We start from the raw sequence: 487,587 nt of genomic DNA on the forward strand, positions 1-487,587 counted from the left end.
GCGATGGCACGGGGAGATGTGCTCCCAGCGGCACACATTGGGCAAAACGCTGCTTTGTGCGTGCCAAGGGACCACGTGCATCCACATGCCTCTGCCATGCCGAAATGCACGTGGCAAAAGGCTACCTCCTGCTAAGGAAGTGCCAAATTTCCCCATGTAGGTGGTGCACCTGGTACCTGTTCTCCCCTCAATGCCACATACAACCAGCGATGTACAACAGGGGTCGGCTGCTCCATCGCCACCTTCCTGGTGTCCCAACAAGACATTTTGCCTGATGCAAAGCTGGACGGACATCTGGCTCTCCAGCTCTAACCCGAACTTCTCATACCATGAAATACCAACATGGGATCTAGACAAAGCAACAGCCTACCTTGCCAGCCCTGTGACAACCCCTCTGGGGGCATGGCTACTGCTGAATTCCCAAATCATTTCCGAGCTCCACGCAGTCTCGCTCCATCTGATGGGTTCAGCACCTTCCCCCCAGCCCAGCACCTTTTTCCCATCACCTGTGGTCTTTTAACTGGGAATTATGGGCACTGTGGAGTTGGAGGTTGTCTCTGGTTGAGCCTACCAGCACAGGGCAGGGACTCCTGGTGAGGGGTTGCTGTGCCAGTGGCCAGCAGACGAGTGGTTCCTTCCTTGAAGGCTCAGCCGAGTCTGACAGTCTCCTTCATGCTGGCATTAGTGATTTCTGCGTGCTGAGGGACAGCAGAAGAGCAGCAGCCAAGCATCTGTCTCCTGAGCCCATGGTGCAGACTGTTGAAGTTTTTAATGCTTTTATTGTTTTGGCCTCTACACATAGGAATTGCCTCAAGCTCAGGTGTGCCCAGATGCCTCAGAGAAACGCATGGGACCTCAGAGTGAGATTTATTGGCCACAATATTATGTAAACATTTACATACCTTAAAGTCTGTGATTGTTTTTTCTTAATTGACTGAAAAAAGGCAATGCATTAAAGCAAAACCAAAAGCTGGGAAACCGTCAGACGATTTCAGGTACTTGCAGTGCCAGCAGTGCTCAATGCCAGAGCTGGCAGGGACTCAGCCCTCTGACAGCCGAGCTGAAGCTCTTTTCCTGTGCTCGTGAGAACACCCATAGCTCGTTGCAGAAACCAAGAAATACAGGGAGACAAAACCCCTTTTACCACGCATTCTGCTCTCCAGCAGGAAACATCTCCACCGGCTCCATCCCATGTCCTGTGCTGTGCCCATGTCCGAGCACTGACTCGGAGCAGAGCGAGGTGCTTTGCCATCACCACTGGTGTTTTCCCCGGCGAGGCAGTGTGGGTGGTGAGCCTTCCTAGGGCCAGCAGAGGAATCTCCCCGGCTGGTTCAGGTCCTCGGGCCCTCAACCACAGAAGGGCTCAGGCTCCCTTTCTGCCTTCCAGCGCCCTGAATGTTTTCAGGCGTAGGCAAGGTCTGAGATGAGACCGTCTCCGCTTTCATCCCAGGATCACAGGCAGCAGTGCTCACTTGCGGAGGAACAAGGCCCTCTTTTTAGTTTTAACTCCCAAAGCATTTGGAGACTCTGTAAAGGCAGGAATTAACCTGTGTTTCTAGAAAGAGAGCAGAACATCTGATGCTTTTAAGCGGCGTTTTAGAGGCAGAGATGATCTTCAAAATGTTTTGACTTTCAGTTTTAAGAGAAACATTTTTCCTTTGAAATTAGCTTAATTAAAGGATCACAAAATTAATTAAAACTCAAAATGAAACGCAACGCTTTGCATCAGGTCGAATGAAATGTTTTAGCACGCTTTAAAAGGAAATCAGAGATGGTTTTCATTTCGATTAAAGAAACGCCCCTCTCCTCTCCTTCCCCAGGCTCTGGAAAGCATTTGGATCACACAGATCTGGAAAAAAAAAAGACAACAAAAAACAAATGAAAAATCCCTGACATCCAAACTCCCTATTCCACTTCTGCTCATCGCAGCTTGCAGAAGTGAGTGGGTCTCCCTGCCCCGAAATGTTGGGGACCTGAGATTTGGATCCACTCATGCCTAGGCCCTGGCTGGGCTCAAGCCTGGGCTCTCACCAAGGGCTCTCCGTCCAGATGATGGCTTGAAGAGCTCCTCTAAAACAAGCAGCTTGTGTAAAATTAGCAGCAGAGGTGGAGGGGAGCCCCTACCAGGGGGCAGAATTACCACCGCTGGCCCCAGGCGCTGCTGGTGCTGGCAGCCCCCTGCCACCCTCGATGACTGTCACCACCAGGCGCGGGGCCGCATCCTGCTGACCCACCCGTCTGTGCAAAGGCAGCCGGTCCCACGCCAGGAGCTGTCACACAAACGTCCCCCGCTTCCTTGCGCCAGGCCGTGGGCTGACACCTCTAACTCGCCGCTGTCACATAGGAGCTTTAAGTGCCTCCAATGCAGCATTATCCTGCTGCCTGCCAGAGCTGCTGACTGAGCCGCACGTAGCTCTTGGCACCGGAAAATACGCTTTGCTCAGAGACCAAAAATTTCAGCTCGCTGTAAACATCAAGAGAGCGGCTTGCGATTAAGCCATTGGGGTTTTACGGCATCCTGAGGATGTATAGCGCTATATAAGCGGTAACTATTTTTACTGTTGTTATTTATTACGTGGGGCTGGCTGGTGCCGGGGTCCGGGCCCCTTTGCACAGCAGGTGTTCCCATCACGAAATGCTGGTGTAATGCCGGCGAGCTTCGCACGAGCAGCATGAAAGCAGGTGGCTGCGGTGCTCCTGCTCCTTCCACGGGCTCCCGAAGGCAAGAGAAAAGAGGGGGGACACGTTTCATCCCTGGGGAGGGAGGTGAAGGCCAGACCCATAGAAGCATTCAGGTTGCCAAACACATTGGGGATAAGAGGTCTTTTGGGGTCACACACCCTCCTCCCCAGACTGGATGTGCTGCAAAGACCAGCGGGAGAGCCAAGGCCAAACAGAGCTGGCAGCTTTGAGGAGAGAAGGGGCACAGTCCCAGCCTGGCAGCGGGTGCTCGGAGAGGCCTCCTGCCTGAAGGAACCCCGCACTGCTACGTGCTGACACCGCTCGGGGGGGAAGGTGGGACAAGGCTCCCCGCTCACGTTTAAGCATACAAAAACAAATAATAGAAAAAAAAAAAAAGAAGAAGAAGAAAAAAAAAGTTAAAGCCGTCTGAAAACGCCTCCCTCTTTCCCAGAAGAGTGATAAAGGCTTTTTGGCAGAGCGAGGTGGTGTTTATTTTGGTTTTGTGTTGTGTTGCTGCTCTGACCCCCTCAGCTGTTGGAGCTGTTAGATGGCGAACCTGACAGCGTGATTGTTTTTACTGGACTGCAGCGCAGTTTTTAGCTTTGCAGGAGTGGTCTGGGAGCAGTTTGTGCTGATTGCTTCAGAGGGCTGCGACCGGGGCCCACGGCCCCGTCCTGCTCCGCACCCCGCGTCTCGGCCAAGCAGGGCCCGGCCCGCAGCTGGTTTGAATCATCGCGCTCTTCCCATTTCCCCACGCAGGGCAGCGCTTGAAGATTTTCCTTTCTCTTCTGCTGAAATGTGACTCTAATTAGATGATAACAAGGCTCTGACATTTTCTAATTGTAATCCTATCCGTGCAAGGGGACGTTATTAAAACGATTAAAATTATTGATAAAGGGGAGGAAGGACACTCGGTCGGAGAACTCGATACTTGGCCTGCAGCACCAGGAGGGGGGGGGACAGGTCTGGCTCCATCTCCGGGACAGGAGCACCCTGCACCCCAAGGGATCACCCGACTGGGCAGGGATGGGTGTGGGGAGCCCCTGGTGACATCTCCCTGCTGGTTGGGACCGCTTCAAAATGGGGGACGAGGTCTGCTGAACCAGCCTGCTGGGAATTCACCCCATTTTGCCTGCACTGGGTAGCCACCCCACGGAGGGTGTAGGCCACAGGCAGGCCAGCTCACGGGACACAACACCATCCCCACAGGCTGAGCTCTCGTCACCACATTGACCCCCAGAAAAGGTGGTTTGGGGACAAAAGGTGGTCCTAGCCTGCGGGGAGAACAAATGAGGAGCAGCTTCCTCAGGCCTGAAGCTGCTAAGGAGATAGCTGGGCCCTGCTCCCTCCACACCTGTACACACTAACGTATGAGTCCCAGTGCAAACATTTCCACTTTGCATTATGTGGCTTTTAGACACTCTTTCTGGAAGGTTTTAGCTGCATGAAAGACAGGAATTAGCATCTGGGGAGAAGCAATTGGGCTCTCATCTGCTCAGGTGAAATTAAAGGGAACCGTGCCCCTGTTCACAAGATGAGCTGGTTTATTTTTTGCACTTTTTAAAGCCAGGCCTCTCTCTGCAGGCACAAGTAAGAAACAGATGGGAAAAAGTCCTGCAGGCCTCAAGTTTCTACCAGGTAACAGTGAAGAGGGCAAGGTTTTAGCTTTACTGCCTTCAAAACCCTGCGAGGTAATGCAGCAGTTACATCTCCTGAGGCAGAAGGCAGGCACACACACCCTACACCTTTTTCCCAAATCTGCCATCAGGCCCCGCACACCCAGCAACGTGCCACAGGACATCAGTGAGAAGTGAGGGACATCCCAGCAAGGACCTACCTGGCAGTCCCCGAGCACCAGGGATGGACCCCTTGCTGTTCCCGATGGCATTGCTCCTGCAGGATCCTGTGGTTTTGTCCGGGGGATGCCTCACGCCAGGCAGGGCTGATGTGGAACCAGGCAGGGAGCCGCATGGTGTGGCAGGAGGCAGATCCGAGCCAGTTTTCTTCTCCGGAAACCTCGGGGATCTCCCTTGGTGTTTCCCAGAATAACCCCACGGCTCCTCTAATTTCCTACAGCTGCTGCACACCAGCGCAGCAGCAGCAGCCGGCGGCAGCACCCGCAGCGTCCCCAGCCCAGCCCTCAGAGGCAGCAGGGATGTCCCTGGTACATCCCCAGTGCCACAGCCCTGGGGGGTGGGGAAACCCTTACATCTGCAGGGAAAAGGCTCATTTTGTGATGCCAGAAGATAGCAATAACAATGTAAAGGGGATACAGAAACCCAGGCATTGAATCCCGTTAGCCCAGCCAGCCTGCAGGCTCTGACAGCAGCCGTCCCTGCTCCCTGAGGGCAGGGAAGATGCACAGCACTGCTATTCCCAACTCACACCTATCCCTGTGCTTCAGGATAAAACAGAGCAGGAATTTTCTGAGCAGCCAGTGACCACCAGACTGCCTGCCTGCAGCATCCACAGCCCTGCTCAGCGCAGCCTCCTCCACCTGAGAGGTGCAGAGACACTGCTGGGGGGCCAGCAATCAGCACATGCCAGAGTACGAGGCATCTGAGACTTCTCTCCCCAGTATCTGTTCACACACAGGGTCTAACCACCAGCACACAGAGGACTGAAGACACCAGCGAGCTGCAGCACTTCTCAGAAAGTCCTTCAGTGCTTGCAAACCATTTGCAGACAACAATTTATTCATCCAATTTACACCTTATTTCTGTTCACAAGCAGATCATAGTCTCCATGAAATTGCTCATTGCTAGAAATTATGCAGCAAATATTTCAGTATACATATCTCCAGCAAATTGCCTGCAGCCAGTGCTATTTCCCTATTCACAGCCAGAAATCTGAGCTGTTTTGCTAGGACATACAGCTCCCATAGCATGGCTCGTTCCCCGTCACTGAGGTACGATGCTCTCCGATCCTGGCACCGACAGGCAGCGCTCCTTAGCTTATAAATAAAAGCTCACAACAGAATCAACCTTACAGTGCAAATATTCATGATTATGAATTCGAAAATCACTTCCTATGAATAAGCCTGCACAGTTTGCATTAAAACATGCTGCTTCAGCATCATTCCTGCCAGTGTACATGTTTGCTAGAACAGCCACAGAGAGCAAACCCAAAAAGGTCACGAAGGGAAAGCGAACAAATTTATTGAGAAATTCAAACATATATTTGGTGCTGGTTAAAAAAAAAAAAAGCTGCAAAACCACAGATAGTGTCTCCATCACCCTTGGAGACTGCACTGTGCAGAGCTCACTATGCAGGGACAGAGGTCTCAGCTAATTGAAAAATTGATTAATTTTTTATACCTACCAACTTCCATAATTTGAAGGTTTTAATTTCTCTTAAAAATGTTGAAGATTTCTTTGAAAAAGATTTAGAATTCATACTGGAAACCTACAAAGGAGTTTTTAAGACGCTACCTTCTTATTTTAATAAAATGTAGTTTAGATTTTTTTTTCCTGGAAATATCTTCATTAAATACAAGAGGAACTAAAGGGCATGCTAATATAATTCACAGACGATACTAAATTAGGATATATTGTACACGGCAGTGCGGACTGAGAAATAATACAAAGGGCCCCAGAGAGATTGGAAACCTGGGTAGAAAATAAATGAGATTCAATTTGGAAAAATGCCGTCGATGCCTCTAGGGAAAATAATTTGAAACACACGGAAACCTGGGAAGCAGGAATGGCTAACAGGGAGTTTAAAACAATAACAGAGAGAAAATTGGTCTGCAAAGCATTACGGACCCCCTCTAACGCCCGCTGGAGTCAGCGGAGGTTCCTGCTGGCTGCAGCGAGGCCTGGGGCCACGGAGGTGCCTTGCACCGTGCTGATGGCGGAGGAAGCAGCAGAAGTGTCCCCAAGGACGGGCTCACCAACTGGGGCAGCCCTGGGCCAAATCCATGTGGAGGTGACCAGGCTGGGGACCAGAGAAGGGGAGTCACAGCTTGCCCCCCTCTGCCCAGGAGGACAAGCCTCAGCAGCAGTGCTGGAGGCTCACCAGCCCCGCCTTCCCCACAGCTTTCTCCTATAGACACCGTGTTTGGCTACCGCCTCGGTCCCTGCTAATTGCAGCAGGCGTTTGGACGTGTCCCTCTGAAATCACCATTAGAAAGATGCTTTATGGAAGAAATTCCTGATCCAAGCAAGGAATTGGCAGAACTGAAGGCCAAATGCAAATGCTCTGCTGAGCTGGGCCTGTAATGCCGGGGCACCCCGTGGGATGGATCATGACCTTGCTCAAGGCCCCTAATTCCCCCTCCCTCCACAAAGACGTGCTTCCCCCATCTCATTTTTGAGAAAACGAGGTGGGGAGGACTAAACGTGAGTTTTGGCAGGGGAACGACGGGTTGCCCAGCCTTCAGCTTCACAAAGCAGGAGGGCAAACCACTGCTGGCAGGGAGGAGAAAGCACGTCAGGGACAAGAGGGAGGCCTGGAGGAGCCCCTCACCAGAGGGATCTCCTCACCTCTCACAGGGCTGTGGGCAAGGGGCCCGGCCTCCACGAAGCCTCCCACAGCCAGAGGCCACGGCTGCAGCCCCAGCTCACCGCACCTCCTAGCAGCCACCGCACGCAGCAGGGCTGTGGGATGGCCGAAACACAGCGGCCCCAACCCTCAGGGCTGCACCCAGACAGCCAACTTGCAGGATGAGGACTGATCTTTTATTATTATTTGTGAAAGGGTTGGTACCATCTCCCCAGGGCACTCGCAGCTCTGCTCACCTGCCTTCTGTATTTCAAGAAGCCATCTAAACCTATATATTCCAGATGATAAACTCTACCTAGTCATTTTCTCCTTTCCATTAAAATCATTTACACCACAAGAACTTAAAACAAAAATCAATTTCAGAGGAAACAAAGAGGAGCAGACCAAGGACTCCTACTTTCCACTGCTGTCTTTCAGCTTCTAAAAGGCACACTCCACTTATGAACCTGGGTATTGCATATATATATTTTAAAAGCTAGCAGTGCAAACACTTGTTACGGTATCCATCATTTATTCTTGACCTTACAAAAAACAGAGCTTGTCAGGTAACAGCATTTCTGACATTTTGAAGATGTTTTTTTTTCACCTTTGGGACAGAAATAAAATCTTAAAACATTTTGTTGAATGAGCTTTCAGAAGCGTGGCTTTGGAGACACCTAACGAAAGGCAAGTTTTTTTCTAGATAAGGTTGAAATTATGTAAGACTTCCCAACGACCCAAAAAACTCTAAGGGAAGAGATCATTTCCTCAAAGCTTTCCAAATTAAATGCAATTGTTCCCTTCCCTGGATGAAAACTCCTGCACTGGGGTGCGGGTGACGATGGTTTTGATGGTCCTCCCCAGAGCCCCTCGCAGGCTCTTGGAGACATTCATCTCAGATCAGAGGGAACTTGTTTACTCTTTTCCAGGACTATTGATTTTTAGCCACATCTCTGAAGCAGCTTATATCTAGCTCTCACAAGAGGGGTCCTTAGGAATTAAAGATACGAACATGAGACTCGCTCTTGAAGTCCCTGGGAAACACCAGTGAGGAGGTTTGAAAAGGCATTTTCCTGCACTCGAGGACTGCCACAACACACTGACTTGCTAATCAACATCGAGCTTCAGCCAGCAAATATTTAAGGGAGAAACAAGGAGATCTTGGGAGCTGTGCCACGAATAGCACAGCAGCAACCAACTCGCAGCCTCCACTGTCTTCTCTCAGGTCACTGACAACTAGATTTTTCTTTTTTGAAGGCCTAACAAAGTGATTTGAATCAAACATTTGCATCCCTTTTTTTAAAAAAATATCCTGTTTCTAATTTTGAATGCAACAGCATGCATCAAAGCAAAGAATGAAATGTAATGAATTACCTAAATCAATGGAGATATGCTGCTTTCACTCAGTCTTCAGGGTGTCAGGGATGTGAGATTTTTAATGGGTTGCATAATCAGAAAGGAAGCATCCTTAACTTTATAATACAGCTGGCAGTCAGTGTCAGTCTTTAGACTGGAACAAGGCATGAATTTTTATAGTTGAATGCAAGTATTTACACATTTTATCATGCAGAAAGCTCATCTCCTCTACCAGTTTCCAGTCCAGCCACTAAGTGCAAGGCAAGGGGATTTCCACCCAGCCCAGCTCTGGACTGGGGAACCAGGGAGTCTTCCTGCCCTTGCTCTCCCCAGGAAATGCAAGTCCCTGGGGAAGGATGAGAGCTACGATTTCTAGACTCTTGGAAGAAAAGAAAAGCCACACAAACCATTTCAAAAAGCTGTAGGCACCCAACCAGTAAACACACACCTCTGGTCTCTCACGTGAGTGATTTTTGGAAATCCTCTTCACAGCTACAGAGTCTCCAGATACCTGATGAAATGTGTCCTGTTGTGAGCAGAATCTGTCATGTTCACTGCCTTCTAGTCAATCACTTAGAAATGCAAAACGTGGTTTGACAAGCTTCATTTCTGAATTTACCCAGTTTTAAAGTATTGTGTATATTTTAATTGCATGCCCATCTTCATCTGAGTGCAGTTCAACAAAACGCAGCCTAAAAACCATCTAAATGTAATATTCACATTTCGAAAGTGAAAAAGCTAAGGTTTTCAATACAAAAATTGAGCTATGTAATTGCTTAAACGAGCATTCCTTTACCATATCATCCTCCCTAGTACGAAGTAGTGCCATATTTAATGCAAGCAGCTATATTTGGTTACAAATCATATTTTAGCAATTATACTACACAGCGAGAATGAACAACTCTGTAGTTTTTAATAAAATGCACATGAGAAACAGGATCTTTAATTTACATTTATTTTTATCTTGCTCGTTCATGAAAAGTCATGTTCAAAACCTACTTTGCCTTGTCTTTTCATCAGAGCAAAGCAGGGCTACGTGTGAGCTTGGCGTGGCTCTGCTGACACCCCAGCACCAGGCAACACACGACTTTCGGCCCAGCTCAGGACTGAGCTGCATCAGGAGCTCCAAACTCAGATGTTACACTTCCACAGCTTGCCAAGGGGAGAGAGCACCAATATCACAAGCTGAGAAGCCCTCTGGAATTTAGGGCCGGGAGGTACTTACACACAGCCGTTGGGAAGCGGCACTACCACCCTCCTCGAGGGGAGCACACCCTGCTACCCGTTGCCTCCAGCAGGTTTGGCACTTGGCAGCCTGGCAGGTTCCTGCAGCTTCGCACATGATGGGACCTGGCACCTACACCTTGCAGAGACCTTGCTGTCCTATGGGCGAACCACGCAGTCCTGATACAACAGGCCCCTGAAGTCAAAATTCCTCTTTAATGCCTACCGAAGGCTCCAATTAATTCTCACTGGCAACAGACAGGCATCTTAAATTCACTGTGCTTCAGCCCTTAATTGACGGGTCTGATCATTAAGGCTAAGAGGAGGAGGAGGGAGGGAAAGAGGCAGGCAAGGGCTGAAGAATGCAAGATGACAGGGCTACCTGGGGAACAAACGAACAAATTTCCATCAAAACCGCCTTGCATCCGCCTTGCATCTCCTCCTGCCTCGGCGGTTCGTCAGATGCCGGAAAGGATCCCTGCATCAACGCGCTTAGCTCCTGCTTGAGGACAGGCAAGCCTCCTCCAGCTACCCCACGCAGCCAGTACATTAACATTTTTTAGTGAAGATGATAAACCTGGAGCAGATCAGTAACTCGAGAAGGGCATTGACTTACGCATTAGGGACCACGGAGCAGAGCTGGCTATCAGCAGCAAGGTCAGGAGGTGCAGCATTTTCCCAAAGCGCTCCTTGAAATTCTCCAAGCCAAAGCCTTCCTCAGACCCAGATCTGCCACAACTGGGACGAGGACGCTGCAGACCTCTGTCAACCTGAGAAATCCCATCAGTGAAGTAGATGGAAAAAGGATACAAGGGCAAAGCCATCGCAGCGCAGTTCACTTTCTGTCCACTGCGTGGATTAGCATAATTAATGAAGTATTTAGAAACTTTTAGGCTAGGAGGCAATGCCACCTAGTGAAGAGGAGCAGGACGGCATGTGACAGACAGGGGACATCCCCAAGGGGCTGGTGACGGGGTGGGTGTTGAGGCAGCAAGCTCCCACTGGTGCCCCCGGGCTCAGCACCAAGGCCCAGCAGCACAGGCATCTGGCACTGGTGCCTGTATTAACCCAAGCATCCTACCCTACCCCACCCCACCATCTGCACCCCTACGCCCGGCAGCTACACAAACACAAGTTCAAAGACATTTTAACCGATGAATAATTTAAAGAAAAATGCATTTTCAGTAGGCCTTGAATTTAAATTTTCCTTCAACGAGGCCTTTTAAAGCCAGAAAATATACAGCTCAAAAATGACAGATGGCTTTAAAATTAGAGATCAGATTATACAGGAATTTATAAAGGTATTGCAGAGAAAAAGCAGCCCTGAATGGTACTAAATTTAGGCTAAAGCCCGAGCAGACACCAGCAATTAAATCAAAATTCCAAAAAATTCATGGCCCAGAGGCTGTCACAGCACTCGGCAGTGGCTGACAGCCACAGCACAGCCCAACTGCCTAGCAGAGGGCAACTGGTTCCCATTGCTCTGAACCATTTTCCATTAAAAGATCCAAACTGAGAGCAAGTCAGACTCTCCACACAAGATATTTGATGCAGCAGTTTTTGGGGACTTTTTTTTTTCTTCTTTCCCCTAAACGAATTCCTGGTTCTGTTTAGTTATTTGCAAAACCATGTCAAGTTATGAGCCTATGACCACAAATCAGACAGAAGTAGCTACTGATGTGGTTTCTCCCCCACTACCACCAGCATTTGCCATGGTAATACAGAGCTATAAAAATAACAGTCATGATCTATAGTAAGGCAGCAGTTTGATCAGACTAAAGACTTCTGGTATGCAAGACTCCTCTACCAAAAAATGTTTCGGTCAATTTGTAAAATTGATGGGACTCCGGAGTAATCATGCCGGAGCCAAACACTTACATGTTTGATACAGAGGGATTTTCAGTGGATTTGATGGAGGGTGGAAGGAAGGGCGGTGTTTGCTTTAACGTACACATTCTTTTTGCAAGTGTGGTGCAGATTTTGCTGAGAAACGTGCAGGAACACAAGGACCAACGTGGCAGGCGACACGCAACCAGAAGACACCGTGCCTCGGTCAAGCTGTGCGCAGGGAGCCGGCGCGCAGAGCGCACGCTGCTGTGACGGTGCTTGCGTGACATCTGGTGGTCAAAAAGTACCCCAGGAGGAGCCGTGGGACTCACCGCTACGCCCAGGTACCCCGCAGAGCCACAGGAAAGGCCAACAGCCCTGCCAGGAACTACGCTGGCACCCAGGTGTTCAGTTTCTAATGGATATTCTGGTAAAATAATCAAGTGGTGATTTGGGGAAACTGAACATGTATGCTCCCTGGTTTCTAAAGAGCACCGATCCTCTCCAACTACACCCCCAGCCCCTTCTAAAGACAAGCAAGTGTCTAAAAGAATGCTAGGTGGCCATAAATTTAAGGCATTGCTTTTCATTAGCCTAAAGCTTTTAGGCATTTTTAAGCTATATTTAGGTTCTAAAGAAAAAAAAAAAAGTTCATCTGAACTGTGATCCAGCAGAGGACAAAACCACAAACTCTGCCAAAAATCAAGCCCTGAAGTCTGTTCTTTGCCCTTTAATAGCAGCACTTAAAGGTTGCCTCCTTATACTAATTGTGTGAGAAACAGAAGCACTTCAGTACACAGCACTGAAAGCAGATCTACAAAGACAGGTTCCTGAAAGAGAAAAGAACATACTTATTGAAGGTACACACTCGAAAACTTCTCTGTACCTCAGACTCCTTTGTTTTAAAACAAACAAAACAGAAAACCCAAAGAAGCCAGCAACTGAAAGGTGAGCTGGAGTCAACCTCATCTGGAAGAGCCTTCAGGCAGCCCTGCTGCTTGCAGCGGAGCAGGAGCACGCCTCTCTGCCTTTCAATAGGCCGGAGCTGTCAGAGAAGCTGAGGATAAATTGTCAAGCCCCGACTGTCCTAAACAAACGTGATGCTCAGCTGAATGCTGCAGTTTCTTCTTTAGCTGCAGTTGCTGCCTGCATTAAGTTGATCTAACATGCACGGGCTCGAAGCAAGACGTATCCTCCTCTGTGCACAGCAGAGCAACTGTCCCTGCAGCAGGCATCTCTTCCCCACATTTCTCTCTCCTTAATCCCAAAGGTTTCCATAAACAAGGCAGCTCCTTGTCTGTATCAAGCTCATGTACCATAAACATGACCTGACCTACATTATCCAGTTAAATACATCTTATTTAAAGCTCAGTTTCTCCCCTGCCCTTCAGCCCCTGACACATTTAACGCAACGCAGTGCAAACAGATTCGCGATCCCTTCTCCTCCCAGCCACTTCCCCAAGTTGCCTGGAAGGAGGCTCAGGTAACCCAAGCATTAGGTAAGGTCTAGAACTGCAAGAAAGTCCCACGTCAGGAGAGATGAGATACCAGCAAAGCTGAAGGCAAACACAGAAATTAACAACGACAAAAAAAGCTTGCCAGAGTTTCAGGCAGGGGTGGGAGCTGCTTTGCACATGTCCTGCTTACATGCGTTCAGAGCAAACAAGTCAGTTCATTTCTCAAGATATTTCACTCCGTTTACAACAGCTTTTAGCTCTGCAGTTTGTAATATTACACGCTCTGAAAAGTAAATCCAATCCCCAAATTCTTCTAGTTGGTTACTCATAAAATCCATTAAGTTCAGGCGCAAGCAAACCAGACTCATCTCTTTCCCTCCCAATGCCTATTACATATAAATAGTAATTATTGTTCCTGGCAAGGCTCTAGTGTCTCTTATGATTTTGTACTTTAATGATCTGATTTCTTAGCACTTTCCAATGAAAGAATATATTTAACAAGCATCCATGTTTCCTCCTCCATGATAGGATTTTTAAATTATGAACGTAATAAAGACAATGATGTTGCCAGTCTCATGATTAATAGCTTAAAGAGTCATTCACTAAGCCTTCATTCCCCCCATTATCACAAATTCACAAGCTGTATGGCTTTGTAAAATTCAGCGAAGACAAGATTTAACTCCGTAGTTACATAGCTAAATCAACAAGCAATACCAGAAGGGCGTTAATTTAGTTTGATCTAGAAAAGCAATTTAAATCCTACCTGTTCTGTTGACAGATCTGTGTTTTTTTAAATGCTACCTTAGTAGAAAGTGTCTAATGCAAGATTTCCACCCTTATTTATGCAATATGTGACATCTCCAATCTTGTACGCTGTCACAGCTCAAACCACAGTAAGCTATATCACCGCAATGCTGCGGAGCAAAGAGCATCATTAGCGTACAGTTCAGAGTTATTGAACTAATAAACTGGAGAGGCTTCTCCTAATACAACAGGGATCCCAAAACAAGCTGCTACAAACATTCCCTCAACCATCACACCAGTTGCTTTTAAAATTAAAATGAAACCAAACTGCTGAAAGAAAATAGGGTTTATGGTAAAACTCAGTTTTATTACTTCACAGGAACATGGGCTTCATTTGATGCGAGAACACACCCACAAAACACAGATGTTGCTCGATGGAGTTTGGTCTACGTCACTTCCAAAGGTTTAAGTTTTCACATTAACTTGAATAAATGCTACAGGAGATAATGCCAATCAAACCTCCGAGGAAATAAAGATAGGCTGAACATTATGCCAGAGATGCAACTCAAGGCATCAACTCTTCACAAGCCTGTCTGGCTCAGCGATCAGTGCAAGCGAAACATTCAAGATATCACCTTCACACTCAAAAGGACCAGGTAAGAATGGAGCAACAGCACATTAAACAGCACAAAGGTCCATCCTCCATTCTGCTATATCTAAAGGCTTAGCAATCGGTATTTCTCTGCCCTGCAGAATCAAGGCCACATTTTCAATTTTTGTTTGATTTATATCAGCTGCACAGTCATTCTAAGCTATAGATTAAAGCAAACAAAATGGAAACTAATAATTTATTTCCAATTGTGTTTAAGGTTTATTACAACTCAGGTAGCTTGAATTTGTCATGCATGAGATGGAGCCTTCACCAGTTCTGGGACTATTTGTATAATTCAGCACAGCGAGACAATCTCTTCCAAACAAGTCATGAAATTTAAGCATTAGCCAAACCAGTTCAGAGTGATTTATGAAATTCTGAATATCACATTAATGGAATAGCTAACAGCCATAACTACATCCACATAAATATGCCTCTCATAATAAAAACACTCTACATAGTTCTGAATGTTTTAAGAAATGGTAAAATGACTGCAGATTATGGAGTCCATCTCCTTCAAGGCATCAAAGACATTCTCAAGGAGGAGTTAATTAGTCCAGTTTCACAAGATACACCATTACAGAGTCTGAGATTCTGACGGCCTGTGATTAATTTCCACCCTACACCAACATACTTTGCTTACATTAGCTCTGTTTTCAATTTCCCCTCCTTTTTTTCAGAGGCCTCTCACTGGTGTATTCACAGTTGGAGACTCGAGTTCAACTTCTCTGTACTGCCCCATAACCAACTGGAACACTTGTCGGCAAACCTCTAGATGACAAGGAAGCACATAAGAAGTACTTTCCAACATGCCTCTTTCCCCACCCTGTTCCCCGACTCACAAGGCAGCAGATTCAAATGCAAGCCCCCCTCCCCTCACACGATCTGGTGCACATATGCACTTGCTTCAAAGCATCCCTATTCCTGCTAAACACAAAGTTCACAGAAATACCGTGCTTTTATTGCTGCCACTGATAAAGGGATCGGGATTAAAGACTCCCACATTGAGAAGACAGATTCCTACCAACCAGTTGTAGGCACCAAGTGTCAGGAAAGGACTCTATGTGGTCCAGAGCTCCACCGTATTCCCACAGAATGAAAAATGTCCATGCACATGACATCTTTTATGAAAACTAAGGGGCTTCCTTGGAGGCACTGACACTCCCAGGCCAGCACACTGGCACTGCACATCTTTCAAACTTCCTTACCAACGTTTTAAGTTCTGAATATAAAGGCAACTTGCTTCTGCAGTTACCTTTTGCAGGGAGTCTTGCTTGAGGACATAGCTCCACTTGCTCATCTGGTATAAACATTCAGTGAAAAGTTTCACTGGGGTAAGTCCTCTGTCCTCTGGGCCTTTTGGCTTAGTTTTAACCCAGATCAGTTGAGCTGGTCTCACCACACCGCAGCACAAGCATTTGTGCCATTCATGTGATAGTGCGGAGAGAAGGTGAGAATGGCAGCACTAGCCTAAATGCTCCAGCCTAGCACATGAGAAACTGCATCCCAAGCTTCAATTTTCATTGAAGTCACCCTCCACTGCTCCCAGACACTTACCCCAAGAAGGTGCTGCTGTTTGTATAAGGCAACGCTTTGGAGAAACACACAGAAACCATGTGCTGTGGGGTCCTCTGCACAATACGATAGGCAAATCTATCCTTGGCCAGGCCAGGTCTTATTTATTTATTTATTTTATTTTAATTCATAAATTCCCTGATTAAGTTACCTAACCAAGAGCCCAAAGACGTTCCTTATCTTGCTAAACCAAACCAGCCCTTGCCAGCTGCCAACCAAGGGAAGTGGGTTGCAGAACCTCCTTCTCCAGCACAACGCAGCACGCACATGCTTCCATCTCCTGGCCTGACTGCTCTTGGCACTCCCTCATTTCTCCCTGCTCCCTCTGACAACCTAGGAGGGATTTGTACCTGGCTTTGCTCAATCCCGAATTAATCTGCAAGACAGGGAAGTCAACATGGTCTTCTTTTGTCAGAAGTCAGGGCTATGGACAGACACCGAGTCAAAGTGAATCTGTGCAACAGATGACGTTGAGCACTGAGAACAGTTTTCCCCTGGGCTCACTTCCTCAACTGGCCCAAAAACACAGCGAAGGCATTTGCTGCTGTAGCAGTCCCATACAGCAGCCTCTTCAGACAAAACGGGCTTTCTTCAAGCCACAGCTTAGAGATCAAGGCGAAAAACCAAAAGTCTCAAGATCCACTGTTCTCACTTATCCCTGCTCAGTGTAACAATACGGCAAAGTTCAGCGTTGGATTTACAGCCTCCATCCCCTCTGGAGCAGAACAATTTTTTTGTGTTCCTACCCACCACAAGTGCTATTATTCCCAAGCATGAGTGCTACTGAACGCAAACGAAGCTAGGGATGCTTGAGACAATCAAATAGCAGATGCAAGAGAAATGAATTAATTTATATTTGAATAAAGGAAAAAGCCAATGGGAGGTTAAAGACAACAAGCTAGAAGGGAATTCATTTGAAGACAGAGCTGAAGGGAGATGCAAAATGGTACATTTCATTTCATATTGCGGAACTGAAAAATGACTCAAAGCCATCTGAGATTTAAACAGTTACAGCCAAGGATTTTATCTTAGTATCTTATCTGAGCTGTGCCTCTTCAGGGCCAGGTTTATAATTCTCCTTAATACACACACCATGGAGACTTCTGCAGCATATAGGAACATACTATCAATCTGACTGAACACCTTTGCACTTTTTATTATACAGACAAGGGCTGAAGCTTTCTTTTTGTGCAAGGGCTGCTTTTTATCTGTAGTGACAGGCTGATAATGACAGCTGGTTAAGTGTTAACAGAACAAACTTTATTAGCAACTTCAGCTATTTAAAAAAGAGGTCTCCAGAAATTAAATCTGTAGATGAGTTGTTCAGCCACCCTAAAAAGTGGTAATTCGGTACTATACGGCCACATCAGGGACAACAGAATACTCAAATAGGTTCCAGCTGTTCTTTTTATGGCATTGAGTTTTTTTGATACATTCAAAGCATTATTGCATCAGAAAACATATCATGCATCTTTATGTTTCCAGACAAATTCACCTGTATTTGTCAATTTCTAGCTACATCTCAAAGGTGCACCAAATCTACAGTTTTATGGTTTAGTTGCATGCTTTGCCTATATGCATGCTGAGATAATAAATATTAAATACAGGAAAGAACATAAAAGAACCAAACTGACATAAGGAATATTATACGGCAACTCTGTTATGTTCTGCCAGTTAAAGAGCTTGTCAAAAAATTGAGGTAACAACAGTGGCCACACCACTCAGCTGAGAATCGCTCAAAATTCACGGAAGTTTTCAGAAATTCAAGTACACAAACACCAGCTGCAACTTGTCAGAAATGCCAGAGAAATTAGGTTGGCTGCATTTTATTAGTCTATTAGCTGGCGTTCACACAGCTCCTTGTAAATCCTTTTTCTCACTCGGGGCATATCTTCCTGGGAGAACTGAAAAGGCTGGTCTAAGGCGAGGCACTTGCAGTACTGAGGAAAAGGAAAAGGCTTGATTGAAAAAAGGACATTTACAATGTGAACAATACAGGCTACTGATTACTTTTTAAAAAGCAGTTCTCTTACCTGGAGCACAAAAACCCCACAGTCACTGTCATTTTTCTGTTGTGGAATGCACTAAAGGAAAACAAACATGAATAGACGTGTTAGATCCTTACCCATCCTTTAATTCTTTAAGTCCTGCTTCAAGTCCAAAAGCAGATTCTGCGAAACAATTAAGTACATTGTTCCCAGAACCAACTGTTCAGCAGCAGGAACTGGAGTTGTTATTACTGATTCTGATCCCAACTTCTGCAAGGTGACACTCAACACCATGTTAGAACAACACCTAACATTCAGAAAAACATATCGTATAGGCCTGAAAACAAATTACAAATCTTTCTTTCAAGTTTATTTTCTTTTAGCAACCTATGCAGAACAGCTTCTCAATTAGTTTAAATAAATGTTTGTACAGCACTATCTGCTTTACACAGGATTGAACTATAGCAGCAAAGTCACACAGGTCTAGAGGAAGATTATTCTCGGCATCCATGCTACCGACAGTGGCTTTCGTCCCCCTGCCACACCAAAGGTTCTCAAAGAACACAAAGGGCAGCACGCTGTCAGACAACAGGACTCCGCGAGGCAGTCTCAAATGATAATTTTCAACCTTTGTCACTTCGCCAGACATGCTGAATTCTGACATACAGGGCTAAGAAGTCCCACTTGCTAGTGCTGCTACGCCTCTGGAACATGAAGGGGAAAAATAATGTTTTTTCTCAACTCCCAAATCTTCCGGCTTACAGACTGCAGGAGGACAAACCCTGGCTGCACAGGGTGCGGGTGAGTGTGGAAGGGAATCGTTCTATCATCGTAGCAGCATCTAAAAATAATCCTGTGTAAAGAGGGAGTTGTTGGGAGTGTCTAGTGTGCAATGACCTGTTTTATATCTTCAGAGCCATTATGGGATGGCTACGCAAATCACATACTCCCTCATTTACACTACACACAAGTTATTCCCTTTTATTGCTGCCAGACTTTGTTTACTTGTGATCAAATGTAATGTGCTACAAACAGCCCTGGAGACCAAAGCTCTCTATCCATAATAAATATAAAATATAGGCAGCAGCAGCATTCGCCTGTTCCCTCCCTCACCAAATCCCATCCATTTAGCATAGTTCAGAACAGTCCTTTTGGGAGGAGTTAGGAAGCTGAGTCTCCAGCTCACTCTGTCCTTGACCTTCCTCCAACATCAGCACTGGCTACAGGTTTTGCTGCACAGATATGTGACTGACCAGAGATCAGGCTCAGATCACCAAGTCACTTGCAGAAAGTATTAAAGACCTGGAGGGAGTTGAATGAGTGACAGAGCTTTAATTCCCATGTGTAACCACCCGTGTAGCTCCTACCACCTTCCTTGTAGTCAGCATGAAACAATTCACTACTTATAAAAAATATATGGGTTTAGAAGCAATCTCCTAAAATCTGCCAGAAAGTCAGACTCCAGGACTCGAGGGGCTGCCATTTACCTTTGTCACAGCAGTCTGCCAACCCTGAAGAAACTCGGGGCGATTCTTCTCTTTTGCTTCAGTCAGCAAATACTTTCGAATGTTCTTTATAAAGGAAAAGGAAAAAAAAAAACAAACAACAACAACCCACTATTATTCACCAGCTAAAAAACAGGAGGGAGACATTGACATCTTTGTTGGCATCCTTTTGACAATGAGGACAAATTTCAGGTATCATTACGCATTAGGAGCTCAGCTCAGATCTGAAGACAAAGAGATCAGCACCTTCTAACACCAAGGCTTGTTCTGGTCCATCAACAGAGACTTTAACGTCCCTCGGCCCCACTGCATGCTGGCATACTTAATACTGGGGCAGCCGTGGCACTTGTATACAAAATCAGAGTGCTCTCAGACGTGCAGAGCTGCACCATGCAGTCCCACACGTGCTGTCTCTCGACTTACTCAGCTGACACCAAGGCCTATACTTTCAGGATTATAGCCTTTTCCTGCCCAAATTTCGGTACAAAAAGCTTTGAGTTCTGCAGCTAATCAGCAAAGCTCCAGGGAATGTTTTAGTGACATACAGGAAAAAATAATCTGACACGAGAGAAGGAGGCAAGACAAATGAGCCTCTGGTCTTGGGTTAAGCAAATCCTTTTCCTTCTCTGTAAACAGGCTGGTGGTTTATAGCACAATTTAAACACACTCCAGCACACTGAGGTTCACCTTAATGGTTGGACCACAGAGGAATTTTGGGTATTGACCCCCTACTCCCCAGAAAGGGCAAGAAGAAAAGTGTTTCATGTTCATAAGACAATTAAGTCAATTAAGTGCAAATGCCTTGCCCTGAGAGGGATGGGAGAGGCCACATTGCAAGGCCACGGGAGAAACTGCAGGGCTGCTGAGAGGGCCTCCTGGTTTACGCAGCAGGTTCAGAAGCTAGAGAGCAGGAGGTCTCTCACTCCCCGAACAAACATCAGCTTCACCTTCAGCAAATGCCAGAAGGAAGCTCGTATCTTCATTCAGAAGTCCTAGCTGGGAACTCTCCCGGGTACAATAATTACTACTCTGCTGTAAGCCAACAACTACACACAGTCAAAAATAGAGGGCTGCTACATCAAACAAGCAATTAAGTCGACAAAATTAGCTTTTGTAAGAGGGTCATTACAATTCGCTAGTCCCAGCAAAAACTTCCTGACTGTTCTTCACAAGAAAGACTGATATTTTAACTCCAGTGTTCAGGTAGTAGCTTCAAAAGGTTGCAGGTTTATAATCAGAGGTACTCACCCCGTACTCGTGCGGACAGAGGAAAAAGGCAACACACTGTTAATAGCACAGTAACACATAAACCCCACTGGGCAGCACTATAGCATCTTCAGTCCTGTTCTCTCACCTAGGCAACCTCCTCCAAAAAAGGACCCCAGTTTGTCATTTCCTAAAGGCAAGCCCTTTTGCAGTTTAAAGAACTGCTCTTACTCTCCTCCTGACTACCTGCTTACCCACGGCCCTCGGCTTCAAGCCCCTGCTTTTGGTGGGAGTGGCAAGACAGAGCAGTAAGAGGTGTGTGGACTACACAGTCAGGCTATTTAGGCAATATGCAATCTGACTTCAACTCCCTGGTGTGGATTCACTCTAGGACCCCCCAAATCTGTGCTTCAGATTCCTCCTCAGCAGAGCAAGCTGATTCTCATTTCACAGACAGCAGGACAGCAGACGTACTGCATTGAAAGTTTAAGAGAGAAAAGGAAAAGGGGGGTTGTTGGTTTAAGAAAACAGTTCAAACTTTGCCAACAGCTGCCACTCTTACCTCTACACAAAACTTAAAATGAATGCCTTGGGAATCATAAAATGAAATGATTCGACTGGGGATGTTCACAGTAATGAGGGACCAGTGGACTTCCAGGTGAATAGGAATTAACAGGAGAGTCTTTTTGAACAAGTCCACCTGGCAAGAAGAACAATACACATTAGAGACAATTCCAGAGGCACAACACAGCAAAGCATGCGATGAATCATACCCAGATCTCCTACCCACCCACCACCCCCTAACTGAAGCTCTTCAGTTCTCTTCCAGTACATTCCTCATGTTTCTCTCGCACACAACTTATGAGCAGACACAAAAATAGTTAGAGCACAGAAAGTAGCTAAGGAGCACTGTACAGTACCAGAGCTAGTCACCACTGTGTTTGTGGCAAAAGTCTGCTCACATTACGCTTCAACAACTGCGTTCAAGTGGGATTGCTTTTGAGTAACAATGGGAATACAGCTGAGACTCAATAGGGGTTGGTCACATATCTCAGTAACGGCATTCCTGCAGCATGAATCCCACTGGCTTCACGAGATCTGCATCCCGGGTAGGTGACACATTGTGCAGCTGTGCTGACAAGCATCCCACAAACCCAGCAGGCTGGTGGAGCTCGACTCCCTCTGCCGTGAGGCAGGCTCTGCGCCTGGTCTGAGGAACGCAGGAGAGGAGTGCTCTGGTGAGCAGAGGAAGGGAGGGGGAGAAGACAAAGTAGATCCATGCCTCCTCGAACTTCATGCCGTAGCAGATGTACCGTGGCCAAAGGCAGGCAAATGAGGGAGAAGGTCTTAAAAGTACAGAACAAGGAGATCAGATACAACACCCCCCGTGTCTGTGAGGCAGATGAGCCCTTATGCTTTTGGAAGCCAGTCAAGCCAGGGCCTTTCATGATCTTCCTTCTCCCAGCTCCTCTCTAAATGGTTGTCTAATTGCTGGGTTTTTGGTGGTATAGTACAGAAAATAAGCAGAAATAGAATACTGAATTAAATTAACTCACCCTGTGGAAAGATTGCCTTTTTTTTTTTTAAAGCACCGTGCAATTTGAACAGTACATAATTGCTGCACACTGGTACAAGGCAGGTCATTTGTAGGAAAGAAAAGTGTATTTTTTGAGTAGCAGCAGGAGGCAGAAGGCAGAAAAAGGTCTGAGCATTCACAGCAGTTACCAGCAGAGCCTTGTTCCCAACAGCGTGCTGATTGTCACAAGCATCCCTGCTCCCACCTGCAGCAACTGCTTCCTGACCACACCACAGCACGCTCGGTACACAACGATCCATCATCCTCAGAGAGGAGAAGGAGATGTGAGCCAGCAGCAAGCCCGGCCCTCAAAGGAAAGCTGGAAGAAGACAGATGAACTACACCTTCTGTGATGTACAGCAACAGCAGAGCTCGGCTAAGCTCAAGAGTCCTCAAGTGGCCCTAGCTGAAGGATTGCTGCAGGCGTGCAAACCTGTAGCAGGAGAGTGGAAACAGGCAGCCAAGAGCTGGAAGAGTCTTTAATGAAGAGCCGGTGTACAGAAATGATGGTGGCAACCTGGAGTCGTGCCAGTGAGACAGCGCAGCGCCAGGTAGCTGACAGAACAGCAGATCAGAGCAGGAGCATCAGTGTGCTCAGCAGCCAGGACAGACACCAGCAGGAGCTGTGGAAGCACAGCAGCTACAGGCAGAGGAGCACGTCCTTCTGGGCTCTGGCTGCCTGTGTCCCAGAAGAGCACATTTATAGAGCCCAGAACAGTGCTCTTGCATGTCTGAAAAGCAGAAACAAGTTCCCCTTAATTGCACATTGCAGAATGAGGCAGTCTACTTGAATCCTTCCAAGGGAAACTCTCTAGCTCTTGTCCTTGCTTTAGAGAGTCCTCAGAAATTCAAGTATGAACGTCTTTAAGTAACTGTCCTGTTCTCATCTGGTCCCTCTTCAGCTGCAACATGAACACAGGCTCTGGTTCTGGAATCTACCTTCACTTCCTGGGTTTTAGACTGCTAGAGAGAACTTTTTTTTTTTAATCCTGCAGTAATAAGTACCAATATTCAGTGTCCCTTTAAAGAGGTTTTAATAAATTATATGAATAGATTTTATATTTGGATAATGAGTTCATCTCTACCATTTCACAGATGTGTGCTATTTAAGAGCTCCTGCAGAAAGATCATACATTCAAGCGTGGTCCTTGATTAGTCTTGCCTCATCTCCCACATTAGAAAGGACAAATGTTCACAGAAAAGAGTGCTGCTCTTTGTATTAGCTACCCCAGAAAATATTACAACCCTTGATATGGTGTGGGTTCCAGAAAGCAAGGCAAATTCTGTCCTCGTTATGAAAACAACAGTATGGCTTATTAATTATTGGTCTCTATTTTCTGCTAATACCTGCATATGTTACTCAGGAGTAAAAAATTTATTTTAACCAAACAATCCAAGCTTGAGATAAATGGAAGAAGCAAAATTAAGTTTGCTCTCCAGTAGATTAGTGTACCTGGCACTGTCAGGAGCAGTAAGAGATATTTCTTGCAGCTAAATTAGCAGCTTGCATGAACATACACAAAGAGATAACCTACCACCGAAGATGAAGCTATTCAAAGTACAGTTTCACAACGTAAGCAAGCCAACTTGAACAGTATCACCCTACTGATTCTAGTGACCACAGCTCACTTTGCACAGCTCCTTTCCAAACCCATCCTTTCCAGATAACACATTGCTCCCAGTTTCAAGTTAGTGATTCAACCCATCCCCAAAACCACAGCATTGACAACGTGGAGTTAAACGATACCTTTTTAGTCCATCGTTTTACCCCATTATATCCTTTGGTAACGAGCTGTCTATGAAAAAAGCTGTTAAAGAAATGAACCTAAAAAAGAGAGAGAGGAGGAATGAGCACAGAAATCTTCATGCACAGTCATTCCCCCTCCCCCAGGAGAATTTATATAAAACAACTTGCAATGAGGCATTATTTAATGCAGGTTTTTGAAACAGAACCCCAGTAGGGACAAACAGAGGCTTTGCCAAGCCTAAACTATCGCTGTTCTTCAGCAGACAAAGAAAGCAAGCTTTCTTTCCCCATAATATATGATGTGAGTCATTGCAGCATTTGTATTTACACTTTGATATCTCCAGGCATATCATGTTTAATTTTTTTTGTTTGGGATGGGACCGGGAGAAAAACACCAGGACAAGGAGTTAGTTTGTGTTGTTCTTTGCAGGGATTAAGGAAGAGATCATTGGGCTGGCAAAATGGGGGTGGTGAAAAAGGGAGTAACTTTGGCTTCTAGTTGCTGGAAGCTCTGAGACTCAAAAAAAAAAAAAAATCAAAATAAATTTCATCAAAACAGTTATGAGATTTAATCCAACAACATGGTCATTTGTATGCAACTACTACGACCAGCTCCAGACTTCAGACAAAAACTATATTGTGCTATTTAAAAGCATTTTTAAGTTAAACCACATCTGTTTTTTGAGTAACTAAAAACCTACATTTATGGAAAAAAAATGCAGACTTACGTTAAAAACAATTATTTAGCTCCAGGTTAACACTGTTATCCCCCATGCTTAGCTTCTTGCAATTACAGGAATGGATTAATACAAATGCAAAACTGCAACATCTGTTTTTGATAATTCTGCTAGTGTAGAGGTGGTAGAAGACTTGAGTTATTACTTTAAAAAAGTTAGAAAATTCAGCATCTGAAAATGCAGGCTAACAGCCATTAGCTATGCCAGCAGACTTCAAAACCACATTCTGAGGTACCAGCACAAAATCTCCCATGAGGATTTCAATTATGCACTATGAAGAAAAAGCAGACACAAGCAAACAGATACAATCTCCAATACCACAACCCTAGCGCACGCTCAGGAAGTACAGAGAATACTAATGAAGAATCACCATCACCACCAATCAAAGCAACAACGCTCTTTCTTCTGAGCTTGAAGATTTTAAGCGTTGGGTTCTGCAGAGCTCATCTAAAAATGGCTTTGTTTGGCTCTTCCTTTGTGGTCTCACCTGAAAATTGTTCAGCTCTACCAGTAAACAGATGGCTTTTTATAATTGCCGCTGCTGCAAATTTAGTGACAGAAGAGGGGGTTGTTGTTTTCTTTTCCTTTTTTTTTTTTTTTTTTTATTTTAAGTGCCACCAACAGTTAGACACTGCTGGTGGATAGCAGTAAACACTCTGCTGAGGATGCACAAACCAGCAAGTGCTGCACGGAGCCACTCTGTGTCCATTCCTCTTCAGCAGGCAGACGGCAGCAGCAGTTTGAGCTGCTGTGGCCCCGACAACTGCGGGGTGGATGTGCACAAGCAGCGCATGTGCATGGCTCGGATTCCACCGTTCATGGTCTGTCATCTCAGCGGAGATCTGTATTTAGTGGAAATTTCAGCTAAAACACCGGACTGGTGAACAAGGGCATGGATAAAGTGCTTTAGAAGCAGACAAGATGGAGACAGAAACCTTCAGGGGAGCAAGGACTGTGGGATGGGAGCAAACAGGGCACCTGCCTTCCACAGGTAGGTCAGTAACATCAGGCTAGCACAGAGACCACCTGCAGAGCTAATGCAACAGATTCCTGAAACGAGTGGCAGCCCTGAAAACTGTTTTAGTGCAGGGAAGGAAGAAAATTTGAACAACAGACAGCAACCAATTGTAATGGAACCACTCAGACCATCACTGAGCTAAACCTCGATCCTGTACCTGAAATATTCAGCCCTTCCCTCTCAATCTCTCATTAGGCACATTCACGTAAAAATAAAAACCCTCACCTTTTCAGGGACTGCATCCATTATGAGTTCACCATACATGTTAATTATCTGCAAGAGTTAGTAAATATTTGAGCATGTACAGAACAACTTCGTAAAACCCAAATTCACAAGTTCCCATAAAAAAAGCAGGGCCTTCCCCACTTAAAGCAGCAATAAGGAGCCGAGCAATTACAGTAACGTTCTGCTGCAGTCTGAAGGACAAGCGCTCTGGAACTAATAGTGGTCTGCCCAGAGAGAGACTCTGTAACTGGCTGCTTGAAGTCTGCTTCAATCTGAAATGCAGTTTAATTCAATTTAAGTGTACCAGTGCATGCCCTGGGAACTACAGCCTTCTTGGGTTTTTGGCTGGGGGCCAGCCTGCTGCTTCACTCTGCTGTTCTGCTTTTCTCCTATTGAGCTTGGGGCCGGGGGGAGACCCTAAAACACATGTGGGTAGCCATTATTTTCTCAAAATAGTGCGGTATCATTTCTGCAAAAGGAAGCAGCTTAGTTGTGACACCTCCTGTCTTCCAGGCTTGTAACCACAGTTACTGCACTCACCCTTGTAAAAGCTGCTCCCCATGTTCTTTAATTTCTCAAATAAGGGGAGCTGACCTATAATGCAGAAGGTGAGCAACTGACACCCTGACATAAAAGGGCTAAAAAGGGGTAAAGAGCCACATAAACACCGAGCATCTCTGACCTGGTCATTCAGCCAGTTCTGGCCTTCCAGTGTAGCTAAATCGTCCATATCTAGCATGTGCTTATTATAGAAGACCCGGAAATTGCAAGTGGAGGTTTTTGGATGTTTTTCCCGATACTTCATGATTTCCCTGGTGATAAAAGGTTTTCTAAAACGGGATTGAAGAGGCAGAAAAAAGTAAGTCAATGTCAAGGTCATATCAAACAAACTTCTAATCCTTAAGGTGTTAGACACGGAGCACGCGGTAGCAATGCAAGCAATTTGTCCTTTATAAAGTCAAGAACGTGATACTGCTACACACCTATGGGAGAAATCTTCATTAAAGACTTCTTTTAATCTTCCCATGACATCTTTTTCACAGAGTGGAACTAAACTGCCATACTTCTTCATAACTTCATCTAGGAATCCTTTAAATACACCAGAAAAATGAAAGCACAAACATGTGAAAAAGAAAAAAAGAAAAAAAAATGCAAGCTCTGATAAAGTAGTCACTCCCTCCTAGTATGAGCAGCAATGGTTCCACACCCAACCAACAGACAGCATCGCACATGGTAAGTATATGTTAAAAAAGGGAAAGAAACAAGCTCAAATTGGCAACATAAATAACAGCGGGATTGGGGGGAGGAGGACAAAAATAAAGAGGCAGAAATCTGATCATTCAGCTTTTAGAGGAAAAGATCAGACCCCATTCATGCCACATACACACATATCTACATCAAACTAATTATACCAGTACATTGAAGAGAATCCAGCCCACTGCCTGTTTCAATTAGCATCTTAAATAATTTTACCACAACATGAAGAGCTATCAGTTTCTGCAACAGTTCTCATTGAAAAGCCAGTCCCTTCTCCTTATGGCATGCAGAATTACTTTCCTCAAATGCTAACAGCCCTGGCATGCAGAGTGTTTGCAGGGTTCAGCTCCCCTGGCACCAGCATTACAAACAGAAGGGACACCAGCCAGACCCCAGCAAGGCTAACTCATTCACCCCAGTGTCCTAGTGCCCTTGTTTGGGAAAGCACTGGACAACCCTAACACCAAAACTGAAAGATATTAGCTGGAAATTAACCAAGAGATGAATATTGGACTTTTTTTTCCCCAAAAAAAACCCTCAAACCCAACAATTAGGAAATAGATTTCTTTTTTTTTCCCCCTCAGACAATACTAGAACAGCGGAGACACAAATCCCACCCAAGCATCCAAAACTAATTTTAGAATGAAAGAGAACAGAAAGCAGGATTTCAACACTTACTAGTGAAGAAGGGAATAAAAGACCAAGTTCTGCAGCTCTCTGAAAATGAACTTCCAAATGCAGCAGAGAACATGTGTTGTATGTACAGAGGGAAAGCTGGATGTGAGAACAGAGCCCAGGGAAATTGCACTAGCCCAAATTCCAGTACCCTTCTCAGGCCTGGGTGTGAGGGGAGAGAGTATCCCTGGGTGCTGCAGTACATGCCTAGTTCTCTGCTTACTAAGACTCTAAGGATATTTCCTGGAAACTTTCAAAGATCAGGATGGGAAGAAGCAAGATGAGAAACACCTGACAGAAGGAAGTCCCAGGAGAACAGCAGTAAGGGAAGAACAAAAAAGAAAGGAGAGAGACCAAGACCAAAACACAGAGAGGCAGGAAAAGCAGCAGAGATAGAGCAAGAACTACACCTGGAGGTGTCACAGAAGGAAGGGAGGCTTGAAGGCTGAGAGCAGACAACAAGAAAGAATCCTTCGCGAGGAGATACCCTTCCCTGCAACTCTGCCACTCACTTACCTACAACTTTTATCCCTTACATCTTAGTAGACTGTGACAGGAAGGGTATTTCTCACTGATTAGAAGTCTACATAAAAAGATGCATGGGACTTTTAAGTGTACATAGTTCTCTTAATACATAAAACATTAAAAAGCTGTTTGTTCATACTCACAAAAAGGATTGTTCTCATAGTTACAACTCAGAGTAGCAGAGCTCTAGGAGACCTTTAATTCTGACCTCATTTGAGCTGGTGTAACTGTGAGTAACTCGAGGAGGAAAATATGGAGCTCAGCTCTGATACAAGACCATACAAGCACTACAAAGAGGATTTACCAGAGCCCTGTTTGATACCTAACAGTACCTCAGAACGCACTAAATGCTGCTGCCCATTAACATCCATGGTCAGCTGCTACACAGGAATTCAAAACTCAAGAGCATCTACCCTAGAATGGCTGACAGGATCTTTTAGGTATGCAGTTAATTCTTAAAATCACTCCCAAACACACAAAGAAATTATGTCCAGTTATACCAAAACTACAATATTTTGCAAGTTTTCAGCTGGGAGAACTGAGAAGTATGAACGTGTAGATAACACAGACCTGGTGACAGCCCTCAGAGAAGAGCCCCCAGCTGTGAGGAAAATGGGAACCTACTTCCATTGAGAAGCTAGGTAAGAAATCTGTTAAAATTGCCAAAGAGTGAGAAAGTTTAGTGCATTTTCTGTTTTTTTTGTTTCCTTCTTTTTGTTTTTCTGAAGCTATTCAGGCCTCCCACAAACAGGAACACGATGGCCTATCAGACCCCAAAGCTTTTTAACCTTGAACTACCCTGATACAAGCTGGGTTCTTGACTGTTACAGAAGGCCAACATCCCTTTTTCTGCTGGACAAACTTCAGAACTCCGTTGCAGAAGTGGTCTGCTTGCTGTGGCACCACCATTTTTCCTCAGTTTTTTACACAATGCCTGGTCCTCGCTGGATCACGTGAAGTCAGTCACAGAGAAAACACATCCCACACTAACTTGCAGGTAAGGAAAGCTAAATCACGTTCTGAGGTCCAAAGTGTCCTTCTTCGCATTGTGCTTTAGGGATTCACTTGCACATTTGCAGGGGAGGGAAAGGCAGAGTGCTAAGCAAGGATAAAAAGGAGGGCAGAAAAATGAGAGCACGTCAAACTTGAAGCAGTCCCTTTAACACTAGCTGACACTAGCTGCAGGTTTGTGGGAATTTACAAAGCCTGCTTCTCCAAAGGAGGACTTCAGGCATCAGAAGCCTGCTGAACTTGAACACTGTACTAAAGGTAGTAGGTGGCACATCACCTTACTTTGCTACTCCTTACTATGTGCATAGTATGCTGGTATACATAGCTAAGACACCAATTGCTATTTTTACCATGATCCACGTTAGAAACTATCAAATACTGCACGCTCAGCACTGCCTAAAAAAATCCCAAAGCCTTTCTACTAAGCCTCTGCTCCAAAGAGACTAGTTCTGCCTTTTTAGAAAAATGTTCTTTAAGAAGATTCATTCAACCTACTTCACAAACAATCATGGGGAAAACCACTTGACAGTGACCAATACTTGGCTCTTAAAACCTGGGTTAATGAAATTACATGAGTTAGTTTCAGACAGAGCAAAAGGTAAGTGAAAAACACCAGAAGGAAGTATTAGAACACTAAGGGTTTTCAAATACCGAGTTAGGAATAATAATTAACAACCATTTAAAAAAATTGGAAGTTTCAACCCTGTATCATCTTCTGAAACCACATGATAAGAGACATGTAAAGTGTCTACCAACGATTTTCCACAAAGATTCCAATTCAATTACATTGCATTCTCCAAATAAAAAGCAGAGGCATTATCCACCTATCCCTCACAAACAGCTTATCAGATAAGCATTAATTTGGCCTTCATGCAGTTCTCCCCTCTAAAGCCTCATTTCATTGAGCATTATGCTAAGTGCCTTTTACAATGCAAAATAAGGATCTATTTCAATAAAGGAATTAAAGCAACATGTGAACTCCATGAGGCATCCAGCAGTTTTCAGGAACTCCCGGGAGCCCAAAGATGTGTAAAAGGTATACCACAAAGCCACGTTGCCAACTGCTCGTCGGCCACCCCAGAAGCTTTCTGACTGTTCCTTTTGCCTCCCTTCTGAGTTCCTGATTTCAGTCCTGTGCTTTCCGGGGAAGGCTCATCAAGAGGACTTTTACAGTACGGGTGATCGAGTAACTTTGCACTAAAAACGTCCAGGTTTAAGGAGCCCTCCACTTCCATTTGGCTAGAGTTGTCCTCACTTTGCGCCAGCTCCATGGAGGAAGGTCCATTTGCAAAATTGTCACTGACAGCAGAATCCTGCAAGGAGGACTGTAGCAGCATCAGTCCGTCTACACCCATAATTTCACTTGGTTCTGCATCATCTTGACCCGAAACAGCCATTTCCTTGCCTGTCACAGAGATCAACGTGTCAGAGGAACGATCCTCTGCCAAAACCTCAGCAGCCTCCACATTGGGCAAGGTCCCTGCCTCCGGGGAGGCTCCAGCAGGCGGTGCAGGCAGCACAGCAGCAGCAGCACCATCCTGCCCCGTGGATCCCGGCTCCTCAGAACCCAGCTGGGCACACGGCAACGCATCCTGCGCACTGCAGGTCTCAGGTGCACGTACTTCCTTCTCCTCGCCTGCAGATTTGGGTGTATTATTGTTCATATCTGATAGGCTGTACCGGTTCCAAAGACGGTCACTTTTAGATTTCCAGTAGGAAAACCAACTACACAATCCACCTTCGAAATCCCGCTGGAACGTCTCTCGATGGTCCCTTGTAACTTTCTCCACCCACCTCGGCTTGACTTTTCTCAGTTTGCAGGTTTTGCCTCTTGCTCGAAGTTCTGGGGATTTTCTAATTCTATACCGAAATTTAACCATAGAAAGTTTCTTATGCATCATAAATAAAGATCTCTTTTTTACAGTATTATGGCTAAATTTGGACCTCTTTCTGGTTGTCAAGGGGCCACAAGTTCCATTCCACTCCTTTTGCAACAGCATTTCCTTTTATAGTTGTTGAAAACTACCAGGACTGTGTTGCCCACACCATTATTGCTTTCTTCCACGCTATATACAGAGCCACCTTTCTTTACAGGTAATTCAGCACCATGCTGTGTACCACATGAGACATAATGGATATTGCCAGAGATGCTATTAAGAGTAGCGCCAGTTTCTAATTCTTTGTTCAAGGGATCTTCACTCTGAAAGGATTCATTGTTGAGTTTTCTTACCGCTTCTCCAGACGGGCTTTCAGCTCTCTGATAGGGACAGGATCTTTCTGCCCTCGGTATTTTTGTAAGGAAAGCTCTACGGCTCTACAGCAGGTTTTTGATAAATTTCTGCATTTAGATGCACATCAGGAGCCAACCTGCTTGGGAGCTCAAGAGCATTCCTTTTGCACTGCAGGCTTCCGTACAGTTTGTCGTGATTTAAGCTCACAATTAGCTGAGCACTCTGTCTTTTCTTCTTAGCTAGGAAAAATGGCCTTTGGAAGCAGCATTTCCCAAGCTCCCCAAATCCAGTGGTCCACCTTCTAGACTGGGCCAGCAACTGACTTCTTTTCAGAAGCAAATTTCTTCTGTGTTTTTTCATTTTTCTGCTGCATTATGATCTTGAAAATCAGCTGAAAGAATAAGGGAAATGAATTCAGAGTTATCTGGACTGTAACATAATAGCAAAACACCCAGGCACATTCCTCAGGCAACAAGCCTATCTAAAATTCCACCCGTCCTCCAAACACTGTCCCACGTTCCCGAGGACATTCTCACTCACAGCAAAAGAAGGGAAAAAAAAAAAAAAAAAAAGGCAATAATTTCAATGGCTCGTGTGTAAACAGCCTCTCCTCATTTACCTTCCCTCGAGGTAAAGCAATAAAGAGGTAATCCCCACCCAGCCCACACTCCCAAATGTAATTTCTGACTCTGGCCTGAGGTTAAGCCTCGTTCAGTACCCATGTTGCAGAGCAGGCACAATTAACTAACTTTCTTCAAAAGGCTTTTCCAAAACACAATTCTGAAGTCCACATTAGCCAACAAGTGCGTGCAGGTACCCGACTCCATCTCCTTGCACAAACGCTGACTTGTGCAATAAAAGCCAGCAGCACTCTGAGGACACTTCGCACACTCACACAAATCCTTCCCCTAAGGGACCGGCAGGGTCCGTGCTGCCACCCCAGAAATTCTCCTGCTCTGACTCCACGAAGAAGGGCACAGCTCCCTCTTTGAAGTGGTTCCTCAGTGTTTACAGGAACAGCACGCTCCAGCAGACAGCAAAGCCATCGGCTGCATCTCTGCACTAGCAAAGCAGAACTCCAGTTAATCACCTTAAAATACCCTTCCCAATAAAAACCCGCGTCTCGGCGTGTGCAGTAAGGATCTATCTCCCACTGCACGGGAGCGTGAAGCCTGCAAGGCAATATATATTCATCCTCCCTGCACGGCACCCAGTTAGTAGGCTAAAAGTATTAACTCGAAGGTGGAAGTATCCCAAAGGGGAAGGCATCAGCCAGACACGCGACGGGATGGTGCACGCGAGCTGCTGCAGCCCAACCAAGTACATCGTGTCCTGTATTTTAGTACAGTTTGTGTTTTTCTCAAGTCCAGAAATGGACTTTGCCCTCCCCTCCTCTAACCCCCTGATGCTGACTTGCAGACTGTTATTACAAGTTTTTTCCATGGCCACATCTACCTCAAGCATGACATGCATGTGCTGTCTAGCTGAGAAGAAAGCAGCTTATCCATGGAAATAAAGCGTTAACACTTGGACTTAGAGGTGAATAGGAATGCCAGGCACCTGCAAAAACAGGTATTTAAAGTCAAGCTTGAGAAGCTCTTCATTTTTTCACCCTACTAATCTCATATGTAAACAGGAGGTGACAATTTTTTAGTTTGTTTATTTTTGTGGAGGGGTGGGAGGGTAACAGGAAGGCCACGGGGATAAAGGACATCATTTAGGACTCGGGTGAGGCATTCCCACCACACAAAGCAGTCAGGAGTCACTACCTGCAACTTCAGGCAGAAGCAGGCTACCTCTGCTGACAGCGATGTGATGTGCAGGACCGCACAGCTTCACGGCGTGAACGCTGCAATGGTGCCTAGCTCTTTTGCAACCCTGCTAATCACCACACAACTTGGTTATCACAGAAAAAATCAGGACATAACATTCCATCCAGCCCATTTTCTCACACTTGCTCTTCGAGCACTTGCTTATTACTCCACATCAGATCCAGTTCACGCCTGCCTTTATGCCACGAACTCCACACGTCTGCCGATTGTGCGCGTTAACCTACAAAACATTCGAGTTGCCCCAGCGAGCACCCGCCAAACCACGTTCTTGCGAGGACAGCTTATTCCAGCCACACTTCCCAGGTGAAGCAAACCAACCCAGCGAGATCACTGCGAACCCAACAGCGCCACGTATACGAGGGGCTCCTGCTGGTGCCGTGAGTCTCGAGCACTCCAGGAAGAGCCCAGCACATGGAGGTGCCTGTGCCACGGCTTCTCAGTCTCAGTAACACATGCACTCGCCCAGTAACATACCTGCTGGCTTTTAAGAACACTCTTGAAGGGTTTGGGGTCTCTGCATCCTTCCTTTGTCTCTCACAGCGGAGTCCAACGAGAAGCATCCCCTCCAGACACCACCTCAGGTGCAGAGGCAGGCTGAGCAGCTTCTGGCTTTCTGGGCAGCTCGGGGATTACTCAGGGCCGAAATGCCTACAGCTGCCATTGTTTTACCCATGTGGGAAAAATACTCGGCTAGATCCTAGCAAAGATAAGTCCTGGCAACAAAAAGAACCTGAGGCAAACTTGCATTGTGAGGCAACAGCGGTGCCACAGGTTCAGTGCAATCAATTGCAAAAGCAATCGAAGTGGCTCATTTATGCATTAGTGTCACGAAATCGAGCCTTAAACTGCAACAAAGAAAGACCTCAGGGAAGCTCCTGTGCCCACCTGTTCCTCTGCTTCGCGTTATAACTGAGATTGTTAAAGAAATGCTTGACATTACAGCTCAGATGATTAAAAACACTTCATGCTAGTCTGTGATGCAGACACCAATTTCTCTACATTTAAAGTTTTTTGCTGTGTGAAAAACTTTCTGCCTAAAAACAGGGAGAAGAGTCTGATTATGGCATTTTATGCAAGCAAACCTTTCCTGCCATCCCGTCTCCTTTTTCAAACATAATCAATGTGGAGTTTGGATTCCTTTAAAGCAAGTGCCTCCGAGGAGCAGTTAATCCCAGTCCTAGGAGCTGAAACAGTTCACTTTGCTAATAGCTGTATTACTTCGAGTGACAAAAGATAATCCATCCGCAAATATTTCATTAAAAGGTGCTGCTTGACGAACGTACTTTCCGTCAGTGCTACGAGAGTATTACTGATTTTACTTAGCAATGTAAACCAGCAAGGCAAAAGCACAGCTTCAAAGCGCCCTGCTAGGAAAGAAACTGAAACAAACGATGCAAGACCCAAAATAAAGCAAGCACCTCCCGAAGTTTAAGGACCTGAAGAAGTCATTTCTTCACCTCGTACACTGGCACAGGTGAAGAACCTCAGAATTCGGGACCCTTTCACCATCAGATGAGTCATTTGGCTAGGAAAAGCCACACCTTCGCTACACAGGGATGCTGCCAAGTCCATACCAGCAGAGTCTCAAATACAGAAAATCCCCAGCTGTGTATCTTCCAAAGACAATAAGTGTGAGAAATTGACTGTCGTTAGTCCTCACCCTTTCAGCTGTGCCTGGCATACCATCTGCAAATGATTAATTGTAAAAAGGCACAATCTCTTTTGCACTACATGAAGACAATCCCGAACAGCTCCAGCTTGTACCGATGGTGGACTCCGGTTACACACGTGCCTTGCACTCACCTCTTTTAAAAACAGACTTGGGAGCCCCTCAGTACTTCAGTTTTCAGAACAGAGAATTATCCCAAAAGCTCTTGGTAAGCTACAAGAGAGTATAACTTTATGTCAACGTGACATAAAACTGGCCTAAAGCTCCCTGAACACCTGCACAAAGCGGGATGAAAGGCCCTTGATCCTACACTCAGTAACACAGCTCCGTGTTACATTTTCATGAGAGCAATTAACAGCACACTCCATTTGCAACTTATATGGTTGCAGCCTGGAGTGAAATCAGATACTGGGAAGGATCCTACACGTTCACATCCTTCAGCAGTTTTAAACCTGTTGCAGTTTAACTACTAATTAATCCTTGGCAGTTTTAGAAAGTCCAGGTTTTACCTAAAAGGAACAAACACAAACAGGAAAGGCAGCCCCAGGCACTGCTGCTACAGGCCCTCTAATCAAAGGCTTCTCACTGCCACCTGAAGCAGCAGAGCAGGGGAACCTTCTGTCTGTGCACACAGCTACAAGGGGTGTAGGTGGCAGCGAGCACCAGATCGAGGCACGTGTAGCAGGTAACTCGGTCACAGCTGGCTCGCTAACTCCAGGTATTGCTATTCAAAGCATAGACAACAATTCAAAGTGTAGGCTTGTTTTGAAGAGCATCAGTAAGGTAAACAAGGCCAACAGCCTTGGGCACGCTGCTTTGCGTGGGCACGAGTAACTCAGGCCCCGCCTGCTGCCACAGGAGGCTGCGGCTCCTTCAGGCACTCCGCGAGCCCAGCTTTTCCCCGGGGAGACGTGGGGCAGGCGCTCAAGGACAGGCGACAAGCAGCAAGGAGAGCAGCCGGAGCTGGAGAGCTGTGCAAGGTGCCCTCCCTCCCCCACCGGCATCCAGCGCTGGAAAGAGAGAGAGGAAGCTGGGCAGAGCGTCTCTCGAAACCACGGCGAGGCCAGAAGTGAACTGGTACGGTCAGGAAGCCTGAAATGGCTCAGTTACCACACGCAGAAGCAAAGCAGGTTCACAGCACCGGGAACTATCCCCTCCCTGCTTTCTGTTCTGACCCGCTCAGCACATTTCGGTGACTGCTATCCAAACAGTCAGTTTTGTCCCAGAGGTGAAACGAGCTCCGGGGTAACACGCTTTGACAAACCCTAACGTATTAACGCAGGGCTGTGTGGACGTTGCCAAAGTCCAAGCTGACCAGCTCCCAGTGGGGCAGGGCGTGGATGGAGCTGGTGACCTGTTGTCACAGGCAGCCACCGCAAGGCTTCAGTGCTCATGGTTGGTTTGGTCTCTTCCCTTCCCTGAACCACAGCTTTCAGGAACTAGCCCACAATCTCACTCAATTGGCTACACACCTGCTAAATTTATTCCTGGCAAGATTATTTTTTTTTTTTAAGTTTATTTATGGCAACATCCTCCTTTAGGCAAAACTAGATTAGCGGAGATACGCATGTCAGATAACGTAGCACTTAAGAGCAACACCGTCAAAAACCCAGGATGATGAAAGAGCAAAATTAAAGAGTCCAAGGTTACTTTTGCACAAACAAGGCACGAGGACATTTTTAATCTTCAGTTTTCAGGTGGATTCTAATGAAACATCACTCAAACCTCGTCCTCTCCTTCCTGAACACCCCTGCAAAGCAGGAGCACAGCAGCGGCTGAAATAAATCCACCAGGCTTTTTCACCCGAGCCTCGTGAAGGGGACGGGAACTGGAATTTCAGCCAAGGTCCCAGCACGTGTGTGGGGGTCTCCCTGACGTTTTCCCCGAGCCTTTCCTTAAAACACACGCACATCTTTGCAAGTGTTAAAGACGTCTCCCCCCGGCTTGGTGAAGAAAATGAATTTTTAGCGATGCACGGGCAGGTAAGAGCGAAGGTGAGGCTTCTCCCAAGGGCGACCGGCTCCTCCTCACAGCTCCAAGCCTGTGGACCGGAGCGGGTTTGCTGAGGCGATGGCGGCGGGGAGGGCAGGGCTGAACCTGAAGCCCTGGGGCAGGGGCTGTGCCCAGGGGCTGCCGAGGGGCCGCTACGGGATGAAACAGCCTCGCCCCGAGCCCCGTCCCGCAGCCGCCCACCTCCCCCAGCGCCCCGAGGGCTCTGCCGGGCCTCCGCCTCCCTCCCCCCAGCACCGCGGGGCCGGCCCCAGCGACGCGAACCCAGCGGGGCTGAGCCGCTCTGGGCTCCCCGCAGCCCGGCCTCGCCTCACCTCTGCCCGCCGGTGCCTCCCGCCGCATCCCGGCCTCCGCCACCAAGGCCTCGGCTCCCGGCTCCCGGCTCGGCTCCGCTCCGCCCCGCCGGGCCCGAGCGCCCTGCGCCGGCGCCGCCGCGTCAGCCCTGCGACGGGGCGGGGGGCACGGGCGGCCCGGGAGCACCGCGCCTGCGCCCGGCCGATGGGGCCGGGACCGGGAACAGGAACGGGGCCGGTTGGGGACCGGGAGGGACCCGGCAGGGCCCCTCGGGAAGGGCCCGGGCCCAGGTGGGGCCGCGGCCGCCTCACTCCCTGCCGCAGCTGAGGGCGACGCTGCTGGAGGGCGGGGGACGCGGCCTGCAGGGTGCCCCCTCCTCAGCAGGACGCCTTAGTCGCCTTTTTTTCTTAATAATCATTGAGGTCGTCATCCTCAATGTGTTTGTGAAAAATAAAATAAAACACCAAAACTTAGAGCTCTTCTATAGTTAACTCTCGTCGCACCATAACTTGATTCCCTTGTAGTTACACCCATCACACCGTTTCACACCGTTGAGTTCCTTTGTAGTTACTCCCACCACACTCTAATGTCAGGAGTTCCCTTGTAGTTACTCCCACCACACCATAATTCGAGGAGTTATCTCTCTTGTCGTTCTTCCCACCTCACCATAACATCAGGAGTTTCCTTGTAGTAACTTCCACCACACCATACTTTGAGGAGTTCTCTCTCTTGTAGTTCCTCCCACCACACCATAACATTAGGAGTTCCCTTGTAGCTCCTCCAGCCCTAGCAGCCTGACAAAACCACCCAGCCTGCAACCACAGATCCTTCTCCTGGCTGTGGTGGGGGCAGTGGGATTTGTCCCCTTCCCTGGGCGCCTGCCGTGGGGCAGTTCGCATCTCTGCATCCCGCTTCCCCTTCCTGAAGAACGGGGAAGAACATACCGTCTGTTTTGGCTGCTGTGCTGTGTTATGAGATGTCATGAAAGTGGGAAGTGCACCAAAGCCATTTTTGTTGCTGGGCGGAGAAAGGTTGCACTTCCTCTCACTCCTCTCAGTGGGTAGCCCCTGTGAGGAGAAGCTAAAAGAATTTCACCAAAAAAAAGAAAAAGCACTGAAGCAGGGAAAATTGGGAAACAGCCACGATGCATCATTTTTGCTAAAAGTCTGTAGAACGTGAACTATTTTGTGATCATGCAGTATCCATTATGCTGTGCATTCCTCCAGGAATTGCAGTATCCAGGCCATGGGTTGTGAAATTCTATAACAAAGAAATAAAAAAAAAGGGATATGGAAGACAATGCGGTAACGCACCAAACAGAACAGAACAGTCAGTGCCAGACTGAGAGTTGCTGGCTTTTATTTGTTTGTTTGAAAAAATGTCCAGGCCAGCTCTCTCATTAAATACCGTGCTTTCCTAAGCAACCATTTGCTCTTCCTGTACAGTAAATCCAGCCAAAGATGGGCTAAGCAGTTTCAGAACACCAGGATGAGTCCTCTGGCCTTTATGAAACACACAGTAAACTGGGTGCACAATGCAAAACTCAGGCTGCGAAGGTAAAACAGGAATATAATAAATGGAAAGAGGATTCCTCCCCCAATCCATCGCAGTGCTGCTGTGTTCTCTGGCTCTCTAACAGCACCTCTGCACTTGAGTCGTGGCCTGACCCAGGCGATCATTAGTACCGTCTACTTCAGGCACTTGAGGCACATAAATGAGAGCCCAAGTTCATGAGATCCTCTTAAAAATCATGATTTGACTTTCTAATTGTTTTCTTCTTTTACAAGCCTTCTGGTTTTGCTTGTGAGGATCAGTCTTATCAGGTTTCTGCTTCCTCCCTGTCCACGAGGGCTAGTAGCAGATCTTTAAAAACTGGAAGCTGAGATTCTCAGATGAGTAAACACTGTAAACTGCACGCTGTAAACACTGAGGCTTTAAGGAATGCATGAAAGACATGAGACTTGTGAAAATTAATAAATAAATAAAAGGCAGACTTGGCAATGTTGACAAAAAGGACTGAATACCAACTGCATTACTGCAACATTTTTGTGGCCAAACTTGCAGCCTCAATGTTTTAATGATGGGAGACTTTACTGCATTTAACAGAAGCCTGGATTTGATTCTCTCAGAATAAAAGGGCCTTTGAACACTTTGTAAATGCAGCTTCCTGGCTTCATTGATCACTGACACAAACACCAGAACTAAATCTCCTACTTCTTGAGCTAAAGCACCAATCTTGCTAATTTGGGCAGCAGTGAGCCTGGATAGGAAGCAGCTGCTGGAAAAAGGCATGTAGCATGAGCTGAACCAGTTAGCTGCCATGCGTGTCGTGTAGCCAAGCAAGAATACAGCCAAGGTAAATCTTCATATAACCATGTTTTATTTGGAGGCTGCTAACAGTCAGTCTGAATTCACAAAAGAATGCAAACAGCCACATCAGGAAACTCAGCAAAAGATTGTTCAAACTGGTGGGGTTTTAGAAGGAAAATGAAAATTTTCTTTGTTGTCACTGCCTCCTTTTCCACTTCTGAATAGGAATAAAGTTAAGGACCACTCTTGCACATTCCATAGCTTCAAGTTGCGATGGAAAGACCATACTGGCAGAAATACCCATACATCTCAGCACATACTTGACAATAGAGACATTGGAAGGATTGTTCTTAAATTACAACAAAGCAAAAAAAGCTTTTAAAAAAGGTACATTCACAGCAAGCAAACTCTAAACTGAATGCAGCTATGGACAACAGAGCATTGGCTACTCCTTGGGCCATGCTCTGGGAAGTCTGAAGTTTCTCCAGACTTTTAGATGTTAATCCTGTATCATAGCAATACAAGAGGTGTGAAGGAAGCGACACTGAAACAGAAATAACCCAGACTCCTCTGTGAGGAAACATCTTCACAACATAATCTTGTCTTTGTGCTTTCAGCCCCTGCCCAGTTGCTGAAGAGATTTTCGAGCAGCCGGAGCAGCTCTGCCCCTGCTGCTGGCTCCCCCGCGGCCACCTCACATGCTCGTCCTCTGCCCTGTTTGCTCAGCTTGCCCTTCCTGTCAAGGACGAGTGCACAGCAGCTCCTGATAAAAAAAGATCACTTCAGCATATCTCAGAGGCAAATCTCCTACAATTCAAACAATGGCTTCTGTCTCACAGTTAACAAAAAGCAGTCTTTCCTTTTCCTTCAAATTAGTGGCTTAATAAAGCTTAAGCTCTCTGTCACTATCCATGTATTACACCGACTGGCATTTTTGAAACACCAAGAGGGCCTTGGCTGTGATCCCACATCACTGTTTGATAGGTGCAAACTTTACTTAAGAGGCTGTGAAATTTCCAGCAGCTCATCTCACCTACATCCCGGTTACCCCGATGCAAGGGCTGGCAACCTAACGTATGCAGTAAACTCTGACTCAGATCTCCAAAGTGACTGGGTTTAAAACAAACAAACAAAAACCAACCAACCACCATCAACAACAAAAAAACACCACTGCTTTTTCAGAGCAGACTCCTCATAGCTGGCTTCAATCTCAGTGTGTGCTCTGTGCCTGCACAATTAATTCAAGGGAACTTCTGGCCGATGCGTGGGTGAGGGAATCTCTGACATTTCTATCATTGCAGGGTGAATTTTTCAGTTCCTCTTCTGTGACCGTAACCCAATTATGTAAATACAGTTAGATTTTAGAGTAGAAAACCACTTTCACTTGTACATTTACTCTAATTTTGAATATCTGTACTTTCATAGTTACAACACTGACAAGGATTCCAGAGGGAAGGATAATCTTCTTGAAGGAGAAAGGAAGCTTAGTGATCAAGGATGACATGCATTAACACTGCTCCACAACAACCCCCTAGCCTGAACCTCCCGTACCTGGCATTTCAGGACACTGCTTCACCCCACAACAGCCACCAGCACTTGTCAGTTAGAGGCTATTGCCTCTGTTGTCCAGGCTGTAGGGCAGAAAATACTTCTGTTCCCAGTCCACCTTACATGCAAGTCAGAATAGCTTGGGCCACCAGCATTGTGCTGAAGAATGAAGAGCCACAGCCCATCAGCTCAGCTGTGGATCTCTGAGTGCCCTCAAACAGGTGGGAGCTGTAAATGGGAGCAGTAAAGCTCCAAACCTTTCTTGCTGCTTGCAAAGCGAACAAGTTTCCACACCTGGTGCTTTTCAGATCTCACTCTACAGGACGCGGACAGGGCTGCTTCCCTGCCCTGCAGGCATGTTTTGAAAACAAGTGGATTGAAGTCAACAGGCCCTAGAGATAACTGTAAAAGGGACTGTGCAAGTGAAAGAAAGGCGCCCTTAACAGAGTGTTTAGCTTCCGACTTGAATACTCCGTAATTATATCTTGCTGTTTGCCTGCACTGCACAGACCAGAGCTCACTGAGACCGCGGATAAACTATATTTAAACTCGCTCTTGCAGGTACCACAGGCAGTGTTGTCATGGCACCAAACCAGCGCAGGCTGCAGAGTCCACTTGTGAAACAGAAGCTGTGCAGGTGACTGCGCTGCGCTGTAGCTCACCAGTGCTGCTGCTCAGCTAGCTAACTCAAAGCTAGTTCCAGGTTCACTTCTATGTGTTTAGTTAGGCAGCGAAACCAGCTGGGAAGTTTGTTGGCTCCAGTCACTCTTTTTCACTCCTGTATCTCTGCTCTCTCCCACCACCCCAAAGTTGTGCCAATACAACTGGAAAGCTCATTGGAAAATGAATGCTTTGGTTGATATACATGGCAGGGGGAAGCAATACCAAACAGTTCCCCTCTGGAGTTGCACAGGGACCACGGGAGGCCGGGGTAGGCAGGTCAAGGCTGGAAGGGCAGGGCAGGAATCCAAACACCCTTTAACATGCACAAGTGATGCGAGTCCAAATGGTGTTGCAGAAAGAGTAAGTGTGGTTTCTTGTAGCCAACTGCCAGTATTCTTCATTAAAACATTTTGGTTGTGTTCTCTCTGAGGGCAAGATCTGGAAGACGGCTGCCTCCTGGAAGCAGTGCCGATGCACAGCACCCCACTGGTACATTTTGTCTTTTGCTTGGCAGCCAAGCATTTCTTTTGATGCTGTGTTGCCTTTCACTCATATCAGATTGTGAGGGGTTGTTTCATCAGAAACAAGAGTGAAATGGAATAAGGAATAAATTAGAAACAGGACAAAGCTGTTACTGAATTTCTTAGAACTTGAAGGAACAAGAGGCAAAAACCTCCTGCAGCAGAAATTTGATTATCATCTTCCCCAAACGATACCATTACTGTAATTGCTAAACACTTTCTAAAGCAGTATATAGCTACAGTCATTGCAGCACTGGAATCGTCCATGAAGAAGGATGAAGAACATGCAGTGTAGGACAGAAATGGGGACATTACTGTCACTGAAAATCTTCATTATCAGGAGAGGCTGAAGAAGCTGAGACCATCTCCAATGAGGAAGAAAAGCACTACAGGGACCTTCCTGCATATTTTAAGATCAGTGGAATGGAATTGTGTTTATGCATTTTTCTTAGCCTGAAAGAATTTTAAACAACTGGGAGAGAGTAAGATGAAATGGGGAGTTCAAATGGAAATCCACAAGGATATCCATCTTTCCCAGTGTCGCATCAAGACACTGATGCAATGTCATCTGGAGCTGGTCTGTTATATCTAAGGCTTTTGAAGCATAATGAACTTAGCTTTTTCAAATTAGTACTGACAAACAAAATAGCTGACTTATCTCTATTCAAAAATTACTCCATGGAAAGAAAATGTAAGCAATTTAGTAGGAGACTTGGCACTTACAGAAAATGTTTGTTATGACAAATTTGTTATTCAGACATCTCTCCATTTTCTGAGTTGAAGTCACAAGTAAAAGGGAAATGCTTCAACCCAATCTAGAGGCCACTCCACCTTGGAAACTATCATCTCATAGAGGTGGGCATCATTTGATCTGCACATTTCAAGAGATGCAGCAGAAGATCAGACATCAGTTCATTCTATGTCTTTGATTTATTTGAAGCCAGGCAGACAGCACCACATGGAAGGATGTAAAAGCGTTCAGGGATCATGATGATTTTGATTTCTAACCCTATCCTAAAATGCATTTCCATACGCCCTCCCCAGCCTGTTGCCATCTTTAGATTAAATATGGATATCCTCTTCCCATGGCTCACCTGCACAAACAAACCTTTGTCTTCACACCTTCCCTGTAGTTGCTTGGGATTCTTGAAGGGCAGGTTCCTCTGCCTTTTATCATTACTCAGAAGTTCTCAAAATTTATTCCCATCAATCTGTCAAGGCAAGCATACTCAGATGAGAAATTTCAAGCTATATCTCCTTCCTTTTCCTCCTGCCTATCCTTCCTGGACAGTCTGTACATATAAACTAGCATTAACTAGCTGAAGCCTTCAAAATGCAAGTTCAAGTCTCTAGTAAAACTTATCCCCTTCACTCTGAAGCTGAGTGAGTTGCAGAGCCTCCGGAAAGATAAGGAGACTGATGGAGTTTTTCAAACTATGCATCCCTTTGATCCCTTCTCCAGTATGAAAAAAAAATATTTAAAGTTCTCCATCCTGGATTTCATTACTCACAGAAAGACATGGAAGTGCAATTATTCCTTATTCATCAACAACTACCCACCAACCCTAGCTCCTAGCTAGACTGTTCTAGCTCCTTTAAAACATGGTTTTGCAATTTCCATTTCCAGATTGCCCTGGCAGGTATGACTGTGACTTTGCAAACAGCTACAGCTGTGTGTGCTAATTGCTTTCCTCTAAATTATTTATGAGACTCTTTTGACGGATGGGAATTCTCAGAACAGCATGCGATAACCATTGGCAGTGGACTCCTGAACTAGTGGGAACTCCATCACCTGCCGAGGTGCAGAAAAGCCAGCTGTTAGCAGACACTGCGTCCCTGACAGCATGGGCACCGAACTGCAGGGTCAAGCTCTACCTGCTTTCATCTCCTTTTCCAATAACTGCTCAATGGGAAATTTATGTGTAACCATTACATCTGCACGTAACGCACACCCTTTACTTTTGGGATTAGATCAGAGAATACCAGAGACTGCCTAATTTAGATAAGGCAGAATATAGAGTGTCAATGACCTGCAGAAGACAATCCATTTCAGTAAAGAGGGCTTTTCAAGCTCTGGTCCCAGATGCGGTAGGGGTCTGTAAAATGCAAGTAGGAAAGCTAGAAATCAATAGACTTCTATTCACCACATATGGGATAGCAGCTTTACCAGATTTTTTTTTTACACAATACATCAACTGAAATAGAATAGCAAACACTGCTACAGAAAAGAGTACAAAATGTATATCACGAGCCACCACTTACCACTGTTTTTTTCCTGAAGGGCTTATCACTGCTGTCCAGCGAAAAACTATTCAAAAAGCTATGGCTAAAGGTAACCATAAGCCCTGTCAGTTAAATAAAAAAACTTCTGTTACAGAGACCAGTAAATTATATCAGTATTTTTCTCTTCCTCTACACATAAGAATAACTGACAGGGTAGATGTAGTCCGCACCCAGGCTGGCTAGAAGAAGAACTTAATGACTTGAGTTGCAGGAGCATGACAAGGAGCAGCCAGAAGAATGAGGCAAACCAGCGTGTGTTAGAATTGCTGCTCACTATTGCTGTTTTTATTACCTTCCCAGGAGGATATAAATGCTGCTTGGTGAGCAACCAACGTGGCATCTTCATGAGCTTCACAGCTGTGTTTAAGAACTAAATTTAAGCAGGATCCGCAGCCAAACTGTAGGTGAAATTGTGTGACAGGTCTTTGCCTAAGCAGTATTTTACCCTGCCCTTCCCACAGATTTTCATCCCTGTGCTCATTTATTCTACATATTCCTGAAGATTCACACTGTTTTCTGTACAGAAGTCTACTGACCTCAGACACAAGGATACAGACAGGAGAGAGAGGACAACAAAGAGAGGCTGTGTTCTCCTTGGAGATCAGCTGCCATTTCAGAGTCAGGTCAGGTATTCCTCAGGCACTTTGCTCAGTGCAGCACGGATAGAACCTGAATCACCATGGGAGATGTGCAGAGGATGGCACATCATAATCCAGCTGCACGTAAAGTCAGGAGGAGGGAGACAGGGCAGGATGTGTGGTTGTGCTAAGAACACCTGGAGTGTTTTTTTTTTTTTGACTCCCTTTCTCCCATGCTGTGGAGCTTCGGCTGTGTCCCACCCAGTGGTTGGCACTTGGGACTTAAAATGTCCCAGCTTCTAAGCCTGCTCCCCCCAAGAGATGGGCCACATGGACTCCTCGTGCTCACAATGAAACAGCAGAATGGTGATAAGGAAACGAGTCCTCTGCAGAAGAAGAGGAATGGGGGAGGAAGCTGATGTTCCCAGCCACTTATCACAGATGAAAAAGGAGACAGGACAGAAGGTATTTGTCTGGATCTGACACAGACTAACGGCATGGCACAGGTAAGGCTAGGAAGTCATTCATGCCTCATTTCACCCACCTGTAAATTATTCCTCCCCCTTCATCCCCACGGGTGTATCATTATGATTGCTCAATTAATTAGCAGTTTAAAAGAGCTCCAAGACATTCGATGGAAAAGAAGGATTTTTTTGTATTTCTGCTTCTCCAAAGTTGCATGCATAAACACTGGTATTTATAAGTCCTTTGCTGAGGATAGAAAATTACTTCCAGTTTACAGATCAGAAAGTTATACCAAGGAAATCTTAAAGCACAGATTTTGAGAAATGGTTTCAAGTTGCCAGACACATCTTCTGAGTGCACAGCTACATACAAACACAGCTGCCCTTCCAGAGGGCTGAGCACACCCAGTCCTGAATGTGAACAGCCACAAGTACGGGCATTCACCCACTGAAGTTCATGTGCTCAGGATTCCAAATTGGATATTTCAAACCCTATCCCACTCTGGAAAACTGAAATGGGAACTGAACCAAGAAAACCTGAATGGCAAGTAGCACACTGTGATGTTCTGTCCACCACATCACGGTGTACTTGTGTTTGGCTAGAGCTTCAGAAAAGCTTTTTGCCACTGAGGTACCAGAACAGGTGATCAGACTTTCAGAAACATTTATCACCGAATGGCTTGGGTTGGAAAGGACCTTAAAGCTCATCTCATTCCACCCCCCTGCCATGGGCAGGGACACCTCCCACCAGTCCAAGTTGCTCAAAGCCCCATCCAGCCTGGCCTTCAACATTTCAGGGATGGGGCACCCACAGCTTCTCTGGGGAACTTGTTCCAGTGCCTTGCCACCCTCTGAGTGAAGAATTTCTTCCTTATGTATCTAAACCTACCCTTCTTTAGTTTAAAGGCATTCTCCCTTGTCCTCTCACCACACCCCATGACAAAGAGTCCCTCCCCATCTTTCCGACACGTTTGTGCCTCTCTCCTACTGGGGGCCCCAGAGCTGAATGCAGCACTCCAGGTAGGGCCTCACAAGAGCAGAGAAGGAGAATCACCTCCCTCGATCTGCTAGCTATACTTCTTCTGAGGCAGCCCAGAACACGGTTGGCTTTCTGGGCTGCAAGCGTACGTTGCCAGCTTTTGTCGAGCTTTTCATCCATCAGTACCCCCAAGTCCCTCTCTGCAGGGCTGCTACCACATGTCTCTCCAAGCACAGCAAGCTGCAGAGGAATGTACCATGGGAGGGAGAGTTTCCCTGACCAAAACAATTAAAACGCTCACATAAAAATAGAATGCTGAAAGGAAATCTGCCCATTCTGCACCATTATTATTTTTAATAGAAAACCCAAGTTCCTGTCAAAAACAAGAGAATAGACAATTTCCAGCCAGCTTTAATGGCATGATCTTTTGAAATACTCAGCCATCTGTCACAGCAGGAGTGCTTGGTGTTCAGCCCTTCTGAAAAACTTGGCCCTTCTTTGGGAACACGGTGCTTTTCAAACTCTGCTGTTAGGCCCCTCCTAGGAACCGTTTCTTCCCTGAAAAGTACTGCTTTTTTTTGTGTCACTGTCCTCAGTGCAGTGAAACCTGCCGGTAAAACAGGTACAGATTAGCTTGAAGCGCAAAACTGGTAAATTGCTTCGAGTGAGCCCTAAATCCAAGGATGAGTGGGCAGGTTAAGTCCAGAATTAACTAAAATTACATTTAATGTTGCTTATAAAAAGCATTGCAAAAGCCTCTTAGCAAATTTCCAGATGATGATTGCTCACTGAAAACTCCTTTTCCCTTAGAAGCATTTATTTCCTCCTCTCCTCTGATTCTTCCAGCCCTTTCTCCTCCCTCTCTCATGACTGTTGACGACCTTGTCCCAGGTTAAGAGGTAACAAAGCAATGAAACGAACCGCTCCTTACTCACGAAAGATTGTTAATAGCAGGACCCCAGTCTGGGATGGAAAATCAGCTTCCAAATAAGCCTCTCTGGGGGTTAATAAAATCTGCTATACAGACAGAAAAATTCTGCAGCAGGTGAATCATCTCGTACACAGGGATCAGGCAAACAGCGACAGCATGATGCACAGCACTACATTAAAACAGAAACACGGTCCCACTGTAAACACCTACATCTGGAACCCGCGGTGATTCCTCTTCACAGAACAAACATTTTACAGCAATGTTCTGAACAGAGCCCAGCGAAATTGAGCACCAACCTGGACATTTGCCCTTTCTCCTGCTACTGGTGCGTTAGAAGAACATGCTACAGGTCTTCATTTTAACAAATATAGATTAAGCTCCTTGTGGCTCCCTGGAATAGAGACAAAAACTGTGTTACTTTCAGTGGACCAAGACCTCTGACAAATCAATGAGATACATAAGAATGCTTTTTATTTCTTAAGTGGGCCAAGAGGCTTTGAAGCTACACTAATGCCTCCAGATAAAGGGCCACACTATCCCTCCTGCTGCAACAGAAACCTCAGTGAAATCCTGGCTACATGAAAGTTAACAGCAAAATTCCCACCAGTTTTACTGTGAACAAGACTTCAGGCCATAAGTCTATTCTGTGGAGGATTTTCTACCAAATGTTTGAAAATGATTTTCTCCAACGGAAAAAAAAAAAAAAAAAGAAAAAAAAAGTCAATTGTTTCATTGTATTTTCTTTAAAGAGCTGTAACCGAACATTTCATTTTTGATTGGGGTCAACCCTAGTTTAAAATTTCCAGTTCCCACACACATCCTCCTGAAGCAGTGGAGCTGCAGTGGCTGACACGTTCTGATGCTAAACTCAACTGACACATAATAGCCTGATAATGCCAGGCAATATGTTTTGAGCTCCCCATACCCACAAAAAAAAGAAGAAATTCAGCATTTTGAGGTTCTTTTCCACCCTCCTCCCAAGCTCGGACAGAAATACATATGGAAATACTGGAATTTTTCAAAAAATTTTTAACTGTACTACAATTTGCATCGACAATGGCTACCACCTGGCTTGGCCCTACCAAAGTTAAGTTATTCTGCAATAATAAAACATAATTCGGAACAGAATTTGGCCTGCAGAACTCCACGTCCCAAGGAGCCCAACAAAACCTTCCCCTTGGCTCCACTCACTCCTTTTGAGGAAGGACCCAGCGGAAGGAAGGCAGCCAGTGTGACTGCCAGTTTTGCAGAGTCCATAAAACTCTTGGGAGCCATGACCCCAGCTCTCTGGCTCTTGGATTTCTAACAGAGGACTCTATTGAAAATGATCCTCTCTAGGGCTCCAAGATGTTCACCCCTAACCTTACTGAGTCACGAAAGAATATTCAGCCCATAATACAACGAGCACAGCAAACCTTCCCTTGCTACATCACAGCAATCTCAGAAGTTCCTGACATGTTTGAAGCTAATGGCCAATACCTTGTTCAGCAAAGTTTAAGCCTCAGGAACCGAACAGAACTTCAGCCCTTGCTTAAGTTTAAGCACAAGCTGAAATGCATTTCTGAATAGGAATGGCCCTAGGAATTATGCAAATGCTTAGATGAATCCAGGGCCAAATACGAATTACTTCAGAAGACAGAGAAGCAAGTAGTGCAATTTAATCATTTTTATCTCCCTACTAAGAATGCACAAGTTCTTACAGCTAATATTACAGCATCTTCGACTTGCCAGAAGCCAAATGACCTATTCTTTAACAGTCAAGCTCTCCTCATTTTCAAGGTGAAGATTAGTCCATTTATGCTGAACCGTGGCAGAGAATGACAATTCCATAATACACGGATTGAGTGCTGTTCCACTCACATGTTACATTACCCTGTCCTTACTTCCACTGCACTTTCACTCACAATTGACTATCACAGTAATAAGATGGTGCTGCTTCTAATCTCAAATTGTGTACTTCCTGGGATGCTGGCAATTCATTAGATACTCCCATAAATTGGCCCACTGGATCTGACCTTGAATCTGAATGCCAAAAAACCATGGTGATATAACTTACTCATATTAACAGCCTGCATTAAAGTCACAACGTGAACTGGAGACTTCCATAAAACGATGAATAAAGCGAACCTTCAGCAATATCTCTGGAAAGGGCAGCCAGCACCTCCCCACAGACTATCAGCACTGTCCACAAGTGCTCCGAATAAACACGAAGGCTGATTGTGAAAATGCTCCACACATGACTAGTCCTTACTTCTGCAAATACTCTCACAGGCTTCAGCGCTTTCAGGGTCAGATCCCACAGCTGTACCGCTAACAGACAGCCCAGTAAGTGCCAAACAGACAGAATCCAGTTTGCCCTCCTTGCAAAAATATCAGTGAATCTGTAAAATAACCTCTGAGAATGTCATCGTTGAAAATGAATGCTTTAGAGTAGGATATCATGATCCCTCAAATACTAAAGGAAGTCCTTAATTTACTGTGATCCAAGCAGAAATACATAGGAGAAAGTGGAAAGGAAATAATAAATTCTGCTACTAAAGAGGCCTGGTGGTAATTACAGGAGAATTGCCACAATTGCAAGATATACAAAAGAGCTAGCTGAGAAAACATGCCCACTTAGACTGCACAACTCCAGGGACTGCTTGCTAACAAAATACAGAGTATTTTACTTCTAGGTCACTGATTTCAGTCTGGCATGAAAAGAGAAATGACTGAAAGTTAACGCCAGCTGACAGTGGTGTGAAAACAGTAGGGTGGATCTCAGCCCACTTCCTCGTAGATTGGAGGACACAACCCAACTATTTGTGATTAGCAAAAGTACTAAAGCTAAAGATTCAGGCTGTGATTCAGTGGCACTGTAAATCCAGCTGTAGGGCTCTTAGGACAAGAAGCTGATGTGATACATACAATTCTGCTGATTCCAGCTCCCCCAAAAAGCTTTTCACGAGTTAACCCTGTACAAACAGGTGCTCCTGCGGATCAGACAGTGTTGGGCCTTTCACAGCCAGAAATAAAATTCAGGTTGCACGTGCCAACCGATTCAAGAAAAACAGAGGTGTGTGCCTATAGCTCATCCACATTCAAACTGCCTGGTAGCAAGGATCGCCAGACCACAACCGCCAAGCTTCATCCTTCAGCGGCAGCAGGTGCAGGCTATGCTGAAACGGGCACATCAGAACTATGCTGCTTTATTGCTGCTGGTCACTCTGGACTGGAGACAAATGAAGATGCTGTCTACACCTCCGTCTGCCCTATGAAAGGGTGGAGGGTGCCAGATGGTTAGCAAGTCACTCAGGACACATAAAGCCACACAGGCATTAAATAGCATAAATAGCGAGGCATTAAATGACACCATCCCTGCTGGCACCACATCCCTGCTCATCAGCGCTCCATTCATTTCAACACTTTAAAGGGAGCAGGGAAATAGGAGATTAGAGAGATGTGCTGCTGCCTTTGATAAGCCTGAAAATAGGAGCAATGTTTGTGTTAATCCTGTAGCAGTAATATAGAAAAGGCGCGATTAACTGCAGTTGCAGGAACAGTCTAGTGCAATCTGTTTTCCCACTGAATTCCTCCATGGAAAGATGGGTCACAGGGCACACCTGCAAAATGCATCGAGGCGTTTGTATCTGCACTGTGTCCACAGCCTGTGCTCCAACAGATGGTTGACCAAAGGATTTCTTGTCCTTTTATTTTGTGTGTGTGTTTTTTTCTTTCCTGAGCACACAGGAGCAGAGCAAGCCCTCCTGCCAACAGTGTAGTGAATGGAGAGCATTCAGCAACAAAGGGGTGACCTTGATTAGTGTCTAATGAGTACAAACCAGTTGTTTCTCAGCACATAATGAGGTAGAAAAGTTGTGCTATGGTCTGCCAGAGTTCTGGATGTTGCTCTGAGGAATGCTGTCAAAGATGCTGTCTGCACAGTCTCTGCTTCAGGCAGCAGCTGATCCTTGGTTCTCCCACAGACGTGGCATCTCCTGCTATGCTGCAAGCTCCCTCTTAGAGAAGCCTCTGTATTGCTCTTCACATAACATGCTGTCCTTTAATTGGCAGCACAAGTGTCAAGGCAGCTCCACCGGATTTGTATCCTGAGACAGAAAATGTTGATAGTTTTGCTTTTGATTCTTTATTTTCTTTCTTACTTCCCTTAAAAATGATGGTTGTATTCTGTACGCAGAATCTGCCCCTCCCTGCTGAAAGCAATGGAGAAGGAATGAGCAGCACTGTAGATAAGAAAGAAGAAATTCTGGATCCACTGATATCAATGGAAAGTATCCTCAACAAGTTTTCCCCTTTCAGAACTCAACACCTTTGGGAAAGAAGTCAAAAGAGGCTGGATGCACTGCTGTGAAGGCTTGTGATATCAACTGTGGCTTGGAAAGGCAAAATCATCACAAAGGTGTTACTGAGAAAGGAGAGAGGTTAACAGGGGCACTGAATGTATCCATCAAGCCTCGGGACAAGGAAACATCGGTAGTGTTAGCATCACATCCTGGCAATTGTAAATGCTGAATAAAAGCAGATTGATGATGGAGAAGGAAAAAGCAGCACCTCTTCTCCACTACGTAACAAGAAATGGCGCAAGCGAGAGGGCTGCAGTCCCTCCACCACCCTTATCTGTGCCTGCAACACACAGCTGCGTTTCACTGAAACTGCAGAGAAAACCGCCCCCGTTCAGGCCGCAGTATGCACTCGCTGAGGCCACAGAGGAACAGAAATCACGAACTGAAGGCAGCAGTGCAGAAATGGAATAAAAGAAGGAGTTTCCACAGTAATAAAAAATCCAGCGCACTTGCAGGGCCAAAATATTTGGGGGGTATGGAAGAAAATTCACAATATTAAAGAAGGGAGTGGGAATCACAGATGTGGAAGCCAAACGCACAGAGGGTTTGCAGTCTGCATGCAGTGGCGAGGGGTGTTGCAAATGGGTGGAAAGATTTTGTGCTCTTTGGAGCCCAGAAACCTACAGCCTGTACTTCCCCAAGTAACTCTGTGCTGTCTTTCCTCCCTTTCATCTATTTCAGATTTTACCTGGAGAGGAAAATGTTGGGTTGTTAGCATTAAAAAAGATGAAAAAAATGTAAAAGTATATTTAATTTTAAAAAGAATCTTCTCTGTAGCTGCATAATCAGTTAGAACTTGCTCGTGGTGTTTTGTCCATGTGCTAGGTTTCTGTAGGGATTCATTTGCATCTGCATAATCATCTATTTTAATTATATGATGCCACAGGATATATGATACTGTGCGGACAAGTAAAGAGGCAAGGAGGTGAAGGTGGGGCAGAAAACAAAGCCACCGCATTTCCATCAGCAAAACTGACTGTGATGTGCACTCAAGTGCACAGGACGGGGGAGGGACAGTTGCTTGGATATCCCCAAAATAAGCTCCTTCAATCCCTTGTGAGACACATTCTCTCTCTTCTGTCCTAGATCTTAAACCCAGCATCCTCACCTACTCCAGACTGTGGCAACGCGTTTCAAGCCAGTGCTGCCATCTTCTCCCAAGCACACTCCCAAGCCTCTGCCATACCAGAAGCCCCCACCTCACCTCAGACCCCTCCTAGACCTTACCCAAGATCCCCCCATTTCTCCACCCCTTATAATCACCATAGAATGATAAATAATCATTTATACATCTATAAGCACTGACATCATCTATACCAGTGAGATCAGGAACTTTTGGCATCAGAAAAATCCCAGTTTGGTCTCTTCCCAACCCCAAAGTGTCCCTGTTCCCGAGCCCCACAGCGCAGAGGGGACACAGAGCCAGGCTGCTTCGCATCAATCGCAGCGGAATCCAGCAGCAAGCAGGGGAGAGAGCAGGGGAATTTGACCTGTCTGCAATCAGATCTCTGAGCAGCGCATGCTGTTTATCATGCCAAGCCAGAGTCATGACTGCATCTTTCCCTGATAAATGCATCCCTTCTCTTCTCTCACTTTTCACTGTCAGCAACCGTTGTACTCTCCCAGCACCTCTCCAGGGACCAACAAAGACAGCAGTATGGGCAGTGGCAGCATACATACGTGAGCCATTTTCCAGTCAACTTTCTGCTCCCAGATGTTCTGGCTCCCATAAGCTTATGCAGATTTTTAATGATGCTTTCTTAGATCTCTTCCTGGAGGTAAATCCCAGCACATGAAAACATCAGTGAGCCATGGGATCTGGTGGTGCTTCTGTCCCACCTGAGACTCTTAAAGGCGCTAGGAGGCAAAGATCAACCTGAAAAACAGAGCAAGGCACATGGAGGAGGTTGCAAAAAATGAAAATAACTCTAGCAGGAAGACAGACAGACCTACAGTGACATGACTGAGCCAAAACAACTGCCAAAACCTCGTATTTACAAGGTTTGATTGTGTCAGCATTGCACATCCTAGCATTGTGAGTTCCACAATATCTGGATTTGTAACTTCAGAGGCTGTGTTACAGGCTTGGGTGGAAAAGAGTCTCCAAACATGGAACTGCATGGGCTTAAACTTAGAGACAGATTGAGACCATCTCAGCTTTGGCTCCTCAGCATACATGAACACTTGTAATTAAAAGACAAAAGATGCACAGGGCAGAACTAAACAGCTTGAAAAAATGTGGTGGGTGACTTTTTTTTTTTTTTTTTTTTTTTTTACAATCTGTGTAAAGAATGATTTAATGCTACCAAGGTGAAAAGATGATCCTGCAAGAGGGTAAAATATATTAAACTGTGAAAACAGTGCTAACATGCTCCATAAAGAAAATACTCTGGGCAATTACCAACAGACAGGATATGGATAAGCAGTTTTCAAGAGGAAAGCCTCTCTATCTCATTAAACAGTTGCTTCACTCCTGCTTTTTTTCCATGTTCAACTCTTCACCTTTAATCTGCAATACCCAGCTATGCAGCACACACCAAGAATGCAAAGCTGACAAGCACAGGAGGGCCTCTCTTATCAGCTTAGGATAAAAGCAGGAGATCGAAAGGATGGATTGTCTGTGATTTTTCATTTCAGCCCAGGAGATACCTTATGCCCATCACCGACAGGCTAAAGATCTGCAGACCTGAAGATTCATTTACGTTTAAAGACCTGGAGGAATATTGGTAGAAGAGTAACAGGGGAACAGAGGAGAGGAAGGAGCGCCATGGTGTTCATACCTCCACATCACGTGGAAGTGCAGGGCTGTTGCTGCCACGTGGCAGGGGCTGGGGACAGCCTGGCGAGGCAGTCGCTTTTTCTTTCTGCAGAGAGAACACACCCGGTGCTGGCTGGTGGCAGGGGTGGGCACAAACCAGTCAGCCCCTCCTCAGCACAGGGATGCTAAGAAAGGCATCTGGAGGAAGGCATAAAGTCTGCAGCAACAAAGCACCAGAAGTTTCCTCCTAATCTCAGCGACAGCCTTACAGCCTGCACAAAGAGGATTTTGGCTTTTCCTGAGGCCAGCAGGTAACAGCAGAGCACTGCTGAGCCATGGCAGCAGGTTGGTGCCCGGGAGAGGAGCACAGAGGCTCCCAGGCCCACGCTGTTCCTTGCTGTTTGAATAAAGCTCCTGACTAGAGCAAAGACAGCTTGGTCAGGGCCTTCCTTATCCTCCCCTCCCTGCTGTGATCACAGGGAGCTCCTGCTCCAGCCCTCTGATGTGTTGGCAGCCTCTCTAATTTAGAGGAGCTGTGATTTATGGCTCGGACAGAGCCTGTACTTAGGGACTACAAAGGTAGGGCTGGCCGGACCGGTAGAGCTGTGTCGTCCTGGCCCTTTGTATTGATCAAATGAGTGATGGAAGTGAGGAATTCAATTGCATTTGCTGTCTGTAAGGATCAGCTAAGGGATGGAGGGGTGGGGGAGGCCGGGATTTAATTACTCCTCATGCCCAGCACAGGCAGCCAGCAATATGACAATGACACTTGGCATGCTGGCAGGGGGACCCTCTCTCAACCACCTCCCTCTGCACCCCCCTCTCTTGGTGTAAAAGGGAGCAGAAACAAGAGTGAGAGAATTTTCCAAACACTTTGTCTTGCTTTAATCATATACCATATCCTTCTCTTCATCTGGTCTCTAGGGGAACGTTATGGGCACAGGAACAAGAGAAATGAGGGGAAGTTTACGGTTGCCTAAATCTGAGCGAGAGAAGTGTTTGTGGCACGCAGCACATTGGAGCTCCTGCTATAAACTCACGGGCAGATTTCCAACGAGTAATAGGGAGCTGAATCCAAACATAATACTCAATGAAAGGCTTGAGCAACCTTTAATCAGACTCCTAATTGGTCTTTCCCTCTGTTTCGGCATTTGTCATGTAAGGAAACCAACAGCAGCTCCCAAATGAGCTTTTTAAAGCAACATTTAGGACATAATCAGGTCTCTTTGAAAAGGGACAGTTCTAAATTCAGCTGTAAATGTTTGATACTATTGTCTACCACATTTAGCAAATGGTTTTAGTGGGGACCTGTATTTATCAAATTGCCACCTTCAAGACAAATGCTCGTAGGGAACACATTATGCTCTCTGTCTGCCTAGCCCTAATTCTGCTAATGAGGGCATGCCCCCTCCTTTCCAAAACGCCCCTTCTAAAACAGTGGTCCAATTTTTACATTACAGCCACGACTGCCTTTACTGACTGAGGAGCTGTCATTTAGATTCCTCCTATCAAGTCTAAATTCCCTTTCATCTAGGGTCTGTGTTATGTGATGGCAGCCGAGAGCAGTGACCTATGACTACGCTTGACTTCTTATCTCATGACATGTGGACTAACTTACAAATGCAGGTAATTAGTTAAAGATGTTTCATGACAAATTAGACTAATGGAATTGTAATGGTTAAATTAACGTCTTGGGGTCAGTTTTAAGGTCCCTTGTTAGGGGTGATAGTTCAAAATGCAAGCCGTCAGACTCTGGGAAGTATTCAGTTTCTTTTAATAAAGTGCTTCTTTTGCATGTGAAAAGCCAAGGACATAACTGCCGAGATAGGGCCTGATCCAAGGGAAACAATCTGGCTGGCAGTTTCAGGATAAGGCAGTCTCCCCAGTCCTGCCCCCAAACTTTGTCCTGTAGGCAAGATACACAGTGGAACAGAGCAGCAAGGATGAAGAAGGATCAAAGCATGCAGCTTTGCACTGCTATGAACGCTAATCTCTCGCTCTCCCCTTGCACCTTTCAACTGAAAATTTCATCTGACATCCTTCTTCAGGGAGGAAGTTAATTTTGCAAAATCAAACAGTCCAACATAAATTAAACAGATAAATCATGTCCTGTTACCCGCATCCTTCCTCCAGGAGGAGCCTGTGAGGCTCTCCCTGTAGGCTCTTCTAACAATAGAGCTGCTTGTTAACTCCCGCACAATGCTAAGGACAAATGGGAAAGGAAGAGACAACAAAATGGAAAACATCACTCTGCAATTTTGTCAGTCCCTGGTGAGCCCATGTCTCGAGCAGTGCATGCGATTCTGGTCATGCCATCTCAAAGAGGTAGAGTTAAGAGAGGCAGCAAGATCTTCAGAGGTAGCAAATGGCTCCTAAAACTGAAGGGGTGTCACAGGCAAGGACTTGATTGCTTATCAGACAGCTCAACTTGGATGTGATTGAGATATTTAACAAGGAGCGGAATGGAGAAAGCAAACATGGAATAATTACTCTTTGATCTTTATAACACCCAATAAAATTATCTGAAAGCATGCCTTAAAAAAAAAAAAAAGGCAACCCTTTTTACACAATGGGTAGTGGAATGTGGAGGTCAGTGTTTCAGTGTTAGAGAGTCCAAAGGAATAAATGGGTTCAAAAATTTAGATAAATTCAAGGAATCCACTGACAGCCATTAAATATGGCAGTCCAGATGCAGCGTGGTGCTCAGGAATTGCCTCCATGCAGTGTAGCAGAAGCTGGAAAGACACATCAGAAAAAGTGTTCTGGTCTTTGTGTCCCCTTTTGTGCTCTTTTCTTACCCTTCCAGTACCAGCACTCTCTGAGACAGGCCACCAGGCTGGACAGGGCTTTGTTCTGACTCAACAGACTCACTATCATCAGCTGATCTTGAGTCTCTCCTCATTGCAAACAGAAAACTAATTAGTCACAGATAAGGTTAAGTCTACTTCCCTGCAAAGGCAGCCCTGACCTCTGATGGCCATCTAAAGGAACAGCCTGATTTTCAGGGAGACATCTCCATCTAAAGGAACAGCCTGATTTCAGGGCCATGGCTCCCAGCCTGGGTTCCAGTGGTGATGAGGGGCACGTACAGGGACATACATGTACATATATATGTGACCAGGAGTGAGATGAGGTCCCTCATCACGCAGCCTCCATTTTTAGCTCAAAGCACACACTTTGATCTTTCTTTTTCCAACATAAACACGGAGCAGAGTACACATTTAGACAGACAGTTCCTGCTGAAACAAGCTGCTCTACTCCCCGCCTGGGCAGAGAACAAGAAAGCAAATGACACGAGGCAGCTGTTAGCTCTGCTGCTGAAACCACAGCCTTTGGATGTTGTGGCAGAAAGCACGGTGCAAGGACCTTTACAAAACAGAATAACTCGGGTTTCTGCGTTCAGGAATCCTTCCAGAGCCAGCCCAAGTTGCTGTAGCAGCCATAGTACCCTGCACTGCTGCCTGCCTCTTGAAACTGGGATCAGTCTACTGAATTCACCTTGAAAAAAAAAAAAAAGGTGGGTGGGGGAGAACCCATGGTAAAAGAATGGAGCCTACTATGACTTGGTACCTCTGCTTGGTCTTCTGCCTCTTTGCCAAATACTGTCCTCCCCTGCCCCACACTGACAGCAGGCTGTATAAGGGAGGAGACTGCTGCCTCCTGCAGCCCAGCCAGAGCACCCAGCCACAGCACGTAGGGCAACCCACAGGTGACTGGTCTTGGCCGAATCTCAGTTCAATCCCATAATACGCCCTGCTCACAGCCCTGTCTCCCTCCTTGGGGATCTACATACCCCAGGAGAATGCCCTCCACTGGGTACTTCGCAGGCCAGCAGCGGGCACTGCCTGAGTTCTAGGAGCTGATGACAGGGTCCCACGGGTGGTGCATTACCAGCCCGAAGCAGATGAAACAAATCCACTTGGGAGTTGTGGTGCTGGAGCTCATGCTATGGCAGCTCATGCAGTCAGCTCTGGAGCTCCCAGAACATCAGCAAAATGTCACTGTCATTGCTCCTCTTCTCTCGCACCCACCAGAGGCACCCCATCAGTACCCAGCAGGGACGGCTGGGCGAGGCGAGGTTCCTTCCACTTTGTCCCAGCACACACATTGCAGAGTAACAAGCCAGTCTTTGTGCTTAAAAAGAAATTATCAGATTAACATCAAAGGAAAAAAAAAAAAAACAACACATTGTAATACAGTTATTACATTTCTTTTCAGGACAAAGACGGTAGTAGTGGAGAATGCAGGTATTTCGTGTGGATGTACGGTATAAGATGTAAGGTGTAATGAGGAATAAGCTGAGACAAACAAACATCCACTCAGCATCTTGACTTCCAGTGTCATTCATTTCCCTAATTCCTGGCACTTGTCATTCATGCCCTTTTCATATAAGCATCAGGACAAAATGACGGATGCAAACGCACCGATTTTCCTCCACAGACAAAACCCGGATTTAAGAGCTCATTAATAGAACATGCAGAATTCATTACATTGTGCGCTCTTGTAAATATGCATGCACACCATCTTTTTATATCATTTCATGTACATGAAATAGTAACAAGTAGTAAACATAAAAATATAAAACGAGAACCTCATGTTATTGCTACACTACAGTTTTTGTGCTTTATGGGAGAGTTTTTAGTGCTAATAGCTAGAGGAGGATACACACAAGTCACTCTGAGTTTTGCGAGGACTAATTAAGTTCTGCTGGTTTCTCTTATAGAAATAGGACTACATGGACCTTGAGCTTAAGACAGAAGTGCATAACGCTTTATCTTCTACATAAGAAGGAGTAAATACCTCCCATTAGTGGAATAGTAACAGCTGTTAACTCTGCAGAGCATATATGTGTTATTTTGAAATGTCTGTAGGTAAAGAAGATATTTCAGCCTCAAGTATCCTCGTAAGTCACTCATGTAAGCTATATTTTGCAATAAGGTTGTAAAGTTAATGTTTGAACATTTTTTGTCTTGGTATTACTATACAGAAGTGATAACAGTATGCAGTTATCAAATTAAGTATTAGGTAATACATATAACCAATAGATAAAATATAAAAAGTAATTTGAATAGTGAATACTATATCAAATATAATGTCTACCCTTAATTTTGCTTTGAGAGAGACAGAAAACAAGGCTATGCAAGTGTTTGCCTTTTTTAGAATACTCACTTAGCACTAGTAATAAATGATAATAAACTGCTATCTTGTTTGCTTTGACTGCGCAAAGATACAGATATTTCCTAAAATAACTGGTACTTCCATGTCAGACAAAGATCATTGGAATCACAGAATCGCAGAACCAGTGGTTGGAGGGGGACCTCTGGAGATCCCCAGCCTACCAACCCGTTCAAAGCAGGACTGCTGCCAACACCAGACCGGGTCAGCCATGGCTTGGGCTGGCTGCATCTTAAAAATGCCCAAAGATGGAGATTTCGCAGCCTCTTTGGCCATTCCAGTGCTACACTACCCTCATTATGAAGAAATCAAGGAAAACAAAGTTTCTTGAGAGTTGTACTATCTACTGGAGACCAATAAAGGTCAACTAAGTTTAGTCTGACGACAGAGACTCTCCCTAAATGTCTTGTCTCACTGCTAGTTCTCACAGATACAGCAAAACCCAATTACGGACAGCATGCGACTGGCTTATCACTGTTTTATCTCCACATTCCCAACAACATGCAATATTTCAATCTCTCACCAGCGAATGCATCCTCACAATAACCTTCTGATGGTTCTATCTGATGGGAGGAGAGCTGAGGTGAACAGCAACTGTGTATTCAATTACAGAGCACATCCACAACAAAGCCAGGAGCTGAACCCAGACTTCCTACACGCTACCTAGCTGCTTTAACCACAGGACCACTCTGTTGTTACTCAGTCTTCCTTTTCCACAAGCTACCACAAATACAAGTTACAAAAGGCTGAAACAACCCTCTGTGGGCAGCATCAGTGGTGAGAGCAAACTGTTTAATAAAAAGGAAGTACGGAGATAATGGCATTTGTCAGGATCTGAAGTTTAGACTCTTTGCTACCTAAGAAAGAAGCACACTTGACAATCACTACAACCGTGGAGCTCACCTGGATCTCAATCTACCACTATTTGGCACCGTCTTCACTGAGATGAATCCCATGTTTCCTCCCAGAGAATGTAAAATTTGGGCTTTACTCACACACTGACTTCGAATTTCTCTAACAGTTCAAAGATCCCACAGGAGCTCTCAGAAAGGGTTTGATTTTTAAGGGAACATCTGAAAATGACAGGCAGGTGATGGGGATGGAAATGCAGCAGTAGGGGTGGCAAAAGCACGATTCATTGCAAATATTTACATGCCTAACGTGAACCAGTTGAAGCATCATTCACAGTCTTACCTGGAGAGCAAAAGAACAGCCAGGACTCTGTGCCCATTTCCTATCATTTTGTTTCCCATCATTGTTTTGTCGCGGTGTCAGCTCATGTAACAGCAGGACCTGGGTTCGTGGAATCGGGATTTCCTCCTAAGAGTGGGACCACTCGAGCCCCTGCAGTGGAGCTATTCTGAACCTACAAACCCTCTTTGCGTTCATCTTGAGAGTGATGGCTGAAAGATACTGGATCCCATTACTATCTCTAAACACACAAGTCCCCTGTTAGCCAAGATCACACAGTGCCCCTTTTACCGCAGCAATGTAAACATTTACTGAGAGAAGACAGGGAAATATGATCTGACACAAGAAGATTAAGCTGTATGGGTTTTTCACAGGAAGCCAAGTTCTTTAGCTGTCACATAGAAGCCACAGAGTGACGCCTATTGTTTCTTAAAGAGTAATTACTTCTGATTGCTTCCGAGTACACTAATTTGTCTTAATACAGAATGACAGCATAACCCAGAGTAGTGGGTAACTACATCACTTTACCTGTGTACAGGTTTTCTGGGGCTGGCGAATACGCTCACACTGCAGGAGCAGCACATCTTTCTGCAGGACATTTTGCATCCACTTAGCAGCTCTGAGCACGAGCAGAGGCAAAAGCTGCTGCCTCGCCCAGCTTAGTGATGAGAAGGGAGCTCAGAAACTCACAGCTGGTCAGGCACGGGGCTGGCTCCACAGAGAGCACCAGCACCACTGAGCGATACAGCAGAGGAGACCAAAACCAGGCAGTTCTTAGAAAGGGAACAGATGAAGAACAATAGGCCTGCAATTGCCCATTTTTCAACCTGCTCTTATTCTATTTTTATATACATTTTATATATATTACCACTGTCTGAATCCCTTCCTGCACATATGAAAAGCCTTTTGCTAATTCAACTGAAAAAATTTTATTTGCAGTAGTTCAAGGAAGGCAGGAATAGAGAAGCAAAACTTGCTCCTTCACAAAATTGCTGGAAAGGTCAGAACACACCCTGGGCCCCAGTCTAAGTCCTAGTCCTCAGGGATGAGTTGCTACATCCCCATTTCACATGCTTGTTGCACAGCAAGAGGAACCTCTGCACTAATCGAAGGATCCTGCCTTGTCATTGCTTTGCTCTCTGTGCTGCAGTCAGGTAAGGAAAACATGGGAATTTGTCAAACTGGAAGCTGAACAAAACATTCAGGTTAGGTCACTCAGAGCACTTGGTTGTCATTATTTTCAAACATTTTGTTCCTATTTATTTTTTTCCTTTTTCATTTAATTTTTCTGGTCTCCATTTTCTGAAACCTCACAGTGGGAAGTAGCTTCAACTAATATAAAAACATGAAGATTTCTCTTTCAAAAATGCCAAAATACCCTGTCATGCACATTCTGACAAAGCAGCTCCATGCTTTGGCTGAGTTAAGAGTAGTGGGAACGGATCCTGCTTTATGAATCATTTCAATTTTGACAAATTAGGATTTCTCCTAATTTTTACTCTGTCAGCATGTCACAGTGATGCATCACAGTCAGTACAGCTACCAAGTAACTAAAATGTCAGCTTCCTACGCTGCCTAAGTGACCAAAGCACAGGGAAGCAGAGAAGCGGTCCCTATGATCTGTGCATAGAAATTTCTGGGACCATTATCTCCACTTTGTCGTCAAACCAAATTCTAATTGCACTCAGTACAAGCACCCGTCCATTGTATAGCAGCCATGGTCTAACATGCCAAAAGCAAATGGCATTTCAGCGTCACTTCAGTTAGTTACTCTGAAAACTTTGCTAGAGTAGCAAAGAAAGTTGGCTGAAAGCCACGTGAAATCATAAAAGGAATCTCATGTATAATTTTTAGTAAGAATCCATTGATCTAATTCTACCTAATACTAGAACATGAGATTTATTTTTCCTCTCGACATTAGAGAGTTGGCTGAATTTAAAAACAATAAAAATAAACATCCAAATGTGATGACTTCTTAAAATAAAGCATTGAAAATAAAATTATAGAAAAGTATTAAAAATAAATGTGTATTTCTTCTGGAAAACAGCATTTCCAGATTTGAATTATGCACTGTGAAATAAAAGAACATAATAAATGTCTCTCTTCATTTGTGTGGGCTTCATGATAAAAAGAACTGATGATAAATAGGCCAAGATTGAAAAAAAAGTGGATGCTATGGTTTGGAGGTCTTGTTTTGCTATAAAAGCCATAAAATAATAAATCAGCATTAACATAAACACATCTCCTCCTCTTCTCCAAATGAGTTAATTGTTTTATATTCTCAATAAAAATGTAATGTTACAGATGGCATTTCCTTTTCTTCAATCAAGCCTAAGGTCATCCTATCGATGGCAGCAGAGTTCTCGGGCATAGCTTAGAGCCACCAGGTCCATTTAAATACCTAACTCTGGAAAGCGCCTTTCAATAAGATCTGTGACACCAGTTGCTGTTATTCAGTGTTTCCAAATACAGTCTCACCATAAAAGTTATTTACCGGCTTCTTACACTGCAGTTTATCACAACCTTCATTATTCCCTATAGGAGTCACAGTAAATCACCCAGCTGACAGCTCAAGCGATCCACTTCCCTGCCTACCGGTGCTTCTGAAATAATCAAGGCCCAGACCGCCTCCTATAAAGCTTCCATTTAATCAGTGCTGACATGCACCTTAGATTGCACTTCAGAAGGTGCCAGGAGCACCTCCAGGGTTTGTGGTTTATCCCCCAGCAGACAGACGGCTGTTCTGCTGGCAGGCTGCGGCGATGAACCCAGCTAGTCACAGTGGGTATTGGTTTACCTCCTGAATCTGCTCTCACCTTTACAGCTCTGACCCAAGTACCCACTGGGGGAAACAGCAGGGAGGCCGTGGTGCTACCTGGTTTTACCACAAGTGAGCAACAAGAGAAAAAAAAAGGCTTTACAGGGCTGCCAGGTGGCCTTCAGGAGCAGGTTCTGCACCTGAGCCCCGTGCCTGCTCATTTGACTGTCCTGGGCAGAGGATGGATATTCTTCTACTGAGAAAAGCAGTGTCAGCAGAAACCAGTTTTCATCCAGACATAGTTTATGCAGTACAAGAAACTAGTTTGAAGTATATTGGCAAAGGCTCGCTGCTCTTCTGCCAATACAAGCCGTGTCTCCACGAGGGAGCTCTGCCCCCGCTGCTCCAGCAGTCAAGAAGCCCTGCGGACAGACTGACATACACACAGAGAAACTCCCCTGACTTCAGTGGCGCTAGTATGGATTTATCCTGATACAAGTGTGAAATAGATACTGGCCCTCTGCTCGTTCTTTGGCACTTGAAAGGTATTCTGAAGAACCACAAGAATCAGTGCCGTAAAAACAGACAGAAAATATTAACACATCCGTCCTTACGCCCCATAAAAATCAACAATGCACTGAAGGAATAATCACTAAAAGTTTCAGGAAAAAAAAAAAAAATCTCTTTTGTTGAATGACTTTTGATAAAAAGTGAAGATTTCCCCCCAAAATCATTTTGTCAAGAATCCAATTTTCCACTGAAAAGCATGATAGACTATCCCTTACTGATGACAGTTGCCACAGCCAGTGTGCTACAGATGAAGCGACGAAGCAAGAAAATAGCATGTTCTCCAACGGAACAGAAAGAACAGGCAGCATTGCCCCGGACACCATGCTAATATCAGTTTTTGATCTCACTACGGCAGTGTTTCCTGCGAGAGAAGTACAGCTGACATGGCGCGCCGCAGGCTGCTTTTCAACACCTTCACACTTGCTGCTCTCACTCAGAAAACTGTCGAGAGGGAAACCACCACATACTGCAGCAGGATGAATTTTAATTCCAGTTTTATGAATTTGCATCGGAAAAAAAAAAAAAAAAAGGAAGGACTGATGGAAAGAGGCTTATCTGTTTGAGGAGGTATCGTCAGAAGATGTGACAGAGCAGGAAGAGTCACTTCTTCCAGCCCTTGTACAGAGGAGTGCTGTTTGCAGCAGAGAAACTTATCAAAACCAAACCCATAAATCAAGATATATCAGTCTTTGGGAAATGGAAACAGACTTGCAGCAATACACACACAATTTGGAGCAGAAGACAAGGAAGAAGGGAATGTTTTGCACTGCACATATTCTGGTTTAGCTGAGGTACAAGCCAAAAGGCAGAGCTGAAAGAGACTGCAGGGTCAAAAGAACTGCAAAGAAAACCTGATCACCTCACAGGACTCCGAGTAATGCCCATGATGGTAAAGAAACAGAGGCAGGAAATATAGGTATTCTGTTGGTGTTTATTTTTTCTTGTTTGTATATTCGTGTATTTTTGTTCTACTAACTAAAAAGCATTTGTGTTTTTAAGCCCTGTGCGAAGCTGGTGGTTTTTTTTGCAATTACATATCCCTGAATGCACAAACTGAGAAGTTCTGAATACCCACACGTCTGAGGCTGGGAAAATTTTTGCTCAAGTGTGAACGGAGACCTCATAGCAGGGCTGAGCCCAGACTTCAGAGCAGGCACTTAGCACCCACAACGGCCAAAAAGTCAAGCCTCTCCCACAGCAGACCAGGAGAGGTTTGAGGCAGAGAAGCTCTGCCAGTGCTCTGTGGGTGTGACAGAAGCATTTGAATATTTGAAGCACACAAACATTTAAGCAGGCTTGACATACAACAAAGCCTTCTAGATTATGCACCAGAAAGACAGCACAAGGATTCAGCAAGCACCACGCAGCTGTGAATGAACGCGGCTGCCGCTGGTGCAGTGACTGAACTCCTCAGATGGACGTGAACGACACGGATCACAAGGTAGCTGAAGGTTTTTCTCTCTGATTTGAAGGCTGTGGCGAGAAGTGCTTGACACAACTGTCGGATTATTCTCAGGTTTCGCCCATTTTCTCTAACATAACTGCTTGCTCGGTTGCTTCCTACAAAATTTAGATTTGCACAGTCTTATAACCTGTTCCACCTGTTGACGACATCAATAAATTTAAATTGGTGACTGGCTCTTCAGAGCATCCTGGAGTCCAGTCCAGCTCCACCTGAAAGGAGTTGGTGCTTCTCCAGTGACACCACGGGGAGCTACGATGAGCTGAAAGGGAGGAAAGAGGTAGATCACTTGGTGGATCTGCTCTTAAAAAAAATGCTTTCTAATCCAGGGAAGGGTACAACTGTTACCTCAGCTTTGCAGATGGAAATTACACTTCAGTTTTGAACAGTTGTAAGCTGTGATGTCTAACGCAGGTCTCAGCAGCAAATGGGCTTCTAGAGAAAATCTACATACAACAAAGATCTAAATGCTCAGAGGCAGACACTCAGAAGTGGCAAGCTGCCACAATTCCTCCTGAAACCAGCGGAGTTTTATGGCTGGAACTGAGTAAGGACTCCTTCCACAAAAGAACTTGCTGACAATAAATCAGCAGCAAGTGTTGCAATTACTGCCCCATGCAGTGTGGTGCTTTGCTTGATGCTCCCTCCGCAGCAAAGACATTCTATTGATGGCACTTCTCGCAGTGGCACTGGAAAAAAAATAAAATAAAAATAAAAACCCCTAACAAAACCAACTTAACAGCAGTTTTGGCATTAGGAAAGATCCAGACAACTGCCAGTCTGCACTTCAATACGAGATCCTGACCAGGAGGAAAATGAGTCATGCAAAGTCTGGAGCAAGACATGGTATAATGCTTTCATATGGCCCCAGACACAATTATAATTCCTCCCATCAGCTCTTCCTGCTGACATCAGCTTTCGCATTGGTTTTGCCTAATAATTAGAAAAGTTCTTAGAACTTAACCAGAACATCATTGTTCCCATGGAAAACACCCCACTGCTCCTGTGATGGGAAATAGCTTTTTTCCTCTTTCTTTTTGAAAATTTTATTGCTGATCTGGCTAGGCCAGGCTCCAAGTCTAAGCTAGGTTTCAGCGTGCTTTCACAGTGCTGGCTTCACATCGGCATCTCCCACTGCTTCTGAAACCAGCCTGAGAAAATGAGCCTTTGTAGGGAGCAGGGAGAAATGTGTCAGGAAAGCAGAGCAGGGGAAAGGCTTCTTGCACTGTCCTCCCTGCCCCAGGTTCTGCCCTGTGGCTCCATCCTGCTGGGGAAGGAGGAATCCTGGTGCCACAGCAAACCCACATGATGGGGCCACGGAGACAGCCACGGAGAGGAAAAAAGGACAATTAACTAACGTCACTTGAGGTGGTGCGAGGTGCTGCTGGCCCCTGCTGCATGGCAAGCAGAACAGTGAGCAGAGAGGGAGCAGGAGCCAGCAGGCGTCTGGCAGCGCTCTATGAAGGAGCCCTGGCATGGGGGAGATGAGGGAGGGAGAGATGCCGTGAGGCCAGAGTGGATGGTATCCACCGTCAGGAGGCTGCCAGGAGGGAGTCCTGCAACCCCAGCCAGCCCTTGGGGGAATGACTTGGGTCAGACTGCTCCGGGAGACCCCATCTCCCACCACACCCCCCATCTCCATCTTTCCTTTTAACAATTTCAGCCATGAGGGGCTGGCACACTGTGACTGCTCAGATGAGCACCAGAGGCCAAGGTGCCCTTTGGGTGCACAGCATTGGCCCTATAACCACGTCCTGTAACCCGGGGGACTGTGCTCAAACCGTGCTTGCCTCGGGTGACGGCAGGATTTGGCCCGTGCCTTCACAGGCAGGATTGTAATGCCAGAAACTCGTGTGAGCTTCCAGCAGTAAGTTAGACAGCGTCTGTCAGTTAACTGTCCCATTTACTTTTGCATGATGTTATACGGATTTGGAGCCTAGAGCTCACAGCTTTAAGATGGTAATAACCCTTCTGCAGCTTAAAATAAAAAACAGTAAACCCAGTAAAAGACACAGTTAAGCAGTAAACCAGCTTAAATTCAGTATGTTTAATTTGCTTTTCTTGCCATCCATCATATCATCCTGGGAGAGCTGAAAGCATCTTATAATAATTTGAAAAGTGGGAATTTTCTGCAAGGATACCTGCTTTAAAATAGATTTTTAATTCCTGTGCTACAACAGTTTTACCAAATCACTCACTTTGAACACTGACCCTCTGCCAGCGCCAAGGGATAGTTGTTAATTTTTGTTTTAAGGGCTCAATTCTAGATTCTTCCAGCCAGACAAGCTGTGTTGCACTCCCAGCTGTTCCAGTGGAACACACTTAGACCACATGCACACTGCAGACATCCACATGTATGCAAGGTTGCTCTGCAAAGCCAGAGCGCTATGAGAAGGCACATCAAAGTGAGGAGCAGCACGGCCGTGCGCCGCTTTAGCAGCCACCTTTGGGTAGTTACCTCCTCTGCCTCCTTCAGCAGTGAAATGACCCCTGACTGCTCATTCCCACCTCAGCCCCGCAGCCTGCTGCCGACAGAGGTGGCCACTCGAGGGATGATGCTGTGTCACTCAAGTCACCCGGGGATGGGAACTCCTCCTGCTGGCATTGCTGACAGGTATTTCATACTGCAGCGTGCCTTTATGTGCCTGTCTTAATGAAAAAAAAATGTTCCTAACTTGTAGTAACGTTGGAAAGGGACTCCTTTTCTGCTGTTCTCACCAACATATAGGGTTGTTTTATCAACAATTTGTCTTGCATACACATTAGAGCCTTAGCAACTTAGCTAGCACATTACAACCTTTTTTTTTTCTTCTTTTTTTTTTTTTCTTCTGCATAGTAACAACTAACATCACCCTGTGGGCTAAATAATAAAAGTCAGAATGATTTCAGCTAAAGAGCTCGGGCTGCTATTGCTTACTCTAGTGTTACTTTTGTTGGTGTCTCTGAGAAGCTGATGTGAGTTTTAATTGAATACACAGAAGAATGAACTCATGTTAACCGTACCCATCTATACAAAGTTGAAGGGAATTTCAGGGGCACCTAGACAAAAGATTTTAGCCCTCCGCATGGACAGCTACATAGTTTGACACATTGTTCCTGGGAATTGTGTGCTTGTTCTGTTGAGGGCTGGAAAGGAGTATTCCTTGCTGGGCCCTTTCACAGAGCAACAACCCTGATAGTGAGTCATCAGAAGAAAACACCATTCTTCAAAGCGAAGTATAGTTTCCCGTTGTGAACACAAATTTTGCTTCTCATTTACCCAAGACATCAAAAAGAAAGTTAATTGTTATGAAGCGCCAAAGTAGCACCGATTGCCTGTAACTCAGCACCAAGGAGATCACATCACTTTATAATTAGCTCTCCCTGTCCTCCTGCTGAGAAGATGATGGTGCCTCGGTGCAGAAACTGAGGCACAGGCAGGCAGTGTGCTGCTGGAGACTGCAGAGCAGAATCAGGAGCAGAGCCCAGGAGTCCCAGCCCAGCATCGCTGGTGTCACCGAGGCTGAGGAGTCACTCTGGGACGCTGGGCAGAGGTGGTCTCTGCAGACCTGTGTGTGGTTACTGTCTCCAGTTACCTGCCACTGCCCCGCCACCAGGTAGCAGGACACACAGCCCCTAAGAGCTGATCATTTGAGCTTTCCCAATCCCTATTAATCAAAACAAGACAGGTTTACCTAAAACGGCTTAAGTAAGAGCTCTTTGCTAGCCCAGAGGATTTGAGTAGAAGCATCTTAAAGGCACTCCTCTGAACATCTCTGCAAACAATCTGGGGATGTGATAACATCTGGCAGGGAGACAGCAACAAACCGCTGGGAGGAGTCGGGGACGGGAGGAAAGCCTGGGAGACAATAACCTCACTTTTTTTTTTTTTTTAAGTACAATTGCACCCAGAAGCAGGTATCTGATCACAGCTTATCACAGTAGCTGACCTGAACCACTTGGGCAAGAAAAGCCCCGTGGAGGAAAAGAGCACTTACTTGATCTCAGGTAACTGAAGATTTCCTGTGGACCTCACACGAGGTCAGAATTTGGAGCCCTAAGCAGAGAAAACACAGTTAACTAAGTCAGAAAACGCAGTTAAGTAAATTAGTATTTTTATTCAGGGCAGAAAAATACCCAAAGATTAAGTCTGATTTTCCCTTTAAGCTAAACTCAGACAAACCTCTCATACACCAGAATAAGTATGTACACAGAAATTTTCACCCAACTTTAAACTTCTGCATCAGCTTAATTCTCACATAGACAAGCCTTAGGTACCCTGTAGATATCATGTACTTTGCAACAAACAATATTGTCTTCCTCTACAAAAGTAGCATTGTTAAACAGACAGGCACAGTTCTAGCTTTGAATCTCACTGTGCCATGGGAAAAGTATCGATCAATTGGGATCAATTTAAGAAGCAAAACAAAATAATAACCCGTGTAAACATGTCAGAAATCTGCCGTGTCTTCCTAACACTAGTGTTAGTCAAGAACAACCCAGTGGAAAACTGTAATTGTGTGCAGAATAAGGCCTTTATCAGTATTGAAAAAGGATGTTGTCCTGCTGAGGGGAGGTCAGGGAAGCTTCATCCAAAGCCAGGAGCTTTAACTGGCCCCAGCCACGCTGCTAGATAAAGCTGGTTAACCAAGGTGATGAATGAATCTGTGAGCACTCCAGAGGCTGGCCACGTTGGCACCAAGCAGAGAGGTTATGAAGCCCGGCTATTGAAGTGCTCCAGGCTTGGATTGTCCCTGAGATGACCGTGGCGATTAACGCTTTGTTTCTCCTGGCTTGGCAGTGCTCATTTTTTGGGCTGCTTCTGAAAGACAAAAAGGTGAAAGCACTGGACAGGCACTGAAAAGATGTGGAGATGCAGCAAGGAGAGCCACGTTCCTTCATAGTGAAGGGAGCAAAGGGCTGTAACGTCCCTGATAGCATGACCCGGGGTAGCTCTGGGGTCCTGCTGTGCCCGGTCACTCCACAGCTTCTCTGCCAGAGCAGACAGCAAGCTGAAACGCGCTGCTCTGCGCTGAGGGGAGTCAGCCTTAATGGGGAAAATGCCTGCAGAAGCACGAGAGGCAGCACCTCCGAGCCAGTCTTGGGAATGGAGCCACAGCGAGAACTTGGAGAGCCATGCTCCTAGGATGCAAAGATTGATTGGGAGGTCACTTGTCTACACATGGCAGTTCATACGAGGACATCTAAAATCTCTAGTCTGCAGAAAATCTCCTGTCTTAGGGGACGGCTCCTAACTCTGCTGAAAGCAATTCAATCACCGACTTCATCTCTCAGCTGCGTTAGCCCAGCCTGAGGCCCCGGCCCTCGGGTTGCTCCTCAATCAATACAGCTATCGATTCCAGCAGGAGCACTGGCTGCAGCAGATCAAATGCTAAGGAGTTCACAAGCTGCCAGGCTGATAAAGAGTTTCCCCGTGAAAAAGCGGCTCTCTTTGTTAGAGAAAATTACTCACTAATATTAACTGCTAGTGAACTAAGGGAGCACGGCCCCGGTTGGTGCAGATGATGGAAAGAAGTGATTTGTTAGAGCTGGTGGTACAGCAGCAGACTGGAGGGGAAACCTCCGAGTGACATCAGGAGGGGGCAAACAGCACCCAGTGTGGTTTTGCTGCCTTCTGCACGTCTGCAGCGTGTCCTCAAGTGCCGGTTCAGAGACTAAGCTCACATTCCTGTTCTGGCCTGAATCCTGCAAATCCTGGCACCCAAGAGTAGTCCCCCTGAGCACTGCGAGACATCGCAGCACACATAAAGCTAATAAAGCAGAAAATGTTTTCAGCAGCAGACCTTGAACTAGAAAGCATCCATTCCACCAACCTTTCAGTATGATGCATGCATTTAAAATAACCACTATTACACTTACACGGGGAGAACCGAAAAGTCTGCCTCAGATTGTAGCGATGTGCTTCTCAGGCTAAGAATGTGGCAGCGGGGAACTGATTCCTCCACACAGATTTTGCAATCTCTCCATCTCATTTACGTTGCAGTCTTCATTTTTTAAAAAATCCTCAAGGATAAGAGAGTCATTAGCAAACTGCCATCAACCTCAACCAATTCCAATCTCAGCAGCTGAAAAACACCGAGAAGCTTTTTCTTTTTTCATTTTTTCTTTTTCAGGGGTTTCTCTCTCCTCAACTTAGGCTTTGAGTATTTTGGAGTAGGGAGCAGTCCTTTGAAGAGTTCAGAAAGTACATACTGATTTCAGACAGTGGTTGTAATGAGTATCATTAACTCCGGGATACTGCTGAACTTTGATTAATCTTTCCTCTGAAATAATCTTTCCAAATTATTTATAAGACTAACATATGCCAGCAACATGTAACTGTTTTGAAATGTACATTTATGCTTTTCTCCTTTTAAATATATTTTATGCCTAATAAATGGATCTGTAGGGCTTATAAAAATCAAGGACAACTCATATTTTCATAATATAGAAGCCTTGATCTTGCACAGATTTACACAGGTTGAAGATTAACCATCAAGTGGAATTCTGTCCCCAAATGTAACATTTTCGTGAAGGTAAGCCCTCACCCATACCACACTGGGCACGTTTCTTTGTGATGTGAATGGTCCTTCGGATAGTTCTGCATAAAGTAGAGGATCAGGATACTTAGAATGAGCGTTATTGTTAGTTAAACTCCAGCACTACTAATATTGCATAGTTTAATTGCATTCTGCACCCCAGGAGCTCAGAGCACCTCTTGCTCATGTCTCTGAATTAAGCTGCACAGCGTGCCTACAACATGGAAAGCTCCAGGGAGGCCTTATTGCAGCCTTTTGATACTTAAAAGGGGATTACAAGAAAGATGGAGAGAGACATTTTACCAGGGCTTGTAGCAATAGAGCAAGGGGTAATGGTTTTAAACTGAAGGACTGTAGATTTACATTAGATAGAAGGAGGAAATTCTTTGCTCAGAGGGTGGTGAGGCCCTGGCACAGGCTGCCCAGAGAAGCTGTGGGTGCCCCATCCCTGGAGATGCTCAAGGCCAGGATGGATGGGGCCTGGGCAGACTGGGCTGGTGGGAGGTGTCCCTGCCTATGGCAGGGGGCTGGAATAGGTGGTTTTAAAGTCCCTTCCAACCCAACCCAACCCAGTCTGTGATTCTGTGCTTCTGTGGCACCATATCTAATTCTGCTTCCTTCACAAGTGAAGAAACTGAAGCTGCTGAGAGGCCAAATAACATTCCAGGGCTATGAAGGGAATCTAGAATAGGATCTTCAGGCATTTTTAAATATTGCCAGTGGCACAAGGTGTCTCATTTCTGAGAATTACAGTTTTGGAGAGGCCCTTCTCTAGAAAGCACCAAAAAATCACCAGCGGAGAGTAGATGGGCAGGGAACATTCAAGAACATAACTCTGAAGTCCAAGGCAGAGGAGCACTGTGATTACAAATCCTAACAGAGCACACAGCTCTGAGGTTCAGAGCTGGTGGACAGCTTCTGAAAACTCTTGTGCAAGGCATCAAGAGAAATGAATAATCCACTGTGGCCTAAGAGCAGCTTTGAGCATTATTTGTCATTCCAGAAATACCAGGGCCATGCATCACGTGTGCTGTGAGAAAAAAATGCCAGTGTGAAACAAAGTTCCTGAAGCCTTACCAATGCGCTTTGCTGAGGCAGTCTCACGTGCTTTGTGCCATTTTCTTTCATAGCTAAGCTTATTTAGCAAAGTGCAAGTTGCACTTTATGCACAAGCCCACCTACATCCAAAACCTTGAAGCACATCCTTAATGTAGAAGTGTTTGCACACGTTATTTTGTTCTGTACTGAGCTGGGGCTGGTTTCAGCACACGTGATACTCCCCACTGAAATCAGTTCATTTTTTGCATTCTGGTACAGAGAAACTGCTGAGGTTATAGAGAGACTCCTCTACAGATCTTTATAGGAGGAATTTTTATGAATTTATTGGGATCCTTAAACATGAGTTCAGTATATTATAAAACCCCATATATTCATTCTTTGAATCAGTTCCACTTCTCTTTGTAGAAAAGCCTGACTGAAGGATGCTCTCCAACATAAAAATAAACAGCAGCTCCACCAGGCTACCAAATAGATGAGATTCACGACGCAAACCTCTGAATGCTCAGTTATAGCTACACGCTGAATTTATACCTCCCGTCTGAAGGCTCACAGACTGGAGCCAGCACAATATGCTGTATTCCACCCATAAACGGCTTTAAAAGCCAGAGCTCACATCTTGAACAGCACCTGGCAAGGAGCTGGGAGATAATGCAGTCTGTGGTGCCTCACTACAATATCCCCTGTGCAAGAAACTCGGAAAACCAAGCGAACACCTCGTTCTGCTTATGCTGACATTTCTACACACAGCATTACACGCTTCCTTGAGATGGCAGTTCCCAATGAGCATAACAACATCCACATCCAAAAGGCACAGGTTAAGTGTGTCCAAGAGCATCGTAAGCCGCGAGTCTTCATCAGGACGGCAGAAATCACTTTGTTCCTTCCCTCATTTCACAGTGATTCTTTTCTGTGTTAATAGGAAACCTTCTCTTTCGACTGATTTCCTTGGAGTGTCCTTAAGGTTCCTTTAAACTTCAAAATTACTAGGGAAATCTGGGGCTGCTAACATTACTCTGTAAGTCAGGAATCTGAGGGAGTTCATTCCTTGTGCTGGCAAGCCTTCAAACTATCTTGATTTTATCAGCTATAATTCATGTGTTGTTCACAGGACAAGGTTGTTTCTTTTGTATTATTTTGAGTCATCTCTGGAAAAAATCACCTCGCACTAAAATGCAATAAAATACGAGAAGAGATTATGACTTATTAAATTAAGCCAAAGCATACTCTGTATTTTGGGGTAGTACCATCCCTGGAGGGAAAGCAAATATGTTTTCAAACGACTTCTGCTTCCAATTAGGCAGCAAAACAAGTACCCAAATTTTCAAAGGAGCCTAACACACAAGGTGCACAACGAGTACAGGAAACAAGAACTCAGCCCGTGAGCAGCCCAACAGAAACTACTGGGTGCTGACAGCTTCAGCCAAGCCTGTGAGCTGCACAATATGTTACTGGTGATTTTTTTTTTTTTTTTTTTGCTCCAGCCCTCCTGCTACAGACTCTGCTTGCTCTGCATGTATTTTGCTACCTGGGTGAATCTGGAAGAAATGGTTAAGCATTTTTCGTAGGCATCTTAATTCACACCTTTAAACAGCTTAAGAAGAAAATGACCTTCTGTCTGTTGGATCTGTGCCTTGTATCACTACAGGTCACTTATTTCAATTATTTAAGCCTGCAACATTGAATCCCCCACCACTGGAACAAACAAGGAGTTTAGTCATTGAATTTAACAGTGGCAGGATCAGACAAGTATTTCCATTCAGGCTCACAGGAAAATGAAGTAGGATAAAAACCTGTATTTATATATCAGTTAAGCACTCGGTGTCTCAGTATTGATAACCTTTAAAAATTATGTCAAATACACACGGCTCGAGATGACTCAGCAGCTCCTAGATTTGCAGAACAGATGGAATATTGATGTCCCCACACGAGAGATTTCTATACACCTGCTTCTTGCTGAAGACACTGGTTCCAGTCACGGAAGCAAAGATTTTCTCTCCAAAGCTGGCTTTACTAATAATAAGTGTGAAATAAGGATATTTCTCAAGGGGATTTTCTAAATTTAAAATGCATTCTGCTTCTTAACACCTCCCATCCTGCTGAATGCTTTAGCCTACCACAGTCGAAGCGCAGTAATTAAGTGCAAGCGTAATTGTTACAACTGTCTCTGGCAGGACAAAAGCAACTGTCAGGGAACTGTCACATCTCCATACTGTCCTGCTTCCAGCCTGGAAGTGATGGTTGTAGGACCGAATTATTCCTCCCGATTCCCCACCCACCCCCACCCTCAGTTCCACTCCAGCGTATTTAACTCGACTAGTGGTACCATGACAGACGTTAGTTACACTCCAGCTGAGTGTAAAAAAAAAAAAGGCAGGAATATGCCACAATTCTCATTACACAACCACCAAAACATCTCACTCTGCCCCACCAATATTTGACTCCTCAATCCCTTTAGCTGCAATATTGGTTAAGAGCAGACACAGCGTGATGTCTGAGCGTGAAGCCAAGTGTTTGGTTTCCTTATGGATCGTGCATCCTCTGCTCGCTCACATGCAAAGCCATGGTCACCTCCACCCTAAAAATAAAACTATCACCCAGATTCTTTGACACTACTTCCCCCGATCTGTTTTGGTTCTGTGGCTTTATTTTCCTAATTTTCATTTGGAGATGTTGACTATGACATAAAACCAGGAATGATTTTCAAGGAGGAAATACCGTGGCTGGGATTTGATCACAGGGCATTTGAGACGTGCCAGTAAGGTTCCCTTCACCACCAGTGAGCTCTGCAGGGCTGCCCCTCTCCATCCCAGCCCCTTAGTGTTGGAGCTCTGCCAGCCCACCCAGGGGCAAGCACCACCTGAGAGGCTGCTAGTGCCTGCAGATTGCTGGGATTGTGGATGGAGATGGAGCTTGGGATTCCAGCAAGAAGTGCTTGGAGGCTGGTGTGCCCTCGGCTGGGAGCATCCAGTGTTTCAGGCAGCAGGATGGGGGGCAGATGCTCAGGACTGAAGGGGTGCTCAATGCTAGAGGGGCTGCAGGCAGCATGGAAATCCAGGGCTGAGGGGACAAAGAGATAATTTAGCAAGGAGAGGAGAGCAAGGAGAGTCCTTTGGCAAGGAGCAAGGGACCCTTCCCATACATCCTCAGCTGGGCAGGTTCCTTACTGCCTTCTCCTTCCCCCTTTTTCCAGCCCCCAGCCCCTCCAAGGGGAAGCAGTGGTACACAACACCGACATTTGTGCCCTCCTCATGGTTTCAGGAATCCTGAAATGATCCTGCCTAATGAATCTCAGTGGTAGATAAAATCATCCATCCTTATTTCATTAGTTTTGCTGCTCGGAGAATGGCAGGCTAGTTTTTCCTGTAGCCTTTCTGAATTTCATACATTCTTTTAACTCTCAGTATTTATTTTCTCTCTGGAGTCTGAAGTAATCTGAGAGAGCAACAAGCCTCTGCACCGTTATAGGCCCCAGTTCCTCTATCAGCACAGCCCAAACACGCTTCTTATTGTGCTCCCCTCCGTAATGGAGACAGAGGCTTGCACAAGCTGCCTGGCAGAGACAGACTGATGGTACACCAGATAGGTACTTTCTGCCCAGGAAACAAGAAACGTTATTAGCCAGTGCACATTGAAGAGCAAAAATTGCTAGAATTTGACTAAACTTTGCTATTCTCGCTATTTAAGGTGACCTACAAAGACAAGGGAGGCTTTTGTTGCATGTATGCTTCACCGCCATATGAAGGCAACTCTTGGGACAGAAGAGCGAGCACATTAGTGTGGATAAGGAAATACTGGTCAAGGGCAATTTGGTACAAGTCCTTCCCATATAAGTGCACTGAAATTTCTAACATTCGCCCAGATTAAATGGGCATTACTTGAAGTCATGTTTGGAAACTCCCTGCCTACCAAATTGCCTGTCAGTTGGTCATTAATGGCAAAGTTCAAAAACATTTTCTGTAAGTCCAGTGAAATATTGTTTCAGAGCTTTGGTGCTTTACTCAATAAAAACAATTTTCTCATTTTTAAATGCCATGCCAAGTGTTCTAACAACTGTAGCTACAGATCATGTAACTGAAACCCTTCCTAATGTGAGCTTGAGAATTTTTACTAGCTCTAAAAACAGCTGGTCATGAATATACTAGTCAGAAAAGAATGCAAAACAAAACTAGTAAAAAAAGTGTTGATTGGTAGCTCTCTCACGGGTATATTTAACCATTTCTTTAATATGTTTTGCCTGTCTGGAAGTAAGGATATTTACATTATTTATTTCACAGCTATCTGGAAAAAAAAAAATCTAACGAAGTGCATTTGTTTCTGACAGATACTGCTAAACTGAAACCTGGTGTATGTTCTTAGACTAAAAGTTTATTAATTTTGACTGTTCTAGGAGGAAGCAAAACTCCTTGAAGACGAGTCCTAACCTCAAAAATGTTTTTGAATAGATTTCAGGGATCTGTCTTTTGCAGCTGTATATGTGCGCACACACACACATATGTGTGGGTACAGAAGAGAGGGTGCATATGTACAGAGAAAGCAGAGAGCCTGACTGTGTTCACCCACTGAAGTGGATAAACAACCTTGCATGGTATATTTGCAATGGTATATTTGGTCAGACTCTGAAAGCCCAACCTCTCCCACAATCTACAGGAACCTTTCATTGGTTTCATTGGGATCTGGACTGATGGCTAGCTTTGATTTTAAGCACTAGATTTTTTTGCCACACGTACCTGGATATATGTAATGGCTAGCACACAATACTGTAAGTGCTCGGTAATCTTAACTTCAAGGACAATACAAAAACATGCTCAAAACATCAGTCAACAGACACTGGCAAACTGGCTTTTACCACATCTCTGTCAATTACTGTGCACATAAATGGTGCATCTCTTCACAGTGCAAAGCTTTATTAGCCTACAGTGATAGACAGGCAAACAAAATATGCTTTTTGTTCCTATCACTGCCACAGAAAATATGCGTCTCATATTTTAATGAATAGTTGAAGGTTACTTTAAACTTACAAAACAGGCTATGAGAGAGAATCTGATATAAGCTCCCTGCCCAAAGGCTGGGCCAGCTATACTGAAACCATTCCTGGCCAAAACCAAAGCTATTCTTTAGCATTTTCATCCCTTTCTATTTATACTGTGCATGAATGTCGCTAGCTGGTTGCAACAGAACATAGTTCACCTTATCTCTGGAGAAGCAGAGGTGTCTAGCAGTTCATACTGGTTAGCAAGTATTGGGTTTTCCTTTCAGTGGCTGCTGAAAGAAATTGTCATATTGCAGAGCTGATCTCTTGTATCAGCCCTTATTGCAAATTTCAGAGGGTACAGCTAAGAAGAGGACCTCACTGTTTGAAATCCAATAAGGAAATTGATTAGCACTAATGACCTTCAGCAAAGAGGTCAAGGGGAAAAATCCCTTTCAACTCCTCATCGGCTCTGAGCAAACGAGTGCCAGATCCCACACTTCCAGCTTAACGGCACCATGGAAACCGGTCCAGGTGAACTGCTACCCGTTACAAAAATCTGTGTCAATCATATGCAGGAGGATGGCAGAAATGCTCCCTGGGCTCCCCAGTGTAGCGAAACAATGTGACTTTATGACATTTGCAGGATCCTATATACATAGGAAGGAAAGACCAGGACTTCCTTCAGAGATAATTAAGATCGAGAATGAAGACATCATTAGGGTAAAAAAAAGGTTAAAGCAAGGAGTAAAAACCTATGCTGCTGCATTTCAGAAGTCTTCCACCCTGGCCTTTCATATCTCTGCAATAATTTTTCAGAGTGCTTCTCCAGTGCAGGCTAGAGAGAATTTTTTATGAACTCCTGAAAATAGATTTAAAATTCACAAAGTCTCATAACAACCGCTCTGCTTCCTGCCACTCTCCTGTATGGTCGTTTTTCAGCTGAGAACTCAGCAAAGCTCAACAGACTGACATATGGCCGTGACTGGGCTGCTAAACACCCTCTGATGTTGAGGAGATGATATTCTACAGCCTTTGGCTTGTATGATTTTTAGCGGATTCAGATCTAAGCCTCTTTTGGCCTTTCAAATCCATCAGAAAAATGCTGTTACCGGAGATGTGTTAGTACCATCTACTGTTGGTGAGTCGGTACTGCACCTTGACAAATCTGTGGGTTTTGTGCTTTTTGTGCTGCCGCTTATTTATCTTTCTAGGTTATTTATTTATCTTGTAAGGCAAGGCTAATAAAAATAGAGGCCACTTAAGCAGGGGTTGTGACACCGACACTCAGGATCTCACACGTGAACACGGCGTGTAGACAAAACACGGCCTGGCCTGAGAGAGCCGGGGAGATGGAATAAATCCATCGCGGTGTCTTGGGAACAACTTTCTCACCTCCCCAGCACATACTCACACAACAAATATGGTTCCAGCTCATGAATAGAGCAGAGAGTTATCTTTTATCACTAATTTAAGCTCTCTGAAACATCTGATTAGCTCTTTTCCATACAGAAATGGAGTGGCTAGGTCAGAACACTCTTTGGTAGAAATCAGCATAGCTCCAGGGACCTCCGCTCGGGTGAATCCGTGCCAATTAACACTGCCTCGGGTACAGAGGTCCGATAAGTGAGCCTGTGCTGGGGATTAAGTCCCCAGCAAGAGCACAGAGACGGCCAACTTTTATCTGCTGCTGTTTGTGAGCAAAGGTGAAAAGATAGTTGGTCGAGCAAACCAAAATACTGGGCCGAAAGCCAACTGGTACAATGGCACCAACTCCGGCAGTCGCTCCGGGCCCATGTCTGTAAAATGGAGGCCGCAGGCCTGCCTTCCCCTGCAACTCAGAGCCATTGCAATTAGGTACATATCCCTACTGACACAGTACATAAATCTGCCTTGCCATAGGATCTGCACGGGGTATACACTCACATGACTTTACAGCCTTTTGTTTTTTCCATCTGTGATGGCAGATCTTCGACGAGATTTTTTTGTTTTATCTGCATCTACCACCCCTCCTTTTTAAGGGATACATAGACAAATACCTAATAGCTCTGCAGTCACTGCACGCCGGCCTCCCACACAGGGGAGATGGAATTATCACCACATTGCCATTCCCGGTCTCCACAATTTCTTCTTCCTTTTTTTTTTTTTTTTTAAGATGGGTCTGATTAGGACTCTTTGCTCTAACGAGGGCTGTTGTTGGGCCTACAGGGACAGGCCTGTGCCTGGAGCTTCCAGATGACTGCACAACGCAAACACGGGCTGAGGAAGCATGGGTGAACTGCTCTGCTTCAGACAGACAGACTGTACAATCTGTCCAGCTTTTAGTGACTAAGAATGTCTGAAAGGATATACCATGCCACAAAGAAAAAAAAAAAAAAAAAAAAGCTTTCTTTGCTCTTACTCACCCTTTTCTTCATTTCACGAGAATAAAAGAACTGTACTTCCCTAGTCTGCTTGTGCATAAGTGACCCTAAGGGACTCTGTCCATCTTAGAAGCCTTTTCCTACACCCACCTAGGCTGCAGCCAGTATATGGTGCTGCAGGTGTCATGCCAGTTCCTTCAACAGCAGCCTTCACACTTCCCTGTCTGCTGCTCCTCAAGACATCATCAGACATGGAATTTCTTTTCAGACGCCTCCTGCTGACAGTCCAATCATCCCAAAATCAGGCCAAATGCCCACATTTTCCTGTACTTTCATTTATGCTTCTGATGAGCTTACAGCACTAACTCCCCAACCACATGGCTCAGCTTTCCTCTTTTCTTTGTCAAATTTCATTCCACTTCTATTACTCCTATTCTCAAGGTCACCTGGCCCATCACGTAGAATATCCTGATCCTCCTTATTCATGTACCCTCTAAATATTACAAGCAACTTGCATAAGTGCATCGCTACCTGTGTGCTGAAGATATTAATGAATATATTAAAGTAGGATCTGTTTTAAGACTAACCTGAGATAACCGGGAAACTTTACTATTAGCTCTCCTCCAAGCTGGTATTATTCCTTCCTGTAGAGCATATTTTTGTCTGCCATTTAGCCAGAATTGTAACACATAAGTAACATCTTCAGTAATTCCCCATGTGGCAGCTATCAAACACTTCATTAAAACCTAGGACACCTACTACATTTTCTCTGGCTATCAAAATGGAGTATCTTAAAAATAACAGTGTGACATGACCCAATGTTGGTAAAAACTTGTATTTTATTTCACTTTCCTCTTGTTCCCCTTCCCTCCCTCTCTCATGCTATTCCTTACATGCTACTGGTACAAGTTCAGCAGCCCTGTGGTTTGTACTTTTAAATATTGTTAATTTTTATTTGCTGTTCTCCAACCACAAGCCCAATGTCCCATTTGTTAGATATGCCTGGGATAAACAATTTCACTTGTTCAGTCTCTTGGAGTTCTGGGTCAAAAAGCACCTTGTCCCCAAATCCTGCTTCCCCCCATGAAAGTGCACAGAGCTCTCCAGATTTTGCTGTGGTAATTTCTTTTCTACCTCTGCCAGTAGCTTTTATATTCTTCAGGGAAGGGGAATGCAGGCAATTTGCTGCTAATTCCTGCTGCAGTCGGAGCAAGGCTACAGCTTCTGATAAAATGAAAAGCCGCAGCAAAAGGTTTGTGTACGACTCAAGGCAGGCTTTATATGGCTTGGGACTGTCCATGTATGGATCACAAACTCCACCTGCACGTCTACAAATATGTAGCTCTTCTCAGGACTCAGTCATCTACTTAACTCAGCCTCAGGTCTGCTCAGCTAGTGAAGTGTCCTCACACCAGCCAGTTGTGATTCAAAGACTACAGATTTGTAGGGGAAGATCCTCATCCCCAGACAGGAAAACAAGCTTTGTTGCTTCCCCAACACTCCAAGGCAAGACCCATGCCATGGGCTGAGGATACCAGAAGTGTCCTCAGCCTTATAGTACTTCTTCCTTTCCAACCCTTTGTCTTCTTGCCAGCCTGGCAGTCTTTTTTTCACAAGAATCCCACAGCATTTTTCACCAGGCTCTTCCCTCCTCTGGAGGGGCTTCTAGGGCTCTCCCTTCTTATGTATTTATAATAATAAAAATAATAAAATATAAATAATAAATACAAATTAAAACAAAATAAAAATAAAAAATAATTTATAATATCTTAACATAAGTCTTCCCTGAACCTCTCAAAGAAGATGGGGGTCAGCTGAAGGTGTATGTCTGCATTAATGCTCCCTGACTCCAGTTAACTCTTTCATGGGCAGTTCGGGATTTTTGCACGTGGTCCCAAAAATGTACTAAAGAGTGAGCTGAAAGAGGCTGACCATGAACTTCTTGTTATTGCATCATAATGTGATGGTCTGGGTATTTACTAGAGAAAGAAAGCGCTTTGATGTTGACTTAAATGTTGTTCATTAACTTCTTTTCCATCTCTCATGTTTCAAACTATGTTGAAACACAGTATTTGTTCCCTTGGAGAACATGTTATGTAAACGTCTGATGAAAAGTAAATATTTTTTTAAAGGAACTGGTTATAACTGCTCCAGTCTGAAACGGCTACTATAAAGGAGCAAAGAAGGTCCCTCTTTTCTGACATCACTGTGTTTAGGTAGATAAATATGACAGCCATTAGGAACAGCTTCCAGGCAACCACTAATGTTAAACCTACTGAAGCACAGATGAATATATGGGGCTGTTTATCACCCCTTCTTCAATGACACATCACTGTATTTTTTTCAAAGGCCTTGCTTAGAAATCTCAATACTCAAACAAATTCAGCCTTGCACCTAACACATTAGTCCATATATCACAAAACTTATACGAAGGCCAGGGAAAACACAATTCCAACACTTAGCAGCCAACATTATTGCATGGTCTTAGAAGTTCTTCACGCTAAGGCAGTATTTTCACCCACAGGTCTCCGGATACATCACCGAACAGTCCCTCAGCTTCCCCTGCTTCACACGCAAAGAAACTCAAGTTGAGAAGAGCTGGTGCTTCCAACCACCATTGTAGTGCTGGTGATATCCTTGCTTCGAGTCGGCGCTTTGCCCTGATGATCTCCGGAGACCCCTTCCAAACGAATTTTTATGATTCGGTGACTCAGTGGGTAGATTATCCAGGTTCCAGCTGGCCGCTGTCATTTCCCTTGTGCCAGCAGAGCTGCTCACTGGACCTCTGTGAGCCCAACTCATGGATTCGGTCTGCCAAAGCACTAACCTTACCATAATGAATGATTCATGTGCTGCTGGCACGGCTCCCTGCATCACTTCACCGCATGGCAAGACGAATGACGGACGAATGCCAGGGAAGGGTGAGAGGCCGTGGCTAGGAACAGGGGATGGGACCTCCCCTACATCAGCCGACCGGCAACGTCAAGCCATGCCTTAGGGGCAGACGTGGGAATTGTGCCTGCTCCGTTCTCCGTGCCTGCCCTGCTTTCCCCAACCTGTCACAGCGTCACAGATGTGGTTGAGCACCTCTGATGGACACCTGCCAGGCTGCCCTGAGCTTGCTGCGAGTGGGAAGCGTTAGGCATGGTTCCTGGCATTGGTCCGCAGGCACGGAGCAGTGGCTGCAGAACACCTCGCAGTGGCAGCTGTGGAGCCCATTGCTAAATACCTGCTACCAGCCCCGTCTCCTCAGTCCTCTCACAAGACGTTCACCACCTCACTGATGGTACAAAGCCCTGAATTCACAATATGCCTGTCTCGGACATGTGACTGGTATGGGTTTCGCACAGCTTTTTAAACACTAAAAATTATAAGCATAGAGTTTGTCTACAGGTACTACGTGCCTAACCCCATACACAGCACCTCCCCTAGTTCCTAACTACCCAGAAGCATTTTTGTTTGTAGGCTCAGGTTCTTCTGCCCTAGTAGCTTCTCTTCAACACCATGGACGCCTTTCTCCTTCCATTTCAGGTCAGATTTCTTTGTCCTTTGTTACACAGCAAACTCAAACATCTACTCTGGGAAAAGCTGCTTGCCCTTCCATCTCTCCTACCACAAGCCTCCCATATTCTGCAAGTCTATTTAACACTGCCTTGGTATGTTTTGCCTTTGATAATTTTCCATTCAGTTGCCCCTTCCAACATGGCCAGACTGGTTTCCCAACTCAAGCCCTCTCTGTAAATCCAAAAGCCAAAAACCTGAGTGCAATCTTTAGGGGTAACTACCTCACATTGTCCTTAATTTGAGGGGACAGGCTCAATAACCCTGTCAATAAGTAAGAAATAGTTGTTTTAATATTAAAAAGCAAACAAACAAACCAAAAACTACATCACTTCTGGGCTGGCCTTTCTAAAAGCTCTTCCAACTTACTTAATTTCAGTGGAATTTAATGGGCTTTCCTACTTTCCACTCCCATAATTCTTTTCACAGACTTCAGTGGATGGGAAGTTTCAACGTGTGGTGTTTGAGATCAAACCTGTATGTAGTTCTTCAGTCCCTGTCTCACTCTACCAATGACACCAAGCAGTCTGGCTCATTGCTCCAACACTTCTTCGACAAACACTGCTGCACCCCCTCCAGGGTTTTAGGTAAAGATAAACTGGATGGAGACAGAGTGGCAATTGAGAATGGAAATAGTTACTTAGGAAATAACCTAATGGGGGGGCCCTCCAGCTGCAGAAAGGGTCCTTTGACTTGAATAGGGGAAGTCACTCCTGAATAAAGCATAGTACTGATGAGTTGGAGCCAAACACACCTTCTGGCAGAGACGTGCTTCTTAAGCAATTATTAATTTTCCTGGCTTCATTTGGGGCAGCTTTGAGGTGAGTTACAGTTGATTTCAGAATGCAGAAAAGGCCAAGGAGCATATACTCCTTGGAAAGTGAGCTGTCTTCTCCTTACAAATGTGTATCAATCCTAACAATGGGACCCAATTGTGGCTGAAGTCTGTAGGCCCTAATTTAGTTTATCAATTAGTGATGCAAGAAAAAGGACCCTGCCCCCCACATTACTGTTATAATAAAGAGCCAAAATTGTTCATTTTACACTGAGTGAAACTTTACTTTCAGCAAAACTGAATAGAAATTATTTAATCATTCATCCTCTATTTACCTTTGATATCAAAGCAAAGTTAACATAGGCAGCTTCATGATGCATGTAAAACAAATCCCACCAGAGACCATTCCAGGATTTTAGGGGAAATTATTTGTATCATTATTATTCTAATGGGCTGTCTGCAATTTGAGATCAAACCCAATACATTTTTCCCCCAGTATCTGCAATGAATTCCAAAATTATGCAGATGATTATTTTATTAGTGTGTACCCAGATGGTAGACTGCCAGACTCAGTTACTGTCATTGCATCTAGCTCTCTGTAACGCAAGAATTACTGAGAAAACAGTGCATTTGGCCACTGGTTATATAAATTAAGACCAAATCAACAGTTACAAACTCAATTCAAACAAAATCAATAAAAGGTATGTGAACTATCAGATTAGCAACATTAGACATAATGTTAACAATAATCTTTTCAGTTAAGATGCCTAGCACAACACTCAAACGTGGGAAATGTCTGACTACTGTGCCATAGCGTCATTTCTCACTGACACTACTTAAAGTTACTTCTATTAAAGCAGTTCCTCTCTGGTCTTGCAATTTACTGTCCAGGTATACTATAGACCACAGCTGAAAGACACGGATATAACTACAAACTACAGTAAAGAAGGAAAAATGCATATTCACTGCAAGAGATCATTTTTATACTGTAGCAATCAGGTCCATTTATGGCATTTACCATACTAAAATGGCAATGGTGTTTATTCCAATATTATATTTTGTATAAATGCAATGTTTGTCTCTTCCTGCCTCCAAGGGACAGTTACTCAGATACACTTTGTAAAACCATTTTGGATATGAAAAGCACTGAGTATAATACCGGCTGTGAGGATAAAGTACCCAGTGTATTGTAAGATTACTTATCAAATCACAAAGCCATAGAACTGCAGGGCTGCAAAGAACCTCCAGAGATGATGCTGTACAATGAGGCTGGATCAACCGTCTGGCATCCACGTGGGCTAATAAGCTCTTTGCAGCAGCCAGCTATCTGAGTCCCAGATATTTTAGCATCCATTCTCACCCTGGAATCTTTTCAGTTGCTGAGTATTCCCCTCCTTCTCTCCTTGCTTTGATTTCTTCCTTTGGGTGTCCATCTCAGCTTTCTGATCCCTTTCAGCAGCTGTGGACTCCTCTCTTCTGGCATCAGCACCAGCCCTTTGGGGGTAGCAACGTGGCCAACAAGGCTCAGACATATTTGCCCTTACTTGGCCCCCAGACAACACAGTATTTCAGCCTTGCTGGGCACAAATACCAAGGATGGTCTCGGGTTTCCTTCCCCCACTAGATTTTGGGCCTCTCTCTCATCTCTTCAGCAAGTTGCCCACTGCACTCTGCTGGGGCGCACAGACAGACGGATCACTGGGGAGGAAGGTGCTGGCAGAAGTCACCTGGCTAGCTCTGCTGGACTGTGACAGGTAAGCAGAGGACTGTGACAGTGTTTTCTGCTTAGAGAATTGTTCCTCGTCTTCCTCAGGAACAGGCAGAGAGCCAGCTCTGGCCCACAGAATGCCAGCTTAGCCACAAGGGATAAGGCATGTTCCAGAAGTGTGAAAGCGTAATCCACAAGTGCAGAAGTCAGCAGCATATCAAGGAGGTGGCAACCTAAATACACCTTACACTGCTTCACAGATCTGTTCTCTATCTTTCCAGGCATTGGTAGGAAGATTGTGCTATTGGATCTGGACGAGCTAGAAGCCAAGTGTTACATTAAAATCTGTATGCCACAGGAGGCTTGTGAACATAGGTCTTTTGTTGAAATGTTCTCTCTATACCGCATCTACAGATTTGGTTTAGCTTTACACCTAGGTTCTTCTGGCACAGCTGTTCGCATTAGGAAAGTCAAGCATGATGACAGATCTGATAGCCAGCACTGTCTGACGCAAACGTGGGAAGAAGGAAGCAAGAGAAATCAAAGAAGAAAAATGTGTCTCTCCATTAATACACAACAGCAAACAGTCTAGCCGTACTCTTGCTGAAAGGAATTTGATGTCTCGGTCAGTGCTTTGCCTAATGAGCTACCAACATCAATCTGTCATCATCTGTATTATTTGAAATGGCCTCTGCTGACACAAGGTATATTCATGTACTGGCCCTCCTGGGCACTTGAGAGTTCAAGTCCTGGCCAGTTTATACCACACCGAATGATAATGAAGGGTAACGGAATAATCATTGGCTTCCTTCTCTCAGGGGGAGGCAAGAATGTTGTTGTAGGGATCTCCCCCGGCCAAGAATGGCTTTTGATTACAGAACAGGGAATACCAATTATTTGCTTCTCTGTGTACAAAGAGTCTCCAGCAGTTCCTTGCAACAGTGCTTTAGCTCTCCATAGCACATGTAACGCATCTGTCCGTCTGTGCTGGCATTTCCCTGAGCCTGTCCTGAGTACCTGATTCTCAAGACCTTGCAGGGCTATATGGCAATTCAAGAGGCGAGCGCTGACAATGGTTGGGAATTCCAAGCAGAGGGGATATGCCAGAGACAAAGGCTGAGATGCCCACCAAAAAATGGTGTAGCCTCACCAACGTGGCTCTGAGGGTTATTTTTACCTGTGGGTGAGAACAAAAGTGGTGTTCTGCACTGGCCAGTTACAGCACATGTTGTAACTGGTAGAATTTAACACCGTTAGGTTCAGGATCTCTGGGCTGAATGTAAACAAAGCTACAGCTCGCTCTCCTTTGCCATTACAAGACTTAACAAATTCACAAGTGTATCAGGAAAAGGTGTTGATGTTCACCTCTTTATACAAACGTGACACTGGATGTTGTTTTTAATCAGCCCGTGATGCTTACATTCACATCTCCCTTTCTTCTAGGCACTAAGGAGAAGGTCACCTGGGCACCTGTGTCTGTTCAGAGCACCTCATGCTTATTGTTCTTGACAGCTTGGAGTCCAGGTCTGCTGTGAAACTGATGTATAAATTCAGCTAGGAAAGCTGTAAGTTTAAACTACTTTGCTGTCACAAAAGTTATCCGTACTTTATGTCTAACATGGAAAATTTCACATCCTTAAGAAATGTCTACATAATTTATTTCAAATTGCACTGACTCTGAAAGACCCACTTCCCCTATTGCACGAGAAGTTGTAATATACTGCCTCCATGCTATTAAATTAAAATGTCCACATTATGTTTGCTCTCCTAGTCCTAGCTTTTTAGCTTTGTGGCTGGAAGGCTGCAGAAAGAGTGAATAAATGGATGACACGGACACACAGCAGCAAAAAAAACAACAACAACAAAAAATTTCCTGATCACATGCCTCACTAAAAATAAATAACTTTAACTTAAAAAAACAACAACAAAAAACCACAACAACAACAACAACAAAAAAACAACACTCTTTTGCTTGTCAGAATTATGTAAACCTCGCTGAGATATTGATTGTGTTTGTCATGCCCCCGAAGGAGTGTTCCAAGGTGAGAAAACATAGCAGTTTGCCACCCTCCCACCCGCCTCTCCCCAGTCCTGTAAGTGCATGGACCCTCCTCTCACTTATGCCAGTGAGCCCCCACAAGGAGACACACGCAGTGTTTCCAAACCAGTAGCTCGGTATAGGGAAGTAACAATTTCATGTTCTTAGAGGCAGCCCTCCTTTGTCTAACAAATAGCAAGCTAAAGACTGCCACAGCATAAGAATGAATGTACAGCTTTTCCTCCCAAACTCAGTGCAAAAAGCACTCACTTACAATGCCAAGAGTGAACTTGGTTTCTCACATCAAAAATATGTCATTGCAGCTGAGCATGTGGGAATCCAAGAGCACAGCAGGTTTCCCTAACACTTGCTACTAAATTTCAGGATTTAACTCAGCAAGGGAAGGTAACCTGTGGAGTTATCACATGGAGTTTTCCATCAAAGAGACTAGCAGCATCATAGGACATGACAGTCTCCAGACCAATTGTGAATTTACTTCTTCTAATGTTCCTGTAAGTAGAAGGAATTAATGTCGTGTGTTTCAATTTGCCTCTTTAAACTTGGGCTGTGTGTCTGTGGACACCCTGCTAACGCCAGGACTGCCACTGGTTCTCATGGTAAGTGGAGTTTAAATTCACTTAGGTTGGCATGCTTATCGCTGAGACAAGAAGAGGTCGGTCTGACCATAGGGCGTCTGTTTACTCAGAGAGAAATACTCTGTTTCTGCCACCAGATCCACTCTTGGCTCCTGCTGTTCAGCTCCACAGCCTCTTCCCAGGTATCTTGCTTTATTTGCTATGAGGCACTGATCAAGGTGAGCACCCGCAGAAGCTGGAAACCCAAACCAGCACAGGAATATAAAGCCAAATGAAAAACTTCAGTAACTGCTAATCTCTGATTTCACAGTTGCCTCCTATCCATCTCCAGCAAACTTTCCCACAGCCGTCACATTGCACAGGCCTGAAACTGAGAGAACCATGACATCCCTACTGAAGCAAAAGTACCCCGTCGTTAAGAGTTGCATGGCAACATAAATAACTCTGACCTTGATAAAAAGATAAAAAGTATAAAAATTAACGGCGGACTTGCATATCAGCATAGCATAACATAGGGTAAAAGTCATACAAGAGACTTGAAAACCCTCATCTCAGAAAACTACTGTTGTTACTGGCTACAACATCAAAACACACAGCAGAGAAAATGCGGAAATGGAGAGGAAAATTTAAATCAATCAAAAACTTCGCTAAGACAAAACATCTTATATAAGCTTCCCACTGGGAAGAAAAGGAGAATAGACTCTCATGTAACAAATGCTAGTTATGTCACTTGATGTACTTCTGGAAGGCACTCAAGTATTTCAGTGGCACAGACAATAGAAGAGCAAAATAGAACAAGACAGAACAGAACAGAAATAGATTTGGTTGGCTTTGTCTGGGAGAGCTGGTCAAAAATTAGAACTTTCATTCCAGTAAAAATTTCAGAATTCTCAACAACTTTTCATGCTCTTTCAAAAAAGCAATACAGTTTTTGAAAGGAAACTCCAGCAAATAACGTTTATCTCAAACAATCAGTACTATTTCTGGAAAACCCAATTTCAACCCTCTCAGTCCTGCTACAGCTCCAGTATTCCATGAATCTGTAAACTTTTACTGAATGGCATCTAGTTAGCCTGACTTTTGAATTCCTCTAATGTTTTGAATAGATCTTTTTACCCAGCAATACTGAAACATTTTACCAAAACCAGGGAGTTATTTCAGAACACAGGAGTAATGTGGGAAATAGCTATTATTTCCATTTCATAGTTAAGAGAGAGATAAACAAATCAAGATCAGCAAAGTTCAGTGAAAAGGAATCTCTGGGTGGGCACCAAAAACGAGGAGCTCTCAAATTAGATACCACTGCTGCACATTTTACTTCTCACAGCAAGAAATTTCTGTAGGTTTTCATGCATTTTATTTTCAAATGCTGAATACGCTGTCATTAAAAAAGACAATAAAAGCTGCCTCGACAAGAGCAGTGACTTTAACTCTGTAACATCTTCCCTGCAGATGTTTTCTTGCCTTATGTGCAGGTTTCTGTAGGTGATGGCCATACAGGAGACAACCCTAATGTTCCAATATCTTGTGAACTCGATGATCCAAAAGTAATGCGCTTAATCAAGTGTAAAGCAAGAGGTGATTAAGTTTTGCAGTACTGTACAATGCCTGACTGCTCAGAAATGCATCTTTTGATGTGGTGCAGAGAACTGGACCAGTTCTGTCTGCTGTACCAAAAAAAAGATGTTTCAGTAATTTGAAAAAAAAAAAAAAAAAAGAGCCTCAGAAATCCCCACAAGTGTTTAACTTTGATCTGAAGCCTTAAAAAGATTATATTTATCTGTTTGCTTGTTTAATTTGTTTGAATTTGATGCTCAGAAAGGTGCCAAGTTGACATCTTGTGGAAGCAATTCTTTGCTTTTTTTCCAGATGACACTGAGCAGGGGCAGCGAGCTTCCAATCATCACTAGTTGTTCTAAGCATCCAACCAAAAAAAAAGGGGAAAGAAAAAAAAACACAATACCATCAACTCACCTTTCCATTGCAGTTTATATGAATTATTAAGAACTGAGATTCAGTGGAGCCTCAACTCTTGAGCATGGAATCAATACTGTATTTTATATAACAAGGGCAGTAAAGCCAGCTCGTTCTATTTCCATCACAGTGAAGCCCTGTCAAGTCTCCCATGCAACCTAATTTCACTAGGGCCAAAGTCTAACACTACTGATGTGAAAGGCTTGTTCACCTCAGCGGGGCCAAGATGCGACCTTCTGTCCAGGAGCCTGTGGAAGTCAGCTCACTTTCTTGGGCTGGAAGAACTGTTCATAGCCACTACAAAAGGCCAACTTTTCGCTATGCCCCAGACATGAAAGAATAGATCTGTGCTGAACTCAAAGAGAAGTTGCTTCTGCAATTATTGCCTCTTGAGGGAGGGTGCCTAAAAAGGGCCAGCTGTGATGGGACACAGGCCTGCAAGGGAACTGACATCAACAATCTCCCTTCCAGAAGGGGATAATCAGGCAAATCTGTGCTAGTCTGTATTCAAATAGCAAAAGGCTCCTTTGTTGTATCACCTGTAGCCAGACTACCTGATTGCATTTTCAGACGCCATTTCCAAACGTAAAAAACCAAATACCCACTTCCTCACACATATCACAAGTCCCCCCAAAAAAGTGCTAGCTGCAAACCCCCTGCATTGCACTGAACATTAATAGGCATGCAGGCACATTTCTGATCCTCAGCATGCCAAAGAAGAAAGTTCAGACAGTCACCGAGAGGGAAAGGTCTTGAGGAAGCCTCCAGAGAAACTGCGATGAGGTTCAGTGGACTCCAAAGTATTTCCCTTTTATCCTGCTTGGTAAATGGAATACAGAATGTGAGTGACAAGGAAGAGGGAAGAAACAAGATAATAAATTCTGTTTGCTATTTGAGGTTTTAAAGTTCTTCTTTGAAAATGGACCCTGAAGTTGTCTGAGCTGATTTATATAATGTGTTTAGGAATACCTAGAGCTTGATTACAGAAATGTAATACATCCTACAGTATTTGCAACTCTGAAACGGAGCAGATGTAACCTAAGAAACTGAGCAATGACAACATTTAATTTATAAATCATGGTCCAAGTCCTTCACAGTTGTAATTATATGTCACTTAGGTGAAAACCAATTTCAGTCTGCACCTGTTGGAAATTTACCTCAATGCCTCATAGGAAAACAAGGAAAGACAGAATTTAAGGATTCACAGGTTAGAAATTGAACTATGGGTTAAAAATACAGTGTAAAACGCTAACTTCTAAATACATTTATCATGATTCAAAAGATACCCACAGCAAACACTCAAAGGGTGATTTTGAGACACAAAAGCTTCATCGTTTAAGTGTTCCAGGTCAAAGTCAAGAAGACAAATGATCATCCACACAATAGAACAAATGCCAAACAACACCTGATTTTGAAATCAGGTGTTGTGAAGGGAAGAAATCAGTCATGCTCAGAGTATTTTTTTTTTTCCTGCAAGAGATAGAAAGAGACTTTCTTTTCCCCAGGAATCTCTTCAATATGCAAATCCTACTATCCAGAACTCACCTCATCCCACACATAAAAGAAGGAAATCATTCCATCTTTGCAGCTGAAGGAAATAATTTCACCTTTTTAATCTCTTCTAGATCTCCTTCATCACTTCATTTGTCCGACAGAACCATTCCTACTTATGCTGTTTTCAACGTTTCCAAATTCTAGTAGAAAGAGACATGACTCGACTTTTTTTTCACCTTTTGTCTTTTAGTCCCCGTCACACTATCATACAAGCTGAGAAATATTTATCAAAAGTGAAAACTTCTAAATGTGCTGAAGTCCTCCTATTCATCTCGAATTTGCAGCTAATTCCCGAACTCCTTGAAAATGACAACAGAGGTTCAGACACTTTAAAGCCAGAGGGGACCTTCACAATTCTCAGTCTGATCACCACCATAAAATGGATCAAAGAAACCCATGCCAAAATCCCCACAGGAAAAAAACTTTTCTCCAGATTGAGCTACAGTCTTTCTAGCTAGAGTCTATCTAGAGAAAAATACTAAGCTTTAATTAAAGACCATAAATGCTGAACACATCCTCAAAGCTATATTTTGCTCCACAGACCATTGTTGTTTTCCAGTCATTGTTTTGTACACACAGACACTGTGAAACAAAATATAAATGAGGGGTCCAGCCCTGCTAAGCTGCTTGCTGGCTGAATCACAGAATCTCTACCAGCAGCCTCACACGTCTCCCTTTCACTCTCTTTCTATACATAACTCTTGCATTTTCATTGCCATATTTGAAAGTCAGGTGAGGTGGCTGCTCCAGAGTAAAGCTAATCCACATTCTGGAAGTCCAGGCACAATTTAGGATGTGGCAGATTTGTACCTCATTTCCTACTTGCTAGAAGACAGCTTTTACTCTTAAATGGTTATGGAGAGCCACCATGGCCTTCTCGGTTTTGAACCCTCTATCGGGGTGCCTTAGGTATGCTCAGAGTTCACCTGGCACACTAAAACTTGGGGATTTAGCGACTGCAGTATCCAGCTCATAGCACTCAAATGACCTTAGATGGAAAACAAACTTTGTTTTGTTTAGGTCAGCTGAGCAATGCAAAACCATAATAATACGTGCCTAACTGGATGGGGATTTTTTTTGGCACACATGTCTAGACTTAAGCAGCTAATTTTGATCTAAGTTCTTAAAAACAATTTTGTGCCCTTTTGGATCTTATATCAAATCCTCAAATCTGTACAACATATTCCATGAAAATTTCTCCAAAACACCTGCATTGCAGAATAAAATCTGAATATCTGAACAGGAATTACTGGGAATATTCAGATTAATCAGAGAAATAAAGAGCTGATGCAAAAGATTTAGAAGCTACATCTCATTTCCTATTCCAAATGAATTCAGTGACAAAAGCTGCTATATAATTAAATTCGCTTCTGAATGTGATCCTTAGAACCAATTCAAATCCTGTTTTCTCATTTATCATGGTTCTGATCTGCCAGTTTACACTGGTGTCTGGTGAGATCTGGTCCCTAACAAAATGTGTCCTTGTTTACCACAAAGCTTAATCAGCCCTAGCATCTCTCCACATTTAACAGTAGGGATCCTCTTTCTCTTGCATGTACTGTACTTAGTTGGTAGAGGAGCATGTAAAAATTATCTTAATTTTTTGCTGATGCTTTCTTCTTTTTAGCAGACTTCGCAATGTCCTACCTGATAAAATTTACTTTGGCCAATATTAATCAGTCAGACTGATGTCCTAACATTTACTTTTCTCTTTTGTTGTTTGCAATGCATTCTTGGAACCGGGACAAATATCAGACATGCACTCATGCAAAGTCTGTGGTATGTACTATATAAATGAGACCCCGGTTCCAGCTACCTAGCCACCATCTGAACAGTATACTTAGACCTTTACTTCGGAGAGGGATCGATTTTCTCTGGGTGCCATGAAGGCACTACTAGCTTTAATACTGCTTGTTCAGCTTCCAACTCACAGAGCTGTACCCGCAGCTTCCCCGCCTCCCTTGGGCTGTGATGACCCAGAATCGGAAGCAGCAGCTGAAGTAGCTGTGAATTACATTAATGCCCACAGCCACCACGGATACAAGTTTGCCTTGAACAGAATCGAGAAAGTCCGCGTGCTGCCGCAGGTAAGTGAGGAGACTGCAGGCTGAGCCCTGCGTTAAACTGGGAGCGCTTGGAAATGACCAACGAGCCTTGCCAAGGGCCAGATCCTCACCTGCAGGGAATCAGCAGGGCTCTATTGATTTAAATGGTGCAATGCCACCTTGTAGCAGTTGAGAATTCAGGTCACTGGAATGCATCTCTCAAAGAGCAGAACAGAGGGGGGGAGAGAAACGTTAAGTTATTTTGGTACAATGCTAGAAAGGGCTCAGTTCACGAACGCAGCACGCCTGCTAGGGCAGATCACTCACAGTGCTGATTCATGAGCCCGGCAGCTAATCTGGAGAGAAACTGTGTGGATAATTCTCATGATGCAGGTAATATTTATTGGCTAAATGCATACCTACCGTAACTCCATGCTATTAGGGATTTTGCAGTAGGTATGAATTTTACCTAATATCCCATTGAGCTGACAAGGAAGCTGAATGAAAGCAACTGTGGTTTGCAGTCTCATTTCCACTAAGATCTACTCACATCATTCTAGCCATCTAGAAAGGCTGTAGAAATGGTCATGAATACAATGCATGCACACATTTAGAATCCTTGATTTTCTCAAAACATTGGAAAGGGCTGCAATTATTAACAAGAATGAAACTCCAGGGCTGTTTGCTACCTGACATGAGAGAGAAGATGTCATTTACAAGAGAATGAAGCCGTCATTAATGAGATTAGAAGTGTCCCCACGGTTACTTACACAAAAACACTGGTTACACTGCTTTGCTCCCATTTAATACTTTTACTCTAAAATAACTTCATTGGATTAAAAGGAATCACTCCTGACTCAAACCTCAGAGTCAATTTTAGTGCTATGGAGCCTCATTGCTGCCCTGCCATTCACATGTCTTACATTAGAGTTGAAAATGTTCAGGAACAACCATAAAAGATCCTTCAGTCCATAACAACATGAATATTGAGGCTGGAATTCAGTGTAATTCCAATGGGACAGGCCAATGTGCACCAGTGTGTGGAGTTTACCTGGTACCGGGTTATAAATACAGATTTTTTTCATCAACAAAACCAGCTATTGATTTTTTAAAACTACCCAACAAAATAAAATCAAGTTGACTTATGAGAGCTGACCCCCTATATGTAAACTGGACTTTCCAAAAATTACGGATCAGCTCTTTAGCTGGTAAAAAAATCAGTGGGATGTCAGTGGGACTATCTTGACTCACTACAGTTTAAAAACCAGCTCTTGTTAGTTATGAAGTTATACAGTAAGAACCTATTCAGGCACTCCAGCATATACCTGGAGCTACCCAATGACAGTCAGCAAGAGACCACAGCTCAGCCCCAGGGAAGAACTCTGGTGATGTTTTGAGAAGTAAATACCACTTTAAATACCACTTTTCTTCCTTTTTTTCTCCCAGGGGCCAAATAATGAGATACTGTTTCTTGAACTTGACTTATTGGAGACCACGTGTCCCATTCTTAGCCCTACACCTCTTGCAAATTGCACAGTAAGGAGCTTCACAGAACACGTGAGTATCCAAAGCCTTACTACCTTGGTGCAAAAGTACAAGCTGAGTGTGTTGATGCTAGAGGCCAGTTATGATCAGTTAGATCATAAGGTGCAAACACAACCTTCCCTTGGCTACATGTGGGGTGTTAACTAGGGAAATTACGTCAAGTCTAGCCACCAGTGACTGCAGCAGAGCTATTCCCTTCAGCCAGGGCTTTGCCCTCACAGCAATGCTCTGCTGGAATTTACTGGCCTCAGATATTTTGTTCTTATGCAAGTGTGATCCAGCTGTGAAAAGCTTTCCCTAAGCAAAGCACTGGAAGTGTTGTCTGACTACAGGCAGCTTTGCTTCCTAAGCAGAAAGCAGAGTGAGCAATTGACAATTTAAGCCTCCTGTTTCTAGAACGGGGCCCAATTCGCAGAGCTCATGACTAAATCCACCCCTGTATTCACCAGGGCTTGGACCCCATTTTCCATGCTGGGGGAGGTAACTAACTGTTCCCTCTTCCCAGCTTTGCCTTTGACATCTCCTCCCCTGCTGGATGCTGCATGCGAGCCAGCTCACACAAGGCAGCACAGTGCTGTTACCATGGCCACTGACCAGCCGAGATTACAGCGCGAGTGTTATCAAACAGCTCTGCAGAAGGTCTTAATTCATAAGGATTCATATTCTCTGCTCTTTATGAGAGAGGAACACGAACTAAACGTCTATAACCTAGATACCGCGGCACTTCTGATACTTCTGAGATCCAGATTAGGATCTGAATTTTGCTGCCCGGGTCTGCCTTTTACAAAATCACAGACATCAGGACAGGCCTGCCAAGGTCTTTGCAATCAGGCTGATTCTGCAGGAACACTCAGCCAGGACCTGTTCTTTTGAATATAGCAATCGTTGCCTTTTTCAGAAATTCCTATCTATCTGTACAATGTAACCCTTTGATTTTTGTCTCTCTCTAGGCAGTTGAGGGTGACTGTGATGTTAAACTGCAGAACTTGAATGGAAAGCTGTCTGTACTTGCTAGTAAATGCCACTCGCATGCAGGTAAAGATTTGGGTCTTTGTGTTTGAATCTAGAGGCTGGAGCATTGCTATAGCAGTTGTCACAGTTCACTAGCCCCTCTGATTCTAAAACACTGGCAAGTACTGTGTATAAATATAGCATAAAAGAAAAACAAAAATGGATTTCTAAGCCCAGCTGCTCTGGAAGTCGCTTTTATGATTTCACTTACCTACAAACCTGGCCCCCTCTCTTAGCTCCCCTTTAACAGCTAAGATATGCTAAGACTACCTCGGGAGCACTTCCCAGATTTGACCTAGAGATGGATGGCACTGAAGCACTGAGGCTTTTCCTCAAGAATTTGATTCCTTGTTGGTCTGAATTTGCTCGAGTTTGTTGATTTTCAGAACCCCTTTGCCAGATTCCCCTTATTTATTAAATCTGGCGTTTTCAATATTGCCATGGGAAAGTGGAATCTGTTCTGCATGCTCTGCGTGAGAGCTCTTTGCTGGGTATTTGATGTTTTCAGGAATGTTTTTAAAACTGGTGAGTGAATGAAACACACTCTTGGAAACACAATTCCAATAAATTAAAACACTTTATTTTTTCCACTGTTTCTTGTGTGACCTGTGGCATCTTTTCATTGTGCCATGGATAGTTTGCCAGAAAGAAAAATGATTAAAACCTGAGTAAGAGCATTTGAAATACGCTATTGAAGCCCACAAGACTTTTGCTTGCATGAAGACTCCAGGACTTGAAAAGCAAAAGTCGTGTGAAATACTGCCATCTATAGTTTGTGCTGAAAAAAAATCCTTGCGCTATAATTTGGGACAGATGGTGAAACAAACAGCGTTTTGCGTCACTGCATAGGTCTGTACTGTCTTTCAAAGCAACCTCTGATGAGATTGAAACATAATCTGTTCCTACTGCAGACTCAGGTGAAGATGTTCTGCAGCTCTGCCCTGACTGCCCGCTCCTTGCGAGTCTCAACAACACCGAGGTGTTGGCAGCTGTAACTGCTGCCCTCAATGACCACAACAGCAAAACTCCTGATGCCTACCTCAGACTCCTTGAGATTGGAAGAGCCAAAATACAGGTAATTGCTAGAACTGAGTCTGCCCTTCCATGAAAATAGAACATTTCTTCCATGGCGCTTGAGCAGTGGTAACTAGTTATGTTTGCAAACAGATCTGAATTTGCTTTAAATTGCCCTACTGAATTGCTCTTGATTTCCCAAGCGTTTTGTGTCATCTTAGCCACAGGATTCCCTTCGACTTCTGTGGGAGATGCGGAGCTAGAAGTCACAACATTTGCCTTTTATCTTTCCCCAGCAGCTCTGCAGTTGCAAACACTGCAAAGTCAGTTAAACATTCTTCCTGTTTTATCAGGATCAGCCAGTGCACATGGTCTCTGTTGAGTTTGCTGTGGCTGCCACAAACTGCACAGCAGAAGAGGCTAAAGCTAATCTGGAGGCTTGTCAACTGCTTCCTGAGGATCAGTCTGTAAGTATGCCAGCACATCCATCCTGATCTCGCCAGCTCAGAGGTAGAAAAGAGGCATGCTGTGATGCACTTGCACTTGTACAGGAATAGACCTTTGTGAGAATGAAAGAAAGTGCAAGAGTTGTATACCACTATGATGCACTTTTCAATACCTGCTTTCTAAAGATATATCACACCTTTCTCTTCCCTCTGATGTATCTGGGTTGAATCCTAATGCATTTGAATGTATTTCAAAAAGGGTTGAGGATGACAGCACCCTTAACACAAAATATTTTTAATAATCAGCATATATATATATATTATCATTTACTTTTCTTAATAACTGCACCTGAGAAAATCAAGCTCCTTTGTAGTGGGCACTACACAAACACAAAACAAAAGAGCAGACTGTTTTATCTTCCTACAATTAAAGTGCTGTCCGTATGCTTTGGTTTCATGCATAGGTTCTTGAGAACTATACTATACACTTAATCATGCTAAAATTCTTTTTTGTTTGTTTGTTTCTGACGAAACAAAAGCGTCCTAGCCAGATTCAGTGGATGGGAACAGTTTACCTAGATTCCTACATATTCCTTCCCTCCCTCATATCCAGACACACAGTCTTATTCTAAAAGAATACAGGAGTTTCCCTTATTTGGTGGTTACACATTTGAACAGTTTGGCTTTTGTGTCCAACATGCTAAAAAGCAAGCGCTTTACTGCTCAGATAAAGCATGAGATGTAGCTATTCCTAAATGTACTGAAATTAAAAACTGTCATGCAGGTCTCCTCTATTTTCTCACTATTTTCTCTTGGCTCTATTATGCTTTGCCAGAATTTCGGTTTCTGCAGAGCAGCAATGGTAACACGGCCCAAAGAGGACCTCCGAGTAGACTGCGAGCTGTATGGACACCAGGTACCAAACCTCTGGATACTCCCTTCCTTTCCAAAGCATTCTTGCCTACCAGGACTGTTTGAAGCAATTGTCCTGAGTTTACCTCTTTCACTGTAGACTGCATCAGCTATCTGCAATAACTTAACAGTTTAACTTTGCATCCTAAAAAATAAGATAAGGTGGCTTCTGGTTGTCCTATTGATTTCTGTGCTAGAATTGTGTCACCTCTGTCATTCATGCTTAACGTGGTTTCTTTTCCTAACTATTTGGGAGCTTCACGTGTCCAGTAAGGCAAAGGGAACCAAATTTTGTTCAGCTAAGTGGAAGGAGCAGAGAGGTATAAAAAATAAAAGAGCAACTGTGGTAGATCAAATAACTGGAAGCTTTTGCTGCTCAGGTCCTTAGACCTGACTGAATCCAGGGACCCTGAGCTGCACTGCTATAGCAAGTGAGAAACCTGTGTGCACAGGACTTGAGTGGTCTCACAGAATCATCTAGGTTGGAAGAGACCTCCAAGATCACCTAGTCCAACCTCTGACCTAACACTAGCAAGTCCTCCACTAAACCATATCACTAAGCTCTATACCTAAACGTCTTTTAAAGACCTCCAGGTATTATACCCTGCAATTGGTTTGAGAAGAGTTAACTGGTCATTGAGTACTTCCTACAGGCCAATGCTCTTGGAAACACAACAGTAATTAACTGTCTAGAAGATATATGAAAGAAAGAATACAGGTTATAGGAGCAGCTCGGTTTGAGTGTTTCACTCGCCGCATACATCACAGTGAACGTTCACATAAGCACAGAATTTGATGATACTACAAATGTGTTTCTGGTTTCCTGTGTGCGTGTGTGTGTTCAAACCAAATCAAAACTTTCCTGATGGTCAGAAACATTTCGTACCTGGGCTGGGAGTCAGTGTCTAGTTAGGAGAAGGGTACCTAGTAAGGTATCGATTGCCTGTAGATCAATAAAATCCTAAAGTAAAATCCTAAAGATAAATCCTAAGTAACCTACACAGTTACTGTACATGCAATAACTGTAACATACAAACAAACTGTTTTTCTTTTCCAGCCTGGAGTTACCTTCTCTCACCCAGGCCAAGACACATCAGCAGGACTGGTACCCAGCCCTGGACAAGGCTTCACTAACCATAACCTCAGAGTTTCCCACCACAGCCCTGTTGCATCCGAATCCAGCTCTTCAGAGTTTCCGTCTTTTGCGCTTTCAGCAAAATCTGTAGCAAAGAGAGCAGCTCCAGAGGTTGCTCAGCATGATAAAGTACCTCGCCCAGTTGGCTTTGCGCTGCCTCCTCCTCCATGCCCTGGCAAGGTTCGCTATTTCAAGATATAGGCTGTGTTACAGCCATGGCAAGACAGCTAACTGAAGGATTGGCGTGCAGCAGCAGCATCAACACACGGAGCACAACACCAAGTGCAAATAGCTGAGAACTTGACTCTGGGCCCCACTGAGTTTCACCCTCCAGAGAACAGAGCCGAGGCCAGGATCTTTCAAAGGCCTGCTACAAAATGTAGGGGACTGAAACATACAGCAGTTGTTTTCTCTACATACAGGGATGCTCTAGGTAAAATACAGCAAAAATTGTTTCAATGAAACTATTGGAAGAGCTATACAACAGTTGTAGCTTTGTGATAGAAACACCAGCCGAAAGATTACTTCACAATAAAATGTTCAACAAAAGTGCTTTGGTACCTTCTCCCTGTATATTTTCTCATTTAGTTGTCAAGTATCTCCTTCATGGCATTATGAGTCATATTCTGGGCCTGATTTCAAAAACAGTAAGCTCCTGCATTCCTCATCAGCTTCCCTGGGATGTGTGGGTGCTGAGCGCTGCAGAAAATCAGGTCAGTCCTTTCTTTTGATCACACACCAACAGCACTAGAGAAGTGGCAGGAAAAAAAATGTATTTTTCCCTTCCACCTGTAGTGTTTCCTAGCATGTACCTCCTTTTAGTACCCACCAGAAAAACCTCAATAATTTTGGATATGACATAAAGAATAATAAGAGCGTCGATGCCTACAAAAAGAACAAAGAATCCGAACACATTCATTGCTGCACAGGCTGAAAGCATCGATACTCCCAACCACGCACATGTGTCTTCTCTGTCCTGCAGCAGATACACAGGCACAATACGATCCTGGGGCACTGTACGCCTTGTGTGCCTCTGAGGGAAAACCAGCTCAAAGGAATAAAAATACACTACAGACACGCGACTCGTGTAATAGGACCCAGACAGTGATGGCAATTTACCATTGTCCTAGCAGTCAGATCTTCCCTGTATTTCTCACGTGTTACAGCCCAAATCTATTCTTGGTAGAGAAGTAAAAAGACACAGGGGCCAGAAGGATCTTTACCAGACTGGAATTGTGCAGGCCCAGGGGAGCAGTCTCAGAGACAGTCATGAATCTTTAACCAGGAACAGCACTTGCTACAAGATAATTACCATGCAGGCAGCAAAACCTGAGGAACACATGTCATTTCCGAACTGCTTCAAATAACCTAGTCTATTCTCTTAGTTACAACCTTCCAGCGTTCAGTAAGCAACACAACTAACATTTGTTCTTCGTGACAGTGCAACAGGTTCTGATACGGAAAGCTTCCACTCTGCTGTGTCAGTGGGGAAAGGAAAAGCCTTATGCATGTATCAGTGCTCACCTGGGTGTGTGGAGGGGAAAAAAGGGAAAATCGGCCCCAACTCTGAGCCACAGCATAATGGGATGGCGGCATCCTGCCAACAAGATCTCCCCTGTAAGGCAGCAGCTCTCCTGTTTGAGGAAGAGCTGAGTTCTCGCAGGACGAGTGTTGCAGGCAATTGCAGAAGTTACTTGCCAGGCAGGTGCCCAGGGACTTCTTGCTTCTTTGTAAAGCTGTGCCTCCCATATGTTCAGCGCCCAGCCATTTATTTTAAAAGTGCCGGTACTGAGCTGCATAAAATTTCTGCAGTGGGAAGGTGGGTGGCCTCCCCAGCCCCGCTGCAGAAGACACAGTGCAGGATGTAAAGAAATGGCTACTACTATCTGCATTAGTGTAAATTCAGATCTGAATTACTGCGACTTCAGATACACAAGACTGGGTTTCTAACTTCCCTGGAACAAAGAGTTTTCCTAGCTTTTGGATTTTTAGAGCTAGGATTCACCTTAATTAACCATACAAATTGTCTTATATATAATGGAGTTGGTGCTACGCTATACCAGACAGCATTTTCCAGACTTAGTAAATTCTTTATCTGTTACCAGAAGCAGCAAGTTTATAAAAGGGATCCCTGCCTGTGGGGATCTCTGAACTCAAGGAACGCTGCATTTTCTTTTTGCAATTTCCAACCACATAAAGCGAGGATATGTAGCAGAGCACCTGCAGCCTCCATGCTTCACAGATGTTCACTTACACCTGGCATAGCTACTTGCTTTTTTCCTAAAACATAAAAATAAATAAATAGTAGAATTGCTCTGTACTTTCTTGTGATTCCAGTTAGTAACTGCACGTCATTTTTCCCCTTAACACTTCCCTCTTACAGACACATTTTCCATAACTGTTTTGAAGCAGTCAGTTTGCCTTCCCGAAGCACAGCCCTGTGTTCATGCACCTGGACCTCAGTAACGGATTCAGTATTTAGTAATAGATTTGCTGGGCAGGGAGCGCTATTAAATGGCAATACATAAAATTCAAATGACTCCTTTCTTGAAATGCAGCATGAATAGTTTTGTCAGGTCTGCTTCACTGACTGACAATGCTTTTCAGCTTTTTCAAACTCTGTTTTGCTCAAGCATATGTACTTCATATGCTGCTTTGCCCGGACATGCTCAGATTTCCCAGCTGTGTCCATGTTTCGAGGTCAGCTACTTGAACAGAGAATTTTTTTCCTTTCCAGTGGGAGGAAGAGCACAAAGAACAGAGTCAGGGATAACAATTCCTCATTATGAGAGGCACCGACACAGCCAGTACTAACTGGCACCCATCTCCATAGAAATGCCATGTACTGTAAGGATAAAGAAAATGAGTTATTATGCTGTAGCCGCAGGGGAAGCATTCCCAGGCACAAGGAACAATGTGAGTGCGTCTGCATTGCTGCTTCTGCTGTTCCTCTACTATGGCTACAGCAGCGTTTCTCAACATTCATCTCCTGTGTCCCTTCCCTCCGGGATACAGTCCGTACATCAGCCCTCACCCTCAGCCTGAAAAGCAGCTGGTGACACTTGCAGTGGCTCAGTCTCACAGCCCTGTGTCCCTATCTGAGTTTTCTCTGTCTGTCACCAACCAAAGCCTTCCTAGAAGAGTTTCAGCCCCGGTGCTGTTGCAGGTCTTCCTGGCTGTATGTAAAACCCCACTCGGCTTTCTACAGACATTCCCTGTGGCAGCTTTTGCTGTCTCACAGAGGAACATCCTTTGAGCATTGATGGGTTAAAAACATGAAATTCTTTGTAGTACCAACAATATATAAATTTAATAAGAAATCTTTACAATAGTGTTAAACAGAGATAATTTTGTCCTTTGCTAGCACATCTCCTTCCTCACTCAGTGTGGGTACAACCCTCAAACCTAAAGCTTCGTGGTGTTATCCAAGGAAATCCCTGTGATCACAAAGCCTCCTGTGACCAAAAACGAGGACCAGGGAAATGGCTTCTCAGCCTCTGGTGATCTTTCAAGGTGAAATACTGCAGGACTGTCCCTCTGTAGAACACCACCGACTTTTACTGGGATACTCCCCAAATAATGGTAGCTGTCATTTCTCCAGATCTTCAAGGTAAGAGGTGAGATTTGCACAGCTATTCCCACCCCTCTCACGCACGGAGCTCCTGGCAGGTTGGCCACGAGGCCCACCGCTGGCATTTCAAACCGAATTCTCTCCGGACAGCATTTTCCGTGACCCTTTTTCATTCATACTCAGCAAATCACTGGAGAACCAAGTGGCCGCAGAGCAGTCTCTTAGCTAGCAAATCAACCTCCAAATTCAGCAGCGAGGGGAGAAGTTTGAGGAAGCAATAAAGCTGCAGAGCTGAGCGGGCGCTGTGTGACACGACGGGGGCAGCCGCTAAGCCAGGGAGAGGCTTCCCCCCGAGCTGCTGCCCTCAGCCACGTCAGGACGGTTTTATTTAATGCTGCTGAAAAGGAATGGAAGCAGGGCACTGAGCAGTGCTAAAATAATTAAAACGGTGACATTGCTGACCAATTTTCTTTGCTCCTCAGGCCCCTAGCCACAGGCTTATGGTTCTCCTGTGGGTTCCTACGATTTAAACTGGAGTAGGCTGTGGCAGTGGTCAGAGGAGAGATGCCAGGGAGCTAAATATTAAGGAGGCAGGACTCTTCTCCTTGAGCTAGAAAGCTAAGGTCCTATATCATCTAGCCAAGACACAGTTAGGGAAAAGAAACCACAGTTCACAGAGAAATTTCTGGACTAAATCTGGCAGAGCTCTGCAGGGTGATATGAACTGCAAACAACTGGATGTACATTTTCTTGATTCAAGGTACAAAAAGAATAATTTACAGGCAAAAAAAAAAAAAAAAAAAAAAAAGAGGGAGAGATGGCATAAGAAGGAAGGCACTAGTTACATGACATCAAATGAAGTTCTCCCTCTAGTTTAAATTACACACTCCCTCTTCTTTAAAAAGTTTTTTTTTTCTTTTTCTTTTTCTTTTTTTTTTTTTTTTTCATGTTAGATCTTCCCCTGGACCTTTGGCTTTGAGACTAGCATAATCAGCCCCAGGTCTGTAACTTTTTTACAAGCCACCTTCCTCTCCTCTCTCTGCATATAGCTTCAGACAATTCTTCATCATTAATTTTTGTTTTCAGGCCACAAAAATGCAGCAGCGTGCTAAAACTGGTGGGGAATTCTATATGCAATTAAACTACCGAAGGTGTAAAATCAGTCAGTTCCCTGCCCTTATCCTGTTTCCATTCAAATCAGCAAGATCTTTGTCATCATCTTACTTGGGAGAAAAACTGGATTTTTGACATAACAGAGCTTGAGCCAGAGCTGTCCTCAGTGTAGGTTTATTTAAGCAATACTGGCTGCTTAAGAAAGCAGCTTTTTGTGTATATTCTTGTGCTTTGTGATGAGGTCAAAGTTATATGGTCTGCCCAACATAGTCTAAATTAGAGATGTAAAGCCCAAAGGAGAAAGCGCTCTCTGGTCTCAGAGGCAGCTACAACACTTTCATGAAACTTTGTAATCATTGACTTAGTGTTTGCAGTTGTCTCTGTAGGTTTAAAGGTGATGGTCAGTATGTAACAAAGAGGGACCCAGGTTTATAAAGGGACGGGGCTCTGTTACAAAACTCTGCTATTTCACACAGGTCTCAGCTCCTCCATCCCAGCCTACCGTTCTGATCTGCTGCACCGGTTTCCCAAGAAGAATGTTTTTATTTATTTCAGTGCTCTTCGGCATACAGGGGCTTTGCTCCTGGGCTGCCTCTCCTCCTGCCAGAAGAGTGCCAAGTGCATTGCTGTCCCCCACCTGTGATGACACCGCAGTAGAGGAGGCGGCAGATCTGGCCCTTCGCCAGATCAATGCTGACCGAAGAGAGGGCTACATCCTCCGCCTCTATCGGATCTTCAGTGTCAGAGAACATCCTCAGGTGAGTTATTTGCTTGCTCTCTATCTGTTTCTGTCCTGAAGAGCCCTGCGTCTGTCACCATTCGCTAGCAGTATTTATTTGAACTAGGAAATATTTCAAAAGGCAAATGTAAATTTACCTTCACAGGACTCCAGGGGCAATGCCAACTTTATGCACAGATGACTAGAAACAATTTCATCACTGCTGTGGCCAATTAGAGAGCAAAGCTCAGGCATGATTCTCTGCTGCCTGCCCCTGGTATAGCTCCAGGCATTGGTTCAAATTCGGTATGAAACACCATTACTCCGATTTAGTTTCATATTCACCTTCCTCCCACACCTCCTCCCACTGCTGTGTGCAGTTGGAGTGCAAAGGCTATCCGGTCACTGCACATTTTGCACAAAGGATGTGAGCACTAACAGGCTGTGGTGGTTTTACCTTTCCAGGCAGCTGAACTCCACCACAACGCATCCAGCTTGGGACCAGGGAATTCCTTCACAGTTTTCTAAATGACGACTCACTCCACAGAAGAAATTCAGAACTAGCTCAAGTACAAAAATTAAAAAGGGAATACCTGTGGAATATCACTCTCATAGTCTCAAATATCTTTTTTCCCTATGCGCACTTAGTTTATTACTAATTAATGTTACAAAAGCTGAATGGCATTAGCAAGGGACAACCTGAGACAAAGGCACAAACTCGTAAGGCACCATGCAAGCACACCGATAACATTCCCTGCCATGCTTGCTCCCTTCTGGTAAACTTATCCGAAGGGCAAAGAGTTCTGAACCCTAAAAGAAACTTACTTTTTTAAAAAGAGGCTTACTGCCAGATGCTTAAAAATCTGTACTGGTAAGGACATGATGCTACATCCTGCTGCTCTCACAAGGACATGGTTTCTGCAGACATGCTGTGGCCTCCAGCAATGCGCGATCTCACAGCTAAAGATACACCTTGCTCTCTGTTTTCCCTCTTGCTTTGCTCAGGTGACAGAACAAAGCAAGTGGATCAGGTCTCTGGAGAGTTTTTGCCACGTAGGACAACTCCGTGTGAGTTGGCTCAGCAGCCACACCACCAGCCACAGAGCTGGGCACCTCACCAGCCCTAGCACCAAGGGCGTACCAACAGGGGAGCCCAGCACGTGGCCAGAACTCAGTCTGTCATGTCAGCCCCTAGCTAAAGGTGCCCTATCGGGGTTATTTGCTACTGACAGTAATTAGAACAACCCTATGGCCACCGAGGCTGCAGCATGCTGGGTGCAGCCATGCTGCAAAACACTTGACTCGTCTCCTTGCTTCTCCCTTCACCTGTGCCAAGGCTATCTCAGCACAAGACAGCTCTGCGCCTTATTTGTCTATTTGGTCTGTTACTTAATTCCCTAGAGTCTTAACTTACCTCCTTAGGGCCTAGCTTGTTCTTTGTTTCCATGGGAGTTTAATTTACTCTTATTCTTATTTTTTCATCTAATATGCTTATCCTACAAATTAGGTGTTTCGAGACACTGTGTAATAGCACACTAGACAATCTAAGCCCTTTGTCACATTTTTGCTGCAGCTGAACACAATACATAATAAGCAGTCAGCTATGTCAGGGATAATTACGGAGAGTAACAACTTTATGCAACCTTCTATGCCTCTCAAAAAAAAAAATCAAGAAATCTTTTTTTTTCTTTTTTTATCAGTCTTTTTTTTTTTTTTTTTTTTTTTTTTTTTTTTTTTACTTAGGATAAAAGCATTTTCAAAATGACTTCGAATTCTAATCTGCCCTTAAGCAACTTGTGGTTCAGTTTTGCTCTAATTGAAACTAATAAGCCATCTGCTATTAACTTATATGTAAGTAGGACAGAGCTTTTCTTTCATACAAGATACTCATGATTAACTTCAATGACAGACACTTAACCAAAATTACAAATCACACCAGAATGCTCCATTTCTCTCCCTTGCACCAGAACTCCCCGCCACAAAGGCAACGCTGCGCTGCTGCCAAATCTCTTCTGGCTCCAAGGCTTCCCAGCACACGTGGCGGCGGCAATACTAGCATCAGCAGTATCAGAAGGGATCTTTTTGTCAATGCAGAGACGACATAAGTTTTTATTCAATACTAAGCAGAAATCAAAAGGCCCTTGCATAACAGTCTTTTTATGAAAATTAAAATAAGGATAATGAAACCTTCAGAGAACTGCTGAGCTCTGAATAAACCCCAAATTATCCTTTCCCCAGTAGAGGATGATACATACTGAAGCAGGTAGACAAAAAGATGTGTAGATTTTATAATAACCTCATAATAACCAGCATATTAAACCAGCATATTAGACCTGGTATTAAACAAGAGAGCTACAGAAAACAGGAAATACAGTTTGGTCCACCCTGGCTGTATTTAATACTTCCACAAACACGAAGCTTTTCAATCAGTCTTCATGATTCACTGGAGTAAATCCATCTAACGTCAAACATATTTGATTTTAAGAACATTTCTTTAATGTGACCTGCGTGCTTTTGCCTCCAGACTACCCAAAAGACCAATCTGAAAGCTCAAGTCACCAATCCCAACTTTGGGACTCCTTAAAGACACCACTTTTCTTGGCTATTACTTTCTCATTGCTAATGTAGGATAGCCTTAATAATGTTTTTTTGTTTGTTTGTATGTTTGTTTTTTCCTCGTAGAGGATATATTTAAAGTTACATCTTGAAATGAATGCTGCAGTACTCAAAAATAATTACACTTTCAGTAAATGGCAATGACTTTTTTATCAGTCTTCCTTTAGGTTTACCAATTTAACCTATATTAGCTATCACCTTAAGGAGACCATGATCGTGGTAAGGAGACCAAGATCATGGCACTTAGGTGCACTGTATGTAAACAGAAAATTATGGTTTCTTCCTTCCAGAGAAGGACCTATACAGCCAGGTGTGGGGATACTGCCATGCAACTGTACACAGTGCTGCTGCACCTCAGCTTCACTCTTTGCCTAAATAGCTTTTGATCTTTTCAAGACTTTTAGACTGTCAAAAAGAAATCAAAACTGAAGTCAAAATGGGATGGATACAAACCCCAGACTTCTACAAGGCTCTTACCCCGTCAAGTGTTTTCTTTTCTCCATAAACTGGTGAAATCAACCGCAAATGAATGAATACTCCTCTCATTTATTTTGTTTTATCCCCCTCTTTAACAAAGAGATAGTCTCAGTCTGAACATGCACGTAACACTCACATGTACGTTCTTTAGATGTATAAATGACAGCTGGTCACTTTCCAACTTTCCACTGCAGAAAATAAAACATGATCCTAATAAGCTGAACTAGGAGTTGCACCATGTAGCATTTTATTCCTCAGTACTAGATCATGTAATTGCTATTTGTATTGTGGTGTACTTTTAATCTTTCCTTGTCCCCTCCCCATGGAAACATGTTTGCCCAGATCTTAAGCCCTAATTGCTTTTTGCACCTGTGCTGCAGTGAACTGAATAAAGGTTTCAATGGACTTAAGCACTGGTTCAGAACACAATCACTGGCCTGAAGATTTGAGTGAGTCTGGAACATCCATGTGTATATGCAAGGTGCCTCATAGCACTTTCTGGTATCTGAGAGAACATTCAGATCATCTGCATCATCACAGTCATTGTCTCTTTGCAGTGCAAACAATTCATACTTGAAGAAGACACTACTCTAAAAATTAAGAGTTTTCTATTTCTAATGCCTACTGGGAATGTTCCATGTCAGTAGTTTATTATTATTTGTAGTAATTATTGCCGTATTCTTAATGAAGGCAAACTAACCTGCCTTTCCAATCTAATCGTAATAATGCAGTTGACAATGAAATCATCACCACATTTAGTTCTTGTTCTTGGATTCTGGTTGGTATAAGAATCAGAGGGATAAACTGACTCTAAAAGACTGTTTGTTCTTTCAGGTGTGACCAAGCCTATTCTCACAGGACCTGACACTCCTGATTTGCCTCTATTGAGAATTTGTCCCACACATTGTACAGTTCTCAAGATTTTTGTGTGCCTAACCTGTGTGTTTTGTGTTTTTCCAACTCTCCCTTTGATTTCTTCTTACCTCATTCTGTACAAAACTGGGATATGACCCTTTCTTTTTTTGTGCTCAGGAGATCACTGGTTCTGTCTTCTACCTCATTTTGGATGTAGTAGATACCGAATGCCATGTACTCAGCAAAAAATTGTGGAAGGACTGCACAGCCAGGCCTGCTCATAAAACTGTAAGAATTTTATTTCATATTTAATCCCAGGTATGAGAATTACTCAGGTAGTACTGACGACAAGAAAATCCTTGCACAAGCACTTTCAGTAGGCAGCAGAGCTTAGTTAGAAAACCCATTTTTAAGGTTCAGAGTTTTCCTTTGTACTATCTAACCTCTTTTTAGAATGGTAAGATATATTTTATAAAACGAGAATTGAAAGTTACCTTTTGACCAGAACTAATAAGCAGATATATCTAAATAGCTATGATAGGACACTATAGTTTACTTTTTACAGCAAAACTGTTAATAGCTTCTTTTAACAACAGACTGTCAAGAAGGGAATAAAAGAAACTCACCTTCATATAACGTGATTTTTGTTTACTTTAATTCTACTTTTATTCCAATAACTTTGTAAAAATAGTACTAAAAAGAGGAGAAAGCAGAAAGCCCAGCAAAATAAGTTGTGAAGAAAGAAACTGATACAAGACTTTTGCTACCAGTGACCAAAATGATCCTGAACAAGTGAAAAATAAACTTAAAGAATGGAGGTTGACTAGAAGATGCCTTGCATATGGAAAAAGAAAAAAAAAAAAAAAGAAAAAAAAAGTTGATGTAATTAAATTGTCCTAGACTGCTTCTAAAGTCAGTTACCATTTTTAAACTATAAAAAAAAATAAATAAAATGGAAGAACAAAATAATTCAGCTCACTTCCACTTACAGCACTTTCAGCAGCAAAGGGCGCAAAGAACATATGGTCAAAATGGCTTCTATGAAGCCTAGAAATATATGTCCGAGAGGCCTTGATTATACATATGGCAATATTTAAGAAGCACTTGGAGGACACATGTTTTCAAACACAAAGACACAGTGGATATTAATAGGCCATCATTTTTTTTGGTCATAAAATCAGAGTTATTTGGTGTGCAGGGGTGGCATTATTGTGCCACAAGCTGGTTTAGCTTCACTCTTTCTTGCTTCACAGGGAAAAGGGGAAAGCTGGAAGATAGATGACTGGTTCCAGACACTGTGGACTGGTCTCCAGCTTTAGGCTGTCTGGGTTCAGTATGTTGACCCAGCTACTGGTGCGGGGGGCTGCCTAGAAAAGCACTCTGTGGCACTTGGGCAGCTCTCAGCTGCCAGAAGAGTGGCTCTGCATAGCCCTCCTGCAGTCAAGCACCGCACCAGGATTACTCAGAATTATGCTGACACCAGGGGAAGACCTGGGCTTTTATTTCTAATGGGGTTATTCAGAAGAGAAATGTGCTCCATTCCCATTTGAGTAATAACACAACTTTCTTTTTGAAAATAATTTCATGACTGTAAGAAGAAAACTAACCGCTTGCTGTCTGGGTACTAGATGATCATTGCAAGGGCTGCAATATTTATTGTTTCTACGTGTTTATATTGCTTTAGGTTTATGGTCAATGTAAAGCAATTATCTACATTAATCAGTCAAGAAAAATTGCTCATCTGAATACTTACGAGTGCGTTCTACAGCCAGGTACATCTTTATTTAATATGATCACTTTAAAAAAGGACTAGAAAAATAGTTTGCCATATAGCAATAGTTTAAATTTTAATTGTGATTATGGCAGCACAGCATTTCCATTAGCTTTCAACCGACCTAATTTTCTCAGGTCAGTGATCATAAGACCAGTGCAGTCCTGCAGCACAAAGCAGTGCAGAGAATAACTGTTTTCAGCTCTGGGAAACCCTGCAGAGCTTCTGTGTGGGCTTTTACCCTCTGGTCCAAAAAACATTTTTATGGGTTTGCGAAGGGCAGGCTAGAACAGCAAGCCTGTTCTTACTGTCAGTAGGCTCAGCTTTTTTATGCAGTGTCTCTGCCTGCATCACAACATTTTTATGGGTCTGCACATTAATAAAGATTCAAAAGTGTAGAATGAATCCAACCACATATCGTTACTCCAGGAGACTGGAGGGTAAGCGGGCTGGGTTGGGGGCACAGATGTGTTTGGAGTGACCTACACTGTCAACATGCTCTACGGTTCTTCTCCTTAATGACATTGTTTTGTTTAAATAAAAAGTTCCACCCAGATATATTTGGGCAGTATGTCCTGACTGCCCAGTTGATGACTGTCCAACTGAGCCCAAATATTTGGAGGCTGCTGTTCAAAGCCTTGGCAAGTTCAATGAAGAGAGTGAACGAACTCATTATTTCTCTGTCCTCAATGTCACAAGAGCTTCAATGCAGGTAAGCCAAAGCTCATATGACCTGTCTTAACCTTCAGGAAGTATGAAACCTCTTATACTTCCTATGATTTGTTATGTTTCACAGACTGTGTAGAGGTTGTATATGTTTAGTACAGAGATTACTCCCACGGAGAATTCTGGGAAATCTGCATTAATCTAAGACTCTGACTCCATCTGTCGCAAAAAGAACAGCTTTTTCACAAAGCTGAAGATACAGATTTGTGTTCCAAAGTTCAGCAAAGCTTCGCTGTGAGCTCTTTTTTCCATTGAATTAATGACTCCCAATTAGAAAGTACTTAATAAAGCACAGTCACTCCTTCTAACACATACCTGTGATACACTAAATGAGTTAAAGCATGGTTGAAAATTAATTTTAGGCTAACAGAGAATTAGTGATCACCTGGCTAAATACTGTTTACTACAGTAATATCCAGTCTCTCTAAAACTCATTATGTATAGACAGCAAGGTGGATTTCACTCTGTCTCAAACGGTTAGGTAGTATTACAGTGCAGTATTTCATTGCTCCCATTTTCAAACCCAGGGGTACCTATATTTCAGGTGTGGAAAAAGTGATCTTCATTAAAGCAGCCTGAAATGATCAACAAGATACTGAACTGAGTCTCTGGATATATACTTCTATGTGGGTGCATACTTCTTATGAAAACCAAACTTGTTTGAACTATAGCTAAAGTGAGTCATTAGGATTGGGCATATGTAAGAAGTAAAAAATAACCAGGCAATAAAGTAGCACTGGCAAAAATCATTCTCCTGTAATACAGCTAACAACAATATCCCAAATATAACCTGCTCCTTCCACACTTAGCAGGAGTTTTACATCCATTTCAAGGGCTGTAGGACTTTTTCTCCTTCTTGACAGATGCACAAGGGCTAATTCCCACTGGTTTCTTATTAACAGTGGGTCATCGGTCCAGCATATTTTGTAGAGTTTGTAATTCAGGAGACATCCTGCTCCAAAAGTGACTCGATTGCTGACATCTCCAAGTGCAAGCCTCTTTCATCCGAATTAGCTGTAAGTATACACAACTGTTTTTCAGATAATATGGTTCCTTGGCAAATACTTGTCCTGTATAACTAAGCATATCTACAAGACAGGGGTAAGCCTGCCATTTGGTTCTCTGCTGACAAGAATCACACCCCACAGGTCTTTCTATGGGTTGTAGCTTCAGCTCGCATGTATACAAATTACTTTAGAATAGAAAAAACATTTCAGTAAAAGCTTCAAATTCTTAGCTAGAAGTCCATGAACAAAGAAAAAACAAACAAACAAAAAACACTGTCCAGAAAAGGGTGGGTAGCTTTACAAAAGAAACATTCTTAAGGCTTTCTTCCAAATAAACTGATACAGACAAAGAATTGCAAGCAATGTATAAAGAGCCTCTCCACACTACAATTGAGTTAGCTAGGGAAAACATTTAGGAACAACAGAAAACAAACAAACAAACAAACAAATAAATAAATAAACAAACAAACATAAGAGAAACTGAAAGACTAAATGGACATGCTGACAAGAGATTCTATTTCAAGTCCCATCTCAACTGAGATCCCAGACATGTTACCTACAGCCCAGCAAATATATAGTTGTTAGAAGAAACATCTTGTCATGGATTCTTCCACTTGTATGATTTGAAATTGTTTTTGCCTAAGAAATATCATTATGTTCTATTACACCTTGCCTAAATGGGGATATTTTGCTAGCGCACAACTTAAGCATGCTGTTGTAGTTGGATCTTAAGTAGCCAGCTTATTTTTACTCTTGTGCTACCTCGCCCTCCTTTGCAAACATAAAGCCTTTTTCAAATGCTGCCTTTCTTCATAAGCTTGCCAATCCCAAAATAAAAGTGCCCAAGCTGCTTATCCCTTCAAATACATGTAGAAGCTATAACTACTCAGCCTTTCTTAATCATCTATTTTACAAGATAAGAGCTCAATATCAGTGCTACAATGTGAAAATAATACTTGCATTTTCTTCTTCCAGAAAATGGGTTTCTGCAAAGGCTCTGTAGTAAACAGCGACTTGGAAGACAAACAATCTGTCACAGTATCTTGTGAAATCTACAGTCCTCAGGTATTTCTTAATCTAATCTTAATATTGTGAGACTAACACTCCTTTGGAAAACAAGAATCGAACTCTTGAAAGCCCAGCCATTTTTAAGTTTTCTTATTCACAAAGATATGGGCTTTGAGAAAGTGAAAAGGCCAAATCAGGAAGAAATCTCTCTTGTGATAAAGCAGACTGTTGCTAGGTGGATAAAAAGGTAAGAGAATAAGTGTAGAGTCAATCACACAGGCTGTGTTCAGAACACTCAACAAAGAAATCGTAATAAATAGCAAAGGGAATACAAAGTGTAATAACTGTGCAGTTACTCAGGATTCATAAGAGGTAGTTCCATCGGTCTATCCTTGGAGCCTCTGTTCTGCAGCTGGTCTCTGAAGACTGGAAATGCAGCAGATCCTTAGTATGAAGGGTGACCTTCATATCTGAAAAAAAAAAAAAATTGTAACAGCTTCAATATAAGTGATGTTTATTGCCTGTTTTTCAGGATCCTGTCACTGAAGAAGAAAACCAACAAACTAACCAGCAACCTGGAGAATCCAGTCAGAATCAACAACTAGCTTCCCCTTCAGAAACCAATCCTTTCTCCTTACATCTAGAAAAAACAGTGGGCTGGGTTAAAATTCTTCCTCCTTCAACTGAGGACATCTCTCCCTATAACCTACCTGAAAGTCAAAAAGAACATGAAAATAGAAAGCCAGTTCCACCTACGGCTGTAGGATCTACGTCCAGTCTGCCAGCCCCTGATGGAGAAAAGACTCAAGGAGACAAACCAGACTTGACGAAACCAGTCACTGCACCAATTATTCTCCCCTTCCCCGAAGAACTTTCTCTCTCAGAATCATGCCCAGGAGAAGCAAAGGAGAAAAACTCCATCCTACATCCTTTGCTGACTAGAAAGCCTGCCAATGTCTAGGCAGGAGCCAGTCCCCTTAACCACCTGCCACAAAGTGGCTACGTGGTCTTCCCACTTATGTTACATCTTTAAATAAATAAATTGCTTATCACAATCTTCATCTATGGAGTTCTCAGTTCTCTTTGGAACAGCCCCGGCTGTGCTCTCGCTGCGCTGACCCTGATCCCCAGCAGCCAAACTTGTGGGATAGGGATGCTCTCAGGGCCCTTACACAGTTACATTCTACATAACGGTGTATAAACAGGGAATAGGACTTCCACACTGTTTAGCATTAAAAGCTAGTGTTTTTTCTTATTACCTTATAGGTCAATCTCTTATAATTACTATTATTATAACTATATAAATATTATATATAACATTATAATATATCACATCATCTTATTATACAATTCATATTATTATACGATACATATTACATTGTATTTTATTATATAACCTCATAATTAATCCTATTTATTTCCCAAAGAAATCAAGGACAAAACTACATAGTTTGAACATAATCTTACTTTTACTTCTGCAGTTAATTTTGCAAGAATTGTACATTTTCTACTGTTTGTTCATAGTGTTTCTATTTCATCCATAAAAAATACATGAGCCCCTGTCAAGAAAATGATTGGTGTCACAGTGAACAGCACAGAACAAGAAGAGGAAAAAAAGAACAAACAATCTTTAAACAATAGATGACTCAGGGAATTATGTTATAAATTACCTAATTTGATGCCTTTCTTCAATATGACTGCCCATTTGAAAAATTAAACAGCATTGTAAGTAATGAATGGGGGTGGGATTTGGAACACAGTAATGATGTGAATATTATTTTTAACTGATGAGATGTATTTTACATGTCTTTGATTATTTACACAGCATTTATTTCACCTTTTTTTTCCAATCCTCCAGAAGAAATTCTGAATTATTATAATGAAACATTATAAAGACATAAACAGAAGAAATACCCTACTGCATCAGAAGAGTGGTTGATCCAACCCACTATTCCTCTCTCACTGTGGCAAAATGATTATGGTTAGGAGAAGCATATAAGCCTGCCCCCCTTCTGCAATCCATTCCCCTTCTACTTTTCTAGTATCTAAATCATTGTACTAGGGATTTTAAAGAGTACTTCTCTGCTTAGACCTAGTATCCACTTGTACTTTCCAAGAACTTTTGGAACTTTTTTGGTCCATGCTGTTGGAGCATGGACCTGCTGTCCATGTGTGGGAAGTGTGTCCATGAACTTTTCTAAACCAGTTCTGACCCTGCTGATATTGTTTGTCTCCACATCCTTCTGTGGCAAAGAGTTCAGGAAGTTTACTACTACTACATAGAGATATACTATTTTTATCTGTTTTAAACTGATTCACACCAGTGTTAGGTGCACATCACCATCATATTATAAGATACCACATTTGGCTTATATACTACCAGAGAACTATTAAGTGAATTCCGAACTAACTATAAAAGAATGCCACTGCTTTGGCTTTGGGCATTTTTGAATGTGATTTCTCAGATGACAGACATGCTAAAAGTTGGCTTTCACTGATTAAGAATTAATTTAATGAGGGTTAAGTGTGATTGCCCACAATATTTCTTAGCATTTTTCACAAAAATAAGTCAAAAAAAAACCTTCAAAGTCAAACATGTAAACCCAAGTCAATTATGCAGGTAGCACCTTTTTCTGTAAGAAGCTGATCCAATCTCTCACGCCAATCTGGATTTGGAAAATTGATCTGAATCTGACTTTGTCATTTTGGGCTCACGTTGACTTTTTGTATTTTCTTATTCAGAGGTTGAATTTTGTACTGAAACCTTAGCCACTCCCTGACAGTATCATTACTGCCATTTAAGAAAGTCTTGAGCTATCCTAAATAAAACATTTTGAATAAAACAAGACAATATCTTCTCCTTTCTGCTTTGTAGAGAATACTGAGATATGCTGCGAAAGCTATGAATATTACTATGCACTGAATCATTTTAATAAATACTAAAAAATCAGCAATTCCCTAAGTAAGTCTTTTGAAAGCTACTACAGCCAAAGAGCACATAAAACTACTTAGACTGAGTGCAAAGTTAGATTTATATCACTTCATGCCATGCCTCAATTGTGTTGGTATTAAGCCAGTCAATCCTATTCTGTGTGCTGTTCTGAAAAGATGTAAAGCTGATGAAAATCTGCTCAAAATTTTCCCAACCTGGAGGAGTAGCAGGTACTTACATAGAAGCTATAGACCACCTGCTTGCAAGGGCACATTGGGCTACAACACTTCTCCAAATCTGAGTGACCTTCTTGTTTCCCTTTCACTGGTTCTCTCCTCATTAAGGACCTGCAACAACAAGGATACAGATATAGCCATAATATGACCACAAATATCTCAGCGTATTTGTATTTCAGCTATTTTCATAGTAAACAAGAAACCAAGATTGCATAATACCTGCACACATAAACTGGACCATCCTACTTAGAGGCTCATCAGCGTGTTGTTAGAAGCTAAATATTCTTCATAGTAAAACACAATTGCACAATGCCTGCTTAAAGAATCACAAACATACTCCCTTTGATGAATGGTCCAGAAAGCACTGTAAGGACTACTTTTCTCAAAATCTGCTCAATCACTATGTAATCATTTACTTACTGTTTGTAAACATTAATCCAGGGCCAAGGTAATAGCCTTGTGACACAACACTTAAATTTATATAAAACCATGCCCTTTTAGCATTCATTTACAACTTCTGCAGACCACTCTGATGTAAAGCAGACAACTGGCTTTATCAGGGCACGGGCAGTGGTGACCTAACACCACAAACAAAATGCTGTATCTAACTTCATTTTTTTTTCTAACACTACTGCAGTGCTATAATGCCCAAACCAAAACAAGCCTTACACCTACAGACTGCAAGACCGTCGAAGCAGATGCAGGAGTGGCCCTGGATTTGGTCAACAGACATCGCAGAGAAGGTTATGTTTTCGGTTTGTTCCGTGTTGCTGATGCACACGAGCTACGTATAGTAAGTATCAATTAAAAAGCTGATTTATACAGGATGGTGATTTTAAAATAATGAGACAGATCATTAAAAGCTGATAATTATTGTTTTTAACAGAGCAATGCTGATGTAATTCAATGAATCAGCTGTGATTTATGCTATCACAGTATTAATTTGTGCATGATTTATTGTGTGTAAGCTTGATTTCAAAGGACGCTGACTGCCCTCTATTTCCTTGGCTGACCAGATGTTAGCATAGGAGATGCTCTGAACAGCTTTATATAATACTGGAAATTAATCTGTCTGCTCTGTTGTCAGGTCTCAAATGTTACGTTCACAATTTATACTCAGAGGGTTTCTTCAATCTGTGAATGTTTAACATGAATTAGATCAATGTATACTTCATGACAGGTATTTTGTTTTGATCTTAATTTTGGAGATTGCTGGGTAACTGCAGAGAATGGAGAAAAGTTGAGGAAGACAGAGGAGATGAAAATACCACTCTGCAAAAAGGGGAAGGGCTGGATAGAGAGCCTACATCAGTCATTCATTTCCCACTTCATAGGTTCCTTCCTATTGCTATTTCCTAGAGAGCATACATGAGCTTTTCTCGATCATTGCCTGCCTAAATGCCAAAGCAAATCAATAGCCAAAAAAGCAACAGAACACACAATTTCTTTAGCTATTAGATAAAAGAGATCAAGGAAACGCAAATTTACTGGTACACTTGGCTACCTTTTAACTGCTTGGGTTGTCAACAACAATCTGCACATCTGCAGTGTTCATGAGCTATATTACACACCTCACTACGGCAACCAAAAAAAAAAAAAAAAAAAAAAAGCTAGTTTTGATGGAGCTGTTTAAAATTAACTGCCTGTTAAGAGGAGAAGAAGCTCAAAAAGAGACTACAAGTTTTCAGGTACATTTTCAAAAAAAAAAAATCAGAACATTCTGTTTTTCAAAGACTAGGATATGGGGAGTGATACTAATTGATTTTCATGCAATAGCCAGATGATTGAAGAGCTCATCTAGGATGCAAACAGTCTTCTCCAGCATAGAGAAATCACAAATTATTGGGATTTATAAAATAAAATAGTGATGCTCATTTATACAATAAAATCTTCTCCCTTATGAGAGAACAATCATGTGGCTAGCAGGCAGGACAGGTGCCAGGAGAGCTACGGTTCTGGTTTCCTGGTTCTGCCACATGTGTCTTTGTGCAAATCACCTAGCCTTTAATTTTAAAATAGAGACATTGCTAAGCCATATGCACACTGCAAAACTAATGCTTAACATGACAGTGGCGGATACTTACTAATAAAAATATTACACTAGACTGCTGGAATTCTTTCCCAAGGTTTTGTTTATACAGAAACACTCTGAAAGAGGAATCTGAATGGATGAAATTGCATAAAACCTGAGGACACTTATTCACTGTGAAGGGCTTTGCATCATTTTATCTAAATGATAAAATGAAATATGTCTGTTTTCATTCTGAATGTCCATACAGGGGTTGCTTGAAGTTTACATAATTCATTCCAAATGTGAATTGAGATTCCTTTCCCCGCAGACAAATACCATACTGTTTCTGTGGACCACAGTTAATTCTTAATATCACATTCCATTACCCTGGCAGTCAAATCATTATTCCCTATCCTACTTGCTCCAGAAATAAAACATACTAGAAGAATTTCAGAGCTAAGGTTCCTGACTTTACAGAGATATTTCAGTTTTGTTGTATCGCTCCCTGAATAAACAGGGCAGGAAACAAAATTCTGAAGCGGCATCTGGTCACTAAGGTCATCTGAAGTGGATGTAGTTGTCAAACAGGCTGTCTAGACAACAAGTTTGCTAATAGACCAATGTGCTCAATGTAAAAATCAGGAGGGAAGGAAAACTTTTCATCGTTAACATTTTCCACATGTGATGGACACCAGGTTAGAAACAGACTCTTCTCATAGGTTCTCTGCAGAAGGTTAAGAGGTAACAGCCATAAGCTGCATGAAGGGAAATTCTGACTTGATATAAGGCCACACAAAAAATCAGAGAGCAAACAGTTAAGTACTGGAACTGCCCAGAGAGGCTGTAGAACATCTGTCTTGATGATATATCGAACTCAGCTGGACAAGGTTGATCTAACTTTCATCTAATTTTGAACCTAGCTTTGCCTTGAATGAGTGGCTGCACAAGATGACCTCCAAAGATCCCTTCCTGCCTAAACCGTTCTATGATTCTACCCTTTTCAGCTCAGAAAAAAAGTTCAATACAGAACTGGGGAAGCTACATTAAAGATGAAATTTACCTACTTATTAAAAAGTTTCTTTCAGACCAAGCTTCCTGTGTGTATACATATAATATATACTTATTATAATATATATGTATTTTTTTATCTGTACTTCTCTTCCAGAGAAATTCATCAGTTCTTTTCTTAACTTTGGATGTGCTGGAAACTGAATGCCCTGTAATATCTGGAAGACATTGGGAGTCTTGTGAATATGGTGACGTCTATTCCATGGCAAGTAACAGCACCCAGGCAGATTCATACATCAATATTGCATTAATTTGATCTTCACATGAACTGCCCAGAAATTCACATGCTACTACATCTCTAAGTGAAGGCTAGGCTTTAATATGGCTCACTATAAAATAACATCTATTGGATTCTAGAGTTGTAAAACATCAGCTAAAGGTTTGGAAAAGGGGTGACTCATCAAATAAAGCACAACTGTGTTTAACTAGTTGTCTTACAGGAGCTATACTCCATTTTTCCACTGCTGGTAACAGAACTTGAGAATAAATTGCTAACAACTAAAGGGCAATAGAAATTATTTTTTTAAACTCTTATTCCTAGTTTATAAGCCAGAAATGCCTGTGTTATACTTAGTCAGTTGTATGTTGTAGTGTTTGTGGCATGACAACATAAAAGACGGGCAGTGTCAGTACACACAGGGTACGTAGCAGTCCTTGTCCTTATTTGTTTCAGTACAATGATGCAGTCTGGGCTGGGAGCTACCTGTGCAAACTTTGTTTAAATAGGAGAGTGGTGATACTACCACACAGGACAAAGCAGGAAGGCCATGAGGAGAGAAGAGAAAAGAAGTCATTTACTCTTTTTATTAAGAGAAAATGAATGTGAGAAAAGGTTCATCCACTCTTTGATAAAGATTTATATAACCTTTGAGTATCCTAAGTTCCCCTGCTAGCTACTATTATCTCACTGTAAATAAGTCTTAGAGTGACTGAGAAGGCTCTATTAGTTTTCCCTGGTCTCCTCAGTCAGGCAAACTGAAAATTAAAATAAAGTCTTTTGTTGGAGACTTGTACCTAAACACAATCTTTGAATGGTACTAGATCAAACATTCCACTAACAACCACATCTGTTATTCTTAGAAATGCTGAACATTAGGAGGAGGCATCATTTCTGCAATCAACTATATCCAATTAAATCCAATGAAAATAACATTATGGTCATATATTCTTTTCCCCCCTCAGGACTTCGGGCAATGTAAGATTATCATGCATACGAGCCAGCTGTTGAAGAAACCTCAACTACATGGATTTAATTGTACACTAAGTCCAGGTAAAATAACCACTGTTGGAAGCTAACACACACCTCAAACCAATCTCATCTGTTTACAATTCAGATTGTAGATAATTCCAATGGTATGTTAAGAATGAGTAATAGAATTAAGAGTACCCAGCTGTTCTAAAGCCAACTTTATTGGTGTCAGATGGTATCATCACTCCAGTCCACCAAAACTTGATAATGAGCATCAGAAAAAATTTAACTTGGAAAGAATGCCCATTTCAGGGTTAAATTCTAAAGCTGAGCTAGAAGGTGTATAAGAATATACTTTTTCACAGCAGTCTTTTTTTCACATGACAGGAGAAACCTGTATTTGTAGCATGAGAGATAGGTATTTCACCTCCATGGAAACACTTGGTATTTCAGCTTCTTCTTATGAGGTCACATCAAAGATACATACACAGATTTTACTCCCTAGAGTATCTATTGCAACATGACTAACTTCTCTGTTTTTACAGTTCCTCCCAATTTAATACAGTGCAAAGACTGTCTTGTAAAAGGTGAAGTCTTAGAAGTCACCGAGCAACATAAAGATATGGCTGCAAAGGCCCTGAAAAAATTCAACAGCGAGAGCAACCACACAAACTACTTCAGTGTCCTCAAAGTTGAAAAGGCTTTAAAGATGGTAAGTGGCATTTTGTCCTCGAACTACTTACAAATGACATTTTGGGAGCAGATCCAAAAACATAGGCCCAGAACTCAAGTCCTTTTAGGATCAGAAATACTGCATGTAACCTCTCAGCATAAGTAATCTGCTTAAAATTAAAGGTCCTACTTCTGCAAAGTCTTATCAACTTAATTTAGGCATGTGAAAGCAAAAGGATTTCTCATCTGCTGAAAACCATGGCAGTGGGATGGCATTCCAAATGCCTGCCTTCCTTGGGTGCATTTTTTTTTATATTATTATTTATTTTTAATTTTGCATGCCTATTTACCTAACATATTCTAACATACAAGAGTTTATTTACTACAAACCGTAGTTCATCAAGATGTACAGTCATGTGCGTTATCACAGCCATACATCCTGGCAGACGAAGCCAGATAACTTTTTACTATTAGAATATTTAGCACGCGGGTGCAACACTAAGTGGAACACATTCAGAATAATTTTGGCTGCTGCAGAACAGAGCAGCACTCTGAGAGCTCTGAAGGACTGGAGGTAAATGTGTCTCTGTGCTGTAACTCCTGGGAACTACTGGCTCTGGTAAGTAACTCCTCCATCTCTGAGTGATGTTGACACAAAGGATTACCTTTTGGTTGTTTAGAAGCCTAACTCTTGCACCACCATTATTTCTTGCTGGTAGATACCGGAGACCTTCACTTAAACAGCACAGGATCGTTCTGTACAAGTGTATCAGTCCAGGACACCTCTGTTATGAGGTCCCACAGCCCCTTCCATAATACATGTTGTTCCCAGAACCTGCCCAAATTACAGCGTGCCAATCCCACCTCCTTGCAGAAACTTTGCACAGAACCTTAACAGTGTTCTGCACTGTCGTCCCATGCAGGACGTATCCCTCCTCACACTCAGCCCATGGCTGTTTTCTATTTGCCTGGATTCCAGGATTTCTCCCAAACCATTTTGTTTTAATATTTCTTCACACTTCTCTGTCTTTAGCTATAGTGAGAATCCTGATTGTACCACTCGATTTCAGTAGACTGTGTACCACCTAGAAACTATGAAGTTTGATTAAAAAGTATATCACAGAGTATGTGCAACTACTTGTAAAAATTCAGTTAAACCAGTGAAACTTGAGTGCATGCATGCTATGGACATCTTCAATGCAGACTTGAAATAAACTACTACTGCAGTTGAAACTTAAAGTGAAGCATCTCTTCATGGATTCTAGCAGGATCACAAAGGCCTTCTGTTCGTATGGAGCAATGCCTTCTCTATGAATAATGCTGCTGACATTAGAGAAAGCAACAACCTCAAAGAAACTGGCAGAATTTCATCCCAAATTAACATCAGCACTGTAGTACTATGCACTTCCATCACTGGAAGGGGGTGGTTGCCATCTTCATTGGAGCAGCTGTTCAATTTAGGGAGAAGACTCTAAGGGCTCTACTTCCTAAAAACACAGGCTGTAAGAGATTTTATAATACCCACATGCCAGACAAAGAAGCAAAGCAACCATGTCCTGGAACTCCTATAAAGGAGTGAGGAAAGTGAGGTATAAATAATCGAATCCATTTTCCTTACTGAATATGCATGTGTGTACGAACTTTTGAACAGCACAGGTAATGAATGCATGATGTAGACAGGATTTTGATGAGTATAGAGTATAGTTGCTTTTAAAATTACAGAAAAAAGAAAAACCACCTGTCACACTTTTTCTTTGACTTCTGTTTCAGACTGACTCCAATGAAGTTCTCACTTTAGGATTCTCTGTAAAAGAGACCAACTGTTCCAAAGATGTGCAACAGACACAGGAGCCACTGGATTGTGACATTCTGGATAACTGGCATGCTGTGAGTAAAGTCTTTGAATGAAAAATGATGGAAGGGGTAACACCAGGAAGATCTTATCACAGTGATTCCAAACATTTCCTGTAAGCATGCACCCAAACTCAAAATTCAGAATCCAGCATATCGAAGTGCAGATCCCAATGTCACAGGTACTCCTTCTTCTCTAAGGAGCCAATCTCAAATCCAAATGTAACTGGAGTTGCATATTTCAGATCTAGAGCTCAGGTCTTCACACAACCTTCCCTTTACAATAATAGTCAGCAGCAAATAAAGTACTAGGCAGAAGAAACAAACCAAAATAAATTACTCCACAGAAATGAAATTGAAGGAATGAAATAAAAATATGGAAAAAATAAAACCTGCAGAGCTGACGGGGTTTTTATGTAGATCCATTTCCTTCTCTGGTTCCTTATACTCCAGAAGACTGGAAAGGATTGTGAATAAATTGGTGGCAGAACTAAAAGCTCACTAGAATGAAGCACAAGCCAGATAGCCAGAGGTTCTGAATTCTGTTCTCAGTGCTGACACCACTGTTGTGTGTGTAAAACGTTATTACCATTTGTAATCACTGGTCATAATAGGCTACTAATGACCCTAGCATGTACTAAGATAAAGCAGCTGCTAGAGAACGCATACACAGATTATTTTCTATCATTGATAGTAATGATTGTGATATTTCTGTAATGACAACGTTTGTTATCGTTTCCTGAGTTCTGTGCTCTTTCCACATGAGCAGTTCTATGCATGATGACTGGACAGTCACTGCAAATGGGATGCTAAGGGAAGTAATGCTAAAAGATTACAATAAATTACTTCTCAGAAATAAATACAGAAAAAAAGCTCTACATTGAGCTTCATCTCAAACAGCATAGCTATGCAGTGTCTGGTTTTGAGGACTTTGAGCAAAGTTACTGAGTAGCCCAGTCTGAACAGATGTTTGACAGAAAAGAACAAAAATCAGCCTGTGTAGATATTAGTAGATGACTAATTTTTACAGACATCAAAAGAGAAGTAAGCTGGAGAGTGTGGCAGCCCTCTAGATGCATATGAGGAAGTGGTCTTCACAGGCAAGAACACTCAAAAATTAAATATATTTTATTCATTTGTATCAAGTATCATTGGCCAGAAAGCTCAGGATCTAAGTTATATAAACATACTTAGGTATCAAAGGAAGTAGCATAACTTTTAAAACATTGACCTTTCAGTGGCTTCTATTATCTCCATCACCTGAACCCAGATGTGCATTGTTTTTTCTTTTGTTTTGCTCAGCAAAAGGGATTCTGCAAGGCACGAATCGCCAGTGATTCAGATGCTCCCGACGGAACAGATATAAGCTGTGAACTCTACCATCCCTGGGTATGTACTGAATTACTGAAACGTCTCTGGCTATTTCCTAATGCAGGCTATTGCAGCCTCAGTCCAGCCTGACAGAAGAAAGGTTGCAAAGGTTGTTTATGCCCCGTTATTACTCCCTGGGTGTGATGCAGCATGCGAGGACGGACTGGCTTTTGACTACTAGGTCAATCAGAGGATTAATCAGCATCGAGCTGTCCCCACTGCTTCCTCTGAAAGTGTCTTCGCTCTAATCATACTCCTTAGTTAAAGTGGATAGAGATTTACAAGTTCAAAGGGAATTTTAGAAAGCACGAGGAGGGGAAATGATCTTTATTATATGTGTTCTGTGTTCGGTCTCTTCTCCCAGGCACCAGGTGATAAGATGAGGAAACGGCCTCAGGTTGTGCCAGGGGAGGTTTAGGGTGGATATTAGGAAAAATTCCTTCACTGAAAGGGTTGTGAGGCTTTGGAACAGGCTGCCCAGGGAAGTGGTTGAATCACCATCCCTGCAGGTATTCAAAGGACGTGTAGCTGTGGTGCTCGGGGACATGCTTCAGCGGTGGGCTTGGCAGTGCTGGGTTAACAGTTGGACTCGATCTTAGAGGTCTTGTCCAAGCTAAATGATTCTGTGATTCTATCGTTGGTATTGCAGTGTATATTACAACAGCTAATCCAGTGTGGTTTTTATTTTGCTTTGATCCACTACAGATTTTGCTCAGTTGGTTAGATCATTCCATTTTGTTATGATATAGTATTTCCAGATGCTTTCCAGTAATTCAGCATTTTATCATCTACTCCTTCTCGTATATCCTGAAAAAAATGCAGCTTTTCTTTTCCTTACAAATCACTGGAACTGTAAATGTAAACCTATTAACTCCCACCTCTCTGTCACCACTTTCTTCTCTTCTCTTAACATCTCACTTAATGCATCTCTCCCTGGTGTTTTTATAAACAGCAGCTTCACCATGGACATAGATGCGGACACTCACGCCCAGGTGGGCCACACAGACATCCCCACCATCATTTTGGTCACAGACATCGCCACAGGGACAGACACCCACCACATTTTCAATCCAAACCTGAAGACGCTGAGCATAGCCATGGTTTCTACGGAGAACAGGAAGACAGCCACGAAGAATCTCCTCCCTACCATGGTAGACGACATAACCGCCCTCGCACACCACACCACGGTCCTCCACCTCCTCCTCAAGAGGAACTAGGTCGTACCCCTTCTCCCTATGATGAACAACGTAGTTCTCTTCCCCAAGATGAAACAGAGCAGTTCCCGTCTCCTTCTCCCGATGATGAAGAACATGGTCCTTCCCATGGTCTTCCTCCCCATCATGGACCCCACTGTCCTCCTCCTCATGGACCACATCACCCACATCCTCCTCACCACCATGGACCACACGGTCCTCCCCATCATCACGGGCCACATCACCCACATCCTCCTCACCACCATGGACCACATGGTTCTCCTCCTCCCCCTCCTGATGGACCACATCACCCACATCCTCCTCACCACCGTGGACCACACGGTCATCCCCATCATCATGGGCCACATCACCCACATCCTCCTCACCATCATGGACCACACTGTCCTCCTCTAGGACACCATCCTCATCCCCATCACCACAGACATCACTGCAACAGGACAGGCCCACCAGGAAAGTACTTCCCCTTCCAGGTAACAGGAGCTCTCTATCGCATTCCAGTTCTAAGCACGCAGGATTCTCTCACAGCTCCCAGTGCAAAATTTCCTGAGCTATCCCACCTGGGCCCTCAATTCCCCAGTACCGATGAAGGTACTTCCTTCACTGACCCACATCTTGAGAAGATGCCAAAAATTATAGATTTTCCAGATCACCGTTCACAATCAGAGTCATGCCCAGGAAAACCCAAACTTGATCTTCCCCAAATTTTGCCTTTGTTTCCATATAGCTCCATAGCACAAACTTCTTCTCCGTGACCCCAGTAAAAGTTCCTGACTTGAGGGCTGTAGGGCCAATGACAGGTGTACAATGAATGAAAATAGCATGTGGTGAAGGGGGAAAAGAATACAACATGCAAGGAGGAGACGCGCTGAAAATAATGATTAATCCAAGCATTCCAACCTGCTTCTTGATCCCAGATATCTCAGACTCCCCTGTAACTGAAAGGTTCGATAGAATGTGCTTGGGTTCCAATCTCACCTGCAAATGATGCTCCTTTAGTCTGTCAAAGAAAATTCACTAACACTGAAAACTACTTATCTTCATTGCCTCATAATTCCTCATTATAATGTACTTCTCTGAGGACATCTGACCACCTACCATTAAAAATAAAAAGATCCATGGTACTACATTCATTCACACTTTCTGAAGATCTAAAGAAAATAAAATCATGTAAGCATTGTTTCTTGACAATTGTCTCTTGTCACTGGGGCTGTTTAGCTGCACAGTCAGCACCCATGAGGCACAGTCTAGCATAAATTGACTAATTGTAGCTGGGTTACCAGGTTATCTAGGAAAGGGTTGAGACTAGTTAATGACTTGTGTCGTAACACTGCAGAGTGGCCTGCACAGGTGCTTTCGGTACTGCAGTTGCTGGTAGAGATATCAGAAATGCTGCATTCAAGGACAGCCCTTTCAAACAGTTCATAATTGCTCTCAGGGGAGGGGAAAAGCAGAAGCAGGTAACTCTTTCGGGTGAATGTCTTCTTTATCATTGAACATTTCCACTGGAAACTGAGCTGGGAGAAGCAGGAAGAAAGGGTACTGACATCTCTTTATACTGAAGCCCCCATCAAGATAAAGACTATTCAGACGTTCCTGGGACCCCAAAGAGTTAGTTCAGATCTGCTATATCACAGGCAAGAACACGGGGCTAATTAAAACAAACAAACCAAAAATTTTGCTCTTCAAAATAGCTTGTTAATAGCATGAAGTAAAATAAAGAGTGAGAGGTACATTGCAGAAAAAGAAACAAAATGGAGAGAGCATTTTGTGTAACTGAGTAAAGGCCATCTATTTTTCTATAAACGCGTTATAATGTACAAACACCCACAAACACCCTTATTTCTGGCATAGCTCATCCGCAAGGTCTCTGAAGCACAATTTCTTTAACCCAAACTTCTAGTGAGACCCAGGTAGAACGCAGGATCTGAGGCATTCCCAAAATGTGCACAGATTCAAAGCAGAGCTATCTGGGCTCTTCACTGCCAACAAGTGCCAGATATTCCCAGCCAGCTCTAATTCTGGCTCTGCCTAATACAGGCAATGTTCCTTAAGCCCTTGTTCTTGGGCATCATTTTCCCACTGGTAATGATAACAAAACATTACGAAGACTGACTAAACCATGGTCCAGTGGTAGCCTCCACATGACGGCAAAGACAGTCACTTCCAAAAGCAGGGTGAAGGATGAGGGTTATCAGCCACTGTTGAAGAGTTTTGTGACCTTTAATGATGTGCATCTGTCCAAAGACTTTTTTTTTCAGTTATGTTCTGACTTCTCAGAACTATTTCAGTCTGAGCATTGAACACCTATAAATTTTACAGTGCTGTTGTCTAGAACTAGAACTTCATTACCTTTGCGACCTTCTTGGGTGTTTTATGTAAGCCCCCTAAAGCTCTTTGCAAGTAGCAGTTTTGGTGTTAAAATAAAGGCCAGAAAGCCACAAACACTGCTTTCTCCTTTGCTCAGGGGTCATTGTGCTCAGTCTAAACCCGCGTCCAGCTGCAGCCAGTTAGCTGTTATCTTGATGGCAGGTGGATAACCTTGGTGTCATTCTGGTGCCCACACAAAGTTTGTTTAGAGAAACTCAGAAGTTTATTTGCAGTATAAACAGGGCACGATGAGAACTAACCAACCCAGCAACTGCTCATTCTGTTTACTTTGCTATTGGTCCTGAAAAATAGAAGAGGTAACTAAATCCTTGTCAGGCATTCCTTTTCCATTTGCTTTTTAACAAGCCTTCTCATTCAGGGGGCCTTTTTTTTGTCCAGTTATGAAACCTTTCATTGTGCTAGCACTCTGCTGTAGTTTTCTTTCTAGCAGAGCCACCCCTCTTCCATTTGAGTTTTTGGACTGTGATAACCCTGATGTCTTCGAAGCTGTTGACACAGCACTGAAGAAATATAATGGAGACAGCACTTCTGGTAATCAATTTGCTCTGTACATGGTGATGGAAGCCAAGAGAACAGTAAGTAGACTTCACAAAAAAAAAACATGTTGGAATTGTTTATGCGCTCTTAATCAGATTTGTTCCGTCTTATTCACAAAATATAGCAAGTGTGACAGCAAACTGTCTTGCAAAAAAAGTTTAAAAAAATAAAAGAAATGGCTTGCATGGTGAGATATTTGTCACCATGACAAGCAGGGATGTTCTTATCAATGGAGCGGTGGTGCTGGTGAATTGCTTATTAATGCAAGGACTAGATAATAGGAAACTTATACTACTAATAAAATGCATCTTACTTGTCCATTCAGTTTTTTCCTTTCTTTGGGAATCTTACCTCTCTCTATCATCAGTAAGGTTCTTCAGATCAGTGGTTATTAAAAAAACCTGGATGTTATCTTGATTTGCTAGTGTCATGCATTTAAAAAAAAAAAAAAAAGAAAAGAAAAGAAAGAATGACCTGATAAAGCTCAGCAGTACCGTGAATACATTGTTTGTGATATTTGATTGATACTAGTCCTAAGTCAGAGATGTATCTAAAGGCACTAGGTGATATTTTAGTCAAACAGGGTGACAGCTAAAATTACAGAAGAAAAAAAGAACGAAACATGATCTTTTGCCTGGAGTCCTTCTGTACAGAGTTAATCTAACAAAGAGTATTTACCTCTGAGAGGCATACAAAAATGGTATTACCATAATAATGACAAGCATTACTTTACTCGAAAACAACATTAGCATTTTTTCTACTGAATTGGATTTTCAGATGCAAAACACAAGAAACCCAGTGTCAGAAAGAATATTTTGCACTCCAGAGTCACAAGGCACTTTTTTTTTTACCCAGATAGAAGTTGACCTCAGAAAGGGGACATGAATTGCTAAATGCCTTACAGGAAACCACCCACACCTCTTGGCACCTATCCTCTGGTTTCACTGTTTTCAAAGTGGGGAGATCATAGCCTGTAGTGACAAAGACTAAAGTCTGTCAAGCCCTTAGTATAATTAATATTAAACAAATGAATAATCCCACTGTTATCACAGAACTACATGCATAAAGGCAGCCAAATGCAAACATCTTTATATCACAGCTGTAACACCAACTTCTTTCTTGCTTCCTTCTAGTAGGGCTATAACACTGCTTCCTCCTCCAAAGGACAGAAGTTATTTTCAGTATTTTACCTTAAATAACGTTCTATGTTTAAGAATACATATTTATTGCAAGTATTATTCATCTTTCCTTCTCCCAATATACTGCCTTTTCTTAAAAGATGTGAGGTGGAAACGAATTATTACTTTGAATCACTGATCAGACTGTGATGTTAAGAAAAAACAGAGAAAAGGAATCTACAAGAGAGCTTTCTTCATATTGTACATTCTTTTCTAAAAAGGGTATAGATTTTACTCATTGCTAGTCTCACAATCTTGAATGCATTAATTAAATAGCTGGTTATTACATATTCATGTACATTCATTATTGATAAGGTAATAAAACATAAAAGCTGACTGGTGGAAGACTGAACCTGCCCCAGTTAAAGACATAACTGTTCATAATAATAATGAAATAAACCAACAACAAATAACATGCAGAAACAATGTCTTTTCTCACGTGTTTCATTTATTCACTGAACTGATTTATTCCAGGTTTAGAAAACTGTAACAGACAACACAATTTGGCTCTTTAAATCCACATCCCAGACAGTATAATCTGATGCAGCTCCATAAATGTCAGTTTACACCTGCTGAGGATTAAGTCCATTATATTTTTAGAGACCCTTTCATCCTGTTTTACAGCCTGCAGCCATCACATCGCATACCTCTACTTAGGTATACTACAGAGGTGTAGCAATACACAACAGGAACTGAAAGAACACAAAATATAGTTCTGTCTTCACCTACATCAGTGTAAATACTCCACCCATGTCAACTCAGCTTCTCTTTCTTGGTACCACTTCATTATCCTTAAATGATACTGCTAGGAGAATTAATATTAAAGTACAGCAATTGCCTGTGTTTGAAATAGTACGCTAGCAGAGCATTTTTAGTGGCAGTAAATTACTAGGAACTTCTGGCTTTGTATGTCCTCTGAAGGAAGAACCACAGATATTGCAGTGTGTTAACGTTCCCTGTAGGCAATTCCCTGCTCTGTTTATGGCGAGGAGAAAATGCCCCCTACTACCAATGCCCCCTACTACCAACATCAGAAACGCTTCCACTGATCAGGCCAAACTTTACTGAATAGTTTGTCTGTATTTCATCTTATGGAATTCCTGAGACCACCCCTAAGAGCAGCTCAGCCTTTAATGCCTATAGAAAAACTGCAAGTACAGCCAAAGGCTGGCTCTGGAGCTCCCCCTTGCCCCTTTCCCCCAGTTTGGAAGGGCAGCATCAGTACCCTGTTACATGATGTGAAGTACCCTGATGTGAAGGCAGGCTGGGCATTGCCAAGATAGGATAGTATTTACCCCTTAAAGCTCTTATCTTTTCACTGGTGTCCAGATTTATCACTGTGCAAATGATGACTTGCATATTGTTTTCATCCAGGTAGGTCCTGACAAACAACTCCACGTGAAGTATCGAATACAAGAGACCACTTGTGCCGCTGAGGAGAACAAACCCTGGCAGGATTGTGATTACAAAGCATCTGCAGAAGCAGTAAGTGTCTAAACTTTTTAAAGGTTCTCTGTAGAGAAGCATCAGTATAATGGTCAGGACTGCAGTCTCCTGGGAAATAATATAGAATTAAACTTCAGTAGCTCTGTGGCTTTTGAGAGCTGATAGGACTAAAGTACAGAACTGTTTACAACCCTGAAGTTAACCACTAATATTTGTGAGTTTACCATTGAAATCCTAAATATCAGCAGAAGGGATCATTTCAGAGCTTCAGAATGACGGCTCACAATAAATCCAACAGAAAATACTTGCACAACGAGAGTGTGAGGGCTGTCAAACTCTCTGGTATTTGTGTCTGACGCAAACTTGTATAACCAAACTGTCTTCATATTGGCACCAACAAAACCACTGATATGGAAGCCACTGTGGCAGAACATTTACCAGAGGGTAGCTGGCAGTGCAAAGCCTGTCTGGCTCATGCTACTGCAGAGCACCTAGAGAGGAGGTGCAGTCAGGCCCACGTAGCGTGCAGGAACGCTACACATAGCCAGCAGGTCATTGCTATGTCACGCTGTACACATGCAAAGAAAGGGCTGAGAGTGACCACAGCATGTGAATCCATGTGGAACGTCACAATCATTGTTGTATATATTGTATCAGCAGAGAGGAAATTGCTTAAATTATGTATTTACCTAGATTTATTTATGAGGATGTGTTCACTTCCTTTATGCTGACTGTAAATTCTTCGTTTATTAACACGCATCAACCATGATACAAAGCTATCTTCCAAATTACGTGCTCAGTTCATCCTCTGCTCTCCTCACAAACAACAAAACAGATCCTTTACCAGGAACAAAACAGCAAATTTGACATAACTACAAATGTACATATCAACTTGTTTCCCAAACTGAACTTGCAACTGTCAGCTTTGCTCAACAGCTAGAGAAATATATAGCACAGTATTTTTCTTCATCAAGCAATCTTAAGACAAATGTTGTCATATGTATTTGCAGAAAACAGGAGAATGCACAGCTCAAGTTCACATTAATAATGTTGAAGGAACAAGTAATGTTTCGCAAGATTGCCAAATTGTTCCAGGTACGTAATTGTTTGGGGACAGCATTCAAAAAGTACTTTGACAAATAAGAACGGGGAAAACATCGTGCTGAGGCTTTCAGGAAATCTTCAAGATAGGAGCTCCTCATCATTCTGTTCAGACACTCATAAATCATCTTGCATAAGCAACTACATGTTAAAGGTAACAATTTCACTTCACTTGTATGCATGTATAAGCTAAGTCAGCAAAGCAGAGGTAACTTCTTCTGTCTATGGAGACAACCTCATTACCTGGTGATCTAAAGTGGCATTTGGGTGTGTAGTAAGTTGCTTTAAACATCAGAGTTATACCAAGTTGGATTAATTTGCTTTAGACCAAAAAGCACATCAGTAACCTAGAGATTAGATACCTCTTATCACACTTCAAATTTCTGTCCTTACTTATTCAAGTATGAAATTGGACCAGAAATGAATAGGGAAACAATTATGACAGAACTGTATCTTAATTTTCTCCAAACTAAAAGTGACGATTTCATTTCTGTTAAATCTTACCTTAAAAAAAAATCTAGTCCCAACTGCATTTTTTATTTAATAAATAATAAAATCCAGTAGGAATGGAAACAAGTAAGAGAGAAACTGTGGTATATTTTAGACCTTAACAAGTACTACATTTCTTGCCTATAAGACATTCATATATGACTATTATGTTCACAGAGTAATTTTATTTATCAAAAGCAAGTCACGTTGTTTGAAAGCTTTGCAACTGAGGTCTTTATGTATCTATAACTAGCATTCGTGTAAGACAAATCCAAACTAGTTTTAAAATATCCATCTAACTGGTAGCATTGAGCTAAGTACATATTAACTACAAAAATATTTACCGTGACTTCTGAAATGTTTGGCAGGTTATCTCTGGTTTTTGTTCCTTATTAACTTGTTTAAAGCTACCACGTCTGTAACTACAATCAGTGTCTTTCTAGGAACCGCAGTACACACTAACTCCATGCTCTACTACTGCATAAAGGCCACTTGGTTTCAAATACATTTGTAGGGCAATGGTGACATCTAGTTGCCAACAAAAGGTGCATGAATCTCACAGACTGCATGGGAAATTAGCATTTGGATCTTTTAGTAAGCTAAAAAATCATGTATGATTTATTAAAAAAAAAATAATCACAGATTCAGCATAAGAAGCTCATCTTGTTACCACATTATAGCAACTGAAAAAAACATATACATTTGCTCAGCTTTTATAAAAATGTGTAAAAATGTTGAGAGCGTAGTCCTTTTAGAACTGGGTGTACTGTTGTATTATCTTCTTGGTGATTACTCCCTGGAAACAGCATAATTTTTCTGTAACATATATATACTGACCCTGGACTGGTTCCCTGGCTGGTTCCGAGCTGGCATAACTGCATTAAAGCCATTTTTTGCCAGCCAAGGATCAGGCACACAAACTTTATTTCAATTCCACAGAGACCACACAATGTCCCACTTTGATTCCCAAGCTCACTGAATCATGAAATTAATTTATGTACTGAACTATAAAATTAATTTATGAAAATCCAATCCATGATTACCAGAAAGGAAAGAGAGTTAATAGGATTAGTAGAAGGAAAGAGAATCCCCATCAAACTTGCCTATCGACAACCAAGTTGGTTAAGCCTGAGGGTAACACGAAGTGGTAACTGGCAGCCAAAGTGACTAGCAGGGAGAGTTCAGGCAACAAACATCTACAGTCCCTAAGAAGCTCAAAGTCAGGGCAGTTCACATGGCTGAGCCAAAACGCTCTTGTCCAAATCCTCCTCCTGAAATATTGTGAGCACAGGAAGCAGCTGCACACAGTAGGTGAGCTCTGAAGGACCTGAAGAACATCTCTTTTAGTTGTGACCTCCACTGATTTCTTCCCGAGTTGGATGAGGGATGACCCCTCCTTGGTGGTGCCAAAACTACCTGGAAGGTCCTTCAGAGATCTCATGGCTCCTGAACTCATTTACTCCTCTGAACTAAGTTCACTGATGGATCCAAATAAGAAGCAAGCATCTAAATACAGTGAATGTCTTTGCAGGTCCTGGAACTGAAATCTGGGTTTTGCTGATAGCTCTTATTAAAAGCAGGAAAGACTCTTGCTCATTGAACCTTCTCTTTCGTTCCCAGACATGAAAAATTAAAACCTGAGGCTTCTTTACATGAAGCCCTGCATGTTTTTGGTTTCTTTCTTTTCCAGTTCCACCCAAGGTAACGCATTCTCAGGCTATTTGTCTTGGATGCTTTCATGATATAGCAAGCGACACCTTACAAGTATCAGAAATTCTGAAGCGAGCCATTCAGAAATTCAACAAGCACAGCAATGAAGTCAGCCTCTTTAAACTTGTGGAAATCAAGGAAGCTAAAAGACAGGTCTGTACGGGACTTTTCTCTACCTGTTAAAAAAAAAAAAAAAAAAAAAAAAAAGTATTTTGTTTGTTTGTTTTATGTATTCATTTCTGATTTTAAAGTGCTTTACATTTCTTAACAGAAGTGAATGGAACGCACATAGAGTGTAGACCATGTAAATAACTCCATTTGTAAGAAATCTAGAACTGTTAACCTACTGAATTTCCAGAGCTGTCAACTTTACAAACTGATTTTAAACACTTTCTCTGCAGCTGCAATTAACCAGTGTTCAGCACCAGTTTGTTTTCACTCAGTGCTGACACAGGCATCTTATGTCATCTCAGATGTTCTTGAGTATTCCTCTTGGCCTCTCCCTGAAGCTCCAGCAGGAACAGGCCTCTCCTAGGGGCTGTGCCAGCCTGTGCAGATGTCTCAAATGCTCTACAGCCTCTCAAAGAGTAGCAGGTGCCTACATTTTGGCAATACAATAGGATCTGTATGTCAGTAGCTGATATCCACTATAGGATAGCTAAACCAAATAAAGGAAAAAATGTCTGTGAAAAACAAGAAGTCAGCATGTCACTGGCTGAAAGATTTCTGCACAGAGGAATATCTGCTTTGCAAGAAGTGAATGCTCAGGTTGCAGAAATTCCTTGTTATCTAGTATTCCATGCAACAGTTATTTCCCCATGAAAGACTCTCTTGGTGTGATGTTGCTGGAAAGCAAAGCCTCTAATTTGTTTTTTAACTAGCTTATAATAACCTGACACCAGCTACAAACCATTTTCTTTGAAGGTGTACATATTTGCTTAGCCAAAAAGCATCTTCTAGTCTCATGTCAATTTGACCCATGATTTAATTCACAGTTCTCCCTTTATTTACTGATGGCAATGATCCTCTTAGCTGAAAGACAAGCTTACACAACACTTAAGCCATATGACCAAATGTCACAGAGACTGCAATTCAGCAGCTGGAAATTAAGCTATCAAGTAATTTCTGGCCAACAGAGACTAGTCAGAGCCCTCTACTTTAACTGATCTGTGATGGAAAGCACCTATATTTGATTCTTATTTCCCTTTTTTTAATCCAATACTACCTGACACAACACTGTGACATGGAGACATTTCATGGGTAAGGATCAATAGCCACAGTGAGGGAAACAGAACTGCTTCCTGAAGAGAAAATGGAAAGAGGTCAAAAATCTGGACAAAAAAAAGGAAAAGGGGAGAAAGCCCAAAGCAGACAGAATTACAAGTAGATGACAAATGCAGGACACTCAATAACAAACGGTGCCAGCAGTGTAAAGTTACATTATGCACGTACTATTTTACTATGTCACCTACTCAGGAACATGGGAACTGCCAAGCTGCGTTAGTGCAGTCATCCATCTAGAGCAACTCCCCGTCACTGGGAGTAATAAGGAACAGATTCTTGGGAGGAAAGTGCATGGAACCATGCATTACAAGGCTGCAGGCTTGCCAGAAGCAGGATCTGAACATAGACTGCATTTCTAATTACTACATGACTTTGTTTACTTCGTGTATCACAAGGACAACACTTTTTGGGTTTGTTTTTGCCATGATCACTGTATGGCTTGATGTGATTCTAAAAGGGTGGAGTTGTTTTCTTTGCTGATTGAATTTCATAGTTTAACTTCTGAGTTTGTATTAGTTTACATAACACATATCTCCTAAATATCTGTTCCAGGTGGTAGCTGGATGGAATTACGTAATCAAATATGAAATCAAGGAGACAAATTGCTCCAAGGCACAATTTCAAGAGTTAACTACAGAGTGCAAAACCATTTCTCAAGGAGTAAGTAATCTTCAAAACCTGTTTATCACAAAAATATCTTAAAAAATAATGGTTGAGCTCTGACTCAAATACTTATTTATAAGTATTTACAGCCTTACTTATCTAATGAAGATTAAATCCAGGTTTATAGGTAACTGCCTATAAACTACAAGGTAGACATTTTCATGGATGACATTTTCAAGTATCTTAGCCCTAAGATCCTGAATCACAACAGCCAGCTCAGTGCCTAGCATGGCGTTAGGATGGGTTTCTCCATGTGCGCCCCTTTACATTTCTCTACATTAATTTCCTTCTGCCAGATCAAACCCCTGTGCCACCCAGCTCTTAAATTCCTTTCTCTGTGAGACTGATCATTAGCCCTGTGCTGTTTTATGTATTTTAACTGGTTATTTATCCTTGCAAGGGCCTTTCCTCTTATTCTACAGTTAATTTCTTTCCTTTAGAGTCTTTGATAAGAGATTTCGTTGAAACTTCTCTGAAAACATAAGCATACATTATCAACAAGGCAGGTCTCTACCCACTTTTGTCGATCCTTTTGAAGAACTTTGACAAATCTACAAAATACAACCCTTGTCTACAACAATAAACCCGACTCCCTTTGATGTATTCATGCCCCTTAATTCTTTCCTTATTCTAATTTCAAATAATTTGAAGGGTACAGACATAAGTTTTATGGGTTTATGACATGTAAAAAAGAACAGGATCACATTTTTTTTCTTCCAGTTAAATAAAAAAAATACCACGGCAATCTTAAGCACATCATCTACCACAATTCCCTTAGAGCACTGGGATGAATACAAGCAGACCCAGAAACTCGGTAGTGTTTGATTTAATAGTTGTGTAATCTTCCTTTTGGTTTTTACAGTTTGAGACAAATTCCAGTGAGTTCTCCACAAAACAGGATTCTGGTTTGTAAACCTCTCCCTTTCTTTGGAATACATACAAATAGTTTCTTCAGCTTCTCCTTTATGGTTTTATTTTCTCTGAGCGGTCTTTTTAAACCCTGACCATTTATTGGCTTTGCAAATCGTCTGTCAGGCTGCTTGCTTCCAGGATATCGAAGGAAGGATTTATCAGCAGTATGCTTGACTTCGTTAGCAAGAAGCTATTAGGATGTGAGCTTGTTCATTATTTCTAAATAATAAGGACCTTTTTTTTAATGTTATTCCAGCGTATAGGTAAATGTGATGCCAAAGCTTATGAAAGCATTCAGGCAGAGATTGTAGACGTTGCAAGCCAGTGCAAGTTTCCAGGTATGTAATTGGTGCTATCAGTTCTGAGAGTTCTACAATTTCATTGTTTTTCAGTCATAAAAAAGATAAAAATGCAAGTGATAAGAACAGATAATAACAAGAGAAAGCAATTAGTCTGAGATAAAATGGCACCGCCTCTTAATGAAGTATTACCATGGAATGTTTTTGACTTCCTACAACTATCCCATATGCAAATGAAAGTTTTATTTTATCATTTCTGTACTGCCCTATTGCTATGACATGGAGCTGGCTGCTGACTCTCATTTACAGATTAGCAGATACAAACTCAGAGTATTACTTCCTACAAAAATTAATTCCTTCTCTATCACAGACACAACAAAGTTAAAATCACATTAAATAAGTAACTCCATCTAACCTTCCAAAGAGCTCTAATGTATTCTTTTGAAAGGCAAAGGAGCTGGGGACATTAGGATATTGTCCAAAATTGGTAATTCAGCTATCGATACTACCATTATTTGTTCCATACTGCATAGTTTTACTTAAATTTCATACATTAGAGGTTGTCTTCTTTTCCCCCGGTAAGTAAGCTACTTAGAATTTTAAGTTCATTACAATCAAACCCCCAGATGGTTTCTTACTGTCACTTTTTCCTGTAGCCATCTATTTGGACACAGATTGTGACAGCTTCAGGGCTTTAGAACAGGGAGTACAGTGTTACTCTATGCAGGAAGTGCTGCATTCTCACCCATTACCCATTGGTTTGCTTTTCTCCCATAAATTATAATGATATTCTTCAACGCACCCATTAATTGCCAGTATCATGCACCACTTGTTTTCCCTGCTTCAGGTTCTTCCATACGTGTAGCTATTCCCTGCCTTTATTTGCTAGCTATTTGCAGTCAGTAAACACAATTCTTGTTTTTCTGTTACGTATCCAATGTGACACTATGTGCTTTTTGAGATAGCCAAGATATAATAATGTTGACCATATAAAACGCAAATCTATTTTGGCTTAATTTGATAGACTCAAATCTGAAGTTTGCCAGAAGGCAGGGGTTTAAGAATAACTGTTTTTCCCAGCCTACATCTATTTATGTTGAAACTTCTGTTCCTTAGATTTGAAATCTGTTGGTTTCTTGCAGCTGAAGACATGGTAAATCCTCCCACTCTCATTTGTGCTGGTTGTCCAAGGGCTATCCCCAATGACAGTCCAGAACTGAAGGAACTGCTGAAGGTTTCTATGGAGAAGTATAACTCAGAGACCAACGATGACTTCTACTATAAAGCTGGAGTAATAGAATCAGCAACAGTGCAGGTTGGGAGTCACTCTTCCTTTTAGAACTGATTCTCCATATGCCACAGAAATGAAGAACAGACCCGGCAGTGTTACTGGTCTGAGCTGAGTGTTAGCTGACGTTAATATTTCAATTTCAAGTAATATTTATCTTTATATTTTGATATGCGTGGTAACTGAGGGATCTAAACAATTTTGCTGGTGAAATTTAATCCACCTTGGCTTGGATTGAAACATCTCCAGTCCTTGATTTCTTTTCTTTAAACATAATTGCTGCCTATCAGATTTCCATATCAGTACCCCTTTTAATCAGCCTTTGTGACACTCCATAGACTTTTTAAAAGTAGAAAAGATTTATTAGGCAAAACTACTCACTTGATCCACAACACCAATACTCTGTATGTTATTTTAGGCATCATCTACAGTAGCTATAAGCTCCAAGAAATGGGGCTTTCCAATTCCCCTCATAAATCTGTTATTTCATACACTAATTCTGCTGCTAATAATACTCCAACTAGGCTCACAAGAAAACATCTGTGCATAACGAGATACACAGATAAATGCAGCTAAACAACAAGATACCAAGAGGATAATACTGGTCAGCATTTCTGTTTGCCTACTTTACTGTCCAAACATATCAAAATAGAAGTTTAGGAAAGAATTGAAGATAAAACAGTGAAGAAGTTCAGAAAATACTTTCTTAAGATCTTGTCATGAGCATGAGCAGTACCACTGGAGAATGCACTAGAAGCCTACATAAGTTTTTCCAAATAACTTATCTTACTAATAACAATTCTGCCTTTTCATCATTTAAACATTTTTCCTTCTCATGTTTCACATCATGATCAATATTAACACACATAATTTTTAAAAAGGGACTTAAAAAGACAATTTCATGTTTCTCCTGCTGTCTCTAAAGCAAGATACATTATCTCAGGCTGTGTAAAAATACTAAGACAGCTTGTACCAGGCACACTCTTCAAACAATGAGGTTTCTCTCCTTAATTCATTTGGCAAAAGCATTTATATTCAACTGAGCCTGTTCACCACGCACTTCATTTTACTAACATTCAACTCTTCTTACATCATATTTGGCTCCCCGCAGTAGTGTCTCTAATGATTTCATTTGTTATTAATAAATTACGACAGGCATCCAATAAAACAAAGCCAAAACTGTGGGCCCGATATTCTGACCTCTCTCTCCCTCCTACAGTTACTATGCTGGAATTTCTGAGAATGGGAACTGGAATAAATACATGAGTTGATTAGAAGCAGACAGGTTTGCTGTCAAATATTTTAATATCGTTCTTAACATATGTTGTCCCAGGGGTCAGGTCGTATAGATTACAAGTAGTATAAGCTTGTAGAAAGCCATCTTTTCTCTGAACCCTTTTCAATAAAAATGCCTTTACCACAGAAAGCCTTCTTGCTGATTTTTCAGGTGGTTGCAGGACAAATCTACCATCTAATATTTAGAGTCCAGAAGACAAACTGTTCAAAGAATGAGTTTGAAAAGCTTCATGAAAACTGTGAAGCCACAACCAACAGTGTAAGTAATGAGGATGTTGCCAATTGTAATGTTCCTAATGGACAAATTCATTTGCACAGGAACTGGTAAGCACACGAAGTAAACTTGCATCTGATCCTGATTCCTGTTACCTCTCCCAGTAAATTTTTGCTTCAACAAGGATACCTTCGGGTGTTTGTTAACTCCAAACCAGTGACAATGGCAGTAAAACATGAAGCTTAAACTGAGTCACTCCAACTACAGTATTGTAGTGCTCATTGTAAAGCAAAAGGGACTTTATTATGATACTAAAGAATCAAAGAAAGGAGATTATTGCAGTAAGAAATGACTGCAGTGCTCCTGAACCTGTGGCACTTTCAGCTGAGGAAAGCTGGAGATTTTAGCGTTACTGGTGCACAAAGGAATTATGCTTCTGGAGTATGTGCTGCTGATAATTTGAAAATCTGTTCCAGACAATGGAAAGTAATGTTGATGGGCCTGGAAAGCATTGGTGCAGGAGCTATTTGAGTAAGAAAAGCCTTATTTCCACTTCTTTTTCCCATCAGATGAACAGTGCTTACCTCCGAGAGTTAAAACTGTTAGTACAGCTGGCATTACCTAGAAAAAAAAAATTGCTTCTCCTTCCTCCTCCCCAATTTCCTGAATTTTTAGTAGAGGTAATATGATCATCAAACAATATTTTTTAGGAATATCTTGAAGATTAAATAATGCTCCAAAAGTGCTGGGCATGAACAACCCAGTCTTTTAAGATCCAATCTCCAATCCAAAGCTGATGCATCCTATAACCTCAAAAAGCTAAGCAGTTATCTGTCTCAATACAGACCTCTCCATCAGTAAGACAGATTTCATTGGTATCCAAGTAAAATTTCTAGTATTTAAAAGTATTATTAAAAATTAATATTTTTGTGTGCACTCCTCTTTTCTGTTGTTGCCTTAAGATTTTTTTTTGTTTTGTCAACAGCCACTATTGTACTGTGATGCACAAATTTATGTGGTCCCATGGGAGAATAAAACCTCTGCCAAGGTTAACTGCTCTGAAGGCCAGCCAATGGTATGATTACTTATGATAATTGGTAATGAAGAGAATAGAACAAAGACTTTAACGTATTTCCCCATGCCAAATGATCCCCTACTTTGTACCAAAAATAAAGGAATTCATTGTTCTTTTAAAGACCTCAGCAATGCCACACTTTCCCTCTCACCCCCTAACCTCAGCAGCTTGTGACATCAAAGTCAGTTTTGCTGTAACGTGAGACAGTGGACAACACAGTGATTACAGGAATACAAAAAAAGGCAACAGAGCAGTGAGAACATTGTCCGTTGACTGCTCCTATGCATTATCACTTAAGTTCTGAAGTATTAAGCCCCATCAACTTCTTTTAATTATTATTTGTAATTCATTGCCAAAAATGTATTTGATTGCAGGTTTTTGTTTGTTTTTAAATAAATCCGGGGATCCCCATGCTCCCTGATCAAGAAGACATACTGAATAAAGTGAACCTAATTAACCTGCATTCATATTCAGCAACTTCACTCTGCTCAGAACCTTCATCACTATCTATTCATTCATTATATATCAACTAATAAATGGCTCTCTTTTGTTTCCATTAAAATATTGCAGCCTTAACATCTTTCAAATTTAGCTCCTACTAAACAACCCTGATTTGCAGTTAGATAAGTAAGGATCAGACACTTTGTTTCAGAAACAAAACTCATGTTTTCACCAGGCATTCAGTCTTTCCCCAAGAAATTCCCCAAGTCTGAAGCTCTTGCTCTTGTTCATGTAACGAACACAGCTGATACTGCAATGTTTTTCAGAGTACACTTCTACGAAGGCCTCCAGGATTCACTCCTTTCCGAAGCTTTGCTGCGCTACCACAGATGGGTCAAGCTCCAACATCTGATAGAAATGAAGAAGAAAGTCAAGCACCTGGCAAAGTAACAAAAGATGATGGAGAGCAGCAAGAAGGTGAAGGTGAACACGGCCATAAACACGGGCATAAACACGGGCATAAACACGGGCATGGGTTTAAAAAGGATGATGAGTCTGCCAGAAGGCACAGGCAGGAAACTGACTGTGGGCACAGAAGCAGCCACGGGTGTAAGCATCGAAAAAACAGTAAAAATGGTAAGCATAAACATCCCAAATCTGAATCTTCTGAGGAATCCAGTGAAAGGGTTTTTAATCAAAAGGAAACCTTCCCATCACTCAATGCTGAAACAGCATCAGAGCTGGTTAACTCAGAGGTTACAAGAAAGGAAACTGGTACTCCTGCAGAACCAGTAGATCTTCTTGATGGGTTGCCAGATCGCCCGGAATCTCCTCTCCCCAGATGTCCTGGAACCCCCTGGAAAACAATTATGGACCCATCACTTCCTTCTAGCTTTCCCCGAGAATTCACAAATGAGGATCTCTTGCCTTCTGCTGTAGATAATATCAGTCCTACAATAGAAATTTCAGCACCTCCCCAAAATGAAGAGACGAGCTTTGATCTTTCAGATGCTTTACCATAGTTCAAGTATCGGTGGATCCTCTCTAGAAGGGATACAGAGAAAAACAGAAAATTATTGCCTTTTGCGATTTATAAGATCTAAGAGGCAAAAGCTCCTGTTCTTTTAGCTAAGATACTCAAGTAGGTCACCAGCACTTCTGGGGACCTAAGACCATATATAAGTACTTTGAGTTTGCATATCTTTTGCATATTTGACAAAAACATAAATCAGGCATGGCACCAATGATTCAGAACCAGTCTAGCAAAGGGACCAGGCAAGTCAACAGCCTGCTGCTGTAGAAGTTACAACCACGACTATCTCGCCTGCCTCACGTTGCTGGAAGCACACAGTCAACCACTGCATCACTTCTCACTATATTAGGTTTAAAACAATTACTCAAAAAATTTGGAAACTACATGAAAAATCTCAGTATGTGCGAAGCAAAAGCAAGCTAACGTAGTGCCAGGATGCCTTTCTTAGATATCTGAAATAATATTTCTCTGATTTCCTGAAGTGTATCTTTTAAAAAACAAAATAAAATAAAGGAGCCTGTTTCACCTGTCAGTTTCTTGAATCAAAGTAATATTGCCAGCAGTCCATCACTAGCAGGCTGTTCTGCTGAATAAGGTAATGGGGAAAGCTGAGAGAATCCGCAATAAAGCCGTTCTGTTATTCTCTGTGCATAGTATGTTAACTGCACAGCGCTGCTGAGTGCACTTTTCAGGTGGCAGAGGTGCACAAACATTACAGATCAGATGGCAGAACCACAAACACTTCAGTTATCTAAAATTTGTCTACCTTCTTCCACTGTGGGTGTGCTTAATTTGGAATAGAAAATTCAGCCCAGTCTCTGAATATCTATCAAAGTCTGAGATTTTGGTGGAATACGTTAACTAAAAAGCAAATATTTCCAACAAATTAAAATGCATTTTCACTGTGTATGGATCCAATTACTCAGCTGAAAAAATCACCCCACAATAAATAGACAGAGAAATGATTTAATGCCAGATCAGTTCACCAGTTAGAAGCACTACGCAGTCACACAAAAAGTTATTGAAAAGGTCAGGTGCTACAAATGGTAACTGGAAACTGGAGCTAAAAGCAAAAGGGGAAAAAAAAGGCAAAAAGTCTTCTGCAGGAGGGTATTTCTAATCATGACAGGGCAGACCCCTACAAATCACAGAACTGACCTCATACTTTCTGCATCTAAATGTTCCCTGACATCGTAAACACACTTCCCCTCTCCTGGGCCTGGTTCCTCCAGATGTAAACAGACGTGTTATTTCCCTAGCTCAAGTGGTAGGTAACCACACTGTGAGCAGAACTCTGCCTATCTGCTAATAGTGAATGCTGATACTTCATTAAGGAAGTATCAGTATGATTTTGCACAAGCAATTTTTTTTTTCTCTAATTAATTGCATTAAAAGCCACACTAAAATGGTCTTTAAGAAGTCATGATAGTCATAATTAAAAAATGTCATTCTGAATATAAATTCAGTCTGGTTACATCTAAACTTTTGTTTAATACAGTTTAATTGGCCACCATATAGGTATATCTTAGATAATTATCTGTCAAGACAGGTGATATATGATCAGAAACGCTTACGAACTCCAAGATCTATTGCTAATCTAATCCTGCAATTTTTTCATTCATTCCTTTCCTTGCAGCATAAAAAGCAAAGTCTATCTTTTTTTCTTTTAGCACATGACAAGTACTAAATTTATAGAATTATAGAAAGGAAAGTCTTTAGAGTTATGTTGGTTTATTCTTTTTTTTCTTGAATATTGACTAGGATAATTCTGGCGATAAATGAGAATTCTTTGCATATGCTATACTATTAAAAAGAGTGTAAGTTCTGAACAGTTTTTCTTTAAGAATGAGACGACAGAACCTTGGCATATTCTCTCTGCTGAGCCATGGATACATGGCCACAAGTCGTGAAGCAGAGATTGAGTGGCCAGAGCAGGATAATATAAACCTGGACTCTTCACTGCCTTGAATTTAGCATAGTGATAACGAGAGGTTTCATTAATGTTTAATACAAAGAAGTCAGCTTCAATTTTGACTTCTTGTTTTTATAACGTACAAAAATCATTACTTCAAAAAAAAAATAATTCTGGACTAAAATCAGTGCACAAGTCTAAACATTTTGAAACAGTATGTTCTGACAGTTTGAGGATGGAACATTCCAATTCTCACTGACATGCTCCCACAGAAGGTTTTAACTGTGACAGAACAGTACTTTCTAATGGAAAAATATGCTGTCAGAAAATTACTGACCCGGCTTGTTTCAGACCTGCTGCTGAGAAGCTCTGCAAAACTACCAGTTTCTCCTACTGTTGCTGTCACTGGAGCTCTCTTCATCCAGTGCACTCCAACGCTTAGCAAGTGCTTTTCTCCTCGGCCAGCAGATGGCAGATTTTCTGCTGCAGTAAAGTCCCTGATCCCCAAATGCGATCCCCAAATTAGGGTTTTGTGCTTGCCAGGAACGGCTCAACATTCAGCGTCTCTTCTGTGTTAGTAACACTGCAAATCAAACACCACATCTGTGCTACCAGGATTAAACATTAAGCTCAATCAAATGCGCATAAAAAGCTCACCAGTCACTTATCGTCTGCAAGGTGTATGAATAGTGCTGTAATTTCATGAATATAAAAATTAAAAATAATAGCTAGTCCTGCATCAGAAAAAACGCATTGTGCCTGATATAAACAACTGGACATGGGAGTCTAGGGTGTGAAAATATGTCTGAATTAAGCCTGTTTGTGATACTGCTGAGAACCAGAGCCACCTGATGGCCATTTTGCTACTCTCTTCTCTCTTGTTCATTCCATCTGCGGCAATGAGACAAAAATACGTATTTTAACCGACAAGAAAAAATCCCAGCTTTACTTTCAGTGGCCTGCTGGGGTTTTGCTATAATTCAGACGTGACCTTTTAATCACAATCTGCAATTCCAGTCATCCTCTAATGCTATGTTCCCATTGTGTAACTAGCCAGGGGAGAGATGTGCAGGCACCTAACAATAGAAAATTGTGGGAATTAACAGTGAATACTGGAATGTGAAGAGATGTAAGAACCTACTTCTTTCATTTTTTTCTTAAGTCTCCCAGCCAGCAAGATAATTGCTCCCAGTTCAGAAATTACAGCTCTGAGGATAAAATGGGTCCAAGTGGGTAGACAATTAGGAATGGCAACATGACATGGTCACTGATGTATAGACAGAGCCATACCAAATCTGAAGTTCAGATTCCTCAAGTATTCTTAAAATATACGTATATATATATATGGAGACAGATATTTTCAGTTCCACAACCAGCTACTCACACACGACTCTAGATTCTGCCGTGTTTACAAAAACGAGATTTGTATAATTCAGCTTCCACAGCTTTAATTATGCTTTAAGCAAAGTTGTCTTGGTAAAATGTAATTAATAGCAATGTTTCTACTGCATTCTAAAGTAAGCGGAAGGCTGCTTTAAGGAGGAAAGAGTGGAAGTTTTCCTAATTGGGTAAGGCATCTTGCTACAATGAATACTAAAATTACTGCTGCTACTGAACTGGTTTCAATCTGCTGCTCAGTGAAAACTCAAACATAAGCTCTAAAGGAGTAACTCGTCCCAGTATGTAATAACAGATCACAGAAACCTGATCTTGTGATCCCTTCTGCCACAAATGCCAGATCACACATTGCTGAGCTGTGATTTCAAGACCAGATATTAAACTGATGGTTTCACACCGTGAACTACCAACCTTGCTGTTTCAGTTCAAAGTGAGTCACAAAGAATTCCTGACAGAATCCAGATGCATGTAAAAGAAGTGCATTTGTTGTAAAACTGATACCCAAAACATCTTTTATGAGATGTCACTGTACAAATACGGTGGATGACCCTCCATCTTCTACTGCAAGCACTCGTTACAGGAGACCTAGTACACCACTTCACTTGAAATGAAAGAATAGTCGTGTGAACAAAAAACAAGGGAGTGAACAAACAAAACTAAGTCAGGCAGGGAATGAGTGAGGGTATACCTTTTACCCAGGGAGGGCATTTTTAAATTAAACTTAGATTACCACAGGAAAAAAAACAGTTGGGGTAAATAACAACGGAGTACTACTGAAATGTAATGGTCATCAACAAAACATGGGATCCATAGCACAATGAAAGAAATATTTTTACCTACATGCCCAAAACACTACTGTTCAGTACCTTGAAAAATCCACCAGACACATGTAAAGAAATTTAAATGATACAGGAACATTATTTCTCTCTAACCCTTAAGCATTTCAGCAGAAGTGAATTCAAAGTTGCCATTCAACTTAGTAGGAAAAAAAGATTAATCCCATAAAGCATCACAGAAAAGTAAATCTACTATATCTGAATTCACTTCATTCCTATGTGCCAGCTGTTCCACTAGCTGTGTATTAACTAAAATAGTAGTAATGCTTACCAAAAATAATAATAACAATAATCAAGGGATATAATGCAACATAACACAACTTCCCAGGAATCAATCCAGTATTGACAAAATGCTCCATAAAGAAAAAGAAGAATCAGTTCCAGAAGGTGTCTAGCTGTCATAAGACTGTTTAAATAATCAGTCTGAATTCCCCCAAACTGAAAAATCTTGTTTAAGCACATAGGCCTAATTTTAAATTGTGCTGAGAAACCAGTACTCCCATTAACTTCAAATAGCTTTGTAAGTGCTCAGCATGTCTAAAAATCAAGCCTTGGAGCGCTCAGCTAGTGCCTTTGGTGTAGAAATACTATTACTTGAAAGGGAGTTGGACACCGAATAGTGCAGGACCTCCTTGCACAACAGAAAAAGGTGATTATGGGCAGCATTAACCCTCAAAAACAGCTCATGCATTTAGAAATGTTTTGGGAACTCGTGCAGGCACTGGCAATAATCACAGAGGCACTAGTGGCTTAATTGCTTTTTTTTCCTGGCTCAAATACAGAAATTAGAGTGTTCTGGGCAATGTTTTGTCATACTTCCTTCTTCTCCTGACCATTCCCACAAAATAAACCAAATTGAAGAAGCAGAAAAACAAGCACAAAGTACAAGATCTCCTTTTTCCTCAGAGTTCCGTACAAATGTGCAGACAGATTAACGGACTTATAAACAACCCTTTGTTTGGGTTACCTTTAGATAAAGTCCCTTTTCTACCAAAAGACAACCAAGAAGACTTTGAAACTTCCTCTAAAGCTGATAGATTGGTTAGTTGTAGTTTACATAGTCTAGCACAGGAGTAGCTTCAACAAGGCAGTTGTAATGCACCTGCGCTTCGTTTTGCACACTGGACACAGCTGATCAGCCACAACGTGTGTAGCAGCGCTGCTGTAGCTCTTCTCTTTTTCAGTGTAAATATGTACTTTGGTTCCAGTTGATGGTGGCAATAAATATACAAACTATGTGCAAGAGATAATTACCTGCAACATACAAGAATAATCTGTCAATTAGCAACATGACTGCTTCTGGCTACCTGTTTTTGCCAATGCAACCTACATTAAGTTGGTCTAAGACTGCAACAATAACTTTCCACTAATATTTATCTACAACAACTAAATTTTATCTGTATAAGGATCATCCATTCCTTCTTGAATAGTTACCCAACACACACAGTTTTGTTATATGGGGTCATACTTGACTGAAGCATCATCTCAGATCTCTGAAGAACCCAAACTGATTTGGTCCACAAGGTGAGTGAACTTTCCTGAAATGCAGAGCCTAATGCTCTGTGGAACTCAGACATATACAAAATTATTCACTCCAGATATAAGATGTGAGCAACTGTTTGGAGCAGAAGATGACTAAACCCTTGTCACCTGGATTACCACAATCATGGATTAAGCCTTGACTTTTGTGTGCTGGCTCAAGAGACCTATGCAAAACTGAACAGGATGTCATCAACCACTGACTGCAGTGGGGACTACAGTAAGTAAAAAGAATGGTTCCAAAGACTGCAGATAAGCTGTCTGCAGCTTATGACACTGACAAAATGAGTGTGACTCACAAAATGAGTCTGACTCCAAAAAAAATACACTTACACATCCAATTCCTCATGACATACCTTTGAAATGGCAACTGATGTATTCATGATCAATATAGCTATCCTAGTGTCATTCACAGCTGAGAAATGCCATGTATAAATGCTATAATGTCAAGGAATAACAATTTCACAGTGAGATACTGTACTGCTAACAAAATTCAGAATCCCAATTGTACTTTTATTTATTTACAACCTGAACTGATGAATCTTGATCAAGCTAACAGGCTGCTATCAGAGAAATTCACTCTAACTCAACCTTCAAACAAAATTCCAGGAGAAATGGTCAAACATTTGATAAGTGGCAATAAGTACAAAAATAAAAAATTGCAAAGGAAAGGCTGCTCTATCCAAGCATACCCAGTAATACAGCAATCAGTTGGCTGAGCAATATCAACATACTATTTTCAACATAACTGAGACACTCAGTGTTATTGCTGCCTTTAGTATCCCTCTAAGGTCCTGCTATGCAAACATGGCAGGTGTGCAGGGTTTGCTGGGCAGGGCACATTGGTTAAGTTATCTCAGAAAGAGACTGAGAGGATGAACACTAAAATGAAAGCAAAAAGCTGCAAGATGTGACAGGCTAAACAAATGTAGAAACAGCAGCAGCAGCTTTTGGGATGAGTGTTTTGTAGATAATTCTAGAGAAAGCATGGAGAGTCTTGGCCTACATATCTCACCCTGTTCAAAAGTTTCCACAGAAAGCAGGTCTGGTGTCAGTTCTGCATTCAGAATTAAAGATTGATAAAATATCAATTTATCATAAGAATCTCACCTTAGAAAATATAATTGCACTTGCACTTTGAAAGGCCTCACAGTACTGCACAGCTGAATGTAACAACTGACATGTTTTAATACAGAGAGAATTCCTAAGTGTATGCTGAAATTTTTCAGCACTAGTTTTTCTTCTTCCTTATCTACCTGATTTTTATTTTTTTTTACTGCTGTCTTTACCCAGGGGAACAATATTAATGCCAAAGCAGTGTCAAAAAGCAGGTATCTTGAAGCAGCAGTATTTTCTAACTGATAATCACTCTTCTCTCTCCTTTCTTTGCAGCATTTCCTCCTGAAAGCAAGGGAATGCGCTTGCTTGCTCATCACTCTTGCTACCCTAAACAACTGAGATAGCTTTGTTCTTCTGCACCAGCAGTTCTGCTCATGTACACTGAAACTGAATTTCCTTTTTTAGACAGCAAGGACGCAGACTTTCTTCCTCTTCTCCCTCCCTCTGCCTCCCTTCCCCCTCCCTCCTACAGCCTTTGCTGTGCCCTCATCTTACCTTCAGCAGCAGAAGAAATCCATGCTGCAGTTTTTTTCTCGTTAGTAGCTCTATGGCAACAGCAGCTCTGAGGCAGCAGTCCTTGATGCTTCTCACTTTTCTCTCTCTCTCTCCTTCTGCATAAAGATATGCAGTTTGTTTTGGCCACTAAATTAACAAAGACAATTCCAATGTGAGGTAAATTAACAAACACAATTCTGATCTGATTGATTTTAGAAAAAATATGTTCCCAAGGGTACAAAGTTGTATTCCTCAAAGAGCTGAATTCAATGCAAATGAATAATAGTAAAGGAAACCAGACAACTCCTTTTGTGTAATAAAGATAAGCTATGTAAATTCATCTCTGTGATACTCAGCTTTTTTTTGACAGAAATGTGAAAAAAAAAAAAAAGAGAAAAAAATCTAAGTTTAAAAAACACAAAACATTTTATCCAAATGAAGTCCAGAATGCTGTAAATATTTTGTAACTGAGTCTTTTTTTATTAATAACACATAAATGAAAATCATTGGTTTGCTTGTTAAATCCCTGCTAAAGCAAAAGGAATAATGTTATGCAAGATCCTGTAGTCTTGCAATCCATGTAAAAGTATATACGAGAATATATTTGGAAATGGTTAACACAAGCTACAGAAGACAAACGAGCAAGCAAATTAAAAGCACCAGTAACTGAGTGGTTATTGAATAGCTATAACATCCACTTGCTTTGAAATTAGGATTTTCCTAACTTTCTCTCTTTTAAATTAATCAGCAAAATGTGCTACAAATAAAGGCTGAATATGTTAGAAAACAAAAAACAAACAACTGCATAAGACTCAGAAACAATTATTGCCAAAAACTCTTAAAGTATCTAGCACAAGATAAAATGACTTTGAATAGCAGTACTTGTATTTTCTTTTCTTATTACAAAATGCTAGTAAATTATAACTTAATCACTTTTCAGACACGCAAGGAATAAAGAAATCAATATATTTCTGTAATTCAACATGAGCTCTCCTTTCTGTCTCCTGCTGTGCGAAGAACAAAGGTTTCTGGTCACTGCCAACGGCTGTGACAGAAATGCTGAACTGCATGCCCTGGATTAGTACAAGAAACACCACAGTAATTCCGAGCTAAAATAACGTGATCACCTGCATCCTGCCTGTGCCTGCATCCGTGGATCCTGGGAGAATCTGGGCAGCTGTTCTTGGGCGCAACCTGAAAATAAAAGAATGAATTGCACCTTACATGTTGATTTTTGCTGTATCTGGTGGTATTCAATCAGCACACAAAATAAAATGTAATAGCATTCTGCAATGGGTTACAGCACAAACAACTAGAATTAAGGACTGGCCTACAGATGCTTCACAACCCTACAAAGAAACCGCACAGAACAGAGTGGAAAAGTTACTAGATAGTTCCTTGGCAGCCCGCTTGGCAACCTTACCCTCCTAGGCACGCATTTCAGATGCAATTATGACAATACCATGCATCTGTAATATTGTTAAAGACCTTGGAATATTTACACTTGTCTTCCAGAAAATCTCAGAAGGATTAACAAAACAAAATTGAATAAACAAATATCAATGTTTAACTTATTTTTTTAAACTTTCAGCCGGGTGGAACCTCAGCTCCCCACCCAGAATGACTGCGCTGTAGGGCTGAAGCACAGCATACAGAGCAATCTGCCTCAGCCTTAAACAGTTTACAGTCTAAGGGATACTTCTAAAACAGGAGATTATAATTCTCATTTTAAAGGCAGATGAAATAAGGGCACAAAGCTGAAACTACTCATCTACAATTTCATATTAATCCAGTACTGCTGACAGAAATAAAGCTCAGGGAATCTGAGCTATGATTACCTGCAGAAATGCATAGGTTCCATTTTCTTAAAAACATTAAAGCTCTGTAGAAAACTATCAGTTTGTCGAAATAAAGGTTTGCCTTGAGGCCCTACCTCTAACTACATAGCTCATTTTATTAATGACAGTCTATTTATCTTTGTTGTTAACGTTTACATGTTGTAACAAGCTCTACAGACTGCAAAATGCTCCATTTTGGAGGTTAAAATGCTCTGCTACAGAAGGAGACAGAGACTTCAGCAAACACACAGGGCTGGATATGAACAGAAAGGGCTTCTGTTAAATAATAACGAAGTGATTTCTGTGATATCTTGCTCTTGCTGTTCAAAGATGTACGCATTTTAAATATTCTGACAACAAAAGGCTGTAAGATGCTCACAGCACAGCTTTCTGTGCGATGCTGTATCAGCTCCCCACCTAGCCATTTTGCTGTCACGGATCTGAGATGGGCCCTTGTAATTTGCAGCACGGTGCCATCCTTCTGAAGAGCAGCGTGCCTGATGTTTCAAGGCAGAAATCAGCATGGGGAAAGAGAGTCATATGACGACTTCATTAAACAGGGCACAGAGCACGCAGACGTCTATCTACAAATTCTGATCCTGGGAATATAGCCCTGTAAAATCAAGGAACTGCTTGGGCATTTTGGAGTTTTTCTCTTAGCTTGCATGCATTAGTTCCTCCTTGTAAGAACATAAAAAGCACTCTGTTTTGTGTTGGGTTTTAAATCGATGAGGAAAGGTACTCAGAATTAAATACAGAGCATCGCTCAGCCTGTAGTGGGTGTTTCAAAAATGAAATGGCAGAGATCAGCTCAGAGATTAAAAATCTCAAGCATCATCAGTGGATTCCACATTGAACCATGAGAATAAATAATTTACATGGATGGTTTACCAGTATCAGAAGAAAATATGTTTTCTTTATAAAAACACATATTGTTAAATTTACCTTTTCCTCAGAAATTAAAACAGTTCTGTTTGCAGACTGTCTCACAGAAGTATATGACACGCACTATTTCATGGTAGTGCAGACGCCTTCCAATTGCCTTAAAAAACAAATGTAACCACAGGACTCTGCCAGGAGGTTATCAGCAGCTGCCACCTGTTAATCTGTCTAGCTTTCTTTGCTTTTGCAGGAGAAAGAACAAACTTTACCCCGAAAGAATGCACGCAGCTTCTATCAAAGACTGTGTGAGCCTCTTCCCGTTACCTATCTCCACATTTTTCAAACGTTTGCCCACATGTAACCTCTGAGGCAAATACTGTCACTGCACTTTACAGAGGAAAAAAATGAAGTGCAAACTTCTCGTTCCAATAAAAGTCAACGGGAAGTCCCTAATAAATATTACCTGTTCAATTTTATTGCTAGAATGCCATGCTTGTGGTCACCCTGGGAGTCCTCTACATAACCAGAGAACAGAGTTAAGCTGATGCCACGTCCCGGGCATGACTACAAGCCTTAACAACAGTAAGGAATAATGTAATCACTTGCTCAAGGACAGAATTCAAGACCTGGAACTATGAACATCACATTTCACAGCATGCAGAGGCCTGAATGACTGAGAAAAACATAGAAAAATCTATTTTTCTGTTTCAAGTATTTGAGTTGGGAATACTCAGTAACATTACTGGCAACGAGAGGACTTAGGATAAGAAACAAAGCATACAAATCCGAAGCAGGAACACCCCTTGGAGACTTGTGCTTGAAGCAATTAGGGAACACAAGCCACAAACCGCCGTGCGCACGTTGCAGACAAGTGAGTCAGCTGGTCAGCAAAAGGTCCTGGCCACCCAGCGTCCTCTGGGTGGGACAGATAAATGGACTAAAGCTGCCTAAATCCCACTGGCTTTCCATAGTGCTTGGCTCCTAATTCAGTTAAGTGTTTTTGACAGTGTTCCTTATTGGCCGAAAGCTTTGACTAGGAGAGAAAATTCCGTGTCTGGAAGTACTTTCAATTCACTCGGCATGGGCATCCTGGAGATTTCAGAACAAAAGTCTGATTACAGCTACAAAGAATAGAAATATCTGTCAGAACAGAACAAAGTTGTAAAATGACTTTTTAAAAGGATGACAAAGCAAACCTAGCAGCCTAATGTGCTAACGTCACCAAAATGGGGATTTCAAATTACCCCAAGATACTAAAGAATACAAACCAGGCCTTTTTCAGAACATTAAAATCACTGCATCTTATAAACTGCTGTTATTTAATTTGTTCAGATTGTAATTTCAGTGGAATGACGGAAAAATACGCACAAGTTAGCATTAATAAAGCCCTGTGACTGCAGTTAAATAACAAGCATGGGTCTCCTGGAATTCAAACCTTCTCTCTCCACTGGAGACTTTCCAGACTCTCTGCTATCCACTCCTACATCCGAGGAAGCATGCTTTTGTTTAGGCAGGATCCTTTGGGAATGATGAATTGAAAAACATTACTTCTTGCTAACAACACCCTAACAAGTCATCTTGATCCTCAGCACAGCCTACACTGAATAAACTCTGTCTACAATCACTTTCTCTGCCCCACTAGTTGTGGGAATCACGAAATACATGGTATGAACTCTAGCAACGACTAGAGTTCAGTGCAGGAGAGGAACTTGGGGTCTTCCACGTTTCCCGTGAAATACATGGCAGTTTCACGGTATGCTCAGATCATGGTATGAGATTTCTAAAAGGAGATTTCTGAAATTTCCTAATGCAAACTGCGACATTGTCTTTGCCAGAACACTGACGAGCAGGGACTGCTCAACTAGAGCTCAGTTTCAGGAGGTGTTGACTCCTACTGCTGTCTTTAGATACATCACTCTTTACTTCGATCTGCATGAATAATGACTGGAAACCCAGCTGCTAAACCAGCTAGTCCATCTGTTACCCCATATTAATAAATGCATAATTATTATGCTCATTCCCACCAAAGATCTCATGATTCACCAAGATTGTCTTTTGTCTTCTACTGAAGTGTGCACGCATAAATGTGGCCATGGATCCTAATAATAGTAGCACAGACTAAACTAGCATCTTTTTGGTATCACTTCTGCCTGATGATAACATGAACCTGGTCCTTGAGGAGCAAGCTTTCAATTGTGACTGTTCTAGAAAGCTTAATAAAATTAACGCCAAGGGATACAACAAATCCCAGCATCAATCCAAGATTTTGTCAGTGACAAAATCTGACCTTCGGACACATTTATGACACTTCATGGTTAGAACCTAGGCAGAGCATGGCTACCACCAGGCTAAAAATACACAAACTAGATACGAGATCACAAGCAAATTGGCCGTTTGCCCTACTATAATCAAAGAGGTATTTCTCAAACAGTGTATTCAGGAACACAGCCTTTAAGAGTATACAATGTCCAAAAATTTTCCTTTGGTACAGTTAGAGCAGGTCTGTTACCTCCTGGTCGAGGCTGACAATCCTGGATTTTTACTGTAGTGTCTCACACAAAGAGGACAGGTTCAGCTTTGCTTATCTGAAGTTAATGAAACAGAAGTCCTTCCTCTTTTCATTTCGTGAAATGAGTCAATGATTTTCACTAGAGGAAACACTGGATTCCTTTCTCCATACTTACTGATGTTGAACATTCATATGAATTTCATGTTGAACATTCATATGAATTATTGAATAAAGAAATCTTGGCACTGGATTGAGAGACTCCCAGATGCTGTTACTACAGATATTAAATAACAAAACCAATTTAAAAATGTGTCCCTTGATTGAAGCTAATGGTAAAAAAACATTTTCTTCATTTTATTTTTGAATGGGATGAAGTTTGGAGACCACACCTGATGTCAAGTGGAATAAAACAAGACTTATAGCAAATCAGAGTTTATCCTTAATTTTCCATAATAGTCCTTAAAGAAAGCTGTGAAAACCTTGTTATTTTAAAATTAACTTCTGTCAAAACAGAATGTTCAAAGTGGTTTGAATACGTAATTAATCTGAAGTAATCTGATGCTAATTTGTCTACAGGAAAAGATAAATCAGGTATCTGAGATGATGGCTTAAATGTTTATTAAAAAGGCATTTAAAATCTGTGGAAGATGATGGATTGCCTTCCTAAGTTTCCCAGATGCCAATAAATCTTTTTCACTCAGTTTTGCAAAGAAAGTAAGGCCTAATAAAATATTTTAAAGTATCTACATTCTACGGGTTTTTTAATAACTGCTGAGTTCTTAATAAAAATACTCAGTAGTATTAGTTCTTCAGTGTAGACTGAAAGTCATTTTTAATGGGAAATTTAACTGTGCTAGCCCTAAGTTTTTCGGGCCCTTTCTGCAGCCCATCCTGGTGTTTTTACAACCAGGCGTTTATGTGGCCAGGCAAACTGCTGTCATGTAGGAAGGTCTCCAGTCACTGTCACGGGGCTGCCACAATTGCAAAACCAAGCAATATCCTCAGTCCTTTCCAACCCTCAGTCCTTTCTGTCCAGCATGAGGGGGGCAAAACTTGCAATTTTTACGGTGGGTCAACAGCAAAGCTGCGTTTATATAATTTCGCTTGGATATTGGCAAGTGCGGTGTTATTTTTACAGATAATGTTGCCCCAGCTGATGCTACCATGGGAAGAGCTAATGTAATTTAGTCTCTTGGAGATTATCTTTACAGATATTCTAGACATTTCTAGACAATTTACAATGTTCTAGACAAGTAAAGGGGTCGAGTTTTTCAAGCACCAACTCCATTTGTTCATATATAATCACTATGGAAACGAATTCTAGAAGTGACTCATGTAAAACCCATTACAGTTGGTACAAATTATTGCTTACAACTTACTTTATTTGCCTACATTAGAAATATCGATGAACATATTATCGCAGAACCTGGTAAGTGTATTGAAACCTTTTTTTTTCCGTTAAAACAGTACGGAAGCAATGGGCAGGATCCCTGATTCCATCGAACCAGTTAGCAGAGGGATATTTTCCTCGCTGCCTTCCTTTGGGTTGTGCTGACCTCCAACTCTTGACAAGTTTTTCAGGGGCATGGCTATGTGGGGAATGGCTGCGGGTCGCTGTGCCGCATTTCGAGCAGTGCCCTGTGGACCCATCCAGCTCAATCCCCACAAATACTCACCAAAGAAGCCTTCATCCCATTTAAAAAATATATATATATAATCCATTTTTAACCCCCCGGGATGGATTTATCCCCTCAGAGCCCGGCAGAGGAGGCCCCGCCGCCCTGCCTCACGTTACCTCAGCGCCACCATTTTGCCTTCCTCACCTCCCGGCCCTTCCCGCCGCAGCTCCCGCTCCCCCCGGCGCTGCCCCCATCCTGCGGCGAGGCCCCCACCCAACCTCACCCCATCCCCACCACCACCACCCCTCAGCGGGCAAAAAGGGAGAATTTGGGGCTCTCTTGGCACAACGGTGTGGGCGGGGGGCGCTTCTGTGTGTGGGGAGCAAGAAGAGAGCCCAAGGAAGCCCCCCACCCCCGCATCACGCCCATTTCCATGCAGATTTACAAAAAAAAAAAAAAAAAAGACACGTTTTTTATCATGGCTATTATGGTTTTTATTTAAAAATAACACCGCAGTGGTGAGGAACCGCACCGGCCCCGCTCGCCGCCACTCAGCCCGGCTCCGCGCCCCCCCCCACTTTTCGGCGCTGCAGCAGGGGCAGGGATGGGAAACCCCGTGCGAAGGGGGGGGGGGAGGCGGAGCGGGAGGAAGGAGTGCGGCGCCGTCACCCCACCACTGCTGCAATATCCTGCCGCGCTCTGAGGAGAGGGGGAGAAAAAGTAGTCCCTGCCTCCGCCGGCTTCGCGGCCCCGCGGGGCTCAAGGACCCCCTCGGAGCAGCTCAGGCAGCGCGTTCAGGGGGATCTCTAGCGAAGGGGCCTCAGTTTGGGGGGGATTCGTGGGGTTTTGGCTGCGGCGTGAGGCGTATATCCATGCGCAGAGCGAGGCGCAACGAGTCCGGCCGCGGGGCGGGTATATAAAGCGGCCGCCGCGGAAGCTTTGCCTTTTCAGTTGAGGACAGCGCTCGTGATCGGAACATGTCAGGCGGCTCCGCGGACTATAGCAGGTATGGCGCGGCGGGCAGAGGCCCCGAGCCTTTTTTTTCCCCTGTCAGGAAGCTCCATAGCCTGAGCGGAGGCGCGGGGGGGAAGAAACGCAGGGGATCGTTGAGGGGGGCGCTCCAACGAGCGCTCTGCGGCGAGACGGCGCCCGGTGCCCTGCCCCCACAGCTTCTAGACGCTTCCATCCCGCCTCCCCCTGACTTCACGAGGGATCTAGTTCTTTCCCTCAGGGTTCGAGCTCTCGCTGTAGATTTCCTTAGCAACCACGCATCCCGAAAAAGGGCTATTTTTATTTTCTTTAACCTAACCGCGCTGCCTTATAATCACAACAGAGGAGCGCTTTGTTACGCTTTTTCCTCCTTTTTTATTAATAAACGCCACCCCTCCCGTGATTCTGCCATCGGCTCGCCCCAAACCCTGAGGGCCCTGCGGCGGGCGAGACCATTTTTTTCCCTCAGAGGAGGAGGGAAGACGAAAGGGAAGGGGGGGGGGGTGCGGCCCTCTGGGCGCTCGCCCGGCGCCTTCCTCCGCCCGCTTTGCGCAACCCCAGGGGTGGAGCTCTCGCGAGACTTGGTGACGCGGGAGGAGGGGGGGGGGAAGAACCGCAGCGCCCCCCCGCTCCCGCCCGGCGCTGCGGCGCCGCCATTTCCCCGCGCGGCTGCCTCGGGAGGGGGGCGCTGCAAAGGGGGCGGGTGGGGGCCTGGCTTCGCTGCACCCCTCCCCACACCAGCCTGAAATGCGGCGGGGTGCGAGGGCTCGGATCGTCCCGGATTGTCTCGTATCACGTTACGGGCTGCGGGGAGGTGGGCTGCGGATCGCGGGCGGTGGGGAGAGCAGCAGGCTTAGGCCGTTGGCAGAGCATCAGAGCACCTGCTGGAATGATCTGTCACGGGGTCCGGCGTGTGGATGCAGCTCTTGGCAGCCCAGGGGGTGAGCTCCCTTCTCTTCTGCATGTTGTGCTAACCAACCGCTTGTTCTCTTCCCTGGCAGAGACCATGGCGGCCCCGAGGGAATGGAGCCCGATGGTGTCATTGAGGTGAGCACATGACCTCGTGGAAGGACTTGAGTGCTGATGCGGAGGGATGGTGCATGCAATAACATATTTTTTTCTTCATTGCAGAGCAATTGGAATGAGATTGTTGACAATTTTGATGATATGAATTTAAAAGAATCCCTTCTAAGGGGCATTTATGCTTATGGTTTTGAAAAGCCTTCAGCTATACAGCAGAGAGCTATTATTCCATGCATCAAAGGTATGCAAACAGTTCATGTGCTATTACTAATATCAGAAAACAAGGGAAATATTAAAAAAAAAAAAAATATGCTAATAGTTTTTTATATTGATGCCTGTTGTTAATCTTTATTGAACAAGTGAGATGATGGTACACCATCTTTCGGGGCTGACCTGAAATGGAGAGAACTTTTTAATGCTGATCACTTATTTCAAAAGGAATACAATAAAACAAAATATGAATGGCCTATGTGGGATCAGTAAATGTGTATCCTACTTTTTTTAGGGTATGATGTGATTGCTCAAGCTCAGTCAGGTACTGGCAAGACAGCCACATTTGCTATTTCCATCCTGCAGCAGTTGGAGATTGATCTCAAGGAGACCCAAGCACTAGTATTGGCCCCTACCAGAGAACTGGCTCAACAGGTATTGATAGTGTAGCTAAAAAACAAAAGCTACTTGTGTGTTGCATAGGTTTCAGGTTTCACAACTGTGAGATGATAAACCGACTTCTTAAGGGGCTGTAACCAATATCCATTCAGAACCCTCTTTATGTTGAGTAATGGGGAAATGAAACTGGCTTCTGTCCCATAAGTTCTCTGCCTGCTTAAAAAGTCAAATTGCGCTGCATATGGAGGGTGTGCTGGGGCAGAGTTGAAGGAACCAGCTCCTATGCTGCGTGTAGTTCTGAGGGAGCATCTCAAAAAAAAAAAAAAAAAAAAACACCAAAAACACCTTACTCAAGTACAGTGTTCTGAGTGGAAACCAAGACTTTGGAAGCTATTTGAACTTGCGTGCAGTTGTGCAACGTGGAAACTGCAGTGCGCATGTAGTCACTTTTTTGTTCTTGTAATCCGTGATGTCTTTTCAACTTAATGTTACATTGCATGCTTACTTCACCCTCAAGGCTTAGTGTTCTATTTTAGTAAGTGGAAGTGCCTGAACAAAGCTTGTAGGATACTTTATTTTTAGCACTAATATAAATCAGTAATGCTGGCTTTTATCCTCTGACTGATGGTACAGTCAGTCTTTCACTCTGAAGACATTTGTGAGATGAGACTTAAAAGCCTGGCATATAGCAGCACGCTTCTACACTCCGTAGGAGCTTCCTGCAAGTCATTTACATGCATGTATTCACAGTACAAAGTCCGAGTTTGCTTTGCAGGCCTTCCATGCATCTACTGAGCTAGGAAGAGAGTTGCTTGTTAACTAACTAGTAAGGGTGACCTGAAGACCAATTTAAATATTTAACAAGCAGTTGGGCAAAATCAGTAGCAAGTCTTCTGTAGTCATTAGCGATGTGTAATCCTTGTCTAGCCCATAGTCCGTAAGCAACAGTGATAAAGGACTGATGGTAGCAGTAGCTGTTGCTAATGGATGGCTTTTATCTCCTAGATTCAAAAGGTAATTCTGGCCCTTGGAGACTATATGGGAGCAACATGCCATGCTTGTATTGGTGGCACAAATGTTCGCAATGAAATGCAGAAGCTTCAGGCTGAAGCTCCACACATTGTGGTTGGAACTCCAGGGCGTGTGTTTGATATGTTAAACAGACGCTACCTTTGTAAGTATGAGTTGAACTTTGCTTTTGATGAGAAATCATTAGTGTAAATTTCACCTCTGGAAACAGATGGTATGGGACTACTCAGTCCCAAGGGAGAGTAACATTAGCAAAAGTACTTAATGTATTCTTGAAACTTCATGCAATGTTCTACTTTTTTTCTTAGCACCTAAATGGATCAAAATGTTTGTTCTGGATGAAGCTGATGAAATGTTGAGCCGAGGATTTAAGGATCAAATTTACGAGATTTTCCAGAAATTGAGCACAAACATCCAGGTAAAAAAAAAAAAGGCATGATTGAAATGGTGGCTTCAGACTTGGTCACAAGTAACTGACAACTGAGTTTCTGTCCTTGTCTAAATTAAAGCTGTTGTATGCTGTCCTGTCTGCCTTGGCTTTGCAGAAGGTCAGGACCTGTGTTTTAAGATAATGGTGATGATAGTCACTGATTTAAAGGTTGATTTCAATGTTCTAAGGGTGATGAACCTGAAACTAATATCTGTTGTACATGCTGACATGGAGTAAATGTTCTCTAGGTTGTGCTGCTGTCGGCTACGATGCCAATGGATGTGTTGGAAGTGACCAAAAAGTTCATGAGAGATCCCATTCGTATTCTGGTGAAGAAGGAAGAACTGACACTGGAGGGTATCAAGCAATTCTACATTAATGTTGAAAGAGAGGTTGGTATGAGTTGTGCTTCTGGTTAGGAGAGTTGATTTTTTTTTCCTACCTTCTTGTTAAAGCACTGTGCTAAAATTGCAGAAACTGAGGCTCAGCTTTGGTTTCTGCAATAATGCTAGTAGAGTACATGCAAGAAGAAGAAAAACGATGCACTGGATCGAAAACGACTAGGGTGGACCTCTTTCTTAATGTCCAGTGTCCTGTGTCCGAAGATCTGGTGCAACAGTTCATGCAGAAACTTTACCACAAGTATTCCTCCAGTTTCTCTGGTTATGTTAATTATAAATGCATGTTAGGGCATGCCCTAATTTGACCATGACCTCAGTTTTTATTCCTGTTATTTTTGTTCTGTTCAGGAGTGGAAGCTGGATACTCTCTGTGATCTGTATGAGACCCTGACCATTACACAGGCTGTTATCTTCCTGAATACAAGGAGAAAAGTGGACTGGCTTACAGAGAAAATGCATGCCAGAGACTTCACTGTCTCAGCTCTGGTAAGAATTGATACTTACACATAACTTCTGCAATGATGTGTACATACAACGATCCCTAATGAGCTATGCTTAAGTTAAAGCAGGAAAAGTTATGATATAGCTGTGTGGTGCTGTATTATCGTTCCCCCTGCTAAAAGAAAAATGTTTCCTTCTATCCCTACCTGCTTCGTTCCCACAGCAGGTAGGGACGCTGGGTTTCATACATCCTTTTGGTCTGAGAGGATAGTCCAGTCTGGAATACTGAAACCGTAATAACTAGAACTGTAATAATTCCAACTCTTTTTAACTCTACAGCATGGTGACATGGACCAGAAGGAGCGGGATGTTATCATGAGAGAGTTTAGATCAGGATCAAGCCGTGTCTTGATCACTACTGACTTGCTGGTGAGTATCATCTCATAGTGAACATGCCCTTGTTTTAATCTGGTGCCAAAAGCTTCGTAACTTGGTGAAGGTTCTTGTAGCCTGAACTATTTGGAGCCTTTTGGAAGAGTAAAGACTATGCTCCACTATGGACTACACAGTTGTAGTTCATCACTAACAAATTAGTCAACAAAATCAGGAGATACGAAAAATGCAATCAAAGGTCTGTGACGATCATTAAAGCTTCCATATTGCTTTCCAGGCTCGTGGCATTGATGTGCAGCAAGTTTCTTTGGTTATAAATTATGACCTGCCGACCAATCGTGAAAACTACATTCACAGGTTAGTTCACTCTGCCCTCTAGTCAGTATATTACACCGAGTGCCGTGTTCTCTACAGAAATCAGCACAGAGCCTCACCTATTTCACTGTTAGTCAATTTTGTTGATGGGAGCGTTATCCATCCATGTATACAGTAACTGCTAACAACAAAAACTAGCAGAAAGTAAACTCTTTGGCTTAACAAAAAGCCCTGACTTGCATAAATATGGTCCTGAAATGAGGGAGGAGCAGAACTTTCAGACAATTAAAAAAAAAAAAAAGCAGTGGGAAAACTTAGATGGTTAAAGTGTTCAGCAGTGGCTAAACCATGCATTGCTGAGATCTAGGGAAACTGCCAGCTGCTGAACTACATTTTTCTCTAGGTTGCAGAGTGTGATGACAGAAGCTATTATTGGAAGTTATTACTGGCATAGCATCTTGAAAGCAGGGTTGTTAGCTGGCTCTGTAGGTCCCAGCTAATCTTCAGGTGCTGCTGCTCAGTCACTGGCCCTTAATGCTTTCAAACTAGCAGTACAAAACTGTCTTCATTCCTTGAAGTCTGTGTTCGTGTTGTATGTGCCTTGTTTGCTCTTGGTGGCTCCTTTCACAGTGGCATTCTTTCCTCTGTGGTGTGTGTCTTCTGGTAGCAACTGCGTTTTTTTTCCCTAGGTTTAGTTAACTGCCTTTAGTGACTGTCCCTAAATTAAGTAAACTGTGCTTTGTTACTTGATGTAAAAAAATACAGGAGTCGATAGCAGCAGTTGATGACACAAGATGGTGCTCAGAAACGGCGTTGACGTAATTTAGGACGTGGATTCGTAAGCGGCACAGTTTGAATAAAGAGCGAGTCGGTATTTATATATTTCTTTTGTCATGATTATTTGCTAAGTTTTGTGAGCCATTTTTGTGTGTTTAGCTCGTAATGACTAGGTGCTGCATTGTGCAGTTGCAGGAAGGTAGAACTGAACTGATGGTGGGTGTAACTAAATTGTAATCGATAGTGTTTGACAGCCTTTTGTGTTTCCAAACAGTGAGCTTGTTTGTACAAAAATACTAAGTTTTCCCACTGGAAACAGTTTTACAGAATTTTAATTGAGAAATCATGTGCTGTTCCATGCTACTGGATGCAATTGGATTAATGCAGGAACAGCCTGATCTTTTTGGAAGATGTTACCTTTATATGCCATGTGCTTGGGATTGGATGCATGTGGTATGGGGTTTTAATCCTCACGGAGGGGAGGGAGACAGATAGGGCTTCATACCACAGTACCAACCATTAAATAAAGATCTTATTTTGCAGCCAAAAGAGTAACCTTTTCTGCTCTGCTACTCTCCATAGGATGGACACTTCTTCTGTACTGTTGGCACTAACTGCTAGTTTTTCTTAACCAGATGTGACAATGGTTAGCAGCTAGTCGTGTACACGGCGTAACTGGCCGCTGGCAGATAAAAGATCAGCAGTTAATGAGTGGATCACTTAAAGTATTTAAAAAGTGAATTGAGTAGTTAACTTGTGTGTAAATGTGTTCTCTGTTCTGTGCAGAATTGGCCGAGGTGGTCGCTTTGGCAGGAAAGGCGTGGCTATAAATTTTGTCACTGAAGAGGACAAGAGGATTCTGCGAGACATTGAGACATTCTACAATACTACAGTGGAGGAGATGCCCATGAATGTGGCTGATCTCATTTAATCCCTGGGGAGGAGATGGTTTGAATGCAGTGCTCGCTGTTGCTGAATAGGCGATTCACAACGTGCATTGTGCTTCTTTCTTTGGGGATATATTGAATCTTGTCTCAATGCTCATAACGGATCAGAAATACAGATTTTTGATAAGCGAAGCGACTTTTTGTCGTGAGCTCTTGTGGGGAAAGCCACTGGCTTTATCCACTTTAGGGTTAGACTGTTGGGGTTGGGTGGAAAGTCATGGGGTCTGTAAATTTTTTCTTTATTAGAAATTTATTTCCTAGTTCCATAGAAGTGGTTGTATTAGATGTTCTTTATCATTTAATAATTTACTTATGGACTAAAAGATATAAGTGCTGTATAAAATCAGCCAATTATGTTAAACTAGCCTACCTTCCTTTATTGTATGTACTTATACTTCAGATTGAATTGGAAAGGCCTTTCAAAATCTAAACTTTTATAAGAGCATTAAAATGCATTTGTTTGATATGTATTTATTCAATAAAGTATTTAATTAGTGGTAAGTGTGATCTGGACCCTGTTGCTAAGCCCCAGCAAGCAAGCAATCATACTATTGTCTTAGTTAGGGTTAAACCCAGTAAAATTTGCCATATTGCACATGTCTTAATGAAGTTTGAATGTTCAATAAAATACTTCTATATTCACTTAAATTGTAAATGGTTCTTGGGGGAGGGGGGGGTGTTGCTTACTAAGGGAGTGAATGTATGTCAGTGCTTGGGGCCTGGATTTCCTCTTAAATGGGAGGGCTTCAGCTCTTGTAGTTGCAAGGAACCTGGGATTTCTGTACAGTAACCTAAGTGCTGAGCATAAAGGGCTTTGACAAAGTACCACTACACCCCAGCATGCCTACCACTGACCTACCCTTTCACTAGGAAGTGACTAAACCTGTCATTTATGAACTTACATGAAAACAAAAGTATTCCAGCATGAGCATTTTCATCTGCTGAGCAGTGATTTTATTGCAAAAACTATACAAAAAGGGTACATGGGGCCCTGCTACCAGAAGTACAGCCACCCCTGAAACAGCTCCAAGCTGCTGCCAGCTCCTGCTGGAGGAGTTAGGTGTTCTGTGTCAGCTGCTGCATCACGAGGGCACAGAGACTCATCAACTGCAAGTATTCATCAGCACCATCTGCCAGGCATTTGTCCACTTCCTGCAGATGGAAAGAAGTTAAAACCCTTTAAAAATGGTGCTGCTGGAGCCAGCTGTCTCATACCACAGGAGTGAGACAGCTCACCACATCACAAAAGTTTGCAGCTGTTTAATCAGCACCAGCCTCTCCAGCACTCATACACCCATCTTAATTTTCCCTCCCCATTTGTATCAAAAAAACAAACCTGCTTGAGCATCATTAGAATAATATGGCAAATCATTTAGTTTGACTAGATCTCAGTTCCTTCTCAGGAAGTTTCTCAGAACAGAAATTGAGAAATTTATAACAGGAAATAGAATGAAAAACCAGAGTAAAGTACAGAGAGAAAGAAAATAAATTAACTAATGGAGACTGGAAAAGATAAATTATTAAAGGGAACTCAAGCTACAGACTTACTGCAAGCTTCTCAACTATGATAGATTTTTGCTTGTCACTGAAATCGTCGCTCTCCACAACAATATCATGAAGTTGGTTTACAAGCTGACCGACAGCATACCCTTCATTTATGAGGTTCTGTGGCAGGGTAGAAGAAAAGGGAAGGAATTCAGCAGCAGAAACACCACAACGAGGAAAAACAATCTGAAAAATTCTGTCTAAACTGAAAGACCGTCCTGGAACCTTTTATGGAACTCTGAGTGTTAGAGGGCAAGTCGGTGGTTTCCATAGAGTCCAGCCTGACAGTGACCCAAAGCAAGCACCTAGGGAAGACCAGGAGAACACGGCAGACATACAGCAGTAAGTTTGCCTCAATATTCTCCCAGCTTCTGACAATTTATGTCTGAGGGATTTTGTTGGCTAGAGACATTTTAAGCAGTTAGCCACCTCCAGTGAACCTGCCCAATCTCACTCTAAAATTAGGAAAGCTTAGCATCCACAGAATCACGTGGCGCAGCTTCACAGCCTTCACATTTTAAAGTGCAGCCAACTGTGATTTATCTTCTTCATCTGGTAGTGACTAGTTACAGACATACAGAGCACTGCAAGGCCAAACTTTTATAATAAAAATAAAAACCGTGGCAAATTAAAAATAGCTGGGGTTTGTTCATTTTCTTAATCAGTAGTGCCCAGTAACAGTAAATATTGGGGAGAGTATTCCATGAAGCCATTTAAGTAGACAGAAATTTATGAAAATAAAAAAATGCAATCTAGTGCACAAGATACACCCATGCCCTTTTACAGTTTCATGCAGACCCTTCTCATCTAACACGGTCTCTGTGTAACTAAGAAGGTGACTAGTCCTGAGACCAGAAGATGCAATTTTAATGTTCTGTGCTAAGTGTCTCACTAGTAATTCTCAGCTTATTTCAGTGTAACATCTCCACATGACAGCAGTATAGCTCAGGAGAAAATCAGTCACACTGGTAGCAAATCTTACTTGTAGCTTTCATAACTCTCCCTCAGAAGGGAAAGATCAGCAGCATACCGACTGACTGGCAAAAGACAGGCTTAGTGAAAGGGGCCTCCCAACTGACCTGAGGCCACGTGTTCCTCAGCTGCAACGCAGTAACAAACAATCCACAGGGCAGTGACCTAGAAAAACTCTCAGGCTGAAGCACTAAGGGGACTGTACCTTTGCCACTGTTTCCAGTCTCTCGAATGAACCGCTCTGGCAGGCAGACAGCAGTCCATCCATTGTTTCTTTAGGGATGATCTGTAACAAATTACATTGCTTACTTTCAACTTTGTATACTTAAAAGTCAGTCACAACTGAAGTCAAATCAGTATTTCATTCCTCAAAGCGGGGACCAGACCACCTTTTTTTTTTTTTTTTTAATACAACTGAGAGCTAGTCTTTAATATCTGTCTTACATTGGTGATATTAAAGAGCTATATCATAACGGTGAATTGTAGAAGTCACATTCACAAATCAAAATTCACTATCACTTATTTGGGACACTAACTGGAGGACTTAATTTAAATAGGCAATGCTTTCTGTGCCATGCTGTGCCTAAGCAAAACAGCAAATTAATTTTCTCTGCAGTGATAAAACCAGGGACATAATTTAAAAAAAAGGCACCCAATGCAACAAGATCAGTCAATAGATCAGAAGAAAAAAAAGTTGACAGATGCCATTGTTTAGCTCAGAGCAGGGAAGTACTGCTGAAATTCTCACCCCTCTACTCATCATCGTTCCTGTCAGTTGAATGTCTGTGGACAGTTTGATTTCAAAGCTTCTTTATGAAACATGGACTGTAGCAATTGCCTCTATTTCCACTCCATTCAAGTGAAAACCTTTCAACACTTACAATTGGCTGTAACGGTAACACCTTCAAGGGAAGAATGTCCTTCCCTAAAGCCCATTTACTTGTCCAGTTCCTCAGCTCCATCAGTCTTTAAAAACCTGTGAGACTGTGTTAGTACCCTACTAGCAATGGTAACAAGCATAAAACCATTTATTTGTAATCAAACCTTGACCAAAGGCAGATAAAGGTAGCAACTATACTTAGTACACAAACTTTTCAGACTTGTTGCAGGAGAGGCTGTAAAGCATTACTTACCCCAGCAATTTCAGTGACTATGTTCTCTGTGATCTCCTTCCCTCCCATTAAGCGAGTGGCACTTTGAAGAAAAGTAATGGCTTTTCTCAAGTCCCCTTCTGACACTTTAACAAGGTAAGAGACTGCCTAAAAGAGAATGTGAGAAAATGCAATGTGTATACTGGATTTTAACTACCAGTGAAAGCACAACTTTCTCAGCAAACTGATTTTAGAACATCAGGTAATGCCTGAAGCAGATGGTCAGAGACAGACACAATGCCCAAGTTACAATGCAAGCTTTCTGCTAATATAAATGCTACCTCAGGTCTAATGCAAACCGCAGCTCTCAGGACTAGGATTTCACGTTACAAATGTGTCACCGAACAGTTCTCAAGTTACTTGGTCTCATAGCTGAAATGAGACTTGGGACAGCAGTGCACAACTGTGCTATGATCCACACCATTTTACCCACACTTGTATTTGTATTGTAACTGTGGTAACTTGTATTACCCACATAGCTTTTAAGTTACTCTCTGATGAGTGAGGCAGTGGATTCAGATGGGGGCAAAGTTATATTCAGTGGAGTAAATTACACCAAGTTCTATCTCAGCCTCTTTTTATATGCTGAAGTACAAGTTCTGAACTTTCTTTTGTACTTGAACAATACAAAGGAATAAAAATTCTCTAATAGCATACCTATTTTGTCATTATACGTCTACCAGCCTTAAAACCTCACGGTGATAACCAAATCTTGGGTCAGCTGGAAATGTAATCCAGGAAGAATGAGCACTGGATACATTATGAATTATATAAAGTTGCAAGTGCTGCAATATACATGCTGGCAATTTCAGAACAAAATACTGATTTAATGCAAATATACTGAGTTCAGAACAAAAAGCCCTACAGTTATTCTCTAATTTGCTCCAGTAGATATTTCTCTGATTTTAGGAAGACTTTTACAATTTCATCCTCACCTGTGTAAGGAGAATATTATCCAAACGATTTTATATACTGTATATAGAGCAATTGAAAAGTCTGGAAAAGTATGCTGACTTAGTCCCTTTCACTGCAATGCAATTATACACCGGATTAAGCAATAAAATTACTTGGCAGCCACTCAGGTACCTCACTACTGATTTTCACATTTTCCTTCTCAGAAACGTCTAATAGCCTCTGCTGCTGGATTTTGTCTGACAAAGGTTTGAAGCGGAATTTGGAGCATCGAGACGTTAAAGGTTCAATTATTCTGAAAGAAAGAAAAATAAGTGCTTGCCAAATGATTACACAGCCACATTCATACAGATGAAGTTATTGCAATAGGCAAGGGTAACATAACCTTAAGACTGCAACACTAAAAACCAAAAGTTGAAACCTAAACAAAATAAAAAGAAGTACTGAACAGGAAGAGCAACAAGTCCGAAAAAAGTAACAGGTTCCTCACATACCTGCTGATGTAGTTACAAATAAGGCAGAAACGTGTTGTTTTAGATTCTTTTTCCATTGTGCGTCTTAAGGCTGCCTGGGCTGCTGAAGTCATAGAGTCTGCTTCATCCAGGATTACAATCTTAAAAGGAGGACAAGCCTTGCCACTGAAAGACAAGGAGACGTGCATTCTTTAGATCAAGTTAAAAATATCACTGCAAATGGTGAGTCACATGTTACTCAATATTTTTACATAACAAATAGAACAAATTCAAACATTCAAATATTTATGATCATTTTTAGTTAAAGGACTAGTATTTGTAAAGGGTAAGGAAAGCAAACTGAGTTCCCATAGAAAGACTGGTACTTGAACACTGCAGAATTCCTCTAAAATATGTACTCATGCTCTAAGTTTCTTCTAATAACTAACACAGCACTTCTTTTTTTTCAGGCTTCCTGGTTACCTGAACTTCAAAGAATATTACAACAGCCTAATTTCAGGACACAAGACTATCTCTTGCCATGTAGTCCTGGCATGCAGTTTCTTCTTGATACTTTCCTCAATCCATTTTTTACCACACACGACTTTCCCTTTACAGGGCTTCTCACCTAATACCAGACTCTTCAGCATCTTATAAAGTAGCACCCATCTTGCACAAGATGCTGCAAACTGAGCAATCTTAGCTGCAACCTGGTCTAGTGAGAAGTGTCATTGTGCAAAGCAGAGGATTGGAACAAGATTATCTTTAAGGTCCCTTCCAACGCAAGCTGTTCAATGATTCTACGGAACTAGAGGTACAAGAGAAGTAACTTCCACCACAACTTACCCAAAGAAAATTTTCTGTGGTTGTCAGACAACCTTTGCAAAGACAACGTATCAGTAATTCCAGAAGGCTCAGTTTGTTTGCCTGTGTAACATTAACAGCACTAGTAAAAGTTACTCAAACTCTCAATATGAAACAACATGAACTCAAAGCCTAGCCAAAGCACTGCATTTGTTACAAACTTCAGACCAGTGCTGACCCATCTTTTGTATTAGAATTGTTATTATTTAGGTTAATTTTATAATCACATACTTTGTCCTAAGCAAGAAAGTCCATCCAACAGATCCAGCCTGGATTCAGCACTTACTCTGAACGACTTCCAGATGCTGTTAGCTGAGCAAAAGCCTTCACTTTTTCCCGGATCACTTGTATTCCACGCTCATCGGAGGCATTTAACTCGAGGACTCTTTGTCGGAATAATTCAGGACTGCAAAATTGTTATTACAACATATTAACTGTTAATGCTTGTAATGGTATGTTATAAAGTATATAGGCCAGAGGGCCTTTCTGAACTGCAGGTATTATTTTTGCTAGCATTACTGAAAAACATGCTTTGTTGAAATACAGTTGAGATAATTAAATGTTAGGTATGAATTTCCACTAGCTATTTCTACAATTGACTCCCACACTGAAGAAAACAACAAAGCATAAAATTACACCTGTTACAAGGAAAAAGTAGGAAGCTGGGTTTGTAAGCTCAGAGCACTATATTATGTGCCCTTCTGCTTATAAGCTGTTAGCAATGTAGAGAAAACAGATAAATCCCCAGATGTGGTAACTGGCAGTGGTCTGCCACTGCAATACTACCAGAATGTAAACATCTAAAAAATATAATAGAGGTAGTAGTTAGCAGCACCTCTGATTTAAAAATAAAAATTAAATACAGGGGAATTTAAATTCCTAGAATTCAGATGGGCACAGAACATGGAGTTGTCTAGAAGTTATCCTCTCCAAAAAACTACATGAGACAAATATTAAAGACAAGGGAGGGAAAAGGTACCAGAGTCAACATTAGATGAGATCACACCATCAAACCACCTTCTCATCCATTTTTTGCTTATTGCCTACTCTGAAAGCACTATTCAAAACCATGCAGATGTTAGAATTCAGTTGGTTAGTGTACACAGAGTTCATAAAAACTATAACATACTGAATTTCAGTCTGATATTACTCAGTGGTGCATAACAGAAAAAATATGACACAGACATTTTGTGAAGTGCCTCAAGATCTGTGTTTAGCTAACAACTTACTGAATATACAATCAAAATTTGAATTCCTTTACAAAGTTCAGTAAGGCACACGCAAGCCATTTCTTTTCATGCTCTTTTCTGCTAGGAACACAGTTGAAGAGACACAGGGTTACATGGCTGCTAGCCTCAAGGAAGTGTTGTTGCTAACAGCAATCAGGGATTTATGAGGGTCAAACAAGAAATATATTTCATTTTAGAACTGAACTAGAACATGAAGCTATTCCTGAACAAGAATTTAAAAGTATGAGAAAGTTTCCAGAAGTTACGTAAGAACAGGCAACAACCACAGGCACACGATTAGAAGACACTTGATAGTTGCTTATACCAAAGAACTTCAATTCCAGCTTACCCATAGAGTTCTCTGGCAGCTGCTAAAATAGTGGAAGTCTTTCCAGTTCCAGGTGGGCCATAGAACAACAGATTGGGAAGCTGGAACAGCAAGGCAGCATTAAAAAAAAACAAACACAAAACAGGAAAACCTACTGAAAATCTGAGCACCTGATAGAAACTATACACTCCTCCTGCAAAACAATATCAAATTCTAGGTCACTGCCCGCGGTGCTCTAAAGGAGGATAAACAGTTGCTGTTTATAAGACTGCACAAACAAGCTGTTATTTGGTGGCACCATCACACCTTCTATCAAAATAGACACTTTGAAGTCATATTTTATTTTGATATATTGCCTCCAGGTCAAGTCCAAGATTACTAAAGCCTACAGAACTCACTGTTATAGATATGACTGCAGTGACATGCAAATTTATCCAAGGATGCCCTTCAGACAGTCTGCATGCTACCAGCAGTGCAGCTGCAATGAAACGTGTCATAGGTTAACTACCTCATACCTTCTCAGCTCTGCCTTTGCAAGCCATTCAGAGCATTCTCTGCTGCCTTAACTCCACTGCAATAAGTACAAGGTAGTTTGTGAATGTCAGCACAATATTGCAGTGAGCACAACGCAGACATATCCTGAGAGTAATCAGAGAGATGCTTGCAAAACCTGACAGGAATGCATAGCACTGGCAAATAGTTTTCTACATCCACCCAGGAATTTTTCAAAGGAGGAAACCAGTGGCATTTCTCAAAGAGATTAGGTTAACTGGTCTCTTGAATATTTTCATTAATAACCTTAGCATGAAAACCAGGAATGCATTATCAAAACATACCAACACGGGTAGATGAAAGAAGCACAGCAAAGACTGTAGTAAGAATTATAGAATAACAGTTAAAAGCACAAAGCATAAAAGCTCACAATTTGAGAGACAGTTAAATAAAAGTATCTGCTAGATGTCTGGAATTCTTCAGCTGGAAATAAAATAAAAGCTGCCTTGGTTTTGTCTGTCAGTCAGGGAAGTGTTCCTGTGTTCCTGACCACTGTAACACAGCAGTCGTAAGAAGTTCACTTTCAATACAAATGCACAATTATTAATACTAACAAGGGGCTAGCAAGACTCCACCTAGAAAGCCACATACAGTTCAGGTCATCCTCAGTCAAGGATGATGAATCTAAATTGGGAAAGGTGACCAGAAGAATGGAGGGCTTATTTATAACAAATTACTTTTAAAAAAGTTAGCTCAGCAAAACAAGAGCTGAGAGGGAGCATCACTGATCTCCATAAATATATCAGTGCAACAACAGGGACAGAGAACTAAGTTGGCATAAAACCAAATTTCTGCAAATTAGTCACGACTAAAATTTGGATGAAAACAAGAAGCATAAGAGTAATAACTTTCTATACTAGTATTCCATGTAGTCCCTCTTATCACTTATCCAGTTGCATTTTAGAACAGCTGCCTTTGACAGTAGATGTTCCAGTCCTACATTCTTAGAACAAGAATCCATGAGTCCCCTCCAAACAACAGTAAAAAGACAAGCATCTCTGTCTGATTTATTTTCATCCCCTAATAAGTGTTCTACTTTTTAATAGTCAACTAAAGTTAGATTAAAGAATTTTATGCTCGATATAGCAAGCAATGCAGACAGAATTGGAACAGCAAAACCAAAGATATCTAAAGAGCAGCAAGAACTGCAGGAGCACATGATCCACAGTCAGAAAATAAAAGAGACAGGCCTTTTTGGCAACAGTATTCCATTTTAGCAACTAAGATAAGACACAGAACAGATGCAACTGTGTAGGCACTGGAAAAGTATGAGCAGTAGAATTTCAGTATTTTATAGTAAATAAAACCATTACAAGTTTTGCCCTCTATCTGCTGATCGTTTGTTAGTTGGTTCCGTGGTTAATAAGTAAACAGTATTCAACATTAACACATGTTTTTTTCCAAGTTTAATTAGACACCACAATATTATTGCCTCCCTGTGTCTTTTTAGGGATTTCTGTGAAGAAATGTTTACTAAGTGACAGCTGATAATTCACCAACTATGTTAGGTTAGCATACTGTAAGAGTAGATGTTTTGTGGAGCCGTGTGTTTGCAGCACTCCTAATTTCATGCCTCTGTGCTAAATCACAAAACATGCGTTAGCAGGTAAGAAGCTTTAATAAGAATCTATGCTTCCTAATTTCATTAAATCCATACTTTATTACTGTTTCAACCCCTTTTATGCTCACTTCTCGCTGAAGTTATCACCAGTATTTACACTGCTTTTTCAACAAGCACAGCCTAATCCTTCATGTAACTGAGGTAGTATTTTTAACAGACGGTAACCTGATCTGTTACCCCCAGCAAGCTTGAAAAAATGGATAAGCAGGATACCTGCAGGCATCACCATATTTATGGCAGTTACTACATACAGCATAAACGCCAAGTCCTTTTCTAGAAATTTCAGTACAAGTGAGGATATAAATTGGAATCGTAATCCCACCCCTAACTCTCTTCTCTGTAAGATATAATCAAGTAACTGAAAGTTAAAGAATACTGTAACGTGTCAGTTTCTTTGCAAAAAGCAACATTAAATCAACAGTCCTGGCAGGCAGAAATCAATTTCTCCATTTCAAAATCACCTGGACTCTGGTCTTTCCAATTTATAAGAGAGATACGTCATGGTTTTTAGAAGACGTGCCCTATTTAGAAGCTCCCAAACCAAGGCTCACAAATACTTACAAGACACTTAGTATAGAACTGCCTCTCCAGTTCCAACAATAAAGTTTAAACAATGCTGTAAGTTTGTGTCATGTGTTTTGTCACAGCTGTTTCTTTGATCTCAACAGATCTCCGAAGTCAGTGAGAACTCCTGAAACAAGTGTCAGGCACTTCATTCCTTAAATTAAACTTTTGCTTTTGACATAATGAGTTCTTTCAAGAACTAACAAAAATATCTACATTTTAAAAGCATCAAATATTTTGAACTACTTGCATGACTTTTTTCTCAAATGACTTGCAGAGTTTGGGTAGCCATGGTGAAATACAAAGCCTGTAAGCACCTTACAGACAAGTTATAATTTGTCTTTTTCAACTCAGGAGGCAAAAAGTCAGCACAAGGTTCATCATCTGAGAAACACGGCTGATCCAGAAGCTGCATGGTTTTAAATAGCTGCTGCTCAAAATAGAACTTGACAACCCATCACCTAAGTGATGGTACAAGACAGATAGGTCCAGACAGAATAGGTGGGAGTACCTCAGCTCTCTCTAGCTGTCAATAGTTCCTTACTAATTACCAGACCTACAGATACTAAAACACAGAAGTGTTGCTGCTGAAACCTGTATTTCTAACACTACAACATGATGTGACAAGGTCACGTTACAACAACATTCCTGAAGTAAATTAAATCTGGAGGCATGAACTAAACAAATCATAAAAGTCTTCCCCTGTTTTGTCATAACAGCTCACTTTAGCTCCCTACACTCCAACACAAAGCACTTAAGTCTTTGCACATTCTGATTAAATGAACATTTTCGGATCAAACAGTCTCAAACTAGTCAAACCAGAATTGCAGAGCAAATTGTCTCAAGGTAAAACTTTTGAATAGCAGAGGCTACAAGTGCATATTGTGCATCAGAGTTCAATGCAAGCAAAAGGCTTCCTCCATAGAACTCTGAAAACTCAGGAACGTCTGGAGTACTAGCTGAATAACAGTGTCTAGAAAACAAAGGCTCCTCCAGACTCGAAATTATTACCAGGATGTTTTCCAATTAAGCTTTTGCAGAAAAATTCCAAACTGCAATGTAAAGCTGACAACTTTACAGTGAGACCTGGAGACTGGGAACATCCGAAACACGACACTGCTCCCAACACAATACCAGGAAGTCCCTTGGCTAGTCTGGAAGCGTTATCACTGCCCCACCAGCGAAGGGCAGGCAGTTTTCCTCAGCACTGGCTGGTTTCTATGCCATAGCAGCCGTTATCACCGCACTCACATCGGCGCCTTCCAAGGACTTTTTCAGCACAGCGACCACTTCATCCTGGAAGGCGACTTCATCCACGTTCTTGGGGCGACTGAATACAGAGACACGAAACGCAGTTCGTTATGGAACAGAAAGAAAAGTTGGAATAGAGGGAAAAAAAAAGCACACAAAACAGCCATTTCCCTTTCCGATGACACTGATACCAAAGAATTACAGCTGGGGCCAAAATCCCTGACAGGAAACCCGCCCGGTGCCTCTGCCCTGCCTCCTCTCAGGAAGCCGTTTGTCTCTGCCGACCGTGAACAGCGGCCAGAGCTCATTTTTAGAATCCCAACCGTGTTTCAGGGCAATATTTTGCCACTTTTCGACCCAAAAGCCTTCTCCTGAGGAGAGAGAGCCCTTGAGGCGTCACCCCGGGTCCCCCCCGGCCCTTACTATTTCTCCCTTACTATTTCTCCACCCAGGGCACGGGCCGGGGCTTCTTGCCCTCGCCGCTGCTCCCCGCCGCGCCCCTGTCCCTGGCGGCCGGGGGCTTGGTGCTGATGGCGGAGGGGCCCTTCAGGAAGGCCTGCATGGCCGCGGCTGCGCTCGGCTCTTTTCGGCTCTTTTCGGCTCCGTTCGGCTCCGCTCGGCCCCGTTCGGTTCCGCTCGGCCCCGTTCGGCCCGGCCGCTGCCGAGCCGAGCCGGTGACGTCACCGCCGCCCCGCCAGTCCCTCTCGGCCGCTTTCCCGCCAAGCCGCCCGTTCCTCCCGCCCACGGCCAATCACAGAGCCCGCGCCGCAGAGCGGGCCCTGACGTCACGCCTCGCGACCAGGCACCGCCCGCCGGCAGCGCCGCGCCTGCTCCGCTGAGGGAAGGGCCGAGCGCCATCTTGGCAACTCCGGGCGCCATCTTGGTACCTCCCCTCAGGGCGGCCCCGGGGAGGGGCGGCCCTCCCGATTGCAGCTTCCTCAACAGAAATAAAGGAACAAAGCACAAATAAACGTGGTGCGCCGCAAGTTGGCGGAGGAGGGCTTCTCCTGTCGCGATGTGAGAGCTGGTGCCTGGCCCCGGGGGGCTGAGGGGCGGCCTGAGCGGGGTCTCTGGAAGCGAGCCCAGGGCTGTGCCACAGCCCTGTTCCAGCCGCCCTCAGTGCTTGTACGGCCTGCACTGCTCCAACCTTCCCCGTCTGCTGTGGCCATGAGAGCAGCTCCCCCAGGTGTACGGATGCGGGGGTTGTATGTGCAAAAGTTACCAGTTAAGCCAAAAGGAATCTTTTTTGTTTTCCCGTTATTATGAATAATTTGCATTACAGGGAAAAAAAAAAAAAAAAAAACGATTAAAAAATGATGAATGTGATTGATGCCTTCTCTCTAAAGGACTCCAAAGCATCCCAGCAGATGTGGCAGTCACGATGCACACCCACATTTCATCTTGTCCTCCCACTACCTACCTGTTCTATGTGTAAAAATTAAAGCAGTTGTGCTCCCTGCAGCTGCATATTGAGTGAGGCGTGCTGCTTCACTGATTCCCCTTGGCTGCTCCTGAGCACGAGGCACGGCCAGAGTGGCCTGGGCAGCCGCAGCAGGCATCGGTCCAGAACAGAACCTGTGCAAGGGCAGAGTGGGCTGGAAGTGGTCTCTATGGCAACAGATGAACAGGCTTTGGAAAAGGGGATGCAGGAAAGAATTGAAGCTGGAAATAAATCATTCTGCTGGCAAGACAAGCCTGTAATCCTTGTTTGGGCAATTTAAATAAGCTGTTTCCTTTCATCTAGAATTCTATCATTGAAACATGTCTTGGCAGCAAGAGATGCCCATACACACAACTCCCAAAGTTGGCCTGATCCTGACAAAAATGCAATGCTGTTTTTTCCGACTCTGATTATATTTGATACTTCCAAGCAATGATGACTTGGAAATGGTAAGGATGTATAAGCAGCTAGAATTGATTAGTTTTCTTTCTGAAACTGTATAAAGCATTGTTATGTTTTTGAGGTTTAATTCCATTTTGTGGTTATTCTGTCCTCTCCTTAATGGGGCCACTTCAGATGTCTCTAGCACCTGAGGATTTTATCAACTATGTCTGAACCTCAGGTTCAGTTCCGCAAAGGAAGTTGCTGTCTGCTATATTAACATAACTTAATAACTTTTTATTTCATTACCTTAGCAAAAGCAAAAAAAAAAAAAAAAAAAAAAAAAAATCCAGAAGGAAATAAGTGATCCCAAGCTATTCTCTCACTTTCTCTCACTTCTCCCTCCCTGTATAGATACAAGGACTGAATATCACACTTGCTGAATTCTGCATTCATTTACACTCTAAAGGTGCAATAGATGAATCTCAAATGATTATGATGTCCTCTCATTTGCTTGTCTCCAGGCTTTCCCATGGTATAGATTTTTACTTGTGAGACTCATCTGTACCCCTCAAATGCAGCCCACTGAAACTGTCCACAGTCTAGCTAAACTGTCTTAAGACTAGTTTAGCTTTAAAATGCTAATCACTTGGTGCATAGTGAATTTGTTCTTTAAAGCACTCTAACATAATTGACTGTGTATCTATAAAAACGCCAGACAGCTAGTAAAAAGCTTTAAAAAATATTTGGTTTTGTTTGTTTGTTTTTCCTCTTGAAGTGTGACAGAAACATGTTCGGGGGATTTTACTTTTTTATCAGACTTCAAGCAGGAGAGATGAGCAGTAGGGGGGAGTCAATTTGAAGCAGCTTTGACATATATCATTTATAATGTTATTTATAAAATGTATTAAAAAATATCTAAGACAATTTTAATTCATAAAGGCATAAAACCCAGGATGTGTTGGTATTTAGAAACTGTAATACCCCAGTGTCAGATGTCTCAATAGCAATACTGATTGCAAGCAACTTTCTTCATTCTCATCCTAGCCAGGTCCTCCAGCCACATTTGAGCCAAATACCTCAGGTCTAGTTTCACCACTGGTTCAAGTAGATTTGTCAGCTCAGTGAGATGATCCGATGCGTTGCACTACTACTACAGCAAACAGGAGGTAGGAGTAGGAACATAACGTGGGTAAGGAGGTGAAGAATATGCATTTGGGTTGCAAGGAAGTTTTCTGGCAACTTGGACGGATCTAAATGGGAAGCCTGATCCCATTCCTTCCTAGTCCTCTTTTGCTGACATTTGTAGGTGTATAACCATGGAATGGAGGTTCACAAGCTCATTGGCTGAAAAACTATGTAAGGGGCTGGGGAGATAAGCAGGGAAGAATAACTGATGAGGGGGAGGACTTCTGTCTTTATAAATTACTCTGCCTGGTGCCCTGGAGGCCTGTTGATGCATCCATCAGTGTAGAGCTGAAGCCAGTTAACACTGAAGCTTTCTGGGAAATAAGCCTGGGTTTTTATCTTATGAAACTGAAAGTGGACAAGTGCCTTCCTTAAAATAAACTACATAATAAAATAATTTAGGAATTAATCTGATCCTAAAAATTCAGGATCACTGTCCAACAGCTTTACCCAAAACTCAGGTTCTGCTTTTAAAGAGTAAAGATGCTAGAAATTATTTAAAGAAATGAATGCAATGCAAATAGCTATATACTGATTTTCTTAAAACATTAACAGCAAACATGTATCTAATGACTTTCAGCATTAGAAGACGTCTGTCAGAATTATGTAAGCAGTGCGGAGCAGACTGAAATTGGCAATTTTCATTGTGCAAGCTGCATAGAGAAGAGAAGGTTCAAAGCAGGATGGCAAGAATGATAAAAGGTACGGATTGGCTTTTTTCATGAAGAGAGTGTAACTAGGACAACATTTGGCTCCACTCAGGAAACAGTGACTGACGGTTATGATCACTGTACAGAAAGTCATGGCTAAGATGGAGACTGTGAATAGGGAATTATTCATTCCTTCTCAAGGTGCAGGAACCAGAGGCCTGAAAATGAAGTATCAGGCTTTAGAGCTAAAATCAAAAGTATTTTTTTCACACAACACAGATTTAAATTTGAATCTTGCTACCAAGCTTCATGGCTATCAACAATATAAATAGATTCAAAGATAAGTAGAGAGATTCATGAAGAAATAGAGTATTAAATATAATCAGGCAAATGCAAACTGAAGCTCTGAGAGTCCAAGAACCACAGAGTGCTGCAATTGAGAAAACGATTTCTGATGAGAAGGGAAGAAAAGGAGACAAGCACAGAGCTTTGCTAAAACTAGCTTCTTCAGCAGACTCTTTTTCTTCAGAACAGATGTTAGAAGCAACTATGTTCCTTTTCTAGTGAAGTAGCTGAAACACAGCATCTGATCCAAAGCAGGTCAGGCTTTGCAGAAGCCTCTCCAAGAGACTAAGTGTGAAGGCAGGGACCCAGGCACTACTGGGGGAGCTGTGTGTGGGAGAACAAGTGAACATGCAAGTTTTGGCCGAGAACCACAGATCTGTTGTAGGAGCTGACCGGGAAGACAGTGAAAAGCCAAGAACAGACAGTGAAACGCTAGCAGTGTGACCCGCTAAAAAGATAAGCAGGAGCACTGTTGGCTGAAGTGTTCCAAAAAGAACAAACGTAAGAAAACTTGAGTGATATTGTCCTTTACTGAATGATTTAGGTTACAGAAAAGAAACAGCACTTTTGTGCCTTTGTAGATATGCATCAAAGAAGTATGGGACTTATTTACCTGTTTCTTCTTCTAATGGAATTGTACTGCACATCTGAAGTCCTGCCATAACCAGTCAGAAGTGGTGACAGCATAATTACCTTTCCTAATTGTGCCAACAGTGTTCCAGTTCTTCCCAGCCAGTAGTAGAGCCCTAGTCTTTGATATCAGAGAGTCTATAGACAAAAGTTAAGGGAGGAAGAGTCATAATGCAAAGGTATTGCATGCTTGCAAATGTGAAAGTTGGGAAAGGGATTCTAAACTTTTCTGTTATTCCATCAGCTTGCCTTTTTTTCTGGTATGAGGGAGTCCTCAGGGACACTCTGAGCACCAGAAGTTAGTGATGTGGTTCTGAAGGGAAATTGCCTGAAAAACTGAGAGAAGGGTGAACCTATAAGGGTTATGTAGGACTTGGGAAGTTGAAATAATACAAATGAAGAAGATAGTTGCATGGCTGGATCTCATTTTTTTAATGGCTTTTCTATCTCCATTGTTTTTTAGAGATAAAAGAAAGGGATGTATAGTTATATAGGATGAAGAAGAAGGAAGATTAATCCATGATTTTTTTCAGTGAGACTTCCCCTTTCCATCTGGAGAGGCCACAGGATCTTGTAAACAGTTTTTGTTTGCAGTGTGCAATTTACTGTTTATTAAAGATGCTTACAATGCTTCTGGCCTCAGCTGTTTGATTCAGAATCTAATAAACGGCTGCTGATTTGTCAGGCTTTCACTCTATGGAGAAATCAAGCTGTTGCCTGTTGGCCATCATTTTAATAGTGGAACTGTGGTATTTGTACAGCCCCCAGCCCTGCTTTCTTGTAAGACTCATGCCTGAAATATAAATCATCATCCTCTGTACCTCTACCCCATATATATTAGCAAGGACTTTTATCCTACTGAGAGAAAGTCTGTGTTTGTAGTAGTCAAAGTGCTGGCTCAATTTCACAAATATGCTGAGCACCGCAAATGGTTACCATCACAGTGATGGAGTAAGTTGCTTCAGCGTCTTTGAGTCATTCCTTGAGTGATAGGTGCAGGGCTTCTGTTTCTCTCGTCTCCAGGAGATCCCTATATTCAAGGCTTTTTAAATGCAGTTCCACTGATCTCAATAGTGCAAAGAAATCATTCCATGACTGATAAAACTGGTGGAGTGTACTACCCCATGGCTGTGTCGCGTAGCTCAAGCCTTCCCACCAACATAACCCCAATCTCCCCCTTTTGTTTATTATAACTCATGGCATATGACAGCACCCTCATCTCAGATTGAATCATATGTAACGCACGCCACAGCGTAAGCTGAGCAAGGAGCAGTCCTTGCTGTGGCTGGCTGTAGACTGCCATGTGATGACTGGCTGTCTGGTATGTACATGTTACTAGTGAGCCCATAAGATAGCCTCAAAACAGAATTAGCCAGCCCTCATTACATCCTTTCCCCTTTAGGGCTTTGTATGCCTTGCTAATTTCCAGTGAAACCTACAAGAACATGTTTTTGTTTCCAGAATTACATTGCAATCGATCAACGGGTCTGAAGACAACTGGAAAGCAGACTAACATAGCAAGAAGAAATAATAAGAGAAAAAGGATCTTAAAATAGCAAGTGTACTTGTGCCTGTAGTTACTGATACTGAATAACAATGTTGGTGTACGAGCATATGGTCTTAAAATAGCTGGGAATAATTTTAGCTAGAAATAATACAAAGGTTCCTAGCTATCCTTGATGTTCTTGAACAGCCTTGCTGTAGGAGTAGTGAGAGCAAACCACTCTCCACCACCATCTACATCTACACCACTTCTCAGTGAAGTTTAATTCATTTATGAATGATGGGACTATACAGTGTCCTTGCCTGCAGAAAGTAAAAAAAAAAAAAAAAAAAAAAAAAGAAAAACTATAACAACAACAACAAAGTATGTCAAGTGCCTGGAAATGTGGTGACTTCTGTAGTCCTGTGTTCCTGCCTCCAGTCTGTGACCCTGTGAAAGGAAAATAAAAATGAAGCATCCCAGATGTTTCAGACTCCTCCAGACATTATGGCTGGCTGTCAGTCTGCCTTTCTTTCTTGATGGCATCTCTTCCCTTGTTGAGGAAATCTTTTTAACATTAGTCAAAATCTTTACAATTTGAACTTTACTCCCTAGATGGGCTCTGCTAGAAGGATGATCTCAGAACAAAATGCTCTTGCTGTGATGCCAAAATATTGGCCGGTGGGTGGCTATCTCAAGTCATCTTCCTCCTCCTCACTTGTTCTCAGGCAGACTCTCTCAGAAGCACAGAAGAAACCCCTCAGTACGGTTGGTCGATCATCCAAAAACAAGGACAACAGCACTGATACTCAGACTGCCTGGTAGGTCAGCCAACTGCTTATGGAATTTTCTCATCATAGAGCTAGATAAAAGCTTTTGCAACACCAGGACTGGTTCACTGATCGTGCTGTAAGATCTGATGTGCCCACAGGGGTATTTTACAGCTCTAACCTTGTACATACATGATGTCATGTTCTTTGGCATGTGTGGAAAAGGTGGACCCAAGAAAATCCTATAGATGGGTGGGGAAATCTGGAATTAGAGCTGGATCCATTCTGTGGGAACAGAGCAGATACTGCAGGCAGCTGCATGTTTCTCTGTCCTGTTTGTTTTGAGCATGTAATAAATTTTCCTGTTTCCAGAAACGTCTTGTGTGGAACTTCATGTAGACTTCAAAGGAGGAGGTGCAATGAGGGAATGGAGACATAAAAGTCTCTGGTGTGTCCTGGCCTTTCTCACTTCCTTGCTTGCCTCTCTTTTCTTCTTCTCAGATCTCAGCTGGGCAGTACAGCCAGGAGAGCCAACACAGCTTCTCAGGAGTTCTGCAGCCGTTTGTCCTACAGCGCCTGTACATCAGCACAAGGCTCAGCTGTGTCCCTGGCACCCTAGGGCAGTGGCCATGACTACAGGTGAGACACACCTGACACCCAGGGCTAATTCATCCACTTTTCTTGTAAACGGGCAGCTGGAGAGGGTCCCGTGGGCTCAGTCACACCGAGGGTGCAGGTACCCTGTCTGTGCAGCAAGGCACAAAGCCCCTGGCCACCCCGCCCCTAAAGGGCTCACTGACCAGCTGCCCCTCAGCCCCCCACCCTACACACGTGGGCAGCCCCGTTTGTCAGGCACCAGAGCGGGTAGGAAAAGGGATTGGGGGGATGTTGAGAGGTTTCACATGGGGACAGCCTGCAGGGCAGCTGGGCCCCAGGGGCTGGGGCGCAGCACCAGAGGCTGCTGTGAGTGAGTGGTTCTCAACCGCCAGGCACGCCGGTGAGGAGAGCGTGGAACAGCAGCTGCCGCTGTTACAGCTCTGCTGCCAGCTCCACTCCTCCTGATGCCATTCCTACCTCCAGGATTTTTCCCTGACTCACAGCATCACCATCCAAAAGTCTCCCTGGAGGAAGGTATCTGCCTGCTGGTTTGTCTTTTTATCCTTTGCCTCATCCGCGGGAGAAGGCAGAAAAAAAGCCATAAGCAATCAGCTCGCCTCTTTTCTTTTTCCTTTTTCATTTCTCCCACCTCCGTTCCCTTCCTATTGTTAAGGGGGGTTAAATCCCCTTTGGGAAGGAGCTTTTTTAGGTCCATGCATGGAGGGCAGCAAATTGGAAGAGGTGAGCAGCCGGCAGAAGATGTGAGAGCTAGAAGGGCCGTGCTGTGGGAGTGGTCCTTGCTTTGTGTGCAAGCGAGGCAGTGAGTGTGCAGCCTCCCACTCTGGGCGCATCTTTTTTTGGATGCTGTGCAGTTCCCTGTGTGAAATGCTTTTTTGGTTAAAAGAAGAAGAGATGTCACATCAGGAGCTCACCCAGCGACTGACTACAGTTATCACCCATGTGGGTAAGACATCTTTATTTTTCTTCTCGCTACATTTGTGTAGATTTGGGGGCCCTTTTCCCCAAGGAGGTGCTGATGTACAGGCAGGAAGCCTTTGTGTGACAGTATCACACCTGTGAGTGAAACAGGAGCCATCAGCAGACTGCAAAACCCAGGGATTTGGGGCAATTACTTTTACTGATGGTTTGATTTGTTTTTCAAGCATGCAGGTTTCTGAAAAGTGGAAACAATAAAAGCAGCCTGTATTACCTGGGAGGTGATCTGTGTAAAATTCCCAAGCACAGTCCTTGCAGGGAGGTGTTGTAGAAAAGGGAGTGGTGGAAGGATGCTAAAGCCATGCTGGTATGCTTTGCTGCTAGTTGTGACAGTGGAATTGCAAACCATTCTCTTTCTATGTACTGTTCTCAGAGAGCCTTTTTTATTGCCATTGCTGTTTCAATGAAGGTGCTAGGGCAGGATCCCAAAAGCTCTACCCCGTGTTAGGCTTGATTATACTGTTTGCTAACCTTCAAATGGTAGTGAACAAAGGTAGGGCCCTACACTATGCAGTGGCATTCTTACAAGTCTATGCTGGCTACCCAGCAGTGATGGCCAAACTACAGGGAAGCAAATAACCTGAAGCTAGCAAGACAGAAGATGCTGGAGATTAAAATGTCCACTGGTAAAAGCTTTTGGAACCCTTCCTTTTTACATGCAATGAGTTAAAGCAGCTTGTGGCTGTGTTGCATCTTGTAAAGAGAATATTTTTAATTGAATTGCATGGGAGCAAATTTTATAGCTGTCAGTGTTGGTAATAGATTGTGTGTTGTGAATACCAAAGCTGTTGTACAGGTTTCTGAAATGTCTTTGCCTTTCTAAAATCTATATATGAAATAGAGCGTGCCCAAAATGCAGCTTTCAGAGAACACACAATTCAGATTTTAGATCAAAATTCTTTTCGGGCTTGATGCTAGCTGTAGCAGCTGAACTATGTTTAAGAAAGCAAATGCAATCAGTGGCTTGTCTAAAGAAATAGCACAAGAGCAGATTTAGACTGAATAAAATGCTTAAGACCAGGTGCCATTTTTCCAATCTCTTCTCCATGGATCAGTTTTTGTGGCCCTGATAACCTGTGCAGGGGCTTGGTGTGGGAGAGAGCGTGACTGTCAGGAAAGCACAGTCTCAGTCTTTTTGACCCAGTGGTGCCAACATGAGTTGCTTTGCAATTGTACAGATTCAGATAGACACAAAGTCGTAAGAATTCACATTTTTATTATGAAGACTTCAGCATGAGGCACATCTCATTTTTATTTTTTTAGACAGAGTATTTCACTGGAGCCAAAGAGATTTGTATGTCTCCTGTTTTTCCTGTTAGACTCAATACGGATCTCCGTCATCCATATTGAGGACCCTCCTTGATGTCAGGAGGGATATGTTAGAGATAACAGCATTATGGTAGTATCAAGCAATGCAGAAAATCCTGCTGTCCACTAGAAAGATGTTAATTAGCCTGTGTATTGTTCCTTGGCAAATGGAGAGGTTTCTGGGTCACGTGGCTGAGACTAGAGAGCCTCACTGGTTTCCTTGAGGTCAACCTCCAGGTCAGTCCTAGGGAGAGGAATGAAGACCACAGGTCTTGGTGTTGGTTTGTTTGTTTGTTTTCCCATTTCACACTGACAAGAGCCTCTTTCCCTGTCTTCAAACAGGGAAGGACAATCTCACCATTTTCCCAGTCATTCAGGACCTAGAAATCTGACCCTGCTTGTGGGATCTGACTGCCTTTTTGTAGACAGTGCTCATTTGTTATCAAATCATGTAACTAGAAAAACAGTTGTACAAACGCGGAAGCAAGTAGTGATGAAAAATTGTTATTGGTTGGAGGAAAAAAAATCTTCGAAACCCACTGATGATGCACCGTGTTTATGAATCACACCTTGTAACATGAATCTCCTTAGCTGAATCGGCAGTATCTTATTGAATCAGTAATTCCCGGGCAGCAGCTGGAGTCTCTTGAAAGTTCAGTGGGAATCTTTAAAGCTTAGATAAGTGAAAGGACTCTCATCCTTAGCAAACTGAGGGGATCCCTCACCATGAAGATCCTTTATAGTGTTTACTATTTTTACAGCGTCTGTCACCCTCTTGTTGGACCACTTGGACTAATGGCATTCAGTCTCTCTGTAACGCAGCCAACACTTGGTTGAGAGCACAGCTCTCAGATCCCATGATAGCAGGAGGAAGGAAACTTATTCACAACATTTAGAAAACAAACAAGACCTTTATGGGACCATTAAAAAGAAAGACTAGGTATATATTTACATTTTAAATAAAAACTTTGTGGGATCATTTTTTTTTGGTCTGTGTGAAGTAGATAACACACCAGTTTATTTATAATGTGTCAATAAGAGCGTCACAAGTTAATTGCCTGGAGCTCAACTATCTGTCCTGGGCAGAAGCTTTGATCCCTCATTAGCTGACTCATGTTGTGTTAGACAGTCCACGTGCGTGTTAAATGAGCCTCTTATCCTACTAGAGACTCCAGACAGGTATCTATCTGCTTAACCCAGTTTAAAATCGAATTGTTCAAGTTACCTACTTTTAAGTTATCTGTCCATAGTAGCTATCTTAACTTGGCACTTTTTTAGTACCATGTCCCCTGTGGCACATCTTTACACAGCGTCAAGCAATAGAGGACCAAAAGAAATCTCTTAAATAGCCCTGTGTTCCCTCAGCCTGTCTAGGATTATTCCTGATTGCCCTGGTGTGGGTGAGGTAATGGGGCCACCACAGGTGTCTAGGACAGGAGTGATTTGTGAATGCTAGCAGCCTTTCTGCTTGCTACACAAGATGTAGCACAAAATGTCACCCAATCTTGTTATCAAAACTGCGTCAGAATTCTTTTTTTAGTTTAACCTACTTCCATTAAACTTGATTGGCAGGAGGTGTTGGGGAAATGCTCATCTCTTTTGAAAAAAAAGTGTCATTCAGGTAGGTGGGTAAGTGTCAGCTCTTCTGTGATGGGGAGGGAAGAAGCTTTGCTGGGTGACGTGCTTGGTGCTGACAGCAGGGGTGTTTGCACATGGGAATTGTACGGCTCATCCAGCTTGTGAAGCCCACCAGAATATGCTTTTGTGCACCCGCTACCCACCCACGCTTGGCAGTTGGTTCCCAGAAGTCTGATGCCAGCTTTGCTGCATGTGGCAATGTTCTGGGCACAGTTATGCACACGAACGTCTCCACCCAGTGCCCCATTTTCCACAGATTTTTATTCTTAAAATGATTTTATAATAATATGAAGCTGCCAGAATAGACATCAGCTGTCTGAAATGGAAACAGCAGAGCTCCTCTCTGTTACCAGCAAAGAATACTGCATTTGAGATGGGATTTTCTTCCCTGTAACTTCCAATTCAGTTATGAGAGCTCCTCATCTGCAAGTGACATCTGTATCCATATGAGCTGTTTGTCAGCATCCCTGGTAGGGGAGGCACTGGTGTGAAATTGCAGAAAGCAGTACATTGCATAAATGACATAATAAAAAGAACACACATTCATGTCAGCTTTCATCTGGTTTTACAAACTCTCATTTGCCCAGTCTCCCATTTTACGAAATGAAAAACTAATTTAAGCAATTTGCAAGAGATCAAAAGGGAAATCAGTGGCAGAACTGGGGTAAGGGTGGAAATCTCAGGATACACAATCACTTAGGATTCCTGTCTGTTAACCCCAGTAGGTCAATTCCTACCACTTTTGGCTTAACCACCAACTCTGGGGAACAGTGTAAAATATCTCTGTATGTGGAGGGAAGCTGTGCTACGATTTGGGACAGGAGGTGAAGGACAACACTGCATCCACTTGACTGTATGAGAGGAATTTAGGTCAGCAGAATGGAATAACCCGAGCTGGCAATTGTCCAAGGCTGATGGCTAAGCATCACAAGTCACAGAATCTGTTTTATGCTGCAAAGCCACAAATAATCTAATATGTCACAGCTGAATAGACCATTGCAATGTTTCTCATCTGTGGCTATGTACAGAAAGGATACTTAAAAGAAATTTCTTAAGTAGTTACCTTCCAAGGTACCGTATCAAGTAGGCCTTCTGTTTCTTCTATGCAAAGGATTAAATCAAGGCACTGGAAATTCCCCTGCCCATGACAGAAAATTCTTCCCTTTGTTTTAGAGCATTCATGCATTTCAGGCATTCTTTTTGAGCCACTGGTCCTACAGCTCTTTTCTACTTTTAATTTTCTGGTGAGCACTGAGGGGTGACTGGTCTCTCTCACTGACCCCCACACACCAAGTTTCTTTACCCAAAAGTAAGGTACAGGCTCAGAATATGCATCTATCACTGCATTCCCAATTAAACAGGACAGTAGCAAACTGCAGAAATGTGTTTGATAAATTTCCTTGGGGTCTCATGCTAATGAAGAGTGATCATTTGTAGTTCCTTTCCCCATTAACGTATGTTTATTAAAAATTGACCTTCTGCTATCATATTACCCGCATCTTTCTCTCTGTATCTTAATCATGCTTTTGAACCCTTGGAAAATTTTGACCAAATTTGGTCATAAAATAGTAAATTCATACAAAATCTGAAAATATTGAGTGGAGAAAAAGATGCAAATACGGAGGAAAAGGAGAATCAACTCATTCTATCAGACCTCACAGAATCTACATGAGACAGTGAAAAGGGAAAAGGAAAAGTAATAATTTATTTTTGCTGGTTTTGCTGCTTAAAAAAGCTACTTGTTTACATTTTTGTTCCCAGATTGTGGTTATTAGTTTTGCCTCAATATGGCTTATTCTGTGCAGCTGTTTCAACTGGGAGCTGTTTAATAATGAACTGTTTAAAAGAGGTTTGTTAATGCTGCAGAGTTTGTGCCTAAACGTGGAAATCACGCATCTACAGAAACTCGTGAAAAATGTGCAGATTTGTCTAGTGTACTCTCCAAAATGTAGAATACTGCAAGTACTTGTTTAAAGCTCACTTTCTAACCTGGGTTGTCAAGGCATACTGAGAAATAAAGACCACAAGAAATTGCTACAAGCTGGGGATACAGACCACTGGTTTGGTTGTCTTAATTTCAAGCCAAAATATTTATGTGATAATTTTGCCTCATGTCTAGGGAGAGAGGTGATTAAAGAGCTTCCCAGAACCAATAGAATCAGCAGTCTATACTCTCTAGTAGGCTCCCTCTCTTTTGGAACAGAACAGCTCAGAGGTGTTTCTTTTTCTACATTGTCTTTTACTTTAGTTGATTTTTTTTGTTGTTTTTGTATGGGGTGTGATTCAGACTCTACCATCCTTAACAAAATTCAAGAGAATGTTAGAAAAATCCTGTAATCCAGGTTTGTTACCACTAATTCTCTTACAAGCAATAAGCAGAGCCATGGACTAGAGCCCCGCAGAACCAAAAGGCTGCTTATAACCCTAGCTATTTTCTCATTTATTGATATCCTCTCCCAAACTGGCTTTCATTCCCCCCAGACCCTGAGCTTTCATTCTTAAACCAGTAAGAGACCAGGATTCCGGGGAGGAAAAGGGGATAGGAATAGCAACCATCCACCATCTGCTTGCTACAGGATTTTCACACTTTCTTCTTATGCATTTTGTAATGGCAACTGTTGGAGACAGGGTACTGAGCTGGATGGAGCTGAGGTGTGATCCAGTCTGTCAATCCGCAGGTCACTGTCTGTTTCAAAAGCTCCCAGATTGCTGCTGTTAAATCTAGTGCTGCTATAGTAGTCTCTCTCTGTCCTGTATTTTCCAGTCTACCTCAGCAATGGCTTGTAGGTGTTTGTTTCTTCGAGTGAATGCATGGAGGGAGGAGTGTTTGACATGAAGAATTATTGAAGGAAAGCCAGATGGCAGAGTCTGGGTTTTGCTGTAGGTACCAGTGATGCCCATAGCCCCTTCCACAGCTATGCATGGCAGGCACTTGGTTCATTGCATCCTTAGAAAGCTCTCTTGGGCTCTGTAATATATGGCTGTTGGCATCTGCAAAGAGGTTGGGGCTCAGACAAGTTATTAAGTGAATCTGTGTACTGTTGTGCTCAGCTCTTCTCCTGGCTTTCCTAGACCCACCTCTGTCTCAGGACTGTGTTTCCTGAGACAGTGTTAGCCCTCTGTGGTCATTACAATACAGCAGAAAGGAGGAACTGTCAACTTCCAGACCAGGGTATGTGGTGGTTTTCCAGATTTTTAAAAAATAAGTAATAGCAATAAAGAAGAATGTGGTAGCTTGGGTCGCAAGCAGGGGAAAAGTGACATATTGCAGCATCATTCACTGAGCTACTCAGACTGTGGCACTTCCCTATCCTCTTAAACACTTCAGAGCAACCCCAGGCAGTTTGGAAGGAGAAGGCAGGGGAGACTCTCCAGGGGAAGGCAAGTATAGATGGTTTCCTCCTGTGTGAGCTCTCAGGTCAGGCACAATGACAGCAGCTGGTGCTGGCAGAAGTCACCGCTTGCTGACAGGGTAGGCAGTTGTGACCATTCTGCATTGCTGGGTCTCAATATTAAAAAGCAAATAGAGCCAAAGGAAGCCAGAGAGGAGCCCTTGTCTGTCCCCATTTCCATGTCATAGGGAAGCTCAGATGGCCTCAGTGTAAATTAAACTGCTGTGACATCAATTACAATTCCTGGCAGCTCATTAAATACAAGGGCCTTTTTCCACCTCTTGCCTCATCTTTTATTTAATTCCTTTTCTCGCCTTCCATATGGTGCCCATATCCAAGAGATCCCCTGAGAGGACATCTCTCCTGGGGTAATCAGTTCAGCACCCGGGAAGGTACTTGCATTACCACACCATCTCAGTGAGAGGAGAATAGGCTCTACGATTTCATTGCTGTTACTTCCTTCTCCCTTTTTCTGCACCATGTTGGAAGCCTCTCTTAGCCCCTGAGGAACGACTCAGCATTCAAACTAGGATGAACCCTTCTGGATGAGGTTTGGATGACTGCTAAAATCTTTTTGACAACTGGTATTTGGTATTAGCCCCTTTTGTATATCCCTTCCAGTTTTTCAGTGCCGTGTTTGTGTTCAAGGATTTGGTGGAAGATACACCACAAATATTTAGTGTTAATGCTGATGCGTTGTAGCCCACTGAGCCTCTCCTACCTTGCTTCAGAGTTCAGCACAGTAATGTCTGGATTTCCCCAGGTGGTCACTGACTGGGAGAAATCTGAGTTCTCTACAGAGCTGCAAGCTCCTGGACACCTCAAAAATGCTGGAAAAAGATGTGAAAGGGATAGCATGGCACATGGCTCATTATTAGTCGTTCATCTTTGGTGACTCAGAGGATCCAGAACAGCACACATGGCCAGAATTGAAACCAAGGAATGTGAGGGAGACAGGGCGAAGAAACTGCCAGCTCTTACATGCATAGATGGAAAAACATCACTAGTAAATACCTTAAGAGATCTGTAAGTCATGGCAGAAAGGGAGGTACTGCTGAGTTCAGAAATAATCTAAAAAAGCTTGTGGGTTCAGTGGAAGAAAAGATGGCAGGCTCCGCTTTGGCAGGGGGACAGGTGTGGAGGGAGCAGTCAGGATGAGATCACAGCACCTTCAAGCCCCTCTGCATGTAAACACAGCGTAGCTAACATGTGAGTCCAAAGGCATAGCGGCCTCCAGGGAACGATTGAGATCATGGACTGGAAGCGAGCCACGTCCAGCATGTCAACTCCGGCTGTTGTAAATCTCACACAACAGCAGTGTGTTCAGGGGTGAACTACATCACCTCTGTGCACATCTTGTCATGTGCAGAGCAGCACTACAGAAGCCTGATGCCTTTTCAGGAAAAGACCCACAAATAATTCAGCATTAAGAAATAGTCCTTTCTCCTGTTTCTGTCAGAATATTCCTTGTGTGCTATAGAGAATGAAGCACTGACCTGAAACAGACAACCCCAAACTGCAGTGGATGCTAGGATTCAGTTTGCAAAGCTGCACAGTGCAGGAGCTGCTTTCCTGAGTTCATTTGGGGATCTTGGGTTAGTTCCTGTAAGATCTCAAGGAAAACCCAGCTGAGAGGATCTCGAGTCAGCTGCCCCACGTCCGTGAGTACAGGCTGTAAGCTCTGTGCTTCCCGTTACCTCCATCTGTGTCACACAGATCTTGGATGCAGACCAGCAGCTCTTATCCTGAGACTGTTTACGCACCCACCCGGATCACCCAATATACGCACACCCCAATAGTACTACTGCAGGGCTTGCATAGTACCAACCCATATATTAACACCATATGTTACAGGCTTCATACGAGAGGCTGCATCCGCCGCTTCCGCAGTGCAGGCTGTTGCCTAGGGCAACGGGATACAGGGGGGCTGCAAAGCGTTTCGCTATTGCTTTCTCTGCGTGACTGTGAGCTGTATGATTTCCAGCTTCCCCGAGGCAATGAATTCTCTATGGCTGGCCCTGGATACGAGAGCAGTTATCTGCCGTTCCAAGCCATATGTGCAAGCCAAACAATGCTAATGTGTGGCGTTTTGGTCTGCTAGCAACAGTTGCTGACAGAACCTGGCTCTCCTTGCTCAACACATGCGTTGAGCTCCGGGGATTTTAGAGTAGTTACTCCCAGTTAACACCGGAGAACCACTTCAAGATACCTGCAACGTGAAGAGGTGAAGAAAATCTAAAGCCAGGAGTGGTGTCTTTCAGTACTTCAGGAGAGTGATTTAAATCCCCTTTAAATTCAGGGACATCTGAGACAGCAGCCATTTTTCACTTCTTATATGTAGAGTATTAGCCTACAGTTGCTGGCATCTCCAAAATCATTGCAGTATCTATAGCTTAGTTAGGACTTTCCAAGGATGTGCAAGCACTAACAGACACGTACAGGGGGAAAGAACTGCAGCAAACACAAGCAGCTGTACTAGCAATAAGTAGAAAAGAGATCATCTGGATGTGCAGAGTTTGTGTATGTTCTCTGTTGGTTGTATATGTTACAACCTAAACACTTCAAATGCTTTTTTTTTCCCTCCCCTCCATATGGACTCCATATTCTAATGGAATTGCTGTGGCTAGAATTAATATCAGGAGAGTTTGCCTCTTTTTGTCAATCAATAATCCTTCACATAACAAAGGAGGACTATAAATATTTCCCTCCTTGGGGTCTGAAGTTTACCATTGTCCATTGCACTTTGGTTTAGAGGTCTCCAAAGCCAATGCTTCATGTCTGAAGCGGTCGATACTGGTATTTGCAGCATAAAAGCTGCAGCTGATGACATACATGGAAACCATCTTATTGATCTTGCAATATTCAGAGAAAAGATTATTTCAAAAAAAAATAGCAAAGGGTCTTACTATAATGCTGAGCTGTAATCAGATGAATAACTAATCAGAAAGCTCCCAGAAATTACATGCCGGTAATTGGTGGAGGAAGGTTGCTGGAAAAATCTGCTTCATCCTTATTATGGTGATTAGCTTATTCAGCACTAGTGTATGTTTTTTTTTTTTTTTTTTTTTTAATGATTTAAAGCTACCCTTACTGTTTCATCTACCTCTGATATTTGCATTGTTATCAGTATCTTGTCCCTTTCCACGTTAAATCAGTAGAGGATTCACACTAGACTTACAAGTCACACTTCAGTTGGAGGTAAATTTTCTGGTCTTTATTTTAGTAGGTCATGGATATCCTACTTCCTGGCTTTGTTTTCAGATAGGGGAGTATGTAGTTTCAGCACTGTGCAATCATCATTCTGGAGGATGGTTAATTACACTCTGGTTACACAGCAGAGCCTTGTGCATCATTACATCTTGATTGAGAGAAAGCTAGCAGCCAAGTGCACTTTGAGGAGCAATGCTGTTCGGACAGGAGCTATGAGGAGTCTCTCAAAGTTATTCTGTGCCCGCTCTACCACAGCATCTACAATACCAGCTGTGCCCAGACCATGCTCTGCAGACATCCCGCTTTCCTTTTCAGAGCTGGGGGAGCAAAGTCTCCCCATGTCACCCATGGGAAGGAGGGATGAAACAACTGATAGTCCCCTGCCACCTCCTCTGTTCAAAAGCATCACAGTAGAGCTGCTGCCTGAGGTGATAAGGGAATTGATCTCAGGAACACAGCTGTGCTGGATCAGCCTTGTCCCCTTCCTGCAGAGGAGAGAGCACAGGGGGGGCACATCAGCGCTAATTCATACTACAACTTTTATTGCCACAAGTCCCTCAATGACAGGATCCACCTGCTTTGTCTTCCTTTCTCAGATCAGCTGAAAGGCAGGGGGTTACTGAGTTGGGCAGAGGAGCTCCAGCCTCACTCCCTCAAGCCCATTCTCAAGGAGATTTAATGGCACTGCAGGGCTTGGTACCCAGGAGTTGCTTTCTGTTGAGAGACCCCATGCCCTGGGAGATTCAGGGGATAGCCCCCATCACTGCCACTTGGGGAGGGGCTGCTAGAGGACACAGAAGGGTGTAATCACTTTCCTGTACACAAACCCTGTAGGAGCAAGGCCATTTTACTGTTCATGCTGCGCTCAAAGCATTGAAGTCCAAAACATCTAGCCAGCCCAGTCTCCAGAAAAAAAAGCCTGTGAGATGGATGCAGATCCTTTGAAAAGTTGAGTACACAAGTTCTTTAGTTTTTCATCTGAATTATATTTGACTAAAGAAGCATATCACTTCTTCACTGAAAGTTATGTGTGTGTAATTTTGATGTCTAAGAAATATAGTTCAAGTCATTGATGTTGGTTTTCCTACTCAGAAGTAAACCTATCCCTTCATTTTATTCCTAGAAGATAGAAGCATAAAACTAATCTTATAAGTGCTTTAGCAAAAGGTAGTGATCTCATGTGAAACTTGATAACTTCAGTTACAGATTAAGCTACAAACTGTAAGAGTCTTAAACATTTAATAAGGAAACACCCAGATTAGGAAAATATTTTACAACAAAATAAGAGCAGACTTGACAAGATCATCCTTACCTCCTAGAGGGAAGTCCTACACTACCCAGACAAGGATGGTGACAGAGTTAAATTACAAAGATGACCTAAGATTAATCTAGTAAGTCTAAACTACAACTCATAAACAGCAGAGAAAGTACCTGAAGACAACATTGCCCACAACACAAGGAGAAGAGGGACTGGGAGCCCTCTTAAATGGAGTCACTGGAGCACTGGGCAGAGCGATTGGGTGATGATTAGTGATTAGATGATTAGTGCAGTCTGGCCCCTTGCTACATGCTGCTACTAATTGCGAAATACTTTCTCAGTACACCCTACATGCTCTAAAATACCTGTCATGTCCACTACTGGTGCTGTTATTTGGGATCAATCAGACCTTGTGCCTGATTTTTAAACTCCTTGTTAGTGTTTTGTTTTTATTTCTGCTAATTAGCCCATTCTTAGCTGTTTCAGTTCAACTATCAGACCTGCTGCCTCTGAAAGAGTATGTAGTAGTAATTAGCCTGACACAAACAACAACTGCAAAACCTTAATGAGCAAGATGCTGTTTTAAAAATACAGTGTTGAATCTGCAGATATTATCAGATAAAGTTGGAAAACACTCTAATGTTCAAAGTTGCAAACAGGAGATAAATATTTATTGGTATGTCCCCATTTATCATCTAGCTTTACTGCAGTAATTGCAACTGAAATTAGACAAATTGTATGAATATCTTGGCCTTTGGTTCCCAGCTGAAGATTATTTTTCCTTGTGCTTCATTATTTGTATCAAGATTTTGAAGCTCCTGTGATGCTTCTGATGCAAGTAAATAAATACTGCTTTATTTTTTGTACAGCTGACAGTTGCTACTCTTGAACCAAATATATTTAAAATAAGGGAGACAGGTAAATATTTTGCAGAATCACATGAATTTATGCTACAAAGGAGCAACAATGAAAGGGTTAAAGAGGCAATGGCGGGGAAGGATTATTTCTCCACCTGAAGCAGGTATCAGTTAGGGGCAGGTGTTAGCACTAGCCCTGGTGTGGAGAATGGTTACAGGGCCTGCTTAAAGGAGCTGTGGAAAGAGATCCCAGCTGGAAGTAAAGAAATAATGAGGTAGGTTTTTAGGCAGAGAAAAAAGTACAAAAAGAGAGGCTGGAAGGGGGGGGGTCTATAGGGTACCTAAAGGCTATGTAGGAGGCTGGTTTGTGGTTTGAAGCTTGTGTGCTGCGCTGGAGAGCTGAGTTGTGAGAATTCTAAAGTGTGCCTGCTGTGCAGTAGGTTGCAAGGATGTACAGGAGAATTGAAGGCTTTTGGGAAGCTGGAAGGCTTCCCTGGAGATATGGGGCTATGTAGGAGGCTGGAAATCCCTGTGCTGCTTGGTAGGCTCAAAGGCTGATCTGAATCTGGTGTTATCAGCGCATGGGACAAAGAGACTCAAGAAAAAAAAAAAGTTTATTTATAAGAGATCCTAAGGATGCCTCAGAACACAGGGATGCAAGCAGTAACTAATGTTTATTTACCAAGGCATTAAATAATTAGATTTCCCTTTAGGTAAATAGTAATCTTGTGGAGTTGTTAACCTACAGCTTTCAGAGGTGCTGGGGCTCCAGGAGATAGAAGAAAAATTAGGGACTATTCAAATATTAATGTGTTTTAAGAGGAAGCAGTACTTCTACTGAGGTCTGTGTGTGGCTTTGCTCTGGGTTGTGGGGTCAGATGGCACAAAAATGCTCACAATAAGGAAAATCTCTGCTGGTTCTCTGCCCTGGTACAGCAGCAGATGCACTAGGAACTGGAATTCCCTCTTAAAGCAGCACAGCCTCTAGCAGACATGCTCACCTGCTCAAATATTCTTCATTTAGTGGTGCATACGTACAGGTAATGTGTGGTTCAACCTTCTCCACTGCCCATATGCAGTGTGCCTCTGCCAATAATTAGAGCCGTGCTCTGAATACAGCTGTCTAAGAAGGCAGCTCTGCTGCTGAGGTGGAGCTGGCAGATATTCCTGGTTTGTGGGTCCAGAGAGGTGGTACCAACACAAGCACAGGTGTTTGGTAGCTCAGAGAATCTAAAGTGACCTTGCAGACAGACCTATTTTGAGGAGCAGGTATGAGGATGGCATGCCACTATGTGCCTCCATCCACTCTGAGGTCACCTCAGGAGTCCTGGGTGTAGATCAGAGGTGGTTTTCTTCTTGGCAGCAGAGTACTCCTAACTGTGAGCCTGGTGCTTTGAGCTGCTTCCAAACCATTTTGGTGTTGCTTTTTTAAGCTGAATTTTTTTACATTTAAAGATTCCCTGTCAGCATAAACCAATTCAAAGGGCTCTCAAGCAAGTAGGAAATGTATATGTATATGCTTTCAGCATGTTCCTCCCCAGACTTTTGCTTTTGTGGTGCAAAGCTTTAGGCAAAATTCTTCCTGCTGCTTCCCCTGCCCCCAGCCCTTTTTCAAATGGCTCTCAGATGCGTTCTTAAATAAAACCTAAAATACATGTATTCTTAAACTGTCTTGCTTTATTGGCAATTAAACGGAAGATCATCTGCTTCATGAGGGTAGCAATCTCTCTGTGGTGCCAAAGTGCTCAGCTGAGAATCGCTGGAGAAGCACAAAGCACTACTTGATGCAATATTTCCTGAAGTGGGCTTATGTCTAGCGGGACTCGGGTCCATAAACAGATGTGTGGTTTAAATCTTTTTGAGTTAATAAGCGCTGGTCAGCAGAAAGTGTTTGCAGTGGGGTTTCCTGGCAGACTAAAGAGCAATTTCTTATCTCATTGGAACACTGCTCAGCTTTAGGCAATGCAAGCCCATTGTGCTGTTGCAGCCAGAAGTGCTGTCCTTTCTGTGTTGGTTGGAGGATGCTGGTGCTGGGTTGGCAGGGAAGGTCTCTGTGTGCTGTCCCTTGCCAGATGAGTTATCTCAAACAGCTGGGTGCTGCTTCTGAATCTGACTTCTAGACCTCTTCTGCTCTCTGTGGACCTACCTGCTTGTTAGCTTATACAGTCCCCAGATAAATTTAGGCTTGTTACCAAAGGAAATGAAGCTCATGCTTTGTCTGTGTATCCCAGCTGGCTTTTTTAGCAGCTCTTCCCTGGTTTTGACACAGCATTGAAACTCCTGGTTTCCTGTGAACTTTGTGAGCATAGGTTGTGAGAGAGCAGCTCATTATTTTTACCATATTATTAGACATTACAGAACCAAGTTAGAGTAAGGTAACAAAAACCAGTGACTGTGCTGCTTGGGGAAGAGAGGAAGAGGGCTTGGAGCGTGGTTGTGTGTGGTAGGGCAGTGTCTCTTGGAAAGCTCAGGAAATCACCCTGCAGATTGAGTCTTTCTGGAAACTTAAACCTGTCAGGCACTGGGCAGGACAAACTTAGACTGAGTGTAGGTGTGTGAGTGTCCCATTGTCTTCTGAGGCTGCCCAAGGGGGTGCACATGCAGGAGAGTGCTGCAGTTTCTCACTTGCAGGAGCCCAGCACTGAGAAATTAGTTAGAGATCTGTCCCCAAGACCTGTCCCCAGAGTTTTAACAGCAGCCCTGATCTGGGGAAAGAATAAGAATGGGCACTTCGTGGCTGCCAGACTGGTGCTTAGTTAGGGGGAGTAACTCTGTTCTGACTGGCACAGTCATGTCTGTTTCATCCTCGTTTCCTCAGCATTGCCCTAGGGAATGTGGAAGGAGTGTTTGTGTATCTGCCAGCTGAGAGCCCAATCAGTCAAAGCCTTGGTGTTCAGAAGAGTAAAGACAGGAGTTTGAGTTCCTTTCTCCCAGCGGGCTGCTCAGGTAACCACCGTGCACAGACATGCAAACAGGAAAAGATCAATTGTCCCTGCAGTCCAATATCCCACCCTACGTAGTAACTGATGTTAAGCATTAGAGAGACAGCAGTAATGTTGGATGTTCCTGCACTGTAATTTGTAATGTGAGAGGCTGTTTCTTCCTGTTCAGCTAACGCTTGGCTTGTGTCCAAAAGCCTTGAGTATCAACAGCCCTCGTGATTCTTGCAGAGCCTATTTTTATCCCTGTCTTTATGGTTCTCCCTTTTCTGCTTTAAGTTGTGAATTACAACAGGAAAAAAAAAATACTGCTTCCATCAGGGAATGTGCACAGCTGCTCCTTAGGGAAAGGAGGCGTCCTGGTGGTCTTGGCTGAATGGATCTAGCAGCTGCTCTGTGCTGCTGATGCTCCAGTGATTGATTGCAGGGAGGAAAAAGGTGAAGAGGGAAGAGAGGGGAGCAGTGCAGTGTTCTGGATGCTGGCAAGAGTCAGGGTTATGTCGCACTGGAGGTGATGCAGTGTGTCAGTGGCAAAGTACAGGGAGGAGAAAAACACGTTCATTTCTTAATATCCAGAGATTTCTCTCCTCCAGCATTCCCTTCCCACTGCTGTTGGAGGGCACAAAGACTGTGCCTGTGCATCTGCCTCTCACATTGTACCTTGTGTTGATGGCAATGTGATCATGGTGTTTAGGAGCATGAGAGAATGGTTAGAAAACCAGGACTCTAATCCAGTGGGTATGGCACTGTTTTTTGTTTTGGTTTGGTTTCTTTTCTTTTTAAAGAGGCTGGTAAAAGGAAAATGAATATCCCTGGATGTCTGCACGGTTCCAGCTTCAAGATGGCAACGAAAGTCTTTGGCAAGACTGTCTACTGATCTTAGCTGTGCTCACTCCAGGTTTGACAGCTCACATGGGGAATAAACATGCACCAAGAGTGACAGAGTTCTTGTTTCCCACTGCTGAGAGTGACCAAAAATATTTTGCTTGTCAATTAGGAAGTCACTTTAAGCAGATCAGTGTAATGAGATTCTGAAGCCATATGGCACTGGAATTAGTGCCTTCTAGTGCAGTAACTGCATGCTGTAATTGCAGCAGTGCTGTATGCTGAAAGTAATTCCAACTGCACAGGTTTTTCTTCTACTCATTCTTTTATCTTGTTAGGGTTTGAAACAATGCCTGAGATGTAGCCCTTGCTTTAAACTTACAAAAAAATAAATAAGGGAATTTTGGCTTTTTATTAGTTGGAATAAAATAAATGGAAGTTAACAGAAAATACAAGTTTCCTAGCTGAACAATGAAATGGGTTGTACCTGTAGCTGCATTGAGTGTTTGTTCCCTGAAAATGAACCTTCATTTCAAACTCCTGAAATCCCTTGTGGCTCATCAGGTTCATGGTCTCAGTGGTGAGGAAGGAAGAAGGAAGGTCATTGAGGTATATATGAAAAGGAATAGCAGATTCCAGCATAGTCAACAAAGAACAGTTCAAACTTCAGATAAAACATCAGGATAGTGTGAAGCTGGAGTTTCAGTAGCAAAATCTGAATTTTTCTTATATTATATGCATATCAACCTAAATAACAGCAATGGATTTAGATTTTCTCTCTCAGCCTTGCAATATACTGTGCCTTGGTGAGGGGAGCTGCTGATCTCCATGAATAAGATATCTCTTCTTGATCTCATTGTATTTTTATTAATGTTTTTGAAATCATAGATGGATGGGAGAGGCAATCTAAGTCTTGTCTGCTAAACCTGATTCTTACAAAGCTCCATTGAAAACAGCCATCTATTTCCCTTCAGCTGTTCTAATGACTCTGTAAGCTGTGAACAGGAGGTTTTCTACGGTCTTTTCTAGCTGCCTCACTTACATGTGCAGCAGAGGCAGGCTTCTCTCCCCCCCCCCGCCTTCCTCTGGCATATAAATACAGTTCCCAAATTCATTTTGAGTGAAGAGGCAAGAATTGAGATCCACTGGGACCAACATTATTGAGATCCAGTGTGTTTGTTGCTTGTTCCATGATTAACAGTGTTAATTATTGGAGCACTACCTTTGGGGGCAGGAGAGTATTATTCCACGAGGAAAAGATACAGGGCTTAAACACATTTAACTGATTTGACTTTAAATTTGTGGCAGTCCTCTGACTGCACAAGAAGATTTGTGCTGTCATTACTGTATCCCTAACAAAAAAGCTCCAATTCCAAGGTGAGCTGGTATTTCCCACAGATCTAGGAACCAGTGCTATTCCTCTGGTTTGATAATGTCAGCTGAAGATACCTGGGTTTTCTTATTTCTCATGACACTTACGCTATTTACTTGCTTATTCATTGTCAGCCCAACCCAGATAGGGTTGCTAGGCAATGCTGGCAATTCATGAGCAGAAAATGTCTTCCTCCTTATTATTTTCAAATGTGCTTGTCTGGAGCAGCAGGAAAGAAACTCCCCTCCATTCTGTGGCAATCTCTGGAAACAACCCAAGGAAACGTGCCTGCTTCTCTTCTGTACCTGCTCCCTCTGCTGTGCTCTTTTGTGTTTAAAGAACAGTGATTTGCTTTCAGTCAGGCTGATAACCTTTTAGCTGAAGAGGGAAAATTGGGAAGAAGTTAATTATGAATGCTGAGCGCATAGTTGGTAACGTGCTACATAAAAGCATTCCTGCAAACCAGCCGTCACAGCATCTCCTGAGCAGACACGCTTGGCGCAGTACAGAGGAGGTAATCCTTTGGGTGGCAGCAAACAGTGCAGCTCTCAGTGCTCCAGTGTCAGAGGTTTCTGATAACCTCAGGAGAAGCTGGCCAAGCTTCTTGTGAAATGTGAACGAAATCAACGTACACGAGAATAAACAGATCTTTCTGTCCACTGATCCTAACTCATGCACCACAGCGCTCTGTCCCTGAGGTAAACCTTACATGCCCTGGAGCTGAATGGTAAGCAGCTACAGTCAGCTTATTTTTTTGTTCAGAGCTGGGTGGTGGCAGTGGCATGCCAGGCATCTGAACCACATATTTAGCAGTGGAAAGGATCAGTGTTTCCTAGAGAAAAAACGAGACTTAAATGATGTTTACCTGCACTTCAGAAGCTCTCATCTAGGCCAGGTTGCTTTTCACATCCCACTTGTAGCATCGAGCCTTCCTCTTGGAACAGCGTGTTTCACTGAGCCTCCTGGTGCTAACCCACGTGGTGGGAACGGTATATGCAGGGGAGGCTGGCAGACAAACATCTCATCACAATGTTGGATTCTCCCTGCTGTGCATCTATGTATGTGCAAGGTTGGAGTGCAGTTATTCTGTGTATGTGTGCACACATGAATGTAGTGTCAGAAAAGCTTATTCTTCAAGGTATGTCACGTTTGCCTTTGCAAGGACATCCTGAGCCCCTGAAACAGAAGAAAATAGAAGCTGTACAGAGGATGGAACAAAGGCTTTGAGAAAACCACTGGGATACGTTTCCACTTCTCTTACTTCATGATGACAATTTTTTTTCTACAAATTCTGCCTTCTGCGCTGCTGTTCTCCCCATCTGAAAAATATTGCAGTCCCCTGGGGATTTAATATGGAAGCTCTAATAAATATTTTACAAAGGAGAATGAATCGGGTCTGCCAACAGCACAGTATGCCATTGTCTTCACTCTGCAGGCAGCGTTTTGGCAAAGAGCAGGAGGGTGACCAGCTTTATGCCATGAAGCAAGCTTAGGGGAGGGAGCACAAATCTTTGAGAGCAAGGATCCCATTATAGCTCTCTGTCAACAAAAAGAGAGGATTAGGGAGCTCAGACAGCTCCCTGGTTGGGGAGCACTGGAGCTGGTAGGGGAGGAGCAGCACTGAGCTGACTTTGTGCTTTAGCCACCAGGCATTCCTGCTTGTCCATGTAGTTAGCCACCATGTTAGTAGCAGCTTCATGTGAGGCTTTTTCTCCTGGGCACTTTTGTCCCCTGTTCCCTCTGTGTTAATTGGGCTCCTCCTTTTTCGCTCTGTCTGTGCATCAGCCATGATCTGAGGCAGTCAGGAGCTGAATACAGGGTGTAGCTGTGTAAGACACCAACAGGTGTTAGTGACTGAGGCAGAAGGTGGCATAGCCTTTCCTCATCTGCGTGCAAGATCCTTGCAGCAAGCTTGTTCTGTGCCCAGGTCCCTGCAGTTGAGCTCTGGGTTGCAGCTTGGCTCTCGTTTATGAAGTTCTTGTATTCTTTGCACTGTCACCAATACTGGCCTTGTGCCTGGTTGTGCATCTCCTATGCAGTTCCCCCTGCTCCAGGGAAGGCTCCTTTTTATTTCACCACATCAGGGCTGAGTGTTCTCTACAGTCAGTTCCCTAAGAACTTGTTTCTTCACAGGGCTCTCCGATTAGTAATTATTATTACGGAAATCATTAAAAGTGGGGAAAAAAATCAAATATCCAGCACCTTCAAAGAGAGATTTCTAAATATATGTTCCAAGACCCAAATATTAATGTGAAACTCGTGGATCCAACTTCTTTTTAAGAAAGGTTTGGGTGAGGGTTGTACAGCTAGCAGAACATTTCTGCCAGCAATATTTCTGATCTCCATTTGCTATTCTGTTCATTTAGATGATCAGATCTTGTGAGCAGGGACTGTACACAGCAGCAGAGGGCTCTTCTGTATAGTTGCAGCTTCCCAGCACCACTACCAGGCATGAATAATTGGTTGAGCAGCTCTGCAGAGCAGTCTCCTTGCACTGTCCACGCTGAAATGCTGAAGCAGGAAAAAAAAGTGTCAATAATGAGGAATCATAAGCCTTAAAGGGAGTGAAAGTAATGAAGAAAAATGTTTTCTTAAGAACTTTGTGGATGTATTTGGTATGCCCTTTAAGGGGAGCATCCGGTGATATTGCAGTGTGCTGCTGGGATCTTCCACCTTCATCGTTGCTTGTAGGATAGCTTTAAATTAATGATAAGGAAGCCATTCAGGGCATTGGCTGTGCCGAGGTTCACAGGTTTCATTCTGAACGAGAGAATGAAGTAAACTGATATTGAAAGCAAGGAGGGAGAAACAACCACAGTCAGTAAGCCTATAAAAGTCTTAGCCAATTGCAATGGCGAACATCCTGCTGGTGGGGATGACCTTGAATGAACTAAGTGGGATAAAGTCACCAGCCTGGACTGACGGCTGAAGAACCAGGCTGGATTCCAGCAAACAGCAGATTCCTGCCGAGTCTCCTGCGCTCTGGCAATGGCTTCTCGGTGTCAGAGATGTGGACAACAGGTGCCCAGGAACCCACCTTTCACTGCTGTCCGGATAACAGAAGGAGAAATGAAGTCTTACCATGATTTTATAGGAGGATGCATTAGACTGGAGCGTATGGCAAAGAAAGGTATGTGCAGCATCTTTAAAAGAAATAGCATCTTCTCCTAGTGGTATCTGCACTGCATTCCTGAGAGATTTGCAAAAGGGGCTTGTTTTTCTAATGCTTTCTCTGAGGAGCCAGTGGTAAACAATTTAAAGGCAACTGGCTAGATTTGGATATTAACTCTGGCATGACTGTATCGTTTGGCTTGAATGTGCATGTCTGGGATATTTGCAGTGATTTAACCCAGACAAGGTTAAAAGGGGTGCTGGGTTCTTTCTGAGTAAATGTTTATTTCACTCGGCTGTCAGTGAGATTTCTGTATATGTCTGGAGCAAGTATTTATTGCACATCTAAAATACCCTTTTGAAATGAATGTAAGGAGATGGGGCAGTGGGTTTCCTGCCATAGCTGACCCTGTCACACTGTGCTCCTAAGGTACTATGTAGAAGGTCAGTATCTTTTTCACTGTGATGCTTCTGGTTTCCCTGGACCATAACAGAAATCTGGACTGTCAAGCTTTTTGTGCTCTGCATGTTTCAGGCTGAGTACAGGGTAATATTCTACTCCGAATGGGTTGCTAGTGTGAGATGCTGGTGTCCTGGCAATTTGTTCTGATTGCATGTTAACTCTGAAGTGATGTTAGCTGAAACCTATGGTGCTGACTGTTTTGCCAGCTATCAAGACTGCTGAATCATAGAGCAGTTTTTGTTTGTTGTCATTAAAGTGAGATCAACCAGAGGAACCCTTTGGTTTCATTTGCTCTATTAACTTGGATAAATACTTAGCAAACCTGAAATCCAGAAGTATAAAAAATGTTCACTTGTACGTGATAAAAAAGATCCCCCAAAAGCATGCAGTCTAGTTGTACTTTCAAGTTGATTTCTTTATTATGATTTAGTTAGCTCTTTAGCAAAAGTATTTGCAAATGGTCACAGGTTGAAGTTGTGAAGTATTTTGGTTCTTCTTTGATTACTCTTCGGAAACCTTTGTATCTGGGAGTTGCATTCAGTCTGGGAAATCGAGACTGTTCTGCAGGAAAAGAAGGTGGACCAGAAGCAGGTGATCTGCTGGCAACTCCTGCTTGCAGCAAATCGGGGTTTGCAAATGCTTTCTTTAACAGGGCTCTAACACACAATGCCAGGGTTTGAAAACTGCAAAGCCAGCCCGTTTACCTCTGCTTCTGTTGGCCGTTTATCTGTGCTGACTTTTGGGCTCAGTGCCTACCTATGCATTGTTGGATTTGGCTGACCTTTCACTAACACGGATGTTTCCAGTTGCATTCTTTGTAACGAGGCATTCAGAGTTCACTCGGTAGCATGGCAGAAATGTCTGGTATCTTGAGTAAATAGCAGAATTCCTCACTGTTCCTCCTGAAGCTTTGATCAGGTCCTTCCAGGTTGCTTATGGCTCTGTGGGCCTACTGTAGTCAGAGCTCAGGCATCTGCTGTTCCTTTTCTTCCTGTAGGTAGAGAGGGGAAGACACTGGGTTTGCCATGGTTACTGTTCCCAGGGAAACACCTTTCCTGCCTAATAAGCTGAGAGATGACCTGGCGTAGTATTACAGGCAGAAATCCCTTGGAAAATTATTTTCTGGTAGAGAATGGGTAGTACATCAATGCAGTCTAAGCACGTTCCCATTTTGTGAGGCAGAAAACATCTTTTCTGCTTCTGTTTAAAATTCTACCAAAGAGGACATCTGAAGGGCAGAAGGTAGCTTACCTCTTACCGATGAGGTGCCTTCAGCTGCATGAGCTGCGAAAGTACATCAGTGACAACTCTGCGTGTGGTGACTGTGTTGGAAGGGGAACGAGGAACTGGCAATGTGGCGTAGGATTTTACATTAACAACGTCCCCTGTGTTCCTTTTCTTCTGCTGTACCATGAACTGACTCTGGCCTAGTACTCATCTTTGTCATGTTTTGGCCTTAGATTTTGCATCTGTAACTTAGAAGCAGCAGGAATTACCTCCTTCCGTAAATAGTGGATCCTGTCAATGACCACTTACTGTGAATTGCGACTATTCTGTGAAGTTGAGACCAGTTTCCTTTGTGGTAGGTGCTGCATAAACCCAGGGAAGGAAAGACAATCTGTCCCAGAGAACCTGGGCTCTGCCTGCCCCATCTTGCTAGTCCCCTGCTACTAGCAGAGGCTTGTTGATAAGCTTTAGGGGTGTGCGTGTGCCTTTTTCTCAGGATGGCTGTGTTTGAACATAGTGACAGGATCATGGATCTCCTTTGCATATTCTGACTTGGCTCTAACTTGGGGAACCTTTTCTGCAATGCAAAGATCCAGATGGAGTATTGTTCAGGGCTGGTGTTTAGTCAGTAGTACTTCAGGCACTCTGAGGTACAAACCATTTTTCACATATAGACTGCAGCTGTGGAGCCCCGGGAATATTCTGTGGCAGTTGTCTCTCTTGTGCTAAATATCACAGCGAGAGGAAATGGAAGACACAGGTAACTACAGCAGAAACAGAGGCCTCACGGTTGCAGTCAGGCCTGCAGTGACAGTCCTTTCCGGTGAGGTCACGGCTGAATATCTCAGCTCTGTAGGCTTGAGTCTTACAAGGAGTGAACAGCCTTTCTGTTCACAGCTAGTGTCAGAAAAATGCTTTACTCTTTCTTTGGAATGATGCTTATGAGCACAGTGATGCTTTGGTATTTGCTGAAGAAGTAATATCTTTTTATCTTTCTGTCTAATCTATTAACTACTAATAGCTCAATGATGAAAGGTCCCTTACAGCCTCTGTAGCTATGTCTTATTTCAGACCACATTCATCCTGATGGAACCAGAACTAAATCCCTGCGGGTACCCAGCTGTCTACTTATATGTTGTTCCCTGGGTTAAATATCTGTGGTAAATGCAGCCGCAGATAACCTACATTTGCTCAGCAATGCCAGCAGCGAGCAGTGCTGGGCTAACCCAGTATCTGGATCGTACGAGTTCAAGGCTTCCTTTGAATCCATGGGACTTGTTTTGATGAGGGAAAGTGTGGTTGTAGTCCCCTGCTCATATAGAGAAGAAAATAGTGAATGCTTGCCAAAAGAGGTCACTGTGAGGGGGTAGCTGATGGGGCGTTTCCCCGTGGCTAAGTGATAACTGCTGAGAGCTCCACAGCTTGACAAAGAGGATGAGGGAAAGGAACCCTGACTCCCACACAACAGGCAGAGGAAGGTTCTTGCTCTATGAGCTGGCCTACAGGATCTGAAGGCCCCTTTGGCATCTGATCTGCAAGTATTTTGAGCACCGATACGTGACCCTGAGACTCTGGGAGCAGCAGTTCACAGTTGTGGTCCCTGAAAACCAAGGGGAAGCAGACCCCAGAAAGCCAGGGAAGAAACGTGGCAGTTGAGAGCTGATCCTCCTTGTAGTGCTCTCAGTTCCATGCTAGACATCTTGAAACTGAAAGTGAAGCGTAGCTTCTTGGCATGAAATGCAGCACTCTTGGACAGCGTCTCATGGCTTTTCAGCAGTGACGTGGCTTTCCGTGTCACCCAGCTGCTGATTAATGTCCTTTATGCTTTAGGATCCCTCCTGCCAAAACAGTCCCCTCTGTCCCCAGACACCCTTAATAGTCTGCCTTGCTGTCAATGTTCAAGCCCTCCAGTATCTCACAAGGGACCTCATAGCTAATGGGCTGGACATGGATGGATGAGCATTGTTTCTGCACGCTGTGGAGCTTGAGGCTGCAGGCTACATTTTTAACTGACTAAATGAATATTTTTTAACTGTGCTCAAGGCTGGTGGCTGCATAAAACAGGGTAGTGAATCTGCAGACACCAGGGAGTACATAGTTCATTGAGGCTATTCAGGATTTTGTAGATGGTGCAAAACCAGACAAGATCCTCTGTCAGTAACTTGAGAACCTATCTCTTGTGCTAATGTTGTATTTCTGATTTTGTTCTACCATAGGGCACAGTAATGCTGCAGTTCTGACTGCCCAGCAACCATGGGTGCTTGCTCTGTCCCACTGCTGTGTCTAAATTACTGCTGGAAATGAAAAGCAATCCTTCATGTCTATCTGTTCATGAAGACTGAAGTATTTGAAATGGGTTTAGAGCAGCTAAGGATTTAAAGGCAGAAAATGTCTTCTTTAGTGCTTCCTACAGAAGGAAATCCCATCTTATCGAGGCCAGGCTGAAATTTCTTGTACTTCTTGAAGCACCTTTGCCTTCAGTGGTGAAATAAATGAGGAACACCTTCCTTTCCCCCATGGCTGGCCCCCTCACAAAGGCACTAGTTACTGGGGAAAGTGACTGTATCATGTGAAGACAGAAATCTGCAGTGGAAGATATTTCAAAATCCACTGAGATTCAGCCACAGGGTCTCCTTGTACACTGCTCAGAATTTTTCTTGTTTTATTTGTTTTCAATATCTGTTTTCCTCTCATGTAAAATGCTACCTAGGGAACCTGGGATATATATATATATTTTTCATCTGGTTCTCAATACAAAGGAAATAAATAAAATATTGTCTTCCACAGAGGTTTTTATAACAAATATTCTTATCTTAGATGTTTGTGTCTCTTCATTTATTCAAAGCATGATATGTATCTTGCTTTGCTGCTAGTGAGTAGCACTGAATGCTGCTTACCTAATAAAAAAAAAAAAAAAAGTCAGGAAAATGGTAATGAAAATAGGGAAGGCAGAGCTTAATTTCCATTTTAAAAGTTTTGAGAGACAAGTACTACAGAGAAGATCAAGAGAACAAATTCTCAGAAGGCAAGTTAGAGTAGAAGCCTTCTGGGTACTTATATTTCTGTTCCTCCCAGGATACCAGAACAAGAAATAACTCAGTAAAATGGAAAAGCATTAAACATGGAGAGACAGATAGCTGTAATTGGTGATGTTTTGTTAACTTGCAGGGCTTATTACCACAAGATGATAGCTTAGTTTGCTTTTTTTTTCTACTGCCTGAATTGTAGTCTAAGTTGGCTGGGAAGGAGACTTTAGGGAAAAATGGTGCTGAATACACAGGGAGGTCAGTCTGTGCAGGGTTTGGATCCTGGTTCTGCCAGTGGAGCTCATTATCCAACTTCATCCAGATCTGCCACTTCAAGTGCCACTTAAGGACCCTATTTTGCCATGATATGTTCATCTTGGGTATGAATTCCGTTGCTGCTTTATTATCTGAATCTTTCTGTCGATTAGCCTGCCCAATGAGCTTTCTCAGATGTGGAGTTGTCTCCCTCCCTCCCGGGATATTATCTAACCGAACTACTGGTGCTCCAGTAGAAAAGAATGATAAATAAAGCTTTGCTGTATCCGCCTAGCTTCCTATCTATAAATACTTGGACTGTGCCAGGTGTCTTGTTCCACAGTTTTGATCCTAGTGGCTCATTCCATTTCTCAAGGGCAAAAAATCCTCCAGGCTTCTGCAGCAGATGAGAAATATTGACCAAACACCTTTTTTTTTCCACTTTTTTTTTTTTTTTTCTAAGCCAGGATGTCTCAGCAATTCTGTTCTGCACAGAGGCTGCACCTTATTCATATTCAGGTCTTGTCCTTGTCTAAGTTATTAAACTGAGGATTGCAGAATTCAGTCTTTTTCTAAACTCCCATCACCACCTTGATAGAGAGCCCCCACAGCAGCATACTTTAAGGAGCAAAGGTCTGTATGACTGAAGGTCTGATTATGAGATGCTGTGAATTAAGGGTCATCATCTGCTAGCAATGGGTAGAGCAGAGGTGACACGGGAAGAGCTAAAGGAATGGGATACCTCTAATATTCTCCTTTGAACCTGTGCATGTTGACTTCACTGCCGGGCTCAGGAAGGGAGATCTGCCAGTGAAAAGATGAAAGTGGTGGAAACTGTCATTTTTTAAACCAAAAATGGAGAAGTCAATGGGTTGGAAGTTAAAGTGAGAGCTTTGAAACACAAGCCAATTTCTTTGTGTTAGGCCAGGTGCAGGGGAAGCAGTGGATTTGGAGTTGCCTAGAGTCTTTAACATAAGATTAAAGAGCTTTCTAAAATGCTGGTTTAATCCAATTTCTGTGAACTTCTTGTGTGTTCAACAAGTCAAACACAATGAACCTAGTGGTCCCTTCTGGTCCTACAGTGAAAGAATCTGGGAAGAGGATCTGAGTTAGAGACGCTAGGGTATGAGCCAGTCCTCGTCATGCTTTCAGAGTGCCATGTTTATAGGTGTGAACATATGAGCATGTGGGGTCAGATACTCAGACAGTGTAATGAAACAAAGGATGAGGTCCTTGAATTTAAAATAAACTTCTCTTGGTATTGCAGATGTTTACCAGTAACACAAAATTGAAACATCAGTAAGTAGTACTCTACTCCATGTGTTGGTGGGACAATATTCATGTGGGACAAGATGTTGTTCTGCTGAAATAGGCAGGGCTAAGCCTTCTGAGCATGGCAAAAACATCTTAGATGTGCACCTTTACTGGTTATGCAAATGAAAGATACCCACAGAATCACAGAATCACAGAATCACAGAATTTTCTAGGTTGGAAGAGACCTCAAGGTCATCGAGTCCAACCTCCAACCTAACGCTAACAGCCCTCCACTAAACCATATCCCTAAGCTCTACATCTAAGCGTCTTTTGAAGACTTCCAGGGATGGTGACTCCACCACTTCCCTGGGCAGCCTGTTCCAATGCCTCATACCCAATACTTTTAATTCAAATTAAAGAAACTGAAAGTGTTTCCTGATGAATTTTCTTTTGCGCATGCCTGTGGGTTCAGTGAGGAATTCCTTGGTGCCCCTTTTCAGGTGAGTTCATTCCTCTCCATCTCTCCAGAGTCCTTCATGAGGTTATCAATTCATGCTCACCTGCCAGGTAGCATTTAGCCTTCTGACTCTCCTTCTAGCTCCGCAGCTGGATCTGTTACTTCATCTGCAGCATCTTTCCAGCCAGGACTAAAACACTTTTCTGAGCCTAACGACCTGGCACGCTTATCGACCACTTCCATAGACTTGACACTTCCACAAGCCTTAGCAGCTTCCCCTACCTTTGCTCCTGGAGAGGAGCCTCTGCAGGCAGCTTACGGCTGCTGCCCGGGAGAGGGCAGTGCCTGACACCAGACCTTGGCTGTGCAGACCCAGCCTGGTTTGGGGCGCTCGTTGGAGAGGAGCTGGGGCTGGGGCTGCAGTTTGGTTCTCGTCCGTTCGCTGTGCTCAATCTCCCACCCACATCCTCCCCTCCTGAGAGCAAAACACAGCTGGAATGGGAGGCAGCCTGATTGTAAAGCAGTTACACGGGAACGTTTGTATCAGTGTGGGAAGCAGAGTAATACTAGGTATGTGCTGCAGCTGGTAAATCCGTTTGTTTAGCACATGGTTTAGGAGAGGCTGCGGAAGGGAAGTGCAATGTAAAAACAAGCGATGCATCTTGCTGCTCTCCTCATGTAGCTTTATCTGCCGAGCCTGGCTGTAACACTGCAGCTGTCTTAAGCTCTTGTGTGTGTCTGGTACCCTAGCATGGTGATGCTCTGTGTTAATCTGGCATTTATCTGTAACTGCATACAAAATCCAGGTAGTTTTCTCATGCTGTGCCATGATCATTGCAATAACTTGTGTTGGTTGGCTGATAGGGGAATGATGGAAACCCTGGGTATGTTATCCTCAAGGTGGAGATCCCTGCTAGTAGCCCGACTGGACAGACGAATGTGCCTGCTGTTCGTTTTGCAAGTAAGGGAAACCAAGAGTGACCTGGATCCCTCTCCCTGTGCCTCAGTTTCCATACCAGCAAAAGGAATGACACTCGTCTCTTCTGAGCTGGGCTGACAGCAGGGCTTATAGAAGAAACAAGAAGTTACTACTGCGTTGTGCTTCCTGGGTGGCAACTGTGCTGCTGCACACCAGGTGAAGTGACCTGCATCTGAAGTTACTGAGCTGCTGGGTGGCTGGTGGCACAGGGACAACATTTCTGATAAATCTGTTGCTAAAGCAATGAGCCAGTGCTGCTTCAGGCAGGTCAGCTGCCACGTTACCATTGTCACACCAACGTGTGTTTCTTCAGGCACTGCAAACTTGTGGCCTGGAGTATTTGTTGATCTGGTTGTTTAGAACCGCTTACTCCCCTGCCCGAGTGCTGGCCTTGTGTTTCCAACTAAATCAATAGGTTTTGTGCAGTCTTTTCCTTTGTCTTTAAATAGCAGTACTACACTCTGGTGTGTGGGTGTGCCTTTGGGATAGTCCTCAGAGACAGCTATTCGCAGCCACACTGTTGGTTTCCCTTGGCCCTGAATACTCTAGTATTTAAAGTTATTTTAATGAGAGCACTTTCCATGCCTTAGTCTAGGCGAGTGAATTTGTTCTGTGTGTGTAGGGATGTACCTTTATTTGTCTGTGCTAAGCTGTGAGTGCCTCCAGAGCGTCTGAGGATCTGAGTGGAGAGCTCAGATCTGGGAGGGAAGAAGGCAGCTGTACCTTGAGGAGGGTTAAAGCCTGGGTATGGTGTGTCAGAGGTCTGTGCTGGGATTTGCGTTGGAGCAGTTACTAAGCAATTTGTGCAGTCTCCTCCAGGAGAGCGTCAGCTCTTTGGTGCACCGCTGTTTAGATCCAGGAGTGCTTCCCCAGGAGGCTGCCTCTCTCCATCCCTCCCCTCTGCCTTCTGTGAACTCATTGCCACAGCAGGACGCCGGAGAAGCCAGCCTGGGACGCGAGGGAGGGCACGTGCTCGTGAGTGTGTATGGGTGCCGCTGCGGGGGAGACATCGCTCTTAGAAGCATTTCTATTGTTTTTTCTAATGGGCATCTGAACTGAGATGGTGGTGACAGCTTGCAGAAGGCTGCTGGAGGGGTGGCTGGGTCTCTTTAGCCAGACAGCCTGGCTGTGAGCACTGTTTGTCCCATTACTCAGATACATGCTCAGAGCGCTGCTGGCAGGAGCGATGGCTGCTATGGCTCACTGTTTATCTCCGATGGCAGTAACCAGGAAAATATTTTTGAGCTAACTGGCCTCTCTTCAGGAGTGAGCAAGAAAACAATCCTTCAGCTCCTGAGCCGAGTGGCCCATCATTAAAATAATTATGTGGATAGTCTCTGAAATGATTTTGCTGGATGCAGTAGTTCAGAGTTGAGCCAGTGACTAGAATTTTTTTAGGTTAACGTTTCAGCTGTGAAACTGTCTGCTGGCAAACTCTGGGGAGGAAGGAATGAAGTCTGCTATCCAGTCTGCTATCTCTCGATTAGCTTAGTGTCAAAGTAGTATAGTGAATGTATTTAACTTCACAGTTTGCCACATGTGTTTTTTGTTATTCGTGATGGATTTTCACAGGACAGTGTGGAAATGTGAAACCGTCTTTTATTGAATTCTGTTCTCTGACCAGGAATTTGTGTTCCAGCAATCCAGTGTTGCTGTGAAGCATGCATTTTTTGGGAAGATGATGAATTAACTTTTGTCTGGCAGAATTTAGAAACTATCAAGAAGTGTTTACAGCTGAGGGAGTAGACAAGGTGCTGGGTTGTGCTGCTGTAAATCTGGATTCAGTCTGTGAAGGTGTTACTGAGGTTAGACCTTGGCCTTGAATGTCTTTTAATCGTGGAAGTTTGTTTTCTGGGGAGCAGAATATAACTTCTATACGATATCCTTTGTGCTCTGTGAAAACAGGTAACATCTATTTCAAAACAATTATTTTGCTGTGCAAATGATGTGGAATGGTGTTTCTTTTTGCTGATTTTGTTTTGCTGATTATGGATAGTCAACGATGTGGGAGATTTATTAATCACCAGCATCTCATGAATTTACAGCAATGTTGTATCAAGTGTCTTCAGAACAGGATGGGATATGAAGTCACCTAAAGTAAACAAGGATAGCGTATGCTTTAGTAATTCTGCATTAGTTTTTAAAATTTAATTTTCTGGTGATCGTTAATCAAGCATTCATAGATGTGTGCATAAAAGCATGATGTGTTCTGGCACTAAGTAACTGTAGAAATCCTTGAAGTGTGTCAATCTCTGTACACTCCAAACAGCCAAACACGAACATCAAAGGATTGTTTTTCAAGAAGTGGTTAATTGGAAAATGTGGCAAAATCAGTTTCTTCCCCCGGGGAAGTTTATGCCAACATTTTTTAAAGTTGGTTTAGAAAGCTGAAATAAACCCCGGAGGGTGCACGTTAGCAGCAACAGCACCGCATATGGTAGCAGCAGGGACCCGTCCTGCCTGGGTTCCTGAGCCTGCTCACCAATTTGACTCAAGTGAATAAGTGATTTTTAAACCATAAATTCTCGTGATTGAGAACCGTCAAATTCACTGCTTCCAAGCCTTGGGATTCCCTGGGCTCAGATTCTAATTCTGTATCTGAACTTCCTGCCTCTCCTCTGTCATTTTAGATAAATACACGTTTAAACATTTAATGAAACAGACCTCTAAGTCTGTGTACATTTCCTCTAGTTTCAGTGCAGCTGCACAGGGACTTAACTTTGCCTTAAGTGTGTGCCTGAGGGGTCTGCTGACCTGGCAACAACCAGGAAGCCTGGATCTAAAGCCTCTGATCCTGGGGGGAGTTCAGGTTTGGATCCAAAATAACTATGGTTCACTTGCATTTCCAATGTAAAGAAGGAGCATTCTGGGCTCCTTGTGACTTGAAAAGCACTGCAAGTCCTTAAAGTCCTTGCAGTTTGCTGCTGTTGTCATCTGAGGATAAACTAGAAATTGCCTTTTGCATAGTGGCAATGTTGACCTGCAAATACGTGGGAATTTTAATTCTCCAGTGTCCCTACCTCCTTGATGCCTACCTTTCTGTAGTACTGTGGAAGGATAGGAGAACTGATGGGATTTCCCTTCTGTTGATAGCTGGATTTTTAGTTCCTCCTAGAGCAAGCAATCCATAGCACGTGTGGCCAGCTTGCACCAGGAACCAATCTCGCTGTTCCTCTCTTCAGGCTGGATGAATAAACAAACTATCAATGAGTAAACAGAGGGCACACATAGTGAGGAAGGGAAATAAATAGAATCAAAAAAAAAAAAAAAAAAAAAGGAAACCCAAAGCAAAAGCTTCTTTCTCTGATGTGACAGCCTATAAGTACTTTTTGGCCTTCAGGAAGGGAAACACTTTACTTAAAGGCTTGCACTGAAAATTCTGGTTGGATAGAGTATTTTTAAAACCCTTTAGCCTGGTTAAACCTTTTTGTTGATGACGTGCAAATTTGACTGTTTCCTTTTTATGCTTAATTCTTGAAATCTACCTTAGCTCTGATATACATTTTGCTAACTGTTTTTTTTGTTCGTGGCCTGAACTTGAGAGCGTTTAACTGTAGGTACTTCACAGCTTTCAGACGTTGGATTTGTGATCCTTTTTGGTAATTTTAAAGAAGAACGAGAATGCCTGACATTTGATGTCCTTTAACGCTCTTCAAATGAAATCTGTGGCCTTATGCTTAATTCTATCTGGCACTTCTCCCATCGTAACAGCAATCTGATTTTTTCCCAAATCCACCGTTCTGATTTAATACTGTGAGGGTCAGCCTTGACTGAGCTTGTACAAAGTAGAAGGAGGCTGATGTACTCCACCAATTTTGCAGAGATTTTAATTCACTCCCAGCTGTCTTCCATCCCTCCTTCTCCCACAGTGTGATAGAAATGTGAATCGCACAATTAGGCTGTCATTAGGAAGAGATGAACTTTGCTCTGGCAATTTGTAACCCATTATTCCAAGATTAGTGACTTCAGACGGGGGATTGAAGAACCCCCCTCCTTTTCCAACAGAAGGCCAGGCAGTTGCAGCATTCAGCCACTAAAAACAAAGAAACCCCAGTGTCCTGCTATGGCTGCTTGCCTTGGGTTGTGTTTCGTGGAGCAGTAGGCGCTGCTCTGTCAAGCTGCTTGGCGCAATCCAATCTTTCACTCCAGCAGGTCATCTCCGCAACGCTGCTGGAAACCATGAGTTTCCATTAGCATATAAACTAGTTTCTGCTCCGAGAGGAGGGGACAAGATTATATTCAGTGGAGCTTTTAATCGGCTGCTGTTGGTGTAGCTCTGAAGGCGGCGGTCTGTGTGCTGTGCACCAGGCCTGCAGGAATGAATACAGCTGTGATGAGAAACAAAATAGAAAGCGTGTGTCAGGGGAAACCCAAGCATGTTTCACTGCACGGTGAAGAATTATGAGCATAAATGAATGGCTTTCCTCTGCAAAACAGGATAGCACAATTGTAGCTACCCTCTCTTGAGATCAGGGAGGGAGGAGAAGCTGTCAGACGTGACTACAGCAGTTGCTTTTCTTTTTCGCCCCCTTTGGTAGAAAAGCTTGGGAAACAGCAGTGCAAGGCCTAATGCTTCTGCATGGAAACTGGTCTCACAGGAAAACATTTGAGTAATCTCTGCTAGGAACTGAATATACAGCAGTTTAAGAGGAGCACCAAGAGTAGATAAACTGACGTGTTTCATTTTTTTTCCCCTCTAGTATCACATCCTTATTCACATTTTAATTGTCCTGGCAAATTCAATTAACTCAAGTAATAAAGATCTGTATGGTATGCGTAAAGATTCAACTTTGGTGACCTGTGTGGGGCGCTGGCATTGTTCCACAGAATACTGTTTGATCAATTCAACTTTATTCTTTTTTTTTTTTAAATTGAGAAGCTAAGTGTGGCTGTCTTGTCAATTAAAAAAAAATAAAAATATAAAAATGAAGACCTCAGGAGTAACAAGACAGAAGCTAGGAAATGCTCAAAAACCTTGAGAACTGTGCTCCAGCCCCTTGGCTGGTGTACGCCTTGAGATGATGTGCAGCTTCATGGCTATGTGTGTTTTTGGCAGAGGACAGGACTGCTCTGGAGCTATCAGGGGTTGCTAAATTTCTTCTGCGGATATTAGCAAGGTACAAAGAAGCAAGACAATTGCTGTCAAACTCCTGTGACTTGTCGGCTTCCTTAACCTTTCCCATTGACTTTTGGGTCCCTGTGTAATGAATTAAAACAGGCTAATAAGCTTTTCTGAAGCAGTCCATGAACCCGCAGCTGTTAGGCTGGTGTGCTGATAGCGAGCTGGTAAAGCAGAATTTCTCAGCTGTGGTATATATCACAATAAAATGGCACATTGCTTCTGCCTGAGGGGCTGAACACCACATCCTGAGTGCATGTGGCTTGCAGTATGCGGGTCAGAAAGGCTACAGGGCCTCCTGGGATAAAGGCTAGTGGAAGAGATGAACTGCTTAATGCTCACTAATGCCAGGCAAAATGTCTTGGCTTTAAAACAAAACCAGACCTGTAGGATCATTTTGGTTTGCTTTTCAGATATATTTTTTCCAGGTTTTTCCTTTAGTCCAAGATTAAAAACCATCTTTATCAGCCCCAGGTAATCATGTGTTTCCAAGGACTCAGACTTCATTGCTAACTCTGAGCTAACTCCTAGTCATCAAATCTATTTTACACCTTTCTCATCATCTGAAAGTCTTGCACAGAGTGCGGGTTTTACAGGAAATCCCACGTGGCTTGCTGGAGAAAGTCTTGCCCTGTCAGGGGATTTGAAGAGACCCGACTGGCATTCTGCAGTTCTTGTTTCTATTACCTCATTTTACCCTTACACCACAAATTTCTTGTGGTAGAAAAAGGATCTTTAGAAACCAGAAATGAACTATTTTTAAAGCAAGCTACTAAAGCAGCTATATGAAGGGGGGAATTCTGCTCTTCTCGATTGTTTGATACCAGTGATGGCTTCATATTGGCAGACATCAAAAGCAAACTGTTGGGCTGGCAGGCTGTCTTACCCTGGAGGAATAAGCAAGTTTGAGAGAGGCTGGAGATGGCAGCATGTTTTTAGTTCATTTTTCCCTTCTGTTGAGCCTCCTTTTGATGGCCTCAGCCACTGTAGAAACCTTTGCTCCGTTTATGCAGCTGCTTGGTACAAGCTCAGCCTTGGCCACCCAAACCTGAGTGCACCTGCCTGCCTGTTGGACTTCACGGTTGTCACAATATCTTTGCATTTCCCAGATGCTGAAATCAACAGTGGTTTCTTCAGCAGATGCTCCAGGGTATCTGAGTTCTGAGGGTCCATACTTTAAATATTTTAAATTAAAATATTTAGTTTTCATTTTCTTTTCCTACTTCATATTTTTTTGGTATTTAGTCTTAACAACCCTCTTCTCGTCTGCCTCCATCTTGCTGCCAACTTGTGCTCTGACAAAGATGGCTCCGTTACTACTGCAGTGATTCAGGAGCATTTCAAGTAGAATGTGCAAAGGGTAACAGAGCTCTGCGACCAAAGATCTGGAGACACTTGTCTGTACCTCTTGAGAACTGTATTCATGCATTACAGGCCCTTTTTGTTAGGGGTTCCTCGGCTGTCTCTAAACACATCCATCATCGTGCTGTTCTTAAGCAGCTAGTGGAGAAATCTGGCTTGTAGCATTCTTGGCTTCGTAATAAATAACCTTGTATATTTAAAGGTTTTGTTTTGCCTTTCCTTAAACTCCAAACATGTCCAGAGTAGGACCTGTGGGGGAAACAGCAGAGTAAAAAAAAAGAAGAAAAAACTTAATGAGTTACGGTTATTTTGTTTGCTTTGCCTGTTTGTTTTCTCAGAAGATGGTGTGTTTTTGTGGCTGTTGGCTGGTCTATCTATGCTGCCACCATATCGATAATAAATCTATCCCTTCCTGCTCAGTGCACTTTCCTTTGAGAAGCTCTGAACATTACTAAAATGAAGCCCATTAACTCTGATTCATTACTCTGCTCTTCTAGTTGCTCTTAGCCACCTGTAAGAACCGGAAGAGCTGACAATATGCTGCATAAACAGGATGGAAATGAGGATACCACATTAAAAACATAACTCATTTCAGTCTGACTTTTCCCCTCTTTAGTTCCAAGAGATGACTTGTAGAATCCATTCCCTTGAGATTTTTTTTCCTATTGCTTGCAATTACTTCCTTGTTTACTCTATCACCCCACATCTATACCGCTTCTCTTCATGTGGTCTCACCCTTTGCCTAGGAGAAGGCAATGACACTTCCTCCCCAGTTACTTCTCGACATTAATGAAATGTTTGAAAGTTGTATGAGTCCGAAGAATTAGGGAATGGACACAAAGATCCACACTGTATGTAATTTTAAACTAAATTCCTAGTTCTGGAAAGGATCAGAATGGATGTCTGAAAGTAGGATAGTGACAGTATTTTGGGCGATAGACTAGGATGCAGGAGAAGCAATTTCTAACCTCTCTGACCTCCCTGTCTCTTTCTGGACGGTGTATTTTAAACCAGGTGCCCCAAAGTATGTCAGTGCATGCCTTCACATCAGTGAAGATCTTGATGCTTAAACACAGCAGCAATTTGCCTTTAGTCTGCTCTCTGATCGATCTGCGTCCTCCTTCCTTCCTTCCACCTGTTGCCTGGGTGTTTCAGACAGCTTAGTATGGAGGCAGCTCTACAAAGCCAGGGCTGGCTGTTATCTGTAGCAGAAAAGTGGCTGAAGGCCCAATTGTAACAGGTACTATTGCAACATAAACCTGGATCCTGCCAGTTAAGATAGCAGATATTCCCGAGTAAAAAATGTTGCTTGTCTAGACTGTGCTGAAGAGCAGGGAGAAGAGTTACTTGTTCCAGTAAGTACCTGTTACTGAGAGACATCAAAGTAGCTCAGTGCAGATTATACTTGCTGGACACTGTATAGATCACACAGAAACTACACATGTGCAAATATTGTCATTATTTCTCTCCAGCTGCTTGTCAAGATATTTTTAACTTGTTAGTGCTTACTTAAAAAGAACAGGCTTTGTTTTCATGTGAAGAAAGCTTCACAGCCCCTTATTTCCTCCTTTTACTGTATACTCGCTTGTAGCGGAAAAAGCATCAGCAAAGGAAACTGTTCTGGGTTGGTTGGTTACACAAAGTCCTTAAGAAGGGACCGGGGAGTTCGGAGTGGGATGTGGCTCTCTATCTGAAATAGACTTTACCATTTGAAAGACTGAAAAGCTGCTTTACATGGTGGCCCATATTCAGTAGCTTAATATGGAACATGAATTAGTAAGGGGCAGTCTGTCAGCTTGAGCAAATCTGTGACGAACTCTGGCAAGTCTATTGGAGCTGGTTTATGAAATGCTCTGAAATCAAACGGCAATAGAACAGTAAGTAGGCTGAAGGTGAGACTGTAAGTATCGTAAACTTATCCATGACAGTCATACCATATCTGCACCAATAGTCAAGCCAGACTATTTTCATTTGAGTGTCATCTTCATTTTGCTGGGTTCTTGGAGGATGTAAAACTTACCATTAAGGTTTTATTAACTCATTGAAGATTTCTGCTTTCCTTACACAGATGAAATCATGCAGCAGGAGATACGACCGCTGGTTGCAGTGGATATAATAGAACAGCTTCACAGGCAGTTTGCTATCTTGTCAGGTAAGAATTTTCTAGTAATTACGCTCTGGGATTCTCTTGGAAATGTGCTGGAATGTGTCGTGCTGACTGTCACTCTTCAGCTCTGCACAGCAGTTGCAAAAGCATTCTTATATCGCCAGTGAAAAGGGCCGTTATAATCAGACCCTCACAGTGCATGGAACTGATAAGTGCCAGCTTGCTGTGCTTGTTTTTCTTAAGGCGAGTTAATTTTCTGTGTTCTCCACAATGGTAAGAAATTAAATAAAGCTTTCAGTACATATATTTCCACAATGTCCAAGCTTGTTGTTTGTGGGAAAAGTTCTGGTTTATCAGGGAGTTATTCATGACCTCCCCCTCTTCCTCATCTGCCTTTGTTTTAGAAATGATTCATTTCTATAGTGTAAGGTTCTAATCTTTTAAAGATTTGATTATACCATATTCTTTTGTTTGCCTGAACTTTGCAATTGCACAAAGTGACGCAGTTCCTGCCCAAAAGAAATAGTTGATACTGAAATATTTGCCAAATTATTTAACATATTTTGGCTCCTGCAGAAGAGAAATCCTTGTCTTGGTCCTAAAGTGGCTTCTGCTGTAGACTTTGTGGCCTCTGGCAACATCTTTTGTCTCTTTCTGTCTGTTCTGCAAATAAGGAAACTAAGAATTTTCTTTCCTTCTTCCCTGTAGAGACACAGTGAGGTATCATTAATTTGCACAAAACACTTAGATGGTCACAGTAAGGTATTCTTGGACAGCCTGTCCCTCTCCTACTTGTTAGAGAGGACCACTGGATGCGCAGTGCAGAGAGTACACAGACCTGGCTCTGCAAATGATCAGCTCAGCAGACCCAATCCTTGCTGCATCTTTTTCTTTTAAAGTATGCATTCCACCATTGTGTTCAGTGCAGGGTAACAAAGAAATGCTAATATAGCATCTTCTCTAAGACAATTTTTGTGGAGTAATGTTGCAGTGTTCCCTTTTGGCTTGTCAGGAAAAGCTGTGAGCCCCTTCCCCTTTGTGCTAGTTGCTTAACTGCAAAAATGACTGAGTGGGAGATGACAATCCCCTAATCTGGGGCCTGTTGTCAAATCTGAAATCTGTTCTCACTTAGGCATAGCATGAGTGAAGCAGTTCTCTAATCCCTTTTGTTAGTGCTAACTGACTTTTAAAATACTCTAAATACAAGGAAGGAAACGAGGAAGACTAATCACTGTTCAACTCCTTTTGAGTACTCAATGACTTTTTTGCTTCAGTCTTCACTGGCAAGAGCAATTTTTTAGCCCTCAGCACAAGAAGGACACAGATGTATTACAACAAGTCCAGAGGAGGTCCATGAAGATGGTCAGAGGGCTGGAGCGCTTCTCTGCAAACAGGCTGAGAGAGCTGGGGCTGTTCAGCTTGGTGAAGAGAAGGCTTTGGGGAGACCTTATAGTAACCTTTCAGTACCTATAGGGTACCTACACGAAAGCTGGAGACGGACTCTGCCAGAGAGTGTGGTGATGAGAGAATGGTTTTAAAGTAAAAAAGGGTAGATTTAGATCAGCTAATCATCTGAGGTCAGAGACAATGCAATCATGATATTTCTGTGCAGTAAAGCAGAAAAGAGTGGAACAATTGAAATCAAAGGCTCTTTGTTTTCTCTGGACATGACTCACTAGAAACACTTTCCTATACTATTGCTGTGCTAAAACTTCTCAGAAGAGGATCTGACTGTCTTGTAGTCTCAGGACCACCTGATGGGAATTACGTAGCCAGCTAATAAATTTAGTGTTTGACACGGTCTAATTATAATGAATTAGACACTGGCAGCCTCCTGCATGTCCTGGTTCTCTAGCTACCCAACTCTCCAAGGCTGTACTGTTCATGCCAAGAATAGGGAAATGCTTCCAAGGCTTCCTTGAACTGCTGTGGTCATGGAAAAGGCTGAAGTGCAATGTGATGAGCTCCTTAATCACGCAGTTTACTTTCCTCATCTCCTTTCTGTGCGCTGATGTCACCTTGCTTAGCTTGTGAGATCTAGTGGGAATGCTGGCTCTTGTGGTTAAATTCTAGTTTTGAAACCACCGCTGCCTCTTTCCTTTCCCTGACGACTGAGCTCCTAATTATGGGATTACAGCTGTGACAACACAGGAGTGCTTTGCACACATATGCAGCTATGTTTGTGTTCCCTGTAGCTCTTAAGAGAACTAGATTACAAGGACAGGTAGTACTGAGAAGCTGCCTATTCTAACATGAACCAATTTTTACTGAAGAATGAAGAGACACTGGTAAAATACTGTTCCTGTCCCACTGATAGACTAATAACCCACTGTACCAACCTGCTTTTGCAACTGCTCATGCCTTCTCTCTTTTTATCTGCACCTTCACAACCTGTTCTTCTCTCAAATTACTCTGTCAAAGAACCCAATCTGCCAGATGCAGCAATAAAAGATCCTGTTACTAAATCATGAATTTATTAGATGAACTGTCACGAAGTGTGTTAGCAGAGATTCATTTTCCTTTTGTTCTGCTCTTCCTAAGCCAACGCACTTCAGTGCATTGGAGACTATATCTGAAAATGGTAACTGACTGTGAAGCCAGTTTATTTAATTTCTGAAGCCTGGAGGGCATTTGGCCATCTGCTTCCTGCTTGAACTGAGCCTTTTGGAAAACCTGGCCTGACCCTGCTGAAAGGACAATTTGGAGATTGTGGAAAAACCTAAGCCCAGGAAGTGTGATTCAACTTGAATGAGAAATTCAGCATTCATAGCCCTTAATCAACATGGAGAAACAAAATAAAAGCTATTCCAGAGCATGGAAAAAGCCAAACCTAACCAAGGCAGGGAAACTTCAGCCAAGGTATGACCGAACCCTTCATCTGTCTGACCCACAAGATGAACTGTGCTCAGCTCTGCTATGACTAAGGGAGCTCTCTGCATGTGGGCAGACACCAGCAGTTTGCCTGCACGTCAGCAAAATTTGAAAGAAAACTTTCCAATACTATCTGATGAGTTGGTGTCTGGGGCAGGCGGCAAGGTGTGTGCTGTAAAATTGCAGACAAACTTCTGGAACTTCTGCTGGTAGCCTGGTTTTGTTTTCCCAAAGGATTCAGTGTATTTGCTGATATCTGATATTATTAGGTATTATTTTACATGTCTAGCTGCTCGTGTTACAAGAAGAGCTGCTTGATGTGGAATGGGACTTGAATGCAGCACCTCAGCGTCTAAACCGTGGCTCTGGTGCTTGGGCAGGAAGCATAGGTGAATTAGAAATGGGGAGTCATTGACTTCCTAGGATCCCAACTGTGTCCAGGAATTTGGCTTGCAGTTGTAAATGCTTGCTGCTTTTACATCAGTCCTACCAGCACGCAGCTCCAGCTGTGTGACCTCTCAGAATGCAGCCCTCACACCTCATTTGTCAATCACACCTTTCACACTGCAAAGCAAAATTAAACTTTCTCTGCTGTGATATCCTATTATCTGTCATGCATATTCCCCTGAATAAGTGTTCCCCTGAAATGCTTCACCTATTTTATGGCCATAGCCGAATTCCAGCCCTGTTTTTAACAGCTAGCTGGGCTGTACTGGCAGCTGAAAGATCTGTCACTGTGTCCTGTGATAAATTAATTTGTCTTAAGAACATGAAAAATATCTGATAGCACCTTGTAGTTGTTCCTGTGTTGTGCCCCTGAGCCCTGGGGAACTGGCACACATGAGAGTGAGCCAAGGTCCTATTGCCATGCCCTGCACTCCCCAAAACTGTTTGTGCCATCTCTCCTGCTTTTCTTTCCCTTCCACATTGACTGTGTACTTCTGTCCTGTCACCTGGGCTCTTCCTGTCCCTTTGCCCTTAGGCCACAAGAGAAGAGGAAAAGCTGAGCGAGATGCTGGGGTGGAAAATAAGGAAAGTGCTCTGGAAGAGGAGAGAAGGGATGCTGGTTTTTTGAGTGGCAAACCTGGCAGGAGGTCAAGCAGGCTGTAATCTTTTCCACTTCATCCTTGCCTTTTTCCAGGCAGCTCTGCCTCTTGCTTTTCCAACTCCTGCTGATGTTGTCTGCCTCAAGTGCTCTAAGTTGTTGGGTTTCACCCACTTCTGTGTGACCCTGAATGGGAACGAGTTAACTGCTTACTGACAACCTACCTCTGATCGCATGTCAAGGCTTACCATCAGCATGCCCTTCCCCAGGCAACAGTGGGCTGGGAATAGGGATCAGCACGGACCTTTAATACAATGAATTTGGGCTGGATGTGAGGCAGGATCCTGGCTGTCTGCAGAGGGTGAAAGCAGAAAGGAGCTGGACCTCTGGTAGGAAACTGCTGGAGCTGATGGGTGGCATCGCGTTGTGTTTGGAGGCTGGGCGGGGAGCTCAGCTCTGCATCAGGAGATGGCAGACGAAATCTGGGTGAGTTTCCTGTGCACACAAAGCTCAAGCTAGCTGTGACAGCAGCCTGGGTGTCACTGGGTGAGCAGCAGTGACCTGTGGGCAGCTGCCAGAGGATGGCCTGGCTGCCCCAAGGCAGGGTCAGAAGTGAGCCTGGCCTGAATGCAGCTGGAGGATAGCCCCAAGCCTCCCGTTCCTGCCAGCTGAGCCTCCAACTCCGATGGCTGCTGCTTGCAAGAGCCACTGCTACCAGCTGCTCTTTCCCTGGCCTGGAGCCAGCGTTTGGGGCTGCCAGGAGGTGTTGGAGGTGGCTGAGAGCTCGAAGAGTGCTGCAGGGTGGCATCTAATGGAGCCTGGAGGAGCTGCAAGCTGGCGAGGCAGAGGTCTGTGCATCGCATGAAGACAGCTGCCAGGCCTGGCTATGCTCATGAGCTCTCTCTTTCAGCGTATCTTTCTTTCTCCTCTAGACTGCACTGAACTCAAGTCCTTATACCTCGCTCCTCCCCATGCAGCCCTTTAGCTCAGCTTGTGCCTCTCGTTGCTTTGGCTTTCCATCAAGCAACTTTGCTCCTGGCAGTCCTTGCCCCCTTATCTTTCTGCACAGACACCACTGAATAGAGCGGATGTGCCCTGGCTAGCCCTAATGTAACTCTCCTCAGCTTTGTTCCCTGCTCACGTCTCACTTTGCTCAGCGCTCCTTTGCAGTCTCCCTCCTCTTGCCTTTACTTTCTACTTATAATGTCTTTTTCTTTTTTTTTTTTTTAACCTTGTTCTGAAAGTTTTTTTTTTTTTCTCTTTTGTTTTCTTTTGTTCTTCACTGGAGCTGTTGGAGCACATTCTGTCCTTGTCTGCCTTACTTATAATGAATTATAAAATGTTCTGGTCAGCAAACAGTCCTTTTTTCCCCACTAGTGATGCCCAGGAGCATGGGCTTCAGGCACAATCCCAGCAGGGTCAGTGACTATTCAGAGAGTCTTTGGGGTGAAATTCCTTGCACTTCGACCTAATGTCTGTGGAACTGATTGAAGGCTGTCCCTGTTGGTTTTTAGTTTGTGCCCTCTGCCCTGCCAAGGCATTGAGGAGCCAGTCAAGTATTTTAAGGATCAGAAGACATCTTGTGACAACTCCCTAGAAGGTAAGGGTGATGGCCTGGGGAAAGACATGGGGCTGCAGCCTGTCAGTTCTGCAGAAATTTGCATACTGCTGCAAATTTTGGTTTAGTGTCAGGGAAAAAAATGGCATTAACATGTAGATGCATGGAACTGCTCTTGTAAAGAGGAGAGAGCTTTCTAGACACTCTGGGTATATAAGTAGCTTCCACTCTGTACCTTAACATCCACTCTTGTTACCTTGCTAAATAGATGGATACGTGGATAACAGATATGGGTTGTTTTCCCTTGTAACCCAATTACTGCTTCAGGTTCAGATGTGGACATGAACAACGCATTCTAACATTTTCATTATTACTTGCCACCCAACAGTTTGGGCCTTCATTTTTCTCACTGTCATAATATTTAACAATTTTGCTTCACAAATCTACACCAAACTTCACCCTGATTTTGCAGGAACAGTGAGTTTCTTATCTTTATTTGAAATATAAGATTTCTATATTCAAGAGCCCTTTGAGCATTCTTCTGTAGCAGTGAGTTCTACCTCCATCTCAAGCAACGAGGAGGAGCCCAAGAGCTGTTAATCCAGCCTTTTAATCAAATGCTCAGTCTGAAGCTGCTCCTGTGTGTTCTGCTAGGTTTCTTGCCAGGGGTGGAGGGAAGAAGGCAGTTTTCTGTCTGCCTGCATCCATTCCTTGGACGGCTTCTTACAGGGGATTCTGTGACAAAAATACACACCCACGTACTTACAGTGCCTCATCAGCCTGCCTTATCTAATTCAGCAAAAAGAGGACAGAGAAGAGGAACGCAAGTATGAATGTGGATGTAACAGAAAGAGAAGATAAAAGGGAAACAAAGGACATAAGAAGTGCCATGTGAAACTTGTAGATCAGACAAATCTTGACTATGACTGCAGGTAAACTATCGGGTGCTTAAAGGAGAACATCTAGGGAAATCTTTATCTTGCCCTCCAGAGGCAAATATTGCTGCTTCAACCCAGATTAGTCCAGGTAGCTACATTTCCCACATATAAAGAGCATCTTCACGTTTCTGAAATACGTGAATGGGAAAGCACGGTGCCCAGGAATCATGTATTAAATACCTGGTAGTGCCTGCAACGCTGCAAGAAGAGACAGAGCAGCCAAGCATCCTGTTTGATTCCTGGCTGTTGCTGCTCACGTCCAGAAGATGTCACTAAGTATCTGTAACAAACCATCCTGACTGGGTGCTGGCCTGGTCTCTCGTTCCTGGTCTCTAGGCTACAGCAAATGGTCTGGGTCAGGGGGAAGTCTGACTAGATTGGCCTGACAGCATATTGCACATCAGTGCTGCTGGCAGGTAGTGCAGCTGGAGTGCCCCGAGGTCAGTTTGCCAGACACCATTCGCCTTCATCCCAGGCCAACGTGGAGGCTGTGTTCTGTTCAGAATTCAAAATCAGTTCGGTGCATTGGGGTAATGAAGCTACAGCGAGTTAGAGTATCAAATGGGAAGATCATAGAATCATAGAATGGTTTGGGTTGGAAAGGACCTTAAAGATCATCTAGTGCCAACCCCTCTGCCGTAGGCAAGAACTTCCACCTGATAAGGTTGCCCAAAGCCCCATCCACCCTGGCATTGAACACTTTTGGATGATTGCAGAGCTCCTTTATGCCATGTATACAGGTTATGTGTGCTTTTCAGTGATGGATATACCAGTGTTTCCCATTCAACTGAATATCGACCACTCTGTCCCAAGATATAAAACCACCCTCTAATCTATTTACAACCTTTCTTTCACAGGAGGAAGAGGGAAGGATGGAGCACCCATTATTACCTTCCCAGAATTTGCAGGATTCAGTGACATACCCGATGACGATTTTCTGAACGTGGTCACATATCTAACCAGCATTCCCAGGTGAGCCTAAGTATAAATGTCTGTTTATTTCCATCAGATCCTTCCTTCTTCAGTGGCTCACTGCTTTTAGCGGTGCTACCTGGATGTACCAATGATTCTGCATCCATCCAGCTGGTGTGAAACTTTCCTATGTGCAGAGGGCCCGAGGTACCACTTGCATTATTTGCATGGGAAAGAAGAAGAAAGCTTCACACAGGACAGGTTTTCAGGGCTTTAAGTGGATGGGAGAGGTGTGTAGATCTGGAGAGTGACAGTGAAGGGAGCAGATCAAAAGGGAGCTAAGACAGGCAATTTGTGATAACTCTCAGGGGCACTGGATATACCAGGCTACGACTTGGTTGCCATCACGGAGACGTGGTGGGACCAGTCTCATGACTGGAGTGCTGCAATGCCTGGCTATAAGCTCTATAGAAGGGACAGGCAGTATAGAAGGGGTGGTGGTGTGGCTCTCTATATTAGAGAGTCTTTCGAGGCTGTAGAACTCGAGGTTGGGAATGACAAGGTCGAGTCCCTTTGGGTTAGGATCGGCAGGGACAACAAGGCTAGTGTCCTGGTCGGGGTCTGCTATAGACCGCCGAACCAGGATGAGGAGACGGATGAGGAATTCTACAGGCAGCTGACAGAGGTTGCAAAATCATCAGCTCTTGTACTCGTGGGGGACTTCAACTTCCCTGACATATCCTGGAAGCACAACACAGCCCTGAGAAAGCAGTCTAGGAGGTTTCTGGAGAGCGTGGAAGATAGCTTCCTGACGCAGCTGGTTAGTGAGCCTACCAGGGGAGGTGCCCCGCTAGACCTTCTCTTCACAAACAGAGAAGGACTGGTGGAGGACGTGATCGTCGGGAGCTGTCTAGGGCAGAGTGACCACGCAATGGTGGAGTTCACTATTCTTGGCGAGGCCAGGAAGGGGACCAGTAAAACCGCTGTATTGGACTTTCGGAGGGCTGACTTTGAGCTGCTCAGGACATTGGTTGGTGGAGTCCCTTGGGAGGCGGTTCTGAAGGGCAGAGGGGTCCAGGAAGGCTGGGCGCTCTTCAAGAGGGAAGTCTTAATGGCGCAGGAACGGTCTGTTCCCACGTGCCCAAAGACGAGCTGGCGGGGAAGAAGACCGGCCTGTCTCAACAGAGAATTGTGGCTTGATCTTAGGAGGAAAAAGAGGGTTTATAAGCTTTGGAAAAGTGGGCAGGCCACTAAGGAGGACTTTAAAGAAGTAGCGAGGCTGTGCAGGGACAAAATTAGGAAGGCCAAAGCTCATCTGGAGCTCAATCTGGCTACTGCCGTTAAAGATAACAAAAAACGTTTCTATAAATACATCAACACAAAAAGGAGGACTAAGGAGAATCTCCATCCTTTACTGGATGCGGGGGGAAACTTAGTTACAAGAGATGAGGAAAAGGCGGAGGTGCTCAATGCCTTCTTTGCCTCAGTCTTTAGCGGCAATACCGGATGTTCTCTGGATACCCAGTACCCTGAGCTGGTGGAAGGGGATGGGGAGCAGGATGTGGCCCTCATTATCCATGAAGAACTGGTTGGTGACCTGCTACGGCACTTAGATGTGCACAAGTCGATGGGGCCAGATGGGATCCACCCAAGGGTACTGAGGGAACTGGCAGAGGAGCTGGCCAAGCCGCTGTCCATCATTTATCAACAGTCCTGGCTATCGGGGGAGGTCCCAATCGACTGGCGGCTAGCAAACGTGACGCCCATCTACAAGAAGGGCCGGAGGGCAGACCCGGGAAACTACAGGCCTGTCAGTTTGACCTCAGTGCCAGGAAAGCTCATGGAGCAGATCCTCCTGAGAGTCATCATGCAGCACTTGCAGGGGAAGCAGGCGATCAGGCCCAGTCAGCATGGCTTTATGAAAGGCAGGTCATGCCTGACGAACCTGATCTCCTTCTATGACAGAGTGACGCGCTGGGTGGATGAGGGAAAGGCTGTGGATGTGGTCTACCTTGACTTCAGCAAGGCTTTTGACACCGTCTCCCACAGCATTCTCCTCAAGAAACTGGCTGCTCTTGGCTTGGACTGGCGCACGCTTCGTTGGGTTAGAAACTGGCTGGATAGCCGGGCCCAAAGAGTCGTGGTGAATGGAGCCAAGTCCAGTTGGAGGCCAGTCACTAGTGGCGTCCCCCAGGGCTCGGTGCTGGGGCCGGTCCTCTTTAATATCTTCATCGATGATCTGGACGAGGGCATCGAGTGCACCCTCAGTAAGTTCGCAGATGACACCAAGTTAGGTGCGTGTGTCGATCTGCTTGAGGGTAGGAAAGCTCTGCAGGAGGATCTGGATAGGCTGCACCGATGGGCTGAGGTCAACTGCATGAAGTTTAACAAGGCCAAGTGCCGGGTCCTGCACCTGGGGCGCAATAACCCCAAGCAGAGCTACAGGCTGGGAGAGGAATGGTTGGAGAGCTGCCAGGCAGAGAAGGACCTGGGAGTGATGGTGGACAGTCGGCTGAATATGAGCCAGCAGTGTGCTCAGGTGGCCAAGAAGGCCAACGGCATCCTGGCTTGTATTAGGAACAGCGTGACCAGCAGGGCTAGGGAGGTGATCGTCCCCCTGTACTCAGCTCTGGTGAGGCCGCACCTCGAGTACTGTGTTCAGTTTTGGGCCCCTCGCTACAAGAAGGACATCGAGGTGCTTGAGCGGGTGCAGAGAAGGGCGACGAAGCTGGTGAGGGGCCTGGAGAACAAGTGCTACGAGGAGCGGCTGAGGGAGCTGGGCTTGTTCAGCCTGGAGAAGAGGAGGCTCAGGGGTGACCTTATTGCTCTTTACAGATACCTTAAAGGAGGCTGTAGAGAGGTGGGGGTTGGCCTGTTCTCCCACGTGCCTGGTGACAGGACGAGGGGGAATGGGCTTAAGTTGAGCCAGGGGAGTTTTAGGTTAGATGTTAGGAAGAACTTCTTTACAGAAAGGGTTGTGAGGCATTGGAACAGGCTGCCCAGGGAAGTGGTGGAGTCACCATCCCTGGAAGTCTTCAAAAGACGCTTAGATGTAGAGCTTAGGGATATGGTTTAGTGGAGGGCTGTTAGCGTTAGGTTGGAGGTTGGACTCGATGACCTTGAGGTCTCTTCCAACCTAGAAAATTCTGTGATTCTGTGATTCTGTGATACCAAGTGGAGAGTTATATCTGTTTCTAACACTTCCCAAGAAGCATACCAAGCTCTGACTGGACAGTCTAGCTTTATCTGAACAGTTATTAATACCTAATCTTAGTGGAAATTTATTTTGTCAATTTTGTCTTAGTGAGAATCCCTTTCCCTCTGCCCCAAGGGGAAAATGAAAAAAATGTCATATAAATATACCATTTATTTCATGATGCCCCACAAACCAGATCTTTCCAGGGCTGGAACTGCATAGGCTATATAGGCAGATGAGGGAAGTCATAAGTGCAGACAGCATGCTCTAAGCTCACCAGAGGTCAGACAGACCAGACTCAAGAAAGCTGGTAAACCTTCTTAGGAATGAGGATCCGTGACCTTGTAATTGGCTTGTTTGGGGATGTGTCACACAAGCTGAGGGCAGTGTGTGGGTTGTGTCCTCAGAAACAAGACAAACTAAGAAGATCCATGCAGTCTGGGGCTGGAACAGGCATTTGCCACAGTGCTGTTGATGTCAGCAGCTCAGTGAGAATACATAGCAGCCTTCCTGTTATGAGTTGCACATTATAGATTATCAAATGTGATTTGCATGTTATCAGGAAAGCTGTTATCAGGAAGGTTGTAACTTTGTAAACCGTATATCATCTTGTGCTTTTTGCTTCTAACGTCATTTAAAGTCAGTAGAAAGACTCCTCTTTGTCTTCTGTGATAGCTGAACTGTGTCCCCTGGTCTCTGCCCATAGATAAACATTTGGTGAATTGCACTTCCATACTTTGATTTTTCTGTCTTCTCCTTGAGGTCTAAGTAGCAGCCTGAGGTATTTATTGATACCAAATAAAACCATAGTATCTAAGCATTGTCTGTTGCTGCATTGTAAAAAGAGGGGGGAACGGGGTTCTTGGTGTCTGAAAAGAAAATTAGCAACAAAGTAAAAGGCTGATGCAGTTGGTTAGGCTGTGGGAAGTGTAGGATCCTGGGCTGTGTATGCTATAGACTAGCCTTACCTCTGAGAAATGTTACAGTACAGTTATTTTTGTATTGTTTTTAAGAAACTGTTTTAAGGAATGAAAAATAAGGGAGAGATTGCTCTCGTGGAACAGCTACTAGCAAATCACTGAAGCAGGGTGGGAAAGAGAGGTGAGTGCCTTGTTGACAGGGTTCTGGCAAGCACGTTGTGCTTTCTGGTGCTTTGTTTACTGGGAGATTGCTCTACAGCTAGGATGTTTCCCTTGCTGTTTGCCTGCAGCTGTGTAAGTGGAGTGAAACAAACTCACTTCCACTGCTCTGAGGAAATAGGCTAAGGCATGGCTGCTGAATTACTTTTTGTTTATCCAAAAAGAACTTAATATTTTTTCAGTCCCCTGATCCTGTCTCTGGACCGTGGCTGTTTGTGCTAGTTAGAAGCACAGCAGGGATTTATTATTTCCTGTGGTCTCATGTATAAAGGTGCTTAGAGGATAACGAGGGGAAAACGTGCCTCCTTCAAGTTTAGGTAAGAAGTTTTCCAGCTCCACCTACATGTATTCCCCATATAGAGTTGCCAAAGCAAGCTGAGAGAAACCACACACTGTGAGTTTAACGGCTTCATTGTTTCCCTCTGCTCTGTAGGGCCTTTGTTCTGCAAGGAGAAACTCTTCTGTATTTCTTCACTAGCTTCAGGACTGGGAGGATGACCAGCTTCAGGGTTAATAAAACAGCAATAATAGTTGAGAAAAACACAAAGCTAATTTGTCGATTCTTTGTATTTGGTATGCTGGTGGGTGATTCAAGGTAACATTGGAGAGCTAGCACATTACATTGCCAACATGATGGGCAGAAAGATTTTATGATTCTTCAGCCTCCTCCTGAGGAACACCAGAGCAATGAGTGACGAATTAAATCACAGAGTTTAGGAAGTCATGACAGCTCTGATATGCCAGTTTTACAGAAAATGAGGTACGTGTAAGTAGTATCTTCCGCTACAGACAAGTTTGCCAAAGCTCGTGTTGAGGAAATTGATTGTTCAGCTTGATTTAAACAACCTGTTCAAGGCCAGTGACAGGCTGGAATTTGAACCTACATTTACTGCATACCAGCACGTTGGTTTGACTCTGTTTCAATCATAGATCTCGCCATCAAGATATGAGTTATCCAAGGATTTTTCTAGACTTTGCTGCAGTGCTTTTAGAGAGATTGACTCTGCACTTCTTGAATTGCTATGAAACTTGCCAACCTTTGTGTAGAAGCTGAGGGACAAAGGTATTAATTTAGAAGGAGAAGAACCTGAGTGACAAGCTTTGGTTGTGATTTATGACATAATTATATGAAGTAAAATCTTTGTTTGCATAAGTAGTGCATCTGTTTGGGTGCAGCAGATCTTTGTTAATCTGCAGTTGGTTGATCCTTGCAAAGAGAGTGTATCCTTCCTACATCTCAGCAAGCAGTAAAGGGACTGCGTTTGTTATTTTTTTCAGTACTGCCGTACAGTGTGTACTATGATAGCTTTCCAGTTATTTGCTGCTAGTAGTTCACATTTTATTTTATTCTCTAGGAGAAAGTCTAAGTATCAAAGAGACTAAGAGAAGATAATAATCTCCAACTCTTGTGGAGTTACAAGGGATATTGCCATGAATCTGGTAACATGAAGTACCATTTGAAAAGCAGTTCACCCAGTTTAGCATAGAAAATACTTCTTTGCTCATAGCTCAGTGAACCAGACAAATCAGTATCATTTTTTCAGACAAATTTAGGGAGAACATCTGTCGTTTGTAGTGTTTGTTTCTGTGTATCCTGCAGAATAAAGTTTGTGCTCATTGTGCAGAGGTCGGTGATTGCAGATGACATCATTCAGCAAGTTAGTAACTTTCTAAGTCCCTCTGGAACAACTGGTCTTCTGTGCCAATATGACAAAACATTGAAAAGACAGAGGTAGATAACAAGTGGTGTTATTTAGATGCAGAAGCATTATCTCATGTTTGAAGTTACCAAGCAAATGTGCTTTATCAGCTGTGGTGTAATGCAGTATTGTGGGGTGAGCTCTAAGCAATCCCTGCACTTCTGTGTTTTAAAACATAAACTACTTTCCAAGGCAGAAGTTCAGCCCAGTAAGACCTCCATAATCTGCTTAATTTTCCATCTGCTTCAACATGTGGTCATGAGTGTCCCACAAAAGGGACCTACATACATAGACATGCCCAAATGTTAGTTAGCATTGTATTTGCAAATGCATTCCTCTGTGTGTGCATGCTTACAATAGATATCTGCAGAAAGCCCTTTTTTGCTCACTGTATTCCACAGCCAGAATTCCCTTCTCTTTCAGCTGACATGGATGAACTACTTTGGTGAACAGGTGCCCTTCTCTTCTTCCTAAAAGGTCAACAAATTCAGAGTCTCCTGGCCTCCTCAAATCAGTGTTCAAGGGCTAACCTGAATTCAGAGCTGAGGATGGAGCTCTGACTGCCACATTTCATTGAGGGAGAGGGAATTTGCCTGCTAGCCATGTCTAGGCAAGAATTAGATTTGGAGGCAAGCTTGATGTTTATCTGCTGTGCACAATTCTCTTCAAATCCCTCTGTTCAGAGAACTGGAGAAATCCCTATGCACGTCCGTAACAAGGGTAGAGATATTACAGTACTGATAAAACACTGATTGTGTGCTTGTTTTTAAATGAACTCCCTTTCTCTGGACACACACATGCGAGTGAGGCTTCTCAGCTGAGCGTCTGCTTGCACTGATGCAGTCATTTTGGCCTGGCCTCTTCCCATGGCTGTTTGCCTGCGCAGGTCCTGTAGTGCCAAATGACATTCAGACCTCAGAATGGCCTTTCCTTTTGGTATGCTGACTGAAACAAGATCACTTGCTGACACGCTCTTTGTTTCCCTGGCTAAATTTGGGTCTTAAATCAGCCCCGTCTAGTCATAAAAAAAAAAAAAAAAAAAAAAGAGAGAGAGAGATACAATTGGCTTAGCTCAGCGAATACAGTTGATACCATCCTGAACGTCGAGATGAAATGTGGGGAATAACATTACAGAAGCTCAGGTCTAGCTTTGTGCTAGGGTTGCAGGCCCATTTTTTGTTGTCCAAAAGTAGCTCTCATGTTAAGATCTTCTTTGTGTTGCATCCACTAGCCCATAGCAGTCAAGATTTACAAAGACATATCTGTGAATGGTGTCTTTACTGCTTGCCTTTGCCTAGTCTGCCATATGATTCTGAGCGATGTGCCCATTCCCTGACATTTTCTTTAGAGATCTGCTTGGCTGCATTGCTTTTTAGCAACATGTGGTTTTCTCACCTTCTCTTTCTGCTCTTCCTCCTTCAGATTGTATTATTTTAAAAGTTTTTTATTCTCCATTTTTTCACTTGTTTCATCTCAGATAGTGCACTAAGTTCAGTGTTGGAGGTAGTACATACTGTAATAGCTACCAGAATCGTTTGCTTTGTGGCCCGGTTCTCATTTTACCTAAACAAATCTCTCAAATCTCATGCCTTGGCCTGCTCTTCATACTCATGCTCAGCTAGGGTTGTACCTGCACTGTTTGTGTAATATATTTTGTGCATTCTGATCCGTGTCTTCCCCCTGAGCCCCGTGGGCCAAGCCCAGCTGGTTGGCAGGCTTGGTCTTTGCCAACCACGGTTACTCTGCTTGGTCTCCCGTGGGAGAGAAGTGCGGGCCGCACCCCACCACGGCTGGGCTGCACACCAAGTGGAGTTCTGCTCTCCTTTGCTCTTTTCTCTCTTTCAGTCCAAGTGTAACTCCAGTGTATCAGTATCCGTTTCAACTTTCCCTTTCTCAGTCTGTCTCTTTAACTGGCCTGCGATGCTGTGTGATTTGCGGTGGCAACTGATGAGCAATATTTCTATTCCCATATGTGCGTTATTCCCAGCCCTCCCCCGTGACTGTTCTCGCCAAGCCCAATTTCATGAGAAAATTCCTTTGCTGCTTCTCTCTTGTATTTTCTTGTCGGAATCTATATTTCATAAGCCCTCATTCCTATTATCCATGAATTTAATTTTTGTTACTGCATCTGATGCCTGGATGCATTTGTGCTGTTACAACCCCCTGTGGCAGAAGAACATTTGAAAAAAATTAAGTGCTAGATCATGCAGATATACTGGAGAAAACAGGGAAAGTCCTTCATTTAAGCGATTTCTTCTCTGCATGTCTGAGGAACTTTTAAAGACGGGACTTAAGAGTTAGTTCTGAAGCACAGAGGCAAGTTTTGCTTGGCACAACCACTTTTGTGTTTGTTTAAACCACGGTTGTACTTGTTGCCTTTGGCAGATGCCATCATGTCAGTTACTTCCTTTGCAGCTTGCTTACCAAGGTGTGATTGTAAGGGTCTGACTCTGGATTCCTTTAGGCCTCCAGTCCTTCGTGTGCACTCCTTTTAGAAAGCCTTTAGCCAGTCTCTCAGGCAGATGGGCAAAACAGGGCAATTTCTATGTGCAGGCAGCTTGTGTGAATGTGGTGCTTATGGATAGAATTACTTGCGGTTTAGCTACATCATAAATTTTACAAAGAACAGCTTTTTCTCATATTTATTAATTTGATATTAGGCGAATAATATTTTTCTTTAGACTAACGTCAGCATTTTGTTAACTTCAGCTAAACATGTCTACTCTGTTGGTCATTTTATTATAAATTGCTGGTTTTAATGGAGTTGCATCAGATTCGAACTTGATTTGTGTATCCAGTTATTGTGTGAGTGATATTCAGAAGCTGAAAATTGATTCTGAGTGTGAGCTATGAAGACCTAACTGGATGTTGATTGCAATAATACAATGGTCGTATTTTGGTGAGTCATGTGATTCATTCAAAATCGCCCTCTTACATTGCCATTTCCCTTCTGCTTTAACATGGTTCACAAAAATTGGCATGGCTGTCAAAACTGTATCAAGCCTAGTAAAGAGCCAGCTTTTTCCAAGGTCATCTAAACCTGTAGCTGTTGAAAACAGAATTACATCAACTTAATTCCCCGCAAGTCTCTCTATTTAACTTTGTTCTAAATAACAGAACAGATAGAATAACACACTCCACGTAACATCAATTTTGGACTGTAACATTGTTCTCTTGGAATAACTGATCACGATTCGCATTTTTAGAATTTGGCTCTGGTTAACCAGATAGTTAGATCGGTATCAGTATTCCTTATAAGAGCAAAGAAATTCACGTGGGGTATGCATCTTGTGATTAGCCATTTCTGCGGGCGTTTCATGAACTGCTGGTGGAAGAACTAAACTAAAGAGTTTGTGCCTCAACAGGAGGCCAGGGAGCATGCTGGGCCTGTTCTGGGGAGATCTGGATTGTGACAAATATCAGTGTAACTGGTATCAAATATTTGAAAACATTTTTTTATGGATTAGTACTGGTGGATAGGTTGTAGGAGAGTTTTCAAGTATTTGTGAGTATGATCCTGTCTTTAACAAGCCAAATTTCTGTGGACTCGACGGTCAGACAGCAGGCAGTGTTGACTGACTGGTCTTCTGTTCTCTAGGCTGTGGAGCTGGGTGTTTCTATCTGACAGCTTCTCCATGGCTTCTCTGCCTTTTGGGGTGGTAGTTACTTGGAGGATTGGTGTTCACGTTCAGTAAAGGGAGAAACTGGGGCTGTTGTTGCTAGCACAGGGATCGGCAGAGCACCATGACCAGGGGGATGCAGCTCTGATGCTGAGGATCGGGGATTCACAGCAGTCCAGCCTTTTGCCTGGAGTGGGGTGAGATCCCAGCAGGTATTAAATGGGAATGAAGAACCAAAAAACCTTTTTCCCATTTCCTCTGTCTCCCTTAAATTTAAATTCACCTTTCTTAAATGCATTTGCACCCTACAATCTCTAGCATTTGTTTTCTTTATAGAATCATAGAATTGTTTAGGCTGAAAAAGACCTCTGAGATCATCTGGTCCAACCTTTAACCTAGCACTGCCAAGCCCACCATCAAACCATGCCACTGAGCTTTACATCTACATATTTTCTGAAGACCTCCAGGGACAGTGACTCAACTATTTCCCGGACAGCCTGTAACAGTACCTCACAACCCTTTCAGTGGTTTTCATTTAGGTTACTTTCTATAGTTACCTAAATGTTTTTTGGCAAATCATTAAACAAAAGAGTATTTTTTGCACATGTATTACATGAGCAAAGGGGGAAAATGACATATTGCTTTGTGCTCCTTTTGAATTCCCAAACTCTGGGCAAGTTTACTCCAACTTTTGCTGTTTTCACCTGAGGCTTTCAATCTTCTTGCTTTAAAGAGTTAGCTAAACATTTGAGATATATCCAGAATTCCTGGCACCCTATCTATGATGCAGCAACATCAATTGTCAAGGCAGGAGAGGAAGCCTGTCCGCAGAGGTGCTACATGGTGTTCTGGGTGCTGAAGGTGATTTGCCCAGGCCTTTAATGCTCACTAGACCTCCAAAGAAATTTTTGGTCTCGGTCAGCAGATGCAGTTTAATAAAAAAAAGCAATGCAAATTTGTGGGTAGTTTAAGAAACCCACAGATTTAGATTTTTGTAACTACTTTCTCACACCCTTTCTGTAACAATCTGCAATACACATATTTTTTTTTTCGGTGCCTTCCTCTGAATTTTTTTTCCAAAAATCTTCAGAAAATATATAGCATACTGGATTTATTTATTTAGTTATTTATTATGTATGAAGGCTGAAGGGGGTGTCTAATAACTTGAATTAATTTGGAGAAAAAGCAAGGTCTGAGATTTTTGCCTTCAGTATAGCACAATGTAATTTGTGATCCTGAATTATTTGTATCACCTAGATTTGGCAGCAAAGTAGCATAGCAGCTGAGAGATTCAGCAAATAAAATATTCATGTTTTGTGTAAGCTGGTAGCCTTACGCTAGGAAGAGAAAAAATCCTGGCTTTTGTATTAAAGTGAATTTCTGCCAAATATTCATTCTTTCCACTGTACATTGCACTTTTGTAATGGGCTTGGAGGGTGATCCAATGGAGGCTGAATTTTGCTGCTGTACACTTCGTTGGAATGGGAGTATCTTCATGTAACCCAGCAGATTTATTTAATCTGTTTTGCAGTCTGGAGGCTGCCAGCATCGGGTTCATCATCATCATAGACAGACGACGGGACAAATGGAGTGCAGTCAAGGCATCCCTGACACGGATAGCAGTAAGTACAAGCTTTTGTTATTTACCTTCTAGAAAGCAAAATTATCTGATGTGCCTTTTACACAGGATACAGTCTCATGTACTCATTTTTAGTTTCTATTTTTTGGCTATGGATGCAGATTCTATCCTGTCCTGAAACTCATGAGTTTCTCATGAGAGAAAGGAAGCTGCAGTAACAGAAAGTACAGCCTTGTTTACTGCTGAATTTAGGACAAATTCCTCATGTGCTGGTTGACTGCAGTATGAATTCTAGTAATATGAAGTTGTTTCCAGAAGAGTCTAACAGAGGATCCTTTCTGTGCATTGTGAGGGGTGACTATGTGGCCTGTCTGTGAAATAAACAGATCCCAGTGGATTTGTGTTTGTGTGGTAGTAAGTGATCTCAGTCAGAAACTATTAATAGCTCATTGTATCTCATTTGTGAAAGTGGGAGTTCAGGCACTTTTTCAGTACTAATAAAAGCAGCTGTTTTTATATATCTTTTACGTAGAATATGTGCTGTGTGAGGAGCAAGTGCTTAGACACAGAGGTTTAGGATGAAGGGACGACCAAGATTACTTTAAATTACTTCAAGAGTTTTAGATAATTGTTTTTCATTTTTAGTTCTCTTTAGCTGCCGTCTTCTTCTTTTTTTAACACTGATGAGCACAGAGGAGAGGAGTGTGTGAGGTGTAGGCTCGGTGTTGCAGACAGGACTATGACTGCTGAATGTGTTGAGTGCCTGCACGTAGGAAAAACAAATGAGATTAAAAAGACTAAAACCTTTCCAGAGTGAGAAGGCAGGTCAGTCTGGGAAATTCATTTGTGCCACCTGCTTCTTTCACCAAGTCTAACATGGGTAGCCAGTTTTTGTAGGTTAAAAAAAAAAAAAAAAAAAAAAAAAAAGGGTGGGGGGTTATGGGGAGACCTAAGGTGTGTTAGTGCAAAGGAGGCTTGCTGCGTTTCAGACCTGAGAGGAGGAAGGGTGAAGGTACTAGTGCAGAAACTTCAGAGGTCTGTGCTAAATCCCTTCCAGAAAGCAATATATGGCTGGGCAGTAAAATCCACGGTATTTCCATTGGCTTTGGATACTGACATTGGAGTTGTGCAGAATGAACAGCTGATATCATTAGCAGCTGGACTGGCCAAGTTTCAGTGTCCTCCCTGGTTTACCCCCTTTAGGAAACACTTGGCTGAAAATTGCCTTGGCTTCCCTGCAAGGCAGAGTTTTGCCTTCTAATAATTTTATGGTTTTTGCAGGGAGCATTTCCAGGAAACCTGCAGCTGGTGTTTGTCCTGCGGCCCTCCCGCTTTATCCAAAGGACAATCGCTGACATTGGCATTAAACTCTATCGAGATGACTTTAAAATGAAGGTACCGGTAAGCATACATTTTTTTTGTCCATGTGTTCTTATCTCCATGCCTGCAGTGCCTTAGGTGTCTGCATCTTCTCATGAACCAAAAATTAAAATTTGATTACAAGTGGCAACTGGGGCTGTGATCTGGTCTGTGTGATGTATACAAGGTCAACAAAACCTAAACAGAAAACAGAATGAGATCAAACAAGCTTTGAGAGGCACGTAGGCACATTTACAACTGACTCCATTGTCTGGATCAGATAAGTTATTTTTTATTTCATTCCAGTGATAGATATATGCAGGGAAAAAGCAGAACCTATTTGTATGTATAACAATGGTTTGTTTAAATTGTGTTTGTGGGATTATCTACTATCAGTTGCAGGAATGCCAAAGAGTTAATTCCTGGTGAATGCCTCACAGGATTTTAATGTGTCTCAGGTTAAGCAGTGACATCTTAACTTGGTGGAGCTGTTCCCCCGATGTAGGCAGAGGTAGATCTCACTCCAGTGACAAAAGTAAGTGGTTAGCACTAAAGAGAAGTGAAAGTCTAGGGCTACTTCTACACTATGGACTGCTGACAATCTCGTAGTGCCCTGTGAAGAGCCTACATGGCATTGCTTATTTTTAATGCTTTTCATGATCTCCACCCCTTCAAGATTCAAAGCATGCTTTTTACTGCTTTTTCTATATACTTGTCATACGTTCAGGTTGATGAGAATGTGATCTGAAGAAGGTTACCAATCCTGAAAGAGTTTTACATTATACTATGATAGCTCTTTTTGGAGTTGTTCCCAGCTGCACGCTTGCCTGTGGTTTCAAAGTGTTTTATAAATAAACATGAATGATGATTATTGCTGGTATTTCATCCCGGAACTGACTCACGCTGTGTTCCACAATGACTTTACTGGAGTGATTTCATATGATTGTTTGGGATTTTGCTTGTGATTTTAAATCGTTTTGCAAAAGACCCATGATTCCGCTCCAACAATTTCTACCTTTGTCAGTACCTAGGTTTGAAGTTCATGCACTTCCTGCTTCTGCTGTAGTAGGACACAGCAGACTGTTTATTACAGTGCATACAGAAAAGAAGCCATGAACATTCGCTTTGTTACTGTGGGTTAATTTTTCACACTGACTGTAGTTTGGCAGGGGTGGCTTTTTGGTGATTAATATGCAGGATTGATGTTAAAATATGTGTTTGATTACAAAACAAAATCTTTTCATTTTATATCACTTTAAAATTGGATGTTCCTGTACTTAGTAAGCCAGAATGTGTTACCATAGCAACTGTTGTACCAGAAACTGCAGCCTACAAAAGGAGAACATCAAGAAATAGCATTTTCTAGCAATTCAGCATCTTCTCTACTTTTAGCAATTTATTGCATAGCAGAGTGGCATTTCAAATCCAATTTTAAACTATCACAGTTGGAAGAGGAGTTAATTGTAGGCAGGGATCAGGCACTGCATTAAGTATTAAATATTAGCATACCTTTCCTACAGGCAGAAAAATCGAGATGAGTTTAGTTGAGGGTCTTTTTGGACATTCAAATTTTGAGCCATCTTTGGAATGTCCACATAGCTTTTAGAGAGCAGTCCTAGAAAAACTAAGAGCATGATGTGCTTTATGCTGGATAAAGTCCTGAGCAACCTGGTTTCATCTCATATCTGACCTAGCTTTGAGAAAGAAGTTATTCTAGAGACAACCTGAATTATTCTAGGATGATTCTGTAAAAAAAAAAAAAAAAAAAGATCAACCAAAAGCCTGTCCAGGCTTGTTTCAAGGCTTTTCTTAGAGCCCTTATTCAACCTGAAATATATGCCCTCCACACAGCTGGGCTCATCTCCCTGTCTACAACATGCTTAACATGCTCCATTGGAATTAATGTGTGCTAACAGACATAGCCAGTTGTCCTTTCTTCAAACTGCAGGACAAAATAATACATTTAACACATTAAAGTCAAAGGCTTAAAATTTCTAGTTATTTATTCTCAACATCTTGTTTTTCTGGTGCTGAAGTCATGGTGTGTTTTCTAGCTGGTAGAACAACAGGGCCTAATTAAGTATGTTATTTGTGTAACCACTTGTGGTGCAAGATTTACAGTGGTAGCCAAAAGGTAATACTGCTTACCAGAAGATGCTTTTGCTTTCATTAAGCAGGTTGAGTGGTAGGGAGACTGTTTAGAGTAAGAAAATTGATCCTAAGAACAATGATTGAAAGGGCTCGTTATTTCTCTCAGTCCGCTGTGTTTGCATTTGTTTCAGATCATCATGTTAAATTCTGTTTCTGATCTGCACGGCTATATTGACAAGAGTCAGCTGACCCGGGAGCTGGGAGGAACCCTGGAGTATGGCCACAGTCAGTGGATACATCACCGAACCGTGAGTGTTGGTGTTGTTCTTACACGTCTACCCCCACAAGTGTCCAGGTGGCAAATGTAGAGCAACCATTAGGTAGGAACTCTTCAGCTGCATTTCAGCCTACACATTTTACTAGGGATTTGTGGAAAGAGAGGTGCCATGACTCAAACAGAGAAGGGTAAGTTCCCCTAAAGCTTGTAGCAAAAGTAGTAGTTGACCTGGACTAGGGTCTACGGTGTCATAACATTATTATTCAGCAAGGCCCTTGGGCACATTCTTATCTTTTGGATAACTGATGGATTCAGAGGCCTGCAGCTCATGGTCAAAATTGCACATACGCTGTAACAGTGTTCTGAATGAAAGGTCAGGATTCTCACTTTAATGAGCAATTATATCCATGTTTTTAAGAGAAGAAAATACTCAAGACATTTGATTTTATTTCCCTTTGTTTTCATTTCTGTGCTATGTAAACATTTGTTCCAGATGGCTCTTATTTTGAGTAACTTGAGAATAATTAATAATTGTAGGAAAGCAGAAAGACTATTTATTGTGTTGCCTTTAGGAAACTTGTTACAAGTTTGATTATTTGTTCCATTTTGGGTTGGTTAATGTATCTCAGTGGCTGCTTCAAAACAATGTAAACATTTCATTACGATTCCCAGAAAAGGTGGTGGTTTACAAAAAACAGACCCCAATCTTTGTCAGATAATCAGCCAAAATGTTGTCCCATCCTCTCTACATGGAAAGGTGCAAAGCTCAGTCCTCATCCTGGAAACTGAATTAATTTCCCTGAGGGAGTGTGCAAATGCTTGCATGAGTCTTTGTGGGTCTGCTTGCAAGAGTGGTATGTTAGAGCTCGCGTCTAAGTAGCCCCAGTGTTTTGCTGTGTTCTGAGCAGCCTGGGATTTGGGTTTGTTGTTGTTGACCCACAGCTAGATCTAGCATTCTGAAAAAGCTTTTCTGAGATAGCTTGGAAGTCAACGTTGATCATTGTTAACTTTTATTTTGTTGTTGTTGTTGTTGTTGTTTTAAATCGGACTTCAGTATTTTCTGTGTAATAAACCACAACTCTTGTAAAGTCGGATCACTTTTGTCACTTTCCTGCTACCATTTTCTGTGCTTTGCTGTGCTTATAAGATTAAATTTTACTTTTCTTGAAAACCACCAAATGTTTCAGGCATTTAAATACGCAAACATGAATTCTGAGTTACTTCTAACACCAGCTTGCTAGGTTTGCTGACAACAGTGAGGAAAACCTTGAGATAGAATGTGAACAAGCCTACAGGTTAAAAGTATCAAAAATATGAAACTGTCCTTGTAGGAGGCATGACTGAAGGAATCATCCATGTGATATTTCAAACCACTAAAGGCTTGAAAAAAGTGAGGAAGGGGGCTAAGATGAGGCACAGGCAGGAAAGTCTGTATTAATTATGAGGGACAGAATATTGCCTAAGAGAATATTGTGAGCGGGAACGTATAGTTTGGTAAAATACGCAAATAAAAGTGAGCCAAGATTTGAGATGAGTGTGGCTGTGTAACCTAAGATCTTTTGGTTACGTTTGTTTCAATAGCTTTTTACCAAGCACAGAGACTTGAAGACAAAACCACAGTCACACTTTAGGAATATGAAGCCATTTATTGCTCATATGCATGGGAATGAGTGGGGACAACCATGCTACTACTTGTGGTACTGATGAGCTTGTGGTGCCTGGTGTAGTCAGCCAGGTTATCTGTGCTGGATAAGAGGTTTGTCATCAGGGAAGTGTTGGCCTGAGTGGCACCTTGAAAAAGCCTGACCTTCAGTCTTGCTGATGCAGTGTCTTCATCCCCTTTACTGTTTCTCGTAGTACTCTCATATCTTGTCCTGCCAGGGTTTTGTTTTGTTTCATTTTCTGAATCAGGTTTAAGCTGTTGCTAAAAAGTATTGATTTAGCAATCTTACAACATTGCTCTTCGTTTCTGCTTTCTTGAATGGCTAGGAGCCTGTGAGCTTTCTTGCTCACAGAGTACATTTTAGGCTCTTAGTAAGCAGCTCTTTGTCATGGATGGCTTTGTCTGTGTTGCAGTCAGAAGTGTGGCATTTTAGCCAACTGTAATACACTAATTTCATTGCTGAGAACAGCAGGCTACAGCTGATAAGCACTGAGCCAGAGCATATGTCAGTGTACTGCTTCTGCTGAACATGAATTTATGGGGAAGAAAAAAGGAAGAAAGCTATGAACTCTGCTAGCATTGCCTCATCTGGAGCCTGCTTTAAGATCACATGATGTGGAATGTAATTTCTGCACCTTTTGAACAACAATCTACCTCCAGTTTGTTTTCCACAGAGCACACCACGTAATTTTAACCCTCGTGGTTGCAAATGAGGATTTCCCATCATTGCTGGAGAAGGGAATATAACTTGCAAAAACTATATAATGTTTGACCGGGTGTAAGAGCATCCCCAGTGCTATTGAGTGACTCAAAATATTGTGTGGATTAGGTCAAAAAGTGTAAAGAACAAATCTGTGCAGAACAATACAGTCTTTGGTTATCCCTAAAGAAACTGGGGCATGATCATGAAAAAAATTGTAGTCACTTGCTACAAGGTACAAAGGTTTTAATCATATGTCAGAAGTCTGAACTATTCTAGTATTCTAGTTTGAAAAGGCAGCATTCTTATTAAGCCTTTCTCACTTTCACTTCACTTTCTTCAATAAAACCACAAAATTTGGATGAGTTTTGTGTTAGTGCACCCAAGAAGCAGCAATGCTCCAATGAATTTACGCATTTTAAATATATTTGTAGTAAGTCATTCTTCAATTTGTGGAAGGGATGGGAGGGAGTGACTGGAATACATTAAGTACAGATAGGCAAGATGGAGATGCTTAGTTTGAGAAGTCAAGGGGGAGACAGATTGCTGCTAAGTGAACAATGGCTGTATAAAAATAAAAGTAAAAAGGCTTTGGCTTATGTCCTTTTGGTGTCTCTTCAACTTAAATAAAGCCTTAATTAAAATCTTTAAACACCACAGAAATTCCCAGCAAGCATGGGCAGAGGATCTGAAGTTCCAGACTGGGCTTTGAAGTTGATGTCCTCTGTGGTTTCATTATGTCATTTAAGCTCTGGAAGTTCTCCATCTGGTTCATGGATATGGTGATACTTTGTAAGCCTTTGAAAAGATCCTTTGTGACACAGGATTTAATCTGTAACTTGTAACAGATCTGCTCAAAACCAGCAGCATTGCCAGCTTTACAGGCATTGCAGCACAGTGTCTGACGAACTAAACACAGCTGACATGCAGTAAATAAACAGTCTGTGACTTTATGCTCCTGCTTTTCCAGGCTATTGAAAACTTTGCAATGACAGTGAAAACAACAGCACAGATGCTGCAGACCTTTGGAACGGACTTAGCAGAGACTGAACTTCCCAACGATGTGCAGTGCACAGAAGAGCTCCTGTCTGCACACACTGACCATCACAGCAAGCTGAAGGTGAATGTTGTCTCGTGACAGCTCCATTTGTGTAATAAGTGGGTTTTGATTTAACAATTTTTTCTGCCATTATTTTGGGAATCCATCATCTAAACTACTGAAGAGAGAAAAACCTGGATTCAGGAGATTGATTTGATGCAGCTATGAAAAAGGACTGCACAGCTTCAGGAATGATGGAACAGGATATTGTTCTATCCTGCTCTGTTGCAGTTGACATGAACTATGTTATCTCCAAAGATTTGGTGGTATTCCTTTGTGCAGTCTCCTTCAGTGCTGGTAACAGGGGAGGACCAGGAATCCCTGCCTTATGAGAAAGTAGTAAAGGTTTTGTTTCACAGGCATCCCCTGATGACTTAAAAATGGATTTCAGAACAGTTCCATGCAAGATGTGTGTGGTGGAGACTCCTCAGCTGACATTAATTTTTGATCATCATTGTCCTTTTCATTGCTCATCTTTCATGCTAGGAAGATACCTTCTTCTGTGGTTGACTCCTTGATAGCTGGCATACCATGACTTAGCATGTCACAGTTTGAGGAAATCCCATTAAGAAGCACAATGTCTCAGCAGCGTCTCAGCTGACTGAACAATTGGCAGCACACATTTGATTTGTGTTAGAGTATTTTATTCTGAAAGTTACCCGGTCAAAAATACAATCTGTTCAGAAATTATGCAATGTTCCTTTTCTCAGAAATATATCTACTGTTCATTGTGAATAGATTTAGTCTCTGTATTCCTAGAAAGATATGTTGTCATTGTGAAGCACTTATATTCTGTTCCAAGTATTCAATGCCTACAAAAGTAACCTCCCTTAGCATTACTATGTTGTCTACCTAAGAGATGGAACTGTTGTTAGCATAAATATATACTTTTCTTGTTTCCCCCCTCAGGATGAGCTGAAACTAGCTGTGAAGCAGGGGGCCACCCTACTGACATGTATTAGGGAGCCAGTCACCCGAAGTGCCAACAGTAAACTCAGTCCGGATGAACTAGAAAATGTGGCAACAGTGGAAAGGTTAGTGAAGCTTGATTACCTTGGGCAAGTTGCTAACTTATTCCTAAGAAATGCAAATGTAATTTATGTCCTCATTTAAATGGTGTAAATATACAGGCTATAAATTCCAACTGATTCAGTCACTCAGGGTTTATTGGATACATAAGTCAGAGAAGGGAATGTCTTTGAGGAATCTACTTGATTAAACTGGCAGTGCAAGTTCAAACAAGTCCTGAATTTCATGGTAATTCTTGGTTGGACCACTACCTACCTGGTGGAGGATTTAATGTGGAACATATTTTCCCTATTACATCCTCCAAATACCTGTGCCTAGTTAGAAAGTGGCATCTGGATCCATGTGAGATGAAAGAGTATATGCTTGTGTATTTCTGTGGAAACACTGGGGGAGGGAGGAACAGATAAAGATGATAGTCTGAAACCTTCACAGATGTATAAAAAGAGAGAAATCTCTGTTCCTTCCTACAATGCTAGTTATTACCATAATGCTTTTATTTACTATGTACAAGTTTCTGCTGTTCCATATGATGCAGCAGAAAGAGAAATGTTATGCTAGTGTTTCAGCGTATCTGCGTTCAGCAGGAACAAAGCTGCCAAAAGTAAAGTTGATATTTTTCACTGAATACTTTAAAATCCTTTAATCAGTCATTCTGAAGAAATTTACAAATTCAGCTTGAATTCAGCAACTAGCTTTGATTAAAAACACATTTTTCAGGGATAGATTGAAAACAGGACTTGTTTTTGAGAGGAATAGGAAGGAACTATTGGTGTTTGCCCCAATTACTTCATAGTTCCAACATAGTTTCCTGCCTGCCTGAAGAATGCCAACTATTGAAAAATAGGATATTCAGAGAAAACTTCATCTTATTTCTTTTCTTTTTTTTTTTTCTTTTTTCTTTTTCCTTTTTTTCTTCTTTCTTTCTTCCCTGTTTAAACTGTTCTACTTTGTAATATACTCAATAGGTCATAGAGATTGCAAGGATGACTCATATTCTGGTGTTTGACACTTCACTCGAGATGTGGGACACTTGATACTGATTTTTTTTTGTGAATAAGTGTTTCATTATTTCCATGAAATGAAACATTGTCAGTGGGAGGCATTATGAGCCTCTAATCCATTGTGTTTAGGAGAGATGGATTAGGAAAAATGATTCAACCATTGCTTATTTCTTATGGCAAAAAAAAAAAAAAAGAAAATGAACAACAAGTTGTACAGTTCTGCTTTAAGCATTCGTAAAATTAATAATTGCATTGTATTCAATCTACATTGGCCTGAGGTGAATTATCTTTGAAGATTAGATGGAAGCTGGGGAGTGACAGCCACTTCTGGCTGCCAGCACATGGACCAGGTCTGTATTCCAGTTGTAGGTTAGGAGGCAGGACTACAACTGCCATAGTAGATCCATGTAACTATCAGCCATCATCACGCTCCTGCATGTCCCACTTTAATTTTTGTTCTCTTTTCCCCAAGGGAAAACCGATGCAGAACCTTGTTCTGCTTCATACATAGGTGTAGGCTCCCCACCATCTCCAAACCCTGTTTTCTGCAATCAATTGGTGTAACTTAAAGGAAAAGAACTGTAGCAAATTAAGTGCTTTTCACTCTAATTTCCTAACAGGTTGTTGGCTCAGTTGGATGAAACAGAAAAGGCTTTTGATCAATTTTGGACCAAGCATCATCTAAAACTAGAACAATGCTTGCAGCTTCGACACTTTGAACATGATTTTAGAGAGGTATTTCATTGGTTGATTTTGTCTAGTCTTCTCCTGTAAATAAGGTCAAACTGCCTATATGTAGAAGTATAACGGCATTCCTAATAAAGAGATTGGGAGGGAAGCCATTCATTATAAAATATGAAATTAATATTCAAAAATTAAATTATTGGTAATTATCTGATATTTTACAGCATTAGGTCAAACTGTGAAATACCAGCTTCATGCTAAATGACTTTGTATTTATGTGTTATCTTACCAAATATCACTTCTTCTGTGATGCTAAGTGTCCAACTCCACTGATGTCAATTGAAAAGAAAAATGGAAAGCCCAGCTGTCAGCTCAAAGGACAAAGTAATACAAATCTTGGAGTAATAGAGGCTCTAGAGTTATGGATCTTCAAAACTGCATGTCTCAATAAATAACAAGAACCAGGGACAGCTCTTTAGAGAATAGTTGGTTGTTGCCTGGTATTTTCCATTTCGAAAGCCATTTATAACAAGATGAAAGACTAAACTTGAGATGCAAACTCTTCTAAAAGATGGAGATAAATGTTTAGAACTCATAGATTTGTTATAATTTTATGATCATCTTGTGATGGGTACGCTTTTTTTTTGTCATGTTTGTTTTAGGTAAAACTGACATTGGATAATCTAATGGAAGCACAAGCAGGTTTTTCTGACATTGGAGACAGTGTGACTCGAGTAGAGCACCTCCTAAGGGAACAGAAACAACTGGAAGAGAAAGGACAGGTTTGTGCTCAATATTGTATTCCAGCTGATCATCTAGATGTTTCTCTGTCACTATCGTTCTGTGACACTTACTCTCTTCTCATGGGTCATTATTTTAAACTGTGAAACTCTGATCCTAATTTCCAGAAACCAAGGTTGTTCAAATTTAGTAGTTCTGTTTTGTTACCTGGAAATCTAGAATCAGTTGAAATACCTGCGTTTCAAACCAAGACAAGTTAGGGCCATCTTTGGAATTTGAAAAACTTGGAAGACGTAACAGGTTCCCTTGGCCAGATACCATTTAAGACCATTCTGTTCAAGCTTATAGCAGTTTCAGGAACACACATGCCTTCTGATAAACATGTTTTTTTTTTTGTTGTTGTTGTTTGTTTTTTTCAGATGTTTGAACTTTGCAATTGCATCAGTTGGTCACCTATATATAATATGCATCACATTTAGTATTATTAGAAAGCATTGAACAAATGAGTAAGCTGAATCAGAGGAGGGTGCACATGAACAAATGCAAAAACTGTTGATGATCTGATGATCTTTTTTAAGCACAGGATTAAGATTTAGAAATACTGTCATCTTTGCCCATCTGTTCTGTAGAAATCTAAAGAAATTTAAGTTACTGTAACTTACATTTTCCTTCCATTTTCCCTTCTTGTTGTGTGCTGTTAGGTGATATTTTAATTATGATCTATTCACAGCATATGTGTTAAAGCACTAAATATTTTTGCATTTGACACATTATCACAGACAGCTTTTGTACTCCAATGAAGCAAATAACCAATAATAATGGATGTAGTTTGAACTCATCCCATGAAATGGGAAAAAATCTTCTGTACCTATAAGTATTCAGCAAAGAGCTGATGGTTAATAGCTGAAAATAGAGAAAATGTTTCAGTGCCATAAACAGTTTAAATTCACTCTGACTTTGCCTTGCAAAAGTCTCGGGACCTTCACACTCCTGAGCAGTGGTTTTAAAAGTTGCCACACCCAACCTGTTATCACAACCTGTTATCTTCTGCCCCTCTGTGAAGATGTGATGTCCTGCTCTTCTGAGAATTTGTAATCCATAGCTCTACAGATATGAGCTCAGCTGACAAAGCCTGAGATAACAAGATTTGTCATAGGAGTTTGCTCTGGTTCATTCTCCATATTGCGCTGCTCTACTAATCTTTAACTTGGGTTAAGCATGTGGTAGAATATTTTTTTATTCTATGTATGATCTACAGATCATACATGCTCTGTATGATTTTGAGACTGTTTAAGTACTCACCTCTGAATTTAGGCTGTGGAGGCAGGAAGAACAATAGTAAGAAATAATCACTAACACGTTGGTCTTCAATGCAAATTGAAAAACACGTCAGCTAGATGAATATCCCAAACCTTTAGCTCCAGGCTACAGCACAGATTACAGAGATGGTTTATCTTTACTAAATGTGTAATTTTAAGGTCTAACTTTGGATAGTTTCTCATTAATTTCACAGGAACCATTGGAGAAAGCCCAATCTCTAGCGCTCCATGGAGAACAGCTCATCCAAAACAACCATTATGCAGTCGATTCCATTAGACCAAAGTGTGTTGAACTCAGGCGTATTTGTGATGACTTTACCAATGAGACCAAGAAAAAGTACGATATTTTGGGAAAGTCTCTTGAGCTGCATCAACAGTTAGATAAGGTGAGTGAGCCTTTTTAGAGAACAGCCCTAATGACGGTTCTACTGAAAATGAATGCTTTTATAAGCACAGGTACAAAGATTTACTACTTTTTCCTCCATTTCATTCAGAAACTATTACCATAAAAACTGGAGCAGTTGCTTCTCATAATTATGATCTTAAAATGATGAATAGTAGGTTACTAAACAAAAAAAGAATAGAACTAGGCCTAAATTTGAAACAAGAAACAAATGTGTAAAAATATGCTTAAAAATAAACAGCTTAGTACTTGTTCTTTTTTTTTTAATCCCACTTCATATGATCTGACTAGAATAGAAAGCTACATGTAAATGCTCTGAGAATGTTTACATGCTATTTCAGCCTAATTCCTAAGAGGAAGTACCGGAAATTCATCTTGAAAACCTGCTTTGGAGTATTTTTAACTGAGTGTAATAGGCCTAAGAAGTTTTGGGGAGTTTTGATACAGATCAAATATTAATCTGGGGTTTTGAATTATTTTGTGACTGAACACTGAAATGAGGTAGTACAGCTGGAAGATTTGATTTGCAGCAACCACAGTGACACTCTTCCTCCTCAGAATATTATTATGTGTTACTGGACCATCCATCTATCCCATGAGAGCTGAATTTAATTTGCTATTGTTCTGTATCTATGATGGGATGTATTTTGACCAGGACCATGCTATGAAGTAAACATTCATTCAGCAACATGGTAGGGCAAATCTGTATTTCATGGGGTGGTAGAAGCAACACTTCATAATATGGACTGTTGGTGATGTTGGGGTCCTTGTTGTCTGATTTTTTTTAAAGGCAAGCAAATGGTGTGAAGCTGGAATCTACCTCTTAGCTTCCCAAGCTGTGGACAAGTGCCAGTCACAAGAGGGAGCTGAAACTGCACTCGTTGAAATTGAAAAGTTCCTGGCAACAGCTAAGGAACACCAGCTTTCTAACCCGAAGGAGTTCTACAATCAGTTTGACATGATCCTCACCCCTGAAATAAAGGTAAAACCTCTCAAATGCATATGCACTCAGTTCAAATTGCAAAATACCAATTGCTTTCTATATGAGAGAGTACCAGACTATATCTCTGGGTGTGCTCAAATATGCCTCTTTTGCTACAGCAAAAGGATACAGAGGTGAGCACTTACGGCAATAAGTTTTACTTATACGAGCAGTCCTATAACCACACATACTTCAGGGTAGAGCTAGAAAATTTAATAAGTCACCAAGTCCTACTCCATGAAATATAGATCTGTGCAGAATGCATGGGCTGGGTTGGGTTAAGCTACAACATGATCTTTATCTCTAATACACCTAGTCTGAGTAACAGAAGTCATCTCAACTTGCTTAGTCCAGCACTGACAACCGTCTGCTGTTTGCCTTTTCTTTGCCTAGGCCAATGCCCAAAGAATTCTACAAAAACTAGAAGATGTACAAGAAATGTTTGACAAGAGGCAAGTGAGTCTGAAGAAACTGGCAGCCAAACAGACTCGGCCAGTACAACCTGTTGCCCCACACCCTGAATCTTCCCCAAAGAGAGCATCACCAAAGACTACGAGACCAGCAGGAGTAGGTAGGCCATGAACAGCTGCTTTCAGATACACACCAGTGTTTTTCTTGCATGGTCATGCTTTAGTTTTTGTCTTCAGAATGAAAACTTGTCTTTGATGCTCAGTGTCAACCTTGTAGGCCCAGAAAGTTAAAACAAATGTGAAACAATCTATCACTAAAAGCATATAAGCAGGGGTGAACCAAAAAAAAAAAAAAATCAGGCTCTTTTTCTTAGGTCTAATCTACAGAGCATATTTCTATACTGTTTCTCATTATGTCATATATTGCTAATTTTTCCCTGAAAATGAAAACCAGGTTAGTCACTGCAAAGTATGTAAAGTATGCATGAGGAACACTTTTAAATTGCACATACAGTGATACGAACATTTGGCTTTAAAAGATCACAATCCCTCCAGTTTCAATTAGATACTGCAAAAAGCTTTATGCATCGTTGGTGACATTGACTCATTGGTGTGATTTTCTGTTCTTTTGTTTTTCCCTCCACATAACTATCTAGTCACTTTCTAGAGTTGTCCTCTGCTAAATAAAAAAGTTGAATACTGCTTCTGGTTGGAATTTACAGAAAGTTCCTGATTTGAGGTTAACATGTTTAACCAAGGTACCTATTTTCTGCAAAAAGAACGTGGGTGAAGCAACTTGAAACTGTGCATCTTTGAGGCCAGCCACCTTGAACCTGGTGGCAGGAAGGGGTTAACCTTTTCAGCAGAGGTGTTTATAAAAAATTAAAGAAAAGAACTTCAGGGCTTTTTAACAGCGAACCTTTAGCTAAAAGGCTTGGGAAAAAACTACTAATTAGCATTAAGAGCATACATGTACAGCAAGCTTTGATTTTTCATCAGGAAGATTAGGCAGGCCAGTAGCCTGACCATTTTGCTTTCTAGGCATACTGTCAAAAGCTCATACAAATGTTCCTGTTGTTTTCCTCTGGTCCCCAACATTCATCCTTTCCCAATGCCAGTTTGACATCTTTACTTTTTCCCAAAAACCTTGCTAGCTGTGGTCTTAACATGCAGTTACTACCTCAAGTTTCATTTTCATTGTTGCCTTAAAGCGAGCTGAAACCACAATGCCTTTGAAGAGGTCTTGCTCTGATACCTACATCTGCTAGCAATGTGTTCCACTCCTGCACCGTTGTTGGCAGTCAGTTAGCTGCATGAATTTTTAAGTCTTTGAAAACTCAAAGAACTGGCAATAAAAAAGTAGTAGTTAGTTTTCCATTGTGTAAGTTATTAGAATGTAGAGAGTTCTGGAGATCACCTAGCCCAATCAAGTCCTCAGAGCAGCACTAACTTTAAAATTCTTCAGGCCACTAGTGCTGAAGCAAAGACAGTTGCAGAAAAATGACATTATGGGACCAGTAGGTCTAAGCTAGTTAGTCCTTGTTAGTGGCAGTAGAGTTTTAGAATGGCTTTCACCAGTTGTGAAACTGCACCTTCAGGCTAAAAGCTAGTCTTGCATTTCTATTTATGCATGCAATCTCTGTGTGTCTTAAACTTCTTTCTTGTCATTTTAAAGCACTTGCAGATTTTTTCCATTTTTGATATAAATAGAACCTTCAAAATAGTCACTAGTATAGAAATGACAATACTTTAAGTGTTGATTGTTGTTCATACATCCCATCCAATGCTCTCAGCTACTTCACAGAGAATCATGACATGTTCCCTTGCTCTGATCCTTGCATTGCTGTTCAGTCTTTTATAACACAGTACAGGAGATAACTGTGTGGTAAGGATTACTTAGCTTCTGATGTCCTGTTGTGAATTAATAGATAGATGATATTTAATTTGAAAAGTTACTCCAGTCATCCTCTGAGGTGATGCGAAGTGTGACCCAGGCCTGTTCAGACATTCATAAGTAGAATGTATCATCTCATTTAGATTCTTTTTGTGCCTGAAGATGATTGACATAGAGAAATGTACAAAGAAACAGAAGTCCCTGACTTTCTGCATCTTATTTTAGGACTTAAAAACAGTTACTTTAACTGCCACGAGCAGTATATGTATATTTACATGGAATCACAGAATAGAATCATAGAAACATTAAGGTTGGAAAAGACCTCCAAGATCATCTGGTCCAACCATCCCCCTACCACCACTAAACCATGTCCCTAAGCACCAGGTCCAACCTTTCCTTAAATACTCCCACAATGGTGTACCACTTCCCTTGGCAACCTGTTTCAATGCCTGACTGCTATTTTTGAGAAGCCTAAATTCCAACCTCAGCCTCCCCTGGCACAACTTGAGGCCATTCCCTCTTGTCCTATTGCTAGTTATCTGCGAGAAGAGGCTGACCCCCAGCTTCCCACACCTTCCTTTAAGGTAGTTGTAGAGAGCAATAAGGTCTTCCCTGAGCCTCCTCTTCTCCAAATAAACAACCACACTCCTTACCCACTCCTCATAAGAATATATATACCGTATAATAGCATCACTTGGCTCTTACCCAATTGTTCACTACAAAGAATCATTCTGTGAATTTCCTGAGTGCCATTTCCCACAGAATGCCAAGGCACTTTGCAAATGCTATGTTACTGGTAAGTATTTTCATCTCCCTTTTGCAGAAAGAGAACTGAAGCACAGATCAACTAAGTGATTCACCAAAGTGTTTCTCAGTCTGAGTCTGAGATGTGGCTGAGAACAGAAACTGGCACTAGGTTGTTTCGGTTTGTCCCGGCAGGCAGCTAAGCACCACACAGCAATTCGCTCACCCTCTCACACAGCGTGGCATGGGGGAGAGAATCGGGAAAAAGAAAGTAAAAGCGTTGTGGGTTGAGACAGACAGTTTAATAAGACAGAAAAGAAATAGTAATAGAAATAGGAATGATAATAGTAGTAGTAGTAGAAATAATAATAATAATAATAATATGTACAAAGCAAGTGATGTGCAATGCAACTGCTCATCACCTGCTGACCAATGCCCAGACTGTCCCCAGGCAGCCCCTCCCATCCCCCGGCCAGTCATCCCATATTAATTGTTCAGCATGATGTTTTATGGTATGGAATATCCCTTTGGCCAGCTGTCCTGGGTCTGTCCCCTCCCAGCTCCTCGTGAGCCCCCAGCCTCCTTGCCTGCAGGGTGGTGTGAGAAGCTGAAAGGTCCTGGGCTTAATGCAAGCACTGCTCTGCAACAATTAAAACATCAGCGTGTTATCAACATTATTCTCATCATCCTAAATCCAAAGCACAGCACTATACCAGCCACTAATTAATTAATAATAAGAAAGGTACCCCATATTAATTGTTAATATTAAATGAGTCCTACTCCAAGCCTAGAAATGAGGCTGTGATATTCTGTTCTTCTTGAATCTGCCCTCTGTAGGAATTTCCTCTGTGCCATTTCTTCACATTCACAGGATCAGCACAGAGGCAGCATTTACATATGGGCAGCATTTATTGAGAATCCTCTTGTAAAACGGAAAGAGGCTGGAAGCACCTTTTTGAAACAGATACCGTACTTCATTGTTATCCAGGACATATCTGAATATTTGTAAAAGCTTGCAAAATGAAACAGGCAACAAGAAACTACCATGTTCCTAGGATGTGTAAACATAAACAGAAAGCTAGAAAGAAAGGCGCTTGTCGCTAGGCAGCAGATCTAACAATACCACGGCAGCACTGCAATGCTTGTCTGTGAAAGCAAAGAAGTTACATTCATTCCAGAATAGATTTTGTTTTGTTTTGTTTTTGTTTGCTGACTCTCTATTTCCCTAACAAGGAGTGGTAGGGTAAATTCACCCCGATTCAGAGTGCTAATGGAAAAACGTTAACAGATGTGAAGGTTTAAGCATGAAATATTCCATCAATGTATCTGTGACACACTTCATTCTGCCTGTGCATATACGTAGATGCACACAAGCAAAGCTGATACCATGTATGAGAGAAAGGGCAGATTTCTATCAGGAAAATGATGGAGTTTATTTTGACTATGCATTTATGTCCTGTGGTGGCTCTTGGCAGAGTCTTAGCTCAGTGAAGATCCACAGAAAGGCAGCACAGAGCTGCACTTTAAACTCTACCTCATGCAGGCTTGCCCCCAGTGCTTTAATTTGGGCCTGGGAATCCTGAGGCAAAAATTGAAATTCATCCCATTTTTGCTTGAAGCTTTTGGTTTCGCAAAGAATTTGCGAATTTCACAAGGGCAGGTCTGTTCAACAGTGGTACTGTTTTATCTAGGAATTATGATGCTCAACAATGACAACAAAAATCTACACCAGTCTATACCAGTTGCAATTAGTGCAAATTTTATAGGAGTGTGCTTAAATATCATTCACAAATCAACCCAGGAAAGACAGGAAGCTGCTGACCCTTTTATAACAAATGCCTTGAAAAATTTTAGTGGTATATATGGCATCTTATTTCAAGAAAAACTCTGTGCTCCCCGTGGAAGCCTGCATGAATTAAGCTTTCCCAAAGACTATCTTACTTAGCTGGACATTTTCTTGGAAAACTTTAGTGGAAATGATTCAGCCACCTCAGGTGGCTGAGGAAGGGAAAAGCAGGGAAAGCGTTTTGTTTTAATCACCCTTGTAGCCAAAGCTGAAACACAGCAGTGCCAAATGGTTTTGTCCCTTCTTGAAGCTTCCAGATTTGGTAGAATTTTAAAAACTTGGAAAAAAAATCTCAGCTCACACATGTTCATTATGGATTAACTTGCTACACTTTGGCTCCCAAAGTCTCATTTCTTTTGTTGTCAGCAAAAATGCCTGGAATCCAGAGACATGTTTCTCATCCCTCTGCATTTCTGGTTTCCTTAGAGTATGATCTCGTAGCAGTTTAAGCCCTCCTTAATGAAGGGCTGTTTTGGGCTCTTGCTTGTCTCCTCTTTGCCCAACACAGCAGTGTGTTTCTGACTGCTTGACGTCAGTACTTACAGTCACATGACCAGTGGTTGGATTTTTTTTATTTATATATTTTTGTTTCTTTTGGCTAGTTCAGCTCCTCATCATCCAGTTGAAAGAAATGCAGTGCTGACAAAAAAGAGGTGACAAAAGCGTGTGGCCGGAGGTTGGGAAGAAAGGGAGAACAGTACCAGCCCCAGCTCAGATGGGTTTCAACTGTTCTGGAGTCGTCTCTGAGATCGTGAGAGTTTACTGCTGTTTTTTCTCCTGCTGACATGGGAGAAGCAGCAGTAGGTGTGAAGTTCTGACCCCATTAAAAACCCATGTGGGTGTTAACTTAGCATTTTTGTTTGTTTGTTTATTAGAGGGGTGATTTTAATAACTAGTGCAACTACATAAAAAGATCTACGTTGAAAGGACAGCGAAAGACTGAAATCAGAATTGTTGGTCAAAGCGTGTGCTCTTAAACAGGCAAAGTGGCGTATAGCAGTCAGTAATCTGAAAGATCAGTTCTAAAAATGTCAAGTTGGTCTTCCTTATTAGTCTTTTCTGTTTTGATTTTTTATCTATGGAAAAGCCTGTTACCTCTGAGAACTATCATGAAAACAGCTCAGCGAATATTTATTAAGCACTTGAATTGTAAAAAGGAACCCAAAAAAATGTACTTTCAGAGCAGGGATTGGAATAGTTTATGGAGAGTGAGGCTCTAAGCCCCCACTGAGAAATACAGATAAATCAAAATACTGAATATGCTCATGAGTTCAGTGTTTTTTTTTTTTTTTTTTTTTTTTTTTTTTTTTTTTTAACTGAATGAGGCAATAGAATAAATCCTTAGGGAGGGCGAGAAAAAGTAGTAAATGTGCAACATACTTGTCAATGGTTGGAGCTAGATGCCTGAACAGAAAAGGGGAAAAATTAGCGTTGCAGGTGTAGCTTTACTTCTGGCATCTTTTCTCTTCTGATCACTATAAAATATTCATGGCGGGATTTCTTCGTGTGCAGCATGAATGTGAAATACAGGAGCAAAACCATCAAAATTTCTGTTAGCTCATTAAGCAAATAATATGTTTAGCAGCACATCACACATACAAAATCCATGACTCACCATATGGGTTTATTAGAAGGCCAGCCTGGAACATGAAATTCATACAGGAGGAATACAGCTGGAGGCTTTTCAGTCCTTTAAAGAATGAAAGCCAAGCTGGTTCCATCTCATTTAAATGTGTACGACTGCTCATTGGATCCCTTCCAGCATTCCTCGCAGTCACTAATGCATAACACTCTCTAACTAATAACATCTGGATAGGGGATTAAAAGAGAATGTCTTGCAAGAGACTGGGGATGTGTGCAGGGAAGTGAAGCAGCAGAGAGATTAGCTGACTCAGAAAAAGACGATGAATGTGATTTTCATTAATGGCTCTTGGGAAAACACCAGTTTCTGTAGCTTAAGATATTTCTGTAAAGAGAAAGAGAAAAGGAAAAGATGCTTTCAATTCTGTGGCTTTAAGGCTGCTATCACATTTGGCCAAATCTGAGGAAACTAAGCAAGTGTGTCTTACAGAAAAATACTCCATTTACACGGGGCCTCACTCTCTGCTTCTTATATGGACAGATTTTCAGGAGGTTCAACAGCAATTTTGCTAGAGCAGAGAAGTATGGACTCTATTGCCTAAGAATGGAAAATACTTTCTATACAATACATGATGAACCTTAGATGCTTGGAAAAATGTTTCTTTAGCTGCCTTGGCATGCTGCTTTGTCATCAGCAGCATAGAAAAACACTCTTAAGTCATTGTCTTCAAACCTGTGTTCCTGTGGGACAGTATTTGCTGCATGCCCCAATAAAACAGTTTAGCACATTAGTCATTTCCATGCCTATTCTTGATGAAGGACTTCAAAGTATGTTTCAGCTCAATTTCAACCACTGGTAGCTGCCAGGCTTTGCTATTCTGTTGAAGAAACTTCCTTAAACTTTCCAATATGAAATCAATGTGAGGAAGTAACAGGCCTAAAACGGGCACTGCCAAGTCTTCACATCATCCAACATGGACTGATAAATAGGGGAAGATTTAGGGAAATTGGAAGATTTAGGGAAGAGGGGGATGGAAACTCCCTTAATTCTCTTCCCAGCTGCATGATAAGGCAATTGAAAAGACACAGGGTAGAAGAAATGTCAGCTTCTGGTATTATTGTTTACAAAACAAAGATGTTGTCTTTTTAGTTGTATATAATTTGGTGTTTCTATTTTTGTTGTTGTTGTTGTTTTTTAAAATACATTAAAAGGAGAATTTAATGACAGGAACACTTGAAAATCTGTTACTCTCACACTTGCAACAATATTGTTCTTTGCCTGACCCAGCAACTTATATAATTTCTTTTGCTTATTTTTAACCAATTTAACACAACTAAAGATACAAACTACAACAAAGAAATTATTTCCTATTTAAGTCAAATATATGAGTTCCCTTCTCACCATTCATTCAAACACTTTTCTTTGAACGGCAGTCTCAGGACAAGTGTTTACGCTGTTGAGGATGATTTTCTAGTAGCATTTGATGACTGCTATAGCTATAAACTGGTTTTTCAGAGACTGCAAGGCTGAACCAACCTGACACGACAGCATATTCTGAAATCATTTTCCCAGAATCGCTGTCATTATATACACAGTCAGAGTGACTTGTTGAACACTCGTAGTGATTACTCCCTTGAGGCTTGTTCACGTGATGAAACCTTACAGGGAACAATCGTTTATAGTCTGACTTTTCCAACCCACTACTGGAACAAAAATGTCCTTCATTTGGGAAATCACAAAAGTAGCAAACCATGAGCTTAAAAGCAATCAAAGTGAAAATTATCTAAGTGTTGATACAACTGGCTAAAACTTACCTGAGCTATCCTAAAGATGGTTGCCAAGGAGGAAACCAAACCATGGTGGTCATTGCAGCATGAAACTACATGCCGATCTGAGGCACAGTGGAGGACTGAGCAACGTAGCCCATTCCCTCATGCCAGTTGATGCTTCACCACTACAACCACAGTTTAGTTCTCTAAGCCAGCTGTCAGTTATCAAAGACATGGAAGGAACTTTGCTCATTGTTTTTATTAACATGTAGGACTTTGACTTTTAACGAGTTTTCTAATGTTACTTTCTTTTTGTCTCCTTCAGCTACCAACAGGAGGTCCACAGAAATTTCCTGCCCTCCAAAGTCCATCTCTGAGGCAGAGTTATCGAAAAAGAAAAGTATTAAGAAAACTAAAGGTGGAATTAAGGTATAAGTCTCTGTTTTGGGAATACTCCATATTGTGAGAACTCGAAACAAAATTAGTGTTTACATATTTGTACTTATTTAAAAATAGAAGAAAAACATTTGCAAGCCCTTTGCAAAACATTTTTTACACTTCACACTGCAGTTTAAGTTACTAGATACCAGTGTTAAGATTTATGCTCATAAATGTGAGCAAACAGGTTACACTGAAGTAAAAATCACTTTCAGAGGATGAAAGGGGCAACGTGGAGAGACTGTCCAATGATGGTACATTAAAAGTACCCTCCTTTGTTATAGCACGAGCTATTTTGTTTCCCAAACTGAAATTTTATTCTAACTCATATGAAAGGTGTGTTATATTCAGGGTTTTACAAAGTTATACAGTTTTCCTCATTTAAATATTTGCTAAGGTCATTCTATACCCAAAGGAGGAAAAACTAAACATTTAATACTTAATATAAACAACCATCATTAACAACAAAATTCCACTGCTAACTGTTACTGCATGAGCAAGTAAGGTTCAGGGAAATGCATTTTACTTTTGTGTCTCTGTGATGAGATTTGTTGCATCATTGTTTCTGCAGCAGAATTCTGCTCTGGACACTTTGAACATCCTTATCCACCCTTCCCTAATCCCAAACCCTACAGCATTTAAGAGACTTGTCCTTACAGCAGAGAGTATTTTTATTTGAGCTGCAGCTTACCTGGGGATAATGAGATGTCATGACAAAATAGCCCTCCTTGCTTATTTTAAAACCGGGGACAGAAGAATCCAGAAACTTCATTCATCTGCGTTCTTTATAACTAAGATGAACTGCAGCTGCATCCTGAAACCTTTCGTTTGTCCAAGCTCACAGAAATGACCACTTCTAGAGACCAGATTTTTTCTGTTAAATTTAACACCTCCCTTGCCATATTTTAAATGCTTGTTTTTAAGACCATGTAAATACACCTTTACAAAGGGATAGAACCACAAAAGTTGTATTCTGAATGTTTCTATACTACAAATATTTCATAACTTTGCCAACATCCATTTTAGTTGTTAGTCAAAAGACAAAATCAAAACATACACAGTGCCACTTAATCTTTTAAATGACATTCCTTTGCTGTAATTTTCTTGTCTTCCTTGCATGAAGATTCAAATTATTAGGGCAGCATATCATTAGAATAGCTTATCAAAATAGTCTACAACATACCAATTCATTTCAAGCGTTAGTCTTGATTTTCAATTTGCACATCTAAGTCAATTATTTTTTAACTTGTCAAATGACATACTAGACTGGTGATGTGTTTATTCTTGTAAAGAATTAAAGTTCTCTATATAAAAGTATCAGTGATTAAGTATTTTCACATTGTGTGCGCTTTCCATTCAGATCGAAGTGATGCATGAAGCTAGTCAAGGCGGATCTAGCAGAGTCTTGGTGATGAGCGAAAGCGATGAGAACCTGTCAACAAGGAGGAGGTAAGGCTGTGTGCTTTAGTCATTATGTGACATAACTCCTTAGAATAAGCCTTGCTCATCTTATTTAGTAGTAAAGATCATCTCATGTTCAGGAAACTCTCATTTGACTATATGGCTTTGATACGCTTCTATTTTCAAGTAGAAGTTATAATAATCTTGTCTCCCTTTCTAGAAGGTCTTGAGAAAGATCATACTAATTACATAACCTAAACAACCAAATGCTCAAGTCATTTAGTTTAACAAGAAATACCAAGCAAACCCAGTTTTGGTTGAACTTCAGTCTCTAGGCCAAAGAGAATAATTTAAACCAAACTGCAACAAGCCCACAAAACAAACCCCACTCCTTACTACCTCTATTTCTTTTGTTTTCTTCAGTATAATTTAAATAATTTATATGTACATTATGTCTGTCTCACATGGGTACACACTAAAATTGCTTGATACAAGAGTACAAGTCTGAAAACACTAGCTTGTTAATACACTGTGCTATACAAGTCAGAGACAGCAAAATGCAACGTCTCAATTTGTAGTAGGTTCGAAGTAATCTTATATACTATGAAAATAATGTCTATCACTGGTTACCAAACTATCAGCTAGTTTTCAGAAAGTACAAGATGTTATTTGAATAGAATTTATTTAGGTAGATACACATCTCTACAGGAATGATTGCCTCAAAAGAACATATGATTTTGGAAGTTAATATTAACAATAGGCTAAGAATCTAGTACAAGGCATTTTCCCACAACTTTAAACCTGGAAAGTTGCTAAACAAATTTTTAAACTGCCTCCTTTCTTGAGAATTCCAATTTCACGTTTCCACCCCCTCCCCCTCAAAAGATCTGGAGGTTTGGTTCACAGTAGAGCAGACAGGAAGGATAGAAAAGAAGAAAAAAAATCAGTTCAAAGTCCTCTAAGAGAGTACTCAGAATGGTAATTAAGCATCAGAGCTGAGCTTGTCAGCTACAAAGAAAGCAACAAGAAACTCACGAGCTTTTTTATTTTTTATTTTTTTTTAAAAAAAGAAACAAGTCTGTTTATTCAAATCAAGTTTTACAAAACAATTGTATTTTGTGGTAAAGAGCAAAATTTAAGAATAAATATTGAACACTTTGTATAAAAATTAGTAATACCAAAGGGAAACTGATGCAAATCAAACAAACAGGTAAAAACAACTTTAGCATTAAACATGCTGTGCAACAATGTCATACTCTTAATGAGGCATAACCGACCATTCAGGCTGATACAGTTTTATTTGTAGAAGTAAAACCTGACAGCCCAGCATTGGAGCACCAAGACAATTGTTAAAAGAGGTTCCAGTTAGAGGTGTCAAATGTTAAATCAGTGTTTAGAATCAGAGAGTAAGTTTTCTAACTTTTTTTTTTTTAAGGAGTGCCTTCATGCTTTCATTTTTATTCATAAGCAACTTCCTTTTTCACTGCAGCAGAAGAAAATGCATGCTACAAACATCAAGGTCCTTTTAAGTCTAAGAAACAATTCAAACTAAACTCAAACTAGCTATAAAACAAAAGTATTTCAATGGTCAAGTGACTTTCACATAATGGCAAACTGCATTTAAGCAGTGTTTTAGATGTTAGCTAAATCACTAACCTATAGAAGTTTAATCTACTTCCAACTCAGCTTGTAGAAGTGAAAACATTGCTGGAAGAAATTGTAGTCTTAGTAGTACACATTGGTTATACAGAGCGTATGTAGACCCTCTTTCCCCTAAAGTGAATGGGGTGACTTTTTCAGTAGTGCAGTTTTGCTGTGCACCTCACTAATTTAAACAGCCCACAACAGGTCAGAGATCTGATGAAGTCTTTCTTTCAAGTACTGAATAATACTTCCTCTGTGTGTACCACCACACCCTGCTAGAGCCAACAGATTGTAGAGCTAGGTTTGATGGTTTGTTGTGTTCTATTTCTTGTTTGTTCTAAAGCATCCTCAGATTATAATCTGAGTCTGTTTAGGCAAGGACATGGAGTTCCTGAACTACAGCTGTTGCAGTCTATTTTAATGCTGACAAGTGAGTTATTTGTAGGCTCTATATACCCAACATTTGAGTCCAGTTGGGGTTTTTCCCCCCCTCCTGGAAATCTACTTAGAGTTACATATTCCACTTAGTTCCAGTAGTTACCTAACATCCATCTGAAATAGCAGTTTGAAGAACAGACAGCAAGCTCAGTGCTGTTTGTCTATGCTAGCATATACCATTAGCCATTCAAACCCTTAAAACAAAAGCAGCAGCATTTAAACAAAGTTTACCAGTTGCAGTTTAAAACTGCTGTGCCACATACATCTGTTGTAAAGTTAGAAGACAAATTAAGTAATTCACTGCTCCACATTGCTGTAGCAGCAAGAAACTTCAGGCAGAAGAGAAAAGGCTAGCTTTAGACATCTTAAAAAGCAAGTAGCATTGCTCCTGTATATAGTACATTTCTGGCAGATCCAAGAACTGTGACAGATAGTTAGTAATTTGCAAGCTTTGGGGTCATTTGTTATTGCTGTGCTGATAAACGTGACTCATTCAATCTTTCACAAGTAGTTTCATGACACTACCCACACAAGAACTCATTCCAGCATCAAACCAGTTCACAAACAATATCTGACTGTACCTTGTGCAGTCTGTGTATCCACTCCAGGGAGAGCTACCACAGGCTTTGCAATTAGCAACTAAATAACCTGTACTGGAAACCTGTGAAGACACCATCAGTGAGATAATACAAGAAAAGACAGAAGAACCTTGTTTTTACAAAGTTTATATGGCACCACAGTACAACTCATAACAACTGGAGTTTCAATATCACCTAGTTCTATCCAGATTTACAATGCACAGGTATTTTTGTTCCTCTACGGGTGATATTATTTAACTCTATTCAAGAGTTTTGTGGACACAGACTACCCTGAAGCTGTAAATAATCTCTTGTCTTTAGGAAAAACTTCAGGTTTAGTGATTTTCATTTGTGTACTGAGTTTGTGGTTCACCATCTCCCTGTCCCTTCACCGTGAAGTCAAAATCTCATGCAGAAAGTATTCTCCTTATTTAACAAATATAAGCAAGAAACATTGCTCTTTCAAGTCAATAACAACTTCAACTATAAAATTCTAAAGGAATACAGCTATGACTTTTGCTTGCTTTTCACCTTTAGAACTATGAATATAGGACAACAGAAGAATTGTTAAAAGAAAATAGGCCTTAAATGCATTTAGTCTATTTGCTTATTAGAGATTGGATTAATTATACAGCTTCATTTTTTCAGAAGGCAGAGATTAACACAACCAATTGCGTAAGTAACGTTAGATTTTCTTCCTTTAAAGTTTACTTCTGATCTAAAGGGAGCTCATTTGTTACTTAAAAGAATCAAGTCAGAGGGCACTCAAACAGTTTTCCTTACGTCAAAGACTTAGAGAGCTTTGAGAAAAGAATTGTAGCAGGTCTTTACTTCTAGTACTGTTTGCTTCATGGAAAGTATACCTGGACCTGCATAACTGACAAACAGAAGTGCTGAGGACTTGTAACCAATTTACTTTGTTTTAGACTAGTACAATAGTCTCATTGACTCAGTTCTATTTTCCTCTTATTTTGAGAGGTCTACTCCATTTTGATATAGTTTTTTTTTTTTTGAACCATATGCCTTAGCTCACATTGCTTTTTAAAAAAAGCTTCAAGACGTACTGAATCAAGTTCAAAGTAAATGACATTTTCACCAAGCACTTCAAATTCTAGAAGCCCGTTATAGTTCATTTAATGATCATACAATCCAGACTCATCCTGTGAAACATGTAAAAAGCATGTAAAAACAAAAACCACAACAGGCTACAATGTAGAAAGTTGCAGTACAATAGGAGAGCTATTCCAATAACCGTTTCTGAACAGAACCTGGGACCATCCTCCTCCCCCTTCCCTGGTTCACCCCCCAACCCCCACCCCAGCTATTCACATTTAAGTTCTACCCTCTTTTCACACTTACACATATTTTGAATAAACAGCTAAGAAGTTTGTTGTTCTGTTTTGGCTCAGTGGATCTTCAACACAGATATTCAAGTATTAAGAAAATGCAGCTGAACAGGGATATGTGTCCTCATAGAATAGTTTACAGAGAAGTACAATATTAACTATTCTGCAGTATACTCTACCCCAAAACCCCGAGGAAATCTTTTTAACTTCGGGATCTGTAGCCTGCTTCCAGAGACGGTGAAGATCCTCTACATGTCCATGAGATGTCATCATTTTGTTGTAAATGCAGGGATGATATGGAGCCTTTCCTTCCCCAGAAAAAAATACATGGTATTGTGGTACAATTCCCATTTTATTGGCACAGAGGCCCATGAAGACATCATCTATATAAAGACTTGTATTGAGAGTCAATGAAGCCTCGTATACTTTAGCTGCTACATCACTCGATATTACATATGCAGCTCCTGCTGTGTAGTCAGGATAAGAGGGCCACTGGTACATTTCATATGGAACATAGTATTTGCTAGTCTTGTCTCTTACGGGAGGGGATCCACGATGAACACGGCCAATCCAGAGGTCTTGAACACCCATTTGTGCTAGACTTTGGAGATAAGCAACAAGATTTGGCATATGGATAAATATATCATCATCTGCAGACATAATAAACCTGGCATGAGGACAGTAGGCATTCACCCAGCTAAACTGTAGAAGTAATTTAAGAGTAAGATTGTGAAAAGTATCCAAGAAATCTTGCTGAATCAAATCATTGTATTTCTGGTCTTCCAAATATAGTTTTCTTTGCTGCAGATGATCTGAGGGTCGTCCTAAAGCAAACAGAGTTTTAATATTGGCATTAAGTTTAGACTGAACATATTTCTCATTACCCCAAGTTTGTCGAATCGCATTCCTCCGATGATGGTTTTCAGGAGAAGTCTTCACAAGCAACAGGAGAAGAACATCCTGCTGTTGACATTTCTCTTCATGGTTGATCAAGTACTGGTAGCTTGATACTCTGTCCAGGTCTTCCCTGTTGACAGACAGGCTTTCATTCACAAAACTGTAGCTATTTATGAGGTATCTGTATGAATAGGACTTCATATGGCTTACAATGCGATTATCAAATGGTTCCCAAAAAAACATGAGACATAGTATGAAACAAGTGGCAAATAACTGCAAAAACTGGCATTTTCTGACTCTCCTAGGACTAACAAACATTCTGATGCAGTTCTTGTAATCCTTATTCCTGTTCAGGATCGGTGTTTTTAGAGTGCCCGTGTTTTAGCTTGAGAGCAGTGTCACCCCTTCAGGATAAGTGTCTACTGTAAGGCATGTTGTCTTTCATTCAGTAGCCTTGTAAAGCCAGCTTCCTTCACAGATTTCACAAGTCATATTTCTCAAAAAGATTTTTCTTCTGTTGGAAGAGTGCAGACAGTTTTGAAAGATGGGACTTGCATATGAGTTTTTTCCCTTTGTGGCATCTTAAAGTGAACACTGGTTCTAATCAGATCTTCTTACATGCTGATTTTCTTCATGAAGATGAGTACCTACCAAATGTAAGAAGAGGAGGGAGGAAAGTTTCAGTGAGTTGCTATTAACCCATCTGGTTTTATGTTCTGTCAGGGAGACTGACTTTACTGAGACATTCCCAATCACCACTCATCTACATAACCGGCCCCCTCCCCTCAAAAACCGGCAACAAGCTAGGGGCTGTCAGTAGCCCAAAACTTCCCTGAGGTTAGGAAAGGAAAGGGGGAAGCTGATGCGGAGGCTTCAGTTCTGACACAAGAAGCTCTTAGGAAAACCCACCGCCATTAACCAGATGAAAACATTTTGTTTAAATTCTTTAAGCTGGGAAGCAAGCCACACAGCATACAAATGACTGAGTTTACAAACTGTCTTTGGGCAGCCTGTTGAAGAGCGAGGCCCACACAGACACCAGTGACAGCTCCCCGGTGTCAGAGGGCTGGGCCCATCCCAACGGTCAGGCCTAGCCGCTAGGCCTCACCCCCCTCATCCCCACCACCGGTCCCTCAGGCAGCCATTTTCCCCCTCTCTACCACCCCACCTTGACCAGGCTCTCAGAGAGGATATTGGGGCCAGTGGGGGCTGCCCTCGTTCCCACTTGGGAGAGGGACACGGGAGTGCAGGCAAAGCGGGGCTGTCGTCACCTCAGCGCAGCCCCACAGAGCTTCTCACAGCCAGCAATAACGGCAGAGCCAGGCCACCAACCCTGTGGCGTTCTGAGGAGGATGGCGGGAAGGGGCCACTGCCACTTTGCCCCCGACCACAGCTGGGGTAGCACCACACCAGCTTTGTCCAGTGTGGTCCTGCCCCAGCCATGGAGCCCCTGGTGGCCTGGCAGGCAGGGCACGGGTGTTGTTCTCCCAGCTCAACCCTATGGGCAGGCTTGTAGAAAGTAAGCGGCCATTTCAGCCTGCCAGAGTGTGACTGAAATGAGATATGAACAGAATTGTGCTCCAGTGAAACTCATTACCAAACACTCCATGTATCATCCTAAAACCTGTACTTTCTAGCCAGTGGTGCAATAGAGACCATCTGCAACCAAGCTCAGGTGAAGACAGGTTATGCAGCATGTTGCAGCCGCTGGGGCCAAAAACTCCTCCTCAGTTTGGCACCCCTGTCATAGCTACAGCTGCTAATATCAGGCAGCTACCATCACAGGGCTATTCTCACTGATATCAGCTAGGGTTTTAGTGAAGAATCTAAAAACCACAAAGCCACGCAAGTCCAGCCTTCTTGCCCTGCAGTTTCTAGAAGTCAGTTCTTACGTAGGGGAGACGTGACTCCAGCTACACTAAACAAGAACATCCCAGAAGAGTAGCTACCTGCTCTTCCCGTAAAAACCCAGGGTGAGCTCTCAGAACCAGAAATGTTGTAAAAACCCAGGGTGAGCTCTCAGAACCAGAAATGTAAGACTGACACACACTGGAAGTAAGGCACCGCATTAGCTAGGCACTTAGTGCAGGCAAACACAACCTCTGAAGCAAGAGAACATGAGCTATCGCTTTTACATTAGAAGTTACGTGCAACACAAGTTTTTTGAGAGATTATTTTACCCATTTGGAGGTCTTGCAACTGGACGGTATTAGGAGAAACCAACTAGATAGTGATAGTAAAAGTTGATGCAATTTTATAGTGTAATAATCTAATGCAGGGAGGAGGGCTGACTGCTCAAAATGGAAACCATGGACTGGTGTGGCTGAAGCTTGCAGATTGCAGTGCATAACAGAAAAGCTGTATAGGCAGTTTGGTGAATAACAATCAGTCAGCACTTTTTATAGTATCAGTTTAAACCCGTTTTATTTTGGAAACATTAAGTTAAACAATGCACCTCAGAGTTATAAACTCAGCAACTTTATAATAGAATGCTACTGCAGAGCTTACTCTTGTTTCAGATGAAACGAACTTGAACAAGGAACTGGACTGTCACAGAAACACAGAAATTTGTTAACTTCTTTTGGGGAAGTAGGTCTGAAAATATCCACTACTTCCTGAAAGTGGGGTTAAGTTTTAGTTTTCCCCTCTGTCCTACATGCTTGCGTGTGCTTTTCTCCAGAAAGTCTACACTCTGCATGAAGTTGGCCAGTTAACACAAATGCTGCAGCACTGTAAACTGAATTGGGTGAGGCAAAGTGTACATCAACTTGTTGACATATATAGCAGGTGTCACAAAAAGGAAAGAAAAGTAGAGTTGCACTATAAAGCCTTTGGCAATATCCAGTCATCAGCAGAGAGGAGGAAAAATAAAGGTGACTCAGCTTCAGTGGTTAGGTTGCCCACTGCCATCAGGATAGCTTAAAAACAGCTGACTGACTTTCTCAAGAAAGTAGAGGCAGCACAAGGCAAGGTACTTGTACTTATTTGGTTAGTTCAGAAAGCCTAGTCACCACGTACAGCGTTTTTGGATTGTGCTTTGATAACAGATTTTGGCAAAAGTCTACAACTACTCATGTCATCTGGGCAAAGGGAGAAGTGAGAGAACAGTCAACACCACAAAGTGTTAACTTGAGACTAATATTGAGGCTAACCTATGTAACAGTTGTTGCTACTAGGGAAGACTAAATACACCTCAGAAAAATCCCTACCAAAATATCTGTGCAAACAGCTTTAATTTACAGAGAAGATACAGTGGGGAGATTTTAGCATAGATCAAGTCTCCTGCTCTCTAGTATCCCCTCCAAAAAGAGAGATGCTGGAAAGAATTTATTATTATTATTATTTTAATTCTTCAAGTTGTTCCTTGAAGAAAAAAAACAAGCCCTAAAATCAACTTACAGGCTGTAAGTTGAGCCTCATTTGATCTATTCCAGAGAAATTAAATCAGCATTTAGCTGAGAGAATTTAAGAACCCTCCTCAGAAACATGTCCTTCATAAAACTTAAATGTAATTATAGATAAACAATACTGATGACATTTAAAGAGGCTTCCTTCTCCCCCACACTGTCTCCCTCAAAAAAAAAAAAAAAAAAAGAGCCCAGAGACTTGCAAAGGTGCTGATACCCTAGAATCATTTTCACCAAAAGAACTTTATAGACATTCTCAATACTGATCCTTTGGATTAGTTATGCCCTCCTCCCCTTAACAGCTGCCTCAACCTGTACCCCACAAAAGCTATTTATTGACAATGGATTCTTAATTCTGAGGGGGAAAAAAAAAGCCTTCTTCCTAGGAAGAGGAAACTGTGGGACAGAAGATAAAACCATGCTTGACAGTCATTTTCCAGACCATAACTAAAGCGTTTTTGCCTCTTGGTGTGCATTCTCTTACTTGTGGCTTGGAAGCTTTTAGATATACTCTGAGATTGGAGACAAACTGGGAGAATCATGCACTCAAACAGTTCCTGTAGCTGCCTTCCCTTCAGGTGTATCTAAAAACACAACTGTGTGGTCCTCCCCCAGTTGTTAGTACTGAAAGTTTTTTTCACTCTGCAGCAATCCTACTTTTCCTAGATGGGTCTGTTTATTTAACCTGTTGGTATTACCATAAGCACAACTGTGTCATTTGAATGTAGCAACTGTTCACAGCTCAGTACTTTGCATTCTGTAAATATGCTAGCTCCATTTTCATCCCAGAGAAGTATTACACAATAGAAAGTCTTTGTGATGATTTGTAGAGTGAACACTGAAAAGCAGATCCCTAGGGAGCTACTTCGAGCATCCACAGAAGTCAGCATTTGAAAGAAGTTAGTATGAAGTCAATTTCAGGGTAGAAATAGAACAGTTTTGTTTTGGAAAATCCAGTGAGGAGGCAGAGGAGGCTAAAGAAACAGACACCTCAGACATGAACACAGACATTTGTGGGAGGGACCCCAGAGAAAACTCTGACACAAGAGACTGCCCCACAAAAGAGATTCCCTACCACCACCCTGAGAGAAACCTAAACCCAAGAAGAGACCCGCTGAGACTGCCCAGAGGGAACATTCCCTCACCCCCAGCTACAAAGTTTGTGGTACAATACAAAGGCTGGGTTTCAATTCATCTGTAATCAATTTGACACAGCACACCCCTAAATTACATCTGGTTTTAGAACAAAGATTATCAGGTATATTTCTGTCTTGTGCAGAAGGAAAGAAACATAGTTTAGTTCACAAACAGCTTTCTTAAGCAATGCAGGATATTCTAATAAACACTTTAGAGCTTTTTCCTTTTTTAAAAAAAAAAAAAACAAAGCAAAAAAAAAAAAACAAAGACACTACCAACAGCTTGTAGCAACAGTCCCTTTCTCATCAACTCTTGCATGGTATTTGGATAGACTTAAGCTTGGTCATCTTACTGGAGATAGAAGGAACTGGTTACTTAAGGGATGAATGAATGACAAGCATTTCTCTGCTTAGTTACAGACAGACTCAGCTCTTCAGATTAAGGATATTTCTAGCTACAGTCAATTTTGTTTCATCCAAATGCCAGCTTTGGTGCCCACATTATCCCTTTTATTTGGCTTGCAGCATATGACAGAAAGACCTCAAGGAAGCAGCAGCCCTTCAGCAAACTCAAATATTTATGAAGTTAAATGCTCATTCTTGGCTGTGCCAGAGAACAGCTAATTAGTTTAAGGGTGCAGTTCCATGCAATTGAACTCAATAAAAAGGTTACTGCTGCCAGCTGAGGATGGCCTTACACTCATTCTTTCTTCATCCCTGCCCTCTCATCACCACCACACAGATCTCCTGCAGCTTTCATCAGCTCTGAAGCTTATCTAGTTGCTCAGGAAATCAAGTTCAGCTCACTCCTTCTAAATTCTTCCTCAGAAACCAACCTGTTGAAACAGTGAAGTAACAGCAAGCAATTTATTTAGGTCAGGCTGTATCTAGGGGCAAAACTGAAGTTACAAGAGTACTCAGGGGTTCTGTTTTGCAGAACCAAAGTGTTACATTCATTGTTTCTGAAGCTTTCACTTTCACATAAGGCTTGAAAGTAGCCTAGTGTTACTACAAGAAACTTGAAATCCTGGGACAGGCTTCTGGACTGTAGTCAGGGCAGCCCTGTCACTCAACTACCCCAGATCAGCTTCTTTGATAGTGCTTGCTTGATATTGCTTCATCCTGCTAGACTTCCCATGTCACATGGACCCCAGCTGCAGCACCACTTCCCCTGAACCACAGGAACATATCCAACAAGAGAGGACAGAAGCCAGACAGCACAGGGTCTAGGATTAGCACTGCCTGGATTTCAGTTCAGGAAGAATTGTCAAGCCTAGTATAAGAATGAGATGATCCTGAAAAGAATACACTGGATTTTCTTTAAGCTTTCAAAGTCTGAACCCTGTAGCTGCGGCCTAAACAGAGAACACAAATTTTGGCATGTTTGAGCCTTTTCATTGTTAGGTAGAATTTAAGTTTTGCAGTCCTTGGTTTCTGAGCAATTTAAACAGTTATAATCCTTATAAAATTAAACTCCATCTCCACCAGTATTCCTGTACTGCCTACACTAGAAGACCAAAGAAAATTTAGCCTTAACACATCAAATAAACATGTAATTGTGTTCTGATGGCTTATCAGTTTCCCCTTCCTAGTAACTAGAGGCTAAGAAGGTATGTGCCTATGGTAATGGAAGCAAGGCCTGAGCTGATTTTGCTACTCACAACTTCAGCTACAAGATTTCACAACTCGGTTTCTCACAATTTTTTTCATTTACCGGCATGTCTTCACAAGTCGTGTTATCTGGCATTTCTGCCCTGGCCTATATCCTTCTCCTTTGCTCCCTTGTATTTGAAGAGTTTGTACACTAACAAGTTGCATTGAGAGGATATTCAAGTTCCTCATATGAGCTGTACCAAGAAAGAAAACTGAACAGAAACAAGTCACACCCAACACTACAGTGACAGATGTTTTAGAAAAAAACGTCATAAGGTCCTTAACTGATCCTTCCTTCCTACAAGGAAGGATCCTACTTCCTCACAAGCTCCAAGACTGAAAGAAACCATCCTCCAAAGAACACTTCAAGTAGTGTCAAAACCTCCCCTGCTACACATTGTTCCGTACAAAAGTAGTGAGAGATGGGAGTCAGTTTGGACAGTTATCACTTCAGAAAAAACATCAAGAAGATAACAATCAAAAAGAAGCAGCAGTGTTAGAAAGATGAAAGTGTAGAAAGACAGGTGATAAGAATTGCATCAATAAGGAACATAAATGCAGAAGTGACAAGGTTCAGTTTTGAAACCATTTAACCCATTATATGCAATTCCACACGCAAGCTTTGCCTGCTCATTTTATAGTTTACCTACAACCAGGGTACAGTTTCCTGTAATAGTCGAGTCAGCATTAAATGCTCTTTGTGCGTGCATTGAGGACTTCAGATTGAACACAGACCCAATTAAGATGTCCAACATCTTCCTAAACCTGAACTTCTGTAGTTGCTCAGTCAAGAAGAATCCCTCTATTAAAAAATGCATTGAAGTACAGCACTCTCAGGGGGACCTTCATATCAGAGAAATAATTCAGCAACACATAGGAAAAAAAAGCGAGTCAAAAGCTGTAACCACTTGTTGCTTCTCATTGATCTGCAATGTTTGCAATTGCTGAGGCAATCTCTGAAGTGTTGGTTGGCAGAGAAATTCAAAAGGATGGCAAAGTATTAGATGGCAATTGAGTAAAGCATTTTAGCTCCTTCAGGGTTGGAAGCAAGACATATTGTAAGGGATTAGGACTGCCAGGAAACAGCTAATTGCCAGCAGAGGTTTAGTTCCTAGAGATATTTTATATGTGCTACAGCAATTGGGTGAAAAGGACAAGAAGGATTTCTTCCATTTCCTCTAAAATGGAGCAGCATGCTTCCTAACTGCTATGAACAAATCTAAGTGGAGGCATCTGCTAGAAGGTGGAGGGAGGCTTGCCTTCTTCTCAAGTTGCTTTCAGCAGGATCAGTTCCCTAGAACAGCGACTGTGCAGAGCAGGAGAGGTATAGGACCACCCCTTTCAAGCACCAGTCTACAATGACTGTGATTTTCAGTTGCTTTAACTTGCTATAGCCAACGTAGACTATTCACCAGACAAGCTACGAGGGAGGATTGTTTCCAAGTATAAAAGCCTACAAAATATGAATGATTTAGTAGCTCAAGGGATTTTACATAAAATACACAAGCACCAACATGAAGTTCTGTGCTTTTGTGCTAGACTGAGCTAGTGAAAAGAGCTAGTTCTTTGCACTGCCTGTAAGGGTAATATTCTAAAGTTTCTGGCAGTTACATGATTGAGGCCACATGCCCTCATTTTCTGCAAAGGTTGATGAAATATGTACCAACTTCCATGCAGGCAAGTCAGAGCTCCAAGAAAGCTCCAAAGGCTGTAACAGTACCTATAGTACAACCCAACACATGTTTTGGCAGATGGCAGCGATGAGCTCTAATACTATCCTGAGCAGCACTCTGCATTTATGTAAGCTCACTTTCATAGTGCTAGTATTTAAAAGATGTGCCAGACTGGTACACATTCCTTTCGAATCCCGTGTACTAAAGCAGAAGTATACACAAAACAGGCAGAGCACATTAGCTACCTGTTAATAATATTACCCACCACCAGTGTGAATGGCAGAGCTTGAATTTCAAAACCATAGTAGTAGGACATAGTATTTACACACCCTGATCTGTTCGGTATAAAAAGCCAAACTGTACTCGTTTAAATTCACAGATAAAAATCTGTAAGAGAACAAGCACTTGTGATAAGCATCAGTACCACGGAAAGTTAGAGCTGCCATTTCCTGTTAATGGTGGAGAAACATCTTTTTCATTCTACAAGGAAGACGAAAGCATATGCACGCAGGACCGTCATTTTCTTGAAGAAAGAAAAATGACAGAAAGGAAAAGACAGTAAGAATTACCAGAAATACATGAACTGCCATTTCACATGTTTAATAGCCATAAGTAGTGTGCAGGTTTCAAGAAAAGGTATCTTAATCTTAAGTTGAAGTTCAAGACATGGTCAGTAGACTATATTGCAGCCAAGTTAGTGATGACTGCATGTGGAAACAAGTGCATCCTATTTATGCTCAGAGAGTAAGGAACTCAGTTGTTTGTAGTGGTGGTCAGCAAGATACTGCTTTGCTTATAATCCCTTATCTTACATGATTGACTGACTGCAATTGCAACCAATTAAACACACCTCGTGACTTCAAATAAGGTAACTCTTTGTAAAGAAATGAACACATCTGCAGCTTGTTTTTGTCTGAGTGCCAGTGCCCAGTTACTCAATAACTGTTTGTAAAGGTGGTTTCCCCACTGTCACTTTTTTGTTTAGTTCTCATTATTGCTGTGTAGGTACCACTTCAGCAAATACTTTAAGAAGTACCCCAAGCTAAGCAGCATCACAAAGGCTAGGTAAATACTGTATAAGCTTTCCAGTGCTACTGCTACAGGCACCAGTAACTATCCCACTGCACATTAAGCCGTTTCCTTTTGCTAGTAGAACTTCTGTCAGTTAAATTTTTATAAGGAAGTAAGAGGAAAAGCAACATGGAGAGCTGTACTGCTCAGTCAGTCTAGCCCACTATCTTTCTTTTCAGTTTAAGACCTCATGTAGCCTCAAATTAAGAATAAATATGTAATTAGTTCTGCCCACACTGATCGGAGATTTTCCTAAGCCACACAATTTTCCCCCCACTTATCTGCTGGCTGTCCATACCACCAGTAGTAAAATTGACCAGCACCTACTTTGCGTTTGGTTTTTAGGTCCCTTGCTAATTTTCAGCAAGGTCCATCTCCTACTGCTTGCTTTGGAACAGGAACAGCGAGACAGCTACCCAACTCCTGTAACTAGGGTCATGGGCCACCTTCAGTTACAGGGAGGGAATAAGTGTTTTTTAAAGCAGTTTTTAGTTGTAGGAAGGTCAAAACTGCTGTTAGTCCCCAGAAGAAACTGCAGAGAGAACAGAAGCCATAGAGCTCCCCTCTCCTTCCCTAAAAGTTCTTCCACCACTACCACCCTTTCTATGGAGAGGGTCTGCCATTTACCTGTATTAGTGAAAAACCCACCCGAGAATCTTACTGAACATTAAGTAGTAAGGGAAGAAAGACACTTGTTTGCCAGAAGAAAACAACACCCACCAAAAAAAAAAAAAAACAACACCACAAAAACCTCACAAAGATGTAAATCTTTCAGAGCTCACGTAGAAGCCTCACCTTTTGCAAGCCCAAGGTTCATTGCTGTTATCAGTGCAAGGCTTACCCAACAGCTGCCAGGCCTTGCTGCATTCTATAGCAGTTTTAACCTAATACCTAATGTAAGCAGCTAGGGTATCTGCCATGACAGACAACATGGGAAGCAGTTGAGAAAGGCAAACAAATTTGACAAAACCTCAGGCTTCACCCCATTGCGTGGACAGGAGGAGTAAGTTTTAAGCAGCTACTCCACACTGGCCTCCTCTCACCAAACAGCCTAGTAACAGAAAGTTTTTTTTTTTTTAAAGCAGAATTAAAGCCATTGTAGGAGTCTAGTCTTACACAGAGACTGTCTAGTATCGCTCATACTCCTGCTTTGCTTTAAAATAAAAGTGAGCAATTTTATTCTCAGAACAATGGAAGCCCACCAAAAACAGGAAGAAAAACCTGCGTGTTACAGTGCTGAGCTTGGCTCCAGAACCCTCTTTTTGGTGTAGGAGAGAAACCAATTATCCTATTATGCAAAGAAAGTACTAGAAATATAATATAACCAGGAACACATCTTTGCCCTTTTTGTGTGCAGTTAACAGTCTTCCTGCTTCAGTAAGACTTTGGTCAGCACTTCTTATAGCCTCTAGAAAGCCCCCACCCTTCAATTTTATAGTAGATCATTTCTGGAACCTTATCTTAAAGCTTGCACAAGTAAATAATTATTCCATATCATTTGGAAGATTATAAATACACTTGATAAGCACTTGCAAGAACAGATAGGTACTGCACATTGTTCCCTTGGCTTCAGCAGAATCATGCTTTGTTCATGCTCACACCCTCCTGTTCACTGCTGTATGTAGATGTCAGCGACTCTTAAGCTGAAGAACAAGTGCTGTATCCTGCTTTGGGCTGAGAGAAGTGGAAGAGTTGCTAGTGACCCTGTCCTGCTATTAATGGCTCTTGGATAATCGCATCTAATGGGTTCTTGTTTCATTAATAGGAAATTAATCTAGATCTAGTAAGCAGTTTGACTATATATTCTCCTTTTGTTTTACATTTGTGCTTCGTTTATTTCCTTAAGAGTTAATTCCAATTTGAGGTAGTTCAGCGTAAGTCTGCTAGCACTATTTACACTGCATTTGCACGTGTTGAAAGAGTTCCTATATAGCTTTAATTTCAATAAAAATGTCAAATTTTAATTTTTGTTGCTGTATCTTGAATGACTAAGTTTTACTTTTATTGAAATTAAAGTTATGTAAGCAGCACCTGGAATTCAACCGAAAAGTCACCTTAACCGTAGGGGAATCGTGTAGAAAGAGCGACCTGACTTGACTCTCCATTTCTCATCAGTCCCAACTTCAGACTGCCATTCTGAAGGCATTCATGAATCCTCCAGTAGCATAATGAGAAATTTCCAAGTGATTTTAAAGTCGACTGCATAAACATGTTAGATGCATTATGTGAAGAGGTATGTGTAGTTTGAGGAAAAGCAAACTCCTGTCCATTCACAGGAAAATATGCTTCATATCAAAAGCTTTTGTTTCTCTCCTGTATTGAATCTACTTTCCAATTTACAGACTCTTACATACACGTTGGGGGTCTCCATGCATGTTTGCTCCTCTCTGGCTTGCTTGAAACACCTCAGATTTGATGATAAAGTGGACGGAGAACCACCTCAAAAACTAAAGTAGCTGCAGGTTGGCTGGAATAGCAGCAGCTCAAGGCTTTGTTGAAGCCTGCCTGCAAGATGGGTGGGATGAATTCCATTAATCCTCTCCCACTTCTGTGGTAACCAAGGAGAATTCTGGCCCTATATACAGCCCTTTCCGCCATGAAACAAGGCCAGAGACAGAACAGGAGACACTCATCTGCTTTTTGTTGTGAAATACGGGGAGCAGGAGCACTACAAGCCCACAGCAGCGAAGAACTGACACACACTCCCACACACTTACGAGAAACGTGACAGTACAGCAGGCTGCAGCAAATGGCACTGCATCTGGCAGTTCCTCGTTTACTGTAGCTGAAGTGCCCTCTGAGACCTGTAAGCAGTCTGCTGGCCATCACAGGCCCTAGAACAGAGGACCACAAAGAATTCTTCAGGCCTAACTTCGTGATTCAAACCAGATAACCAAGGAGCTGTACCATCCTCCCAACACGTTTAGTAGGCAGTGAGATTTAAGACCACGGCCTTCGTAAATTAAATGAGGCGACTTGTGCATTTACATTTAGCCAGCAGTACTCGTCTCTGCTCATGAGAAATAGATAGTAGGTCACACTATTTAATGATATCTAGAGTTAGTGAAAACACATGTTTATACACATACAACCCTCACACAAGACTAACATATGGCTGAAATGCATACTGCACCAGATTCAGAATTGCTGCAAGGACCATTTAGTAAAACAGAACTAAGGAGAACCTAAAATGGAAGTCACTGCAAAACAGACCAAGAACACCAGTCTGTGAACTCTAAAAGGAAGGTACAAAGACAAGAGCTGAAGCATACATGACAGGGATGAACTTAGGGCAGAAGGAAACAAACAGAAAAATATTCATTAAAGAGCCCGATTGTGCTAGAAAGTTGAACTTTGAAATAATGCAATAGAAAGTCAGTACCCTTAGTTACTGTAAATCACTTTATCTTATCTTAATGATACACCAGGATGTGTAAGATGTTCTAAGTGGCAAGTCCAAAGTGAAACATTAATCTTTCCTTAATTAACCAATTCATGTAGAAGAAAAGCCATCCATCCATTTCATAGGCCATGAAAGAGCAGAGCAGAGGAAGAGGGAACCCCTCCATATATGACTAGTAGTGGGGTTGGGGGGAGGGTTGTGGAAATAAGAGCCATAAGTTTCCTGCCTGAAGAGAAAAGGGCGCTTTACCTCATTTGGTACAAACTGCTTCTGGTCTCGTCAGAAATGAAACTGGTAGAACTTTAAAGTTTTAGGATGCAGCAGGAGAAGTAGTGTGAACAGAGACTGACTTAGTGGGACAGCAGTAATCTGGGGCAGACAAAATTCTATTTAAGCAAGTTTCCTCAGCTCTCAATGGAGAAAACTATCTAAAATATCTACCTTTGGTGATAAATCCTAGCACACCTCCCAACAATATGATCTGTGTTGATCAAAAAAGTTCTTTGCTTCAGAAGTTGTTTGGAAATCCCTGATGGACAGTTTGTCTTGCTGTACTGTGAAAGGTGACAGCACATCTTCAGAGCATGACAGTAGTCCTGGTAGTTCGGAGTGACCAAACACGTTTTATTCAAGTTTAAAACTACATCCAGCAGTATGTAGATGGTACCAGACAGTCAAGCTCAACCTCATGAAGCTGGTTCACAGCAAGCAAACTTGTTCTTTGCTATGAGACAGGAATTCCTACAGCTTATGATATTAGCAAGATGTAGACATGTTTCCTCAACAGTCCTTCAAACTAAGTTGCTTTCCCTTACAACATTGCCTTCTTTCAAGGTCATCTGTCCTCAGGCCATTTGGAATCTTGTAGGTTTTCCAATTCATTTAGGCATCTAGCAGTGACATCTCCAAGCCACAGTTTTATCTATATTAAGATCAGGCTACAAAACAACTCAGGCAACAGGTAAACTTCAGGGCTGGTAGAGGTTCACTCTAAAAAGATTCAATTCCAAAGCAAAGGAGTTGTTCCATCATATTTCTGTACCTTGTGGTAACTTTCCCACTGACTGCAGTCTTTAGGTCAAGAATCACCTTTCAAAGATCCTTCCATAGCACTTCCCCTTAATGCCAAGGGCATGTCCTATCCATGAAGCTTCTAAAAGAAGAAGGAAAAACTCTAGCATCCCTGAGTGTTTTATTAGACCTTGAATACTTGAGATGCATAGATCAGGACTACTCGAACAGACCTCATTTTGGGATCTGGACCACACTTCCAAGTGTTGCTGAGATCCCAGATACACAAGCATTTCCTGTATGAGCAAGGAATCTGTTTGTCACTTCTGGATAGCTTGACAGAGATGGACCACACTGCTTTATATTGGACTTTAAAGGTTGATTATTCAGCGGACCATGGTAGTAACTAACCAAAATAGCCTCACCCCAGATATTCAATGTCCTAGGAAGCTAAGGAGGATGCCTCACTATACTCTGCAAGCCATATAGGAGGAAGAGCTAGTAGTGCCACACTAATTCATCACTTCTATTGCCAATTCCAAGGCCAGCAGACCTACTACAGGAACAAAGTCACAGTAAATTTTCCCAGTAAAAACCGCTCATTACTTGTGTCCACCCAAGCCCTTGCAGTAAGTGACATCTTCAATTTAAAGGATTGCCTAAACAATTCTTCAGGCATAGATTGATAGCCACGGGAGATGAGGCAATGTTTAGTACATCCTAAATGCCATAACATTATAGGTAAAGAATAACACTGCTTATTTGAAAAGCCGGTGGCTTACATATGCAATGACTTGCAGGATTTTCCACATGCTGCTCCCCAATCTGTAGGTGAATTACCATTCCTAGTTTCAGTACTTGCTACTCCAGTTTGGCCAGATGTCAGAGACACCGTCCCAACTACTGCTTTGGGCAGCATTAGTAACCAGCTTGCTTCTCAGTTTATGAAGAGAAAGAAAGCAGCAAGTGACACAGTTTTGAATCACTTAATGGAAGAGAACTAGTATAGCAGACACTGCTGGTAAATTTCAAAGCAGAAAAAAAAAAATCCACAAAGCCTTACCAGTGCAGGAGCCTGCATTTTCACTGAGATTACATTTCCATAGACATCAGATGATGGGCTTCCAGGAATCTAGTCCTGGGCAGGACAAACAACCAGTAGCCCCCTAACAGCAGCACAACACCCAGCTCGGTGTGATGCTCCAGCCTTCTGGGTACACTGCTGGAATATTCCACGGCTGTTGTTCTCAGCTGTGCTTCGCTATCTACTGCCCTGATCAACAGAAAAAGCTAGCATTTATACTGCCTTGGAGGACAACAGTTTTCCCCTTTTCCAAAACATTTATCCATTTCTTAAGCACATCCTTTCCCTCTTCCAACTGCTAGGAGATAACCAACAAGATGCATCACACAAACTAGCTTGAAACATTTGCACACACTACTGCTGAGAGATCCTCAGGCATAAGCCCCGGCAGGCAAGAGATGAGGATGCTCCAGCACAGAAGAGCTGCCCAAATCGACTCCTCCACCTCCTCGTGCAGCCCCAAAACAACTTCAGGCTTTTTAGCATTGTCCCACACAACGCAGAGTAGCTTACAGCAGAGCCAAGCCGGTCTCCCACCTCCAGACAGACTCCGAGACCTTCCTGGGGAGCACTTCTAACAAAGCTGGCTGCCCTGAAGAGCTCAACCGCCTCCAGCGGGGTGCCCCTGCGCCCCCCCCGTGTCCTCCTCGGGGGCAGCCCCCAAGTCCCGGTCCCCCCGAGGACGACCCCGGCCCCTGCTTGGGGTTTCAGCGCCCTCCCCAGCGGCTGCACGGAGCTCCGGGGGGGACAGGGCACCGCTTCCAGCCACGCCGGGAAACAAAGGAGGGAACCGGCCCGGCCCTTCCCGACCGCCTCCCCGCCGGGGCGGGCACGCCTGCGGCCAGGGGAGGAGAAAAAAAAAAAAAAAAAGAAAGAAAAAGAGGGAAAAAGCAGAAAACCAGAAGGTTTTAGAGCCGTACAGGCGGGCTGAGCACAAACGCGCTTCCTAACCGCGCTCGGTAAATCCCCCTTACTCTTAGGGCATTCTCTCAAGCCGATTATCTTCTCCGGAGCTCCCGCAAAAGAAGTTCGGGGAAGGGCGCCGAGGAGCGGCCGCGGTGCTAATGAGGGCGTTAATGAGGCCGGGGAGGGCTCGGGGCTGCCCCAACCCCCCGGGCCCGTGCTGCAAACCGCGGCCGAGCGGAGCAACTCCCAGCCGGATCGGCGAGTTTCTTGGGTGGGAAGGGCTGGGAAAGAAAGAGAAAAGGGCATAGGGAAAGAAAACGTGAAAAAAGAAGCCTTTTCCAGTAGGGAAAATAAGAATAAAAGCTAGTAATTGGGGGAAGGAGGGAAGCGGGAGGGGCTCCCGGGGCGGGGGAAAGCAGCGCGGCTTTGAATGGGCTGCGGGAGGGAGCGCACCGCGCCGGGACCGGGGGGACCCTGCAGGGATTTGGGGGACCCTGAGGGCTCCCCGGCTTTGTTTTGGGACACAAAGCAGGCAGACAGCGGGCAGAGATGAGGCTGAAAGGGATCTGCTAGGACGATGCATAAAAGGCGGTAGGAAACGCACTGAAGTTTGGGGCTCGTTTGCCACAGAAATATGCCAGCCCGCAGCCAAGCTGGCCTTAAGGGGTAAAAGCAAGGAGCTCACGGGGCCGGGCTGGAGCCGAAAACTTTGGGACAAAGCCGCCGGAAAATTTGGCTGATGCAGGGAACCGCGGCCAGGCGCCCCCTCCCCTGAGGAGCCCAGCCCTCGCCCTCCCTGCGGTCGGAGAGAAGCACTTAGGGAAACAGCAACTTCTCGCGGATTTTAACCGCCCGGCTCCCCTCCTCACCACGGCCGGGGCTGAGAAGGGACCGAGCTGCCTGCTTTTGGCGAGGGGACGAGCTCAGGAACCGGGAAGGAGGGAGGAAAGACCCGCACCGACCTCGGGGGCTCACCCAGCGCAGCGGCCGGCAGCCTCCTCCTCGCCGCCTTTTCCTTCCTCGGGGAAGAGAACTCGCCCAGCCCGCTCCCGGGGCCGCCCCATTCACTCAGGATATAGGATCCCTCGGCTCCGGGAGCCAATGGGCTCCTCCTCCCCTCCTCCTCCTCCTCCTCTTCTCCTCCCCTTGTTCCTCAGCCGAGCGCCGGGGTTCCTCACCGCCTTGGCGAGTACCGCGCCCGGGGGTCAGCCGGAGGCGACCCCTGCTTCCTCTCTCCCGAGGCTCAAACCAGTTGCTTTTGTGGTCTGACGTCCCGATGGATCAGATTTATACCTTAAAAGGGAGATGGGGAGTCACGGTGCAGGCGTAGCTGTCGCTGCTGTAAGGCTCCGAGGGCTCCGCGCCCTCCCATAGCCGGCTGCTGGGTGCGGAGGGCACGGAGCTGGCTGAGGCTCTGCACGGCTTGGCTGGGAACATTCAGGGCAGGAAGGAAAGAAGAGGGTTTCAGGGTTTGGTTATTATTATTTATTTTTCCCTCCTACCTTGGCGATTTCTTTGCGTCATCCTGAGGAGGATGCCCTTTTCTAAACTCTTCTGAGCCGTTTTTAGACAGACCGGATTTTCAGAGGCTGAAAACGTGCCTGTGCCTTGCAGTGCTTCAGGCTCAGTCAGTCTCTATAGACAGATTGGGAGTATTTAAAAACCAAGTGATGGTAAGCGTTAGGAACGTGCCTTCCTTAAAGACTTTTGCAAACTTCTTATAAAGAGGAAAACTAGGTTAGAAGAAAAAAAGCTGTTTCAAATTAGGCTGGAAAGCTGCTCTAACATTGTGCCTCGTGGGTTTGAGGAGGCACTCTGAGATTTCTCAATGAACTCAAATATCAGACGTGGGCTCATTGTGTATCTTCTATTCTCCCACAGACTGTGATTGATCGAATTATTCCTGACCTCATCATTGAGTTCATAGAAACTTAACTGTTGCATATTATGGCCATTAGTGTTTGCTGTCACTTCACAACCATAAATCTGACAACATCTCTGCGAGTGAGGAATTGTTTTCTTTGTACACACAGGAGAGACAATGAGAGATATGAATTCTGTTGTCAAGGGCACCCAACAAAAGTAGAGCAAGGGTAAAAACCAAGCAGGTTTTTTTTTTTTCCAATCCTACAGAAGGATGGGTTGCTTTGTAATATGGGTTTTGTTTGGGGAAACTTCAAGGGCTAAGGAGCTTTTCACTTGACCTCTCTTTTTTTCCTGCTCTATGTCTTAATATGAACCTTATAACAGCCTTCCCAGATTTCTCTTCATCTGCTTGATTCTGCCCCAAGACAAAACAGAATACTTTCCAGTTTTTGATTCACCGTAGCAGTAAAGGTTCATAGATCGTGTGTAAATTTGGCATGTTATTTAAACAGTATTTAAATAATAGTAAAAGTAACCTAATAAACAAAGCATCATTTATTCTTCTTACCCAAATGATAGTTGCTGACTTTCCCCCTAGTTCATAAAAGGCTTTTCATAAGTTTATCTTTCTTTCTTCCTTTCAGATGTCATCCCATTTGCACAGTTTTTCAGTAGTAAAACAGTATGAATGAGAAATTCTCAATGAGAGATATTTAAAAAAACTTAGGTTAACAATTTCTTGGCTGCTGATAGCAGTTTTTCCTGTTTTCCTTTTCAGTTGAATTTAGTAAGCCAGAGAGAAAAATAAAATAGCAGCTGGATTCTTCCTTCCACAGCTAAGTGTGAAAAAATAAAACTACACAGCATGACTCACTTGTGCTTCGACCAAATATTCCTACGCGCATGCATTTTAAACTTAATATTTACTATGTATGAGGTCAGCTTGCCAAACAAAGTCACCAAGTATTCTCAAGTCAGATTCTTCCAAAGTCAAATGTTCCAAAGCCATTTAAAGCAAAAACATTTCTGTGTTACCTGTGTTCTTGATAACAGTTTCTAGAAAACATCTTCAGGTAGCCACACTTTCAAAATCATGAAGTAGAAATATGTAATATACTTTTTAAATGCAAGGTGTGTATGGAGAAATGTGATTCAGATATAATTACAAGCTTGCAAGAATAGGGTTTGTGGAAAGCAAAGTCAGGTTTTTAAATTAAAGAACAAAAGTGACTGCTTCTGATCAGCACTATAAATAGACTTTGCTGTGATGGGGTTTGTTTAAAATTGTGTCCACTCCTCTTTTGAAAAGTGGCATCCACTCAGATCAACACCTTTTCACTTGTCCTCACTAATTTCCCATTTTGGTTGTTCTGATTTGTAAGAGGCCTTTCCATTAATTACATAAACAGACTTCAACCTGCTTCAATCTGAAATTGCACTGGGAGAGTGAATCACTCCAGGGATTTTATATAATAATAATAATAATAATAATAACAATTAAAACACACTTTCTCTGTTTCTTGCCTTTTTTGTTGTTGTTGTTTTAAAGCAAAATTCCATTTTGCCTCCTTACTCCAACAAAATATTCTTAGGGTCAGATCTTACATTGAGGTAAAAAGCCTGTTTAGAAATAAAACTCAACCTCTTTCCTTTCCCCCTGTTATTGGGGAAGACTTTTTCAGAATGTCACCCTAGCCATATCTCGTTTATTTTGACCTCTGCCCTTACGGAGATGCATAACAGGATGCATATTTAAACCAACACAGAAGGAAACAGCACGCTGTTTTAAAAGACGCTTCATGGGTGTTTTTGTCCAGGAAGTACCTACCTTGTTGGTTAACCATACTCATGCACTTTGGCACTGCACACAGGCTCAGGTTGGCAGAGGTGTCTCGGGAGCAGAGGGCTTTATTGGCACAGGCACTGACACTGGAGAACTGATGCAGAGGAGTGCAGCTGCGTGCTCGCAGGAACAGAATTTTACACTGGGTGCTTCCTCGAATGCACACAGCCCTCTGCTGCAGCCAGCCTCAGCTCTAGTTGGAGACCTTGGGCCCTATTTCAGCATGTAGAATGGAAGTGGATGAAAATTTGATAAGATTCAACTGAACAAGGAGAAGCACAGAGGTGTTAGTTTTGGGGAATGAATTGAGTTTTCTGCAGATTTGTGCTTGGTTGTTTTGCCTTTGCTGTTTCCTACTGCTGATGTGAACAGTGTGCTTTTAGCTATTCTTGCCTGGAGGGAGAGGCAGGTAGGAGGGAATTTCCCTGCAACCATTCTTTTCTAGAGAAGAAAAATTAACACAGAAGCTGGCTTACAATGAAATTTTACAAGGAGGCTGGGATCGGAGGCTGCCGTTTGACAGTTGTGCACCTGATGAAGTCGCCCAGTGCTCATAGCGGTGCTGTGCGAAGTGCCTCTGATCCAGCTGCTGCCCCCCTCACCGTGCAGACCCGTTCCAACAGGATGGACTGGCACCATCCAACAGCATCTCTGTGCCCCAGCAGCTGCAGCTCAGTATGCAGAGTCTGAGCCTGAGATTCCTGCGAGGAGATATTTAATCCATATAAAGCAGATTTTTAAATCCAGTTCTGTTCGATAAGCCAAACCACTGCCTCCATTCAAAAATCATAATCCTGGACTCTCATTGCCTGATAGTAAATATCAGGTGCACTTTGTAGCTCTCTTGTTACTGTATTCTACTGGACAGCCCTTTGCTTTGCATTTTCAAATCTTTCTGTGTATCCATGAGATGTTTCCTGGATGAGAAATCTGACAGTCTTTCATAACCATGTGACTCTGAACTTAGGCAGTAAGCATGAAATAGCTTTGGCAGTTGGATAAAATCACAAGGCAGGAAACCTTTGTGAGTTCATTCACAGGGAGGGCTGTAAAGGAGCCTGTATGGATGCTACTGTAGCAAAGCGCCTAAAGCTGATGGAGTCCTAACACCTGCACCCTTGGTATCCTATATGCATTAACTACATCGCTGTGATACTTTGTGACTTAGGCTCAAACCTTTGGGAAGTTGATCTAGTCAGATGTTTTGTGGCATCATTTTGTAAAAGGAAATCTGATTCATCCTTCTATTCTTATGATGATTTTGCAATCAGTTTAAGTTAATTTAGGATTGCTGCTGCTGTCCTTTCTTCATCTCTTTTTCAACCACCCACCCTGTGTAAACCATTTGTATCCCTTGTACTGGGGCAGGCAGCTGTGCAGCCAGAATGACTTTTTTTTTGGTTAATTTTGGGTCAGGTCAACTCATCTTGCTCACCAGCTTACCCAAGTGTCAGTGCTGCTGTACAGGCAGTGTCAAATGCAAGAGAGAGGAGAGGGCAGGACGGAGTGACTGGCAGCATGCAGAAGTGCTCAGTTTTTCCTCTACAGTTACGGGTAGGATAAACTGATCATGAAACTGTATCCAAAAAGTTGCTGTTGATCTCCATCAGATCTGAAACTGAATTTCCTGTAATTTGGGAATATTTTCTTGTTGATTGGCTTTGGAACACATTCATTCTTCACTTTTCTGGTCTACCTTGTATTTTCATGAGATGGCCCCCCAGATACTGCATGTGATGTTGGTGTTATCAGCGACTGGGTCACTGATGTGGCCTTGACAGTGATCGTTGTAAGCACAGCAACATCTGGATTGAAGCATTAGGTGTGCACTGTCTGTGGTGGGAGTTACAGTAGCATTACCGGTGGCTGATTTTCACTCGTGTCTATTTGTACTGAATAATAATTCAGGCTGGAAAATTGCAAGGTGTTGGTTGTTTTGTGTGCAGATGGGGCATGTCATATAGGCAGCATAATCCCTGCTTTCTGAATTAAAATCTCATCAGAGTGTAAGGTTTCACAGAGCTTGTATTGAGAGAGAATTAACTTCGTAAATGACCAGCTCTAGGGTTTGCAGTCTGATGTAGTACTTATGAGACTTAATGAATCACCTTTAAGAATCTGGGAGAGCCTCAGCCATCACATATGCATGGAGCAGTTCTCTATACTTGCAAAACAGTCTCCAAGCATGTACTCTGTCCAGACTCATTGCTTATCTTCTGGTGATGCACCTAAAGTTTGCTTTACATGCTGAGGACATCTGTGGAGCAATCTGGCATCAATTCTTGGGCACAGCAGCAGCCAGCTGTCAAGGCATCTATGCAAACTCAAATTCCCAAGTGTGCAACTTTGGGCCTATGCCTTGAGGTGTTTGTACCCTTAAATGACAGGTTCCAACTGCAGAGTTGGATGTGATTTAAATTGAAGACTCCTTTAAATTCAGTGTATCAGAATATCTAGGTCAGGCCCACTCTCAGTGTTGTTGATCTAACGAGGACTGGGGAGCTTCATTAATCAGCGTGCATCACTCTGAACGTGGAAATGGCAAAGCATATCACGGAACCATCCGCTTGTGTGGGTGGGACAAGATAGCGCCTCTGGCCTTGGGTAAAGAATCAGGAGCTATTTTCAGAATGGGAATACCGTGCCAGAGACCTATTCTAAATCAGCAGTACCAAAGTTGCATTGACGTTAGGTCTGGGAATTGCTAAATTTAGATGTGGGCTGATGTCAAAGATACTGGTTGCTCAGGGAGCACTGCTAAAAGCTTTGGTGTCCAAGTGCCTATTGTATCTTCAGAGCTGCATATGGCAGGAAGGAGGAGCCGAGATCCCTGGGTTTATCGGCTATTGGCCACAGATGCAGAGCCTCTACGGGAGGCAGAGATGAATGTGTTTCCCCTTTTGTATGGCAAAAATAGGATCTGTTGCAAAGGCTTCCCTACAGTGTGTAAATGCAAGATGTAACAAATTTCACATGATAATATGATATTGACTTATATTGCAATTAAGATAAGGAGATTTTGTTAAGTGATTGAGACAAAAGCGTTACTGTAGACCCCCAACAGCTTGTCTTTTCAGTCTAATTTCTAGACTCACAAAAACTTAGAGCTGATAGAAGGGAGGAACTTGGAACCTACATTTTAAAAGAGAAACTGTTTTTTTTTTTGAGAACTGTTTTATTTCACCAGACTTAATGAAAGAGCAGTCAGCAGGAGCAATTTCGTGAAGCCACTAGCCATTTCTTGTTTGCCGTCAACTCTTTCAGCCTTTACAAAATCTTTGTTTTCAGCAAAGTTTCCCTGTCAGGCAGATTGGCTCCAGCACTTACAACTCTAATTACAGCCTAAAGGGTTAGGAAGACCTTTGAAGTGAAGTGTATGCTGCCATGTAGGGAGATCTTGCTGCTGATAGAAATGTCTGTAGAATAGCAAGAGGAGACACATTCCTAGCATAGATCCAAATATTTCTGGGAACTGGGAAAATTATTATGAACAGGAGGGAAAAAAAATCTTCTTGTTGCCATACAGGGGTTTCCTGAATGTTCTGGAGCCTTTCTGGAGACCTTGCATCCTTGCTCCTGAAGAATATGGAAGGCTGAAATGATTGGTCTCAACGTTCACGCGCTTTCTGACAAACTTTGCACTTAATCAAGTATCAAAGGAGGATAAGCAGCCCCTTCTGCTATTATCTCTCATACCTGCTTGCTGTTGGATATGAAGGTTATTTTAACACCCTTCAGAAATTCCAGGAATTCCTCAACTTGTTTTCTGTGCAGTTCTGCTGCCTGCTGGCTCTGGGCAGGCTCCTGGCATGCAGCTGGCCACAGGCCCACGCTGGGTGGTTGGTGTGTTTTAGGACCACAGCTATCCCTTTCTTACCTGTGTCACAGGCAGTCGCTTTGGCTATCAGCTGGCCACTTGCTGTGCCTATCCAGGACTCTGGAAAAACTAAAGATATGCTTCCTCCCACCCCCTGATCCATCTCAGGGCTTATCGAGTATGTGCAAATGAAGGCTGCTTTGTGGAACTAGGGTTGGATACATCTTGTCTGAAGAAGCATACCTGGGCCATAAGGTTTCAATGTTTGTTTTGTCCCTAACTGCTGCAAGGGATCTAGTAGGATGTATCAACTGTCCATTAAAACCTTGCTTTGCTCTCATCTAAGGTGCTGACAGTCCTTGGCCTTTCTTTATTCACATGAAGAAGGCCTCCAACAAGTCAGAGGTAGCAGAGGCACAAGCCAGGGAGCTGGGGATGGAATTCAGCCCTGTTATCCCTGCTGTGATAGATGGGGAAGGAGAAGGAGAGGTGCTGGTATGCTCTTATACTGCGTCAGTTCAGCTGGTGCTGTTTACTCCTTAAAGGGCAGGACAGGAACTCTCCAGAGTAACAAATCACGGAAACTACCGAGGAGCACTCATGCCTCTCAGGGAGGTGACAATTAGCTGGAGGCAGCATTTTTTCAAATTCTCCAGGCGGATCTGCCAAAGCACACCTCTCTATCCCTACCCACACCAACACCAGCTCCAATGAAACCTGTTTTTAAACGGATCAAAAGGTAAAGGTATGCAGTTCCTGTATGTCATCAGTGAGCTCATGAAGGAGTGCTCATGCTGAGCCCTTCACGTTGTCACTCACAGTAGCACAAAGCCCAGGCTGTGTTGCCTAATCGGGGTGCCGGTGACTTGCACCCACACTGGGCTGATGGAAATAATTGCACGGTTTGCAGGACAGCGGCAGAGAGGGCCACGGGAGATCAGTCAGTGTTGTGAGCCTGTGATTCAATGGGGCAGGGATTTATCGGGCGCGCTGCTCAGTAATTCGCCGCTGACTTGACTTCCTGCATTTAACAGGCTGCTCATTAACCAAGGATATAATAACCGGGTTTGGAAGACTTGTGGTACGTTCATGTTCAGAACGCCATATTTACTTTTGAAAATTCACTTACATTTTTCGTGCAGCAGGCTTCTTTCCTCATGTGGGCCTAAAGAGAAATGCTGTTCTATGCAGGATCACTTTGTCGAGCAGATGCTCTGCACGCCCTCCAAAGTTTCTGTGTGTATCCAGATTATTCAATACGCTGTTGTTGATCTGTCTCCACAGTGTCTGGTTTGGAAGCACTGATGTTTTATTTGTATTTCTTGTTAATGAAATCTGTCTTCAGATTCTGTTCCCTGGTTAATAGTCCATGCTGGATGAACTAGTGTGGCCAGTCTTGTATGTATGGCATCTCACCTGAGCTAAAGCATGGCTGAATAAGGTTGCAGTGAACATGCTACTGTTAGTTAAAATGCATTCAGAGCTCTGTTTGTCTGTTCTGAATCCCCTACTTGTACCCCCAGGCCAGAATTACTGCATGGATAGAGGACAGGGAGAGCTCTTACATCTGTGACAGCCCTGCCTGGAGCAGCATGCCCCACCTCTGACTGTCACCATTGCAGTTGTACCTAGTCACAGTTTATACCACGAACACTGATGGGGCAGAATAGTTAGAGACTTCCCTGGTAGGTCAGGATTGCGTAAGACCTCTGTCAGGCCCTGAGATGGATAAACTAAGCCTCCTATTATTCCAGGAAAAAAAAAAAAAAAAAAAAAAAAAAAAAGCAGAAGAATGGCAGTCCTGGTGAACCCAAATACCTGTCTACCCCATTGTATTATCTTGGACCTTGGCCATTAGCAACTGCTTAGGGAAAAAATAAGAAACAGGACAAATATTGGGTAATATCTTCTCCATTTTGTGCAATCTGCAATTGTGGGACTGTAAAGTGGCCCCTTCAACCACTTTCTCCATCTGGGATCTATCTAGATTCTCTAAGGCAGCTTTCTTTGGAAAATCTTCCAGCAGACAGCTATCTGCCTCTTTCTCTAGGGTTGTCGTTAAATGCTGCAAGCTGACTTCCAGAGGTATTGTAGAGAGGATTGTCCAAAGTCCAATGGACGTTGTGAAGAGCTGTAATTCCCAGTCTCTGCTGGTTGTAGCATGGTAGCTGCAGGTGGTCTGATCCTTTCTTGTCCCTCTGCCCCAGGTTATTGACAGAGAGAAAGCATGACAAAGAAAAACACGATGTACTTGCTCCTCAGCCATGGCAATTCACAGCTTACATACTGATGTATCCGTGCCAAGAAGAGATTAACTAAAGCAGAATGTATGTTCCAGCTGCTCCCATAAACTCCATTTTGGATCTTCAGGATTTTCTTTCCTTCTTCCATTCTTAATTGTCATGTCATCCAGTGTATATCCAAGAGATCTACCAGGGTCTTCTGAGGTATCTCTCTGTCCAAGAGGTCTGTGGGCAGGAGAGCCACAGATTTTAAGCCTGACAGAATGCTGTGTGCTGTTATAGGGAGAAACAGATTTTGCAGGATGGAGTTTCCTTAGGGTTACATCTCAGACTGAAATACAAATCCCCATAGGACCTGGCAATCTTCATCAAATCCATTGCTTCCGTTCCAAGCATAATGTGCACTTCTCTGCTCTGCCCTCTCCAACATAAACATAGAAATGCCTGTAAAATCAATTACTATTCATTTTAATAATGGTAATAATAATTATTCTTTCTGCCCAAATGGCCTTCCAAAGTCTTGCAGAGCAAAGCTGTCGAGCAGATCTGCTAGGAGAATAAAAAACACTGGAACTTTTCCAGCAGTGGACCCTTCAGGGTAGTGTCTGTGTTTCCATTCTCATGAAGTGAGCAACAGTTTCATGTTTAGCTTCTCTATCCCAACTAAAGTAGCTCTGAAGGGCCCTTGCAGGGTCAGGATGAGAAAGAGACTACCACGGACGTGAGAGATGTCAGTCATAGCCCTAAAGGGGAAGTTCTGGAGTAAGAGAGTGGGGTGGTGCAGGAATCTGCACAGAGCAGAGTCACACATACCTGCATCCTTCTCTGCCACACCAACTTACCTAGGATACCTCACCTGAGATTACACAATTTTGGAGAGAAGCTGGGGGCACATTTTAGGTTTGCTGGGAGCCCGAGCTGTAGTAGTAGATAGGAATTCTCAGTATAAATAGTTCCTACAAAGCTTCCTTGAACCTACTTCTCTATTTCAATTTTTGGTCATATCTCATTGAAAGTTTTGTGGTTTTAACAGTTTAAGTTTTGCTGTTATTAAAAGCTCTTTTCCAAATGCCACAGTTTACCACTCTGCGTGGGAAAGTCCGCAGCACTGTCAGCCTTTATCAACTTCTTGCTCAAGGAGGTCAATTGATATTTGGATATCATTATATCCTGTTTGCAAAGGAATGGAAAAAGTACACTGCAACACGTAAACAGTTTCTGTCTTAGAATTCAAGTTTACTATAAAAAAGCTTGTTAAATAGTTTTTGCAAAAGTCAGAAACTATTACATTTCTAGAGGTTTCTTAGCTGCTCTGTTTCAAACTTTTAAGAAAAAAGCATCCATGAAAGAAATGGCTGCTAAGAAATGGGAATCCTGCAAATTTCCCACAGCAGTAGGACACACAACAGCTAGAGTGCTCTGTCTTATCTTGTAAATAGTATCTGTGGCTGTATGTGCTAGTCCTTATGGGCTGAAAACACATAAGAGGTCATCTTAGCATGAGTATCTTAATAACCATCCTTTTAATTCCATGCAGATATTTATTTATATTTTTAAAAGCAGTAAGCTTCCTTTGCTGTCTGGTAAACTTGAGTACCCATATAATGACTCCAGTTTAGCACATCAAAGACATTCTTAGGCAAGTGTATTGACTAATTATTTTTTTCTCCCCTGTCCTCAGTTTAAGTCCTTTATGCAATATACTTTGCTGCAGTAAATGAAAGATGCAGATTTACTAGATCCACCTGGCCCTAAGAAACTGGGAACTTTACAGTTTGTTGGATAATATATCTAGGGAAGAACACTGAAATTTGCTTCATTTGAAGTTATTTTTATGGACTATATATAAATATTCAATCTCAAGCAAGTGAACAATGCTAAGAAATGACACAGATGTCTCCACGGTACAGGAGCAGACTGTTAACCCACAATGTTCCAGCTGATAACAATCTGATAAAATACGGTTTGCATGTGTGCATGCCACCCATTCAGAAGCTTTCCAGTAAAATTTAAGAGATATTCAAGCCTAATGCTACACAGCAGATACATTAGTAGCAAATCTAATTTATAAATTATTCACCTGCTTTTACCTAATTGATTACTCAGTGCTGAGCTGTCGCAGAGCTAAATATATTTTGATCATCAAATAGAAATGGTATAGCTGCAAGGTTAGAAGACTAAAACTACAGGTGAGATGGATGAGTAGTTCACAAGTATGAGTACTTGGCAAATATTTACACAGCTAGTTGGATGTTATTTTGGCCAGTAGTAATGAGCAGTCTGCAGCATCCACATTGTCTAAAGCTCGCTGAGATTTGTGTACAGAGCTGCATCATTTCAGTGTAGAAGCACAGCTAGGGTGAGAAACAACTCTTGCTTGACTTCTAGTCCTCTATTCATATTATTCATCTCTGTAGGTGATTTAATTAATTTGCCTCTCCATTAACAATGATGTTCTGGTTCCTATAATGTAGGTCAACTAATTTAGATATATAAAAATATTTCCCCAAGGTCATTTGTTTTGGGAACAATGAATGTGGGACAATTTCTTATATGCGACGAGATCAGACCATCTCACGAGAAACAAAATATTATAAATAGTGACTTTGGAGGTGAAATATATTTCTAACAAAGATACAGTCTTTCTGCTCAGAACCTCTGTAATAACATGAGCATTTGACTTTACATCACAGCAGAAAAGGATCATCTAGGCAGGCAAATACAACATCTTCACTAAAAGTCACTAATTTTCATGTGAGAGGGAGCATATTCCCTGAATCCCTTCTGCTTCTCTAAGTTAGTTGGGATTCATTTACAGTCTTGAAATATACTTTAAGTACAATCATTGTTCTTTCAAGGCATTGCTCTCCTCCATTAAGAAAAAACAAAAAACAAAAAAAAACAAAAAACAAAAATGAACATGTCAGAGAACTCAGAAATGTTTTCTGTATCAAATAACAAATACAATGTTCTTACGTCCAGAATGATCTTTTACTCCACTTTAGGAGGTAAAGTACTGCAACTGAGCGATTACTCAATTTTCACTTGAACTGTTGCACAATCTCAGCTGAAAATACTTGTCAGCTGGGAAAAGCACTTTAAGCACTGTGAGAAATGAAAGAAAAAAAAAACTCTTAAAAGCAATTAGGTACTTGGACTGGAAGTTTCCTCTATGCATCACTTCACACGTTGTCATTGTTTTATTCTGTATCACAGACATTGCTGGGGCAGTTTTAGATTAGACCAGTCAGAATTTCTAGTAGCAGCTTCTAGTTGAAAACTGGATGTACAGATTATTGCTGACTCTGTTTGCACTGAGGCAGTGACATTTTTGTCCTTTATTGCATACAAATAGATACCTTTGCAAAAATTATGATTTTGCTGTATTTTATTCACATTCAAGCAACTGGACAGCAGTTAATAATAGCCAGTACTGGGACAAAAAGGTCTCTATCAGTCTGCTTATTTTTGCAAGCCAGTACTATTTTCACTCTCACTTCTCTTCAGATTCATCCAACGTTGATGTTTATTCTAAATATATGTATCTGCTGCAGTGAATACATTTCCATTCAGTCCTTTCTGCTGCTTTTGAACCCTCCGGTATTTAAAAAGCTAGCATTTCCAATTTAAGTAGATCTCTATCTAAACCAGATAGATTTATGACGTTATGTTTATTTAATTTTTGCTAATTTGATAGATTCTGCTGTTTCAGCTGTTGAAACTCTACACTCTAAACTGTAGGTGTCTAACTCAGGCGTACATTAACTTTTCATCTTCCAGACACTGCATTTTTGCAGGACAGATATGGAATACCTATGCACAAGTGCCACTTTTGCTGGCTCTACATCACTCATGCAGGCAGATTTTCTGGAACATACTGATTGTGGAGCACCACTGAGGATGTTTGTTTGGGTTTTTCCCCCCTAAAGAAATCACTAGCTTAACTCTATTTGATGGCTCCACTTCTGCCTCTGGGAAAAGACTACTTTTGGGGATAGGCACCTGTGGTAGCAAATCCTAGCATAGAAAAAAGATTTGTGAATGGAAGTGAGCCAAAATTTGTTAGAAAAGAAGCGCAGTTATGGAAACAAAAATCCTTAATCAGTGTTATGTTGCCATCTGAGTAGGATACACAAATAGTAACCATATGGGCAAAAAGTCATTGAAGTTTAGCCAGAGCAGATATTAATAGATTGTGGTAGTCTCCAGATATTATTTCTGCTTAGTGCTTCGTTATGTTTGATCGGGTTTTTTAAGGTAGCATGTAGCACAGCGGCGTGACCATCCGACAGTGCTCCTACCAGGACTATTGTGATACCAAACTGCAGAGTGGCCTGACAGAGCTGGGGAGCTTGGCGAGCTGTTCAATTACTTTTCATTTTGCTTTTGTTATTAGTGAAGAAGGAAGGAGGGAGAGTTACAAAAATGTAGCGGGCTGGTGTGCGTCATCTTTGCGGTAAGGTCCATCTCAGCACTGGTTGCTCTCAGTTTCCAGGAAAAGCCAGCTCTACACCAATTGACCACATTTTGTTCCATCAAGGTAACAGAGTGCAGGCGATACCTGTTGAGATTAGATTATACATTAACTGATTAGTTTTTATTAGTTTATTAGTTTATTTGTTTGCAACACGGCTCGTTGCTGTTTGCACAGGCCAGAGCAATATAAATAACAATGTTGGGTGTAAATGTCAGCACAGACAGATACGGATATGACAGGTACAGAAATGCACTGCTAGAAGTGAAGGGTGCTAAGTAATACCAGCGTTTACCTCAGTTTTGAGGTTTCACTTACGACCTCAGCTGAGAACAGCGGAGGCAGTGCCTCCACCATCCCGCCCCACCTCAGCCTCCTTCTCCAAGCGTCTCCCCGATGCAGCTCCTCCATTCTTACCCCTGCTGAGGAGAATCCTTTAGGCAACCAGACCTTTTTTCTTCACTTTATCACGGCACAACTAACTTGACGGAGGTCAGAGAGAGCACAAAGTCGAAATAGTTTTCCTGTTCCTTTCTCCTTTCCTTGTTGTGCTGGCACTGTGGAGCCTCTCCAAGCAAGGCGCTGTGTCAGGAGGAAGCTGCCGAGCGCCTGCGGCCTAGCTCCGTGTGGGAGGTCCTGGGGGTGCTGCAGCACTTCAGGGTGTCCCGGCTGCCAGGGCAGGAGCGACCTGCCCCTAGGACACTGAGGAGAAATCACACCTGTGGGAAATGAGGTCTTTGTGTATCCAAGGCCACGATGTTTCTTGAGAAATCCAGATCAGTAAATCAGAGAAATGTGGGTTAATTCCTTTTAACTGTTTCCCGTAGCAAGAAGTTTTCTTTGCTGGAGAAATATCTGACAGCATCACATCAGTGAGCCTGTTGTGATCTCTCCTTACCACAGCCACGTCCTAATCCTGCCAAATTAAGGTAGTGGCAAAGGTGTTGCCATCCAGGTGCCTTACCAGCTTGGTGGTGGCTAACCCCGCTGTGCTAGGACACACAGGATACCCCCTCCACAGGGGGAAAGTTGACCTTGCTCTCCTGAGCAGCATGTCACTGGACCACGTCGTTGTTTCTCCACCGAAAAGCTAGTGGGTCAGATATTGCTGGCGCCAGAATTTTCCACCTTTGGAACTCTTCTTGTTTGCTAAGTCTCCTAGCTAATTCTGGAAGAAGCAAGCATGCTGTGCGTTCTCCTGTGGAATGAAGTTTTACTAGCAAAAATGACTCTGACAGACAGGACGTAGGGATTTCTCAGACTCCACGTAAGCCTTAGATCTTAGGGTCAGATGCCTGGTCCTTCAGCAACAGGGCTGAGATGACCTGTTGAATTGGGAATGATCCCAGAAAGGAACTGAGAAAGCTGACCTTGAACTTCAGCCAGCTCAGAGTTCGGTTGTCTTTGGATAGAAGCCATCCAAACCTCATGTCTGTGAAATGTCTCTGAAACAAAGGAACAATGGATTGTGGAAGACCTAACCCCTTACCCACACATCCCAGTTGTACCTGGTTTTTCTCCACTTTGGGTCACTGAGGGGAGTGTTTGGGCTTTACCTGTAATCACAATGCCAAGGCCAGAGTCAAGGCTGCTTGCTGCTTCCTTCGAGACAGCCAGGCTCAACAAATCTGTTTACAGCGTGCAAGTTCTCATTGGCCAAACCATAAAGAGTCCCTTGGCACCAAGGGCAAGATTTCAAGTGGTCCTTTCTGGCTCCATCTCCTGTTTTTATGTTCCTCTGGAGGGGGAGGCAAATACCAAAGTGGATGGGATGTATCAGTGCTGCATCTGCTGCTGCCTCCAAGGGAGCCACCTGCTGATTCAAGCTAGTGAGCAGTGTGTGTGGCAGCACTGCAGGCTGGAAAAAAGCCCTTGCAATCTGGTAGAAATCTGTGTGAAACTTTGCTAAGTAATACGGACTTAAACACAGAAGAAAGAAAAAAAGTTGAATGAACTGTAGTTTTGGCAAACCTTTTGCTTTTCATTGACGTCAGAGGACCTACATTTAAAACTAAAGTACGGGCCTGTATCTGACCTGCCATTCAGTAGTTTATATTCGTTATTTTTCTGTTACGTTTTTTCATTCCTTCACTGATTCACCTTTCATTTAATTTCTGATTATTGACAGAAAGAATGTACCTTCTTATCAGTTAGAAAGACAATGGATTAGCTGCATTCATCATTATTTTTTATCTACAGTTCAATGCCCCAAGTGTCTAGAAACAATGTGTGTTTACATTTGCAAAATCAGCTTTGTTCAAATATTAGACAATGTAAAGAGGACTTTTGATGCAGCTGGTCACCAGAAATTACTTCTAACTTAATCATACTTTTTGAGACCGTGGAAGGGAAAAAAGGGATTTGAAAGAACTGCCTGTGACAATAGTTCTGTCAGCAGCTGCATCGTATTTCCCTTTAGCGTGATAACCCTACAGCAGGTGCATGCTGAGTTACCCTCGCTGTCCCATGACATCCTGGAAGAGATGGTGAACATTTCACATTTCACCCGTCATAGCTTGATGTAAGTCAGATTATGTCACTACCAGTTTTTGAGGCTGTTAGACCATCTCAAGTGTCATTAAATCCCCTGTGCTGTATGGCAAGCTCTCCACTTCATCATTTAGCAACCCAGCACACCCACACAGGTCGAAGTACCTCCTTTAAACCCTCTCAGCGCTTTTCGCCACAGCAGCAAGACCCACCTCTGTAGCTTTTCAATTTCCCATTGTTACATTGCATCCTTGTCAGGGCAATTCTAGGGTCCTTGCCTTAGTTCACAACTTCACATTGTTAACCGGTTGATGAGAGAGCAATTCATGTGTCGCCAGGCGATTGCGTGTGCAACAACCTTTGACGTTTGAGATTGCGCTGCTGTGGATATTATTTGGAGAGCAATTCAGGGAAGTTACTCGGAGTACTGGCACTACATGAGGCTGTTTTCTGATGGGCTTGTGCTGAGTCTTCCTGGTAGCTTGTGCTGAGTCTTCCTGATGGCTGCTCCAGCACCGGCCCTGTTACTGTACCCCCTACAACACCCTTACTCCCCAGGTTTTTAGCTTTGCCCATTACAGCACACCTGGTCCTGGATCTGTGTCCAACGTGTTGAGTCTGACACAATGCTGGCTGTTTGGAAGTCCCGGATAAATGGTCAGATTCCTCTTTTTCATGTGGACATAATTTGTGGTTGGAAAAAATACTACAGTTCTGGAGAGGAAAAAATGAAAACACAATGAAAGCTTTAGTCAGGCAGAAATCCATCTGCCTGCTTGTGGGAAGTATAGAGAAATGGTTACCCTGTATGTGCAGACTCGTGGCTTAGAGGTATGAGCATCACAATGAAGCTCTTGAACTCTAACCCGGAGGGGATAAAGAATATTGTCATCACATTATCTTTGCTTCAGTGTCATTGAAACTGAGATGACAAAATGGCCAATGACACCTCTGCAAGGAATGAAAGGGTTAGTTAGACAAGTCTTATATAACACTTAGAAAGATAATGCATTTACTTTTAGTAGAAATCAACATATATAATTAAGTTAATTTTTAAAAAATCTTCTTTAAAAATCCTGTTAAATTTTATGAGACCCCCCCCCCCCAACTATAATGGCCATATCTAAGGTGTCCCACAGAACTTCCTCTAAAAAAGCATTCTTTATATGTGAACTTTTTTGATGCCCTGAATGGACACTTAGTCCTAAAACACTATGATCAGTAAAAAAATAGTTAAAAAAAAAAAAAAAAAAAAAAAGAGAGAGAGATTTATAACACTAGAGATTGAAGAGCTGGTACTCTATGTTTAAATAGCAATGAGAAAATCATCTTTCCTGGAAAGATGGGTAGTAAAATATTCCAAAGTCCTGTACTTTGTTCACTAGATTACTCTGAGTTGTACTTCTGACAGGCACTGCCACATTATTGTTTGTATTTGTCACAGTTACCAGGAAACATATGGACTAAAAATTTACTTTTCAGGTACAATTCTCAGCAAAGTGCTGGGTGGGGTCAGTCCTTATGCAACCTTTTAGGTAATAGAGGAAATAACATATGGAAATCTATATCTTGTTTGCAGGTAAATAAGCATATTTCCACAGTAAGGGGAGCTTTAAGATTAATTTATAACTTAGAAACATGAAGTTTCTCTGATGATCTTGTTACACCTTCTCAGTTATATACATGTATATATATATATATATATATATATATACACACACATATTTTAAAGAATGCAGCAGCTCTTTGGAAATGTGCGTTGTGAGCATTAAATAAATGTCATGAAGTTCCAATTGCTGCAACATAAAGCTCGGCGAGAATATAATAATTCTAAGTCTTCAGAATCTGGAGAATAGACACAATAAACAGAATCAGAGCTTTTCTTAAAATAAATGTAGGTTAGAGCTGAAGGTGGCATTTGAAAACTTATAACCAATGGAACAAACATTTCAAACTCCGTGTCAAACCCATTCTCCAATTCATGAAATATGTGTGAGGCAGCAGTTCCTAGGTCCACCAAGGGAACCAAGAATGTAAGCACCCTTTCACTGAAGTGTGTTCAAAATTAAAATATTTCTGTGTATCATTGCAAAGACCATAGCTGTGTGCACGGTTGTGATGTACCTGCAGTTTCTATGGCCACACTGTCATGCTAATGCAAATTCAGAGTTTGCGTGGGAAATTATACCCGCATGCTTGTGTTTAGTGTCTCTATTAGTGGCTGCCTACCTGGGCAATTGAATCTACAATTTTCTCTGATGAATCTGATAGCCAGAGTGGCAAAAGTAATTTGAATTACATAGACAGAAGGAGGTAGTGACCACCAAACACCTGTCTGATCCAACAATTTTACACTGCTTGAGTTTGTGATGTAGCTGGAGAACTGAGCTTGATGAAACATGTTAGTTCTGTCTGAAGCCAACTTTTCATCTCTGTGAAATGGAAGTAGTTGACTCCAGAAACAAGTTGTGGATTGCCCTTCTGGTTTCTTTTCATTGCTGTGAGTTGTGGTAATGCTAGAACAGTAGCCATCTGCTCACCCCCTTTGCATCCGGACTGTGTGGTTAACTGCAACAGCTGTTGGAAGGAAAGGCAGATTTAACCAGAACACTTTTATTTGTTTCAGCCAGTTATAAAAGCAAGTGCTAATGTTTGTAAAATCATTTTATTGGCCATTAGGCCATTGGCTATGCAATTCTCATGGAGGTGCATGGAAGTGACACACATATCTGCCTGACGAGGAGTAATCCAGTACTGCGAGTATGCCCCAAACACATTTTGAAACTTGACAGTATATGCAAATTCAGGGAAATATGAACAGGGCTTTTATATGAGTTAGACACCAACATGGCCTGGCTTTCCTGGAGCATGCGTAGCCCCAGAGTGCAAAAGTGCTGCTTAGTCAGGAAGAGTGATATATTTTTTCCTCTATAGCTAGACGTGACTGCTGTTCATAAATATCTTCATTCAAGATCAATGTGGAGGTTAACTGAGTCCATGCTCCTGGGGTGGGCAGTGTCCAGCCCTCACCCATTTCTCTGCCTTGTGGTAGGCACTGTATGATTTTGTCTTGACTTAGGCCATTATGGCAAGGTAGCTATGGAATCCTAATTACTTTATAACATTTTTTTTTTTACTCTAATTAGCTTTCATGTTTTCAGACTTCTGATACCAGCTGCCTGTTTTTGTAATACATTAAAGAAAGGAAGTCTAATCAGCAATTTTGTTTATTTTATAAAAGAAAGCAAAACAGAAATGGAACATAGCCTTAGGAAATATAACATCACCTTGGGAAATAGAATCCAATTTTATTGACTATTGTTAGTTATTATTAGAAGAGGAAACCCTTTTAGTTTGCTTTGTGGGGCTTTTTAAATCTTTATTCAGGTGTACAAGTATAAAAATGAAAGAAACAAACAAAATGAAGTTTAAAATATACTGAAAAAATAATAATCTAAGAAATATTTAGGCTGTTAAAGCTTACCAGCAAGGCACAGTATTGAAGTATGGAGAAATGACCTTTGAAAATGTCACAGAGTTTTTATTTTTATATTTCTTTTTATTTTTATGTATTTATTTTTGTGTAGATGAGTGCCTTAACACAGCAAACATACAAGGAATGCATTTTTTTCCTTCATGTGTGCTTTGCTAAACATTACAACTCTCCATCTTTCTTTTCTTTTAGCCACATAATCAATGAGCTGATAGAAACAGAACGGGTTTATGTAGAAGAACTTCAAAGTATAATAGAGGTAAGAAATTCTTCTGTAAATTCTTCTGGTGCTTAACCTCTAAGTCATTGCTGGGGTTGCATATCCTTCACGGGCTGAGCACTCTCACCTCCCACCTTGTGTTTAGAGAACACAAGTTCTCTGTCAACAAGATAGCTCAGCCTTGGAGATGGAAAGGAAGAAGGATGATTTGATCATTTGCCTCAGGGTTTAAAGGAAGAGGCACCTTCTTTGACCCCAGCCCACAGAATGATGACAATTGTGGAGTTCTCAAAGTTATGGGCAGAGGAATAGTTAGTAATAATCTGTGGGAGCTGACAGCTCTGATAACTGATGTATCACTCCGACATTAAAACCTGACGTCAGAATATTCTTGTCTCAAAATTTGTATTAAATAAAGACAATTTGGCTTCTACAAGAAACAGCCAAATAATCAAGCCAAATGCCACAGCTCAACAAATAAATCAAACTAACCTTTTTGCGAGGAAACAGTGTGGCAGAAAGATAAGTGTCTATCAAACTTAGCAGTTTCTATCCCTACACATCCCAAATGGCTTTTGACTCCATGGAATGCGAGTAAAATGATGGCTAGGGCCATCATTTAATCTTTTTTGCTGATCCAGTAATCTGTCCATTCACAGTTAAGATTATGTTTGAACAGCTATCAGGTGTAAAAGCTCTAGGGAAAATTAGAAGCATCAGGAATTCATGAAGCAACAAAGAAGCTGACATAGGAGAAGCCTTTGTGTGCTCTGTTGAGAACCAAAAGTACATAGGCTTTGGGGCTTTTTAGTGTCTCAGACAGTATTTCTTCCCTGGTAAAAAATAGCCTGGTTTTATTTTCAACTCTCCTCTGCAGGGTTATGCTTCAGAAATGGACAATCCCAACTTAGTACATCTGATTCCATCTACGCTCCAGAACAAGAAGGAAATTCTTTTTGGGAACCTCCCGGAAATCTATGAATTCCACAACAGGCACGTGAGAACTGCTGGTTGTCCTGTGCTCCTGGTGCTGCTGACACTTCTAATCCCTTTATATAGGGTGCTTTGTTACACTCTTATGTACACAGGCAGGAAAAGTCGTCCTCACTTTGCCTCTGTGTGTGTCCTATAAAACCCATGTGTAGACAACACCCCTGAGATCATCAATTTCATCTCTTTGTGAAAGCTTATACCTTTTTGTGCATTTTCTAGTGATTTCCCCTGGCATTATTAATTTTGAATGTCCCTAGTGGCAAGTATTTTATGACCTCCCTTGGTACACTGGTAAACGTCACAGGGCTAAGTCCTGATGTTCTTTCTCTGCCCAAGCGCCTCTGTGTTGAAATTTTCTTAGTTATTTGTCCTATATTTCTGGTATCACATCAGCAGAAGACATGATACTTTTGAGAGCACTTTTCTTAAGGAATTTTATTGGTCACATGTTCTAAAAACTCTCCAGAAGCCTTGTCTGCACTGTGGACATTCATCAGCAAACCGTATACCTGATCTGGTGCCCATAACTACAGAATACCGAGTATGGACAAGATTAAGCTCTTTTTGATCCCCTTCCAAAACACAAAACTTAAGGCCACTTATTTTAATTTCCTACTTTTCTTAGCCCTGATTAAGTAAACCTGTCTGTAGTCAAGGTGAGAATTTAATTATATTGAATAATGATTGCCTGTAAGATGCAACAGTTGAACAAAATGAAAAACAAACAAACTTTTGCAAATTTAATTATTATACCAGAGTAACTTACACATAGTAGAAAAAATATTTTCCAATTTACATATCATTTTGAAAGAATGTCTTCTATGTTGACAATGTAATTCCCCTCCTGTTGCAAGCCTGGTCTTTCTTTTCCTAAAGGCTTAAGTGCATTGACTGCCAGTGACTGCATCGGTCTTTGGACTTCAGCCCACATTTTCATTGCTTGCTGATTAAACAACTGCATCTGACAGAGCTTTTTTGTCTTTTCTAGCTGCTCTGAAATATGCTTATAACCAAATGGGAAGCGGGTGTTTGGGCTACGTATTGGAAATAAATCTCAACAGCCAGAGGAACCAGGTGTATGAGTTGTTTGTGAGCAGATGAAACCATGATAATATTAGTGATTTGGGCAGTCAGCTGTGAACTGTATCCCATTTTCTAAAATACATGTAATATATTTATTTGTGTGTCAGAATTGTTGCTTCTCCTATTAAATCTTTTTACTACAAAAACATAGACTTTAATCTGGATTTATATGGAAGTTATGGAAGTTATTTATATGGAAGTTTATATGGCAGTGTGAATAGGATGTTCCATTATTGTTTGCTTTCCTTTCTTCTTTGCAGGATTTTCCTTAAGGAAATAGAAAATTGCATTGAAAATCCTGAGCTTCTTGCCCGATGCTTTTTAAAAAGAGTAAGTCAATCCTTTTGAGGGTTTGCATGAGTATCTATGGTCTTATCCTACAATGCTTACAGACTTACTCCTATCTTTTCACTCTGATTGCTTGTGCAAATGAGGGAAATTCATATAAGCAAATATTCACAAATTAATCCACTATTAATGGGTGTATATTTTGAAATCTGAACCTTTATCTGGTTTATTATAGGACGGGATCTATTACCGTTATTTTACCAATGTATTGTAAGCCCTGGTTAAAAAAAGAAATGATCCAAGTGTTTGACCTGCCTGAATATACAGTAGGCACCACCGTACAGTAAATAAGGAGAGAGCAGTTAATGGCAGATGGCTCTCAGACTGCAGATATCTCTGTCTTCTCTCTTTTCTCTGCACCATTCAGGAAGCTTACTCCCCTGCAACCAGTTCAGTAGAGTCTACCACCTTCCTTGTGTGGTGAAACTCCACCAGCTCCATAAGCCTGGGGCTGATTCCTTTACGTGTTCGCATAATTCAACAACCAAGTGGGATTCTCCCCACTTGTATGAAGTGCTGAGGGTTAGCTGTTTGTTTAGAGTGAGCTCAGTTTATGAGAAGGCCCAAAGCTTCAGTTTATCATTCAAGTGGTGGCTTTAGTCAGATGCCTGTGCCTTTGCTTCCAGTGCCTGAATTCTGCAGCAACCTCCTCTGGGAGCTCCCAGTCATGCCCCCATTAGCATGACTGTTTCCTGTGACATAACAAAAGGTGCTTGTTTGTCTAGCACTCATTCAGAGTGCCTACTAATAAGAAAAACCTGTTTTAGAGGGTTGCTACAGCTTTCTTATACTCTGACAAAGCAGCTGCTAGAATAAGACCCTGTGTGTCATATGGGAAAGGGAAGAGGAATGAAAAATGGGAAAATCTGTTCTTTTCTCTGTAGTCAGTGTACCTTTTGCTTCCACTGCACGCTACATCTAGCATTTGCCACTTTTATAGTGTACATGTTGATTTAAAAAAAAAAAATTTAAAGAAAGTTCAAATTCCATGTTTAAATGTTGCACCTTATGTCTCTCTCTGTCAAAACTGCTGCTGAGCCCAGTTCTCCTCTCTATTCTACCAATGTAAAATCAGCATCACTAAAACTGTGCTTCAGGTGTCAGGTGAAAGAAAATCAGTCCCTCTTGTCATATTTGCTTATCAGCTTCCATTGGCTAGTCAAACCCCAAACGTTATGAATAAGAAGTTAAATTTTGTGTTTGCTTTTTCCCTATTTCAAATCTTGCGCTGAGAAGGCAGAAGCCTATCTCCTGAAAGGTCTGTGCTCACACAGAAGCACCTTTGATTCAAAGGCTTCCCCTCCTGTTCTGTTTTTAGAAGAAGCCACATAAAATCCAGAAAGTTGTTGTTTCTGTTGGACTGCCTTTAGGAGGCACAAACAAAAGCCTGGTTGTGTGTTTGTGTTCCCCACAGTTTGGCAGCTTTTTGCGTCTTCCCACTGAGCAGAGGCTTCTGCCTTGCCCTGTGAGTTGTGACTGCTCTTGCCGTGGCACGGGGGTAACCGAAACAGCTGCTCTTCAAAGCCATGTCTGGTTCTGGGAGGAAATTCACGTTGTTGCAGATTCACTTCTGTTTCTCCTTTGTCCCGGTGTAACCTTCCTGCCATCACAGCATGGTGGGCCTGTAATTAGAAACAGACTGGTACTTTTTGAAGAATATTATCCTGTCTGATCACACTGGACCTTTCCAGCCGTGATTCTAGAGCTGCTTGAAAGCGTTCCAAGAGCTGCAGTGGGATGCCCTGGTGCTTGGCTGAGTCACTCCATCCCCTATGTGTCATTCCCCTCCTATGTCCCCACCCATTCTCCCACCTCCACCAGTGCCACCTGGTCAGCTGGCACCAGAAATACAAACCCATCTTCTCAGGTGATGGCAGGAGCAGCACATGGAGTTCCAGCATATTTCTCCTCTCTGACTTCTCTCCTGGAACACAGCAGCAAAATCAGGTGCAAGATGAAACAGAAATGCCCCTCTTGTCCTCCCTCACACTTTGCCTGATCTTCAAGTGAACCAAACTGCAAGTAAGCCAGCTCAACTTCACCCCTGTGGTACCTGGGGTAAATTCCATCATGAAGGTACCTGACCTTGCTTAAAGCTCTGTGTGGCACAGACTGCACAGATGCTCAAAGATGAGGTGTGTGCTGAAATGCCTCGCAGGATGGATCTTGTAGCACTATATCAGCAATAAGATGAACGCTCTAGTTTGGTCTGCCAAAACTGGGGCTGGGAAGAAGGAAAGCTCACTAAACCAAAGCAACAATGCTTGGGAAGAATCGAAAGGTGTGTCAGACAGCTTACAAACATATGCCAGGTGAGGTGCCTGGCAGGAGTGACTCACTGTGGATTACCAATTACTTATTCATATTGCAACCATAGAAAAAGAGAATAATTTGACAGGAATTGTGAAAGTACTGTAGCACCTGACCAGAAACCTTGGTGTTGGATTCAAAGAGCTAAATTCTAATCTCAAAGAAAATATATTCATAAAGCAGCAGCCAACAAAGATAAGTGGAACTGTGCATGTATGCCACAGAAATACACTGTGAGTTAAATCTTACTATGATTCCAGGATGCAAGTTCATCATGGAAAGGAAAGTCATAACATGATGAGCATGGTGTGAAAGTACCAGTGGGAAGTCAGAACCTCTGAATATTGAAACAGAGATGTGTGAAACATTTAACGCTAGGATTTGAGTAACTAAATAATTAATTATGTCTTGAAATTTTAGAGTCTGAGCCTAATAATTTTATCAGTAATGTTCTATTCCTTACATACACACTATTACAGAAATTAAAAACTGGATCTAAAGATCTAGGTATCAGCCTGAGCTGGTGTCACTGATGCATGCAGCAGTAGATTGTGTTGGCACAGGGCAGTTCCACTAGGGCAGGTTACTGGTGAGTTGTTGATCATTTTACCTTTCCTTCATGTCAAACAGGTACTTGTCTTTTTGCCCCTGCTCTTGACTGTCACTGTTTCTGTTCTTGCCCTGTCCAATTAGGTTTCTATGGGCCAGGAACAAATTGTAATGCTTGATTACCCTTTTTAATTATTTTAATTTTGTGGGTTTTACCCCCTGCTAACTTTCCTCCAAGGCAACATGTACAAACAATCCTATTTAGGTGAAGAAAACTCTACGCTTCTTTTGAAACAGCACCATTAGTATTCTATTAAGTTGCAGTGGAGCTTTTTGATTGCATAATCCTTGACACAGTGAGGTGTTGCATGGCACAGTTCTGCTTTTATATCTGATTCATCAGGGTGACGCCAGTAAGGGCTATAGAAGAAAATACCAACAATACTGCTTTCTTCTAGTAACTATGAAAAAGAAAATGTTTTCCCTGTAGCAAGGGTAAGTGGGCACTGTCCAGTGGCCTGAAAGCACAGAGGAGAGAGCCAGGAATTCCTGGGCTTTATTTTTGGCACCAGTTCATTAACTGAGGTCATGCTCACCAGGCTAGGTGCAGAGATAAGAAGCTCCAAGCTGGTCAGGCACAGCCAGTCCTGCTCCATGGTGGTGTAGCTGCAGGGCTTCTAAGCTAGTTGGGCTCGTCGTTAGCAAGCTAACAATCTGGCAGAGGAACATCTGTCGGTCGGGATCCATCCATATAACCTAGGGAGCTTGAAATCTCCCTGGGCTTTCATAGCGATTGCCTTTGTTTTCACTGAAGTCAATGAAATATTGCTGTGGACTTCAGTGGAAGCACCTGTAGTGTAGTCAAAGGTAAATACAGGTCGAGAGAATCCACCACATCTAATTTGGATAGAACAGTTTAAGCAGTTCTCCCTGCCTAACCTAGAACAGCAAGATGAACTTGCCACTTTGTGTGTTTTTTTGTTTTCAAATAATCAATCACCCTCTCAGGAATACAACAGTTTTGCAATTAGGCTATGTGTCTTTCAGTCTGCAGTCTTCTTGCTTTGTGCAAATAGTGAGAAAAATTCATTTTTTGGTGTATTTAATTTAAGAAAGTAAAGAGCAGGTTTGGTAGCTTCAGTACATTTTTACATACAGACTTATGACCATGAATTAATTACTTCTATGTGTTAGGATGGCAGGTAAGAAAAAGTATGACTCATGGCAGATGCTTTGTGAATCCTTTCTTCTTGCCTTACTTAAGATCTCCTTTTCTTGCAGAAAGAGGACCTCCAAATATATGAAAAATATTGTCAGAACAAGCCAAGGTCTGAAGCTCTCTGGAGACAATGTGGAGACAGCATCTTTTTCCAGGTGGAATTGCATTTCAGACTAGCAGTGGGAGACCATCAAATGTGTTTTCCTTCTTCTTTTTCTTTAGAAAATTTAGAGAAAAAATAGAGATTTTTCTGCATGATCCTTATCCTGATGGCAGGTGCTCAGTGTGTGTCAATGTGCTCTCTGCAGGAGGTTAGATAGAATAGTTCCTGGACAGGAGCCTAGTTCTTCAGGCTATAGCCAAACCAAAGAATTGCTGGCTTCTTTGCAAATCCCATATGATTGCAATCTCATGAGCAAGGCACGCCAGATTTTGACACCAAGCTGAGCTTTTGATTAGTTCTCGTTTAGATATGTTTTCACTGTGGCAAAAGTAACCTGTAAACTATGCAGATGGAACAAATTTCTCTCTCAATTAATTCACAGACATACTGATTTTAGATTACGCAATGATAATGATCTTGGTGTCTTGCCTGTGTTTCAAGGAGCAGTGATATTTTTCTTCCCTGTTATCTCTTACAGGAATGTCAACGTAAATTGGATCATAAGCTTTCACTAGATGCTTATCTTTTAAAGCCAGTCCAGAGAATCACCAAGTACCAGTTGCTATTAAAGGTCAGTTCTCCACGAGAGTGCAAAGGATTCCATTGCATAGCTTGTTTTACCTAAATAATTGCATATCAGTGTTGTTGTCTGAAGGACTACCTGGAAATAAATCCTCTCTCGCTTCTTCAACAAATACTTTGTAATTCTAAGTTGTAAAATGGTAACAGAGTCAAAGAAAGGACCTCCCTTGATAAGAACTTTTATTGCTTCACTGGGAAAACAAAATAGCATATGTTATATAACAAGTATTTTATTATTTTAATTATCTTTTAACAGAAATTGAAAATGGTTTTATTGGGTCAGTGTGGTTTTACTGGAAAACAGTAACAGGAACTAATGCTCCAAATCCTCTAACATCCAACCCTATTTAACAGAACTCTTCCAGCTCTCTGAACCTACTGTTTACCCATAGTTGTGACTCAGATCTTTCAGAATGATCTACTCCTTTTTGGTGCCTACATTTTGAAGACCCAACTAGGAACAAATTGTCTGTAAATTTTCCACAGGATGTATATAGAAACCTCAGTTTTCATTTGGTTGGAACTGTGAGTGGTCCACACTTGAAATTTTGGCCTGAATGGAGCAACAGGAAATAGATACTCTCAGGCCAATTAAACTTTTTGAAGATGGTGGCTTAAGTTCCTGTCTTCATCTCCTCAGTTCTTAAACATAGCCAATGTTTGCTTCTCTTCCTTATGGGAAGGCAGTGAAGATGAATTACATGCTGTTTTGAAGCATCTGGACTTAATGCAGTGCTCTGTACTGTCACAAAATCTAGTGTGAAATTTGCATTGAGGGTTTTAGGCTCTAATCTTTTTTGCTAATAGCTATCATGGCACTGGCTAAATTATGTCAGCTTGTGATGATCTGTCTGGTTATTCACTTGTGCAGTATTTCTGTGCCTTGTTACTGATTTTATGCAAAACTCTAGAATCCAGAAATTGAAGGAGGTTATTAAGAAGGGTGCTGACACCAGTACCTTTGTATCAACTTAATCCAGAAATAAGTTTGGCTCCCTTTTTTGAAAGTATTTTTGAAAACATTTTTAAAACATTTTTTGAAGCTTTCTTCTTAAGGGAGAAAAGAGAAAATGTCAAGGTGTTCAGAAGAGCAAGAGTAAACCAGATTCTACTTTTAATTTGGAATACGACTGTAAATAAACATAAGATCAAATCAAGGAGTAAAATTCTCAAGCAAAACGGGTTACAGCCATTGGAGCTGAAGCTGGTCAGACCAGTTTTGTACATAGGAACAACGCTTTGGCAAGGACATTTCATTTGTCAGGGATTATGAGATCTGTGAAGATGGTGCACTAAGTCCCTGGCAGCAGGAGATTTTAGGAGTGTAGGAAAATGGGAGTGTGAAAAATTGGCAACAACTTTTGTGCCTCAACTGTGCGCCTTGGTGTGCAAGAGGCAGACTAGTTTTAATTCTGATTGCAACCCTCTGGTTTCAATCAGTTCAGCTAATATTAAAACCTGTAGTCCCTCTATAAGGATGCAGACTACAGGGATCCATACTGGTCCTAGAAATTGTGCAACAGGTACCATAAGAGGCTTTTAGCCTCCAAACCCTGGTTGTCCAGATATCTGGGGACAGACTCCTGCTGTTTTGGTTTTGCAAAAACTACTTTTTTTTTTTTTTTTCCAAATATGGCTGAAAATGATGTACCTGAATGAGAATCATGTAAATGGCCATATATGGTCATACATGTCCATATATGGCCATTTATACCATGAAAATGATGAGGGAAAAATAACTGGAGTCTTGATTCATTGCTGGATATATTTCTGGGGCATGCTTTCTATTGGCATTGTGGCCAGTGTAGGGAAAGAAAACTAAATTTACTGTCCAGTTCTTAGTCATGTCCTATTATTGCAACACTTTATTTCTTGGTTTCTTTACATTTTGCATTTCTGAACTCAAACTTGCATCCAACAAAACACTTTTTTTCATACAACTGACAGATGTATAGGGCACGGACAAGTCAATAGTGAATAATAATAATAATAACAAAAAAGTCTAACAGCTAATATGTTTATTCTTTCCACTGAATAGTGGATGCAGATTCCAAGCATCAAAATCATAGGTCACTGTGGGTGTCAGTAGTCAATAATGCTACTTCTTTTAGTTACAGTCAAATTACTTTCTCCATTCAGTGGTGGGAATCCTGATTGGCTTTGGTTTCAGATTCTGTGGTATAATCATGGTATCTTCCAGGTCCTTTGAGATTCATGACTTCTCAAGACTGTACCAACCAGATGTGGATCTCTTAACCCTTTTTCCCCAGATACTTTTTTTTTCCCAGTCTGTTTCTGATTTCAGGTTGATACTCATTGGCAAGTAGTTCTTCCTATGCAATAAAGTAAAAAAACAAACAAAACACAAATTTGTGCATCTGAATAAGGTTCAAGCTCCTCTGTAGGCAGAGGATGTGTCTTTCAGGATTTGCATAAATTATATTTGTTGGTTTCAGGAAGAGAACTAGGTCCTGAGCTATGACTAGAACTCTTCAAGTAAAAAACACATGTAGAAATAAGAAAAGTCATACTCATAAGGAGCTCTGCCAGGCTAAGTAAATAGTTGGCCCTAAATACTTGGAATTCTAAATAGGATCTCTCTATGTGAAGTGATTACAGAAACGGAGCCCTCAAGAGGTATTGTTTGTTAATTTCCTTGTTTGGTGCACATGTAGTTTAACTTGTCCAGTTTTGTTTCTTGTCCAAGAGGATGGAAGATAGAATGACTTCCATCATTTCAAGCAGAATATAATATTTAAATATTTTTTTTCTAGATGGCAGCATTGTTCTGTGAAATGACTGTCCCTTAAAAAAGGTTGTCACATTTGCAAATGTAGATCTGTAATTCATAGTGAAGAGGTAGAGAATAAGAAGTGGGGAGGATTTATGGTAATCTTTCTTACTTCCTCCACCAAAAAGTTAACATCTGAATAAGATGTTTCATAGATTAAAAAAGCTTCACATAATTTTGGGAAGAGAGATTTGTGAGATGATTTGACCACAGTTTAAGCATCTATACAGGAACCAACTTCTTCCCATTCAGACTTTATCTAGCAGACAAGAGCTTGTTAAGACCTAATGACTGGAACATCAAGTCTGACAAACTCAGACTAGAAAATAATTTATATTCTTAGTAGTGGGGATACATATCTCCTGGAACAAATTACAAAGGGAAACAGTGAATTCTGTAACACCAGAAATCATTGTATTAAGTTTGAGTTTTTTTTTTATAGGAGGTATGGAGTAAAAAGACAGGATGTAATTCTGTGATGTGCAAAAGATCATTGTAAATGTATCAAAATGGTCCTATCTCATCTTTAATGAACCCATAAAACTTGAAAATATGAAAAAGCTCAAAGTGTCCATCCTCAATGACAATCCTGGTAAATGTCCTGTTTTATTTTATCCTACATGTCTGCTAATCTGTCTATGCAGCACAAACTTCAGGGAGGATTGTGTTATGGTGGCTTCAGGTATAAGAACTTTTCAAGTATTTTTTTTTCATCTTTTTTTTAATCAGGAAATGCTGAAGTGTAGCAAGAATTCAGAGGGTACTGCTGAACTGGAAGAGGCCCTGGCCACAGTGCTTGATATCATCAAGTCAGTAAATGACTCCATGCACCAGATAGCTATCACAGGATATGAGGTATTATTTATTGTTGTTCTTACTGTTGTTCTTACTGTTGTCTTGATCCATACAATGTTCATGTCATCACTGATCATGCTGTGCCCATGGCTGGTACACTTTGCAGGAACCTGTGACACATTCTTGAAGGATGTCTCTCAGTGGCACGTTGTAATGACCAGAAAGACATGTTAACTTCTCTGTCAACATGGGGATGGATGATGAATGTGGGGAGGAAGCAGTACAAATGCAATCCATATGAGTAATCACACACAAAACTCATTTGTAGGTGAGAGGCAGCAAGCGTGACTGACGTAACTTAAGAAATTTGCTGGAACTGTCTATGACCCCAATGCAAGTCAAACATTTCCAAATCTTTTGCTCTTAGGGAGGAAAATTTGGCTTCCATTTAAAGTGGGTAATAGAATCCACCCCAGTGACTGGCAAATTCATTATCTGAAATGTGAAATAACAGTCACAGTACAAATAAAAGGCCATGAATGTATATATCTCTCTACTGAAGCTCCGCTAAAGTCATATGACTTGCAACATCCAGTACTGCCTTCAGAAAATGAACGCTAGAGTGAGAAGTGGAAGTGATTGACGTGTAAAAGAGAAACATGTCTGGTGAAATGAGGCCTGAGGGTGATGTGATTGCCCATTTTGAAATAGCTGCAGGGTGAAAATGTCAAGGAAAAACACACAGAACAGCCTGGTTGAAAGAACTATTATATCAGAGTAACGGGGTTTAGTCTGAGCACCAGAAAAACAGCATTCTGTGCAGAATGTGACTGCCAGAAGATATGCACAGTCTGTACTGACTGTGTCTGGGTGGCAAGACTTATTTTGTGTTTTGCAGGATGGAGTGCCTTCAGGAATTTTAATTTCTATATTTCTCCCTTTTGTTCAAGTGCATCTGCACCTGGTAGCTGAGTAAATAATGCCTATTAGATCAGCATTATTTTATAAATGAATTTAAATGCATGCTTAGCTATTCGTTTTAGATCCACTGCTGTACACAGTTGGAGGTGCTCCTGTGGGTTGTGCATTATATTTAAAATGAGGATATGAGTTCTTATCCTGAAGTATCTGTACTGAGTTGAATGTGAACTGGTGGCCACCTCATTATATTAGTAAACACATAGACTAGCTGTAGTTCCTGTGGATTGGAGAAACACCACAGGTATTAAGCACAGTTTAGGTCTCCCGAACCTGAGAAACTTAAGTAAAGCATAGACTTTACTCCAGTCCTCTGTACAGCTACAAGCTGTACCAAGTTGATTATGCATGGTTGCATGGATTACAAGTTGATCCATGGGGTCTTGCACTATGTCTTCACACTGACAGCTGGGTTTAGATTAATAATATAGCATGAAAATTTCCTTCTCTGTTTAAATTAGCAGTATCTTGTTGATAAATTTTCCATCTAATTTTCAGTTTTTCCAGTTTTTCTTCATGTAGGAGAAGCCTACTATATTCAAATTTGTTGGCTGGATAGATATAGTTTGTTGTTTTTTTAATTTCTCCAACAAGCAAGGTCAAATCCAGCACCTGGCTATTTCTGCCATTGAAAATTCTTGAATTTTTTATTAATAGGAATTCTTTACAAGAATTCTTAAAGAATTCTTTAAAAATAGTCCCTTTTCCCCTTCTACTTTTGGATTTGTCAGACTTCCATGAAATGCCAGGCAGTAGCCCCGATAGTAGTAGACATTTACCTCTGCTTTATTGCCTGGACTGAAAGATGTGAAAAGGTACAGCACGGTTGGATGTGTAGCCTAATGCTGACAGCATTCCTGAGATGGTTTGTTACATGATTATTAAATGGGGTGAAAGTGTAAAAGTACATGAATCCAATACTTTCTTCTCCCCATTACCCCAATCCCTGGTGCTCAGGTCTGATGCCAAATCAACACCTCCCATTGCTCATAAAGCCACACCCCACCTTGTGGAGTCTACAATGCCCACACAGGCATGGTAGAAATACTTGCCTAAAACACCTTTCAGAGATGGATATTATGCCAGTGGAAAAGCAGGTTTTGTGGCAGCTGATGAATGCTCCTAATTGCATAGGCAATTCTGTTTCTTGGAGCTGTGCACATTCAGTCTTGAGGAGCTGAACTCTTATGTAAGAAATTGTCAATATGGAAGGTTTGGGCTTTTTTTTTTTCCTTTTTTTTTTTTTTTTTTTCAAAGCCACTAGAAGTGTAAAGTAAAGCTTGGAGAGCAGAACTTTCAGAGATGTTTCCTACTATCATCCTAATAAATCTTCATGTATTCAAAATGTTTATTTGTATTCAATTTGGCCTGGGTAGTTTGTCCATTAGCTATGCAGCACTTGAGCCATTCATACGTATCTCTTATCTTCCATAAGCATGAAATGCAGTGTATTGTTCTGACAGGAAATAATTATATCTGAGATAATGATGAAATCATTCACCTTAAATAAACTTTCTTTAGGACAAAATATCACTGTCCACTAGCACAAGTTCCCAGGAATGGTGTCCTCCTCTCTGTATTTCTGCCCACGCTGAAGACAAGAGTCCGGGTTTTGTAGGCTAGTATTCAAAGTCTTTTGTAGAATTGCTGCAAACTGCCATCCCCATTCATCCTCTTTCTCTCTGCAGTTGTGGCCTCCCACTTCTGTTGCTATAATCCCAATTCTAGACCCAAGACTGAAGAGGCATATCTACCACAAAAGTTGAACTGAGCTTCTGGATCTCGGTGCTGTATTAAACAGTAGCTGGAATGACAGGAAGCTCTCAACACTGTAAAAAAAAAAAAAAAAAAAGAAATGCGTATTTTTGATTTAGCTTTCTGTTTCATCAATATACTTTCCGCAGGTTTGTGGTTTACACCAGCCTGCACACGTAGATGCAAACATACAGTCCTGTATGCAGGAAAACCAAACTCTGTATTAGAAATGGCAAATGGTTATATTATAGAAATGACTGAGTCTTTTGGAGAGTCTCATAGTATCCTGATATGAAGTGGAGAAGTACCTCAACAAACCCTCATTTTGCAGTTGGATCTAGGTTAGAAGAAGGGGAGCATGAGAGAGACCAATTTGCACTCCATGCTTTAAGAAATCATTCCCACTCAGAGCCAACATCTTTACCTTATAATCAACAGAACATAACAATGCTGAAAATATGTCCTTTAATAATGAACCAAGCTTATTCCCTAAACTACTTATACAAAGCACTCCCAGAAAAACTTGCCATTAGCATAATTATACTCATCATTAGTTCTAAAGCCCATTACCATGTAGATGCTGCCATGTCCTCTATCCACATATTACTATGCTCTTTAGTAATGAACTGAGCTATACTTGTTTGTGCTGCTGGCATCTGAGCCAAATATCATTTACATCCACTGAAGTATTTCCCCATAAGTGGTCCTGTCCTCAGACAATGGCTTTAACTCAGAAAGCTCTGTTTCCTGCTTATAGTTTCACTCTCCCTCAGATACTTTTAGGGCTCTTTGGTGCATTTACTCGCTCTTTGCCCAAGGCTGTAGAGAGTTGCATAGCTTGCAGATGGTGAGCTAAGAAACAATTGTCAAAGCTTTTAAATGCTGTTTTGCAACAGGAGGGAATTACATACCTACATACCTCTGAGCACCAGTCTGTCTCCAGACATCTAAATGTCTTTCCAGTTCTTGTCTAGGGATGCATACATCAGAAGCTCATAGCAGAGAAGAAACTGAACCTGGATCTTTCAGAGCTAAGGCATTTGTTTGGATATCTGGACTGCATTGGTCTTCATACTGCTTTGGGATCAGGAGTTGTGAAACCCAGTTCTTGTCAGAAAAAGACACTTCCGTGGTCATCAGAGGACAACCAGTGTGCCAGATCTAAAGAGGTCCTGAGACAGACCTTAGACACTAACTGTGAATGGGGAGACAAACTTGAAATTATGGACATAGAAAACAGTGGGTTAATGGTGATAGGAAGAAACCACACAGGTTTAGGCAGCAGATATGAGCAGATGGGCTTGCAGATGTAACATGTCTGCTCTCCCATACAAGGAATGCCTAAGCACATACCTCTGCCTGGAAACTTAATCAACACTAGAGGAAAGGACTGTGCTTGAGATTGCCCTAGTTTGAACATAATGTAGGTTCTCTTGTTTCCTTGCCTGCTAGGGGGATGTTAGTGAGCTTGGTAAGCTGCTGATGCAAGGTTCCTTCAATGTGTGGACTGACCACAAGAAGGGTCACAACAAGGTGAAGGACTTGGCTAGATTCAAACCGATGCAGAGGCACCTGTTCCTCTACACCAAGATGCTGCTTTTCTGCAAGAAACGAGAGGAGAACACAGATGGTCATGAGAAGACGGCTTCGTACAGCTTTAAAAATTCATTAAAGGTAATAAATGTGGTAACGGGAAAGGGGGAAAAATAAATCTGGCTCTCACAATACAGGGAGGTTTCCATGTGGAGAGCTGGAGAATGTAGCCGTATCTGGAACTATCTCGCAACCCTGAGTAAATGGAAGCTCCTGTTTTAGTTTCAGTTTGGAGACAGATCCAGCCATATGTCTTGCAATTCCAGATGTTGGTTTTGCAACTCACTACAAACTGGCACCTTGCGTGTTCCTGCCTAGTGTCCCTTAGAGAGGAGCATGACTGCGTGGACTCAGAAATCTGTTCTGCCTATAGGCAGAACAAATCACTGACAGGAAATTGAAAACCTCAAACTGAAATTTTCTATAGGTGGACAAGAGTCAACATAGTGTTGAAAACCAACCTGCAGTATGAAGCGAACAAAGCAAAGAGGATAAACCCATGGTCAGATAGTAGCCAGTGTTACTTTTGAGCATTTTTGTTAATTGTTATTTTATTTTGCCTGTGACAATCAAGATGATGAGTGATAAATCATAAATTGAGAAATACATGTTCTAAATTTTTGTTTTTAATGACTCCCTAAGGTGCAGAAATGAATGTAGTCTTTTAAAAATGCATCTCAGAGGAGACAGAATTTAAAGACTGTTGACATTTTCCAGAGTCCAGCTTCTTCTTTTCTATTTTCAAACAGATGAGCACTGTGGGCATTACAGAAAATGTAAAAGGAGATAACAAGAAGTTTGAGATCTGGTATAATGGCAGGGAAGAAGTCTATATCATTCAGGTAACAACAATCCTTTATTTCTAAGGACTATGTTTCCGTTTAATAGAATTACTTTTAAGGAAGTTTTCAATGTTGTGACTATAATTGTCCTGTACAGTTATTCTGTTGGAACTAAAATTACCAATATGTCATTGTGGAAATACAACTTTGGGCAAAAAAAGAAAGCAAAGTAATGGAAAATTATTTAGTGGGTTGGACAGAAAGGCAAAGACTGGACCTTAGGATTATGGTAGCCATTCCATCTCAAAGAGTGGCCTTTGCTTTCTTTTGATCTTAGAAGGGTTCATTCCTAGGTGAAACCAAGAGCAAATGTAGGTCAGGGCATCCAAGGAACTGACAACATGTTTTAACTAGATCTGCTTTGTCTTTTCCTTTTGTATTCTCAGGCATCTTCTGTTGAGCTGAAAAACACTTGGATTTCAGAGATTCGCAAAGTCCTGACAGGACAACTGGAGGCATGCAGAGGTAGGACACAGCTGATCTGATGATATTGCTTTCCTTCTGTAGCTGTGTGTGACATCGTGGAGCTGGGATAAGTTCTAGCATTGTCCAGTACTACCAGTGAAATTAGCAAGAACAGATCTTCTATGCAAGGATGAGTTGGGAGATTGAAGCATTGCTGGGATTTAAACCCATGTGTATGAATAATTATTCCACTCACAATTAGTCTGAGGAACGTGATTTCTGTCTGTTCTTCCTCTCAAGCGCAACATTAGAAACATCCATTTACATCAGCATGTCAGGAGATGGGGTCCCGTTCTTCACTCTGTGCCTTCTCAAGACTGACACAAAAGATCTCCTTCCACACAAATGAAAGCACACAGCAGCTGTTCCCATTCTTTGCTTTACTTTGTGATTGATTTTTTTTTCCCTGTATATGGAAAAGTATGAGGGCAGCGATTGTTTTAAATACGACTATCAGTCAGTTATCCCATCTCCTCTCCTCTTTTTTATTTCTTTCTTTTACACAAGTAAGGAAGCAACTTACACGATTCAGAGAAATTTCTTTTAACATTTTTTTTTATTTTTTTTTTTTTTTTAACAGAAGCAAGTCAATTACACCAAAGAATCACTGAGAGTGTATACCATGCACCGATGAATTCCTCCAATATAACCAGGTAACTACAGCTATCATGGCATATCAGGAAGATGTCTTTTTTGTGCCTTTGTGCCTTTGCAGGACATCAATTCTTAGTGTTCTGTTTAGCTTCCAGGGTACAAACTTACTAAATTGTCTTTGTATTCTTCAAAGGCTTGTAAAGGCAAGTAAGGGTTTTGCTCATGGGGAAACTCAAAATTGCAATGCAGAATTCATTTCAAAGATCATCATTTGATTTTGCAAAAGAACCATATGCTCCCAATTAACTTGAAGTTTAGATATTGGAACATTTTCAGGATGTTAAATGGAGCTGTCAGCAAATCTTTGTAATGACCCAATTGCTGGGCAAGTTTAATATGTGAATTGGCATGGCATAACCACTGTAAATGTTTCCTTGTGATTGCTTTAGCAGGACAAACTAAACCAAGAGATCCCAGGTAACACAACCAGTCTTTGAGAGCTGTGCAATTCAATGCAAGAAATTTTAAACAGATGCAGTTCTGTTAATTCTGCATTACATTCTCTCTAGGCTTGGTTATATTTCAGAGATGCTTTGTTTGGAGTTTAAGCTGAAAAGGTTTAAGATGAAAATCTTTCAGCAAAACCACCCTTGAGATAGAAGGAAAAAAATGTTCCAGTAATCACAAAAAGGTTTCAAATCAATCCAGATGTATATCCCTCTCACAAGGCTATTAAAGTGAGAATTTTCAAAGTAGAAGTTATAGACAAAATATGACAGCAGGAAATTAATTAACTCCAGGAGGAAAGGCCATGTGATTAGATAGTTATCCTACAGTGGATTAAACCAGAGAAAAAATGAATGCTTGTCCTCACTCTACCAACCCCCCCAGAGAAAGAGAGGTTAGATGCTTCCACTCCAAATGCTGGGTTGTTTTAAAGGACAGGAAAATATGGTAAGACTTCATGAGAGAGCAAAACACAAAGTACCATTGCATGTCTTACTGACTGTTGTAAGCTGAAGCCACCTTGATCTTCTGTAATGTGTCTCCAACAAGAGCAAGGGCAGAGGAACTGCAGCGTGAGATACCTCTGCAGTGGCTGATGAGAAACAGTGGATTCTTCAGACTGTGGAGCTCCTTCTGCAGCCTGTTTTGGGAAGCTGGGTGGAGGCAAGGCAAGGAAGGAAGAAGCTAGGCTTTGTGACAGCCACCTGCCTGTGCATAGTCTGTGTTTGTGACTGGCATGACTAAGCAGCACCGGTTGTGAAAGGTGCTGTTATTTAGCTAGTGGAAGGTAGTATTAGCCAAACAGCAGCCAGCATCATCAGTGCTCTGCCAGAAGTTGGAGGCTAATTAATTAGCGAGATGTTATCTAAACATTGGAACACCCTCTCCTTGGTTGCCCTTGTGTAAAAGGCTATTGCTTGTTGGGAATTATCAAACCTATACTGTCACACTGGGGAAATCTTTTTGCAGAAAATTCCAACCCCGTCCCCAAGCCACATCCATTCACTGACAGTCCTTTTTATTTGTTTACATGCTGTGGCAACACTTGGGAATGTAATTCCATGAGCTAAGCCAGGGCTGGGCTGACTCAGAATTGGAGCTGGGGTCTCTGCAAAATAAACACTTAGAGCTGGAGCCTTTGATCCAGGTGGTTATCACATGCCCCTAAATCCTGCTCAGTCTGTTTAAAATCTCTCTCTGTAAATTATTCCCCAAAGTTTCACTATTTAATCCTGAAATGAGGTGTCCTGTGGTGTCTATTGCTGCTGTATCCCTCTGAAGGGATGGTTGCTGCATTTTAGTAATAATGAAATGATCCCTTTTTATTGTTTTCTAATCTATTAAACATAAACAGCTTAAATAGAATATATTTCTAATGTTTTAACTCTCTGATTTCTTGGAAATAACTGATTAAGTCACACATCCATGTAAAAATATCCTGTGCACACAGATAGACACTAGGAATTTTACTGCAGATTCTGTTTCAAAGAAGCTGGTGTGTTTTCTTCCTGTCTTTCTCACAGCTGTAAATCTTTAACTCTGTCAGCTGCATGTTTCATAGATATCTCAGCCTAGATGAGAAGGAACAGAGAAAAAAGAATAAGGAAATGTGAGTGTGCTTTGGATTTGTTCCCGTATTTATTTTGAGCCCCATTTTGTATCTGACATCAGGCTGCAAAATCATATTTTGATTTAGTGCAGGAGGTAACAGAGACCTCCATTAATGTTCCATCAGAAACAGGTCAGAGGTTCAAATACAAAGCAGTCCCACACTGTACTTATGTATGCTTGTACTTATAAAAGGTACATGTATTCATGGATCTCCAAATGTTTTGAAGATTTTAATGATAACTTGGACTTTCCCTTACAGCAAGACAGACACCATGAACATTAAGAAGAAAAGTTCATATGTTAACTGTAAACAGCAATGTAATTGCTGATACATGTTAGTAATGAGCATTTTGGGACAGAGTATTTCAAGTGTGTAGAAATAATGACATGGGTGGAACATCCAGTCTGCCAAAGACAACAGTCAAACACACAAACTAAACCACCAGGCACTTGCAAAAAAAAAGAGGATAAGAACCTTGCAGCTCTAATGCCCTACAAACCTGCGGCAGGGGGCTCATTCCCGTTACAGATGGCAAAGTACCTGTGCAAATCTGGCAAGAAAGATCCCCTGGTCTGTGGTTCAGTTGTATATAGGTATATCCCACTTGGATTCATGTTTTCAAAGAAGAAACAGAAGTTGGGAGATCCTGGAGCCAATGGAAACCGTATTTTTCTCTACACATGCTATGACCTCTACATGACCATCCAGTACACATTTCTCTCCTGGGGTCAAATACATTCACGCCTCAAAGAACAGAGAACTGGGGTCCTCTTTTCTAACCCAGTTTCTCACCTCTTCCTTCCAAATCTGCTGAACTTGTAAAAGGAGGAAGGAGGCAAGGGCCAGAATAGCTTCTTCCACCATACATGCCTACACAGATGCAGATTTTTATAGAACACAGTTTTAAAACCTGCCTTTTACTCCATAAATTAAAGTTTCAACATCTTATTGTAAAAAAGAATGCTTAGTGCTAATATCTGAGTGCTCCACTGGGTATTAAGCAGGAATGTAACTATTTTTGTATTTCTTTTGTCCAAAGGTATAGCAGGAAATCATCAAACATATATGAAAACAAATCCGAGACATCAAATGTGGAAGCGTCTAACAATAAAAACAGGAATTCCAGTCCCAATGCCAGACAAAAGAGAGGTAGGAGTTCTGAGACAGAGCTTTTTGCTCCCAAAGGGTAATATTTTTATTTTTGCAAACTCATTTCTAGAGTTTGATGACAATACTCAGAATGCGTGTTGTTTAAGTCCAACATCAAAAATCAGTGCTACAAACCTGAGCAAAACTTCACTAATACCAAAAAGTGTTACCAGGTTAGGAATTTTTAAGTCTGAGTTTTGATGCATTACATCAAAATGCTCTCTATGTTTGTTTATTTATTTATGTATTTATTTTTAAGTATGACTTTGGAGGTATAGTATGTGTATTTTAACCCTCTATATCCTGGATAAGTTGGTTTCTAAACATATTTAATTTTAAGGTTGTCCATGAACTTTCCTAACAAATTTCCTTTCTTTATGTCAGAGATTCTCTTGCCTCCTCTGGGTATAGGTTTCCCACTAGTGTATATTAAGTAAATGCACATGCAGTCACCGAAAATCCCTCCATTATTTGAGGGCGTAAATACAATAGATATATTCTATACAGTGCAGGTTTAAATGAACATTGAAAAGAAGCTGGATCTCCTCTGGCAGTAGCAGGAACACCACTTACTCTTTTAGGTACCATTTTGAAATGCTGAAGCACAGCATTTTTTTTTAATCCCTTTATTAATAGAGATGGTCAAAAAATATTGAATATTTTTTTTTGAAGAGTAGGCTATGTGTCAAAAGATTTTCATCACAATAAGTTTTCATCAGCAGCAAAAGTTATGGATTCTTCATAAAAGAATGCAATTTCATAAATTAAAAACCTGTTTCATATTTTTTTAAATGTGAAATATTTTAAAATTTAAGAAAATGGAAAAGCAGAAAAGCAATCTTTGATTTTAAACTCATAAACCCTAGCTTTTAAAATTTTCTGGGGAAATTATTGGTGTTTTTTACTGGTACAACTTGCACATGAGTGTGGGAGCTGGGATCACCCTGTATGCTGATTTTCACTCTGTCTTCTGTTTTCCCATGAGCAGTTCCTTAGGGCTCTCACTGTAATTTCTTTCTTCCTCAGTGCTAGCTCAGCTGAGAGCCACCTCATGCTCTGGTATGTGGCTGCTCCTGCAGGGCTGAGCAGTGAGTCACTTCTCTCTGTGGGATTCAGGGTGTGTGCGTGCATTCTGCCCTGCAAAACACACTGCAGAGAGAGTCAACGGAAGAGCTATCTGGCTTTAGATGTCTCACTTTAATTTGAAACTTTAATATGTGTCCCTGTGAGGCACCAGCGCCTCTAGCTGGGACTCTGCAGGGGCTGAATTCAGTCATTTTAAGGATGTACAGTTAGGTCCTACCCATAAAGGTGCATAGGAATTGTTCTGTGACTAGGTCTGTGCTGGTCTGCAGTACACATGCTGTGCTCTGCTAAAATTGTCTCTTTTGTGCCACCTACTGACTGTATCGCTCCCAATATCTATGTAGTTAATGTGGATTTTCAAATGTTTTCTTTCAGAGTACGGAGTGTGTGTGTGAGTGTGTGTGAGCTGCTATTGGCAAGGTGTATCAGCTTCATCACTGTTATGGCTAAGTGCATGTGATTATGTGGTGTCCACGTATAAAACAGTCATTTGTGTGGACCTGATCGGTAAATTCAATGATATAAAGCTATATGGGAGTCAAGTCCTGCAAGAACCTCTGGAGATCAGCCAGTCCAAGCACCCTGCTCAAAGCAGGGTCAACTGCAGCAAGTTGCTCTGAGCTGAGTATGTTCAAGGGTGGAGATTCCACAACCTTCCAAGGCACAAAGTCCCAGTATTTAACCTTGACAGTAAAAAAGTATTTTCATATTTTAAATTGAATTTCCTGTATTTTTTTTCCCCTATATTATTCCTTTTGGTGCTGCTTGCCTCTTGTTCTGTCACTGAGCTCCACTGAGAAACATCTGGCTCTGTCTTCCTTACTCACTCTCACCAGGAATTTATATACATTCATAAGCCTCCCCTCAGCCTTTTCTTCTCCAGGCTGAACAATCCCATTTCCTCTCTCCTCATATATCCACTACTTCAGTCCCTTAATCATATTCATTGCCCTTCAGTGAATTCGCTCAGGTTTGTTGATGTCTCTCCTGCACTAGGGAACTCAGCACCAGACTCACGGGGCTCACCTGTGCTGAGCTGGAGGAAGCATCACCTCCTTGGACCTGCTGGCAGGGTTCATCCTAATGCAGCCCAGAATCCTCTTGGCTGCCTTTGCCAGGAGTGCACATTGCTGGCTCATGTTCAGCTTGTTGCCCAGCTAGACCCAGTCCTTATTATGTTTGGAGGTGTTTTTCAGGATGATTTGATATACCTGCAGACTGAAGGAAAAGGTTTGAAATAACTCAGGTGGAGACAGTATGACACTAGAAACCACTCTTTAATGACTGGCTAGTGCTGGAATGCTGTGAGGACTTGTGAAATCCTAAGTGAGAGAGGATTCACTAAGTGAAGTGATATAATCCACAGCTGAACAACTGGCATCCCCCCCCAACCCTGCCCTTTCCTCATGATGCTGTGATGATCAAGTACTATGGATTTTCTTGTTGTACACAAATGGGAAGAAAATGTATTTTATATACCTTTTTTCTGGTTTATTTATAAGCTAATCCAGAGTGGTCCGAACTTCAGCCTGCAGGGCATTGTACCAGGCCCACGGTATTTTTACAGGTATTGCCTAGCAGTGGGAGCACTCACGGCAGGGAATGGAGCTGAGGCCAACAGAGGCAGTCCAAAAGCTGAACGCTTCCCAGTGCACCTCTGTGCAGCCCCACAGCTGAAGCTGTCACCTGGTAGCACTTCCTCACCAGATGCGTCTGACATGCAGATGACCACACTGACATTAAAAAAAAAGAAAAAAGTACTGTTAAAATCTGTTCATCTCACACCCACCTATGTGTGCAGGCACTTTGGATCCTGAATTATTTTGGCTGCAGATCAGGATGTGATAGGATGCACTTTCTTTTGGAAACACAGCTTCTCTGTCTGTTGCTTGTCTGTCAGTTTGGATTCACTGTCTCTTTGTGTTCCCTTTGTATTTCTGGTCTTCATTTGTGCCTCTAATGGTTTTAACTGGACAATGTATGGAATGAAGAGGAGAAAGCTAGTGGTCAATCCCAAGACAGAGAAACAGGCAGCCGACACATGGCTTTTCTCCTGCTTTTTTGCCATAAACCTCTCTGTGTTAACCTGCCCATGTGAAGAAAGAGACAGATACATGATTTGGCAGGAATGCACAGATCAGGGGATTTGATCTAGGCCCACCTCTTTCCTGCAATGTGAGTAACTGTGTGTCTTTGAAACCCAGAGTCCCAGGACCTAGATCCATCTGTGACTCCTCTCGATAAATGTGAGTGTCAGGCAGCATGGCTGGCTTATTCACGCAGGAGCCTGGCATGTAAGCTTTGATGGCATGGCCCTGCTTACATCCTGGCTAACCACCGATTGAGAGCATTACTATCTGCCAGCTTTGGAGGCTGTTAGAAAGACTTCAGCAGGTAAGGCTGAGCATAGCAGCTACAGGGGCTGATCCTGGCAGACTCTGCGGTGCTGGTACTGGCTAGCAAAAGTGTGATTGCTCACAATGCTGCTGTCTGTGCATGTCTTGTGCTGCAAGGCTTCTCTTATTTCTCCCTACAGCCTTGCTGTTCCAACCATAGTGACATGTTTTCCTAGTCAAAGGTACTAGATCCTTTTCAATGAGCTTGCTGCTAAACTGTATTTTCCTTTGATGAGAGCTACATCCCATCACCTGTTTTTCTTTTTTGTTTGTTTGTTTGTTGCTCTCCATTGAAACTCAGTGAGCCTAACTCAGCCTGGGGGCTCTGTTTAGCTCAGCTGATTTAATCACCCTGACCTCATGTCACCTTTCTAATTGATTAGCTCTTGCTCAGGCTTGAACTGAATCAAAAAAAAAATCTCTATTTTCAGTTGTCATCCAGTGCTAACCTTTCCTTTCCCATAAGCTGAATGGCTGACCCTTCCTTCCTTATTTCTCTTCCCTCTCCCTCTCTCTCCTAGTTGATGCTTCCACCAGCCTTAACCTTGAGCGCACAGCGCTTGCTAGAAAGCGATTCACATTGCAAGGTCTTTCCAACCGCAGAGCTCCACCCAAAGGTAAAATCACCACATGCAGCATTTGGTCTCTGGCCATCTGTCTCCTGCACTCCCACAATGTTCTCTCCATCACATAGTGCCATCCATCACTATTTCCTAGAGTGCTGCCGCATCCCACCCAAATGCGCCTGTCTGATACGCATTTATGACTCCTCCAAGACCTTGTTAGCAGAAATGGCTCTCATGGCAGTGTTGGCAAGGCAAGCTTTAAGTTGAGTGGTTGGATCTTTTCATAGTGCACAGTGCAAGTAAGGTTTGTTTCCTTTTTTTTTTTTTTTTTTTTTTTTTTCCCAAGGGCCAAAGTGTGAAGATCTTTTTTAGACAACCTAACTTCTTTCAGCAGTTTACTGGCTTGTAAGGAAGAGTATCATTGTTGTGTTGTGTTGCACTAGGTTTTCATGTGTTAAATCATTCACTGGCTGGAGCCTTTGGTTTATCAAATATTGCTCAGCCATGACCTAGTGGTAAGACTTAGGAACTGGGATTTAGAAGATCTGGAGTTTGTAGTCATTTCTACCAAATTGTGTTGTATGACACTTTAAAATGATGTGAGTCTTTGTGCATAGATGTTTAGAAGACACTTAATATCCATGAGTAGAGAGCATTGCATGTTCCTGACTGTACTAGGAAGAGACCTTAGAGGAATGAAAGAGAGGTGAATAGAAATGAAATTGAATGACCATATGCACAATCACTCTGAAAATATAAGGTAATTATTCTTTTAATTGTTATTATATTGCTTTTCCCTTGCTCTGAAAAATATTTCTTATGTGAGACAAAGGGCTAGTATGCACTGATGAAGAGGGTCAGCATCAAAGGAGGAAGAAGTAAGTTCAGGAAGAAGAGTAAGGAAGTAAGAGTAAAGTAAGGAAGAAGAGTAAAAAGAAAAATACAGAGGAGTTATAGTAAAATGTTACAAAGAGAGAATATGACGAGCTAGGGCAGCTGTAAGATTATGGCTGCAAGGATAAGGCAGTAAGATTGGTAAACCACATCAACGTTCTGAAAACACACAAAAAAAGAGTGGTTTTCAGATCCTCTGACTTGGGGAAATCAATCACAAAATGCAGATCTGCCAAGTGCAGGATAATGCTGTAATTCAGGGGAGTTCAGATCTGCATTTTTGGTTTGGGTTTCCTTCTCCTTTTTATCTGAAGTTGTGTCGTTATGTGAGATGTCTTGTGTTTTGTCCAGTATTTCCATGTTCCAGACAGCAAGGCACACTTCAGAAGAGTTCATACCCGTAAGGTGTAGCCACTGTCACCTCAAAGACTTGCTGGCTCTGGTTACTTGAGGTTCCTGTGACAAACCTCCCCTACGCAACGGCCCATGTTTGCTGATTTCCCTTTGTTGTGCTGTTCAGTTATTAATCCGGCCTAAAGGAAACCACTTGGCAAATGGCCTCAACGTTTTGCAAAGTGTGGTCATTTCTGTAGGCAATGTTGTGACAAAAACTATGCCAGCACTGACTGGCTGCCAGCATAACTGGCTGTTCTGGCAGATTGGAAACGGTGAGAAGGTAATGGGGAAGTTACTGCAGTAACCTTGTGCTGCTTTTGACCCTTTTGTGTAAAGATTCATTACTGGCCCTGGCAGAAGATGGCATACTGAGCTCAGCTTACTGTGGTTTGGACCCATTGTGTCTGTTCATGGCCAGAACACATAAAAGGGAAAGTCTGAACAACAAAACGATGAGACTAACCAGGGGAAAACAAGATTGCCAAATGGATGCTTGAAGCATTGCTGAACTGTCTGCTTGAGGTAGATATCATGGAGAAGAAAATTTTGTATAGAAGCACCGTGGTGCGTTGGTGAAGGAAATGCTGATGCGTGGAGGAGAAGCCTCACCAGCCTCCACTCCATCAGTATGGAGAGCCCCAAGTCTCATACCAGAACTGGCACCAAATACAAAAACCCACACTTGCAGCACTTTGCATTTCCCCTCTCGCAGCATTAGCTGTCATGGCTCGTGGAGCCAAGCTCCAGTTCCTCGGAACTGGCACGGGGTCTCCAAGAGCTGCAAGAAGCAGTGTAAATGTAACCAAATCCTACGAGTACAAAGTGAAGTTTTCTTTGCATTTTAATAAGGGCGGTCACAGCAGCCTACATTTGGAATAATTCTGTATTAATCATCACTGAGGGCAGAGCTTAACCTCTTATTTTAATTCAGCCTTAGGAGGCATAAATAAGGATATACTTGAACATGTGTGCTTATCAATATCCATTTACTGCTATCGATATGTGAGTAAGGAGCTGCATTAATGCTTACAGGAGTTACAGACTTTTTACAAAGGCAGAAGTACAGTTAAAAATGCACTGAGATTTTACAGAGCTAATATGGTTCCCTGATGTTTTGGCATAACAAACATTGCAGAAATTGCTGTTTGACCACTCATGCTAATTTCTGCTCTGCTGGAAACAGACAGTGAATGTGACATTTATGAGGCAGAACTATGGAAAAAAACAGTGTAAAGAGAAATGTTGTGAGGATGACAAGTGTGAAAGAGAATTTTAAGATTCCTGAAACACAAATCTTCATAGTAATATAGTTTTGCAGAGCATATTTAAAACTGAAGTTTAAAATCACATGATATTTCTTTTACTCCAGTGCTGTTTGACACATAACCATGAAAAAAAAAAAAAAAAAAAAAAAGAAAGAAAGAAAAAAGAAGATACAGTAAGAGAAAAGAAAGCTATTGGAATAGAAGAGTCTCTCTGAATCTTAGTCACTGACTGGAAACATCTAGGCGAAGATTCAGCAAAGATATACGCATGTTCTACAAAGAGCTTTCTGTGATATAATTCTTGACCTGCCCCAGGAAAATCTTCAATGAAAATAGAACGATTTATTTTTTACAGAAATCTTTCTTTGATATTTTAAAAAATCAAAACATGAAAATCACAAATATTTTTTAACAATCTGCAAAGTTTCAACAGAATATTTAAAACCAATTCTAATGCCATTTTCAGCTGAAGCTGTGTCCTGGTATAGTTAACTGTTCAAGGATCTTACTGAAACTGAGATCTGAAGGCTAGGAATAGCTTTACTCATGTCTCAAAGAAAATACTCACTTGAGTAATGCATCACATGGGCTTGGACTGTTTGCAGCAGAAGAGACTGAAATTTTAATCCTGAAATATTTGTAAGCAAGCAACTTTTTCTCCCAAGTGTTGCTGCTGTAGTTGGTAGGTGCAAGAGCCATGTTACTGTGCTTCTGGATGTGTAGATGCAATCTCCTAAGAGCTGTTCAATGATGAGAAAGCGTTTTGAAACATTACGTGCTCGCTGAAGCTAGCGGTTAGTCCATTAATACCTTTGATCTGTTTATGAACTATTTTGAGAAAAAATGTTGCTCACATCTCACAGTGAAATCTTAGAAAGTTGTGTGTTTATTCCCAAACAGCCTTTGGGAAAAGGCATGATTTGAATTGGAATAAACAAACAAAAAAAAACCTCTCTGGTGACTTCATTTTTCTGAGCTGATTTACACCCATAAGGAGAGGACATTCCCACAGTGAACTCACAGAAATGACAAACATGAATTCTAAACTGTTTGTGTTTGGTTTGCAGTGTATTTCAGGCCAGTCATCACAGAACAAGCAGCTCAGTGTCTAAATAATCTGAAGTTCATCTGCAGACACACACCCCGCTCTAACCATCATCCTCATCTCTGTGTTTTGTAGCTGTACTTAGACTACTTGGTTGCTACAACATTAACTGGCTAAAACATTAAGTTTCCCTTCGGCAGCATTAAGATTGGCTCAATTGGAATTGCTTTGAAAATATGTTTATATAAACTCTTTTCTGTGCTTTTCACTTTGTAGAAAGTATCTCTCCTGGCTGTTTTAGGGAGCAACCTACCTTTTATTTACCCTTTTCCAGCTGCTGCTTTGCTTTGGACATCTTTTACCCTCAGTGCTTATTAACCTCTAATCCTGCCCTGCATTGCATCTATTCTCCCAGATCCAGAATCTAAGGAAAGAGAAGTTACCCGTCGCTTTTCCCTAGCCTCCTCCATCAGCACCACAGCTAACGCATCTGCTGTGACCAAAGGTACCGTCATGCTGCTTGCTTAGCTACCCTTCTCCCTCCCTGCTGACTGATTCATTTGCTGCCAAAAACTGTTCACAGAGTGAGTTATCAAGCTCAGTTTTTATAAATGCATGAGGTTGCAGTAGAAGAAGAATCAGGATGAGTATAACACCTGTAGGGAGGCAGGCCAAGACATCTGAACTTTGTGTCAAGGTGTGCTCCCATTTCTCAGCTTCAAGGAGTGGTGATGATTTCATTGGAAACTCTATTTGCTTTTGGCTATTACGGGTTAGTTTTCCAACTTCTCCATGCATTTAATTTAGCCAAAATTCAACAGAAATTATTTTTCCATTTCCTTAAAGCTGCTTAGGAATTGTAGATTTCAAGAAAGATAGGTTGTGCTCTTTGAGTAGCAGTAATCAATAAGAAAGCTTGAAATCAAGCCAAAAATAGAGTAGCAATTAGTGCCAGTTTTAAGCATATTTAGTGTAATTACAGTTATGATTCGAATACTTTCAGAGTGGCAGGAAGTGAAAGCATGGTGGAGTTTATAAGGAGAAGGATGTGATGTGACCACTCTATATAAATACTTCTTTGCCAACCTCTTTAGACAATATTTCAGCATTACCACATGAAAATTACAGGCACAGCGTGGGAAAAGAGGTTCTTATAGTGTCCAGTCTTTGGCATCAGCTTCAGATATATATGGTCAATTATTAGGTAATGGGAAAACTGATAACCTACAAAATTACTCCCTAAGCTAGGGAATAGAAAGAAGCACATACATAGAAACAGAATGGGCAAACTAGGGTTGTTCTGTAGTGTGATTTACAAGAGGGTGTGTATGAATTACAGTGAAATTCAAACTTTGTTAAGGTTTCATGTAAAAGAAAAAAGTCGTAGGATCCTGTCTACCATTGGGCTGTTGGAATTTTCTTGGGAGGATGAGAAAACTACTTTTGTAATCATTTTAAAAGCTAGAAAACAAAACCAGTGCTTTCCAATTAAGCGTTTTATTTACAGCATATGCTTCAAAAAATGTTTAGCTTAGCTCCATCACATCATAAGCTCTCTACATGTGTAGTCAGGACACAGGAGAAGCACTGTCCGTGGAGCTATGAAGGATGCCCTCCAATTCTGTGGGACTTAAGTGTCGGCTTTCTTCAGCCTTTCCCTGCCAGCCTTATACGAAGCTGAGATTGTGAGTCTCCCTGCATTAGTGCCATCTCCTGGACAAGCGTGAGATAAACCATCTGCGAACCCTGTTTGGAAGCAGATACATTTATTGTGTCTTAATGTCTTTTGCAAAAAGAGGCCCGTTTCCTATTCACACCAAAGAAGTGTTTGTCTTCACCACTTAGAACTCAGGGGATGGTCATTTTTCTGGGCAACATGGAAAGTATTAGGCAGGTCATGGTTCTAGGTAATGGGAAAGCAAGTTTCTCTTTTAACAGTATTTACAGCCTTGTGACTCTGCAAACTTCACACAGGTCCCCTTGTTCCTGCAGTTAAAGTCAAGAGACATGAAATAAAGAGTGACCCAACTCCCTTGGGGTTTGAAGGTATGAGTATTTCCATCCTGCATGAAAACCTGTTTGGCAATCTTTTGATATTATTCACCCAATTCACATCTCATTGCTGCTGGTGGATGACACTGGACTCCATGTAGGCATTCAGGGTTTGGTGTCACTTTATCTGTTTAACTGTGATAAACAAAACATGTCACCTCTTTTCTTGTCACCTGCACTCATGCCATATTTATGAACTTTCACCTAGAGATGGGCCTAAATTAAAACCTCAATTATCTGCCTATTTTGGGAAATAATGCTCTAGACTATGATCTGGATCTGGTTTTTTTTACCCAGCTTCTACCTCACCCTGTGGAGCGGGAGGAGAGTTTAGCAGCAGCGAGCCAAGGGGCTACTTTTCACTTTCACCTGCAGTCTGGCCACTTGCATCCCTCTTCCCTTGTTGGGCTTTGCACCTAATAAGAGGAGCAGGAAGATCACAAAAGAGGCTAGACTACATCAATATCCATTTAAGGTGCAGTGTTTCATTTCAGTCAAGCAGAATTTCCACCTGTTTGTTGCAGCAGGTTCATCGATTACTGTTTAATAAACAATACCAAAAAGTTAAACTGGGAAGTGATTCTCCAACTACTGCAAGATCGCCAGCTTCCAATGCCAACTTTTTCCCTTGCACAAGAATCTGCCAGAGCACATTGCTCTGTGGGACACAAGCAGTCAGGTACCCCCGTTGTAGGAGAGGGAGAAGAGAGACATAGGCTGAGGAATCCTTTCTTATAATTGTGTTGCTCTGCACAAAACCCTGGTAGAAAGGACATATGGCCAGGCCAGTGATGGAATTGTTAACACATCAGAGCTACCTGCTCTGTTGCTCCCAGGAGACAGCAAAGGAGGAGACTGGAACAAAGAGGCTGGAAGAAGTTCAGAAGCAGTGGATGAAATAGTGGTTTTGCTGTTTGCAGGATATTTCCTCATTCTTGTGACACCTGTAACTAAGTTTGGAATTAATCTGGCACTCAGCATCATTTTCCCAAACTGCAGTGATTGTAGCTCACTTTTCTCCATGATAGACGCTTTTCTCAGCATATCACTTGGTTGCAGAGGCAGGAGGTATTTCAAGGTGCAAGTACTAGTGATAGGACTCCAGAGCTGAGTTGATCCTCACTGGTTAAAGAATATGGTCCTACTGAATAAGAGCCCTTGCCAGACTGAATTTCTTTAAGCAGGAAGCAATGAGCGTTGTCATCCCTTTACTGGAAGATGTTGCTGCTGTTGCCAGAGCTCTGACAGAGTTAACAATGTTAAGGATTTGATTTACTTAGATAAAAACTTCCCCCACAAAACCGCATTCTTCAAGAGTGCTGTCATTCAGTTCTGGCAGGGAAGAAGAGCCTCCCTGGTCTGTTTTCATTGCTGTATGGTTGAACATCAATCCCATATACCACCACCTACAGAATGATTTGAAAGCTGCAAGAAAAGTATGTTAAAAATGGGTGAGGAAGCTGTAGAGAAATAGAACACTGCACTGTACAGCAACTGCTTGCATTATTTCACATCGGTATTTGTTTGACTCATATGGCTGTTCTCTGTCATTCCCACATTGTTCTTCTGAGGAATACTGCTGTAGTTTCACTCATTTGTGCTCATCAAATGTCTCCTCTTTTTATAACCATTGGATCCCAATCCACCTGTTTGTTTAAGAGACAACCAGTTGCAGAGGTGATACTGGAAGTCCCTTTGTACTGGTTGTCTGGTCACTGTTTCACCTTTAAGACAAAAAACTATACTTCCTGTCACAGATGCTTTTGAGAACACCATATTGGCCCAGACTAAATGTAATACTGGTTCCACCACGAGACCTGTACCTAGATCTGCTTCACAGACAGGTAAACAAAATTAAAACATTTATCATCATCTTGATTCGAGAGTGTAATGTAAGTTTACGACAACATTTATTCTCTTTAACTAAAAGATATTTTTCTTGTACAACGAACATTATTTTCCTTGAAAGCAATGAGAGAACAAGCTTGGATCAGTAGCAGTTATAGAAACAATGTCCCAGCATCTGGTTTCCTACAGTTCAGGCATAGCTGAAAATAATTCTTTGAACGGATGTCAGAGAGCTCAGAATTTGATCTGTGATATTTTATAGCTTGAATGAAGTATGTCTGAAGTTATTGTAGCAATTTGTGTGGAAGAGGAAGATTGATGCATGTATTTGTAAGAAATTCTTGCTGCCTAGCTTTCTGCCTTGGATATATCCTTTGAATAACAGTGGCAAAAGATCACTGATGCTTTGTCTAAGCGAGAAGATGTGTTGTGTTGTGTTTTGTTTTGTTTTGTTTTGTTTTCTTTCTGGTATTCATAGCTTGACTTGCAAATTTGAACTAAAATTGCTATAGCAGTTTAAATCTAAACACCATCAACATGTTCTTGTACATACAGACAGCTGGTTGTGTTTTGCTGGTGTTGTTCTACTGATAGAGGATACAGGGTCCAGTTCTAAATTCTGTGGGCTCTGTAACTGAAATTGTCTCTTTTATCTTGGTGTGAACACTCACAATGCAGCACATGAACGCCACTTCAGAGACTAGTTTATACCTTGAAAAATGTCACCTGGGTGCCATAACCATACTTGCAGGGTTATGACTGAGGATGCTGGTCTGGTGGAAGACAGTCGCTGTCTCTTGTAACTGAATTGTAATGGTCAGGGCAGCCACAACCTCTGGGCAACAGGAGGAAGGAGAAGGGGCTGCAGAGCTGCACAACCACACGTTCCACACACTTATTTATTCTTAAATAAAGATTAAAATTACTTTTATTCTTTAATTATTCTTTAAATATTCCTTATATTTAATTTAAACAATTATTTAAATAATTATTAATAACCTACCACCAGAGGTCTGGTTGCCTTGCACCTTGTTTATTCTGTCCCTTCCCTGCATTTTCAGCCTACTCCAGGGCACAGTCTTTTAAGTTGCTCAGATGGTAATATTACCTTGGGGTGTGATGGAGATAAGTCAACCAAAATTCAGTGGCTTCGATTTGTAGATAAATATGTGGAGGTAAGCTAGAAAATGAATGAGCGTGGTTTTCTGAAAATCATTTTGGCAAAGTCATAATTTGCTACAGTACTTGCTATACAGAAATATTCCTGACCTTGTTTTTGTACCTCATGAACTGAAGAGATTTAGTGATGGTAAACACAGAAGGTATTGATGCACATGTGCATCATGGCCACACAGTCCACCCTCCTACAAATGACAGCAACTGGTACAGATGTTTTAGAGAGAGACTAATAGCTGCAGTGTAATTTTTATGGCAAAATCAGGGAAGAAGCTGTAAAAAGGTATGAGTAATTCAGTACGTGAAATAGCAGGAAGTGAACCTGTGACATTTATTTTTAAAAGACTGAGTCTGAAAGCAGCTAATGACCAATAGCTAACTCTTTTTGGTTTATCTCTTTTGAAAAGGTTGGCCCAGCAGGCAACTGCCATCTCTAGACACATTTGAAGATTTCGAAGCCATCCCCTCCAGCATGGATGAACTCTCCAACTCTTCAGACATGGAGGAAGAGACCAACCCTAACAACGTAATTCCTTTTTCAAAATAAAGTACAACCTTTCACAGTACAACCTTTTCTTCTCTAAGGATCAAAATTTAGCCTACAAAGTTTGTGTTCATACCTGCCTTAAATTTATGGATGTGTGTCAAGACAGAAGATGGGAGTTTGATCTGGCATGTTAAGGAATTATTCTAAGGCTATTTTATTGATAAGGATCGGTACCGTTAAAAGCCATCCTTACTTGTAAGCTGTAGCTTTACCTTTATTGCTAAATTACAAAAGTGGGAGAAAACACTGAACCCTCTAAAAATATAATTCCAGACTTTTCCAGGTAACATAAGCTGGTGTCACAAATTCAGTTTCTGTATCAGAATAACGTCTGCTTGGTTAATTCTGAAGCCTGGATGCACAGCACAGTTCTTTCCTGAGTTTTAATAACGTTTAATCATGGGCATGATAAAAATAATAGAAAGTGACACAATTCCCCAGAAGAGAAATATCTGCTAGCTTGAAATGCTTGATTCAGTGTTCAACCAAACTCACTTCCTGTTGCACAATGTTCTTTCCTCCATAATGACTATAATTCTGGTGCATTTTTTCATTTATTTTAGGGGACCAATCTTTTTCGGGTAGAAGGAAGTTTTGACAGCTGTTTCCCAGATTCTCTTACACTTGAGGATGGAGATCTAGTGCAGTTTGTGCAGGAAGGAGAAAACGGACAATGGTAAGTACAGCAGAGAGACAATTTAACAGGTAGAATGTCTACAGTCTATTGGAAAAGATAGAAAATGTTCAGGAAAATGCCAAAGCACATTCAAACTCTGTCTGAATCCACTCACTCCATTGACCAAACTGTGAAAAGGCAGTGGTGAGCATGAGCATAGAAGCAGCTTTGTTTAATTCCACCTAGTTGACTTTCATCCCAAATGATTGTGACATGAGGCTTGAGAGGATGGGAGTTTGTATGAAGGGAAATAAAGGAGAATATTTGGACTTTTCACACCTAGCCAGGACAGCTGTCAAAGGCTGCATCCTTTGATAGGATACATCCGTAAAATCTCATTGCCTTCCACCAAGCTGCAACAGTGAACCAGAGAGCACGTTTAGCTCCAAAGGCTTAGATTTAAGGCTGTATCTCAGGCATGATTGATAAAGGGAGTGTTAGGAACAGACCTGGCAAGGTGTCTGAATTCTCCTTCCATGGCCAATTTGGAGGAAGATCTGATCTCCTTGAAGTGCCCATATGGTCAGACCCCTCACTCAGAAGTGGCATTCAGCTGAGATGAGAGCAAGTCCCACAGTGTGAAGCAGTTTTTAGTAGTGAACTAAAACCATGCACCCTGGATGATACTTTCAGGAGGGGAAATGGATGATTCAGTTTCTTTCAAATTCAGCTCTGAATTTGGTCCAGGGTCCCAAACACAGACCAAGGCCATTGCCTCCTTCTCACACAATCTGCTTACAAGTGAGCTTGTTCTGTGGTACTGAGTCACCATCTCAGGCTGCTGAGACTGGGGCAACAGATAACTGTAGGACTGCCCTGGGTAAAACACATGCTTTACACCTACTTGATAACCATTACCTGCTTAGTTTAGGAAATAGCTGTCTAACACACATCTCTAAGAAACACAGCTCAGGGAGAGAGAATGTAAGGAAATGCACTGACTGTTCTCTGAGTTACAGGTTAGTGAAGAAACTGGTCTCTGAGAAAAGTGAATGGGTTCCTTCCAGTATATTGCAGCCAGCAGAGGGGGACAGTAACAACATAATTAAGAACAGCAATGCAGGTAACAGAGGAAATGTTTTACTGGTATTTAAAATCTCTTCTCTGTGTGTGTGTGTGTACATCTGCTGAAAAAGGAAGTAACAAAAAGTACACTTCCTATATTAAAGTATTTAGCCTGAGTGTATGTCTGTGCTGCAGTCTCTGGTGACACAGCTGAGCTAGCCTGAAATTTGGTGCTTTGGGTGTCAGAGCTAGCTAGGCACAACAGCTTACCTTGGTCTAATTATTTTCCCCTTCTCAGAGGGAATTTGAATCTTCCACCAAATTCCTGTGGCTACCAGTACCTGGGCTAGCTACTTTACAGCTAATCCAAGTGTGTTACATGGCTGGGTATGTTGTAACTGTGGCATAGCTTTCATCCTAACACAGGTACCATTTGGATTTAGATCAGCATCAGGGCTGTGATTCTGGTCTAGGTTTGAAAATGTTAAAATCTCATCAACTGTTAATGCTTTCATGATATTTCACTGCTGTCTACAAAGGCCGGAGAAAGGGCTGCTATGGTGAGATCTCACCCAAACAAACACTAAAAGTCATTCTTTCTCCTTCAGCTTTTGTTCTGATCTAACACCCAAACAGGTTGCACTGGAAAAGCTGTATCTCAACGACTCTGCAGATCAAAGGTTTAAAATTTTAGATTAAATTTTGCCCATCCATAAGCATAATTTACTAAAATGTGCCCTGGTTTTCTGTTGGTAACAGAACAAAGCAAAATCTGGCACAGCCACTCTCTGGGGACCTGCAATAGAGAGCTGCCAGAAGCTATTTATTCTGAGTTATTAGTTTCCTTTGTTGATGTTTTTGTTTGGTTTGTTTTTGTTGGTGGTGGTTTTGGTCAGTTCATTGAAGTGGAGAAAACCCTTCTTGAAAGTTAACAGGATTCTTTGCTGTGGTTTAAAGGGAGTTTGGTAATTGCTGCTCCTCCACCTGCACAACAGGTCAGTTCTGTCTGCAGCCTCAGTGCCTTAACTATGGCTCTGATTACGTTAGTGTGTCTGATGCTTTAAAAGAAAACCCAAACCATGCACATTACAGTTAATTACTTGCCAAAAGAGCCTCCCATGCCTTTTTTTTTTGTTTGTTTTTAAGTGAAGGGAATAGGAGAACGGTAGAATTGTGATTATTTTACTTATTTTTTTATTTTATTTCAGGCTTTTAACAATCAACCTCAAGACTGTAGATGGGAAATCCTTTAGACGTGTTGTAGTGACAATGCCCATGTCCTCCTTTTCAGACATGTACAATGATTCCTGCAGCACGGCTTCAGTAGAGTCAGACACCAAGGAGAGTGAGGTGGCCAAAAGCTTCCCAGCAGAACAGAGGGCTGGCAGCTGAATGGTAGGACCAGCCTTCCTCAGGACCCTATCCATCTCTTTATTTATTTTGGGTGGACACTGAATCAAAGTTGCCTTTCTCACAAGCTCTGAGCTTCATAATTCTCTGAAACTTCATCAGCATGAACAGATGAGAACTGCGAGGTCCACCTGGCAAGCTGGGAAAAACAAACCCAAAAGGAACATGAACATCCAGACAACATCAAAAACCACCATCAGTATTAGAGGAGAAAAATGCTTCTTGCATTGTTTATCAAACTGTTTCAGAAGATGTGGCCTAAATTAGGTCGACAGCAGAGCTGGAGAGTTACTATGCACGCACCTTTTGGCAACTTTGCTTGAACACCAAGTTACTGCAGAGGGACACATACATGGTTTTGAGTTCTTGCTCTACAATGGGGTCGCCTGGAGGTTTTTCCATTTGCTTGCCTCAGTGGCTGTGCCTTCCCCGCCGTCCTTAATTCCAGCTGATACATCACAAATGTGCCCTTTTTGCTGATGGTAAACACCAAAACCATCACATTTTAGGTTGGTTGTGGAAAGGAAACTTCTGACTTGGGCCATCGGAGAGGCTTCATGCAGCAGTGACTTGACTACTTTTGCAATGGCACAGTGAACAACCTGCTGCACACAGCATTATTTTGGGATGATGCAGATGGCAACTCCTGGCCATGATGTGGAGGTGCAGTGCTTAGCCGGGAGGCAAGGATGTGTGACAGTTACTGTGACAAAGAACATGTTTGACTCTTTATACAATAGAAGTCATTCCTCTGCCCCCTCTGCAGTCTGTGGTTGCTGGTTCACAATCCTTTGCATTTGGTGCCGAGAATTCAATTGAATGCCATTTAATGTCATATGTTTGAGTAGACTGCATGCTTTTTTTGTGTGCTGGGCTATGGAGTAGGAACATTTCACCCCCCACATGGAATATACTTAAGCATCACAAATAGGCAGTGAGCATTAGATGCTCCAATGAGTGGATAAAGTGTTGTAGTTAAATACTTATTTCCAAGACATTTGGTTAAAGGACTGTACCAAATCTCTGCCACATAAGGATGTAATGTACAATATAAAGTGATTACAGATTTTATTATTCCTATATAAGCCATTAGCTCATTTAGAGCAGCTGTTAAGGTGTGAAGGTATTTTGGTGGTAATTGGGTCTTAGGTCCCACAAAAGCTGCTAGTACTTTAGTAAAAAATAGTATTGACCAAGGTTGCAAACAGGTAAAGATCAGACTGGAAAAAAATGACCCTGGAAGCTCAAAACAGTGATCGGCTTTCAATATTAGAGATTTTTTTTTTTATCTCTGAGAACAGTGATGCTCTATGTAAATAAGGGGACAAGATCACTAAAAAGGGAGAGAAAGCAAAACCAAATAGTACTCTTTAGTAGTTGAGCCTCTTAGCAAAACAGTAGGAGTCTGTAACATGTTTGCTATCTTCTTTGCAGGGACCTGAATGTTTTTCTTTGTGTCTCAGTGAAGGCTGGTATTGCAAATATCGTAGTGTGTGAGTCAGGATAGCTGCGAAGCAAGTAGATAGTCCCATTCAAGAAAGAGCTTTGAAGTAGGTAGGTAAAGGCTTATTCAGATTTTGTTTGCCTGTGAAGGCTTATTGGTTAATGATGAGTTGCACTGTGGTGGTGAATCCCCATAAATAATGTTCTTCTAACCCTCAGTTTTAAACTCTGGTTTCTGATGTTTTCTGTTTGTGACAAAAGGACTGTAACTTTTTGGTAGCTAATTTTGTCCTACTGAGATAAGAGCTGGTACATTTTGTGCTGGTCATTTACCTTAAAAATGACATGTAGGCTCCCAGGAACATGATTCCTGCTAAAATCTGCTGAAGTTATGAGCACCTTGAGGGAAGAACTGACTCCTTTCAGTCCCCCAAGGAAACGTGCAGTGACATTTTCTTGTAGTGCAATTATTTAATCCTCTCCATAAAATTACTTCACTTTGGTTTCTATATTACTTTCAGTAATTCTTGCATGGCCTGATAACAGTGCTCCTGTCTACCCCTGCCCTATGCACAGGAGAGGAACAGGGAAGGGAGCTTTGATTGCACATTAGTAAGTAAGTATAGTAAGCTTTTGTGTGTGTGTGAGAGAGAGAGATGGGGGAGGGTTACCCTGTGTAAATGAAACTGCCAAAACTAGGATTTGTGACATTGCACACTCGTGGGAAGACCCAAACCTGCACTTTGGAGTTTCTGTGGAGGAATCTCATTCTAATGGTGACATGGCAGTGGGAAGTCGTTGTTTGAACTGGAGATTAAAAATCAGGTATTGTGAGTCCTTTTCCTACCTCTGCTGTGTGCAGGGTGTCAGTGTGCTGCTCCTGTATCCCCTGGTGCCTCAGTATCTCCCTGTGAAATGGGAGGTATTGGATTTCCCTCATGTCCAACTCTGATGTTAAATTCTAGCATGTATGCAAAAACTGGGGACCTTTCGGGGAAAGCAAAGCATTCACATGTCCCACCGTGCTGTATGTGAGTGTCAGCAGTGGCATCCTGTGGGGTACTCAAGAGCTGGAGCAGGGAAGAGGATTGCTGCAGAAGTGTCTTCTGTCTCCCAGCTCACCAACCCACTTGATAACTGCAAAGGTATGGGCTGGATTATAACAATTCTTGTTCCTACTTTGCTTCTGAAAACATTTGTTGTTTATTTCAGAATCTCATGTTTTATCCTGTTGGACCAAAGTTTGAGTTACCCCTGCACCAGGAATGTCCCGAGGCTGGCTAGTGCCTCCCTGCCCCACGGCTGTGTGCAGCAGTGACACAGCACTCAGGTCTCAGCAGTCTTTGGGAGCTGGGTTTGCCACAGCTGTCCTCAGACTCGCTGAACCTGAGCAGGGAGCCCACACCAGTTAGTTGTGTCTTTAATCTCTCTGTAGAACCAGAAAGCCAAAGGCAGCTGCCTGTTTCTATCCCCGTGTCCCAGACTCAGACCATGCTGCAGCTGCTGCTGGGGAGTTCCCGGAGCCCTTTGCCTGGCTGATGTCTGCGATGCTCCTCAGACAGTGCGACACTGCTGGCTTTGCATTTTTAAAGAATAAATTTCAGTGAAGGTCAGGCTGACAAGTCCGTGGGCAGCCAACAAGGACTAATGTTCTGGCTTTGCTGATACAACAGAATGGGGTTTGGTGACTTTTTTTTGTTGTTGTTTTTATTAGTAGACAGAATAGTCTTTTAATTAGTGTATTTTTGTCAAGCAAGGTGATGATTAAGGGAATGACTCTCCATGACTCTCCATGTGCAGTTTGGAATATGATCTGCAAAGGTCCAGCAGCACCGATGCGTACATTAAGGTATAGTTGTTCTGTATGTAGGTCTTTGAGATTATCATTTTCAGATAGATGGACCCAAAAATGGTGGTTTCCAAAGATGGATTTCATTTCAGTGTTGTTTGGAGATAATATAGCAGTCATTTAGAAGTAGCCACAAAGTTTCAGCTGTGGAAAAGACAAGGCCCAAGGTAAATCTGTGCCATAGCAGCACGTGGCTGAGCACCATGCTCTTTTGGGTGTGGGTGGGCCGAGGGCTCCTTCATTGCCAGAGGCAGTGACCAACAGACAGGCAATTACCATGGTATCAGTCTTGCTGCGTTAGTAAACCAGGCCAGAATGTACCCAGGCGTGATCCTCTCCTTCTTTCATTTTCTGACTCCACTGAATGGAGATTCAGACCAGTTATCGTTGTCTGCATCAGAAATGGCTCAGCCAAACCGTGTCTGAACACTGGTTCATCCTGCCAGTCACAACAAAGCTGCGTGTGTGCGTCTTATATCCTGGTTGTGTATGTGATGAAAAGCCATTTTATTATCCATCATTTTCTTAGGTTCTGAGATTTCAGACAGGATTGGGTATGAAAAAGGCCTTGTGCTTCCTTTCCAAAAATACTCAAAGCCTGGTTTCTAATATATATATGATTAGAAATATTTAAGAATAGGGGGAGGAAAAAAAAAAAAAAAGAGCCAAATTGTGTATTTCTTCTTGCAGTTGGAGCTGAAATAGCTGCTAAGATTTCCTCTCCCCAGCTGAGAATTGGTACAGTTTGTTTTTCTTACATATTTTCCATGGTGTTGATAATGATGTATTTGTATATTGTGACTGATGAGAGATAATCAGACAGGGAAAAAGCACAGAATCACCTGTCCTTTTTTCCAGTCAAGACAGAATGTATGAATTTATTACAAGGAAAAAAAAAAAAAAAGTGTGCAAATGAACTTTCTGTAATAAGGCCATTCTGACCTATGTAGAACCACACTTTGTTTGAAATTTATAAAAATTATAACTAGTACAAAGCATTGTGGTTGGTGTCTCTATATGAAGCAACAAGTCACATGAGCTTTCTGTTCAAAATAAATGTGTACTGGTAAAGGCCCATCCGCATAGCTGAAAAAAAACACCCATCCATCCAATACAACTTTATTAGTGCAACATACACGTGTCACAAAAACACAAAGTGTTGTTTTAATTTTCCTTTGCCCCTCTCCCTTAGCCATGTTCCTGAATCTCTGGGACTCTTAGGAGAGTGCAAAGGTTCATCAAGACAGCTGAGAGTTTTGCATGCACATGCTGCAGTTATAAGGTGAGGAAGCTGTAGGGTAACTGTGCTGTAGTTAGCCCCAGGATGCCTGCTGCCAGCGGTGTGTTGAGGAGGGCTAATTGATAAAAGTGTCTGTTGTGGATCATGCAGAAATGCAAGGAGGTAAAAATGAGAATGCAGAAACACACTGCAAATAGAGAGAGCAAAATAAATTGGAACTAATTTTAATCAGCATCCAGATTTCTAGGGGCAAACTTCACTTCTCCTGAGTTTTCAATTTATTGGCCCTGCCATGTTACTGCATTTCAATATTGATGCGAGGAAAAAAAAAAAAAAAAAAAAAAAAAAAGAATCAAAAAAGAATTGGGAACATGCCAGATCCCAGACCCTTTCTCCAGTTCCACGAGTGTATTATCTCTTTTCTACAGCCATTAAGCTTTTTCTAGGGTGTGTGTGGCTTTGCTTCCACCCGCACCAAGCAGGCCCCATGGCAAGGGTGCAAGGCTGGAATCTGGCCGCACACACGGGCAGGTGTGATGCTCTGCTGCAGATCTCTGGCGTGTGGCTCCACATGCTAGGACCTGCCCATGCTGCTCCTGTCCTGGCTTGGCATGGCTCACAGAGGACGCCACAGGACATAGGTGAGTCACTGCGTTCTGCTGGGGAGTGGGTTTGGACACAACGCTAATGGTGAGCCACCTCGGGGATCCACCCTGACCACACTCAGTCCTTGGGCAGCAAAGTCTGCCGACAGTCCCCAGCTAGGACCAGAGCCCTTCTGGGTCTTTGCTCAGCCCTGTCTGTCTTTGAGCAGGCTCTCTGAGGAGGCAGCCAGAGATCACACCTCTCCCTTCTGTGCCTTAACCTCAGAGATGGAGTTAAAACCCTAAAGAAACTACTTTGTTAAAGAACATGGGGGAAAGTACAGGTTAGCTGGTCTTAACCCTCCAGTGGGGCAGAGCTGCATCTGCTCCAGGTTATCCAAACTGGAGAGAGGAGCACGAAGCTCTGTGTGGCCCCGCAGAGCCCCAGGACTCAGTTTCAGGGAGAGCCTGTCCTCCCCTGTGCTAACCCAGCTGTCCTTTCTGTTTTCACTTTCTTTTCTAAACATCATTTATTTCCTTCTGCATTAGCTTACAGATGCACAGCATTGCTCTCGCCCTCCCTCCCCACCTCCTTTCCACCCACGTGACTGAGCACTCTGCATCAAGTGAAACTTCACAGCCCACAGGAAACCTCGACTCCTTTTGACCTGCTCCACGGTGAGAAGCAGCATTTCTCGGCCTTGCAACTGTGCTGACCATGGGAAGAAGCTCGCCGCAGCTCATCTTGCTCGCCTTTGCCTGTGGTAAGTCACGTCTACCAGCATTTCTATCCAAAAAGAGACACAGTATGCTGCTTTTATTTCTTTGCACTTAACAGACTGAAAACTTGAGGGAGTCTTGTTTGTAACAGTAAGGGAGCTTTCAGTAAAGTCCCACTGGTGAGAAATAACTATAACTACATTTCATTGCAGCTGGTGTAGACTTAGTCTGATGTTTTCCCTAATATTTTGCCTTGTGCTCTTTGGTGACATAAACTCTGTGATAGAGTCAGCTCAAAATAGTATTAGAAGTAGGCTTTTTAAATTTTCTTAATTAAATATGATTCCCAGACCAGTGGAAAGGACTGAAGGTCTTGAGTGAAACAAGCAAAAGAAAAACTAAAGAAACGTTGCCTGAGTTGTTCATTTGTCTGCACCGCAAGGTGCAGAGCGTGAACAGGAAAGCAAGAGCGAGGCAGGGGGTTCAGGGAAGGCTGAGGCAGGCTGGGGCTTATCTGCCAACAAACCACATCAAAGTCACCGTTCAGTCCTGCTCTGTGAAAATCTGTGGAGCCAGCCTGGTGAAGGATGTGTCCCAGCATGTAAAGTCAGCCCTCAGCACCTGTAGCTGTACAAAATCTACTTGGTAGGGGTGGATGGAGAGGGATTGAAACTGTAACAGGCAAACAGTCTTTTTGCTCGCTGGTGGGGCACTGGCTTTCTGCGGTGTGTTTTGCTGTCAATGTGCCGGGATCACACCAGTAACACCCCCTGTCCCCCTCCCAGCTCTGCTGTAGCACCACAGAGAGCGGGGCAGCAGCACAGGGTCTCGACCACAAACAGTTCCAACATGGTTTCTCTGCTTTCCCACACCTGCTTTATAGCCACAGTCTGCTGAAGTAGCCCCAAAATCTGTACAAGGAAGGAGAGAAAGATCAGGCTCAGGGAAGTAACTCAGTGGTCAGCAAAGATATCTTTGGCCAGGAAGAACTTTTTCCTCGGCTGCTCTTCATCCATTTTTGATTGTGCCTTTAGTAATTTGTTGTGATCTTTTGTTAATGCCCCAAAGTCGGGTCTTTCTGCACAGGTAGGAAATTGAAAACAATCAGAGTTTAAAAGAGGAAGATCTGATGGGTTGGAGGTTTAAGAAACCTCTCTTGTCTTTGAGGAAAACTCTCTCGGAGAGTACTGAAACCTCTCAGAAAATCTTGGTGTTTTTCCAGTTCCTCAACAGCTTGAACCAAAGAGCCTTTCCCGTGACTGTAGGAGCTGGGTCAGGTTTTTGTGTCTGTAACTATTACAAAATCTGCCAGCCAAATACAAGCATTTCCCCCGGGTAGCGTAAAGCAGAACAAACCTGCTGGGCTGCTGAGCAGTGGGAGTGTGTGGTTAGCAAGAAGGAGAAAAAAATCCCCAGCAAGAGGTTCTCCCACCCACCCCATTACAGAATGTCAGGCTGAGACATTTTGCTACCAGGTCATGGCACTGAGCGCTCCTCTTCCTCTGTGGTGCCTGGAAGCAGAGCTGTTGTGTGCTTTTGCTGGCATTGACTCTCATCCATGAAACCTCCCATCACCACGACTTGAAAACAGGAGCTTCCAGGCCCAGATTAGGAATGAAGAAAAAAAGAAATGGAAACTAACAGCAGGATGCAGGGCTTCAATTAATTGTTACGCTTTTGACAGTCAGGACCACTAGATGCAGAGAGCAATCCTTACCTATCCCTGAGAGGGCTTGCTGAGCCCATGTGGTCAAATGCCTTTTGAGAAGATGACCGACGCCAACGGGCAGCATGGCTGTGGCCCAGCAGAGGCTCCAAAACGCCAGGCAGAGCTGTAGGATGAGACATCTGGTAGGTCACCTGGTGAGCACAAGCCACAGGCTACTTCAAAGGCACTTCGGACTTTATCCCTCAGTGACCCCATGGGGCTGAATGTTTTTCCGATGAAAAATAGTTAGGTTGCAATGATCTTTAGGGGAAATATGAAATTTCCTTTAAAAACTATGGGCAGCATCCAAGCATTAGGGAAATGTTGTTTCTCCCCATGTCTATATGAGATTGTGTTATCTGGTCACTAACTGAAACAGATTGGTTAGGTAAAAACTGAGAAGTACTGACTATTTAAGGCATTGAAATTTAAATATGAGTTGTTTCATGAACTTAAAGGGGGAAAAAAAGAGTGAAAATTGCAACTTCTTCTGTTTTATCTCTATTGTGCTGGTTCAAATTGAACCTCCTGTACCTGGTACACAGCAACTGCTCTGGTTTTCCACTGGCCCTATCGATGTGAGCATACAGAGAAGGAGAGAAGTTATCTGCTTTCCAGCTTTGCCATCAGATGTTGTAAAGTCTAGCGGAAAGTGAGAAAATTAACTAAAGTATAATTATTAATTATGGCATCTTTAGGTTCCTTCTGATAAAATTCAGTACCAGAGGGATCTGTTCTGCCAATTTTTTTGTGCTTTTTCAACTCTATCAAGTTGTATTATGGGAATTTATCTATGTCCTCCATCTAATTTAGGTGGTAAAACATTTAACTAGTACATCAAGGAATGTATTTATGCCCACGATTTATTACTTTTGGCTTGATCTTGTCTTTTCAGTGTCTTGGTGCATACTCACAATCAAAGACTCAAACAGAAGAGTTGTGACCTTTATCTATTCTTACAATGTATATTTTCACCTTGTCTTCACTTTGTTAGTTTTATTTAGGAAACAGATATTTTCTCTACAGTTCTGCAAGGGACACATTTCTGTAAATGTTATAAGATACAAGTGTAATTTTGATGCTGTGACTATTTTTAGATGTGGTCCAAAAAGCCCCTGAATGCTGTATCTTGAAATTTGTTTCTCGTTACTGAAAGACCATCACTAACAGGGCTAATCTTCCGCATTTGGAATATCCCCTTGGGCATCTCCCATGAAGAACTTGGGGGTTCAGGCTGACATGGCTACACCAACAGCATAAATACATTTTTGGAATTTCCCTGTCTCCCAGACTGGTTTCCCAGACTATTCTGAATCATTATAACTATTATGCTTCCACTCTTCCTTCAAATATGTCCTGGTTTCAGTTAAAATAAATAAAATAATTTTTTTAATAAAAAAAATTCATTTTCTCCATGTTTGTTTGTAAGTAACCAACCATCCCTTCACTTGTTCCACCCAGATTTCATTTTAACAGTACAGGCTCTTAAAACAATACCCATAAGCCACAGAACTTCTTCTTTAGACCTTGATAATTTGCTCTTAGCAAATCTTGCTGTATTGCTGTCTGCGAGGGAATTAATGTGCTGTGTGGGGATTGTGCAAGATCAAATCACACTTCCAGCATCCTCTAGCTTCTTCAGCAGCAAAAGCAGCATGTGGGGAGCCAGGAAACAATGTGCTGCCACTGCAACATTTATATTCAGAGGTGTGAAGGCTAGAAGAGTGGTGAGAAATTATGGGTTGTCCACTAGCGTGCCTGCTTGCACTCTCCTATCATGGCAGGAGCCAAAGGAAGAACAAAATCGTATCATCCATTTGATGATAACAAAGTCAGTGCAGTTATGTTGCAGGTATCAACAAGACTGTTAAATGCAAAGGTTTTAGACTACTCATTTTTTTGCTTTTTTGCAGCATTTTCTTCCTGCTGTGCTGAAGTGGCACTGGTTGCCAAGCAGTCTCCACAAACCACATCCTTCCACCATGCAGTTACTTCTGCTCACCCACTTTCCCTTTATCATTCTTCACCCCATCGAGGCACCACGGTTCAATCTAACAGCACAGGCTCCATGAGCCATACAACTGTGCAGAGAACAGGCCAGCATCAGGTAACCACAACATCAGCTCCCTACGTGACAGCCCAGGCAGGAGCAGCCACCGGAAGAGCAGCTGGCCAGATGTCTCCCATGGTAGTAACCACAACAGCAGCAAATGCAACTGCAGCTGGCCAGACTACAACCCAAGCAATGGAAACAATTACACCGACTGTGAAGAACACAACCATATACTCCACGGCCCCAGCCAACCAAACCACAACGCATGCAAGCACAGCTACAAACACAACCATGAAGAATACAACATCAGAGAAGCAAATGACAACCACTGCCAGAACTTCTACAGCCAAGAAAATTATAAATCCCACCACAGCATCAACAAATCAAACAACAACTCCTAAAAGTCCAACAACCACAGCCATGCCCAACACGACCACTGTTCATCCACGGACTCAAACAACCACCTCAACTAGTACAGTGACCGTGAGACCCACTCTTGCACCACAGCCTTCTCCCATTCCCACTGGCACATACACCCTTTCCAGTGGGAATAAGACCTGCATCAAAGCAGCGATGGGTTTGCAGCTGATGGTTCAAAACAAACAGAAGGTGAGGTGAAAGCGCTACAGGGCTCAGCCTTGTAATTCCTGTTTCTTCCTTTGCTGGAATTTATTCTACTGCTAAAGCAAATTACAGAATTAGGTTGTATGATAAAAATAAGTGGTTTGCTACCAGACTAAGGCCTTTTCTGTGCCACAGCAGCTCAGCTGCTCTACTTTGGCTTGTATGATGATGTCTTTGGGATGTATGGATGCTTTTTTATGGCAGTGGTACCAATATTTAGGAGGGTAGAACTGGCTCTAGTGTTATTTCTGTTTTCCAGAATAGGAGACTAGTTAAAAGCATTCAGCTTTTTAAGCCCTACACTGACTTCAGTGTAGGGCTTGAAACTGCAAGTTGCAATGAAAGCAAGAAATTTTCAACTCACAGACTTGGATTCAGAGATAGGTTGTCTTGATGATGACATGTTGAGCTTTTAGGACCACAGAAACTGCCAGGCCAGATCAGAGCATGGACCTGGGACGCTGCCACCTTCTCTCAGTGGTGACCCATGGTGGATAATTCAGCAAAAGATGTAAGAAAACTTGAAACTGTGGTTATAGCCCTCACAGTTAAAGTTCTGTAGCCTCCATTAAAATAGTATGTAGGGTTACATCCTCAGGCTCTGGAGTTCATACTTCTTGAGCCATCCCAACTGCAAATCCAAATATTTTTTGCCTGGAGTCAGAATATTTCTAACATGGGTTGGGTATTCAATATGGATGAAAGTATTTTTCACCCCTCATCTGTTTTGAAGCCAGGCAGGAAGTGTTCTTCCCGACTTCACCAGACCACAGTGAGATTGTTATTGCAAAAGTTAGGTGTGTATGAGACCAAGGGAACTGAGGAGTGTATTAAGGGCCTCAGAGGTCTCCTTTCAGACCACAGCATGGGTTGCCAGAAGTTAGAGAGGAACAGCCCATGCCAAAGCCAATCTAACCACTGCCTGCCTCTGTCTTGATCTTTCCTCTGCCCTCAGGCACAAGTTCCCACTGCTCCCTCTCTTTAAACTATTGCTGGTGCTCATCTAACCCTGTTCTAACTCATTTTAGTTCACTAAATGAGCAGAAAGCTCTTCTTTTCTGCCAGTTTAATGCATTGGAACAGCTCGGTGCTAGGGCTGGTTTACAAGCAGGGAAGGACCCTGGCAGCCAGCAATTAGGCTGTGCTGGAGCCACCAGCCATTGGCCTGTTCATCCAGACACACAGAGCTTGTCTGGAAAAAATATATTTGTAAATCTCTGTGTGTTTCATACTCAATTTTCCCTTCCTCTCCTTAAGCAGCCTCAGAATGTCTCTTCTCTCCACAGAAGCGGATGGAGTACTTGACTGTCAACCCCAACGCGACACGGATATCTGGAAGCTGTGGGACAGTGCAGTCCGTGCTGAACATCACCTTCAGCGGAGGGTTTATAAACTTTGTCTTTGTAAAGGTAATTCTTGCATTTAATGGGAAGAAGGGTTTGGGTTTGAGGAGCTGGAACCCGGGCTGCCTCTGATCCTCTCCCAGCCACTGCAGTGACACAGGGTGTGCAGCAGGAAAAGGCATTTCATCCACCTCACTGCTATTTTTCCACATGTGCGTGAGGCATTATTATTCCTATCCTTCCCAGGGGGCTAGAATCATAGAACAATGATTAATTCAGTCTGGGAGAGACCTGAGGCCACCTGGTCCAACCCCTGCTCAGAGCAGGGCTACCTTCAATGTTACATCAGGCCTTGCTTGTTTGAACTCTGAATTTTGAAAGGTTCTTATGTGTAACAAAGAGTAAGTACAGCGCCCTGAGATCCTTTGGTAGAAAGTGCTAAAGAATGGCCTTACAGCTACCCATTTGGCAATACAAAGTCTAGATTAGCCCTAAGCAAAATCTTCCTGTCATATTTACAGAGGTAAAAGTCTAGTTGGGGGGAAGGCCAGGTCTGCTGCTTGCATTGTAAGGGGACAGAGAGAATGGGTTTGGCACTGGAACCCCAGGAACCCTGCACAGGAGCAAGGTGCGTGTGCTGAGAGCTCTGACTCATGCTGTCAAGTTGTTCTTACAAAACGGTGTCTGAGGGGCAACCTGAATGCATGTAGAGTTAGTCATATGCTTCCCATAAATGCTGCCCAGCCAAAAGCTGGCAGTGGTCGTTAAATCCAGAGGGCAACCTGTGTGGGTGTACATGTCCAGGAGCCACAGCCTGCACACAGCCAAGAGGGCTTGATTTCTTCTAATTTCTGCGTGGAAAATTCCAAACAACTGGACTACAACAACAAAATTGTAGATAAGTGCCCTTAAAATGCACCGCACCAGGGAGACTTATAAGTATGCATGGAAACCTGGTCAAGAGAGAAGCTCACGCTTTCTTAATATGAAATGTCTTTTTGACATTGTGTCCATCGATACCAGTTTCTGTCTGGAACTATATCACATGCAGACAAGTCTTCAGCATAAGCTACCACATGTACTGCTGACTCTATAACCACAGGAGACAAATGCCTAGAGTTCAGTCATGCTCTCTCCTTCAGGCATCTACACGTTTTAAGAGGCAGCGTGCAGTGCTGCAGGTGGTTTTGATCAATAATTGTCTCGGTTTTAGTTTATGGCAGGAAGATTTCTAAAAGCTGCAGACAGCAAGTGAGATGACAAATCAAGGAGCTGTTCTAAAACAAGGGATCAGTTCAGACCATGAGTGTTTGGTTTAAATGTGTGCTTTCTGCAACAAGGGTGCCATTTTCTGTGTTATAAGGATCCTTAGAAAAAGTCTGGTGATTCAAGTACCCATAAAAATACCAGCTCATAGCAGTGCTAAGTAGAGTGATGTGAACCTTTGGGAACTACTTGACCTCTCTTGTCCTGAAAAAGGTCCTTAACTGGCACAGCATCAGGCAATCCACCCAAGATAAGCCTCAAGAGAGTGTCAGGGCTCAGCTTAGCTTTCTTTGAAATATGAGGCAATAAGAAATCTTTTTGCTGCTGTCTCTGATGTGTTTGGTCCCCACAGTCTCTCCAGCTGCTACAGTGCTGGCTTTGAACCACGAGTGCTCCAGAGGAGGCACTTCTGGTTTTCAAGGGTGACAGAGGAGCTGGGCTGAGGCCACAGTGTGGCTGTGGGGAGGTGAGGAGCTGGCTCAGTACTTACCGCTGCCGGGTGCCTTTTGCAAAGAACTCCACAAAAGGAAATTTTGCAACTAACCCCCAGTATGTGAAGAAGGAGCAGGTGTTTATCCCAAGCAAAGTCATTAGCTATGTCCAAACACGGCTGCCAAAAACAAGGTATTATTTGACCTCTTTATTTCTTTAAGTAGGAACAATGCTAAGGACCTCTTTCTTAAACTTCTTTCACAGTCCATCCCGCCAGTTTTAAAACTGCATGATATTAACAGTGTGTGCCCAGGAGACATTCATGTCTGCTGCCATTTCGCATCCAGCTGCACTCACCAGTCCCTGTGTGTTCATACCTGGGATTAAAGCCACTAATGGGGCTGCTGCATAAAGACTCCAGCACAGCTAGCAGGCAGAAGCCCCTGAGGCCATGTCTTGTGACAGTCCTGGGGAGGGCAGTGTTCAGGCTGCACTAGGGTTTTAGAGCATACACAGGCAGGACCCTTAGAGGAACTTTTACTCTATGCTGTAGTACCAGGTGCTTTCCATGTCAGCAGTCTGTAGGCATATGGAGTAAAGCCAGCCAGCACCAACAGGGTCAACAGGGTTGAAATAGCAGTTATTGCTTCCCTGTAGACGCATCCAGGTTGCTGATTCCTCATTTGTAGTGACTGATGTTGGCAGACAAAGTAGAAAATGAGAGGTGCTAGCGTTTAGAGATGAGCTCCTGGCTCTCTGCTTGTTGCTGACCTCTCCCAGAACAAAACATCAATGAACACCAAAGCACGGCTGCTTTTTGCAGTTTACTCATACAGAGGACATCTGTGCATAAAGTGCACTGCAGTGCAGGGAGTCCTAGGTACTTTAAAATGTATCAGCTTAGGTTATGCAAGCTGTCAGGCTGCAGGTCAGCTTGCAATTCAGTGCAGGATTACCCGTGCAGGCATTGTAGGAACTTTACATGAAAGCAAAACAGGTTGCTAAAACTAAACTGGTCTTATGACATGCCTTGTGCAATGTATAACATTTGCTTAACGCCCTCCTGCTTTGGGTTACCACAAGTATCACACTAATGTCTAGCCTGAGCAGTGTGTGCAAAAGCACAACTGCATGGTCCTGTTTCACCAACCTGAGCAGAACTGGTGATGTATCTGAGATTGTTGCATTACACCAGCTTATCTAGTAAGGATTTGAAAAAGAAAAAGCAAGACATCCAAGCAAGTTGGATCAGTCTCGAAGGTGATGCTTTAAAAATTGTTTCTTTAGGATTTTTTGTGTGGGCCCACTTCACTATTGTGATTGCTTTGTTCACAAATATAGGGATGGAGTAGGAATAATGATACTTCTTCCTTTTCAGAAAGCTCCCATATACTATGCCAGTGCAATTGAGGCTGGATTACAGTTACCTTCCGAAGGTCAGTGATTTTATGCTTAAAGTTCACAGTGTTAATTTCCTATCAAACTATTCTGTGTGTGGGGTAGGCTTTCATATCTTTAAAACTCTGAATTTTGCCAATTATGCATTTATTAGGCTTTCAGTATGTCATTCATCTAAATATTATGTGATGCAAATGGAAGAGAAGTGACCAGGCTGCAGTTCAGTCAGAATCTTAAACTTTTCCTTTTGTCCTAAAAAACTTTCCCTTTCCTTTCACTACTCTTTCAGAATAGAGATTATTTTAGGCCTAAATTTAAGGTCCAAAACAGTCCTCAGTCTTGAGAATAAGTTTTATCTGCCAGCACAGGAAAATGCTGTGAAAAAAATAAATACAGGAAGAACTTATTAGTGGTCAGGGCCAGCCTGAGTTTGACAGCCTGAGCTGTGACTGCTACTCATCCTCCATTTCATCTCTGAAAGAGGTTGTTTTAGCAGTGTTACTGTGCATGCCCATTTCTCACTGTCTCCTCTTTATGGCCTCCAGGTGTACTTTACTATGTAGCCATACATGAGCAGCATTTTACAGCAAAGCTGGGGAATTCCTTTAAGTGTGCCAGCAAGCAAACCTTTGGCTTGGAGAAGACCTTCCAGCTACTCATCGTTAATATGCAGCTGCAGGCCTTTGATATTGTCGGTAATCAGTTTGGAAAAGGTAAGTAACCTGCAGACCTCTTCCACCTTCTGAGATCTAGCTGTCAGCACTCAGCCTGAGGTATCTCCTTCTGCTAGATTTTAACCATATAAACCACTTCCCAGCTACTCTAACCTGACTAACCTGTCTTACCCTTTTCCCAGTCATTTTCACCACGGTGCAATAGTTAGGGAAGATAGAAGAGTATCTTTCCCTCCCGCATTAAATAATTTCTCTTTCCCATTTTCATTAAAAATGTTCAACTCTACAAACACCATTTTATTCATCTCAATCCATTTTCTTCTAGAGCAAGCAGAGGTGTGCTCACCACTGGCTTCTTCCAGCCCCTGATACGTAATACAGTTCAGTTCAAGGTCACTGCTCTCAATATAGCCAGATCTTAGCTGTTCTGAAAAGCTCTTGACACCCATGACATCCCACAGCTGCAGCAGTGAAACTGCCAACTAATAAGGGATATTTGTTAATGCAGGATACTTACAGAGCAGCTGTGTCTAGACATGATGAAATGTGCTCCCGAGGAGGAGCACAGTCGGCATGCTCCCTAGTTCCAGAATTAAATGTGATGTTTTTTTTTTTTTTTTTTTTTCTGCAATTTGTCTGTTTTGCAGAAAGGCAAACGTAGCTTATTTCTGCTCCCTGGGAAGACAGAGACAGACCAACGCTGATTCCTCTAGTCCCTGGATTGCCTATTCTGGCACAATATATTGGGGCTTGTCACAGCTTCTTCCCTACACCAAACCTATGTTTCCTTCCAAAGGGAAACGGGATGTTGCCATCCGTGTTTCTTGTCAGGACGCAGCTGGGTGTGGGGTCCAGGGCTGCTGGGTGACCTTGGAAATTCCCATGTTTCACAGTATGGGTGCTCTGTTTACTGCCTTGCTTCTTATGAGGTGCATGAAAGATTCTACACAGAACAGAGATGGTCTCAGTAGTACCCTGACATCTCTTTCAAACAGCACATCTTTATGTTCCTCTGACTTTCTCTCAGGGTATTTCCATACAAGAATTCAGGTGGACAGATAGGCCTATCAGTAATCCAGCCCTTTACATGCACTAATAAAACATTCCCTTCTTCTGCCATCTGACTTCCTCAATGCTTACAAAATATTGCCCCTGTATTCTTCTTAATTTAGATCTCTCTTTCGACTCCATTTGGCTCTGTCTGACTCATTCTTTTGTTCAAAATTTTGGCTGCTTTTCTTATTCTAGAAGGAATAGAAAGGGAAACTACATCTGGAGCTTTTTTAAGATAAGGAAGGTGGTTTTTTTTACAAACTTTAAGTTCTTAAAACCCACACTGAGAATTCAATCTGTGCTCTCAGTCTCGTGAAGATTTTTTCACAGGATAAAACTGAACAGGGACAACTCATAGGAATCAAAGTCCCATCTGGTCCCCATATTCATGTTTGAATTTTTACGATGTATGAAATCAGATATGGCTTTTGGTATGGCCTCACTTCTGGCAGAGGCAGCTTAGGAAGAGTCTCTCTCTTCAAGGTCAGGCTGATCTCTGCTAGGCAATACCGTACACAAAATTAAACTAGTTTTGCTCTTAATCAAAGGGCTGAGAAAACAGGTACCATCTCTGAAAGAATTCTCCAGTGGCTGTGAAGTAGTTATGACAGTGTTACATAAATCTGCTGTGTGTATGTATTTTAAGATACCAAACCCCCAGTGAAGGGAGGGTTCTATAAAGCAAGCACATCACCAGCCTGTAGTTTTCTTGAGACCTGTAGTTTCACTTCTGTTGATCTGGATTTACTTATCATTAAAAGAGGAAGAAAGCACCGATGATCACTGGTTTCAAGTTGCTTACATTTCTGTAAAGACTGCAGCAGTGTTACATCTATAACTTGGTCTGTTTGAGTCTGAAAAACTCCAAGTGTCTTCTGAACTGCATTTCAGCAGATCAGAAAAAATTCCCAGAGTTCACAGCCCAAGGTTTTCCTCAAAGTAAAGTGAGTAAGGTTTGTGAGAACTTTTGAAAAAAGCTTGTATTCAATAATTTCTGGAATGCGGATGCATAGTCTACAAGCATGGTGTTCTTCTCTAACACATTCTTTGATCTCCTTTTACTTTCAGAAGAAGAATGTTTTCGTGATAAAAACAGGAAAGCAGTTCCCGTCGCTGTGGGCCTGAGCATACTGGGACTGTTGGTCATTGTGTTCGTCACATTCCTGATTTCCAGAAAAAAGTCATACAGAGGGTACGAACGCATATGAGGTGCCATTGTACTTCCAAATGTGTGTGGCAAGTAGAGAAGTCCCAAGTTTTTGCTTCTACCTGGCAGTCTCGCTACCCTGGAGGCATATTTTTAAGTGAAATGACACCATGTGTTTAAAGCTAATGCACGTTTCTGGGAGTGATTTTGTTAAGGTGGGAAGGAGAGGACTTATACCATGTATTTTAGGCTATTCTTAGTGTCTAATTTAGATGTAGTCCACAGATGACCAAAGTTGAAAGAATAAATTCCTTATATTATCGACAAAGGAGGCAATTCAGACCACCTAAGTCAGATGATCAAAAATAGTTTAAAACAGACAGTATCATTATCCACCATAAAATCAATTAGATTTTTCATAAAAATAAAATAAAAAGTTAACAAGAACCCAGTTCTTAAAGATGGCATTCAGATTTCTTAGAAGAGATGAGTCCAGTAGTAAACCTTCCAGTGAGCAGAGCAGAGGTCCACAGCTACAGACAACCCTGTTAAATCAGAGTTCAGTGCTAGCCTTGTGGGAGCATTGTGTTTGCTGAAGGCTCAGGGCAAGAGTAAGTATGACTTCCATTGATAAACAGATTCCCACTAGTCTTTTAAAATACCGGGGTTATAATTAGTAACTTCTTGTTGCTTCCTACTAAGCCTTTCAGAGGGTCACAGTGGTAATACGTTAGTTACCCTCACGCTGAAGGCAGTATTTTTAGATTTTTTTCTAGCTGCAGCTGACTGCATGCAGATACGGTGACTCAAAGAGGGTCTCTCTTAATGTGGGAAACATACCATTGCCACTGAAAATGCTGGGGATTAAGTAGCCAGCACTGTGGCAGACCTGCACAAGGTCCTTGAGCAAAGAAATCCACTGAAGCTCTCTGTTTAGGGCTTCCGTGGGAACTAAAAGCTTGCACAGGCTTTGAGCAAACATTCTGCCCAAGAGTGAATGCTACCCAATGCACTTACAGTTGAGCAGCCAGATTTTCATATGGAAATAGCTTGGAGTTGCTTTAAAGCACACTATTTGTAACACTCTGTAGTCTGTTTCCTGCTAAGCAAATGATGAAGGTTTGTAAGCAGTAATTGCTTATAAGAATAATTAAGTTCAGCTAGTGTTCTCTGTTGTCACACAAGATTTACAAAGCTAAACGTATGCACATAAACACACGTGTACACACACATACCGCATACAAATCTGCTTACTTCAGCAAACTACATGAAAATGATAAGAAATTATATATACAAACATTTATAAAAGAGAAAATCATATTCTGTAAAAGCTCATTTCCTCCTTAGGGGTTAGAGCAATGCGAATGTTAAATGTTACTAACACAAGTTTTGCCTTGAAAAGGACTTTGGAATGGCACCCATTAAACAAAAGAAAGACTGAAGTTATCTGTAAAAATTCCTTGTTTGTTGTTAGTTTAATTTGGAAATAAACAACACAGAAATGCTGGAAGATAATTTGATTTCCATTAAGCAATGGCCCAAATCCTGAGCAGCTATGAATGGCAATGGATTTTCATGGTGTAAAACTGATGTCAAAACCTCGTGAGTCTAATTTGCCTTAAGTATTTTTTAAAATAATTTTGATATTTTGCTAGTATTTAACCATTGAGAGTTTAGTTATTTAAACTGAGAAAGGAAAGAAATCCTTCAATTCCATGAACTCCTGGAAGGTGCTGGACCACATCAAGCAGGAAACACGTCTCAGCAGCCGCACCATTCCATAGTCGCCCCAACAGGTAGCTGTGTAATTAACAATCTCCAGAAATGTTCCCTTTGAGTCTGAATGAACCCATAAATAAGAATGATGAAGACAATTTTGAAGCACTTTTGCACTTGGAGAAGAATAAGGCAGAACTCAGAACCACCTAAGAGCAAGGGAGACAACTGACTACAATTAGAAGGTAAAGCAGCATACAGACACAGTAATTTGAATGCTCCAGTATTTCAATGATTATTTTGTAAAAGGCTCCAGCAGTGTTGATATTACTTATCAAACTTTAGCTTATTTTAGCTCTTCCTCTTTTACCCCGTTAGGGGACACACAGCTCACTGACCTCAGTGTCTTTGTTTGGGCTTAATAGGATCTCCCTAAATATCAGGGTGATCTTCCTGTTCATGGTTCCTCTCACATGAAAATAAGTCAGTTAGCAGGAGATCTGGGTGCTGGGAACAAGTTCCTGTCTCTAAGAACTAAAGGTCTGGAAAGATTTGGGGAATTTTGAGACTGCTGCTTGTTTCTTCTGAACAAAGTGAAATGTCAAGTTTTGTTCATCTGATGAAGAAGTGAAGCTGTGGATTTTTCTGAGTTACTTGTTCCTAAGTAGAAGAGAACAGTTTCAATACTATTGAACTGTTGTTTAGAAAGCAATTTTTTTTTAATATGGTATTAAAGGGGCTTTTTTTTTGTTTTTGTTTTTAAAAACAATGTCATTGTTGAGGTGTACAGCAACTAAAGGTAAATATATGGAAGTGCTTCCAGTTGAAAATGAACCCCTGTGTGCAATACTGATGCTTGTGTTCTAAACTGTGACATGTGGACATTTTAACAAGCATTGCCTTAAAAGCAGAGTTCCACACACAATCTGACCCAAAGCCATTCTGACTGGTGGTCAATAGGCATCTTTCCAACTCAAAACTAAATCCTATTTCACATGTTCTTTGGGGTTTTGGATTGTCTGATATGTATGGTTTATTAGTTTTGTTGATATGAATTTAACATTTTCTTGTTATGCTCTGTACTGAAAAAAGCTCTTTATGTTAATACTAAATCTTTTAACATTTTCTAGCAAAAGGAGGCTAGAAAGGTGTTCTTAATAGTTGGTTGTGTTTAATCTTGTGACATCCTCTGGCATGTTTACCAGTGATGCAAAGATAATGCTTTTTTCCCCCATTTTTTTTCTCACTTTCATGAATCAAACTATTGGTATTGAACAATGCTTAGATTCATGTTTAACTGATTTTTTTTTTTTTTTAATTGCTATTATTTGTTTGCTGTTTTTCTAAAGCTGCCTACAATCCTTTCTGGGCTTGCCCTAAATGGCAGAGGTGAAGTGCCCATGTTCTAAACCCATGAAACAATTCACAGTTCCCATGACACGCTGCCAACATGCAGCCAGATGAGTCCAGTGGAGTTAGCGCTTTACAGCAGCAGAGGATCCATTGGACAAGTCCTTCCTGCATCAGATCCCAGTCCCCAGGGTGCAACCATTCCCCCACCTGCAGCCCAGCCTGAGTGCTGTCACCTCCTTCCCCGAGCACAAAACACGCAGGCAGCTCGGTGCTCTGCTGCTCCTTTCACCCCAGGGCACGCCGCTCACGGTGGTCTCTCGCACACCCAAGCTGGACAAAAGAGCATCCCATAGGTACATGCTGTCATAGTTAGCCAAGCTGCCAAGGAGTTTATAAAAGTTTAATTGCTTTCAGTCATTTATTGCTCTCTGATATACAAAAACAACATTAACAAAAAAGTCCAAATTAAAAACCAGCAGTTATTTCTTGTTGAGCAGAGGAAGGGAGATGTCGATTAGCTTCCTGAGTGTATGAAGATGGTTTGGGTGATCTCTTCTAGCTTGCTGTAATATGTGGTTGCTAAAAATTACTTTGTTATGAGAAGTAAGATATGCTCATTATTTTTCTATTATTGGTATTTCTATAATAAAGACTGTATTTAGTCATTACAGTGTGCATTTCTGTGCAATTGCTTTCTTTTGAGTGCTGTTCCACCTAAGATGTTTAAAATAAAATTGCAGTCTAACAAACAGGCAGGGGCATATGGGCTTTGGACACAAGCCACAGACACAGATTTGCTTATATCCTAGCCATGACTCTGACAATGATTTTTTCTGTGGTTTGGGCATCTCATCTGACATTTCTATCTATGTGTCATCGGTATTAAAAAATAAATAAAATTGAACACAGTATGAAGTTTTCTGTTAATCCCCCCACAACTTCCTGTGTTGCTTTTTTTATATGTCTACTTCTCGTTTTGATTGCTATTGGTCCAATAAACACAGACCATAACTCACAGCAGATGTAATGGATGTTTTTTTAATTTGTGTTTAAACTCTTTTCGCAGATAATAATCTTAGGAACTGTTCTGAGAGTCTTCGGAAGAGAATGCATCTTTTCAGTGTTCAGTTATGGAAAACAGAGGAAATAAATAGCTCGGAAAATACCAGATATTAATTCCAGAATTCAACAGTTTCTATGCCGTTCAAAGGAATTCCCCAACGAATGTGACTTTGCTGTGATTTTGCTGTTTGTTACGTCAATAACATAACAGCCACCTTAAAATAGCAAAGCCATGACACAGCTGTGAGAGGTAAACTGCTCAGCAAAAAGGGGCATACAGAAGTTCTTCAGATTCATCTTCAACGATTTTCCAGTGAAACTTGAAGCCAAGTTTGGCTGATAAGCACAGGCAGACCCCATTTTGGGTGCAGGTTCCCGTAACGTCTCACTGTCGGGAGGCTGCATGAAGTAGCTGGGCTGACTCAGAAACAGAGGGGTGGGCAAAGAGATAGGGAAACAGGATAACTCCTTCACTCTGTGTGCAAGATAGGGCTCTAAAATGGCTGGTTGAGTCTCACGTGTCACGTTCTTCATATCTAAAGAAGCTAAGGTAGTTGGATGAATTGCAGTAAAGCAGATGTGGTAAAGATGGGAGGAGAAAAACTTATCGTTATGTTGCCGGCAGCTGATGCATGGGACTTATCTATTAGAGAAGTGGCAACAAGGGCAGCAGAAAGAAAGAAACTTATCTCAGGGATAAAATGCTGTAATAACGACTGCTGGTTATCTCAGAAATCTCTCTTTCTTTACAAAGATTAATGGGAGATGGAAGAATAATCAACCATTTTTCTTTTTAAGGCAAAAAATAAATCTGTAAGTCACACCATGGACAGTTCTAGAAGCACAAAGCATTGGGATTCACTGAAGAAATGGCTTTGCATCACAGTGTCTAGGAGAGAAAAGTATTTAAAAAAAAAAACAACACACCAATTTGAGGAAAATAGCAAGGGTGAGTGAAGAAAGATTTATATGAAGTTAATCCTCACTAGTAAACTAGTGAGTATTAGTAAACTAAGACACTTGAAAAATACATGGATGGCAAAAGGACAAACTGAGCTTACCTCTCTGCTACTCATGATAAGAAAGATGTGAAATAAGCTTGTATCTGCAGTGTCTTCGCCAGGGAGACCAGGGCAGGAGGGGCTGGGGATTCCAGACAAAGGCAAAAGGTTATCTGGTGCATACATGAAATGCACCTATATTTAGTGAGAGATATGCAGGGATTAATATATGCTCATATCACGAAGACTAAGTCCATGCATACAGCAAAAGACATGCTTCAAGCTAAAAGTTAATATGTGAAGGGAGCTAAGCAACTCTGAGCTAATCTTTTTCTTTCTCGCACCAATAGCTCTGGCCATGCCAATAACTCAAGGCCATGCATGTCTGAAGCTCATGTTCCCAGCACCTGGGCTTTCCCAGCTGGCCACAAAATGTCAGATAACCTTCATTTTACTTTTTCTGCAAGTTCTGTTCCCTATGAAGTTGCTAGATCCCAAGTATTTTATTAAATTATTGTTTCATTGGCCCAGGTTCTTAACTCTTCCTTCAAATTTTTTAAAAGGAGTAAGTTGCATTCGCATGTGCAGAAATGTCATAAATGTTTTTTGGGGAAAATGGGAAGTGTTCAATCTGAGTCAGAAAATCTGTACAGATTAAAGACATGGATCTTGTTTTTGAACCTTGGCTTTGCTGGGGCTTTCCTATAGCCCATATATTTCTAAAGAATATGATTAATGAGTCCAGCCAATGTTTAACCTTGTTCATCAGACCAGATGATCTTAGAGGTATTTTCTGACCTACATGATTCTATGAGTCAATGTTTTTGCTGTGGAATTATTTTTTTATCACCCCAAGTAAAATGAATTCAAATTTCAAACAAATTATGTTGTTCACAATCTGCCCATAGAAAAAAAAAAAAGGGGGGGGGGGGATAAGTACTCAAATACTAAAGCAGCTTTCAAAATATACAAGCTTCTACAATAAAAATTAAAATGTTACCAGCCCAACCTATTCAATACATCACTAGGTTCATGGCAGTGCCTCCATCTATGTACATGCGCATTAAGCATATTACTGGTGTCAGTGGGAAAATGGTTACTTTCTGCATTTTGGTTTTATTACATTGCCCTTTCAAATATCTGCATACTCAAACTGGTGATCCCACTTGACCTTGCACACTCTAAAAGCCACACTGACAGGACACTTTCACCAAGAGCAGATTTGCAAAACAAATGTGCTTGCTACTTCTGTTAGTTTTACTGTTCAAAGTGTAAAATCCTCCACCACCTCTGATTTATGTATTGCAGAATATCCTTAGCTCTCTTAGTGTTTAATGGTAAACTACATAAAATGCTGCCATCTTGTGTTTAAAGACAAACATGCTGAAAATTTTGTTTAATCTGTATATCAATAATACTGCCACTATTACAATTGATGGCTTGGGTGTTCCTGGGGAAAAGTGTGGTCCATTTGCTATTTAAATAGAGTAGAATAATTCAGCCAGAAGGGACGTACAAAATAATCTAGTCCAACTGCCTGACCACATCAGGGCTAACCAAGAGTTGGAGCGTGTTATTAAGATCCCAATCCACATGCTTGCACAGACAAGCCTGGGGCATTGACTACCTCTCTAGGAAGCCTGTTCCAGTGTTTGACCACCCTCTTGGTAAAGACATTTTCCCTAATGTCCTTTCAGACCCCCCTGGTGCAGCTTTGTGCCATTCCCATGCACCTTGTCCTTGGTGACCAGGGAGCAGAGACCGGTGCCTGTCTCTGCACGTCGCCTCCTTGGGACGTGGCAGAGAGCAGTGAGGTTGGCTCCCAGCCTCGTCTCCAGAGAAGACAACCCAAGTGTCCTCAGCCTCCCCACACAGATGTGGCCTGCAGCCCTTCTACCAGCTTTGCTGCCCTCCTCTGGATGCTTTCAGGGACAATATTAGGGGTGAGGCCACACCAACGCTAAACACAGCCAGAGAATTGCCTCTTTAGGCCGGCTGTACTGTGCTTCGTGCACCTCAAGTGTGATTTGCCCCTCCTGGCTGCCAGGGCAGCTGCTGGCTCTCACTGAGCCTGCTACCACCAGCACCCCCAGGTCCCTTCCTGCTGAGCTGCTCTCCAGCCAATGCATCTCGCAGGCTGTGCCTGTGTCTGGCATTGCTCCATCCCATGCAGCACCTGGCGTTCGCTTTTGGTGAACATCAAGCCGTTGATATGGCTGTCCAATGTGCCAACATATCTAGATCCTCTGCAAGGCCTCTCCTCTCTCCAGAGAATCATCAGTAACTGTTAATACTTTGACTAAGTGCTACTGTTTTTTCATTCCTCTACACAGCTAATTTTAATATCATGGTCATCTAAGTACTACACCAGAAATATTTTATTGCAGTCTATCGGTATCACACTTTATCTGAACTTTTCTGTTAACCTGAGCTCTGTAAATCAGTGTGACTGCAGCAAGTGAGGTCACCTTGGTGATTCCAACTTGTTTGCTTGCTGTGCTATAAGAGTCTGCTAAACGTGGACAGTAACAGACCCGGCTGCAGCTCGCTCTGTGCCCTGGAGCCACACGGGGAGGCTTAAGCCCTGCACCAGGTCGCCTGCCATGAGGTGATGCCTGAGTGAGAGGTGGGGGCGAGAGGTGCCCCTTGTGCATTGTCTGTGGAGGCGGGACGTGTCTCACCCCTCTTTTCCACACAAATTGCTCAGTTTTGAGCCTGGTGGTCGTGCCTGGACACAGGGACGCTGTGGTGGCAGGGAATCCCCGTGCCCTTCCGAGCCACCTCTCCTGTGTCACCACAACCGCGGGGCAGCCCCTGCTGCAGACACACAGCTCAGAGCCCGGGCGTTCCTAAACGAACCCAAGCCTCCTCCTGCCGCCTGCTTCACCTCACGTTTATCTCAACTTTATTCCGCCACTTTATTGCCCACTTTCTCTGCCGCCTCCCCCAGGTTTTTCCTCCCCGAGCGAGCCCCACGAGCCGCCCATCGCCTCAGCGAGCGCTCAGCGGCCCCTTCTGGGCGCCTCCCCCGGTGACCTCCGTCCTCCGGCTCCCCGCCCCGCCGGCCCCTCCTCGCCACCGCCCGCCTCAGCGGCAGCCACTCGGGGCCGGGCTGGCGCGCACACCCCCGCCCCGCCGACCTCCGCGTTCGCCAACATGGCGCTGGTGCGGGGTCGCCGCTGCCTCTGGGCGCTGCAGCGTCAGTGAGTGCGGGCCGGGGCGGGCGGCGCGCGGCTCCCTCAGGCGGCGGCGCTCCCGCCCGGTTTTTCTCCTTCATCTCCTCCATCTCCTTCTCCTCCTTCTCCTCCCGGCCGTTAGCGGCTGCCGGCGGGGCGGGCGGCGGTTGGGGCTGGCGGAGGCGTCGCGGAGCCCAGGGTGCAGGGAGGAGGCGGGGAGGGGGCTCTGCGCCATGGGAGGGGTGCAGGAACCCCGGCTTCTGCTGTGGAAAAAAAAAGGGCCCCCCCAAACAAACAAACCCAAACCCAACAACCTCAAATGTAGCTTTAGCAACTGGTGTGGATTCCATCAAACTGTCCTGGGCATTTGGGATTTGATACCTGTCACTGACTCCCCCACAGTAGCCACCCCTGTGCTGTCCGTAGGGGCAGAAGGAGCTGGTGACAATGACAGCTGTCTGTTAAAAGTTCAGGGAGCCATGTCCTATGTCACTGTCAAGGACATCTTGAATCTTTTTGTCCAGTATCATTTAAGAATTATTGGGCTTGATCCAAGATTCCAAAGTTGACCTACATGTCAATTAAAATTGCTTTAAGAGTTCGCTTCAGCAGTTTCTTCTAGGCACTTAGTCTTCAGTACCTGGTTTCTTTAGAGCTTTCAGTCATTTTTGAGATTTAACTTTCCATTTCTGAAATGAAATTCAGATAGAAGAGTTCTTCACAGGTAGAAGAGTTCTGTTCTCAGTTTTCAAACTCTTCTTTCTTGACATCTTTCACATTCAGCTCTTGTGCCTTCTGTCTGTATAAACAACTATTGCCTGTGCAAGATTTTCTGTTTTGTGGTTATTTGTGTCTTCTTTCCCAAATACTTCACGTTGCCAACTCTGTATTAAGTGCCACACTCAGTTTTGTCCACCAAAGGACTTAGAGTAACCCACAGTAACTCTTCCACTTTGAATGCTGCTCAGAAAGCGAGGGGGCAGTTTGTTGTTCCTGTTGTGTCTACCCTTCTACACAGAGATCTGATGAAGTTTGTCCACCCTTCCTTAGCACGTTGTACTTGATTATGTTCTGTGTAAATAGTTATATAAGAAACTTTGGAGTTGGGTTGGTGCTGTCTTTGCACCTGAAACTAAAAGCAGCTCCTTTACACACTTCTGTAACTATTCTGTTTGTTTCTGATTTTACAGGCCATGGAACCCAGCACAAAGACTTGTGAAATGTGTCTCTTCAACAGTAGGTATGTAATACATGTATGCTTTCTTTAGCTGCAAGGTTCAATTGCTTGTGTAACATGAATGGTTTTACAATTAGTGTTAGATTAAACTTACATGAAAATTACATTTTCTGTGACGTTTTCCTCTGAGACCTTTTCTGATATAGTTTGCAAAGTCAGTGTGAGAATTGTTTTTTAGGCATGTTAGTATTTAAGCAACATAAGAAAAAATAGTAAAATTTAGCAAGGTGATTTAAATGAACCCTGTTGTCATGAATAAACACTAAATGGTGAAAAAGAAATCAGAATTCTAAAATTGCTTTATTTCCAGCATTGTTTTTAATTATATATCTATTTTTAAAATTGCTTACTGTGCTTCATCCTTGTAAACAGGAGGTCACAACATAGGGAAGATTCTTATTGCAAACCGAGGAGAAATTGCATGCAGAGTAATGCGAACAGCGAAGAAAATGGGTGTGAAGTCTGTAGCAGTTTACAGTGAAGCAGACAAGAATTCCATGCATGTAGCAATGGTGAAGTATATTCATTATGTTTGTGACTGATTCTGCAAACACTTCTGTATGGGACTAACATTCATTCAAAATGGTAGTTCTCCAAGTTTCTCCCAGTTGAGTCCCTTTATGAAGAGAGGCAGTGATTTAAACTGTTGCATGCTAGCAGTATGATAAACAATAAAATGAGCTGAGAAATTTGAAGTTAAAACTGCTTTTTATTGTCTAAGAAACAATCTGTGTAATATCTATTTTTTCTGTAACAGGCAGATGAAGCATATTGCATTGGTCCTGCACCCTCACAGCAGAGTTACTTGGCCATGGAGAAAATCATAAAGGTGGCCAAGGCCTCAGCAGTAGAGGTACGTTGATCATGACCTTAAATCTTTGGATACCTGCCTGCTCTTCAGTTTTTCATATTTATACGTGATATTTGCATCTTGTGCTTCCTTAGCACTATACTGAAGTTTCAGGGTTTTCTAAGCTAAACTAATATAAAAATAGGCTGGTAACATTATTCTATTTTAGGCTATTCATCCAGGTTATGGTTTCCTCTCAGAAAACACAGAGTTTGCAGAGTTGTGCAAGCAAGAGGGAATCATCTTCATAGGTCCGCCTTCATCTGCTATCAGAGATATGGGTATTAAGAGGTATCTATTTCTGATTTGTTACTTGGTTATGCAATCTACAGTTTGACAAGGCTAATTTTGTTACTAAAGGATCAGTTGCTACATTTTTTTTATTCCTTCAGTTTTCATTGTCTTATTTTTATTGCTATCGTCAGAGGAATAAGCTCCAAATTTGCTATTGTGGGATTCCTATAGACATAGGAATTGTTCAGTTATTGGGATTTTAATAATTAAATACTTAACCGATTCTAGTTTTCCAGAACTGGGACCTTGCAGTATTATATAACTAAGAGTTCAGGAGTCAGGTTGTATCTCTTGCATATTGATCCTGAATGAATCAAAATGGTGGTGGTGGGGGAAACAAAACTCCCTATCATCAGAGGTTATTGTGGCTGATGTAAAATGGGGTTATAAATTTTATTCATCACAGAGAATCTTATTCTTAGTTACTTACCCTGGAAACATTTCTTTGGTCAATAAAGTATAAATCTAGGATATGGAAATAATGTTATTACTAACACACAAACTGTGCAATATTAATTTCAGCAAATTAATTTTTTATCACTTGCTAATATGAGGGTAAATTACCTCTGTAATTTAACTAGTTTTGCATGCCTGTTTGAAGTAATTAGTGTTATGCTCAAGTGTTTTATGTGGTGTGAATCCAGCCTGTATCATGAGAAGAGTTTTGTCTTTGTAGAACCTTAAATATAGTTTTAGTAAGGTATGGTGTGGTAATACAAAAATGGTAGATTTTGACCTCCATAACATGGGTCAAAAGATAAGAAAGAACAATAAGCCTGAATTGACCCCCACTTTTATCTGGAGAGATTGGAGAAAAAAAATCCCTATTTGAACCATTTGATTAATTACAGTAAAATGCTGCAGAACCCACTTCTGTAACCCGCACTGGTATCAGTGGAACTATTGTAAGGAGAATTAACATGGGTAACATATACAGGTTTGGAGCTTAGAAGTAAGCGAAAAATACTATTTTAATTCTAAACATAAAACTATTCTGTCAAAGCACTTCCAAAGCTATAATGTCTGCTGCTGGCGTTCCTGTTGTTGAAGGTTATCACGGAGAAGATCAATCAGATGAATGTCTAAAAGACCACGCCAAGAGAATAGGATATCCGGTAATGATTAAAGCTGTTCGCGGAGGTGGAGGAAAGGTAAAGGAGCTAATGCAGATCTGTTTGTCACAGTGTAAAGTTGTCATGCCTCAGTTTCTAGTTTATTCTAAAAGGTTTGAAAACACATTGGAAAAAAAAAATGTGGTTAGAATTTATTAATAATGTCCAGTACAGCACAATGAAGTCTTACTGTCATTCACTGTGCAGCCAGGCAGAAAATAAGTAGCTGGAGTAAACTGGGAGAGTTTTGTTTATTTCAGTGGATTTCCATAATTCACATAAGCAGAAAAATTGTCATTCAGGTTTATTTGTGTGAAAGTAGGTGACATGAAATTGTTACCCAGTGATAGCCTCTATGTCTTATTTTATTAACAGTTTTAAATGTTGAATAAAAACAATTAGAAATATACTTAACTATTTGGTGTCTAGACACTATTTAATGTATTGTGAATTCCCTGTTGAAATCTGATTTTACTCTGAAATACTTATCTGCAAAAATTGAATAACAGAATTCTTGTTATTTCTGTAATAGCTGTAATTATTTTGTAATAAAATCAGGTTTTCTTTGCCAGTCTTTGATAATTTCTGTGATAGTTAAGAATCCAATTGGATTTGATATGCATGTATGTCAATGTATCGATAATATCTATTTATTGCACTTCTAGTGGCACTTTCAGTAGGATTTATAATAGGATTCGCTTATTGGAAGTTAGTTGATGAGCAATTTGTATTGTTATCATTAAGTGCACTTCTTGCTGTTTTAGTCATGAACCTGTTTGTATGTGTCAAGGATTTTTACTGTGTACTGTATTCTTAGACATTCAGATATATTTTTTTTTTCTTTGTATTTGTGTATTCTAGGGCATGAGAATTGCTCATTCAGAAAAGGAGTTTCTGGACCAACTAGAATCAGCAAGGAGAGAAGCAAAGAAGTCTTTCAATGATGATGCAATGCTAATTGAGAAATTTGTAGATAATCCAAGGTGAGAAACAGATGTTTTAATATTAACGGCATAATATTTTACTGTTAAATAAACAGGTGTTTTAATAATAGAGTGAAATTTCCATCTAGAAAGAATCACTTTATAATACTTCAACTAGAGACTTGAGTAAAGATGTTGTGGTGTTTCTGCTGCCCTCAGATGCCCTAAACTAGTTATTTATTCTTCTTCTAACAGAGGAAGTGATAGCCTTAAAACAGAAGTGATAGTCTATAGCTTGTCCTGACCTGTGAAACTGAACCCATTTGTTTTTTGTTATGAACTTTTGACAGAGGTCTTTTTGATGATCTTGCATTTTACATCTTTCTTGAAGCAGCACTGTAAAGAAAGCATTCATTAGAAAGAAAGTGGGGGCTTGCTTATGCTGTCAGCTAGACATGAGAAAATCTCATTACGTTCTTACGGAATTTGCCAGCATTGGAGGATTTACCTGAATGGTGACAAGATTTCCTTAGTTTTATACAAAGAACAAAGTTCTGTCACCTAATGGTTGTCCTCTGAAATGGTATGTCAAAATAAATAGGGTTATTCTAGAATCAGGGCTGATGCCTCTTGTGAAATTATATCAAATTGTTAAATTTGTAGGAAAACAAATAATAATGAAATATTTCTACTTTTATTGTAACATAATAATTAATAGAGAGGTAGCAGCCTTTAAATATGTGTCATGTTCATTTTAACCAATGAGGTTTCATTATCTAGCTGGCATTTAGGGTCCTATTTCCTTTAGGACCCTCATTTCTACATTTTTGGCTATTCAAGAGCAAACACCTAAACCTGTAAGAAATCCTACTGAAGAGTACAGGACTGTGTACAAGTTTGAAGTCTGTGTGGGTGAAGTCAGTTGCAGGCTTGGGGATTCAGTGAAATACACAATAACATTTATTATTATGAAACAGGCATGTTGAAGTCCAAGTGTTTGGTGACCAGCATGGCAATGCGGTCTATTTGTTTGAAAGAGACTGCAGCGTGCAAAGAAGACATCAGAAGATCATTGAAGAGGCACCAGGGGTGAGAAGAAAGTTCTTATATTTTTCTATTTTTTAAAAAATGACATATTTTAAAGTAATTGCTAAGCCTGTGTAATTTATCAAACAGGGTAGTAATTTATTGGTAATTCTTACCACCTGTTTTAATTTTGCTGTAGAAACTGTTCTACTTAAAAATAAAAAAAAAGAAAAGATGTTTAGGAAAGTGATTCTCAGGAAAAAAATAAAATCACTTATTTTTAAGGATTACAGTACAGTTTCTAGACGCTTCAAAATACTCATGCATAGTAGGTTTAATGTCACTGATATTTGTTATCTTATGTGTTACTGTTATTATTTACAGCCAGGAATTAATCCTCAAGTTCGAAAGAGACTTGGAGAAGCCGCTGTCAAAGCAGCTAAAGCAGTGAATTATGTAGGAGCAGGTAGGTCTGGAAGTGTGGATGCTCCAGCAATACCCTTTTAGGTTATTAAGGCTCTGAATCTCAGGGCAAATGACATTTGATTGTTTTAGTGTACAACACGTGTCAGATTTTTTTTGAGGTGGAAGCAAGTAATAGTTAATTCTCACATAATTATAAATTTATATGAGTGTACCTGGTCTGTGCTTAAGACCAGTGGCAGCAGAATAGAAAGAAAAATAATTTCAGAGCAGGTGATTCAATCAATAAGATTGTTTTTGGAAGGTGATCATTGTGAATGTTAGTAAGTTTAAACAAGGCAAAGGAAAATAATTCATCTTTCAGCTTACAAAGAATAAAACCTTCTCCTCAAACAGTAAAGCCTTTTTTAAAAAAACAAACAAACAACACTGTCTATAAGATCCATAGTATTTTCCAAATGAAAAATTACCTGCTAAAATTATTTGTCACTTCCTCTGTTTTCCCATTGCCTTGTTCGGATGCTTATTTAGAAAAAAAATAATGCATGCCCTCTGCTTACACATAGTGCTTTCAGCAGTCTCGATGTACTTTTCTAGACCTCTAATGAGATGTAGCTGTACTGCTGAAGGAGGAGAATGGTCACTAAATGGCACAGAATATGTAAATATGCAAGGAAACAACTCTCTTGTTTTCAGACCTCAGCTGTGTCACCCATAAAGATAATTCACATACAATTTAATGAGATTCATTGCATCTGTTTTAGAAATAATAGTCTTGTTGTGACGTAAATCAGTTATGTGTCTTAGATATCTGTCCTGAGAAAGCCTCATGAAACCTCCATTTTTTATTAAATACTTCAGGAACAGTGGAGTTTATTATGGACTCCCAGCATAACTTTTACTTCATGGAGATGAATACCAGACTGCAAGTAGAGCACCCTGTTACAGAGATGATCACTGGAACAGACTTGGTAGAGTGGCAGCTAAGGGTAAGTGATAATTGATTTTGGATGTAGAGTCCCTCTTCTCTGCTGAGTAGCGCTCTTTGGTATTGCCTATGAGAGACCAGATAGATTTTCAGGTACTTATCTCCCATTCCACTAGTTGGGTAGAATTTTCTTTGTTCCGGAGCATCTCTTATTACGCTGATTGTAGAGTATTTTGTGGTTGCTCTCAATTCCAACAAATTCTTCCAATTTTGGAGAGAAAAACTTTCTCTCCATATATTTAGTGAAACTATAGAGGATGTGGAAAGTGGGATGATTAGGGTCCTGACCTTTCTCTTGCCATGCTGAACAATTTTTAAACTCTACTTTAAATGTATCTCTGGCCCCAAATCATACTTTGATCAGGCCGTGGAAGGAAGACTCTTCACAAAAACATGTCTGGTGTTCTGCCAGTATAGTTGCATTCTAAAATAAATGTATAGTTACGTGGGCTGGAAACAGGCTATTTCCTCACACACCCAGCATGCAGAGAGATTACTCACACATTTGAACAGGAAGTTTTGGACCTTAGGGAACTGGAAATTAAGAAAAATAATTCTATGTAGATAAATCAAAAAGTGAGGACAGCAGCACACATTGAGCTTAAATAGATAGGATGGTGGAGTGTTTCATGTAAGCAGAAAGAAAAATAAAATGCCAAATGTGGATGCAAAAAAGGAGGCTTTTGGCTTGCTGATCTAGGAGTGGAAGCTGAGCATTGAGGGCTGAGTTGGAGCAGAGGTCAAACAACACTAAAACGAGAGAAGGTGGAGAAGTTTACTGATCTTTGCATGCAAGTCAGAAGACAGAAAATGTCTGTCAAAACTTTGAGAGAGTTTTTTTTTTTTTTGAATCTGTGTAGCACTGTTTGAGGACTAAGTCGTATTGGGTTGCCTCTGCTGAAAGCCATAGTTTGGTGAGCATGGGAAACTCCCAGTGCTTCAAATGAAGAAAAAATGTTGTTCAAGATTTTTAATAGGAACTGGTGTTTCCACTTGTAGATGGAGTTTGTGTTGCTTCTTGGTGAAGTGTCTCCTCTCTGTTGAACTGCAGCAGGTTTATTATTTTGCCCCTAAAAGCTGTTTTTTTTTCAGTCTCAAGCTGGCATGTTATTGGTGTTTGTTGGTATTCCTGCATTTGTAATGAAAATTCCTTTGAGGAATAAAATGATATTTTCTTGCCTATTAAAGATTTTGTAAATTTGTAGAAATTACCGTAGAGAAACAATCATTTACATGTACAAGTCCCTCAGAATACAAAAGAATCAGCAGTATATGCCAGCAGTGTTGGCTGCCAGTAATCCATTTTATCGTCTGCTTTTAGAGCAGTTTTTCTCTCTAATAACATCTTGGTTGATCAACCTTTAACTTAAGCATTTAATTATTTTTGACATAACGAATTGGAAAAAAAAAATACTATTTTTCCATTATGTTTAAGCTGTGTGAAATACTATGAGGTCGATTTACAGTAATAATGCAAAATCCTTTGACTAGTGACTCAGAAAAAAGGAAGGAGTAAGTTCAGAATTAGCCATTTATGATTTAACACTTTTTTTTTCCTTGCCCTTTTTAAACATGCTTTAATTGTTCATGTTTGGAAGAGGGATATTTAACCTTTTCATACATTGACACTCCAGAATATTGATCCTGCATTAAAGAAAAAAACACCTTTTCAGGTTGCAGCTGGAGAGAAGATTCCCCTAAAGCAGGAAGAGATTCTGCTCCGAGGCCATGCGTTTGAAGCTAGAATATATGCTGAAGACCCTAATAATAACTTCATGCCAGGGGCTGGGCCATTGTTGCACTTGTCCACCCCACCACCTGATAGTTTCACCCGGATAGAAACTGGAGTCAGACAAGGTAAAACTAAAGGCAGTGGTATAGTTAGAAATATTTAACATGAAAAGCTTTTCGTTATAAACATTTCCTGCTTTGGCCTAAATAAATTTGTCCCACAGGGTGTTGTTAAATACCAGTCTCCACAGAATTATTCTTCTCATGATTGTGTGTACAATCACTGGGTATTTTATTTAACTCTTTATTTTATCTCTATACAAATTATTGTCTGCTGGATTATGCTGATTTTATTCTTATCACAATTTATTAGTCCTGCTAATTTGAATAATGTTACCTCTACAAAAGTCTGTGCTGAGTTTTTCCTTGGAACTGAAATGCCAGGTCACATCATTCAAGTTAATAAATATTCTTTAAGACCATAGAGAAACATGGCCATTACTTGTGTCAGTTTAATACCATATGTTATGCAGTATTATGTACACTGCCTTTCAGAAGATACGTTTGTAGTGTTACAGATTTTTTTTCATATATTTTAGGTGATGAGGTTTCTGTTCATTATGATCCAATGATTGCAAAGTTAGTTGTTTGGGCTGAGGATCGTCAAGCAGCACTGAGAAAGTTGCGATACAGCTTGCATCAATATAACGTAAGTAGGAGGAACCCAGTGTGATTTTAAATCTTTTAACTAACTTGAAGCTAACAGCTTGAACACCTTGAGGTAACAGCATACAGATAGAAAACTGCAACAAAGCAAAAGTGTTTTTTAGAGGAAGATTGGATGGCCACTGCCATTTCAGATTTATATGTAATAAAACGTAGCAGTTGAATTAATTACATTTTGTTTGTAAATTTTGTACTTTGTTGGTGTTGTATAAAGAAAGTTTCATCTACGCATAAGTTGAGCAGAAAGCTGTGCATTCATAACTTCATTTCAATTTGGCAATATGCTTCTTTTTCTTGACAGATTGTAGGATTAAGCACTAATATTGATTTCTTACTGAGCCTGTCAGAACACCCACAGTTTGAGGCTGGAAATGTGCACACTAATTTCATTCCTCAACACTATGATGAACTGTTTCCAGCCAAAAAGGCAACACGACACGAAGTTGTGTGTCAGGCAGCTCTGGGACTCATACTGAAAGAGAAAATGGCAACAGATGCTTTTAGAGATCAGTCAGGTGGTAAGGATCATTCTTCTTTTCTTGTGTTTTGTTTTGCTTGACTGGATGAGACAGTGCTGTGACCTCATGTGTAATTATTTAATTTGTGTACTCCGTTTTTGCCTTACTTTGTGCCTGCTCAGGGTTCTGCATTACAGCATTTGTCAGATATTTATGCACTCGACAGACTATAACTTTTGTTGAGAGACAGATATTGAATATATCACCACTGTAATGTAGAGACTACTTCCCTAGGCACTTCAGATAAGCACCTGTCTGAAAGACCTTGGGATTCTTAATCTGTGTCACTGTGTCCTTTTTGCTCTTTACAAGCACAGTGAGTATCTGTCACCGTGAGTCCTACAGTTGGACCAAGGTCTTCAGAGATAAAGACTGACTGGCTAGACTTGGTAGAGGCAGAGGGGTTTAATGGGATGAAAAGGACTTCGTGTTTTATGTAGATGATACAGCCTCCATTTATTCAGTCTTGAAGTTTGAATGATGGATTGTCACCATATATTGCAGTGATTCCCTGATCTTTAATGTGCAGTATAAATATGTAAGTTTAGTTATAAACATAAGTTTAGTTATAAACATATGTTAAGGACAGTGATATTTGTGGTGTAAGTTGTAAATGTTGTAAGTTTTGCCAAACTGTAATAAAAGTAACATGTCTGTATGTTTTGTGTTTTAGATAAATTCTCACCATTTGCATCCAGCACTGGTAGAAGAATAAATATATGCTATACTAGAAAACTGTCTCTGCTGGATGGGGAAAATAGTAAGTGAATAAAAAAGTGGGTGTGGAGGGAGAGTTAATACTTGATAAAGTTATTTCAACTGGTGCTTGAAAATTCAGGTTAAGAAATAGCAGATGGAAGCAGTGTTGAGTTTTAAGCAATTGAAGCTGAGAAGGGAACTCACAAGGTTGCGTGTTTAATTATTAAATCTATGGCCTTAGATCTTGAAGAAATAAAAAACAAATTCAAATGGTACTAATGATGTTCATCATTTAAATGAGTAAGGTTGAGATTTTGGAAGAACTGAGTGCTGTTTTGTTTGACTTGGCTTAGGTGTGGTAGTGTTCAGCAGTTCTTCCCCCTCAAGGATCTGTTTCCTGTCCAGGTAACTTAATATAGAGATTTCAGAGCATAACTTCAGATGGTCAGCTTTGAAAGACAAATTGTCTAGAATTCAGTGTGAAATCTGCAGTGTCTGCTAAGCTAATCTGAAAATACTTGTTCTTCTCTTAGTATTGGTAGGTCTCTTTTTTATCAAAAAGATTAAGTGTAGTTCATATGGTTTTATTCTCTAGATCCTACTATTATATCTACTTACATATATTTTGCTTTATTGAACAGTTGTGGATGTAGCTGTAAGTTACGGTAAAGAAGGATCATACACCATGCAGGTAAAGTAGACTTTTTTCAGATATTTCATTAGAATCAGTTTCTTAGAGACTTTTTTGGTATCAACTGTTATTAAAATTGCTTGATGATCAGGAGTCTGTTTTTGGTTCACTTGTAGCAGTTGTTGTAGACTTCAGTATTTTAGCCTCGGAGTCATACTCACTCCTTTCTTGGAGTCATAATGGATTTTATCTTGAATTTGGCACCCCCAAATGATTGTATGCTTGAGAATGCAGTCTCTCTGTAGATGAGTTTCTCATTTCTAATATTCAGAAAAGGGAAATAATGAAAATGAATCAGTGTTTATGAACTGCTGAAATTATATAGAGATCAGCATAGTACAAAAATAGTGAGAGAATTATTGCACTTTCAGGTGTATATCCCCATGTCAGGTAATTCAAGGCTTTATACCCTTATTTTTTTGCAGATATGAATATTGAAATAACCCACATCCCTCAAATAACCCTTAGGTTATTTTGAGTGTATCGATTACATAAGTAATACAGGAAAGCTTTTACGTTCTAGGCTTTTCCCATATAAGTAATGTCAGCAAAATATAAAGAGGGTGAAAAGGACATAAAGTGAGGCCTTTGTTGGGAGGTGAAGTGCTACTGGGGAGAATGTAGACTCCTAAGGAAGAATGCAGGTTGAGGTGGAAATGGGGGGAAGCTGGAGATAATGGTTGGAGAGGCAGAGCTGTGTGCCTCAGGAGCTGATCATGAAGAGGACAGTGCAACCAGAGTGCTACAAAACCTGCCCTGGGACCGATACCAACTAAGAGCACGTTGCTGGGCCAGGTAACTGGCAAGTGCTCATGGTGCTGCCCAGGATGTTGGTCTAACTTGCATCCCTGCTCAGGATACTCATCAAGCAAAGGATATTTTCTCAGGGATCAGTATCAGATAGGCAATATCCATTCAATACATGTGATAAGGTGGAAAATAGTTCAGTTGAAAATAGTGTGGGACTGTATAAATGTAGACTGAATTTTCTCTCTGCCTGTAACTTTATTGAAGACTAGCAAGTCTCTGATTCCCAGTATCATTCAGCAAGACTTGCAACTAAAAATATAAGTTAAACATAGCACGCTTACATTCAAACTCTTACCGTCTTTTTATTCTGAAGCTGTGGCAGACAGCCAATTTCCATTGACCTAGATGAAAGGGTTACGTGCAAATAAATGACCTTTCCATTTGGTCTTTCTTTTGCTGTTTTGTTGTCTAATTAACACTGTTTCCTTTACTGATTTTCTCTGCTCTTTTATACATTTATGAAGAATGTGTTGATGATTTTCTATTAAAAATTTCCAAGAGTGAGAAACTTACTTTTGTAAAGCAAAGTGGAAACTTGTGAAATGAGGTGGTTTATATGGGTTTGAAGAAAAGTTAAGATATTAGGACAAATTAAAAATACTGGGTCCAGATCCCATCACTAAACAGAAAATTCAGTTTTGTTGTTGTTGTTCTTGAGAAATAACATACCTTTATATTTTGCTGACTGCTATTCCATAGTTTATGATACAAACTGTCTTGGGGAGAGCGTATTAACTAGTCTGAGCTGACTGCAGTGGATACACAATACATTCTGTTAATCAAAAACTAAAGGATACATAAGATTTAAAAAGGTGATTAAAAAATATATCCAGAATCATCTATGAAGAAACACAGGTTATGAATATATACTACGAACACTAACTTCCGCTTTATTATTTTAGTGTCTGTGAATGGTTAGGATTTGTCCATAAAAAGTGTTTATCTTTCAGATTGAAGATAAAATGTTCGTGGTTTCTGGAGAGATTCTCAATGAAGGTGATTCAGTTTACTTGAGGTCTTCAGTAAATGGAACAGTGTGCAAGTCCAAATTGGTCATCTTGGACAACACCATTTATCTCTTCTTTCCGGTAAAGTACCTTTCATTTGTATAATGACTTTAAAGTTTTATACATGTAAATGAACAACATAAATTGCAATAGAATGTGGAAGAGAATCATAATTTAAATTTTTATATTGGCCCGTAATGCAGTGTCTTAGCAGCCTACCTACTCCTTACGCAAACAGCCTTTACTAATTTTCTAAAACTTTCTGTGCTGTTGCTGCATGAATAAGGAAGGTATGGATGTGGGACAAAGGTCCATGTAGAGCCTCATTTTCACGGCTGTAGTTTCCTCCTCTCTGATCCTTCAGCAGCAACAGGCATGGATCTTGAGAACTTTGACATTGCAAAGCCGTCAGCATGCCCCCTGTCCTTGTGACCTGGCTTCAGTAGTCTGCAACCTAAAACAATTGACCTATTTGCTTCTGCATAAAGCTGCATCTGTCCTGTCCCCATATATCAGCGCACGTACTAGTGGTATTACATTATGTTGTTAACTCATGTCATTGATTTTATTTTCTGTAGGAAGGTAGTGCTCAGATTGGCCTTCCTGTACCCAAGTACTTATCTGCAGTGAGCTCAGCAGGGACACAAGGTGGTGCCGTAGCACCCATGACAGGCACAGTTGAAAAGGTAATTATAATAATATGGGTAGAAAAATGAATTCGACACTATTATGTCAAAGTTCACTCTTCCAGCAATGGTGCATGGTTCTGTACTGCCAGGAAAGAATCAGGGCCAAAAATGTCAGTGCTGTGTGGCTCCTCCCAGTTAGATAAAGTCCTGTTTAGTCTGACTTTCCAGCAGCCACACAAGAGTCTTTTCAGCTTCTTTTTCTAGAGCTCAGGAAAGTATGAATATATAACTAATTCTACTGTTTGAATTTTTTGTTTGAATTTTTCCTTCATCATAATTGCTTTCTAACCCAGAGTTCCCTGAAATGTTATAGGCTGTTTGACCCATTTCATCTTACCAAAGAATGAGATGATAGATGTGCTTGTAAAAAAAAACAACAAATCAAACCAACCAACCAACCAAAATTAAGTTCTATTTTTATTTTTTTTTTTTTCTCCTTTAATTCAGCAAGTCTTCTGTATTTTTCTGTATGGTGGAAAAGGGAACAGTTTCAACAGAAGGGAGATGTCCAGGATACATAATTTTAGTAGTTAGAGGATTCTGCTAGTGATTAAAAAAAAAAAAAACAAAAAGGCACGAACCCTTTGAGAGAGTGGAGTGTATTAATTGTGGATCTCTTACTTTCTAGAGAGATGCTCTAGAATCATAGAATATCCCAAGTTGTATGGGACCCACAAAGACCATTGAGCCCAACTCTTGGCTCCACAGTAGTAAGTGCTGTCGATATGCTTCTTAAACTTCGGCAGGCTTGGTGCTGTGACCACTGCATGGAGTTCAGGAAGCATTCTAAATCAGGGCTGCAGAAAAAATAGGTGGCTCCTGCAGTCTGCTCTCTGGATTTTGCAGAGTCTGGCTCCAGGAAGAGGTTCTGGACTTTGTATCTCAAAATAGAAGCTTCTTAAGCCCAGATGGAGTCAAATATACTTTGTCTCTTCTAGTGTTTCCTCTTTGAAACATAAATGGCTTCCTCATCAGCCTGTTGACTGGTATTGAACCTCTTTGTAAAACCTTTAACTCCCCTTGAGTATTATGTAGAGAACTCAAATACCCAATGCAACAATAATGAAGATATTATAAGACTGTTCTGAAAAACCACAATTACTCAGTGGATTGTGCTAGCCAAGATTCAGCTGCTGTTTTTTAATGGTGCAGATCAGACGTGCATGATTTTTTTTCCCAATTTGAATTGTAGGTGTTTGTGAAAGCAGGGGATGCGGTTCAAATTGGAGACCCTCTGATGGTTATGATTGCTATGAAAATGGAGGTGAGTAACATAAATGTATGAAATGTTTTAATTACTGAGAAAATAAAAATGTGGTCATACACAAATCAGTTTTGATTGCATTAATGAAGTGTTGTGCAGATTGTTGCTTGTACTTTATATGCTGTAAAACAAGTGTTGCATCAGACTAGATTTTAGGGGATTACATTTGTTGTTAATATTAACAAATGATGATTATATAATCTGTGGCACTCTGCAGATGTTTTAACATTTGCTTGGTTACCATGTCAGTCCCTTTCATCCCTCCCCCAAGAAGCTAACAATCCTTTTATTTCTAGCATGAAACCGTCTAGGTCTATTTCTTGCTCTCTCTCCATGATAAAAGTGTATTTATTCTAATGCCTGCAGTAACTTAATGCAGAAATTCAACTATTGGTGACTTTGTAAATATGCTCAAGTTTTTGTTTGTACATTTTTTTATTATTTGCATAAAAGCTTTACCATGAGCATAAGAAAATTTCTTTGTAATTGTCTACATGGCATTCAGTGGACTAGTATTTTGGCCATTATATATTGTTACATTGCTTGGCCATAGCTAAAATTGCTTAAACTATAGATTTTGTAACCTGAACTCTTTGGATTTGGATTTATTAATTTATTTTACACTTCAGTTTGTGGTAGCAGAACAAATATTGTTGAGAAAATTTGCTTTTCCCTTAACAATGCCCGTTTAGAAACTGCACTAAAATTACATGAAATGCAACATTGCACCCCAAGTTATGAAAACACACTGTTCCTGCACTGTCACTAATAGTCATGTTTGTATTTCAGCTTGATTTGCCTAAAATCTTTTTGGTAAATACCTGTCTTGAGGTGCAAATAAATTTGGCTTTAGTAAATCTGTAGATTGGTCTTGGAACAAATCTAAAACTTTATTAGTATTTCTGCCTGCTATCCAGTGTAATTAAAAAAAAAAAAAAAAAGTATTAGTGAAGCATCATAATATTCAGCTATTTGTACTTCAAAATACAACATCATTTAGTATTTTTGTTCTTAGTATACTTACGAAAATATATATCGGTGAGGAAATAAAACTTGAAAAAGGGCTAGGATAACATTTTAAAAGAAGGCTTAAAATAAATATAGAAGCGACAGAGGAAGTAATTAAGTATGTCATGTTCTAATTGCTCCAAAGAGTAATATTAAGATTTGCTGGAGAGAGAAGGAAAAACAAACAAACAAACAAACAAACAAACAAAAAAACTACTACTCTGCTGGTTCACTATTGATCTGTTTCCATGCAGCATACCATAAGGGCTCCAAAGGCAGGAGTGATAAAAAAGGTTCATTTCCAAGAAGGTGCCCAGGCCAATAGACATGCTCCGCTAGTTGAATTCATGGATGAAGAGGCTGAATCAAAATAAAATTCAAGGAAGGTGCATTTTATTTTTTTTACTTCGCTGATATTCTCTCAGGAGAAGGTTTATTCACATTTTCAGTAAAGTGTTTTGTATAACAGATTGAGGAATTGGTTTCCTCTGCACTCCCTGCATAGTTGTACTGTAAATTATGCTGATTTTACTGAAAGCTTGGATATCACTATACTTTAATCGTGTATATAACTTGTGGACCTACATGATTGTTGTTCAGTGATTGTGGTTGCTTGTGAAAAGGCATTAGACTGGGAAAAGATATGGACTGCCTTAAGGATACGAGAGATTAGTAAGGACTGCACGTTATGGATAGCTAGGGTTCTTCTGCCTACTTTTTCATTCAAAGATGCCTATTTTCCCTGAGATGTGAGATTTCCTTCATTTGAAGGAAATCTGAAAGGTGATAATTATTTCACGAATGAATTTCTCATGCAAAATTCCTGTTTGTGGCCTTGTCTTTTTGCCCAAATAGAGAATTGAGGATTGTTTGTCACCAAGGATCCTTCTCGGTCATTTTTGGTGCATCTGTTTTCACATTTACCTCATGAGCAGTGAAAATTTGCATTTCAAAAATTATTTCAATATACTTTGAAATATGTGATAAAAAATAAAAATACGAAATAATACTTGCTACACTAATCAAAGTTGGAATGTGACTGCTTTCAGAAGATCATATTTGATCTTTAAACATGAAGCAGTAGCACAGAAAGATAATAAGCTTATTTAATGCTTGGAAATTGTGCCAAAATAAAATACTGACTTTAAAATCCTCATTACTTTTCTCATATTATTCATGTTCAAATACGTTACTTACCGGATGGAGTGAAGTACGAAGGTCTTTATAAATAATGAAATGTAACTGAGAATAATACACCTTTTTGCATCTGTAGTGTTGCAAAAGAGAAAATGGGAAGGTTTTTGATATGTAAAGAAAATATTTCTCAGACAGCATACTGATGGTTTACCATTTTTTTAACTTGTTTAAAAACTGTCTCAAAGACAGGGGAACGGAGAAGAAAAAAAAACACACAAAGAAATGCTTTAACTGTTACAAACTTTTTACTTGCAAAATTTTGGTTAAAGTGAAGTTCTGCTGGTCATATGCACTTTTGTTACATTGATACTGCACAAAGGAACAAATAGGTGTTGCAGTGATCCCAAACACCTATTTGTATCTGTGCAAATAAATCCTTATTTCAGAGTTAATATACAATGTCTTGGGCAATTTTCTGCTCTGATTCTGTAACTGTGCAGCCTTGCCTGCAATGCAGACAAAAACTGTAAAAAGTGAAATGGGTCTAGACGGTCTGTATATTAAAAGCATAAGAATACTGCTTTTCAGTTTACCTCGTAATCCAGTGGCCACTTAAAAAAGTAAAATCTAATGATCGTCTTGGAGAGGATTGCCATGGTGATTTTTATTTACCACCAAATAAAAATTAAGCTGGATTTGGAATGTTTGTTTTCATTTTTCTCAATTTTGTCTTTTCCTTGGTTGAATATGGAGAAATGTTTATGTATTAGTCAGCTGTACATATATCATGTCCTGATACCTGAGAAACCTGCAGATGACATTTAGGAAGGAATAATTAATCTAGACAGTTGTGATGGGTTTCACCGCAGGTAAGTTTTGTGACTTGTTTTTATCTAAAAATTCAATCTACATACAGAAATGTGAATTCAGTCTTGAAGAGACACTCCAGATTTACTTTTTTTTTTTCCTGCTTGACATTGCTGTGTTTCTAGATCTGTTTTGCTACACTGAATCTGTAGCAGAACATTGAAACTCACAGCATGAGGTTGTCTGTCCGCTCGGTCTGCACTGCTTGCTTCATCCAGCCAATGAACAAGAGCGTGTTCGTTGGAAGCCGACAAAATGTCTTCCTTGGGAACGACAGCCTACAAATCATTTATCATTTTAACAGTTTTAATTTTCCCTCGCTTTTGAAAATTAGCTATTTTTTTTCTATATATCGTTTTTTTTCACTGACATTTGGTTTTTCAAATAGTGGTGGCATTATTTATTTTAGAATTTATGCCCTTCAAAAATTTTTTGCAGAAGTCAGTCAGAATTTGTACATTTGAAATGTGCTGTAATGCGATTTAATTTAATTTAGAGTATTATTTAAAGTAGGATGTTCCTGCAATCTAGAATTTTAGTTTACAAAATCTGATTTTTTATTTATTACAAATTTGAAATGTGAAACATTCTCCTGTGTTATAAATGTGAGTTAGTAAGAGCCTTATGATAGTAACTTAGCTATAACTAAAGAGTTGTCTGTGGAGCACTCGGTGGTTGAGTAAGAAAGAAAAAGATGGGTAATTGTTTAAAATGTAGTATTTTAGTGCTTCAGCTAAAAGGACAATCTCTGCCAGTTACTAGTTATCAATGTGCCTTTTGAGATAGCGCTGTAGTTGTGATAGAAGAGTCATGGGTACTGCAGAAACCATGAATTTGAAGTGATTCTAACTGTAGTGATGTACTCTGCTGCCAGAGGGAGAGGGAGCAGGTCAAGGGATATGTAGTTAGCAACTGTTGATAGCCTCCAGGAAAGAACAAGGCCGGTAGTGTTCCAGGCTACGGCTTGTGTGGGACAGCACCAGAGTAATGCTCTCAGTAAGCTTATTGGTCAGTGTGTTTAATCAGGCATGTAACATCCTGCTTGGTAACCTGAATGTTAGCCATACCAAAATTACAGCCTGCTTGAGCTGTAGTTATCCACCTGTGGGGATCTCTCAGTCTCTTTTGCTCTCACACTCCTCAGCTGCTGTCAGCCATTATTCACAGAAGCTCCAATCACTTAGACCCAGTGTAGATCTGTACAGTGGAGCCTGAATTCATGCTGAGCTAGTGGTTAGGACACAGGGAGTGGAAAGCAGGAGAGCCAGGATTGTATTCTTATTTCAGCCACTGACTCACCATGTCTTCAGGCAAATCACTTAGTGCCTATTTGCCTTTGTTTCCTCTTATATAATGAGGATGAGGGTAATCAAAACGCTGTAAAATTTGTGGACACAAAGATTTATAAATAATTTTCCATGCTTGCTGGTGAAGTTGTGATGTCAGTTGTAGATTATTATTACTTGCAAGGTTATAATCTTTTACATTTTATAGAGTAAATATTTATGCCAGTGAATTGTAAAAAGTTTCCAGTGTGTATTAACTTCTTTGTTCTAATTGTTTTAACTTCTTAGTGACCAGAAAATCTTAGCTTCTGTCTTCAAGATGATTAAAAAATGAATACTGAAGTGCTTTGGCAGGGCACTCAGTCAGTGGTAAGGAAGAGTGCAGTTGATCTGAGCAGAGTATTCTGTTATTAAAGGAAATTAATCCCATTTTAAAGGACCTATCAACCAATGTGCTTATCACAGGTATATTCATTTCTGTTGATTATTCTTTCGTTCAGTCAGATCAGGAATTATTTGACTCTGTTCTATCTGTTCTGTTTGCTAAAAGCTCAACAATGCTGAATATACTGTGTTTACTGGAACAGTCAGTGGCAGTGGATTAAAGTCTGAACACAGAGCTTTTACACAAGGTATGTTTTCAACAGATACCTAAACTGCTTGTATAATTATATTCAAAATTTTTACACATGAATGATTCACAGATAAATATCACTTAGTGTTTTTATGATACTGGAGCGTAGCCTCCTGCATAAGAATTCCATTTAGAGAGTAATATATGCTACTGAGTGTTGTCCTGGAGAAAGTTGAATGTTGAGTTGAATTAATCATGTTGTGTTTCACTTCCACTTAAAACCAACCAACCAACCACATTCTATAAATTCATTAATGCAACATTAATGAAAAACCATGATGCAAAAAAATAAAATTATGTGGACTGATTGTATTTCATGTAAGAAAAAAGCCTGGGTTCTAAAAGCAGTGCAGTATCTTTTATGAGACACTTGATGTTAGGTTAAAACCTTGATTATACAGTGAATCCACCTTAAAATAAGCATGGATGTTCTGGTTGAATACCCCATATTTTTTGTTGTAACAGTAATAAGTAAGTAAAACACATTTATATGTCTAATGTCCTACTGAGTTTTTGAAATGATAATGGTAGCTGGATTTTAGCTTTAATCTGTTGTCCTTATAAACAATTCTGGTGCCAAAAAGTTTCTCTTGAAATGATAATCGGTCTCTCTGTGAATGGCAGTCACTCTGCTCACTTGAGAAGTAGGGAAAGCGGGAGGTGTTAACATGTGTAGAGCCAGCAAGCTGCAAAGTGTTTGGTGAAAAGAGACTGCTGCTGAGAGCTGCACCCTGTTTTTGCCCCTTTGCGAACAGAAGAGACCCTGGCTGTAGCCAGAGACCCCACGCGTGTTTGCTGTCTTGTGCTCAGCATCCCAGAAACATAAGACATAGCCTCCTGCTCAGAGGTAAGTTGAGGTATAACATGAATTAGGAGAAAACTATTTTAAAATGGAACTTTTGTATACAAATGTAGTTAATGCATGTTCTCCTTGAGGTTTGCTCTACTGTATTGATGTTGATAGCTAGTCACAGGAATGTAGGTCACAGTTTGCCACTTAGATACCAGAAATTTAATGTTGGCTGGGTGTTCCCAAACTCTGGTTTTCTGTCATGACAGTGAGTAGAGTGGAAAAGGCTAAATGTGTATGACACATAAGACAGGAGGAAGAGCCGTCTTGTACTCTTGCTTTGTGTATCTTTCTTACTCTTGCAAATTGCCTACCTCAAAGCTCAGTCTCCCATACATATAACTTAAATTACTGTTTCTTATTTGAAGAGCAAATGTGTGCCCTGAATTGGGATGATTTCTTTTTTTTATTAAGGTGAACAATTAAAGGTGGCACAGATAGAAAATCCCCGTGATAGGGAAACTCATAATGTGTCTCCTAGAGTCTTGAAGTCACCCATTTCTAGTGAGGATGACGGGCTGTTTACAGTTAAAAGGTACAAGTTTTAATCATAAGATCATAACTGTGATGGCACTGTCTGGCTTATAGCTTGGAAAATTCCAGACCATTCTGTTTACAGTGATCATGCCTTGTTTACAGAAGTTCTGAAATAAGAAAATGTCTGTATCTCGTATTGTCCTCTCAGTTTTTAGTTTATATTACTTACATATTCCAAAATCATGGCATTTTACCTCAGTATTGCTACTTAGTTCCAAAAAATAAACAAGCCTTGCAGTCTGTTGCCTGTTAGGTGTCCTGGAATGTTGTATTTATACAGTCCTGCCAGGGTGCATGAGAAGTTTTCAGACTTTCCTAGGTCTTGGGTTCACTGACCTGACTGCTCTTCCTTTGTCACATAAACCTGTCCTGCTTCCTCCCAGAGATAGTGCCATGTGGAACCCAGGTCCTATCAGTGCCTTGGACTGGACATAATAACTTGTTAACCTGTTACGTAATGCAGGAAGGATGAAAAACTTGAAGGTGAACACCCTTCTCTGTGACCTGTTAACAACAATCTTCAGATATTGGCCGTCTGCCAGTTTTCAGGTTAAATTGCGTAGACACCTACAGGACTCACTGTTTGTTTCCTCTGTGTTTTTTTTTTTAAATAAAAATAAATAAACGTACTCCAACTATATCCGTTGAACAGTGAGATAGGAGGAAACCATTGGGTCCATACCTCTGAATGCTAAGAAACTTCATTTCTTTAGAGTGGCATTAAAAATCCTTGTTCATGGGACTTTGTTCTCTTAGTTAAACATATGGTCAGTGTTTGCAGGAAAAGAGCCATAGCCATAAGCACTTTATGGCTACTCTACCAGTGTAAGATAAATGTGTAGTTTCACTTTCTAGAGCATAAAGAAGCTGACAAAAAGGTGTAGGGGTTAGAAAGACATTTCTAGGCCAAGCTGTTCCAGGATTTTGTTATCCTTCATGAAGCTTTGGGCCTGTTCCTTAGAAAGTGCTGTAAGTGGAAGTTCTCTAAAAGGGGATTACGCTAAATGGTTCTGCGTTGACTTAACATGAGACTGACTTCTCTGTCTGCTCCAGAAGAGAGTTCCTGTCAGTCAATGTAAAACAGAGCAATGTTATATTCAGAATTATTAATTGTGCACATCCATGTACAATGAGATCAAAACATCACTGACATGTCTCTGGGGTTTGTATGAGATAATAAAACACGATTGAATCACAACAGAACAAACCAAGTATGTCACCCTTACCGTAAATTAGAGAAGTCGTCATGTTGCTGCGGTCACTGTGATTATACTGCATGCAGATTGCACAACTGATGATGTTTTCCCCTAGTCTGTATCACTGAATACGTGTCATGTTTACAAATAGCAGAGCTGTTTATCACTGGTCCGACTTGCTGTGCCATATTGGATGGAGTGGTACAAAAGTATGACGTGTAACGAGCCCAGTTTAGACAACATATTCTGAGTATGTGCAAATACTCCTTTTGGCATCTGCCTCGTGGTGTCTCTTGCTTTACAAAGATCTGTTTTTGCTCAGAAGCTTTAAGGGTGAGATTCAGACAGCACCCACATCACTGAAGTTCCCGATCTACTTCTGCAAGATGTAGAGCCAGCCAGTAGGCACAGCAGCATAAATAGAATTGGGGAAACTGGACTGTGTCCTGAAGTGTATGCTGGGTGGAGTGCCATGTGTGGGGAGGATAACCCAGACAATGTAATCAAACTGGCTTAGGCACCAGATAGCCTGGCCATGGTAGCCAAGAGCTCAGGGCAGGCTAATTTCCCTTTGATTCTGTCATTTAGACGTACCCAAGGAAGCACTCTGGAAGTAAGAGCAGCAGAACATGTTGCCCCACTATGATCAACAACACAAGACTTAGGACTTAAATGGCAGTAGGAAGCCACTTCTTTTCTCATAGAGACTTTTACCTTATAATGGAATTTTAACTGGAAAACAAACCAACAAACAAACATTTCTAATGCATTTCACTTCTCTTTTCTTTCGATTTCATTTGCTTTTCGCTGAATCATCTACTTTTTTATGCACTAAGAAGACCCTGCAAAGCAAGCAGAAACTCCCAGAAAACAAAGATGGTATGGTAGGAACAGTTCCTGGATATTAAAATATATTAAAGAACAACTTCCACCTGACCTGCAGCTAATTTAAAAATTGTTAATATGTAACCCAGACAGAAGATGAAAATAATGGATTTAACTAACAGTTGTAGCAATTGTGATTTTTTTCATGCAATGTTTTTAAACTAGACTTAATTTGAATGCATAAAATCAGGTCTTCTAGATAATACCCATGAGTCTAATGATGAAAGTAGCAACTTACTAAACCTTACGAACATTCTTGCATGTGAAGTTCCTTGTGCTCTTAAATGTTTGTAACATCAGGCCTTCATTTATAATGAGTTTAATCTAAAACTCATCTGAAAACAAAGCAAAGACCCACAGTGATTTCAGTAGCTTTTTTAGGACCCATACAAGAAAAAACTAGTTAATGTTCAGGACTTTATTCAGTGAACAAAAAAAGCAAAATGAAAAATCCTTTCAGAGTTGTAAATATCTTACATATAACTTGTTGAAAGCACAGGTAAAACAAAACACAGACGACGTGTCATCCTCCTCTTTCCCCCCAGTAAAAAACAAACTCCAACCAAACACCAAAAAACTCTGCAACACAGAAAACCAGCAAGAGTAATAGACACTAAAGAAAGAAGTCGTTTAAAAATCCTGTTTTTGTCCTGAGGAATCCACCACAACCGCAGTTCATCTCTGATTATTGTTACACGTTGCAATAGTTCTCAAGAAGTTCTAATTTGCATCTTCAGATTGCAGGAGGGCTGTCACAGCATGTTATAGTGATGGCAATTAGCTATCTCCAGGAAATAAGTTTTCATGTTTGGCTTTGTCTCTTCTGCTGTGGTTCAGGTTGGCTCTGCCCCTGTAGCGGCTGTTTACACTGGCCACTTTGTAGCCATCCTTGATTTCAAAAACAAGCTTTTCAGAAGGATTTAAGGTACCCAGGCAACTATCATCTCTTGGGAAAGCTGAATTCCCACTTAGCTCTGGATATCTAATATCATGACAACTCTTAGTTTTACTGTTTTGGCGCACCAGCATGATGGAACATCACAAGTCCTGCTTTCTCCTCCAAATACTCTCTCAAAAAATTCTCTCTCACAATATTGTTTTTACTCTTTATGTTCCATCTAAGCTTAGATCTGATTTTCAGTGAGTGAAGTATGTGAGAAGTGATTCAGACCCTTCTGGACAAAAAATCATGTATGTAACCCCTGGATATCCATCACGAAGCAAAAAGAATTGGCTTTCTCAAGTGAAGTTTCCGTGGTGTGTGCGACCGTACCAGTCATGTAATGTAAATACAGAAGCTTCCATAGCTCCCAGCTCAGCAGGAGATGCAAAAACAAAGATCAGATATCAACTCTTTGTCCTTCACATCTAGGAGCTTGCCACCACTGCGAGTTTTATCAGCAAATACTCTGCTTCCCCAAACCTCCTCAGCTGCCAGAAGTCTACAGTGGCTAGAACAAGCTTCCCTGGGGGAAAAAAACAACAACCTACAACTGTCTGGCGTACTGGTACAAACTGTGACTTAACCCTAACAACCTCTTTTGCTGATGTCTGTGCAGAAAAGGCTACAACTTTTGATGGCAACTCGTAAACAGCACCCAAAAAGGGATCGTGACCTTGAGACCTCGCAGAAGGATCTTGCAAGCATAGAGGTGGTCCCATCAGAAAATGCCCGTAAAGCTGCTGCCCTGAAATTCCACCTCTCCCAGCTCTGCGGCTACACAGCAATGCTTTTAGCCTCCTTTGGAAGTGTGTTCTGGAAGGCCATGGGATGGTTCCCTGGTTTCTCACCCCAAAATGCAGGCTCTGCCATTAACCGCGATTCAGCCACTGGTAATGTACACTCAGGTGCACGTTACAAAATCTAGCGTCGATGTTTCTGGCTGGAGTACTGAGCAGGCAGACTCACACCGCACAAAGCGGTACCAGAAGCGGTACCACTGTGCTCCTACCAACGAGGGCTCTGTGCAGATGCCAGTTTTTCCCCTGCTTTTCCCATTCCACCCCTTTTTACCCTTAACGCGCTCACAGCGAGGGGCTACCTCAGGGCACCCCTCAGGCGCTGCCTTCCCTCAGCAACCACCCCGGGGCTGACGGAGGAGGCTCCCCTCGCACCGTCCCAACGTCCTTTAGTCCATTTTTGATTATTTTTCGACCCAACGCGCCCTTTTCCCCCTCAGGAACCGCGAGGCGGCGGGCGGGACCCCTCACCCCGCTATCCCCGTGGCTGAGCGGGGCCCTTCCCGCTCCTTTCCTCAGCCACCCCCGGCCCCTCAGCAGCTCCCCCCCCCCCCCCATCCCGGGGCTTCCCCCGGCCCCTCACGGAGCCTCCCGGCCGGCCGGGCCCGGGGCCCCGCCGCACTGCGCATGAGCGGGAGGCGGCGGAAGGGCCCGTGAGGAGCCGGGAGCCGCCGCCGGAGGAAGCCGCCGCCGATCGCCGCCGCCGCCGCCCTCAGCGTCTGCCCGAGCCGGGAGGGAAGAGGCCCGCAGAGCCCCCACCATGGTGAGCGGCCTCCCCTCGCCTCCCCTCGGCTCCAGGCGCGGAGCCCAAGCGGCGCTAAGGGGGTAGGGGCAGCCGGGGCCTAGTCGCGGCGGGCCGGGGTGTCCCGGAGCTCCCGGCTCTCCCCCCGCCTCAGATTCTCTCCCTCAGGGCTCTGGGGCTCTCGGTCCTGCCGCTGAGGGGTTGGGGGCTGCTCCCGGGCAGAGCCGAGCGCCGGGGCCTAGGTTGGGGGGCGCCGGGCTGAGGGGGAGGCCTCCGGCCCGCGGGGGTCCGGCAGCTTTGTGCGGGCCCCGAGCTCCGGCAGCAGAGGGAAAGGAGAGCGGGGGGGTTGTGAGGGAGCCCTGGGACAGGGCAGGGGGCTGCCACGGGGGGCTCGGGGGGTTTTGGGGGCTGTGGGGGAGGCTCCGGGCCCGTTAAGCCTTGGGGAGCTGGCGGGGGAACTTGGCCGCTCTGCTCCTTCAAGGGTTGGTCGGAGGGTTTCTGGGGAGTCGCTTTGTGTGGTTTTGGTGAGGTGCTTTTGGTGTAAGTGGTGTAAAAGAGGGCCTGGCTGTCCTGCGTCTGCTGTGCATTGTCCTGTCCCTAACAGCGAAGGACTTGTGCACTCGAAAATCACTTGACTTTCTCCTTTCCCCTCTGGAGGGAAACCACGCTGCTGCTATTTCTGTGTGCTTGAACAAAAGGTGATGATGTTCCCGAGTGTTAAATAAGGGATCCTCGCTGGCTTGTAGCATCCAGTGTCTTATGTACCTGAGGGAACGTGTTTATAGTCGCACTTCTAGGCCTCTTCTGTATACAGAAGTTGTACAGCTTTAACTACATCTGTAGGCTTAAAGTAGCACAACTTTTCTGTAGAAGCTGCGTTGCCTTAGGAAAGGTGTAAGAGAGAGGCTGAGATCTACGCTGCGCGTTTGGTGGTATAAAGATATCTTACACATGCAGCTAATATGATTCTGGCAAGCAGTGTTCAGAGCGTATAAAAAAAAAAAAAAAAGGACACCTCTAGCTGATGGGGTGATGTTGGCATGAAAGTTTGGTTAGCCAGGATTTAAATTAGTGGTGTGGTACGTAGAACTCTAATAAACCTGTCACTGTGTTACCAATATAATTTTTAATTGAATAGTTTTATGTAGATCTTGCTGTGAATTTTCTTAAGGGAGCTTGAAACTAAGGTTGAGTCTGTAGAGGTGTCTGACAGTAATTCCGCAGCTCTCGGGACTGTCCCAAATAACTGTTACCTAGTAATGTTACACAACTTCTAACAAAGACTTTTTTCCTATAAAAATCACCTAGAGCCATCTCACAGTGTATCTGGTGTGAGCATACAAAATAAATACACGGTTGATGTCTTGTGTGAACACTTATTTTCGGTTGGCTCTGTGGTTAGGGATATAAATTGAACAGCGCTGTTGTAAATGGCAGTGTAACAAATATTATGGCAATATAACAACAGATGCATCAAACTGAACAGCCTTTTGTGAGGAAATGTAGAATCCGATCTGCTTTGGCTTCTCGGAAATACTGAAGTGAAGAGCTAGCAGATAGGCTCCGTGGAACAATCCTGCCCAGAGAGATGTATTTATCAGACGGGAGCAAGTACCTGAACACTCTGGTCGTGGCCCCGAGCGGGCTGTTTGGCACTGTTTTCCAGGTCGTGCTTGTTGGCTCCAACACCTGGGTGAAAGGATGTCATAGGCACTGAAGCAGGGCTAAATGACAGGCTGCGGGTTTTATAGGTTATAAATATAGGTATGAAATGTTTCCAGTGTCCAAGGTTCTGCAGCTACGCCTGTTCTGTCAAAATCCTCTATTTAGTAGGGGAAAGAGCAGGGAGGTTTCTTCCCAGGGATCTGAAAATCTCACCCAGAAGCACACGGTTGGACATCCCGTCCTCCTGCCTGCATGCATGGCTGCTCTGGCGAGTCCTTCCAGTGGCTGGGGCAGGTTCCTGGGGCCGGCTGCTCGTCCACCACAGCTCGTCCCGTGCTGCCATCGAGGCTCCTGCAGCCGAGCTCTGGCTCCGGCTCACCTGAGCAGCGCTGACCATTGGGGCGTTTCTGGTGCTGATGGTCTCACCGGTGTTCCTCCCGTTGCTGCTGTCAGGACAAAGTTTCCTGGTGTTGAGTTGTCTTTGTCCGACACCTGGAAGGGAGGCCAGCGTGGCAGCCTGTTAGGCTCGCTCTGGCGTTTTAGTTAACTTGAAAAGCGCTTTCTGTCCAGCTCGCAGCGCTCAGGTACGCTGCCTGGCAGGGTTCCTGGGGCCACTGGCAACTGTGTGCCTCTCCTCCCCGCGTTTCCATTCCATCTGAGCACCTCCCGTAGCGGTGGTCACCTTTTGCCATGTCTGTTGTGTTGCTGCTTCAGCTTGGTTACTTCAGACGAGTAACGTGCCTGCCACTGCTGACAGGGTTGCTGGCAGCAAGTTGATCCAGTGTACCCTGAGCCATCCTCTGAGGAGGAGAGCTCCCAACTTCGCTGTTGTAAATGATTTAATGGATTTAGAACTGTGTGATACTCCAGGCAAACATGCACCTAGATACAGAACCTTTATCCAGAGCCAAAAGCCAACCTTCCCTGTATTTACAGGATCTCTTGTATTGTCCAGTTTGTGCTCTCCAACAAATATTTCTGTGCTGATAAATGCATCATTCCTTAAATACATTATTTCTTAGTGCAAACCTCAGGTGACAGGAAGTTGAAGTTCTTGTAATACTGAATTTTTAAGTGTCTGACACTGTCCTGTAATGTTATTGTACTTCATGACATTGTTATTTAGTGTTTCACCCAACGAGCTATTCTGCCTGGCTGTTTTTTTATGGTGCATATTCATGTCTGTAGTAGTTTGTTGATATTAAATGTTTGGTGTCAGTTCTCCTATAGTAAAACTTGTGGATTCTTGGCATCATATTTAGGACCAAGCAGTCTGAGTGCTAGACAAGATGGTGCATGATCTTGTTTCCTCTCCCTGCTAACTAGAGAACCCTTTGAACTTGCACTGTAAAATCGCTTTTAACTGGAGCCATGAAAAAACTGTTCGGGAATATGAACTACTCTGAGAACAAGGTGTGAAATTTATTATGTAGCTCTTGATATTTTACTCGTGTTTTATGGTGCCAATGCAAATTCAGGGTATAAAAACAGCTTCTAATGGGTGAACAGAGCTTCTAATCTGGAGCAGAGTTAAGAGTGCTGAACAACTGACAGCTTTTTTAAGTTGAAAATGCCCAGATTTTTGGTGTTCCCTTTATCTCTCAGGTTAATGTCAATTGCCCTAAAACTCTACTATACCTACTGCTTTCCTCTGGGTAGCTGCCTGTTATTGCTCTACTGTGAAACACTTTCAGCCTGTATGCAAGTACAGAAATCATTTTATCCACTAAACTTTAGAGGGTGTAAAAAGCAACTTTGATTTTCTGTTGCCTGTGATTTTCTCTTTGGGTTTTGTATATCAACAGGCCTTGTAAATGTCGGTTTTGTTCTGTTCCACTGCAAACAAATGGATTTCAAGTCAGTTTCAAATAGCTTAAAAATCTCTTTACAGTCTTCCTTTGCGTGCCCCTTTTTTGGGTAAAAAAAAAAACCTGCTGTAGAACATAAAATTTCGTTGAAGGACACGTTTATTTATATTGTACAGAAAATACAGCTATTTAATTGTCTGTGTTGTTAACTTGGATTTAACGTGTTTTTATGTATATATATGTCATTGAAATTGGATTAAAATCTAATTACGTGTATTCATAGCCTTCTGGCAGAAGTAAGTTGTAATTAACTTTTGTTTTCTTATCAAACAAAGAAAAACATTCACGATTTTGTGTTTTAAGCTCTAGCCGCGGATTTGTCAAATCGAGGCAATAAACAGATCACTTGCAGGCATCTTGTATGTTCCTCTGGCTATAGTGCAACGTGGAGTGATTCAGACATAGCAGGAGGAATACTCTTCTGAGCACGTTTTGAGGAAGGAATATTCTTTGTGTGCACACAAAGACGCGGCAGAAGTGGCGGTCGTGGTCTGTAAGGTAACCGTGTGCACAGACCCGTGCCGTGCGTGGGCTGACAGTATTTGGCGTCTGACCCGACGTCACCAGGGTCCTTTGAAAGTGCATGGATGCTTCCTGCAGCCAGGTATCTTGCTAGGGTTTGGAGGGGGTGAGGCTATTTTAGAAAAGGCTTTTACCTGTCACCCGCATGAGAATCAGAGAGGCTTTTCTTTGAGTCCAAACTGCGAGAAATGCGCAGCTGCCCCATCGTTCAATTCCCGTAGTTAGCAGGGAAATTAGCAAGAGGCAGATCCACTGAGTGTGGGGAAGCAAAGCAGGCTTCGACACTGAAAAGTGATACTGCAGATGCCTTTTTGGGGGCCGTAAGGAATTTGGGGCAGGGATAGATCAAACTGATTGTACACTGCTTGTCTGGCAGCCACACACAGCCGTGAAGCCAAGTCCAAGAGCAGCGTTTCGGTAGGAATCCAAAGGCTCTCTCCAGCCCTAGCAGTGCGGGACGAAGGTTGTTTATGTTTCCCATGGACGTTATCCAGGGGAGTGGAGCCCTCGTACGGCTGCTTGTTATCCAGGAAACGGTGGTGACCGGTGTGTAGAGTTGATTTCTGAATGTGAGGTGGCTAAACACTGAGTGTAGAAGATGAGGAAAAATAACCGTGTAAGCAGAGTTGGCAGGTCACTTCCAGCATTTGCTTTTGGCCTCGACTGGGAAAGCTTGCAACCCTAGTTGGAAGGAGTTGCAGTCTGAGGCCAGAAAGGGGAAAAAAGACCAAAGTGTGGATTTTTTTTTATTTTATTTATTTTTTATTGTTCACTGAAGTATCTAATAGTGGTCACAACCAAGGATGGGTTATTGAATTAGAATCATCAACTTTGGTGCTAGATGGGGAGAGGGAAGTGTTCACTTTAGCATCAGAAGTTGCAAGGAAAGATAAAAATATTGTGGAGCTATGAATCTACATAATGTAGTTTTCAATTTAGAGAAGTTAATCTGTGTTTCAAAGTTCACCTTTTGCCTCTTATGACATCTGCATCGTAAAAGGTGGAATGGACACCGCACAAACTTGATCGAAGGCGAGCTGGTCCAAGTTCTTCCTTTATCCCTTACCCTAAAGGGTAGAACATATTAGAAAATCTGTTGCGTTTTTTTTTCTGTTGGTTTTCACTGGTGTATTTTAGCAAGAAATATATCTGTTAAATGCGATTCTGTCTTTCCTTTTAACTAGCATTAAAGTGGAGATATTTTAAATGGGTTGCATTACGTTGCGGCGCACACAGTTGCAATGTAAGGTATTTGTTGCCTGATGGCTACAAGATTAAAGGCTGGAGGTGCTTGTGGCTTTGCTCTTGCACACTTAAAACAATAACAGACTGTTGGAGCTTGGCTGCTAGAAATAGCCCTTAAAAGTGCAGGAGGTTTGGAACCTGTTCCCGCCTGAAGTGTGGGTTTTTAATGGGTTGAAAGAAGAGCTCTGAGAGGATAACAAAAACGGCAGCAATTCCATCTCTTGCTGTCCTATCATAGGCCTCCAAGGAGTTGTCCAGTTGCTTGGGATGTGGAGGGTCTCATCTACCTTGGTAAGCTTCCGAGGGAGCATTCATCACTTATAAAGGGCTTTGAGCTTCACTAAAAATAAAGTCATCTTTGACCAGTAAAGATAGAGGTATTCCAGAAAAAAATATACCCAAACAGTACGATTTATTGCATCTTACAATATTAGCAAATGCTGTGTGTGCTATTGCCTGTTATTAGCTGCTTGACTCTTGGCAAATTCAGTGTTATTTTTTTTGTTGTTGTTTTCAGAGTGTTTTTTATTGTTCCTGTTCAACTGGGGAATCCCAGACCCACAGGAAGATCTCATGCATAAATAGGGTTAAACTTTTATCATAAACCCGAATCGATCTAATAAATTGCATACCATTTTTACGTGACAGCCCACAAAACCCACTACCTGTTGTGGTTTTCAGTGTCCGTGATGAACCCTTGTAAGGCTCTTCCTTGACCTTTCTGTGGTGTGTCCTAGCTTTTAGACTTTATCCTTGCAGCAGTAGGACAGAACAAAGCCTCTTTCTTGAGGTTTTACAGAATACTCGGTTTAAGAAGTGTTGTGCACCTTAGAAACTAATGATTAAAGGCACCAACTTTCTCAAAAAAAAAAAAAAAAAAAAAAAAAGGATGACCTGAGCTGCCTTTTTTCCTTAAGTGTGACTGCCCCATAGCACAGCTGAGCCTGCGGTGACGCAGCAGCCTGGCAGTGTGGAACTGATTTGGGGAAGCTGGTGATTGGTACAGAAAGTAAGACATGCGGCTGTTCCGTCTGCATTTGGCATTTCATGCTTTCCGTGCTTTGCTTTAATTTGGCTGAATTTACAGAGCGATTTTAAAAACTGCAACTGCAAATTCATTCGTCGTTCCTGGAAGTCCTGCCACATGGCTTACTCAGCATCAGCTGTCTGACTTTGGTGAAGGTCTCAGCTCGGTCCTGCTTGGTGCTCAACGTCTGCCGTGCAGCACAAAGCCGGCCCCAGGTCCCAGCAGCGGGGCTGGAACCAGGCCTGAGAATTGGCCTTACAGAAGCATCTTCGTAGCTGAAGGTCCAATGTGAGAAACATGTTGGAGAGGCTGAAATAAAGAAGCAATGCATAGCTTTAGAAGTAATAGAGACCAGCATGGGTGTGTTGAAATCTGCAGCGGGAGTTGGAGACGTAGGGTTGCTTGGTGGCATCGTGGGTTTTAAGGCAACGTGCTTCTAGTGTGTTCAGGTGTTAGTGTAAACCCCATACCTTGCCTGCTCTTATGAACTGTAATGTGCTCGTTCACTGTCATCAGGCTGGAGAGATGATGTTGAGTTTTAGGGCAGATTAATTTGTGTTCTGTTGGTGAGCTTTTATAATGGCAGTGTGATTGGACACGAATTGTTCTCTGGAATGAGGAGCTCCAGCTCATACTTCTGACCTGTTCTTTCTTTGGCTGAGGGTGGTTTATAGCTCCTAGAGGTTGATATTTGCCTCTCTGTTTTTCCTTTACCCCTGGAGAAAGAGCCGTGCACTTGGAAATGGCAATAATGAAATGAATATGTAAATCTAGGTAGAATGAAAGGCAAACTACATGTGAGATATTTGTGCCATGGTAAGAAGCACGATCCGGACCTGAGAAGCCAGGTCAGGGCTGAATTTGGATGCAGTGCAAGAGCTGTAAGATGGCTTTCTCCTGATCAGCAGTTAGCTTCATGTAACTGATACCTTGGAAATACCACGTGTGCTTCTCCTCAGCAAAAATATCCCTGGGAATCTCCCTGCAGCAATAAATGTTGGGCAGCAAACTCCTCACTCGGTTTTGGGCTGGAGCAGGGCAGCTGGTCCTGGCCCGAGCCAAGGGCCGGATTCTGCAGCTTTCCCCAGCTAGCTGCTTCCCTGCCTGCTGCAGGTGAAGTTCTGTGCCTTTTTTTCCTTTTTTTATAGCTTCAGTTGCTGCACCTGTGAAATGGAGACAATGCCTCCTCGCAGGAATGCTTGGCAAATCGTGTAGGTGGAGCTGAGCACCTTCAAAGTGAAAAATTCTCTAAATTGGTCTTTTAAGGTATTTCAGCGCGTAGCTCCCTGAAACATCTGAGCCAGTGCAGTGCCTTGCTGCCTCCTGGGGTTACCTGATCCTGGCAGCGTGGTCTCACAGCAATTCCTGCTGCCCCCAGTGGTTGTCCTCCAGTCTTTTGGGGTGCATGGTATTCACCTCCCACATCTCTGGGAGGCCGGTACTCTGGGGTGGGACGAGTGCCAGCCTCTCTGTCGGTGATGGTGAGCCCTGAAATGGCCTCTTCTGCACAAGGACTTCTTCCCTTTGAGTTGGTATTTGCTGTCTCTGTTGAGGCAATTAATCTGTCAAGTATTTTGATAGCCACAGGCTTTACTTAAGCATTTAAATTACCTGTTCTTGGTAGGCGTACCATTTGGCCATTAAGAAAAAATGCTTTTTTTCTTTTTCTTCTTAAAAATTGGTTTAAATACAGTCAGGTGTAAGGAGGGACACATTTGTGAATTTGCTATGCCCTCTGGTTCTCTCTCAAGATATGCAATAATAATACTCATTTTTAACTTCTTTGATTGCTTTGCCAGCGTGGTTTCTGTGATGATTCAGCTCAGTTTTGTTATCTTCATTCTAGGTATTTTACACGGTAAGTTTGAAACACATACTGGTGTGCATTGCATATGCAGCAGTAAGAATGCATCCCTCTTACACATCCAAGAGGTTCTTTGATCTAACTGTACCAAAACACATAACAATCTGTTCGCATATAAAACAATATCTGTATCTTCTAATTTAGCAATTAAAAAAAAAAAGTGCTGTTTTTAAGTGTCTGTTGCTAGAAAGAGCCTTAACTGCTGGGGAAAATTGTACTGATTTAAAAAAAAAAAAAAAAGTACTGAATTTTTTCCTTCTGATAAAACATTTATAGTTTCGGTGTTGTCTGTTTTTGCTAGAACAAGTTGAAATCATCACAGAAGGATAAAGTGCGTCAGTTTATGGTCTTCACGCAATCTAGTGAAAAGACAGCGGTGAGTTGTCTGTCTCAGAATGACTGGAAGCTAGATGTTGCAACAGACAACTTTTTTCAAAATCCTGAACTTTATATACGAGAGAGCGTTAAAGGCTCGTTGGACAGAAAGAAGTTAGAACAGCTATATAACAGATACAAAGGTGAGTACCCTGGGTCTTAAGCCCTATTTCCTGGTTGTATGTATTCTTAATTATGGTGTGTAAGGCAGAAGGGAAATATACGTAGGTTTCTGCTTCACAAGGTTTCTGCTTTGACTTATACACTTTAAATACATGTCCAATTGTACAAGATTAGGGTTTGAAACTGGAATTGTGAGTACAGTGAGTAACTGTAATGGTCACTGTGGATTTTAGGTGACTCTTTTGGGGGAAGCATTTCACTTAGGAGTTGCTCCTGACAAAGGGTTGCATAACAATGACAGATTCTACCTGGTGCTTATTATCAGTGTTACAGTGAACAGTGTTCTGTTAGGAGAAAATGAAGTCTTTTTATCTGTTATACAGGCAGTGTTCAGCTGAGAGTATCCCACCACATACATTAAAGGGGATTCAGAACAGTAGAACAAATTCAGTGATTTACCTCTAAGAAAAAAAGTGCCAAATTCATTGTCGGTTTTTGTGTGTGGACATAATCCAGATACCATTTTGCTCAACTTTTCGTTGGCTTGTGTTAGCAGATTTTTGTTAGTGCACTTGAAACGTGAACATCTTACTTCCAGACAAGATGTAGAGTGATTTCTTCGGGGAAAGGCATGTGCCTGGCTGGAATTGGTAATGGGGCAACGTAACTTTACTCTTGGAATTTACCATGTCCCAACTCACGTGTGCTGGTGATGCCAGAAAATGCACAAAGCTCGTGTTGATTTAGTAGTTTATGGGAAGATTTGATTATTGTGTCACTACAGCTTATGAATGGACGCTGCAGAATTGTTTATAAAGATACCCCAAATCTTACTAAAGATGCCAGTAATTAAGTGTGCTGGTGGGAAAGGACTGCTCTTCTGTCTCTGGAATGAGTCAGAATATCATGCATGTTAGGCAGAAACCAAATCTTTGCTGTGCTTTTGTCTCTCAATAAAAATGACATAAGCTTCATTGTACGGGAAGCTTCATTGTTGAAACTTCCTCAGATGTTAAAGCTTAAGTATTGGAAGTACTAAACTAATTCTGTTTTTTAAAATACACACTTTTAAGAGCTTATCCCAGAAATGATTTGAAAATGGTTTTCTCAAAGACTGTTGTTGAATAAATGTAGTATTTCCAAAATCGCTGTTTTTTTTTCTTTTGATGCTTACTTTTATACCCCAAAGATCCTCAAGATGAAAATAAAATCGGTATAGATGGTATACAGCAGTTTTGTGATGATCTAGCTCTCGATCCAGCCAGCATTACTGTACTCATCATTGCATGGAAATTCCGAGCTGCAACACAGTGTGAATTTTCAAAGCTGGAGTTCATGGATGGAATGACTGAGTTAGGGTAAGTGTGCAGTATTAGAGACTGTCGTGCCAGAAATTGGAACAGTCCTGCTCAGGGGAATTCAGAATCACATTGCCCTTTCAGACTTCAGAGGCTTTTCAGAGGCTAGCATCACTTGTCTGCCTCTGTAAAAATGCATCCGCTGTCCGTGTGCTAGATGCTTAGTGACCAGCAAAAGGAAGGTGGGTTTGAGTGCTGCTTGCCTTGGTTGCGTGAGTTAGCTGCTGTAGAGTTATTCAAGGAGGCAAAGCAAGGTTGTTGGTCGGCAGTCCAGCATACCTGAGTTATGCCTGTGTAGTGTGAATATAATAAACTTTATCATGTTTTTCTAAAAATAGTGGAATAATAATTTGGAATAATAATAAAAATATGGAATCTGATCCATAAGCTAGTATGTGCAAATGGCAATGTGAAGAAAGAACAAAGAAATTGAAATGTTTTATAAATACAGACTAGCCTGATTTTGTTTGTTTGTTTGTTTTTGTTTTGAGAACTGTATTGTATTCCATGGAAATGTTATAAAAGACTTCTAAAGTTGTGTCTCTTACAGCAAAACGAATAACACACAAATAAACATGCTTTTTAAAATGCAGATGTGACAGCATAGAAAAACTAAAGGCTCAGATTCCTAAAATGGAACAAGAATTAAAAGAGCCGGGAAGATTTAAGGATTTTTATCAGTTTACTTTCAACTTCGCAAAGAATCCGGGACAGAAAGGTTTAGGTATGTATTCTTAATCATAAACATTTGTGCACAGACATGTGGACTGACTGATGAAAGCAGTAAGTGAAAGTATTACTGTGATCCCATGAGTCTGAAAGGTAACCTCTCTTGTAATAAAATACATGTTATTGTGAAAGATAGGTGTCAATGTCAGATTTTCAAGGTGATAGAAATATCTGTGTAATTAATATATTAGACTACAAAATTTTATGAGAGGGTTTATTCTCTTATGAAGAGTGTGTGAAATTCTCAGTGAGCACAATGGATTGCGGTCTTACATTAAAGGCATAATTACACCATTTGGAACTTGCAGCACTGAACAAATTAATTAAATTTTCACTTTTAGGGTAAATTTAAGCTGTAAAACTGATTTCCATATGAATGTACTTGTACAGAGTCTCTTGTATCACCAAAAATGTGTGCAAATGCCTTTACAAAATAGAATTGGAATAGTACAAATAGATTTTTATATCCTAGGCTTAGATGCCTTTTGCTGTTGTGCCTTCGGTAAAAGGTGCTTGCCTTCAGCCTTTTTTCCCCTTGGTTCAGTGAATGTTTTTCCTTTCTTTCATTATTTCAGAGCTCTTCTACTGATTGTTCTTTTCATTACATAATAGGTGAAATAGAAGAATTGCTTATTAAAAATAACTTAAAAAACATAGCTTTGATTGAACTAAATGAACAAACTGTAAATTTGTCTATTCAAAACTGCAAAAGTAGAAGGAATCGTGCTTAAAAACATATGTAGCCAGATCTGAATCCTGCAAATAAATGAATGGGCTGATTCTTACTTTCTGTTGCTACAAGTGTGTAGACAGTAAATTGTGAGCGGATGGAAGGTAAGTTACAGACAGAGTCAGTGTGTAACTGTTCACATCAGAGAACTGATTACAGTTTCTTCTGGTTACCATTGTGATGTTTGTATGTTATTCTTAATTTTTAAACAGCTTTAGACAGTAAGGAAAGCTTTTGCAAAATCCCTGTTAGGTGGTAAAAGTGAAATAATAAATTGCAATGAGGCCATAATTAATTGATCAGTTCTAGTTATGTTTCTCAAGGCTTCAACATAAGCAGGACTGTTTGATGTAGTAGTAGTTTGCTATTTTCCTCTCCCCATTTCTAAGGTATTAAGAAGACTTCCATTATATTTCTGCTTTTTTTTTCTGGTACCTTGTGCTATATAGAAATGAATCTTTTGAGCATCCCAGACGGAACAGACCTCAGTAAAAATGGTTTACCAGCAAAACTTAACTCCCTTGCTTTTCTTTCCCATTCATCATAAAGGCTATTTGTGCAGGTTAAGCTCTAACAGCGATGAAGAGAAGTATTTCTCAGATCCAAATAGCACAAATATATATATATCATATGCAGACAGGGTAAGGTTTTCAGTGTGGCTCCAGAAGTGATGTAGAACTAAGCATAAATCTGGATGTTTACCTACCTTTTTGGTGCCAATAAATGCATGGTTCTAGGCATGAATTTACAACAGGTCAGAATAATTCTGGAAACCCTGAAGCAAAAGAATATCAGGGAAGTGCAGTGCTGAAAAGTAAGTGCTCCTAGTTAGGCAATTAATTTTGTACTGTCTAAATAGTGTCTTGTAGGCACTTGCAAATTGATTTTAATATATATTGGTCTCTAATCTTCTAAAAGTTGTGTAGTAGCTCAGGCACAGTTCTAGGAACATATGTCCTGTGCATAATTCCTTACTGCAGTGTAAATACTGTGGATGTTTTAAAAGTTCCTGTGATATCTGCATGTCACTTTAGAATACCTTTTAGCTGACACTCATTGCAGACATTGTTTGCTTCTCCTGCATGCCTGTTTTGAGACTTCCATATTTGTTCCATATGTTTTTTTTCTGCGCTAGCAGATAATGAGAACGTTCCTGAGCGCTCTTTCAATTTTCTTAAGAAAATGTAAAGTTAAATGCTTACTTTATTATTTTGTGACTTCATAAAACATTCTAAAGCATGTAGCGTTGTCCAAATTATGTCTTCCCCCAGGAATAATCTGGAAGTTGTATATAAGCATGTCAAAATGCACAGCTTGTTTATAATGTTTGTTCTACAATGTACTCTAAATATGCAGAGATTTGATAACCTTGTATTTTTTGTTATGTCTACCATTACTGCATCACAAGTAAATAAAACCTAGTTTTATGATCTGTTTCCTTGAGGAAGTGATCAATTAAATCTGAACTCTGAATCTATTTGCTTTTAGAAATCCAGTAGTTTAAGTTGAAAGCTAAATTGTGAATTTTTATGTATGGATTCTTTGAAAAAGAGCTACCTAGCCTTTATGCTCTTGAACAAGTTATCATTTTTGGATATTTAGTGATGCAGTGCATCTTCTGTTTAATTTAATGGAAACCCAACCTTAAGCCTTTAGTGTGAAATTACATCCCCTTGCCGCTGATTGAAAATCATCCACAAATTCTATTCATCAGTTTGGTCAGGAAGCATTATAACGTGTTTACACTGTCAGAGAAGAACTTCTTCTATCAAAGTTACCAAACAACTCAGAATCTTCCCCAGCAGTCTTCTGTGTTCCCTCCAGCAGTGTAGAGTTGAGTCATTGTTTTGTTTGCTATTGGTTTCACCTCTAAGGTCCACCTGCCTGGTTTGTTTGTTTGTTTTTAATAGATTAGGGGTTGGGAGAAAAGTTAATATGTTTTTTTGTTTGTTTGTTTGTTTTCTTTTTTTTTTTTTCTTTTTTCTCATGAGGTTCAGTTGCTCGTGTGCCTCTTCTCTCTTCTTCCACAAGAGGATTGTTTTTGGAAGAAGAGATTTAAGAGGCTGCAGCAAGATGTAAGAGCTTCTATGAAAAAGGAGGTCACTTAGCTAGGTAGCCTTTTGTAGTTACTTTAATTACTTGATGATGGATACTGAATTCAGGTAAGATCACAGCATTTTATTATACAGTACAGAGATCCTCTTTAATTCCTGGTAGTAGAGATCGTGCTAGAGATCATGAGCTAGAGCTCATATACTTTTTTTTTTTGATCAACACATTACTGTGTGTCACTAATAAACAGTAAACACATGACATTTCAGCCTTTGGCAAGTACCATGGAGGCTTTTTTGTTTGTTTTCCCTCTTCATATGTTAGATTAACTAGTCTTCTCTCTAATTGCTGTGTTCTAACAGCTCCCACTGCTGACAGCAGTGTGCAGTTGCCTGATAGGCAGCATGTTCTTATTCCTGAACTCTGTCTGGTTGCTCAGTCACCCTGAGAAATGGATTCAAAACAAGCAAGAACTTCACAGCAGTCATTGAAATGCACAAAGTGAAACCCATCATCTGCTTATGCAATAATTAATACTTAAATAAAGAATATCTCAAAGGGAAACCTGTTGCAGAAATGAACTCTTGTCAAAGGCCATCTAACAAAGCCAGCAATGTTGCACTGAAAACGAAACCATAAATACAATTATTATTAAACTACCTTTTTATATGTATACAAGTAAAACAAAGCAGATCATATTACAAAGTACTAAATTTTTGTCAAGTCAATAGTAGATTTAAGACAAATATTTCACTGGATTCTATGTAAAGTATTGTTAGATAGCAAAAAGCATATGAAATTGTGTTTTGAACATGTTGAATATGAATATGGGCAATTTTCAGTTCTGTATTCAAGTGACAGTTTCAAAATATGTAAAGTATTCACATAACAATTTGTTTATTTTGTAGAAGATTCATGAGTATATTTGCATCATTCATCTTTTTACCCTTATGTATATGCAGTTCATCGTAGATACCTCTTGAGATGTATTGAAATGCAAATCTCTAAGAGTAATATATTTTAATATTACAGATTTAGAAATGGCCATTGCCTACTGGAATTTAGTACTTAACGGAAGATTTAAATTTCTAGACTTGTGGAACAAATTTTTGTTGGTAAGTTTTAAGTCTTTACATAAGTGGGACTGCAGTAATTTCAAAACCTGAAATATAAATATGTTTATATTTCTGAGTAGATGCAATGGACTGTTTTGTTACAGATCCCAGACGCTGCACTTCATAATGTATACAAAAAAAAGATGTGTTCTGGGGGTATGATTGTGTCCAAGACAGTAAAAATGATTTTGTATATGTGTTCTTCATGCTTTTTTCTTGTATTTTCCACCCCTCCAAACAGGAGCATCATAAAAGATCAATACCTAAGGACACCTGGAACCTTCTTCTAGACTTTAGTACAATGATAGCAGATGATATGTCTAACTATGATGAAGAAGGTAAACATTTCCCTTTATTTTCATTAACTTCTGCGTTATGCTATGTTTATTGCTGTGTATCCGGCACAGATATCTAATGGTGTAATTAGAGAACATCGCTGGTGATCTAACGCTCAGAGTTAAAGCTACTTTAAAACATGTTGTTATCTGTTTACTGCGGGTTTAGAAAAGAAATGCTGATGTTTTCTTAAATCCCTGTTTACTCTTTTTTCCTTCTTCATGAGCTCAGGTGCTAACTCTTTCTTCTTGAGGAAAGACCCTCACATCTGTATTTAAAAACATGGATTCTCTGTCAGCGCAGTTTTTGGCATCTCCAACCAAGTAACTGATGTGTGGTCTATGCGTTTCCTTGTAGGGGTCCTCTGGTTATTGCATTTCTTAGTTTAGAATATTCTTGAAGTTTGATTGTTTTGGCTCAACATGAAGATTGGGCATGCGATAATACTAAAGTGAAACTGGCCACATGTAGGGGTTACAAAACATAAATAATTTTCTACAGCATGTGTTTCTTGTAAATTTTTGTATTGATTTTTTCATCTTCCAGTCCATCTGCAGCCAAGAACTGCTAATTACCTTCAATCGTTGGCGGCAGATCAGTTGAGTGGAGGAAACTAAACTTCTTGATACTTCAGAACTGAGGGGAGCAAACTTCTACAATTTTAATAATTATGAACAGTTCTCATTCCCTTTTCATCAAGCGAATGGGCTGCTGCCCATGATAAGTCAACATAGTTTTGGAAAGATTAAAGGCAGAAAAGACTGTTATTCGGAGTAAAAATCCTTTCAGGAAAAAAACAACCCACCCACAATGTAACTTTCACGTGATAATGGTGCACGTGATCAAGAGAGTGGCATCTCTTTGGATATCACTGCCCGTAATATGAAAAATGTTCCTATGCGTTTCAACTACCCCTTGATAAGGAATATGGAAGAGCATATATAGTATAATGCCAGTTTCATAGGGCATCGGCTACTGGGGTGCATTTTGTTTTTGGGGTACGGCTACCTATGTTGATTCTAACAGATGAGCATTGCATGCCTGCAAGATCATATTGTGAGCTGTAAATGCTGTAGCATGCTGTGACATGCTGCTACTTAAGCATAGGCTCCTTCATACGATGTTTTTTTTTTTTTTTTGTTTTGTTTTTTTACCTTGTTGATCTGATTTCTTATGTTCTGAGCCTTTTTTTTTTTCCTCTTTTAGGGGCATGGCCAGTTCTTATTGATGACTTTGTGGAATTTGCACGCCCTCAAATTGCTGGGACAAAAAGTACGACAGTGTAGCATTAAAGGACCCTTCTAGAGTGTACATAGTCTGTACAAATACCTGAAATGGAAAATTGCACAGTCAATTTCTGCTGGCTGGACTGAACTGAAGATCAATCCTCACAATGTGGCTGAGGGTTGAGACAAACCTTTAAGGATACATCTTGGACCATATCATATTTCATTCTTCTACTGGTGGTTTGGGCTTTTCTTCTAGTCTGGACCACTCTTGCCCGCTAAAATTCCAACATTGTGGATTTCATCATGGATTTTTTTTTCTTGTGTGTGGACCACCCTAGTTTCAGCTCCCATAAGTCCTAGAAGCTTTATAATTATTTTGAGGTTTCTGGTTTCACATAAAGCACAATGCTGGTCATCATCAGACAACTATTACATGGCATCTGAATTATACAGATCAACATCAAAACAATTTTTAAAAGAATCCTTAAATATACACTTGGGGCTAGTTGCAAAGACTATTGATAGCACTTCCTTTAAGAGTGATATATTTAAGTGTACTGGGTCTGATTTCTTTTTTTGTTTGTTTTTTTCTTTTCCGGAAAACTACAGGTATCGTCTAAGTGAGTTTGAGCATCTGGTAAAAACAATTACAGAAAGAAACAAGAAAAACCGAGGTTGTTGATACTGGGCTATCTAGGTGCCTATCTGAATGGTTTGATTGTACATCAGCTGACTGTGAGAGCAGTTGAAGTACGACACAACTACTGTGCACTTACAGCACCCGCGTTTAATGTTCTAGTCGGCCTTCAGTGAGCGTCATTTGGATGAACAGTGTGCGTAAGGGTAGAATCTAGTATGCTCTAGGTTATTATCTAAGAAAATAGATTTCATTACAGTTTTGAAATGCTTATCTGTCTGTCAAAGGAAGGCTTTTTCATTTCTGTGGAAATCTAAAACTTGAATATGATGAATTTGTGTCTTAAGTTTGCTACACAATGCAGTATTTTAAATTCAGACATTAAAATTTTATGCTTGAGGTATGAAGAATCAAATGGCCCTGATATAAAAAGAAGGTGGTGCGTTTGAAATGAAACTAGGTTTTGAAACCGTTATCCTGAGAAATAAGTTAAGTCTTTATAACATACAGGTACTGCTGTTATAGATGACACCCATTTTTAATTATTTTGTTGAGCTTTCCTTAAAAAGACATGTCACTGTGGTTGCCAAATATAGGAATGAAGAGTAAAGCGTTCCCAAACAGGCACAGATCAGATACAAAATACTACACTGGCTTAGTTTGCTTAAATTATTTTGTTGGTTCATCACTACTTCTCATTGTTTTACCGCATTTAACTAAATCACGTTCATTTTGTTCAAAACAGGTTTTATCAGATGCGCTTCTTTATTTTTAATATTACAAGAGCTCGTGAGCTGCTTTTGCGCTAAACATGGTCTTTACTTCTCACTTAGTTATCTGTGAAGAGATTTGGTATCTTGAGATAAATACTACTCTGTAAAGCAAGCTGGAAACTACCAAGCTCCAGGGAAAAAAACAAAAAGAAAGACTATAGCTACAATAAGGGTAGAGGTTTGAGTCCATGTGCTAAATAGTCCCACGGTAAAACCAGAATTATTTCTGAAATGAGTAATTGGTACTTGCACTAAACAGCAGAACACTTCTATGCAGATGCTAAAAGTATTTTAGGAAAAAAAAAATTGACTATTAAACTGCTAAAAATGCTTATTTCTGTTCTGTGAGGTTTGACCATGACGCTAGCTCCCCCTTATAGCAGTGCCCTTTTAAGAAAAATCCAGCTGTGCGTTTATTTCAAGAATACAGTTCCACAGAAACATTGCAGATTTTCTCCAGCTACTGGAATTGGCTATGCCAAAAAATGTGTGTTTTGCTGCTTTTCAGTATTTCCTTTCTAAATTCTGTGTAAATATAAATGGGGATTTGAAATTACGGGGTGGGTGTGTGTGTGGGGAAAAAGCTCTACAAGGTATCTATGCGTGCTGTTTTCTGTGTTGAGGGTTTTGGTACAGTTTCAGATTGATTTGTTCAAGTATGCTGTTTGGGAAGGAGAACTGACTTGGGTTTTTTTAACCCAATACAGACTTGTCCCTCAAAAAAAGTCTGAGATTGGGTAGTGGCATAATGCCGTGGTGTTTTAAAGAATATTCCTTTTGAATGCAAGATCTTTTCAACAAAATAGTGTTGTCATCAGTTTGGTACTACGTGCTTATAATTACTGTGTAATTATAAAGAAATACATAAAACTTTGACTAATTATGTTGCAGAAAAAGGTTATTTGTGCTATGATGGCATCATAGAATTTTTCAAAACAAAATTGAAAGAAACATTGATTTAACAGGGTGTTGTTCTAAGGACAAAATGCCTGGTTACAGAGAATATTTTGTACTGAAAAGTGCTCAGATGTGGCCATGTGTTTGTTTTTCCTTTATATATTTGTTTTGGTTTGTTTTTAAGAATGCAGACAGTTGCTTACTTGGATTGCTTTAATTCATAAGTGCTAATGTCCTCAATCTGATGATCTCCCCTTAATGGATCAATTTAATTTTGCCAAATGTCAGGAAAAAAAGGTAAACATCAAGTTTATAACCTGTTTTTATACATTAAATGTGTACAAAATTAGAAGTGCCCTGATATAAAACACTTAATCTCAAGATTATATTTAGTAAAAAGCATCATTTACATATCTCTGTAAGTTCAAATGTAACTTCTTACAATCCCTCTCATTACCAACAGAGGCAATAAAGCTCCAGTGAAATTGCCATGACTAAGTCTTCTCATGCATTGATTGTTTCAGCGCATTATTTGTGAGACTGTCCTAGACCGTCCTTTTAACCGGGGAAAAAAAAAAAGTACGGAATACTTGGATTCTGCATGAAACATACGTTCTATGGTGGGCAAGTCTTTTTTGGGGGAAAATAGTCTAAGAACTGATGCAACATCTTGCCTGCTGCTTATGCTGAATGTTTACAGGTACAGAATGGAGCCGATCTGACCCAGCTATGCTGCATTAACATTACCTTGCATGCAATGGAAGACACCACACACACTGCATTTATTTAAATAAGTTGGGTTAAAGACTACAGTCCGTAAGTGACTTTTTTATTGCTCAACCTGTTGATACGTAAGTTATGAATTGCTTCAAAACTGTTTTACAATGAACTCCTTGCAGAGAACTCCTTATTTAAGAAAGATATAATTTTTTAAGAATACATTTAATAAACTTTTGTCATTCACACTTTTTTTAAATAATGGTGCTAGAAGTCTCTGGAGATTTTATTCGAGTTTGGTATACTGCCTGTGTCTTTTTATTACATGCTGCTATTCAGTCCTTTGAGCTCTCAAAGACGTAACCAAACCATTTAGTTGTTGATGAAATTGTTATCTTACCTAGGCTCTTGCTTTGTAATACTCAGCTGAATGGTTTATTGACAACAGGGGACAGTAGCTGCATGAGTAAACTCCCAAGAGTTTTGGTCCCTGAACCTGTTAGTCAAGCCCAAGTCTGGACACTTAAAAGGGGGGAGAAATTTACCTCCCTGCTGCTGGATGTTCTGCCAACAACCTACCCTCTATTTATTTCAGTTCCCAAGGTAATTTAAAAAATAAGTTGGCAAGTAAAATATTCAGATTAAGCTGTTTTTATACTCTGCAGACATAGAATTGAGTTTAAAAATGTCAAACCTTTCTTCCATTAAAAATTCAAAGGACAACTGGCAGGTGTCAGAACAACTCTTAAGTAAGTCAAATTAGGAAACTGTTCAAGAACCCAAGGCTGAGAGCAGACGTATGTGAATGGTGTGTGGGGAGAGGACAAGGCCACAGTGTGGTGGCCAAGTGCACAGCTTATTTTGCTGCAGAAGAAATGGGCACGAAGCGCCTGGGGGAAGCCCATGGCTGAGCAACGCTCTGGGTAAGCTCCTTGTTGCACAGCTGGTGCCAGGTGGGAGGTGTGCTCACAACGCATGCACAGGTGGTGGGGCTGTACCAGCAGCTGGCACAGGGGTGTTGCTTCAGGGCCTCTCAGCAGCTGGGGAACCTGAACCCAGGGGCCAACCTGCTGAGCCTGGCAGCTGTGGAGGCGCAGTCCAGCCATGGCCAGCACAGCTCCTGAAGCCCAGCCATGGCCAACACAGCTCCTGAAGCAGCAGCAGTGGTCACTGTGGTCACTGCTCTGTTCACCTGAGTGCGCCGAGGGCTCTGGCTGTGACCTGCATGTATGTACGCAGGTATGTAATTAAAACAATGACCCAGCTAGAAGTGAAAGGTTTATTTAATAAATATAATTTCCATAAATCATTTTTAAAACAACTTCTACTGCCCGAGCTGTACAATAAACATTGACACGCTGTCAGAGAATCAAAAAAAAAGAAAACAAAAAAACATGAGGCAGCCACAGTGTCAGAGGTCCCAAAAATCTTTGTACTAATTATTGCTAGTTTCCAGTTGTCAATGCCCCTTATTTGTCTAAAATTAAGGATCAACATTGTTAAAAGTGTACCATCAAATGTTCCTCACAAAGCTATAATTCAAGTTTTTCTTAAAAAAAAATTTATCACACTCCCATAACAGAACAGAAGTCTAGCTGGCTTGTTATTTTAAATTGTGCATAAGAACTGAAGTCTCCAATGTAACCATAACTGGAAATTTTAAAAATCTATTCTTTGCTGTAGTTAGCAAATGCCATCTTCTTTGTACCTGAAAATGATCCTCATTTTAATCCATACAGTTGAGGAAAAAGGAAAAGAGTTAGCTTTTATCTTTGAACTCATGGCAGAAATGCAGAAAGGCTAAGAATGACTGGACTTGGCTCATAAACAAACACTTCCCTTTAAATCTGCTGAGGAAAAATTAATATACACCATAGCACATTTAGGTGTATTGTAGGGCTTCTTTCAGGCGAGTCACACTTTATGGTCTAAGCTACAGTATTTTTCATCTCTTCCCGTTTAACGTTACATAGACACCTTTTGCCCATGGCCCCTCAGATTTTTATTCTTGTCCATGCATTTATACAAAACAGAAAAAAAAAAAAAAACAACGACGAAAAAGTCATATCTCCAATGATGACAATTTTATATACTTACTGTAAAACAACATAACATGGCAACAACTAGAGCAAGGTGAATACTTCAGTGATGAGAATATTCCTTTTAAAGAAAGCCACAGAAGCTTGGGCAGCAGACAGGGTCTCTCTAAGTTATTTCTGGCATCTCTACGAGCAGTAGAAAAATCTGTGGAAAGCAGAAGCCTTGCAACTACTGATGCAAATGTCTGTCTAAGATGATCGATGGCAAGAGCTGATACAGCCACGCGCAGCCAATCTTTCCTCCTCCTGTTTATAAATTGAGTCATTCAAATACAGCTCAGAAACCAGACAAATCATGCCACTGGAAGCAAACAGCAGAGGCAAAGAACATACAAAACAACTGACAATAAAAGAATCACCAAAGAAAATCTGCAAAGAACAAAGTCTAAATAGGAAATAACTTAGGAGAAAAATCTAAAATTAGTTTGTTTTCCTGACAAACGGTTCACTCAGCTCTAGGAATGTATTACCATTTTTAAGAAGTGTTTTGTGTAACAATGCAGCAGCAGGTGCAGTCACAATGGTGTCATAGCTATCAGTTATTCTACAGCAAGAGACTAACATAGTCTAAAAAATGGTTATGCATGATTATGCACTTTTGGACCCTGAATTTCACCAACATCACTAATATTAATAAATCTAGACATGTCAGATGAAACTTAAAAATAATTTAACTACTGACTGAACAGCTTTGAGACATTTCTAATACTAGAAAATGATTTTTTTTTTCTCCAATATAGAAGTTAGTCATTAAAAAAAAGTGTTTGGAAGTATTACTAAAGGTTCCTGGTAAGAAATTATAGTTGCCTAATATTCGTTCTAAGTTGCATAATCTTTTCTTAAATAATCTTTTGCATTAGAAAACAAATCATTATGAAAAGGTAAAGCTGAAGTTCTCAGCATTTTCTCCTTTGTGTTTTTGGTACCCTCTTCCCCCATAGCCTTAGAAAACTTATAGAATATATATATATATATATATTTTTTTTTTTTTCCATCTTTTCACTGCACCCTTTATAAAGCATAAGTTTGGTAACTATGTTTTATCTAAACACCACCACCTCGCTTTTCACAGAACAGGAAAAAAAATGCTGAGAATTCAAATCAGTTCTCAGGGTGGCAAATGGAGAAGGTGCTCCTTCAAAGACGCTGCATAGTAAGGTTACAAACACCACTCTTATTTACTGGACTGTCTACTGTAGGCTTTCCTGCCATATGTTACGGATTTCAGGCCAAGAGATAATTCTACAATTTCTTCTCTATGGCCAATTCTTCCTCATCCGTTAATTCTAAATCAGAGAGATTAATTCTATCATTAAACTGAGTAATTTGCATTTTGTTTAAACTTCTTTGTGTAGACTTCTACAGTGTATGCACTGCACAACGAGTGTTTTATACATTTTAACTGTCAAAGGAACACACAGATTATTTCATCTTTCAATAAAAGCAATTTCAAATGAGCTGTGATGTACTTACAAAAACATGATCAATTCCTCCTTTCAAAACAGTTGTCAGACCAAAACCTGTGGTCTTGTACGAACCAATTCTACACTCATTAAATGAGACATTACTGATTTAGATTTACTGCAAATAAAAAAATATACCTTGGCGGACAGATGGATTCTTAAATTCTTCCTGAATTGTTTAAATGCATGTTTCTTCGGTAACCTTACAAACACTGGGAAAAGGGAAAGTAGGGGGGAAAGGGAGAAGAGGAGATGGAAGGTTTTAAAGAAACACATAATGAACGTAAATTATTTTTCAAATACAGTGCTGTGCTTCTTTTGAGCAAATATAATTAACATATTTGTATGGTAAAAGCCAAAATCTATTTATGTACAGAGCTTGAACCAATCTAAATGCTTGGAGTGGGGTTGTTTATCAAAGCCTTTGACTTTCTGTACAAAGTTAACCACAGTTTATATTTCAATACACAATACACTAACCACACATACTGATGAGGTAATGAGGCCTAAGATGGTCAGACAAACTGACTGGATGCTATGGCTGACATGGACAAACAAGTACTTCTGAGAAGTTCAACATGGTGGTTCAGACATAAAAGATACAGCTAAACAGCAGAGATCTGTTAGAATAATCTAAAACATTCTTATTTCCTGGATACCCATGGCAGCTAGAAGACTGGCTCAGAAAAATAAGTCATTAAGAGCATCATTATTTGGAAAATAATTATTAGTATATACATGAAATGTAAATAAAGCTAGAGGAGTAGATGAAATCCAAATATATATATATATTGCATATCTGCTTAAAAATTTTCTCGGGGAAGGGAGAGGCAGCAAGGAGTTTAATACATATCTGCACAGGAACCAGGTCTTGAAGTATATGCAGTTAGCAACATTGCATGTTAATGCCCATTACATGTGGTATGCAAGACTATGTTCAGTTATTTCTTATCCATCTGAACATTCAATGTAGGGATCTAGTATACAGCTAAAAGCTTCATGCACTGCACTTAGACAGTCAAAGGCATGATACAAGTATATACTATGAACACTAAAATACTTATTTAAAAGGAAAATTTCCTATTTCTTTCCTCATGTCATAACTTATTTATGGCTTCTAGTTGTGAACTGATCTTGGTCTAATACCAGCAGGATGAAAACCTATTATTTTGCATGTTCAAGTCACTACAAGTTCCAAAACAAGGTTGCAATGACAATTTACTACAAAAACATTGCCTTTAACAATGAAAACTTGAAGATCTAGTAGTATCTGCAGCCTTCAGTTTAGAATGAAGCTTCCAGTCCTTAATGCAAAGATAAAGTTCCACGAGAACTGAACTAACACAAGTTAAAGCCATGAGCTAGAACAATTAATAGCAGACCCGTTTATAGGTTAAGGAACATCCAAAACATGACACAAAGAGAACTGGACCTCACCTGCAGCTCACTGAACTTGGGAGAATTTGGGATGATAGGAACAAGAGGGATTACTCCCCTCCCTGGCCCCACTAGGACATCACATCAAGATGTTTCTGCCATAGAATTTGCTTGGGAGACAGTGCTTGAGCCAATAGCAAAAACTCATACAGACAGGGTGACAGCAGCTAATGCTGTTTTTGTCCATATTAAGCTTAACTGAAGCTTAACAGGTTTGCATAGACACTACTTACAGGTGCTATTTACAGTCTGTTCGATTTACATTTTATTCCACAAAGAATATATATATATATATATATATAATCTTTTGCTGTCTGACAAGGAAGATATTTACAATATTGATGGGACTTCTTCAGTATCAGAGACTGACTCCAAACTGGATTCCCAAACAAGCATCCAGAAGCAGCAGCATTTTTACTGGCCTCTACCTGAAGCCTACCTAAGACAATGCTCTATTATATCTCTAGTGGCAGCACCTCCATTTTACCTCCTACGTTTAAGACAACTAGTAAGCTTAGCCATCTTAGCAGAATGAAGAGGCAAATGTTGCTACACAGCCCCGAACATCCAGACACACTTACACTGGTGAGAGAAGAGGGAAGGGGAAAAAAAAGTACCTGCACGATGTACCATTCAAAGTTGCATCTGTGCAATCTGTTTTTATTGGCATACTTAGGTATAAAAACATTGCCACCAATGTCTCAGATCCTTTAGATATATGAAGATAATTAAGCATTAATTGCATCTTTGAAGTACAACATGACCAAATATAAATACATGAAAAAGAGAACATGCAAAGATTCCCCAACGATAAAAGAATTATTCATTCAAAAAATTTATGCTAGTGAGACACCTGCACAATCCACAATTTCTTTCCCAATTTTCCATGTCAAATTCGTGAATTGTTATAACAAAACACAGAGCATTAGAAAAGATGACTGGCTTCTGAATTGTACTTCAAGAAAAGTGAACTGTTACACCCCTTACAATTCCAAATTACTGATCTGTAAACTAGCTGCTTTTCAGTGATGACTAACACGTTGCTATTCATACACCAGCATAAATATTTGAATTGTATTTCACTCTCAAAAGTATTGAGTGCTTATACACTGTAGTAACCACCCATGGAAATAACAAGAGTGATTTGAAAACCGTTAAGACAGCATCTGTAAGAAACAGGTTCAAAATGAGTGCGTGAGTGTGTGTATGTAAAGTGAAGGGTCATCATGAAAAATGCAACTTTTTAATAAAGTTTCATTTTGCAGATTCAGTTCTATTGAATCATTTGGATTTGGGAGAAGAAAGATTTTGTTGCTGTGTTATATCAGTGTCTCAAGTATCAAATACAAGATTCCAATCTGCTAACATGGTAACAAAAAAGATTAAATGGTCAGAGGTAAACGCATTCCTTAAAAAATTGTTTAGCAACTTGTGGATATAATTAGAAAAACTATTGGAAGCAATTACAGTCCATATGACTGTTATGCTAGGCCAAAAGACAAGCCACAGTTTGTCTTTAAGTCATGCTATAGTCCTGTCTAGGGCAGGGATGCAGCATTGAACTCACTTCAGAACCTACTATAGGTATGTGAGCACCACATGGCTTCCACAAGGCATTTACAAATGTCCCTGTTAACAAGTGGGTGAGTCCATTGTGGAGAGAGTCAAGATGCTTCTGTCGTTGGCATAGAAGGGATCCGATGAACTCCACGATCTAAAGTAACAATAAAAGAAAAGTTTGGCTGACTGGGAATTTATAATCTAGAGGCAAGGCGCAAAGTCTATGAAAGCAAAGAAAAAATGTTAGGAGATCAGGCAAATGAAGCTCTTTAAAAGACTAATCTATTAGTTTTATGTAAAAAGCTGCAATTCATTTAAACGTTTGAAAGTACACTATAGTTAATAGAGCCAACTATTTAATTAAAAATTCCATGCCTTCCAGAAAGGTAAAGTTAATCTCAGCTACAGATATTTTCACTGCTTTAAACTTAAATAACCAGAAGTTTATATTTATTGGCCAGCTTTCCAACTAGTTTTAGTGCCTCACAAATGTTGCACACGTAAGTGCAGGCACTTTGAACGCTACGGTTTGATTGCCTGAAGTCATTCTAGTAAAGCCTTGTGGTAAGCACAGCTAACCACAGCATGCCAGTAGATTGCTGTTCTAACATTAAACGCCCGTGCTGTCTCAAGTTACGGGTGGGCAAAACCTTATCTGCAGCCATGAGTTTATTTCAACCTTTACTGTTAAATTTAAGTTAAAATTTAAGACATCGGGAAAAATATCTAACATGTTATGACTCTTGATTCAGAAGTGATCTTGCAACATCTCTCTCTCAAGGACGGATTACTGCTTTTGGAGAAGAAACACTTTAGAGGGGCCATTGTTTCTGGTTGAAAAATATTATAGGACTGTACATGAAAAGCTGAAAAATAAAGGGTTGGAATGCAAGAAATCCAAGTATAACAAACTTATCCTCCAAATTTTCCTCTGTCAGAAATCTGCTGTTTCTTTAGAACTGTTACATGCAGTGCCTCGACACGAGTACTACTAATGGCAGAGCCAACAACACATTAATGAGCCCTACTGTACAAGAATGTATGTGATCCAACATTCCTAATATTTTAGTGACTGACAAACTGACAGACAATTTAATGGAACAGACAGACAAAAATGCATTTCATCATACTACACCACACATTTTATAGTGAATGAAACTATAGAAAATACTTCTTGAATACGTTTTACAAGCAGTAAGTACTGAATTTCTGTAACCCTCTACTCCAAGCATTTGCACAACTTTGATTCATCAACGTTTCTATCAAAATTTGATACCGTATTTGACTTCATGTTCAGTTATCATATTTGACAGAGTATCAAGAGCACAAAATACAACACAATCTATCTACATCAATATTATTTAAAATTCTGCTCATCATTCCACAGCATGCTTACAATTTGCTGCTGTCTCCTGGTTGAATATGAAGCTGCTTTATACAGCATAAGTATGCAAGAGGCTGTCTAACTTGTGACTGTGTGATCTAAGACATCAGCTATTAAGTACAATGAAAGCAGATCAAGAAAATTTACAAGCATTTTTAAATCACCAAATAGCTTTTCTAACTGTACCTTCAGGATTTCTCAACTTACACCTGCCATATGTGATCAAAGCAATTAGTACATTAAGAAATAAACAAAGACTTTCACATATTATAAGGCAAGTGTAAGGGAAGAATATAAACAGTCTTGACTTTTAGACTAGGTTTTAAGTGATGTTGCTTTGGATGCAACTGAAGTCACTGGAGAAAAGACTGAAATAAAAAGTTTTCTTTGTAGTTCTACTGTACAGAAAATTAAGTGAAATGAGAAAGTGGTTCAAAGAAATTTCAACCAGAGGCAAAAGCAAAAGCTATGGAGCTTCAAGCCCTAGTGCGGCACCACTATAGTTTTGCATAATCAATAAACGTAATGCTAACTTCGGTGTTCTAACAATTCTGAAGTTACTTAGCTAGGTGTAACTTCATTTGAAAATCACGAGGTAAACAGACACAAAAGCTGAGAAAAAGCAATCTTCAAAAAATGCTTAATATTCTGTCAAATATGATTCATCTTCAATAAATATTTTTAAGTTAAAGAAAATCAAACTGCGTGAAAAAAGGAAATGGTAAAAGTGCAAATACATTGCAGAAACAGAATACCTACCTTTTAAAATTACACATTACTAAAGCAAATGTTAACCAAAAAATCTGCTCTAATTAGATAACAATAAATGAAAAAAAATAGCACGAGAAATGTTTCATTTGTAAAGCACAGTTTTACAGAGAAGTGGTGAAAAAACACCAAAAAAAGAAACAAAATAACAAAAAAAAGCCACAAGACCTTAGAGCAAATACCACCAAGATGTTGATTTTTAGACCAATTAAATGCTCATCTTGTAGATTAAGAATTCTATTAAATTGTTTATTTTACACATCATGCCCGCCTTCTATACAGCAAGAATTTAATTAAAAATGTACTTATCATAACAGTTCATTTTTCATATGGAATGAAACATTTTGCATAATCATACCCTAGATTTGTAGAAATGCTGAGTAAATTTCATAAGCAAGCCAAATGAGAAACCAACTGAAACCACAGACATGGCGTTCAACACAAGAGTTCAAAACAGGGATGTACTACGTATCACGTCAATACCTAAAGGCAAAATCAGAACTGACAAAGCTTGTCAGTGAAAATTACCCACACAAGATTTCATACCGAACGAATGATATCATGACCTTTAACGAAAAGAGACAAAGTGTCAAATACAAAATGAGTTTCCTTGAAAATGCGTGAAGTGCAACTTTTTCAGGTTTGCCTTTTGACCAATGAAGGACCATGGTATCATTCAGGGATTGAGATTACGATGTACAAAAGACCATTTGTATTTCTACCCCCAAATATTTCCGTGTTTGTAAGACAGCCCTCTCTATTTGGAAACGGGGAGATGGCACATGAGCAGATTTAGTAAGAGCTTTTTTCCCCTCACAGTTTTGCTCACTGCAAGAAAAGTATCGCTCCTCAGAAGTATTTGATTACTGTAACGTGCTTTTATCCCACAGAGGTTTATTTTACATGTGGTTTGTGAAGGAAAAGATTTATTTAGCACATACTTTGGAATGGCACACATGATTTTGACAATAAACCTTCTAGAACTTAAAAAACGTTTAAAATTCTTAGAACCTGATGGCTCTGTTCTGTCAATTACACTGATTTTAGAAATAGATTATAAAAGTTATACTACAAAAATATTTAATCTCCATATCAATCAATGGCTGCAAGATTAAAGACTTTCCTTATAACAATAAAGTTATATTCAAGGAGGGGGTGTGAGCCTTTTCTATATCTTCAGGAGTAATTCAAGCTCCAAGGTAAATATTTGGAGGTTGTACATCAAGAACCAAGGGGAAAAGTCTTTTGACTTTACAAACAACTCCTGATTCGTGAAGGCAAAAAATCATAAAACAGGAGAATAAAAGCAGCAGCGAGGCTTGATTATCTAAAGAGAAGAATGTACAAAAAAAATCAAGAGAAATTATGATAGATACAATGCAAGAACTTGTACTAAGCCAAACTAAACATTATAACAGAAATTTTTTGAAAACCGTTTTTCCCCCTCCCCATCCCAAAAGAAAGCACTCAAAAAGAAGAAAGAAACTTATCTTTGAGGATGAATAAAGTACAATAAAGTGTTGCATTTCCTACTTAAATAAACAAAACCTGCAGCTGGTTTGTTAGACATCTATAGCTGCAGGCTCATCAGGTTCCAGTTTATAGGAGAATCGTCTGCAGCAAAGGCTATTGAGAGAAATTCCACACCTGTTGACCCGGGTTGGACTACATCTTCCCATTAGTCGTTCCAGCATTCTTCTAACAGATGTGCATGCTGTTTCCCCATCTGAGAAGCAGCACATGGAGTCCAAGCAGTTGATACCTGAACTTGCCTCAGTAAGCTGGAAGGATGAAACATAAAAAAGAAAAATAAAATAAAATTAGTATTTGTAAATTCTAGCAATAAAGATGTTATCAGAAATCACTTAGGAAAGGCAGGTTTTCTTGAAGTTAATGTGTTGAATATTTTTCAATCTTACTGAAGAACTACAATGCTGTTCACCATTTCCCTTCCCAAGGCCTATAAACACTATTATTTGATGTTCCCAAGGTTTAAAACACAGCCTCGCTGAGCATATGGAAACTGTATAACACCATTTGTGCTTAATGATAAAAATAAACTGGTTACCAATTTTCTGCATTACAGCTAAATGAATTTCTGGAGCAGAGCATCATGCAGTTTAAACTGTCCAGCCTTGATTAAACTCAGTAGAGGTACAACAGTTTATACAATCTGCAGGTGTATTTTTTTAAGCAAAATCTATTTAGAGAAAGCTTCAAATCAAGGCTACGAAATAAAAGTGCAGCAATGTGATTGTAAGTATTAATTATTCCTTAAGAAGCATAGAATGCAACTTCCGATAATAACTTAGATCCTATCACAACCATAGGTACACACATCCTTGCCTTTGCAAGGAACAAAAGCAAATCCTTAATTTTGTGAAAATCTCTAGATACGAATCAGACGGATGCTAAAAAGGTTTAGTCAAGCTTATGTCAGTACGAAGAACAATTCAGCATTAGCATAACAAACTTCCTATTGTTCATTCTTAGCATAATGAGAAAAGGACCCAAACAAAATGAAAGTTACATGGAGATGTACGGGTTAAAGGTAAATTACATCTATTGCTGTACTCCCCTATTATTTTTGAACACTAGTCAACTGCAACACAAGTGAAATCCAACTGAAACTTAGCACTATTGGATAGAGAATATCCAAATCTGATTTTAGCATTCTTTCCAAAAGGAAAAGCGGAGTGTGGGGATTCTTTCTGATTTTACTTAAAAAGTCTACATGAGAGCATCCTGTCAAACAACTGCCAAACATACAGGCTGATTTTAAGCACCCATTATTCTTAACTCACTCTCAGACACCTGTGAATGAGGAAACCCATGAGAAGTCAGCTTAACCTATGGCAGGGCACAGCTCAGTTTTAAGAACGTTCCCCGACTTTTCACCACATGACTGAAAGTAAATGACTGTTGTCTGAAAGACTTTGGTTTCCAAACCCAATTTCTTTCATGCCACCCATTCTTACCCGGTACTAACATCTCAGTTTCTCAGAGAACAGTTTCTCTGAGCAGACACATCGATTATGAGCAGACACATTCCTTCCTAATCCCCTAAAACCCAGGCAACTTGGACAGATTACAGCTTCCTAACAGAACAACTCCTTTTCTAGAATGAACAAGCAGCCAAAAGAAACAGGAGACTTTTGGAAATCCAAGAAATCCAAGTACAGTTCACAACTGTGCTGTCACAGAAGATACCATGACGAGGAACAGCATAATTTACAGCGTTGCACTGAAAGCAAGTACAACCTTCACGGCAATTTCTTATTGTGCTGACAGAGTATTAGACAAGAAATTACACAGAGCAGAAGCAATTCCTAGCAGGAGGTCAGAAAGCAAGCTCCCTGCCACACATACAGTGATCTTCACTGTTCTGTTAACAGCAAGACAAACTCTGAACATTCCACCACTTAAGATTTCAAAAGTCCTGACACAGAGCAGTCCTTGACGTTATTAAAAGACTGGCATAAAGAAGAACCAGGAGTCATGCAAACTAGCTCTCAAGGAGGGAACCTTCAGTTCTGGATTTGGAGGCATGGTCACTCCTCTGCAGTAGAATCTCCTTCGTTCCTCTCAAGTTAGAGGCTAACAAAAAGCTGGGCTCATACATGAACCATTATTTATGGAGAAGTTAATATTATCCTTTTAAAAAAACAATAGATCTGACCTTACCTAAGCTTGCACAAAAAATTTATGTTCTATCAAATTCACATCTAAGTGTAAAGTAATACTGGACATGCATTAAGGACACAACATAAACTCTGTTTTATGTGTACATATGTTGGGTATCACTGCCTGGAGAACGTGGGTTTTAATATCTATGCCCACTGTATGGAAGGAAGATATTTATATTATGCTAAAGAGCTCTTCCCACTTTTCTCTCTGTGGCAGAGAGTTACAATCATAGGTCTATAGCAAAGTAAAATATGGAGATGATTATGCTCTGCTGCCTTACCATGCCAAAGACCTGAAACATACCCTCAAGAGATAAAAGGGAGGTGAGCCAATGCTTACAAAATCAATACACACAGAGAAATATCCGATATTATTCACATTTGGGCTGCAAACAGTCTTTTCAGAAGGTAAGATCTGGGATCACCATAACAGAACAGGTATTATAACAGATCATTTAATGTAATAAATGAAAAACACAGTTGAAATGTTGAATTAAAGAGTGATTTGGTTTGATAAAGAAAATCAGACCCACATACTGTGATACCCACATTTCTGGCATCTACGAGAAAACTTGCATCTTGGAGATGGCTTCATGACTGTCTATAAAATGATATTTATAAATATATATACACACACAGTAGGGTAGAGTGGGAGTACTACCTAGTGAACGTAAGAACTGTCCTGTAGGCTAGATGGATCTAGCAGTTGCCTATTGTCCTCCCCTCTGTGCTTGCTTTCAGCAAAGTCACATGCTGAGCTGACTGAACCCTTATCTTCTTCCATCTAGAAGGACAGAAAAGCAACAGATCTTATAAAGCACCATGCTTGCATTGCTTTAAAACAGTTACCACATGAACCTTCATTTTACAGATTTGTTCTTGAGAGAACAGGGCACATTTACATAGAAGAGGCAATTTTTTCAAGTTAATTGGTAAAACACATGGTTTATCAGCGCACAAGTATTAGAAAAGTTTGGTCTTTTTGTGCACCACAGACTGCAGAAGGGGAAACTAAGTCTGACATTTATTTCAAATTTTCAGATTGAGGTTTAGTTGTCCTTTTCCAACAGGAAGGATCATTTCAATTTGTTCATCTTACTACAAGGTGTTCAATATGCGACACAACAGACATTTCAACCAAACATGTAATCACACTGAAATACGCAGTTGGGACTTCGCTGAACAGTAAATGTATTTAACCACGCACATCAAGGTACAAATATTGCAGGGTATTTTCCTGAGCCCAGGTGCTAACTACCAACGTGTCTGATGCCGTATGGACATTTAAGAAGGTATATGATACAGGTATTGCTAATCTAGGTATTGCTAATCTACAATTAAGTTGCAACTTAACTCCCTTTTCTAAAGCTCACTTCTGTTTTTTAATCCATAACATGCTGTGTAACAAAATGACAATTAGAAAGCTTTAGAATTTTAAAAGAATATAAGAGTACTGACATCTAACAACTTCATTGGAACTTATAATTTCAACTTTTTTTTTTCTACTCTTCATTTCTTCAAATCAAGTAAACCTACAAATGCCATTTTTTTCAATTATTTCAAAATAATTACTAAAAAGTATTTTCCAGTAAGTACACATGTACACTTTTGTTACTGAAAATCAGTATGAAAAATCTACTCTCTCATTGATTCCCTCTTCCTATCATAGGTTCTGTGGATTAGCTCACAGACAAGCAACACACTATGCTAACACAATATACAAACCTGTAAAGGAAGACAAAGTTTGTTCAAAGTTTAGCAAATTATGGTGTTCTGATATATTTCACTACTGTACACTTGTACAGTTTTTTTGGAAGTTATGTGGTTTCTGTAAGGAATGAGTAAAATGAACAAAAAAACTCCCTGCTCTGACTTCTACACAGCTGGTCTAGATCACATATGATAGCTATTAGGAGAGGAATCCTATGTAACAGCAACTAGAGGAAAAAATACAGACAAGTAATGAAGGCCATAAAGACAGGGCCAGAAGTTATGGAGACAAGTAAAGAAAGCAGATCTCTACAGAGATGAAAAGAAAACAAGCCAACAACAGATTCATGGGAGGGCAGATGAAGAAAGAACAGGGTCTCATGCTAAGGTAAATGCTCCAGTTTAAGAGTCCTACATATGTTATGCACTGACAACCTTCCCTGTAAATAAAAATCCTGTCTGTGTTTTTTGTTTCCCTGACACTGTGCACAACTGTAATACACTGTCAAAATGTAAAAGCCTCTATAAACAGTTAATTTAATCTCTGATTAGAATTAGAACATGTATCTGAACAACACGTCTTGCATGCAGATTAAGATTTCTGACAGTTCTTACGAAGCAGAGACATCAAACATTTAACACAAACCTCACACGCAAAACTTTGTTTACAAAGCAAAAACAGAAATGAGATACAAGGGAGCCCAGTTAATAGCCCAAGATAGAATTTGACATGTTCCACTAACTAGAGACAGCTTTAGAAGAAAGAAAAAGGAATTTTTTCAAGTATTCAGTCATCCGTCTCCGGGTAAGCATAAAGCCTGCACCTGACCTGTGCTGTCGTATTTCCTTTTCATCCCAAGCTACAAAATGACATTATAGTTCAGAGGTAAGAGTTTAAGAGGCATACACAAGAGTGCATTTCTGCCTTACAGAAATCACAGGGATGTTTAGAAGACCCCAAGCTCTTAATTCTGTGTACACCACAAATGTTTTATAAACTTGAACTTTTTTGGACACTGAAGTCTAACCACGCAAAATTTGATTACAACATCCCATATATTTTAATTTGCATTCATAAAAGGTGTTAATGTTCTGTTGATATACCATTGCTTTGGTATATCAACAGAACACTAAGCACATTCTCAGAACATGGCATACGTCAGTTAAACCTGGCACTATATTGCTTTTGCTTTTCATCTGAAGACTAACAAAGAACTAGAGAAAGCCAAGTCCTAAGTTTACTAAAATTGAAGAGGTAGCTGTACTGCAGTTTTTGCCTCTGCTTTAAAGCTAGTAAGTGCTAACTTTAAAGAAAAGAAAAAAAAAAAAAACAAAACAAAACAAAAAACAATGCCTCTCTGGGGTGTTTGGCAATCTAAATTGCAGAATTCCTGATGTGTTTTCACAGTGTGACAAATAATGGCTAAAACCTGTTAATAAGCCATCTGAGCAGAACAGCCACTTCAGATGTCTCCCTGCAAATATACTGTCCACTCTCAGAGCAAACAGAAAGCTTTTTCTTTTTGATTTTAATAGGGCTTTTATTGTTTCAATTAACTGATTTAAAAATACTCTAACCACTTCCAATGACAACCTCATCTCTTCTACTTTCCCTTATTAAAAAAATGTAAATTAGTGTCTCAAACCCCCCAAACATGGGTTGCTTGGTTCTCCTAGCATCCATTCCCATGCTTTTAGGCAACAGTTACCTACAAATTATGTAAAAGAAATCAGTTCTCTGCATTATTTCTTACCATATAATATAGATGTAGATAAGGGTAGGATAATACATCAAACAGATTAAGACATTATTGATGCATAAGAATGTTTTAGTCTTACAAGTGAGAATCATTATTTGATAGCGTTTCACGTACTGAACTCTGCTACACATGTACACTTATCTTTTCTTGTATAATTTTCTAGAACTTTGTATAAAATGTATTTGAGAACATGTACCTGTAACAGTCAAAATAAACAACACTCACTTCATATATGCACAAAACAAACACAGAAAGCCTTAGCTGCACAAGTGTACATATGCACCCAAATTTAAAACATTTTCTGCACTTTCAACACAAGTGAAAGCAAATTAAAATGGGCAAACAACTCGCAATAAACTGCTGCTTGAAATATATGGACCTTCCTGTCACGGCCTGATGAAACTGAAATTATCCAACATGCAAAAAGCACTATTAATTTTGATCATGAAGAAATTAAAGCATTTTAACCATGCTAGAAACTATAATTATTTAAAAATGGATGCAAGAAGAGCTAGGTCTATTCCAAAAGTAGAGCATCATGCTAGGGATATTTTTTCCTAAAAACAAAGCACGTCCAACATGCTACTTAGGAGAAGCATTTGGCTCAAAAACACAGAGCGAAGCCAAGAAATATACCAAACTTAATGTATCTGCACTATATTGCCCTCTCAACCCGCTAATATTCATGCCTCTTCCCATCTCTCTCAGCACTGGTTAGTTCACCTTCAGCATGCATAAGAGTTGATGAGGAACTGTCCCTCCTACTCTACCTAATTTTGCTCAGCTGATTCCTTGCCCTGGACAATGGCTGCAGTGCGATGAACTCGTCACTTAAAGCAACTCTGTTGGAGTACATCTACAGTTGGACAGAGAAGGGATGGAACATACATGTCAGTCAGTAGCAGCAGTAATTTTCTAAGAGAAAGACACAGGACAAGACATTGTTATAAAAGTGGTATGCACATTATATACAGAAACACAAGCCTGGTACCTTTAAGACAGTTCCTGGATCATCACGGCCAGTTGTTGTTTGGGAGGACCATACCTGAGTGCACCTCGGCTTTCACACTAAAGACAAAGGCCTTTACGCTTACATGTCTATACTTTACCTCACATTCTTACTCTGTATTACCTTGTTTCCTCAACAGTGCTGTGATTTACCACAAGATTTATATTTTGATTCAGATTTCCCTTACTGTCCAAGTCTTCCTACTTGCCATAGTTGGGAAAGAACAGAGCTATAGTCAGAAATTACCCAGAACGGGGTAAAAGACCAAAGGCAGAAGACCAAAGTCAAACATATGATGTACTCTCTTCAAGGTCGGCAAAAAAACTAGGAACACAGGAGAAAAACAAACCAAAACACAACTTAAACCAAAACAAACAACAACAACAAAAAAAGACACTGGTACCCTAAAAGGGAAAGGTAGATCTAACCAAGCTAATCCTGTGATAGAAGTCAACTCATGCTAGCCCATGGAAGACACAGATTTTTATTTTCCTTAAAGTCATTGTAGAACATAGAAAAATTACATTTAAAGTTTAACACCTTCTAAAGTGGTTCTCCCTTATACTGGTTAAATTTAATCGCTTTCTTGGAAGTAATTTATCTAAGTGTAACATTTAACCATGACTGTTGATACTATGACCTTACACCAATTAAAGGATTTAAAATTAAGTTGCTTACATACTCAATAGAGTAATGTAGACACCTATAGATTGGGTTAATTCAAAGCGCTACAGTGTGTAATTCACACAAATAGTGTGCTCTAAGTTTCTGGAAGAGTAAAATAATTGGAACAAGCATTTTCAGTCAAGAAAGCCATGTTAGTTTTACTCACAACTTTCAGGGGAATATTTTACAATCTAAATAATGGAGGGAAGAAGTAATTTAAATAGCTATGAATTTAAACATCAGTAACTAAATATTAGTTCATGTAACAATTTGTCTTGCTCTAATAAAAACTTAGGAACTGTAAACTAAACTTTTCTTCCCTCAACATGCAAATGCACCACTTTAGTCATACAATTAAAAATGAAAAATTAAAAATAATTCAGTTGCACAGAGGGTGCTTTAGGACACAAGTGTTCTCCAAACTCACTCTATTGGAAAGCTTGAGACATTTTCCTCTGCTTTGAAAATGAAAGAAAAATATTTACCTCAAATTTAAAATACATCTAATGAGGTATAATAATGAAAGAAGCATCCTGTTACTTCCTGAAAGTAAGCATGGAAAATAAGTTGGTCACCTTGAATATATTCACTTAGGTCTACTTCTTCACTTGAAGAATAGCTTATGAAATTCTGTAGGGTCAATTGTCACATTACAATGGGGTAAATCTCAACAAAATAAACCTCATAAAAGCCACAAACAGGTGACTTTTTTTTTGGAAATACATTTTTAACTGTGATTTTGCTATCAGACATGCAGAGAAACCACCAGCTGGCTGCTGAAGAATTTTTGGTCAAATCACGTTTTAAATACTTAAACTTTGCAGTGTCAGAAGCTAGTTTTCAGAAAAAGGCAGTGCTTTAGTAAACACAGACCTTGGCGTTGAAATGGCTGTCAAATGGCACTGCAGAATGAGGAAAAGGAAAATCAAGCTGTGCACAAAACAAAATTATCATGGCCATGATTTAAGCTATAGCCACAAGAAATGTGTTAAATGTCCATCAAGATAGTTTCTTAAAGGTAAGAAGCCTGATTGTGTCCTTGATACAAACGACTGTAATTGAAACAAACTTAACCCGATTTTTTTTTTGAATCAATTAAGAAAATAAGACAATTAAATAAGGATTATATGGCAAAGGCTACAGGAAAAATGTAGGGCTTTTGGTGTTTTAATGCAAGTGTTTTTTTTTGTTTTTTTTTTTTTTTAGGGACACGAGAAACCTCGGCAACCATACTGATACACTGCCAAACAGAAATAGCTGATGTAAAGAAATGAAATGGAAGTGTTCAATAAATATTGTTTTAAGTTTTTAAGGGGAAAAAAAAAAAGAATCTAAGTAAGTAAAGAAGAAGTTCTCTAAAATCAAACATGCAATCAGGATTCTTAGCAGGTCTATCTGAGCAGTTTTCTGTAAGCTAGTGGTTTTTTAAGAACAACCACTCGGATTAAAGCTTGGATTTCAGCTATTAAATTCCAGGAGTGGAAAATGCAGCTAGTATTCCAATTCTGAAAAGGGATTAATAGATGTTTTGGCTAGCTACAGGTTTGTCAGCAGAACATCTCACATGGATGTTTTTAAACACAAATTAGAAGGGCAATATAATTCAAGTGAATAAAAAGGCACATACATCAAAGTAATTTAAAGATTAAATACTAAAGGTAACAACACTGATGTAATGTGGTTAAGAGTTCTGTGTACATAGCTCAATAAAATTTGGATTAAGCATCTAGGACACCACAAAAATCAACATGGCACACATTAAACAGACTAAAAGCTGCCAACAGTTTTCGGAAGAGAACTGTATATGGGCTATCTTCATCAACTGGCTGCTTTTCTATTTACTGTCTTTTTTACTGCTATCTGACCTCTTGGCAATGACCTGGAAGAAAACCAGCTCTTGCAGATAAGAAAGATGCAGAAGATAACAGGTTATTGACCTATATTATTTAGTGAACTGAATACAGCTGAGGAACTTGTAATTTCCATACTTGGCACTGATGTAAGCAATGCTGGAATATTGTGTCTTGTGGTGATAGACAAAATTTAAGGAGTGGTACAGATTACAGAAGTACCGATTACAAACTTTTTTTTTTTTTTTTTCCTCCTTCAAAAGTTCAAGTTCAATCTCTGTCAGATCAAATTAATTTGATCAGAAACCTAACTGTGAATAAAAAAGTCATTAACAGAAGAACTTACAGTTTATCAGAAAGGGTATACAAAGATAAGTGCTGAAAAATAAAACCAGAGAGGGTGACTGAGAATTGTGGGTCAAGACTTCTCTGTACTGCCACTAAAAAGTAAAAACACTCAAATACAGAGGACACGTTTAACTAAAAGAGAGCTCAATTTCAACAAGAATGATTTCAAGGAGATTTTGTGGCCTGCTTCAGGCAAGAGAAAGATTCTATTATCAGTGTCTCTTTAGACCCCATCTATGAATTTAGGAAAATACCACATGGGTAATTATCTTTAATTATATAATCAGCAATCATTTACATGGCATATGTATAATACAAACAAGATTTAAGAAATACTAATTAAAACAAGTCCTACTAAAGTATTATTTAAAATTGTTTTCATCAACATTTTAAGAACTATTCAGTATTAATTACAGTTGAAGAAAACTTCTAATACCTAGACAAACAAGTTCAGTTACCATTTTAAAGCAGGTATATATGATCCTCTTATGCAGTTGCAAACTGAGATGCAAAAGATTGAATGACCCCTCTATAAGTAAGTCTACTATTGTTAATATATTGATTACTTAAGCACAGATGTCATTGCCTTGTAAAATGGTGTTCTCATTTTGGTAATGCTCAAGTAAAATTTATCTTTTGAAATGAGAACACTCATTTAAACATGACAGCAGTATAAGAGGACAACAAAATAACACAGGAAAGTAATTAGTTTACAAGACAGATTTTAACAAATGCATTCTTTCACATATTGATCAAGCTGGATATAAAAGCATAACATTACCTGAGCTTTTTCAGTACTCGTTGGTTGTAGATGTCGGTACAGAACTTTCTTCACAACATCAAGAAACAAACAAGCAACTACTATGAGGATTATGGCAAACCAAGCAGAACCACTTGACAACAGTTGAACAAATACAAAGTACATATCCTGGGTATGTAAAAATGGCCTGAGAAGTTAAAAGAAGTGGTAATTATTATAAGGAACTTCTAGAAACAACAGTACAGTACAGGCAAGCTCAAGTGTATCCTAAAATATGTCAAGCAACAAGTCTCTTAGGATACAGAGGTACAACCGTTTGCTGTCCAAGAACATTAGCAATCTCCTGGACCTGGCCTACAAAGAAACACCGAGGACAGAGGGTACCCAACTTCAGAGGAAAATGATCTGTTTTAAACTATGTTGCAGAAAATCACTCAATGTCCTATAGCTCCAAGCCCCCCAAACACAAGCGAAAATGTATCACTTTGCTGATTTACCAGCATCATCATTTCTATTGCATTTGCCTTCTACACAAAACCTTCTGGGAACCCTATGTACTTTTCTAAAGGCATTTCTATTTTTTAGTCTCAGGCTGTCAGAGACAAGTAATCCCTGTCCTTGAGCACATCACAGTTTAGCAACATGGCTCCCATTTCTAAAAGAATCGCAAAACGTAAATGGCCTCAGTAAGCTTAGAACTACATTTTTTCAACACCTGCCACAAAATTCAGAGCAACATGGTAAAACGTAATACCTGTGTTCTTTCATGATTTCATTTATCACATGTCCTATAGAAAGGAAGAAAAAATAACTCACCAGATAATTCCCCCATAAAATAAGGAGAATATGAAATAAAATACAATGGATCCCCAAGTAACAAAATGGTTTATCCATGTCCAGAAGTGAGTTTCTAGTGCCATCTGAAACAAAGATAACTTCAATAAATTTCATTTTTCTCCTCACACTTCACAGAAAATGACAAATACTGGTCTGAAGTCATTTGATCATGCTTGTGAACTGCACTTGTGCTAAAACTAAATATTATTGTAACATGCAAAAGCACCTTTGAAACCAAAATAATAACCTCTTCTCTGGAATTCTTAAGAATCAGTTACTTCCATATAACTTTTAAAGCTATTTTAAATTATTGTTCAATTACATAGTTGCCTATGTATCAAAACGGAGATTATGGTAACATACCTTCATCGTAACAGTTATAACCATAACGGTGAAGACCAAAGTACCAAATGTCCAGTTTCCAAACATCTAAGAAAGTGGCAAGGCAAAAATAAATTAGTATTAGTAATAAAAATGATCGGCCAAAGCATTCATGGAAAGTTAGAATTTTCTCAAGTCTGCTATACTAATAAAACAAATCTGTGGACAAAGCTTGCATCATGAAAAAGAAGGACACAAAACAAACTACTAGAAAAAATAGAGCTTATGATAGGAGCAAAATTAACATTCTACAAGTCATCTTCCTTCCTGGTTCAAAACAAGTCACCATAAAGGCTATGTGAATGAAGAAAGCTCAAAATAATTACATGAAATGACAGGAAAATGAAGATACAAATTGATTGATTAAATGTAAGCATCTGAACAAAAATATCAGGTAGAAGGTATTCACTTTAACATAACTGCAAAACACTTACAGTTTTAACATTTTCAGACAGTTTTCAACATGCAGCATCACCTGTAAGTTCACATTTTTCCCAAGCACAATTTTACAATTCAAAAATAATGGTGCCATTATAGTTTTCAAGGAAAATGATAAGGAAAAGACACTTTGTTTCAAGGCTAGTGAACACAAAATGAAGTTTCAATTCTAAAACGCTGTATCAGTCACTTTTGTATTCTCTTGCCCACATAAGTTAGACTATCAAAACTCTGAACAAGTTCTACAACAACGAAATCTCAGCTCTGACACCAAGCGGGGATGTGAGTTTGTATTCTCTCTACCCACATGCTACTCAGACACACGCCACTCTATACACGTCCAACTACTCTGCTGTTGCAAGCAGTCCCAATACCGAAACCAAAGACTGCTTTTTCATTTATTTATTTTTCAATCAATACCATACTAAAAATGAACAAACCCTCACCTCATTATTTACCAGTAACAAACTAAGCAAGCAAGGACAAAGGGACTACATGCAGACAGGCAAAGTCATCCTAGATTGGACTGGTTAGTACAGCACAGGGGCATGAAAAGGGTTTTGCACAGTTGTAGTCCTTGTTACAGAGCTCTGACAAAAAATAAAAATAAAAAAAAATCCCAACCACCTTATCAGAGATCTCACAACTGCTTTTCTCATCTTTATACATGGGTGAAAAGTTAAGGCAGCTGTAAGTCTGGATTTACGGACAATTTTACAAATCTTTGTTGAAATGCATCTTGTGAAGCCTATTTTGATGTAAAAAGTAAATATGAAGCATTTAACAGCATGCTTGCTATTAATTGCTGCAATAATAATCTTGAAATAAAATTAGTCTACTGCTTCAGAGTGACCTGTGAAAGAAAGTGTCTTTGTTAACACTGTTCTAAAACGGTCAAGGAGTTAGAATGAAAACATGAACATATTCTTGCCACCATTTTATTTTTGAACACATTTACACTGTGGATGCTGCAGCCTTTAATCCTGTGAAGTAACAGATACAATACTTTGTATCTCCTCCTCTTCTACGCTCTTACCATTTGCCTGTTAGGTTTCAATAGCTGACGACATGCACAGCATGAAAAAGGGGGGAGAAAAAAGAACTAAAAGATCAAGTTGTTGCGCAATGTGTTGATGTAAGCCTAACAAACCACCATCATTAAAAAATTATGTACTGTTCTATTCTGCTTTGCTCCAAACTTGGAACTCAGAATGAAAAAATAAGGCTAATTACTGGCTCATTGCCTTAGGATAGGATATATCACTGTGTTGTATCACACGTTTGTGTAAAGTGATCACTTCTTGAGGACTATTACAAGAAAGCACTTCAACAGTATACAAGTTTCTCTTGCCCTTAACTCGTGGCTTTTTCAGGCACATACTACTTGCAACTTATTTTACGCCATAACCAATTCTACCTGTTCAAATAAGCATCTTTTAGCAAGCCCACAGAAAGTAGAGTATCTCGAAATACATACTAAAGAGTTTTTTTTAGGTCACATCACAGAAAATGTGAAAAGCCAGAGTGCATGTGAAAGCTGTACTTCAAAGATTCTCATTCAGTTGAGAGATTAGTTTGTACAAGAAACAATGAGAGAACCTTCTCCATAAAGACTGCACTAACACTTAGTTTAGCTTTACAGAATATAATCAGTTCCCTAAACTAAACAATTGTTATTATATACGATGTTAAAAAGCACCTTTCTGCTTTGTAGATGTTCACTAAGCAGTTTTGAAGTAAGGTGCCTTGACAACTAAGACAGATGCTCAGAAACGCACTGACTCATAGCACAGAAGTACTTCATTAGATAAATACTGAAGGTCCTTTACCAACTCACAAGTATTTCAAAGTCACACAGCTTGTAATAAATGACAGAAGAGGACATCCACACCTCAGTTATGAAAGACATTTTATTCTGAAGCACAACCACATTAAGGTTCTTCTATAGCATCTCATGATGAAATAGGTACTCCAGACAGCTGTTTCATTCCCCCTTTTATTGCTCTTTTCTCTGCAAGGATGCTAACGACCAGTTCACATGCTCTCTGATTTTAGTCACTCAGTCCAATTTTTGACCATTGCCTCCTCACCATTACATGGAAACCCTTTTCCATGCTAAGCTTCCTAAGGGAATGGGCACAAGCTATCATCAGCAGACCAGTGTGAATACAACATAAAGCTATTTTTAGACCAAATGCCGTAACTTGCAACACTACCAAAGGCTACATGAAAATCAGCACACACCTCATGTCAGTAGTAAGAACAGCATAAGGCGTGATGCAAATGACTTTTGTATCACTACCCATAACAGTTTTATGAGTAACCAAGACTCAGGTTGTTCTAAACTGGTCTGACGAGAAAGCAGAATTGTAAAGGCTTTCCAACCTTAATGAATCTAATGGTTTCATCTGAAGTGTTTGTTGTTTTTTTTTTTTTTACCTTAACTTTTCCTCTCAACTTTGACATCATTAAAACACAAGAGTTCAAATCAGTATTTGATGATTTCATTAAATTAGTTATTGTCTTCAAAATATTGAGAGCACACACGATGAATGGTAAAGCATCTTTGGTATTTATACAGTTAATAAAATCAAAAACACCTTAGATTTTTTTTGACAATTTTGAATTAAAAAATATATATATATATTACAAAATATCACCAAAAAATACAATCAGGGAACAATCCTCATGACATTTTACCTGGCCATTTCCCAGCAGCGAAGTGTCTTCTCCCATTAGAAGATACGAGCCATAAAAGAAAATAAATGCATGAAAGAAGCCCAAGATCGTCCAGTAAAGAAATGGTTTATAGCCTAGATGAGCATTTTTACTGATGTCTCTGCAGAAAAAGATTTCGGATTTCAGATTGTCTTTTTATAACCCATCAGCTATTCATACTACATAACTGCTACTGCTTTGAATAAATGTAACTTTCAACTGCACCAAGATATGCTTAATGAATGTCAACATACGAAAGAAAAATTATGTAAATTATGAGCAAAAAGAACTCAGAGATGACTCTGCTTATGCAGGGATCATCAACGTAAATTTTGTCTTATGGGTCAAATTCAAACTAGCACAAACTAGAATTCTCCTTACATGTGGAATTGTAAGAGAAGAAATAGCCAGATCTGATACTTGCCCATTATCCTGTCTAGAAGAAGTCTTTCTTCAAGTGGTATGCAGTGCAACATTCTACCACTGGGAGGATATCTAATTCCACAGGAAAACAATTCCCCTCTTAGAAAAGCATTTTTGCAGTGATTCCTTAACTATTGTATCTTAGTTTTTCATTTTTCATGTTTGAGTATTTTTCACCTTCTCCAGGCAATGCAGGAGAAGGCTGCCAATCATATAAGTTGACCAAGTATTCAACTCTTCCAGTTTTAACATGGCTAACATAAAAAGATACTTCTCTTTAAAATACTAATTTTGCTTAACTTTTGGGATGAAAACTGTAGGTGCAGTACTTCCTCTCTTGAGGATAATTATTGAAAATTGCATAAATTACAGATAAAAGGAATGCATAGTAGCAAGTTCAGACTTCTACAGATGTCACTGTTCTAAATGGTATGCTGCTGTTGCGATATATGTAGGATATACATACCGATAGAGCACAGGTTTACTCTGTAATACATGCGGATGCACATGCTGTTCAAAAAGACTGTAGATGAGGACAGGCAAGGAAGTGAAACAAATATTGTACAAGGTCAGGTATACACTGTCATAGAGTGTCTGAAAATGGAAATAAAAATTATTTTGAGAAATGTGAAGAGTTGTTCATATTTATTAAAATCAACAGCAGAAGCAAATCATTTAATCACATAAATTTACTGAGTAGAAAAAAGCTACATTAACATAACGATCTAATAACATCGAGCTGTCAAACAGAAAAATTAATCTAGATTTTTATTGAATTTTACATCTGTGGTGCTTCTATGTACTCTACCTTTTCCATGAAACAACTAATTTGCCAATATCAGAAGAAAAGCATGCAGAAGAACTTTAAAACTTACAAACCTTTTAAAGTACTCTCAAAGTACTTAAAGCTGCTAAAAGAAAGTTGTATTATGGTATATATGTAATTTTTACAGTCAACAGCATGAAACTTAAATTTACACTGAAGCAAAGAACCCTTTCCTGTTCCTACAGAAAATAGGTTAATAAAAAAAAGTTATACTCATCAAAAATATGGTTATATATAATCACATATACATTTATTTTAATTATGGGAAACAGAAGCCCAGCAGTTAGTCAAGCAAACTTCAAAGATACAGGCCAAAATATCCTGAACTTCACTAATGATTTATAATTTCTCTGGAGGAAAAGAAACAACAGCCATTTAACGAATGACACACCATTTTGACAGCATCTTTGCATCCAAACTGAACAAAAAGCTCTTACAGAGAGCTCAGTAAAAAAATCTTACATGTGCAACTTTCTTTTCATTCGTATGAATTGCCTAACAGTGAGAGATTCATTCATCCGCAGTACTAAGTTGAAAAAAAAATATCACCAAATACACTTGCTTTCGATGAGGAAAGAATATTTCATAGTTTTTTTTTAGTTATTTACCCGAGATTCTCATACACAAGCTATAAGGCATCCTATACTTACTTGTTGTGAAAACAAACAGAAGAACTGATATAAAAATTGTGGTGTAATAAAGCACACATTCTGAAAAACAAGAAGTGAATGAAATAATTAACCCTTCAGTATATGCCTTACAGTTCCCAAAAGAAATTGCTAACTCTTGCAAGCTAGTAAAAATATGTGGTTAGAAGACAAAAATGTGGCTTAGCGGCCAACGCTAGAATTCCAGATAAATTTAAATTAGAATAGAATAGTTCAGTTGGAAGGGACCTACAAGGATCTTCAAGCCCAACTGCCTGACCACTTCAGGGCTAACCAAAAGTTAAAGCACATTACTAAGGGCATTACCCAAACGCCTCAAACACTGACAGGCCTGGGGTGTTTACCACCTCACCAGGGAGCCTGTTTCAATGTTTGACCATCCTCATGGCAAAGAAATTTTTCCTAATAGCTATAATAGCTAGTCTGATAGTGAGGTAAGGTTTTTGTTTTGGTTTTCACTTATGCCTGATGATCAACACACACACACAAAAAAAGCTATTAGTTTTGAGTTTTAAGCTCTCCAGCCCAGAACTGAGCTCTCAGGCTTCCAAACACCAACTTTTCCCTCCAATATTTTGCTCATGCTCCCTGCTGCTCCAAGTCTATAAAACCCCAAGAGGCATCCAGAGATAACTTGGTTGCTGGTGCATATTTTCCTTGGCCTGTTTCACCTTGGGATTTTTTTTTAAGTCAAGGCTGGGACTGTTAAATTTTCTTAAGGTGAGCCTGCAGGCAAAGACCATGCTCTCTCCCCACATGCTTCTCTGCAGGTCCTTCCCTCCCTCACATATTTCCTGCTTTCTTTTTTCCCTTGAAAATAAATGTATTTAGTTAATTTTAAAAATCAGTAAACAAAAAGGTTGTACTTTAACATCTTGGTAAAGAAGGCATTTAATTTCAAGCTAGCACTACTGCTTTCAGCAAGCAAACAGTATCTGTCTCCCACACTAGGTGAACTCACTGAGGTATTTAAAACCTACTTCTAGTGGAAATACTAAGGAATTTCACAGTTAAAAACCTGCATTTGGTTTGTAACTGCATTTGATTGTAGAAACATCAACAACAGAAAACATGTTTAAATGGTCTAATTTCATTTGTTCCCAACAAAAATGTTAAATCTAAAACAAATTTCTTGCTGGGAAATACATACATGTTTTTCTATGAAGTTCACTGTCACACACTGTGAACACTTACCTTATAAAAAAAGTACTGTACAAGGGTTGCTATTCTAATATAGTAAAAGTGTCCATGAACAAAAAGCAACTTGGAGAGGAATTTAAACCGTGCTATTGCATAGTCACTATTTCTTACAGCTTGTCTTCCTTCCTTGCCCATGATTCCTATAATATTTGGGATACAAAAACAAAAGACAGGTTAAACATGATCAAAATGAATTTTTGTTATTTAAAAAAACAACGTACATGTGCATATATCTAACCTACATCTAAAGACATAGTTCTCTTATTCTATTCTTCAACATAACTAAAGATTTGAAAAAGTGTCAAACTAAGGCATTACTCTTGATCCAACCTAGGGAAAATGCTAGTTTAATGATGATCCAATTAAAAAACCACCATAAACTATACTTAAAAATAGACTTAAAAATATACTTAAAAATATAATAAAGTATCATCTGCTACTGGACCGTAACCTCCTCAGACAGGCTATACCCACAGTCTTAAAAATCACTGCCACAACTAAATATTACTTACACATTTTTAATCAAAACGGCAACAGACTCAACAGCCTGTTGTACCAAGCTCTTATTTAAGAACCTTCAGCATTAATTTTGTTGGATGGTATTTGTTAAAGGTAACACCAAAACACTTTTTTTTTTTTTGTGACAGGTATTCAGTTATATATATTGAAAACAAAATAAAATTTTATGTTGAGTTATACAACTCAGCAGAAAAGTTTAAAAAACCTTCACACTAGGTAACAGAAAGCAAATAAACAGAGAAGTTAACTGAGAATCAGTAACAGCCTCTCAAGAAATGTAACGAAAGCCTTTACCACAGAGACAACCTAGACACAAATAGCAATTCTAGAATGATACAGACACAGTGCAAACATCGGAAGCATTGAGCAAAGAAAGGTTTGAATGTAAAGTTTACACAGGAACTTAGGAACTGACAATGACCTCAATAAGATATGTCCACTTCCAATGTCTGAAGCAGAGTACTTCTGAGATTCTGGTTAAGAGAATCTCTGCTGTTCTTAAGACAATGTTTAAGCATGACTTCTGATTATTGGTAGACTACACAATAAATTTAAGACTGAAAAACAAACAGCCTTGCATTTCAAATTTCATCAAATCTCTGCAACAACAGATGACTCAGATTAATGCCTGATTATTCACAGGGGTAGAAGCATTAGAATTTTATCTGCTTATAAACACACTTCATCATCAATTTGTCTACTAAAATTTTCATCTTATTTGCCTTTATCTCTGGTGACAGAAGTAATTTACCTATGCCAACATGTGCTTCTTGTATCATGCTCACATCATTAGCACCATCACCAATCGCTAACGTTATAGGTTTTTCCGGAGATGTTTTTAACAGTCGCACTACCTGGAAAAAAAAAAGGCAAAATCTTTTAGAATCGGACCATCTTTCTACAATAAAACAACCTGCTCTTTTTTGCATATCTAGCATCTCATACAAGGGTTTTCTAGTGCTTTAAGGTAAAAAGCTGCCTTTTTATTTTTCTGCAAGGTAAAAAAACAGATTGGGCAACGCTGGCCTTTCAGAGGTTTAGTATTACTGGAAATACACAGGAAAATCCTCTAAAACATACAGCTAAGCTAAAAGTATAACATATTTAAAAATACTAGAATTGAGGTATGACTGAATATTAGTCACAAAAGAAGGAAGAGAAACAACATGAAAAGAGAACATTTCAAAACGAAAGAAGGAATATTGTATCTATGTAAAGCTTTGCTTTCTGGAATTGAAAAAAAATCACAAAATCTGAGTTTGAATTTTGTCTGATCTGTATTTGAGTAACATTAATTATGTGTGAAATAAAAATGGTCATAGAGGAAGAGAGCATTAAGGCAAACTTCTCCTGAAGACTAGGCCTCAGCTTCCTTTCCCTTCTACTTCCTCCTCAAACTTGGTTCATTTTTTATTTTTAATCTATAGAGCAGTGTATTTTTCCGTACAGCCTCATGAATCTTTCATCTAGCCTTTAGTTTGTGATGGAACATGCAATGCAAAACTGTACAGGTTATGCAGAAAGCCAACTTTTAATCAGCCTCTTGAGTGTTCTGTAAAGCAGTAGCTTTCTTACTCCACTCCACCATGACAGTTTGACTCTCTTCTCTGTCCATTTCCAAATTTTCACAACTACATGTCAAAACCCTTGAGCTAACTACTCCAACTGAATTGAAGAAGGGTTCAAAAGTCACACAAAAGGCAACCAGAAACAAACCATCTCCAGAAATCCTTGCCTCTAAGACAGCATTATAAAAGTACTTACAGGACAAAGCTGACTATAACCTTACCTTTGCTTTCTGAAGGGGTGCCATGCGACAGCACAACACTGCAGAACAGTTTTTACAAACTTCCATGAACAGTTTTTCATGTTCCCTGAGTGCAAGAGAGAGGCTGGTCCCATCCACAACCAGTCCATGCTGAATAACATGGTCTTCCTTTATTCTATTCAGGGACAAAAAAGTTGATTTTCAATTGGTTAAATTTTGTCACAAACTATGCAATTGCCCATGCAATAAACAGAAGTTAACCTTTTAGACAGACTGCTTCTTTAAGTCTATTATAAAATGGAAAAAAAATAGTGGTAAGAAAAAAAAAAAAAAGCATCTTCACATGTTAGGCAGAAAGTGATTGCCACAAAATTTGAAAATCAAAGAAAATGAAGTTAAGACCATCACAGAGATAATGACATCTCAGGTACTTTACCTCTTGGCTAGCTGCCTCAGTTGTTCTGCGCATGTACTGTCTGATTTGTGCTGCACAAGTTCAAGGATGTTCATGGTTCTATGAAAGTGTCCACATGATAAACTGACACTAACAGCTGTTTCGTGCTTATCTCCAGTGAGAACCCACACTTTGATACCAGCCAATCTGAGTGCTTCTATCGTTTCTTGGACTTTCTCCTGCAGTCTAGAAACAAGAAAATCTTAAATAACCAATTGAGCACTTTATAAAAAAGAACTCACACTGTAACATCACTGTCATGATGATTTAAGACCACATTTTGAAAATATGTATCATTGGTAAACTAGTCTAGTAGATGACATTCTCTTACAAGCAATACAATAAAGGCCTTCATAAAACAAAACCTGAACTTCAATATTTCTAAGTGCTAAAAAATTTGTAATAAGCATATCTTAATTTAAATTAAGCACTGTTACTGCATTTGAGAAGGTTTAGAACAGTTTGTAACAATTACTATCTGTACTGCATGAAAAACTAAGTTCTCCATTGTAAATTCCAACATATAATACACTCTCTGAATTACAAGACATTCTGCTGTATACACAGGTCTGTGTATACTTTGTAAAGTAACTACACTTCAAAGTTTTCCCAAGGAATTAGGTACTATGCTTAACATTTACTCAAATTATTCTGACTTTATTTCATATTCATTAAATGTCTCCTAATGAAGTTCATTTTTTAATTCTTATAATGACAAAATCAGTTTGTACAACACGTTTTCAGTGTTCCTCAATCCAAAAAGAGTGGTAAACACACTAAACAAAAGTAGCACAGAACTTCTGGCATTGGCAGGACAGTTTTTCGCAGCACACTTCATAACACAGTAATAAATCCTAAGTTTGCTATGTTTTCAAACGTAGTTAGCAGAAACTCCATTGCATACTTGTCTTCTACTCCTGTAGCTCCAAGTAATTCCAGATCCCTTTCTATGAAGTTGAATACATCTGCTAATCTTTCTTCCCGTTGTTGTAAAGCAGTCCTAGCCTCATGAAGGCGTTTGCAAATTTCCTGGTATTCTTCCGGTGTGAATCTTCTATAGGCTACACACAGAGTTCTTAGTCCTTTCTGTGAGAAAATAAGAGACTACATTCAGAGTAGACTAGATTCCAGTCTAACAACACGTCACTTGCAATTTGTTCAAGTCACAGAATCTGTATCAGAAGAATTTGCTTCCAGTCAGCTGGGTGGCATGTCTACACTTACCAAAGCAAATTCATCCACGTGTACCCTTGTTTTGTCTATTTCTCCACTCTTACTACGAGGAAGAATAGAAGATTCTGCTCCCTTTGTGAATAAAAGTTTTTCTCCTAAAAAGTAAAATAGAGTAGAAATTAAGAATACGTATTATTTAAGAAGTTCTTAATTGCAGCTGTGTTAACTTCTGATCACTTACCTGATGGACTCTCTACAATGACACTCATTCGTCTGCGATTCGGATCAAACTCCAAAACATGAAGCAACTTATACCTTTGTTTTGTTTTAATTGGAGAGAGATAGGAAAGAAAACATTTACAGAAATCAATGTTTACATATAATTACTTATTACTTACAACCATAAATAGACACTTATCCCTGGAGCTTTTCCCAAAGTGTCATTTTATATAGAAACTTTACAATTAATACTCTGAGTTGAGCAGCAATCACTGTTATCTGCATTTCTGAAATTGATTGGTTTTCATTACTTCATATATATAATTCTATTCCAGAAAGATAAAAGGTTCTACCGATAGGAATTTTATTTCCTGAATAGCTTTGCATCTGGAGAGTACAAATCATCTCCTACGTATTTCTTTATATTTTTATCATTACTCCGAGTGTAACTTTGAAAATCTCATTTTCTTTCTACAGTCAAAAGAGTGCATTTTCCCTGATAAAACTTGGAAGTACTGGCTACTGACACAGATCATACAGAGAAGAGCTGTTATGACATACTGCAGATATACAATTAGCAATAATATTTCTACTAATATGGGGAAAGTTTAAAGATGTAATTGGATTATGCATGTGTTAGACTTGCCAGCACAGCTGATTCTGGGAATTTCTAGAGCTGAAAGCACATTATTAGAGTTGAATAAACAACCTAATACTTCTTTATTTATTAAGCTCTAGTAGAGTCCCAGTTTTGAGGAATGGGCAAAGATGCAAAACTGTTATAGAACTACACAGAGTAACTGTGTAGAGTAACACAAAATTCTTGCATCTCAATTTCAATTGGTAAGGAATAAGATGCAAGCTGTCTTGAAGACAATTAAGGGAAAAGCATTAAAGACAGTATGTTGGGGAAACGCAAGGTTTTCTTATCAAGAGAGAGGATTAAGACAGAGACATTACATTTATCTTTACCATTGTTACGTTCTTCAAAAGAGAAAAGGATTTTTAAATTTATTTATTTTTAAAAAGATTACCTTTCTGGTTTTCCAAGACTTTTTACTTCCATGCTGTCCCCGCTAGTTCCAGTAAATACTACTCCAACCCTAAACGGAGAAGAAAATAGACATTTACGTGGCACTGTAGAAATGTACATGTAATGCCTCTTGGTTACTAAATGGTAAAAAAAAATAAAATAATAATAATAAAAAAAATAAAGGAGATACATGTTTGTGTTCTCTTTATACAGTACTTTAACAGCAACATACTCCGCCCACTTTAATTTCTCAAGGATTTCCCATAAACATTTCTAATCATACATTACAATATCCCTAGGTTTTCATGCATTTTGTTTTTGTATGTTTTCATAATAAATGAACAGTAACAGGTCTTGGGCTTTAGAGCTTCTCTGAGAAATTTTTAAGTTTGCTTTGAGTAAAAAAATCGCCTGCCCTAGTAGGCAATTTTTTCAGTACATAACTTTGGCATTAAAACTCACCGGCTTGCTGCTTCAACTAAAGCTTTCTCATCTGGTGAAGAAGCATAATACTCCAAAGGGGATGCTATTCCATTGGCATGCCAGGGACCATCAGCACCATCTGTTTGATCTGCATTGATCTGTACTGTATGACAAAGACAAACTGCTTTCAAGAAGAGTTCTTCCTCTTTCATCTGTAAGAAAGGAAAAAGGATTATTTGTAATATTTAGATATCAACCCAGTTTTGAACGTATTTCAGAAAAAAAAGATGTTTAGAATTAAAAAAAAACGTCAAGTATTCCTTGTCAAATAATCACATCTCTACCTACTTAATAAACATGAGGTGTTCAGTAACACTTAATAGCTTCAAACCATTCTGAAATTCATATTTTCATTTTAAGATTATTACATTTAATGCTAGTACTAGATCCTTTCTACCTAAAATGCCTAATGAGGGGAGAATTGGGAGAGGAGGCAAGTAGGAGTCTTACCAAACTATGCATATTTCCATCTGGAGAATCTTCAGAAAACCCTTCTGGTGTTAGTTTACCATTGACCTCCTGGTACTTTATGCCATTAATGGAGCACTCCCGAAACTGCATCTCATTTTCAGTTAATGTACCGGTTTTGTCTGTAAACACATACTCTACCTTTTATAAAATAAAAACAAAAAAAAACAGACGTGCAGTTGCATATACTTGCTGCTGTTGTTTGATCATGTAAGAATTTAGATTTCTGCCATAAAATCAGATATATTACTTTCAAGTTAATCAGATATTAAAGCACTATTAATAAAAAGTCTACAATAGTGATTTTTATTATTAAAAGAGAAGTAGAAAATGGCAGTTAAAATAAATAGAAGTTAAAAAGAAGATATACCTGTCCCAATTCCTCATTGAGGTCTGAAGTATTTACTTGTGCTCTCTGGTTTGTTTCTTCATGATAGAGGTCAAGATCCCAGCCAATAAAAAAAGATCCAAGAAATTTCTGCATCTCAACAGTCACATAAAGTGAAATAGGTATAATAAAATTGTAAAGTACCAGAAAAGCAAGGAAATCTGAAATAAATCTCAGAATCTATGAGAGAAAAAAGAAAATATAAAGATTACTGCAGTTATCAGGTAAAACACGGTTGATTATGTATGCTTCAAGTGTATGAAAAATGACAAATAACCAGAGCCAGAGGAGACCAAGTTCCCAAGCTTAAATGAGAGATACAAAAAATGCATTGACAATGCAGACATTTAGAGGTTACCTCAGCAGGTTGCCCTTCAAACTGGTGGAAGACTGCCTTAGGCAGTTTCAGTTCTCAAGTTCATTAGTTTTTGTCCTTTCTACTGAACACCAAGAGGGCTGTAAATTAATATTAACTGTAGTGGTGATTCTATACTCAAACAGCTCTCTTGAAGGAGCTGGGACCGAACAACTATCACGTTCCATCACACGGCACTGTTCGCAGGCTTTTCTAAGAAACCATACATGGTGAAGACAAGACCCAAACAACTGACGTTCTGTACTATCATAGGCAAATATGCAATTATTCACTATTGGCTTACAACAGCAAAGTGACATAGATTTCTGTTTACTGACATTCCCGATTGAAGTGGGTGTCCTAGACTACATGACAGGAAAGAGACTGAGTGGATTTCAGTGGCACAGATTTCCTTTATGCCTCTCAAAATCCTTGCATTCAATACATATACTTCAAGCAAACAGCTATGTAATAAGATAGGAATTTCTTTCTTAGGTATGATAACCTTAAACTTTAAATGCAACATTACAGTCTCCTTGAAGGTCCCTCTTTCTCATTTGTACAACAAATTAGTTAAATTATACTTTTGAAAGACACCTATCACCACTTGAATAATGGAACAGAAAATAGAGACTAGAGAAACAAGGACAAATCCTTTTAACTTTAACAATAATATTGTGCAGGAGAACATTTTGGAGACAGTATAAAGTAGTCAACAGTTTACTAAGATAAATAATATCTGTTCTTCTAATTATGAAGTGTAGCTATAATTACTTAATAAGAGTCAGTATCAATGATAGAGGGATCTCAAGTCACAGAACCTGCTGAGTTTTTTGAGATCTTCAAAACTAACACATAAAAGATAGATAACTACCGAGAACAGTAATTCACGCAAGACAAGATATACTGAGAAGTGATAATGACTAAAGTTAGCAAGCATACTGAGAAATGCAAGATTGTGAAAGAACACAATAAGCAAGAGAGAAAAAAGACATGATAAAAGGAGAGTGACATTGCAGAAAGATAGATGGCTCTGTATGCTCTTGAAGGCAAAGGGGATGAAAAGATTGCATAAATACTTATCCCATTATGTCTTCTGAATTGAAAAGGCTCCTTAAATTAAGAGCAAAAAAATTTACTTCACTGACTACTTCAACAGTTTAAAGTCCTTTAAGTGGGTGGAGGTATTAAAAAGAAAAGTGACTAAACATTCTGGAAGTTTGTGAATTCATTTAGTGCTTTCCAGTAGTGATATTTTTAGGTAAGATTATTTTAGAATGCACTGAAAAGTTATCAATACAGCTATCAAAAATCTGAACTAACCATTTTAAATAAAACATGGCATTGACACAAAGATATTTTTCCAGTTAAACTAAGAAGTTTACATTACACACTTCTGAGAAAATTGTCTATTACAAAGGAGTGCCAGCAAACTCTTCACTGTCCTGGAATCCGAAATATTCTCCAATTACTTCTTTTTTCCTTTCCAAACAATTACGTACTAAATGTAAGTTTCACTCTGCTTGTGAAGCAGAACAGAAGTCTTCTAAGTTAGGATTTGGGCCTTTAAGCATATAAAGCAACTAGTGAACAGATTTAATTCTCAACTCCCTGGGAGACAGAGGGAGTATTAAACATCTGACACCACATCACATGTGGAAATTGGATTTCTAACTCTTTTGTGCTTTAAAAATACCCTCTACTTCTTAGAATTAGCTCCAGCCAGCTCCTGAACTGCTTTGGAAGAAAGCAGACACACAGAAATCAGGAATTAACCACAGTACAGGAAAGTACAGAATGATTACAAAACAAAACTAAAAAACGAATAAAAAAAACCAATCATGCTTCTCAGAACTGCAGATTTAAGGAACACTTCAATGTATCCCTTCAATTTCTACATAAAAGTGAGAAGGCAAGAAGGAGCCCGAGCAAAATTAGAGCCTTATGAAATTGCCTGAACAATTTCAGCATCACAGAACATCCAAAATGACTCAATTGTGAAATCACCGCAACAGAACATACACAGGAACAGCCATCTTCCTCCTGTTTTCATTTAAGGAATGAACAAAAGGCACCCAAAAGAACAGTAACTGCAACCGGAACACGAAATATCAGAAGTATGTTCTAACAAAACAAAATTTTCAAAAGCTTGGATTTTTCATTAAAGAAGTAGTCCACTAGTAACAGAAGTAAAATTTTTCTTTGCAAGGGCGAGGCTACGTACAAGGAATGCTCTTTCAAAAAATATGGAGACAATATTACACACACTTACAAGTGGATCATGTGGTAGTTACACCTATGTCCAAGAATAGAGACGTAATAAATACTTCATTTGGTATCGAGTAGTTGAAAGTTCCTCAGATATGAAACTGGGTAGAAATACATTACCTTACTGCTGTTCCTTTCATGCTCTGTTTTTCCATTATACCAAGGCTCATCCCATTTTTCTTCAGCTTGCCATGCATACTTCAAAATAGTACTTAGAATGGCTTCAAAGAGGAGGATTATTAGATAAATAATCAAAAAGGAGTTCATAGACCTGGAACAAGGCCAAAAAGATGAAATTTCAGTTTATTTTGCTTCATTTATTGACAAGCTATAAACATAATGATCGCTTTTTATTTATCTTTTTAATTAAAAAAAACAAAACAAAACAAAACAAACTATCCTGTGTTTCAGAAGGATCCAAAGTTTCTGTATGACAAACAAGCAGCAGGAATGAAAAGAAATCCTACGTCTGACTAATACACACTTTACATATAGCCAACAGGAAGACTAGATTAAGATGCAAGGATATACCCACAGCTGACTTGTGTCACACCTGCTGTCCAAAATTCCGGGGGCTGACTTATCCTTCTTCTAGCCATTCCCTTCTTCCCTGACTATCTAGTGAGGCTGTGAAGGCAGTACAAAAAGCACTGTGGAAATCCAAGGCTGCAGCTTTTGTCCTCAGTTAGAAGAGCACTTCTTTGTCCATCCGATTATTTAACCCAGAACATGCTATACCAGGGTAACCTTTCAAACAGGTTTATATTCTGGAATGTTACAACCCTTTCCACCCCTAGCTTTGATGGCAATTTTTCTGATGCACCCTATAGATCCGTCTGTATCTGGCTATAGAAGCATAATGAATTTCATGTTTGTAAAAGAATAGCAGGAGGTACACTTTTTTTTTTTTTAAATACCTAGAAGAAAGGCAACATATCAAAACTCCTTTTCCTTTTAAAATAATTTGTTGAGTTCAACATATGCATTTTTATTATAGTAACGTCTACCACAGATCTACAACAAGCAAAGTTTTTAAAAACCGAGCCTGCAACTTGTTCATTGTAAAACATATTTTAAAGGATATAGCCTAGGCAGATATATGAAACAAAGCTATCTCCCTGTTGTATCAGATACTAGTATTCAGGACAAAGACTTGTATGTGATTAAGAATTCAGTCCATACTCTTTAAAGACATGATGCAGTCTTACAATAGTGATGCAGAGACAGCAGAGGCTGCAACTGCTGTGAAAAACTGCTGTGAGAAGTGCTTCCAGCACTTAGTTCAAGACAGCATTTCACCTACAATTAAACGATTTCTACATCTCAGAAAAACAAAACAAACCTCCCAAACTAACTTTTCTTGCTTTAAACCTTCTTAACCTTAGGTATTTCAACTTTGTATACATGACTGAAAGAAACAATAAAGGATAGAATACCACAAAAATTTTATATTTATAGCTCTCTAATGAAGGCAAAGCAATTACCCTCCCTTCCCTTGCCTACAAATCAACAATGAGATCGTCAGGATTCTAAAATGTATGAGAGAAGACTAAGCAACATTTCTACAAGAAAGATACGAGAAAATAAACATACTTTTCTACTGCTGACCGTTTCTGAGATTTACTCTTGTAATTTAATGCCATCTTTGTCTCCATACCTGTATACACTGCAACACCTGGGAATGAAGGAGGAAAAGGAGTTATACATGATTTTCTGCATATATACAATTCATGGATTTTTTCACTTTGTTTAAGAGATGAAATTTAAAAATCAAGAGGTGCTATCACTTTTGTATTTACTTCAGTACAATGATGAGATGGTATTTCATAATTATTTGCAGTGTTCTCCTATAGTAAAACAGTACTATGAAATAATTTTAGCACCTATTAAAATGCTGTGCATTATTATGACTGTACTGCTCTTCAATATGTATTTTATGGAAATCAGAACAGTAAATCTCAGGAGAAAGTCTTGAACAGTGTAACAGCAACATCAGTCACTTAACCATTAAAGTTACATTACTCCTTTATCAAACCACTTCAAATATTTTCATAGAGTAGAGCTGGAACTTTATATCCTCAAAGATTCTTTAGCATAATAGCATTACTTTCATCTATAATCGTATCCCCTCAGGTCACCGTCAGCAAGATTATCACAATTTCTTCTGTGCAAGTAGAACTAAACTTCAGTTCATTAACACTTTTGAAGAACAGAACACTTTTTAAATATTTAAGTTTTTACAAACCAAATATTTCTTTAGTATTTTTTAATCTTGCTCCACGAAGTAAGAGACTTTCAGGCCCAAGAGGTCTAAAAAGAAACAGACATAACAGAGTTTAAAAATGAGTTGTTCCATATTCTGTGGAATTTATGACAGCATACACAAAAAGATTCAATGTCACCAGTAAATTCCCACTACAGTAACTCCAACATCACCCTCATTTTACTGTGTTTTCAATCCTCTTTTTCCTTTTCTATACATTACCCACACATCTCCACAGAGCTCTCAGTTTCCTTTCAAAGCTTCTTAGGTCACCACATCTTGCCACCACCGTGTTCAATATTCCATAATTAGTGGCTAGCTACATGTACTAAATGGCTGGTTCAGAGAGAGCTGCAAGTTATTTGAAGAGCCAGTAGGCCAAATTCCTGTCAAGCTCACAATGCACCAGAAGTGCTATTTTAGGTTTGGCTGGTTTACCTATCTTCTTCTATCTCTCTGTCAAACTGAAACTGTCTACTAGGTTCAAAAGAGATTCATACCAGTGAAAGAAAGGTAAAAACCTAGATGGACAGACAATATAACACAAGTTCTGGATCCTAGTGCAGATGTCTAAAATTTCAGATTTTTTCTCCTCACATCTATCACCACAATAATACATTTATTTCATCAGTTCACCTAACTGTAAAAACTGCTCTGAAAATAAAAGTACAGCATATAACATTGTGATACGAAATGCATATTTTTGTCTATTCAGTGACTCTCTTTTCTGATATTCATAGTTTAGTTACCACCATCAATTCTTAACATTACTCTAATCTTATAAAATTTTACTTACCGTACTATTTCCTCAATTTGTTGACTTATAGTTATTCTTCCAACAAATCTGTGAAAGATGGCCACATGTCAGAAATATCTACATAAAGTCTCAAAAGTATAAAAATAAATTTAAAAAATACCTTCTCAATTAACAAAAAAACAAGATGTCACTAAAATTTCTCAAATACAAAACAATCAGTCTTTATCAACAAGACTGGTGAGTAGAGTTCAAATCTTTTTTTGAGCATAAGCAAAATAAATGTGACCAACATATGGACACAAAATTTCATATGAACAAGCATGCTACATAGGACTGAAATCTGGCAGAATCATACAGAACTTACTTTCTTCAAACAATTCACTGGCTACTTTTTTTTTTTTTTTTTTTTAAAGGAATTTCAGAAGTTTACTGGTTAGAAGAGATAGGAACGTAAGCATTATGATTAAAATATAAAGTTAAACATTATGCTATACATTCTGATTTTGTATTGAAATACTCATATTTAGCTTGTCACTTGCAATTTACAGTAAATACATAGGTATAAATGCTTACATTCATTATTAAAACTTGAAACATAAGCAGATGTCTGAAGCTATTTTAATCCCATGCAAATCCATATAATTCCTAATAATAAACACTTCATTAACAAATATTGTGCAAGGAGTCCAAAATAAGTGGTACCTGTATAGATCTGCTTCTGGCTGCTGACATTCTATAACAGCTACAAGTTTGTCCAGGTTGGCAACAGACTGCAACACTGCTGTTTCTGGGACTGCAACATGTGTCTGTAAAACAGCATCCATTAACTTTATTATACAGAAATCAGAGGGGGGTATCCACCAGGCTGCAATAAAAATGACTTCACTAACTACATTCTATTTCATATTAGTAACTCAGACCTTAAGATTTGTCTCTCCATCCAAACTTGCTGTAGTAACATGGCATGAACCGTCCACTCGATCAGAAGACAGAAGCACCAGATCAACAGGAAAAGTCTCATCTTTGGCTACTCTCACAATGTCCCCCACCTAAGGAAATGAACACAAATGAGAAGCAAACGAAGTGTTTTAAAAGAGAAGAATTCATTTCAGCTTTATTATTGAATCATCATGAAACAGGCCACAATGATTAATAATGAAACAAGACCTTCAGCTTTTTTTCTGAAACACAATTTTCCATTTGTCTCTAAGCACATACCCGAATGTTTTTAGATCTAGTTTTTACAAGTCCACCACTTCGAACAACATAAACTGGAGCACCGTTTACTTCATTGTCTGCTTTATGCCGTAGCCAGTCTTCATAACCCTGTGGAAAACACATACAAATTTACTTTCCAAGCAAGAAACCTATAAAGCATAATCATTTTTAAGTAAAAGTCCTTCAAAATGCTTGCTGTGTGGCCTTAATGCAGTTATGAATTTCTCTTCGTTTCAGTGTCACCCACAGCGTCAAACACTTGATTTCTACTACATTTGTCCAAGTAGGTAAAGGCAAGCGAAGTAGCAAAAGTGCCAAAGAAACTTAACAGTTCTGTGCTCTGATAAAACAGACATTTTTGCAGATGGGATTAAAAAAAAAAAAAAAAAAAAGGCACTCAGATCTACATGGATTAATCTACCCCAAAACACGTAACAGTCACTCACAGTCCCTCTTATGGATCCCCTCCCCTCCTCTCTTTTGGAAGACAGATGCAAAGTAAAATTTGAGGAAGACTAAAATTACTTCCTCATGACATACCATGCGATTTTTCAAGCATAGTTACTGCCATTGCATAACCACGAAATCTTAAGATTGCTTGATTTTGTATATGCCATTCACACACCTTTGCAAGAATTGAATTTTAATAGGGAAATTAAGGACCTTTTCTTTACCACATACTTGGCACCTCTTTAAGCACCCTTTATCCCATGCACACATGGAATGCTCAGAAATGTGAACTCAGAAGTATTTTTCCTCTCCTGTTTTCCTAAGAAATTAATACTTTTCTTAATTAATCTAATAATGTGATCACCAATAGCATGATTGCTTATCCCCAAGTCTATGTATCGTTTGAAAAGTCATAACAGTGAGCACAAGAAACAGATCAGTTTATGCAGGCAGTTCAGCTGTACTGTATCTTTCTGGAAAAAAAAAAAAAAAAAAAAAAAAAAAAAAGAACAGTGCTTAAACATGAGAATTTAAGCAAATACTACTGAACAACTTTATATTCTGCCTCTTGCTCATTAAACATAGGCAAGATAAATAAGCAAGAGATGAGTGCGTGTGTGCATTCAACTCAAATAACCAAAGCAGGCTCATATGGAGAGCACGTAAGCTGTCAGCTAGGAATTAGAAAAAGCTTTTTTAGTACAGAAAAAAAACCATTTTCTGACAGCTGATTCATAAACTTACTTTTTTACACAGAATCAAATGACTCTTCAGCACTACTGTAAACTACCCTAAGAACTACATGACAATTTCTACAATACCTTAACATTTATGAGTTTATTGCAAAATCACAGAAGATGTAAGAGGTGGTGCAAAATCTTTAATCCTGGCAAGACTCATACAACTGACGTGCAATAATAGAGACATTTCCTAAAATGCTTTTCTGTATTTATATACAATGTGAAAAAGAGTGAAAACTGCTTTCCTGGAAGTTTGCAGGAAGATGAGAGCCCTCTGAAACAGCAGGCATAAGCCCAGCTCATCCTATTACACTATAGACGTTGTATGAATGTCCTAACACACAGGGTACTGATAACGATGCAGCTTTGAGAACTCTGAGCCTTGACTAGAGTTTGGAAGGATGTTATTTGATGAATTTCATATGTTAAAATACAGTTCTGCACTTCTACCTTCATGGATCTACACTGTCACTGGCACAAATGAGAACAATGCATACAGAACTATCTAGGCCTACAAACTCAAAAATTATGGAAATTTGTACATGCCAAATGCTTAAAATAATTAAAAAGTGTGCAGTAATAGCAGCTACAGAGATACTGGGGGATCAGAATCCTGAAAACCCCTAAGACTCTTTATGTTTCATTCTGATTGGGAGTCAGCACCTACAGCTCCTTGTTAAAGGTGACTGACAGAAGAAAACATGAATTTAACTAAAATCCAGTAACCTTGGGGCATTTGTCTCATAAATCTGAGCAGCTGAGCAATATGGGCTTTTGGCAAAGAACTGAAATTTACCTTCTTTAGAAAGTACAGATTTCAGCTCTTTCTCCATCTGACACCTATTACCTGCAACACAAGGGTGACATCTCACACCAGGGAATTCTTAATAGCCAGCTTACTATAGTCCATCTAAGTTCCTCCAAAATTTACCTACTGCGGCATTTTTAAGAGACAGTTCCTAATCCTCACTTCCAAATGTTGCAAAAATACTATTAAAAGAAAGATGCAGGAACACAGGAAATGTTGCTTGACTGTACAAACAGAAAACAAAAATCCCTGATTGTATTCTTAATTCCTGCTAATACACCAGCATCAATGTACTTGAGACAAGGACAAAATTACAACAGGCTTGTAAATTACATTACCAGGTTTTTCATTCTTATTTTATTTGCGTATTTAATCAAAATCTGCAAAGCAGTTGTTTCTCATTCACCTGGCAAGCATGTAAACATCCATGTGTCTGAGCAGCCTGTTTGCTAAATATTTATGAACTTACTGAAATAGACCAAGTTCCTTAAAGTTCCTTAGAAAACACTAAAGAAAAGCAAACTTTTATTTTTATTTATTTTAGTTTGCCCCATCCCCTTAATTTCTCTGAGGATTGTGTACACGTCTTCAGAGGCATGAGGAAAAAAGTGCTTTAGCTAACAAGTTCAACAAAATGACACAGCATGAGTTGCATCACTTTGCAGTCTTTATGTCCTTCTTCTGACCTAGGTGGTATTGCCCTTCTGATAAGAAGAAGTTCCATTTCCTTGGCTGGGATTAAAATACATCTGAGTTCCGAGGTTTGCTAGGGGCACCATGTTAACTGGCCTCCTGAGAGAGTTCTTCCCTTCACTGCTAAACTTCTCAAACCCAGATACAATTAATACTTGTGGTTTCCCTTTTTATCTTTGTGGAGACAATTATCCCAATATAACTTTGTATCAAACCAGCATCCTGAAGCTTTCAGAAGTGTTTTTTCCCCTAAACACTTCTTCCTATACCACCTATGGTTTTAAGAAAATGGGAACTAGTTTGGAGAACACACTGGGTACTTTCCCTCTGCATTTTAACAGAAGATTTATATTTCTTCCTTGTTCAAGGGCAGCCTGTTGTAAAGAGCACACTGAATTGCCTTTCCAAGGTAACAGCTTGTGAATACTGTTTGCCTACTTTGCAGCAGGTAGAATAAACACAAGAACCTATTAGATCAGTTTAGGTAGTTCTGATAGCCCTTGCAGATAGATCTTAGTCAGAAAAGCTCATAATACTCAACAACTCATATGATTTGAATTTTCTAGTAGGAATGCCAGAATCTTTATTCTTTGCTGTTGATGGTAGAACCCTTAAATTTCCCAATGCAAGACTTGATGTCAGGAGATGATAAGGCAATAGATTATCTTCTACTATTTTAGATTTACAAAAGCCCAGCTCTTTTAAAAAATATAATACTTGCATCCTACTTGTACATTCAGTTTCAGTTCATACAGCTCTAAGGGATGTCTTCTATTGCCTACTTATGATGGCAGATCTTGAACACATCTCTTGGGGGTGATAATAACAACTAAATATGGTTAGGGAACTCCACAGATATAAAATGCACAGCAACAAATGGAATGGTAATTCAAAGATTTCTACAGCCCCAAAGATTCTCTCTGTCCCAAACAACATTCTATCTGGCTGACAGCTAGAGCTATTTTTTTTTTTTTTTACTTTTGCCCCATTTCTGGGTGGTTTGGGGTCTTACTAGTGCAGAAGGCAAATTGAAATTCAAGCTGTAGCTCCATAAAAGTCTCCTGCTTAATTTTCAGTTGCTATGACTGCATGTCTTCCCCAGCCAACGCTGTCAAACCCTTTGAAGGGGCCAGTTCCTGAAAACTACTTGCCTGCAGAAAAGATCATAGTTTCTATCCACATCACTGCTTTATTTATGTGCTTGTTTCTTTCTCTCTGTCCTCTCAGTTTAAGGGTTTAAAGAAAACAGACTTTTTTTTTTTTTTATTAACATTATCCTTCTAGGGTCCATAGGTCTTAGCAAGATCCACTACAGTGCTTAAAGAAGATTCCTATTACACTTATACTTAAAAAAAAAAATTTCTTATTTCAAGTGCTATAAAATACTCCAAAATGTTTTATGCAACTGAAGAAGAAGAAAACAAAACCAGAAGCTTCTCAAATTTGATCTTTTACCTGGTACAGGATTATAGTTAATGCATGTTTCATGGCATGAAATATACCCCCTGGGGCAAAAATTGCCTTTTAACTACTGACAAACACGGACTGCATCATTGCATCATCTACCCAAGCTCCTTTCTCAGTGTTATGTAGGGGGATTATTTTTAATATGTAGCGAGGTATGCCAAAGGAATAAGTGAGGAGCTTTCAGAAAAGGTCTTATAAGAAGTGACATGTAAAGCTGAGACAAAAACGCTGTCTGACAGTCATTCACTGTCCATTTGAGGGTACTGTGGTGAGTCACCAAGTGCTTGACAACTAAGTAAAACGATCAAGTGTCTAACAAGGAGCATTAAATACACAAACTGTTTCTGAAGATGTCACTTTATTTTTTGTTTCTAAACATTATCTTGGTCAGACTTGGCTAACTTACTTAACTACAAGATTCCTGCTACAAGATCTTTTCCCCTTTACCTGCTTTATGGCTGTCACAGTTATGACAAAGAATAATGGCAATCCACTGGTAATAGGACTGGTAGGGGTATCTATCATGAGCTAAAAGAGAAGAAAACGTGAAAATTAGCCCAAATTTGATTTTACAGTTTTACTTTCCAACACTCCCCCCCCCCCAAAAAAAAAAAAAGAAACAACAACAAAACCCAACAAAACCAGTGAAACAACATGAAAGATGTTTTCTAAATTAGAAGCTGTGAGGAATTTTACTGCACATTCTCCAGTATTTGTGGAGCAAAATTCAGTTCCTGACACCTAAATAGATGTCGATAATGCTACAAAGGTTCTGGGACATAGAACAGACAATCACGCTTCTAATGAATGTGCCAATTTTAAAACTTCTTACTAAAAGGTGTTTTCACCCTACAAAAATAAATTTAAAAGTATTACAAATCAATGAAATTACATTTTGCAAAGCTCTTTCAATACTCTATACAAACAACTGCTCAACAGCACCATACAGTATAACAACCGTCACTTTAGAAGTAAAGATGAATGTTAACAAACAGCCATTTCCAACAGTTCAGTTATTAAGGAAACCCCCTTTCTTAGACTGCTCCTTTCACATTTCTCCAACATGCACATTTTACAATTTGTGCTGCCATTGCTGTCATGCCAAAAGTGCAGTGTGTACACTAAAATGCTGTATGTATGTGTGGGAGGGAGTGGGATGTTGGTGGATCTCTCCTGCTGCAGGAAAAAGACAACACAGTCAAGTGCTGAAAATATACATGAGAGAGCTATTCAAAATCATGGACACTGATTTGGGTCACTTTACCTGAGACTTATGGCATTGCTTTGAGAACCATTAAAGAAGAAAAAAAGAAATTACACATGAAGCTTACTCTGTTAAGAACCAAGAACCTCATACAGAAAACATAACATGTTACAACACATGCGTGATCTACCTTTTTCCCACTGACATGCAGACAATTTAGAAAACACAACAAAAGTCAGACTTCGCTTGTAATATTGTGTGTTCTTCAACTGCAGCATTGTAATTTCAGCTTGGCAGAATGTTGTCCAAGACAATCTATACCAAAAACACCTTATTTCTGGCTGCAAAGGCCTAACCATGGCATTTCTGCCATCTACAATATCTCCTCCTTTCTCAAGAGAGGCCCATACGTTAAAGTGGAGCAAGATTTCTGCCGGTGGAATCAGCATGGCAGCCTGCTCATTTCACCAGAACACCATGAACCTTTGCCTCCTGCACGGATGGACGTGTATCCATCATATACCTGGTGTGGAGCATCACACAACCAAAATGCAGTCTGCCACCATGTTTCTGGCATGCATATGTGACATGGACAACGTGGACTGGATTGTGCTATGCATTTAATCACACAATAATAACTTGCCACAGCCCTATTATCCCCAGTGGAATAAAATGGTAATAACAGACACTGCATCTTGGTCACAAGAGATTCATCATGGAATCTACTCTGTCATATGATAAATTTTTAAAGGCACATCTGCCTTGTAAGAAGAAAAAAATACATATATTTAATAATGAAATTCCAGATGGGATTTGAATAAAAGCAAAATTCAATTCAACAGAAGAAAAACAAAGAGTAACAAAATTGACTACAGCTTTTTTCCTATTAGGTTTCCAAGGACACAGGCATACATACAAGACATCCCCCATACAAATTCACTTGAGTCATGAATTGAGAGAAGAACATGATTACACTGAAGAGAAGTTCTGCCTTTAGATCCATATTTGTTCACGTCCACTGCATTTACATATTATTTCAATCTAAACTAACAATTGAAAGAAATGTGACTAAAATTGAATTAAATAGGTAAATTTGCATTAGGAAGAAATAAAAGCTTTAAAAACACAACACCATCCATGGTAACAGTAAGTAGCACTTCTGTTACATCTCCAGCATGCTCCCATCTTCCCATGTGCTATGATACACTAAACAGTCTGAGGCAACACAATAGTAAGAACAAAAGCAGTATTCCTAAATATTAAGACAGAATGGGCAATGTGTTCTCTTAAACTAAGTTAGAACTATATAGCACTTACAGATTATGTAAGCAGAGAAGTTAAATTCATAAAACAGAAAATCAGTGGCAGAATTCACTACACAAATTGCAATTTCCAGCTTAATTTCTACAGCTATACTAAGTCTCAGTATTATCCACTTACCTGAACCAAAAATATGATCAGAAAATAAAAGTTGGCTACTCTTCTGAACTGCTCAAATAAGTTTTTTGGAACAAAATTCCACACTGTATACTGAAGGGGGAAAAAAAGAGAGAGAATAGTAGTTACAATACACTGAACAGTTTTTCAGTGAAATTCACTTTTTCTCCCATCAAACTCTATTAATTTCTCATTTTCTATCTCCCCTCCCCAAACCTCATTCTGGTCTTGCCCTTCTCCCACACAGAACAGCTGTATTTAATCTTGTGGGCGTGCATGCAAGGATGAGTGGGTGAAGTGCAGCTACCAGGAAAGCGTCAGTACCAACTGCACTGCCTTTACAATCAAATTTTTAATTGTTCTCCTGTCAACTTGCATAGGAGCACCTGGAGTCATTTGGCTTCTTGCAGCCAGGGTATCAGGAATAATTTCATTCTTGCAGCTATAACTTTCTGTCCTATACTCCAGTGACAAAACAACCCCACCACAAATTCTGCTGATTCCAACCCAAAACCACACGAGGAGGTCTTGCAATTGCAATCTGCAATTGCAATTCCTTGCTTATAATTCAGCTGTTTTATAAATCCCAACAATTAGCTTCACCCTTCCTTTAAAATCACATTCAGACATGGGCAACGCTAGCTTAAAGCCTACTTTCCTTCAGAAGGTCTGACTGAAATGCTTCATCACTCTATATTTAGGTGCTGAGGAGCAAGGGATGGGATGAGAGTAGGAGAAAAACAACATAGAAGGTAGGAGATAACATAGGTTTTTCCTAAAAAAAAAAAAAAAGTGCTTGTTTCATTTTGAAGATTGTATATGCACCATTGGACATAATACAAACATGCACATTTGCTATGCAATTTCTCATATATCAAGTATTTTCCCTTACCTTGGATGATATGATTCTGTTGTCTGCAAATTTCTGAGGAACATAATGGCCATGCTGGGGAAAACGATTTGCTATATAAATAGTTCGTGTATCGCTTTGATGTGGTGGGTCAAAACCCTAAAACACAAAATAATAATAATAATGATGATGATCATCATCAAGAACAACTACTTTATTAACTATAGGGTTATTTTAAAAAATATTTTTAATGGTTATTTTAAAAAAAATCTGCTAACTTTATTCTCAAAAATGATAGCCAAGTGTCAAGCAGCAGCTTTACTATAGTGGCTTTGAATGGGAAAGAAAATTAATTCATAAATTCAAGTCTGCTACGTCCAGAGAATTTTCAAAAAATGGTTTTTAAAAAATCTCAATTTTGAGGTTGTGTATTCATTCTGGAAGAAGAAAAAAAAATCATAAGCCTTGAGAAAGCTTAAAGGAGAAAAGCAGCAGAAGCGGAGATGAAAACATGTAAGTTACAAAAATCTTCATGGCTGTGCTCATAATAAACCCAACAGAACACAAGAAATAAAAGGTCAAAACAAACAAGTCATATTACTATGCTTCAATAACTGGATTTTGTAAAGGTTCTCACCAGATCAAAAAAATACACACATCTGGCCAGACAACAGTATTTTTCCCACAGAAATCCAATCTCCAAGAACAAGCAGTCTGTCTAGCCTCAAAATCAACTCTAGCACCAATTCATACGTTAGCAACGGTGCAAGCAAACACATTAAAATAAAGTATACTCAGAAATACTGCACAATACCTTTCTGTCAAAACAGGAGACCTCAGTGAGGTCTCTTGGAACCAAAGCCCTGTTTTAGGGCTAATGTTCAGTATTTTCATCATTTGCCTATGTGAGCTGAAGGAGAATACACATTAAATTGAAACATGGCGCATAGTGCAACGTGACCTATACCTGCAAACATGACGTACAACACAAGGCTAACAACCTAACAAGCGAAGAGCAAACAATTAGGACCAGCTAGCCTACAGCAGAGGAAGCTCAGGATACGCTAGCACATCTTCCAATATATAGACGACTTCCACTGGGAAGAGGAGTTATCTGAAGGACAAAGAAGAATAGAAGCAGCCTTAAGTTGCCTTCTTACTTCAGGTACAGAAACTTATTAGGAAACCATTGTTTTTTCCCTTCTGATGGAAAGGAATAATTAAAGCCCAAAATAAGTCATGGGAGAAAGCTGCAATGTCTCCGTAACATAAGGGCTTACATCTAGGTCGCTCCAGCCTATCTTTACTCAAACCTGCCCTGGGGCTCCATGACTCAGAGCCTTCTCCAGCTCTTACCTGGAGAAGCAGGTGATGGTGCAAGACAAGACAGACAGTACAACGTAATTCAGATAACAGGCCAAGAAAGCAACTAAAATAAAAAATATAAAGCTTTGAGGTGTGTTGCAAACTAGCAATTAAACTTGTTACTGTGAAGCTGTTCCCTCCACCGACTGTGTGGGAAGTCATGAATTTCAGCACGCGAGTCAGCCACTACTTATCTTTGGACTGACAAATATGATTTGTGCCATCTACAGAGTCCCCTTGTTCTTCCCTGGCAAGTGAAAGGACAAATGATTGAACATGTGGAAAGGGCATTACAAGTTCCAGTGCTGAAAGTGAGGAACCTTTGCACTTGCATTGCTCCACCTGCGAAACCAAGCCCAGACCTTGTTTCATTTCAAACAAAACCTGGTATTTCAGAGTATCCAACACAAGACACTTCTGCACCAATTAACTATGGAGGGTGATGAAGACTGAGCAAATTGAACTACATATAAAATGATCAGCATAACCAAGAATTTTCTTTAACCCCTGAAGTCTACTAACATAGGACATGAGCTATGTTCACTTTTACGATGGTGTCATTTTAAAGTAAAGGAATAATTAGAAAATCCTTTCAAACATGCAATTAGTGTATCTGTCACTATTAATACTGAGACATTCAGCTTCAGAAAGGTCCAGAAGTAAGAACGGAGGAAGAAAGGAAGGGAGATTTTTGCAAAGGGATTTGAAGGAGAATAAAGTTTACATGACAAGCAGTGGAAGGCTACTCTAGTCACACGCTCTTGTTTAAAGATAAGAGCATGGCAGGAAAACAAAAGAGTAGATATGGGAAAGAACTGGAAAAGTATACAGGATGCCAAAAAGAAAAGGAAGGAGCTGTTCACAACTTTGAGAAAATGAATATAAACACGAAAGCAAAATAAAAAAGTATGTGTTGAATGCTGACATAAAATTTGAGAGAACAATGTAGCAGAAACAGTTTGGATATGACTTTAGTGACATTATTTCTAAATCAATACAGAAGATGCCACAATAAAATTGTTTTACAAGTAAGAAAAAAAGCTGTGCTTAATCAGGACTAGGCACACAGCTTCTCTTCTATCTCAGAAAATGTCTGGCACTCACAAAATGCCAGATATTCTCACTTTGGAAAGTCATATTCTACAGCCTGCAAAGAAAATATGCATTTCAGATCAGACAAATGTGAAGCATGGGAAAAACAGAAAGAGGAAAGCAAACCAACAGGCAGTCTTCTGATGGTGATAAATGGTAACCTCTGTGCTAGTTAAAGTTACTAGAACAAATGAAAAATTTCAGAGTGACCTGGGTATCGCTGAATTTTTCCATGGTATTTATACACTCCTTGTAGGCCACTATCTGAGCACCTGAAGGTTGATGTATTTTCTGACATTTTTACTCTGAAGAGTAAGGACCTCAAAACAACTCAAGCCTCACTTCAGGAGCAATTTTCTCAGAGATATGTTTGCTTGAAGTAACCTGGTTCAAAGTGAGGAACATATTTTCCAAATCAAAATCTCAAGCCATATGAGTTTTGCAACTGCACTTCGCACAGGTCTAACTCTGTTTTGTTGACGCTTATCACAGAGCAAGAGCTGCTCAATCAGACCTATTGCGCTGACAATGCAGAAGCAAGGCAGGCTGAGGTCAGAAACCTCTTCAGGTGCCAGAGCTATGGCTGGAAAAGGACGCACCCACGACAACCTTAGTGGCTCGACCACAGCCACAGCAGGAAACAAGTGTCAGAGCTGGAAAGAGAACACGGATTTCCTAATTTCTATAACTATGAAAAATGATTTGAAATTACTGATCCACCAACCCGCTCATTATGTAATTATCTAGTGAGAATTTCTCTTCCAGAGAAATTTTAATTATACATCTCTTCAAAGAAAATTCAACTTCTGCGCAGAATTTAATTGTTCAAGAAGTGAAATTCCTGTAACTTTTCTATTACTATGTGGCTTGCCACAGATCCTGCTCCTGCCACAAAACTGACCTGTAGTCCAAACTTCTGTCCTTCAAAGGGATCTGGGGGTAGTATCTGTATGCAAGCCAGCAAGGAGATGCAGAAAGCCCAGCTTCCTAATTTCACTTATAAGAAGCTTCTTTCTCTCTTTCTAATAACATTATTAAGCTCAGATTCAAAAACTAGGGTAGCATGCCCTTGTCAAAGGATTTCTGCAGCTAAATAGTATGAGCAGGAAATCCTTAAATCAAGTTTTGAGTCTTGAATATAAAATAAAAAATCATAGCTGTCACTGATATCTTTCCAATAGAAGTTACTTTTCCCGCATTTATTTAGTGAAGTGATTTCTACTCAAGGGCACAGACCACTGACTTTGTAATAAATAAAACATAGTTTATTACAAAACATGATGTTTAAGGCTTCTTAATCAGGTGTATTACAGAAATCTGTAATAAAAACTTTTTAAAAAAATCAATTGACCATAAGATTAAGTGAATTTAAAATAAAAACAAAAATGTATTTGACTCATCCTCCCCTTCATGTTGCAGCTTAAATCTAGATTTATTGGTTGACGTTGAGCCACTCAGCTTTTTTTATTTTTTATTTTTTTTATTAAAGTAAACTTACACTAAGCATTATCTACCACTGGAATACAGCTCTCATATTTAATCTTCAGTACACACCAGCCTAATAGAAATCTTGCACCCAGCTAAGCTTGACATATTTGGTTTTTGAAAATAACTTAAATGAACATAACTTACATATAACACAAAGATGTCTGAGTCAAGCTGATTTACAAAGCAGAAACCCAAAATCTTTTTTTAGAAAAAGAGGAAAAATGTGATTCATGCCTTTTTAAAAAATATATATAAATTTGCAATGTCTCTAACCAAAGTCAAAGGCATTCTTACTGAATACTTCAGTAGTGATTTTCTCAGTGTTCTATAAGTTAGACAAAGGCATCCTCTGAGTAATAAATTAAGCACCTTTAAAGCATAGAAAACATCCTTGGAAACTGAGGGTAAATTTCTGACTGTGATTTCATCCTATTTCTTTGACGAAAGAAACAGGCTCTGATAGCCGCCTCCCCTCTGCTCCCTGCATCTCGACTCCACCTTCCCGTTGTGCAGCCGTATGGTAAAAAAAGGACTGAAAAACTGACCCAACTGAAAACCCACCATGTTCCCAATTGTTTTTTGTTTTTGTTTTAAATGGATCGAACCCCTAAAACAATCAATTGCATGGTCATGCCAATAGCTTGGCTGGTACGATATAAAGGTGCAGTGTGGAAGAAGAGTTTTATATTGCTGCTGCTGAAGCATTAGTAGCATAAACAAGAAATTAAGTAACTGCAGAAACAAGTAGAGTAAGCAAATGAGAAGAAGCACTATGAGAAAGAACTCTGCCATCCCAACACATGCAAGCATAAGCAAAGTTAAAAAACAAAACCTTTCTCAGCCAACTTGGTAAAATATACTCTAGTGCACACTTATTTCTTAAATATCACAATTATAAAAGCCTAGCTTAGGACAGCATGCCTTTACACCGTCCCTGGCAGAAAACTACAGATCCTTCAGCTTGGATTAGTGACAGAAGAGACCAACATAAAATAAATCAATTGCTGTTTCAAGCTCTGCAATATATGCATCGATAGTTACAAGTCACCTGACAAGCAATTTTTGCTAATGATTCATCTACAGCTAGTATATTAACATAATCTCCTTGTGTTTTTTGATCATTCACATCTTTTACAGCAAGAAGAGGAAAACTGTATTTGCCAAAACTACTACATAACCAGTTTTCAGTGAAAGGGTTGAAAAGGTTCCACTTGAAAGAAGGAAGTCTCAGTTGGAGGATCTTCCTCCTTTCAGAAACCACGCTGAACACTGATAAGGAAATTAGTAGCTTCCCCAGATGCCCTTTGGACACCCCGTGCTAGTTAATAGTACTAATAAACATCACAAAAGTCTGTCTCAGGAAGCCTTTTCCCTAGGAAGGTGACTGAATAACCATGGCTGCAGAAAACCCACGACATTTCCTGGCAGGCAGCCCAAAAGCTTTTTATTACACTGCTGCCAAGATAGAGTTTGATTAAAGGTGCTTTGAGGAAATGGGTTTTCTTGCGTTGGATTTTTTTTTTTTTTTAATATACACAGAATAATTTACCTTTGTCAGATAATATGATCTATTCACACTCCATGCACATTTTCAGAAGTCTGTGTAAATTTATACTCGAAACAGTAAGCCAACAATTCTTTCAGTCATACAGCTGGGCAGTAGTCAAACCAAATTTGTCAGAGCAAAGGCTAGCATGAAGGAAGGAACAGCCTCTCACGGCAATTTTAAACACTGCTCGAACAACAGAAGTAGTGAACCAGCTGAAGCACCCTGAGGTTTATGCAGTCCCATGCAATTTGTTCCTACTCTGTTGAATACTACTTCAAAAAAGACAGAAAAGAGTCTTAAAAGTCATGCACCACTCATGCCACTTCCTCTTCCTGCTTACGATGTCTACAGTTGTTTAGCATACCTGATAACAACTCCTTTTGTAACTTCATAAAATATCTATACCCAGGCTACATTATGTTGTGAAAACAATGGAGGAAACAAGAAATGAAAGCAAGAAACATTCTTGCTGAGATATCATGGAGCAAGAAACATTCCTTTCACAGAGTTAAAAAATGAAAACAAACTAGTGTTCCTCTGTCACTAATACCCCTCTCTCCCCCCATGTGTATTTGTGGGGTGTCACACATCCAACTCTACCAATATCCTTTAACTGCACATCCTGTGCTACTTGGACTGAGTGGCATGTTTAAAAAAAAAAAAAGGCTCGTCTATATTGTTGCAGAGAGGAAAAGGTGCTATTAACAAGTAATCAATTAGGAAATCAGTAAAGGAGAGGAAAATGGCTGCAGAGACTTCTGGCAAGAATCAAACATACACAAGGCAAGGCAATCTGTACCAGAGATGACAAAACAAGAGACTTTACAATAGAAGTGCATTTAAAAGAGAAAGAAATTTAGCAACTATTTCCATTTTAAGAAGCAAGTCTTGATCTCAAGGAAATGGTCAGTGGTTTCCAAACTACTTTGCAAGGCTATTCAGGGCCCTCTACTTATTTTTAACCAGCCAACCAACCAAAAATTGCATTACAGTGGTCAGAGGTCTGAGAGAAGTTGAGGCTTGGTGGTACCTGTGGTCCAAAACCTTTGGTCTTTTGCCATGATTCCCAAAGCAGCCCATTGTTCTGAAGATGTGGAAATGAAGATGCCTTTGAAGCTCCAACTACACAATTTTAATTTCAGAAATAACACTGATTTATTCTGCGGGCTAAAGCAATTTGTTATACTCATTCACAATATTATTGTCTACCCAGACACATACAAATGATAGTAGGCAAGACTTCCTAACATGAAGGGTGTTTGGATACCCATAAAAGGCTACTACAGGGCATCTTATTTTATTAAAAGAATAAATAATAGTAATAAAAATAAAGAGACAATTGAGCTCTCAGAACTCAATTGACTCAAGCTGCTTTTAAGGATACAGCTTAAAATATATTAAGTGCTTGGAACACACAAAGAGCTACAACTCTGCAATACTCCATCACACAGAAATAGCAGTTAGCCAGCAAACTAAATCACGCTAACAGATATAGAACCACTACAGTAAATGAAACATTCAACACAAAAACCCTTAATATACCTTGAATAACCATAGTATCTTTAAAAAATAATAAATGAAATCATATTTTTTCTTTACAGTAACCGGATTCATTCAAGTCATTTAATATTGAAAGGCAAGGAAAAAAGTTCCTCTTATTAAACAAGACATTCAACCGTGTGTCAGTTTGTAAACTTCATTTTTCACCTAAAATTAGATTGCAGTTTCAATCTTGCAGCTATATAAATATACAAAAAGTATATCGGTCAATTCCATGACAGGACAAATACAGAAGAATCCCAGATCTCTTCACTTGTTTGGACAGTACGAGCACTATTATCTTAAAAAGAAATGCTGGTTACCCACTGTTTTGAAGAGTCACTGACAAAACTATGTTTTAGAAGCAGGAAGGGTTCCTGTTCTGGGCTACTCGTGCAACCACTATCCCACATATCGGAAAGGACCCTGTTCAATATTTAGATGAGTGCCAGTAGGCAATAGTTACTTACGCTTGTCAGCTCCTGCACTGTAAGTCCAATTCCTATTTTCCTTCAATATGAAAAAAACATGAAAATTCTTCCCAAAAAAACTGCCTCTAGATAACAAACCTTAAGGCTTCTTCAAAATGTGTGTCAAAATTGTCCTGACAATTGCTCTGACGGTTGCTGCTCACCGCATTTCATGGGAAGAGAATTTAGTCCATAGGTAGAACTGTCTAGCTCTTCCTTTTAACATGCTTTGATAAAGTCTGCTCTGTAAGCATTACAGATTTGAGTCTCCTCCATTCCTTTTATCAAATACCATTTTGAGTTTTAATTCCTTTTCAAATATGATTTATGACCTAAGGATCAGTTTAATGTACTGCTCTCAGACATGCCTGCAAACAACTTTATCCCTAAAGCCTGCTAAATCATAAGCTTCCTTTGTATTTTGCCACAATTATTTTTCCAAACAGACATTTGAATATCTGCAAAGGTCAGCACAGCTACATGCAAAACTAGAACAAAAAGATGCATGGGGGATAATAAAGGAGCAAAAACAAAATGTAACAACGTATGACAAAAAATACTCTTTGGTATATAACATTTAAAACTTTTCCAGGTAAAAATATTTCAGAATGCAAACAAACAGCTTCCTGTTGTCTGTATCATTACCTCTCCTTTCCCATTTGAAGGGAAGTGCTCCTTTCCCATGCTTATTTTTATTCTCAAAGTAAACAAGAAGAAAAAATCCTCTTATGGCACAGTACGTGGGAGGCCAAGTAATTGCAAGATTTCTTAAATCATGGTGTAGCTGTTGGTCCTACTTTCCATCTTTTCTACCACCATCTGTACTATTGCTGTTCTGTTTGGTTGTGTTATTTTTTTTTTCTTTTAAACAGTAGGAAGTTGAAAAGGGATTTGTATAAAAAAAAAAAGTCTAGCAGCAAATATGTCACCTGTGTTTTGCTGGAAGAGATGACCTTGCATTCACAGAGGCATTTTGTCAGATCTATTTTGTTGTAGCTTTTAACTGCTGGCTTACAAGACTTCATGCTAGAAATTAAAGGATTTTTTTAGTGGTATGTTGTAGATACCTTTTCCCCTGTGAAATAGTGGCAAATGCAGTCATGACAACAGAGGACACAACAACACCATAAGGAAAAAACAGCTCACCAGTGAAGAGCACAAGTCCCAATACTTTCAATTAAATATACGCACATTATTTTTTTATTATTATTTTTATAGTCTATAATTGCTGTGGAGTTGTAAAAAAAAAAATGTCAAAAACCACAAGCAATTCTGAAAACAAACAAAAATCAAACAAACAAATCAAACAAACAAAAACAAACAAACAAACAAAACCCACCCCACACTCAAACACCTTCTTTGGTTCAATTCCTTAAATTACTTAAAATGATTAATCTACAATAATACACGTATCAGCACAGAACCGAGACCAAGTGCTGTCCATCTCATGCAGAATGCAGATAACCGCAAGTTATTGCGGAACACCATCTGCTTCTCTCAGAACACCTTAACGGATCCTAATATCTGGAAGGAACAGGGAAAAAAAGTCCCAGACATACAGGCCTCTAGCGCTAGTCTATTCAAGGACATGTCCCTTACCAGTAAAAGGAAGTTTTCATTAGAGCCTATCTAGGAGATGAACAAGGAAGCTCCTATTGATATCGTCCTTAGGGGACAAACAAAATGAAACAAGACCGAAACAAACACAAACAAAAGGCAACCAACACAAAACAGATGAAAACGTTCCCTGCGATTGTCTCTCAGTGCAGGCTGGGCAGATCTTTTGGACCAGATCACCTCCTGAGGCCCCTTCCAATTGGAACCCTCCAGTAAGCCTTGAAATAAAAGCCTGGTAACTACATTTTCCAGTTAAAAGGTGCTAATCCTATGGAATTAACCCATATTTTGTCTTTGACTTCTTGTCGAGTATCAAAGCGGCATTTGCCTGAATGCATAATGTGAATGTTGCCAGTGCACAACAGCATTCAGGTTCATAAACCGCAGAAGAAAACACTCTGCCAAACACAGCAGAAGCCTGCTTCTCTCGCACTGCCCTTTACAGAAGGGGAACTGTGCAGGCACCTCAGGTTTCGCCTCATGCAATATCTTTTGCACATCATCGTGCTCGTCCATAATTTATCAAGAGGCTCAAACTCCACAGAATAGCAACTAGAAGGGAAATCCATAGACCCTTGTGCACTTAACATGACTAACAGATCAAAATCACGCAGCTAGGTTCATACGCACGTGACTGTTCTATCGCAACTTTTGGAAACCTCCTTGCCAAACAATTAAAATTGTCATCGCCTTCTGTTGATGCCACTGCAACAGCCCTTACACTCCATGCACACCGCCAGGACATTTACACAGTCCAGACAATGCCGTAAATCTATCCAACAAAGTGGTACAGAAAGTCACTGAGCGTTACAGCCACCTCTTGCTACTTCTGTTTTGCACCAGCACTACAGAAACTTGACTGAGGAAACTGCAATAATGCTTTGCTGTACACAGAGCTGCAATGTAGTCTAACGTATCAGATTTGGAAATGCAAGAAAAAATGTCCTATTCCTGAATATTAACAATGCTTCCTATCAACTGCTGTTTACTTGGCTGCTTTTTCCAAGCGGAGTTGGCTGTGCCTGTCGTGTTATGCAACCCGCAGCAAATCCACATGCCCACTGTCTGCCTGAGGTCTCAAGGTAACACAGCTGGAACTCACGCATCTTTCCTGCCTAAAGCTCATCTTTCAAATGCATCCGGACATTTTACTCTTTTTCTAAAACAATTAATTATACTGCATTTATTTCTACATTTTAATGATTAAAACCTAAGTACTTCCAACTCAACTAGATAGTGATATTGTAATATAATGTTATATTAGCTATAAAGTAGTACATTGTTAATGGCTTACTAGATATTTTACTTACTATGGGATGACATTAGATGAACAAAACCTGGTAATCTGTGGGTGGTGGTGGGTAGTTAATTGTTACTGAAGAAACAGAGCAGACTAATGGTGAAGCTACCAAAAATCCTGAAAATTTGTAAGCGAGACCCACACAGGCATCGAAGACTGAGTGATAGTATTACTGCCACCAAGCTTCGTTATACAGCAAATCACTAGAAGGACAAATACAACCTCAGAAAATTGTTTCAGACTGGTAATACAATAATGAAGATGAAGAGTCTTATATTCCCAGCACACCTCCTGTTCTCAGAGGTACAGTCACTCCTTTATGTAGCAATACAGGTATGCATACATCTTCCCAGACTGAAGTACATTTAAAGAACATAGCTGAAATAATTTGAATTGCATACTAGATCCTCTCATTACTTACTTCTAAGACTACCTGCTTCATTTTCCCTGCCCCCTTTTACAACTCACGAGAACACAAGTTTTCAAGCACACAGCTATTCAGGACCATTTCATTAATTAGTATATGAAATACTGTCCTCTTAAACAAGAAGTTCCAAAAGATTCATTGGTTTCATACAGAGAGTACTTAATAACTACCTAAAACCACCTTCAGCAAAATACCAGTGTCTTGCTACTTTCCAATGCTTCTTCCCACCAACGTTTTTCTTTTGTGTTACTACAACATCCAACTTAGATGACTCCCACATACGCGCTTGGTTCCGATCCTCCCATATGGAAAGAACTCTTTTAAAATCCTGTTGCCACATCTAATGCAGGTAGAAATACACGCTCTAAAGAAATCCAATCCCACACATTCTTCTCTCTTCATGAGAAATAAGTCAGACAGATTTTGCCATCCTTTGATTCAAATAGTCTGGGTATTCCTTAAGCTCCATAGCCATCCACACTACAAACAATCCTATTTCTGTCATCCCACTCTTCCTACTTGCATTAATCATTTTCTCAGCATCTTTCGCCAGGTTCTCAGCTTTTTGACATTCTTTTCTTAATAGAAAATAAACATCACAGTCATATAAAGCAAGAAGCGTGCGTGATGTATGTTAAACCAATGACTATACACAGGGATGAAGTGTCTGAGCACCCCTCAGAAGAAACATACCTATCTTAGGCCATCTTTCAACTTAATGGGCTGTGAAACAAACAAGGAATTAACATCAAACAGCGACATTTATAGGAAGGAAAACAGCCAACCTGTATCTTCCCTATTGTTTTTTTCTTTATACAATATTTAAACCCTTGTTCAAGCATCTTATTATGCCTTCCTTCTACAACACTAACCCTCTCCTGTGAAAACCAGTAAAAGTTTTAAGCATTTATTTTCCCATCAAACAGTCTCCTTTAGAAGAAGGAAACCCTCTGACTGCCAACAGAGTTGCTCATCTTGCTACACTCAATTTTTAATTTCTCTTAAGGGCAAACATATTTCTGAAAAGCTGGTCAGTGTACTGACAGAAAGAAAAGCAAGCATGCGTGACACATGGATTTGGAGCACTGATGCAGTCCTCCTAGTCTCAAGTCTACAGAAGACAACATACGGCTGCTTTAACAACCATGCTCAAAAACCTCAAGCCACCTTCATGGCAAAAAAATGACAGCTGTATTATGCCAAACAAGCTTTATTCAGAAGAGCATGTGCACGACTGTAACAGAACAGAAAAGTGCTGTCAGAGCTCGGATAGAGTAATTAATTTCCAGGTCAATAAACCTTGGTGTCACACCAACCCAGAGAGCACTCTCAAGCTGGCATTGAGACCGTCACCACAAGTTCTGTGCTTCAGACACGGATCTCTAACAGTGCTGTGTTTTTTAAAGGACTATAAAGTAATTTTCAAACCCTCAGTGAATGTACTCAAAAGCTTTTGGCTTTGCTTTGGACCATGGTAGCGGAGATAGGGGAAGAATGGAAAAAAAATAAATCAATTTTTATAAAAAGTGATGTAACAAATTAAATAAATCACTAGTGAGACAAATATCTTTGCCACTGAAATATAAGAGCATAATTAATGTAAGTTTTTGGACAAAATTGGGCAACATCTTTGATGTAAAGCAACTCTAACAAATATATATATATTAAAAAAAAAAGTTTGTAAATGGAGCTTTTAGCCATAATTTCTCTCCGTGAGGAAATACCAGAGAGGGGCAGGAAGCCAGCCAGCACTTCGATCACAACTGCCAAAGGCGATGCATCTCCCTGCCACGGCTGCACGGCTCTGCCCTGGCCACGCAGCACCCGCACGCCCAGCGGCACCCATCAGAAGCGAGGCAGCCTCTGACCGCAGCCGCTCTCGAGGGTTTTCCCCCTGAAAAGCCTCCTCTGTCACGTTTTGCTCCATTTCTCGTCACTTTCCAAGCCTTGAGCAGCCACTCTCTCCAGGGCTTTCCCCCCTGCACAGCCTCTTCGGTCGCGTTTTGCTCCATTTCTCGTCACTTTCCAAGCCGTGCACACCCACAGCGCTGAGGCTGCCCGGCTCTCAGGTAGAAGTGCGACGCCGGCCCGGCAGGTGGAAAGCCTTTCACGATTTCGCAACGTGAAGGAGGAAGCGAGGAAAAGTGCCGGTGCAGCAAAAGGCCCCGTCATTCTTCCGTGAAAAGAAGTTTGGGGGGGAGCCCTCCCGAAGGGGCCCCCAGGTAAGGCAACGCGCTTTCCTCAGCGCCAGCGTGGTTTCAAGAGAAAAAAATGAAAATAAAGACCACCACCCGAAAATACCCTAACACCAAAACCTCCCCAAAAGCCCAGGATCTTGTTAAAATCGATGAGCACGTTAAAAATCACAAGAAGCTGTGAGGGAGCCCGCAGCTCCGCCTTGCAGCCCCCCGTACCCATCCCGGCAGGACCAGGACCCCCACTCCTTCAAGCTGCCGCCCCCAGTCCCGGCCTCTTTTCCTCACGACCCCCCTCAGACCTCTCCTCACGGCCCCCCGGCACCTACCAGCTGCTGCCGGACCCACCGCCACATCCCCGGCGGCGCGGGTCGCGGCCCCCGCGGCGGGGCCCCCCGCTGGGCTGTCACCGCGCCCTCCGCTGTCGCCGCCTCAGGCCAGCCGCCCGCCGCGGCTCGTCCCCATGGCACGGGGGCCCGACGCCGATTAGGAGCGGCGCAGCCCCCTCGGCGCCCCGAGCCTCCGCCGCTGCTGCTGCCGCTGCCCCGCGGCCGCCATCTCAGGGCCGCCACTGAGCCCCGGCGGCTGGCGGCGCTGCGGCCCGCCCTCGGGAAGTGACGCGCGCGGGAGGGCGCTGAGGGGAGGCAGGCGGGGAGGAAGGGGAGGCCGAGCCCGTACCCCCCAGCGTCGTTATTTGTAACGAAGTGTGAAGAATACTCTGCGGCTTCGTCGTTTTTGTCTTTGTTTTCTTGTGGAAAAATAAGCGCGTGATGTAAAATAAAGGCTTTGGAAAGGGGTTGTGTGTTTATGTAATCTCTGCCTGGTGATGGGTGATTTAAACTGAAGAAGGCAGCACGCGGTGTGTTGGCATCTCAAAGCGAGCTACGCGTGCTGGAAGGATTTGGCGCTTTCCTCTCTCTTTTTGTGATCCTGGCAGCACTGTGCTAAGCCACTCTTCGGTTAAAATTGGGTGGTGGAAGGTGTTGCTGCCTGGCAGTGATCTCTTCCATGGCTTCCATTTTGCTCTGAAAGAGCAACCACTTGTGAAAACAAAACTGTTCAGCCTCAAATGGTTCCGACACCGACAGGCCTGCAGCCTCTAGGCCAGCATGCTAAGAATTAAAGGAGATTACTTTAAGCAGGAAAGACCTGGGTATTTGTGACCAAATACTGTTGCCACTAAAGTCAGGGACAAATTTGACACTGACTTAACGAAAAGTCTTGCTTAGTGTGAGGATCAGAATACTATTCCTCCCATCCACATTTGCTTCCAGCTAATTATGTCAGATAGCAACAAATCACCATCATATCTGTCATAGAGCTTATGTAGTATTTAGTGTACAGTTTGAAATTTGGGATATAATTCAGCCTTTAAGATGGATGATATAACGTCTGAACAACTGAATCTTGTGGTGAATGCTTATCGTTTAAGCATCTGCATTTAATTAGAGAAGTGCCCTTAAACAGTAGGGAATAAGACTGTTTCTATCAGGCACTTATGAAAGCTAATGTTAGCAAAACTCCATATTAAATGCTAGCCATTATTTCAAAACATTTAAATACATCAAAGCTGAGTTTCAAACAGCTTGCACTACCCTATTCATCTAATGTGAAGTCTAAAATAACAGAGTGATTTCATAGCTGTGGCACACTGCCTGGAGGATGGCCTCCAGCCAAAGCTTGGCTGATACACTCACTATTCTCCTGCTCCTCCTTGCTGATAAGATAAAAAACAGCATCCTGACCACAAGACTCTAAAAATCGCATGCCATTTCTCTGAAGTGTAAGTATATTTGCTGCTGTGTCCCTGCCAAATTTAAATTTGAGTTGCACTTTCTTCAAGCCTGTATTTCCACTGCTCATGGTTGCATTACGTAAAGCTACTTTGTGCTTCCTGTTCCACGTTGCTGTAATAGTACTATTGCACTAGACAAAACCTGAAAGCAATTTATGAATGGTTTGAACTTTGTGGTCTATATTTTTCATTTCAAAAATATATATTTTAGTGGATGAAAGTATATGGATAGGATGAAGCTATTTTGCTGTGTGCCACAGAAGACCCTGACCCCATTTCTTTCTGATATACGGCAAAATTCTATTAGAAGAGTATCCTTGCTTAGCATTCTTGCTAGTGAAACTTTGCACCTTTTAAATTGTTCCAAAGCCCATGCTAGACATTTATGACGTTTCATATAACCCTTGAGAGGTAGTTTTCAGGAGAAAAAAAGGGAAGCAGAATAGCCAACTTAGATATTGATGCACCAGTAACATTCCAGTACTTATCAAATCAAAGGTCAACTGTCTTTAAGTAAAAAGGTTCCCATATCGGACACCCCACTTTAAAATGTTACACTGAAGTCTCACCTGAATTCACACAGCTGTCTTATACAGGAAAAAAAAAAGCAACTGCAAAAGAAAAACATCACCCTCAGATTTGAAGATTAGGTTTAAACCATTGCTAAGGCTTTCTTGATTAGACTCCAAGATTTCCAGTTAAATATCCACAAGAGCAATGATTTCAGATGTTTGTTTAGCAAGATGAGGACACAAATGTTGTCTGATATAAAAATGTGTACACAAATATAGAAGCACACACAAACATTAGGTCCAGTAAGCTTTTAATTATATGTGCATGATTAATTCTTATTTAATCAATTGCACTATATCTAGGTTTATAAAATTAAACATTGGAAACCACAGAACCATTTCCTGAACATGCAAGCATGAACCTTACTCCCTGGGCTTTCTCTTGTGCATTCATATATTTCCATTATTCTTCAGTGGTGTTTGGGGGCTATTCTTCAGTGGGAACTGGTGAAGTGTTGGCAAGCCATACGGCTCCATACAGCATGTAAGGTCATACAGTGATGTGCAGCGCTGATGCCAGAAGGTGAATGGCCTCCAGCCTTTAAAAACTTGAAAGAGCACTGTAGCTGAACCTTTTCCCCTGCCACATCCCTGGATGCACCAGCCATATCCCAGTTTGCTGCTGCAATGCAAATGAAGCACACATTAGCAAACAGGCCTGTGTGGTCTGGAGCACTGGGTCACGTGGCAGGAAGGCAGCCCAGGTTTTGCAATGCAGCCAGGGAGCACCTGTGTCCTATGGGGCCAAACAGAAAGCAAACAAATGAAGAAACAAAACCACTAAGAGGACGGGAGCAGGGATGTAGGTCTGTGTCACAAAGGACAAGTAACAGCTCCTTAGAGTTCACTATTTTCCTGGTGGAGAATTCCTACCACTTGTTATTTTGAGTTTTTATTATTTTGTCATTTATTTAAATGAGTATTTTAATCTATGCATTTATACTTCTGTAACTATGCTGTGAATTAAAAATGTATGCTAACTAGAAAATGCCCATTTTGTTTCTAAGCTGTAGAGAAAAGAGGTGTCTAAGGAACACAGAGTTTCTTCTAGGCATCTTTATTCCACAGACATTCACTCATTGGCTGAAGTACCAATTATATATAGATAATCAGTGGCTTATTCTCAGTCACAACGCCCTTCATCTAAACACACATGTGAATTCTAGCCTAGAGCAACCAGTCTTCATGAGAAAAGTAAAGGTATCTTAGAAAATGAACTGAGCTTTTTAAAGGCAAACCTTGTGTATGATTTGTTATTCCTTTTTTGTACCCTGCAAGAGATAAGATCAGATCAAATTACAGTATGTACATGCTAAAAGGTGATGTTTCCAAGACTGTTACTAGAGCTAAACAAAAGTGCATTATTTTTTTATTTCTTCTTGCTACACATTCTTTGGATTACAAGCTGGATCCTAATGTAAAACCTCATCCTTCTATTATTGCTTTTCCTTTTCACTTGAAAGCTCTGTTTACAAGTCTTCAGCTTCTACTGAACATTTAAAGTGTGCCCTTTGCTTAATTTTATATAATTAACATAAAGGAAAATTGAAGAAGTTAATGTATTGTGAGTGAATGGGAATTAACAGAACTCTCCTGTCTGAAACAGTTAGGTAAAACCTTTTTAATAACAAAAACATGCTTCAGACCTCTTATTCTGCCAAGACCTCAGATGTTCTCCAGAAACAAGTCTAACCAAGTTTAAAATTATTTCCCTGTCTCCTAAAAAACACTTTTCCAACTACTTCATTTGTATGCCCATCCTCTTATAAGAATTTACTTTTGTAATTTATTTGATCAAGTGATTATTGGACACATCCATATGTAGCCCTTGTAAAAACTTGCCAGGCATAAAAGAATGCATCTCACAGTTGGGATTACTTAATAAACACTTGTCTAATAATATCTTTTACCAGGAAGGCTTTTTCCTGCTTTGTAGCATCTCAATTAAGAACACGCTTCCTGCCACGCGACCCAGTGCTCCAGAGCACACTGGGTAGGTAATAAAAGATTGAATTCCTAAAATTAAATAAATAATAAATGAATAAAATAGAAATGCTCAGACACAGTTAGGAGTGTGTAGGTCTCTTGACACTACTCTCCTAGGACACCACCCTGACTACTGTAATACAAACACTGACACACCTAGGCACGTTACTTTCAAAAGCAGCTTGAGATCTTATGGGAAAGGTATAGATAAATTCTGTTTACTGCTCTAGACACTCATTCTTGCCTTAACAGCTTAATGCAAAACAGTGTAAAATCTGCTAATTAGGAAATTCTCTGGGTAGCGGGATATAGGATTTCAAACACCCTCATGTAGAGGTTGAACATCTGTGTTTCCTGTGTCCTTGAGGACTGTTCGATCTACTAAATTTGATGGAGGTTTTCTGAGAGCACCTTCTGGTGCAAACTGTACAAGTCACTGTACAAGTCACATAAGTGGGAAAGAGCTTTTTTTTTTTTTTTTTTCCCCCCCCTCTAAATCCCATTAGGATTTAGATGTGAAGTAAGCTTGTCCTAACTAAGGGTACATCTATACTACAGTTTTTATGTTTCCAGGGCTCAACTTTTCTAGTGTTTGAGGTAGCTCATATAAAACTAGCTCAGACGTTCCTATACTACACTCAAATTACAAAGTTCCTCAAGATATTTCTTGCTGTGGTGTTGGCTGGCTTGTAGTCAACCTGAGTACTGAAAACCTGACTTGGGTGCCTATGGATCTTAACGCTTCCAGCCACAATGGGCTGTGATTACATAAGTTCTTCAAGGCTCTTCTCTCACCTCATCCAAGGATAAAGGCAAAACAACTTGGGAGTGCCTTCATTCAATGTTTTCCACCAACTCACCACCATTTCAGCATACGCATCACTGGCAAGTGACAGGATATTCCCTGAAACAGGTGAATCTGTCCCTTTCTCAGGAGTGTGGGAGATTAAGCTGATGGATGGTGACCAACTCTGTGTCTGCTTTGTGTAACCTTAAAAAAATAATGGTTACTCCCTCCTTCGGGAACATCTGTGACAAAAACACAGGGCTCCAGTGGGTCTAGAGTTAAGCAAATGCCTCAGCAAACAAGGCAGAGACAGCTTCGAGTGGTAAAGAAAATTCCAGTGCCTCATCTAAAACTGATACAGTCACCTTGGGCTTTAAAGGACAAAATATGAGATCTTTGCCAACGTTGGCCACGAACACAAGTTTCAGTTATATCAGTGGGTATGAGGTCTCACAGCTCAAGACAAAGTCACTAGCTTGCACTTACTCAACACTAGAGGCTGTACAGCATAGCTGGTTTTTCTAAAAGAGATGCATTTTATACAGCAAAAGCATTTATCAACAGCATTTGACAAACAAAATAAGCTGGCAAAAATACTTCTTCCTTCCAGTACAATGTTTACAGTAAAGTTTTTTGCACTTCAGAAATTGTGAATGAATCATACCACTAGCTGGTAGAGGTGTAGGTGCATCACCAGCAATGCCATGCAATGCCATACCATCTCCAAACAGCTGTACACCTCTCTCACTCCCTCAGGGTCCTGAGGGTGTTAATAGACCTCCATGGACCTCAGCAGCACCCCCAGAGCCTCTCCCCATCCTGCCCATGGGCCTGGGGACTTCATTTCAGCTCAGTCTGGGGCTGTACATCCTTACCTAATGATACGGTAGGATGCAGTGGGATGCATCTGGCCAGTACAGTCCTGCCCTGTTAGTCTGGGGTCCCTCCAGTATCCCCATGGGAGTTCCTGGCCCTTGCTGCACCCCATGCTGGTTTGTGCACTTCAGGCACGCTATCCTCACCTCCAGGCTCTTGTAATTTACTTTAGGTTAGCACTGATGTATTCTGAATAGTAACTGTGGTAAGGTGGGGTGGGGTTTTTTGGATATTTTTTGTTTTCCTCCTCTTTATTTTGGTGTCAGCATCCTGAAGTGTGGTTATACATGCTGTTCTTGGGGAATGGGACTTTTCTGTCTTTTAGGATGGAGTGCTGTAATTAAAAGACGGTTTTTAGCACAAGTTGTATTTTGTATAACGAGCTGGTTTTAAAGTGTATATATATATATATATATATATATATATAGTCTAATGACAGATTATGATACTACAGATACCGCAAGACCAACACACTGCAATTTTGGCTGAGCTACAAGAAAGTCACATACACTCAGAGTTTCAAAAACCTGCCTATAATTTCAGAGTCAAGCTTCATAACTAACCACAGCAATGAATAAAAATCACAGGAAGTGTTTAGTCCTTCTTAAACTGAAGCTTTGTAAATCTGAAACTGGGTACTCATAATTTTACTTTCAAAAATCCATTTCTGATATTCTTCTCTTGAAATAGGGTGCAGTAATGTAACTATCATGCAAGGATGTTTGCAATCTCTGAAGCCAACAAAATAAAAAATAGCTGTGAACATGACAGATGATGTTCCTGCAGCCATATGAGACAAAGAAACATATGGCTGCTGCATCTGAAGTTCTTACAATGCTTAATGTCTTCAAAGTACAGCAAAACATTGGCTGATTAATATAATTAGAACATTTTACAGATGATTCCTAATTATTTTTGCAAATGCAAATGATGATCCCGACATGTGAAATGTTGTGCTGTGCATGATGAATACTGAGCTCTCATTTTACTGAGTACTGTAATCAAATTTAGAACAAATGTTATATAAGTGCATAAGCAATCCTAATCCTAATCCTTTTTCTGCTATCTCACTTTCTCCATCTAGGTCTGCTGCAGCTGTAATTCTATAAGTCTCCCATATTTGGTGATTTCCCTGCATATTTTTATTTTCCTTTCCTAATCTCCTGTCTCTTTCTGAAAGCAGAAGTTTTTAGTTGATAATGGTTGTCATAGAATGAGAGGTCCAGTTTGTAGCCTTCTGTCAGCTTCTTTATGGTACTGTATGTTTGATCACTGCAAAGGTACTTTACTGATGCTATTGCTATATTGGGGCCCAGTCTTGTGAGATGTTGAGCTTCACCCTGCAGAATTACCTATTGGAAAAAAAAAATCTAGAAGTCCTTAAACATTTTTGACTCTGTCCTAACTTGAATACCAATAGTTTTCACTGTTTTATTAATATCTGTAGAGGCTGGCTGAGGATATGTCTACAATCCATAGTTCAATGTAGCTAGAAGATACCAAAGATAACTATAAACAAACTAATGTAATAGATCAATTCTAGCTTTAGAGCACTAAATTCTCTGTGAGCAACGTGACCTTGTTTCTGATTTTACTGTAGGGTTGGTGGCACTGGTATAATGAGAGATGATTCACTGGCTCAGTGAATAATAACCAGAAGGGACATGATCCTGGACAGGCTTAAATGCTAGACTCGTAAGAGCAAGGGAGAGGGCACTGATAATTGTGTGTTTTGTGATGTATTTCCAGAAGATGTTTAGGATTTTACAAGCTTCATAAAAATACACCAAAAACTTTATAAAATCATTCACATATCAATTAAATAACCTTATGGCTTTTTTTTTTTTTTTTTTTTTTTAATTTCAATGAAAAAATCCCTTTTATTGAATTGTATCATTTATTTGAAAAACTTCACCGTAGCAAAAGCTAAGCATTACAGATAAGTGGTTCACAGCATATAATTTATCCAGTTAATTTCATTTCTTTGTATTTGTCTACCAATTGCTTATAATTTTATGCAATTAATTCATTACATGAACCTAATTGCTAAAATAGCTATGAGATTGTCTGGCTGAAATAAATGACTGAGTTTGCATTAACTTGAGTGGGAACAGTGCTAGGCCACTGGAGGCTTATCCCTGCTCTGTAGATATTACCCAAGTTATTCTTTGAAAGTACTGAAAGAGCTGTTTTACGTTTGATATATTATCCCATCTTTTTCTTGCTTGCTAGAACACACACACACACACACACACACACACACACATATATATATAAAATTTTTAAACAGAGCATATACACATTTATAAAATGGTGAGTAAGGGTACTGCAAATATTCTCTGGGTTCATTTCTTTTTATTTATTTATTTATTGTTTGTTTGCTATTGTGCCTACCCATGAATACCTGTGCCTACCCATGTTTGCTAAAATATATCTGTAAGAAAACCAACACAATCACTGTAAGTGCATTTACAAATTGAAATGTGTATTTATAATAATTCTTTCTGTGGAATCCACATAGATGAACTAAGTGTTCTTTTGCCTTGCATAACTAACCTTTAGTGTTGTGAGATTTAATATTATCTGGTCAGAGGCTAAAAGAACACAGGCAGTCAAAAACTTGGTGCCTGACAATGTTAATAAGAACTCAGGTGTTGATCTTCTTTTCTAGTAACACCGATTAATTTAATTACTGCTATTGCACTTTCCACACAAATCAGGCTTCTTGATTTCACAACTGGGACTGTAGCATCATGGTGATAATGATGGATCAGGTGGCAGGATTACTTGTATTAATTATATGGAGGCTTCAAGTCTAATATGAGATTACGGTTAACAGTACAGACTTCTGAATAATGAACTTACTAGCCACTTGATACTCCATAGATTTCATGGCTGATACTATAGCCCCATGCTGAAATGTAAGGGAGCAACTCAGCATACAGTACTCAAACATATATTATTAGATGAGGAGCAATAGCAAACACAACAATAGCATTTCCTAGTTTTTAAATAATAATTTCCTTTTGTTTTGCTCTGTTTGTTCATTCTGTGATAATTTCACAAAAAGACATTCAGATACTTCAACATCATGGAAATCAGTTTTGAGTTAAGCAACTGTATTCTAGAAAATAAAATGGACACAGGTCTTCCAGCCCCACACTCCTACCTGCTCTCATCTGGACTTACTAGCTGGTCACCTCCTTTCCAAACTGGCAAGTACCAAACAAAGCTGATACTTTAATTGAGGCCTTATCTGTGCTGCACAGAATGGAAAAATCATTTCACTTATCTTGCGTACATTTGTATAAGACATAACAAGATTTTTTTTTTCCCCCATAACTATTACTCTGCTGACTACTGGTGAATGTATGACATGTTTGACCGTTTTTCCCTGCAGACAAGTTATACCTAATATTCATGCAATTTATTATTCTTGACTAATTTCTATTTTGTCATTGATTGCTTTTTTTTTTTTTTTTTTTTTTTTTTTTTTTTTTTAGAACTACTCACTACTCAGACTATTTATCTAGTTTACCAAGATGTTTACTGATGTTTTGAGTTCTGCTCACCTTCAAAATGCCTCCCACCTTGGTAGCATCTGCAAATACAGTAAAACAGTATTCCCTAATCTGAATACTTAATGAAGATACTGATTAGTATTGGACCCAGAAGAGATTCCCACAAGAACCACTTTTACATTTTCACAATGAAAATTGATTTGACCAGCACCAATTCTTATTATTAACCTGGATTTGAGTTATCCATAGAAAACAGTTTTCAATGCCCTGGAGCATTTCTTGAGATAAACAAGATTTTGGGATAGTCAAAGAATTTATTACAGAGCACACAGATGGCTAAAACAGTTGTTATTGAACTGTGTCATCTCTTTGGAGAAATGCCACCTGAAAGTACCTGAAACAACAAAGTGCATTGCCCAACTTGTGCATTTTCAATGATATTCTGCAAGGTAAAGGTATGTGGTGCCAGCTGAGTTAGCCCTTCTGTTTATTGCCAAAAAGATATTGCAGGTGACCCAGAAAGTACAGCAGTTAACAGTTGTGGTTAGATCATCCACACAGTTGCTAAGATCCCTTATGTTCCTTTTTCACTTTTTCTCATTTTGTTGTATTTCCAGCTAGGTGTTGGATTTACGCAACCCTCAGGAATACAAATCTAGGCTGTAAAACTACCGTGTCTGTCAGTCATATGTTGTCAGACAGCACATATTTCTCATGACATTTCGGGATAATGATCAGAGAAATGGAGGGACCTATGAGCACATTCAAATTTTTATTAAAACCAATTCAAATATGGTTTATTTATTCTTAATAGGTTAAGTGGATTTTTCTTTCTTGAATTTACCTATCTTTCTGTTTCAACCCATGTATCTTTTAGCTGTATAAGGAAGTTGGAAATTGGCTATATGAAAGCACACATAAATTAAAGGAAAAAATCCATTTTAATAGAAAAACTATTGCTCAGCAAAGAATACATAAGGAAAGATTATAACTCTTTTAGTTCAGATTTGAGAATCTGATTTTCATTGTGAGGTTAAAGAACACTACTAAGAGTATAATTTAGATATCAGATTTACCTGTTCTCTTCTCCTGCCAGCCCGTATTTGGTTTCAGGGCTTTAATGTTGACTGTTAACCTATTTAAATATTCACCAACAGCCTTCTGCCAAGGTAGATTAATTCACCATCTCATGTCCCTGTCAAGTTGTCAATTTGTCAGATATTTTTCAGGTGCCAGTGCCCTTTAGAGTGACAATAACAGTATACAGCTGAGCAACAGTTTCTGTTAGTATCTCCTATAACAGGAAAGCTCTCAAATAGTTGAGTAGCTAAAGTTTTCTGTCCGGGCAGTTCTGAAGAATAAAGTCTTTTAACCATAAAGCAAGAAGTGTACACAGAAATGAACTGATGCACATCTTGTTTGATTTATGACAGTTGGAGATTGTAATGACAATATGAATGTTACCTTTAAAGCCGAAGAAACACTGTCATTTTTTATACTCATTTTATTTTTCATCCAGAACTGTGAAGAAAGGACATTAATATTAGTTATGGTGAAGGATGACTCCAGTGGTGGCTAGAATTAATCCTGTGTCAGTCATTGATTATATACCGAATCATTAATTTATTTGACAATGTTATAGTTTGTATCAGTGTCTTAAAGTACACCAGATTTCTTTTGGTTGCCTCAACTTTTAGGAAATGTTTCTGCCACTTATATCCAAAACATTCAAGATACAGTTCTGTAATGGATTAAAATATATTTAATGGTGGAAAAACAGTTGTTTTTATATCTCAAGTACTCCCAGATTCCAAATGACTATTAAAAACACAAATTAAATAAAATGGTTTTCCAACCAAGGAAGCTCTGTTAAAGTTCATGGAGACAAAGGTGTACTTATATATTTTGAATGTATTTAAGAATGGTGGTCATCCAGGAAGAAGTCTAGGTAAGCCAGTGAAGTCACAGTAGGGGTGTAAAATTCAGACCCTTGGGTTTCCAGACATGATAAAACACCAGGAGCTGTTTTATCTGAACATACCATAGAGGAAAAGGATTCTCTTATGAATGTGCCTGAAGGCATATGTGATGTGAGGGTGAGCAGAATACACTCCAGTCTGACAGCAGGTCAGAGCCTTAACTGCAGCTACAAACATCCCAGAAAGGCATTGCCAGAAGGTGGTAACCTCAACACCGCCTTTTTTAAGCAGAAACCTCTCTAAATCCATCTCCAAGGACATGCACACAAAGGCTCAGAAGAAATTCAGCTCTAGCTGGAAACTGAATTTTTTACCTAATTACATAGAGGCCCAGACTTCTGAGAACCCACCAAATTTCCATCAGTTTTGTTCCAAGTCTAGAGAAGACATCAGTCTTCATTTAGTAGTGCACGTTGGAGACAGAAAAGCATTTAATGCACGTCCAAAAAGTCTTATAAACGAGATTGTTAGCTACATTAAAAAAGATGACTAAACACACACAGATGTGCATAGTTAAAACTACTCCCAGCTGTCTGACTAGGAATGATCTGGGCAGATATCCTATCCCGTTTGCTAGAAGTTTGGGTATAGTGATTGATTGCAATGCAGTCTGCAATTCTATTTGTAAGGTGCTGTGTTAGCAAATCTATCATTAAATAAATATGACACAAATGTAATTCTACACGTTGAGGTAATTCCACAAGACTTAGGATGTGTTACAAATTGGTACGTGGATACACTGTACTATATAAGATCAAATAGCTAAGGCTGCAGCTGTAGTGTATACATTTCTGTTGTGGTAAAATGATGCTACTAGGATAAGAGCAATGTAAAAAAGTAAAAGAAATAATAATAATGATAATAATAAACTGACAGATCCATATTTACTGGAGAAAAAATCATCACTTTTTATTTTTTCTTTTTTCATTTTTAATAGAGGCTGAACAATAATGCTTGAACTGGAGGGGGAAAGAGAAATAAATGATGTGGAGATAGAGAGAGGCAGTCTCATAGGAGATCAAATCTAACATCCATGGAAGCAAATCTCCTTCTGTCATCCTCAAGCTCTAA

The 487,587-nt window shown here is 41.2% G+C and overlaps 13 protein-coding genes and 4 long non-coding RNA genes across 49 annotated transcripts; 9 read left to right on the forward strand and 8 right to left on the reverse strand.

The window, feature by feature from the left end:
- Positions 1-16,829: 16,829 nt before the first annotated feature.
- On the reverse strand, positions 16,830-54,021 carry SENP5 (SUMO specific peptidase 5). 7 transcript variants are annotated; one of them, XM_084528950.1, is made up of 11 exons: positions 53,806-54,021; positions 48,079-48,173; positions 30,512-32,091; positions 26,985-27,090; positions 26,684-26,831; positions 26,002-26,049; positions 24,022-24,099; positions 21,261-21,398; positions 19,475-19,558; positions 18,033-18,083; positions 16,830-17,957 (listed from the first exon to the last, which is right to left on the reverse strand). In XM_084528950.1, exons 3-11 carry the CDS (start codon positions 31,467-31,469, stop codon positions 17,829-17,831), a joined length of 1,740 nt encoding a protein of 579 aa, XP_084385076.1. In that variant the 5' UTR covers positions 31,470-32,091; positions 48,079-48,173; positions 53,806-54,021; the 3' UTR covers positions 16,830-17,828. The 7 variants fall into 7 exon arrangements, with proteins under 7 accessions (XP_084385076.1, XP_084385078.1, XP_084385081.1 ...); XM_084528952.1 differs by having other exon boundaries at positions 16,830-17,939; positions 53,806-53,970; XM_084528955.1 differs by lacking the exon at positions 53,806-54,021 and adding an exon at positions 49,839-49,895 and having other exon boundaries at positions 16,830-17,939.
- A 31,522-nt stretch (positions 54,022-85,543) lies between these two features.
- Positions 85,544-91,962, reverse strand: LOC311441353. Its single transcript, XR_014695896.1, has 2 exons — positions 91,601-91,962; positions 85,544-88,169 (listed from the first exon to the last, which is right to left on the reverse strand). It is a non-coding gene; the product is annotated as an uncharacterized lncRNA (long non-coding RNA).
- A 2,937-nt stretch (positions 91,963-94,899) lies between these two features.
- Positions 94,900-101,814, forward strand: AHSG (alpha 2-HS glycoprotein). The gene is made up of 7 exons (XM_084528957.1): positions 94,900-95,241; positions 96,646-96,756; positions 97,695-97,779; positions 98,667-98,830; positions 99,123-99,236; positions 100,051-100,131; positions 101,185-101,814. Exons 1-7 carry the CDS (start codon positions 95,038-95,040, stop codon positions 101,461-101,463), a joined length of 1,038 nt encoding a protein of 345 aa, XP_084385083.1. The 5' UTR covers positions 94,900-95,037; the 3' UTR covers positions 101,464-101,814.
- A 4,572-nt stretch (positions 101,815-106,386) lies between these two features.
- Positions 106,387-116,185, forward strand: FETUB (fetuin B). The gene is made up of 7 exons (XM_084528956.1): positions 106,387-106,704; positions 110,790-110,900; positions 112,297-112,384; positions 112,929-113,095; positions 114,012-114,125; positions 115,092-115,181; positions 115,657-116,185. Exons 1-7 carry the CDS (start codon positions 106,483-106,485, stop codon positions 116,083-116,085), a joined length of 1,221 nt encoding a protein of 406 aa, XP_084385082.1. The 5' UTR covers positions 106,387-106,482; the 3' UTR covers positions 116,086-116,185.
- Positions 116,186-118,790: 2,605 nt separating this feature from the next.
- HRG (histidine rich glycoprotein) lies at positions 118,791-128,853 on the forward strand. The gene is made up of 7 exons (XM_084529893.1): positions 118,791-119,085; positions 121,469-121,576; positions 122,554-122,641; positions 123,106-123,272; positions 125,003-125,119; positions 126,386-126,472; positions 127,407-128,853. The coding sequence occupies exons 1-7, from the start codon at positions 118,888-118,890 to the stop codon at positions 128,418-128,420; spliced, it is 1,779 nt and encodes a 592-aa protein (XP_084386019.1). The 5' UTR covers positions 118,791-118,887; the 3' UTR covers positions 128,421-128,853.
- Positions 128,854-130,306: 1,453 nt separating this feature from the next.
- Positions 130,307-145,554, forward strand: KNG1 (kininogen 1). The gene is made up of 10 exons (XM_084528948.1): positions 130,307-130,631; positions 133,146-133,256; positions 134,228-134,312; positions 136,498-136,670; positions 138,354-138,461; positions 139,633-139,714; positions 140,818-140,990; positions 142,411-142,518; positions 143,459-143,548; positions 144,316-145,554. The coding sequence occupies exons 1-10, from the start codon at positions 130,437-130,439 to the stop codon at positions 145,009-145,011; spliced, it is 1,821 nt and encodes a 606-aa protein (XP_084385074.1). The 5' UTR covers positions 130,307-130,436; the 3' UTR covers positions 145,012-145,554.
- Positions 144,191-159,391, reverse strand: LOC311441193. Its single transcript, XR_014695841.1, has 4 exons — positions 159,346-159,391; positions 153,449-153,515; positions 152,322-152,468; positions 144,191-145,033 (listed from the first exon to the last, which is right to left on the reverse strand). It is a non-coding gene; the product is annotated as an uncharacterized lncRNA (long non-coding RNA).
- A 416-nt stretch (positions 159,392-159,807) lies between these two features.
- EIF4A2 (eukaryotic translation initiation factor 4A2) lies at positions 159,808-167,166 on the forward strand. Its single transcript, XM_084528958.1, has 11 exons — positions 159,808-160,175; positions 161,161-161,206; positions 161,291-161,423; positions 161,688-161,827; positions 162,797-162,965; positions 163,129-163,238; positions 163,499-163,642; positions 164,000-164,137; positions 164,432-164,521; positions 164,763-164,842; positions 166,364-167,166. The coding sequence occupies exons 1-11, from the start codon at positions 160,147-160,149 to the stop codon at positions 166,506-166,508; spliced, it is 1,224 nt and encodes a 407-aa protein (XP_084385084.1). The 5' UTR covers positions 159,808-160,146; the 3' UTR covers positions 166,509-167,166.
- Positions 167,167-167,449: 283 nt separating this feature from the next.
- Positions 167,450-178,698, reverse strand: RFC4 (replication factor C subunit 4). Its single transcript, XM_084528981.1, has 10 exons — positions 178,403-178,698; positions 177,966-178,044; positions 173,999-174,078; positions 172,707-172,826; positions 171,599-171,742; positions 171,279-171,399; positions 170,175-170,300; positions 169,247-169,327; positions 168,073-168,189; positions 167,450-167,676 (listed from the first exon to the last, which is right to left on the reverse strand). Exons 1-10 carry the CDS (start codon positions 178,525-178,527, stop codon positions 167,581-167,583), a joined length of 1,089 nt encoding a protein of 362 aa, XP_084385107.1. The 5' UTR covers positions 178,528-178,698; the 3' UTR covers positions 167,450-167,580.
- A 7,183-nt stretch (positions 178,699-185,881) lies between these two features.
- MCF2L2 (MCF.2 cell line derived transforming sequence-like 2) lies at positions 185,882-346,223 on the forward strand. 11 transcript variants are annotated; one of them, XM_084528964.1, is made up of 36 exons: positions 185,882-185,984; positions 186,124-186,414; positions 222,567-222,650; positions 229,875-229,989; positions 241,116-241,206; positions 242,445-242,564; positions 244,805-244,921; positions 248,224-248,373; positions 249,262-249,386; positions 251,003-251,117; positions 251,729-251,848; positions 253,321-253,512; positions 254,320-254,511; positions 254,905-255,082; positions 263,082-263,185; positions 264,555-264,643; positions 305,261-305,327; positions 306,166-306,281; positions 307,625-307,694; positions 311,853-311,945; positions 312,432-312,524; positions 316,056-316,181; positions 320,307-320,528; positions 321,197-321,289; positions 321,676-321,754; positions 322,335-322,407; positions 325,507-325,616; positions 328,907-328,948; positions 329,620-329,715; positions 333,680-333,769; positions 335,239-335,310; positions 337,074-337,160; positions 338,748-338,866; positions 339,451-339,563; positions 340,523-340,626; positions 341,860-346,223. In XM_084528964.1, the coding sequence occupies exons 2-36, from the start codon at positions 186,312-186,314 to the stop codon at positions 341,958-341,960; spliced, it is 3,861 nt and encodes a 1,286-aa protein (XP_084385090.1). In that variant the 5' UTR covers positions 185,882-185,984; positions 186,124-186,311; the 3' UTR covers positions 341,961-346,223. The 11 variants fall into 11 exon arrangements, with proteins under 11 accessions (XP_084385090.1, XP_084385092.1, XP_084385089.1 ...); XM_084528966.1 differs by lacking the exon at positions 185,882-185,984 and adding an exon at positions 189,327-189,375 and having other exon boundaries at positions 186,353-186,414; XM_084528963.1 differs by lacking the exons at positions 185,882-185,984; positions 186,124-186,414 and adding an exon at positions 205,722-206,375 and having other exon boundaries at positions 335,257-335,310.
- LOC311441199 lies at positions 187,643-204,472 on the reverse strand. The gene is made up of 2 exons (XR_014695842.1): positions 204,111-204,472; positions 187,643-187,998 (listed from the first exon to the last, which is right to left on the reverse strand). It is a non-coding gene; the product is annotated as an uncharacterized lncRNA (long non-coding RNA).
- Positions 195,830-197,436, reverse strand: LOC311441200. The gene is made up of 2 exons (XR_014695843.1): positions 197,307-197,436; positions 195,830-196,479 (listed from the first exon to the last, which is right to left on the reverse strand). It is a non-coding gene; the product is annotated as an uncharacterized lncRNA (long non-coding RNA).
- B3GNT5 (UDP-GlcNAc:betaGal beta-1,3-N-acetylglucosaminyltransferase 5) lies at positions 266,007-286,283 on the reverse strand. Of its 10 annotated transcripts, none has more exons than XM_084528978.1 (2): positions 286,136-286,283; positions 266,007-270,145 (listed from the first exon to the last, which is right to left on the reverse strand). In XM_084528978.1, the coding sequence occupies exon 2, from the start codon at positions 269,814-269,816 to the stop codon at positions 268,692-268,694; it is 1,125 nt and encodes a 374-aa protein (XP_084385104.1). In that variant the 5' UTR covers positions 269,817-270,145; positions 286,136-286,283; the 3' UTR covers positions 266,007-268,691. The 10 variants fall into 10 exon arrangements, with proteins under 10 accessions (XP_084385104.1, XP_084385105.1, XP_084385097.1 ...); XM_084528979.1 differs by lacking the exon at positions 286,136-286,283 and adding an exon at positions 285,801-286,062; XM_084528971.1 differs by lacking the exon at positions 286,136-286,283 and adding an exon at positions 285,805-285,932.
- A 1,313-nt stretch (positions 346,224-347,536) lies between the features above and the next one.
- Positions 347,537-363,598, forward strand: LAMP3 (lysosomal associated membrane protein 3). Its single transcript, XM_084528970.1, has 6 exons — positions 347,537-347,858; positions 351,436-352,184; positions 353,486-353,608; positions 356,619-356,676; positions 357,184-357,351; positions 359,434-363,598. Exons 1-6 carry the CDS (start codon positions 347,813-347,815, stop codon positions 359,571-359,573), a joined length of 1,284 nt encoding a protein of 427 aa, XP_084385096.1. The 5' UTR covers positions 347,537-347,812; the 3' UTR covers positions 359,574-363,598.
- Positions 363,599-367,743: 4,145 nt separating this feature from the next.
- On the forward strand, positions 367,744-385,655 carry MCCC1 (methylcrotonyl-CoA carboxylase subunit 1). Its single transcript, XM_084529756.1, has 19 exons — positions 367,744-367,847; positions 369,011-369,060; positions 369,430-369,569; positions 369,815-369,910; positions 370,077-370,198; positions 371,205-371,352; positions 372,175-372,296; positions 373,214-373,325; positions 373,647-373,728; positions 374,547-374,674; positions 376,347-376,530; positions 377,004-377,113; positions 377,432-377,648; positions 378,322-378,408; positions 378,989-379,038; positions 380,799-380,936; positions 381,434-381,541; positions 382,737-382,808; positions 384,071-385,655. The coding sequence occupies exons 1-19, from the start codon at positions 367,801-367,803 to the stop codon at positions 384,188-384,190; spliced, it is 2,133 nt and encodes a 710-aa protein (XP_084385882.1). The 5' UTR covers positions 367,744-367,800; the 3' UTR covers positions 384,191-385,655.
- Positions 385,656-393,571: 7,916 nt separating this feature from the next.
- DCUN1D1 (defective in cullin neddylation 1 domain containing 1) lies at positions 393,572-412,729 on the forward strand. 2 transcript variants are annotated; one of them, XM_084528781.1, is made up of 8 exons: positions 393,572-393,711; positions 402,183-402,399; positions 403,569-403,737; positions 404,331-404,461; positions 408,281-408,363; positions 408,605-408,701; positions 409,906-409,971; positions 410,538-412,729. In XM_084528781.1, exons 1-8 carry the CDS (start codon positions 393,709-393,711, stop codon positions 410,546-410,548), a joined length of 777 nt encoding a protein of 258 aa, XP_084384907.1. In that variant the 5' UTR covers positions 393,572-393,708; the 3' UTR covers positions 410,549-412,729. The 2 variants fall into 2 exon arrangements, with proteins under 2 accessions (XP_084384907.1, XP_084384906.1); XM_084528780.1 differs by having other exon boundaries at positions 409,906-412,729.
- A 1,461-nt stretch (positions 412,730-414,190) lies between these two features.
- On the reverse strand, positions 414,191-475,593 carry ATP11B (ATPase phospholipid transporting 11B (putative)). 7 transcript variants are annotated; one of them, XM_084528777.1, is made up of 31 exons: positions 475,330-475,593; positions 462,001-462,117; positions 461,112-461,201; positions 458,915-458,995; positions 454,310-454,417; positions 454,012-454,140; positions 453,794-453,897; positions 453,131-453,178; positions 452,317-452,381; positions 451,665-451,746; positions 450,192-450,342; positions 447,431-447,628; positions 447,043-447,201; positions 446,572-446,744; positions 446,111-446,179; positions 445,099-445,172; positions 444,909-445,012; positions 444,589-444,770; positions 443,667-443,870; positions 443,252-443,405; positions 442,214-442,316; positions 440,938-441,083; positions 439,726-439,785; positions 438,716-438,843; positions 437,809-437,947; positions 434,653-434,718; positions 434,269-434,372; positions 433,474-433,639; positions 423,311-423,444; positions 416,653-416,726; positions 414,191-415,297 (listed from the first exon to the last, which is right to left on the reverse strand). In XM_084528777.1, the coding sequence occupies exons 1-30, from the start codon at positions 475,354-475,356 to the stop codon at positions 416,693-416,695; spliced, it is 3,399 nt and encodes a 1,132-aa protein (XP_084384903.1). In that variant the 5' UTR covers positions 475,357-475,593; the 3' UTR covers positions 414,191-415,297; positions 416,653-416,692. The 7 variants fall into 7 exon arrangements, with proteins under 7 accessions (XP_084384903.1, XP_084384902.1, XP_084384900.1 ...); XM_084528775.1 differs by lacking the exons at positions 414,191-415,297; positions 416,653-416,726 and adding exons at positions 426,011-426,133; positions 429,590-429,675 and having other exon boundaries at positions 423,306-423,444; XM_084528776.1 differs by having other exon boundaries at positions 414,191-416,726.
- Positions 475,594-487,587: the final 11,994 nt, after the last annotated feature.

This window comes from Aythya ferina (genome assembly GCF_964211825.1).
Source record: "Aythya ferina genome assembly, chromosome: 9".
Classification (NCBI taxonomy): Eukaryota; Metazoa; Chordata; class Aves; order Anseriformes; family Anatidae; genus Aythya; species Aythya ferina.

Bases quoted from the DNA above. Each gene is read 5' to 3' on its own strand.
- SENP5 (XM_084528950.1), bottom strand. From the start codon at position 31,469: ATGCTGTTGCAAAAGGAGTGGAATGGAACTTGTGGCCCCTTGACAACC. The intron at 26,050-26,683 runs GTCAGAGATGCT...TAACTCTTGCAG, and splicing joins AGAACTGGCTGAATGACCAG to ATAATTAACATGTATGGTGA. The intron at 18,084-19,474 runs GTAAATGGCAGC...GTTTTCCTTTAG, and splicing joins GGCAGACTGCTGTGACAAAG to TGCATTCCACAACAGAAAAA.
- AHSG (XM_084528957.1), top strand. From the start codon at position 95,038: ATGAAGGCACTACTAGCTTTAATACTGCTTGTTCAGCTTCCAACTCAC. The intron at 96,757-97,694 runs GTGAGTATCCAA...GTCTCTCTCTAG, and splicing joins TAAGGAGCTTCACAGAACAC to GCAGTTGAGGGTGACTGTGA. The intron at 99,237-100,050 runs GTAAGTATGCCA...ATGCTTTGCCAG, and splicing joins TGCTTCCTGAGGATCAGTCT to AATTTCGGTTTCTGCAGAGC.
- FETUB (XM_084528956.1), top strand. From the start codon at position 106,483: ATGTTTTTATTTATTTCAGTGCTCTTCGGCATACAGGGGCTTTGCTCC. The intron at 110,901-112,296 runs GTAAGAATTTTA...ATATTGCTTTAG, and splicing joins CCAGGCCTGCTCATAAAACT to GTTTATGGTCAATGTAAAGC. The intron at 115,182-115,656 runs GTATTTCTTAAT...CCTGTTTTTCAG, and splicing joins GTGAAATCTACAGTCCTCAG to GATCCTGTCACTGAAGAAGA.
- HRG (XM_084529893.1), top strand. From the start codon at position 118,888: ATGCTGTATCTAACTTCATTTTTTTTTCTAACACTACTGCAGTGCTAT. The intron at 119,086-121,468 runs GTAAGTATCAAT...CTTCTCTTCCAG, and splicing joins ATGCACACGAGCTACGTATA to AGAAATTCATCAGTTCTTTT. The intron at 121,577-122,553 runs GCAAGTAACAGC...TTCCCCCCTCAG, and splicing joins ATGGTGACGTCTATTCCATG to GACTTCGGGCAATGTAAGAT.
- KNG1 (XM_084528948.1), top strand. From the start codon at position 130,437: ATGAAACCTTTCATTGTGCTAGCACTCTGCTGTAGTTTTCTTTCTAGC. The intron at 134,313-136,497 runs GTACGTAATTGT...TTTCTTTTCCAG, and splicing joins AGATTGCCAAATTGTTCCAG to TTCCACCCAAGGTAACGCAT. The intron at 138,462-139,632 runs GTAAGTAATCTT...ATGTTATTCCAG, and splicing joins GCAAAACCATTTCTCAAGGA to CGTATAGGTAAATGTGATGC.
- EIF4A2 (XM_084528958.1), top strand. From the start codon at position 160,147: ATGTCAGGCGGCTCCGCGGACTATAGCAG. The intron at 163,643-163,999 runs GTTGGTATGAGT...TGTTCTGTTCAG, and splicing joins ACATTAATGTTGAAAGAGAG to GAGTGGAAGCTGGATACTCT. The intron at 164,522-164,762 runs GTGAGTATCATC...ATTGCTTTCCAG, and splicing joins TGATCACTACTGACTTGCTG to GCTCGTGGCATTGATGTGCA.
- RFC4 (XM_084528981.1), bottom strand. From the start codon at position 178,527: ATGCAGGCCTTCCTGAAGGGCCCCTCCGCCATCAGCACCAAGCCCCCG. The intron at 174,079-177,965 runs GTGAGTGCGGTG...TTGCTGTTCCAG, and splicing joins AGTCCTTGGAAGGCGCCGAT to CTTCCCAATCTGTTGTTCTA. The intron at 169,328-170,174 runs GTAAGTAATGCT...AATTTGTTACAG, and splicing joins TAGTCACTGAAATTGCTGGG to ATCATCCCTAAAGAAACAAT.
- MCF2L2 (XM_084528959.1), top strand. From the start codon at position 206,234: ATGGCTTCTCGGTGTCAGAGATGTGGACAACAGGTGCCCAGGAACCCA. The intron at 222,651-229,874 runs GTAAGAATTTTC...TTTCTTTCACAG, and splicing joins GCAGTTTGCTATCTTGTCAG to GAGGAAGAGGGAAGGATGGA. The intron at 338,867-339,450 runs GTAATTCCTTTT...CATTTATTTTAG, and splicing joins AAGAGACCAACCCTAACAAC to GGGACCAATCTTTTTCGGGT.
- B3GNT5 (XM_084528978.1), bottom strand. From the start codon at position 269,816: ATGTTTGTTAGTCCTAGGAGAGTCAGAAAATGCCAGTTTTTGCAGTTA.
- LAMP3 (XM_084528970.1), top strand. From the start codon at position 347,813: ATGGGAAGAAGCTCGCCGCAGCTCATCTTGCTCGCCTTTGCCTGTG. The intron at 356,677-357,183 runs GTCAGTGATTTT...TATGGCCTCCAG, and splicing joins ATTACAGTTACCTTCCGAAG to GTGTACTTTACTATGTAGCC. The intron at 357,352-359,433 runs GTAAGTAACCTG...TTTTACTTTCAG, and splicing joins CGGTAATCAGTTTGGAAAAG to AAGAAGAATGTTTTCGTGAT.
- MCCC1 (XM_084529756.1), top strand. From the start codon at position 367,801: ATGGCGCTGGTGCGGGGTCGCCGCTGCCTCTGGGCGCTGCAGCGTCA. The intron at 369,911-370,076 runs GTACGTTGATCA...ATTCTATTTTAG, and splicing joins CCAAGGCCTCAGCAGTAGAG to GCTATTCATCCAGGTTATGG. The intron at 379,039-380,798 runs GTAAAGTAGACT...TTTATCTTTCAG, and splicing joins AAGGATCATACACCATGCAG to ATTGAAGATAAAATGTTCGT.
- DCUN1D1 (XM_084528780.1), top strand. The intron at 404,462-408,280 runs GTATGTATTCTT...TTAATATTACAG, and splicing joins TCCGGGACAGAAAGGTTTAG to ATTTAGAAATGGCCATTGCC. The intron at 408,364-408,604 runs GTAAGTTTTAAG...CCCTCCAAACAG, and splicing joins TGTGGAACAAATTTTTGTTG to GAGCATCATAAAAGATCAAT.
- ATP11B (XM_084528773.1), bottom strand. From the start codon at position 475,356: ATGTGGCGGTGGGTCCGGCAGCAGCTG. The intron at 454,418-458,914 runs GTAAAGGGGAAA...TGTTTTCCACAG, and splicing joins CTGTGACAGCCATAAAGCAG to GGTTATGAAGACTGGCTACG. The intron at 445,173-446,110 runs GTAATCTTTTTA...AACAAAACAAAG, and splicing joins AGTCTTGGAAAACCAGAAAG to GTATAAGTTGCTTCATGTTT.